The sequence below is a fragment of the Heteronotia binoei genome, chromosome 2 (assembly GCF_032191835.1).
Source record: "Heteronotia binoei isolate CCM8104 ecotype False Entrance Well chromosome 2, APGP_CSIRO_Hbin_v1, whole genome shotgun sequence".
NCBI classification, from domain to species: Eukaryota; Metazoa; Chordata; class Lepidosauria; order Squamata; family Gekkonidae; genus Heteronotia; species Heteronotia binoei.
Genome location: NC_083224.1, coordinates 168341165 through 168883673, shown reverse-complemented (window position 1 = coordinate 168883673; position 542509 = coordinate 168341165). Strand labels below are relative to the sequence as shown.

At 42.5% G+C, this 542509-nt stretch overlaps 2 protein-coding genes and 2 non-coding genes across 4 annotated transcripts; 3 read left to right on the top strand and 1 right to left on the bottom strand.

Moving 5' to 3' along the window:
- Positions 1 to 739: 739 nt before the first annotated feature.
- On the bottom strand, positions 740 to 27117 carry IVNS1ABP (influenza virus NS1A binding protein). Its single transcript, XM_060232394.1, has 15 exons — positions 26078 to 27117; positions 18149 to 18393; positions 16602 to 16728; positions 15237 to 15406; positions 15070 to 15145; positions 12591 to 12764; positions 11700 to 11825; positions 10208 to 10315; positions 7418 to 7544; positions 6917 to 7141; positions 6633 to 6754; positions 5564 to 5690; positions 5337 to 5468; positions 4572 to 4745; positions 740 to 2135 (listed from the first exon to the last, which is right to left on the bottom strand). The coding sequence occupies exons 3-15, from the start codon at positions 16710 to 16712 to the stop codon at positions 1882 to 1884; spliced, it is 1926 nt and encodes a 641-aa protein (XP_060088377.1). The 5' UTR covers positions 16713 to 16728; positions 18149 to 18393; positions 26078 to 27117; the 3' UTR covers positions 740 to 1881.
- A 162387-nt stretch (positions 27118 to 189504) lies between these two features.
- On the top strand, positions 189505 to 475531 carry HMCN1 (hemicentin 1). The gene is made up of 107 exons (XM_060233046.1): positions 189505 to 189802; positions 223994 to 224064; positions 229334 to 229492; positions 231442 to 231564; positions 247708 to 247879; positions 248917 to 249023; positions 260686 to 260806; positions 262483 to 262746; positions 262944 to 263088; positions 267453 to 267574; positions 272481 to 272756; positions 283191 to 283332; positions 284989 to 285120; positions 285739 to 285848; positions 286460 to 286618; positions 287859 to 288053; positions 289807 to 289905; positions 290677 to 290804; positions 294139 to 294283; positions 297175 to 297287; positions 297740 to 297899; positions 298857 to 299031; positions 303682 to 303809; positions 308048 to 308320; positions 309275 to 309370; positions 309745 to 309939; positions 310235 to 310365; positions 315271 to 315418; positions 318005 to 318131; positions 321116 to 321270; positions 336586 to 336864; positions 338410 to 338691; positions 340416 to 340524; positions 342083 to 342252; positions 343298 to 343452; positions 345064 to 345187; positions 346539 to 346640; positions 349346 to 349522; positions 357903 to 358054; positions 358614 to 358737; positions 364838 to 365013; positions 365416 to 365512; positions 367284 to 367406; positions 369062 to 369223; positions 370042 to 370323; positions 375030 to 375197; positions 378660 to 378773; positions 379649 to 379735; positions 380625 to 380816; positions 382117 to 382290; positions 383593 to 383706; positions 388182 to 388327; positions 389801 to 389951; positions 390652 to 390855; positions 392001 to 392114; positions 395053 to 395240; positions 396198 to 396294; positions 398576 to 398737; positions 399876 to 399989; positions 400121 to 400323; positions 401028 to 401109; positions 402295 to 402426; positions 403707 to 403856; positions 408295 to 408454; positions 411799 to 411923; positions 415317 to 415500; positions 417088 to 417185; positions 418058 to 418336; positions 418819 to 419015; positions 419140 to 419221; positions 420319 to 420455; positions 422194 to 422335; positions 425133 to 425280; positions 425758 to 425885; positions 426619 to 426775; positions 428320 to 428441; positions 429548 to 429712; positions 430187 to 430294; positions 432357 to 432494; positions 433560 to 433694; positions 436210 to 436479; positions 437539 to 437729; positions 438809 to 439022; positions 440133 to 440267; positions 441323 to 441513; positions 442110 to 442191; positions 442964 to 443233; positions 444360 to 444530; positions 445094 to 445264; positions 446504 to 446674; positions 448207 to 448377; positions 449413 to 449583; positions 451143 to 451313; positions 455458 to 455607; positions 456739 to 456876; positions 457608 to 457729; positions 459599 to 459836; positions 460969 to 461031; positions 461703 to 461822; positions 462035 to 462169; positions 463529 to 463642; positions 464978 to 465103; positions 466384 to 466512; positions 467155 to 467505; positions 472356 to 472475; positions 473840 to 473966; positions 474837 to 475531. Exons 1-107 carry the CDS (start codon positions 189505 to 189507, stop codon positions 475201 to 475203), a joined length of 16959 nt encoding a protein of 5652 aa, XP_060089029.1. The 3' UTR covers positions 475204 to 475531.
- TRNAP-AGG (transfer RNA proline (anticodon AGG)) lies at positions 242088 to 242154 on the top strand. Its single transcript has one exon. It is a non-coding gene; the product is annotated as a tRNA-Pro (tRNA).
- On the top strand, positions 407495 to 407571 carry TRNAN-GUU (transfer RNA asparagine (anticodon GUU)). The gene has a single exon. It is a non-coding gene; the product is annotated as a tRNA-Asn (tRNA).
- Positions 475532 to 542509: the final 66978 nt, after the last annotated feature.

The window sequence follows — 542509 nt, the reverse complement described above, 5'->3', positions numbered from 1 at the left end:
AGGTGCTGGAATCTCACTTGTACAACTTATTTGCATATCCCACACACCCCTGACATCACATCACCAGAAGGTATACTAAATTATATCAGCTCAGCACCTATCTTAAAATGTTTCATAAATTCAGAGGCCTGCTTATGGGAAGCCAGAAAAACATCCCACAAGAAGTTCATATTTATAGAACACATCATTTGTCAATACTTGTGGCCAGAGTCTAAGCACATACTTTAGCAAGGCAGAACACTACATCAATAACATTTACAATTGCAAATTTTATGCCCAGAGTATTTTTCTACCCCCAAGAACATCTCTGTAGTAAAGCATATATTCTCTAGAGCATCTTGAAACTCAAAAGTGGGTGGGAGGGAGAGAGGGCCTCCTCCAAATAGATTTAACAGTAGGGATGAAAGGGGAATCAAGTATCAAATTCAGTATCTCGGGGTGGTCATTTTGTGCACCATGTGCTTCTTTATATAGAAAGAAAACTAAGCTGCAAATTGAGACTAGGAACATGAATAATGTGCAAGTGACAATGTGTGTAGAGGAAAGTTTTACTTCCATTTCTCTCTGCATTCCACCGAAAACAAAATGTAACTGGGGTAAGGATTTACCCGGCCTCAGCTGTAACAGTATTGTTGTTAAGTGTAGTTGGAAAAGAAAACACAAATTCCTAGAGGAGCATGAGGAACTCCCCATGGGAGACAACAAGCTTATATAAAATGCAACAACACTTGTGACTATGTAGTATTCCAGAAAATTCTTTAATATAATGTATTACCTGATTCAGGAAAGAAATACAAATGGTGTAGCAAAGCCTGTGGTATAGTATTTCGTTACACCGTAGAGCGTGTCTAAGAAAATGCAAAACACAACTGCTAACTTGGCACCCATGAAGATGTGCAGGATTACCAAACAGTTATCCTAATCAATCCTTATAGGTCATTAGGATAAAAAAGAGAATACAAACAGCCATTTTTAAACAAGTGAAAGCATAATTGTATTAACACATTTTCAACTTGCAGTAGAAAGATACAAACTTATCCAACAATATTTCAGATAGGTACCCTTGCTAACACATCACACATTTTGTAGCTTTAAGTGTTATTTTTAGTAGTTGTAACAAAAACAACCATACAGAAAATCACTCTATAGTCACTGGATTTCAGAGTCAAATTTTTCTTCACTTGCATTACAGCTATGTTCAAGAATTCTACTCCAATCTATCCAAAATCAACACTGCATACTATTCATACAACATTACAGCAAAGAAAAAACTTAAAAGCTCTCACGCAGTGGGAAATTAAGTCTCACTCCTGTCTACAAACTTTGAGATTGTCTTTTTGCTTCAATCCATTTATCTCATTTCAATTCTGGATATCATAGTCTGAATATACACATATAAAAAGTTATAAAAGGCAGTCAAATTGGCAGGTGTGACAGCTTTTTTTAAATAAAGCCATTTATCTATTTAAATAAGGCTTGTTAGATTGTTCCAGTTACTGAAGATAAAAACCCAAACAAGGCCTAAAAAGCAGTATCTCACATTGAAGACTATTACCTTCCTGCACCAGTAATAAGGTCTAATGTAGAAGTATTTATGTGTGCAAATTGGCAAAACAAACATTGGGGGAAGCTCCTGCAACGATATGCCATCACTTTTAATTCTCGGGATTACCAACTTCAAGAGACTAACAAATTCTAATACACAAAACACTATGTATTCTAAACATAAGTATGTACAGCATGTTAATAGTATGCAATATGCAAAAAGCTTTGTGTTGCTGGCGGCAACCTTTTAAACCCTCCCCACCCCTATTCACATGTGTACCTCTACTAAAACAATTACATCACTAAGCCTGTTAGTTTTAAGGAGATTTATGTTAGTCAGAATTTGTAAATCTTTGTGTATGGGCTCCATTCGTTTGACTCTGGATTGTAGACTTCAACAGTGTTGAGAAATTCATTGCCATCAAATCCACCCACTGCGTAAATAGTGTTGGCCACAGTTGCAAAACCTGCATTGCTTCTTGGAATGGTCATACTGCCCATCATCTTCCACTCATTCTTAGCAGGGTCATACATCTCCACACAGCTGACTGCACGTGAACCATCAAAGCCACCACCAACGAAAAGTTTTCCTATTAAGTGAAAGGGAGTAAATGTTTAGCAAACCAGCATTCCACAGTCCCAGAAACATTTTGTCTCTGTGTGTGTGTTATTTTGAACTTCGATGTCTCCAACTCAGACACTTCATAAAGATGCATTTGCCTCTTCATACCTAGACTCACTCCTACATACCACCTTTCCCTGAAAACAACTTCAACTGCAGTCAGCAGAAACAGGCTGCAAATTTTCAGAAAACTCCCTACCATTTATCCCAGCGTGCTCTGACCTGACACTATGAAAAACTGAACCTCAACAGTGTGTAACTTTGTGTATCATCAGTAAAACAGCCAGAACTGCCTCCATTTGAAAAATGAATCAAAGGGAGCATGGCAATAGAAAATATGGTGATGGTGTAATCCAGAAGAGGGCCTCAAGCTTCCTTCCTGTGTCTCACTAAAGAAGTGAGTCACTGAAGATTCTTCAATCACTTATTTTCTACCCAGCTATAATCATCTGGGAATGGGGAGAAGATATAAAGAAAAAGCATCTACAATCTTATTCACACATGGCAGTAAGCTTTCAGTACTGAAATATTCTTTTGCATTAAAAATTCCATGCAAATAAAAAACTAACGGGGAGAAAAGTTTTACATCTTCATTTGTTGTGGGGACTTTCAACACAGGGAAGTATTCCAAAATGATCTTCTACCCGTAGTATGAAAGTCTAACACTTCTTCCTCATACATGTATGAGCCAGGCTAAACTGAAGTTAAAAGTCAATCCCATTTCTGTTAGCCTACAGATTTGTATTAGGTCTGAATTCCATAAATTTGGTTTTAGTGAATTTCTGTTTCAATGAACAGAGAATCTTAACAGCTGAACATCACATCACAAACCAATCAATTATCAGTGGTTGGCAGAAATTTAGCTTGTTGCTGTGTTCACACACTCCCTTCCTTCCTTCCCTTATATTCACTGCACAACTAAAGGCTTTCTGGATTCAGAAGCCATAAATCAAGCTCACATTCAGGGCTGGCCCTGCCACTAAGCAAACTAGGCAATTGCCTAGGGCACTGACCTTCTAGGGGTGCTGAATTGGGCACCTCCCATGTGACTCAGTGATGTTATCAGGGGGGCAGAAGTTATCCTTGCCTAGGATGCCAGACTGTCTAAGGCTGGCCTGGCTCACATTCACCATTACATCTGAATGCAAGTGTCTGGGCAAAGTGAAGCCTATTTCCATGCACAGGGAAGATTCTAACCAGGATTAAACTGTGGCCTTAGAATCCTAGTTGTTTGTTAGGGGTGGGGTGGTGGGGGAAACAGCCTCCAAATGTAGTCAACATTTGTAATGTAATTCAAAGTTTTCAAAAAACCTCACACTCCATGTGTGCGGAGAGGTGCAAAAACAACAGCATTTTGTCACAAAACAGAAGCTGGAATGCTGCCAGATATACAAGAATATTGCAATAGAGATTTGAAGATCTGAAGGCTCGGGGGGGGGGAGGGGAGTCTTTCCCCAGATGATTTTTCAATTGATGGAAAATTTGTGGAAGTACTGAGGAGAAAAAACTCTTATGAAAAATTTTCTCTTTTAAATGAAAAAAAAGATGAGTATTTTCACACTCAAAAGTATTTTCCAATGGAAACAACACGGGAGGGGGGGAATCTTACACTGCAGACATATACAACTTTTTTCATGAAACTTTTTGTTCAAACAATATTGACAACAATATGCTATATGCATTTACCGATAATACATTATTAGAATTCACTGTTTTCAATGATATAAATATATCTAACGCTGACAGTCCTATGAAGCTATGGGAGAGTTCAAGTTCAATTTTTGTTTATTACAGAAATGTGTTTTCTCCCTGCAACATTAATTTCCTTTCCAATGGCAAAAATTAAAGATAATTTGCTATGCTATCATAGGGTGCAACAGTTTGCAATTCCTAAAGTATGGGGTATATTTACAATTTTTGTTATAGCAAATCAAAAAGTATTTTGTACTTTTACATTTCCATAAATGTTAAATATAAAACTCTGCTTTGCTAAGTTATTAATGATGGTAGTTATGCTGTTAAATCTTTAAAAGTAGATTAAGTTTGATCAGAAAGCTTTCTGAGGCTACAAAAATTCCATCCCCATGCAATACTATTCTTGTATGTATAAACCACCGTTCAAATAGTCAATACGAATAATAAGTTGATGCATCTTACTAAAAAAAATAATTAAAAAATAATAATTAAAGGATCAGTAATAGAAGAGACACCTATGCTACCCCTTATAACATATGGTCAAACACAGCCATTTAGCACAATTTACCATCAAGAGACAACGGCAGGAATTCTCAAGTTATGGCCACTCTGAAAACAGTTACAGAGACACGATACAATAAAAACACCTTTTTCTTCATGTAGAGGGCAAAAACAAAGGCTCTTATTTTGTTCTTCACCCCAGGCTTACCATCAAGAACAGCAACTCCAGCTCCACGCCTAGCCACATTCATAGATGCTACTATAGTCCAGGTATTGTTTTCTGGATTGTAGCGCTCCACACTATTGAGGCAGTTCCAAGACTCAGCTCCACCAATGATGTACAAATATCCACCAAGTTCACATAGAGCAGACTGATGTCTACCTGTTAAATCAAAGCAACACAGGAGCTTAAAAATAACTGCTTAAACGTTAATGTTCCTTCCACAGCCTCTTAAAAGCAGTTATGTTAGAGCCAAACCTATTCCATGAAAAGCATGTTTTTTAAAAAATAACTAAGCATGCTGGGAGCAGCTTCCAATCAGGACCACAACATGTGCCAGGATGCATGCACATAAACCTCTCCTCATGCTATTTCCCTGACCAGGAACAACCCTAGGAAACCACTATTTGCCCTAATGTGGCAAATATATATTCACATTAACTCCCAAGAAATTGCCTGGTATGGCTTCTTGGCTTTCTGACAAGTTTAGAATGGTATAAGTCAGAACTGGCCAGTTAATGGCAATATATTTAAGGTAACTAGCATAATCAGGCTTAAAATGATTCTAACTTGATTCATTTTCCGTGCAACAAAAGAAGTTGAACCCACTTTCTGGAGGCTTTCTGGATTCAGAAGCTCACATTCAGGGCTGGCCCTGCCACTAGGCAAACACTGCCACTTACTACTATACAGACCTTAAGAGTTTCACATAGTTCTTAAACCATTCAAACCATCACCATATTATGTACTTACGAATGTTAACTGAAGCGACGCTTGTCCATGATTTTGTTACGGGATCAAAGACATCACAGTTTTTCAGTCCCTTCTGACCATAAGGATCTGAGCCACCAACAATATACAGCTTTCCATTCAGAGCACATACTCCTGTTTAGGCATAGGAAAAACAATCAACAATCCACATTTATTGTTTGAAGGCTTACAAAGAGAAAATAAGCTTCATGGGGATTTGTAGACTCTACCTGCATTGCAACGGTTGGTTCTCAGTTCAGGAATGGGAGTCCAGTCATCTATTTCTGGATCATACATTTCTCCACAGCTTAAGTCATCTGAATGGCCATTTGACCCACCAACAACATACAGCTGCCCCTAAGTTGGAAAAAACCCACCAATCCATTAAATTATGCAGATAAATATGCATGCTTGAAATCTGATCAACTCTATCAGTAAACAATCAAGACTATAGAAACTTCTAAATAAAAGTTATGTTGTTACAAGCATATTGTTGTGCTATGAACCTGTAAGTCTAATAAATTAGTCTCAGGGCAGAGGTACTTCATAAGTTACAGAGAGGTACATTCAGAGTTACCAACAACCAAAAGAGCCACACAACTAATGCATGCCCTGTGTGTATTCCCCAAAACTTTATTTTTTTAAACTACTAGAGTATCTCTGTGCACATAGGGTTGTTGAACCAACACTACTGACCCTTATTTAGCCCTTATATATCTGGAGTGAGAAGCACTTTTCATCTCTTGAGTTTCACTCTCTGGGAGTGAGACTGCCAGTGTGCCCAATAAGATCAGATGGCTTTGGAGAAAGCTCTCATCCCCACTATGGTCAGTTTCTTCTTTTTGGGGTGGCTGCTGTGATAATTTTATTCTTTCTTCCCTACAATCAGCTTGCTCTCTTCCTGGCAGCTGCCCCAGATGAGAGTACAGAAGCTGCAAAGAAGGACCTTTACTTTCATCTTTGCAGGAAGGCCTACAGCTCAGGGATGCTTACAAGCTTACTCATTCTCTTAGTTCCTTCTATGGCAGCTGTTCCAAGGTGGGAATCACTTGCCAACCACAAGCTCTACTGGCTAATGACCTTGCTCAATTTCCTGGAACATGGGAAGGATGCCACACAGGGGAAGAGCAACACATAGCATGTCAAAAAAACCACATGGGGCTCCCAAGCTACTAATACTTGCTTAAGGAGACATGCTTTTCAATAATGTCTCAAAAAAAAAATCTGAACATAATCTGGCACATAAACAGAAGCAGTATGTTTACTGGTCAAGAGAGTGGCTCTTCACTACACAAATACCATTAGAACAGCCATCTGGAACCGAGCTCTTGGTGTCCTCATTGGTGCAATGAAAGTCCAGCAATCCTTCTGGGGATCATAGCATTCCACAGTGCGCAGACATTCTTCTCTGTTGTAACCTCCTAATAGTAAATGAAGTGCGCAAGATGTAGTTCAATACTGAACATATCCTTTTATGCTAATTTCTCAGAGACTAAAAATAGTACTTACTCAGCAAAATTACTATACATGGACATAAAATATGCAAAATGTTTTATATCTAAGAATGTAAAGCCGGTGCTTACCTGCTGCTATGAGCTTTCTGTTCAGTTCTGCTGTCCCCAATCCAGATCGAGCATACTGCATAGGAGACATGGACTTTTCTACAAGGTCACTTGGCTGAATCTCAAAACTCAAGCTTTTTAGCAATCGTGGAGTGCTGGTTGGAGAACTCTGGGGACTGTTACGGCCATGAAGGAAAATCACACAGAACACACCATCCAGAACAGCAAGACACAGGTAGGTGTTATCTGAAGAACACAAATGAGCGCTTATTCAATACCAAACTTCAAACATGTTTCTTCTACTGAAGTTGTACTTCTCCCATTAGATAGTATGACTTGTGAAATTACACCCTTAATAGCCTAATTTTATCTTTCATCCAACAAGTGAGGGCAAAGATTTTACTAATGAATTACATCTAACAAACTAAAGACATGCTGTTCTCTTCCACTACCTGCATATTTAAAACACAGGTGTCAATTATGGGTCTAGGGAAAGCATAATTCAACCAAAATTCTGCTTACTTGAGGTCTTCTCTGAGGCAACAATTTTCCACTCGTGTTTAGGACTCTGACCAGCAGCATTTGGAGAAAGACTTCCAGAAGAACTGCTACTTATCTGCTTGAGATCATTTTCACGTGGTGGTTTTTTCTGCAAAATCAAAAGGCAGCTACAGAAACCTAGCCAGGGAGCACACCTTGTTCTGCCTTTACGTGTCAGGATTAATCCACAAAACTAAAAAAAAAAGATCTCCATCTTTGTACAGCCTCATTTATGACACATCTACACAACACTAGAGCTCTACTTATTCACAAAAACATTTCTACAGTGTTCCACTCAATTTCTCTTCCTGTCCCATTACTCCCCAACTTCTTAATCAAATGAGTGACTTTGAAGTCACATTATACTTTCTATTGGAGAAGGTTGAAAATCCTCACATTACTTTGAAGTATAGCTGTGAACAGTGGATCAGCCTCACTACAATAGTTTCAAGTGTGCACAACTGTGCCTGCACATATCTGAAGACCAGATTACATGAATTCAACACAATTGTGAAAAAAAGATGATGCACATCCTTAGTTTAATGCTTGTATAAAAAAATCCTGTACAGGCCCAAAGTTCTTGCTAAGCTCTTCCTAAAACTTCACAACAAACAGCACTTACCCCCCCAAAAGCAAATCTAAGTACTGTTCATATTTAAGAAACAAAGCTATGTAGCACAGCTTCTTTGCCAATATAGATTATGCACGACTTAGTCTGCATACTGCAAATCTTGTTTTTAAAACCACTTACACAAAGATTTCTTAGTCTATTTCAACCTAATTTATAGACAACTTGTTGCATACCTGGGGATGCAGCTTTTTAAAACAATGACACAATGCTTGCTTATCTTCAAAGGATCTACATCTTAGTTACTGATATGTATACAGAATATTCAATTGACTGACTTCCAAGCAATAGACCCCAGGAAACATTTTACCTTTTCAAGTGAAAACCTCCCACCACTAAATAACAGTTAAATTATACTTGCTACTAGGGATGCGCACTTGGATATATTCAATCCAAAAATATACCCAGAAAAAGTCTTATTGGTATTTTCTGGTTATATCTGGATCCAAACACACATCAGAGGGTGTCTCCCAAAGCCAATAAATCCAATCCTAAATATATCCAAATATATTTGGCATATCTGGAGCTGGCAGTTTAGACTTTAAAGATGTCTAAGGCAGTCTGTTCCCCCACTCCCCCACCACAGGTTTCCCAGGCAACTGGAGGGAATGGTAAAGGAGGCAGTTGTCACAGGCAGATGGGATTACACATTCAAGGATCCGATGTTAGTGTGTGTGCATGTGTTTTACAGGTCAAGTTCTGCTGGGATTCTTTGGTTTGACTTTGGTTCTGTTAGGCTTGTGTTGCCACACTCAGTTCTGCTGAGCTTCTATGGACTGACATTGGTTCTGTTGGGCTTGCCACACTGGTTTGCAGTTCTGCTGGGACTCCCTGGTTTTGCTGGACTGGTTCGTTCTCTTTTCACAGGAGACATTTTACCAGTTGCTGATGCATCATGCTCAAAATGTGTTTTGCTTTTGGCTTTTGCCTTGACATGCTTTTTTCCTCATAGGAAACATGCTTTTTTCCTCATAGGAAACAATGGAGGATGCTTTAGGCACCTTGTTCTGGGTCCACAGAACTGGACCCCTTGACTGAATGTAAGCAAAACCTAAGGGTACTTCAGAGGACAGGTACCACCAGCTCCTATGCAATCTGGAGCCCTGTTAAAAACAGCCCCTCCACCCCCCCCAAAAAAAAATTTCCCATAGGGAATAAATGGAGCCAAAAAACAAAAAACCCCCCCAACCCACACCATAATCCCAAAAAAGGAGGAGGGGGCTATACCCAATATTAAAGTATTACTTGAACCTGGATAACTAGGAATACTGGTATTTTCAAGCTTCCTGATATCCAGGTCAGAAAAATAGTAAAAATATTTTTTTGAGATGCACATCCCTACTTGCTACAATAACTATAAAACCATCTCTCTTCATTTCTTATACATTCCAGATTCAACACCAATTTACGTTGAAACTTGAGATGAACTACATTCAATTGGATTCTACTTTTAGTTCCCCACTTTCTCAATTCTTCTATACTTGTAAGTGAAAACAATGTTACTTTTGAAACCCAACACAACAGCCACAGTGGTAAGGACTAAATCCAGAAAATGAACATCTTTCATGACGTTATCAGTGCAAAGCATTACAGTAATCAATTCATTCCGCTGCTTCCTGACTCATCCAAGATGTGGAACTATTATCAAAATGACTAATTTGCTCTGCACACATTCAGCTTGTGCCTTATGCTAGATTTCCAAAAGAAGATCTCTAGAGTTATGTCAGGATGCCCTCCTAGTCACATACTGAGTAAACTATTTCCACAGACTGCATTATATACTGAAGGACTGAATACAAAACTTCTACGATCACTCCTTATTCCTCTCAGTTTTCTCAGTTATATCTGTAGCCTATTGTTTTGGTTTATTATTCACACTTTTTTGCAAAACATTCAGTGAACTTACTTGATCTCCAGACACTAGCCTTTTGCTTGCTTAAGCGACACATTTAACACAAATTAGTTTTGTTAAACTGCAGCTCAAACTAAGCAGAGACCACACAAGCCATCAATGTTAGCTATTTCCCCATGTGCTTAATGCTTTACTGTCTCTTCCTGTTCCTGTAGTACACAACATTTTAGTTGTGCCACACTACTCTTTCCAATTTTACCTGAGGTTACCTCAGACTGTGTGCAATTTGTACCTGCACAAACTGAATGTGGTCATCATCACTGCCATACACCTCAGCCTGTCCATCTAGTAGATTTCCATCAAGCAGCTTGTGATCAGCTGAGTAGTACAGCGTTTGAACCTGCAAAACAATAGAACACCCATGTGGCTACTGTCTCCATAGCTACTGAACTACTGGCACATAGTACACAGACTCCACAAGGTTTCCAATACAGTTCAGGTCATCTTCTCTCAATCTAGCAGAATGGCAAAATTAAAAAGGGAAGTTGCTTTCACGATGATAGATCTTCAAATATCAGATGATGGATCCTTGCTTTTTCAGCTCAAAAGAAATCTTCAGGTTCCTTGACTTCTGTTTTTCCAATACAGCAACATTAAGGAATGAGACAAATACAAAGTATATTATCTAGCAGAATAAGCTATACAGGGTAACAAACTCAAACAAGATTTTTTGCTATTGTCTAAACACAAGTTTCTTATTTGCACAATACAACATTTTTCTTTGCCCAATAATAATATGTAAATCAAGTAAAAGTGGATTTATGAAAGGGATCCTACTAGCCCTTTAGAAAAATAAGTTGTCCATTACTAGATACCATACGCAATGTATCAGAACTGCAACTGGAAGTCTGACCTTTCCCCTGAGATTTTAAAAACAGTATAAAAGAACAGGAGAATAGGTGAAGTGGCGAACAAAAGTGTTACTTCCACATTAGTGTAAGTACAGAAGTAGCTGCCTTGAGAACCTTGGCTATGAGTATGGAGTAAAAATGTTTAAGAAAATGTTAAATGAGTGTGAGATATATCTGGTTTATCATTGTGGGAAAGGAGTTTTTCAATTAAATTTCTCTTAATAGTTTGAAATGTAGACCACCACTGCAATTCTTTCAATGCTGGTATTTCAGATTTATACCAACAAGAGCAGAACTTGGCTTATTGTTACGGCCATTTTATACACAACACTTTTTCAAAAGTAAAGATATCCTGTAAAGAAGTAAACACCATTAAACATCATCATCGTTCTCTGCCCACAGCGGATTTTCTTAGGAGAACTGGGGCAGGACTGCTGCTTCTTTACGTGTCATTACACTTGAAGTTTCTTCTATGTTCTTCAGCCTTGGGTATCCTAGTTTTGTTAATAAACCTATGGGGAGATAAATCAATGGGGAGGAACAGCCATTAGAACCTTTTACCTACTTTGCACTTTAAGCAAAACCCTGTAAAGGAATGCATTAAGAACATATAGCCTTAGAACCACCGCCCCATTTTTAAGAAGTTACATGCTATATTTGAGTACAGTGAATAAAAGGGAGATTAGAAGACCAGAATTAACGGTTTAGGTAGTAGCTCACCTGGAACCCCCCTAGTTTCTCAGGTTAGGGATACCTATAGTAAAATTTAAATACTTAATTTTTTAAAAAAGAAAAAAGAAAAGGGATCAACCTTAATTTCAGAGAAAAAACCTTAGTGATGGACTACCAAAATCTCATTTTCTTTACACTGACCTCTTCCATAAGATCTTCTAGAGTGTCTCCATTCTCCCAAATGCTGCGCTGCACCCAGTTGATTACCTTTGTGTATAGTTTGCCATTGCTGGGCAAGCTAACATTGTCTTCAAGCATGACTTCCAACTGGATTTTAAAACAAAAACAAAAGGGTTAATGTTTCACATAAACCTCATTATACAATTACTAAGACAACATAAGGAAACATACAATTTCACAGTCAGGTGTGAATATACCATTCCACCAGTCAGGTGTGACTATTCTCAACAAATGTACAACCAAGAACACAAAAACATCTTATTATATATAAGAAAAATGATAGACACAAGCAACATTGACAGGAGGCTAGAACTTCCCCTATTACAGCAACTGGGGTCCCTCAAGAATGGGGAGGTAAATTAGTTCCTAGAAATGTTCCTAACTGCACCCTTTTACCTTCTCCGAGAGGCTTGGAGCCTTTTGAAGAATAATAAAATGCTGAACTCAGTAATAAAAAGTAATGCATGTGGGAACACTGTTGCAGCCAGGGCAAGATCTGCCCTTCACTGCTCACACTGTGTTGGCCTCTTAGGGCGATACAAGGCAGGTCTGGGCATATAGGTGCCCTCAACACCAAGGTCCTTACAATATCCACAGGAGATATTCTCTCCTTATTATGGTGTGCATTTTGCTAGTTCTAGATAAAGAACAAAGAATCAGTAACTGTGATAAACAGAACAAAGTTTGAGTCAAGTGGCACCTTTAAGACCAACAAAGTTTAATTCTGGGTATAACAGCTATTCAAAACATACAAAACTCTGTTATTTACTTAAAAACAACATTACTTAATGTCCCAACATTAATGTGTTAAACCTGCATTTATATCATAATGAAGGAGGAGACAGTGCTGACCTTTAAACGTGGCAGTTTCAGAAATTCTTCTTGTTCAGAGATAGGTAGCAAATGCTCCTGAATGTAACCATCAATTTTGTTCAGTAAACGTGAATCACCCATGTTGCTTGCAAAGTTTCGATACGAGATGCAGCTTTCAACGTTCATTTTTGAGAGCAAATAATCTCCACAAACCTTGAAAAAGGGTATAAAAATTATGTCCCAATTTTAATAGAGGCTCCATACATTAAAGGCACACTTTCTACTTGTATTAGTGAGCGACAGAATGTGCATCTGCCACTACATTCAAGACAATCTACATTTTGCACATCATCATATTTCCTACTAATTAAAAAAAACATTTGTATGTTATCCAAATTTTTATGATATGCTCTTCTACAATCATGAAGCTATATAATAATCAACAAGAAAACACCATTTGATTAAGGTTCTTAAATTGAAAGCAACACTATTGGTAGAATGCTAACAATCCTTGTCTTCAGTTGGGCAACGCCTCTCTCTTCCATGTCCTTTGGGTCCAATCTACTATTGTATTACTCGTGTTTACATACGGCACAATTAGCTGGGGAACCAATGTAGCTTTCATTCATATCAGAAAAATATTTTCAGAAATCTACAGAACTTCCACTCAAATATATTTAATATTCTACAGTATTAGCTGAAAGTATCCTTTAAAAAAAAGTTTTAAAAAACCCCAAACCAGCAGCGTTCAACAGTTATGATCTTTTCACTCATCACCTTGCCAAAGTTGGTTTGTGGGGTAGCCCTGCAATGGCTTACCTCATTTCTCCATGGTTGGGGACAAAGGGTGGCACTGAGCAAGGAAATGTCCCTGAGGCAACAACTAGTATGTGGGGTTCCTCAAAGGGCACTCCTTTCCCCAATGTTTGGGTTGGCAAATGCTCTAGGCTTCATGCTGTCTGAAACTAATCTCCAAATCTCCATAAAATCTACTATCATTAGATTTTATGGAGTAAAGGAGTTGGTCCCAATTATGTTGAAAATACTTTTTCTTCTTATTTGCAATTACCTCTAAGAAGGATTTTTTACATTCTAAATAGTCATATAGCTTTTCTGTGGATCTCTACCATATTGGGCTTCCTTAAATAAGGCTCTTAATTTCTTTTCCCAAGAATAGCAGTCCTGGTCAAACCATTTGGACATATTAGGACTACCTAATAGTATATAGGCAAGCAGGAAATTGAGCAATCCAAATGCTTTAAATATTTGGGTATAACCTTTAATTACAATCTCAAATGGGCAGTTCACCATAACAGAATAATAAATATAGCTAGTTGTTTTTCCTCTCAGATTAAACAGTTTTATTATAAAAAAGGTAACCAATGTTTGCCTGCTGCAATCAGAGCTTTTAATGCTAAAACACTATCACAAATTTTGTATGGCATCCCTCTGTGGATTAATGCTCTGAACCAAAAAAAAGAAAACATCCAGGCTGCATTTCTGCAACAACTTTTAGGAATCCTCAACTGTGTTCCTTATTTTGTAATCTGTTCAGGACCAAGCCAATCTCTGAAACAAAAGCTTGGACTCTTAACTTTTAAATATTGGTTACGGATATTTTATAGGACTGAACCAGCTAGCTTGCTCAACTACCTAAAAAGAGACCTTATAATGCTGCTTGGCAAGATGGAATCATGTCGAAGCTCAAACACATGGGAATTGCAATTGACGATCTATTTTTATCTGATGAATCTTATAATTTTAGATTTATCAAACAGAGAATCTTCGATCTAGAATCTCATAAACTGTGTCCTGTCCAATATTATACCTACTCTCCTGCCTCACTTGGATGATCAGACGGCCAGGAAAATGGCCAAATGTTTATCTGAACTAGATAATCTGCAACATCGGAGAGCTTTTATGCTGGCTAGGATGAATGCATTTCCCTCCAATGTTCTTTATGGGAGATTTCTTCAAGTCCCCTTTAGCGAGAGACATTGTCTATGCGGGTCCATCTAGCATATCTTATTGAATTGCCAACTGTATACTAATCTCAGGAAGGTTCTGTTAGACAGTCTTTCCTTACTGTCCTACATTCAATAAAATAGGATTGATTGCCGTTTCCTATTAAATGACAACATAATCGATATCACAAAAGCTGTTGCCAAATTCTTGGCTGAAATTGTTAAAAATTATTCTAAGCAGGTTTTATTGTGATCTTAATCTTAGTTTAGCCTTTTATGCTTTGAACAGACATATCTGTTTGTTGTTTGGTTGACAAGTCTTTATATATCTCTTTTCGTTATGCCAATAAAGGTGTGATTGGATTGGTATAATCAAGATTTTATAACCATTACTGATTATGTATAGAGAACATACACCAAGTCTGATATATTATTAACATGCCTATTCTCATCTTTCCCCAGCATATAATCACGCTTGGTGTTCATTTAAAGCCAGCTTTTTCTCAAGCCATACAAATACATCTACAGCCCTTTTTAGGGCCCTGACATTATACCTGCTTGACTCTTTCCATCTTCAGCTTCTTTGCTGCAGAGTATACATCCTTCACCAGTTCTTTGTCAGCTTTCAATCTGTTAAAATTATATAATTATTGTAAGATTTTTTTTTCTGAATGGAGATTTGAATATCAAATACATATTAAATACAAAAACTACCACTTACTGAGCAGTATAGGCATAATTTAACACGACTTCAACAGCTTCTGGATTAAGATCGTCAAACTTCACATGGGAAACTCCATGAGAATCACTGTCATTATTGAAGATTTCAAACAGATAAGGACTGCAGCAAGCTAGTACTGCTCTGTGTGCCAACATCTCATGTCCACAAACCTTTATAAAGGTAAAACATGTTTAAAATATAAGTCAATGAAATATTACTCAATGTATTACAAAGCTATACACTTATTTACCAACTGATAAAAGAAAATGGACTCCTTTCATTTATGCCTGTGAATAAGCACTTTTAAATTTCACTGATTTGAACAAGGCAGCTAAGATAAGGTTAAATCTCTACTAGTAAAATCAGTTACAATAAAAGAATTCACAACTTTGATTGGATCATGCCCATAATTAAGAAAATGAAAATGTTTGCAAAGGATTCAACCTAGTGAATGCTCAGAATGCATGTGGAACTGAGGTATCAGCCAGTACTGGATAGGGCTGTATTCCATATAAAACAGGTTTGAACTTGGAAAGTGTTATGAGATCAGTTGTGTGTAAGTGAATACTTGTATATATCTATAGCATACACACTTTTTAACCAGTTTTGATTGTTCATCAGCCACTCAATTGCCTGGAAAAGCATGTTTCGGACAGCTGTCCATTTTATGCTTATATACAGATTAGATTTGTGAGGATGTCCAGGAAAAGTTCAGAGACTAACTGTTGTAAGATGGTTTCATGCAACGGGTTACTGGGAACATATTAATAATGAACAAACTTACACTGGTTGCCAATTTGTTTCTGGGCACAACTCTTGCTTCTAAAGCCCCAGATAGTTGGGGATTAGAGAAGCTGAAGGACTGCTTGTTTACTTAAGTACCTATAAGATCACTAGCACAAGCTCTGTTTTGCATGTCCCCACCTTCTGCATTAAGGTTGGTGGCTTCCAGTGACAGAGCCCTCACAGCTGTGAAACTTGCTCCGTTATCTGGTAACTTGGTCCCAACTATTTGGCGCTTTAGGTACCAGGCAAAAATACTGTTTTCCCAGACCTTGGACATGAAAACTTTCTTCTTTGTTCCCACAATCTGCTACTTTTGGCTTTTTAATTGGGATTTGCATTTTTCATGCATCATCTCAAGAGCAATGTTATAAGGCAATATAGAAATATTTTTAAATAACTAATGCACAGAACTATTAGAACTTCATGCTGCATTCAGCTGAAGATTGTGCAGTTAATATAATCAATGTATGTACATTAAAGAATCTTTTCTGAAATAAGTGGATATTCTACAGTCCTACAATAGACTGTTCCAGGGTACTGAAAACCTCAAAACACAAACATCCACTCATTTTAACTTACCTGGAGTTTAACATCACAGAACTGGCCACTTTTGCGCAAAGCATTTAGCTTGGCAACAGATGACTCAATGAAGTTTTCATCTTCAAACATCAAATAGCCATTAGGAATCATCTTGCTGTTTCCGTAGCTGAAAAGGGAAATGTTTATATTATTTAGTGTAATCAAGTGCAACCCCATTTCCATAAAACAGCTTTATGCTTTTGTTGTTATATTTATCCAACAAGAAACTTAAAACTCCATAGTAATACAAGAAATAAAACACAGAGTTTTATATGTTTGTGTATGTTAGGACTGGAACCTGGTGATGATCCATTCAGGTTTGAGTGCCACGTCAATAGGGAAATTGTTATAGGACTCATACTGTCTTCTCTTCCTCCACCAGTGTATGCACACAAGTGGCCACACAATTTCAAGAACCACTTTGGTGCAAGCCTCCCATATCCCCCTCAAGTAGCTTGAATTCAAATAAAATATGTAATGCAGACAGACTTCCCACTTTTGCATGTGCATCAAACTATGACAAATCGTGCTTAATTTATATTTAGTTTATGATCAGCCACTTCTTGAGGAAAACAAATACTGCACCCATGCAAACAGCACATTCCTAGTGCTCCTCAATCAGAATCCTGCAAGTGGCTGTCCTAGTGCAGCCTATGACAACTGTATACATAGTACTTTATCTTTGAGCCTTCAGTAATTTTATGCATTAGCCTTAGTAGAAGAAGATGAAGCAGATGATATTGGATTCATATCCTGCCCTCCACTCTGAATCTCAGAGTGGCTCACAATTTCCTTTACCTTCATCCCACACAACAGACACCCTGTGAGGACTCTCACAGCAGCTGCCCTTTCAAGGACAGCCTCTGCCAAAGCTATGGCTGACCCAAGGCCATTCCAGCAGGTGCAAGCGGAGGGGTGGGGAATCAAACCCGGTTCTCCCAGATGAGAGTCCGCACACTTAACCACTACACTAAACTGGCTCTCTAGTAATGATAGGCTTAATTCCAATTGTGTGTTTAATACAGGGTTATGCTGTAGAACCTTCTTTTTCTTACTTCAAGCCTTACAGCTCATAGCGCTGTAGATGACAAATGGTCAGTCTTAGTGCTGTGTTCTTTCCACAGTGTAGCACTAGTGGCTTCCTCTTCAATTCCAGAAAGAGACAGTAACCCATTAAAACAAATGTCCTCAAAGGACAGAATGTGCTTGTATGTGGGGGGAAGGGGGAGGGGGGATACTACTCTTGAATTTATTTACATATTCCAGCTTCTTTATACAGTATTTTACAGATGAACTATAGTTCTATTTTCCAATTCAACAGCTTATGTAAAAAATGGACATACTTTTGCTATCCGTTGGCTATTATTAAAATCTGCTCAGTCCACTTATTTAATAATCAAACAAGGATTGAAAGATTATAATAAAGCAGAATACATGAAAACCTTAGTAAAATCTACCTTCTTAGCTACTATAGAGTTGACTAATATACATCCCATCAGGTCCCAAGAACTGATAAAACATATCCATATACTTAATTAAAAGCTTACCAACTAAATATATGCAGTAATTTTGTAAATAGAAGACGGTAAATATTCCAATAATGCTGCTGTGTGTTAACAGAATGCGTCAATTTACTTATGTTCCTTCTTCAATGAACAAGAACTTGGAAAAATTGCAGGGAGATTTGTCTTCTAAATGGATGGCTCCAAAACTATCAGGCTTCAAAACGATGTAATAAAATCCTTAAAAGCTATAGACATGAACTTCTTCTGTGATAGTCATGCATCATAATCTGTAACAGAACAGAAATTACATTGAGAAACTCAAAAAAAAGTTACGGTATTTCCATAAACTTTAAAACTTTCCACCATTCCAATAGTGTAGTACAGCAAAACAACCAGTGAGAGGAATTTAAAGCTAATTTCCCAACCTTAAGAGAGAGGGTGGTGATTTTCAATCATAACCCCCTCTTCATGGCAGACCACAGATGCTGCACCCAGCACTGCTCCTGATTCTCAAATGCAGCTTTAAGGTACACTGAACTGCAGTGTTTTCATTCTGAATGCAAGTTTTCATAGACATACAGGGGTAACTCTACATTTATTTGAAATGTCAAGAACAGTTAAAATTAAATGTACTTGTGCTATAGCAATAGCTCACAACAACTGGATTTTTATGACGTGCACAAGGCAATCTACTAATAAATTATATCTGTGTACAATCAGAGCACATCATCAACAAGGGATGGACGGAGCCTCAGTACTTAGTATTAAGCACAGTAATACGATCTGTGTTGAGAGTACTGACAATACATTCCTAGGCAGAGTTAAACAGTGCTTTTTTACTATGGTAATTCTTCACACAGCTGCATGGACAGTGGTAAATTCTACTATAGGTAACCGAGCAGACTTTGACAGCAGTAAATTTTAACATTTTAAATTTTAACAAGTTTGCATTGTAGTACTTCCTGGATTGAGTCTGATTTAAGAAAACAATTTTCTAAAGAAATATTTCAAAGCTCTTAAACCACTAACACTTGTCAACACAAACACTGGTATAACTTTTTTCAGTAACAGACTTGTATAAAATAGACTGCAAAACAAGGTAAACTAATTCCACTGACCAGTTAATTTGAGTTGAGTAGCACCTTAAAGACCAACAAGATTTTCAGAGTATACACTTTCAAGAGTCAAAGGTCGCTTTGTCACATCTGATTAAAGGAGCTTTGATTCTTGAAAGTTATACCCGCAAAATCTTGTTGGTCTATAAGGTGCTATTCAACACAAATCTAACTGTTCTACAGCAGCACGGCTACCCTCTGAAACCAATTCCAATTATATTTGAAAGCTTCTCTCTCTACAGAGCTAGACAGGCCAACTTTTCTATTGATGCTATTTATTTCCTACATTTTAAAAATCATTCCTCATGGGGCTGTGATAATTTCCAATATCTTGGACAAACTGTTTTTACTATAATATATAAATGTGTGAAGTTACAACCCTCGAAAGGAACTGTACTTTTGAAGTAATCCAGTACAGTCAAGGCTATATTCAAGCCATCCTCACATTCGCACATACCCTCTTCCTCCTCCCTCCCTTTGTGTACAGACCAGAGATTAAAGACTACCCAGTTATGGAAGTCTTCATCTAACCATAACTTATTGTGGTGTTTAGATTCAAATACTTTAACGAATTAGGGGTTCTCCATGTCCACAAATCAGAATTCTAAAGCTGAATTAAGCCAGTTTGTGAGGGGGGAGGGGGATCCCAGTTTGCTAAGGCACCCAAGTTCAGATATCACAATGAATTGTGATTAGACATAAAGACATGTCTAATATACATCTACTATTAATTATTTAAGTATCAGAAAAAATGATATGCAGTGGATGCTGTTGTCCACTCAAGAGAATTTAACACTTTTCAGTGGGGCACCTAAATTTTACCAAGATTCTCCACCACATTACTTTCCTGTTAGTTACATATCAGAGCGGTGATTATAATACCCCTCCCACCATGTAAGATGAGACATATGAATAAAATGTTTAGCTTGGTTGTGATCTAACTTACATAGACAATAATGTGGCTTTCAATAGCTGACCTTATTTGCAATGGCATCAATTAATTGTTAGTAATTTTATGAAACAATCAATCCTTAGAAACGGAGAATGCATTGCAAAAATTTAGCACTGGAAATTTCTGTGAAGTCCATTTCAGTAATTTTTCCATGTTTATCAAGGTGTAAGTTTTTATGTAAAATAATGAGAATAATGAAATGACGGAGGCAATGCAGTGGGGACTTTTAATTGGTAAGGGAGCTGAAAAGAAACAGTATTTCTGCAAGACCAAGGAGATAGTTCTCTTCCAAAGACCTTCTCTATCTATGCCATAAGCTCCAGGACCAATAAATAACAAATCCTTCTGTGTTCCTATACTGGCAGTTTATTAGTCGACAGTAATACAATAATTGGTGGCAAAGTGGTAAATAATTTGTATTCACAAAGCAATATATTATACACCACGGGGATTTATATGCTATCTTTCACCCTTTCACCCCAATGGGGTCCCAAAGCAGCTTACATCATTCTCCTCACCTCTGTTTTATCCTGACAATAACCTTCTGAAGTGGATTAGGCTGAGAGTGTCTGATTGTTTTTATATTTTTAATTGACGTATCTATTAGAGGGGCTTTTTTTGGGGGGGGGAGGATCTTGGAGGTGGTGTGTTTGGTTCAGAAGACAGATTAGCATTTGAAGTCAGCACTCCATAATATACTGTAACTAACTCAAATTGGCCTTTTCAAGACTACTTTAAGTATCAAGCAATTAACTAAAAAAAGTGACCAGCCTCTCTTGTTTCCACAGCCCACCAAGAAGCAATACTCAGATGCCTATCACTTTGAAATCTAAGAAAACCAATCTTGCTTATCAACTTTTATACTATGCCCTTATTTCTCTGCAATTTATTTCCCGAGGTTCCCTGCTATTTTCAAATTAAGTCACCCCCAGAAAATCCAAGAGACTATTAATAAATACTGATGAAGGAACTTCCACCAGGGTCCCTCTATTTCTCATTGGAACAGCTAGACAAGCTAGCTCAATTTCACCCTTTCAAGACTATCCATCTTCACCTTACTGTGTAACTTCTAAACTTTACACTGGAAAATAAAATGTCCAAGAAATAAAATCTTCTGAAGATTTATAAGCAAGTGAAATAAAATCTTCAGGAGATTTTATTTCACTTGCTTATAGACTACTTTTTGACCCCAAATGGTTCTTAGGGCCATTTACCAGTGAAACACCATAAAATCAAAATAAGTTCACATACTCATATACAGAGCAATTTACTCTTAATTTAATTTTTCTATTTATACCCACAAGTGGGCTCTGGGTGGCTTACAACATTAAAAACCTTACAGAAACATATATCCAACATAACTTAAGCACCTAGTATCCAGCCTACAAGAGTATCAACATTCAACTTCTCACCTCTTTCCAATCAAAATCCAAGCAAAATAACCACTCTCCCCCCCCACTTTAAAGTTATACCTAAATTTTTAACTGGCTCAAACAATAATTGGTTTTAAAAATTCTTTTAAAACTCCAAAGATGGAAGTGCACAAACTATGTAGAATTAATTTTTATCACATCATTTCAGAATATCTTAAATTTTCATAAACTCATATGTAAAAATAACTACTGTTGAAAATGTATTCTTTAAATACCTTCAAGCTTATGATCCATCTACTCAGAGAAAACAATGAAAAACTGTTGAATGCGCGACCCACAGCATGGTCTAAAGCAGGGGTGTCAAATTTATTTGTTACAAGGGCAAAATCTAACATAAATGGGACCTGTGGGACCAGGGTATACATATAAAATGTAATGCCAGGTAGTGGAGATATAAACTTTATAAAGGACACAGAAAAACACAATTACATATATTATTAAAATACAAACATGCTTAAAACTCTTGTGATGTTTTGTTTAAAATAGAACAGTGGGGGAATAGTGGGATTTGACAATGCAATTTTAAAAATAAAATATCAAGAAAAAACACAAGGATCACAGCAGAAACTAAAACCATAAACCAAAATATAAAATGCTCCAGGCTTAGGAAAACAGGAAATGGCTAGGCATTGCAAGCTTCTCCCCCTGTCTCCAGGTTAGAGCACTCGCTGGGCACCAGTTCAAAGGTCCATTCAGCAGAGACTTTCTGGCTCAAAGCACCAACTCTTTATTTGCAAGGTCACACAATCCCAGCAAGGAACAGCTTCTAACTCAGGGGTGTCAAACTCATTTGTTATAAGGGCCGGATCTGACATAAATGAGACCTGTGCGCCATAAAATGTAATGCCAGGTAGAAGTGATATACACTTTATAAAGGACACAACACAATTAAAGATTTGTTTAAAAACTTAAAATAAAACATACTTAAAACATTAGCACTTGTGGGTCTGCTGTGCGACTGAGAGAGCCTGGCAAAGCAAGCTATTCCTCCTCCCTTCCTCCCCAAGGGGGAAAACAGAGGCATTGCTCTGTATCTCCTGTGCAATTGAGCAAGCCTGGAAAAGCAAGCTGTGATGCAGAAGGAAGCAAGAGAGAGGAAGAAGGAAGCAGATGACAGCCAGTTGCTCAGGGGCCTGATTTGGCCCCCAGGTCACATGTTTGACACCCCTGTTCTAACTGGCCATATAAACACTGAAAAGTGAAACTGAGCTCCACTCCATTAAGATACATCGCAGTACAGAGAAAGCTGCAAGGAAAACACGGAATGGATTTTTCACTAAAGTCTCTGTGCCTGATAGTAGACTGTCTGGGCACAGAGACCTAATGGAAAGTCCATGCCACATTTTTTTTGCAGCTTTGCAAGCTCTGAATTGATTCTGCTTCAGCTGGCAAAGACAAGGCAGAAGAAGCTGGAACTTGGACAGCCTCAGAGCTTCAAAGAGTGAAGACAGGAGGGGGAGAAAAAGAATCCAAGGGGCCTGATTAAAGCCCTGGGTAGGCTGGTTCTGGCCTGTGGGCTGGACATTTGACACCCCTGGTCTAAAGAGCTTATTCCAAAACAGTCTGGCACTTTCCTGAAACTTGACTCATTTACATTTCTCAGCTTACAAAAAAAAGCAGTCTTTAAAAGATTACTATGCTTTAGAAAAAAGGTTCTCTTGATAACACTGGTACTGCAAGGGAATAGACCAGGGGTGGCCAGGGGTAGCTCTCCAGATTTTTTTTGCCTACAACTCCCATCAGCCCCAGCCAGCATGCAAATCAGTATAACAGCACCCAAACAATTCCTTTTGAAAAAGCAAACAAGAAAGTCTACCTTGACTACAATTTCAATATGGGAAGGGCAGAAGAGAGATTTCAGACACACGCTTACTCACCCCAGGATAAGACATTTGCACCACAGGATCCTGGCAGGAGTGAGGGAAACAACTTTGAAGGACAGTAATTTTAAGCTGAAAAACTGGCTGTTGTGAAAAGAGGACAACACCTCCTTCCACCCACTCTGCTGTTCTAAGAGAAAATCACCACCTCCAACAGTTTTCCAAAAAAGAAAAAATAGTGCTGCGAATGCTTCAGTGCAGTGTAAGCATGTAACATGTAAAGCTTAACCTGATTTTGTTTCAGAGTAAGTGCTACAGTTCCATTATGTGCCAGCTACTCTTTCCTTCCAGTGGTCAAAATATTTCTCAGAACAGGTGTAAAAAAATATGAAGGGTATCATGGACTATCAAAGAAAAGAACAGGGAAACAACTTATGCAGATACATTATAAACCACTGTATGCTTATAGTTATCCACGTAACTGAAATAAAAGGTTGGATAAATGAGTAGTTTCATCACTGTCCTTGATGTCTAACAGACCACATGGGTAGGAAATGACAGGAATGCAAAGCAGGGTGGCAGATATGTGTTTATTCAGTAATCCAAAATATATATGGATTTAAAGCAAAACAAAAAGCCAAATATGTAGAAGACAGCCCCTCTAAAGAGTACTGCGGCCTTGTCTCCTACCTACACATACATCCTTGCTTTATAATCACCTTTTGATTGGCTACTATAGCTTTTCTTCCACCCAATCCTGTCTCCAGCTACAGCAGACACATTGGAGCAGACGCTGTTCAATTCCATGTACTTGGCAACAGAATGTGGAAATGTGAAGATGGAACAAAGAAGCTCAGTGGCAAAGGGGATAGAAAAATCTACTTAAAACGCATGTAATGTTCACTGTCTGTAATTATTTGTCCTGCTTCCCAGCAACTCTGACATCACATGTGTATTTGCCAATTCTCTTCTCCCCATCAGAAAAGTCTGCTTTCTCACCCCAGACAAAGAGACACAGGAATGAACCCTGGCTTCCTCAAAGCTTTAGAAAGTCAATCTTTTCAGAACTGGCTATAATAAAGGCCATAGCAAGTATACTCATATCCTTTCAGCTACTGGGGCAGTGAGGATGACATCTTTCGGGCAATTCAGGCTAATTTAAAGGTGAAGAAAATTGACATTCCATGACAGCAGAGAAAAATTCACCTGCCTATAATTTTGTTGCCACAGTAGTCAATTACAAATGAAGCATAAACAGTAGTTTCCAAAAGGAATAGAGAAACAGAGTTCAAAATCCCGAAGGATTTATACGAAGAGTCCTGCACAACCTAACTCCACAGAGCCCGGCAAATCCCTTGTCGCTCAGCCAAATCAACAAAAAGAGCTACACCTAGCGTGAGAATCTGACACCCACTTTGTGTCTTTTTATGATAAAGCAGAAAAGTAACTACATGGAACAGGACAACACCCACCCATGCTAAGAACTAGGACGTACTGGACTAGCCAGGATTGCTGCCACATATACACATTTTTATTGCCAGGAAAGCACTGCACACCTGAACTCAGAAGAAAGAGCATGACTCTGACGCACTTGGCCAGTACAGCATGCCCATGTTGCACACCAAGGCTGTCAAAATCAGTTAAGAAATAAGGAAACAAATCTTCCTCATCCTACATGAGAGCTTCCTCACTGCATTTCAAGGTCAGCACCATCTGCCCTAACTGGCAGCAGCTCTCCAGGGTCTTTCATTTCGCATACCACCTGATCCCTTTAACTGGAACTGTCTGGGGCTGAACCTGGAACCTTCTTCAAGGAAAGCAAACGCATCATCACCAAACCACAGAACTCATAAGACACACATAACACACCTCTTGCCTCTAAAATGTTTCCGAGACACAGTTTCACACACACACCCTATAAGTATTTCTCCCTTACCTCCCTCAGGTAGCACGTTTTACGTTTTCAAAGAATTCTACCTTCACGACAGCTGTGAATTTCACAACCTGGCCAAGTGTGCCAGACTACCCCCACCCCTCAGCCCCTCCTAGGCATCCTTGCAGTTTTGTCCCATGAAACTGCTGAGCAGTCAGGTTGGAACTGATAAAGGGAAGTACTTCTTCACCAAAAGGGTGATTAACACATGGAGTCCACTGCCACAGGAGGTGGCGGCTACAAGCATAGACAGCTTCAAGAGGGGATTGGATAAGCATATGGAGCAGAGTTCCATCAGCAGCTTTTAGCCACAGCTTATCATTGGAACTCTCTGTCCAGGGCAGGGATGCTCTGTATTCTTGGTGCTTGGGGGGCACAGTGAGAGGGCTTCTAGTGTCCTGGCCTCACTGGTGCACCTCCTGATGGCACTTAGTTTTTTTGGCCACTGTGTACCACGGAGTGTTGGACTGGATGGGCCACTGGCCTGATCCAACATGGCTTCTCTCATGTCCCTTTTTCCTGACCCCGCACCTTCACACACAAGCACCTATACAGCCCAATTTCTCGTGTATATGTATGCTGTCGCAGGGAACAAATCCCGACGAGTTTACAGCTTTCCAACCCTGATCCCCACGGTGGCTGGGGCCAGACAACACCGCACAGCTTTCGGCTGCTCCGTGGGGTTCGCCCCAGCTTTTCCCGCCCTCCTCCTTCTTACCTGGTGTCTCTCAACGCAGACGATGCCGTTCATATTGGGAGCCTCCGGGCTGTTGAGGGGGGAGAGAGGCTGTCGCTTCAAGGGCGTGGGGAGCGCCGTGTTCCTTTATGTGAGGCTGATGAACAGGAGTAGGAAGAGAGGCCAAGGAGAAGGGGAGAGGGAGGAAAGAAAATAAATAAAAGAAAAGGTGGGCGGCGGCGACGGCTGCAAGAGGAGATGGCGGCTTCACCAGCACCCCTCGTTGCTCCGACGAGACGGACCTCCGGCGTGCGCGCGCACGCTGGAAGAAAGGCGGGAAGGGGCCACGACAGCGGACGTCAGACGAGACAGAGAGGAAGGGAGGAGAGCGCGCGCGAGAGAGAATAAAAAAAGGCGCACACGCAGCTGCAGACAACTCCACCTCAGGCTGCCCGCCTTCCGCAGAGTCTCTCACTGCGGCGGTTGGAGAGGCTAGTAAAAGTACGTTGGGGCCACGCCCCCTCCGAGCCTCGCGGAGACTTTTCACAAACGGTAATCCTCCGCGCCGCCTCAGGACGAGGTGGCTCAGAGAACATGCGGTGGCAGAGAACAGACTAGAACAGACCGGCGGTAGGAGAAGAAATCGCTCCGCGCGCCGGAGGAGGAAAATGAGTCCCCCTTCGCCACAACATAAAAACTCGGAGGCTGCTGCTTTCGCCCCTCTTTTCCGCCGCCCCGCCTTTCACTCACTGTAAAATGGGTCAGTGGAAGGCGGCACGGCTCTAATTCGTGCTGCTGAGAATTTCGGTCTATTCGCTCCCTGCCAAAGTGAAACCACCTTCCTCTCCTTTTTAAAGCCATGCGTTTTGTTGGGGGAAAAAAAAGAAAAGAAAAGGGTCTTGCTTATAATAGTTGCGGTGGTTTTTCCACAGCGGGTGGTGTGCTCAGTAGCGTTTTGTAGGCTTTGCAGTTGCACACCCCCCCAGAGGGGGGAGGGAGGAAACGAGACGACTACCGCTTCATCTGTCGTTTGTGCAACCGATGCAGCGTGTTTTTATTCAGCCGTCAAGTCATGCGCTGCGATTCCTTTCCAAGTTGGACTTACGAGCCTCAACGCATGTTATTTGAGAGCAAGCCCTGTTCCTGCTCAGCAAACACTGGAGTGTGTGGAGGGTTGCAGTTTGTGTGTGAGGAGGAAGAACGCAACATGCCACATGGCAACCTTCAAGCCAACCTTGCCAAGGCTCGAAGATCATCCTACCGAATTTAGCCACGGGTGAACCCGCATAGTCCATGTCCAAACTCAACACCTCAACAAGGCATATTCTTCATAAGGGCAGGCCCTGGTAATCCTATGTAGAACTACACTTTCCATTGGAATCAACTGCACTTATCAACAAGATTGGAAGCATGCTGCCAATGCCGCATTCTGTAGATGCTTGTCTTTCCATCCCTCCTCTAAACATTAAGCAGCAGACTGACAAATGGGAGTCACCAACTGTCCAGACCCAGTTCCCAGAACACTCTTGGGAAATGACTGTCTCTTCAGTTACTGGACAGTTGAATGTGGACCAGTCCAATTAACAATTTCCTGTGGACTGATTTTGTTTCCGACATGTGCCATGTGGCTTGAGATGGAAAGACGCTAGTAGCCATTTTGTGTGTATTTTCCCTGCAAATGTCTGTCCTCACTAGAAACCAAAGCCATACATAATTTCACTGGTTCTGCAAAAGCTGACCTATTCCAATGGTCCCTCCAAGCAACTATGTGATAGAGCTGTCTGCCAGACCTAGGTACATAACCAAATCATCCATATCCATCTGTTTTACTTGGAATAGTGAAATGTCGGACAGCTCCTCTACATCTTCAAATCTGTAGACATAATTTTGGTATTGCAACTATAATGTAACTGCATCGTCGTTAACAAGAGCCATTCATAACATTGCTTGTTGTTCTCTGCATATGAACCTGGTGTATTCTACCACCCAGTTCCCACATTTTTGGGTGAAAAGTGGTTTTCTAACTTGGCTACTAGTTACAAGTGCCACTGAAGAACCCACTCTGGGCTTTACTGCATGCTTCCTTTTTCACGTCTCCCAGTCATAATTAGTGATAAACAAGGACAAAGGGAGGGAGGGGGAAAGAAAGAAAGAAAGAAAGAAAGAAAGAAAGAAAGAAAGAAAGAAAGAAAGAAAGAAAGAAAGAAAGAAAGAAAGAAAGAAAGAAAGAAAATTCTTCTTCATAAGGGCAGAAACTGTTCAATAAAATCCTGGAACTTGCTTAAACAAATAATTACTTTGTGGTTATCTTCACAAGTGTGCTCTCTCCTGTAATATATCTCCCACGCCCTGTGTACTTCCCATTGTTTAGATTACTGTCCACATCTCTCCTGGTTCATTTGTCTCTCTTTCCACCACATCTCCTGCACTGTAGTCAAAAGTTCTGTTGCCCTTCTTGGGTCAGTCTCTTTTGCTACTCTGGGGTTTATGGCCTAGATATTTTTTGACTTCAGCATGGCCCGTTCTCTACTAGTTTACTGCTGTGTTAATTGTACAATATAAATTCTAAACTGGCAAAGTAATTTCTTTTATAATGGGTCACCAAAGACAGAACTGAGAAGGGCTTTCGAGGATGCGTTAAAGGGAAATGTTTCAATTGGTACAGTTTTTCTGGTTGTAATGCTGTTGTAACAGAAGAAACTCCCATTTGCCAAAATATATGTCTTCTGTACATCTAGGAGCTCTGTTAACATTTATTAGATGTAGGACAAATTATACCAACAATAGTTGTATCTGCCTCTGCTTTTAAAGTGAAACATATTAGCCTTTTGTAGAAAAATAGGTGGTGGAGCTCATCCAGGGATTGTTATGTAGCGACACCTACTATTCAATGGACAAGGTGGGGAGGAGGAGGGGGAACTGTCAGAAAGGTTCAGGAGCTCTGCTTTTGTGAGCTCCTGCTGAATTCGTGGCCTGAGCATGATCATTTATCTGCTTTTTATTGTGATAGGCTGCACAAAATACACACTTGCAACATTAAAAATGAGATGTGCAATCTGAAGAAAAGTATAAAAATTAAAGGTTAACCTATCCTTTTCACTTACTAAAACATTGCAATAACCTGAATCATGTGATTGTCTCGGCAACTACCCTTTTCCACCACTGACAAATTGGAATGCATATCTGCAGTTGTAACATGCCCTGGCCTGGATAGCTCAGTTTAGCCTGATCTTGTCAGATCTTGGAAGCAAAGCACTGTCAACCCTGGTTAGTATTTGGGTGGGAGACCACCAAGGAAGTCGAAGGCTGCTATGCAGAGACAGACAGTGGCAAACCACCTCTGAATGGCTCTTGCCTTGAAAACTCTATAGGGTCACTATAAATTGGCAGAGACTTCATGGTACTTTACACACACAGAGTTGTATCGTAAACATTTTAACATAATGTTTCAGAAAGGCATCACTCAGTTGTAATCTTAGCAGCTAACGCCTAAACACAGGTTCTCGGAAAAAAACCTACACTGAATTTAGTGGCACTTACTTCCAAGTAAATACATGATGAGTATGCTAAAAATATATTTCTTCTTTTTTTTAAGTCACATGAAGTAGTTTAACTGAGCCAGTTCCTAGAACTAACAGGCTACAGCCTTCAGATAACAGAGGTCTGTCATTGTTAGATTATGGAAAGTATTTTGATGGTAGCTGGTCAGTAAAAGAGTCCTAGTAATTAAAGGCCAAAAGCATGTCAAGGAAACTAGATAATTTACATTACTTACCTGAGAATATTCTCAAGCTCATCTGTGATTTAGGGGACTCTCCCTCTGTATAAGCATTCTCTTGGCTGTTCTGTGTATCTGAGAAACCATTCAGAGGGGGGGGGGGGTTAAGCAGTTAAAATAATGTGTGATCCAAAATATTTCATAGTACAGATATTATTTATTTAGAAAATTTCCATGCCATCTTTCCAGAGAACCTGCCCAAGGCAGCCTACAAAATAAACCAGAATAAAATGATTAAAATGTGATGTTTGGATGGCAGTTTTGGGGAAGAATTCTGGATGATTCAGTGGTTTTTTGCTTTACCGATGAAGTTGGACCAATGGAGTAAGTGTTGAGAGGCAGGCCTTTTTTTCCCCTGAGGAACATGGCGGAACAGAGTTCCAGAACCTCTTTGTGGAAACCAGGGCTTTTTTTTTTTAGAAAAAGCCCGGCAGAGACTTATTTGCATATTAGGCCACATCCCCTGACAGCAAACCAGCCAGAACTGCATTCCTGCTCAAAAAAACCCTGATGGAAACAAAATTCTCAAAAAAATGTTTAAGAAGTTCATGAGGGCACCTATGTGTTTCTCCTTAATTTCCCTCTTGATTCTGGCACCTCTTTTTCTAGAAAAAAAGCCCAGTTGAGAGGAAAAAAATAATTTTGTAGCAGTTTAAAAAGTAACTTATTTCCTTGCATTTTTGAGACATGTGTGTCTTTCAAAGAATTAATTTATATGGGTTAGATCAAAGTTTGAGTCCAGGGGGTACCTGGACTCCAGGGGCACCTGGACCAACAAAGTTTAATTCTGGGTATAAGCTTTTGTGTGCACACATACTTCTTCAGATACCCTGAAACTGAAGTCACCACCATTATGTATAGGTAGAGAGTAGGGAGGGATCTCCCGGAGGGAGTTGCTAGGAAGGGCTAAGTAGAGTCAAGATACATAAATAACTGAGCAGTATATATAGCTAAGATTGGATTAAGGCAGTTGTTAAAACTTGTGAATAGCAGCAAATTAACATAAGGCATAACAAAAGAGTTTACAAACAGATGTTATCTTATGCTGTATGATAATTTGCTGCTATTCACAGATTTTTTTTCCAGTTGCCTAATGCAACATTTCCTATATTGTGCATCTTGACTTTAATTTAGCCCTTCCTGGCAACACTGCCCCCACCCACGGTCCTCACCTCACCAACCATGTAATGGTCTCTGAAGTGTGTGTACACATGTAAGCTTATACCTAGAATAAAACTTTGTCAGGTCTTAAAGGTGCCCTGGACACAAACTTTGTTCTGCTGCTTGAGACCAACACAGCCACCCACCTGAATCTATTACTGTGGGTTAATTTTCATGCAATAAAAACAGCGGGGGGGGGGGGGGGCACATCCAATGGTGTGATTCCATGCCCACGCGTTAAGCATCAGTCAGTCATATGAGCCTTCTCAATTGTCTTCCTCCATCCATGTTTATCTCTCTGTCCATCTTGTTTCTAGTATTCCTAAATATAAGGCACCAGATTGAGACTGTACCATTGGGAAGTAGCTCTCACATCATTGCGGATACATTTGAATGTGGCGTGTACCAGCTTGGAGTGTTACTTGGCTGCCTGTAGCTTGATTTCTCCATTTAGATTCAAAGCTAGAAAAAGCCACTGAAATCATCCCTGGGTACCCATCATGTATAAATATATTTACCCTACAGTTTTCCTTGGGCAAAACAATCTTCAAAGGTATACTGTCGTGAATCCCCTGTTAATAGAAACTATACTTGAACTGCAGTCATTAATTGAGTAGGTATTATCATGTTTTAAATCTATGTAACATTGATCTTACACTTTTATGTTTGGGAAGATAAAATTAACTATCAAAATGGGTTAAACATAGCTGTCATCTTTCTTAGCCACTACAGGTATTAAATTACTTAATACAGCTAGGCAGATTGAGTTATCAACTACACCTGCTGAAAGTGATCATTCATGGTGCTTATTTTCTTTATTTACTTTTCAGTTTTGTGAGGAATAGGTACAAAACATATTTGTCGGTTGTCAGACCTCCCATCCCTGCACTTACCTCCAAGGAGACAGAAGTCTCCAGCTGATTATAACGTTATTGTGCAATAATGAACTAGAAATTTTTTATTTAAAAAACCCAGAAAAATTCTTGTTGTGGTGAGAGTGGGAATGGTGGCTGGCCGTTGGGGCCTGAGACAAGAAAGGTACACAGAAACTTTTTGTATGGTCACTCCATTACTGCCATGAATGCCTTTGCATTTTCAATGGCACAGATCCATACAGAAAATGATAATTGCATTGAAGAGTTGTAAAACACAACCCCACTGACGTTTGTCACTGGGCTAATGTAGAGTCAAAGTTTGTTATGAAACTTATCTTTTCCAAGCCTAACTTTTGCTTCAAAAATAAATGTAGTGTGCTTTAGTTTGCCATTTTTATATCAAAGTTTGTGACATCTGTCTATCAAAGTAACTAAATAGTCTCTGAGCACAAGATACTTATTGTATCTTGTATTGTATTGTATCTTATATTGTAAAGCCAGAAGATAGCCTAAACAAGATTTTTGGCAGCAATTCTGTTTTTCCTAATACTTTTTGTTATGTTTCTCCCATATCTTGAAAGCATAATAAAAACACCATCTTCTTTAGATATAAAGTTTATTTGGTTTATTGTATTTTTGAACTTACAAGTTCAAAACAGTATAACAAAACATAGGGTAAAATGTAAAACAATTATAAACAAATGAAGTTGACACCAGTGTAGTGGTTTCTCTTACCTTCTTAGTAATCCTTTGCAGACCTTTAAGACAGTGGTTCCCAAACTGGGGGCTGAGACTTAAAAGTGGGTCATGGTTGTCTTGCAGGAGGAAGGAGGGTAGAAACAGGTTGAGTCAGTAGAAAAGGCTTAATGGCAGATTTGGGGTTGCCATTACACAAATTGTGAAATGCCAATAAAAAAGAACTGTTACCCAGTAATAGAAATGTATTTGCTACTAAAGGTATGAGATTATTGCTTTTTAAATGGGGAAGAAGAAATAGAATGGAGTTATCAAAGATTTCAGGTTTTCATGGCTGGTAACATCATTAGGGTTTGTAGAATCTTTCGGGCTCAAGTGCCGTGTTCTACTGGAGAAAGTTTTTCTTCCAGACGTTTCGTTCTCAGCTGCGGAGAACTTCCTCAGTGGCGTTGCTGCCGGAGCAGGCGCTTTGACCTTCTTGGCTGCTGTGCATTGAGGGGGGCCAGGGCTGCTGGAGAGCTGCTATTTGTAGGCTGGAGGGGGTGTGGTGAAAGGGCAATTGGTTTGTGGATGTGTCCATTGTTTGGTGGGGCTTCCTGGAAGGGGAGTGATAAGGAAACTGGCTGTTGAATGTGACCATTGTTCTGTGTTAATTGCGGGGAGGGTTGGAAGGGGTGTGAAGATAAGGAAGATGGTTGTTGACTGTGCTGATTGTTCTGTGGAATATGCTGGTTGTTCTGTGACTTTCTGCAATTTATAGTCTGTGGGGTGTTTTGCAGATAGGGTGGCCATAATGTCTGAAGGCCAGCCCAGGACACCTTGGGGGGGGGAAGGTAGGGTTGCGCGCGCAAAGCGAGCTAGACTGCTGTTTCTTTTGAGGGATTATAGAGTGTTTCGAGCCCGTCCCTGTGGCATCGGTCGCATCGTTGTGGGACCCAGGGGGCCCGGCGCAGCGGCACGCCGAAGCAGCCTGTCACTAATAACACAGGTTGAGATGCAGGACAGGAACCCGGAAGTGACCGACAGGCTGCTTCAGCGTGCCGCTGCGCCGGCCCCCTGGGCCCCACAATGATGGGACTGATGCCACAGGGACGGGCTCGAAACACTCTATAACCCCTCAAAAGAACAGCAGTCTAGCTCGCTTCCCCCGAGCCCTGCCGCCATAAGCCTCAAGGGGGCTCATTTTGCGGCATCTCCCGGCGGGAGGGTGGCACCCACACGGGACACATATCAAATGAAAGAGGGGGCGCAGGGCTATCAGAAACAGCCGGCAGAGGAAGTCGGGAGGACCACCCCACTGGGGGATCCACACCCGAAAGTGATGAAGGTGGCGCAGATAGAGCCAACAGAGCAAACAGGACAAAATAAATAGGCTGCATTATGCAGCACAGTTGAGAAAGTGCCTTATCCCATATACTGATGAAGTAAATACAGGATCTGAGAACAAAATTGCACCAGAAGACACAAACACAAAGCTCCCTTACACTGAATCAGTGCTTGGGTCCACCAAGTCAGCATTGTCTAGTCCAGTCACAAACACAAAGCTCCCTTACACTGAATCAGTGCTTGGTTCCACCAAAGTCAGTATTGTCTACTCTAGTCACAAACACAAAGCTCCCTTACACTGAATCAGTGCTCGGGACCACCAAAGTCAGTATTGTCTACTCCAGTCATAAACACAAGCTCCTTACACTGAATCAGTGCTTGGGTCCACCAAAGTCAGCATTGTCTACTCCAGTCACAAACACAAAGCTCCCCTTACACTGAATCAGTGCTTGGGTTCCACCAAAGTCAGTATTGTCTACTCCAGGGGTGGCCAGAGGGAGGGAGGGAAGGAAGGAAGGAAGGAAGGAAGGAAGGAAGGAAGGAAGGAAGGAAGGAAGGGAGGAGGGAGGGAAGGAAGGAGGGGAGGAGGGAGGAGGGAGGGAGGAAGGAGGGAGGAGGAGGGAGGAGGAGGGAAGGAGGGAGGGAAGGAAGGAGGAGGGAGGGAGGGAAGGAGGGAAGGAAGGGAAAAAGGGAGGAGGGAAGGAAGGAAGGAGGGAGGGAAGGAAGGAGGGAAGGAAGGAAGGGAGGGAGGGAAGAAGGGAAGAAAGAAAGGAAGGAAGGGAGGAGGGAGGAAGGGAGGAGGGAGGGAGGGAGGGAGGGAGGGAAGGAAGGAAGGAAGGAAGGAAGGAAGGGAGGGAGGGAGGGAAGGAAGGGAGGAGGGAGGGAGGGAAGGAGGGAAGGAAGGAAGGGAGGGAGGGAGGGAAGGAAGGAGGGAAGGGAGGGAAGGAGGCAAGGAAGGAAGGAAGGGATGGAGGGAGGAGGGAGGGAGGGAAGGAAGGAAGGGAGGAGGGAGGGAAGGAAGGAAGGAAGGGAGGAGGGAGGAGGGAAGGAAGGGAGGAGGGAGGAAGGGAAGGAGAGAAGAAGAAAGGGAGGGAGGAGGGAGGGAGGGAAGGAAGGAAGGAAGGAAGAAAGGAAGGAAGGAGGGAGAAAGGAGGGAGGGAAGGGAGGGAGGAGGGAGGGAGGGAAGGAAGGAAGGAAGAAAGGAAGGAAGAAGGGAGGGAGGAAGGAGGGAGGGAAGGAAGGGAGGAGGGAAGGAGGAGGGAAGGAGGGCCTCTCTGCTGCCTCCGTGGGCCTTTGGAGGGCCTCCAGGGACCCGCGGCGGCCTCTCCGCTGCCTCCGTGGGCCTCTGAAGGGCCTCCAGGGACCCACGGCGGCCTCTCCGCTGCCTCCGCGGGCCTCTGGAGGCCCTCCAGGGACCCGCGGCGGCCTCTCCGCTGCCTCCGCGGGCCTCTGGAGGGCCTCCAGGGACCCGTGGCGGCCTCTCCGCGGCCTCCCCGGCCTCCGCCACCGCCGCCTTCCCCGCCCGCTGCGCGCGGCCCACCGGCTCCCCGCTGGCTATACCGGGACTTTCTAATGGTCCCGGTATAGCCAGCCCGGGAGCCGGGAATTGGGGGCCAGAACCGGGAAAGTCCCGGGAGACCGGGACGGTCTGGCCACCCTATTTGCAGAGCTGGGTACCAAGATTGGTGGATGAAAATGCCTTCTTCCTTTCTGTTAAAATTGTGCTGGTGTTTGTGGAAGAAGGCATTTTCATCCACCAATCTTGGTACCCAGCTCTGCAAAACACCCTACAGACTATAAATTGCAGAAAGTCACAGAACAACCAGCATATTCCACAGAACAATCAGCACAGTCAACAACCATCTTCCTTATCTTCACACCACTTCCAACCCTCCCAGCAATTAACACAGAACAATGGTCACATTCAACAGCCAGTTTCCTTATCACTACCCTTCCAGGAAGCCCCACCAAACAATGGACACATCCACAAACCAATTGCCCTTTCACCACATCCCCTCCAGCCTAGAAATAGCAGCTCTCCAGGAGCCCTGGCCCCACTCAATGCACAGCAGCCAAGAAGGTCAGAGCGCCTACTCCGGCTGCAACGCCACTGAGGATGTTCTCCGCAGCTGAGAACGAAACGTCTGGAAGAAAAACTTTCTCCAGTAGAACATGGCACTTGAGCCCGAAAGATTCTACAAACCCTAAAGAATGGAGTTACTTTACAAGTACATCCTGAAAAGTAGTTTAGAAGTGTGTTCCAAAAGTTTGGAATTCACTGCTATAAAGTAAGTTATTACCTGACCAGGATAAGACAGTGAGGCTGTAACCTCACTACAAGAAGATCTAATTAAGCCAAGAAGATCTAATTAAGCCAAGATCTGTGTGAAGATGGCTTGTTGCCATGTTTGCTCCCTCCTTCCCCCTTTGCCTGTAGTGTTATTACCCATTCCAGTTTGAAAAACTCTGGTTTCCTGTGCAACCACCCAGTTTGTTTACTTTCTACAAGCCAGGATTTTGAACCATGGTCGAAACTGGGTATAGAATCTAGTTTATGATAAGTAAACAACTCTTTCATCCAGGGATCTGGCATTTGTATATCATGTTGAAGCATAGTTTGCGTCAAACCAGAAATCTGTAATTCTTTGCAAAGAGGGAGGCAAGCATGCCAAGTTTGCAGACACCTCACTTTTTTAGGTCTTACTATGATGGCATTACTGATGTAACAAACACGAATTTGAGCAGACTTCGGAGGATGGTGGAAGACAGGAGGGCCTGGTGTGACTTTGTCCATGGGGTCACAAAGAGTCGGACTCAACTGTGCGACTGAACAACAAACAACTATGATGGCTAAATATAGTCTTAGTCTTAGAGAGCAGTTTGCCTAAAGCCACCTTGCTGACTTTGTGACAGGGTTTGAACCAGAAATTTCTTGGTTCAGAAGCCTAATCTCTCAGCCACAATGTTACTGTATTGAGATAATCATATATCTGCATTACATCTTACCTTTCATTCTGTTTCAGTTAATGTACAAACACATTTGTATTTGCTTTCAGCTGTTTCTTTATGCTAGAAGTGCAGTCTGTAGGTCTCAGACACCCATAGAAATTTTGCTTTGTGCCCAAGTTCTTTCCAACTATTTTTTTTACATTTTCCCATAGGTAGAATGCTCAGGTCGTTGTTTCAATCCACTGTGCGACCACAGACTTCAGAAAGCAGGGACTGAGCAAGATTTCTGTTTTAGGAGTGCCATTATCAGTCAGAGTAATCAGCATAGTATAAAAAAAAATCAAGTATTAATACTGCATATACTAATCCTTGTATCTAATAGCCAAGGGAAACCCAGACCTGGATAACCCAGACTGGACTGGTCTTGTTAGATCTCAGAACCTAAGTAGGTTCAGCTCTGGACTCTGGTTAGGGTTGCCAGACCCCCTGGTGGAGGCCGGGATCCCCCATCACCAGGCCGTGCCCCCCAACCACCAATCAGCCGGCCATTGTGAGGGGACTTACCTGGAGAAAGTCCTGGGCTTTGTTGCCAGCATCACAAAGGAAGTGACATTATCACACTAGTGATGTTCAGGCAACACTCTGGTACTTGGGCAAAAAAACCTCTATGGTAGAAGCTATTTTTTCTATAGAGTTTTTGCCCAAATACCAGAGCATCACCTGGATGTTGCTGGTGTGACAGTGATGATGAGGCCTCGGCCTTTCTCTTTCTCCAAGTATGTCCCCCTCCTTATCCTCTGCTGGTTGCCGCAAATTGCCGGAGGGACCTGGCAACCCTAACCTCAGTTAGTATTTGTATGGAAGATCACCAAGGAAAACCATGAGTTGGGTGTGACAGTGATTTGATGGCATTTTCCTCCATCAACGCCAAGGGATGGCTGTAATATGGATCAAAAATCCTCAAAACAGACCAGGATCTGCAAACCCAGAGGAATTCTAAGGTTTGTACAAAAAACAAAACAAAACATCACACCCCATTTTGGTTTTTAAAACTTGGGAAGTGTAGCCCCCTCTATAACTCTATGAAGACACTGCAACAAACCCAGCAATATGGAGTTTGCACATCATATTGATATGCTGTAGTATCTCAAAATGGCACCTAACTTGGTAGTAGTGGGGGCCATCAGGGCTTTTTTTGTAGCAAGAACTCCTTTGCATATTAGGCCACACACCCCTAATGTAGATAATCCTCCAAGAGTTTACAGGGCTCTTAGTACAGGACCTACTGTAAGCTCCAGGAGGACTAGCTACATCAGGGGTGTGTGGCCTAATATGCAAAGGAGTTCCTGCTACAAAAAAAGCCCTGGTGGCCATCATAACCATGAACAGGACAAGGTGAGGGGGAAGGAAAGTGAAGACAGAATTGGAGCCAGGAGTGGCATAACTGGAGGTGGATATAGGAAATGCAATTTCCTCTACCTGATAAATTGTTGCAAATCTCGTTTTTATTCTGTATTAGTTCCTAGTTTAAAGATTAATGTTTTTCACTTTTGATCTATTAGATGAAACCTAATAACTGACATATGCATTTGAAGCAGTAGAACAGACAAGAGTTTGTGAGTATAAAAAGTAAGAAGAAAGGGCATATGAGGCTCCAAGGAGCCAGACCAAGGTCAGACTTCAGGATTTCCTTGTTTTTATGGTACAAGATATTCCTGAGAAACATTATCTTTTCCAAATTTATATACCATTCAATATCATACTAGTGCAACTGTGCCCATTATTTATGTTATTTTATATTTAACTTATTGAGAAAATTATGTGCTGACTTTCTATTCAAGGAATACTGAAGGCAGGCTGGTTTGGAAATGGCAGAATACATAAATACAGTAACAGTTAATTTGCCTCAGACATTTTTGTTGCAAACATGAAAATTACTTTATGCTTGCATCTTTTTACAGAATTCCTTTTCTAGTGAGACTGTCAGTTTTTTCCCATGGCTTGTAAAACTTTTCTGTCAAGCCTTTGAAAGGCTGAGGCAGAGGTTTTATTTTGGATTCTACTTGGCCTGGCTGAGGGATTTGATGGTGATTTGTATGTATATCATTATTTTATGGTTAGATTTAATATTAACGTTGGTTTTATGGCTTTATGTGGTGAGCTGGCTTGAAGACTTTGGCACGTGGTTATGAGTTTAAAACAAATAGCAAGATCAGATGGACTTCAACATGTGGAAGTTTTGTTTACCTACAGTGAAATCATTGTCTTTGCCACTTCTACTGTACATTTTGCATTCCACAGAAGGTCTAAAGGCATGACTTTGTTTGGGTCTGAGTGCAGTCTAACAGATTAGGTTAGAGGCTTGATAGACAATGAACAAAAGATGCCATTCTCAGCCTCTGATGAGCAAGCAGAATAAACTGGCGGGCGAGTAGGTGGTAAGTCTGGGTGAGTGCGTGAGAGGACATATTTGTGATTTCCATTCCTGTTCCTGACCTTGATTCTAGGAGTTAGTTATGGTAATTATTTTTTCTGGAGTCATGCAGACCATCGCATATTGCATAGATACCTTGCTTCTTCTCCAGAAAGCTCGAAGTAGCTTAAGCATGGTCTTGCATGCAGACTACAGGCTAAAGATATTTAGTTTTAGCAATAAGTGTGTGTTTTCAGATCATTTGTGTTTTTAGTGGATAGTGTTATGATCTGTGCTCTTGCTCCCTTCTGCCAGTCAAAGTACATGCCAGGTCCTTTTAAGACCTCAGTCTTAGAAAGGAGAAGGGGGTTGGAGGTTCACCCCTGCCCTCATCAGTCTCTCTAGCTTTTAAAGGCCAGGCAAAAGAGGAAGCAGGTCATTTTGCAGCTTCATGGCTGTCACAGGAGGGCAGGCCATCTCCTACAGCTAGGCCTGGCCTCATACTTATCTATTTTAACTCCATTTCCAATTTCCAGTTTCCAATATTGCCTTCTTGATCCATGTCATTGAGTAAGGCAGTGTCTGGGCTGTCTGCCTTTAGCTGAGCAGTCAGCAAGGTTTTCACTGCGGGTCACCCAGGAGCACAGCCCCATCCCCCATCCCCTGGCAAATAGACATGAGCTGCTGAAACCTGGATTTGAATTCCTGATCTGGCATGAAGCTCACTGAGTGGATCTGAGAAAGGCACAACCTTTCACTCTAGTCTTCTTTACTAGGTTATTATAAGGTGAAATGGATGACCTCATATATGTGATAAAGAAAATATTGCAACACTGCATTATTGATAATGCACTTACAATATCTCTGTATTTGGCCTCTTTGCCTTTTCAGTGCCCCAGACAAATGTTATCAGTACTCCTCATGTCAACCTAAAAACTGTGAAACCAAAGTGCATTCCCCGCCCATGATACCAAGTCTGCTGGCTGTTGTGTCTTGATAAATCCTTGTCTGGTTCATACAGTTTAAACGGGACTCACAAAATATTGGTCGTACTCTTTACTGGAAGGAGACTTAGGAGGGCTCGCTCACCTTCCAGCCTGTGTCCCATCCCAAGGATAATAGGTATGGAGGCCAAGTGGAAATACTCACCTCCGTCCTTGGTCTTATGCAATGCCAGGTCCATAAACAATAAGACCCCAGTCCTGCAGAATTTTTTAATCAGGCAGGACATGGACCTGGCTTGTGTGATGGAGACCTGGGTGAGAGACGGGGAGACAGTAGCTCTCTCCCAGGTGGCTCCACCTGGGTTCTCCATCCTTCACCAGGCATGGACTAGTGGGCAGGGAGGAGGGGTGGCGTTTTTCATACGGGAGGCTTGCTCCTTTCAGGCGCTTCTGCCCCCAAAGATCAGGGGTATAGAGTGTGCTGGATTGATGTGGGATGCTGGGGAGAGTTTGGCAATCTGACTGGTGTACCGTCCACCTAATGCACCGGCCATTGCCTTATCGTCCCTGATGGAGGCTGTGGCAGGCTGGGCACTGGAGCACCCACTGCTTATTGTCCTGGGTGACTTAAATGTCCATGCTGTGGACGCAGCCTCCACTTGGGTGATGGACCTGGTGTCTTCCATGGCAGCACTAGGACTCTCCCAATATGTAACAACATTGACGCATCAAGCCGGACACACATTGACTCATCAAGCCGGTCTTTGCGGTGGGAGTTGTAGTGGACCAGATTTCTGCTGATGCAGTGCCATGGTCTGACCACTATGCCCTAAAGGCCCATGTGAATACTTCACCTCTACCTCATTTAGGCAGTGAGCAGGATAGAAGCCAGATGGACCCTATGCGCTTTCAAATGGCTTTGCGGGATCCTTGCCCCTTTGGTAGCTTGTTGAATGAGCTGGCAGAGACCTGGAATAACCAGCTCTCGGCAGCCATTGACAAGATCACTCCTCGATGTCCTCTTCATCCCCGGTCACGATTCGTGCCATGGTATACCCCGGAGCTGCGATCGATGAAATGGTGACTAAGACAACTAGAGATACAGTGGTGATGTACTCGTGATGAAGCTATGAGAACCTTATAGGTCATTTGTGCGGACCTATGAGATGGCAGTCCAAGCCACAAAGAAAACTTACTTCGCGACCGGCATTGCATCTGTAGCTTCGCGTCCAGAAGAATGATTTAGTATAATTCGGTCATTGACAACCTTACTGCAAGGTAAACCAAATGTTAGAGAATTGGAAATTGACTGTGAGGCTTTTGCAAGTTTTTTTGCAGATAAGGTCTCATTGCTCTGACACGACCTCCCTGCCACAATTGATACAGTGAAATAACTCGAGGCACCGAGCATGACTTCTGGTCCATTTCTGGATTCCTTCGCCCCACTCAGCCTGGAGGAGGTTGACAGGATCCTTTTGGCTGTATGCCTTACGACCTGTGGGTTAGATCCGTGCCCATCCTGGCTTATAAAAGCTAGCCAGGTGGTCTTACGAGAATGGGTCTGTCAACAGATCCTTCACAGAAGGGATCTTTCCCTTGCCCCTTAAAGAGGCTGTGGTCCGCCCCCTCTTGAGAAAACCATCTGCAGATCCGGCCATATTGGCAAATTATCGGCCGGTGTTGAACCTGCCCTTTTTGGGCAAGGACATAGAGCGGGCGGTGGCGACTCAGCTACAGGGATTTCTGAAAGACACTTCCGCACTGGATCCATTCCAGTCCGGTTTTCAGCCAGGTCACGGGATGGAGACGGTTCTGGTTGCCCTCATGGATGTCCTCATGCGACATCTTGATCGGGGCGGCTCAGCAGTAGTGCTATTAGATCTGTCAGCTGCATTTGATACAGTTGACCATCAACTACTGTCTAGCTGACTCGCCGACGTGGAGATCCAGGGGTCAGCCTTACAATGGATGGCCTCTTTTCTCCAAGGTCGAAGTGGTAATAGGGGAAGAATCATCCCGAAGGCACGCCCTTATATGTGGTGTGCCATAGGGTGCGGTTCTATCCTCGATGTTATTTAACATCTATATGCGCCCCCTTGCCCAGATTGTCAGGAGGTATGGGCTGGGATTTCACCAATATGCAGATGACACCCAGCTCTATCTAATGATGGGTGGCCAGTCCGACTGTACCCCGGACAATCTAGACCTGGCTCTTCAAGCCATAGCCTCTTGACTCAGGCAGAGTCAGTTGAAGCTGAATCCGATGAAGATGGAGGTTCTCTATCTAGGTTGGGGTGGCCCGGGAAGGAAGATCCCTTTACCAACTCTTGATGGGGTGCCGCTGATACCGGCCTCTAAGGTCAAGAGTTTGGGAGTGCTTCTTGAGTCCTCTTTGACAATGGAGGCCCAAGTTGCAGCCACTGCCAAATCCACCTTTTTCCATCTTTGGCGGGCTTGGCCGTTAGCCGCTTTCCTGGAACACAATGACCTGGCAATAGTAATCCATGCCACGGTCACCTTGAGAATAGATCACTGTAATGCTCTCTACATGGGGCTACCCTTGACCCTGACTTGGAAACTGCAGCTAGTGCAGAACGCAGCAGTGCGGCTGTTAATAAGGCTCCCTCAATGGGAGCACATTCAGCTAGTGCTGAAAGAACTGCACTGGCTGCCTATTGTGTTCCAAGTCCGTTTCAAAATGTTGGTATTGACCTTTAAAGCCCTAAATGATCAGGGGCCTATCTATCTTCGGGACCGCCTTTCTCCACATGTTCCTCAGAGAGCACTGCATTCAGGGACTCAACATCTATTGTCCATCTCCGGGACCAAGGGAGGCCAGGCTGTGTTCTTCACAGTCCAGGGCCTTCTCAGTGGCAGCAACTGAAATATGGAATGCACTCCCGCAGGCCATAAGGGCCCTGCGGGACCTCTCTCAGTTCTGCGGGACCTGTAAAACCAAGTTATTCCAACAGGCTTTTGGCACGTAAATCGGGAAGGACTGCCACCTACACTACTGAGATGTTGGAATTACTATGGGTATAACTATTAGTAAAGGACAATCCCGCCTAGGTAGTTATTTAACAGCACCGTAAAATGGTTTTAAAATGTTTTAAAAGTGTTTTAATAGTGTCTATTGTTTGAAGTTTGATTGTTCATTTTGTATTTATTGTCTGAAATTTGAAACTGATTGTTAGCCGCCCTGAGTCCGTTTGCAGAGAGGGTGGGGTATAAATTAAAGGTAAAAAATAAATAAAATAAATAATACTGTGTTTTTTTTCCTTCTGGGGTGTGTATGTGTGTGTGTGTGTGTATTGTTAATCAGGCTAAGCATTAGGGCAGAGAGGCTAATGTAAGCTGTAAAGTGGAAATTCTATGTTCAGTCAGCTACAAGTTCTGTAGGAGAGCCACTGTTTACACTTGCTGTAGAGGTACCGGTCTCAACTACACTTAAAAGATAAGTACCGTTTTTGCACACAGCTAACCTCGCAGTCACAATCCTGTTCCCTCCGCAGTGTCCGGTTGGATTTTGCACCATCTGCGCTGCAGTTACAGGAAGTGCCGCGGCTTTTGCGTAGCAAACGTAAACTGCTAAAACCCAGTTTACGTTTGCTACGCGGAAGCTGCGGCACTTCCTGTAACTCCGGCGCAGATAGTGGGAAATCCGACCAGACGCTGTGGAGGGAACAGGATTGTGACTGCGAGGTAAGCTGTGTGAAAAAACGGTAACTGTTTGTGATATGGAATTGCGTAGCAAACGTAAACCGCTAAAACCCAGTTTACGTTTGCTACGCGGAAGCTGTGGCACTTCCTGTAACTCCGGCGCAGATAGTGGGAAATCCGACCAGACGCTGTGGAGGGAACAGGATTGTGACTGCGAGGTAAGCTGTGTGAGAAAACGGTAACTGTTTTTGGTATGGAATTGTGCTGTCACTCCTTGCCTCAGCCTTTTTTTCTCTCGCATTTGAATTTCTCCTTGCTGTCCTTCCACAAACACAGTTAAACATTGTTAATGGTTACATTGTGTACATCTGTTGGATTTTGGTTTTTAAATTTTTCCATCTATTTTTATTCCACCCTTTGTTCAAGAATCTGAGGGTGGTTGTGATAGATGGGATGCTGTTCTGGCCCTGAAAGGTCAAACAGCCAACCAGCTGCTTTGAATCTGAGCCTATGGGAGTGCTGCTTTAGCATCCAGTCACCTGTAAGAGGGGGGAGGGCATGTTGGAGGGATCTCCGGCCACAGTCAGTTTGGGGCTGCCTCAGCAAGAGACCCCACAGGGGTAGTTGTACTGGTATATGCCTGAATGGTTTAACTGTACTTCTGGTAGAGATTGAGTTCTTCGCTGGAGGCCTGTCTCTGATCATGAACAGACCTGATACTGTCTAGTCTAACTGTTGGTGAAAGGGCACACTGGTGTGGGTGGAATCTATGTAAAGGATCTGACCTGGTGACTAGGCAGTAAAAGATTGTTTGTCACCACAAACGGAATTCAAATCACAGCTTGTAGCCACAAGCTGTTCAAATGCCTCAGCTAGGCTTCTCCAGTGACTGTCTCGAGATCTGTGCTGCTGAATAGGTCTTTAAAAACAACAACCTGTACATTAATAAATATTCTTTGGTACTTTTATACAACCCCTGCCTTGGTGACCTCTGTGTCCTTTTTGCTCACAAAAGAACTTACTTCATGGCTGCAAACCCAGAGCCTTTATATACTGTATCTCAACTATACCTTATAGCTGAGGGGAAAGTTTTGTTTTAATTTATTTTATTAAATGGGTAAGCACAGAGAACAAGGCATACCTATTTCTCTCTCTTTTTAGAGAAAATTTTAAAAATTATTTGCTTGTAATTTATAAACATAATTTCAAACAACATTACATACATAATTAACAAAATTGAACAGTTTACTCTAATCCAGTTTTTGAACTGAATGGAATTAATAATTCCTAACCACGCAGAGCTGATCAAATATATCTGATAGGTCATTTTATATAGGTTTTCTTCACAGTTTAGACAAACTGAGAATGTTGACCCTGAAGATAATGCAAATTCCCAAACTTCTCTGTTTTGAAAAGGGTGTGGTTCCTCAAAATCTGTTCAGATTCCCTCAGCCTGTCACAGTAATGTCCATGACTCACCACTCCTATTTTATCGCCAAAACAATTCAGTCAGGCAGGTGAGATTTTGACTGGCTCAAGGTCACCAGTGAGTTTGATGGCACAGTGGAGATTTAAATCTAGGTTCCTAGTTTGGCACTATAACCACTGTACAGCAGGGGATCCCCAGTTCTTTCTTTCTTTCTTTCTTTCTTTCTTTCTTTCTTTCTTTCTTTCTTTCTTTCTTTCTTTCTTTCTTTCTTTCTTTCTTTCTTTCTTTCTTTCTTTCTTTCTTTCTTTCTTTCTTTCTTTCTTTCTTTCTTTCTTCCTTCCTTCCTTCCTTCCTTTCTTTCTTTCTTTCTTTCTTTCTTTCTTTCTTTCTTCCTTTCTTTTCTCCCTCCCTCCCTCCTTTCCTTCAATTTATATCCCACCCTTCCCACAAAACAGGCTCAGAAGATTAAACAATTAAAACAAGATTAAAATCACAGTATAAAACAGCTAAAATACAGAGTTAAGAAAACTGCCTCAACAGTCATGACCAATTCATCCAGAGGTCCATCAGAACCCAAGATTGCCGGGGGTGGGGTGGGTGGGGAGGCCTAATAGAGGGCAACATCCACTGCTGTTTTACAAGCCTTGCGGAGCTGCAACAGGTTTGCAGGGCCCTGATTTCCAATGGAAGCTCATTCCACCAGGCAGGGGCCAAAGCCAAAAAAGTCCTAGCTCTAGTTGGGAGTCCTGGTTCTTGTTGGGAGTCTCTAGGGCCGGGAACCACCAGGAGAAGTTGAATTGCTGATCTTAAAGACCTGTGGGGCTCATATGGGGAGAGTCCCATGGTACTCACCACCATCTTTCCTGTCACCTGCCAAATGATTTTAGAAAGTATGAGGGGCCAGGTAGGGCTATTGACCAGCAAGATTTGTGATTGACCATTAGAGATTTGATTGAGTGCAGATTTTTAAAAAAATGCTTTGGAAGCAGCTGCCACTACAGCACAAGGCTCTTCACTGTGTGACTGAAGGTAAACTGTGGCAGTCATTTTTTAGCCAGTCCCACCTCCCGTGGCAGCCATTTTGAGGCTCTACCCACCCACACTGTGTTAAAATTACAAAGGCTCAGTTCTGTAGAACTTCACAGGCTCAAAAAGTTTAGCGATCACTGCTGTATGGCATACCACTGGCACAATAGTATAGCTGTGCCAGTGTAAATCCATTTGCTATGTCAGCGTGAGGTTCTAGTTGCAATCCTGTCTTTGTCCAGCTGGTGTAATTTACACTGTTAGGGGTATTTTTGTGGGTAGGGATAAACAAAATGTAAATCTGTGGAATTTAGCAAGGTGCTAACGTAATGTCATTGCGTTAATAACATTGTTATTAAATATTTAATAACAGGTCTTCCCCTTCATCCAGTCTTAGGTATATTTAATGCTCAGTTATTTATGCATCTTGACTCTAACTGGCCTTCTTGGCAACACCCTCCTCACACTCTACCTATACATAATGGCAGATGACTTCTGTTTCATTGTTTCTGAAGAATGTTATTGCTTTAATGCAGTGGTTCCCAACCCTTTTGTTATGATGACTCACAAATCCTGATTTACTTGGTATGGTGACCCATCAATTTATTGTCACATGAATTTTGAACCCCAGATCTTTGGCAGCCACTGGTTTTGTGCATTTTACCTGCACCTTTTCCTATTTTGTAATCATTACTTGAGGCATCTATGGAAAAATTTACTTAACAACCTTGTTATGTGAAATGTATTGAAATATTTATTGCCCTTTCTTTGTTGTTTACTGGAATGTAAGAACAAACCCATCAGATTGCAGGCTATAGGTTCATGAAGTCTAAAATTTGTAACTCCCCAGCTTTTCTGTTCTGTGTTTATAAGAGTGGAAGAGAAGATGTCACAGGACTTCTTTTTCCTTTTCCAATTACACACTGCCGAATCCTAATTTAATCCAACAATAAAGCACTCTGTCCTCCAGATCAACTAACTAGCAGGAATTTACAATTTCCAGCAATGAAAGAATGAATAAGTATTAGAAATGAAGTGTGGAAACAGCAGATCTAGGTAGCCACACTGATGAAAGAAAAATCTAAAAAACAAAATGCATTTACATGATCTGCCATAGCAAAGAATTCGATGGTGTCAGGGAATGCAGCCTAATATACAAATGAGTTCCTACTGGACTTTTTCTACAAAAAGCACTGTGTGGAACAATGGTGATGTTGGGGCTGTGGCCCAATATGCAAATGAGTTCCTACTGGACTTTTTCTACAAAAAAGCCCTGTGTGAAACAATGGTGATGTCAGGGGGTGTGGTCTAATATACAAATGAGTTCCTGCTGGGCTTTTTCTACCAAGAAAGCTCTGTGTATTAATGAGCTTACTAAATACAACAATTTTATGACAATTTTACATGTGATCACCCAAATCAAAGTTTAAAAGGTTTGAAATGATAAAGTTCAGTTTCTGAATTTTTGGTCAAGTTAGTATGCTGTTTCATTTCAGCTCTTGTTTCCATTGTCCTACAATCTCTTTATTGATGCCACCAATCGCGTTGGAAACTTGCCTTGTTTAAACCATGAGAGTTTGAAACATTTTTAAACAGATGAATCGCAGGATCCCGAGGATTCTAATGTATTTGTGGTAAATAACACAAACAAAGCCTTGAAAATTGAATGAAGTCTATGTGCTTGTCACTTCTATGCAATTACAGAGAGCTGTTGTCAATCTAGACTAAAACAAACAAACAAAATTTCAGGGAACAACAAAAGTACGGATATACCCCATAATAAATCCTATCACTTTTGTTGCCTGACATTCATTTATTTTATTTTATTTGAACAAATGTCCAGGTATCAAAAAGATGTTCTTGAAAGTTATCGTTTAATGTAAGGAGTTTTAAAGGCTGTAATTTTATTGGGGGGGGGGCTTACTTTGTGAGCCACCTTTGATTCAACTCCAAAGTTGTAATTGAAATTGCATCAGGAAAGTACTTGGCATATCCTCACCACAAGCCATACAGCTGTTTCCAGTCCACAAGTAATAAATATGGGTTCATCTGCTGGTTTCCTGGCTTTTTATAAATATAATTTTAAAGTAGATTTCCTGTTGAACATTTGTGCAGAAGGACAAAATTAGGTAGGAGTCTGTGAATAAGTGGTAGGATATAGGTGGAGTCCCAAGCAGGAGTTGGTGAGTGAGAACTGAGTGTTCACATATGGAATACGTGCGTATCTCCCTTTGAGCAAGGCAGATCGTAACACGTTGAGTCGGGCCATGGGGAGAGTGCTACGATGCTCTCTACCATATGATCTTACCTTTGTTAAAAATGCCTGGTTGTAATGTTAGCCAAGAATGCACAGTTGTACACATCTATTCCAAGAAGATATTTGACCACATAGCACAACAGTAAAATATTTATCTCAATAATTCTGCGTCATTAACACCAAAATCACAGTGGGGAACATATACCAAAACAAACATCAAGTCCTTGTCAGTCTGGATCAATAAAGACAATTGAACTTGTCCTTTTACACTGTCCGCTTTACCGAACATCCGGTCTTCTTATATAACTTCATTTACCTCCAGGATTATTAGGAAAGGAATTGAAAATAAAGCATCTAACATTATAATGTCCCTGTATAGATCTATGGTACAGCCTCATTTGGAATACATTGTGTAGTTCTGGTCACCATATCTCAAAAAAGATTCTGCAGAGCTGGAAAAGGGCAACCCTGATAATTAAGGGTTTGGAACACTTTTCCTATGGTTGAAAAGTCTGGAATTCTTCAGTATGGGAAAAGAGATGACTAAGCATCCAATGAAATTGTTGGGGACTAGATTCAGAACAGCAAAAGGAAATATTTCTTTCCATAAAGAATTAAAATATAGAACTCACTGCCGGAGAATGTAGTGATGGCCATAAGCATAGACAGCTGTAAAAGAGGATTAGACAGATTCATAGCGGACATGTCTATCAGTGGCTACTGCTATGGTGGCTAAAGGAAACCTCCAGAGGCAATAAACCTCTCAATACCAGTGCCAGGAGACAACATCAGGAGAAGATCTCAGCCTTTATACGATGTTGGTCACAGTGTGAGACATGATGCTGGACGAAATGGACTACTCGTCTGATCCTGCAGGGCTCTTATGTTCCTATGATAAAATATACTCTTTGTTCAGACTTCCCACCATGCAAAATAATAAGGATGTCAAGAAAATTGATGCACTGTGGTATCCAATTATATGTCAAATGGAGGCAGATGAAATATAAACTCATTTTGCCTTTCTTTGATTGACATCAAAAGAGAGAGCGAAAAATTGTGTCAGTGGTTGTTCTGATTATCTAATTGTATGCGAGTTTTCTTACTAGCATATTTTAAACTTTGTTTCAGTAAAAATTTTTTTTGCTAATTTACTAGCCAGGTCATCATCCTTTATGCAGACTTTTTGGTATCTAATATATGTCAGTTATGCTGCTATCAGTACATATAACATACCACTATAATACTTAGCTGGTGCTCCCAATATATTTAATAAAACTTTTTTTCCTGAATTGTGCCACTCTTTTCATTTTCGGTATTTCAGAGCTGTTGAAACTTGTTACAGATCTCTTTATTATTTCACATCTTTAGACAAATATCTGAAGGAGAATTTAGAGTAATTTGACTGTGAGCGTATCTGAAATGACAAGGCATATTGAATCTACTGAGCGGCTCTGCTTTCATTGGTTCCTCACTCAGGATTAGCTTCAAAGTGTTTTCTCCATGTTTGAAGTGTACTATAAAAAGCTGTGTTCCACTTTGGCTGCAACTTCATAAGAAAAATACCTGTGCACTCCTTTCTGGAGTGGGCACGATCCAGTCCAAAATAGGCACATATCTGTTCCACCGACATCTGTGAGCATGTGCTCAGTTCTCTTCCCACCGCAGAAGTGGCATGTTGTAGAAGCATTTAATCTTCTGTTCTCTCCTAACCATCCTGCTGGCCAGGCTGACTTTGCTAGGTCCAGAGGTCCTCCCCACACTGCACCCTGCATGGCAAGCAGAATTTCTGTAGAGTTTCTCTGAACTCTTGTCTTTTCATCTCTCTTTTCATTTACTTTTATTCTAGTTTTCTTTTCATTCCCCTTCCCCTAGCAATGGTTTGAACCAGGCATTCATAAAAAAGAGTGTTGGGGAAGACCTTTCAAAGATCTCCCATGACTTTTCCATGCATCAAGGTAACACCAGAGTCTAGCCCACTGTGAAAACCTGCTTCCCCTGCAAATGGAAAGGAAAGTATGTCAGAGGGAACTCGGATAAGTTAAATTAAAAAAGAATTGCCAGTGACACCAGAGTTGCACAGGAAAGGACAATGCACAATGGAACAAAATGAACAAAAGTTGGAGCACAGATAAACAGAACTCTCCTGCCCACTTCCTTTGCTGAAATCTGTTCAGTGGGGGGTGGATGAGACCCTTGGCATTCCATCATGGATTGGTCATGGAAATCCTTGTGACCAGTCTATTGGCCATGGAAACCTTATGGGTCATGGAAATCCTTGTGACATATATATTGAAGCAATACAGCCTGTTCCCTCTTCTCACCAGTTTTGGGGTGCAATTTATTTTTTTATAGTGCCAAAAATAATGGAGATGTAGGCTTAAGCAGTTTAACACATTTACTAAGAACCCACATGAAGCCATTTTGATCTATTATATCAGTAATCTGGCTGGGAGATTCTTTATGTCCTCATTCTGATCAGGGTGAACTACAGGAAGTCTATATGGTCGCCTTATAGGCAAAGGCATTTGCAGTATTGCCTTCTGCCTCTGGAGTATTTGTGTGAGTACTTGAGGTAGTAGTTTACCCTTACCAAGGTTGCAATCACACAAGAGTTTTGGCACAGCAGTATCCCGGCTCCGAAAAAAACAGTTCTCTTTTATCTGTGCCGCAGCATTCACATAGCCCCCACCGTTCTTCTGGGAGAGGCACAGGCCACAAATGCGCAAGAGGAGTGTTCAGAACGCTCATGCACTGGGGGGCAGATGTAGCACACATCCGGCCATTCAGTCAGCTGGGAGACGCACCTTACATACGTTTTAGAGAGCTTTCTGGTAGCTATTTAATCTGGTCCCAGCCCATCCTAAAACAAGGTAGGTATGACCAGGACTCGGGTGGCAGATCTGGGTGTGTGATTGTGCACATTAGATCTGGATGGGAGGTGTAGGTTGGGCCAAATCTCTTGTGTGATCATACCCCAAGACAATATCCTGATTTAATATTTCCATTGCAGGAAATAGTGAGGACATGAGGGTAACAACCCAATAACAGGGAATAGTTCTTCTTAGTCAACATGGATAAAACCCCTCTATAGCTGTCAGGGTTTTAAAATGTGGGTTGCTGAAAGGAAGCTGTATTCTTCAGCCAAGAAAAGCCCCTGCAGTAATTTTGAGGAGTAAGGAAGGGGGAAACAGCTGCTTACTCACAGGCTTCAGTCATAAAATCAAGCCACTTTTGGAGTAAGACTTGAAAGACCTTGAGGCTCACTTGCACCCTCCTTCCTCCTTTGGTGCACTGCAATCTAATTAGATTTATTAGATTTATTTTTATTTTATTCAATTTCTATCCTGCCCTCCCCGTGAAAGCAGGCTCAGGGCGGCTTACCTATTCATGTAAATTCATGGGATATAACATCACATTAAAATATAAAAACATAAAAAAATCAAACCATTTCAAGTGCTATAGTGATCTTGAATTTTTCTATTCTGTTCTTCCAGCTGGGTGTTCTATAGAAAGACCGATTTTACGTTCATGCTAGGGGTGGTCCAGTCATTTCGGCGTCTGTTGTAGCCTGTGATCTTAATTTACAAATGCCTGGTGGACGAGCACCGTCTTATAGGCCCTGCGGAACTGTGCAAGCTCTCGCAGGGCCCTAATCTAGATGTTTGTAATTACCTCTGAAGCTCTAAAAGATGGTCTGCATTTAAGTTTTGCTTTTCCAAGGTGCCCATTTTATTTTACTATTGCTGTCCGATATTAGCTTATATTATTGTAATTGTTATTAGTTGTGAACTGTCTTGAGCTCACCTGACAAATATACAGTTCAACACATAAATAAATGTAAATGCATAACAGAATCTAATCTCTATATGTGCCTTTTAAAGTTTGCAGTGTTGTTGCTAAACAAATAACCATTTTCTTCCAGGCTGGTCTATACCATTGACAGTCTTGCAAATACCGTATTTAAGATCCCTTGTTAACAGGGCTAGAAAAAAGTCAGAGGTCAGCTATTTCCCTTCCCTCATGATTCCCCGCACATATCCTCCCCTTCATAATACAAATAATGGTTAACTGCCCATAGAGAATGGAAGCAAAGTTCTCCCAATTCCACCCTAATGTGGGTGAGCACTCTGTTGGTAAAAATTTCCATGGGAGCAGGCTCCAGGAAATAAACATTGACTCACAGGAAAATTTAAACCACTCTGGAAAAAATAAAAGCAAGGCATCCGGAAGGTATGAAAATAAATTCATTCAAGCTTCAACCAGCATTTGGATATGAAAGCTTTTCCTTTTCTTTCTGAAACTGGTGTCGCATCCTGTCTTAATATTTAATTAAAGCATGCTTTCGTTGATCCCTACCAGGATCACAAAGTGTTTTCAAGTTTATTTTTAATTCCACTGATGCTGTGTCCTGAGATGAAGAAGAGATAATGAAGTCTTAAATCTGCTGAAGAGGAAACCGTATGATGCACAGCTGAAACTTATAAGCAGAAACCCCACGTGATATATTATTTTTTCCTGCAGCGAGTGTGTGGTGGGGTATTAGAAAGTATGAAAACTCCCTTCCATGAAATGCACTAGTTTTCCAGGCTAGCCTTTTTCCAACCAAAAACCACAGGGGCAGCATCATAAAACAGGGAAAAATGAGAATCCAACCAGTGCAGGAAGCAAGTTATTATCTAACGGTACCCACCTCCTCACTCTGCTGTGCCTTTTACCCGTCCAGCCAAATTTCTTCAGGTCCTTCTCCTCTCATTTGTTTCTTCCACTCTCATCCGTATACTTCAAGGAGGCTCGTGGCATCTTTGGACCATCAGGTAGCAATAACAGCAACACTTAACATGTCCTCCATATTTTAAAGATTCAAGTCCAGTAGCACCTTACACATCAACAGGATTTCCAGCGTACAGGCCTTTGAACGTCAACCCTCCCTCCTGATATCTGACAAAGGAAGATCTGACTCTCAAAAGCTTACGACCTGGAGACCTTGTTGGTCTGTAAGGTGCTACTGGACTTGAATCTTTAAAATATGGAGGACATGTTAAGTGTCACTGTTATTGTTACCTGATGGCTCTAAGATGTCTTGCTATTATACTGCAGACAAACATAGCTGCTTACCTGAAGCTATCCATTTTTTAAAGTGTTCAAAGTACTATCAGATATGCTCTTTCCGTCATTCTGACTGTACTATTGTATGACAGGCAAGTGTCCTCATCGAAGGCTGGAACTGACAGAACAGCAGCTTGCCTAAAATAAACAGGAGTCTTGTGGCACCTAAAAGGCTAGCAGGATTTTATTCCAGCATGAACCTTGATAGACTGGAGTGCATTTCATCAGATGTGTGTAGCGGCTCCACACAAAGCAGGCTCTAGTTGCCAGCTCTGGGTTGGGAAATTTCTGGAGATTTGGGGGCTGGAATTGGGGGAGGGGAGGGGTTTGCGAGGAGGGACCTCAACAGGGTACAATGCCATAGAGTCCACCCTCCAAAGAAACAATTTCCTCCAGAGGAACTGATCTCTGTAGACTCAGGGCTTTTTTGTAGCAGGAACTCATTTGCATATTAGGCCAAATCCCAATGTAGCCATCCTCCTGAAGCTTACAATAGGCCTTGTACTAAGAGTTCTGTAAGCTCTTGGAGGATTGGCTACATCAGGGGTATGTGGCCTAATATGCAAAGGAGTTCCTGCTACCAAAAAAAAAGGCCATTTCTGTATTCTGGGAGATCTCCAAGCCCCATCTAGATGTTTGGCAACTCTATATAGGAGATAGGCTTATAGGAGATAACAAAAAACAAAGTATGTCAGTCTACTATCTGGGAGACTCAGGTTTGAATCCCAGCTCATGCCTTGGAAACTCGCCTGGGTGACCTTGGGCTAGTCACATGTTTTCAGACTACTTCACAGGGTTTTTGTGAGGATAAATTGTAGGACAGGAGAAAGATGTCAGCTGCTTTGGGTCCCTATTGGGGAGAAAGGCAGCGTATAAATGAAATAAATAAATAAATGATGAGATATAATTATGTAAAATTTAATTTTAATTTAGTGACACTGCAGGACACACTGGGCGTTTTCGCACTGACCTTCAAGTGGCGCGACGACCCTCTTCACACCGGAGGATCTGCGCGGATTTCGCACAAGAAGCGCCGGCGCACCCAAAAGAGCCGGCGACTTCTGTCGCGAAACCAGTTCAAACGGAAACCGCCAAGAAGCAGGAAAACGTTTGAGCGGGTTTCGCGACGGAAGTCGCCGGCTCTTTTGGGTGCGCCGGCGCTTCTTGTGCGAAATCCGCGCAGATCCTCCGGTGTGAAGAGGGTCGTCGCGCCACTTGAAGGTCAGTGCGAAAACGCCCACTGTGAGCCATGAAACCATCCCATCTCTCCTTTGTTCCATTGATCCCCCAGTCTGTCATTATCGCTTGTGTCGTCACATTAAGTGTCCTGTTTCCTTTCCCTACTTTAGCAAGCCGATCTTTGGATATAACCTTCCTTACAAGACCCACAGACTCAAACATCTTCTTAATTTAAACTGACATCTGATTTTTGTTGCATTTATTTTTAGTATGGGATTGTTAAACCACACACAGGCTTAATGTTTTGGCATCAGCGGCTGTCTTTGTGTAAGCCGATGTTACCATGTTTGTTAAGCTCTGACCAGCTGTGGGGAAAGAGATCGCCCAATAGGAAACAAATAGCAACATTTGGTGCAGGAATGACATTTGGTTAGAAGTTCCTATCAGTTTTTAAAGGTAGGCAAAGATGAAAGCTTTGGGTTAAATCTGGTGAAACACATACGCTTCAAGCAAGCTGGTTTGCAGAGTCTGTGGAGAGCTTTGTTCTAAACGAGGCTGTAATTCTACTCAGGGCTTTTTTGATCAGGAACACACAGGAATGCAGTTCCAGTTGGCTTGGCGTCAGGGAGTGTGGCCTAATATGCAAATGAGTTCCTGCTGGGCTTTTCCTACAAAAGAAAAGTCCTGATTCTACTTTTTGGAAGTATTCAGCTTTCAGATCTAGGCTTTCTGCTTTTGCATTGTCATCTGTACTTGTCTTTCTCTTTTTTCATAGCACCATCAATGTACCTGGGCCTTTATGCAGTAACATATTTGCAAAACAAAATTCATCCAAAAAAAGGGCCTGCTGTCATAGCATACAGATTCAACTACATCTACACAGTAGCAAGACATGGAGAGGGGGGGGAGGAGGCAGGGTAAACAAGGATCAGGCCAGAGGTGAGGGTGGCCTGCACAGAAGTGGAGGTATGACTGATTGTGATGCCTGCCTCCAGGTGGGATCCGGGGAACCCCTAGATTTATACCTTATCTCCAAACTATAGATATCAGTTCCCCTGGAGAAAATGGAGGCTTTGGCGGGTGGACTCTATGGCGTTGTACCCCAAAGGGCCTTGTCCTCTGCCAGGTCCCTCCCCAAATCTCTAGGAGTTCCCCAGTCTGGAGCTAGCAACCCTCTTTCCCACCCCCAGGGACCTGGCAACTTAGCAACTGAATCTGAAAGCAGAGACGAGAGATGGTGTTTTTAAGAGGGAAGAACAGACAGAGTGGGCAGCACACAGCAGGAGACTTTTGGACAGCTGAGGACGGCGTTCATATTACAAATGCTCTGCATGAGATTACAATAGGTTGGACAATTTGTATACCTTGTTATGGCTACAACAGTCAGTTTCTGTTAATTCCTATGTGGTGATATGGGGCACACACACAGTGGGGAGTTCTCCCCCACTAAACAATCTGTCGGCTGGCCTATAGAGGAAAGAAATATCAAATTGTCAATCAAGCCTCAGTTCTTCCTCTTCCTTTTATAGGCACATAGCCCTTTGTGTGGTTGGTTCATGAAAAACTGTGCACCATCATTTACTGAGGGTACAAAGCAAACCCTGTCCTTCATTGTTAGTACAGATGGCAGTCAATACCACTAAGCAACTGAGGGTTTTTGTAAATAGGCAATGATGTCCAGAGCTATTTGGACTGAGCAATGTTACACTATTTGTGACTCACTTATGGGCACACAATGCTGCACTGATAAGCACAATAGCTACATACTGTACTTTAAGGCTGTTATTGATACCACGTTTTAATTACGACTTTTTGATTCCAACCATTTCTTTATTCAGCAGAAACAAATATTCAGCTGTTTCCGGTCTGTACCATTTCAGGGTATAGGAGAAAGTGAATACAAGTAATGGATATACATTCTAACAACAAATCATGATCCAACCCAAATTACTGTTATTATTTCATGAGTCTGGTGACAGTCATTTCCAACATTCAGGAACAATCTGAAATGTTCCAGCCTGATCGCTGTCCTCGCTATACGGGCTCAGTTTCCTCAATAGCAGCAACGGGACAGAAAAAGTCAACAGATACATGCCTAATAAGGATGTTATCAAATCAGATCAGTTTACCACATCTGTTTACCAAATAAGATTATCTCAGTAGGCATTTCTGTGCACAGCATCTCAACTCACAAGGATTGCACTGTCTTACTGGGTTCAGGGATCCTTCCTGATTCTGTATAATGACTAGATATGTTTGCATGTGCCCAGGGCTTTTTTTGTAGCAGGAACTCCTTTGCATATTAGGCCACACACCCCAGATGTAGCCAATCCTCCTGGAGCTTAGAGTAGGCCCTGTACTAACAGCCTTGTAAACTCTTGGAGGATTGGCTACATCAGGGATGTGTGGCCTAATATGCAAAGGAGTTCCTGCTACAAAAAAAAAGCCCTGCTGTGCTATTTTATTTTCTGCGGCTTGCTGCACTTGCTGGACAGGGGCAAAGTTTAGCTTGTACCTGTGTTGACAAACATGGTTGTGAAATGCAGGCAACCAGAAAGGTGTAGCTCAAACCACCCAAAAAGGAGTACTTCAAATCTAGCAGCTGAATTGATCCATCCTTCCCCACTTCCTCTGTGCTTCTTGTTATGTATCGTGTTAATAGTTCTGTTCTGTTGCCGTAGCTTGAGGCAGGCATTCATTGCAACTTGAAGCCTGCATCCCAATTGAACGTGCTATTGGAACCAGCAAATTGAGATGCTAGGCATCCTGGAGGATCCTGGAGAGCAGCACAGGATTGGAAAGTGCCTGCCTGTGGGGCGTGGTTTTCTCTGTTCCAAATGTGTATAGTTCGTTGTTGTTGCCTGTTTTGCTGGTGACTCTTCTTGCTAATAAATGAGTCGTGTTGAGATGAGAGCTGTCTGGACTCACTATTTAACACTTCTCATTTTCTTGCTGTTGTCACTGTGGCCTCAAGTCAGTCACCTCCCCATCCATGGGCAAAGGAGGTAGAGAGCTGCTGTTATTTCTACACCTCTCCCTACAGATTGTGAGCTCTTGCTCTCACCAGAGCTGCTTGCAGGGAGGAAGGGGGAGCCTGCCCCTCTTTGGAGAGCAACTCTGTCAGCTAAATTGGTCCAGTGGATCCATATTCCTGTGCAACTCCCTTTGGGTGGCAGCCGGGGCTTTTTTTGAGCAGGAACGCACAGGAACACAGTTCCAGCTTGCTTGGTGCCAGGGGTGTGTGGCCCAGGCGTCTTTTTCTAGCAGGAGCTCCTCTGCATATTAGACCACGCACCCTGATGTAGCCAATCCCCCTGGAGCTTACAGTAGGCCCTGTACTAAGAACCCTCTAAGCTCTTGGAGAAAAAGCCCTGGTGACAGCACTGCTAGAGGGCAGTTCTAGAGAGCTATGCCAGAGGATATAATCTCTCCATCTTGGTGCCCTGGCAGGCTGCTTCTTGGATTTCCTCTCTCTCCCACTGATTATAAAGGGGTGCCATAGGAAGGACAGCCAGGGTTGAAGGAGAGAAGGTGTTGGGTGAGACAATATGCTATGGGTTCTCTCAGTGTTGTTATTCTTTTCCTTGAGAGTTCTTGGATGCTGGCTTGTCACCTTTAGAAGGCCTGGTGCTGTTAGAGTGTTGCATTTGTTGCCAAGTAAAACCAGGATCTTCGGGCAGAGTCAGGCAATGGCAAACCACATCCAAATGTCTCTTGCCTTGAAAACCCTATGGGTTTGCCATAAATCAGCTGTGACTTGATGGCAACAACAACTACAAATATATCCAACTAGGTGTAACTAACTACTTTCCTAGCCACCGGGGAAAATATACCCCATGGGCAAAAAAGCAACCAGTGGGAATATTGAATTAATCAGCCTCTTCCCCACACCAGTCTTCTTCCAATTTAAGCTTACATAGCTGCTTATCATTTTTTAAAACTTGTGAGGAAGTATTACAGAATTGCCTATCAAGTGAAGTTTGGCTCTGTGGCAAATTTGGTCTTATTGCTGTGTTCCATTTGGAATGACCCTTGGAATATCTCACTTTCCTAATTAGTTGCAATACTCTAGTTATAAAGGTCCATGAAATTCACCTGTCTCCTGATCAGAAAAAAATGAAGACTTCCTTGTCCTATTAACACATAAGGATGTAACATGTTCATCATGGCATTCAGGTTTCTGAAAGGGTATAGTTGAACAACTCTGTTTATAGAATGCTGCTTAAATGAATGTTTTTGTGCACCTGAAAAGTAAAGATACTCCACCATTTAGAAAGCTGTTTACATTGTAACTGTTACAGGGTTAGATTTGTTAGGTATCATAGATAGGGTTGCCAAGTCCAATACAAGAAATATCTGGGGACTTTGGGGGTGGAGCCAGGAGACTTTGGGGGTGGAGCCAAGATCAAGGCTGTGACAAGCATCATTGAAATCCAAAGGGAGTTCTGGCCATCACATTTAAAGGGACGGCACACCTTTTCAATGCCTTCCTTCCATAGGAAATAGTGAAGGATAGGGGCACCTTCTTTTGGGGCTCATAGAATTGGATCCCCTGGTCCAATCCTTTTGAAACTTGGAGGGTATTTTGGGGAGAGGCACTAGATGCTCTACTGAAAATTTGGTGCCTCTACCCCAAAAAACAGCTCCCCCAGAGCCCCAGATATCTGCAGATCAATTGTCCATGATTTTCTATGGGAATAAATCTCCATAGGGAATAATAGAGTTCCCAGAAGACATTTCCCTCCCCTCCCCCCGCTTTCTGACGACCCTGAAGAGGGGGGAAGGGCCTCCAAACCGGGGGATCCCCTGCCCCCACCTGGGGATTGGCAACCCTAATCATAGATGAATATAGGACAGTTGTTGCTTTTGGAATATTTTATTTTTGTAAAAACAATTTTGTAAGAACACTGGGGAAACAACTAACAACCAGCATCGCTTTAGCTTTTAATAGCTAGAGAGCCAGTGAGGTATTGTAATGAAGACTACTGGACTATACCCAGGTTTGAATCCCCGCTCATGTCACAGAAGCAGTTAATGCAGTTCCGCAGGGCCTGTAAAATGGAGATGCTCCACCAGGCCTATGGATGAGGCGGTGGTGGTATTAGTAATGGCCTCCCTCTGCTCGGCTCTGTTTTGCTTTGCTCTGCCCTGCTCTGCTTGCACAGTTGTCCATCCACTTTCCCCCCAGTATTTAAACCAGCATCTACTGTGCACCTGTGTAGAGTTTTTCTATTAGGAGCAAAATTGTTAATGGTTAACTGATGCCATTGATTGCCATCTAACTGTTAGTACTGTTAATGTTGTTATAGGTTTTAGCAATTTCATAGTTATGCTTAATTGTTATTATTTGTTGTTTTATCTGTATTGTTGTAACTCGCTCTGAGCTTTGCTGTGCAGGGGAGGGGAGGGAGGACTAGAAATCAAATATAATTAATCAGTCAATCAATAGCTCACTGGGTGCCCTTGCGCCAGTCACATACTCTCAGCCTAACCTACCTCACAGGGTTGTTGTGAGGATAAAATGGAGGAGAGAATGGAATAAGCTGTTTTGGGTCTCCATTGGGCAGAAAGGTGGAGGAACAAATGGAGTAAATCAATAAATATAACAACCACTTAATACATTGCCCATACTCTAAGTAGGCAGTCAGCCGCAACAATGAAAGTTAATCGCTGTGGTCTTCTGAAAGTTTCATAAAGTGTGTGATGATTTTAAAGCCTGTCATGCTAGCAAGGCACATCCCATTTGACACACGCAAAACCCAAATTTGCCAACATCTTGCATTTATCCTGTCCGACAAGTATAAAGGAAAAGAGGTAATATAATATAATCCAATCCACTATTTCCATTTTGGAATGGAGTTTTTGGCGTTTCTCAGGAGGCCAAGAGCTCTGCCATTTCCCAAGAGTGCTTTGCTCTCTATGCTCATGTTTTCCAGAGATTTGCTGCATATCCATTTCGGTATTTGCCTAGACTTATCAGCTAAGAAGAGGGGATAAAATTGTAAATTCTTTCATGAAACTTATATTCCGGCACTAATTGAGTAGATAATAGGAACTGTCATTAAACTATGATTCAAGCATCAAAATCTGCATGATCTTAAAAACGGGGAGACATGGCTTTGCATCCTAATCCTGCGAAGTTCACTGGATGTTCTCTTTCAGCCTGAATTACCTTCGTCACAGGGTTTCTGTGAGGAAAAATGCAACCACCCCATCCATGTATGCCTCCTTATGTTCTCTGGAAGAAGTGTGGGGTGTACAATTGAGGAATGACTGAAGTAGACACAGATTAGTAGACATTAAAGAGTGTTTATGCATTTACAGCACACCTAGAATTTGAGGACAGCCTCAACAAAATACAGGATTGGTCTGACAATATTATTGTGTGGTGCCCCTCATTATTTTTTGTCTCCCATTCCAAGTCTATCTCTACCCCATTTTCCAGAGAGCTTCTTTCCTCTTAGGATCCTGTCTTTTTTCCTTGTTGTGCACCTATGCTAATTGGCCGCATGACTCATTGTAGTAATTTTGAAGGCTGTCACAAGAACAGTACTGTTCCACCGTCCATTGATATGCAACCCCTGCCCAAGCATCCCAGTGCATAAAACAAAATGTTCATGAATTGCAAAATTTCAGAGAGAGGCAGACAACTTATGTAAATCAAAGCCTTATGAAATGACTGGGAAATGGAACAAAGCTGTATACAGGGTGTCCACATGAAGCCTTTGAAACTTTGAATAGGTATGACTTCCAAATGGGGTCACAGAACATAATATGGTTTCTTGCATATGATAAAACGACTCGGGAAGTTTATTACAGCAATATTGTTTGTGTGTTTGGGGTTCTGAAAAGCCACATGTCGTGTGAGAAACTGAACATGACAGCCCCCCAAATACCCACAATTTGCAGACTCATGCATGACCTCGTGATGAAACTATTTTTTCTCAATGAACTGACCGACACAACTAATTATCTACAGATATTGCAAAATCATGTTGTTGCCCAGTTGCTTAACCTCAGACAAGTGACTTTTCCAGCAAGGTGGTGCTTAGGGAAGGAAAGTTAAGAGATTATATTAATGCAGCGTTGCAGGTTACCGGTTGGGTAGGGGAGGTCCAATCCCATTTCCCCCCTACTCTCCTGACATAGCCCCACTGGACTTTTTTTTGTGGGGATATGTCAAGGACATTGTGTACCAAAAGAAGGTCAACACAATAGAGGAGCTAGAACAGAAGATCACTGATACTTTTAGTAGGCGCAAGTATGCTTCAGCAAACCTGTAGGAAACTGGAGGATCAACTTGATATCCTTTGGGGCTGTTCAGACGCACAGTGTAATCAGTTGTTGCTGCTGTTTCATACCGGATTAAAAGTGGCTGATCAGACAGCAACATCTGCCTCCCGGTATTATCTCGTAGTAGCCTTCCCAAGCCTTCTTGGAACTGGAGTGTTTTGTTACCTGCTCCTTTGCGGTGTTTTTTGAGTTCTCTGGTTTCACCTCATAGTTTCCCCATCTGGATAGTTCTCAACCAACTTTCCAGATGTCTGAAGGCTGTCCTGGAGCAAAAGGAGCCTCAAACATCCAGTTTACGGTTGCCATTTTTTTTTTTTACTACTTAGCGATATGCGCATAACTGCATAACCACATAATGTTTTAACCTATGCGCATGCGCATAAAAGTGGAGAAAAAAAAGAACTGCATGGTGCCATCGTGTGGATGGTTTCACCGCAGAGTGATTCGAATTGCAATATGACAGTCTGATTGATAATATCCAGAACAAAGATATTCGGAACAGAACCGGGTCAGTTTAACACGGACTCAACACGCTGTGTGAACAGGACCCTAGAGTGGCAAAGAGGGCTCATTTGAATAACTGTATTTAAAATAATAGGAGACCCGTGGTGCAGAGTAGTAAGCTGCAGTACTGCAGTCCAAGCTCTGCTCATGACCTGAGTTCGATTCTGGTGGAAGATGGGTTCAGGTAGCTAGCTCAAGGTTTACTCAGCTGTCCATTTTCGAGGTCGGTAAAATGAGTACCCAGCTTGCTGGGGGTAAAATGTAGATGACTGAGGAAGGCAATGGCAAACCACCCCATCATGATGAAAACATCATGATGTGACATCACCCCATGTGTCAGCAACGACCTGGTACTTGCACAGGTACTTGCATATCTTTACCTTATTTAAAATAAACTTTAAAAATAAATGTTTAAATAAATATGTTCTATTCAATAAAGCAAGCTTCACTACTACACGTTACCATTCAATATTTAAGTTGAGAGTAAAGTTCCTTTTATATACTTTTAGGACATTTTCATCAAGGAACTGTTATAATCTCTGTGTGTTACATGTCATCCAATGCTTTTGAGTCAATTCCAGCCAATGGCAACCTCATGAATTAATGCCCTTGAAAACATCCTATTGTTAACAGCCTTGCTCAGCTCTTGCAAACCGAGGGCCATGGCTTCCTTGACAGAATCAATCCATCTCATGTTGTGTTTTTCTCTTTTCCCTGCCGTTGTAATTCAAAAGAGAAATTCAGTGAAAAGAGTATAATGCAGAATTGAAGTATGCCTATTGTTGAACTGCAGCAACAGTGCAGTGTGACTCCTCCAGTGATCGTGTTGCAACACCCAGACATCACTTCTGTGTTACTGCTAAAATAGGGCCTTTTTTTGTAGCAGGAATTCCTTGGCATATTAGTCCACACACCTCTGATGTAGCCAATCCTCCTGGAGCTTACAGTAGGTCCTGTACTAAGAGACCTGTAAGCTCTTGGAGAATTGGCTACATCAGGGGGGTGCAGCCTAATATGCAAAGGAGTTCCTTCTAGAAAAAAGCCCTGCTGATACATAATACATAGCAGTTTGCAAGAGTTGTGAGAATAGGAAAGACCTGGACTGATTTTGCACTAACTTGGCTTTGCGGCAGGCTTCCTTTTTTCTCTGGAGCAAGCTAGCAATTTCGCACAAGCTGCTCCATGCCGCCATTTTTTGTCATGGCAACCTCCCGATTTGACACACGGCAACGTAAACCTGAAAAAAAACAGGTTTACATTGCTGCACATCAAATTAGGGATTGTTGTGACAAAAAATGGTGACGCAGAACAGCTTGTGCGAAATCGCTAGCTTGCTCCGGAGAAAAAAGGAAGCCTGCCGCAAAGCCAAGTTAGTACAAAACCAGTCCTGCTTTTCCCTTGCCAGTGCTTTGTAGGGCTGCAATGTGAGAGAAAAGATCAGAGTTCAAATTCTGGGCTTGATAAATGGTACACTGACTCATTTTCTCCTCTTAGCTGATATAATTGGTCCACAGTATTTCAAATATAATTTAACATTTCAAGAATGGCACTAACTGCTTTAAAGAAATCTCCTTTTTGCTTTTTTTTACTAAACATAAAATACGGTACATTTTTAGGAATTTGGGGTGCAGTTGTTCAGAATTTCATGAGACTATATCCTGCAGAATCTTTTTGGTTTCTGGAAGCATGCCTATTCCTACACAGAGGTGCCATATTTCAATCTGGAGACGTATACCATTTTTGCACACAGCTTACCTCGCAGTCACAATCCTGTTCCCTCCGCAGCGTCCGGTCGGATTTCCCACCATCTGCGCCGGAGTTACAGGAAGTGCTGCAGCTTTTGCGTTGCAAACGTAAACTGGGCTTTAGCAGTTTACGTTTGCTATGCAAAAGCCGCGACACTTCCTGTAACTCTGGCGCAGATGGTGGGAAATCCGACCGGATGCTGCGGAGGGAACAGGATTGTGACTGCGAGGTAAGCTGTGTGCGAAAACGGTACTAGTTAACCTTTCAAAGCACAAATGAAATGCAAGACAAGGAAACCATGGCTGATTTCCTGGTCCTTTTCCTCATTCTTCTCCTCCACTTGCAGGCAGTGGCAATCTTAGGATTCTGGGGCCCTGGGCAAAAGTTCAGGATGGAGGCCCCAGAGCCACTGTCTCCCTACTCTGCCCCCACGTGCAAGGGTGGAGGTAGGACCCACTGTTGCTGCTAGAAGCCAGCTGCCTAAACCCAAGATGGGGCAGGTGTGAATAGTGGCAGCAGCATGCTCTTCTGCTTTCCTCCCTTTTTTTGAGAGGGCAGGGCTGTGGGCAGCCAGAGTCCCCCAAAGCATGGGACCCAAGGCAGCTTCATCGGTTGACCATTGGCTGAGACCACCCCTGCTTGCAGGTACTGCAGATGGAGGACAAAAGGAACAGAAGAGGAATGTCTAGGAATAGCCATGAGTTCCTTGTCTCGTACCCTGTGAATCATTTGAAGGTATATCCTCTGTTTTATATTCTGGCACTCAAATCCCTAGACAAATAGACTAACATAGCCAGGGCTTTTTTTGAGCAGGAACGCACAGGAATGCAGTTCTGGCTGGTTAGTGTCAGGAGTGTGGCCTAATATGAAAATAATTTCTTGTTACACTTTTTCTTTTAAAGAACCCTTTGCAAAGCAATGTTGACATCAGGGGTGTGGCCTAATATGCAAAAAAATTCCTGCTGGGCTTTTTCTACCAAAAAAGCCCTGAACATAGCAATCCCCTTTTACAACTTCTATGGCTTCCATGAGGGCTGTCCAGTTCTTGTATTTACAGAGGCCGCTCTTATCTGCATCCTAAGGTGCATTTTGCCATGCAACCCGGTATACTTGTGGGTTGAGCACAGGGTTCACAGTTATAAAGTATGTTGATCGGTCATGTGAGTTCATTGTCTGGGAGGAGCCCAAGAAACAGGAATCCCGGTGTGAAAATGAAATGTGTGTGAACTGACACATGACATCTCACAATTTTCTTGAGAAATTAGCTCAAGAAGTGTCATGAAAGCTCAAAGAAGAAATGTAATATATATTTTATTTATTTAATTCATTTGTACCCCACCTTACTCTCCAATGGGGACCCAAAGCGGCTTATATTCTTCTCCTCCATTTTCTCCTCACAACAATTCTATGAGGTAGGTTATAGGCTGAGAGAGAGTCACTGGCCCAATGTCGCTCAGTGAGCTTCCTTGGCATGAGTTGCTTTTTGAACCTGGGTCTCCTAGCTAGTCCAATACTTTAATCACTATATTACGCTGGTGCTTGTGTACCAACCTCTTGAAAATAATCCTCCCCCTCATTTGCAAGTGAAACTATGGATGAATTTTTCATCTCACCTTAATTAAAATGTGGCAGTTCCACAAGGATTGGGGGGTGGGGGCACACTAGCAGGCTCATTGGTGCCCTTGGCCAACCCAGACTTTTTGCCTGTGAAGCAAAATGATATTTTCCAAGAGATATGTGAAAGAACCAGGAAGCAAGATGGTGTTTCCTGTTGAGAAGAGGGGGATTTGACAAACCTCAAAGGGTGTATTTGTTACCGTCATCTGTACCCTACCACTTACTCACCCACACAGGAAGACAAACAAAATATTTATCCAGAAAGGCTACAAAGTGTATTAAGTAACATGCTGTTATAGCATTTGGCCTGATAAAGAGCAACAGGGATCAGGCAGAAACTGTTAATTTCTCACCCACTCGATAGTGCTAAAAACATCAAGCATCTTGTGCCCATAAACCATACAGGACAGCCCCCGAATAGAAAACAAAAACACATCATAATATCTTGCCTTTAAAAAAAAATTACAAACATGTCCTGGAAGAGGGGAACATCTTGTACTTCAGTAGCTGGCCACAGTTCAGTCTGTGCCAGGTTTTGAACCATCTTGAAACAGCCAGTTGTCTTGGGCAGTTTGAAAATTAACTTCCAACACAAATGTGTGGGATTTTGAATGAGGTGGACTAGTGGTGATAAATTCAAACCCAGCCTAATTTCATCGGTGCTGTCGTACATATTAAAGAATACAGAAGTTGGAGTGTCGCATTCAGATAGGGTTGCCACCTTTCAGGTGGGAGTGGAGATCTCCTGCTTTTACAACTGATCTCCAGCTGGCAGAGATCAGTTTCCCTGGAGAAAATGGCTGCTTTGAAGGGTGGACTCTATGGCATAGTACCATGCTGAGGCCCCTCCCCTCCTCAAACCCCGCCCTCTCCTGGCTCCACCCCCAAAGTCTCCATGTATTTTCCAACACAGACCTGGAAATCCTAGTTGTGGTTTCACCTCAACTCTTTTGCATGTGCTGCACCATTAAAAGGGTTGCCAACCTCCCGGTGATGGCTGGAGATCTGGGATTAGAACTGACCTCCAGAAGATAGAGATTAGTTCCCCTGGAGAAAATGGCTGCCTTGGATGGTGGACTCTATAACATTGTATCTCATTGAAGTCCTTCCCCTCCCCATGCCCCACCCTCCTCAAGCTCCATCCCCTAAATCTTCTGGTATTTCCCTACCCAGAGCTGTCAGCCCCGCCTATTCAGATTGTGACTGTGATGTGTGTGGAGAGTGGGTGTCAGTCTCCCCACCCCAGCTGGAGTTTCCTGACCTGCAGCATTCTGGGAGGGGGAATTTTGGCCTGTTGGAGAAACCACCTGGGTTTCCTCAATGGGTCAAATACTGCCCTCCGGGATACTATTTCTGCTTCTCCTGGTCTTGTTGAAATGAACTGATTCTGGTGTATTTCAGAAGGGCTTGGCTCTGAGGAGTAATGTATAACATATCAGCATATAAACGGACTTTACGTTCACAGCAGATTTTAATAAAAGGAAATTGTGCAACTGGAAAGAGTCAGATATTACCACTTCACTGCAAGCGGAATTACGCAGCATGCTTTACTTGTTTGAATATGTCACCGGCATAATTTCTGCGCTTTAAAACCAGTGAGGCGTCTCCTGCACGCTGCTCTGACTCAATGTCAGTCCCTGACTGATCCTGCTTGGCTGGGCCTCTCCCTTTGTTTGGCCAGCCCTGCCCTCCCCCCCCCCCCACACCCTCCCGGGCCTGTCTCTTGCTCCACCTGTTTTCTTGGAACTGACCTTTGGCTTGGCTTCCTTTGTGAGGATTTTTTTTTAAAAAAATGTAAATGACGTTACATAACCAGAGATGAAAATCAGAAAGAAGCCAGTCAGTACTGCCGAACCACTGCAAGTAGACAGCTGTTCTACCACGCCTAAGCAATTTTCCGGTGAAAGGTGTGGTGCATTATCACACAAGTGACATCAGGTCAGATGATGCCTTCAGTGGAGAGATGGCGAATGGGAAAAGATGTGATGAGTCAGCCTCAAGCAGTACTGTTCTCTTCAGTCTTATATGCTTATAGAAGTTGGGCAAGGTTTACTGTAGGCAGCTCAGTGACTAATGCAACTTTCTCTTCAGTTGATTGACAGGCAGGAACGTAACAGCTGAGACAAGGCCTGGGTCTCTTAAGTCCCCTGTCCCTAAACAAGGTCTCGGCCCACTCAGGAATTCCAGAGGCCAAGTCATTACGCCTCCACAAGTCCTTGATTGGCTTGGTGGTTTGGGAGGAGTTATTGTGGTCCTTAATAATGCTGCTACTTGGACAGTTTCCACATGGATATCCTTTGGTTCTTTTGTTGTGTTGCTCTTCTGCTGTAAGTGAAGCAGAATTATACAGTGAAGTCCTATGTTGCACTACTGTATTCACTTTTATAGTCCTGCAGTGCCTGACTCCACAAAAAAACCCAAAGGCAGGTGGCGTGTTACTGGACAATTTAACTGTCTGTTGGCTTTCCTTCCCAGTTTCAGTGAATATTCTCAGTAGTGGGTTACTATGAGAGAATCTCTCCCCCTGCCCTTCCTGCAGTTTGTGAATATGTAAAGCTGGGGAAAAGCTGCCCCAAATCCTTGGAGTGCTTTTGCCTTCTTGAAATGGGAAAAGGGCAACATTCTACGTAATTCATTTCCAGCTGCTTCATTCAGTGCTCCCTTTTCAGACTAAGCAAGCTCTGACTCTCAAAAGCCCCTGAAATCTTGTTGGTCTTTATGGTGTTACTGTTCTCAAATCTGACTGTTCTACTGCACACCAGCATCTTGGGGAACCCTTTTCTTTAGACATTCTGGTGCATTTCTATGTGCTTCAGGGAAACGCATCTTCTTGATCCATCACTTGCTGAAGTTTATTATTGCAGGTTGGCAGAACTGAAAATTCCAAGCAAGTATGTACAAGCCAAACCAAAAGGACTCTCTCCTTTACTAGTATAATCAGCTTGTTAATCAAACCCTGATCTCATTTCCTCTTTGCAACACTTATCATTTGGTCATTTCATAACTGATGTCAATTGCTCTATTTCACTGTTGCATCCCAATAGAACTGAAAACAGCTTTTGTTTAGTTTTGTTTTTAAACATTCTAAATGTACCATAACAATTACAGGCTCATGTCCCTATCCCTTTCATGTTCAGAGAGCCTGTGTGCTGTAGTGGTTAGGGTGTGTGACTAGGATCTGAAGGATTGAGGCTTTAATTGCCACTCTGCTATGGAAGTTCTCTGAATGACCTTGGACTAGTCACTCTCTCGCAGTCTGAGGAGAAAATGATAGAAGGGGAAATGACGCTGAGAGCCACTTAGTGGGATCTTAGTGGGGAAAAAAAGCGTGGTATATACAAATAAAGATAACTGGCCTTTTAAACATCTCTCTCCCTCCTCCCACCCCCTCCTTCCCTTCCTTCCTTCCTCCCTCCCTCCCTCCCTCCCTCCCTCCCTCCCTCCCTTCCTTCCTTCCTTCCTTCCTTCCTTCCTTCCTTCCTTCCTTCCTTCCTTCCTTCCTTCCTTCCTTCCTTCCTTCCTTCATTTTGAAAATAACCAGGGGAGAGATTGCATTGAAGGACATTTTAAAATTACACCTAGGAAATGGTGAGCATTACCAGCTTTATCTCCCACTTGGCCATTCCTTCTAGTAATGCTCTGTTGAGTCTATCAGACTAGTGCTGCAAATCTTTAAGGCCAAAAATATTGCCACAAATCAAGTCTGGAAAAAAAAAACCTGCATGTGAGATACTGGGCTGCAGTAGTTTGGCAGTGATATCATTTGGGTCCTCTGAGTAAATGATGACAATTCCAGGCACAACAGCATTCATGATTTGTAGGAAGAATGAGTGGACAGTAGCATTTGGTTTCCAAAAGTGAGTGATATACTTCTTTACAGCCTTTCTTGTGATGCTAGTGTTGTGTGGTTGTGTATCAGTTTAATAATCGCTGCATTATCTGTGAGTGACCCTATTTTGCTGTCCTTCTGGTAGGCTCTTGACCATCGAAGATTGAAGAAGATATTGGATTTATTTCCCGCCCTCCACTCCGAAGAGTCTCAGAGCGGCTCACAATCTCCTTTACCTTCCTCCCCCACAACAGACACCCTGTGAGGTGGGTGGGGCTGGAGAGGGCTCTCACAGCAGCTGCCCTTTCAAGGACAACTCTTGTGAGAGCTATGGCTGACCCAAGGCCATTCCAGCAGGTGCAAGTGGAGGAGTGGGGAATCCAACCCAGTTCTCCCAGATAAGAGTCCGCACACTTAACCACTACACCAAACTGGCTCTCCCTCCAAACTGGCTCTCCATCAACTTTATTAGAATGACTGGTGTGAGACACAAGAAAGAGGCCTGTTTGATCAGACTCAGGGTTGAAACAAGTGTAGTAAAGATCACATATCTCCATCTGTAAAATGTAAACTGTGCATCTACACAGCTGCAGTTTGGACTAATGCTGTTTAGATAGGTCAGAGGGAATTTAATCCCTCAATCTCTGTTCAATTCTCCCACAATTCTATTAGCATTTTAAATGTGTGGGTGGGGGGAGAGAATACATGTTTCTAAAGGCTGCTTTTACCTCTTGATTCCTCTTCTTGTGTGATACCCAGTGTACATTGTGTGGGCCTTTGGAATATTTGTGCCTTAACACACACTTCTAGTAGAACAAAATAGGAGCTGACTGCACCTTTAAGACCAACTTAGTTTTATTCAGAACGTAAGCTTTTGTGTGCTCTTTAAGCACACTTCATCAGATGAGGAATCTGCACAGTGAACAGAGCCATACATAGCTGGTAGGCAATGGCCCAGAATGCAAAATGGTACAGAATGCAAAATGTTACACACTTCTAGCGTTGAGTGTTATTTCTGGGTGCTTGATATGCACATGCCTGGTTTGAATGTGCTAATTATTCTCCTTGGTAAGCTATCTATGATATCATTCTATTCAGATTCTCCATATGTCCCTCAAAAGCTGTGGGAAAATCTTATCCATTTGCCAGCTGATTCCTAGTTACCATTTGCATCCTTATCCACAGTATATTTCACTAAAAGCTTAGCCAGTGGTTCCCCTATGCTAGTTGTAAGAGGCAGTGGAAAGATGGTCTTTTTAATGCTCAGGCCATTCTAGTGTACATTTTGGCTGAACTAGAAAGTGGTCTGCATTCACAGGATTCATTCATGTTTGCCACCCTGACTGCTCACAATTGACAGATTTATCACCCTTTCTAATCCTGTTTTTAAATTGATGGCAGTGAATTCCGCTGGTAATTCCAGGCTAACTGAAGAAGGGTCCACTGACTTTTGCATGTCCTAAACCTACAGCCAATCACAATGCCATCCTAAACAGGGTTATACCTGTTTAAGTCTGTTGAGGTCATGGGTTTAGAAGTGCATGATTCTGTTTAGGTTGTCATGGTCAGTTTGTTAGGTGACTCTGAGTTTTGGTCTTGGAAGGATCTCTTTCTGAACACTCATAATTATGTAAATCTGTCATGCTCCCCCTTTAGTCATCCCCCCCCCCCAAAAAATGCAACGTATAAAGCAGGGGTGGCCGATGGTAGCTCTCCAGATGTTTTTTGCCTACAACTCCCATCGGCCCCAGCCATTGGCCATGCTGGCTGGGGCTGATGGGAATTGTAGGCAAAAAACATCTGGAGAGCTACCGTCGGCCACCCCTGATATAAAGTATTGCTGAGTCCATGCAAACATGCAAAGCTATCAGATGCTCTGTGTATGGCAGAAAAGCAGTTCATGTTTCACCAGGGGTCGTTTTGTAGAAAAATAGATGGTGGAGCTCATTAGCATAACTCAGCATATGCCGCCCCCCACCAGCCAAAAGTAACCCAATGTAAGAAAGGAGAGCCTTGGGCGAGCGAGGCCTGCTTGGGCTGACTAGAGATCCAGCCAACCCAAGCAGGCCTTGCTCTCCTGGGGCTCTCCTGGGCCACCTCCCCCTCCCAGTCAAAAGGTCAGTAAGCCACCCATCACCCAAAATCACATAACAAATGGAGAAAGGGTGGTGTGGGCTTCTCCAGGAATTAATGAGGGCTGCGGGGGGCGTGGCAAAGCCCCTGGTGGCTGGCTGGTTACCCACTCTCCTAATCCAGGGACTGTTATGCAGGTGCACCTACTATTCCAGGGGTGGCCAACGGTAGCTCTCCAGATGTTTTTTGCCTACAACTCCCATCAGCCCCAGCCAGCATGACCAATGGCTGGGGCTGATAGGAGTTGTAGGCAAAAAACATCTGGAGAGCTACCGTTGGCCACCCCTGTACTATTCAATGGACAAGGTAGGTGGGGAGGGAGAACCCTCAGAAAGGTTCAGGAGCTATGCTCCTGTGAACTCCTGCTGAATCCAAGGCCTGTGTTTCACCCTTATGGGAGTCTGATATGCTATATGCTGCCTAAGGCACCTGAATGAGGCTGACTTATATGAGAAGTGACACTGCATTAAGTTATGTGCTGTATCCTGGAAAGCATTCTTTTTTCAGATTTTCCTGGATACAAGCAGTAGATGTACTTTGTGCAGTAGAGCCACAATAGAATTGTTTCCTTGTCAAGTAATTAAAGGATAGAGTTTCAAGCAAAGAACCTCACTCATTGAGTTAGCAACTGCCTGAGACTACAAAACATTTGAAATGGTTTAGGACTAGAGGTGCGTAAATGACTTTTAAAAAAATGGAAAGCACACAACAGGAAGCTGCCTGAGCAGGGAAACAGTGGAGGAGAATTACTTGATCCTCCCCTCTCTGGCGGTTTTCTATGTAGCCCCTTTCCAAGCTAATTTTTACTACGAATGTAGTCCTGATGATACACACAGTTGGAAGGAGCAGGCATTTTTATAATGAGTTTACCCAAAGCAATATATTTGTCATCGGGATTACCTCATTGCATTGATTTGGAAGAATTAGCCACAATGATGTAAATGTCTTCCGCTAAGTGACAACAATTAACAGGTCAGAGGCTCACAAACTGTTTGCCTGGACACTGTCAAGTACAGCAAATGGGAACCACAGCATTTAGGGGCCTGCAGTATTTTGAGGAAGTGTAATGGATGCCACTTCAAAATTTCTACCACAGAGGTAATTGTTTCCTTTGCACAATTAATCCATACAGCAGCAAACTACCTTGCTTCCCAATCCACCTTCTCTATCTATTTTTTTTTCATTCTCCCCCATTGGAAATAAACATGTCAGAGTATGAGTCCCATTACCAGGAAATAACAGCAGGCACCAAGGGGTCAATGGGCACCACACTGTTTAAAATTGGGCTAAAGTATGCCAAGAAAAATTAAGACAGCATTATTGAATGAATCCCCAGCTTTCTACATTGTTGCACTGGGGAGGTCCTGTGCTGCGTTTCCCTGGTCCATTGTATGTTCAGTGATGTCATCTTGGGAGGATGACAGCATTTGCTCTAGTGTAGTCTTTTACTACAGCTGAAAGAGTACGGGAAAACCCTAGAAGTTTCACTAGATTGCTTTTATCTTCATTATAAGGTAACCATTTATATCTGGCACTCTTGAAGGAGGACCCTTATATAGGGTTGCCAGACCTCCTCCATGGAGGCAGGGGTCCCCTGCCACCAGACCACACTGTGCTGCTGAGTAGCTGGCCACTGTGGAGGGATCTGCCCCAAAAGGGGCAAGGACCAGTCTATGTTCCAATGACTTGTCTACATCCTTTCTGGCATTTCCATGAAGTGACATCATCATGTTGGTGATGTCAAGGTGACACTCTGGTATTTGGGCAAATACTCTACGGTAGAAGGCAAATTTACCATAGAGTTTTTGCCCAGATATCTGAGCATCACCCTGAAGTTGTCATTTCTGCACCACATTGGAAGTGATGTAGAGTTATTATAGAGTTGGCAACCTCCTGGTGGTTGCTGAAGATCTCCTAGGATTACAGTTGATTTCCAGGCAACAGATCAGTTCACCAGGAAAAAAATGGCTGCTTTGGAAAGTAGGCAGCATGGCATTTTACCCCATTTAAGTCCCTCTCTTCCCCCAAACTCCACCCTCATCAGACTCCACACCAAAAATCTCCAGGTATTTCCCAACCTGGAGCTGGCAACCCTACCCTTAACTTACATAGGTCAATATGATTTAAGACAAATCAAGATGGGTAGCTGTGTTAGTCTGCCTGTAGCAGTAGAAAAGAAGAAATCATGACAGGATATGAGCTTTCTTGAGTCACTGCTCACTACTTCAGATATGAACGTTCATCCCTACCACAATTTAGTTTAGTCTTTAAGGTGCTACTGGAGTCTTACTCTTTTCTAATGGTCTAAGACAGTCTTTGAGGAACTCTTGACTCTCAGTGTTGACCTGGATACTATCCAGGACTTGGGCATTGAGGAAGAATTTGCTTTGGTGAGAAATAATGTAAAATTAATCAATCACCAAAGCTCTTCCTTTACAGTATGTTGCAGCTATTCATCCCAGTTTTTTTTTACTTTCTCCCTTTGAAATCTCTTCTTCTTATACCTATCTGTTGACGCCCCCCCCCCCCCCCCGAGCCTTTGAAGGGTGTTTATTCTGGCCAGATTAAACACCCACTCCTTGGCAATTATGAGGGTTTCATGGGTCAGCCTGATCAAATCAGTTCCAACAAGATAGAGGAGGTTGTCAGCAACCAAGAAACACCTGATGCAGGGCCCAGCCACAATCTGTCACCAATGGAGGAATGTCAGAAGCTGCTGCCACTCCACCAATGGAGGGTCTGCCAGCTGAAGACAGTGCCCCAATGATTCAGGCCCTAAGCTCAGAGGAGACCCACTGGGTTCTTCACCCCTTCTGTCTCTGGAGCCACAGAAACATCAATGGCAAAGGGCATGGCATGAGCTAAAGCAGTGGAGGCACAGCGTACATTTAGCAGCCCACCCGGGGCTAACAAGCCAAGGTGATTCTTCACTCACCAGCTCAACACGATCTAGCTGTGCGCCTGCTATAAATGAGGGAGCAGAAAAAGAGCTGGATGGGGAAGCAACAAGTCGCCATATCTTTGATTCAACCATTACAACTCCAGTCTCTGCTCTGCTCTTGAGATCCTTGGACCAGTTCTTGACCCTGACTTTGGCATTACCCTCTCTGCACTCATGGACAAATCTGGACTGCTCCACCCTGCTTTTTAGACAATACTTGTAACTGTGCCCTGCTTCTTTGGGAATCAGCCTTTGGACTGCATCTTGACTCTGATCTCAGAACTTGGGTTGGACAAAACCCAGACTCTGACAGAGGGGAAAATTCATACGGGTTTGCATTTGGCTATATCAGAGCTAACCCCTCCCCCCCCCCCAAAAAAAAATTTATATAGGTATTTTCCAACTATTCTTTCAGCTCAATACAGTATTTTTTCAGTTATCAGAAATAGATGCGTCCCAAATATTCTGAAAATATTTGGGATTTTTCAGGACTGTTGGATAGCTGAAGTTGAAGGGTGTTTAAAGGGATTGCAGTCCCTTTAAACACCTTCCAGGTGACCTTGTAGCTTGGAGAATATATTTAAAAGGATTGTAAGTCCTTTAAACACCTTTGGAGTTCATGCGTGGCTTGCAAAAGTCATATAAAGGGACTGTATTCCCTTTAAATGCCTCTCCCCTTCCACTGAAACCAATGGAGGATGGGAGCCCCTTCTTTGGGAGCCCATAGAATTGGGCCCCTTGGACCAATCTTTTTTGAAACGGGGAGTTTTTTGAGAAGAGGCACCAACAGCTATGGTTTAGATTTGGTGACTATATCTCAAAAAACAGATCCCCAGATATCTCCAGATTGATTCCTCATTATATCCTAGGGGGACCATTGACTATAATGGTCAACGCCTCAGGAGGCGTTATGTCTTGCTGCATTTGTTAGTTCATTCTGATATATATTCTTATGGCTGAATTACATATTAACTTTCTGACAGGGATCCAAAAAGAACTCTAGGACTGATAACAGACAGGCAGTTTGAGGTGTCTTGGAGACGCCTCAGAAACTAACTTGAAAAATCCATCCAAACGAGCACATCTGCTGCCTACCCCCATCCTGTACTCACCCCATCCTCCAGCATCATCAGAGCTGCTCAAAAAGCTACCACTGCTGAAGCAGTAGCAAAAATCACAGCGGCACGCCAGTTGCTTTTTGGTGTCTGGACATGGAAGTGCTCAAGCAAGGCACCTTGGCAGTGTGAACCCGCCAAGCTGCTCTAGGCGCCGACTGTTTTTTTTTAATTGCCCAGAGCACATGAACACACGAGCGCTTGATGCTGGAGTCAAAAAGAGCGGTTTGGCTTCTGAGGTGCCCCCCCTCTGATTGTGCGAAGTCACCTCACGGATGGGATGGAGATGGCTTGTGGTTGAGCGTGTGGCTGGTTTGGGATGGTTCTTTCTGGGCCAGCTTGATTTGGAATGCCTCCCATCCGCCCCAAAATGGCAGTCTGTTAGCAATTGCATTCTCACCCCCCACCTTTGTGTATTGGGTGATATGTGACCAACAACAACTATTCACTGTTCAAGGTCAATGTATCATAGAGCTAAAGGTAACTATTTATAAAGATAAAGGTAACTGGTTATCTCTATCCCCTTACCCCTTACTTCCAAGGTCAAATGACTAAGGAAACATGAGGCAGCTCATTAGAGCACTAAAAGTGGTTCTGTTCCTTCTTTTCTCAGACCTCTGGCCTAACAGAAACTGGACAAAATGTTTGCATGGTTTGTTTTACCCCTCCAGGTGCATCTTTAGTGGGTGATGCCCAGCATAGGGGGTGGGGAGGGGGAAGCTAGGTTAATTTTCATCTTAACACAAATCACATGGTGCCCTGGGTTTGTGTTAAGAGAGCAAGGCTACTCAGAAAATATTTAAAGAAAGACATATTTAATATATATAGGGAGCAAATACTATAAGGATGAGAAGAAACTGAACCAAAGGGAAAGCTACGCGAGATTCAAAATACTATGCCAGACGCAGAGCAGCACAATATTTATTCAAGGCAATTTCTTCTGTGTACACAGTCATCTGAATGTCTCTCTCATCCTTTGGCACAGAAAGCTTTTCCATCTATTTATTTTTATCCTCTGAAGGCTCATCTTCCACACCAGGCTAGCTCAGTGCATTTCAGAGATGACATAGCTACAATGGGCATTTATCTACTTATAGCTAGAGTTACCAACAGACCTGGTGAAGAATATCCTGCCCCTTTAATAGAGGCTTAATAGGTTTCCCCAGGTGATGTTATTTCTTTCAGCACTATGAAAAGCTTCAACAGCTCATTTCCACAAATTAAGCTTCTATTAAAAAGTCAGACATTTTTTTCTTCAGGCCAGTTGGCAACCCTTCTTGTAGCTTCCACATTGTGTTCGCTTCCATGTATTACCCATAGAAGCCATAATAACAGGAAGAAAGCTCTTGAAACTCAGCTCATAAATACACAGCACTTTTATACTGGTTATATATGAGTCAGTGTACTGTGGTGGTTTGAGTGGTAGACTAGAACCTGGGAGATCCAGTTTCAAATTTTACCATGCAGGATTTCTGGGTGACCTCAGGACAGTCACAACCTAACTCACCTGACAAGGTTGTTGTGAGCTTAAGAGGAGGAGTGGAGACCAATGTAATCCACTTTAGACTTCAGCTTTACCCTCCAAAGCATGCACAATTGTATTCTTCAGTTATTTATGTTCCAAAAGGAAAGACCAGTGCCTGAACCTCTTCCCCTGTCTCCCCCCTGTACAAGTAGACAGAGTACTCTCTACTACCACAATTCACTTAACCCTTCCCATTGTAGTTTTCCTCCCTACTTACCTTGTGAGAGGCTCTATCATACAATTGGGATCAGGGAATAGCAATTGTAAGGAAGAGTGATTACTTCTTCCTCCTCCTCCTCCTCTCTTTCTGCTCACCTCCTTCTGCTTTGCTTTGAAATGCACACAGTACAGAGGTTTGCACAAAGGAAGAGTAAGACTAGCTATAAAACTTTCTCCCCTACCCCTTCCTCTTGCCAATCTGAGCCCAGCCCCAATTGATCCAATGGTCGTCTTATGATTTCCCTACGGACAGACAGATCCTTTACATGGCAGAATCTGAGATGTGCTAACAGTGCGGAACAGAAGGAAATGCATCCATGTCCATTTAAGAGCAGAAAAAATGCTGGCAAGCGAATGTAAGCGCACCACGAGCAACGTCAGCCCAAACGGCACCAGAGTCATGTAAGGTAACCTACCAGGAAGAGCACCTGGAGTGTACTACTTGGCACCATGCTTCAGGTGCATGAGGCAAGTTCCTCATGATCAGATTACACTCACAAAAAGAAAGTGCCACCCAGGGCAGCAGCAATGTCCTTTCCCTCCCAAAGGACTTTACAGTCGCGGTTATGAATTCCAGGGGATTTCAGCAGCATCAGACTGTTAACGCTTAGCCAAAGACAACTATAGGGATTTGAGTCAATCTGCTTATCTCCTCCTTAGTTAGACTAAAGCCATCTGGTGGAAAGAGCAGTGGAATTTCACTAAGAGGAAATGCTGTCTGAGGTAGCAAAGTGGCAAACGTAAATCTCTTAACTCTCATTTGGATTGCTCTTTGGGAGGACTCCAAATTAAGTACAGTACGCTGCCATGAGAGTAAAATCTTTATAATTTCTGTGTGTTCCCATTTTGAAATAATCTCTGACAGGTTTTGGGCCATGTCACATACATAACCATCTCCTGACAATGGCGGTAGTCGCTCATATGTATGAATAAATCATCACAGATTGACCACCACAGAATTCCTGTTAGAACTTTACAACATCTCAAATACAATAGAGTCAGAGTAGACATTTGTCTGCAAATGATGAAAAGACATGATGAGCCTGTATGAATGAACAGCCTGTGGTGTTTTTTTAGTTCAGAATGTCTTTACCTGATGTTGTATTCCATAGCATGGTGATTGACATATGAGCCAACAGGTCTCCACAAAGCAGGCAGTTCTGTAATGAGGCATCCGAAACTAGGGTAGCAACAGGCAATACAATCATAAAAAGTGCTCCTAAAGGCCAAACTGGACACATTAATGCCATTTTAGAGCTGAACTTGGCCATTTAAAAATGTTGCAAAGGCCTGGTGTGTGAAAGGACCTGGGGAGCTTATCCCACCCTGCACTTTTTCAGCTGCCTTCTGTTTTGGTATTTGGAAAGGCACTGGGGAGGGAGTGAACAAGATCACCTGATTCCACTGTGTTCTGGACCTGATTGATGATGATAAAATTACTGTTCCATCAACCTATTGGTTCTGAACAACTGTACAATGAGCCACAACAACTGAGAGAAATTTGCCCTGACCTGGATAGATCAGGCAAGCCCAGTCTCATCAGACCTCAGAGCTAAGCAGGACTGACTCTGGTAAGTACTTGGAAGGAAGACCTCCTTGGAATACCAGGAGTGGGAGGCAGAGGCAGGCTGTATCAAACCACTTCTCTGAATGTCCCCCATGTCCCAGTAGGGGTCACCAGAAGTTGCCATGGCTTCATAGATACACACAAAAGTACAAACCAAACCTAACGCAATTGAGAGAAAATTGGCTATGGCCAGAAGGCCTTTTTTTTGTTTTTCAAAAGCAATTTCACCCTAGCAGGGGATGACACAGAGGACAAACCTTCAAGAAAGATGATCAGCTCATTTCTGTATTCTATTACCACTACACAGGCATAACCTTCCTGAATATGGTTGCTTTATGTGTTACCTATTGGTAACTGCTAAGGCTAGTTCATTTAGACATCCACAGGTAAAAGCTCTTCTATATTTTGGAACCATTAGATTTTTCACATAATCTGGCATCTTTTGGGGAAGTGTAATTCCACCTGCAGCTGAAAAGCAGGTATGTTGAATTTAGAGGGGTGCTTAAATAATCAAGCTTCTCAATGTGTTCTTTTACTGTATTGAAAAGTTCTTTGATGCCCCAGTAATAGATCATATCTGGAGAGATCCTGAGATAATGTAGTATGGAGTCCAGCAATTTGTCCCAGATGGTATAGGATTTATCCTGTCTTACCTGATGCAGGAGTCCCTCAGAGGAAATGGCTCTTACAGCTTTGAGCTTCCATTTCCAAGCTTGAGCTTCAAGGGATCAGGGTTGCATTTGTGTGGCATTTTTAAATGGCTGTGTTCAGCTCTACATTGGTGTAGGTACCTATGAGCTGGACCTGTGGATATGCTAATGTCTGGTTTGACCCTAACTTCATTGACATCAGTGGATGCAAAAGGGTGTAACTCTATTTAGGCTTGCATTTAGTTGATTAGGCAGATTAAGTGATTAAAAAACCCCCCATATACCTAAAATTACATCTTTATTGTCCATGTTTATCAATACAGGAGAACTGCGAATCCTTGGTTCCCCACTCAGGCACTAGCAGTGCTGTCTGAAACTGAATTACTCCAGTCCAAGCCTACTGATTTCAGTGGGCTGAGACCAGAGTAACTTTGCATGGAATTTTACTGGTAACATAATTTGCCTCTTTCCATTGAGGCCTTGAGGACAGCTAGCAGGAATGACTGTGGTTCAGTTTGTTAGGCAAAATATGTTCCAGAGAGAAGTTAGCCATCCCTAAGCTAGTGACAGGATGCCAGACAGTGCAAAACTCCACCCCATTAACAGTTTGCCCTTGGTAGTGCAGTTTCATACCAATTCCTCACTAGCAGTTGCTCTGCTCCTGGGTTTCTGCTTCCCCACCAGTTGCTGCATGGGCACATTTTGATCTGCGGCTCCCTCAAATTTCCCTCATGGCTTCCTGCCCTTGTTTTTTGGAGATCCGGAAGCTGCAAGGGAAATTGGAAGGAGCCTGGATCAAAATGTGCCTGCAGAGCAACTGGTAGGGAATTGATTGCTTGAGCTAGGGAAACCAGAAGCCCGGGGGCAAAGCAACTGGTAGTGAGGAACTGGGCTCAGTCTTGCCCAGAAACCAGTCAATATAGCTGAATATGGAGGAAGCTCTTCCTTATATTTGGCTAGTGAATTTTGTGGCGGGGGGGCTTCCTCTGCAGCATGTGGACGTGCTCATATGCAGAGTTCAGATGCAATATAGATGCAGTAACATTTCAGGGGTGAGCTCACTGGGAAAGCTTACTTTACTCATTTTTGTCTGATACATACTTTTATTACCCACATTTGACTCAGGATACAAAGCTGATTTATCAATTACAAAGGCACTTGTCTCTTTCTTAGGCCAGGTCCGTGCACACCACTGATTGACTGGACCTTATGTCAATAGCAAAAGTAGCTAGCTAGGCTCTCCCAGCAGTTATTAAAGGACTTTACAAAACTGGGAAGAAAAAAAGCACCAGGCAGTGGTTGTAGCAGACAATATTGCCAGTATTTGGGGTGAGGACAAGAATAAAGTCAAGAACCTACATGAAGCATGAGGCTTGGTCAGAGGCAGAGTAGGGTAGAGAGAAAAATAGAGCTCACCCTACCAAAGAAAACCCATACCTGCTTCAGGAATGTTGATCACAAAAGCAAATGCTAAATTAGCAAGTTGGTGTACATTCACAACTAACAGGACATCTTGATGAGTGGAAGCCCTGGTACAATTGCAAATTTTGTAACCATTTATGATTACAAAATCTGTAACCCTTTTCATTCTCCTGGAATTAGACAAGATCAGGAAGTTACAACTGGATCACAGAACATTTGGAAAAGGCTTTTTCCATACTAAATGTTTTGATAAAAGGCTTTATACCAGCCTTGTTGATTGCATTAGCAAAAGTCCGTACTAAGCCAAAAGCCAATGTTCCCAGTTTCTCTTGAACATGGGAGTGGATAATTTCCCTAGTCCAGATACTTTGTATTTGGGGCTTTGCATAAGTGCTTTCTTGTTCCCTGCTAGCTATTAATTCTAGCAGTTTCCTGCCTGGAACTGCCTCTTTTACCTCAAACCCATGTCTGAACTGGTTGGGTCAGAACAGGAGGAAATGAATGGCTTTGTTTCCATACCAAACACACACCTTTAACAACCTTCAATTATCTCACTCAAGGCCTGTTCACTTGACTGTTGTGGATTGCACTCTCTGGTTACCCAGCAACCAAAAGTACCTTCTAAACTGCTAGACCTTGTGTGGCAGAATACCATGGTGGGCAGCATAAACAGAGGTCAAAAGTCATTTGTCTTTTGTCTGCTCCTGATGTAAGATTATGGAGTCTGAGTTCATGAGTATAGACAGATTTATATTTTATGTGAAAACTTTCAATTTTATATAGGTTTAACATGTTAACAAAAAGGAAAGAGCTTATGGACCAGCTAAAAATACCAAGAGGGATTTTCAGGAGGTTCAAGCAGAATGGGCAGCTGTAAAAATTACAGCTGAAAGAGCTACATGCAATCATGACTGTGTTGTGCAATGGCAGTTATGTCAAGCTAGAAGTGTGTATGTGTGTGTGTAAAAGAGAGAGAGTTCCTGTAATTTTTTTTATAGAAGAGAAAATGTCAGTAGTTTGCATAGCTCCACATGACAACCTAATAAAATAAGTGTTTTAATTCTTTGTTCTACACAGCTGTTTAAGGCATACAGAAACCTCATTCTTCTTTTTCATCTGGCCATACTCAGAAATGGAATCAAGTTGCACTTTTAAGACCAACCAATTTTTATTTAGAACGTAAGCTTAAGAGCACACGAAAGCTTATGTTCTAAATAAAAATTGGTTGGTCTTAAAGGTGCAACTTGACTCCTGCTTTGTTCAACTGCTTCAGACCAACACGGCTGCCCACTTGGATCCATACTCAGAAATGTTTTTGTTCTGCAAAGGTGTGAGTAGAAAACAACACTTCTGCCAGAACAGTTGTTTTTGGTCTTATGGTCCCATTCTCTTCTACTTGAATCATATATTCCCATTGGCTATGCTTCTTTAGAAAAACAGGTTTAGAATAGCATTATTTAGAAACAAAAGTATCGATGAACCATGAATATATTGTTTTTCCTTTAACATTGAATAATTCAGAAAATCAAAGTTAAAATATCCTTCATAACTGTGTACTGAAAATCACAGTTTCAGAGTTTGACAAGTTACGTCTTCAAGATAATTGTTGAGTTTCAGATACCCTTCTCTTACTCTTTGACAATATGCTGACTTTCCTAAGGACTTCATCTTCTAGACTCTTAGGCCAGAATTTCATGTGATGGGTAATGAATGACTGCTTGCCCAAAACAACATTCTGTATTTCTGTCTCTTCTGATAAGAGTTTGTTTTACAAAACACATGCTGTGATGTTACTGTGTGGCAAATTTCCTGGAAGCCTGAAGCAGCATCAAGTGAAGTGACCAGGGGAAATTCATAGCGCAGTGATATTTTATTTATAGGCCACCACAAGGGGAGAGTATAGGAGACACAAGGCTGCTGTTTTCAGTGGTAGCCATGCATCTCTTGTCATATTTAATTTAAGCCCCATTTAATCAGTTGATCCACCTTGGTATTTTGAGGCTTCTTCATTTACAAGTAACTCCCTATTCTTATGACTTCATGTTCTACACCTTACCTCACACCATAAAATAATGGTTGGATTTTGCAAAGATGTCTGGAAGCTGTTATTTCCGTCTTTACACTCTCATTTTGAGCCTAAGAGGAAGGCTACAGATTGCCAGTCTGAGGACATGTCTTGTCTAGCAAATTATCCCTGAGAGAACAGCTGTTGTCTAGCTGACAGGAGCAGTAATACATATGAGTCATCAGGTTAAGTCCCACTGTGGAGCTAGACCAAAATAAAAAGCATTGGAAAAACAAAATAAAGTAATATTGAGGGGAAAAGCCACAAGTAGACCCATGGAATAATACTATGTTTTCATTGCTTAACACTGAAAAACAGTGGCTGCCTTTTCCCTCCAGTGCCTCCTCTGGCAGCTGCTGGGAAGTCCAACAAAATATCTCACAACTCATCCTTTTTCCATACAGGGAGCACCAAAACTAAAGAGGCTGTGTAATTTCCATTCTTCCAGGGGCCCAATGGAAAATAAGATGCCCCTCATCCACTGTGTTTTGTAGAGGGTGAACTCCTGACCCTTTGACAGGAATTTCCCCAGGAATGGAGGACACAGTGCTGCCTCCTTTCTTTTCAATGTTGTTTGTGTGGAAGGCTTTGTCAACCATTTTCCCTGATTGGGGAGCAAGGTAGGCAGGCATTCAAAACTGAGGGAAAATTCACCTGTCACCTTGGTGTTTCCCAGAGGAGGTCTTAGTGATTCTGGAACCTTCCAGGTCCCAGCAAGGGATAGCCTTCACTCTCTGCATGGTGGATAGGAGCCACTACCCTAACCCTAACCCCTAACCCTTAAGCCTAAGCCTAACCCCTAACCCTAACCCTAACCCTACCATTGCCATAACTCAGCTCCCCAAGTCACAATGTCCAGTGCAAGCTATGGTAGGAGCCTGATCTTCTTTCCCCCTGTCCCTTGAAGAAATGGGGCCATAAGTGGTTGAAACCCCCCAGGCAGCTGCCCTGTTGTTCATTGGTGAAGGCCGCTGTGATGATTTGAATTTATATATGTGTTCCTTCCATTGTTGGTAAATTGCAGTAGAGAAAAGGGGGTGAAAGAGGGGGAATGAATGAGTGAGGTGATTGCTTGGGTGGAGATAAGAAGTATGTGTGGCGAGAGAGAGGGAGGGAGGGAGAGAGAGAGAAGTCAGTCAGCAGTGAACTGTCTGCAGAGTGACAGTCAACTTTTGTCAGTCAGCAGTCTACAGAGTCTGAGAAGCAGTCTTCTGACTAGAATCCCATACTAGTGCTGTGAAAGGCATTAAAATTCTAGGAAAGAAAAATAGAATACTTTAGAGGACATATTAAGGGCTAGAGAGAAAGCCAAAACCTAATATTGTCAGAGTATTATAGGAGTGTGAGAGACAGAAGCTATCAGAAAGTTGAGTTAGGAAGAAAAAGGATTTGCGAGAGAAGTGTGAAGTGAAAGAGGGACACCACAGTCAGAAGTTATTATTATTCACTGAAGGATTAATAAACATCTTGAAACCAATACACTTATTATATAAATAAAGTCTTATTTTGTTTTATATTAACCTGAAGTCTTATGATTTTTAAATATAAGAGTTTCATCCTCAGTTTCACATAGCCCAGTGAAAAAGCAGAGCTTGGGCATAATTCAGTGGGGAACATTAAATAAAGTGTTTGGAATTTAAATTCCTGGTGGTGGCATTACATATATTAAGAGGGAAGTACTGACACCCACTTCTAACACTTCCAAGAAGGAACTCATTCAGCTTTTATTCCCTCAGTGAAAGGATGGGATTCTACACCTTCCACACCACCAAAAATTCTACTTGTAAGGGGATAGGTCTAGTCCTCTTACTAGGTGAACAGAACCTGTGCCACTTCTTTCCTTGAGAGTGTATATATCCTCTAAATTTGGCATTCCCTTCCCTGAACCTTGCGTTCAGCTAGGCTGGACACTCCTTTTTGGGTAGTGACTTCAAGTGCTACATGTGGAATGCAATTATGTGTGTGTGTGTGTGAGTAACATACCAATGCTGAAAAACACAGCTTCCCACTTACCACACTACCCTTATTGTTTTAGAAATTTAAAATGATTTCATTTATGAACCAGCTTCACTCAGCCCATGTCTGAAGCCTTCCTTCAGTGCACAGGAATGCTTCTTGGGCTTCAGACATGGTTGAGCCAAGTGGTTGCATACATGATACAAGACAAGATACATGATGCAAAATTGTTTTTTAGCAGTTTCTGTTTGCTGTGTGAAAACGCCGACGCTTGCTGCAGCCCTGGGGCAGATAGTGTGAAATCGGAAGGAAGCCCCACTGAGAAGATGAACGTGAGAGCGCCGTAAGGTAAGTGGGAAATAGATCACAATTTGTATGTTTACGTCTGGATTCGCTGAGCCAGTTTGGAAACTTCAGTTGGTGCTCTGTACTGTTCAGATTGCTTCACTGCTGGTTAGGTCAACTGTATTCATATGTAGAATATGTTATGACCTTGTTTGAGAGAAGAGGTCACAGCTCAGTGGGAGAGCATGGGGTTTTGCACGCAGAAGATCAAATATTCTGTTCCCAGCACCACCAGATAAAAATGTCCAAGATAGCCTGGCTAGAAATTGCTTCTGCCTGTAGTCATGAGAGATGATGCCAATCAGAGTTGATAGCAGTTCACTAAAGGTATAAAATATAACCTGCTTTTCAAAATGTACAGTATATCTAAGGAACAGGCTGTTAACTTTTGTTTTAATCCCCCTCCCTGAAATCTCTCTTCTCCTTCTGTTGGAACCTGTGACATCCAGGACTTTTTTTGAGCAGAAATGCAGTTCTGACTAGCTTGGCATCAGGGGGTGTGGCCTAATTTGCAAAAGAGTTCTTACTAGGCTTTTTCTAAAAAAAAAAAAAAAAGACCTGTGTGAAACAATGGTGACATCAGTGGATGTGGCCTAATAGGCAAATAAGTTCCTGCTGGACTTTTTCTTAAAAAAAAAAAGCCTTGGTGACATCACATACCTTGAAATTATTTTCCTTTTAAACATCTAGTTTGAAGTTGTGCACCTCCTTCCTGTCCCTTTACGGGCATCACTGCACATTAAATATCCTAAAAGTGGAAACCCTCAATTAGTGTTCAGAAGTGGTGAAGAGCTGGATGTGGTCAAACAATTGAAATTCAATCCAGACAAGACAGAAAAGCTTTGGTGAGAAGGAAGGCCAACTCAGCAGTTGATTTACTGCCTGTTAAGGATAGCGTTGCCCTGCTCTGCCTACCTTAAGAATGGGGCATGAGCTGGTTACTACAAAGACCAGGACATTTTCGGCAGTAGCCTTGGAGCTCATGCTCCAGAAAGTCTATCTGCCTTACCCCCCTCACTTCCTCCTGTTGGCCTTCCAGAAACTGGTAAAATTGTTGCTATTCTGGAAGGTTTTTGTTGGTTTTATTTTCTGTCCTTTGATTTTTAAACTGTATTGGTCTTATGGTCTGTTATATAGCACTGTTGTTTTATAAACTGGTTTTTAGCAATGTTGCTTTATAAATTGGTTTCTTGGTTTGTAACTTAGTTTATGAATCACAATTTGCTGTTCTTCCATACTTATTTCCTGCAGTTATGATTTTAGTTGCACTGCTTGTTTTCTGTATCTGATTTTTTCTTTTGCTGTTTCTATTTCTGGTAGCTATCTTGAATGCCACTTTGATTAGAAAGGCAGGATATAGATGTTCTAAATAAAAGTGGAACATATTGGTAAATGCTTTTACGCCATTTACCAAGCGTATTTTGAAGAATTATTTAGGTGTGGACTCTAGGCAGCTCATCTCTTCAAAATTAAAAGGCCTTCACTGGCTGCCTGTTTGCTTCCTTTCCCAATTAATTGGCTACTATGGGTTATACTAATTATTGCTGCCGGTTGTTTATTGTTGGTTTTGAATTGGGTGATTTAATTTTCAGTTGCTTGTGATAGCTTAAGGACTGAATGGGAGGATTTTTAACTTGTGAGCTTAAATTCTGTGAAAAGCCTCAAGCATTTTGGTAGAGAAACAGTACAGATATATCTTAAATAAACAAATACGTCTCTACCACTGCTATGCCCATGAACGTCAGGACCTATCTTGGGCCAGCTTTAGGATGGAGTGATACCTCACCAGAGAAGAAGGCTTCCCCCACAGTCCATATTGCTCTTGAGAATCCTGGCCAAGAAAAGCACCCAGCCTACCACTCATCAAGAAGCTCAGAGTGTTTTGAGGCAGAGAAACAGAAACCATTCCACTTGAAGCCATGATCCGTTGAAGAAGAAGAAGACTGCAGATTTATACCCCGCCCTTCTCTCTGAATCAGAGACTCAGAGCGGTTTACAATCTCCTATGTCTTCTCCCCTCACAACAGACACCCTGTGAGGTGGGTGGGGCTGAGAGGGCTCTCACAGCAGCTGCCCTTTCAAGGACAACTCCTGCGATAGCTATGGCTAACCCAAATCGATCAAACCTGGTTCTCCCAGATAAGAGTCTGCACACTTAACCACATTTAACCACTACACCAAACTGGATGCTAGAACCACAGTCTTCCTGGGACCCAAAGTAGAAACCTGGACTAGAAAGAAGAGTGGATCCCTAGTTGCCTGTGGTATCTAGTTACCCTAGTCTTTCTCCTCAGGAGACCAAATCAGGTTCCCATGCAACCAACAGGAAGTGCATTACTTTCAAGTCCTATAGTACTCTTCCTTTGGAGTCTAATCTCTGCCGGTTCAACATTATGTGAGACTAGCTTGTGTGTGCTTTCTGGATGGTGTAGTTACTGAGCGGGTTCAAGGTCTTTAGGACTTTTTTTTCTTTCCACTGGTCCTTATCCTTTGGACAGCTCCTGCACTGAACTATTTACTGAAATTTTAATCCTTGTTAGAATGACAGTTCTTGCCAGTTTGGAGATGAGCAGCAGAAAGCAGTATCTCATCTACCCATGGCCCTAGTGCTCAAGTATCCATATTTGTGAGGAGGGAAGAAGAAGCCTGGTTGGCAGCGACACTTGTTCTTTGTTAGCTTGCATGGTTCTCTGTTCTTATTCTTTGCTGCTGCTGCTTTGTAAGTGTACCAGGTAGGGGTGTGCATTCGGTTCGGCCGAACTGAATAGACCACCGAATACCCCCTGATTCGGAAGTATACGGCTCGTATACTTCTGAATCCAATTAGAAGGCATTATACGGAAGCCGAATATGGCTCCCCGTATACTTCCGAATCAATATTCAGCTCAATGTAAAAGGTGGGAAAGGAGCGTCTGCAGCCTCAGGGAAGCTGCTTGCTTCTTTTCCCACCATTGGAAGCCTTTTCCTGCCTCTCCCATAGCCTCCCTGGGATCAGGGAGGGAGGGAGAGGGGGAGAGGAGCCCCAGCAGCCAATCCAAAGCATGTATTTGCAAAATGCATTGCAAATGCATGCTTTGCAGGGCTGTTGTGTAGCTGATGACTGGGCTAATCCCCCAGCCATCAGCAACATTGTTGTTCTTTTGTTTACTTGGGTATCCAAGTAAACACTGTTCTCTGGCCAATCACAGAGCAGTGGTATTTTTTGAAACTGCTCTGTGTAGCGCCAGAGAACCTTTTCTCTTCTGGTTCTGGTTCTTGGGGAGAGGGCTGTTTGGCCTAATTTTTATTGTTAAAAAGTTCAGTTTTTAACAGTTGAGTTTGTTGGCCTTTTCTCAGTTGGATTTGTTTGTATATGTGTTGTTGTTGGTTTTGCATCCTGTCCTGTTGTCCCTTCTCCTGGTTCTGTTTTTGTTTTTTGGGGTCGCATGTTGACTGATTTGGCCTGAGGCTTTTTATTGTTAAAAAGTTCAGTTTTTTAACAGTTGAGTTTGTTGGCCTTTTCTCAGATTTGTTTGGATTTTTTGCTGTTGGTTTTGCATCCTATCCTGTTGTCCCTTTTTCTGATTCTGACTTGGGGTGGTGGTGGTGTTAAAAGTTAAGTTTCTTTCTGTCACATTTTGGTTTTTTTTAATTACCTCTGGTTGGTGTGTGGGCTGTGTGGGGTGGGTCACTTTCATGTTTTTATAGAGCTATTTTTGGAGTCTGAGGGTTCCATGCAGTTTTGGGGCTCTTCCTCAAACTCCCTGCCCCCAAGGAGCCTCTGATTATGCCCTATGTTGCCATTGATTTCAATGGCCCATAGGGTATAACGGTGGGATAGGGGCACCCTCTTTGGGCGCCCCTGAAATGAGAACCCCTGGCCCAACCTTTTTGGGATTTGGGGGGACATGTAGGGGAGATCCCCTGCAAATTTGGGGGCTCTCTCTCAAACCCCCTGCCCCCCAGTAGCCTCTGATTATGCCCTATTTTGCCATTGATTTCAATGGCCCATAGGGTATAATGATGTGATAGGGGCACTCTCTTTGGGTGCCCCTGGAATTGGGAACCCCTGGCCCAATCTTTTTGGGACTTGGGGGGTTCATAGGGGAGAGTCCCCTGCAAATTTGGGGGCTCTCCCTCAAATCCCCTCCCCTCCAGGCGGCTTCCAATATACCCTATTTTGCCATTGATTTCAATGGCCCATAAGGTATAATGGGGCCGTATATTCAGAAATAGCCATGTATCTCCTGTATATTCAGAATATTTTGACCCTGTATATTTCTGAATCTGATTAATTCCGATTTTTTTTTTTGCACACCCCTAGTACCAGACATGAGTTATAAGGGGAGGGTCTGATGAAACTGTGTGTAACGGGGAAGAGGAATGACCATTTAAGAAACCACTGACTGACATTAAACACTCTCCAATGTGGAAACTTCACTTGGTTCAGAACATAGTGTTTGTGTTATTAATTGAGAGTTATAATTTGAACATATTTTCCCAGTATTCAAGAAATTGTGCTGGTTTCCATTTTGTACCCAGACCCAGTCCACTTCAATGGTCCTTACTTTTAGATCCTGAAACAGGATTTATACAATGGAATCACCCCTGATCATATCTGAATCTATCATTCTGTCAAGGTCTCCTGTTGAGAGCCTGCTTTCAGCAATAAGGTGGCTGTCTCCTGGAGGCATGCGCTTTTCTATGGTTGTATCAGATCTTTGGAATATCCTTCCAAGACATTTCCATCAGACCCCTACATTTCTTTCCTTTAGATACCGAGTAAAAAAAAAAATCAAGTTTCCAAAACTTTTTGGCAGTGTTTGATTGCTTCTTTTCTTTTGTATGTCATGTGTTATTGTTTTTATAGTTTCTGAATTGTTCCCCCCCCCCATTTTTTTTTGCGTGTTCTTATAATGGATTGGTTTTTTTAAATGGAGGCGAGGAGAATGATGCAAGCTGCTTTGGGTCCCCATTGGGGAGAAAGACAAGGTAGAAATGAAGCTAAGTATTAACTGTGAGCTGTCTATGCAGAAAGGCAAGATGAGTTTTAAAATAATAAATATGAATATCCACAGCACTATTAAAATAGCACTTGTAAATAAAATAGGAACTGAACAGCTTTTATGATTCCATATATGCCGAATGATGTTATCATGGGAGTCTGAACCTGTAGAGGCAGTGAAATGAAAGCAAATGCTGCTACTGGCAGATTCAGAGAAAGAGCAAATACTCCAGGGCTAGAATCTTATACACACTTATAAATCTGATACTGGGGTATAATGTGAATGTCGTGTAAGATATCTTGAAATCAGCCCTATTTCTATGACAGACATAGTCCACCCAGCAGCCCTTTTTAACTTGGTTAAACTTAATTCCAAGGTAAGAGGAATAGAATTGGATTGCATGTGAATATTGTTTATGTAAGAGTTTTATTTTTTGCTTTGCAGATATGTACAACATGTCTTTTTAAACCTCATTATATGAAAGCTTAGGGCATCGTGTCCTGAGCATAATTACCACTTCTCTCTGCATATAACTGAACTATATAACATCCATAGATGATTGTGTCATCTTCATGCCTCCTGTTCTTTTCATTAGTATATAATAGCTTGATAACTTCTCTGTTAGATTTTCCTTTTAACTGAATTCCACCCCCCCACCACCACCTTTGATCTGCATTTCCTTCTGTGTGAGCAGTAAGGTCACTAAAGGTTTGCAAGCAAAAGAAATTGTTTTTTTTTTTAATAACAAAAAATCTGGGGTGGGCTAGGTATACTTCTTTTAATGATAACTTTCTAAATTATATGACAAGCTTGCCTTCTTGCTGTTTGAAAGAAGGTTTGTAACATTTTGTGGCCAGCAGTGGGGTCATTGTTATATGCTCCCCACTTTTCTGAATGCATTTATTTGTTATCTCATTTATTGTCCACCTTACTCAGTGAGACTCAAGGTGGATTACAACCAGGGCTTTTTTTGAGCAGGAATGCACAGGAACGCAGTTTCGGCTGGCATCAGGGTGTGTGACCTAATGTGCAAATGAATTCTTGCTGGGCTTTTTCTACAAAGAAGCCCTGTGTGAAACAATGGTGATGTCAGAGGGTGTGGCCTAATATGCAAATAAGTTCATGTTGAGCTTTTTCTACCAAAAAAGCCCTGATTACAACATATAGAAAACATCAGTCAGACAGTGGAAGCCATCCTGTAACAATGCAATGGGACTAGGATTGCAGAAATCAGAAAAGAATGTGAACAGAAAACTGTCTAACATGCCGTATGCAATGCAAAGAATGGTTTACAAAGGTATAAAACAGTGCAGTAAAAGCAAAGCAACACATACAGTAAACAGCACTATAGATTACAAACCTGTTCCTTTATAAAAGGATTATAAACTGTAGCAGTAGCAGCGGTTAGATTACTAATCTGTTCCTTTGTAAAAGTGCACTACAGCTGTATTAAATTGCAATTATTTCCCCTTTCTAAAAAATCCCTCCTGATAATTTCTGTTTTGTACATTCTGTGGAAGGATAGATTTGTGCAAGCCTTCCTGACCCGCTCAACCAGGCCATCCCTGAAAGTGGAAGCTGTCACTGAGAATGCACGCGTATGGGCAGTTACTGATCTTACCCATTCATACAGTGGCACTTGCAAAAAGCTCTGCTCGGATGGACATATGATGCTGTCACTACAGACCAGAGTGAAAGAGGCAAAATGTAGGAACTGTCAGGCTAGCTCCAATAATTTCCAAATGAATAAAAAGTACTGACAACTTCTAATCTGTTGTAATACAAATGCACCGAGATGAGATATTTTATTAAATTTTTTCAGTGGGTCAGAACAAAGTTTGAGTCCAGTGGCATCTTTAAGATCAATAAAGTTTTATTCAAGCTTTCATGTGCAAGGATGTCACTGTGTCTGAAGAAGTATGCTTACACATGGAGAGCTTATACTTTGAATAAAACTTTGTTGGGTTTAAAGGTGCCACCGGAATCATACTTTGTTCTGCTATTTGCCCCCCCAGTCGGAATGAAGAAGCAGACACAAGTGTTGGGTTTTAAACCGGGCCGCTTTATTAAACTTAATTACTGAGAACCGGCAGGGGTGAAAACCTAAACCAGACAAGCCCTGGGGTCAACCCCGGACCCCGCCTTGTCCAAAGGGCGAGCCACCCTGCCCCCAGCACAAGCCCGCCGTATTCGGGTTGTAGCTGAGCGGCCAGGCCTCCAGCCATACACCACCTGGGCAGCCTCGATCCCCATGGAAAGATCCACCCCAGGTGAGGCTCCCTGTGATCTGCATTCCCCGCACTGAGCCGTGTAGCCCATCTACGGTTCATACAGACCACCACACCAACGGTGCTAGGCCATAGGTGCTCCCCTGAAAACCTGTGGCCAAACCACCTCCAGCCTGCGACCATAACAAATACCAATAACAAACCTAGCACTACTAGGCAGTACAAGGTAGGCGAAAAAACACCCCCACATGGGCCAATTATGTGGAAGTGGAAAAATTCCTACCTGGCCCCTAATAAGGTGACCAGCAGATGCCTGTACTGCCAAAGGGAGGGTGGGCGGGCAGAGAGCCAAAGGAGACTGCGTGAGAAGGGGCGGGGAGCTGGGGCTTATATAGCCCCGACTCCCGCCCGAACTAAACACCCGTATATCGGGTGATGCAGCTCCTCCCTCCTTCCGGGGAGGCAAAAGCGGCCCCCAGCTCGAGCGCCGGCAAGCCGGCTTGGCTGGGAGGGGCCGAACCTTCATTGCGTCAAACCAAGTATGATGCAGAAAATCTGGGAGGGATTGTTGGTTTGGGAATGCAGCACTGGGGGTGGGGAGGAGGTATTGAAGCAAAACTAAGACTTTTGAAACAGAGAGCTGTTGCCTATTCCAATACAGCTAAATATCATGACTTAGTAGAGTCTGTCTAGCACTCCAAGATCCCCAAAAGCAGCTTCTCCCATCCAGAAATCTCATAGTGTTAATGCCCCATCAGAGATCTTCTTGAGTGCTACCATAAGAGCATGTGCTCATTAGCTGGTGGTTTCAGTTGTATGCTTACTGCAATTATCCTCCTTGAAGTTCCAGATAAGGAAATGACATTCGGTTATGCTTGCTCAGTTCTCCACCTCACATACAAATACTCCCAACTCACACTTGGATATAAACAAAATAATAAATAAGCAATTGTACACCAATCTTCAAAGCAGGAGAAATACAAACAATTGTCAAGAGCTATCTGCCTTAGCAAGTGAGATATCGTAAACAAAGATGTTCATGTTCAGAACTTTACTAGTCCTGCCAGTAATTACCGGCTATGGCACACTGTTCCTTGAATGTAGGCAAAGTTCTTGCTTGAGGGATAGATCTTAATGACCGTACTTTATATACACAGCTGGCTGATCAAATTAATTGCATGGAAATTACTGTATTCCTACCAGCGGGGGTACCATATGAAACTACACTGCTGGGTATCGCTGGGAATAAGTTGTTACATTTTGTCTCATTTTATATATTGGCTTGCATCTGCTGAGGTTTATTGCAGCTTTTGCTCCATGAACTGCAAAGGTGATTTAAAAGTTTCATATAGTACTACTTTGCCACTGGGTTTTATCATAGAAATGCAGGAATAGCTTAATGAGGGGAATCAGGTGGGCAGCTGTGATGGTCTAAATCAGCAGAACAAAGAGTCCAGTGGCATCTTTATGACCAATGGTTTTATTCAAGGTGTGAGCTTTTGTGTGCATGCATATTTCCTCTTGTCTGAGGAAGTGTGCATGCACAAAGGAAGATCACACCTTGAATAAAACTTTATTGGTCCACCCCTGGTCAAAGTGCCACTGGACTCAAAATTTGTTTTTGATGAGGGGAAGTTGGGCTTGGAATATGTATGTTAATTGTGGTGAAGTCCTATTGTAAATAATCTGAAATGACAGGCCTATATTTGCCCTCTGCAATATGTAACTTTCAGGGCTTTTTTCCTGTCAGAACCCACAGGAGTGGAGTTCCACCTGGGCTGGCCAGGACTCTGGCTGGCCCAACCCACTATGCAACAGCCACATGCTCCCAGACCAGGCAGTATGGCCTAATATGCAAATGAGTTCCTGCTGAGTTTTTTCTATTAAAAAAAGGACTAGTAACTTAAAAAACAAACAAACTCTGTCTACAGTTATCAATTAGTTAAGACAGAGCCAAGCTTTAAGCAAGGGGGGAAACTGGAGGAATACAAAGGACAGTCTAATCCAGGGGTGGCCAAACTTGCTTAACATAAGAGCCACATAGAATAAACGTCAGATGTTTGAGAGCCACAAGACATGAATGTTGGAGAAAAGAAGGGAGGGAAGGAAGGAAGGAAAATAGAGGGGGGTGGGGAGATGGAAAGAAAGCAACTTTAAATGCATTCTCCAAGCCACTAGCTGGCTGGGCTTAGACAAATGCCTTCCCCAAGCTGGCTGATGGAGTAGTGGGGGCTTTGAGAGCCACACGATATGTGTGAAAGAGCCACATGTGGCTCCTGAGCCGCAGTTTGGCCACCCCTGATCAAATCCTTTATATGATGAATTAGGAGCCTCTTTGGTTGTACTTTACATTTGCTATTTTGTAAATTCCACTGAATTCTGTGGGACTTGCTTCTGGACAGATTAGGGTATAAATAGCACAGGTTGTCAACTGTTAAACAAAAAAATAAAATAAAAACTTACCAGCCTCACTCCTCTGCCTTTATCAACAGTTTGAGGTGCAATAACCAGCAGGTAAAGCTTGTCACTGGATGGGGATAAATATTATGCTCTGCTAATGTTAGCGATCCCAACGGAAGCTGGGTTCAGGTAGCTGGCTCAAGGTTGACTCAGCCTTCTACCCTTCTGAGGTTGGTAAAATGAGGACCCATCTTGCTGGGGGAAAAGTGTAGAGACTGGGGAAGGCAATGGCAAACCACCCTGTAAAAAGTCTGCCGTGAAAATGTTGTGAAAGCAACATCACCCCAGAGTCGGTGCTTGCTGGTGATGTTTACCTTTTTAATGTTAGCACACAGCAAGCGATTTTAAAGCCACCAAAAACAAAAGAACTTTAACGTTCATCTTCTGTGTTCCTTGTTCACTGCTTCTAAGATGGTGCAGGTCACCAATTCAGCCAAGGCTACTGAGATCTCTTATGTCAGCACGGCTGCCCCCTCTTTGGTTTTTCAGCCTGCTTCAATGAAACCTAGACCGATTTCCCACTCACCTTACACTGCTCTCATGCTCCTCTTCTCAGCGGGGCTTCCGTAGGATTTCACACTATGTGCCCTGGGGCTGCAACTAGCGTTGCCTTTTTTGCGGGGCAAACAGAAACCTCTAAAAATCACAAAAAAGGCGATGCTAGTTGCAGCCCCAGGGCACATAGTGTGAAATCAGATTGCCAGTCCTGCCTTCAGCAATGAGAACTGTTCACAGTTGAACTGGCTTTGGTATGGCCGGTTCCTGTTCAGTACACAGTCTTACTCAAGTAGCCAGCATGCAAGGCCTGTGATGGGGAATCCACATCAAAAATATACACTCAGGATATCTCTTCTGGTGATAAAAACCACACTAATTAAATTGCAAAGGGGAGGAATAAAAGCAAAATGGTCAAAATTTAGTAATGGTGTTAAGATTCATTGTTAAGATTAGCGTCTGCTGATACATACATTTTATCAAATTATTTTTCAGATGATAGCGAAAAAGAACCATAGCACATTTTATTTATTTATTTACTTGCTTCTTGTGTACCTGATGCCTGCCCTATGGGGACCCAATGTGGCTTACGCTGTTCTCTTCTTTTCATCCTCACAACAACTCTGTGAGACAGGTTAGGCTAAGGCTGACTCGTGGTCACCTCATGAGATTTGGATTGGAACTTGGGTCTCCCCAATCCTAGTTGTACACTCTGATAACTACACCACACTGGCTCTGAGTCCTTCAGGTAACTTTTCATAAAGTAAGTGTTCAGCTGTGAGTGTGACTTAAAACTTCAGTTCTGAGTTAAGGATAACATTCCTTCTTGTAGCATGTTGGCTGCTATTATGTGGTATATGGTAGAGAAATAGGAGAAGTCCTTAATTGGCCTTAATTCCTATGGTTTTGTACTCTGTCGCCTGAATTCCTGTATTCTATTGCAGGTGCTGGCTATGTCCTTAGCGAATTTGGACAAGTAAGTGCTGAAGGGGATAGCTCACAATTAATTCACTTTGGCAAACCCCTGAAATGTCTGTTTTTCCTTAACGTTTTGCTTCCTGAAAGTGAAAGGTATATTACAGGAACTAATCAGCATGTCACTGAAGTGACATTTGAACCACAGGTATAGCCACTCATCCTGGTCACTACACTGTAGCAGGTTCTGAGGAAATCTCTATTGCTTGGTCTCTTGGTCATCTTGGTCCCCTGCTCTGGGCTGTGTATAGATTTGTCCAGGGCTTTTTTTGTAAAAAAATCCCAGCAGGAACTCATTTGCATATTAGGCCACATCTCCTGAACATCACCATTGTTTTGCACAGGGCTTTTTTGTAGAAAAAAGGAACTCATTTACATAGTAGGCCTCACCCCCTGACACCAAGAAGCCCTAAGAAAGATGTGTTCCTGTGTGTTCCTGCTAAAAAAAAAAAAGCCGTGGATTTGTCATTGTATACTGTCAAGAGTTTGGTCATCTGATTATAATCTTTATAATTCGGGAGATAATAAAAAAGTTCATGTATATAAGATGTATATGACTGGAGAAAGGTACACTAGATAAGAAGTTGGCAGGATGTATTGTAACAGTAGCAACCTGCAAGATGTAATTATAAGAAAGATGAAAATGTGAACTACAAAAGAGTATTAACAAAATGTTTGGATGATATAAGAGATGAAGAGAAAGAGCAAATATAAATGTTAATGTTATAAAGATTATGAAATAGTATATATTAAGTGGTAAAATGAAAGAAAAATGGAAAAGATATATGCTCTCCCCCCCTCAAACACCCAGCCCCCTCCCTCCTTTGTCCCCCATGTCCCTTCTTTCTTTCCTCGTAACTGAAAACTTAATAAAAACGTTAAAACCCCTGATTACTGGCATGGGTATATCACTAGCATTTAATGAGTGTCAGAGATGTGGCAAAGAACCTTTGTGTTTCATTAATGGATGCCCCCCATTGTCCAGGGATGTGAGTGTGAGTGACCAGTACTCTGTTGGGATACATGAATGCGACTGAATAAATGCAAAACAGTTTGCAGGGTTTCCCCCCTCAGTATAGGAGAGACAATGAGAGCTAGATAGATTGATAATAGAGAGTTTTTGGAGGAGTTAGCCTCAGATGGAAGTATAGCGGTGGGTGTGGGTGTGACTGTACAAATTGCTCTCCAGTGGTCATGCAGAGATCTGGTGATTTGCTGCTTACCATAAGATTGCCTGTTTGCTTCCATTGTACTCTTGCATCTCTCTAAATAAAGTAAATATCACAAAGACATCTTTAGTCTCTGGTTCTCTCTGTTACAAAGAAAATGAAGTTCAGTGGGTTCTTGCTATTTGAGGAAGTGGGGAGTATCGATATTGAGACACATTTATTGTGTAAAGATGGGGGTGTTTGCTCTTTGCTTGGAGGTGGGGTTGGACCAATGCAGTGAGACTTTCTGACCCTTGTATCACATAGGAAATAGATTACTCAATTCTTCTGTAGCTAGCTGGCCATCATGTGAGAAAATGTCAGTGTCTCTTTTGCACCTCTTATTCATGTATGCTGCAAATGAAGTGGTGTAAAACCAGCTATATAAGAAAGGGGATGGATTAATTTACTTTTCTTTGTGGGACTGTCCCAGTTGGCATGAGGTGATGGTCATCTCTGCCAACAGTTGAAGGGTGGAAAAGGAAATAGAAGCCAAGATCTCTGTTTGCCTGGAATTACTGGAGCACTTGTTTCCCTAAGAAAGATGGTTTATGCAGTTGGGTTGTTCAGTAGCTGGACTTGGTACAAAGAGATTTATCCTTTGTCTAAATTATGGCTAGTGTTGTGAGTACTTTTAAAAGGAGATAAAATCAAAATACTCTGCTAGTTCTCAAATCCCGGATTCTCTATAATTTATAATTTTCACATAATTCAGTCTGCTTCTGTTAGTCACTGGGATTGGAGGGGAGCTACGAAGGGCATCAGACCCCATACGATTGAAAGATTTATTCTAGTATTATTCTTAGCCAGTCTATTGAATTCTTTTTTTTTTTTGAAGTCTTGTTTCCCTTTTTGTGTCTTCGGTTTGTAGTACTTCGACTCCTTCTTGATCCTCTAAATCTAGCAACTGATATTCTTTTTGTGGATCAGTTAAAGTTAACTGACTCTCTCGTTCGAATGTTTTACCACCCTTATCATTGCCTTTGCTCCAATTACTACTGTAAATTCTGGTAAACTCCTCCAACTTCTCCGTAGAGTCTATTCTAAATCTGTTATTGGCATACATAAACGATAGACCCTCTGGAACTAACCACCTATAGGGAATTCCTTTTTTCTGGAGTGCCAAAGCCAACTGCATAAATTCTTTCCTTCTCATTCTAACCGTCCATGGCACGTCTTTCATCAACTTTATTTTAACCCCTTTTATAGTTAGCTGCTGATCTCTCGCTTCTTTCCATACTTTTTCTTTTACCAACTTGCGGACAAATCTTACTTGGACCTCCCTGCTAAGTCCATTTCTTCTAGCATAAGTGGTGTTTACTCTGTGGACCCAATCCAGTTCTTTTTCAGCCTCCGTCTGGTCCACTGCCAATAATTCCGCAATTGCCTCAGTCATAACATTAACTAAATTCTCGGTCTTTTCCTCAGGTATATTTAAAAACCTTAGAACATAGTCAGCTTGACTCATTTCCATTTGTATAGTTTTCGTCTCGAGTTTGTCCTGACTAGATCCTAATTCTTCCATTTTACCTTCCAGCACTCTAAATTTACCTTCTATTGATTTTGTCACTTTAACCACCTCATTTATATCCTTCTTTGTTTCACCAAATTTATTGTCAAGATCTCCCATTTTAGTTGCAAGCCCATCTATCTGTTTTGTTAGATCTTCCTTCATTTGGTTAAGAGCCTCTAAATAGTTTGCTTGCATATCTTTCAGTGTCTCTTGTGAAAATGCTGCCCCAACAGCCTTAGGCTGACCTGGTGAAAATTTTGTTTTCCCTATTTGAGACATTATCTTCACAGTTTTAACAGTTATAACAACTTAAAATTAGAAATTATTAATACTATTAATATTAATCTTAATTCTCTAATATTGTTCTTACTTTCTTAATTTCTTATTTCTATTTCTTATACTGCATAGACATATGTCTCTATCCTAAATTAAGCCAACCTTGAAAAATTATTATACCAGTACAGAAATCTTTTCTTTAACCAAAATAAATCACATCTAAACCATCTAAACCAACAGCACAGTACAAACAGCCCTTCTCTGTCTTCTTCCTCTCTTCTCCCCTTCCCAGAGTTCCTGGTAAAAGCCCCCCCAATCCCTCAAATGTCTACCATCTTCAGTTTTCAATCTTGATTTTCTCGTCCTTTCTAGTACTTTCTGGCCACTGTCTTTGTCTTATCTGTCTTATCTGTTTCAGCAGATTCCGTTCCGCGAGACACCGTTTAGCCGCTTAGCTTCTCCCCTCCTCTCGCCTCTGTGTACGTCAGCACGCAGCGCGTCGTTACGACCCGTTCGGAAGCGTCAGTTTTTTTTTTTTCCCTCTTTTCCTCTTTTCTTTTTAAGCCTTTGTGGACTTAACTTGCCAAACACTCCGAAGTTATACAAGTTGGACACAATCCGACGCGCCCCCGCCTCTTTCTGCCAGTGAGCAAGCCGAATAGACAAGCCAAGTTTCCCCGGCACCAAATAGCGATCCTCCTCGGGCGTCTGCTTCAGACGTCAAGACCGACCATCCTCTCACCGCGCCGCCGCTACGCCGCGTCTCTTCCTGGTCTCTTCCTGGTCTTTATCTGTGTCCGACAGTACCTCCAATAAAGCAGGTTCCACAAAAACTTTCCCCTTATATCGGGTAAGCCAGAATTTTTTAACAGCTCTGTCTCAGTCAGTTTCTCCTTCACCGCCCACCACAGTTCACCCCGTTCTCCGGTGGCTGGGGCTAGCTCGCCTCAGCGATTTCAGCCTCGGTGTGAAGGATTTTTAAAGTAGAACACTTGGAGGCAAGGTCTTCGAGCCCCCACTATTCTGCTTCGCTCCCTTTACACACTCCCTCCACCAACGGGAGGTTTGTGCGGACCCTAGGGTCCCCCTACAAGGCTGAAATTACGGTTTGTCTCGAGGAGCTCCCTCGAAACGCTGCCGCTCCGCTCCGCCGGAACCGGAAACCCCTCTGGCTTTTCAGATGTCATCAGGCATTATTCAAATACGTTTACATACATCTGCATGACAACGAGGGCTAGAAACATTTTTAAAGTAAGCTGAAATTCTCAGGATTTTGAAGTTTACAATTCTTACCGTCTTTGCTGCTATGTCTAATTATAGGGTTTTCCCCTTGTTGGCTTCATGTTTTTTGAACTCTCCATACATGTGTAACTATTTCTTCAGCTCCAGCAACAGACCATCTCGGTGTTTATGGTGTTTCTGCCTTAACCAAGAAAGATGTTGGTTTAAAGAAATGCCTATCTCTGGTTTTATAAAAGTCCTTTTTCACCAGTCTGATTTCCCTGGTACTCTGTTCTTACTATTTCCTTAAAAGTGTGCCTGTATTTAATATCTTCTCAGGGCTAGTTCAAGGTATTTTGTCACATCAAGCAAAGTACACCCTTCATCTTCTGGACCTAGCCGAGGGCAGCACTGGTCAAGGAGGTCACTTCTAATGCTGCTGATCCCTGGGAATGAGCTAAAGCCCTGTGGTGCATCATAACCCTCCTCATTGTACTATCCCAAGCCACTGCCTAGACGAGAAGTGTCAAGCTTATTTGTTACAAGGGCCGGATCTGACATAAATGTCACTTTGTTGGGCTGGGCCATGTCTGCCATAAAATGTAACATCAAGCATAGGAGATAGGCAAACCCAATTAATAATGTTATTTTTTTACTCAAAATACAAACAAAAGCAATTGATTCCTAGCAGCGAAAGCAACTGATTTGCTGAGGGACCCACAAAAGCCTCAATAAATGTATTTAATCATATGCTAGACTAGATTTTTCCCAAGGGATACCATAAAAGAGAGAATACCTTACCTTTTCAAGCATACTAGTTACTTGTGTGCCGGGTAAGAGCCCTGGGCAGGTTGGTTCCAGCCCCTGGGCCTTATGTTTGACACCCCTGGCCTAGACCACTTGGCATGAGCACCATCTCTTTCTGCTACTGATGACTAGTCTGAAGGAATTTACTTCCTTGTCTGCTGTCAGGTTTTACTAGAAGAAGAAGAAGAAGAAGAAGAGTTGGTTTTATACTCTGCCGTTCACTACCCAGAGGAGTCTTGGAGCTGTTTACAATTGCCTTTTCTTCCTCTCCACACAACAGACACCCTGAAAACTAACTGAATTAGTTAGCTGAGGGAGTTCTGAGAGAACTGTGACTGACCCAAGGTCACTCAGCTGTCTGTCTTTGTGAGGAATCAAACCAGGTTCTCTAGATTAGAGTCCACTGCTCTTAACCATTACACCAAACTGGCACCCCAGAAAAGCCAGGCTCTGTCTATTATCTGCCATGTTTTACCTAGCTGTGATTCAACAGGGCCAGTGCTGCCTCAGCCTATCATAACCACATCCACTGGGCTTGTCTGCAGAGCCATTAATTTGTGTTAAATCAAAAGTTTCTAACTCTGTGCCAAAGCACCAGTCTTCCTCTATACAAGTCTCCAAAAGTTCCAGATAATAATTACATTTCTCGGTCTATTACATGTCGAATCCAGATCCTAACCCCTTTGTAATCTGGTTTTATGGTGAACAACTTCATTCTCTTCACTCAACGGTATGTGAAGCCATTAGGATATTGTCTACAACTTCACATACAGTGGTAGACATTACAGCAAATTGCTGAGCTGTTTAGCAGTCCTGGGAATTGGCCTTGTCCCTGCATTAGATACCAAACAAACTGGAGGCAAGGTTATACTTCAACTTGGTTTGAACTAGAGTGCAACCCTCCCCCATCTTCAACAGAGCCAAGATTGCATCAGATGCTGGCAGTGTTTTCCTAGCAGGCAGAAGTGAGCATAAGAAGAATTGTTCCCACCTTATTTATGAGCTGCCTGGAACACTTTGCATGTGTGATATGTTGGGGTGGGGATGGGGGGGGGGGAAAGCTCTGCAGTTAAGCTGGATGGACACAGTTGGACCTTACAGCTAGCTGAACAAAAGCCTAATTACCACAAGCTTGTTTTTTTGCACCCAAGAGAGAAATACTGCAAGCTCCAAGAGTTGCTATGGGAGCAGAAGCAGTTAGATTTTAAGTACCAAAGTGAATCAAGGCTAACCCTGCCATTCTTCAACTCTTTGTAAATCGCTCTTTGTATTTTTCCATTAGCTGTGGGCATGGAAGATATTTAGATCGTCTTTAGCACGTCATGTTAACTGATGTTTGTAAACTGCCTCTTACTGTGGGAGTCCAGAGAGTTGCTCTGAGGTAATTTTAAACAGGCCATAAAATCTTTTTGCTCCCAACCTTGAAGTTTCAGAAACTCTCAGCTGAGCAAACAATTTCCATTCCCTGCCATTTAGTCTGTATGTCAATGGCTCAGTTCAGATACAATGCTAATCTATAGTTTAGTAAATTTGATTGTTTGAACACTCTGGCCAGTCTGCCAATTATGATTGATTAGGGTCTGTCAAATAGGGTTTGACACTCGTGGCCATCAGCTGGTGGATGAAGGACTTTTAGGGTTGCCAGCTCCAGGTTGGGAAACACCTGGAGATTTGGGGATTGAGGCTGGGGAAGACAGGGACTTCAGTGGGGTACAGTGCCATAGAGTCCACCCTCCAAAGCATCCGTTTTCTCCAGAGGAACTGATATCTGTAGCCTGAAGATGAGCTGTAATTCTGGGGGATCTCCAGGTCCCACCTGGAGGCTGGCATCCTTACAAACCAGGATCTGAAATCATGGTTTGAAGTTGTTTTCTTAATGTACAAATGCAGACATACTGGCTTAGCCCAAGGCTGTTCCCTAGAGGCAGCCTCAGGAGTTACAGAAAGCAGCGAAACCAGCATTTGTCAAAGCAAACCTTGATTTAAGTGATCATCTGCAAGATGAATCCTGGTATTTCAGTCTGTCCATGATTAAAAGGAGCTATGCCCACCAAGTATGCAACACTATCACTGAATGTCTCCAAGTGAAGCAAGAGGATTTAAGCCTAGCACTCCAGACAAGGTACCTTTATTTATATACATATGTTTATAATATATGTATATGGCGCACCAGTCTCAAGCATATCTTCAGTGAGACCGTGGTCCTGCTAGCCATCAGCTTGCTCCTCAATGTTAAGTGTAATTTCTGATGATGTATGCCACTTTTTAAGGGTGTAGGGGAAGAAAGCTAGGATGTGGGAATTTAACTTCAATCAGAAACCATTGTGAGTGGGAAGAAGGAGCTGCCTACAGTCTTTACCACCCCATTTATTCCCCAAAGTTGTGAATGTACGCAAAATTTATAGATGACCCCCCCCCCCAACAGATTGGGATTTTTGGTCCCAGTTTAAAATAATTTTTCTAGATCAGTGGTTCTGAACCTTTTTGAGACTACAGGCACCTTTGAAGTTCTGATACAGTGTGGTGGTCACAAAATGGCTGCCACAGGAAGTAGAGCCATCCGTAAAATGGCTACCACAGCTTAGTTTCAATTACACAGTGAAGATCCTTGTGTAGTGGTGGCAGCTGCTCTCAAAGCAACCTTTAAAAAACTTGCATCGCTAATCAAATCTCCAGTAGCCAACCAAAAGCTTTGCTGGGTGAAAGCCCCACATGGCCCCACCTACTAACTAAAAATGCTTGGTGGACATCAGGAAAGGGGACCATGTTGGGGGCCCCTGGTTTAGAGGTACCCAACAGCAAAGCACAGACTACGGTAGTCCCTATTTTTCAAAGGGGATTCATATTTTTTGGCATCTAATCCAGGTACACCTGGGGACATACACCTAGGTTTTGGAGAACTTTCCAAGTGAGGTGAACCCTTCTGTGCTTGAGGCAGTATAAGAACACTTGTCTGATGCAAAGCTCACTTGATCGGCATCATGTGAGATTTTTGGTTCTGTTTATTATTCGTTAAGAGTTTGCTTGAGATGATTTTTTTATTGTAAGCTGTCCTGGGTCCTGCTTGCAGGAGGAAAAAGGAAGATTTAAAAATTTAGTCTTAAAGGCAGCACAAGACTCTTGGTTGGAATGTGGATACTTAGTAGAATAGATGGCTGCCCTCTGTGCTGTAAACATTAAGGCAGGAAGGTGGAGAATTCACTCCAGGGATGCCATTTTCTACAACATCCTTGTGGCATGAATGATTTGTGGGTCATCCTGCCTGTTTTGCATATAGGATGGCATGGCAACCAATGTGAGTTGGGTAGGGTGGGGACATCAGCTACAAAATGACATAATTGCAGGAGAAGACCTGGAAGTGAAGTCACACCTCTCTGGTAATCACCAGGAACTCTATGATAAAATCAGCTGGAAGAGAGAGTTGCTGGCAGGAGGTCTCCTTCACAGCGAAAGACCTGGCAACCATAACATAGTAAGTACTTTTAGTAGACAAGTTGACTTGGCAGCAACATAGCATAATCAGGTGTCAGTCTTCTGAATTGTTCCCCATTTAAAGGGCTGTAGCAAACTTGCTTGATGTAACTTAACTTGGAATCAGTTGTTGGCAGCACTGTTGAAATTCACATTGACAAAGGTTAAACAGAGAATTTCTGTTCCTACGCTAAGGGAGGGGAGGAGGTCTATTAATAAATAAACTGAGTTGTGACTGGACTTTAAACATGCCAGAGGAGGTCAACAATAAAGCTCTTGATAATTTGATTTTGTCACGTTGGCCACTGTGTTATATATGTACATGTCTTGGGCCAGATAAGACACTGAAACTATTTGCGCAGAACAGACTTGGAAAGTTTATTGGAGCCTCCCTCTTAAGGAAGGCTGACTGGAACTGTACAGCAAGAAATCTAAAACAAATGAGGCAGAGATGGCATATCTTCAGGACTGCAACTACATTAGACTCCTACCCAACATGCCAATTCTCTTCACTAGAGTTTGATGAGGAATTCTAGCAGGAGCTCATTTGCATATTAGGTCACATACCCCTGATGTAGCCAATCCTCCAAGAGTTTACAAAAAAGAGCCTTGTAAGCTCTTGGAGGATTGACTACATCAGGGTGTGTGGCCTAATATGCAAAGGAGCTCCTGCTAGAATTCCACCCCTGATGAGGAATATGTTTCTGACTGTGTGAATCAGCAAAAACCACCTGATGATACCTGACCTTCAGCAGAATTTGCTTTCTATTCTTCTACTCCTTTAGCAATCAAAAAAGAGTAAGCTGGTTGGCAGATTTTGATTTTGAAGTTCAAATGTCATAGGATTGCCAACCTCTGGGGTGGGGAGGCGTGGCTGGGGATCTCCTGGGATTACAGCTGGTCTCCAGGCAACAGAGATCAATTCACTTGGAGAAAATGGCTGCTTTGGAAGGTGGACTCTATGACATTGAAGTCCCTCTCCAAACCCCACCCTCCTCAGGCTCCACCCCCAAATCTCCAGGTATTTCCCCACCTGCACTTGGCAACCCAGAATGGAACAGAGGTTGAAAGGAGAACTCTTCCTTCACATTCCTCCTGTCCCCCTGTTGCCTATGCCATCAAAGCAATCCCTAGAGAGCCAGCCAGGCAGCTGCAGCCTCAATAGTCCAAAATATCCTGGATGCAAGTTTTTTTGGGGAAGCACCAGTGCAGGGAAGAAGGAAGGGATCTGGAGCAAATGTAACTAAAATTAGATTGCAAAGACTGCAATCCTAAAACAACTTTTCTGTGTTTACTGCAAACCCCATTGAATACATGTGAATTTACTTCTGACTAGTTCTGCTTAGGCATGCTCTCTAAAATGTTTATTTGTGATACCTTAATTCATATTTTGCAGTGTTCCCGGTTATGAATGCTGTTCAGAATAGGATCTATTAAAAAACAAAACAAAACACATTTTTTTAGCTCATTTCCCCCCAATTGTCTTCTAAACTCGCTTGTTTTCTGAATTAAAACAGAGCGATAAGTCACTGTTGCAGCTGAGAAACTTTTCTCCTAATCCGTATCAGAGGTGTGAGATTTTGAGGCTGACTGAAAAGGAGACCAACTCAGAACAATGAATTATGAAGAGTTGCAGAAGGGAGCCTCCTCAGTGTTTTGGATTCACAGGAGGCTTTAATAAGCAATTGATTTAATTCTTGCGGCATCCAAGAAGTTCTTTGATGGCATGCTGATTTGCCTCAATATACAGGCTCAGAATGGCCAGTCTACAGTACACACATGTGATCAAATGCACATTTGACATGATTGCTTTAAAACTGATCAAAACTCATAATTTTGCTTTTAAAAATATCAAAATGAAATTGCAATAAACCATTTTTATAGTAACATTTGATCTGCCCATTTGGGAGACTGCAGTCCCAAATCTTGGCTGGCTTGTTTGCATTCCTGTACCTAAGGAAAGTACTACCAGTAATTGCATCTTTGTCGGAAGTCCTCATTTGTTAATGTTGCTTCTTGTGTTGTCCTTCTGGAAGGAACAAATAGTCCAAGTTCTCATGGGATTTAAATTGGTTCGATGTTTGTATCCATTTTTTTTTAAATAAAAACTGCGTCCAAACATCCAGCTCGAAAGTTATATTCATAACAGTGCAAGTTTTTCTCAAAGCAAATGTTTCCTTTGTTATGGTGACGCAGATGTGTTTCCCTGCCAGAAGCGAAAATGTTTTGCTTCGGTAATACTGCTTTTGTTCTAGAAGAAAGCAAGTCTTGTGGCACTTTCATTTACACCTGTCGTGCAGAGTCTAAGTGGGAACTTTGCATCCAGTACTTCAGCATGAAACAGAGTTAGAACTGGTGTTTGCAGAGGTAGCAGAACGGCAAGCCTTAATTCCCTACTCCATAAATACATTTTCCCCCTCACTCAATGTCCTTAGTCACTAAGGCTTAGTGGATCCATATGCAGGATTGTGAGAACAGAAGCACATGGCTGATTTATATGCACATGGCTTCATCGTTTAAGGACTATGGCATCAGCTGGTAACTTGTGTGCATGAATGAAAGTCAAGACAAATTACTCTTTTCTTTCAAAATCTCACACTGCTTGTGTTGCTGCTGTTCTTCATTCCGAGCTATATGGCAGTTCACTATTTCCCTTTTTATGTAGATGTAAGCCTTCATAGTACTATGGCCTAGGGTTGCCTGGCCACTGGTGGGTAAGGTTGCCAGATCCAGGTTGAGAAACTCCTGGAGATTTTGGGATGGAGCCTGGGGAAGAAAGGGACCTTGGTGGGGTACACTAACCAGAGCATCCATTTTCTTCAGGGGAACTTATTTTGGAAGTCTAGAGAAGAGCTGTAATTCTGGGGGATCTCTGACATCCCTACTATGGCCTAAAAGGTAAAGGTAGTCCCTTGTGCAAGTACCAGTCATTTCTGACTCTTCGGTGACATTACATCACAACGTTTTCACAGCAGACTTTTTACGGGGTGGTTTGCCATTCCCTTCCTCAGTCATCTACATTTTACCCCCAGCAAGCTGGGTACTGTCCTGGTGTAGATGTGTAGATGACTGGGGGAGGCAAGGATCTCTCCTAGGACCTGTTTTGTTCAATATCTTTATAAATGATTTGGATGAAGGAATAGAGGGAATGCTTATTAAGTCTGCCGATGATACTAAATTGGGAGGGGTTGCAAATACAGTAGAAGACAGAAACAGGATACAGGAAGACCTTGACAGGCTGGAAAACTGGGCTAAAACCAATAAAATGAATTTTAACAGGGATAAATCTAAGGTTCCCTATTTAGGTAGGAAACATCCAACACATGGTTATAGGATGGGGGAGATTTGTCTTAGCAGTAGTATGCGTGAAAAGGATCTAGGGGTCTTAGTGGATCATACGCTGAACATGAGTCAACAGTGTGATGTGGTGGCTAAAAAGGCAAATGCAATTTTGGGTTGTATCAACAGAAGTATAGTGTCCAGATCACGTGAAGTGATGGTATCGCTTTACTTTGCTCTGGTATGACCTCACCTGGAGTATTGTGTTCAGTTTTGGGCACCACATTTTAAGAAGGATATAGACAAGTTGGAATGGGTCCAGAGGAGGGCAATGAAGATGGTGAGGGGTCTGGAGACCAAGTCCTATGAGGAAAAGTTGAAGGAGCTGGGGATGTTTAACCTGGAGAGGAGGCGGCTGAGAGGTGATATGATCACCATCTTCAAATACTTGAAGGGCTGTCATATAAGAGGATGGTGTGGAATTATTTTCTGTGGCTCCAGAAGGTAGGACCAGAACCAGTGGGTTGAAATTAAATCAAAAGAGTTTCCGGCTCAACATTAGGAAGAACTTCCTGACAGAGCGATTCCTCAATGGAACAGGCTTCCTCAGGAGGTGGTGGCTCTCCTTCCTTGGAGGTTTTTAAATAGAGGCTAGATGGCCATCTGACAGCGATGAAGATCCTGTGAATTTAGGGGGAGGTATTTGTGTGTTTCCTGCATTGTGCAGGGCGTTGGACTAGATGACCCTGGAGGTCCCTTCCAAATCTATGATTCTACTCATTTTACGGACCTTGGAAGAATGGAAGGCTGAGTCAACCTCGAGCTGGCTACCTGAACCCAGCTTCTGCTGGGATTGAATTCAGGTCATGAGCAGAGCTTGGACTGCAGTACTGCGGCTCTCTTCTACTATGGCCTACTCCTGCCCAAACCTTTCTCTCCCTCTTCCTCTGAGGGTCGAAGTGCTATTGACTGTGATTCAGTGTTTGAGTTCTTGGCATCAATGAGTGCAAGTAGAATCAATTTCTTGAATTAATTCCTCCTCCCTCATGAAATCTTACCAGTAGACATGGGAGAATTGTCCTTCAGTCAAACATTTTACACAGATATCAGTGAAATGAGCTACATCCAAAGGGTTTACAGAGAGGTCAGGAAATCTTTCTCCTTCCTTTCCACAGAACATGAACCAGTATTTACTGTTGTTTTTTTGTTTATACAGCAAACATCCTAACCAGTCAGCACTGAAGATTGAAAAGCTACCCACAATCCACATGACTCAAAGATATGAAATGAGCCTGACATGCCACCACACAAATATTTTCATTGAGGGAGATGTCAATAAAATTCTGATTAATGTTTACCTCTGAGCATCACTGAAGATTGTGCCTCAGAACTATGCTAACAGAACATTTTATAAAGTTTGCCTGTTTAGCAGCATGAGATAGTGGTGAGCAGGGGTAGAATTCTAGCAGGAGCTCCTTTGCATATTAGGCCACACACTCCTGATGTAACCAATCCTCCAAGAGCTTACAAGGCTCTTTTTTGTAAACTCTTGGAGAATTGGCTACATCAGGGGTGTGTGACCTAATATGCAAAGGAGCTCCTGCTAGAATGCCACCCCTGGTGGTTAGACTCAGTTTCTTCAAAGCTAGCCTCTTTCAAATATATTCTGTGCTTTCCAGACTTGCTTGTTGACAACTTGTATGCTGTAATGTGTAGACTGTCCAGACTAGAATATTGTAGTGGAAATTAGATAAGTGGTGAGCCATACAGCCCTTCTCCTTGAGTCAGCAGAATCCTGGACAGCAGGGGGTTAAATCCTACACAGCAGTGTAAATGAAGAACACTTGGGAGAGCTGTGTAGATAAGAAGCAGGCAACTGTGGAGAGAGGGTGGTGATGGTTTCGGTGATGGATTCTGCGGCAGATTTGGAAGACGGTGGCTTTGAACGGCAGAGGGAGAACAGCTTCAAGCACAGAAGACAGCGGGGGAGTGAAAAGGCCTTGCAAAGGAGAGGACAAACTTCTAAGCTGTGTGCAAGCTGTAGAGAAACCCTGCACTCCAGCCTGGCTTTCTGGACAGACTGCTAGCCTCATGAAGTAGACTTTTCTTTCTCCTTATAAAACTCATTGGGTGGTGAGGGATATTTTCACTGTTACTCTTTGTTAAAGCTGAATAAAGCTGCATTTCTTTGGCCACAATTTATTGCTTGTAGGAATCTCTAGAACCACGGGTAATGCAAATATGAAAGACCCTAGTGTGTATGGTGTGTGTGTGTGTGTGTGTGTGTGTGTGAGAGAGAGAGAGAGAATGGCCAGTGTGTGGGAGTAGGCAAGATAGGCAGCTGCCTAGGGTGCCACCTCACATAGGGGGACACCATTGGACACCCCCTACTCCCACTTTGGCACTCTTGGCTTCTTGGGTTGCAGACCTGGGAAGCTGAGAGCACCAGGATGGCACATGGCCGTGTGCTCTCCAATGAGCCTGGCTTCCCTTGCGAGGGAAACTAAGCTTGGAGGAGAATGCCCCTCCCCTCAGCTGCTCTCTCCTTAAAGGCAAAAGCAGATGAGTGGGATGTCAGCACAGCTTCTCTGAGCACAGCTTCCTGTCCGAGAAGGCTGAATAGGGGCTGCATGTGAGGCGTACCAGTGCAGCACGGTCTTGGATGTGCTCCGAGACCACACTGTGCAGGTGCCAGGAGCCTGCCCAGACCTCCTCTGCTGCGCTGCTGTGCCTGCCCTCCCCGTGGGCAGGGTGTGGTGATGGGGCAGGAAGGGGGGCATGGGGCAGGTGCTAGCCTGGGGTTCCCAAGGCCCTAGCCCCAGGCCTGAGAGAAAGATCATGGATAGTTGAGTTGCAAATGTCCAGGTGGGGCCTGGTGATCTTCCATAATTACAACTTTTTGGTTTACCATCTGCCTAGCTTGCCATTGGATATTCTATTACTTTTTATATTGTTGTTACCTTCCTTGGATCCTGGGAGAAAGGTTGGTATATAAATCAAAATAAGTGAATAAATCAAGCATGTGCTTTCTCATTGAGTTATGATCCACAGACATTCACTGCTTTCCCTACTTAGACTGCATAATCTGCCCATTTCCTTAATGACTAACATTCATCTGCTGTGTGTGGTTTGAAAAAAAAAAATTAAGAAAGCTGTGAAGATAAGGGATGGCATGCCTTTAATTACATTTAATGCCCATTTTCATTATCAATCAGTTCTTAGTTTATTTCTTTTGACTTTTTAAATACACATGTCACATATGATTACATTTGATTGGAAAAGAGCTGGATGTTTCGTACCATTTTTTAACAAGTTTTGCAGTATATATAATTCTGGAATCTGTACAGTTTAACAGGTTGAAATATTGCTGGGGAAGAATTTCTTGCCCAGTTAATATCCCTTGTCTTAAAAGTCTTATACGTACATTCATTTAGCGGTCTTTTACAAGTTGGATTTCTGCACTAACAATGACAGTCATTGAGTTATTACATCAGATGATTTAAGAGCAAATGAGGATAGCATGGTTTGCTTCTAATCTGTCTGGAAGACCTCGTTATATGCCTATTCTGATTAAGCAGACCAAAATCCCATTTATGTTTGAGAAGACTGAATTCAGATCATCATCTCCTTGGCATGGTCAGTTTATCAATTATTTTTGTGTGATAACAATGATACGTAGATTAGAGTGTAATCAAACACCAGGGAGCCGAATTATGGCGTAAACCAATTTATTAAACCTCTTCTAAAGGAGAGAAATTGTAACCACTTACAAGAGGGATGAATCACTGGAAACAATCCTTAATGAATGGATAACATAAAAGCTACATAGTCTAATTAGAATAAACAGGGGTGCTTCTTGAAGACATCCTAAAATAGGTTAATGGAATCATGCAAAGGCTTTTGCTGCATGAGTAATCCTTACTCTCACCGTTCATGCCGTTGACGTCAATGGAACTGCTTGCAGAAGAAGGGATTAGTTGCACGAGGAGAGGTTGGTGACCTTTTTGGCCTTAATCTGTTACTTCTGTAACCTTCTGTATCCTCACTCTACCTTATCTATTCTTAAAGTAGGAGGTGGCATGTTAAGACGACAGGTGACTATTATCGATACTTACCTAGAGAGTATTTCCCATGTATAATTTCAGTTCTTACAAGTGTCCTGTGAAGTTTAGTATTATCGTTATAATACCCAGTATTATCATTATAATACCCATATTGCAGATTTGGGGAGAGAGGGTTAAAATGGAGAGATTAGGTACCACCCAAATGAATTCATGATTCACATGTGGTTTGAACAGAGATATTCCTGCCTCACACACTTAACCATTGTACCATCTTCAGCTTTTCCTGTAGGATATTGTGTACCTTGCAAAAGGGTATCCATGGGTTTGAAAAGCAATATGAGAAAAGGTTATGAATAGCCTGTTTCCAATAGCTGTATCTCCTGTCTAATGGCAAATTTATAACTCAGAACTGGGCTTTCCTAATATAAGGCAGACCAGGGTCAAAGTTTGTGTGTTTTGTTCAGAGAACAATACTGCAAAGACACAATCTGCTTCTTAAGAACAGTTTGTTCTTACTTCGATATAGTGTTTCCAAAACTTTTTGAATTTATGACTCTGTGTGAAGGGGTTGGAAAATTGGGCCGGGGGGCTGATAATTCGTGGCCTGTTGAGTATGTAAATAGGAAGCCTATGTTATAACTTTGTACAGCCCTCTCCAAATGATGCTTGCACCTTGAACACTGCACAAGTTTGTTTCATTCTTGCTGGTATCTCTCAGTTTTCCCATGATTTGTAAGTCAATTTTATTCTATACCAGAGGTGGTCACATGTGGCTCTTTCACATATATCGAGTGACTCCCAAAGCCCCCACTGCCCCATTAGCAAACTTGCAGAAGGCATTTCTCTCTTTAAATCATTTCTCCGAGTCAAGCCAGCTAGCAGCTTGGAGAATGCATTTAAAGTTGCTTTCTTTCTACCTCCTCCCTCCCACATCTCCTTCCTTCCTTCCTTCCTTCCTTCCTTCCTTCCTTCCTTCCTTCCTTCCTTCCTTCCTTCCTTCCTTCCTTCCTTCCTTCCTTCCTGTGGCTCTCAAACATCTGACGTTCATGTCTTGTGGCTCTCAATCATCTGGTGGTTATTCTATGTGGCTCTTATCTTAAGCAAGTTTGGCCACCCCCATAGAGAACCTGATAAAAATAATGTGTAATGAATTCAGAATCATGCTTATATCCCATTTTCAGTCATTTTTAGTCATTTTTAGTGCACTTTGCAAACACATTCTTGTTCCAATACTATTATTTTTAGTTCTGTATCAATTTGTGGTCTTTTTGTTTTGTCCTTGCTTTGCATTATGTCATTTGCCTACACTGCTGTTTAGGCTGATTGGAACCCATGTGATATTTTTTTAAATGTGCATCTCTGAAATCATCCCACCAAACGTCAGAGCATGACACCAACAAAATCACATGAATCACAACTATCATTAGAGTTTAATGGAAAATGAGTTCAAATTCATGGGGAAGACAACAAGGAAGAAAAGGATACCATGTGATCCAGTGGGGGGCCAATAGGAAGCTGAACATCCATATGTCTACCTACTTCAAATATTTATGAATAATATGGAATCTTAATGGATCTTGTATGTGATTCACACAGGAGTTTGTTAATAAAATTCTGTGTAGTGAGATGCCTCCGAGTGATTGTAGCAGCTAGAGATTCCAGAAGCATCTATGGATACAGGTAGAGAGCCCCCTTCCAATATTAGGTGCTGCAGCTTGCCCAATTTCTCACTTGCTGTTCCTGCAGTAGTTTGAGGCTTCCTCCTGTAGTTGTAGGCAGGGCTGGTGCCAGGCTTGTTGGCACCCTAGGCTGGGAGGGTGGGGCCACACCCTCCGTTCAGGTGATCCCACTTGAAATTGCATGTAGAAAGACTGAGTGACTTGGATGCACAATTCTATGGGGGTGAAATACATTCTTTAATCATGAGCCAACATTCCCAGCAATGTATGACTTTTACCATGAAATCATTTGCAAGTTGTTGCTGAATAGAGATTCCTCTGTGTATATGTCTGTTGGGTTTTTTTCTTCTCAAAGCTCCCGCTATACATGTTATTACCTGCAATGGATTTACAGGCAATGATGACAGCAGTTCCTAGGTTTACCTTTTACTTTTTTGATAATTTTATTGATTTTTTAAATTTGCTGTAGGCAAATAGTTTCATTCCATGTTTCTACTTGCATATCTTAAAATTCCACTTCACAGAGTCTCTAAGGACATGCCAATGGTACTTCTAGGAATGGGCATGAATCAGCTCATGAATGAAAGTTTGTGGTGAATTCTGGCCAGTTGTGAAGTCAAACACACACACTGTAGCTAATAGCCATTGATGGACCTCTGCTCCATATTTTTATCCAATTCCCTCTTGAAGCTGGCTATGCTTGTAGCCGCCACCACCTCCTTGGCAGTGAATTCCACATGTTAATCACCCTTTGGGTGAAGAAGTACTTCCTTCTATCCATTTTAACCTGACTGCTCAGCAATTTCAGTGAATGCCCATGAGTTCTTGTATTGTGAGAAAGGGAGAAAAGTACTTCTTTCTCTACTTTCTCCATCCCATGCATAATCTTGTAAACCTCTATCATGTCACCCCGCAGTTGATGTTTCTCCAAGCTAAAGAGCCCCAAGCGTTTTAACCTTTCTTCATAGGGAAAGTGTTCCAAACCTTTAATCATTCTAGTTGCCCTTATCTGCACTTTTTCCAATGCTATAATATCCTTTTTGAGGTGCGGTGACCAGAATTGCACACAGTATTCCAAATGAGACCGCACCATCGATTTATCCAGGGGCATTATGATACTGGCTGATTTGTTTTCAATTCCCTTCCTAATAATACCCAGCATGGTGTTGGCCTTTTTTATTGCAATCTTGACATTTTCAGTGAGTTATCTGCCATGACCCCAAGATCTCTCTCTTGGTCAGTCTCTGCCAGTTCACAACCCATCAACTTGTATTTGTAGCTGGGATTCTTGGCCACAATGTGCATTACTTTGCACTTGGCCACACTGAACCTCATCTGCCATGTTGATGCCCACTCACTCAGCCTCAACAGATCCTTTTGGAGTGCCTCACAATCCTCTCTGGTTCTCACCACCCTGAACAATTTAGTGTCATCTGTAAACTTGGCCACTTCACTGCTTACTCCCAACTCCAGATCATTAATGAACAAGACATTTCCAGACAGTCTCCACTCAATCAAAATGTTTACATAGCTTCAAAGCACCAACTTAGTAGACATGCAGAGGTGTGACTGGGGACGTCTGCTGTGGGTTTGGTGTCTCTAGTTTGCGAAGGATCCATTCTATACAGTCCTGAACCTGTGCTTGTCAAAATGACCACTGACAATCATTTTGACGGGTGCAGATTCAAGAGGTTCAGGAGTATGTAGAATGGATCCTGTGCAAGCTAGAGACATCAAACTCACCAGGTATCTTCAGCTGACTCTCCTCTGCTTGTGCTTCAAGTTCAGTGAGGATTGGATTTATAGGGTATGAGTTATGGCTCCTTGAAGAAAGTGCCCCTAGAAAGTACTTCCCTGGGGGCACTTCTTTGAAGGGCTGTAATTCAGCCCCTGTAAATCCAATCCTCACCAAACTTGGAAAGCAGGTAGAAGAGAACCAGCCAGAGATCCCTCTTGAGTTTGGTGTCTCTACTATGACAGAGGGCCATTCTACTTTCTCTAAAAGTTCATGGTTCATGAACAGGGCACACCTTGAATCGAACTGCATTCTTCTAGTTAGTGCCCAACCCTAGGTACAGGTGCTAAGAAAACTCAGTAAGCATTTACCTTGGTGTAGGAGGATTTTCCTTCTTCCTCTTGTGACCACCCCTGCTAGGGCCGCCAACCTCCAGGAGGCACCTGGAGATCTCCAGTTATTACAACTGATTTCCAGACAACTAAGTTCAGTTCCGATGGGGAAAATGGCTGTTTTGGAGGGTGGACTTTATGGCATTAGACTCTGCTGAGGTCCCTCCCCTTCCCAAATCCAGACTTCACCTCCAAAATCTTCAGATATTTCCCAACCAAGAGCTGGTAACTATATCCGCCACTGTGCCTTACAATGTCCTCTCTTTGGCACTGAGCACAATAGTCCAATCAATTCAAGCAGATCCCAGTAGGAGGGAACTGGGAACAGAGTTCTGTCTCCTCTATACCATCAAGTATGCTAGTTCCTAAATGAACTTTAATTAGGTTGTGCACCATTGCTGTGTTAATTACTCTGCCAACACTAGTTTTACACTCTGTTCACGATACTTGTCACTTCTTAAATCTGGAGACAGGGCCAGCTCAAGTATAACAGCACACTAGACAGCTACATAAAAATGGGTACCAGAATTCCAGAGATACCAATCTCTGCTCTGTAATTGCCTTAGAGAAAGCTGCTTCCTGTCCTTCTGGACTTTCCTGTTTATTTAGTGCATGTTTACATCAGTAGGCACCACCATTAATCTGTGTTGGTGACAGAGCCAAGGAATGGGGAGGGGGGCAGGGGAAGGAGGCAGTATTTTTGTCCAGATTACCTGATTTGGAGCACAATCATGCATAAAGGGAAATTATTGGATTTAAAAATGGAAATACATGGACTGTCCAATAATAGCCAGGACATTGTGACATGCAGCAAATTCTTGTTGGACACTAGAAACAGCTGATCACTGATAAAAAGGAGCACTGTAATTAGAAAATAGATGCAGTTATTTAGCCACGGCTGCTTTTTGGGGTGCTGACGTGGGAGTGCTTTCAGCCAAAGCTCACAAGATTTAGAGGAATCAAAGGCAGCTTTGCTGGAGGCCTTTTGAAAGCCAGAACTATGCCTGTGCATCTATTATATATGACAGAATAATTACACTGCCAACAAAATACACGAGCGCCTTTTATATTTTGGCTGCAGGGGCTCTGGCTGCATCTGGTCCAGTGCACATTTATGGGTTTCTTTGACATACAAGCAACTCTGCCTTCATGGCAATGGGAGGGGAGCATGGATTCTGAAATGACATTGACTTGTCTTCACTTTACATCTATTCAGGTTGTGAGTGCTGGAGGATTTGGTCCAGTTCCAGGCCTTCTAAGCCCTGAGGATAACGGGTATGCTCAGACTCTGAGGGTCTAATTTATGCTTTACATTTTAAACTTGGTTCCTGAAAGGCCAAGTTTCTCCACAGGTACTCATGTGATTCCTCCCACCCCGAGCTGATCCTTTCAGAATGAATTGAAGGAAACCCAAATGTGGGCACGTGCACATTCAGAGTTGATAATGTTGCACATTTATTTATGTTTCTTAGAAAATGTGTATTCTGGCTCTCCATACCCATTTGACATGTAAAGTATTGTTATGTACAGCCCACTTCCTCAAGAAGCTAGCATTGGAGGAGAAAGCACCAGAAGCCAAGAAGCTCACAGGTGGTGGCAAACAGACACTTGTGCAGGGTAGCATCTTGCATCATATCCCAGGGAGAAGGAGCCTGCACTCCCAAGGTGATTCAGCTAGCTTCAAGCACAGTCCATCTGCTTCTTCTCTGTCCATTTTCAGCATCTCCAATAGCACATCCTGTTTCATCCATATACACATCTGCCCATTCACTTCAGCTGGCCCTGGGGCAGGGTTTTTCCATCTCCTCCATTTCCTGATGGCTGCTTGAATATCGATGTCCATTGAGCGGGTAATCATAATTGTTTAGAAATGTCACATTACCTTTTGTTGTGTAAGGATAGAGTGGGCTGCAGTGATCAGGATCTAAACTCATAGTATGAATGGGGTCTAATGTCTGGTTCTTTGAAAGTTGCTACTGAAATCCCACATTTCCTTCTCATGGTCTGCCTGGTTCATTGCCTGCCAGCACTGTATGGGAAGACTATTGGGGCAGAATACGAATGAGAAGAGGCATTTGCATCCCCGTTGAGAGTAATGTGTTGCATATGGGTGATCTACCTTGAGATGTGCACCTGGTTGCAGTTGCACCTGGTTGCACCCTGCATAACTTGCAATGGGGTGTGCAGTTATATACCCTCATTCATATTCCTCTCCAACTAATTAGCTACACGGAACTGGGCCCAGTGGTGGTGACATGCAACTGGCCTGGTTCTCTTAGGTCCATGTACCTGTTTTCCCCCTCCCAGTCCTGTTTTAGGTCAGCACTAATCTGCATGGATCCCCTGTCTTCCATTTCAAGTACTTAAAAACTGCTGTCACATTGCAGTTCTGTGCTTTATGATGCAACCAACTATGTCTGGAATCATGTGACCATTCTTCAGAGAACTGAAAGCACTGCGATAGAGCCAGTATTGCCGAAAGTATGTACATTGGTTTGGCGCAGTGGTTAAGTGCACGGACTTTAATCTGGGATAGTCGGGTTGCAGGGCTTTTTTTGTAGCAGGAACTCCTTTGCATGTTAGGCTACACACCCGTGATATAGCCAATCCTCAAAGAGCTTACAGGGCTCTTCTTACAGGCTCTTCTTACAGGGCCTACTATAAACTCTTGGAGGATTGGCTACATCGGGGGGGGGGTGTTGCCTAATATACAAGAGTTCCTGCTACAATAAAAGTCCTACCAGGTTTGATTCCACACTCCTCCACATGCACCTGCTCAGTGACCCTGGGTCAATCACAGTTCTTGAAAGAGCTGCTCTCTCAGGTGCAGTTCTCAAAAGAGCTCTCTCAGTTCCACCTACCTCACAGGGTGTCCGTTGTGGAAGAGGAAGGGAAAGGAGATTGTAAGCCACTCTGAGACTCCAAGTGAAGGTTGGGTATAAATACAATCTCTTCTTCTCTCCTTTTATCACTCTAGAGCTTGGAGCACCTGGTGGTTGTTTCTTTAAATACCAGTCCAGAGAGTACTGTGGTGGTGGGGGTGGTGGTGGTACCTGTTAAGCTCCTTGTGTATCATTGTCCTGTCTTTAGATAGCTCTGTGAGACTGTCTCACACTGGGGAAATGCTTAATGCCTACCCTTCTTGTGCTGTGGATGTGGACTTTTTCTGAATTGGACCCAATATGCCAACTATTGAAAGAAAAGTAACTCCTGAGAGCTCCATTTATGGAACTTTTAGCCTTATTTTCCTAGTTTCCTGAGATGGTGTATGCTCAGGACCCAGAGCCCACTTCAGATGCAGAATGGAATAAGTATGGAATGCCAGATGCCCAACCAGGTTAAATCTGTGGGCATATTTGGAATTCTGGGAACAGGCAGTGGGTGCCACAACAAAATGTCTGTCATGGAAGCAGGGCTTTTTTGTTAGAAAAAGCCCAGCAGGAACTTATTTGCATATTAGGTCACACCTGATGTCACCATTGTTTCACACAGGGCTTTTTTTTTTAGAAAAGCCCAGCAGGAACTCACTTGCATATTAGGTCACACCCCATGATGCCAAGCCAGCCGGAACTGGGTTCCTGTGCATTCCTGCTCAAAAAAAGCCCTGCATGGAAGCCTAGTCCAATCAGAAAACATAGGGAAGTTCAATAAAATGTTGAGAGTATCCTCCTCTGATGCAGATAGCCATCTCCAAATGGTTGCTGCCTGAAGACACACAAGTGATTGTCTCCTGGGCTCTTCTGAAAAACCTCTTACTCTAAAGGAAAACCAGGACTGGCTCTTTGCTTTGGAGAAGAAAATGTGCACCAGGAATTGGGGATCACTGATATAATGTCAGCTCTCTGAAATGGACAGACTCTACAAAGAGTCTGGATTGGCTACACTTGGTATAAATACTAGACTTAACACAATACATTTATCACCACAGAATTATGAATTTGTTTCTAAGTAATCGACTTGGTGGTGAAATCTTCATCAATGATTTTCAGGCATTCTGGAGTATACTTAGATGACTCTTCCTATTGTACTATTTAAAAAATTCTTAGATTAAGGCTATACTTCTTTTGAAGCAGAATTGTTTTGTTGCTGTTTTTTGCAGAGAAGGTTGTTGAGGGATGGCTTGGCAATGTTATGTATCTTCCCCAACTATTATTCCACATTTTTTATCTGTGGAATAATAACACTGACTCACTCAAGGTCGTTCCATGAGTCTACAGATCAGCAAAGCACCGAAAGACATCCTATGCTTCCTTCACTCAAATCTGCTTAAGGAATAATTTAATAGAATCATTGAATAATAGAGTTGGAAGAGACCTCCAGGGTCATCTAGTCCAATCCCCTGCACAATGCAGGGAATTCACAAATACCTCTGCCCCCCCTAGTGACACCTGCTTTACGCCTAGAAGATGGCAAAAAAAGATAAAATAATAAGTTAAAAACCCTCCCAGATCCCTGGCAAAATTGGCCTGGAGAAAAATTGCTGCCTGACACAGTATTTACCTGGGCATATAAGATGGAGCTGTGAGAACTAAGCACTGATCCAGCCCTTCCTGCTCTCCTTCTCGTTATCTGCCTAAGTTCACAGAATCAGCATTGGTGTCAGATGGCCATCTAGTAGGGTTGCCAGGTTTGGGTTGGAAAATACCTGGAGACTTTGGGGTGGAGGATTGTGAGGCGCTCCAAAGGGATCTGTCGAAGATGGGTGAGTGGGCATCAACATAGCAAATGAGGTTCAGCATGACCAAGTGCAAAGTAATGTACATTGGGGCCAAAAATCCTAACTTATAAATACACATTAATGGGGTCCAAACTGGTGGAGATTGACCAAGACAGAGATCTTGGACTCATGTTCAAGGTATGGTCCACTAAGACCCCTAGATCCTTTTCTCACATAATACCGTTAAGACAAGTCTCCCCCATCCTATAATTATGCATTGGATTTTTCCTACCTAAATGCAGAACTTTACATTTACCCCTATTAAAATTCATTTTATTGATTTTAGCCCAGTTTTCCAGCCTGTCAAGATTATCCTGTATCCTGGCTCTGGCTTCTACTGAATTTGCTACCCCTCTCAATCAGTGTTCCCTCTAAGCTGCAGAGTCTTGTGAGCAAAAATTCTACTTTGTGAGCTACTGGCATTAAAGTTGTGAGCTACTGCATAAATTACCTTGCTCTGGGGCCATTTCCCCTGAGCTAAGACAAAAATGTGTGAGCTGGAGACTAAAAATCTGTGAGCTAGCTCACACTAGCTCAGCTTAGAGGGAACACTACTCCCAATTTAGTATCATTTGCAAATTTAATAAGCATTCTCTCTATTCCTCCATCCAAATAATTTATAAAGACATTAAACAAAACAGGTCACAAGACAAGACAGATTTTGACGCTCCCCCACTTTGTATAATGGATTGCTCCTATGAATGAGACCTGTGGCTTTTGAAAAAATTAGCTTAACCTTCCCCCCTTCCCCCAAGGCTGCACTGAAAAGTTTTGGATGTGCATATCCCTCTTTTAGTAAAATTTTGAAGACTGAGAGCTGTACTCTGCTATGCCAATAGTGGTGCCTTCCTCTGGTCTAAGGATTCTTCCTTTGATGCAAGCAGGGTGCCTTTGGGCTTGAGGAAAGTGCTGCTGTTAGCACAGCAGAGCAGCAAGATACCACCCTGAAGTCCTATTTAGAGACGTTTCATATGCCACAGCTGGTGATGTTCATTGTGATATGTTAATTTTTTTTTTTTGCAAAAGAATTAATCCTAAAAAAAAGGCAAAACAGGCTATTTCCAGAGATTATGGCATACAACAAGCAAAGTCAGCATTGTATAATTTTGTGGGGGGTGGGAGAATGGAGTGAAACTTGGGTAGTAATCTCTGTGAGAATAGGAGAGTGACATGAATAAAATCCTGTTCCTTTTAAAAAGAGGATTGATTGTTCTCTCTTTCCACAAACCCCAGTTGGCTTCTGGCCCAGTCCTTTGGTTTTCAATAATCCAACATTAACTTTAATAATTCTGAGGCACAACCACAACTGAGATCAGGGAGAAATAGTTTCTAAAGTAAGGCATAACTTCAAGCAGCGATGATCTCCCACAGATAATGTTGCCACCTCCAGGTCAGACCTGGAGATCTCACAGACAGAGATCAGTTCCCTTGGAGAAAATGGGCACTTTGGAGGTTGACCCTATGACATTATTCTCCACTAAGGCCCCTTCCCTCCCAAAACATGGCCTCCCCAGGCTTCCTCTCTCCCCCAAATCTTAAGGAGTCCCCCAACCAGCACTCCCACTAAGCTGTGGAATCGTGTCAGCAAAAATTCTACTTCATGAGCGACTAGCATGAAAGCTGTGAGCTACTGCATAAATTAGTTTACTGTGGGGTCATTTTTCCTGAGCAAAGAAGAAGAAGAAAAAGATGACTGCAGATTTATACCCCACCCTTCTCTTTGAATCAGAGATTCAGAGAGGCTTACAATCTCCTATATCTTCTCCCCCCACAACAGACACCCTGAAAGGTGAGTGGGGCTGAGAGGGCTCTTACAGCAGCTGCCCTGTCAAGGATGACAACTCCTGCAAGAGCTATGGCTAACCCAAGGTCATTCTAGCAGGTGCAAATGGAGAACTGGGGAATCAAACCTGATTCTCCCAGATATGAGTTCGTATACTTAACCACAATACCAAACTGACAAAAATGTGTGATCTGGAGGCAAAAAAACTGTGAGCTAGCTCACACTAACTCAGCTGAGAGGGAACACTGCCCCCAACCCAGATCTGGTAACCCCAGAACCATTATTTTAGGAACAGTACTTTACCCTCCAATCCTTGGATGTGGATGTGACTTCAGACTAAAAAGCAAGTGGCAGGTGCCTCAGGGCTCACATGAATGGTTTCTGCATCACGTGGCTGATGGAATGGCATGATGTGGGAAGAAAGGATGTCCCTCCCCTGAGGAATTCATGAACTGGATTCCACCAGAGTTCAGAGACCAGCCCATACAATCCGGTATGTGCTGGTCTAAGCAACTGTACTTTCCTCTGTTATTTTCATCAATCAGCAAAAGCAGGCGGGGGAAGAGAGAAAGAATTTGAATGGGGGAAAAAAAGAAGTCTGTGGCCATGCCATGTTGTAATCCTATAAACCCAAAACCTGGCATTGGTTCTGTTACTGCATAGCACTTCAATTGTCTTCCTTCTGCTGGTGGAATTCGGCAATTGCCAGTTCTTTAAAACAAATCTTCCTTTCAGATGCCATTGAGAGCTCGACTTTATCAGTTGTGTTTCTCTCATTGCTGTCCTTTTACCTCTGTGAGCTCAAGCAGATTTTCTTTAGTGATCATTATTTGTTCTTTAAACCTTCAGGTATCAGCCATCTATTGACCTGGGGCAGTTTCTATGAGGCATCATACTAATAACCTGATGGCCCATTCATGAGGTTTGGGGGGAGGGGGAGGATGGAAACTAAAACAGATAACATGGCCATAAAGGTTGGACTTATCACAGGTATTAAGTTCCACACCCTACCATAACCCCGTATGCAAGCCCACCTGGTTGCTTGCCTTCTCTTCTGCTGGCAGAATGGAAGCATCTTCATGATGCTTCTAAGCATATGTGTTCTACAAGAGCCATTGAAATTAGTGTCCAGGAGACAAAGTTGCTACCCCTATGCTGTGTCAGCCCTGACCGAGATAGCCCACCCTAGTCCAGTCTCCACAGAACTTGAAAGCTAAGCAGGGTTGACCCTTGACAGCATTTGGAAGTGGGACCTCCAGAGAATACCAGAATTGTGAGGCAGAACCAAGCAATGGTAAACCACCTCTGAATGTCTCTTATCTTGAAAATCCCACAGGGTTGTCATAAGTCCGCTGTAACTTGATAGTGAGTGAGCGAGTGAGCAAGAGAGAGAGAGAGAGAGAGTGTCTTCGGCTGGCTTTACTCTTGATGGTTCTTGGTACTGGCATCTGCTATAGATGACTGAGTGCATGAAAGATGGGGTCTGAGCTTGATCCAATGATTGTTCTTTAACCAAAATTAACTGGTATTCCTCTAGGGTCTACCAGTTTTTACCTACTGCTATATTGTTTTAGCAGTCTCAACCTCATTCTCTCCCCCTCAATAAATCTTGAAATTTTGTAGGTTTATAGCAAAAATTTCAAACTGTCTTGGAAATTTGGAATAGAATAACTATTGGTGTTGAGCCAGCAGCCTGAAACAGATCTTTTAAAATAGACACCATCATTTACCAACTGTTTCTGTAAAACATCTTTATTATTTTCCCTCAGCGTCCTGGTAAATTAATTCACCCATTTTTTGTCTTCATAGACACTCAACAGAGTATTGCAGGTTACAACCTGCTGTATACATTTGTCACGCAGCCTCGTAGCTCAGCATAGTAAAAAGCCAACAACACCAAGTTGGTAATCCTGTCCACACTTATTTAAGTGTAAACCCCATAGAAATCAGTTGTGTTTAACTTCAGACAAATGCATGGGATGTTATGGATGAAATAAGCTTGAAGAGGCAGATCTTCCCAGTGTAGGGTAGTGGTTAAGAGTGGTGGACTAATCTGGAGAACCGGGTTTGATTCCCCACTCTTTCACATGAAGCCTGCTGGGCAATCATGGGACAACCACAGCTCTCTCAGAACTCTCTCAGCCCCACCTACCTCATAAGGTGCCTTTTGTGGGGAAGGGATGAGAATGTGATTGTAAGCTGCTTTGAGACTCCCTAAGGCAGATAAGAAAGCGAGGTATAAAAACCTATTCTTCTTCCCCCAACAGTCTCCTGTGATCCCTGAAATGGTGATACTGAGGTTTGGGGAACCCTTGTGGACAACTGTTGTGCAGTGTGGGGTGTACAATGAGGAAGGGAAACCACACAAAACCACCCTTCCACAGCTCTTTCCTCTTGCTATTTGTGAATCTCAACCCACTGTCTTTAAGATCAAGCAACATGTTTAAGACACCTGATGTGAGAGACTTCACAAATGATGGAAAGAGTATCTCTTAGTTTATTCTTGTTACTAGAGGCTAGGACAGGGTGGCCAAACTTGCTTAATGTAAGAGCCACATAGAATAAATGTCAGATGTCTGAGAGCTGCAAGACACAAACATCAGATGTTTAAGAGCTGCAAGACACAAACATCAGATGTTTGAGAGCCAGAAGGAAGGAAGGCAAATAGATGGGGGAGGGAGAGGTGGAAAGAAAGCAACTTTAAATGCATTATCCAAGCTGCTGGCTGGCTTGGCTTGACAAAGTGATTTAAAGAGACAAATGCCTTCTTCAAGCCAGCCAATGGGATGGTAGGGGCTTCGAGAGCTGCCCAATATGTGTGAAAGTGCCACATGTGGCTCCCAAGCCACAGTTTGGCTACTCCTGGGCTAGGAGGTGGAAGGGACCATGGAGAAATCAGATACATATCTTGTCCATGTTTATTTGTATTTGAATTAATTGCAGGTGCAAGAACTAGTGTTGCCTTTCTCCAGGTGGTGTCCATGCAAAAACAACCTCAATTATAGAAAACTTTATATAAATAACTTACTGCATGACCTACAATCTAATAAATACAGTAACAAAGTACCCCGAAAACACAGTCCTCTCATTCAATACAGAGTATATATCTTGATAATAGAAGTCCGGGGAAAACCTTGCAAAGCCGTGCAGTGGAAGTCCAAGGTTACAGCGATTCTTTCAGCCAGGAAAGTATTGACGACAAGCGACACGCCGTTATTTCGCATTAGCGGCACAGCACAATTCCGTAATCCTTTCAGCCAGGAAGGTGTATACACAAAAAGCGGTACACCACTATTTCGTATGAGCAGCACAGCGCAATAAAGCAACAGGGAAGCGCATATAGCCCTGTTTCACTTGGGGCTTTAACAAGCTTCACAGTTCCTGAATATTTCATACAGGCTGTTTTCGCACTGACCTTAATCAGCAGCGAGGCCCCTCTTCACCGTGCAGGATTGGCGCGGATTTCGCACTAATTGCCGTGGAGCACCCGGAAGAGCCAGAAAGTCCCGCGGCTTTTGCGGCGCAAACGGAAACCGCCAAAAACCAGTTTTCATTTGCGCCGCAAAAGACGCAGGACTTTCCGGCTCTTCCGGGTGCTCCGCGGCAATTAGTGCGAAATCCGCACCGATCCTGCGCAGTGAAGAGGGGCGTCACTGCTGATTAAGGTCAGTGCGAAAACGCCCACACAGTCATAGCTGAACGTTTTTTGGCAGATTAAATAGGAAGGAGATTGTAAACTGCTCTGAGACTCTGAGTGAAGGGCCAGGTATAAATCCAGTCTCTTCTCCTCTTTCCCAAACCTCACCCTCCTGAGACTCCACCCCAACATCTCCAGGTATTTCCCACCCCAGACCTGACAGTCCTAGCAAGAATGGTAACTTTTTGGGGTGTGTGCATGCCTTTGCAGATATTGAAGACTGAGAAGACCTCTGATAGTATGGGAAATTATAAGCTTGTAGTGCTGATTCTTTCTTTTTGCACTGCAGCTATAAAAATGCTTGTAGTATTTGATCTTGTTTGTCATGAATCACGCTACACTTCCTATAACTTCCATTACTTATCACTTCCTTAAAGTGATGCAATTGATTGAGTTCCTCTCTGGCCAACAGCTATAACAACATTGCCAAATTCTGAAAAGAAGGCACAGTCATAGTTCAGGCCTTGGGCCAAGCTAGTTGAGGCATCTGGAAACTGATGAATGGAGTATTGTCATTGGGAAAATAGCAGTGATGGGGAAAGGGAGGTTCGAATCAGGGCCACAGCTTGGGAGCAAGGGGTTGTTTTCTCGACCTTAGTTATCCCTCTTTGCCTCTGAAGCTGCTGTTTGTCCCATTGGGAAACTCAATTATATGTTTTCTCCAAATACCAGCACTAGGTGTTAGCCTTCAGGTGGAACCTGTGGATCCCTTAGAATTACAACTCATCTCCAAACTACAGAGATCAGTTTCCCTGGAGAAAATGGATGCATTGGAGGGTGGACTCTATGGCACTACTCCACTGAGCTTCCTGTCTTCCCCGAGCTCCATTCCCATAACTCCGGGGGTTTCCAGACAGCCAATTTGGTGTAGTGGTTAAGGGTGCGGGCTCTTATCTGAGAGAACCGGGTTTGATTCCCCACTCCTCCACCTGCACCTGCTGGAATGGCCTTGGGTCATGATTCATAGCTCTGGCAGGGATTGTCCTTGAAAGGGCAGCTGCTGTGAGAGCCCTCTCAGCCCCATCCACCTCACAGGGTGTCTGTTGTGGGGGAGGAAGATAAAAGAGATTGTGAGCCACTCTGAGACTCAAAAATTTGGAGTGAAGGGTGGGATATAAATCCAATATCATCATCATCTTCTTCTTCTTCTTCCTCCTCCTCCTCCCAACCTGGATCTGGCAACTCTATGGCTTCTCTCCAATCCCCCAGTGGTTTCCAGGCAGGATCTGGCAACCCTAACCAGCACTGGAGAGTGAGGGCTGAGACTGCAAAAATGTCACAGGGAAGGGGTTCAACCATATACTTCTGCATTGCAGGCCTGATCCAAAGGATACTCTCTCCCACAACTTAAGAACATCAGAAGAGCCCTGCTAGCTCTGACCACTGGTCCATCTAGTCCCAGCATCCTGCTTCAAACAGTGGCCAATCAGTTGCCTTGGAGGGCCAAACAGGGCATAGAGGCCAAGGACTTCCTGTGAAGCTGCCTCCAAACACTGGGTTTCAGAGGTTTATGGCTTCTGAATAAGGAGGCTCCCTATACTCACCATGGCTAGTAGCCATTGATGGATTCATCCTCCATGAATCTGTCCAACCCACTTGTCCAACCATCATGGCTATCACTACTCCACTGGCAGTATGTTTCTCAGTTCAACTGAGTGAACGGATGAGTGTCTGTGTGAAAAGGAAGAGCCACTGAGATTCTGGAAGAGGCAGAAAGAGAGAAGCAAATAGACAAACTGTGCTAGAGTTGTGTGAAACACCATGGATTCCTCTCTCTTTGGTGCCCTGCAGGAATGTGTTCTATCTGTATATGTATGAATTATACATGGACTACAAAAACACTGTAAGTCTCTGATGTTCTCTCCTCCAAAGGGAACCAGCCCAGGTAAGTGCTGTCCCTGGAATTGCTCACCATTTGGAAAACTGAGGCACATGTAATCATATTCACTTGTGAGTTAGTAACACAACTGATCCCCAGTTCCCCTGCAGCTCCTTTCCATAAATCCCAAGGTTCCTTCCAAAAATAGTCACTAGTATGGAGCTGTATGCTTTAACCCCCCCTTTTCTTTCCTTCCCTTGATCCTAAAATTTTACCAGCCTCTTTGCTCCTCACCCACCCCCAATATTTTGCCATTTTTTGTTCTTCTTTGGGCTTTTGATTTCCTCTTTCTGATTCCCTTTACAGGTTCAAAGGACATGCCAAATTTCTTATTGTGGAAACACAGTAAAACAGCTTTTTAATGCAAGCTCAGTCTCTCAAGAACTGGCTAGTTAAATATACTGAGCAATGAGATACACCCCCCCCCCCACACACCCAGAAAAAGAGGACGAAATTAGCAGCTATTCATGTGAAGTAGGGAGAGCGTCACAATGTGGAGACTAAACAAAAAGATCAATAGAATATGAAAGAAACAGCAGTGTATTTCATGCTTGCTGAAAATTTCCTAACAAATATGTGTACATTTTTAAATCTTTGCCCTTGGAGCTAGCAAATTAACTTTCTTCTGGATTTTTCCTACTTGTGACAGGCCCTGGCGGTGTTTTTATTGCTGTAACAGCTTCTGACAGAATCTGTTTCTTTAGTTTCTTCTATAAAGTAAACATCACAGCAGGCCAAGGAGAGCTGGCCATTGTCCAGTGGAAGAATACCAGTTTCTCATGAGGGCCGGTAGCCTGGTTTTATTTTTAATGTTGTTTGCTTTTGTTGGCGACTAAGTGAACACCTGAAGTCTTTTGATTTGGTTATATATCAGTGCACAAAGTGTTTTTGTAGAGTAAAGTCATAAGCAGATAAGACAGACCACAGCCCTGAGGAGCCCACAAACTGCATTTCAATGAGGGTTGCTGGCTTCCAGGTAGTATATAACTTTGAACGCTCCATGAGGGTTTTAACTAATACATATATTGAAAACAAAATATTACCACAGTATTTTTCACATATCAATTTAGAAATATTTTACAGTCCATTTTACAAAGTGCAATGTTCTTTGTTTGTAGGACTTCCTGAAGTCCAGTCATTCCCAACCAGGTGTGACTGCAATTCTCAAACTGATGTGGCTGCAACCGGACCGCTGCTTCCGTCCACTTTCAGAGTTAATCCTCCCTCAGGCAGCTCACCAAGGGACTGGCATGTCATAAAATAAAATGTAATTTAACAGTATATTAAATTGCATTTTATCTAGAGTCTTATTCAAGGTACTTCCATATGTACTCTCATATATACTCACTACAGGATTTCAATTGGCATTGCTCTGTATCTCCAATGGATCTAGAATGGCTCCAAATTTCTATTTGTCCTAGGCTTCTCTTGAAAAGGCTGGACAAAAAATCCACAGTAGCCAAGTATAAGAAGCTTACCAGGTGTTTCCAATTCCATTGGGAGTATACTAGAATAAGACTTCTATTTTACAAAAATCCTGAGTCAACTTAGAACTTTCAGCAACAACAGCCATTTTTGCAGGATGTTCCAGAACAAACTTAACACTTCTAAAGACATCAGCATGACAGACCAGGTTGTAGCTGAAAATTTCCTGGAATTACAACTGATCTCCAGGTGATATAGACCAATTCACCTGGAGAAAATAGCTGCTTTGGAGAAGGTAAACTCTATGGTAATATCCCATTGAAGTCCCTCCCTTTCTCAAACTCTGCCCTCCTGAGGCTCTGTCACCCAAATTTCCAGGTATTTTCCAACCTGGAACTGGCAACCCTGATTTCAAGAGTGAGTAAGAGAATAGGGGGAAAGCCTGGGCTAAGAATGAACAATACCCTTTCAATTACTTAGGAATTGATACAGTTGGAGATAAGGACAAAGGGATGAATCCAGGCATGGGAAAAATGAAATGAGAAGGCTTTGCTAGTTGATTGTTTAGGACAGCGGTCCCAACCCCTGGGCCGTGGACCAGTACCGGGCTGTGGCCTGTTAGCAACCAGGCTGTGGAGTGAGGCAGAGACCTTCACCTAATCCTCATTTAAAGCCCCCCATGGGGGAGCAAGGACGGAGTGTGGGCATGGGGGCAGCAGAACCCCCAGCACCAGCACCCCCACCGGTCCGTGGAAAAAATGTTTTCCATAAGACTGGTTCCTGTTGCCAAAAAGGTTGGGGGCCACTGATTTAGGGTGTTTTAGTTTCAGTATCTAGGTAGAGATTTCATCTACCACTGAATGCTTTTCCTGTCTCCCTTCCTTCACCTTTCTTTGGTAGCTTCCTTAATTTCCCTTTCTTTCTTATGCCTGCCTAGCCATTACTTTACTGCTTCAGTCTTATGCATAATTGTCTCTGTTTTTCCTCTTTACCCCAGAGTTCTAGGGGAATCTTCTTTTGAAAGGGATTTTGAAATAGTGAGGTATTGTTGCAAGGGAGCTTTTGTATTTAATTATTTATTTGAAACATGTATTAGCTAACTTTTCTCTTCTGGAACTCAAGACGGCTTACTGCATAAATAAAACAATTATTTAAAAAACACAATAAAAAAAGAAATAAAACAGTTATAAAAGCACATAAAAGGTCACAATTTAAAAACTCCAGAGGGCTGCCAATAAACAAAAACTCAAACTGTCAAATGCAGTCCTAGATGAAACTGTCTTCAGCTGCCTTCTGAAGATCACACACATCTGAATCTGCTTTACATTGAATCAGACCATTGGCCCATCAAGGTGAGTATTGTCTACTCAGACAGCAGCTTTCCAAGGTCTCAGGTAGAGGTCTTTCACGTCAGCTACTTGGGATTGAACCTGAGACCTGCGTGACAAGCAGAGGCTCTACTACTGAGTCATAGCCCCTCCCCAACACTGAGGGGGCCAGGTGTGCATCCCTGGAGAGATGTTCCATAATTGTGAGGCTGTCAGTGTGCCCACAAGATGAGCTTCTTTGATTGGTGGGACAGTCAGAAGGGTCTCTCTCTCTGTGATCTTAATTCCCAGGCAGGAACATAAGGGAGAAGACGGTTCTTCAGATACTGTTGTGTCTCCCTCCCCTGAGCACCATATGCAGATAATCTTTTTATAATTTTGTTAAAGTTTAAAACAGTTTCAAAATGATTGCAGGAATGTAGTGAGAGACTGTTACTTATCATGCTGCTATCCAAAACTTGCTGGAGTTAGTCACATCACGGTGTACTTGTGTCTATTGCAGCGGCACCGCTGTTTCTGAGGTTTAGCCCTAGATTTTCCCAGGAAGAGCTACTGAAACTGGTAGCATCAGCTTATCTAGAAACAATGGACCTGATCTGGATGGCCCAGGCTAGGCTCATCTTGTCAGATCTCAGAAGCTAAGCAGAGTTGGCCCTGGCTAATATCTGGATGGGAGACCACCAAGGAATACCAGGGTCACAACTCAGAGGCAGGCAATAGCAAACCACCTCTGGATGAGTCTTGCCTTGAAAACCCCATGGAGTCACCATATGTCAGTTGTGACTTAGCAGCAGCAGCAGCAGTAGCGGAAAAAGAAGAAGAAGAATTAGCAGAAGCAGAAGAGAATTGTGCATGGGAGGGGGGGGGAGATTCTGGTCCTTACAATACTGTTTCCAGCTCCTTAAAAAGCAAGTGGCTGCAATTGTGATTTCCTAGATATGTGAGACCTGACCTGGATAGCTCAGACTAGCCCAATCTCATCAAATCTTGGAAGCTAATCAAGGTCAGCCCTGGTCAGTATTGGTATAGGAGACCACCAAGGAAATCCAGGGTTACTACACAGAGGCAGGCAATGGCAAACCACCTTTGAACATCTCTTGCCTTGGAAATCCTATGGGGTTGCCATAAGCATCTTTGACTAGATGGACAAAAAAAGAATGTGCAGGGAGCAGGTTGCAGTCTGGTTTCCCATAGAAGCCAATCAGAACTGTCCTCCTTTTACACTCAGTTGCTGCTGTGCTAAGGAACTGCAGTCTTGCTGTTAAGGTCTCTTTGACTGAGATGCCTGCTAGAGCTATTTTCTTCAGAAAAAAGTTTTCTTAGGAGGAGGGGAGCATTTGGAGCAGTGGAGACCAGGGATGGTAGTTGGAATGGGGTGCTTACACATTGCCTGTCTGCTGCTTTTCTTCTCCAACTTGCCCCTCCTGACTACTTTTCAAACCTGCCTTTGAAACTTCACAAGAGGGGGAGGAGTGGTTGGACCTATGTAGAGCAGAGAGGTGGCTGGTAAGGTAAGCTGGGCTTTTTCCCCCAGAAAAAGCCCAGCAGGAACTAATTTACATACTAGGCCACACCCCTGGCATCACCATTGTCTCACATAGGGTTCCCCCAAGAAAAAGTCCACCGGGAACTCATTTGCATATTAGGCCACACCCCTGACATCAAGCCAGCCGGAGCTGCGTTCTTGCTAAAAAAACCCCTGAAGGCAAGTATTAAGCACCTTCCACACTTGCTTATAGTAATAATAATAATAATAATAATAATAATAATAATAATAATAATAATAATAATAATAAATTTTTATTTATATCCCGCCCTCCCCGCCTAGGCAGGCTCAGGGCGGCTTACAAGGCATGGTACATATACCATGATATAACAATAAAATACAGCTAATACAATAAAATACAGTTAAAATACAAATTCGGGACTTTAAGTTAAATAAATAATTTAAAACCAATATAAATTAATGGTGCTACAGTAAATTGCCTTTCTGCATAGGAGTATATCTTTATCATACCTTTCCTCCGAAACTCAGGGCATTATTCGTCCCTCCTCCCTTTTATCCTTAGAACAAACCTGAGAGGCAGGCTAAGCTGAGAGAGAGTGGTCCACCCTAAGGTCACCCGACAAACTCCAAAGAAGAGCATGGATTTGAAACTGGGGGTGGTTTTACACAGGAGTTTTGCCCCGACCTAGGCCCACTCCGCATTCGGATGAAAAGTGCGCAATCACACAAGCACATCTGCCCTTCGAGCTGCTCCTGTTCTCACCCCGTCTCCAGATGCTTCCCAACCACATTAAAAAGCTACCTGGATTTTCCCGGTTTCATCTGCCTGAACTGGATGTAGGTCACATATCGGCTGCTGTCTGAATGCCCTGGGGCAACTCATAAGCAGAAGAGCTGTGTGATTGCTCCAAGCCATTTCCAGCAAAGTCGGTCCAACCCCTCTCTGATTGAGCGCCCACATGGGGACCTTTTTTAAAAAGACAACCCTTTTCACAGTGGGTCCATGGTTGTGCCGGGCTAGCAGTGTGAATGGGCAACCACTGACCGCTGCTGGGATCCTGCCGCTTCAGCAGCAGCAGCTGTCTGATTGCCCAGAAACGGTTCAAACTTTAGTGGATTTTTTTCCGAACATGATGAAATCATGTCGATTTCACAGTGTGAAACCAGCCTGGGTCTCCCTGAGACATGGTGTCCTGTATTTATCAGTTTTGTCACTTTATTAATTAAAGTTGTCTCCCCCACCACCCCTCCACATCTGAAGTACCAAATTACTCTGGGTGTGGGAGTTTCTTGGTGACATAACTGGGGCTTGGATGATCAGCAACATGCACTGACAGCTTTTACTGCAGACTTGCAGAATCATTTTTTTAAAAAAAACTTTACTGATGGACCCCTGACAAAGACACAGGTAAATTTGAATCAAATGCAATGAGGACACTGTCTGTCTGTCTAACCTTTTGAGTTTACAGCTCTGAATACTGGATCATAGCCAACTTCAGCAAAACAAAAGATCACCCTGTGCCCTTTTTACACATACGAGGAAAAAAATTCTCCTTCTGCTGGAGCCTTGCTTTCCTCAAAGCAGGAAATAATTTACCAGAAGATATTTACTCACTGTTCTTTGCAGTTATCCAGGAAGTGACTGTTTGACTTCCTTTTTTTGTTGAATGGTGGGAATGATTGGGAAGCCACTATCAGCCAGCCAGCCAGTCATGTCCCAAGAGAAAATTACAGAGGACTGTGCATCCAACACAGTCCACCAGGTTCTGTTCTCCAGCCTTTTGCTTCAGACAGTCATGTAGCCCCTCTCGACTTTTAGCTATAGCCCTTGTATTTCATTTATAGAAATCTCTGTGGTAGGGTTACCAGGTCCCATCCCCCCCCCCCGGCCACTGGTGGGGGATGGGGGAGAGTAGGGTTGCCATGTTGGGAAACTCCTGGAGTTTTGGGGGTGGGCCAGGAGAAAGGTGGAAGTCCCTTCCAGGGTGGTTCCAGTTCAGTTTTGGTGAGGGCCTTTTGGCTGGGTTCGGGGTTCAGTTTATGGGCTGCTCTGAACCTTGAATTATGCCCATTCCTACCCATGAACCATGCCCATCCCTACCCATGAGTTCCCTTGAATTTGCCCTCTTTCATTCTATCCCAGGCTTTCTTCCTGCACTGCCAATTTCCCACCCTATTTGTGCATAGTCAGAGATAATGCTGAAGGCAGTAAACAGCCTACCTGTGGGAAAGCAGCCTACAAACAGGTGCTGGCACTTGCATGCAATTAGACCGCAGGATCTTTTAAAAAGCCAGGCAAGCCACGAAGTTGTTGGATCTTGCTGATGGACCAGGATCTGCATAGACCATCTCAAAAGGACTGTCAGAAATCCTTAGTCTTCAGAGAGGGCTGTGAAGTGTATCTTTGCTTGATCTTGCATTGCTGTGGAACCAGTCCAGGATTGCCAGCCTCCAGGTGGGGGCCTGAAGATCTGGAATTACAACTTATCTACAGTGATCAATTCCTAAGGTTTCCAACTCTGGGCTAGAAAATTCTTGGAGATTTGTGGGGTGTGGAATCTGGGCGAGCAGAGTTTGGGGAGGGAAGTATGAAGTGTTGCCACCACCTAGATGTAGGGTTGCCAGATCCAATTCTGGGGACTTTGGGGGAGGAGCCAGGAGACATTGGAGTGGAGCCTAAAAAAAGCCCCCTTCCCAGAGACCCATGGATCAGTTCTCCTGCATACCTTATGGGAAGTGGTCTCCATAGGGAATAACGGCATGCCCAGCAGACATCCCCCCTGCTTTATGATGACCCTGAAGCAGGGGGAGGGCCTCCAAACCGGGGGATCCCCTGCCCCCAACTGGGGATTGTACACACACACAGGAAACCACCGCAGATGGAGTGAACAACACAGATTGCTGGTGAAAGAACTAAAGTGCTATGATGGGTGACTAAGAGCTGTGAAGTCGGAGTAAGGACTTTAAGAAGCACTGGTTCTGATCTTATTTGCAGCCGAGAAGAAGGATTACAGAAACATGAAGTTAATTTAGGATTCATGTTGCCACCTATTTTTTGAAAGAAATACAGCTAATTTACAGTCTACAAGTGCTACCTGACAACATCACCCATCAGGGAAGAAAAGTTGGCAACTGGATTTTGTGCTGGTTATTTAAATTGTGGAGTGATGACTGCAGGACACACTAATTGCAAGTGCACGGGACTGTAACTTTAAGAACTTTGATAAGGGTTTATGTTCTAAATGCAATGATATGAATAATGTATGTGCTATATGAGAAGCATGTAATATATGAGAAATTTATAATATATGAGAAGCATGAATAATGTATGTAATATATAAGAAGCATAATATACTCTTTTGATGTGTTCTATGAATATAATAGAATTTGGTTTGTAAAGGATTTAAGTGGTCTTTAAGACTTTTTCACCAGCAATCTGTGTTCAAAACAACTGAGGATCGGCAATCCTATCTTGACGACGTCTGATGGGGTCTGGAGAATTACAACTGATTTCTAGGCTACAAAGTTCAGTCCACTAGAGAAAAGGGCTGATTTTAAGGCTAGACTGCTGAAACTGAATCCATCGAAGATGGAGGTGCTGTGTCTAGGTTATAGCAAGCTGGGATCAGAGATCAGGCTCCCATCCTTTGATGGGGCTCTATTGATGCCCACATCAAGGATGAAGAGCTTGGGGGTATTTCTGGATGCCTCTCTAACTATGGAGGCCCAGGTTACCACCACTTTTTCCATCTGAGGCGGGTCAGACCCCCACAACCTGGCCACAGTAATCCATGCAATGGCCACTTCCAGGCTAGATTATTGTAACTCTCTCCACGTGGGGCTGCCCTTGACCCTCCTCTGGAAACTCCAGCTGGTGCAGAAAGCTGCTGCATGGATATTGACTTAGTCGCCTGTATGGGCACAGATCCATCCTGTGCTGCGTGAACTGCACTGGCTACCCATTGAGTACCGGATCCGGTTCAAGGTGTTGGTACTTATCTTTAAAGCCCTATACGATCAGGGGCCAGCATACCTCTGTATGAGCCCCGTAGGTCCTTATGATCAGCAAACCAACGACTTTTGGTAATACCCAGCCCCAGAGATGTCCATCTGGCCTCGACGAGGGCCAGGGCCTTTTCAGCCCTGGCCCCTGCCTGCTGGAATGAGCTCCCCCTGTAAAACAGAGCTCTTTTGCCAGGCTTTCAGCTGAGGCAGTGGGTGTCACTTGTTACCGGACTCCCCCCCACATTCCATCCCTCATTCCATCCCAGCAGTACAAGATCTGCTGGACCTGGACAATAGGTCACATCTGTGAGGCAGAATTCTGCCCTCTTAGTCTTTGTAATCTTAGATTTTATATTTTTTAAATTGGTCTTTTACTGTTTTTACTGTTGACTGTTTTATGATGTAACCTGCCCTGAGCCTGTTCTACAGGAAGGAAGGGCTAAAGTGCTTTAGGCTGCACTCCAAATCTCCAATGATTTCCCAAGTTAGAGTTGGCCACCCTACTTAGCGGGGAATAATGCCATAAAGTTGACCCTTTAATGAAAACATTTTCTGTAGTTTTGAGATTAGTTGTAATTATGGGAGATCTCCAGGCTCCACCTAGATATTGGCAGCCTTAGGCCAGCTATCAATTCCTTTGGGACACTGGCTGCTTTGAATGGTGTACTCTATGGCATTATCCTCTGCAGAGGTCACTCCTCTCCTCAAGCCCCACCCTTCCTTTTGGGATGTTAAGCCCATGATTGGGTCAGGAAATCCCCTGCCCCACCTCCTTTTACTTACAACTGTACACAGTGAGAGAACATTTTTTTTTAAATGACTGTTAGCCTGACAGTGTGACATCACTTTCAGAGGAAACCTGGAAGTTATGCCAGTCCTTTCTAGGAATTGTTGGATATTCTATGGTTTCCATAGAGTTTTCAGCAATTCCTAGACAGGTATGATGCCACTTCTGCATTTTTCCTGAAAGTTACTTCACTCATAGTGGCACCTCCATGTCCCTACTATCTCTTAGCATCTACTGCCATGCCTGGCAATCCTACATCCCAGATTTCCAGATATTTCCCAAGATAGAGTTGGCAAATCTAATCTGGTTTATAACACTTTACTAAACCTTAATAAACACTACTGTAATGCTCCAGGTTGACTCAGCCTTCCATTCTTCCAAGGTTGGTAAAATGAGTACCCAGCTTGCTGGGGGGAAAGTGTAGATGACTGGGGAAGGCAATGGTAAACCACCACGCAAAATGTCTGCCGTGAAAATGTTGTGAAAGCAACGTCACCCCAGAGTCGGAAATGACTGGTGCTTGCACAGGGGATTACCCTTACCTTTAATCACAAGTGATCTGTCTTCTTCTGGGATATTCTCCAAATCTATAAGCAGAGTCTGGCAGGCCCTGACTCTAAAGTAAGACAATCCAGTTAGAAAGTACATTGAAAGTGGAATGAAAGTGTATTATTTAGTGTGTGTGATTGCAGTCACTGCGTTAACAATACTAGAGGGTTAATTTTAGAAGATTCACTAGCTAAAGAGTCAAAAGGAACTCAAACGGTGGGTGTAATAAATCCCATATAGGTACAGTATTGTCCCAGGTAATTTTGTCTGCAGCTGAGGGCTCTTTTGGGGAAAATTTGCAATACATGTATGGAGCTGTGGGACTGGAATGAACAGTTTTCAGCAATTCCTAGATAGGTATGATGAGAAAAATCACCAGAATTTGTTGGCAAAGCTTGTTGAGAGGTTTGGGGCTCTTCAAATGCTGTAGAAATAGAAATAGTGCTTCCTCTGTGAGTCTGCTTGATCCCCCATCTGGTCATCCTGAACATTTGTAAACGAACTTTCTCAGGAAAAAAACACAACAACTTCACTACCACTTCCTCATAAGGAAGCTGACCCTGTGAGAGACTTGCCTGTGGTATTTCCAGCTGTTTGGAGAAGTGGGCCATGCAAGATAAATCTTATCTTCATGACTTCCTTCCTAAGAGCAGGTCAAAGTTGTTTTCGTGCACAAGGAAAGCATTAGCAAACCCAGACTTCATCAGTGCACATGATTGTGTGTATGCTCACGCATGCATTTTTTCCCTAAATCCAGGCAAAGTCTTTGTAAATGTAGCAGATTCAACCGTTGCAGAAAGCACTGGAAGGCAAATTCCCTCTCAGGCCTGCTTGTGTTTGTCCTTGGCTCATGTTAAAGACACCTGATGCCTACAGGAAGAAATAAATACGTCAATTGGTGTACAGTTTATGCAAGCTAGAATTGTAACCTTCCTTTCCCCTGCAGCTCATGAGAAAAGTCTCTCTAAGCTTGCAAACAAAAGGATCTCATAGTACTTTCATTACAAGTACCAACACTATAGTCCTATTTTTAAACAAATACATTCTATTTAAAGCATTTTACAGTAATAACCTATATGCTCACATCCCATGATTCCTCCCCTTCATCTCATCAGTTAGAAATGGAACATAGTATTTTGTTCTTTCATTCATGAATTGGTGCCTTTTAGCCGTTGATTTAGGTCTGGACAGGTTTTCTAGAACTTCAGAATGATCCTGGGAGGAATCTGATCACACTGCTTTCATTGGCTTCTGTCTTAAGCAACATGAATAGATCTGCTCTGCATAAACAACATGAGCAACAACTTTCTGACCTCCTCTGCATGTTAATTTGACCCTCAAAATGTGAAATATGGGGTTCTCAGAAAGACCATGGGACTGAAGCATGTGTGTGTGGAGAGCTGCAATGAGAAGAGAAATTGACAAAGTGGACACCGCTAGTACAAATGGAACGTAAATACCACAGGGAGCTTAGGATTCAAGCTGTTATTTTTAATTATTAAACGTGGACTGGGAAAATGAGTTACTGAACCCTAATGATCATTATGAGTTGGTGGAAAGTGCCATCAGGTTGCAGCTGACTTGATGACACTTTCAAAGCAAAAGATGTTCAGAGATATTTTGCCATTGCCTGCCTGTGTGTAGCAACCCTAGATTTCTTTAGTGGTCTCCCATCCAAATATTAACAAGAGCTGACATTGCTTAACTTCCGAGATCTGACAAGATCAGACGAGCCTAGGCTATCCAGGTCAGGTCAGGGCCTTTTTTTTTTTTTTGCTGGTTTAGTGTTAAGGGGTGTGGCCTAAATGCACATAAGTTTCTGCTGGGCTTTCTCCACAAAAAGCCCTCTGTGAAACAATGGTGACACCAGGGTGTGTGGCCTAATATGCAAATAAGTTCCTGCTGGGTAATGATCATTATAGCCCCCTCCATCAGATGTAGCAGTTGCTTTTCAGAATGGGTATGGTACAGCATGCAAAATGTTATGTTTCTACAAAACCATTTGCCCTTCTTCTCTGCTTGTTGAACTTGCTTTCCACTTCCAAAAGTCTCCCTCATATTTTGAAACTGAAGACAAGTCAGTCCCACCATCATCAACATCTGGTCAAAAACAAATAGTCTTCTGGTTATGAATAGGGCCCCAAAATTATGAGCAATCTATAAAAGTCATAGAGTGGGCAGGTGACCATTCAATTCATCCAAGAGGATGATTCAAAATAAACATTTGTGGGGGTATTTGGAGGAACAGCAACCAGTGTTTACAAATGGATTGTTGCCTGGGGAATATGAAGGTGGTGCACCATTGTTTTCATTATCATAAATCTGTATGTAATCTCCACAGGTGCAGTTGTTCTCACCTCCTCCATGAAAGATTTTCAGTGTGTGCCTTTGTACTTTTCAGTGCGTGCCTTTGTACTTAGGGTCTCTCTCATTAATTCATAAGCATATCTTATTTCCTTGTCATCTAACCTTGTCAAAGAATATAATACCCATTGTCATCTAAGGATGTATACTGATTATCTCAGTAGTTCCCAATTGTGTGATGGCTAGTATGCTATGAGTGAGGTAAATAAAGTAGTTAAATAGTTATAAGGTTTCTGTGAACTCAGAGAACTATCCAAAGGTGAGGTTTCTGCCTGCATCTCTACATGAGTTACTATTATGGCCTTGCCTCTCAATCAGCCTCTTCTTGGAGTGGATAATTCAGGATCATCACTATCTCAGGTGTAATTGGATCAGTCAATAGAGTTACTTGCTCTGATAGGAGACTGGGTCTTTTATCTCATATGTCACTGCTCTGGGATTGCCACCTTCCAAACAGCAAGCAATCCCAGAAGCGCTGGTTCTCCAGCTAAGCTATTGCAAAAGGCTGCTAGAGGCAATACACTGCAGCTTCCCAGCCATCAGCAGCGTTAGTGACTGGTATTGCCTCCTGGACCTGTGTGGTCACTAAAAGTAAAGGTAGTTCCCTGTGCAAGCACCAGTCATTTCTGACTCTGGGGTGATTTCGCATCATAATGTTTTAACGGCAGACTTTTTACAGGGTGGTTTGCCATTGCCTTCCCCAGTCATCTACACTTTCCCCCCAGCAAGCTGGGTACTCATTTTACTGACCTCAGAAGGATGGAAGGCCAGTAGCTTGGTCCAAATGGTGGCTAATCTTGGACCCAAGCAACAGCAACATGTTGGTAATAGGTCTACATTGCTTGTGGTGTCAAAATACCTTGACCATTTTTGCACTAGGCTTGTTCCGGGGTGGAGAGTACTTTTGCTCCTGGCGCTTCTCTCAGTTTTCGCACAAGCTGCCCCAGAGCTATGAGTTGGCACACCACTTTTCTGCAGCAAGCAGAAACCACTTGTAAGAGGATCTCGCTTGCTGTGGAAAAGCGGTGCGCCAACTCATAGCTCCAGGGCAGCTTGTGCGAAAATAGAGAGAGGCACCGGGAGCAAAAGGGCTCTCCACCTGGAGCAAGTCTAGTGTGAAATCGGCCCTGAAACCTCTGTTGGTGACATACAGCAGTACAGGCTGTTCTGGGGGTTGTTGGTACTCACTGTAAAAGTAGCCCATTTGGGAGAGAAGGAGAAAGAGCTTCCTGTTTTGTTTTGCTTTTAAATTTTGGGGGAGTGTGTGCGTCAGCAATCAGAAATTAGGAAAACAGTGAGCCAGCTGAACTGACAAGTAGCACTATTTAGCGTATGCTGTTTTAACAGGCATTTAGGATTTATCAGCTTGTTTGCAAGGGCAGCAATAACCACTTCTAATCAATGAGTGGCATGAAAAGCATGGTAATGTGCAATAAGCTTTTTTGCAGTAAGAAGGGCTTTGTGTGGAATGCAGGAGCTTTGTGGATTTAGTAGCCTTTATGAGCAGCAATGTAGGTCAAATGACAAAGCAGAGGAAACAAAAGGAAGCTCGGGAGGGAATTATTAAAATTTGAACAATGGAGTTGCATATGTCATAGATTCTGCTGCACAGTAGGTTTCACAGTCTCAGGTGTTAGCAGACTGTGTTGCATAAGGAATCTTTCTGTTAATGTGCACTGCAAAGAAATACATATATGTGGTCCTAGGGATGTGTAAAGCAAAATTCAAAGTTGATTTGCTGTGCTGTTTTAACTCCTTAATGCTCGCAGAGAAAAATGTGGGATAGAAACATTTCTTTAATGAAATTCGAACAATTTAATGTCTTTATGGAGGATGTTGATGAATGGAGAATGTGAGTGGAAATTAGCCATGGCACACATTCTTCAGACATCATTGAGAAGGTGTACTAATGACCAGCAGATTTTGCACATCACCTCGCCATCTTTGCATAATGTTTGGAATGGAAATTTCAGGCTCATGCAGCCTCAATTTGTCTCAGGGCTGTGCAGGGAAGGGCCTTAATTGTTCAAACTCCACTCTGTTTTGCTGTTTGAAATTGGGTTCTTCTGTGCTTTGTTGTTCACATTTTACAGGAGAAGATGTGCTTAGGGGAGGGACGGTGCCTCTGTGGTAGAGCATCTGCTTGGTAAGCAGAAGGTCCCAGGTTCGATCCCTGGCATCTCCAACTAAAAAGGGTGCAGGCAAATAGGCATGAAATACCTCAGCTTGAGACCCTGGAGAGCCGCTGCCAGTCTGAGTAGACAATACTGACTTTGATGGACCGAGGGTCTGATTCAGTATAAGGCAGTTTCATATGTTCATATGTTCATGCTTTAAAAGGTCATATCTACTCTCCTTTTAAAATACTAATAAAGCAGAGAGCTTGGTTTCAAATAATGAAGCTGAGTGGTTGAACAGTGTTGAATAATGTTGAAGCTAGGAGGAGTGTCATGTCTCTTGCTTCAGTGGGATACCTCCTACTGGCAGCCCTGAACCCCCACTCATGCTTGATAGGGCAATGGGGGAAATATACATCAGTTTAACACTCAATGTCACTTCCATTGTGAAACCAGAAGTGGCATCATTGAATCGGACCACACTGTAACATCCCTCCCCCAAACTGTGACCATAAAGTCTTGCCCTGACATGATGACATCATTTACAGTGTCACACTGGAAAGGATGTCACATGTGGAACTGATACAAATTTGAAAGTATTCTCCCCAAAAAACCTCCTCTGGGTTGCCAGTGCTGGGCAGGCAGCTCTAGTTGAAACATGAAAACTCTTCTTTCTTAAGTCTGCGATTTAGATTTTATCAGGGTTTTTTTTGGTAGAAAAAGCCCAGCAGGAACTCATTTGCATATTGGGTCATGCCCCTGACCCCAAGCCAGCTGCAGCTACCTTCCTGCTCAAAACCCTGGATTTTATGAATAAATCAAGACAAAATGATCTTGAGCTAATCTGCTTGCGTCTGAAACAGCATCTTGCAGTTTGAATGATCAGAGGGTGAGTGAAAAAGAGTTTGGTAAGTGTGTCTGCCTGGAGCTAACTGAAACTTGAGGTGCAATCTGTGTGCGTGTGTGTATGCTACCAAAATTATTGTCTTTGGAACGTTAGGCAACCAAGCACTGAGCGATCAAATGCCAAACGTGCATGTGAGAACTGGCCTTTGGAGAACTTAATTGTGTATTTGTAAAATGAAGAAACTCTGCACACTGAACAAACTAGAAAGCCATATCTTCTTTTTCTAATGCTATAGCTTCTGTGGCTTTTGTGGCATAAGTTCTGGCCATTCCACAGGGCACATTTTCAGGACACACCCAACTTCTCAAGTTTGTAGTGAAGCAGAGAGTACATGATATGAATCAGGAAACTGCCAGGCCAGACAGATTTTTTTTTCCTGTGCCACAAACTACATCCTGTTCATTTCTCTTCTGTGATGATCCCAGTGCAGATAATCAGAGTACAGGAGGAAGACTTACCCTGCACAAAATTGGCATGAAAGGACTGTAAACAAATAATATAGAATTCTTCAGAATCGATCTCTGTATTCTAAATTGGTTACTTCTGTCCTTAGGAGAGCTACTACATGATGTGGTGTCAGTAACCGATGTGGTCCTATTGTGATTCCAGTCAGCACCTGCAAACAGTAGTGGAAACCAGCAGTCCAGTATTCTGAATGCTCTTGAAATACATTTTCAGCTAGCATTACAGGCAGTACTTCTTGTGGAAGAACCTGTTCAAACTGCTTTATTATTCAGAAGATAGCATGTAGAGTGAGCAAATGTGCACTGTGGTTTCAAAAGGGCATGCCTCTCATGGGATCCTTTAAATCTGTCTACATTTTGATGTTTGTTCAAATCTGCTGAACTGGTTGGTGGCTGGTTGGAGCAAATGAAGGCCTCATTCAAGACACCAGTTGGGACATGTGGCTATTTATGCACAACTACAGATAGACCAAGGCCCAGGATTTTTTCAGGTATAAGGACAAAGGTAACTACATTGTAAAGGTCATTTGATGGATGCTGTTTGAGAGCAATTCCTCTTAGGGATTTAGATAGTGTATTCAGTGGAGTAAGCAGATGAAGCTTGAGCTAGGATTGCCAGGACTCTTAGAGATCAACACAAGATTTTTTGGGGGAGCATAAGCTTTCTAGATTCAAAGTTCCCTTTGTCAGATCTGACAAAAGAAACTTTGACTCTCAATAGGGTTGCTAGGTCTGGATTGGAAGATACCTGGAGATTTTGGGAGTGGATCCAAAAGAGGGAGGGGTTTGGGGAGGGGCCTCAGCAGGGTACAATGCCATAGAGTCCACCCTTCAAAGTAGCCATTTTCTCCACGGGAACTGATGTCTGCCAGCGGGAGATCAATTGTAAAAGCGGGAGATCTCCAGGCCCTACCTGAAGGCTGGCAACCCTAACTCTCAAAAGCATATACCTCCGAAATCTTGTTGGTCTGTAAGGTGCTACTAGATTCAAACTGAGCCATTTTAAATAAGTATTTTCCTTTCCACAATATATGACAGTGGTGCTTGCTTATTCGACAGTCTTTCAAACTGGAACATGTGAATTTAACCAAAAGTTAATGGGTTAAAAGGCAGATAATTAATCAAGTGAAAGTTCCTGAGTCAGTTGTCAGCCCTATTGCTATTATGCAGAGCAAAACATGGGAAATGGCAAATCCAGCTCCTGCTTTCTTTGCCAAGATCTACCTCTGATTCATGTTCTTTAACTCACCTTCATTTGAAAACAAGAAAAGCAGGCACATCAAAGGCTAATCAGGGGTGTATTTATTTTCCTACAGGACTGAAAGCTACAAGTCAGCAAAGAATGATTGGAGACTGATTTTCAGCTCAGGAAGATCTGAGCAAGCAAATCATGGGGGGGAAATCCAAATGATGGCCAATTACTATGCAAACTTCCTAAGATTTTTTTTAAAAATCATTGAGAAAATTTATCTAGGCTTGTAGATTCAGTATATATCTTACATGCAGCCCAGAAGGCTAATGAACTGGAAATGCTCATACATTACAGTGTCAGGATAATGCATGGACACAGAACTTCCAGGAGCTTGGCTGGAGCTTTGTTCCCTGAGCTGCTGTATCTCATTGGAGTAGCAGTGGCTGAACAAGCTCTGTGCTTTGCTCTGCTCCTTCCGGTTGTGGCTGGTCTATGCTGTTGCCCTTCCCAGTCCTGTTGCCGGATAGACAAGAATTCTGATATGTGTACACGAATCATGGGTCCTCTTACAAGCAACAAGACCTTGGGTACTCTTGTAAAAATGTGCATGAAAGTTCAAGGCTGCCTGGTGGAGCACCAGCTTGGGTAACCTGGGAGTGACTGGCAAGCATTGGGCAAGAATGAGAAGAGTTTCCATTACTGTTGTCACCTGACAGAAAGGCTGAGGTTATTCTGCAGCAGCAGGAAAAGGAGAAGACTTGACACTGCTTCAGTCCTAGTTAAGTGATGAGAAATAGAGCATACCATAGGGAACCCTCACTTGTTCTTGAACTGAGAAAGGAAGATTGCTGGGGAAGATGGCAGGCATGCTCCTCCAAAATCACTTCCTTGAAATGAAAGCCAGTGGGAGGTAGATCATGGTGTTCCAGAGGAGGCAAAGAGTGGAGTTTCTTTCCATGTAGAAGAATTCTAAGGAATTTGGCAATGCTGTGTTCCTGTATAATGGGGCTCACCAAGCTTGGCTGCTTCCATGTGGGATTTTTCCCTGTGCGGAACACAGCATGCCCTTCATTATTGGGGAGCTTCCATATGACACCATGCTCTTTATAGGCATGACTTTTGGGGTTCCCACGTGTAATGTACTGAGTGACGAGACGTGTTGAAGGCAACATGCTTTATTAGCGGGTACATCACAAGAGGGGGAAACGCGGGCCGGGTCCCGCTTTATATACAAAAACCCGGAACAACCTTCTGTCTGGCCAGGTCCAATCCTGGCCAGTTAAACTTCCCGCCACAGATCTTAATTGGCGGAGTAGTTTCGCGCGCTACATCCAGTGACCAGTGAACTTCCTCTGGTCACCTCTGTAGCGTTCGCTGTGCAGTAACTTCCGGACTGAATTGCAAGACACAACACCACGGCTCTCTGGTTTAAGCCAAAGCAAAGGAGAGCCTGTATGACAGGTTTACCTGCAGCCAGTTCATGGAGGAGGGTGGAGCTTTGTGCCACTTTTAAAATGGTGGTGCTGAGCTCTTGTATTTCCACTCCCCTTCTAGCTTTTTAACAGGGCTATTAAAAAAAATAAAAACCTCAGCTGCAACTTAGCAAGATTCCCGTTGGGTTGGCATTTTTATACCAACACAAGGAGAAAGGGGGTAAGGAGCTCAGGGGCAGCAGCTGTATTATGGGATGAGTCATGAGTATGCTATCCCCACACACCTCTGTCCTGCTCACTGCTGCTTCCGCAAGCTAGTCCAAGTGAGATTAATAAAAGGGAACACAAGCAATGGCAAATCAAGTGTAAGACTGTGATCAGGCAGGCAAAAAGGGACTATGAGGAGCATATTGCAAAAAACATAAAGACCAACAATAAAAATTTCTTCAAATATATTAGAAGCAGGAAACCAGCCAGGGAGGCAGTGGGGCCCTTGGATGACCAAGGGGTAACAGAATTACTGAAGGAGGATAGGGAAATGGCTGAGAAGCTGAATGCATTTTTTGCCTCCGTCTTCACTGTGGAAGATGAGAAGTGTTTGTCCGCTCCAGAACCACTAATTTTGAAAGGGGTGTTGAAAGACCTCAGTCAGATTGAGGTGACAAGAGAGGAGGTCCTACAACTGATAAATTAAAAACCAATAAGTCACCAGGTCCGGATTGCATACATCCAAGAGTTCTGAAAGAACTCAAAGTTGAATTTGTGGATCTTCTGACAAAAATATGTAATCTTTCCTTGATATCTGCCTCCGTTCCTGAGGACTGGAAGGTAGCAAATGTCACCCCCATCATTAAAAAGGGTTCCAGAGGAGATCCGGGTAACTACAGGCCAGTCAGTCTGACTTCAATACCGGGAAAGTTGGTAGAAACTATTATCAAGGACAGAATGAGTATGCACATTGATGAACACGAGTTATTGAGGAAGACTCAGCATGGGTTCTGTAAGGAAAGATCTTGCCTCACTAAACTGTTACATGTTTTTGTTGGGGTGAACAAACATGTGGACAAAGGAGACCTGATAGATATTGTTTACCTTGACTTCCAGAAAGCTTTTGATAAAGTTCCTCATCAAAGGCTCCTTAGTAAGCTCGAGAGTCATGGAGTAAAAGGACAGGTCCTCTTGTGGATCAAAAACTGGCTAATTAATAGGAAGCAGAGAGTGAGTATAAATGGGCAGTGTTCACAGTGGCAGACGGTAAGCAGTGGAGTGCCGCAGGGCTTGGTACTGGGTCCTATGCTCTTTAACTTGTTCATATATGATTTGGAGTTGAGAGTAAGCAGTGAAGTGGCCAAGTTTGCAGATGACACTAAATTGTTCAGGGTGGTAAGAACCAGAGAAGATTGTGAGGAACTCCAAAGGGATCTGTTGAGGCTGGCTGAGTGGGTGTCAACGTGGCAGATGAGGTTCAATGTGGCCAAGTGCAAAGTAATGCACATTGGGGCCAAGAATCCCAGCTGCAAATACAAGTTGATGGGGTGTGAACGGGCAGAGACTGACCAAGAGAGAGATCTTGGGGTCGTGGTAGATAACTCACTGTAAATGTCAAGACAGTGTGTGATTGCAATAAAAAAGGCCAACGCCATGCTGGGTATTATTAGGAAGGGAATTGAAAACAAATCAGCCAGTATCATAATGCCCCTGTATAAATCGATGGTGTGGTCTCATTTGGAATACTGTGTGCAATTCTGGTCACCGCACCTCAAAAAGGATATTATAGCATTGGAAAAAGTGCAGAAAAGGGCAACTAGAATGATTACAGGTTTGGAACACTTTCCCTGTGAAGAAAGGTTAAAACGCTTGGGGCTCTTTAGCTTGGAGAAACGTGGACTGCGGGGTGACATGATAGAGGTTGACAAGATTATGCATGGGATGGAGAAGGTAGAGAAAGAAGTACTTTTCTCCCTTTCTCACAATACAAGAACTCGTGGGCATTCAATGAAATTGCTGAGCAGTCGGGTTAGAACGGATAAAAGGAGGTACTTCTTCACCCAAAGGGTGATTAACGTGTGGAATTCACTGCCACAGGAGGTGGTGGCGGCTACAGGCATAGCCAGCTTCAAGAGGGGGTTAGATAAAAATATAGAGCAGAGGTCCATCAGTGGCTATTAGCCACAGTGTATATATATATATATATATAGGCCACTGTGTGATACAGAGTGTTGGACTGGATGGGCCGTTGGCCTGATCCAACATGGCTTCTCTTATGTTCTTAATACACACTGCAGCTGGCACGACTTCCTTCTCCCCAGTCTGGGCCAAACACATCACAGTCCAGAGACTGAATAGTTATAATAATCTGTGTGGGAGCCTGGGAACACAGCAATAGGGGCCATGGGGAATCACTGCTATATAACTTTCCTATTCTATTAGCAGACTGTCTGTGCAACAAAGCACCTCAGTGACATATTCCCTATCCTGCCCCTTCACTTTCCTGCTATATTAGCAGGTCTTTCCTTGGTTCTGTGAACCCTGGGAGCAAGGGTCCCTCTAAGTTGTGGAGTCTCATGAGCAAAAATTGTATTTTGTGAGCTACTGCCGTTACAATTGTGAGTGAGCAATTTAGTTACTGCATAAATTAGTTTGCTCTGGGGCCATCCTTCCTGAGCTGAGACAAAAATGTGTGAGCCGGAGGCGAAAAAAACCTGTGAGCTAGCTCACATTAACTCATCTGAGAGGGGACATTGCTTGGGAGTCTCATTTCCTGCTTTACTCCTACATCTGAGTCCAGACTGCCTGCAGGAAAGTGCCCTTCAGTTTGATTCCTCAACCTAAGCCCTCCCATGTGTGGCAACAGTGTAGATAGATATATTCTCACCTCTTTGCTCATGTAGGTTAAATGCTAGTGAATGAACTGATCCTTCTAGGCAGGGCTTTTTCCTGGGGAACTGGGACAAAATGAAGTTCTGGAACCTCTTTGTGGAAACAAAATTCTCAAAAAATGTTTAAAAGTTTGTGAGGGGCACAGAGGAACCATGTGAGTGTGAAAGAGGATTTTCCCATATACCTGATTGTCACTCCAGAAAGGTCCTCCTTGTCAGGCAAAACCATAACTTCATTATTGTTTATTAAAAAAAAAAAATTGGCCCTCCCTTAACAGTCTTGGATCCAACAAAATATGTTAAAACTTGGTTGCTTCAAGATTATCATTCAACGTTAGGCACCAAAATCAAGACCAAAAACAAAACAAACAAACAAACAAAAAACCACTGAGGAAGTTGGTGGCATGTTTAAAGTTTGGAAACTAAAGCAGAGATAAGTCTGTAGTGCATGAAAAAAATATTGTTTCAAAGATAGATCCAAGTAGGCAGTCGTGTTGGTCTGAAGTAGTAGAACAAAATAGGAGTTGATTGCACCTTTAAGAACGTAAGCTTTCATGTGCTCTCTAAACACGCTTCATCAGACGAGGAATCTGGCACAGTGAGCAGAGCCATACATAGCTGGTAGGCAGTGGCCCAGAATGCAAAATGGTACAGATTTAAGAACCAATGACAGTGAAGTAAAATTATCTGCCTACCAAATAATTTTACTTCACTGTCATTGGTTCTTAAATGTTCTGAATAAAACTAAGTTGGTCTTAAAGGTGCAATCAACTCCTATTGTTTCAAAGAATTCCATGTATTTCTCATTCCTTTCCCTCTTGAGAGTTCCAGCACCTCTTTTTCCAGGGAAATAAACCCTGCTTCTAGGAATGCCAGGGAATAAAAACAGTGCAGGTGGAAGGCGAGGGTTGCCATATGCCCCTGGAGACATGAGATATCTTGCCTCCAGTGATCAATGGGGAAAAAAATTGTTAAAAATGCTTTTGGCAATGGTTTGATGTCATATCCATGAAAACCCTGAAAGTGATGTCACATGATTCTAAGGATCATCAGAAACTTTATGATAAAACCATAGAGTTTTTGGCAATTCCTAGAGAAGACTGATGTCACTTCCAGGAAAAACCTGGAAATGCCCTCCCAGCTGGCACTGGTTGCTAGGCCATGCATGGCAACCTTGGCCTACAACCCACCAGGAAATTTTCCAGTGGCTATAACGGCCAGTCTGTTCCTGTCTATGGGCTACCTTTTTATATGAGTTTTCTAAAAGAAAGAAACTGAATACCATCCTGTACATTCTCTCTCACTAAGCTGAGAGAGCACGATGATGAGATTGCTTGTAGGCTGTGCATTCAAGTAAATAAATCTAAATAACAAGCCAAAAAAAATTCTGTGCTCAGAAGAAGGAGCAATAAACCTAACTATAACTTGCCTTCTTCTGAGGCAAAAAAACCACCCCAAGCAACTCCCTGTTTCACACATACACAGCTTGCATGGTGGGCAAATTGTGGAAGGGGGGGAATGGATTCCCCCAAAAGCCTTTGCACTTCAGCATGCTTAGCATTCCCCTGTCATGCAAGAGAAGTAAAAATAATCCACCATGCTTGACGCAAGTGATAAGGACATGCCAGAGGGCAGGAAATAAACAAAATGGATGTCTGTAGCATGTCAATACAATAACCAGTCATCCTGGTACAGCAATGACCTTTTAAATTTAAACCTGACATTAGGGACGAGAGGGGTTTTAAGTACCTTTTGAACATGCTAAAAACAAGAATCAGATGTGCAGTACGGAAAAAGTAGTGCTAGATATAGCCACTCTTTCTCCTCAGAAGCCAAAGGGGCATATTGAAAGGGTTATCCCATTTTATCCTCAGCACAGCCTTGTGAGGTAAGTCAGTGGTTTGACAGCCATTGGGCACCTCCTTAATGTTGGGGTTGAATCCTATTTGTTGGAACCACTTTAAGGGTCTGTCAGAGAAACTGACGATCTAGGACTAGAGTTTTATAATATAAAACAGCAATATACAAGCAATATAAAACAACAATCCCTTGATTGCTGTCAGAAGACTCTGTAAATTGGAAAGAAAGTGCTGTCCAAAATCCTGAAGACCCCCGTTCCCTTCTCCACTCCAAATTATAAATGCCTGCCAATATTTTTAAATTGCTCCCTGCCGAGTATTATAGCCCCAGTTAAAAATCACTGGTTTATAGTGTATACAGATGTGCATAAATCAGACAGCAGATCTCTGAGGAAATATGCTTACCACATTGTTGCCGGATGAACAGTTCATTCCAGGGCTACACGTTGAGGGAAAACTGGTTTTGCCCCTTTGCTGCAGAAGCTATATGAAGAGCTGGCCCACCTCCCCTTTTTCTGGAGTGGTTTTGAAACCCTTTTAAAATGGGTCCCCTCCCCCACCTTTTCAAATAAAGCAATGACTCAAACATTTCAATGAAGAAAATGCTTTAAAATTTAAAATGGGAAATGAATGGAGCAGCAGAGTTGTTGATGAAAATCAGTGTTCAGAGATCACTGAGAAAGGATGTCTGTGGAATGTGTTGTGGAAATGGGCGGGGAGGCAGTTAGCATTCTGGGTGGAAAAAAGCCGGCGGCATGTGCCGTTTTAACAGTACATCTTGCCTTCACTCAATAACTGATCTGAGATAATGTATACTCATATAGTCTACTAATGGTTATGTGAATAAGAATATCAGACAGATCTTGTACCATACCATGTAATTAGATAAGAATGAATAAAGCAAAATACCTGGCTTCGTTGTGATTTATGCAGAGTAGGGCTGCAATCCTATGCACACTCATGATAGGACAAATCCCACAGATCTCAGTCAGACTTACTTCTAAGTAAACATATACAGCATTGGACTGCACCTGTGGGCAGGAGTACCCTGGTTTTCCATGAACAATAAAGAATGTTTGCTAGTCTAGCTACGCACATAGAATTTTCTGCTATTCCAAAGCACTTCTGAGTTCATTCTTTTTCTAGTAATATACTTTCTTGAATAGCTAGAGAGCCAGTTTGGTGTAGTGGCTAATTGCACAGACTTTAATCTGGGAGAACTGGGTTTGATCCCCCACTCCTCCACATTAGTGACCTTGGGTCAGTCACAGGTCTTGAAAGAGCTGCTCTCTCAAGTTCTGGAAAGAGCTCTTTCAGTCCTACCTGTCTCACAGGGTGTCTCTGGTGGGGAGAGGAAGGGAACAGAGAGTGTAAATTGCTCTGAGTGAAGGACAGGGAATAAATCCAATCTCTTCTCTTCTTCTTATATTTTGCATGTGCATAAGCAAAGCTTTTGACTGTGTGGCTCATGAAAAGTTATGGTTGTTTTTAAAATAAATAGCTATGCCACAACATCTGATTGTTGTGATATGCATCCTGTACTCTGGATAAGAAGCTACTGTTAGGACAGAATATGGAGAAGCAGAATGATTTCAATCTATGAAGCAGAACGTACAATATGGAAAGATGGATTCGATTTGGAGAAAGGTGGAATGAAATCGGTGGAATTACTAATACTCCTTCATTAACATTAACAGAAAAGAGTAAAGATTCGAAACAACTACAGTTGAAGGTTAAAGTAGAAAGTCCCAAAGCAGGATTACAGGTGAAGGTCAGGAAGACAAAAGACAACTGGGGAATCACAGAACTTTAAGGCTGACAGTGAAGAAACTGAAATTGTTCAAGATTTTCTATTCCTTTCTATTCCTACATCATCAACCGAAAGGAGACTGCAACCAAGAACTCAGAAGGAGATTGAGACTGGGAAGGACAGCCATGAAGGAGCTAGAAAAGATTCTTAAGTGTAATGATGTGTAGCTGGCAACCAAGATCAAAATAATTCATACTGTAGTATTCCCCATTACTATGTATGGTATGGGTGTGAAAGTTGGACAATGTAGACAGCTGACAGAAAGAGTGTTGATTCCTTTAAAATATGGTGTTGGAGGTGAGTTTTATGGATACCATGGACTGCCAAAAAGACAAATAAGTGAGCTCTAGATCAAAACCAAGCCCAAAATCTCTAGAAGAGCTAAAATGACCAAACTGAGGTTATTGTATTTGGGCTGCATTATGAGAAGACAACTCATGGGAAAAGAAGATGACCCATGAGATAGATTGACTATTAAGAATTACTGCTTGCCATTCCCATTTTGTCTGATGAAGTCTGCTTAAGAGCATTCAAAAGTTTACATTCTGAATAAAACTTAGTTGGTCTTAAAGGTGCACTTGTCTACTGCTTTGTACCAATGCACTCAGTTCGCAAGACCCGAGCAAGGCTGTTTCCTTAGGAAGTTTTGGAGATCATTAGTTCATAGGGTCACCATAAGGCAGAAGTGACTTGGCAGCCCTTAACACACCCAATTTGCATATGTCACAGGCAGTGATTACACTGGAAAGTCAGTGGTGGTGTAGTGATTCAAGTGCCACATGGCTGAGAGACGTTAAGGCTTCACTTATTTTATGTATTTTATTTTACAAGCCATCATTCTGTGAGTCCTTTCTGATTTACGTAGCTATGCTTTTGATAATCAACACAATTCCTCCATTTGGAAACCATTTAGAAGGTTATGAGGAAGTGTCCTTAGAACCTCGCTCTGTGCTTGTAGCACCATCTTGTGGCTACTGAGTGCTGATTTATATATGTCAAGAGACCCTAATGGCAAACAGACTGAATTGATTGAGATTATAGTTTTCGTATATTGCAGGTTTTCTTTAAAAAGCCAGATATCTATAATCTGCTTGTATTGCCCTGCAGTTTATAAATTTGCAATGAAACACCCTGAAGTCGCATTTCAGAACCAGAATGTGTGCTGCCGTAACCAAATTCTGACCTGAGATGAGGTGGGTGGGTAAGAGATGCCAGCCTCCAGGTGGGACCTGGAATCCAGGTGGGATCTCCTGGAATTACAGCTCATCTACAGATTGCATAAAGTCTGGAGAAAATGGATGCTTTGGAGGGTGGGCTGTGTGGCTTTGTACTCCGCTGAGGTCCCTGTGCTCCCCAGGCTCCATCCCCAAATCTCCAGGAGTTTCCCAACCTGGATCTGGCAGCCCTACTCTCCATGCTCTGCTGGTGGCAACCCTGAGAGAGAGAGGAGGCATTGGACCCTGGGTTCCTGCTGTCCTTCACTGGAACATGGGGCTTAAGCTAATGTCTGGAACTTAAAGCGCAAGTGGTGAAAGGTAATGCTCAGTTGCTTTGGAAGAAGCAAAACAAAACAAAAACCAGGCTCCTAGTATATTTATCATGCCTGAACAGCCCACAAGAGTTATACTGACTGACAATAGCAGGGAACAACACTGCACACCCCCGTTGCCTTCTGTGTTTGAGTGTTCTGAGGCTTCAGCACCCAGAATCCTAGCAAGCCCATTAGGCTAAACGCTTGTCCCCTACCACAAATTTCCTAATTCAAGTCCCTGGGAAAGAGCTAGATCCCCATTTGATAATGGATGTGGGTCTGCATAGATGTTTGATTCCTCTGCTGAAACAACTGCATTGGCTGCTGTTGGGTCTATCAACATTGTCTGCTGAGATTAGCGGCAGCTCTCTATTGTTTCTGGAGCAGAATAAGTCTTTTCCATCAGCTGCTGTCTAATCCTGAGAGCCAGTGTGGTGGAGCGGTGGGCTGTTATCCGGAGAACGGTTTGATCCCCCACTCCTCCACATGAAGCCAGCTGCAACTTGTTGGTTTATTAGCTGCTTTGAGCCTAAGGAGATAAGGTGGGCTATAAGTATTTTAAATAAATAATATGAGGAACTAATTCAACAGCATAGTTGAGAATGTTGTCTTAAATGGTCTGTGCATCTGAAACAAAGTCTTGACTGAAAATAGAGTTGCCAACATCCAGCTGGTGGCTGGAGATCTCCTGAGATTACAACTGATCATCAGGCAACAGAGATCAGCTCACGTGGAGAAAATGGCTGCTTTTGAAGGTGAGTTCTATGGCATTATATCACACTGTAGTCCTTTCCCTCTAAACCCTGTCCTCCTCAGGCTCCTGCCCTCCTCTTTTCCTGCTGCCTTCATCTTTTCCTAGCATTATCATCTTGTTCAGGGAGTCTTGTCTTTGTATGATGTGACCAAAGTGTGATAGTCTCAGTTTAGTCACTTTAGCTTCTAGGGAGAATTCAGGCTTGATTTGATCTAGAACCCACTTACTGGCCGACATAAAATGTGGCAGCTATACCTTCCATATGAAGAAAGGTTACCTTTCATATGGTTAAAGCACTTGGGGTTCTTTAGCTTGGAGAAAGGATGACCGAGGGGTGACATGATAGAAGTTTACAAGATTACACATGGGATAGAGAAGGTCGAGAAAGAAGTTCTTTTCTCCCTTTCTCACAATACAAGAACTCGTGGACACTCAATGAAATTGCTGAGCAGTCATGTTAGAATGGATAAAAGGAAGTCCTTCATGCAAAGATATTAACACAGAGAATTCACTATCACAGGAGGTGGCAACAGCTACAAGCATGGATGGCTTCAAGATGGGATTGAATAAACATATGGAGCAGAGGTCATCAGTGGCTGTTAGCCACAAGGTATAGATGGAGCTCTCTGTCTGGGGCAAGTGATGCTCTGTATTCTTAGTGCTTGAGAGGGAGGCAACAGTGGGAGGGCTTCTGGTGTCCAGGCCCCATTGGCAGACCTCCTGATGGTACCTGTTTTTTTGGCCACTGTGTGACAGTGTTGGACTGGATGGGCCATAGGCCTAATCCAACATGGCTTCTCTTATGTCCTTATGTGAACTTGCGTTACATGGAATTGGACCACTGGTATGTCAAAGAGAGTATTGCCCACTCTTACTGGCAGCAGCTTTCTAGGATCTCAAGTACAAGTCCTCCACAGCTTCCTTACCATGACCTCGTCACACTGAATTAAGCTACTGCAAAACCCCCAACTCACTGTGGTCAAGCATCACCTGCTGATGGCATCACCACAGCTTGTGATGGGATGATGAGTGCTATACATACACAGCTCCTTGTTGGGGCAAATATGAGCATACATGAAGCTGCCTTATACTAAATCAGCCCATCAAGGTCAGTACATCAGGGCTTTTTATGAGCAGGAACACACAGGAACGCAGTTCTGCCTGGCTTGCTGTAGGGGGTGTGGCCTAATATTCAAATGATTTTCTGCTAAGCCTTTTCTTTTTTTTTAAAAAAAAACCCTGTGTGAAACAATGGTGATGTCAGGGGTGTGGCCTAATGTGCAAATGAGTTCCTGCTCGGCTTTTTCTACCAAAAAAGACCTGTCAGTACTGTCTACTTAGGCTGGTAGCAGCTCTCCAGGGTCTCAGGCAGAGGCCTTTCATGTTGCCAACTGCCTGGTCCTTTTAACTGGGGATGCCGGGGATCTTCTGCATGCCAACAGGTGTTCTGCCACTGAGCCATGGCATCCCCCCAGTTCTTTCACAGGTTGGAAAGACTGTTTGGAGGGAAGGCTGAAGCTTCTTCTCTTTGCATGCGCTGGGGTCTCTATCCAAACTGTGGACCTGTGCACTTAGGAAAGTAGTTCTCATTAGGAAATACATAACTGGCTGTATGATAGCTAGGCCAAAGAAATGGAGGCATGGAACATGTCAAAAACTGTAAAATGAACTTTGGCCTTCAGAAGATATCAGGTGACTAGATGCAGGGAGAGAGTTCCACAAGGAAATATATAACAAAGATGTCCAATGGCCCTTATCAGCTCCACTTCAAAAGATTAGACAGAACAGGAACTCTGCTATCATCTTAATAGCTGAACAAGTTTGTATGGGAACAGGCGCTTTGAATTGTGCCCAGAATACATTGGAAACCAATTAAGTTCTTTCACTGGTCATGCAACAAGCAATGCTGCAAGTATTTAGTGTAAATACTTCTGGCACTTGGATTGCATGGGCTTAACTTGCAAAAACTTAATGAGGTGCCTAATTCTAACCAGATGGTGCCAAGAAGCAGATAGCAGTGATGAAATCTGAGTTGAAACAGAGCCACCCCTCCCCCACAGGCATGCACCATGGAGACAAAAAGAGGCTTGGGAAATTCAGGGAGAAAACAAAGCAAGCATATGTGAATATCCTGGGTTCAAATTTTAGGTTTGCGACCAAAAATTACATTGCTGTTCAGTGTCCAGTTGTGGTTGTCTCTTGGGAGGGTTGAGCCTTCAGATAGCCCTCCAAGAGGCTGATGTGTGACTGACTGATTTGAAGCTGGGTGGAGGAAACCGGACACAAGATTTCGAATGTGTAGTTTGGTCCTCTCCTTGCGTACCATGATCCAGATTTGAATTGGGCCCCCCATGTGCCTGAAAACTTATTCCAGGTGCAAAACCTGCAAGGCATGTTTGATTGAAAATTCTTGGGGATAACCCAAATATAATGTAATGTATAGTGAAGCCCTCAGATACCAGATAAAATTGTTTGTACTGTCCCCAGCATTTTGGTAAGCAGTACACTCCCTCATGTCACCATTTCGCCTGTTTAGTGGATGTTTTTATTGTGTGATTAATGTTTTAATTACTGCTGATCTTTTTTGTTGGTTATGTAGGTTGCTTCTACTGTATCTCTTGCTTTTACTGACCTCTGCTTTGCAAGTATTTTGGTAGCAGGTGGCACAGAAATGCTCCTGATAAAATAAAGCATTCTGTGAAAGGAAATTGGAAGGTGAGGAAAGGGTGAAGTGAACCCCCTTCTGCCTGCCAGTTCTCCCTCTTTTGCACATTAGCAATACAAGAAGGACACAGAACCATGGCATAGATTCAAGCATGCGGTTCCTCTGTCAAAACAGCAGTACCAGGGCTTTTTTTGTAGCAGGAACTCCTTTACATATTAGGCCACACCCCCTGATGTAGCCAATCCTCCAAGAGTTTACAGTAGGCCCTGTATGAAGAGACCATTTGTGGAAGTGAGAGTTTCCGCTGATTCACCCCTCCCATTGGAGACCTGTGCCCACACTTTACCATTTGTGCTCTGTGGGTCCTCCAACCCACAGGAACAAAATGTATGGAGTCTCAGTGGGCTTTCACAGGAGGAAGAATGGGAAAGACTGCGGGTGGTCCCATTTGTTCTTCTCATAAGGTGTTGTCCTGCCCTAAAGCACCTGGGTTTTTTTTGTCAAACTCTCTGCTTTGAACCTCCTCACAGTGGGGCTGGGTTTGGTACAATGGGTCACACAGGTTGAGCTGTTCTGGTTTATCTTCTCCCAGGGTGAAGCTACAGTAGGCTTGCTCAATAGAAGGGACATAATTGATTTTTATGAAGCATCAGTATAATTAGATAAGTCCAGCTGCAGGGATTAATGTAATCACCTGTCACATCCTTGTATGAATATGGCTTGTATGGGCTTGATCTTCTTGATCTTTGTAGCAGGAACTCCTTTACATATTAGGCCACACCCCCTGATGTAGCCAATCCTCCAAGAGTTTACAGTAGGCCCTGTATGAAGAGACCATTTGTGGAAGTGAGAGTTTCCGCTGATTCACCCCTCCCATTGGAGACCTGTGCCCACACTTTACCATTTGTGCTCTGTGGGTCCTCCAACCCACAGGAACAAAATGTATGGAGTCTCAGTGGGCTTTCACAGGAGGAAGAATGGGAAAGACTGCGGGTGGTCCCATTTGTTCTTCTCATAAGGTGTTGTCCTGCCCTAAAGCACCTGGGTTTTTTTTGTCAAACTCTCTGCTTTGAACCTCCTCACAGTGGGGCTGGGTTTGGTACAATGGGTCACACAGGTTGAGCTGTTCTGGTTTATCTTCTCCCAGGGTGAAGCTACAGTAGGCTTGCTCAATAGAAGGGACATAATTGATTTTTATGAAGCATCAGTATAATTAGATAAGTCCAGCTGCAGGGATTAATGTAATCACCTGTCACATCCTTGTATGAATATGGCTTGTATGGGCTTGATCTTCTCTAGGCACAAAAAGAAGAGTAATTTGCAGCAACATTTCCCAGCCCCTTGCTGTGCTTATATCAGGTACCGTCGGTATTCTGGTTTGTCAGATTGTTTAAAGGTTTTGGGGATTGGCCTGAATGACTGTGAATGGAAGCTGATGGGGGGGAAGCAAAACCTAAATATATCTTTACAAAGCACCATTTCATATAATGATGTGGTCCAGGTGGAAGACTGTTCTTTTGTGATTATGAAATGGAGAGGATAGGACACTGCTGTTCAATAGCTGTCACCAGGGAGGGGAATTCTAGCAGGAACTCCTTTGCATATTAGGCCACACCTCCCTGATGTAGCCAATCCTCCAAGAGTTTACAAAAAAGAGCCTTGTAAGCTCTTGGAGGATTGGCTACATCAGGGGGTGTGGCCTAATATGCAAAGACGCTCCTGCTAGAATTCCACCCCTGACTGTCATCAAGCACAGTTCTTCTAGTTGTTCAAACAAGCAAGGTAGAAGAAGAAGAAGAGGAAGAAGAGGAGGAGGAGAAGGAGAACTTGGATTTATACTGCACCCTTTACTACCAGAAGGAGTCTCAGAGCAGCTTACAATCTCCTTTCTAGTGTTCCCTCTAAATTGAGTTAGTGTGAATTAGCTCACAAGTTTTTAGTCTCCAGCTAACACATTTTTGTCTTAGCTCAGGAAAAGTGGCCCCAGAGCAAACTAATTTAGGTAGTAGCTCACAACTTTAATGCTAGTAGCTCAAAAAGCAGAATTTTTACTCAGAAGACTCCACTGCTTAGAGGGAACACCTCCCCACAACAGACAAGCTGTAAGGCAGGTGGGGCTGAGAGAGCTCTAACAGAGATTGCTTTTGAGAGGAACAGCTCTGTGAAAACTGATTCACAAGCGTTTATAGGGGAGTATCACCTCACCTGCTCTGGTCTACTGATGTGTTGGTCTTCCCATCTTTGATCAGGGCAGACGTGTGGGGCATCGCTTATGTCCAACTATGACATGCTGAATACAAGATACACTGTGATTCTGCAGGATACTGAATGAAATGCAGAAAACAATATTGGATACAGAATTCAGATTCCTGAGATATTCTGCTTAAACTATGTGTTTTTGTAACAAAAGGAAAAAAAACTGTATAAAAGTAACAACTGTTGATACAAGTCTTGGCTTGCTACTCTATATTTTGAAACAAACAATTTATTATCAATATTATTGACAAAAAGCACTACACATTAGATGCCAGATTTTAACAACATTGGCAAAATTACAATAGAGGGTTGATGTTACAGCAGCAGCAACAGCAATGGATTGCCTAGGTAACTATCCATTTCATTTGCCTTCTTCAGGCTAGGTAAAGCCTTGAATTCAGTAATGGAATACCCAGTATTTCCTTCAAATTTATATTTAGACACTCTCCAGTTTTTACAATTGTTGTATAGAGAGTTGCAGTTGGAATCTCAGAGCTCAACAGTCTTCCATTGAATCTTTGTCAGATTCAAAATGTAGATACTAGGCTTTACCTAATGTATTGCAGCCTGAAGAAGGCAAATGAAATGGATAGTTACCTTCGGCTCACCTGGCTGAACTTCCCCTGTTCCCCAGTCTACCTTGGCCCTGCCCCTTGAAGGGGTATGTGGCTCAGAGGTAGAGCATCTGCTTGGCATGCAGAAGGTTCCAGGTTCAATCCTCAGCATCTCCATTTGAAAAGATCAGGTAACAGGTGATATGTAAAACCTCTTCCTGAGATCCTGGAAAGCCATTGCCAGTCTGAGTAGACAGTACTGACCTTGATGAACTGATGGTCTGATTCATTATAAAACCGCTTCATAACCTAGATGGATGTAGGGAGGGTGGAAGAGAATGCCCCTACTGGCTCCAGACATGCCCACCTACAATCACAGCAACTCTGTGTGAGGCCAGTTTACAGTACAGAGGATGTCCACCTCACTGCTCATTCAGGACAGTTCTTAATGCCTTCTTGGCTCAGTGTTTACATTGTAAGTGATTCAGCTATGAGGTGGTAGGAAGAGTGTGCTGAATTATTGTATACCATCACAACCTCAAATAGGGACATGCTTGTAACAACATGACAGTGCAATCTGATGCAGTCACTCCAGTCTAAACCTACTGAAACTAATGACCTTAATCTGGAGTAACTCTGTATAGGATCATGAGTTGCACTCCAGCCTAAGTTTACTGAAACTGACTACCTTAATCTGGAGTAACTCTGTATAGGATCATGAGTTGCAAACCACCTATCAGTGTCAGTGGCTCTTCCTCTGTTACTTGCATTTCATCACCTGCTGTCATCAGACATGTCACCAGGGCTTTTCTTTTTCTTTTTTGAGCAGGAACGCACAGGAACACAGTTCTGGCTGGCTTGGCATCAGGGGCGTGGCCTAATATGCAAATGAGTTCTTGCTGGTTTTTTTCCTACAAAAAAAGCCCTGCATGTCACGCTCTTTTAAAAGTCAAGATGGTGATCAGCCTTGTTAAAAATATAATAGAAAAACATGATTCTCTCTCTCCCCCCCCCCCTCGGTATATTATCCACAGTTCAAAACAGGTAACAGCAGCTGCTTTGTGTGAAATGGCAGGTTGTTCATGGTGCTTTGGTGGTTAAGCATATGGCATTTACATGAATGTGTGCTAGAGACAAGATGGTTCCCACCATACCACTCAGACTCAATTGCTATGTCACTCTGAAGAATGACATCACTAGTAAATCACACTCCTAAAGTGTTAACCAGGTGTTCCCCCAAAAGGCAAAGACTGAGGCAGTGATTTATTAGCAATTGTTACAGGATAATAGGTAGTGTCCCTGGTGAACAGGGACAGTTAGAATGGATAGATTCAAGCCCTGTTGGTCTGAAGCAGCAGAAAAGAGTTTGAGTGTAGTGGCACCTTTAAGCAGCAGAAAAGAGTTTGAGTGTAGTGGCACCTTTAAGACCAACCTTTAAGACCAAGTTTTAATCAAGGTATAAACTTTCATGTACATGCACTCTTCTTCAGTGCTTCTTAAGATCCAATGAGATTGGGCTAGCCTAGGCTATCCAGGTTAGGGAAATGGTTATTTATAACAATGTTTTCAATTTTAATGCAAGAAGAAAGTTCATATGCATTGAACCGCCATTCAGATTAAAACCAGGAATTTTTCTGAATAAAACTTTGTTGATCTGAAACATGCCACTGGACTCAAACTGTGTTCAATTAAAATGGATATCACTGGGTGAATGGGAATGCAGAAACAGTAGATTAAAATGAAAGTGGCTGGCATGTAGAGGCATCTGCCTATATATTATATTCACTGCCACAGGAGGTGGTGGCGGCTACAAGCATAGACAGCTTCAAGAGGGGTTTATATATATATATATATATATATATATATATATATATATATATATATATATATATATATATATATATATATATATAAATTTTTTTGCCACTGTGTGACACAGAGTGTTGGACTGGATGGGCCATTGGCCTGATCCAACATGGTTTCTCTTATGTTTATATATATATGAATTATTAATTTCCATTTCTATGTATCTGAGGAAGTGTGCCTGCACACAAAAGCTCATACCTTGAATAAACTTTTGTTGGTCTTAAAGCTGCCACTGAACTCAGAAATTGTTCTACAAGAAGAAAGTTCAAACATATTGAATTTTCATTCTAATTAATATCTGGATCTTTTTCTTTATCTCCATTGCTCTTAATGATCCTAATTAATCAAAAGTATCTTAATCCAAAAATTGAATAAAGATCAGCATCAGCACTTAAAATGTTCTATTTTTAGCTTATCTTCACTAGGTTCAGAATTGATTTTACACTAGTAATGAAATAGTAGTTCTCATTCTGTTTCTTTTTTGGGGGGAGGGGAGGTGAGTTTTACAAAGTGCTAATTTACAGCCCTGCTGAACTTCAAAGCTGCCTCTGAAGCATGATGGAAAATGTGTGTGTGTGTATATATATTAAAGTTCCCTCTTTAAAAAGTCAGTAAGCTCTAAACGTGGTTCCTTTTCAAAAAACCCAAGGAAATACATTTGAATGTTGGTTATTTAGCACTGCACCGGTGAACAGGCTTAAATCATTTTTAAGAGTGCAAAAAGAAAAAAACCAAAAAGGTAAAGGCAGCCATATCCATAGAGACTTTGTAGAACTTGAAGGCAGGCAGGCTGCTGTGTTCTATTTAAGATGAGGGCTATAGGCCAAATATTTCAGAAAGACGTTCCCGATTTCAGCAGAGGCTGCAGGAAATGGCTCCATATGACTAGGATTTGGGGAGTGCTGTGTTTTTGTATGCTTTGGTATGGATCGCTTTACAAGAGAGAAGTATTTGGCTTCTGATCCTTTCCAAAATTAAAGCTAGAATATTTTCAGTGTATGAGGTGGGGGAAGCAGAGAGGAAGGCGACAGGTATTTGTTTTCCTGGAGTGTCTGGTATAAATCTGCATAAAATATGAAAGAGTTTTTTGTCTGATCATGATGCTTTCATTTAAACCATAACTGAAAGAAAGTGATCTTCTTTTATGCTGTCATTCACCATTTAAAAAAATATATATATAAACAGGGCTTTATTTAAGCAGGAATGGACAGGAATGTAGTTCCGGCTGGCTTGGCGTCAGGGGGTGTAGCCTAATATGCAAATGAATTCCTGCTGGACTTTTGCTACAAAAAAAGCTCTGTGAGAAACAATGGTGCTATCGGGGGTGTGGCCTAATATGTGTGTTTCCCCCCTATTGGTGGTGGAATGTGCTGTCAAGTTGCAGCTAACTTAGGGCAACCTACAGGGTCTTCAAGAGATATTCAGAGGTGGTTTGCCATTGCCTTCTTCTGCATAGTCACGCTAGAATTCCTTGGTGATGTCCCATCCAAATACTAACTGAGATCAGCCTGGGCCATCCAGGTGAGGACTTTTCCACATTGCACAACATCAATGCTATCTCCTCCAATTGGGCCTCCTTTCTTTGTAGATCCTAGGCCAGGTGTACCACCATGTACATGTTAAACAGTGGTATGTGTCCCCATGCCCAGATTGCTTGAGGTTATGGGCTGGGTTGCCACTGGTATGCGGATGACACCTAGCTCTATCTGTTGATGGAGGTCCTGAACTTGAGTCATGGGGGGTTAGAGTTGGGCATCCAGCTTGTAACCCTGGATGGTACATCCCTTGTGCCAGCTCAGAAGATGAAAAGGTCCAGGTCACAGCAATTGCTTGATTTACTTTTTATCTTTGGCAGATTAGACAACTAGAGCCCTACCTGTCCTCCCAGAACTTAGCTACAGCAATCCATGCAACGGTCACTTCCAGGTTGGACTACTGTAACTCACTCTACACAGGCTTGGGGTTGATCTGTAAACTCTAGCTGGTGCAAAATGTGGCAGCATGGCTGGTAACCGCATTGCCTTTACAGGCAAGCATCCGGCCAGTGCTGTACCAATTGCACTGACTACCAGTTGAGTACCGGATCCGCTTCAAGGTTCTGTTTTTGTCATTTAAAGCCTTATGTGGCCCGGGACTGACATACCTGCGAGACCGCCTCTCCCCATATGTGCCCCCATATGTGCGATCTGCTTCGCAGCATCTTCTGACCATCCCTGACCTGAAGGACATTTGACTTGCCTTGACCAGGGCCAGGGCCTTTTTGGCCTTTGCCCTGGCTTGGTGGAATCAGCTCCTTGTGGAGATCTGGGCCCTACCTGACATTGCCATTCCATAGGGCCTGCACGATGGAGCTATTCTGCCGGGCCTTTGGTTGAGGCAGCGGACATCCTTATTCCACCTTCTTGGCCTCCCTTGCTTGCCATGATGCTATCTCATTTTATTTTATTATTACATCCTTGGGCCTACAGCTGAATGGATTTATAAAATGTGCCCAATGGAAATTGCCAACTATGATATACAGTATATGCTGCTTTATTGTATTGTATTATGTTTTTAGTTTGTAAGTTTCAACTGTTTTAACTTCTGTTGTTATCTGCCCTGAGCCTGTTTGAGAGAAAGGGTGGAATATAAGTTAACAAAAATTAAAATGAATGAATGAATGTCAGCCCATTTTGTTAGACACTCAGGGCTGGCTCTCCTCCCAGGTAACAAAGGTGACTCCCTGAAATGCTGGCAATGCTACCAGGGTCAGTGGTATGGCAGAAAGCAATGGATATGGCTTATGTCCATCATTGCCTCTTGGACATCTGTAGTCACTAGCTAGTCAGAGGCAAACCCAGTGTGTCTGTCCAAGAACACTCCTCATCTCTCCCCATCCCTTTAGGTTTGCCAGCTCAAAAAACATCTTCACAGGTACATGTTGATGTTGTTTTGGCAGTTGGTCCAGAAACAATCCTACCCCAGGTCCTTGCTTGACTGACTGACACCGTTTCTAGGATTGCTCATGCTGATAATAATGATGTTGACCTTATCTTGGAACAGAGATATGGAAAGTTCTTGGCCATCAGGTGGAGCAGAAACTGGGCTAATTGATATAGGGGGAAGTTCACATACTGACCTGTGGCATCGGTACACAATTTCCTCATCCTGGTTCCCTTATGAAGAAGATCCTGAATTACAGTCACTAGATTAAAGCCAGTCACTGAGTAGGGATACAACTCCTGAATGAATTGATACTCTTGTCTGGTTTCTGATACACTTTTAGTATAAGTGACAATGTCAATAATAGCCATGGCTGTTGTTTCGTGGATGCAAAGATTAATGCAATTTGGAATTCATAGCAAGCATAAACATCAGTGATTCCATTTTGGAGAGTCTGCCAAAGGTCTGAAGGATTTCTGAAGGCTATTTCCAAAATTTTCTTAAAACTAGCAACAAGAGAATTTGTATTTTGCATGTCTTCAAATCTGAACATATGTTTCATGATGGAATCCTTTTGTCACAGATGTTTCTTTTATTGTTCTCTTAAAACATTATATTTCCTTTTGTTGTCTTAATATGTTAATAGTGATGTCAGTGATGACACACACTCTCTATGATTTGCATAAGTGGTCAGTTACATTTGCACGTGCAACGAGGTGTGTGATGATCTCAAATCAGTCTAGCTCAACTCTAATTCAGAAGTTCCTTCATCTGGTTCAGTTTTTATGTGATAAAGAGTGAATAGCTGTTTGTTTTCTCCCCCTCATAAAAAAAAGGTAAAGGTAATCCTCTGTGCAAGTACCGGGTTGTTACTGATCCATGGGGGGACCACATCAGGATATTTTCTTGGAGACTTTTTACGGGGTGGTTTGCCATTAACTTCCTCAGTCATCTAAACATTACCCCCAGCAAGCTGGGTACTTGTTTTACCAACCTTGGAAGGCTGGAAGGCTGAGTAACCTGGAGCCAGCTACTTGAACCCAGCTTCCACCAGGATTGAATTCAGGTTGTGAGCAGAGCTTGGAGTGCAGTACTGCAGCTTACCACTCTGTGCCATGGGGCTCCTTCTCCTCCTCATGCCTACAATTATTTATTATGCAAAACATTTACACCCTCCATTATCTCTGCAAATCTGAAGTTTCTAACACAGCAGCAGATGGAAGAACACAGATTTTGTAAATGCCCAGCAAGATAAAACCAATGCAGAATTAGGACACAGTCAAAAACCAGTGCACAGAGTTCATACACAGGGCCGGCTTGCCCACTAGGCAAATTAGGCATTTGCCTAGGGCGCCAGGAGGGGGGGCGCTGAATTGGGCTCTCCCCCACTCCTAACTGAATTGGGCTCTCCCCCCCCCTCCTAGTACCCAAGACAAATGCCTAATTACCCTTCCCCTGCTGCCACAGTCACTGTTTGTCTGCCGGCTGGTAGCGGGCCACCCTCCATGCCCTATGCCCAAGTGCGTGCTCAGAGGAGCACCACTATCCTTGACCCTACCTGTTTCAACATGGGCATCTCAGCATTCTCTCTTAAGAGAGACCGATGAGGCTTTGCTCCCCTCCTTTCCAGAACTGGAAGTGAGGGGGAGCGAAGCCTTGTCAGGCACTCTCTTAAGAGAGAATGCTGAGATGCTCGCATTGAAGTGGGTAGAGCTGAGGATAGCAGTGCTCCTCTGAGCATGCTGGCGAGGGGCTGTGGAGCACGGCGCCATGTTGTGGCATTGCAAAAGGGAACAGAAGGGAGGGAAGGGGGGAGGGGGCAGTGACCCGGTCTGGGGTATGTGTACGTGTGTGCATACCTAGGGCCTCCAGGGACTTGGGGCGGTTGGCAATGAGTCTGCCTGGGGCACCACACACCCTAGGCCCAGCCCTGTTTATACAGCTAAAGCAAAATGCTTTCTGGAATAGAACAACAGTCTTGTTGTACTGATAATAGGATGGGCACTCCATTCCCGAGTCCCTAAGCAGCATGCCTGAATTTCATCTTTCTGCCCTCCCATGAATATATGTCAGGAATCACACAACTCTATGTGGGATTTCTTCCTCCAGACTGACACCTGTGTTTAACAGTAATAAAAAAGGGAAATATTGACAACAAAATTTTAGTGTTAATTACCAACGATTTCAAAACTTGAAAATGACCCACACCTTGCTTGCTTGGTTAGATTTGAATGGAGTAGCACCTTAGAGACCAGCAAGGGTTTTAGAGTGTTTTGAGAGTCGACGTTACCTTCATGAGGCATGATAGAAGTGGAGATCTGAGTCCTTTTATCCTAGTCAGAAGGTGGGAGTGGTGTTGAACAGAACCCTTGTAAATGATAGAATCCCAGAGCTGAAAGGGACCATACAGGCCATCTAATTCAACCCCCTGCTCAATGCAGGATCACTCTAGAGCAGGAGTATTGAACTCATTTGTTATGAGGGCCAGATCTGACATAAATGAGACCTTGTTGGCTGGGCCATGTGTGTCATAAAATGTAATGCCAGGTAGCAGAGATATAAACTTTATAAAGGACATGGACAAAAACAATTTTTTTTTAATTAGAACATGCTTAAAAGATTAGCACTCTTGCAATATTTTGTTTATTTAACAGTCTCAGATAAATGACATCTCTTGCTCTGAATTATTGCATCAAAATCTGGATACAATGTCTGTGCTGTAGCAATCTTGAGTATGCTTTTCAGGTTTTGGTCAGGTGTGTATCTGTAAGGTGCAAGTCTACTTTTGATTTACAGACATTCATTACAGAAATCTCATGGTCAATGCTTTGAGACTAAAACCAACAGGAAAATATGAAATGGCTGAGCATTGCGAGCTTTTGTACATAAGTTGCTTCATGTGCTGGTTAGCCAATGGAGAAAATAAGAGGCTTTGCTCTGTAGCCTGATTGAGCAAGCCTAGCAAAGCAAACTGTGATGCAGAAGGAAGCAGAGGAACCATCCGGGGGCCTGATCCAGCCCACAGGCCACTTGTTTGACACCCCTGGTCTAGAGCATCCCTGACAAATGTTTGTCCAGCTGTTGTTTAAAGACTGCAAACGAGGGAGAACTCACCACCTCCCTAGGTAGCTAAGGCACAATAAATGTTGTAATCGGATTGATTAGAGCAAAGAGGAAATGCTTGAGAAAAGTATCATCTGTAGTGAGATAAAAATCCTATGTCCCTATTCAGGCCGGGGGTGGGTGGGTGGGTGGGTTCCACTGTTCTGAACTTGTGAATTAACTTGAGTTCAGCAATCTCATATTGTAATTTCCCCTTGAAATGTTTTAGTTTGAGGACTGTTACTCTTAGGTCAGCAATGGAATGACCTGGAAGATTAAAATGTCCCCCCACTGGTCTTTGAGAGTTGTGGTTTTTAATGTTGGATTTATGTCTATTTATTCTTTTGCATAGGGACTGTCCTGTTTGGCCAGCACAGAGAGCAGAAGGGCATTGTTGACATCTGGAGGGGAGACTGCCAGAGGTTTTTCACCCTGTTCTATCTCCTGCTGTATAATGTATTAATTGGATTTCAAAGGCATGTTTGTAAAACCTCACACATACTTCCCCCCTTCACTTGCTGTCCCCTGCACTAAAACTAGCTCTTATGTTCAGCCTTTGGGCCAAACTAGACAGGATGGCTGTCCCACGGATCCAATCCAACCTGTGGCCATCAACACCATTTTAGAGGGACCTGTAATCATTGATGGGGGCTGTGGCACAGCAGTCACAGGAAATTGTGTTTACCTTGTGCCTTTTCCAGTGTGGAAACATCCCACCCCATGGTGGTTCCAGCGCTTAAACAGGTGTGAAGGGAGAAAACGAGATCTCCTGTGGGCACCATGTTTTATGGAAATTTTTACTAGATCTTGTTCTAAAATGGCATTTGTGGCCACAGATTGGATCCGTGAAAGACCTGAGCGCCTCCTTAAGGAAAAAGAACAGTTTAGGAGAGCTACAGGAGGAGAAATGGAGGACAGGAGAACCATTTTGAACACTCCTTTCTGTCCACCAGTTCTCTGTGCTAATCTCCCCAGCTTCAGGAGTTATTGGGAACCTATGTTTGCCTTGTAAAGCTTAGTTCTACCGACTCGCACTGAAATGAGGGGAATGTAAAAGTGTCCTTTTGGATCATGCCCTTTGTGTAAAAATATTCTATTCTAAACAACCAGTAGAGGGTGATAGCAGCTCTTCTATCTGTTGTTAAACTTAATGGAACTTTTGAAAAAAAATGTAGCCAAAGATTTAGAATAGCATTAACGGGTCCAAGTTGTTAACGACTATAGCTTACATTGATAAATAATTCTATAGCAATGAGGAATTAGATAACAATTGAGCTTTGAAGTCCAATTTTAAATGTTATGCTGTAGTATTATTGTGCTGTAATTTTTTTAAAAAAAACACAACTAGAGATGGCTTGCATGAATCGAGTTGAAAGCTACCCCTCACCCATGCTAAGACTGTGTTTATGGAAACCAGGACAATAGTTCTAACATACTTCAGCTCTTGAAACAGTTCAGTGCCATACGTCGCACAGATGTACATTCTTCAGTAGCACAAATAATAATTTGCGCATTTGCAGCAGAATGCTTGGGTTTTTTTCTCAAAGAAGGTGTTTGGACTGCATGCTTTCCTGAAAATGAGGGGGCTGCATGGATTCTATACAGTAAAGGCTTTGCTGCAGACAGTACCTGCCATTCCCATCCTGCAAGTCTGGGAGTCTCTAGTTCAAATGTTATGTCTCCCAAGAACTCAATGAATGCAGGCTCATGAGGACATAAGCCATCAGACTTCCTTTCCTCAAATTTCAGATTGAGTCTGGGTCCATGTCTTGTGACACACGTGATTTTCAGGTTTTCCTCACTTCCCATTCTTGCAGTACCTGATTAGGATCAGGACCATGGTACATGTGGAGAAGAGGTTTTAGCCTTCTACCTGTATCTTTTCCCCAACTGGGTGGGTGGGCACTATTTGAGAAAATCCATGAGGGTTTCCAAAACAGGCCAAACTGTGGCCCCCGGGAGTGTTAGTCTGGGAAAATGGCATAGTCTTGGGGCCTTCTCTTGTCCCCCCTCGTGCTGGCAATAGATGCTACTGTATGGAAAACTTAAGAAATACTGAAGCCATTGGAACTATCTTGAAGGATAATAGCACCAGACTGTTTTTTGATTGTTTTAATTATGGAATTTTAAATTTTGTAATTGTTGTGGAATTTTAATTGTTTGTTGTGATTTTATGTTGTGAGCCGCTCTGAGCCTGCTTCGGCAGGGAGCGCAGGATATAAATCAAAATAAAGTAAAGTAAAGTATATTTGAGTAGATGAAATATCAATAAATTAAATGAATGATTATGAATTTAATGATGACAACAAATCAACCAGTAAACAGGAATGCCAGTTCTTTTGACAGGCAAACAGGCGTCCTAGGTAACTCTGTTAACTGCTGTCTGAAAGTAAAAGATTGGATAGGTTCATTTCTGTGTGTACATTAATCTACACAATAAAAAAACAATATGCTGGAGGCCCTCAGCCTTGGGCCTGGGCAAATCCCAGCAGGAACTTATTTGCATATTAGGCCACAACCCCTGACAAGCCAGCCAGAACTATGGTCCTGTGCATTCCTGCTAAAAAAAAAAAAGCCCTGGGCCTGAGGCAGTTTGCCTCCTTTCCCCACCATCTCTGCTCCCATGATAGCATAGCTTTAGGAACTCACTAGAAGAGAGGGAATTGGTCAGTATTATTCACATTTTGGCATGGTGCATACCTAAGGGAGGACTAGAGGGGTCTATTTTTCAAACCAGAGTGCCATGCAGCAGAAAGGAATAGAACCCTCCCTGGCCTTACAGCCTCACATCCAGTTGCAGGAGGTACATTTCTCCCAATCCACCTTAGATGGCAAAAATGAGACTGACTGCGTGAAAACTGCTTAAAGCAAGAGAACATGGGATGATCAGGCATAGGAGTATTAGAGCTCTTGCCTGAATATATATCTTGTTGTCCCATTTCTAGATGTGAATGGGGCAGCACTCAACCACCAAATACTCCTGCCACATTTTTTTTTTTGTTTCCATTTAACCATATATTCTGTGATTTTCACAATCTGTTCAATCTTTGGTCTTCCACAGGGAAGACATTTCTAGCTATGGCATCCTGAGGCAGCCAACAGCCCCTCCCCTTAAAGCATGTGAGATGCTGTTTTCCTGCCTAAACAGTCAAGGACTCTGATATTGCTATCAACCTATTGCATTCCTGTTTATTTATGAGATATTTTTGATAATTTGTCAGGTCACATTTGTGGCATTTCTTTGTCTCCCCCCCCCCCCCAATTGATAAGGCAGTTAAAGCTAGTAGCAGGCATCCATGGATGACTGTTGAAGGGATGTCCCTTGAAAACTTGTTATTGCCTTTCTGTTTTCAAAGTTAAAATTATGAGAAGTAAAAACCTAACAGTGTTGCAGCCTAGGGAAATGCTGCAAAGTCTCCCCGAAAAGGGAATGTTTTAAGTACATGTAAGTTTCCCTAATGGGGCAAATTGGTTGGGAAAACAGTGGTGGGAAGGCTTAAGCCCCCTCTCCTGTCTGCCACACTTCCAGTCTGAATCATGCATGCCTATACCTGGGAATTAAGTTCCAAGCGTGGAACTCTAGGAGCACATCTAGTTGAGAGGACCCAGGCAGACTTTTGGAGGATGCAAGAACTTTGTCAAGCGTGAACAGGACAATTCAGGTATGCTTGGGCTCCATGCATTAACAGGAAGTAATTAATTAAGCACCACAGGAGAATCTATAGCTGCTTTAAAAACATTTTGCATTCTGAGCCACTGACTACCTGCTATGTGTGGCTTTGCTCACTGTACCGGATTCCTTGTCTGATGAAGTGTGCTTAGAGAGCACACGAAAGCTTGCGTTCTAAATAAAATTAAGTTGGTCTTAAAGGTGCAACTTGACTCCTATTTTGCTTTAAAAACAGGCAACGAAGTTTTTAAATGGGGGCTCTGTTGCCAACGTTGTTTTAAAGCAGCCACCAATTCTCTGGAAAAATTGCAAAAATTTGTTGCAAAAAAAGAGAGAGGATACTTAAAGAGCACCCTCCCTCCACCATCCTAGTAAGGATGCATTGCCGGGGCACCACAAATGAGCAGGAACTAATTAACTGTGTGCAGCAGCAGTGTCGGGAAAGTTAGTATAAAGGGAGAATTGTGGAAAGAAACAGGAATTTGCAGAACCTAGACTTACTTTCAAATGAAAACAGTAGAATCTTGCTCTTGGGGATGGTCACTGCCAGATTTTGAAGGAGAAAGACAGCGCTGTTTTAAATGCTGTGTGGACTCCACCCCCTCAGTTCTGCTTGCAGAGGCATGCAGAAAATAACTCCGTCAGGGACACAAAATGTCACTGTGCAATGCTACCCTTAGTTTGTTCCTAAGTTTAATGCCCCATTGTGGCACCAGCAGCCTGATCTTCTATGTCTTCCAGGCCCTTCATGGAGCCCTTTGCATGCTACTATCCCTCTGAAGGCAGGTAAAGCCATTTTAAGTCATTGCACTTTTGACACTCCTACCTCATGTACTGGGAGAGTGTACTAGATGTGTTCTTCTGGATGCTGCAGTCACCATTTTGTGTGAAAAGGGCAACACGAGCCCCCCCCCCCCAACTTTGGTACGTACAACTGGAATCACAGATTCTGAAGGAGCTACATATTTGCACATGTACAAACTTAAAAATCAACATGTTCCCTATTTGCACATGATGGTGATGGAGAGTATTGAGAGGATCATAGGTAGCACTCTACCATCATACAAGGTGGGAGCAACAAAATCAGAGATTAACAGGACTTCTCTTTCTCTCTCATTGTTATTTTCAGGGTGTTTTTTTTGTTTGCTAACAAATTTCATTTGTTTCTCTCTCTGGGTGTTGTGACCTGTGCAGGATGCTGATACAAACCAAAAATCCCTCCCCTCCCAAGTCTTCTATTCTCACCAAGGCTCTTCTCAGAGTGAGATATTTATGCACTTCCAAGTAAGAACAGTGTGACTTGGCTCTTCTGCGATGCTTTGACCTTGCTATAAGCCCAAAGCAAAGCAAGATATTTTGCTTTCACCACCATCCTGTTTATATCACAGAGGAATGGAAGATCTCTCATTTTGTCCTGGACCACAGAACAACCACACTAACTTTGGCTTGACCAACAAAAAATGAGAACGTCTTTCCCCCCATCTTTATACTTTACAATTTAAGCATTAATGTTGTCAGTATAAAACAACTCTGATTTTTTTAAAATGTGTTAGTGATCACTAGGGTTGCCAGCTCCAGGTTGGGAAACACCTGGAGATTTTGGGTGTGGAGTCTGAGACGGGTGCGGGTGGGGATGGGAGGGACTTCAATGCCATAGAATCCACCTTCCAAAGCAGCCATTTTCTCCAGGTGAAGTGATCTCTGTTACTTGGAGATCAATTGTAACAGTGAGAGATCTCCAGCCACTACCTGGAGATAGGCAGTACTAGTGATCACATTCCAGAGAGGTCAGGGTTACATCTGAAAGACCCTTTGATATACAAATAATTGAGTTCATATTGGAAACCATAACATGCACCATTTGTCAAAAATCCCTCATGTAGGAAACTTCTGTATTTATAAAATGCAGATTGACATTTCAGATAATGTATTTTGAACTATTTGCTACTTTTTCTTTTACACCCTGGGCAATCATATTTTCCCCAGCTTTCCAGCTGTGAATCACAATGACACTTATATGAAACTTCTGTGGGTCATAGAAGAGAGGAAGTGGAAAACAGTAAAGAATAAATCCATGTAATTTTTGGGCTACTGCAGCATGGAATATTTGTCACCAGATACGTCTTAATTTTTTTTTTTACACTGGGGATATATTAATGGCTTTTCAAGATGGGTTTTTAGTAAATTATTCAGATTGATCTTCAAACAATTGCAACGTTATGTAGTCTTCCTACTATGCTAAGTTTGTGATCTTCTTTTTGAGTGCCAACTTGATGAAAGCTTCTGATTTTCTTAGGCTCACAGTTTTAAGAGCAAACCCAAAGAGGGGAATCACTGTTCTTTCAAACTGCAGGAAGGAGTGATTCAAAGCCCAGACTCACAGAACTGAAAGGCACCCTCAAGAGTCTAATAGTTCAACTTCCTTGTATTGAGCCAGAATGTATTATATATACACCTAAACCACCCCCACAGATGTTTATCAAGGCTTTGAAAAATGGTAGGAATTTCCTCAATTTTCCTGTTTATCTCCGTTGCCCACCCCAGTTGCTCCTCTGTTTTTAATGCCAAGTGTGTCCACATTTTGCCTAAATGTATATACATCATACAGTTTCAGAAGCTAGGGTTAGATGCATACATACTTATGGATACATACTTTTGGGAAAGTATCCTGATTGTTGCAAACATCGCAGCTTTGCAGAACTCTTTCACAGAAGAGCATCAGAGTTGGAAGGATGATACATATTGATTGTCTTGGGTCCTTTTAAAATGTTTTGGGTCCTTTTTAAAATTACTTTCTGATTTTGATTTTACTTCATGTACTGCATGAACAAAGGGATGGTTTTAATGAGTTGTTATAATTCTGGTATGCGTGTTGTATGTCTCTTTATATTTGCAGCTGCCCTTGAAGATGATGATGTCAAAAGATGTTTGGTATTTTCCCATTGACATTTTCCACTTGACTCCAGTTTGAAGTTCAGCTTCCCTTCTGTCCTGCGGTTTTCAGCGCTGCCTTCTTTTCCTTTCTGTGGTCTGAGGCAGGCTTTCTATAGATAAATTGGTAGTCTCTAGGTACCAAGATTTTCCTTTCACATATTACAATTCTACCAATTCATTCAATATATTTTTATTTGCAACATTTGTCACCAACAAAACAAACTTATTTCCAGGACTTTTGAATGAGCTGGGACTGTTAAAAAGTCCCCTTTGCAAAAGAACAAGAAAAACAAAGCATGTTGAATCTCGAGTCTCGATGGGGTGGTGCCCTTGGGCACCATGAAACCTGCTGATACCTTTCCTGGTGCCCATCAAGTTTTTTTTAGAAAATTGGCAGGGCCAGGTGCCTGTCCAGCCAGGCTCCTGATTGGCCTTTGTAAATTTGGTTGTCTATGCAGATTTTTTTTTCAAATGTTGCTTTGACAGCAGCTGGCACCACAACACAAGGCTCTTCACTGTGGGCCTGAAGGTAAGCTGTGGTTGCCATTTTCTAGCTGGCTGTATCTCCTGTGGCAACCATTTTGTGGCTGTGCCCACCATGCTGAGTCAGAATTCCAAAGGTACCCACAGGTTCAAAAAAGCTGGGGACCCATGCTGAACCTATTCTGATGTTTCAAAATCATTGTATCAACAGCACATTACTGATGGCACAGGGTCCTCAGCCTTGTTGAGGGTGACGGCTACTTTGGAATTTTGAGAAAGGGTAGTGGGCACCATTAAGAGCCCCGTGGCACAGAGTGGTAAACTGCAGTACTGCAGTCCAAGCTCTGCTCACAACCTGAGTTTGATCCCGGCAGAAGCTGGGTTCAAGGTTGACTCAGCCTTCCACCCTTCCGAGGTCAGAAAAATGAGTATCCAGCTTGCTGGGGGGAAAGTGTAGATGACTGGGGAAGGCAATGGCAAAGCTCCCCATAAAAAGTCTGCCATGAAAACATCATGATGTGATGTCACCCCAGAGTCAGAAATGACTGGTGCTTGCACAGGGGACTACCTTTACCTTTTAGTGGGCCCCACCATAATAAGTCTTCTGTAGTGGACTGTGAGCACAGACAGGTGAAGCAAACTGCGGGGAGCATTTGTTTATGGTTCATGAGATAGATCTTCCCACCCTCATCAAGGATGGCATAGGAGACAGGCTGTTGTGACCTATCCAGGAGCCAGCTACTTATGCTGCTCCCAGCTCCTCTCTGACCACCATCTTCACCTTAGTTCAGTCCCAAGCTTCTTTGGGCCTACTCTTTTAAAAACCCACTCAAAGAGCTGGATCTGCCTTTGAAAAATAGGCCATTCCCCACACTACCTGCATAAACTCTGCCATAGGATAAGCAGGGCCAAGCAGAGTACTTTCTCCTCCGAACCAGCCCTGCCCCAGCCAACCCCTGTCTGGCCAAACTCTCTCCTCTGGCATTTGAACCAGGAAAGGTGGTGCTTGATTTTCCTGAGGAGGTAGCAATTCACTAAGGGCTGACAGCTCCTCTGCCAAGAGCATTGCCCCTTACCTAGCCAATGGGGGTCCTCCTTTCCACAGTGGCAATCCAGTTCCAGTAACCTTTAATGGCATAACACAATGACAATCACAAAATGTTTGGGGGTTCTAAGTCATGCATCTTCCAGTGATGGAGCACCTCTTGCTCCAATGAGGTGGAGGAAGTCCTGGACTGGATTTTTGTTTGAGAGAAGAGATACTTTGAGAAGAAGTCAGTGGGTGCCAGGAAACACATGAATGACACCATGGTATTCATAGGGACCATGTTGGGGGTGATTGCACTTGCATAACCTTTAGATGGTTGGAACACTTGTTGACTTTGGGTCAGTAACTGTCTTTCAGTTTACTGTGCCTCACAATGTAGTTGTGAAGATAAAATAGTAGAGTGGAAAACCATGTATATCACACTGAGCACAAGGGGAGAATTGGGGTAGAGTTGAAGAGAATGACAGGTGAGGAGGGCAACAATAGAAAGCCTGCACTTATTGTGATTTTGCCCCCATTTGATCAACAACTTTGTTAGGGTAAGTAACCCTAGGAGTCAATGGAGATTTCCATGTAACTGCTGGCAAACTTTTCCCACCTCTCCAGCCACAACAAAGAATCAGACTCTAGGCATACAAGTGGAGGTCTGGGACTGCAAATACAAGGCATTTCACATGAATAAACTTGCTGTTGGGAATCTCCATGGAAGACTTTGGGGCATCTTCTGTTCCTTGGACTTTAAAGTACTCCAATATGCTGAACATTCAGACACAGTATTTCCTCTCCCTGTGTAACATGGCAAATTTCATACTTGCCAAACAAATGCCAAACATTTATTACTCAACAAGTTATAGATGTTTCTTCTACAAACAAGACAGAGGGCAAGTATATAATTTTATTGAAGGTGGATTTTATTGACTGGTGGATGCTGGGGGCACCACCAATGAGACTGGTTACAGATGGGCAGCTTCAGGTACATTGGAGGCATCCCAAACTGTGCTGTCCCAAACTTGAGTGGCCAAATCCTGATCAGATGCTCCCACGTGACGTGCACATATATCATTCAGGGGACACTTTGGTATGTTCACACAGTTGTTGCATGCCACCCCCTCAACACAGTTTGGGTTTCTTTCCCCCCCTTACATTTTTAGTGACCGGTGAGCGTCTAGAGTGGATTGGCGGGCTCATACTACCAATCTGCCTCACTTAGGTGCTCCCACAGTCAGACACCCGAAAAGATGCATGGAGTGCAGCAAAATAATTTGCTACCACTTTCCAAGAGGTAGCTATTTGATCCATCCACAGAGATGTTGGAGGACAGGGTGAGGGCGGGAGCAGGATGGCCGGCAGCTGTTCCAGTCTGAACTTGTTTTTTTACTCCACCTGGGGGCCATCCCTCTGTCAGCTCAAGTTGTCTATCTGAATTCAGCCTGAGAGTGCCCTGTCTCTGATTGCCTCTCAAATAGCTTCTGTAGATGGGGTACAGAGAGGTTAAGATCAGGGGTGGAATTCTAGCAGGAACTCCTTTGCATATTAGGCCACACACCCCTGATGTAGCCAATCTTCCAAGAGTTTACAAGACTCTTTTTTGTAAGCTCTTGGAGAATTGGCTAATCAAGGGATGTGGTGTAATATGCAAAGGAGCTCCTGCTAGAATTCCACCCTGGTTAAGCTTTGGTGTAGTCAAAGAGCCAGTTTGGTGTAGTGGATAAGTGTGCGGACTCTTATCTGGGAGAACCGGGTTTGATTCCCCACTCCTCCACTTGCACCTGCTGGAATGGCCTTGGGTCAGCCATAGCCCTGGCAAAGGTTGTCCTTGAAAGGGCAGCTGCTGTGAGAGCCCTCTCAGCCCCACCCACCTCACAGGGTGTCTGTTGTGGGGGAGGAAGGTAAAGGAGATTGTGAGCCGCTCTGAGACTCTTTGGAGTGGAGGGCGGGATAGAAATCCAATATAAACTTCTTCTTCTTCTTAAGGCAGGGGCACTGTTGCAGGACATGCTGTTATTACATCAGCTTTAGCTTCTAATTAATTTGTTGCACTGGGAGAGCATCATACTGGTGTGCATGCTGGATTAGCAAGCACTGGCATCATGGGACCATAGCATGAGTACGCCCACTTTATTTACTCCACTTATCTAAGCCTTTAGAAATATCACCATGGAATCAATAGCATTAAGCAAAAAGCTACATTTTTTTTTGAAAAAACTAAGACAATGATCACTATCAATGAAAAGAGAGGAGTCATTGAGAAAGTGTGAGGGGATGCACAGTATTCATGAGAAGGGAAATTGTTTAAATATCTGTGGTTACAAGTATGTCAGTTACGTGCTGAGATTGCATTACCACAACAGAGGCCTTGTGAGAAAGGAGTGTTTGTGGATGCATCCTGCTGTGAAGTTTATGCAATCCAAGGGAAAGTTAGCATCATTATACTGCACCTGCAGGACTAGGCAAAATGCTGTTTCCTTTTGTATACTTTCGTGCATTTTATTTCTTGAAATGATATCTGACTTCTGCCTGATTTAGGTTCAGGATTTGTGTTTGATGCTTTGGTTGGGCATTTACAGAACAATTCTTAACAGAGTTATACCCTCCTAAGCCCCATGGCATGTTCCAGTGCAAACCTAATAGCACTTTCCTAGGAGTAAGCCCTATGGAACAAATGGAATTTACTTCTGAGTAGATCTATGTAGGATTGCTTTCTAAGGTTTAATCAGAATTCTACTCAAGCATATTCAGTGGGGTTTACTCCCATGAAAGTGCTCTTAAAACGTTTTTATTTATGGGAGTCCAGTGGCACCTTAAAGACTAACAAAATTTATTCCAGCATGAACTTTCATGTTACTTCATCAGTGCATGAGATTTATTAATGAAGCCATTGATGCACTGCCTGTCTAGATATCTTATTTGAGAAGGCTAACAGAGAACAAAACAAAGATATTCGTTTAAAAGATACATCTGATACAAACAACCCCCCCCCAATTCAATAAAATTAATCAGTAGTAAAACCATTCTCATTTATGCATTAAAGCGAACAGTCCATAAAATTAGCATCCTAAAACAATTAGAAACACAAGAGTTATAAAAAGCAAGCAGGGAATGTAGATGGGGTAAAATTCTAGTCTTGGTGAACAAAAATGTTTTAGCCTGATGCTTAAATGCGAATATAAACTTCTTCAAGCAACCTTTAGAGAGCATTCCCTATTCCCGGCATTGCCACCAAGGAAGCACTGTCTCTGGTCACCACCCACCTTCTGGAGTAGGGGCCCAAAAAGAGGGCTTAAGACTGGCTAGCTAGGTATGTTTTGGACCACACTGATCTCTGGCATATTAGACCATTGTAGACCAGGTTCCAGGTTGCCTACTTTGGCTACTTTGTCCCTCACCATTGCTCCATAGGATGACAGGAGAAAAATGGATGTAGTGAAATGGCATCTGTTGATGCCACAACATCACATCCAGCTGCATAACTAGAACTGATGTCACCACATTGTGGGGTACTCTCCCCTAGAGTGAATCCTAGAGATGTAGTGATATCACTTCCAGTTAAAAGGAGCACAAGATTGGTGCCATGGTCTAACATGCTTTTTTCCAAGTGCAGACCTATGGCATGATCCTGCCCTGGGCTCCTGCAGATCAATGAATTTCTGCAGATGGTGTCAAGGAGCAAACCATCACGAATGGCTGTTTTTCATTCTTGGTCTTCACCCTCCCCGCCACCCCTCAGCATTAAAAATAGGTGGTTGCTATTTGTGCAAGCTGTGGAACATAAGATTCTTACAAAGGGTTGGACCAAAATCCAGAGTCCCAAGTTTCAGATTCCTTTGCAGATTTGGAATGCAGCTTTGGTGCTTTCATTTCTAAAAGTTCATGCATATTTCGACGAATCTGAGCTGAATTTTCTCTCTGTGAAGTTTTACAGATGAAGTCAGTTTTCTATGGTTTGGGGTTTTGCTGCATACATTTTTCACAGCTCTGCTTAAATACTTGCTTCTCATGATGTCATTGGTGAAAGGGGAAAAAAAACAGAATGTAAACATCTGTTTTTTATAAACCAACCCCAGACTTTAGAACTTGATCAGAATAAAAGAAGGTTCCTACATGATTAATTTTCCAGTGTCAATGTGATGAGGTTTGGAGTACTGGAGCTAATTACTAGTTTGAAGGTGGTGGATTGAAAATCAATATTAGGACATCAATTTGTTGATTTCTCGTAAATTATCAGATGGAAGTGATGCTGTAGCTTCCTTGCTATTTTTTTAATTGGATTGGTAAACAACAGGGCTTAGTTTGACTTCTGAAATTAGGCTTGGATCCTGATCTCCCTTTTTTGCCCATGGGAGAGGGGTGGTTTTCACAGATTCTTCCTGTCAGTATATCCCCCCACTTTGACCCTCATGATGCTCCTGGAGGTCTACCGAGCCATGGTGGTACAATTTTGGTGGGTTTAGAAGACTGCAGTTGGAAGAAGGTGGTGAGAAACTTGCCATTTGTGCTGCATAGGATCCAAGCCTCAGCCTTGAAATAAGAGAGAATACTGCTTTAAACCATAGCCCACGGGCTTTATAATCATAAGGAAGACACTGTAAGGAAGGAAATGGAAGTCAACCTTGTGAATTGCTTGTAGGGCTTTGTGGAGGGGTGGGGGGGGGGGAAGGTGGTCTGATTCACTTTTGTTTATAGCCTGTTAGTGCATAATGATTCAAGAGAGAGTGTTATATTTGTAGTGTCAGTAAGTGTTTGGACTGAGATTATCATAATCTTTTTTGTTTTTATGCTGTTGCTTTTTATGATGATGTTTTTTGTTGTGTTTCATGTTGGGCTGTTACGGAAAGGGAGATGTAAGCATTTAAAAATAAAAGCCAGATTGCAACAGTTATAAAGTCCAAAGTAGGAGACAGTGCCACTCAGCTATTCACTACAGTACACAGGCATCCTGGTCCCCTTTCCTAAGAAAACTTTGGTGTGGCTGTGTCTCTGGTCTTCTGGGCTGGACATAGCATTAAAGAGGGATCCTGAAAAGAGAGAGCCTCTTATCCCTGTCTGCTATATTTCTCACTGCTACTTGTTCACAACTCATGGTTCAGAGCACCAGGTTTGTCATTTGCCTGTCCATGGTGAGTAAACTCCTTCCCTTGGCCCCAATCATCCTCCCTTGAGAAACTGAAGAGAGAATGACTGGAAAGAGGCCTACACAGTGAAGCTCAAAGAATTTCCCCAAATATTTATGGTCTTTACCATAAACATTAGGGAAAATTCCTAGAATATTACTCAGAATGGACATCACATCCTCCCCCAAAATCCACCCTATCCAGGGCACTGCCTTCAAAATCTGCTGGTGTTTGCCAAGGCAGTGTTGACAACCCTAAATGAAACTACATGGACACAATAATGGATGGTTATATCTAGCAATAACAACAAAGAAAGGTAAGGTATGATGGAGAAGTAGCATGGCAAGGGGTGGGGGAAGGGACCCCTCTAAATGTATGCTTCAAGGCTAGTTTATTATGGCTCAATGCCTCTCAGTCTCAAAAGTGCATCATCTTTGGGGCAAACCCAAAGAAGATCAATTTCCTGTTTGAATCCTAATAACGTTTTTTAGAGCACCACTTGGAGGTCTCCTGTTTCTTTTCCAGTTATTTTCTATATCTAGAAACGGCAGCTGATAAAGGGGTTCACAGCTCACATGATTGCCTGTGCTGCTTTGAGGGGAAAGGGCTTGGAAGGGAAGTTTTCTCCCTGGAATACATGCAAAATACAAGCCCAAATTATTATGGGAGAAATAGTAGAGCCTCTGGTGCTTCCTTGCTTGCTGGTTACATCTCCTTAGGTTGTCTCAGAGACAGACAGCCACATAGAATGATACCGCAAAAGCTAAGCGGCTTTCGTGTTCCATTGATTTTAATGGAATTTAGAGTTGACGCAATTCTCTCCTTTTGCAAACAGTAGGACTTAAAAGTGCTATGGGTGGTAGTGTTGCTGGATCATGCTCCACGGCTCCATCTGGAGTCCATAAAAGTGATCATTTTAACATATGTTGTACTGCACATGTGCAACTGATAAGTGGTAAAATCCTGCTTATAGCATGATATGATGACAGAGGCAACTGAAGCTGGCATTATGTATATTTCTCATTGGGACTCAAGGTGGATTACACAGATCAATTCAAAACAGTCAACAGGATGGGACATTCAATAAACAATGCAATGGGATTTGAGTTGTAGAACCAACCAGAAATTGAAAAAAACAGAACTGAAGCAAAGAGTGAATACAACACATTCAATGATGTAAAATTACATAGCTGGATCCAATTTGCAGCAAATGATACACCCTAGTATACATCACAGCCCCTAAGTTTGTCTAAGTATCTTTGTGTAGTGGTTACAGTGTTGAACTTGGACCAGAGACAACTGAGTTCAAATCCTGCTCTGCTGTGGAAGCTCACTTTGTGCTGTCATACTCTCTTGCCTTAATCCTACCCCATTCAAGACAAAAACAGGATATGAATTAAAAACCAAGGGGGAAAAAAAATAAGAATCACTCTATTCCAGAATGTGAGCTCACCCCAAAGTAGTTTGATTATCTGTATAGAATCAGTGTTGCTCTGGTGAATATATATACCTCCTGCCCATACAACTGACTAGTCTTCCTCTGTACTTTGAGCAGGGCTTTTTTTGTAGCAGGAACTTTTCATATTAGGCCACACACCCCTGATGTAGCCAATCCTCCAAGAACTTATAGGGCTCTTAGTACAGGGCTTAGTACAGGGCCTACTGTAAGCTCTTGGAGGATTGGCTACATCAGGGGTGTGTGGCCTAATATGAAAAGGAGTTTCTGCTACAAAAAAGTTCCTGCTTTTTTCCTGCTACATCAGGGGTGTGCTACATCAGGGGTGTTCCTGCTACATCAGGGGTGTGTGGCCTAATATGAAAAGGAGTTCCTGCTACAAAAAAGCCCTGACTGTGAGACTATGGTTGCAATCTTTTCATGGAGTAGACCCCCTTTAAATAACATGGGACAGAACCAATGTCAGGATGCTCTGTGGTGGGGTAGCTCCAAGGTCCAGGCATTCTGGCAGCCTTCGCTCTTGTTGATCCCCCACACGCATGCACCTCCCTTCCCACAAGCCCATGTACCCTTCCCTACCCATTTACTTATAAGCACTCCACCACCCATGCTTCCAGGTTAGCTACCTCACTTTGAGGACTTGGGGTAGACATAAATATCCAAACTGGAAAAATCCCCAAATAAAAAACACCATCAAAACCAAGTTCAACTAAAGATTTCTTTTCTGGAACAATCTTCATAATTGGACTCTTTTGGGGGATTTCCAGGCACATTCTTTATCAGTCAAGTCTAGCACGAGATACGTTCTATAAACTGAAGGCTGTTTTTATCTTTTCAGAGGACACAGCCTCTCTGTCACTTCACTCAGTCCTTGTTTGCTGCGGTACCAAATTCATAGCTAGAATCAATTGAGCTCACAGTGGATGTCTCACTCAGTGAGGTTCTGGCGACGCTTGCAAATTGGAACTTCTGTCATTAATAAAAATCACGAATATGTGATGTTTCATGTACCATACTTGAAACATTGATGCATGGAAAAATTCTCTTCACTACTTGGCAGAATTATACAGATGAAAGGCAAACCAAGTGGTTACAGGCACTGGTTACCATTTTGTAAATCCTCCATGAAACCCCAAAGACGGAGAAAATGAGACAGGCATTATTTGACTGCCAGTACAGTTCTGAACTACTTGGGAGAGGGCTAGTCTAAAATCCAATATGTGCAACTGTCAACCTTTAAAAGGGATGAAGGATAGTGGTAAAGCAAGCTGCCATATTGGTGTCCATCTCCTCTGTTCTGTTCTGTGTGTGATGATGTAGAGGAATACTTGTCTGCCACACAAAAGGATTGTTGGCTCAGAAAGTTTACAAAAGTTGTGAAGAAGAGGTATTCTTTACATGTTTGGGGGTAACTTCATTATTCTCTTTTCCCATACATTAAAACAAATTCTGAGACTAAGCTTTGGTGAACCTTGGCACAATCTGAGCCCTGAAATGTCCATAGTACAGGTTCTTTTTATGATGCTATTTGAACCCATGTGCAGCAAATTTGGGTCCATTTCAGCCAGATTTCAATCCACATTTTGACTAAGACAGTCCTGGACATTCTGGTGGATGATCTTGGCTGGGAGAATGACAATAATTGTTTCAGTAATACAAAGGAGAGTTCTATTCAGAGTTTCACCTTTCTAAATCTATTGGTATCAATGGACTTTAAAAGGATGTAACTCTGCTTAGGGACTGTTAGTTTACTAATAATACTGGATCTTTCAGCAGCATTTGGAACTATCAACCATGGCATTTTTCTGGGCATCTTTCAGAATCAGGCAGTGGAAGTACAATGTTATGATTGTTGGGGAGAGGGTGTAGCTCAGTGGTAGAGTGTATGCTTGGCATGCAGAAAGTCCCACGTTCAATCCTTACCGTATCCAGTTTAAAGTGTCTGGTAGTAGGTGATGTGAAAGACCCCTGCCTGAGACCCTGGAAAGCTGATGCCAATATGAGACAATACTGACCTTGCTGAATCAGTGGTCTGATTGATTATAAGGCAGTTCTATATGTCCATGTACTGAGATGATCCTTCCTAAAGGGCAAGTCCCAGAAAGTGCTGCTGGGAGAATGATTCCTTTCTATGGCTTTTATTCTGGGAGTTCTCATAGCTATAGAGACCACAGGGAACTGGAGGTTCTTGGAGTATCATCCCTCACCTCCAGGTTCTGAAGCAATATCCCTCCACTTTCTCTCATGACACAAGTGGGCAAGTGAGCCCAAACTGCTGGCTGACAATGGTTCTGGGGCCAGTTGCTTCCCTGACAATTCTCACCCTCTGGCACCCTAGACAATAGCTTAAGGCTACCTAGTACCCTGTGGAATTGACTGTTCTTCTGGAACTTGAAGGTCAAACTACACATAATGGTTTGCAATGTATACACTACACATAATGGTTTGCAATCTTGGTACAACAACATGACTTTGGCTGAAGTGGTCAGATATAATCTGAAGAGGAACTAATTTCTCAACTATAGGGAGACCCAATTTGAATTGGGATCATGGTGCGGGGGAAAGAAGTGGCTGCACATGCAGCCCATCAGCACATGTGCAGCACCCTAAGAGGCAAATAATGCCACCCCGGGGGCCATTTCAGGTTGGAAAAATTTCACAGCGAGGAGGCTGAATCTCCTTTTGCCCTCATGATGTGATCCTAATAGCAATTGGCAGTTCACGCAGTTGGAAAAGGTGTTCCTTTGCACCTGATGTCGTCTCAGTCAAAGTCATGCTGGGGGAATCCAGAAACTTCATGTTACAAATCCTAACATGTAATTTAGCCCTTTGGTAATACTCATGGCCAGGGCTGATTTACCAGCTTCATCCAGTTACTGAATGAAGATCACTTTTCTCTTTGCCTTGATAACTTCAAGATTACTGTACTGTACTCTCCATAGAACTGACTGTGAAGAATGTCTGAAGACTCCAACTAGTCAAAAATGCTCCAACTTTTCTTTTAATAAATGTGGATAAGTGTGAGCATGAGACATCTATGCTTCTACTGGCGCCTATACTGGTTTTGAGTTTGAAAGCTCTGGAGTATCCCAGCACCTGATGTAAACTTTCCCTCTTTTGGATCTGCCAGTGACCCTCGCTTTGTTTTTGAATCGCAAGTCAACACCAGCTTTATGGGATCTTTAGCAGTTGCCCCCAACAATGTTGAGTTCCTTCTTGGCAGAGCTTCATTTTGCCATTTTGCTAATTTCCTCATCTTTTGGTGACTTTTGGTGATACAATTTGAATTGTCTAATTTGCTGTCTACTGGAACAGAGACTTGTTTGAAATGGGTTATCCTTCTCATTTCAAATATGATAGTTTTCACTGTTTTGAATGGTTATGTAAAGGGCTTTAAATAGCTGGATATTAAAAGCAAAGAAATTCAGCAAATAACTAATTGAAAGGTTGTTTAATGTTGCTTGTGTGTGTGTTTACCCTCTGGTCCAGAAACGGAGGAATGTTCAAGATTTAGGATTGAGTGCATGATAGTATTGTTGTTCAGTCACACAGTCAAGTGTGACTCTTTGTGACCCCATGGACCAAGTCATGCCAGGCCCTCCTGTCTTCCACCATCCTCCGAAGTCCAGTCAAATTCATGTTAGTTACATCAATAACGCTGTCCAGTCATCTCATCTTTTGCCGTCCCCATCTTCTTTTGCCTTCTGTCTTTCCCAGCATCAGGGTCTTCTTATTTGAGCATGTTAGTGTGGATACTATTCAAATTCTTTGAGGTCATCGAGGTGAAGGCATTTGCAAAAAAGCAGGATTTCACATCCCAAACTGACCCTTTGCCTGTCCATGCCAACATGTATTCAGTAGCTTCCACAGTTCCGCAGGGCCTGTAAAATGGCACTCTTCCGCCATGCATTTTCATGATGGCAACACCTGCAGCAACGGGATTGACCCATGGTTCTACCTCACCACGCTATGGTGATCCTGGGACCTCTTAGAACAGCTAACTTAGCTACTTACTGCCATTAGAATTTAGTCACTGACCGTTTTCGCACACAGCTTACCACCCGGTCACATTCCTGTTCTCTCAGCAGCATCCGTCAGATTTCTAACGATCTGTGCCGGAGTAACAGGAAGTGCTGTGGCTTTTGCGTAGCAAATGTAAACTGCTAAACCCCAGTTTACGTTTGCTACGCAAAAGCTGCGGCACTTCCTGTAACTCCGGCGCAGATAGTGGGAAACCTGACGAACGCTGCGGAGAGAACAGGAATGTGACCGTGTGGTAAGCTGTTGTGCGAAAATGGTACATGTCTGAAACTATGATAGTAGCAGATGTAGATGTTTTAGTAATTGGTTTTATGTTTTATGTTTCTAGTTGTTGTTTTACCCTGTTGGTCACGCTAATCTGATTGTGTGACCCTAACCTGTGAGCTGCCCTGAGCCTTCCTTTGGTGGGAAGGGCAGGATATAAATTAAATAAATAAATAAATAAATAAATAAATAGCTGCAAAATGCAGTACATGTGTTGACTGGGTGGCCAACCTCCAGGTGGGATCTGGAGATCTGCTGCTAATACAACTGATCTCCTGGATGACCAAGATCGGTTCCCCTGGAGAAAACGACTGCTTTGGAGGTTGGCTTCTATGGCATGATTCCCTGCTGAGGCCCTTCCCCTCCCCTCCCCAAACCCTGCCCTCCCCAGGCTCCATCTCTGAAAATCTCCAGGTATTTCCCAACCCAGAGCTGGCAACTTTATGTGTTGAGAATCTATTGCCCACCAGTTCTGCCCCAACACTGATTGACGAGTTGTGATCAAGGGCAATCCATACCCCTCTAATCGCATCTGCAATGATTTCTGCCCTGGAATATTGGCGGTCCTCACTGGAGGCAGATGGGGCCGGACCCCCTCTCTCGCAAAAGGAAGATCCACCAGACAAATTCCGCACTAGACAATGAATCTTGGGTTTGCCCTGTCCCCAAACTGATATTCTACACTAGAATTATAGAATCAGAGAAACCAACTCAATGACTCCATGATTTTAGTGTAGAATGTCAAGTTTGGGGACAAGGTAAACCAGGATTAAAGTTCTAGCGCGAAACTGGTCCCACTGTTTCAAGTCTAGTTAGATAGTCTCAAGAAAAGGAGCCAGGGAACAAAACAATCCTTCTAGCCCCTCCGATTTCCCTGCGCAACAAAATCACCCCCGTGCCTGTTCCCCTTTAGTGCATCTGAAAGCGTTTTGCCTTGAGTGATTGTGTGTGTGTGTGTGGCACTCAAGTGACCTCAAATACCTTTTTTAGCAAGTCATCCTCAAAAAGGGGCCTCGGAGGCAAAGGTGGGGAAGGCCGGGGCCGGCCAATGAGCGAGCGCCCCGCTCTCCGAGCATCCACTCCGGACGCGCTCGGCAGCGGCGAGAAGCGCCAGTCTCTAGCCAAAGACTCCCAACAACAGCAGCCGAACTTTTGAGAGCCTCCCGGGCCGTCTCTTGCCAAAGAATCCAGAGGCGGCGGCGGCGGCAACAGCAGCTGCCTGCGCAAGGGACATGAATGGGACTCTCTCTCCTCCCCTGCCCCGGGTGAAAGGCTGCCAAGCTCTCTCCGACGAGTAGACGGGGGAAGGGAGGAAGGACCAGGCAAGCAGCTTGAGGCTTGGAGGCAGGCGAAACGCTGCCCCGTTGCCTCCCTTGAGAGAGCCAGGGGGGGGGAAGAAAGAGATTTGGAGAGGCGAGCGGGGAAGGAGGCTCATTCTTCTTGTTGCTTTGGAAAAGCGCAGATGCGATTGGGGGGTCTTTCTTTCGGTCGCCAGGCTGGACCCTTTGGGGATGCTTAGTTGAGGGCCCTGAGCGCAGTCCCTTAGGTACCAAGAGGGGGGTGGGGAAGAGAGCAAGGGAGGGAGGGAGGGAGGGGATGAAGCCCTCCGGCCAGGTCCCCCTGTGGGCCGCGGGATTGTGCGCCTCGCTCTTTTGCGCTCTCCTTTGCGCGCCGTGCCGAGCGCAAGACGGGGCTCTGGAGCCCGAGCCCCGGCCGGCTGCCGACGAGATCCCCGAAGGAGCCTCCACCTTGGCCTTTGTGTTTGACGTGACCGGCTCGATGTATGACGACCTGGTGCAGGTCATCGAGGGGGCATCGAAGATCCTGGAGACCTCGCTGAAGAGACCCAAGAGGCCGCTGTTCAACTTCGCCTTGGTTCCCTTCCACGATCCAGGTAATCGAAGGGGTTCAAAAAAAAAAAAAAATTAAAATAAAAATCCTCTTTCGCGGACTGTGCCGCTGTGTGTTCCGCGCACCGGTGAATATGCAGAGGGGTGTGTGCAGATGCAGGACTGTTGGATAGGGTGAGGGTCCTCTGATGCTAAATCCAAAGGGAAAGAGTAATATTGGGAATTTCTTTTCTGAATTGAAATGGAAGCTATGTAGGTCTTGCAGCCCCAAAGTGAAAAATAAAGGCATGCCCAGAACAGTGACTCACACAGAGACACAGCAGTCAACTCCGGGGAGTCCATCTCTGTACCCAATGGAATTATCTGCTCTCCTAAGAGGCTGAGCGGAAGAGGGCATGCAAGAGGGCAGGAATTTGCAGGAGGCTTTATTTCATTAATCAGCGTATTGTTCGCAGTGCATTAGCGTGTCTCAGCACAGAGTTAGTGGAGCAATTGTTCTAAAAGTCTGGAATCCAAAATCTTCTGTGAAGTATCTGCAACTTCATTTTCATACAGTTTCCTTCTGGAATAAACTGTGAATCGCAAGCTGTGTCTTCTTTAACCCATCCTTCGCACTCGCTGCAAGCTCAGCTTGCCTATGATGCTCATGCCCATGAATGGCAGAGCACCATTTCGACAAATATGGCTGATGCTTTACTCTAAACCCAGTGCTTTTCTCCTCCTCGTTGAAAGCTGCTTGCATTCCTTTTCCAGCAGAGGTAATAACACTGGACCCTGCAGAGTCATTATGCACACATCCTCCCAAAATTGTGACCTCTGACCTTCTCCGGTACAGGCTTGCTGTTTTGTTGCACTGCCCATCTTGGGATACAATGCAGATTTTATTGCTGTGGGCTTCAGTTTTGTTTCTTCTCCTCATTCTCCTTCCTGCATTCCTCTTTCCCTCTGCTGTTTATATACATATTCTTCCTGTTTCCTCTCCCACCCCCCAGCATCTGTTTTCTATCCCCTTTCTTAGGACTTTCTCCTCTTCCATTGTCAAGAATCCTCTAAGTGACCTCCCCCCCCCCCACCCCAAGGATATAGAAAGCTTGATGCCCTAAGCTGGGGCATGTGGCAGTCTAAGTACAGAGATTTGTACACATTAAACACTTTAAAAGCCTGTTTAAAAATTGGACATTCCTGCAACTTGTGTCACCTGAGACAGTACAATGCAAACATCTGGAATTCACTTGTGTCGGGGGACTGAGGAATCCAGTTGTTTCCAGCTGTGGCTGTATGGTAAGCATTGTGTCACAAAAAAAGAGTCCTGGTAAATTGTATGGCTGAGAACTGGCTACTTAAATGAAAAGTATTTCCCTCCCTATATTTATTCAGGTAATGAACTGGAGGCGTTGCAACCAGAACCTCAATATAATGCCTCTTTAAGGGCCTGATGTGAAGTAACTCACGCTTTGAGAAAGAAAAGTTATCACTCGTTGTTAGAAAGAAAAATTAAAATCAATGTTTTTCTTTTAGGGGGTAACATGCCAGAACCCAAAGAGCTTCCAGAAACGAATGAAAGTGTGACCTACCCTAACTCTGCCAATTAGTCAGACTCAGAACACGTTTTAGGTGCAGAGAATTGTTAATTGCAGGGCTCTTTTTTTGTAGCAGGAACTCCTTTGCATATTAAGCCACACATCCCTGATGTAGCCGATCCTTCAAGAGCTTACAGGACTCTTAGTAAAGGGCCTACTATAAGCTCCAGGAGGATTGGCTACATCAAGGGGTGTGACCTAATGCAAAGGAGATCCTGCTACAAAAAAGAGTCTTGGTTAATTGTATGACTGAGAATGACCCTGGCCCTACAACATGACTAACAGCAGTGTCCAAAGCAGAGCGGCACTCTTCTAAGCTCATTGGGCTTAAAAGGATGTAACTTCTGTTTAGGCTTGTACTGTAATGGACTATCTGTTCTGTGTCAATGGCTTTCCCAGTGTTTGGATTTTATTATGAACCATTCTTCAAACTTATGTTTGCGTGTCAGAAACTTCAATGCTTGACCATGAATCTCATGGTCTCCTAGTGAGCAGCCTGGGACTGGGACTGTACCTGTTTGCAGACACTCTGCCATGAAGCTCAGTGGGTGAGCCGGGACTAGTTGCTCTCTCTTTGTCTAAGGATAACACGGAGAACGGGAGATCTGTGCTACCCTTTGAAGGAAGAACAGCATGAAAAATTAGGGGTGTGGAATTGGCTTGATTAGGACATTGCTTTTGAATCAGTGCCATTTTGTCCTCTCCTCCCCCCTTTTGATGTTTTTTTATTTTATGTGTGTGTGTACATGTGCATGCCTGGAAGTCATGATGATTTCTGGTGACCCCACCTGGGGCATGGAGGACATTCAAGAGAAGTAGCTCAATACAGCCTGCCTCTGCCTCCCAACTGCTGGTATTCCATGGAGGTCTCCCATCCAAGTACTTGCCAGGGTTGGCACTGCTTCGCTTCTGAGATCTGATGACAATCGGGCATGTCTGGGTTATCCAAGTCAGTGCTCTCCTCTCCCTTGATAGTTTTTCTTTACCTATGCACATTAGCTAACAGACAGTTTCAGTACCAAGCTCTACCCTTGACTTGTTAACATTGCATACCTCTGACCATAAGTCCTTCTTCTTGACCCAGAGGACTCATGACCCACCCAGATCTCATTAAAAAACCAACAAAAACTTTAGCAACCCTAATGTGCAAATGTCGTCTCCTATGGGTGGCCAAAATCATGGTGGCTTTAGTCTTAGCTCTCTTACCTGGTCAATACAGAGCGGCATCTTTTGCTTTCTTCACTTCAGCATCTGCCCTCAACTCCAGAAGCTGACATCAGCACAACCACTTGGGCTTGGCTACATCCACACAGGCCCCGACCTTGACCGAACAGGCTACCTCTTCTTTCACTGTGAAAGTCAGCACAATACCCTGAATAGTGTAGGATTTAGGCCAGGGAGACCTGAATTAAGATTCTTGCTCAGCCATGAATTATTATTTTATTAATGAGACATTGATGCCCCTCTTTTCTCCCTCATGAGAACCCCAAGCAGCTTATAACATTACTCTCCCCTCATTTATGTTACCCTCACAGCTTCAACTTTGTGAGTTAGGGTCAGGGCTTTTTTTTTTAACAGGAACGTGCAGGAATGCAGTTCTGGCTGGCTTGGCATTAGGGGGTGTGGCTTAATGCAAATGAGTTCCCACTGAGCCTTTTCCACAAAAGCCTTGTGCGGAACAATGGTGACATCAGGGGGTGTGGCCTAATATGCAAATGAGTTCCTGCTGGGCTTTTTATAAACAAAAAAAGGCCCTTGTTAGGGTAGCCTGAAGAATGACTGGCTCATGGTCAGCCAAGTTTCCATAGTAGAGCTTGGATTAGAACCTGGATGTCCCGGATCCTAGTCCAATAATTTGATGCTGGTTCTCAAGTTGGTCACCATCTTCATTCGCCTGCCTCTTCTTTTCCCTTGCACCCCTCCCTTGTCACCCCTGATATCGACAGTTTGTTAAGTACCTCAGATCAAGAACTTGTTTTGTTTGTTGCTCTATAAAAGGCTGATGGGCCTTTGTATATCCAGATGGGCAGTTGTGTTGGTCTAAAGCAGGCCACCTGGCTCAAACTTTGCTCTATGGGCCTTTATATAGAAAATCATCACAGTGGAAGAATGGCTTTTGGACTACTCATTGATTTACCCCCTTGTAAATCCATTTAAGTCAAGGGATTTACAAGCCTACTCTGTGTAGAACTGCACTGTTAGATGTAGGAGGGGCAGGTGAAATGTGGGTGGTTTTTTTAATTGACAAATTCCTTGCAAGATGGATCACATCCCCCCACAAATCAAAGAGTGCTGGCACAGGGAGACTTTGCATTGCGACAAAAGATTAGAGATCAAAGGCTGCTGTTGCTGTTTCCCCCCCTCTATTTTGGTTTTTGACCTCCCACTAATTAGTTCGCATTTATTTCAGTGGGAGGAAGAATAAATACAGAGCTTATTGAAGTGGAGGAGCTCAGTCGGTAAGGTAATGTAAGATACTATTATGAGCCAGTCACAGAAGACGACAGACAGTTTGCTGCTTCACCCACTTAGAGTGAAATTCCCCCAAACAATGGACACTTTACTGCCCATCTCCGGACTTAAAATGCCTGTCTTCCGGGATCAGATACTTGGATGGAAAATGACTTTGATGAGTCTTACATTTGATGAGAGAGGACACTGATCCTTCTCCGTGAATGGAGCAAAAGTGCACCAGGCAATTCTGAAAGCATTATCACTTACAAGGGGAAAAGCGTATCAGGGAGATGTGTATTGGATGCTACTATTGCGGTTCCAGCATCCTAACTGCAAATGCTGAGTGTACCAGAAATTATGGAATTGTGATGGGGAATATCCCAGAATTTCTTTATTCTCTTAACCAAAAATAAAACTGAACCTCACCTAGCAGCTTATGTGCACGTCTTTGTGGGTGGCAGACTGTGCAGGCTCAGTGCCTGCAAAGAGGTGGCAAGGAGTGATGTGAATAGGGAGCAGGGGTTGTGTTGGACCAGCTGTTTCTTCCAGCCTCCCTTTAATGGATGATCAGCACTGACGGCAAGAGTCAACCCTCCCCCTTCCCATTATATGGTTGTCATTCTTTGAGTGGCAAGTGATGGAAGGAAGCTGGCCCATCCCATCTGTTTCTTTTGACTCTGGCCCTCCTTTGCGCACAAATTCCCTTTAATCATGGCAGTTGTAATGTGTAGGGACTAACTTGATGGTGGTCCCAATGGGCCAAGAAGAGGACCTTAGGTTGCCATGTTGTGCTGTGAAATGCTGCACTAGTGTAGTTTTGCCTGACAAGGGCCTTTGTTGACTGCCCAGGGACACATAGAGGTAACCTGGAGTCCAGGAGGAGTCCTATTCCTCCCCTCCCAATTATCACTAAGTAACACAGGATATTTAAGTGCATGGAATACTGGCATGACATAGGCATGACATACTTTAGTCTGTAGCATTTAATGATAGTCCAATTTATTAATACCCCAGGATACTAATTCTCTAGATAGGCTTCCTGTTTGACTCTGCATGCCACCACCCTGACAGTCAAAGCTGAAAGGGCATAACATTCATCCATTAATTACTCTTAGGCAGGGTTTTTTTTTTGTAGCAGGAACTCCTTTGCATATTAGGCCACACACCCCTGATGTAGCCAGTCCTCCATGAGCTCACAGTAGGCCCTGTAATAAGAGCCCCTGTAAGCACTTGAAGGATTGGCTACGACATCGGGGTGTGGCCTAATAGGCAAAGGAGTTCCTGCTACAAAAAAAGCACTGCCCTCAGGTAGTATGAACTAATATGATGGGTTTAAAAAAAAAACAAAAAACCTTACTGGGTCACCAGGGCAGTTTGCCCTCTGTCTTTGGATCACTCTGAGCATGTCTTCATTTAGGAGAAAGCAGGATTGCATCGTAAGAAGGTATGAGAAATACTTCATGAATGGTGGATTGGAGAAAGGTGGTGCAACATTTCTGACATGTTTCTCCAAATGCTGACTCTGCCCTCCCTCTCTTTCTGGGATTGGGGACAGACAGTAGTTCTGAAGACAGCTGAAAGTGGCATGGCAGCAACACAATTTTCTATGGTGTACATACAAAGTGTATTCATCCAGTTGTCATTTCTACTGAAGCTGGTTCACTGGGTTTTTTGAAGCAGTGTATCATCTCAAAAAACAAATGCGAACAAAGAAGATAATGGAGTGAACATGGCAATGAAGCTGCCAGCATCTCCTTTTAAGAGGCTCAGATGATGTGAAAGACCTCTGTCCCAAGCCTGGAGAGCTGCTGCCAGCCAGAGGAGGTAACAATGGCCTTGATAGATCAAGCTGATTCAATATGAGGCAGCTTCATGCGGTCACAACATCAGAATTAGCTGCTCAGAGATATGGTCTTAGTAGGCAAAACATATTGTCAGGGCTGGCTGTAGACTATCTGGCATCCTTGGCAAGACTAACTTCTGGTGCCCTCCTCCGCACTGATAACTAGTTTTTAAAAATAGATGAATTGTGGAAAAAAAGAGAAAAGCACAAACTTGAAATTGCTCCCTGACCTGGATAGCCCAGGTCACTGAGTCATGTGGGGGGCACCCAGCTCAGCAACTCTAGAAGGCCGACACCCTAGGCAATCACCTAGTTTGCTTAGTGGCAGGACTGCATATTGTCCAGGAGACGTTGGAAGAAGCTGCTGTCTTCTAAAATGTTCTGCTGGTTTGCTGTGTAAGCGTAATGTTCTAAGCACTCTGATGTCTTCCACCTTCTTATTCACATGTTGTGGTGAGATGAAGGGTTGTTATCTGAGGATTTTATAAAATTCCAGAGAGCTTGATCATAGCTGCATCTACAGATCGTTGGGCCATATGCTATTATTGTGCTATTGTCTTGCTTATCCAGCAAGGTGTGGATGCAGCCCATGTTAGCTTTAGTCTGATTTCCAAGGGCACCTGAAAGACAAACACATTTGTTGCACTTTCAAGCTGAATGCTCAAGCCTGTGTATTTCTAGAAGTGGCCTCTAGCCCACAAAACATTATGCCATGATACATTATGTGCTAGTCTTTTAAGGTATCATAGGACTCCTTTTTGGCTGTAGAAGTCTAATGTATCATGGCATAATCCTCCTTGTTGAAGAGGTGCCCCTCTGTGCTCTGTGGCTTCCTCCCCTACTGGACCAGCTATGACAACAGGAGAAAATGGTTTTGGTATGAGAGAGTTAAGGTTCACAGCCTGGGGGCAAAGCAAGCAGTTGGTATAGGGTTGCCATGTTCACCCTGACCATTGGCAGGGGGAGTCCAGTCTCCAAAAATTCCATTTACTCCAAGGAAACTGATCTTTGTAGACTGGAAATGAGCTGTAATTCTGGGGTATCCCCAGGTCCCATCTGGAGGCTGACATCTCTAGTAGACATAGCCAAACCAAGCTCAGCCTGGTCTGGATAGAAGAAATATGTTGCAACTCTGAGAAGGCAGCCTGAAGTCTGAGGCTTTGCATGGTCATGAAGCTTACTGGGCTCTTTTTTTTCCTCCCATGAACTATCAGCTTAGATACTGCAATTCTACCCTTTGTCCAGATGCCCAGGGATGCCTACTTGCAACAGTGAACGGGCTAGCAAGTCCTTCTTCTTGAACGCTATCTGGGTCTATTACCAAAGTCCTTGGTTTGGGGACCTCCTCCCATGCCTTGCAGGGACTATGAAAGATGGGAAGAAATTTGTGTTGCTTAGAAAAGTGACTTCAAGAATGTGTGTGTGTGGGGGGGCTTGTAGCTAGTGGGGGAGGCTGGGAGAGCTGGAAGGTCAACTGGTATGCACTTACGCGTTAAGGGTTTGGGATTGGCAAGTATGCAGTGTTTTGGTTTTGAATAAGACGTATTCATGAGTGAAGATATTGGGAACACATGTTTATTAAAGCCCAAATGGTAGAAGGCTGTAGCAGCTGAAAGGGGGCCTTTGGTGTTACTTGAGCCTTCTCAGCATGTTCCGATCGCCGGTAATATTTGTTACAAGTCTCTCTGTAGACTCGAGGCTCTGGGCTTTCTTCTTTTAATTTGGTTTGACTCCTTTGCAGACTTGCCTCACCGAAGAGGATGTGTTTTATCCGGGAGTTTACAATCCGGGGGGAAGGTTAATTGACAGCTGGTGGCAGGGGCTGGAATTTCCTGTTTAGCTTGATTGTTGTTTAATCCAGTTGATTACGGAGTCTCTTGTTTTACCAGATTAGACATATGTGCTCTGCTGGTTTAGTTATTTGATAAACTCACAGTTTCAGTTGCTTGTCCAAGATCTGGATTTTGTCACTGGAGGGGAGGAGAGAACCCCCCAAACAAAACACCTCTATTGCTGCATCTCCTCTTTAGCAGGGGAATAATATTGTCAGGGTTGTTTTAATTAAATGATGCTGGACCTTTTACACAGTTTGGAATGGCAAACCTGGGTTGGAAATATAGTTGGCAAGGATCCACTGTTGGCTTCCAAATGCACGCAAAGCAGTCCTAACTTTTTTTTTTAAAAAAATGAAAAGTAGCCTTGGGGGGCTAAGATTTTAAGTTGTGATGGAGAAGAGCAGAAGGGGGGGAGTTTAAGCCCCCCCTTTACTTATTCACTACAGGATTCCAGATGCCGGCTTCCATGAACTTGTTGGTCATGCTTTACATTTTTGTACATTTGAGGGTACATCTGAAAACAGTAAAATGTGAATCAGCCCTTCAACATCACTTAATAACGTCAACTTGTTCTTTTTGGGGGAGATGTTTGAAAAAGACAGTTAAATCTTCATTTGAAATGTCAGTGCTCATTCTAGGGTTTGAGGGCCCTCTGATAACGTGCCTCTTAAATAGTTGGGGTTGTGGTCTGGGGGTTTAGCTCGTCTAACCTTGCCCTCTCCTGTGGACATGGAGTTCAGTTTTAATTCCAGCAGAACTGCAGGCCCCACTTTAAGGTTGATAAATCCAAACAGGCAGTGCTGACTCCCCACTCCTAATAGGCTCCTAATTCTCTGCTTCTAATAGGCTCCCCCCCGCCCCCGCCTAGCCCTCTGTGGAACTGAGTTTCAGGAGATCTGGCTACCAGACCTGGCTTTACTCTGACCCAGGATTGCCAGCTTCCAGGTACTGGTTGGAGATTTCCTGGGATTACAACTAATCTCCAGATTACAAGTGATCACCTGGAGAGAATGGCTGCTATGGAAGGTGGACTCTGTGGCATTATATACCATTGAAGTTAGGGTCACCGGGTCTTTCCTGGCCACTGTCTGGGAATGGGGAGGTAGGGTTGCCAAATCCAGGTTGGGAAACTCCTGGATATTAGGGGATAGAACCTGGAAAGGACAGATACATCAATGGGGTACAATGCCATAGAATCCACCCTCCAAAGCATCCATTTTCTCTAGGGGAACTGATCTCTGTAGTCTGGAGATGAGCTGTAATTCCAGGGGATCCCCAAGTCCCACCTGGAGGCTGGCATCCCTAGAAATCCCCCCTCCCCAAACCCATCTTCCTCGGGCTCCAACCTCCCAAATTCCAGGTGTTGGAATTCCAGGGCTGGCAATCCTACTCTGACCTTGGGTTGCCAATGTCCAGGTTTTACCTGGATTCTCTTGAAATTACATAAAATTTCCAGATGAGTAAAATCAGGTGTTTTTTTTTTTGGGGGGGGGGGTGGATTCTAGGACTTCACATCTCAACTGAGCTCCCTCCCCTCCACAAACTTTGTGTTCCACAGGCTCCACCCCCAAATCTTCAGGAATTTCCCAGTCTGCCGTCGGCCGCCCTACTCTGACCCTGCTGACAGGCCCACATTTTTTAATTGCAAAAATTGAATTCTTCATGTAATAACGCAACAATGATATTAATCACTCAATTCTCCCATTAACAGCTTAAGTGTTGACATTGTACTACTGGATGTGGCTTTACGCTCTCTGCCTCTTTATGAGTTGGTGTGTCTCTTTAAAAATGGGATTGACTGCATTCCAGGAAGTAGCTCGGAAACCAGAACTGAAGTGAAGGAATATGGTATTTGCGCCTGAAGCCAATGGCAACTTCAGTCTTGTTGAGTGGAAATATTAGAGAAAGATTTTGAGGACTTTCTCAGGCATGCCTCCTTTAGCCAAGCAGAACTTACTTTGAGGAAATGGTGCTCTACTTCCAATGTGTTAGAACTCTTTATGTTCTCCTTCTCAGAGATTGGAAGCTAAGCAGGTTAATATTATTTATTTATTTATTTATTACTTTACATTTATATCCTGCCCTCTCCGCAAGCAGACTCAGGGCGGCTAACAATCAATTATACAAAACAATTTAAAACCAATAAAATACATTTCAAACATTTTGTGTGCTGTACACTTAATATGGCGGGATCTTTCTTTTTTCTGTTAATGATCCCATGATATTCGTAGCTCCTTAGTGGTGAGAGGTGGTGGTTCTCTCCCGGATTCAGATGTTGAAGGCCTGTCGAATATTTGGATGGGAGACCATCAAGGAATTCCAGGATAATGACACAGAGGCAGGCTATAGCAAACCACCTCTGAAAATCTCTTGCCTTGAAAACCCTTGATGCTTGGGGGGGACAAAAGTCGGAGGGCTTCTACAGTCCTGGCCCCACTGGTGAACCTCCTGATGGCACCTGTTTGTGGGTTTTTTTGCCACTGTGTGACAGAGTATTGGACTGGATGGACCACTGGCCTGACCCAACATGGCCTCTCTTGAGTTCTTATGTAAACCCTATAGGGTTGCCATACATTGATTACAACTTGATAGCACTCTCTACCGCCAGAGGGACAGGACATCTTTCTTCAGGCTTGTTGGCAATCCTAGTAGCAGCAAAAAAATAAAAAAGGAATCTTGTGACACTTTGAAGACTAACGGATTTTTATTCCAGCATAAGTGTCTGTAAACCAGATCCTCTGGATGCAATGAACGGATACTTCCAATGCAGTCATTTTATGTATTTGAATTTAACATAATTCCATTTCACCCAGTAACTCCTGCATTTGGAAAGCCTTGACCCTGCTGTTCATTTTTTGGTTTCAGACCCCTACATAAATGGCGGCATCTGCTGATCACATCTGAAAAAGTGGGCTTTAGTCCACAAACTGCTGCTTCTGTTAGACTTTGAGATGTCACAGGACTCAGAATTTATCACTGTATAACTTAGACTCCCCAAAAAGATGCTTTAAAAATGTGTCTGTTTTTGTTTGTGCTCTGGCAACTTTGCTTTTTTTTTACAAATAGCAAGTTTGGGTGTGCAGGCAACATTTACAAATGGCACCTGGGTCCAGGATGTTCCTTGAACTGCTCTTCCTTCAGGGTATACATTCTAGTTCTGTTATTTTTTAACCTATTTTTTCCTTAAAGCAATCCCACCAGTTAGCCAGCAAAGGTTCATGTGGCAGCCTAGCAACAGCACAATCCTAAAACGAATCATGACCTTTTCCAGTCTCATGGATTTAAAAGGGTGTGACTCTGTTTAGGATTGCACTGTTCTGCATGGCCCTTTTCTTGAGGCGTATCTCACCATCTGTTTTGATTCAACCCTATTTCTCCAAATTCCTGATGTGTAAAGAAGCAAATGTCTGATTCAGGGATAGGCACATGGAGTAAATTTATGCAGAATAAACACCGTCATGTTCATAACTCCTTGTATGTACAGGACTGAAGTTTTCTAAATGGAAACAATCTAGAGATATTTCCCCCAAGGTGAAATACAGATGAGCCTAACTATAACTCTCTTTATAGATTAGCTACCGTGAAAGAGTTTTAAAATCTTTGTTTTAAAATCTAGAAAACCTCTAGTTCTTAAAACACTTGGAAACTCTGAAAAAAATGAAAAATCAAACTTAAGTAAATAACTTGGGAAAGCAATCAATATTATGTATGTATTAAAAGTAGTTCTATCCTGCCTTTCACAAAAAAAAAACTAAGAATAAGAACAATCCAAGAATAAATATAGAGACAATGAACTCAAATTCATCCACTGGTCAGGAGTAGCAACACAATTACACATCAACTTAATTTTTTGATCTGAAGAGACAATAAGGATGGTATCCAATGCCTTTTTTTTTGAGCAGGAACGCAGTTCTGGCTGGCTTGGTGTTAGGGGGTGTGGCCTAATGTGCAAATGAGTTCCTTCTGGGCTTTTTCTACAAAAAAGCCCTGTGTGAAACAATGGTGATGTCAGGGGTGTGGCTGAATATGCAAATGAGTTCCTGCTGGGCTTTTTCTACAAAAAAGCCCTGATGGTACCAGCTGAATGTGTTTGGGGAGGCTGTTCCTAGGGTTGCCAATTCAAGGTCAGGATGTTTTGGAAATTTGGTGGTGGGGCCCAGGGATGGCAGGGTTTTAGGGCTGCCAACCTCCAGGTGACATCAGGAGATCTGCTATTACAGTTGATGTCCACATCACTAAGACCAGTTCCCCTGGAAAAAATGGCTGCTTTGGAGGGTGGACTCAATGGTATTATACCCCACTGAGATCCCCCCCTCTCCAAACTCCACCCTCCCAAGGGTCTACCCGCCCAAATTTCCAGGTATTTCCCAATCAGGAGCTTGCAACAACCCCACAGTATTTGAGGAGGGGAGGAATATCAGCAGGGTATAATGTCGTAGAGACTACTCTCCAAAGCAGCCATTTTCTTTAGGGAAACTGATCTCTGTTGTCTGGAGATCAATTATAATTTAGGAAGATCTCTAGGCCACACTTGGAGTCTGGCAACCCTAGCTGTTCTGCAAATGAGGGTATCACCAAAGAAAAATCTGTACCACTGCTCAACATCTCTGTATAACCATCAGCATGCTTTGTCTGCTGTTCTTACAGTATGCAACCCATCAACTGAGAGATTGTCCACTCTTTTAACAGCTGTTCCTATAAAGCTGTCAGTCCTATCCACACTGCCTTGGAGCAGGAAGACTCCTTGAAATGTGGGGTTTATTTTGAAGTAAAATGGACAAAATAGTGTTGCACAAGGCATTGTTTGGCCTTCTGTGTCCTGGAAAGGAGAAATAACAGAGTATGTGAATGTGGATACTACCTGAATTAGTTAAGTTTATTAAAGTGCTGGATTAGTGTCAATTTGTGAGAAAATTTTAGGACACTGTGCAGTGATTTCTGGAGGCTGGATTGGCTAAAGGCATCTCCCATAGTCCTTTGTATGTGGTTGCATATACATGTAGGCAGTTGCAATCATGTGTACTTTTGATAGGGTTGCCAGCCTCCAGGTGGGGCCTGGAGATCTTCCCCTTTTACAACTGATCTCCACCTGGCAGATAGAGAAAATGAGTGCTTTGGAGGGTGGGGTCTATGGCATTGGACCATGCTGAGGCCCCGCCCTGCCCCTCCCCAAACCCCACCCTCTCCCAGCTCCACCCCCAAAGTCTCCAGGTGTTTTCCAATACAGACCTGGTAATTCTAACCTTTGAATATATATGCACAAGCACATTGTTGAAAACAAAGCACAGGAGTAGGTAAATTTTTTAATCTAAGCCAGCAGGGTATTGTTTTACATAATCAAATGTAATGTGTCAAGAAGCCCTAAAACTGGCAGGGGTGAGAGAGGATCTGAGTAGACTGTTCACTAGGTTGCTAGTTTCCAGGGGGTAGCTTGAGAGTTTCCAGTATTAAAAGTGGTCTCCATGCTACAGTGATAATTTCTCCAGAAGAAAATGGCTACTTAGGAAGGTGGACTTTATGACATTATACCTCACTGAAGTTCCTGCCTTTCTCAGGTTCCAGTCCCAAATCTCCAGGAATTTCCCAACCCAGAGCTGGCAATTCTAGACTGTTGGTATATTTGAGTGGCTTTGCTTTGCTGTCTGAAAGCTGTCTGAGAAGAAACCGTAATTTATGGGTGAAAGAAATGTGGAGCCCCTAGAAAGTGGTGGAACTCACCCCCTCCTTTTAATCTGGCCTTGCCTGGGGGGAGAGGTTTAAGACTGGAACACTGCCATCCTGTTTAAATTAGAATTGGGGCAGGGGGAGAGTTGAATGTAAGCAGGAAGCCCATTGTAATTTTCATGCTTCGGACACTAGTCCGTTTTCATGAGCTGTAGTTTTAAAGTGTCTCTAGGGAAGCTGAATATCACTGAAACATTTCCTGAGTTCTCTTAAGCGGTACAATGGTATGTCGAAAATTGTTTTTTGCTAAAGGACTCTGCTCTTTTTTATTAGAGGGGAGGTTAGCAAAGTCATAATGTAACTTGTTGGATGGGCTCAATTTTTGCACTGTTAATTGTTTTTTGGAGAAGAATGAAAAAAAAAAGTCTTTTAGGGAGAATAAAACGTTCTCTCGTTTGACAAGATCAAGACCAAATACAGTTTAGAGGGTGTTTTCTTCACAGCATTAACATGAACATCTGTAAAAAAGAAACAGATTATGCCTTTCTTTAGTTGGTTCACACATTACATTCAGGGACCTTAACTGGGGATGCCAGCATCCAGGTGGTACCTTGGGATCAATACTCCCTCTAAGTTGTGGAGTATTGTGAGTAAAAACTCTACTTTGTGAGCTACTGGCATTAAAGTTGTGAGCAACTGCATAAATTAGTTTGCTCTGGGGCCATTTTTCCTGAGCTAAGAAAAAATGTGTGAGCCAGAGACTAAAAAACTGTGAGCTAGCTCACACTAACTCAGTTTAGAGGGAACACTGCTTGGGATCCCCTGGAATTTCAGCTCATCTACAGGTTACAGAGATCAGTTCCCCTGGGGAAAATGGATGCCTTGGGGGATAGACTCTATGGTCTTGCACTCCATTGAGATCTCTGTCCTCCCCAGGCTCCACCCTCAAATCTTCAGGAGTTTCCCAACCTGGAGCTGGCAACCTTATACCCTAGGCATGCCAGTCTCCAGGTGGGCACAAAAATATATATCACAGTTATGTATGGGCTTTATTTATAAAGCTACTTATGAATTTCACAAATATCATTTACATAGAGAATTAACAAGAACAACCATAAAATTAATGTTATAGAACCATTTTCAACATAGTTCATTCTTGTGTTGTGATACTGGATGACTAACTAGTTGTAAACTCACTTTGTGTTACGACTTCATCAGAAGTCTTAATACCTTTCTCTTGTTGGGCTGTGATAAGGAGCAAGCCAGTAACTTTTAATAAGCAAGAATAAAACCTTCTGTTTTATTGCTGGCTAAACACTCTCCATAAGTACAAGTACTGAGACTTCATGAAGGAGCCACCCATTGTTGCAATTCACTTTTAAATAAGTAGCAAGTCAATCATTTTTCTTTAACAGATGCCCAGTTCAATAGCTGGCATAATGCTCTCCAAAGCTACAAGCACTGAGTCTTCATGAAGGAAAATACATGTATAATTTTTATATAAAGAGCACACCATTGTTCATTTTAAAGCAGGAACAAAACTTTTTCTTCTATTGCTGGCAAAAAAAGCTTAGTCTTCAGGTGGGGGCAGGGGATCCCCTAATTTCATGGGCTCCAGGCTCTGCCACCAAGCCCACCTCCAAGAGGGATTCCAAGGGTAGGCATGTGTCCTGTGGATCAGCTGGGGCCCGGGGGGCCCTTTTAATCTTGCAGGAGAGGGAGAGAGGTGGTTACCAGCTGCATGCCTGAACTCCAAGTGGCAGATTTGCCGCTGGAGGTCAGACATGTGTGGCCCCTGCTTTTTGCAAGCAGCATTTAAAGCGTCCCTTTAAATGTTGTTTGCAATAAGGGAGGGTGGGGGCTGAATTCCAAGTGGCAAGTTTGCCACTGGAGTACAGGCATGGGCAGCCGCTGTTTCTTGCAAGCAACATTAAAAGGGTCCTTTTAAATGTTGTTTGCAATAAGCAGAGCGGGGTGTGTGTGTGTGCTCTCCACTGGCAAATTCATCACTGGAGTTCAGGCATGTGGGGCCCCCACTTCTTGTAAGTAGCATTTAAAGAGTAAATGGTCTTTTCAATAAGCAGTGTGTGTGCATGCGCCTGAACTTCAAGCAGCAATTTCGCTACCAGAGTTCAGGTGTGTGTGGCCCACAGTTCTTACAAACAGCATTTAAAGAGGCTCTTTAAATGCTGTTTGCAAGAAGAGGGGCGCACATGCCTGAACTCCAGCAGTGAATTTGCCTCTTGGAGTTCAGGCACACTCTCCCTTCTTGAAAACAATATTTAAAGGGACACTTTAAATGCTGTTTGCAAGAAGCGAGGTGCGGCGTTCCTGAACTCCGGCGGCAAGTTCAGGCATTTGGGGTGCCAGTCTCTAACATGATGACATCACATCTGTGTGATGTCATCATGTTAGGATGACCCATCCCTAGGGCTGCCAAGCTCCTGGGTAGGGCGGGGCTTCTGCTTTGGGGGTCACCAACCCGCCTGCCTGCAGTGGGCCGGTGGGGGGATCCCCAAGTGACATTGCCTGCATGATGACGTCACCTGGAAGTGATGTCATTGTGCAGGCAACGTTGCGTGCTAGCAGCTCTGGGTGTTTCTAGGAAAGCTCTATGGTTCACAAATTGCTAGCATGTCTGGGAAAACCACAGAGTTTCCCCAGAAATGCCCAGAACAGCTGGTACAATGATGTCACTTCTGGGTGACATCATTGCGCCATGCTGCTGTGAATGTGTGAAAAAACTCCCCTGCTGGAGGCCCCATGGGACTTGGCAACCCTACCCCTTCTCTTCCACAAACACCTCCCAAAGTCCCCATTGGGGGAGGAAACAGGATCTGGCAACCCCAAACCTCTACTCAGTTCCTCATTCATTATGCAGCACTTGGTGGCTTGCCACTTTATGTATTAACTAAGAATAAGGCCCATTGTGAAGAAAAATACAAAGGGCTCTAGAAAGAGGCTCTGGGTGAGTACCCCTCCCCCCACCTTGCTGTCTTCCTACTCACCTAAGCAAAGGCATTCACTCTCCCCCCCCCCCCGCCTTCAGTGGAGTTGATCTCTGCCATCTGGAGAGCAGTTGTAATTCTGAGTGATCTTCAGCCCTCACCTGGAGATTGGCAACAGTGGCTCCCCAGGAGGAAATGGCTAATTTTGAGGGTGGAGTCTATGGCACTGTACCTGTCTGAGGTCCCGGCCCTCCTCAAACCCACTGTCTCCAGGCTCCATGCCTCAAATCCTCAGGAATTTGCCAACGTGGAGTTGGCAACTGCTGATTCACATTGGCTGTCCTAGGGGTACTTTTGCTGAACAGGAGCAAGCAGCCAGGCCTAGTTAAGTAATGCCAGGCCTAGGGTGCTGCCAGGTCTAGGGTAGCCAACCTCCAGGTGGAGCCTGAAGTCACAACTGAACTCCAGACAACGGATCTCTGTTCCTCTGGGGAAAATAACTGATTTGGAGAGCAGACTCTATGGCATTACATTCGTCTGAGGGCAACCTTAGTTGTAGGGCTGCCAAGCCTCCAGTCCGGGCAGGGAATCCCCCATCCAGGAGGTTCCCAACCTACCGGCCTACATTGGAAACCTCCCCCTACATCACTGGCGTGATGACATCAGCCGGAAGTGACATCATCAAAATGACAGCGCCCCATGCGGGGAAATCATTATCTATTATGGACTTTTTGTATATTTTCTGTAATGGCTCACACATTTGCTGAGCCTGTGGATGATACTGGGAATCTTTATTCTAAGGAGAAGGAAACTGATTAGTTGCCCTATTATAACATCACTCTTGCATGTGGAAAACAAAGGGTTAGATTCTACCTCTTCTTCTGCTTTGTGCAGGTCATATTTCTGCTTTTGCTAGGGCATTTCCGCTGAACCATGTTGCATCTCATGCATACTCTGACCCCCCCACCCCTGCCTTTAGGGAGCTGAACAGGTTTCTGGGAGAGGGGAAAGTTCCACTCCACAAATACAGCTACACTTGCAGTGCTTGAGATCCAACCTAAACACCTCAGGACATGTCAAATCTTTCTATCTGAAGTTCTAGTTTTCTACATCTTGAGATAAAAATATGACCTAGATATATCAAAAAGTCAACCCCTTCCTATGTGTGGAGTCTGAAGTCCAGAATCCTCATACCACGCTCTGTCATCTAATTCTGTGAAAGTATTGCTTGGCTGTGAGCATCACAGTGGAAATCCTATATTCCACTGGGTCATTATTCCTAGTCTGAATGGCAGGTGGGAACAGTCTTGTAATTTTTTTAAACCCCCTACCCCTACAGTCCAAACAAAGATCAGGGTGGCAAATGGGCTGATCATGCTCTTTCCCTTTTCACTTGGGAGAGCTATACAAAATGCCCAGAAAGGGGGCACCATAGAATATAGCAGGGGTGGCCAACGGTAGGTCTCCAGATGTTTTTTGCCTACAACTCTCATCAGCCCCAGCCAGCATGGCCAATGGCTGGGGCTGATGGGAGTTGTAGGCAAAAAACATCTGGAGACCTACCGTTGGCCACCCCTGGAATATAGCACATAATGTAATGATGTTACAACCTGTGTAAGAATGCCTAAATGTTCCTGGATGAACGTGACACAGGACTGCCATGTTCCTAGATGAACGCAGGACTGTACAGTGCAACTCTTGACTCTCGTAGGTGGTTCTGTTCAGGGAGATTTTACCCACTCTGAACTGCAGCAAACAGGGTACAATTTTACTGTTGTAAAACTGAATGCATATCTATCAGCAGACATTTCAGATTTACTGCATACGTGTTTCATTACAGTGACTGCAGTTACAAATATGTAAATTTAATATGGAAAGAAAGGGGAACCCCCCCCCTTCTTTGGCCAGTAAAAATGCAGTCCCTTAAACCCTAATTAAATTTATTAATGTGCTTTTCTATAGCAAAAAAAGGCAAATGTTTAATTGTTACCGTATGTTCCATAAAACTGTACTCTTCACTATGGAGTATTTAATAATTGCATCACAGAATGAGGTAATCCACATTGGGTCCTAACATCACATTAAAAAAATAATGAATTGGAGCAAATCCCAGCTAAACCTTGGGAAAAGCCATTTGGATTCAGAGTGGATGTACTGGCCTTATGTATACTTTCTCATCCTTATTTTAGTATAAGATGGGGGTCAGCAACTACAAACCCTTGGGCTAAATACGGCCTTCTGAGGAGTCCTCCCTAGAACTTCCAGTTGTTAATCCACAAGGCACAACAAGCATGCTGCCCAGAAGCTGTGAGTACTAGAATTTATCAGAAGGCCTTTTTGAAGAAAGTGATAAGGCAGGGGTGTCAAACTCTTTTGTTATGAGGGATGAAGCTGACATAAATGAGACCTTGTTGGACCGGGTCAGGTGTGTCATAAAATGTAGTGCCAGGTAGCAGAGATATTAACTTTATAAAGAACACAAGCACAATTAAAGATTTTTTTTAAACCCCCCCCCCTAAAATAAAACATAAAACATTAGCACTTGGTGCCTTTTTTGTATCTTTCCCATGTGATCCAGGGAACTGGGCAAAGGAAGCTTCCTTCCCCAGGGGACCAGGAGGGAGAGGAGCCTCAGCCAACAGAAGGAAGAGGGGTTTGGCTCAGTAGCTCTGCTGTGGAAACTGAGCAAGCCTGGCAAAGCAAGCTGTGATGCAGAAGGAAGCAGAGAGGGAGAAGGAAGCAGACAACAGCCAGTTGCTTGGGGGCCTGATAGGAGCCCTCGGGGGCCTGATTCGGCCCCCGGGCTGCATGTTTGACACCCTTGTAATAAGGGAAAACATGCCACTCTACCCCACCTGTTGCTGTTAGGGCTATAGGTTTGTTTTGTCATGAAAACAATTACAGAATTAATTAACAAGGAATAATTATTTCTCTTGGTAAATGGTTGGTAGGCATTAGGGGTAGGGTTACCAGCTTTGGGTTGAGGAATACCTGGAGATTCTTGGGGTGGAGCTGGAAGAGGGCAAGGTTTAGGGAGGGTGGGGTATAATACCATAGAGTGCACCTTTCAAAGCAGCCATTTCCTCCAGAGGAACTGATCTCTGTCCGGAGATTGATTGTAATAGCAGGAGATCTCTAGAGGCCACCTGGAGGTTGGAAACCCTAATTTAGGGGGCAAGCGGATGTCAGAAAATGTGAGGGCCTCACAGAACAGTTTCTTCTGCTTTTATAGCACCTGACTCTAGAAATGTCTGACTTCTGCAGTGGGAATCCTGTAGCACCTCAAGACTAAAGTTGCACCCTGGCCCAGCAGCTTGACTTTCAGTCCTCTTCGAAGGTCTAGCTGGAGTTATGAGGTCAGGTTGGATTACATTTCACTATCCTTATGCATCTCACTTTTTGTCTGTAAAAAATGTGTGCGTTTAAAATATGGAGTGTTTATGGCCGGTGTTATTGGCCAAATATAGTTTACATGAGTCATATTTCAAAGAAACTTCCTTACTATAGTTGGGAACAGAAATAGCAAAGGGAATCGCACCAATGGAGCATCAAAGTAAAGCATAGCCTTGGGGAGATTGCTTTAAGTAAAGGCTGTATGACTGCCTCTCCCCCATAGCTGCGGGGACCCAAGAGGTTAATGCATTTTTTTTCATATATTATCTTACTTTTGCAGAACTAGCCTGTGTAGCAGGATGTGTTCACTTAACATGTGTGGGGAACATCTGGAGTCTCACCCATACGTGTTTTCTTAGCCATAGTGGGTTTATTAGTAATATTAGTATTGGCATTAATCTTGTGCCTGGAGGCTCCATCCACAATTAAGCTCTCCCCCCCTCCCTTCTTTTTAGTACTGTACATACACAATGATGAGGCAATTGCTTTTCCTCTGAGAGAGTTATGTGGTTGATGCATTTCAAGTATGGAAATTCTGTTTAAAAGGTCAGACTCTGTTGCCATATTAAAAGAGATGAGAGAGACAAAATATGCTAAAAATATAAGTATAGGGTTGGATTCTGTGACTTCTTTACCAGGTCTTCCTCCAACAGAGACGGTGGGGGGGAGTGAGTTCATCAAAGAAGGTTTTTGTTAACCAAAGGCAATTTTTCTCCATCCAAAAAACATCATTCTCCATTGAAGAGGAGTCTTTCCACCATGGCTTAACAGAAGGTGTCACAGGATCCATCCAACTCATAGTGTTTAAATCTTGTTTTAAAAATGAATTTATTTAATCTGGTACAAAATGCCTCAAAATATTTTAAATTAAACTCTGAAAAGATATTTGTGTTAATCAAGATAGCGGTGCTGGGTGAAGAGTCCCCCCCCCCCCTCGGTAATAACAAAATTTTATTATAAACTCAAACAGCTTACAGAGAATAATAAAACTTTGAAAATGATGCATCATAAACTCAACACATGCAATAGTACACAAATTAAGTCAGAGAATAGTATCCAGCAAAACTGACTCTTAAAAAAGGTGACCAATTTTCCATTACAGACTGATGCTGAGTTCAATTTCAGCGGACGATGGGTTCAGGTTAGGGTTGCCAAGTCCCCCACGGCTTCCGGCAGGGGACTGTTTTGTGCGTGCAGTGTGATGACATCAGTCGGAAGCTCTAGGAGCATCTGGGAAAACTCTATGGTTTTCCCGGACTCTCAAGCAATTTCGAAGGGCCCAAATTGCTAGAGCGTCCAGGTCGCAATGTCGCTGCTGCGATGACATCACTTCCGAGTGGGCCGGCGGGTTGGGAACCTCCAGGGTGGAAGAACCCCCAACCGGCCCGGGAACTTGGCCCCATGGGAACCCCTGCCCGGCCCAGGACCAATGTCATGGTGCTGTGATTAAGTGAGTAGAGCTTGATAAGGAAAATGCATGGATTATGCTAGTGGTTTATTGCTTGTTTAGTTCAATATATGTGGCAACGTAACTTTTCTCTCAAGGTATATATAGATTTATTTAGGCATAATGGAGGAGTGTGTGAGACTGGCATCCAAAAAATCCTGTTGGTACTGACCATGTTTTGTGTCCAACTACACACAAAATACACAATTCCAGGGGGGACATGTGCAGCTCCAGGGCTTTTTTTCGGAGCAGGAACGCACAGGAATGCAGTTATGACTGGTTTGGTGTCAGGGTGTGTGGCCTAATATGCAAATGAGTTTCAGCTGGGCTTTTTCTACCAAAAGAGCCCTGTGCGGCTCTAAATGAACCTTTGTGTAGCTCAAAAATTCAAGGCATGCAAAAGTTCTATTACGTCAGCTGGCACAAAAATTGACTGGTAACAATGTGAAAAGTAAAGTGAGTAGACCTTGGTGGAGTATACCCATTAGGCAGCTGCCTGGAGCATGGCCTGGGGAGGGTGCCAGTTTTGGCGAGGAAAATTTACAAGCTTGGCAGTGGTCGTGCAGTACACACAATGTGCCCCACCACCAACTGCCATAGCTCCACCTCCCGCGCCATGTCTGTGCTTGAAACTTGAAGCACAGATGCAGTGCGGGTGGCGGAACTATAGCAGTCAGTGGGGGGCGCACTGTGTGAACAGTGCCACCACCAGACCAGCTCACCCTCACTGGGGGCGAGGGTGGGGGGAAGAGGAGTGCACTGGGCAGGGGCGGGGCGGGGTGCCATGCCTGGGGCACCGGCGCTCTAACTCCAGCGCTGATTCTGACACAAAGTTTGTGTGTGTGTGTGTGGGGGGGGAACCACAAAAAGCTGCAGATAGTACAGCTATGCATAAACTCAGAGAAAACTCAGTGTAGAGGAGAAGAGGGGTAATTTTAAAATACACTAGGAGTGTAGTGAGAATACAACCAACAATAGTGGTTGTCACTGTCAAAGCAGCGTTATTTTAATCCACACAGCCCATTAGATCTGCAGTGGACTATTATAAACTGTGCTGGGCAAAAGTTCCAACTGGCTTCACACTCTTTCTGGAAATATGATTCCAGGTTAGGTGATGGAACACACCACGGCACCTATGGGTACCATGTTGAGGATCACTGTTTCCGACTGAAACATGGAGATCCCTTTCCTAACAAGTCATGTCAACATTTTAAAAAGTCAGTGATGCACATTCAAGGAATATGCACAGGTGTGTTGATGCGGTGTGCGCCATGCACACACATTACAATCCAATGCCACAACACAGATTTCAAGTGTTCCTTGGGGAAAGCCCTGGTGTTGGATAGAACCATTCCCTACCTCTCAGCTACTCGTTCACAAAGTGAAAGGAGATGGGAGGACATTGGACAGCTCAGAACATTTCCTTGTTTCCCACACCTCTCCCTTCCTGTGAGGGGAGAAGTGAAGTCTGTAGCAGCTGCACCTTTTTGGATGTGGGAAGGGGAAGCATGATGTCATGCAGCCTCAAATGCACACCACTCCCTTTGCTACTTTAACATGAGGTTCCCCACCCAGCACCTAATGCTTTATACAATGTCATGGCAGCCCCAGCAGAGATGTGGACGTTAATTATTCAAGGTGGGGGAAAAATAGAAGACATCTTCCCACATGGCATACATTGTGTTCTTATGGAGCACAAGGATCCTCAAGTTGATAGAGTAATATTAAAATGGTGCATTCCAGTGTGTCCCCCCCACTTCTCTTAGGTTTTTCATTTGTTGATATCCCAGATCACTTACAGGAAAACATTCCATTTACAATGTTTTAGCAGTTAGAACATTGTAAATGGAATGTTTTAGTGTAACTGATCTGGACTTGTCGCTAAACGAAATCTGTTCCAGGGACAGGAAGAAAATTGGAAAGCGCTGCTTGTTGTGGGGAGTAAAGAATTTGGTTACTGAAATATAACATTCAGTTACAGAAATGAATAATTCTCTGGACATCTGTATTTGGGCTAGCTTGCCTCTGTATCTAAGAGGCAAGTTTGTAGCTATCATTTGGTTAACCTTCGTTTCACCCCAGATGCTGACTATGTAGCATCTAGGTCAGTCTCAGATTTTCCTTGCTGTATGTCCAGGCCAGGAACTATTTCTGAGTCAGGTTATTCATCCCATCAGTTTCACTATTGAGTTTTCTATAAAACTTAGAGCCAAGGTGGGATGGTGGTTAGAATGTCAGAATAGGATTCAGGATGCCCAGGATACTCTGCCGTGGATGCTTGCTGGGTGCCCCGGGCCAGTCACACACTCACAGCCTTGAGTTGGCCTAGGGCAGGACTTTTTTTTTGCAGTGGGAACTCCTTTGCATATTAGCCTTATGTAGCCAGTCCTCCAAGAGTTTATAGGGCTCTTAGTACAAGGTTTACTGTAAGCTCCAGGAGGATTGGCTACATCAGGGGTGTGTGGCCTAATATGCCAAGGAGTTCCTGCTACAAAAAAAGCCTTGGCCTTGAGTAAGAGCCTCTGTACTTTTCCTAACATATTTGTTGGAAAGCAATTTTTGATGATTTCATAAGACTGTAAATTCATGGACCTGATCTGTGGCCATGGATCCAAACAACGGGGACATGCACAAACATATTTTCAGACTAATCAAATTCATTTCCAATTATCATCTGGCAAATCTCAGAATTCACTGCAAAGGTATACACATATATTTTCAGTTTAGACCAGAGGTGGCCAAACTGTGGCTCGGGAGCCACATGTGGCTCTTTCACACATATTGTATGGCTTTTGAAGCCCTCACCACCCTGTTGGCCAGCTTGGAGAAGGCATTTGTCTCTTTAAATAACTTCTCCAAGCCAACCCAGCTGTTGGCTTGGAGAATGCATTTAAAGTTCAAATTGCTTTCTTTCCACCTCTCCCTCCAACTCCCATTTATTTCCCTCCCTCCCTTCCTGCCTTGTCTTGCAGCTCTCAAACGTCTGACGTTCACATTTTGCGGGTCTTGAGCATCTGACATTTATTCTGTGTGGCTCTTACATTAAGCAAGCTTGGCCAACCCTGATTTATACCTTCTAGTTGCGGAACCCCATTTATACAAAATATCCATTGATTAGCAGAATCTCTTTAAATCCATTTTCTCTGCTGGCTCACTTTGTTCAGGGAAGATTTTTCTTTTCACAAAACTCCCCATCAGCTTTTTAACATTCCCTTCAATTTTTACCCAGGGCAAATGTATCCCAGCATGCACTGAGCCAGGGATGTCACTGTCACCTATGGGGACTGCAGCGGCGGATTGCGAGGTGATGATGATGTAATCCTGCGTTTAAATAGTTCTGTTTAATTTTCCTGTCTGCTGGCGAGCAGGAGCAATTAAGTATAGTTTCTAGACAGATCCTGTTCAGATTAGATGGCACTTACATTTTGATTTAAAGGTCTTATTTCAGTGTGGCAGACATCCATGCATCCGCTATAGCATTAATTCATCTAGTCACTCTGTTAGATACACTGCTGTAGCATAACCAAGTTTTGAATTACATTTTCTTCTGGGATTATTTTAAAACACCCCCTCCCCCTTTGCAGTCATTGGGGCTGTTTTTTTGAGAAACAATGTGTGGAATGGAAGGGAGTCTCTAACCCTTTCCTTCTTTGCTGTTTTCCTGATGAAAAGGTGCCCCAAGCTGCTTATTCCTGCTGTAATAAAAAAATACAGATGCCTAGAGATTTTCCCCAAAGAGCCCCGGGGTTGCTTTTTTAAACATTTCACTTGGTTTCATAATATATGCAGATTATCCATCTATCTATCTATCTATCTATCTATCTATCTATCTATCTATCTATCTATCTATCTATCTATCTATCTATCTATCTATCTATCTATCTATCACCTGTCTGTCTGTCATATGTACACACATGCACAAACACACACCAGCTCTGCAGAGACCTGCTAGAGACAATTTACCCAAAAAATTAAAATTGAACCAGAAAAAAAAATTAAAAACTTTAACTTTAAAAAGTTTGGACTGTGCTGTTTGAGAGCTGGGCTCAGTAGGTCTATTCAGAAGTGGGACCCATTTTATTTAATGGGGCTCAATCCCAGGAAAATGTTCTTAGGACAGCAGACTGGATCAGACTTTGGTTCCATCTGTCCCAAGCTGCGGCTCTTCGTGCTGTTTGTGCTAGCCCCTAAAAAGATGAAATGCTAGCAAGACTGAGTCTAGAGTTGGATGAAGTGCTGGATAGATTGGATGATCAACCTCAAAGGCCGCATCATTGCTGGGACTAAGGCATCTAGAGTTGCCTGGTCCCCCTGACCACTGGTGAGGAATGGAAGGGGTAGGGTTGCCAAATCCAGGTTGGAAAACTCCTGGATATGTGGGGGTGGAGCCTGGGGAAAGAAGGACCATCCAGAGAGTCTGCCCTCCAAAGAACATAAGAATATAAGAGAAACCATGTTGGATCAGGCCAGTGGCCCATCCAGTACAACACTCTGTGTCACATAGTGGCCAAAAAACTCCAGGTGCCATCAGGAGGTCCATCAGTGGGGCCAGGACACTAGAAGCCCTCCCACTGTGGCTCCCCAAGCACCAAGAATACAGAGCATCACTGCTCCAGACAGAAAGCATCCACTTTCTCTTGATATGTGCCAAGAAAGCCATAAAATGCCTGCTGTGACGCCCCTCCATCCTTGGGAGTGGCCAGGTCAACCAGATGAACCTACCTCATATTGGTAGAGGTTCATTCAGCATGGGTGGAGATTTATCCTATGTCTAGATCAGTTATTGAAACTACTATTTAAAAGTGAAGAATGTGTTTCACTACGCATGGGCTGTCTGAAATGCTCATGATGGATAATGCAAGTTCCTTCATTCATCAACAATTCAGTTTATGGAACAAAATGGCATTCAACATGTTACCTCTGCACCACATCACCTAGCAGAACACACAGTGCAGTCTTTTAAAGAAGGCATCTCCTGGATACCAGGTGTTGGGTGAAAGTCTCAGTATAAGGCTTGCTCATTATTTGCTCAATTATAGATTTTTTCCCGAATTCTACTGTAGGTTTATCTCCAGCTGAAATGTTAATGGGCAGGAAACTGAGGTCCAGATTCAGTTTGATACATTCATACCTGACAGGACGTATGCTTTATAAACAACAGAAATGGCAACATGACAGACAAGCAAAACAACTTCTTTTATGATTGGGGATGCACTCTATGTTAAAAGCCAGTTTGGTGTAGTGGTTAAGTGTGTGGACTCTTATCTGGGAGAACCAGGTTTGATTCCCCACTCCTCCACTTGCATCTGCTGGAATGGCCTTGGGTTAGCCATAGCTCTAGCAGAGGTTGTCCTTGAAAGGGCAGCTGCTGTGAGAGCTCTCTCAGCCCCATCCATCTCACAGGGTGTCTGTTGTGGGGGGAGAAGATATGGGAGATTGTAAGCCGCTCTGAGTCTCTGATTCAGGGAGAAGGGCAGGGTATAAATCTGCAATTCTTCTTATTCTTCTTCTAAAAACTTTGGCTTGGGTCCTTTGTGGATACCTGCTACTATGAGAATAGTTACAGAATAGTGTCTTATTCTGTCCCTTTACATGATGGAAGGATTGTGCAGATCGATTGGGAAGGTGTACTGTCTGGTCTCCAGCTGCACCTAGTATTACATCCGAGAAGCTAGCCATCAGCTCATATTGTCTGGGGTCTCTTTTAGATTAAGGAAGTCCAGCTATACATCTGTCTGGGAGCGCAGTCACTAACAATGAGAAGCTGGAAGAAACGGCAAATCCTGTTGTTCTAAATTAGGGTTGCCAAGTCCAAATCAAGAAATAGCTGGGGACTTTGGGGGTGGAGCCAGGAGACTTTGGGGGGTGGAGTCAGGAGCAAGAGTGTGACATGCATGATTGAACTCCAAAGGGAGTCCTGGCCATCACATTTAAAGGGACTGCACACCTTTTTAAATGCCTTCCTTCCATAGGAAATAACGAAGGATAGGGGCACCTTCTTTTGGGACTCATAGAATTGGACCCCCTGGTCCAATACTTTTGAAATTTGGAGGGTATTTTGGGGAGAGGCACTGGATGCTATACTGAAAATCTGGTGCATTTACCTCAAAATGCTGCCCCCCCAGAGCCCCAGATACCCGCAGATCAATTCTCCATTATTTCCTATGGGAATAAGTCTCCAAAGAGAATAATAGAGTGCCCAGCAGACATTTCCCTCCCCTCCCCCCGCTTTCTGATGACCCTGAAGCGGGGGGAGGGCCTCCAAACCTGAGATCCCCTGCCCGCACCTGGGGATTGGCAACCGTATTTGAAATGAAGGGGACTCCAGATCATCCTGTGTCTCCCATTATTACAGATGCATTGAAAACACCACCACCTGTGGAGCTGCCAATACATTGTTCTACACATCAGAGATTTACTCCTGCTTGTTTGAAAGATTATGTAGCGTAAAGTTTTCCATGTTCTTTGTATTAATATTATTGTATTAATATATGTATTCTAGTTTGGGAGTGTAGTTAAAACTTAATGGAGGGAGTTTCTGCTTTGCATGTCCTTTAGTTTTGGACCTGCAGGGCTCCTGTGTGGAAGTCAGTTATTGAGCAAGCCTGCTGAGAGGCTGACTGAAAGTAGGCCCAGCCTGAGAGAGGATGGGTCAAAGAGCTAAACAAAAACCCCTTCTTAAGTTTAAGCAAAGCTGACATGTCCTGTTGTTCATGACACTACAGAATTGATCTCTGTTGTCTGGAGATGAGCTGTAATTCCATGAGGTTCCCCAGGTCCAATGTGGAGGCTGGCATCCCTGCTAGAGATACCAAGTCCAAGTCCAATTCAGGAAATATCTGGGGACTTTGGGGGTGGAGCCAGGAGACTTTGAGGGTGGATCCAGGAGCAAGGTTATGACAACCATAATTGAACTCTGAAGGGAGTTCTGGCCATCACATTTAAAGGGACCATACATCTTTTAAATGCCTTCCCTCCTTTTGGAAATAATGAAGGATGGGGCACCTTCTTCTGGGGCTCATAGAATTGGACCCTCTGGTCCAATCTGTTTGAAACTTGGAGGTTGTTTTGAGGAGAGGCACTGAATGCTATGGTGAAATTTTGGTGCCTCTACCTCAACAAACAGCCCCTCTAGAGCCCCAGGTTCCCACAGATCAATTCACCATTATACCTTATGGGAATTGGTCTCCATAGGGTATAATGGAGTGCCTAGCAGACATTTCTCTCCCCACCCCACTTTCTGATAACACTGAAGCAGGGGGAGGGACTCCAAGCTGGGGGATCCCCTGCCCCTACCTGGGGATTGGCAACCCTACTTCTTGCGATGGTTGGTGGGCATGATGGCACCCTACACACCATGATGGAGATAATTGCTTTGGGGAATGTGGATGAAGTGGCAGAATGAATTATGGCCTTGGAGAGATGGGAATCGTAGGTGTAGTGAAGGAAAGTCCTTGATAGCGAAGAGGAATGTGGGCGTCCTTTGGGAAGGGTACTTCATAAACTGAGAGGGTCACAGGAGTTCATGTAAGGATTGGGCTATGAGTTTTTTCCCACTAAAGCAGAGAAGTTGCTGTGCCTTGGCACAGTCTCTTGTGATGGTGCTGGTGGGGGTTTGTGGCATTTGCTGCAGTTATGATCAGGCCTCGGATTCAGCGGGAGCTCACAGGAGCGCAGCTCCTGAGCCTTTCTGAGAGTTCCACCTCCTCCTTCCCACCTTGTCCATTGAATAGTAGGTGCAGCTGCATGACAATCCCTGGATGTGCTCCACCACCTATTTTTCTACAAAATGACCCCTGGTTATGATGATGATGTAACTGGATACAAATGTGAAGCAAAGCTTTTTTTTTTTTTTTTTTTAAAAATGGTCGTTTAAGAAATGCTAAAGTTTTTGATTTAAAACATTAAATCAAGTCTACATTTCTAATCAAAAGTGTGGACTGGTTTATGTTTAGTTCCGCTTACTTACTAAGGATAAGTGATGTTTGTGTATGAGTACCAAATGCATAACCATATTTTGAAATAAGCTAGTGAAGTCCTGTGTTTGGGAAGTGAAACACAGATATTCACATGTAAATGCTGACAATCCCATATGAATTTTGTGGAGTTCAAAAATAAGAACCTGTGTTCCCTCTTTTCAGACTTATGCTAGTGCTTTGGACTGGGGTTCTAAAGTGCTATATGGCCATCCACTTTGATATTTTTTTCTGTGTACAGACATCTACTTCTCTCTTTCTCTTTATTTTTTCTTTATCTCTTTTCATTCTCCCTCATCTTTCTGTTTAACCCCTTTTCTGCTTCTCTTTAACAAAAGAAAAGTAAATAGTGGCATACGCTTAGTGAAGCCCATTAGTTGGGGATTAGGGATGAGCATGAACCTTGTCATGAATCTAATTTCATGATGAACATTACCCAGTTCATGCTTCATGAGCTGAGGGTTGTGTGATCATGCCTGTAATGAACTGCCAATAAACATCTGTGTTTTTCATGAAGGTTTGTGTTGGTAGTTTGTGCATGAGTGAAGTCCAAGCGGTGAGTTCACCTACTTCTGGGTTCACCCACTTCACACCCTCACTGCATAGCTTGCAAAAGCCATTTAAATGTTCTCTTCAAATGACTTTTGCAAATGTTCTCTTCAAATGACTTCCCCGCTTCCATTCTACTTGCCTTGGGGAGTTGCCCCCAGCAGAAAAGAGGGAGGGAAGATCTCAGATTTTCTCCCTTGCTGCATCACAAACCTCACCCAATGAACTGAACAGGGAGGCTCGTGAAGGTTTGTGGTTTGTGTGATCCCACAAGCTACAAACTGAGATGAACTTCTCCTTTCTTGGTTTGTGTCCATCTCTATTGGGAACTTCTGCTCTTGTGAATTTTCCAGTCACAATAAGTGACTGTCCTACTACTTTGCGAATTTTCACAAAATGTTATTCATCACTTTGATATATATGTATATTGGAAGTCTGAGACCTGATGGGTTAGTTTCCCAGGTAATGGATATGATGGCAATATTTTATTTGCTCACAAAGCAATGGATCTGCTCAGATATAATGGAAGAGTGGACAATAACTACTGTTTTCCTTTCTGTTTTCTTCCACATAGCCATTACCTTTAGTTGTAGTTGTCTGGGCATGTTAGATAGTTACCTGATAGAGATGAGCAGATTTTTCCTATTCCATTTATGGATCTGTGTGTTCATCAGCCTAACATTCCATGCTACATTCTTTGCAGCTTCACTTGGGGAATGTGTAAGATTAATTCTTGAATTGCAGCACGCACAGTTTTGCCATTGTGAAAAGTTCCATCTGCGCATCAGCAGCCTCCTTGAGGTGGCTCACAAAGTGAACACAATGCAGCACAGCCATAACTATAACAGAAGAATGATCAATGGTTAAGTGCGCAGACTCTTATCTGGGAGAACTGGGTTTGATTCCCCCGTCCTCCACATGCACCTACTGATATGACTTTGGGTTAGCCACAAAGCTGTTCTGCTCAAGGGCAGTTCTGGGAGATCTCTCTCAGCCCCACCTGTCTCACAGGGCAGCAGCAGCACTAGGACAGCAGCCTGAGGTTGGTGTCCCAGGCAAGGTGCCACTGGCGCCCCAATGCTAGCACTGGGAAGGGTGAGCGCAGCTGCAGTGAGGCTCCCGGTATCAGTGTGCATGCCACTTCTGCCCACTGTTGCTCTGCTTCTTGCATCTGTGACATGAGAGGCAGAATGATGGAGGGTAGTGGCAGTGTGCATGCTGACACTGGGAGCCTCGCTGTTGCTTCTAAGTGGACTATTTCACCAAGCAGACTATTTCAGGGCAGGCGGGAGGGCCCCAACCAGTGCCCTCTCCCCAGCTTGGCACTCCCGGCAGCTCAATGGACGCACTAGCCTTGTCACAAGGTGTCTGTTGTGAAGAAGGGAAGGGAAAGGAGATTGTAAACCACTCTGAGACTCCTTTGGGTAGTGAAGGGTGAGGTATAAATCCAATCTCTTCTTCTTCTCTTCTCACCTTGGCATTAATTGTTACTGTTATTATCAAGGGGACATTTACCAACATTATTATCATTAGAATAGTACTTGCACTAAAGTTGTACTATGTATTTAAGTAGGCTTGCAGTCTGATCCTTATCTCAAAGAAGTGTCCTTATTTAGTATTAATGTTCTGCAAAATCCAACTTAAATTGAATATATTGCAATATATTCTAGTAAAACACAGAATTTTAGGGAGCTAGTGTGGCAGGTGAAAGACTAGGGTTCACATTGCCACTCATTCATGAAACTTACTGGGTGACCATTGGCTAGCCACAGTTTCTCAGCCTAACTTGCCTCACAGAGGTGTTGAGAGGATAAAATGGAGGGGAAATCATGCAAGTCACTTTGATAGGGTTGCCATGCTGAACCTGGTAACTGGCGGGAGGGGAAAAGGACATAGTGGTGGGGAACTCAGAAATGATGGTGGCAGCTCTAGGAATCACCACAAACTTTATGGTTTTGCAATAGAGTTTCTGATTATTCCTAGATCTACTGCTGTTGCTTCTAAGTTTTGTCATCACTTCTAGGACGTGATGTCATCATGCTCTAGGCACCAGTCATGGGCATGGCAGCCCTACTGAACTGTTTGGAGCAAGGACGGGATAAAAATATGTGTATAAATAGAAAGTACAGTTAATGTTCTGTCTGATATAATATGTCATTTCGGGGGGCAGTTTTCCAATGTGTTGGTTATTTTGGAGCTCTTCAGGTGGCAATCACAACATCTAAACGAGACATAACATTTTTGGACTGTACTGAGATGCTTTAAAGTGGGTGCGTTGTCAATTTATTGAGATGGATTTATTAAGTTTTTTTTTTCTATTTGTTTATTACCAAGGGGTGTTGGTTTCAAATTTATATTTGGGTGGGAGGTAACAACATTCTTATTGCCTGTCAAATCTGTTGGCAGATCGTTTTATGTAGTAGTGTTTGGTCAGTTGCTAAGGGACCAGCCTAAACACCATCTTGGTTGTATTAACTTCACGTTTGTGGTTTTACAGTTTAGAAAGACAAGGCCTTGTTCAGTAACATACAAGTTTAACCTAAGCAAAAAAAATAAAACATCCTTGCATATGTGATCAATTCTGTGTGCTTTAAAAAAAGTTTTTTAAAAAACATTCCCAAGGCCAGTTCTGAAGTCTGATATTTATTCTTCAGTTTACAAAACAAAATGACAGGGTTAATGGATGTGAATTTTTTTGACTTATGATGGCATCATGTTCAGGGCTGCCAAGAGTCAGCGCAGGCCAATGGACAAAGATTCCACCTGCCCCCTCCTCATGACCCTGATCCAAACCAATATCATAATAAAACAAATCACTTGGTTTGCTGGTACCGTGAATCTATAGTAATAAAAGAATGAGCCTGTCTGTCTAAAAAAATTATTTACATTATATCTGGCCTTTCTCGCACTGCTACAGGACCAACCCTAAATCAGACTTTTCCCTGCAGCCGCTGTGGCCGGACCTGCCTGTCCCACATTGGTCTTGTCAGCCACCAGCGAGCCTGCAGCAAACGTGGACTATTGCACCCTTCTTAAATCTTCGTTCGCGAAGCCAAGCCGAGAGAGAGAGAGGCCTTTCTTCCCAATTAGGATAGGGTTGCCAGCTCTCGGCTTGGAAACACCTGGAAATCTTGGTGGCGGAGCCTGAGGAGGGCAGGGGTTGGGGAGCTGGTGCAAGGAAAGGAAGAGAGAAAGGCCAGACTATTGGAGAAAATGACATACAGGCTGGGCAATTACTGTTATCAGGCATCAGGGTATTGTCTTGCCTTGCTTCCGTTCTGGCTTGATTGATGGGCTTAGCATGACCCGTGAAGCACATTTGCTTCAGTATTGAAAAAAAGGCAAGTCTAGCTGATCCTCAACTGCTTTTTGCTATGCTCTTCTAAATTAATCCCTGCACTCCTGGTGGCAACGGCCACACCTCCATTAAAAATAATGCAAAAGCATTTGGCTGGAAATGTCATGGCACTAGCTTCAAGCACCCTCTGGTTGACTTGGTCCCCCCTGGAATTTTGTCCCCCTGGTCCCGCTCTGTTGGCAGACCTGAACATGAGTTGTGGGATATTCAAAGGAAGGGAGCTTTGGGCCTAAAGGAATTACAATGCAATCTAATGCAGAGTTACTCCAAGTCAATTGAAGCCAGTGGGTTTAGACTGTTGTAACTCTGCCTAGGATTACACTGTTAGTCTTCGGTAAATGCATTTACCTGATTTTTCAGTTTCTGTATTTATCTGTAATACAGTTTTCTCTTTAGGTCTTCTCCTTCCTCTTTGTAAGATCTTCCCACCAACCTGCTGATTGGTAGCTGGGGGTAGAACCTGGCAGCGGGACCTCTGCCTCCACCAGGTGGTCTGGCAACCCTACTTTCCCCCCTTTACTCTAGTAAATACTAGGAAAATCTGCTGAACAATAGCAATTAGTGGTACCCCAAAGAAGTTTTCCCTGGGAATTTCCCAGCTCCGCTGAAGACAGAAAAAGTTAACTGTGTTAAGCAATATATTAATCAATCTTTGTATAATCCATTTTAGAAGAAGAAATCAGGATACTCTTTGTCCCAGATCCAACAACACAATATTTGTTTGTCTGAATTAGCAAATTAGCATTGCACTTAATGTAACACTTTTAAAAGACTGCTTCTCACAAACTTCTTTCCCAGGGAAGATGTCTAGAATTTATAAGATCTCTGCCAGTTATTACTGGGTAAGGTTATTGCAGATTGAGGTATCTGATTTGTGAATAAAGTAAGTGATTGCAGAGAACAGTATTTTGCTTTTCAGGGATTTGGCTGGGTAAAAGGAAGGAATGTGAGAAAAAATGAAGTATAGTACTTGTTCATACACATTTTCTCACAGTTGGGGAATTTCTGCAATAGAGCTGCTGAAACAGGTCAGCATTCCACAAAGAGGCAGTCTGACATTTGATAATCTTTTTTCTTAAACCCCCCCTATAAATCTAAGGATTCCCACGATTCCAATGCGATTAGCTCTTGGTGGATTTTCCTCTCAGTGACTTGATGATTTAATGATTTTGTGTTTCCCCCTTGCAGAAATTGGGCCTGTAACCATTACTACAGATCCCAAGAAATTTCAGTATGAACTCAGGGAGCTCTATGTGCAGGTAAGTAGGCCGCTTGTTCCATTGTCCATTTTCGGTGCCATCTTGGGGCCTCATTTAAACACAATGTTGAGGAAACAGGAGAGCTCAGGTATAAGACTTTGCACATGCCCAGTTGGGCTAGTATGCATGCAAGGTGGCTATGTGTGCAAGCACATCTGCTCAATAATCAAGGGTACAAGCATGCCCTTGCAATAACCACCTACACTATGGCTCTTAGACATGGCAGCGTTGCATATGTAGTGGCTGAGAGCACAGTTTTAAGCAAGATGTTGAGCTCATGCAAGGTCACCTTGAATAAGTTCTTTCTCCCGCTACCATCATGTTTACACCAGGCCTTACATGTGCAACCGAACAAGGTGGTAGAGCTCTGCAGTGACAGAGTGGACTGTACGGCTTTAGATAATAGAGGGTCACCCTTACACTGACAGTGTGCCAGAAAGCACCGCCAGCAAAAGGAATGTGTGCTTCCTTAACAGGTGGTGTCAATGACCACCAATTCAGCAGCCTTCAGCGAGTGACCTGAAACTGGGTTTTGATGCAGAGCAGTGGGAATGAGCATAGAGAATGAAATACTGGAAACATACCTGCCCCTTGGTTTCCATGTTTATTTGGCTAATCCATTGATCACTCCTCGGATCTTCCTGCTGGGGAGGGGGCAGCCCCACTCCTGTGTGTTATGTGCCTTCAAGCCACTTCCGACTTCTGACTCTATGAATTAATGACCTCCAAAATGTCTTCTCATTGACAGTCTTGCGCAGGTCTTGCCATGATTCCACACAATAACAAAAACACCACAACAAACAAAGCGGTACAATACGTTTGACTGGGCTTAGCCCCGATTGGTAGTACGTGCTGTCAACTTGGATTCTGCCCTTCTTTATAGCAAGGACGCTGCCCGATTTTATTGATGACTTGGGCTACAGGCAGGCATACATTTTTATCCGACACTGCAGTGAATGCTCTTCGAATTTAAAGTGCATGTCCATACGACAACATCTGGGAGTAGTCAGTGAGTTGTGGGTATCCTGTCATGCTGTGACTTACTGTCAGATTTTTTTGATAGTGGATAAAACCCGATCCTAAATGCTTGATGTCGGGCCAAAAATGGATTTTCCCTGTCTGATCGCACCAGTGTTAGCGAGTCGTCACAACTTGCATCCCAGATCGGCACCATTTTTGAAAAACCTTAGCGATACACATATAACCACAGAATCAGCGAAAGGTGGCAGGGGCTCCTGGGTGCCTTAATCACCACAACAGATGCATTCCAAGCAACGGCAAATGTTTCTTTTTAATTTTTTGGGGTTGACTTTTGTGACACAATCCTTATTTAGTCCATGCTTCTAGAAAATAGTCCCCATGAGGTTGAGCCAATCAGCGGCATTGTTTATGCGCATGCGCAAAGGCCAGGCCGTCTGATCAGGATAGGCACTCTGCAAGGCAGATTATGTTTGGGATGTCTGATCGGGCAACAACGTTTCAAATAAGGACGGACAAAACAGGAGCACCTTGCTGATGGATTAAATGGTGCGTCTGACCGCGGCCTTGCTTATGTTTCAGTGTGCTGATGTGGATTCACACCTATGTTTATGTTACTAGGCTTATTTAATCAACTTGTTTTCTTGACTTCTTCTTTTACTTCTTGATATTTTATTACTTTAATGGTAAATTGCCTCAAGAGGGATTTGGAAGCAGCAGCAGCACAGAAATCTCATAAATAAATTCTGAATGATTGGCTTTTTAAAAGGCATCCTGCAGTTTCAAAAGGGAGTAGGCTGAGCTAGGGCCTTCCTTCTCTGATGTGCTGTTTTTGCAAGAAGTTTAATATGGAAAGAGATTTTTTTTTTTTAAAGGTATAACCTATGTGCAGCCTGAAGAAGCTCTACCACTCCGAGATCCTAACCCTTTGCTATGCTGTGTATGTAGACTGGGACTTAAAATGCTGAATTATTTATTAGTCACAATGCAATGGTATGATGTGGTGGTAATTTAATTGATGATTAAGCATATAGGCATAGACAGCTTCAAGAGGAGATTGGACAAACATATGGAGCAGAGGTCCATCAGTGGCTATTAGTCACAGTTTATCGTTGGAACTCTCTGTCTGGGGCAGTGATACTCTGTATTCTTGGTGCTTGGGGGGCACAATGGGAGGGCTTCTAGTGTCCTGGGTTTTTTTGGCCACTGTGTGACACAGAGTGTTGGGCTGGATGGGCCATAGGCCTGATCCAACATGGCTTCTCTTACGTTCCTATGTTCTTAAAATTGTGTATGTGTGTCTGGGTGCTATATTTTGAAAGCTTCTGCAAATGCAATGCTCCCTGCATGTAGTAATCTAGTTTATCAGGGAAAAGCCATTCCTGAATGTACTATATAGCAATATTCAGGGAGCAATTTGAATGGGGGAGCATTGAAAATATTACCTCCTTTTCACCCCACCCTCTTCTGGTAGGGTTGCCAAGTCTAGTGGGGAAATTCCTGGTGATATGAGGGTGGAGCCTGGGAAGAATTTGGAGGGTGAGCTCAGCAGAGGTGTGATACCACCCTCTGAAGCTGCCATTATCTCCAGGGAAACTTATCCATGTAGTCTCAAGATAAGTTGTAGCTGATGGAGATTTCCAGGACCTCACCTGGAGGTTGACAGTCCTACTTTCTGGAACTTGGGAAATGATGACTGGATCCAGACAGGTGGTTTAAGCCACCTGGGGGACAGCAGGCAAGTGGATCTAAGAAGTATGTCCAAATGTTCACACCCCATCGTGGCCTGAAGGACAGCTGCCTCAGATAGGTACCACTTACAAAGTGGTACTTAATTTCTGAGGCAGCTCCAAGGTGCCTCCCCAGCCTCCTGGATGGCTGGGAAGCACCCTGGGTGCGCCTGGGGAGTGGCAGATGGGTGCATGAGCATTCTGGATACTCCTCCAGAGCACACACAGTCCATCCCTGTTCCAGAGGCAGGCTGTGTGCCATCTGAATGCTCCCGGGGTCTCCTATTTCCACTGGCTCACTTCCAGGTCGGCTTGCTGCCACCCTGAGTTGGCGATGTGGACCCAGCCAATGGGACTCTTTTACTGGAAGAGTAATTTGTATGGCTCTGGAATGAAAATACCACCATCCCTACCCGGAAAGATGGGAAATTGAGATGGCAGAAGGAACCAAAGATAAACACAGAATAGTAGAAAATGCATAGCAGTGTAACTTTCATGGCAACAAGACAGGTTTCTGCTGCAGGGAAGGAGGGGAAATCATGGTTTTCATTAGTTTTAAAAGAAGAAAAATTAATGCTTTAATTTAATACCATAAGAATATTGAGGCGGTAGAAGAACCTTCCAAAGGAGGTTTTAAAACAGTCATGATGATTAAGTTTGACAAGCCTGTTGAACAGGGTCGTTTAGGGATAATGCATAACAGGAAAGCATGTTCTATGCATGTCTGCAAAAAAAGTATATCATGACAGAAATCTAGTGCTTTAAGAAAAAATGTGCAGGCCAGTTAACAAACAATAATGAGTGTTGACTTCCCAACAGGCAGACCTGTACCGCACATGTAAGTCAGTTCTGAGCCTGTTTTATATTATCGTGGTACTCCAACTAGGAGCCTTAGAAGTTGTAGTTATGGGAACAATGATGAGGGAAAATTCTGTCACAAATAAATAACTGCCATGTATACAACTGCAGCTAGGGGTGACAGCCTCCAGGTGGGGCCTGGAGATCTCTCGCTTTTACAACTGATCTCAAGTTGGCAGAGATCAGATCCCCTAGAGAAAATGGCTGCTTTAAAGGATGGATTTTATGGCATTGTTCCATGCTGAGGCCCTTCCCCTCCTAGCGTTGCCAGCCTCCAGGCGGGGCCTGGAGATCTCCTGCTTTTAAAACTGATCTCTAGCTGGCAGAGATCAGCTCCTCTGAACAAAATGGCTGCTTTGAAGGGTGGGCTCTACAGCATTGTACCATGCTGAGGCCTCTCCAGCCAACTTGGAGAAGGCATTTGTCTCTTTAAATCACTTCTCCAAGCCAACCAGTGACTTGGAAAATGCATTTAAGGTTTCTTTCTCTCCCTCCCCTCTATCTATTTGCCTTCCTGTCTTGCAGCTCTCAAACATCTGACATTCATGTCTTGTGGCTCTCAAATATCTGACATTTATTTTATGCAGCTCTTACATTTAGCAAGTTTGGCCACCCCTGCTCTAGATTGTGTGATTATAAGGTGGGAAAGTTGCTTAGAAATCTAAAACAGTTATAAAAAGATAAACCTTTAACATCGAGGACACCTTTAGTGAAAATTAAAACAACTGAAGGGTAACACTGTATCTTGTGAAGTCAGTAACCTCAGACATAGTTCTGTGTTCAGTTTTAATTGCCTGCCTAAATCTTCTAAATTCCCCAAACCTTTGTAAATATCCCATCCCTTTCCTGCCAGTCTGTTTAAATAAACCAAACATTTTTAAATCACTATCTGTGCCTACTGTGCCATTTTCTGAAAGGTAAATTTTGACAACTGAAGCAATGACAGGGTGAACATTTTAGTGGAGTGCTTAGTAGGATGGTCTCCCCTGCCTCATCTGATTTGACCAGGCTTGATAAAGAGGTAAAAGACACCTGCTATTCTATCCTTGCCAGATCTACAGGTCAAGATCAAGGGCATTTTCCCACAGAGCTTACCTCGGAGCAACGTCCCTCTTCACCGCGCAGCGTCTACGTGGATTTCCCACCAACTGCTCCGCATAACCAGGAAGAGCCGCGGCTTTTGCATCGCTAACGTAAACTGCTTTTTAGCGGTTTTCATCTGCGACGCAAAAGGTCCGGCACTTCCTGGTTACGCGGAGCAGTTGGTGGGAAATCCACGCAGACGCTGCGCGGTGAAGAGGGACGTCGCTCCGAGGTAAGCTCTGTGGGAAAATGCCCCAAGTCTTTTCTCAGCCTCTTCCTTCTTCTCAAGCTTCCAATAGCAGTTGACCTCAAAAGGCCTCTGCACTGTAGAATATGAAATCCACAGCTGGATTTGCATATTACTCTGGCAAGGCCATAAGGCTATAAAACTCAAATTTTGCAATGAAATGCACATTCCTCCAATAGTTGGCTTCTCATGGAGGAACTCCATCTCAACCCGATCAAAACTATTTTCTGTGCTTGAGTTTTGTGATTTGCACCAATGCATCTGAAACCAAATGTTATAATTGCAAATGCAAAACATTATATTAATTCAGAATTAATGGGGGCTTTAAAATTTCAGTGCTGATTTTGACAAATGTTTATTTATTTATAAATAGGGAGGTGGTGACTGTCCAGAGATGAGCATTGGAGCCATTAAAATTGCTCTAGAGATTTCTCTACCAGGTTCATTCATTTATGTGTTTACTGATGCTCGGTCCAAAGACTACAGACTAACCCATGAAGTATTGCAACTGATCCAGCAGAAGCAGTCGCAGGTATGAAGTGTTTTCCAATTTAGTCTACTTGACATGTCTCAATTTCTTTCTCTTTGCAGAGAAGTATATTTCTGTTTTTTCTATCTGTATAGTTTTATTCTACCTTCAAGGAGTTGAGGGTAGTGAACATAGTTCTCCCATCATAACTTCCCAACAACCCTTAGAGGTTGTTTAGACTGAAGGGAGGGGAGGTTGACTGGCCTGATATCCAGTGAGCAGAGCTTTTTTGGTAGAAAAAGCCCAGCAGGAACTCATTTGCATATTAGGCCACACCCCCTGATGCCAAGCCAGCCGGAACTGCAGCCTCATTAGTTTCTGCTAAAAAAAAAGCCCCGGGCTGGGAGTGGGGAGGAGGTTGACTGGCCTGATATCCTGTGAGCTTTATGCCTGAGAGGGCATATGAATCCAGAATCCCAGTCTAACACTGTAACCACTATACCACACTAGCTGTCTAGAGAATTGCAGCATGGATATGATACATAAATTGATCATGGAATCTGGATATAATCCTCCAATGAACAGTTCCCAGCTCCTATAGAATCTTAAAATAGTAAAATTGATTATATGTTTGGTCAAATGACTGTAATAACAAAGAAATGAACTGAGCTTCTGGGAGAGCTCTCTCAGCCCCATCTACCTCACAAGGTGTGTGTGTGTGTGTGGAGAAAGGTAGAGGAGATTGTAAGCCGCTCTGAGACTCTGAGATTCAGAGTGTAGGGTGGGGCATAAATCTAATATCTTCTTCTTCTTCTTCAATTTCTTCTTCCTCCTGATTCTTCTTGCCGCTCTTTGTGTAAGTAGTGTTATATATTTCCATGAAAAATCAGAGATAATTAAACCAAGTAGTAGTCTTTACCTTAGCTCATTAAAAATCAGGTTTTCCAGGCAGTGTCTGGCAACTGGTGGGGAGGGGGATGTGAGTGTGGGATATGGAGGAAGGATGTGACATTGACTGTGGTGTCACATCATTTCTGGTTAAAAAAAAATAGAAGTGACATAGGTAGTTTTAGGAATTGCCAGAAGAAGTTGCCAGGTCCAATTAATCTGTTGGCGGAGGGGGGAGCTGTCTGGGAGTGGGGGTAACCATAGAGTTTTGCCCCAAATACCAGGGTGTCACTGCTTGCTGTCCCCAGTGTGATGATATCACTTCTGTGTGACATCATCATGAGATCACACATGGCGATGTCAACTCATCACCCACTCCCGAACAGCTCCCTCCCACCTCCTACCAGCATATTAATTGGACCCGGCACCCCTACATTGAAGTGACAAAGAGTAGCTTGAGGAGTGGCTGGAATGGAAGCTCTATGGTAGTCATGCAAGCATATGGATCTTTTGTTGCTGCCCCCTAAAAAAAGTAATAAGATTTGTACAAGCTGATGTCCCCCCCCTCCACCACTTTGACCAGCCGTGGCAATGGGAGCAGGGGGTGGATGATTCGTTGTCCTGACCAGGAGCCTGGAAGCCCTTTTACAGATCTTATGACCTTTCTAGAGGCAGCAAGAAGGGACCAAGACTTTTGCACAGTCCCAGTAGCTGGCTTGGCTGGACAACATGGCTCAGTCTGCTGAGGGACAGAGGAAAGCTCTTGAAGGATACATTTTCCAACTCTTCACCTCTTCTTTTAATTGGGATGGCAATTCCAGCAGCCAATAATTATTTTATGTTTACTGCGAAAATGTCATGACTAATGAAAACTGGGAAACACAAGGCACTAATGAGGGCTATTAAGTAATGGGGGCCTATCATGTTAATGTGGTGTTCTGAAAGTTATTAGCTAATTACTGAGGAATGAAAATATAAAGTAAAACTTATTCTCCTAATGGCATCATGGGTATTTTCTTCCAGCTAATTGGTTTCTGATGCATTGCATTTTTCATCCCTGTGCATATGAGAGATGTTTAAGTATCCTTGTTTTTCAATTTTTCTTTCTTCTGTCTTTTTATTAGGTTGTCTTTGTGCTAACAGGGGACTGTGACGACAGAGCACACATCGGCTATAAAGTCTATGAAGAAATTGCCTCCACAAGTTCTGGTCAAGTTTTTCACTTGGACAAGAAGCAGGTTAATGAGGTATGATGGATGGAGCTTAATTTTGAGTATGGTGTGGTGTGGTGTGGTGTGGACAAGGTCATGAGGTATATGAACATCTGTCTAATGACCTCAGTGCTGGGCTGTATATTTCCTGCTAATAATGTAACCATTGAAACTCTCCTTAGAGTCCAAGAGGTACAAATAGGAAAACTTTACTATTCTATTGACTTTACCTTGGTCTTCCTGCTCCAAGTCTCTAACACACGCCCAGTCAAAATAATATAGGTATAGCTATAAAGAAGAGGGTCTTGGCTCAGTGGTAGAGCATCCGACTGGAACACAGAAAGTCTTGGGTCCAATCCCTGGCATCTCCAGTTAAAAGGACCAGGCAGTAGGTGATTTGACAGCCAGCTTCATGTATTCATGGCTTGTGCTGTTTTGGAGGGGCCATGGCTCAGTGGTACATCATCTGTTTGGAACTCAGAAAGCCCCAGGTTCAATCTCCAGCATCTACTGTTAAAAGGACCAGCTAGCGAGTTAAGTGAAAGACCTCTCCCTAAGACCTTGGAGAGTTTCTGCTAGTCTGAGTAGACTTTGCTGGACCAGAGTTCTGATTTAGTATAATGCTGCTTCATACATTCATATGTCCTCGCAGGCAATGGGAGAATGCAGACTTTGAACTCATGATCCATCCACAGAATAACCAACCAGCCATTACTTTTCCTAGTACTTCAGCGTTTGTCCTTTGCAAACTCCCCTAACAAAGCCAGCTTCAGTCATCAAAAAAGAGGCATCCCTAGCTCTGCAAAGCCCCAAAAGAATCATACTCTTGGTTCTTCAAAAACATCTGCCTTGTACCAGAGTCTCACTGTTCTACTATATGGTGTTTCTTAGTGCCAAACTAGATGTTACATATAACATGGATTTGCCACAGGGACTTGCAGTAGGATGGCAGTTGTTAATTCCCTGTGGGAATTCGATGCTGAAATGTTTCAGGGGCCCAGTTTGGATTGGGACTGTAGTGTATGTGGGAGGGGGGAGGATGGGTTTTTGCCTTCAAGCCTGTGCCATTTTCCCAAGCCAAAAAAGGCTCTGGGTAGTGGTTTGTCCTATAGAACAGGGTTGCATGTGCAAGTATTCAGGGCATGTGCGGCTCCCTGAAGCCACTCCCCTTGAATGGCAGTCCCGCTGTGAATTGGTCTCCTGGGTGCTTCCAAATTGAGTTCCCATGGACCATTTGCAGCTGCTGTCCAGCTGTTAAGTCCTCATGGTAAGCACATGTTCCATCCAGTTTGGGGTGTTGTTTCAACGTTAAATAAAAATGTCATGCATCAGATTTTTCCTCAGCTTTCCTTTATTGTTAATGCTATTGTTATGCAGTACTGCAGAGTTTACCATCGTTGTAGCTGTCCAGAGGGCCAAAGCTGAACTGGCTCAGTGCTTCCCATGCCCCTTATACTGTATCCCTTGTGTTTCTGTATGAGTCTCTGACATGGCTGTACCTCATTAGTGCAAGATCCTCCATGAGTCTCATTGAGAAAATTGGATAATAAATAAAACAAATCCATCAATAAAGGCTGCGCCCAAAGTTGTGACATATACAGAGGTGCTAGAGGGTGAGTAATTCTGCTGTACTTCTTCCCAGAAGTGACTGAATGATACAATTGCAGAATTTATTGTAACTAGCAGAGGCTATTGGGAAAGAGGCGAGGGCAGAACAGTAAATCATTCAGAGACTCAGCAAGCAACTTCATTCGTAGGTGGATACTTCATTGCTGTCTATCCGTCTAGCACATTTTTATTCCCCCTTTCCTTCAAGGAACTCAGGGCAGGGTATGTGGCTCTCTCCTTCCATTCACCCTTCCCCCAAAAGCCCTATGAAGGAGGTCATGCTGAGAGAGAGTTATGTGAGTTTCATGTCAGGCTGGGATTTGAACCTGAGTTTCAAAGTAGAAGACCACAGAATTATACCCCGCCCTTCTGTCTGAATCAGAGTCTCAGAGCAGCTTACAATCTCCTTTATCTTCTTCCCCCACAACAGACACCCTGTGAGGTAGGTGGGTCTGGAGAGCTCTCACAGAAGCTGCCCTTTCAAGGACAGCTCTGCAAGAGCTAAGGCTGACCCAAGGCCATTCCAGCAGCTGCAAGTGGAGGAGTGGTGAATCAAACCCAGTTCTCCCAGATAAGAGCCCGCACACTTAACCACTATACCAAACTGGCTCCCTAGCAAGCCAAATGCTATCAGCACTGCCAGCATCCCAGGGATTCTGTTTGGATTCAGCTGGTGGCTGTTAAGGTCTGTACCTCCGGCCACAGCTGTGGTGCCAGTGCCTGGGTTGCTTGGCAGGAGATCTGGCCCTGGGCGCCAGCAAAATGGTCTGGTGTGTCAGCATTGGCATGCATGCTGGGGGGTTCTCTACCCTTGTCCTAGTTTAGCATGCTAACCGCTACATTACATTGACTAATTATTACTCATGGCATACTAATTTGCCCTGGAAAACAAGGGAATTATCGGAATTTGGAATTATTGAGTTAGCTATGATGATTTGTTTGTTCTCTGAATAAGTGCATTCACTATTAGGCAACACCTCACCATTTAAATAAAAGGACACAACTAATTTTTTTTGTGCTGGGGGATCTTTATTACAGCTGTTCTCAAGAAATTGATGCTATAAAGAGAATATAATCTTGCAACTCTTCCAGGGACGTTTTGGGACTTTCAGGTTCCACGTTGTTGTTATAGACAATAGCCATTTCACATGCCTTGATGATTGAATTTGCTAAATAAAAACATATCTTTTTTTTTTTAAATCACATGTTGTTAATTTGGGTAATCCGAATCATCTGTTGCTGTTGTAAACATTTCCTCGGACTTCTTGATATACACAGCATTCCATCAACTGTCTTGTGGTATTCTTAGGTGGGGGGGGGATCCTTTTTTAAAAAGTTGGAGTTTTGTTTTATATAGTTAGTGTTTTGACTGTTGGACTCTGCTTTTGCATATAAGTTTTAGGACCTTTTCAGATCTTGAAATTTTGGAATTCTGTCTTTTTTTTTCCCTGGTTGCAGCTTTGTATATATGTTGCATTTGGAAGTGTTGTGCTTGTTAAAGCAAGCTGTTGTTGCAAAGGCAAATAAATCAAAAATGGCTATTTACATTGCTTGCCCTTCAACTGGAAGAGCACTTGTATAGAGTAGGTGGGGACTGACAGGGTTTAGTAATATTATAGAATTGGAATAGACACTCTTTTGGGCTCATGTTCTGGAGTCTGTCTACCCCTGCTACAGAATGTGGAATTTAAAGTACTGTTCAGCAAAGATTCAAACAACTTGGTGGCAAGATTTCTCCCATTCACTTTGCATTCAAACATACTAGAAGAGCAATCCTCAGCAGGTAGATATACTCAGAATCCTACTTAGGTCTGTTCAGTGGAGTTTACTCCCAGGAAATGTTTTTAGGACTATACTGTAGATGTGTGAGGGGTTTGATACATGATGGATTAGGGATGCAAGTAGTTGGCTTCTCTACTCAACAATATGACTTTGATAAGACAATTTTAGGATCTCAAGAGAAACTGATTGCAAAGTTATATTTATACCTTTTGCAAATGAAAATGCAAGACGAAACTATAGAGCAGGGGTGGCCAACGGTAGCTCTCCAGATGTTTTTTTGCCTACAACTCCCATCAGCCCCAGCCATTGGCCATGCTGGCTGGGGCTGATGGGAGTTGTATGCAAAAAAAAAATCTGGAGAGCTACCGTTGGCCACCCCTAGTATAGAAGATTGTATGATTAAATGGGCAAGGAATATAGGCCGCAGTATTGGGAGGCTTTATGGAATGGGAGGCTTTATAGAAATTCAACATGGAAATTAACTAAAGTGGTTACTTTAAAAGAGAATGTTTACACCATGTTATATAGATGGTATGTAACTCCTAAAATGTATGTTAATGTATCTAACAAATGTTGGAAATGTACTTCACATACTGGAACCTTTTATCATGTGTGATGGTCTTGTAATGTTATCCAAAGCTATTGGGAGATGGTACATGAACTACTGCAGAAAATTTTGAAAACACAAATTCAGTTTAACCCTGAGTTATTCTTAACATTTATCCTAATAATTACTCAAAAGAGACAAAACATTTAATGGCACATATAATGGCAGCAAAAATTTTGATAGTGCAAAAACGGAAACACCAGGATCTACCTACTAAACATGAACTGGAAAAGTATTAGAGACAACTGAACTGGACTATTTATCTTCTTTATTGAGAGGCAAGACTGTAGAAGATGCTAAAAAATATTGGGAACCACTATATGCTTGGCTTGACTCTTCTGCTTGAATCCCTCATTATTGCTACCCGATGAAAATTCCTATTTTCACTTCTTGTATCTGTGTCATGACTGACTCGGATGTATACAAACTAAGACTTACAGTATCTACCCTTTATCTCAATGTATCTTGAATCCTTTTGAATTATCTGCTTTTTTGGTATTATGTATTCAGAATGTAACATTTCCATATCCATTTTTATTTTCCCATTCCCTTCCTACCCTCCCTACTGCCTTCCCCTTTATTGTAAATCTAATAAAACTCTTTAAACAGGGGTGCAAATTCCAGGTTGGGAATATCCTGGGGAGAGCAGGGTTTGGAAACAGGAAGGACCTCAGCAGGGTATAATGCCATACAGTTCAGATGAAGAAGAAGATGAAGAAGAAGGGGAGGAGGAGGAGATTGGATTTATACTCTGCCCTTCACTACGCGGAGTCTCAGAGCGGCTTACAATCTCTTTTCCCTTCCCCTCCCTCCCCACAACAGACACCCTATGAGGTAGGTGGGGCTGAGAGCTCTGATAGAAACTGCTCTTTCCAAAAGAGCTCTGACAGACCTATGACTGACCCAAGGTCACTTCAGCAGCAGTTGCATGTGAAGGAGTGGGGAATCAAACCTGGTTCTCCCAGATAAGAATCTGTGCACTTAACCAGTACACCAAACTGGCACCAAAAGCAGCTGTTTTCTCCAGGGGAACCTGATCTCTGTAGTCTGGAGATCCGTTGTAATTCTGGGCAATTTATCAGTCTTTCTCTCTTTGTAGTGTAGACTGGGAGCTGTAGTCTTTTTTGGGGGGCAGTGTGGGGGGTTAACAGCTATGTTTATTTTAAATCCCACATGTCAGCCGATGGCTTTTGAGGCAATCCAGCGTCAACTGCTTAGGACTTCTAATAACCCATTCAGAATTTTACAACAGCCTTCAACACAGCATTTGGAAATCCAGTGTAATTGTGGGTGGGGGACAACCCATGTGGAACAATTAGGGATCTGTGTAGACCACATTTTACTACTCTTTGTGAAATACAGAGGCAACCAACATGGTGGTTTATTACTAGAGCCAGTTTGGTGTAGTGGTTAGGAGCGTGGACTCTAATCTGGGAGAACTGGGTTTGATTGTCCGTTCCTTCACATACACCTGGTGATGTGACCTTGAATCAGTCACAAGTTCTCACAGAGCTGTTCCTCTTAAGAGGAGTTTCTGTCAGAGCTCTCTCAGCTCCATCTAACTCACAGAGTGTCTGATGTGGGAAGCGAAGGGGAAAGGAGATTGTAAGCTGCTCTGAGACTCTGAGCAAAGGCCAGGGTATAAATCCAACTCCTCTTCATTTTTAATATTGCATTTTCCACTTGCAGGTACCAGCAAAATGAATAGAATGTAAAGAACAATTATGATAGAAAGGGAGTGTGGTATAGTTAGAAGATAGAGTGTTGACTAACGTCTGGGTAGGGAGGCCAGGTCTTCCAGACTCCACCTGTTCTGTCTACCACTGCTTGGCGGGGTGGGTTGGGGAAAACAGTGGACAATTGTTTTTATCATAGATTTTTGGGCAAATTCTAGAGTGGGCGTTTGTTCAAATCGGTATTATGCCATAGGCGCAATGTCAACCCCCCCCATTGCTGCTCCCTGCCCCCCCTCCACTGATTGCAAACGGCTAGCAGCCCTGAATCTGGTAGACCCAGGTTCAAGTCTCCCATTCTGTGTCATACTAGTCAGTGTTTCCCACTGGGCAGACTGCTTAAAGTTTAAGTCTCACAAAGATGGTGTGGGCATTGAAATGAACATAGGTGCAAGCTGCTGAAACCCCAGCTGAAAGGATTCAATCCAAATTCTCTTTTAAACCCAATTTAAACATTTTAACCATCATTTTGATCATTAGTACTATTGATCTAAGAAGAAGAAGAAGAAGAATTGCAGATTTATACCCCGCCCTTCTCTTTGAATCAGAGTCTCAGAGCGGCTTACAATCTCCTATATCTTCCTCCCCCACATCAGACACCCTGTGAGGTGGGTGGGGCTAAGAGGGCTCTCACAGCAGCTGCCCTTTCAAGGACAACCTCTGCCAGAGCTATGGCTAACCCAAGGCCATTCCAGCAAGTGCAAGTTAAGGTGTGGGGAATCAAACTCGGTTCTCCCAGATAAGAGTCCACATACTTAACCACTACACCAAACTGGCTCTCAGTGTTGATCTATGTGGTCTTTGAAACTGTAATGTAACCTGGGCTGTCAAAACCAGTATTCTCACTTGAAATACGATTTTTCTGTAGCCCCGGTTGCTATTTTTAGAATATTTATCACCTTTTGCCTCTCATTAAGTTATCTTGCCCATAGTGCAGTGGTTAGACTGTTGGACTAGAATCTTGGAGACGTACATTTGAATCTCCACTCTGCCATGGAAGTTTGTGGGGTGACCTTGGGCCAGTCACTCTCTCAGGTCTACCAAACTCACAGGTTGGTTGCTGTGAAAATAAAATGGAGGTGAGAGGAACAATGTAAGTTGGTTTGGATCCCCCTTGGGGAGAAAGGTGGGATATAAATAAAGGTTAGGCTGAGAAAGAGACACCCAGTGTACTTCCATGACAGTGGGGAATTTGAACCTGGACCTCGCTGATACTCTGACACACCAAAATGATAAAGAAATGACACCTTATCTAGAACTCACCTGGGTAACTGAAAGCACAGTCCTAAAGCCAGGACTACAGGTATAAGGCAAGATCAGTCAGAAATGGAAAAAGTGCTATTAGGGGAAGATGAAAAGTTGACTTGGCACCTTTATTTTCTCAGGTGGTGGAATTTCTTTTTAAATAATATATTTATATGATTTTAAATACCATTGTTTAAATTGATATTAATTGATGTTAATTTTAATTATTGAATATTAATTAATTATTGAATCATCATCATCACAGGTCAGTGCCTGCTCAAACTGACTATAAAAAATCACAATAGAGTTGCAGTTATATTGCACTGGAATCTTTTCAAGACATATGGCTTACCGTCAGCCAGAAATTCATGGGAGTGCACACTAGAAAAGTTCATGGAGAACGATGAAACAAAGATTCTTTGAGACTTCTGATTGCAAACAGATAAATACCTGGAGCATAACACCCCTGATATCACAATTGTAGAGGGGGGGAGGAAATGAGAAACAGGGTTTGAATCATTGACATTTCAATCCCAGAAGACAGCAGAATAGAAAAGAAAGAACAGGAGAAGACCACAGGATACCAAGACCTAGGAATAGAGTTGGAGCACCTCTGGGAGAAGGTGACTATCATGCCAGTTGTCAATGGAGCCCTTGAATCAGTACCTAGAAGTCTCAAGAAACACCTGGACATTCTGGGCATTGAGCAAATAGCGCCAGCTTTTCAGAAGACGGTGTTGCTTGGAACAGCAAGAATCCTGTGAAGATACATCTGCAATTCCCAAGAACTTGGCTAGATCTCAAATTGCAGAACATCGTCTACCAGTCAAATACCTGACCGTGACAATTCATAAATGATGATGATGATGGTGGTACTATTATTACTACCACTACAAATAATAATCTGATTTGAGAGCCATTCTGGTTGTTCCTCTGACTCTCCCATGGCCACAAGATGGAGTGAAATGGCAAGATCCAACCACTGTAAACACATTCTTTAAAATCCCACTAATAATTTATTCCGCACCTGGAATTCGGGAAATCTTTGGACAACCATCATGATTTTTAAAGAAACCTCATACTTTCAGGGCACAAAGTACTCTTTGCTTCTGGGGGGGGGGGGGGGCTGAAGATATTTAGCTTAAAAACCCCTCCTGCTCAGTCTTTTGCAGGTTCAGCCCCAGTGGTCCTACAGATTGTCAAAGCCAGGGCTTTTTTTTGTAGCAGCAGGAACTCCTTTGCATATTAGGCCACACACTCCTGATGTAACCAATCCTCCAAGAGCTTACAGTAGGCCCTGTAAGAAGAGCCCTATAAGCTCTCGGAGAATTGGCTACATCTGGGGTGTGTGCCCTAATATGCAAAGGAGTTCCTGCTACAAAAAAGCCCTGGTTAAAGCTATTCACAGACGTGAAAAGATGGCAGAAAACAGTGCTTGTTCCTGTAGAACTGATGACATTTCACACCATAGTTCAAGACTGCATAAATATTTTGTCCATGAACATAAGAATGTAAGAATGTTTGTTAAAACAGAATGGTTTCAAACCTCCCCCCCCCCCCATTCCAGTCATGTTCTGATATATTTTTATTACTTTCACTTCAGTTATTTCCTTTTGGCCAGCACAACTGAGTATATAAGACACTGAAATTAGAATGTATTTCATATCTCAGCTCAACTGAGCAATGACTAGTGAGGGGCACTGGTCGTTGGCTGAATAAATAAATTGATTGATACCACTGAGTGGTGTTAAAATATTGCTGTCTCCTTATGGACCGTATATCATATATATTATTAGTTATCTATCTGTTTGCTTGCATGTTCTCTACTGGTCTCAGCCTCTGATGTCCCTTTGAGGAAACATGAGGAAATTAAATTCTAACAGGTCAGAGCCTTGTTTGAATTTCCATGATGGGATCAATTGGGGGCTTAAATCTGGGCAAAAGCATCAGCCAATTAACTCTTTGCACCACACATGCTCTCCTATTACTCTTTCTCACTTAGTAAAAAAATGTTTTAGGCTGGTAAACTAGCTAATTCTTCTTCTCTCTGAATTGGACCTTTGGTCCTGGGAGCAGTAATGACCAGTGTTGGAAAAAAGGTGGAAAAAATTCTCAAGGAAGGTATCCTAATTTCCAAAAGACTAATTGGCTTTATCATGCCAGTCTTGGTAGCTCTGGGGTGATTTGGGTTTGTGGGTTTACCAAGGTGTGCCTAATTGGATGTAGCTCCAGGGTAAAGAACAATTTTTAATATGTAGTCTGGATCAGTATAATATAAAACCTGATATGTGCATTGATTTCTTTCCGTCACATGTGCTGTTTCATGATATGTGAAAGTAAATCTTTCTCTCCTGCTCAGTAGAAAATGGCCCCAGAGAATAAAATGGTTCTCGCATAAGAGAGTCGTGCATAAACAGCGTCTGAAATTCCTTCCAAAGCTGGTGAAACAGTGACATGATTGGCAAAAAGTCAAAATGCTGGGCAAAAAAAAAGGAAAAAAAAAAGGAGGGGGCAATTGACATAACGTTATCTGGTAAGATTGGATAACTGTTCTGGCTGGATGATATCCTTGTCTGGTACTTATCTATAGTCATTCTCCCTGCAGTCCCTCCCACCTCATGTTGTCTGGGATGCTGAAACCAGACTGGGGGGTGCTGGAATAAATATGAGACTGATTTTTTTTTTACCACTCCTGCATATTAGAAATAATTCTGGATAGCCCAGGCAAGCCCAGTCTCATCAGATCTCAGAAGCTAAGCAGGGCCAACCCTGGCAAGTACTTGAATGGAAGACATCCAAGGAATACCAGGGCCAGAATGTAAAGGCAGGCAAGCAAGCCACTTCTCTGAAGCATCCATAGCCCCACTAGTGGTTGCCGGAAGTCAACTACAACTTCCAAACACATATATATATACCCACACACAAATGCAAAACAACGACAACAAAAATCGCTTTTCTTAAATTTGGAGCATTTATTAGATTTATGAATGAGTGTTCAGGTCCAGTGTTGGTTAATGTTTTTCTCATTACACATCCCTCCACTGAAATAGCTATTTTAATAGTGATTTTGGGATTTCCTACTAACGTGGTACAGTGTTTCATAAGAAAATTCCAGTTGGACAATTGGGGAACCCTGACAAAAATTGCAGATTGTTTTTACCTTGCTCAAGGATGGCTACAAAGGTGAGACTCTTCCCACCTTTGCAATCAACCTTGGTGTTCAGAGTGTGGATAGCTTCTCCCCACCCCCATCCCCTGTAGCCTTTCTATCCTCCACCTTCCATCCTCCATATCCTGTTTCCCAATCTTTTCCTATCCCCCTTACTCAGACATTCAGAGGCTGATAAGTAGATATGAAACAACCAGGGCCTTTTTTGTAGAAAAAGTCCAGCAGGAACTCATTTGTATATTAGGCCACACCCCATGATGTCACCATTGTTTCACACAGGGCTTTTTGTAGGAAAAGCCTGGCAATAGCTCATTTGCATATTAGGCCACAACCCCTGGTGCCAAGCCAGCCGGAACAGCATTCCTGCGTGTTCCTGCTAAAAAAAAAGCTCTGGAAACAACAAAAAGGGAGGGACGGTGGCTCAGTGGTAGAGCATCTGCTTAGGAAGCAGAAGGTCCCAGGTTCAATCCCTGGCATCTCCAAAAAAGGGTCCAGGCAAATAGGTGTGAAAAAGCCTCAGCTTGAGACCCTGGAGAGCCGCTGCCAGTCTGAGAAGACAATACTGACTTTGATGGACCAAAGGTCTGATTCAGTATAAGGCAGCTTCATATGTTCAAAAATGGAAATCACTAGATTTGATTCCTGTAGCATGTAGTAGAAATATTATATTTAAGGTGGAAACCTCTGTGTGTGTGAGTGAGCGCATGCACATGAGCAGTAGAAATGTTATATTTTTCTAAGATTTCATCATGGAGCCCAAGTTCGAGGTGGGCTGTGTGACAAGGCGACCACTTTATTTATCACCTCACTAAAATGATTAACCTGTCCAGGGCTTGTTTTGTAGCAGGAACTCCTTTACATATTAGGCCACACATCCCTGATGTAGCCAATCCTCCAAGAGCTTACAGGGATCTTCTTACAGGGCCTACTGTAAACTCCAGGAGGATTGGCTACATCAGGGGTGTGTGGCCTAATATGCAAATGAGTTCCTGCTACAAAAAAGCCCTGATCATTCCTTCATCTGTCAAATATTTCCCTTCAGAAATTGACATGAAAGGCACAGTTTTTAAAACAGTTTTTTGGCTTATTTGACCACACTGGGAGGGAAGGGAATTGATATTTACATAGTGTGTGGGATTAGCAATATGTAGGCAGGAATATGTAGTTAAAAACTAAACATAGAACTGCCTCTGAGACTGCTGATTTAACAAGAGACAGTTTTACACTTAAAACTGTTTGACTTATTCTGAAGCTATAGTCAATGTTATCAGGGCTTTTTTTTCAGCAGGAATGCAGTTCTGGCTGGCTTGGTGTCAGGGTGTATGGCCTAACATGCAAATGAGTTCCTGCTGGGCTTTTTTGTGTGAAACAATGGTGATGTCAGGGGGTGTGGCCTAACATGCAAAGGGGTTCCTGCTGGGCTTTTCTATTTAGAAAAAGCCCTGGATGTGTTATAATGCTTAGTTTTAAAAGTTGCATGGCACAAATTTCCAATTTAAACTTTACACTTTATAATCATACAGTCTTGAGATTGTTCTCAGCATTGTCCCTTTTGTTAAGACTAAGGTCTTCCCTCTAAACCCCTTTTCTTTGGCAAGACTGTTATTATCTCCTCTTTAAGATAAATAACCTGGGACTTTGGCATTTGAGGGCCTTTCAATGCCACTGCACGCCTTTACCAAATCCTGATCTTCCAGACTGGCAGTCTTCTCCCGCTGGACAGTGAGCTTAATACTGGAGAACTAAAATTCCCTTGCAGTATGTGATTCTTTGTTTTATACACATAGAGAGTGTATTTTTGGGAACAGTCTCCCACCAGAGTCTCTCATATATTCCAAGCCACTCCACACTGGCTCTGACACAGACCCTGCTTTAGTAGGCTTTTCTCACATGAGAAAATGTCTCAAGCAACCACTCCCTTCTCCAACCACTTTCCAATTCCCCCACTCTCCAGATGCTTTCTCCCACTGCCTAACTGACCCCCTTTCTCAACAGTTAGCTGCAGTTCCCCAATCAGAATGAGTTCCATTAGCTGTCACTCATTTGCAGTTCCATTATCTGTCACTCATATTCACTGCCTTTAAGCATGCATATGACTGTGGTCTGTCACAGACTGTAAACTCAAATAAACCAGCTGTATTAAATTTTCAAACTTTTGGTGAGTAAATTGATACTCTCTACTAAATATGTGAAGATGATGGGCAGCCATGATAAGTACACACACACACAAACTTAAAACACACCTCTTGGAAATGTTCAAATGACCCATTCATGCTAGGTCTCCTCTTGTTGACTCTGCATTGTTTGTTTCCAGGCAGGGCTGCAAACTTGCTAATTTGCACTTTGCCTTTATAAACTTCGGTTCTAAGGAGACCACATGCTAACACAGTTGGCTGTTGCTTGAGGATAAGATGTGTCAGGAAAAACTGTTTGTTTTAAAATCAGCTTTTTAAAGATTTGTGTTTTTATATTTTAAAAAACCCTTTCAGCTGGCAGTATTGGAGACTTTGTAGTTGCTTCAGATGCAGCATTATCACATTTAAAGCTGGCTAGCACCTCTCAGCTTTTGCTGTTTGCAACATGGACTTTGAGAAGAGGTAGCTGGGTAGATGTCTTTGAGGAGAAATGGATCAAAATTTACCTAGCGCCCCTTGAAGTTAATGGCTTTGTAAAAAGGAGGGCTTGATTGAGTTCCTCCTCTATGCATCAACCTAGACCTCCTAATCATGTAGCGCTGGGAGCTCCAAGTTGGACATTCCTGGGAAAATGTTTTGGGGAGAGGTTAAACCTGAGGAGGATGGGGTTTGGGAAGGGAAACCTCAGCAGGGAATAATGCCTCAGAGTCCACCCTCCAAAGCAGCCATTTTCTCCAGGAGAACTGATCTCTATAGTCCGGAGATCAGCTGTAATTTGGGAGATTGACAGGCCCCACCTGGAGGTTGGCAACCCAAGCGCTGTGATAGCCGACAATATTTCCAGTTAGTAAGTGGGGGCTGAAGATATCCTGGGATTACAGCTGATCTCCAGCTGACAGAGATCAGTTCACTTGGAGAAAAAGGCAGCTTTGGATGGTTCTTATGTTCTTTTATAGACTGTATGGCATTATATCCTACTGAAGTCCCTTTCTTTCCCAAACCCTGCTCTCCTCAGGCACCACCCACCCAATCTCCAAGTATTTCCCAAGATAGAGTTGGCAGCCCTATTGGTTAGTGTGATAGCTCTGCAGAGGATAATTGTTCCTGGTTTGCTCTCCTTCTTCTGCTATCTTTTGGAGCATCAGCATTACGCAGCTGAGTTGCTTGCCACCTGGCCTACCTCAGTGACACTGACATTCAGTTGCTGAACCTGGCTGCTTCTCAGCACTAGAAGCTTGTTCCACATGGCAGACCTATATTGCTGTTCCTCATCAGAGAGGAGGCATATGGCTCTTCCTTATCAGAGAGGAGGCATATGGTATGGCCATCCACAAAAGGACTCTGTTGCATTTAGAATTTACAAGTCTGACTCCTTCCTAAAATGGGATGGGTAATATTATTTTGAGAATTAATGTAGCGGAGGAAAACTCTGGATACATTTTGGCCAAAATATACTACCACTGGATTTGGAGAGACTACAGCCCTAGAGAGAGCTCTAGTGTGCCTGAGAGCATGCTCATAGCTGGGACCATACTGAAGGTGCAGCCCTGTTGCTGTGGACAGAACGGGCAGGACAGGGGTGTTTGTGTAGAGTCTGGATTGGTTTAGCCTTATTATTTGGGTGGAAAAAGGAACAGGGATGTCCTTGAGAAAGCAGGCAAGGAGTCATTTGTTCAGAAGTACCTCTGCACTACAGTCTCCCTCTAGTTTCCAGCTTCTGTGCAACTACTCTGGCCTGCTATGAACTTGGATAGCCCTAGATGATCTTCACCTCAGCCAGGTTCTCAGCTGCCAGGTGGGGACAGGAGATCTCCTGCTATTACAACTGACCTCCAGGCACAGAGATCAGTTTCCCTGGAGAAATTGGTTGCTATGGAGGATGGAGTCTATGGAATTGTATCTATGCAAGACACTCCCCTCCCCAAATAGGGTTGCCAGAAACCTTGGTGAAGGTGAGAATATTCCACAACCAGTTCCCACCTCCCACTGCCGATCAGCTCACCAGTGTGTGTGGGGGGGAACTCACCAAAATCACCATAGAGTTTTTGCCTAAATACCAGAGTGTCACCCTGACATCACGGAACTGATGATGTCACTTCCAGGTCACGTGGGTAGTGCTTGTAGACATGTAACTGTACAAAGACTGGTTCTCTTTGTTTCTCCTGATAAGTTGCCCCACCCCCTGCCATTTGCCAGGAGGGACCTGGCAATCCTATCTCAAAACCCCACTCTCTCTTGGCTCCACCCCCAAAATCTCCACTATTTTCCAACGAACTGGCAACCCTACATCTCAGTGATAAATTCACTGCAGCCTTAGGCAAAGGAGTCTTTCTGCTCCCTGTGCTTTCCCTCCTGTGCAGAATGGGAATAGTGACAGCAGGCTACCTTATGGGGTTATTGTAAGAATTTCTTATGGGAAATATTTTTGACATTAAAAAACCCCCAAACCAATATATAAATGTCATAAAATGTTTTTATCACAAAGGCCATCTCTTTGGCTGTCTGCAGCCAGTTTAGACTGTTTGTTCCAGAGAAGCTGTTCCAGAGAACTGCTTCTATTGTGTTGTTTACAGGCTTTTTCTGCATTATTTAATTATTTGCTTCACCTGTACGACTTTGATTAACTTCAATTTCCTTTTTTGCACAAAATGGATTTTATTCAGCTGAAAGAATTTCACAGAGGATGTTATTTGATTTCTTCTAGGAGTGTTAAAGACCTGTCTACAAACAAAGAAACCCAAAGAGGCATAAAACATGCTAACGTTTATGAACTTTAATTCCAGTCCTCTTCTAAAGGGTTTGAGGCTAGTGTGGTTTTTAAATTTTGCTTATCTAGTGTTGTTTGACAGAGTTTTTAGTCTCGCAGTCTTGGCCTCACTTGAATTGCAAACCCAAGGGATGTGAACCAAAACCAAAGAAACAACTTGTACAAACCTCTGTGTACTGGTGCCTGCCAACTTTTGCACAGATTTTTTTAAAAGCTAGAGCATTGGCAGAGTAAACAGGGAACCATGAGCTCGAAGTGTTAGAACACTGACCTCCTGGGCAGGCCAAGAGATGAAGCTGGGACAGGCAAGACTGGGGCAGAAACTTGCAGACTGGAGGCAGAGCCCAGAAGAATCTGGATGAGTCTGGCAAGTCAGAGTGCAAAGTGGTGTGTCCAGTGAATCAGGGAACAACCTGATTGTTCAGGGACTCCCTAACCAAACATGATTTGACTGATTAGGGAGGTGCTGTGGCTCAGAGCATCTGCTTTGCATGCAGGAAGGTCCCAGGTTCAATCCCTGGCATCTCCACTTAAAAGGATCAGGCTACTTGAGAGTGGCCTGCCTCATATGAGTAGAACTATGAGTTTAAAAAAAATTGTTTTCATTCTAGTTTCCAAATGTCTTAAGCATGTAGGAAACAGAGCTAGTGTTTCTCTTATCAAAATCCCAGTGATTTCAGACACGGCAGCTCTTAACCTTAGGCTCATTGAAGTGGCTTGGTGAATGGATTTCAAGTGCTAGCAAGAGAAGAAACAAATTGGATAAGTGCAACCTGCAATCAATCATGTGGACTGAGGTGAGAGAGAAAACAGACAGAAGAGATCCCAGTTCTTTCCATTGGCTCTTTTCCTGTGTCTTTGCCAGGTTCTTTTGCAAACTGCTCAACCTGGGCGGATGTGGAACCAATTCACAAGATCAAATAATCCTGGATTGGGCCAAGAGAGTATTAAACATTTATGGACAGGGAAGTGGTTTCATTTTGGGGTGACAAGCTGTAGGACAAGTGGGTTGAGAACTACTCTGATGACTGCTGAATACCAAAATTGTCCTGCAAAGCTAGATGTATAATCCCGTGTAATATACTACAGAAGCTATCCTTAACTTCTGTCATCAGTCTTCTCTTCTCTTGTAGGTACTCAAATGGGTTGAAGAAGCAGTGCAAGCTTCCAAAGTTCATCTCTTGTCAACAGACCACCTGACTTCTGCTGTAAATGCTTGGCAAATCCCTTTTGATCCTAGCCTGAAAGAGGTCACAGTGTCACTGAGTGGTCCTTCTCCAGGAATTGAAGTCCGTGATCCTCTAGGTGAGATGTTAACAAACTGCTTTATGTAAGAAAGGACAATGGGTGGTTTGGGTATCCTTCTCACCTCACTGAGTCACAATTTTTAGTATTCTTTTGGTAAAGTATGATATTCTAAGTGGTATAAAAATCATTGTAGGTTTGTATGGTATATATACCCTTAAAATGCTCTTGATTTTTACAAAGATTGAGTAGTCCTCTATAAAACCAGCCTTACCATTAGATAGCTTGGCATAGCCCTGTGGACCTTCATTTCACAAGGTATGGAAGAACAAATGATAAACAAGTTTCTACCATTCATAAATAGCATGGAGTAAAAGAAGGTTGGACATTGATATAAAGAGACCAGCTGTGGCTGAGCAAATGTTAAAGGATTCTACAGCCAAATAGTGCATTGGATCCGCGAGTAAAGATGAGGATGAGTAAATCTATACTAGTGACTCTTCAAATGCAACAGTGCATGATCTACTGGGGCTCCGGGCAGAGGAGCTGTTTGATTTGATGTCATTGTTGTGACCCTGTGGATTTAAAAATCACATTCAAAGAACATCATCAGTATCCCGCTCCCCTGTCATCACCCCTCTGGCCTCACCCCTTCTCGATTGTGAGTTTTCTGACGCTAGAGAAAGTCCAGGGTTTACAGATACAAGTGGTTTCACCTCACATTTCCAGATGTCTGAACTCCCTTGTTCAGACATGTGGAAATGGTGAAGTCAAGCCATTTGGGAAGTCTGAACCTTCCCTTCCATTTTTATCCTTTTTTGGAAAGTAGTTAGTAATGTGCGCATCATTCGATATTTGTGCAAGGATTTTGAATAACCAATTGTGTGTTTCATTGCCACAATACAAAAGAGATTGACTGAGTTGTTTAGCATCTCCAGTGTTGTCACTGTCAGAAGCCCCACTTTGTTGAGCCCTATACTAATGGATCGTGTCCTAGATTTTCAAAGATATGGAGGGCAAAGCAGTTCAAGCATAAAGTTTTCTGTAAAACAAACAAACAAACAAACACTTTTATTCCTTCTTTGTCTGTATTATAGGTAAGCTCATCAAGAAAGGGTCTGGCTTGAATGAATTACTGAATATTGAAAACTCTGCAAAGGTAGTAAATATAAAAGATCCAGCTCCAGGAACATGGACAATTAAGGTAATATTGCTGTAGCAACAATGCAGTACCTTTCATCTAGCTGTGATACATGTAAAATGTTGTTAATGGCTTAGTATGGTGAGATACAATACAATATATATGGAGTGATGGTATATACAAGGCCAAAAAAATTCTCCCAATACTAGGTAAATTGATGTAATGAAATAATGAAATAATTAATTAACATTAAATATCAAATTATGAGTCCAACGCAGCAATGGTCTAGAGGGGAATTCAAAATCATATACAGAAATAAAGTATAACTCCTTGGCATCTACACAATAATTGATTGAAGCCCATACCACTGAAGAAAATTGTTAAAATTGAAATGGAGTAATAAAAACCTGGGGCCTTCGTATGGACCATTGCTGCTGGGACTCATAATTTGATATTTAATATTAATTAATTATTTCATCATTGCATTAATTTGCTTAGTGTGAGGAGACTTGCTATGGCTTACTGATATGGTGAGGCACGCAATCCTTGTTATCATTTAGACGGAAGACTTTTTTTTACCATCTTACAGTGGACTGTGGCCTTTGGCCAATTCATGAATTTGGAGAAGGACAGCAGGGGGATTATGCCTTAATAGCAGCCATGGAGATGTGCTGCTTGTAGAAGGCAGCAAGGAGGGAATAGGAAGAAGTGGAGACTGGTAAGGTGAGGAGGCAAGGGAGTGTATCAGTCATGGATCACTTTCAATCCCTTAACCATGGTTAGAAGTATCCCAGTGTTGTGCCAGCTCTGAAAGAGGAGGATGTGATCAAATAGGTTGGCAATGGGCATTAAACATTTTCAGAATTTCATGAAAGCTTTAGCTGATTAATTGGTGGGAGTTGGTGTTAATTGCCCAAATATTAATCCATGGGACTGTGAATATAGTGATTTGTTTTATTTAGCTGTTCATCCTTCATTTCCATTGGACTGTTCCCATAAATAACTCAAATGCAAAGTGAAATGCAGAGTTGTTTGTTCTGGTGTTCTATTGATGAAAAGTGAATATTTTAAAGGTATCTTTACTGAGGTTTTAGTATGTGATTGAAACCTTAAGGAATTTAATGAAAAAGGGTGATTAATTAGCTAAGCAAATTATAATTGGCTGACTAGCTGAAATATTTTTAATTGGCTAATTCTATTCTGTTCTGTTCTACTTTCTCCTCTTTTCCTTCTGCCATTTTTTCACATATTTTTATGTATTTTTAATGTTGATTAAGAATTAATTAGAATTTGCTTAGCTAATTAATCACCTTTGTTTCATTAAGTCAATTAATTTTTCAATCACATACTAAAACCTCAGTAAAGATACCTTTGAAAGATACCAATAGAGTGCCAGAACAAACAATTTTGCATTTCGCTTTGCATTTGAGTAATTTGATCAGGATTTTTTTAGTTCCGGAGTGCTTGGATCAGACACCCTTACCAAGCTGCACCACACTCTCACCCCATGGTTGACTGATCAGACTCTTGTTGCATGGTAACCCCAGAGCAAGTGGTGGGGCAGCACTTTTTCTGGGTTTTTTTTCTGAGCCCTTACACAATCCCCAACGCATCCGAAGCCTTGCTGCCATGGAGGTTGGGGGGTTAGTTCTTTCTCCAGATGTACCCAGGGGCCCCACCACACCTGTGGTCATTAAGCCCATTCTCTGACCAGGCTTTGGAGCCCTGCCAGCCGAGTCCTCAATAACAGAAGAAAAGGGGGTGGTCTGGCTGAGCTGAAGAGGCTGACACAGAGACCTGTGTGTAAATCTATCCAAAGTACAGCTCCCTAAAAACAGTAGAAAAGCTCACAATCCCCTCAAAATATTGTGGTTGGGGAAATGGAGTAGGCAGATATCCACCTATGCACCAATGCACACATCTCTAACTGAAAAAAAAAATGGCAGTGAAGATGGAAGTGAGTGATCTGACTTCCCCAATGGCTTGACTTCACAGGAGAGTGATCAGACATCCAGAGATGTGCTGTGAAACTGGCATGATCAGTAAATTCCAAACTTTCACTGGTGTCAGGAAAGAAGAAGAAGATATTGGATTTATATCCCGCCCTCCACTCCGAAGAGTCTCAGAGAGGCTCACAATCTCCTTTACCTTCCTCCCCCACAACAGACACCGTGTGAGGTGGGTGGGGCTGGAGAGGGCTCTCACAGCAGCTGCCCTTTCAAGGACAACCTCTGCCAGAGCTATGGCTGACCCAAGGCCATGCTAGCAGGTGCAAGTGGAGGAATGGGGAATCAAACCTGGTTCTCCCAAATAAGAGTCCGCACACTTAACCACTACACCAAACTGGATGGTAATGACTGTGGAATGGAATAGATGTTGCCATCTGATCATGCAATTCAGATCGGTTCTGGAGGAGCATTGATAATGGATGAAACAACCCATAGGTGGCTGTCAAGAGTCACTGTGGTGTAGTTGTCAGATTTGGGAGTTCAGAGAGGCCTTATCCATTGAGATTGCTGGGTGACCTAGCTCTCAGAGTTGTTGTGTCAATAAAATGAGGGTTGTATGTTGGTTGCCCTAAGCTTCTTAAACAAAAGGAAGGATAAAACAAATGTAGTAGACAGAATCATAGAGTTCATTTCACGCCTCGGTTTACAGAGCACCTTGAGACAATCAAAACTAGCTGGTAGGTTAACCGAATGCAAGTGGAGGGAAATTTGTTCTGAATTTGACTCTAAATATGTTAAAGCACATTTTGAAGCATTGAAATAGAGTGTCCTAATAATCACTTTTGATAGCTGAAGAATTACCGTATATCAAAGCAAGAGCCCTCATCAATCCATGCCAGATGCTGTCTGTAAACCTAGTCTGCTCAGCCTGGTCAGGATCCAAGTTATGAGCTGTCTTCTAAAAACTGAGGGATCCGCAGGAATAGGACTGGAAAAGGCTGGTGCTATGCTTTGCTGGTCTCTAGAACTCAGCATTTTAAAGTCTGTAGGTTGGAACAGATACATTCTGCAATGAGAATAAATTACATAAAATCTGTTTTGCAGCGCGGTCATGCCACCATAGCATCTTAACTGCAACAGTGGCGTGTAATGACTTGCTCTCCTTATAAAATTCTAAAGTGGATTGGAGAGAGAAAATAAGTCTGTCACCAAATGGGGGGAAATGCCATTACATACAGTCTGAAAAGCGCAAATATATTACATCAAAAATATTTTGGTTTTATGTTTGAAGATGGTGCAGAACCCTCTTAGCTAGTTAAATTAAAATGGAGCCTCTGTTTCAGGGCAGGAAGAAAATGAAGAAAAGCCAGTGGGAACTATTTGCAGTCGTTGCTGCAAATAGTTCCCACAGCATAGCAACATAGCAATGTACTTTTGACCCATTGGTTTAGTGTGAGTTACACAGCTGTAACTGAGTGCAAGACTGCAACTACTTTGAAGCAGAGAGTCATCCACTGGATGTCGTGTTTGTTCAGAAAGGATTGTAACAGTTATTATTATTATTATTCACACTTGACCTCCCGATCAGTGCCAGCTAGTTAGCTGAAAAGCAATAGTGTGCAAGATGAAATCAACCTAGTTTAATGAGCGGCACCCCTTTGAAGCCTCCTTGTAATGTAAAGCTACCTGTAGCTATAGCAACACCAAAACAAAAATATACGTTTTCTGACAACTAAACCCCACTCTCAGTCTGGGCTGTGGTTTCTCATGTAACAAAACTGCATGAAGTCTGTGGTATCTAACAGAGCTCTTAATTTAAAAACAACCACCACCTATAATTGCTTATTTCCATTAGTTCAAATGCTTTCATTTTCTTTAGGAGCGAGATGAAGCTGCTTGTTAGTAAGAATGGTTCCAAGCGCGTTTCGGCATTATTCATGCTTAGTTTGGATAGAAATCGGAACAGATTTAGTCCACAGCCAAGCATATTTCTCTCCGTCTGTTGCAATCAATCTCAAGACAGACCAAATTAGCCAGACTTAAGCTAAAATAACATTGTTTGCAAGAGGTCTAAAAAGCTGAAATCTCTATCCAAAGTTCAGCATTGGCTTAGTTCAGACATCATGCCAAACTGTGGTTCAGGAAACTCAACTTTGGTTTTATAAGATATCTCAAATGGCCAATTGACCAACTGTAGCAATGTCCCTTGCTCTGATTTTCAGAGGCTTCTCCATCATGGAGACAAGAGTGGAAAGGAAATAAACAGCAACAGAAATCAGCTCTGAATGCATGTTTATATGACTGGAATGTCAAAACCTGCTTTGGCTTCCAAACAATGAGTTGATTTGATGTCTAAATGGAGCCTTGTCAGAAAGAACATGGACACAGATGCAGATGCAGTGAATAGTACAGGGTTTTGGAAGATGTGGGATGTCTCAGCAGCAAAAGAATGGCCCACAGTCTTGGCTGTGGCAGAGCCAAGATTATCTTTGTGGTATATTTATTGTATGCATTGCAATGGGACAGTCTACTTCCCCCCTAATATTTACATAAATTGGTTTAGTCTCATGGGATGGAGTCTCTGCTTAGTTCTGTTTGTTATATGAGCTTCCTTGTTCAGAAACCAGTTACTTCTATTCCCGTATCTCCTCATTAATAAATAGGCACACTTGTGTCTATTGGATTGGAAAAGATCTTCAATCCTGAAAGCGCTTTTGATTGTTTGAGAGCCATATACACTTCGGTGAGAATCTGCCATTTGATGTGATTCATTAAATAAACTTGAGGTCTGGTGACTCTGGTCTATACACAGTAGCTGGTAGCATTCAAGAGCACTTGCCTACATCTGGATTCTGTTCAGTAGACTGTAGCTCTTTAAACGATGGGCCTCTGACCCATAGTCTAAAAGGCTACAATCCTCTCAATAGAATTCTGATTTAGGGGAGTGCTGTAGAATGCTACCACCTCATCAATGCTGACCCAAGGAGGCGAATCACTTATATAACAACAAAAATTAGCTCTAGTGCATCAAGGTGATTTTATTCCAGTCCTTCTTCTATTTTAGTTAGCTGTATTAGTTGGTTGTTTTCTGCATTAGTTATTCAGTCAGAAGGAGGGTATTTTTAACAAAGGGAAGATTGGAAACAATGTGATTTCTGAAGTGATACAGTCTTATGTTTGCAGCAGAGAAATATTCCTGAAAATTGAAAGAGCTACTTACTGTCGACTTGCCCAAGACTTTGGACTGAGTGACCTCCCACATCCTCAACCACATTACAGGTCCACTAAAGTCCCCCTAAGTTTGAAAAGTGGTTTGCTATGGGTCTAGGGTACATTGAGTATGTTGATCAAGAAACACAAGTCAAATGTCCCAGTGATCACATAGAAATAATGGTTTGCTTCTTTGGGTTTTGACCATCATATATACCCTTATTTCTCTTACTTGAAGAGGGGCTGTGTCTTAGTGGGGAGAACATTTGGTTTGCCTACAGCAAGTCCCAGGTATCCAGATCCACCTCTCTTTGCCTTGCTTTCCTAGGCAACAAGCCTTCAAGAAGGTAGGGAATGAGTGTGTGTGTGAGAGAGCTCCAACTCATCTTTAGAGAACCCCAACTAATTTGCTGCCACCATCCTGACTGCCCCACTCCCAAGCACCCAGTGTTTGTGCATGTCCATCCATGCATATGGAGTAATTTCCCCTCCCTCCCTGTTAACCTTAAGCTCAGCTAGGTGGTTGATCACTGTGTGGATGAATGGCTAGATCTATGGATGAGCACTGCAGTTAGGCACACTCTATGATCTTTAAAAGGAAAACAACAACAACTAGAAAACACCCCTGTCTCTAGGACCACAGAAGCAACGAGAATACATACCATCTTGCTTTTTCTTAGCTGTATGGCAAATTATCCCTCCATCTATTACCATAAATGGGAGTGCTTTTCTTCTTGCAGGTAACAAGAAGCTTTTAGTGCCCAGTCCCCATACAGTGTGAGGCCACTAGTTATGGGGTGCGGTCAGACGTCCAAAAAACCCCGCTACAGGCATGAGTTGAGCCCGCATGCATGTCGGATTTTACCGGGACGTTCACACATGCACATCTGTGAAGCGTGCTTAGCCCGTGCCCGTCCCACGCTGATGCGCCTTGCTCGCGGATTAATTTGCCACTGCTTTTAATCCGGAACAAGACGTTTCCTGAGCGCTTCCTGGGCGCTCTGGAGCGTCTGGACGGGCAATCGTTGCCGAGTTGCAACAGCGCTTCCCGCTTCCAGCTTCCCGCCACAAGCAAATGCATATCACTGCGCCATCGAAGGAAGGGGGGGGGCCTTCTGAAACGTGCAAGCCCGGCCTTTTTAAAAAAAAATATTTTAGTTTATTGCGTACTAGCGATATATCGATATATCGAAATATGGAAGGGAGGAAGACGATTCTCTCGGAGCCCAAGGAAAGCGGGCAGCTTTGGCCGCTCCGAGGAGGAGATGGTTCCACTTTAAAAGCCGCCCTCGGGGAGGGCCGGGACTTCCCTGGGCTGGCGGCGACCACCCCGCGCTCCTGCCTCCGGCTGCAGAGTCTTCTCCAAAGGGGGACCGAGAGGCGCGGCGACCTTCCTTCACTTCTCCTCCTCTCTGTCATCGATGTTATGTTTCATGTGCGCTTTTCTAAACAGCAGTTTGCAACATCACGTCCCCCTCCTCCCTTCTAGCCGGGTGTGCGTGCGAGTCGCGTGTCCGGCCCGGGGGACGTGAGAACCTTTGGCCGCCACCATGGGGATGTGTTCCAGCCTCCGGCCCAGGCTGCTGGGGGGCGCCCACCCGCCGATCCCTCCCTACGTGCCGAGAGACGCGGAGGTCTCGGAGCGCAGCGGCGACCGGACGGCCACCAAGCAAGAGCTCAAAAATTGCATTTCGACATGACGATATATCGATATATCGATATATCGATAGAGCAGCGGGGAAACAAAAAAAAAGAGGTTTAATAGCCGGAAACCCCGCAAACCCTCCTGTTAGCGCCCAGCACTGCACCTGCGCTAATGCGGATTGCCGCCATCTGAAAGAAGTTCCGGGAGGGCGCTGTGTGATCGAGCAGGGGACGGGATCAACACGGCACGCCATCGGAACTCCATGCTGTCTGATCGGGAAACAGGATGCGGCGGATTATCTGACATACGAAATAACGGCGCTTTAAAGATGGGTTGCTGATGGATTTAATGTAAGTGTGACCGCACCCATGTAAAGCTAGCTTGTTTGTGTTATTTCAGGGCATCCTGCATTCTCTTGTCACGACACCAGGTTCAGTCCTTGATATCTCCTGATGAAAGGTTTAGGTTCTAAGTAATGTGAAAGAGTCTTCCTGAGCCCTTGGAGTGGGGTTGCCAGGTTTTACCTGGCTGCTAGCAGGGGACCCCAGTCCTCTTCCCAGAAGTCTTTGGCACATGTGTAAAGTATGCACGCTGTGATGCCATCGCCTGGAAATGACATCACTGCACTGGGCATGTCATGCAGGGGATGCTCTTTCATTCGGGGAAAAACTCTATGGTCATCAGGTAAAGTAATCATGCTGAGCACATTGGGTGTACCGGAATTCTTTGGGGGCAAGGCTCCACCTGCTGGCCAGCTCCATGGCAGTGGATTGCAGGCCCCAAAAGTGGAGAACCCCCCACCCACATTAGGGGGATGAGAACCCTACCTTGGAGAGTTGCTTTCAGTCACAGTATACAATATTAACTTTGGTAAACCGATGGTCCAACTCAGTATAAAACAGTTGTGACTTGGTGGAAGATCATCTACTTTTCATACAAGAAGTCCCAAGTTCAGTCCTTGGCATTTTCAGTTAAAAAGATCAACTAGCAGGAGCTTTGAAAGACCTTTCTGTACCCAAGACCCTGGAGAGCGACTGCCAGTCTGAGTAGATAATACTCAGGCCAATGGTCTTCTTCAGTGTAAGGCAACTTCATGTGTTCCTTGACTGATCTGATGAAGAAAAATGAAAGTTGCTCAAAACCTTTAATCATATTATAGATGTCCTATACAGAGGTAGCATAAAACCATAAAAGAGATCCATAGTCAATGCATTTGCCCATGCAACATTTAACAGTCAATTATCACTTGATAACAGAAGTCTTTTGGGCTTTCTGCTAAAAAGAAAAGAAATACATATCTGTAATCCACTGATCTTGACAGCTGCTGGTTTATGTCAGAAAAGTCCTCTGCTGGTGATTTTTACTGAGGTGAAAGGCTAAGCAATAGAAATAAATAGTGGCCTTTCTAATAAAGGCAGACGGATTTGTCACGGTGCCTACTGGGAGTGGATTGTCTAAGCAGTAATTTTATGAAAAACAACTGTTTCATTGAATATATTTGCTTAGTACAATTTGACTAGACAAAACAAATGACGTACTTAAGGATCCACATGTTCTTCCTAACTTGATGTGATTGAATAAAATCAATGACTCCTCCATACATGGGGACAAAGAGGATTTATGGATCAACATTTCTTGTTCTTTTGCTGCTATCACTGTTTTCGTATTCCTTTGCTCACAGTTAGTGCTCAGGGGTATGTGCTGACCTTATTGCTAATTCCTACTTTGTTTTCATCTTTTTAAAAAACCCCTCAACAGTGGTTGATGGAATAGGGGCTAACTAGATTAATGTTGTCTTACCTTATCACTTGTGATACAGAAGGCCGACATGATTAAGATGGGCTGTGACTCAGTAGCTGAATACCTGCTTTGTATGCAGAAGGTCCCAGTTTTAGCCTCTGGGAGCTCAGGTAGCTGTTTTTCAGCAATACAAAGGAGACCTGGGGTAGAAATATAGCTCAACAAGTAAAGAAATACTCCAGGGTAATAAAACTCTTAAGTTTTTAGCACCTGTGATTTAGCAAAGACATATGATGTTTGAAAGCACATTATAACAATAAAATTCACAAGCAGCAAAGTGGTACTATTAGTAATATAACAAAGTGTAGTAATATGATAATATTGCAGGTTGCTCTTAAAAAATAGAATTCCAAACAGTCCAAAAATGTCGCTTGACAAAAAAATATTCTTCTCCTGCCACTCTGGACTTAAGCACTGAGAAAGCTGAGCTGAACCAATAATCGATAATTTCTGGTTTCGTGTAGCCTTAGTCTTCAGCTCGCATAAATTTCAGAGCATATCTGAAATAAATTCCGAAAGGGGAAAGAATATATTCCAGTGGTTGGAACACCTACCACCTTCCTTTGGACTAATCTTTGTGCCATCTTGTTCTAGGCTCAGCGCCCTTTTGTTGTCGTTGTTCGAACATTTATATTCTACCTTTTCTCATGGCTGAGGGTGGCTTACAATAATAGTTTAAAACCTCAACTGAAACAAAAAATAAAATAGCAAACCCTACATCTCTCCCCCCTCCCAGAAGCTGCGTGCCATTCAGCCCACCTCAAATTCCTTGGTGAACAGGCAGGCCTTGTAGCACCTCCTGAAGATCTTCAAGGAGCCACCATGAAAAAGATCTGGGCTCTGGTCAATACCACTTAGGCTACCTGATGGGATAGCCAACAGATGCCTGCCTGATTATCAAAGTTAGTGCACAGGGACATATGGAAGCAAACAGTCCTTTAAAGTATGACTGGAACTATATTGGTGGGGAGATCTTTTAACTAATCATGGCAGCTACATGTGACTCCAGGAAACAGAGGCAGGATATTTTAGAACAGAGGATATCAATGTCTCTTGCTAATAGGATTGCCAGGTCTCCCCTGGCCACCATCAGGGGATGGGGGTAGAGTTGCCAGATCCAGGTTAGGAAACTCCTGGAGATTTGGGGATTCGGCTTGGGGAAAACAGGGAGCTCAGTGGGTACAATGCCATTAAGTCCATCCTCCAAAGTAGCCATTTTCCCCAGGAGAACTGATTTTTTGGAGACAAGCTGTAATTCCAGGAGATCCCCATGTTCCACCTGGAGTCTGGCATCCCTACTTTCTAAGCAGGAAGACAATGTTATAAGTAGGGACGCTGAAAAATGTGTGGCTGGCAGGTGAGCAGGCTGTGCTTCTGCCACCTCTGCCTGGGCTGAGCCTTGGACCTGCCTGATTTGCGCTTGCCTGCTTTGCTCTGCAGAAATGGTAAGCAGAAATTGTGCTGTGGGCCATAGATTTGCCAGTGTCCAAGTGGGTTCTGGAGATCTCCTGGGATTACAGCAGATCTCTAGATGATAGAGATCTGTTCCTTTGGTGTAAATGACTTCTTTAGAAAGTGGACTGTATGGAATTACATTTCCATAGAGCTCCCTTCCCTCCTGCTGTACAAGGAGTGCTTTTAGGGGGCTCCAAATCTTTATGAAAAAGCTCCTACTTCTGGAAATATTTCTCACTTTGCAGCTGTTCTTGGATCCAACCAATCAACAGTGGGTGTTGCTGTCTTATACTGATTCCTCCCATGTTATGTCTCCTCAGCAGTCCCTTGTGATCCCTGGGAAGTTGATTTTAGGGGCTGCAGACTCACATGGGCAAAAACCAAGCAACTGGAGGAGAGAGGCTGCAGTGGGGAGGAAGAACAGGGCAAAACTGCACCTCCTCCCTCTTTCATCAGGGAAACTATACTTACTGCAGTCCCCTTCACCCAAATGACTTTTTGTCCACCTGGATCCTGCAGGAATCATCGGCGCTTTTGCACGTTAAATAATGCAGTTTCAATCTATGTCAGTGACTGTTTACAACTGGATTTCACCATTTCGCGCAGTAAAATCCAGTTGCAAAGTGCACTGGAAGTGGATTGAAAATGCGATGTGTGAAAGCACCCCATTTTTCTAGTGGCAATCACAGTGGGGAGTGCACTGAAAGTGGATTGAAACTGAATTATTTAGCATGTGTGATCAACAACCTCTGTGTGCTTTCTACGAATGGCTGGTTGGTTCCAAGCCAATATCTTCAGTTTGGAACTTTCATACATCTTAATTCCTATACATTATGGATAGACATCCCTGTCAACGGGTCATTGAATCATGCCCAGTAACTCCTGGCGTAGATATATGATAATTCCTGATTTCTCAACCGTTGTTCAGGGAATGTTACATTCAAAGTCGCCTCTTCTCCTAGAAAATGCTACAATTAATTTAAAAATAAAGGGTTAAAAATGTAGAAACAGTAAGGAAAGATTATGGGTTTGTTAGTAACTGTGCCAGGAAAAGCTATAAAGCAGAGAATTTCAGCCATGGGCATAGTGAGCCTCACCCAAATAAAGAAATGGCTTGGTGCCTGTCTGAAGGTAAGCAAACTGCTTTTTCAATGGTAAGAAAGAGAAGTTTCAGAGACCAGTGACGCCAGTTGTACATTCTTGTGTCCTGCTAATTTATGCTGCATTTAATTTGTTTTATTTTATATTGACTACTGATATGTTTTTATTTCTGTCTTGTGATCTGCCCTGAGCCCACTTGCGGGAAGGGCGGAATATAAATTTAAATGATAAATAAATAAATACATTGATACAAGGCCTAAGTCTCTTTTATGCATTGACTACGGTCTGAATAATTAAATGAAGTAAGTCTATTCATTGACATAATAATTCTTTTATAAAATGTCTGTCATATTATATGCTTTGGAATTCCTGGTTATATATCTATTTTAAAACATGTTGGTTTACCCTAACTTTGTTTATACAGTAGTAAGTTTCAGTATTTCTTGTATGATCTGGTTTTCTTGTATGTTCAGGATTGCAAGTTTGAAGTCTAGTGGGTTCAGTTAATGCTCAAAAAGACTAAGAGTTGACCACTGAAACATATTTCTTCTAAACTGTTTTTCAGACATCCAGTAGTGGACGACATTCCGTTCGTATCACGGGGCTCAGCACTGTTGACTTCCGAGCTGGTTTTTCCAGAAAGCCGACTTTAGACTTCAAAATGACTTCCAGCAGACCAGTGCAAGGTTGATTTCTACTCCAGTTGTCATTGAAATAACTCTTGTCTTAATACAGATTTATGCAGTGATGATGGAGATAATAAAGTAATCTTTTACGTAATCTAAATCCTGCCTTTTGAGTAATCTAAATCCACAAAACTAAACCTGTGGTGCATTCCTAAGCAGAGTTACACCTTTCTGAGTCCCCCTGAATCATAGAAGTAAGGCCTTGGGGTGGGGGCGCTCAGGGGACAAAATTCAGGGAAGCATTTGCAAAATTCATTAATTTTTTTTCTAATGCAGTCCTGACTACAGCCTCTAGGGGTGCAAGGAAGACAGAGTACAGTAAAAAGCATCCAGTTTCCGCTAGTTGGACCTTTTAGCAAAGTTTAATAAGAGGCTGAGGGAAACCGTTTGCTGATCAGATCATATTAAACCCATCAGCCAAGCCAGCACTGAAACAAAGCAAGACCTGCTAGGACAAGCTACAGTCCTTGCCAGGATTTAGCCTCCTAGCAAGATCATTATCTTCACCAGTATATGGTTTGTTTTTTCCTTTAGTCTCCTCCCAGCTCCTGCTCAGCTAGATCTTGCAAAGGGGAAGCCCTGACATTGTGTAGCATTTTTTTTAAAAAAACTTATCTTTTCCTACATTTCTCTAAATCTTTCCCACACTTTTCTCCATTTCCTTCTATGATCTGCCATTTGTCTCTCCCTACTTCTAATCCCCCCCAAGCAGCTTACATTGTTTTCTTTTCCTCCATTTTATCCTCACAAGAACCTTATGAGGTATGTTAGCTTCCATGGCAGAGTAGGGATTTGAACATGGATTTTCCAGATTCTAATGCAGCACTTTAAGCACTACATAAGAGTAGCTTCCATTGCAAATAGCATTTTTTTTGGGGGGGGGGGTGTCTGTAGATAACCTGGGCCAAGATATTCCAATCCCTTGCATTATGAGCTATGGAACTCCCACAATCATCCTCAAGCCAGTGGCCAATTTTGAGATTCCTAGTTTTATTTTCTAATGAGCTAAGCATGCCACAAATGAACAGACAGATGGACATGTGGATCCTTTTAGTATTATAGATGCATGGTAACAGCCAGCCAGGTGATCTGGTTTGTTATGATGGTTTGAATCAGGGTCATATGGAGAGGAGTTAGGCAGATGGAATCTTTGTCTGGGGGCCCATGGTGGCTTGCAGCATGTCTGCTTAGAAGGATGTTACTCAGTTTAGGGTTGCACTGTAAAACAATGAAAACTAGCAAAAACAAATCACAGCGGAACAAATGAACAAAAATAATCAGTGGTGGTTTTTCCCATTGTTACCCAGCTATGGCAAAATGCATATGGCAAGTGAGAAGCGATGTCCAGACAATTTGCTGATACCTTTTGCTCTTCATGTTGGTGTGTTCCCCAGTGTGCAGGTCAAAGTTTCCTGTTTCATAACATTGGAAGCCTTCTTATGCTGAGGCCTCTGGGTTATGGTCAAAATCTTTTGCATGGTTTTGACTGAAAAGGGCTGTGCTGAAAAGCTGTGTAGACAATTATCTTCCTAGAGCAATCAAGACATGCTGTAGTCTAGGACATCAGTTTTCAGCCCATGAGTCAGGAGGACTTCACATGGGTTGCAGAGCTGCCTACATCTTAGGAAGCTTCAGCATTACAGCTTTGTAATTCTTGATTTCTGTTTCCTTAATAGGGATACCTACCTTCATTCTGCTAAATACCACAGGAATTCATCTTCCTGCTAGAGTGGACCGTCTAGAATTGCTAAGCATATCAGGAGATCTGCTGAAGACCATTCCTGTGAAGTATTATCCTGACAGAAGACCTTATGGAATCTGGAATATTACTGAGTTTGTTCCACCAAATGAAGCCTTCTTTATTAAAATAACTGGTTATGACAAAGATGATTACCTCTTCCAGAGAGTATCAAGTGTTTCATTTTCCAATATTATTCCTGGTAATTTTAATTTTTTTTTAAAAAAAAATCAAACTGTTATTTAATATTTATAGTGATGGGGCCCCATCATACATTCCCCTTTCCCCCCCAAAACTGTGTCTGATAGAACACAGATTTCACCTCTTAGAATCATGGAGGTGAAATTACTATACTACCATATGAAGTATATAAGGAGAATAAACCTAATTTTATTCTAGATGTTCCAAAAGTAACCATGCCTGAAAAAACTCCAGGATATTATCTGCAGCCAGGTCACATTTCTTGCCATGTGGAAAGCCTCATACCTTTCACAGTCCGTTTTAGCAGAAATGGAATAAAACTGGGAATGGATCAGTTCTTCAAGTAAGTAACCATCTCTCAATATCACTGGAAAGATTTCTTTTCACTGGATGAATGTGCGTATAGCATCTCTATTATGCAGTGGTGAAATCAGGATGAGTATTGTTGGCTTTTGTAGCCATAGAGACAAGCTTTGTTTGTTAGTGTTTTGTACACCAGGATCTATTACTTTGGTTCTTCCAATTCATTTACCAGGAAAATATAGAAGATTAACTCAATACTTGCATAATCCATTTCTGCATGTGTTGTCCATGTTTGGGTCACGCAATCAGAAACACAGGTATTTTGAGTAGTAGAAAAAGAAAATGAGTCCAGCAGCACCTTAAGGAGAAGCAATAGTTATCGGTATATGAAATTATGTATTTGTAGTGCATGTGGCAGAAAAACATACTGCATTGTTTGTCTTGGAGCAATTAGATTAATAAATTGAAAATTATGCTGTTTTTAACAAGTGATTACATATGGCTATAATTGAGAAAAAGTTTTTTTCCCCCCAGTGTCTTTGAGTCCAGTCTGTTCCAATGTAATTCATCTTTTAAGTTTAAAGGCGCTGATAGCAATGGTCTTATTAAGTATTCAAAATATGTTCTGTAAAACTCTAGAGTTTCAGGGGAGTCTGGAGCCTTTCTCTAACTCGTTAGGTTCTTAGCAAGAGGCTGAGCCAGTTTGGTGTAGTGGTTAAGTGTGCAGACTCTTATCTGGGAGAACTGGGTTTGATCCCCCACTCCTCCACTTACAGCTGCTGGAATGGCCTTGAGTCAGCCATAGCTATCACAGAGCTTGTTCTCGAAAGGGCTGCTTCTGGGGAAGCTCTCTCAGCCCCACCCACCTCACAAGGTATCTGTTGTGGGGGAAGAAGATATAGGAGATTGTAAGCCGCTCTGAGTCTCAGATTCAGTGAGAAGGGCGGGGTATAAATCTGCAGTCTTCTTCTTCTTTCTCCTCCTCTTCTTCTTCAGAAGACCTGCTTAAGTTGGAGGAAGGCTCTTTAGACTGGAAGCAGGTTGGACCCATCCCACGGTTGGCTCACAACTACTGATCTTCCCTTACAATATACAGCTGCAGTCTGGCTGAAGACATTTCCCCTTTCCAAGCACCCTCCTCCAGCACTGTGCTGGTTGTGTCTAGGTGGTTTGTAGAAGAAGCATCTCTCAGCCTGTCTTGGACCTGGTTGGCAATGGCACAGGTCCAAGGGAGTGTTTACCTCCTCCCATGTTGCCTGGCTTGGTCCAAGGAAGGCTATGGTGGTAGCTCTTATGCAGCCTGCCTTAGCCATAAGTGCAGTACTAAGAATGTAGAAGCACTGGCAAATATAGAGTATGCTCACTCTATATTTAAGCATCACCGTCCACTGATTTAATACCCAAAATGACTACTTAGATGGTTAACTGGGATTCTACTGGGCACACTCCATGGTGTTTGCCAATTCATATAGAGGAAGGATGAACTATCCAGCACCTGCTTGACATGTAGGTCACACATTCAACCTTACACCTATCCACCTATCCAAAAGAATCAGGTAGTAGGTGGCAAGAAAGACCTCTTCCTGAGATCTTGTAGAACCATTGCTGATTAGAGTAGATTAGTTAGAGCCCTTGATAGACCAAAGGGTCTGACTGAGTATCAAGGAAGCTTCATGTATTCTCCCTACAAAAGTTGGATACGTGGTCTATGGAATCTCCCTATGCAATGTGCATGGCCTTCTTGGCAGATAAATCAATATGGAAAGGGTTCCCTGGCTGAATTCAGACAGGCAATTTGAGGTGACATAGCCACCCTCCACCCCCAGATTAAAATGGCACATTTACAATCACACATCTGGGCCTCAGATTGCAAGTGCACACACCTCACCTGCAGCCGCCTCACTGCCACTTCAGAGAGCCAGCAGGTACTACCTGGTGGCAAATCATTGAAGTGCTTCCTTGTTGCCTTTCCTGGCTGTCTGAATGGCTGGGGCACACCAGGGAAGTGCCTTCCAAGTGCACGAGTGGTGTGACTGCTCCTCCAGTTGCACGCAGCCTGTCCCTCTTCCAGTAGCCAGGCATGCACTGTCTGAGCATTCCTGGGCACCTACAACTGTGTTGGCTTTTCCCTAAGCCGCTGCAAGTTGCTAGTCTGCACGCAGCACCTGAGTCTATGGATGTTTCCTACTGATAAAGTCAAGCCATTCATCAAGCAAGCAGCAGGGATTACTGTTGTTAAGGGCCATATTAGCTATTAAGAACCCGATTGATTCTTTAGCTATATTTTACAAGAAAATATAAATGCTTGTTCGGTCCCCTTTAATCTTTTAAAATGCAGAAAGTATGTGGCTTATGTTTTGTAATATGTTAGCAATTAATTAATTAACAAACTGAATCCTATAATCTTTCCCTGGGCAGTTTGTCTTTTTTATGAGGTTCCATTAAGTCATCTTAGGCACATACTTCCCCAGTTCTGTAATTCCTCCCAAGCTGCAAGGATCAAATGGCTTGTGTTTTTTGGTCTTAATTTTCCTCCTATCTTGTTACATGGCTGTTGAATATAGCAGAATACGCTGGTGATTTCACAAAGTAATCTTTGAGCCAAGGTTTATTGACGGAGAGCACCATCTTTAAGTAATGAGATTTATCTTGGCTTCTCTCCTGTTGAGTAAAGAGTCTGGAGTTGTGTGTGTGCGTGTGTTAAAAAGGATTGATCAAGTTTCGTATGGATTCGTCTACCTTGATTTTAGGAGGAAGACAGGCATAACATATTAATAGTGATAGTCTCAATAATACACGCACACATGTATGAATGAACACTGTGATGTATGATTAGATGGGCCAAGTGGTATTTCATCATGAGAAATTGTGGACTCAGCTGCTTGATGGTTGAATTCTTGTGGTTGTTTTGTATTTCTGTTTGTTGATGAGGGGCTGTCAGTACATTTTGGAGGCAGTTGTCAGAAGTATGACTATGAAAGCCTTCCTAAACTGAGTTAACATCCTTCTAAGTCCATTGAAGTCAGTGGGCTTAGAAGGGCGAATGCTGCCTAGGATGGCACTCCAAAAAGGCCTTACAAACATGAACATTAAACAGGAAATCATTAAAAAAGCCTTGAGTTTTCAGACGCAGCAAACTGTATAGATGAGTGAAAAATAGCAAAACAATGCTTTTATTTTTTTTAAAAAATGTAGACATTTTGCATGGACATATTAAGATCTTTCCAGTGCTGTGCACCGTATACAATGGGATTAGGGTTGTCAAATCCTGTGCATTCTGGAGCGGGGGAATTTCACGTGTGCACAAAGCGTGCGCCCAAAGCATGTGCTGGCAATGCAATGATGTCACCCGGAAGTGAAATAATTGCGCCAGTGACATTGCACACAGCTGCTCTAGGCATTTCTGGGGAAACTTTATGGTTTTCCTGGACACTCTAGCCATTTGAGAGGGAAAACTCTATGGTACAATAGGTACCATAGAGTTTCCCCAGAAACACCTAGAGTGGCCACTGCACACCATTGCCGGTGCAATGACGTCACTTTTGGGTGATGTCATCACACTGGCGACCTCCACTGGCCCAGTGGAGCCCGGACTGGGGACTTGGCAGCCCTAAATGGGATGTATATTTATTTAATATTATCAAAACAATTCTACTATACTGTTCTCCCTCCCAAGGGGCCCAAAGCAGCTTAAATACAACATGTGATGCTCTTGGGCATCTAATCCATGTTTTCTCTGCTTCTTTCTTTTATACTCCAAATATTTCATTTTAGAAAGGAATATTAATATAGATACAATTTATCTGGACTAAATTGGCCATTTCTAGTGATTCCCTCTTCCTGCTTCAGACACCCTCTCATGCCATTCCTCAGATTGCCCCCAAGAGCAGCATTTTGTGGAGATCAGTGGGCTGCCATGGGAGGGGAAGAGGAAGGAAAATTCCATTCTGCTGTTGGAAAATAAAGTCTGGATCCAACACACTGTGTGTCAAGGTCTCATTGTCTTAACTATGAACCTCACTGACTGTGGATATGGCCTACTCTATTCAGCTACCTAGAACTATGGGTGCTTGAGCCTCCTTCAAGCACAGAAGGGAGTACGGCCATACAGTGTAAGTGCTTTGATTAGTGGTTGTAGTGGTGGTATGAAGCTGCTGAGATGGCCAGGCCTGGAGGGCTTTCTGGCCTTGCCTGGTAAAGAGAGGATGACCTTCTCTTTGCTGAATGTTAGGGTCTAGCAATTGGCCTGGGCTGTGGGCAACACTTCCCTTCTCTAAAAATGAGCACAGATGCCATGTCCTGAGCCTGCCCGGCAGAGTGAAGATGGTAGGGAAAGACTGGTCACCAAGAAGAGACTAAGCCCTAGGTTTTCCACTGTCATTCCTTTTACAATTTGTTTTACAGAGAATCAGTGAGTGTGAACTGGGAGATTGCCAAAGTCTCACTGTTGGATGAAGATTTTTATGAATGTATTGCTGTCAGTAGTGCTGGAACCGGGCGCGCACAGACATTTCTGGATGTGTCAGGTCAGTGCTGATTATTTTCTCTTCTCCCAAAAGGTTTGTTTTACTGAGAAAAGAAAACAACTTTAAGCTGCTCTGATGATGAAGTAAATCTACCATATATGGTTTGATGAAGTAAATCTACCAAGAATATATTTCACACACTAAAATGTTGGCATAGCGATGAAGTACCGTATTAAAAGATGGCAGAACATCCTTTGCTCTTTCAATAATTGACTTTATGAAATTCACTCTCACAAGTTATGGTGGCAACAGACTATGGCTTGGAGGGGAGGCTCAGCGCATCCTTCCCCCTGCACCATTATTCCAGTCAAATTAGCAGCCCTGAATGATAGCTTTAAAGTAAAAAAAAAAATAATAAAGTTATGGTATCTTGCATCATATCTATTTTGTGACATTTTGTCTAGAGTACTTATCATTCTGTCCGCCTGACTTGAGATCCCTTATTCTCCATTGTCAACATTGAGTGTGAGGAAGTGACCTCATCTTCCAACAATCAGCATTGTATTTGCTGGGAGGTGATAGGCTGAGAAACTGCCTTTTGTCCCAATCCATTCAAGACATACAAAATCTGATCTTGAGTGAACAATGAGTGTGGACAATGAGTAAGGGTAGAAAGGATGACATTTCCACAGTTTCCCCTGGACCTCTTTGGTGTGAAAACCTCTAGGCTTGAAAATCAGTGATTCGGTGTGTTTGCTAGGAGCTACAGTGAATGTTTGTTGGGAAATTGCTTCAGAAGCATCATCAGAACAGCTTAAAGTTGCTTCTTTTCTCAGATGAATGAATTCTATAAAAGATACCATAAATAACATATAATGTTTCTGTGCTGGAAACAGATGGAAAGTCTCTGAAAACATCTAACGTATTGAAGGGTTCAATGTATGATGACTCAACAGAAAATAGATTTAACAACATAGGGTTTTTTTCCCTTCAGAAGGCAATACATTTGCTCCAAATTTCCAAGCAATGAGACAATGAGCAAATACAGCCAGCTGAGCTGTATTCAGCTGGAGTTTAAAATATGACTGTAAATGTCTTGAAAGAATTTCACAGTAAAAAATTTGCCTCTGTGATGATACATGCAGGCTTATAAATCATCCTAGACATGAAAATTTAGTGCTGTCATGGAGGGTTGTTTAGTTAAGTATTATAAATCTTTCAAAAAATCTTATAAGGATTAATGAGTGTGAAGTGATAAATTTTTATTTTAAAAAATGGTTTGTTCTCATACCTGTCATTTAGAAATGAAAAACTTAGCGGTGTTGTTGGATAAATGTTTGAGATTGCAGAAGAAATAAACCTGTACAGACAGAAGCTATTCTTGTTGCTACTTATGTGGAGCACAGAATTTTAGTAGGTTGGTGAGAACAGGGTACATTTATTCCAGTGAATGGTAGTAGGACAGGCTAATAAATGGGCATCTATTCCCCACCCAGTCAGAATAAAGAGGCTGACACAGTAATTTGGGTAAACGGAGTCGCTTTATTAAACATTAGCACAATAACTGGGGTGGCAAGGGCTGTAAGACTAACAGGACAAACCCTGGGGTCATACCGTGACCCCACCTTGCCCTGTGATGGGCGAGCCACCTAGTCCCCAGAACGAGCCCTGGATTATGGCTGGTGCTGGGCCGGCCATGCTCTAAACTCCACCTTCACCAGGGCTGGCATCAATCTGACAAGAAAGATCCGCCCCCCCAGTAAGGCTTTGTTGTGATCTGCATTCGTGGCATTGAGCCGTGAAGCCCATCTGCTGTTTTTACAGACCACATGCACTCAAGCTGGTGCAGAGCCGTAGGTGCTCACCTGTTAATTTCTGTAGCCTGTTACTCCTGCCAAGCGACCGATTAACACAACAATCTCTAACCTGAAAGTACAACCTTCACTATCAAGCAGTACAAGGTAGGCGAAAAACACTTCCCCTCAGGCCAATCGTGTGAGAGTGAAAAAATTCCTACCTGGCCCCTAATAAGGCGATCGGTCAGAGCCTGTACTGCTGCAGGGTGGGTGGGTGGGCTGAGAGTTGGGAAAAAACTGCGTGTGTTTGGGCGGGGTCAGGGCTAATATAGCCCCTGCCGCCCCACCCAATGCAGTTCCCCATATGCCGGGAAGGATTGTCAGCCTCCCGATCCTTCCCTGGGTGGGGAAAAAATGGCCCCGACCTAATTGCCGACATTGTTGGCTTGGCCAGGAGGGGGCCAAAATATCCTAGAAATGAAAGCTCAGATTCCCAGAGAACCAATTTGGTGTATTGGTTAAAAAGATATTGGATTTAGAAGACAATGAATTTATATTCCGCCCTCCACTCAAGAGTCTCAGGGCGGCTCACAATCTCCTTTATCTCCCTTCCCTACAACAGACATCCTGTGAGGTGGGTGGGGCTGAGAGGACTCTCACAGCAGCTGCCCTTTCAAGGACAACCTCTGCCAGAGCTATGGCTGATCCAAGGCCATGCCAGCAGGTGCAAGTGGAGGAGTGTGGAATCAAACCTGGTTCTCCCAGATAAGAGTCCGCACACTTAACCACTACACCAAACTGGCTCTCTAATCTAATCTAAGAGAAGTGGTCTCTAATCTGGAGAACTGGGTTTGATTCCCCACTCCTACACATGCAACTAGCTGGGTGACCTTGGGTCAAATCACAATTCACTCAGAGCTGTTCTCTCAAGAGCAGTTGTCTCAGAGCTCTCTCAGCCACAGGGTGTCTGTGGGGAGAAGAAGGGAAGGAGATTGTAAACTGCTCTGAGATTCCAAATGAAGGCCGGGATATAAATCCTCCTCCTCCTCCAAAATGTGAATGATTGCATTCAGATAGATGTAAATAATTATGTATAATTTAAAACAGAAAACCAAACACAGAAACTATGGCGATTTCAATCATACTCATACAAATGTTTTTGTCTGCAGCTAGGTTAAAATTAGCCACCAAATGATGATTTGTATCTGACTGTGTAATTAAAGAAGCTAACATCAGAGTCCTTGCAGAAAGGGGAATATTTGGCTAAAGAAAAAAGAGGCGAGGAGGACTGTGGTCCTTTTCAATTGAGTTTGTGGGCCCACGAGCCACAAAGTGATTCAGTTCATGGACGAACCTCCTGGTTCAGTTTGTGGTTCAGCCATAAACTGACATGAACCACATTTCAATCCAGCATTGCAGTCACTAGAATCTGATACCACCATAGCTGGAGGAAGTTTCCTCTTTCTGGGGGAGAAAGTAAGTCAGTACAGGCCAGTATAGAGTATCAGTAAGAAAGTGGCTGCAGTGGTACCTCACATCTTCTGCTTCGATTAATCCTCCTCCCTGAGATAGGGTGGTGAGTTTGGGGGTGGGGGGTTGGCCATTAGATGACTTTTAGCAATTCCATAGGGTTTTCATGGCAAAAGATGAACAGAGGTGGTTTTTCATTACCTCCTTCTGTGCTGCATTCCTGGACTTCCTTGGTGGTCCTCCATCCAGGCACTAACCAAGGCCAACACTGCTTAACATCTGAGATTTGTCAAGATCCAGCTAGCCTGAGCTATCCAGGTCAGGAGACATTACTGGTGAATTATTTAAGCTACTTTCTGCACTTCTGATTATCATGTTCTGCTGCCATGCTTTATTCCCTGACCATGAAAGGTGAACAAAGGTATAATTAGTTTGCTGCTGCTTCTGATATAGGGTGAAACTGAAAGCCTATCTCCTCTGATCTGGACTGCAGATTCTCTAAGGATATTTTTAAAAGAATTTGAAATGTGACTTCTTAAGCATTTTCACTGTGTTGGACTGAAACAGTGGATCAGAGATTATTCCTTCCATCAACTGCGTGAAATTGTTGGAATCGGGTCGACATTCCTCCACTGCTGAATCAACAAACACTTGAACATTCCCCTCTTGCTATATTAAATCTGAAAATGGCACCTGGCTTGTTCACTTGTATACCCCATGCCTTGAATATGAGAAAGTTTTGCCTGGGAGAGATCCAGCAGTTGGTCAGCGCTATTCATAAAAAAAAACAAAAACGAGAAGGCTCTTGAAAACAGATTCTGAATTTTGCTCTAAGAAAACCTAAACTGTGTCAAGAAAATTTTCACACTGGTCTCAAATAATAAAGTGAATATTTGGCAGGGGGGGAAATCCTGTTTTGTTTGCCCGATTTATTCTGAGCTTGGTATTAGAATTTTTTGTAAAAATTTGAATTTAATGGCTAAAACATGCAAAAGAGAAGACATGATCTATGTGTGTTATATTGACTAATGGTGGGTATTGATAGCAAAATATAACTGGGAAACAGGAACACCCAAACATTATCTATGAACCCAGGATGTGAAGACTTTTATTATAACTCAAGTTGCACATTTTCCAGCCTATTTCTGTAATGAAATTTGAGAATGTATTCCTTTTTAAAATAGGAAAAAACAATTATGGTAGGTGGTCATTCATACAAGCCCATCCATTAGGTGCTCAGTGTTAGTTTACATTGAACTGTGTGTGCATTTCTTTGTAAAGTGCCATCAAGTCGCAGACGACCCTGTATGTTTTTCAAGGCAAGAGACTAACAGAGGTGGTTTGTTGTTGCCTTCCTCTGCACAGTCACCCTGGCTGTATTCCTTCGTGGTCTCCCATCCAGTTACTAACCAGGGCCAACCCTGCTTAGTTTCTGAGATCTGACGAGATCAGGGAAGCCATCCAGATCGGATGACCCCCATTTATCTGGAACCTTGCTCTGTGGTAGTCTTAGTCTACCGTTGAAGTTGGACCTTAAAATTATTTTTCTTTATTCAATTTCTATCCTGCCTTTCCCACAAGGGGGCTCAGGGCTGGATACAGAGTCATTGTATTGCGTTTTAACAGCCTGTTCTTTGTGAACAAGTAGTTAATTAAGGCCTCTCCTGCTCTTACCTGTTCCCTTTTTTTTATTTCCACAGAACCTCCACCTATCATACGAGTTCCTAATAATGTTACTGTCACTCCTGGTGATCGAGCCATCCTGACATGCTTAACTGTAAGCACAGTACGGTACAATCTTACCTGGCATAGAAACAACCGGGATGTGAAACTTGTGGAGCCCTCCCGAATACGGATGATGAGCAATCTGTCCCTGGAGGTGAAAATGGTGAAGCTCTCAGATGCTGGCGAATACAGCTGCGTGGCTTCTAATGAGGGCGGCTCCTCTATGGCATCTGTATTCCTTACAGTTCAAGGTAACACGGAGAGAGAAAAAAAATCATATTTCAAAGTGGGATCAGCAGCTTCTTTTTTCCTTTTCCAGTTCACAACTTGGCCTTTTATGTATTTCTCTGTTCTCTCTAATGGGGGACATAGAGTGGTTTACAACACCATTATCAGCACCTCCATTTTATCATCACCACAACAACTCTGTGAAGGAAATTAGACTGAGAGAGAGTGCCTTGCCAAGATCAGGCCGTGAGATTCCATGGCAGAGCAGAGATTGAAATCCATGTCCCCGAGATTCTAGTCAGACAGTCTAACCACAACACCACACTGGTTCTATTTGCACTGCTCCCATTTATTTGTGTGTGTGTGTTGTTTGTATAAATTGCTGTTAAGATTTTACCAAACACTTAAAAAGTTATATACAAAGCACAAGTGCTTGTAATAAGGAGCATGAAATCCAGAGTAATTGTGATATGAAGAAGTTTGGCAAGGAAGAGGTGTTGAATACCAAAGGACAGTCTAATGATTACAGTCCTTGACTAGGACCTGAGAGAATTGGTACAAAGCTACATTCTGCCACAAACCTTGCTGGGTGATATGGTTGCCTGGTCTGACTCTGGAAATATCTGAAGACTTTGCAATGAAGCGAGGAGCAAGGGTGTGACAAGCATGACTGAACGCCAAAGGGAGTTCTGGTCATCACATTTAAAGGGACTGTGCTCCTTTTAAATGCCTTCCTTTCATTGGAAATAATGGAGAGTGGAAGCACGTCCTTGTGGGGCTTATAGAATTGGACACCCTTGGTCCAATTTTTATGAAACTTGGGGGAGGGGGTGGTTGCAGAGAGGCATCAGATGTTATGCTGAAAATTTGGTGCCTCTACCTCAAAAAACAGCCCTCCAGAGCCCCAGATAGCCATACATTTATTCTCCATTATACCCTATGGGAACCAGTCTCCATAGGGTATAATGGACTACCCAGTAGACATTCAACCCCCCTCCCTTTCTGATAACCATGAAGCAGGGGGAGGACCTCCAAACCAGGAGATCCCCTGCCCCCAACTGGGGATTGGCAACCCTACTGGGTGACCTTGGCCCCATCACACTCTCTCAGCCTAACCTACCACACAGAGTTATAGGAATAACATGGGAAGGGAGAATGATGTGAGGTGCTTCAGAGGAAGGGTAGGACAAAAACATATTAGACAGATATTCCTATTCTCTTTTTGTTCCCTTTGTGCAAGTATCCCGAATTGCTGGTAGGTTTCTTTGACTTCACGAGGTAAGACAAACTTTGAGAGCAATTTATTCATCACAGATGTATGTGATGAATTCCCTTCCTCTGTGGAACTCAAGAATGGCATCCATGGAGTTATCTCATTTTATCAATTTTACCTTAACTAAATAAAAGACAACAGCATTCAAAATACAGCACAGCTGCCTTTTTCTGCTGGAAGCGTGGAAGGAATTTAAAACCAAGGAGATTTGGCTGTTAAAAAAAAAGAAAATCCTGACAGAAGGCTTATGCTTTCTTAACTGGAAGCAATAAGAGAAGATGGGATGAATCTTTGGCTTAACTGCATATTTTTGTTCAAAATTTCTCTCTCTCTCTCTCTCTCTCTGCTGTAGTGCTGATATCCTATTTAGAACATAAAAGAGTCTCAAAGCTTTTTTCCCATCTCAAAGCCTACGGGAGGAAAAAGCTTCCAAAAGTCACTTAATCACTGACAAGGAAACCTGCTGTGAGTAATAATTAGCTATCACAGGGGCTGCCGTAACATACGGTACACAAAGGTACACAAAGTGTACACGTAGGTACACAAAGTGTACACGTAGGTACACAAAGATGTGGAAGGAAGGCGGTAGGGTATAGTCTGATCTTGTCAGTTCTCAGAAGCTAAGCAGGAAGGGAGACCTCCAAGGAAGACTCTGCAATGGCAATGGCAAACCAGCTCTGCTTCTCATTTGCCTTGGAAGTCCATCATAAATTGGCTGAGACTTGACAGCAGTTTATTCTCTTACACAAAGATGCAAGGGTGCCCCCTGGTTGCTAATTACCATTCTCAGCAGGTTTTAATAGGTGGCAATTATATGTCCTTTTGAAGTTTTCCATTTATACTGAAAATACAGATGTGTGGAGGGAAGGATTGGAGATAGCACTGTGTATCCCATGAAACTATGAGAATTTATAACTTATCCCTCTTTTCTCAGGTAGGTTTGATTAGCCAGTCATCTGTATGACAAGATCAGGCACAAAGAAGTCACTCTATTTGGAGAAAGAAGAATTTGTCAGGGATGCAATTTAGAGAGTAAGTTAGAGGAAGTGCAGGTAGAATTTCCATGTTCCATGTAAGGTTGGGATGTTTTATATGGCCTAAACCAGAAGAGATGCTGTTTCACACACATGGCTCTCCATACATATCACACTTACTTCTTGGTTTATATATGGAAAATATTTTTTTCCAGGCTTGGCTTGTTTCAAAGGGAAGAGAGCAGGGAAGGTGCAGTATTTTTCATTCTGGTATCTCTGCTTCCATTCTGAAATATTGGACCTAGGCAGGAAATCATTCATAGGATTTTGAAGAAAAGAAATCCCAAAGCTGTGTTAAAAACCTGGGGAGGGTATTAATGGAATCTGTCCTTTTTTTCTCTTTTTTAAAAAGCAAACAACATGGGAAAAAAACACCCCTATTAGTTCTCTTGCCCTTATTGTGTCACTGCTACTACTGGGACAAAAAATAATGTCCATAACTTTTGCCAGATGTTGCTGCTCTGGAACATGTAGTTTGTTGACTTCCACAGGGCCAAGTGCTATAATGTACAAAATATGTGTCTTAATCAAAGACCATGATTTCTGAGAGTCTCTTCTGCTGTGTATAAAATAACACCGCATTGTCGGAAGAAGTGCTATTTGGGCACAGTGTGTACTCCCACTTGAGCCAGTCTCAGTTTCCTAATGTCAACAGAAGAGTAGATCTTCCTCAGACCCATGAAACATTTCAAACATCTCCCTTCCCCAAGTCTCTTTTGGCAAGGTTTAAAACAGAATCAAAATAGCCCTGGCAGCTGTGCACATGGCAAATCTTTTCTGAACAATTCTGTCATATACACTGATTTTTTTTAAAAAAAATAATCTGGATTTGATTCTAACCCTTTTACCAGAACCATTTAGCCTGTCAGCTATGTTTTCCCTCTCATGATCGCAGAGCATCGTTTGCTCAGCAATCATGTTTGACACAGCTGTACTAGTATTCCATTAGTGTTCCGTCAGTGTTCCTTGTAGCAAAAACTTCAAGTGTGAAGAGCAAGTTTACTCACCTAAGCACTTGGAGATGTGGATGGGTTAGGCAGGGATCGCTAAAACTCTGATTTAAGGAACTACATTTCTCTTCACAAATCTGCTATAAGAAACACCAGAGCCTTTATGCTAGCCCGTTTTAATGTGCTATCTTCAGCTGTATTGTTTGGAAGGTTTTGTAAAATCCCATACACTGATAGTCTATGCTCTTGTGATGCTAACGGAATAGAAAGCCTGGATCATATTCTTTTGCATTGCACCTATTATTGTGATCTCTGAGCCTTGTTTTTGGAGCTGTTACTGAGAGATAAAAAAAAAATCAACCTGATGAGAGTAAGACACTTTTTCTACTCTCTAACTGTTGTGTAGTGACTATGGAAATGGTAGCCAAATTTTTGTATCTGGCCGCCAAGAGAAGAGACAGTATTAATAAGTGTCAATAACTGATTACTGCTATTTCCTTGCCTGTCTGTGATGCTGTCATATGCCATTAAAGATTATTGTTGTTGTTGAAACACCAGTGTAGCTGCAGCCAGTGCAGTGGGTGAAGAGCCTCACCTAACACTGTTGTGGCTTTTATTTTTGAAGCGAGCAAGACATCTGCCATGTAGGAATGGAGACTGAAAGAAAGTTATTGAGGAATAGAAATTTAGGGCATGTTCTTGTATCATCCTTAATTTTTTTATTTGCACCATTACTATAGCACAGGAAAATGCTTCTGTCAGGTGCACATATATCAATCTGTGAGTGATCAAAACTACAAGAAAAGTGCACCAGATGATGTAAGGTTCAGTAAGATGCCATCCTGCACCATGCTCTTTTGCTCCACCAAAGCACAGTCATGGGGTAGGTGGTGTTCCAGTGGGTGGGTAAGTCCAGGATGAGCTGGTGTTTGGGTTCACCCCTCCCCCTGCCTGTCATGCAGCAGGCAGGCAGACTTGATGCTGTGAGAGAAGTGAGCAACTAGGTGCCAGCAGGTCTTAAGCAAGGATCACGTTTCAAGGGTGGCAGTTACCCAGCTGGCATTGACAGTGCTCCCCAGTCTCAGAGCATGCTTCATCACCAGGTGAAGTGTGTGCTCCAGGCAGATGATTCCCTAGAGGCCCACAGACTTCACCACTGCCAGCATGTTGGCTCCATCATCTGTGACCATGTGTGAGAGAGTTGGCCTCTTCTTCTTCCCTTTGGCTTGCAACTCTTTCCTCCAGTGGCAACATCTTGGGGTGCACCTTTTGCAGGTGCCTTTGGAGGAGAACAAATGTTTGAGGTTTCCACCTGTTCAGAAATGGACATGGCACACCTGGCACTCTTCCACACAGGGGTCACTGGGGGTCTACATAAATGTTTATAAAGTGTGGGCTGGAAATGGGGGCCCAAGATTGAAGAAGGTAGGAGGGACAGCTGTTTTCTGGTACTGAGTTTAAGGGGCCACTGAGGGGTATACTTGAGGTGGGAGCAGCAACAGGGAGTTGTGTAAGGGAAGGTGCTTCCCCCCCTCGAATCATTGCTGTCAGAGTCCTCCTCTCCAGCTGCTCGTGTCTGGACAGGGCTAACAACTCTGTTGCCTCTGTGGAGAGCCCCAGAAACAGATTAGGGAAAGGAGGCTCCAAGATTCCTGGTGATTCCCCACTTGGGCTGGACTCCAGTGGGCTGACAAGATGGTTTGGGGCCTGTGATACAGGGAGATGAAGGACTTCTTCCCTCCATGTTGAGCACCCTTTGCACCCACTTTAACCCTCATGGCACAGAAGTGTTCACAATCAAAGGGTATAACTGCGGGCCCTCAGCCAAGGCACCTAATAGCTAAGCCCCTCTGCTCAGTGGGAGCCGAAAGATAGGTTGGCTCAAAGTCCTGAGTCCACCTAACACCCAAACCCCAGCAGGGGAGAGGTGTTCACAATTAGAAGGGTATAAATGTAGGTTCTCAGTTGAGGCATCCAGTAGCTAAGGCCCTCTCCTCAGCGTGAACAGAGAACGGGAGTGGCTCAAAACCCTGAGTCTACCTAACACCCAAACTCCAGAAGGGGAGAAGTATTTACAATGAGGAGGATATAAATGTGGCCCTCTGCTAAGGCACCCAGTAGCTAAGCCTCTCTGCTCACATCCCAGAAGAGGAGAGGAGCTCACAGTCAGGAGTGAATGTGTCCTGCTTTCAACAAGTTCCCTGACTCTCTGTTTGCCAACAGACAAGAGGGTGTCAGCTAATTTGAGGGTATATTTAGCATTCTGATCCCCATAGAGTAGAATGAGAACTCTATTGGCAATCAGCAGTGTCTATTAAGCTTTGGAGGACCCCTGTTGGTGTCTCCAAGGCTTGAGAAGGCCATTGTAAACAGTTTAATTCAGTGGGGACAGTCTGTCTGGAAAGGTATCAATTCAGGAATTACCACAAACAGCATGAAAGTTAATGGAATTTTTGTGTAGCTTGGCCTTCCACGAACATTGCTTCACAAAACACAAACCAACCAAAATTCACAAACTTTCATTCCTGAGCCAGTTTGTTCCCATCCCTACAGAGGAATCATAGGACAAGATATACTTTTTCAGGGAATAAGCTGTGTGTATCTGACAAAGTGAACTTGAATTCTTAAAGTTTCATACCTTGGGAAAGTTTTTTGTTCTTTAAAGTTCTATGAGACTTAACATTTGTTCCAGGACCACAGTTTAACATGGCTACCCACCTGAAACTATCTTCATGAATGATTGTTGCTCTATTTAATGAAAGTGCAGCTGTTACAGTTAAGATCCTGCACTATCTTCTGAAATTCCCTGATGACACAATGGATATAAAGGAAAAACAGATCACTTGGATAGAGGTGTAACTGACACCAATTTTTGTTAGTCCAGTTTCATACTCTTCCCATATGCAGATGAGATCTGCATATAAATGAGCATCTTTTTGAAAAAGCTATAGAAGGAGTAGAAATATTTAGCACCAGGGAGATGCATTCATTGTGACTTCCATATCTGCAAATTCCTTAAAAGCCCAAAGGCACATGCGAGACAAAACACTGGGTGAAGCACAGACAACATTTCCAGATGCCTTTTTGTTTGTTTCAATAAAAGAACAATCTCATGAACATTCCTTTTACTTGCAATATTTGATGAAATAGATTGAGGCTCTGTTCCATGAAAATTAAAAGGCAATAATTATTTGATGCTCCAACAAACTTTAGTTAAATGGTGTCCCTAACTGATACATGATTCTGTTAAAACATGATATCTTTGAAATCTATTACTTTCCATCTTGATCCCATGACATGGGACAAGCTGTAAATCAATATACTTTTTATGAGACTGAGTCCATAAAGCACTGGATGAAAACTTTTGAATTTACACTTCAGGGGTTTTTAGTTGTTGTTTTCAACCTCTTTGTAGCAAAGTTCTTATTTTGGGTGAAAAAACCCCAGTGTATTCTCCTGAAATGCAAGAATGAATGATGGGAAGTTGATCCTCCAGTGTCCTTAGTATAAACTCCCCAAACAGAAACCATTTAAAGTTTGCAGGAAGATCATTTTTCCTATGAATTGTTTCTTTTGGCATTGGCAACAGCTAATTGGAGAGGGAACTCTCAAGTGAATCTCAAGATGGAAAGAGTAATTCGAGTTACAAATTACAATGTACCGATTGGTATTTTCAAAATGTTAGTGTCTTACATGCAGTAGCCTTGCTGAGAAGGACCAGGGCTTAGTGCCAGAGAGCAAATGTGTGAGATCCTTGGTACAAGACCTGATGTCTTCTGCTGAAAGTCTCAGCAAGTCATGATGGCATTTTCCAGGTAAGGAAAGACAGTACTTAGTTGGCTGGATTGCTGGTCTTGACTCAATGCTATTAAACATAATAAATCATATTATAAAATGTTCCATTTTATCTGGTTTTATATGGGCAGGGGGGATGGTTTTTTATGGTGGTGCCCAGAAACATGGGGATGCAAATTCTCCCATTTACAGTTGGCAGTGGTACAATATAGGAGCAGTTTAGCAATGTGATCTGCTGTTTGCATAAACTAAGGTTGGTTTCACAGTGCCCTCTCTCCAACCCTTAGACAGAATAGACAGTGACTCCCGTTGGCTGTGTCTTTTGTGAATCTGGAAGGTACAGGCTGGATGTTTCTTGGATTAAACATGTTCTGTTGAAGACATAAATTGTGTTTGTGTGGGCCCCTTAACTGTGGCTGATCTTACTCTTCTGTTGGCTTATGTTAGGCTCCGATAATGTTCTGATCACTCAATGAAGCCTAATGTAGGTAGCTCCACATGTCTGTCTGCAGCTGACTGCCCTGCTTCAAAGAGACCCATTTGTTGTCTGCATCATGTCAAATAATAAGCATTTCTTTAGATGTATCCAAAGTAGGAAACTAGCCAGAGAGGCAGTTGAGACTGCGGATGACAAAATAATTAAAGGATTGCTAAAGAAAGATGGGGAGATGGCAGAGAAGCAAAATGAATTATTTGCATCTGTGTCCCCTGTGGGGACTGTGCACCATGTACCAAGGCCAGAGAAACTATTTTCAGGAAGGGAGTCTGAAGAACTGAGTCAAATTTAGTTGATGACAGGTCAACTAAATTTCCAAACCTATTAGGGAAATTAAAAACCAGTCAATCTCCTTCAGGTCCTGATAGTATACATAGGAGAGTTTTTAGTGAAGTCAAATATGAAATTGTTGATCTACTAACCAGTATGTGTAACTTGTCACTAAATTTAGCTGCTATACCAGAAGACTGGAGAGCAGCAAACATTACACCAATTTTTCAAAAGTGGTCCATGGAGGAATCAGGAGATTACAGGGCAGTTAGCCTAATGTCTGTCCCATCATATCACTACAAACACATTAGTACAAACTGATATGAATGACAGAATTGCTAGGCACATAGAAGAACAAAGCCTGTGGAGGGAAAACCAGCATGGCTTTCTGCAAAAGGAAGTCCTATCTCCCCAACCTTTTGGAGGCTTTTGAAAAGGTACCTCACTTTTCAACTCTTGAGTAAGCTTAGTAGTCATGGGATAAGAGGGTGGGTCCTGTTATGGATTTAAACATTGGTTAAATGAAAAAAAGCAGAGAGTAGGAATAAATGGGCAGTTCTGTCAATGGAGGGAAGTATGCAGTGAGATCCCACAAGGATTGATATTAGGACTAGTGGTATTTAATTTGTTCGTACATGATCCAGAACTGAGTGTGAGCTGTGTAGTGGCCAGATTTGCAAATTACACATGGGATGGTGAAAACCAAGGCTGACTGTGAAGGGCTCCAAGAGGATCTCAGCAGATTAGAGGAGTGGGCAACAATGTCTTAGATAAAGTTCATTTTAGTGAAGTGTAAGGTGATGCACACTGGAGCAAAAAAAAAAAATATCCCAACTTTTGAATATACACTAATGGGGTCTGAACTTTCTGAGATTGAGAGGGAAAGAGACTTTGGGGTCATTGCCCCCCCAGTCGGAATGAAGAAGCAGACACAAGTGTTGGGTTTAAAACCGGGCCGCTTTATTAAAACACTAAATAACTGTAACTGGCAGGGGGGGTGAAAACCTGACCAGACAAGCCCTGGGGTCAACCCCGGACCCTGCCTTGTCCAAAGGGCGAGCCACCCTGCCCCCAGCACAAGCCCGCCAAATTCGGGTTGTAGCTGAGCGGCCAGGCCTCGAGCCACCACCATCCGGGCCGGCATCAATCCCCGTGGAAAGATCCGCCCAGGTGAGGCTCCCTGTGATCTGCAATCCCCACACTGAGCCGTGTAGCCCATCTACGGTTCATACAGACCACCGCACCAACGGTGCTAGGCCATAGGTGCTCCCCTGGAAAACCCTGTGGCCAACCTCCTCTAGCCTGCGACCAAGACAACTACCGCTAACAATTCCTAACCTACAAGGCAGTACAAGGTAGGCGAAAAACACCCCCACATAAGCCAATTGTGTGGAAGCGAAAAAATTCCTACCTGGCCCCTAAAAAGGCAACTGGCAAACGCCTGTACTGCCAGAGGGAGGGTGGGTGGGCAGAGAGCCAAAACAAACTGCGTGGCAGGAGGGCGGGAGCCGGGGCTTCCCCGCCCCAGCAAACACCCCTATGTCGGGTGATGCTGCTCCTCCCTCCTTCTGGGAGGGGCAAAGACGGCCCCCAGCCTCAATTCCTGCAAGCAGGCTCGGCTGGGTAAGGGCCGGACCTAGTGCATAGTACTGGTGTACCGGTGAAAAAGGCAAACTCTGTGCTGGGGATTATCTGGAAAAGGGATCAGACTAGGGGAACTAAGTAGCTTAAGGGGTTGGAGCACCTTTCCTAGGAATAAAGACTGAAAACAGATGACTAATGAGACACATGGTAGAGGTTTATAAAATTATGGATAGGGTATAGGCAATGGGCATAGAGAACATTTTCTCTCCTGAAATGTTAGAATTTGAGATTATCCAGTAAAGCTGATGACTGTGAGGAGATGGCAAGGGAGGTGCAGCCCCTTGAAGGTGAGGAGGCTCCAGGTGCAGGGGAGGGTGATTTAAATGCACAGGTTCAGGAGGTTGGGGGGCAGATAGCAGAGGAGCTGCAGAAGCGCAGACAGAGAAAGGGAGCGAGAACTGCGACTGTCTCAGGAAAATGAAGGAATAAGCACTGCAGCAGAAAGACTGTGAGTCCGGGTTGTCTGTTCCTTCACAGTGGCCAGTAGATTCAGAATATATCAAAGGAAATACTCCTTTACTCAATGAGTGATTAAAATGTGGAATTCGCTGCCAAAGGAGATTAGATTGATGAAAGATAGGTCTATTAGTGGCTACTAACCATGGTGACTAAAGGGAACCTCCACATAAAGGGACATTAAACCTTTGAATACTAGTGCCGGGAGGCAACATAAGGCTAAGGCCTTAGCCTCTATGCACTGCTGTTGGATCTTGAGAGAAACTGGTTGGCTACTCTGTGAGACAGGATGATGAACTAGGAGGATAGCTCCAGAGGCTCTTCTTATGTTCTTATGTGTGCTACTACTTCCTTAGCTGGTTAGTATGGAATTTCCTTCCTCTGTCTCCTCTCTTTTTCTGCCTTGGCTGGGTTACTTGGATATACTTACTCTTAGTTCTGCAAATTTTAGTCTGGATTCCACTGAACAATCCCTTTTCATGTGGAACTCTGGTAAGGCAATGCACTGAAAAGTCTAAACTTTTTTTTTAATTTTATAGATCCACCCAAAGCTGTCGTCTCCCCTAAAAACCAGTCATTTACCAAAGGATCTGAGGTATCCATCAGCTGCTCTGCAACAGGTTACCCAAAGCCAATGATCGTTTGGACTCACAATGATATGTTTATCATGGGCTCTCACAGGTACACAGACTGTACCTCTCCATATCTTTTTTTTTGGAAGAAAAGTTCATGATTTTTAGTGAAAAAAATGTAATTGAAAATGTTGACTACAGATGATTTTTTTATTCTTTATGGTTTTAATGTTTACTGTTTTATGGATCTGTTTTGCTGCCCTTTTGTGAGCATTTCAGTTTTAGCTGCTAGTGTTTGCTGTTGCCATTGTTTTTATTAATTTAATTTAATTTTTTAATTGATTTTATCTTACTGTTAATTGCCTGGTGAGTTATTTTAACAACAGACAGGTGCCATGGAAATGGCCTAATGTAAATAAATAAATATGTGCAATGAGATAGCATGAACAAAGAGTCCCATTTCAAGTTTCTAAATAAGGCTGGCCTAACAAACATCAATAGAAATATGCCATTCCTAATCAGCACTGAATTATATTCTTTTGGATTATCGACGATGCACCCTAGTTGTTTGGTGGGAGACAGACACTAATGGTGTTTTCCACCTGACGTGCTGGTGGTCCAATAAGAAATGCTTTGAGGAAGGGCAGAGGAGAGCCAAGGATATTTGCCAGAAGCAGGAAAGGAACAGGATAATAAACTTGCTTTTACCAGTAAAATGTGCTACAGAGCAGTAGTGCTTTCTGAGGACTGGACTGAAGGCTTATAGAAACAATGGACTTTAGAAATGCTTTTTAGAAAATGTTCTTTTGTTGGGCACGAAATGAAGCTATATTGTCTAGCTAGACAGAAAATCAACCAACTCCTTATGAAGTTCATTGATACTGAGTGAAAGGTGGGATGTGTGCAGTTATGCAAAAATATGATTTATTTATTTGTATATAATAATTATTATGATCATATTAAAATATCTGGACCCTGCCTTTTTTACTTGGTTTAAGGCAGCTTTTTAAAAATTACAAATCAAAAGCAAATAAACTAATAACCCAAAATGCATCCCACCTTAAAGATGCCTTCTGTTCATCAAAGAAGATTGCAGATTTATACCCCGCTCTTCTCTTTGAATCAGAGTCTCATAGCCCATCAAATCCTTGGCGAACAAAACAAGGTTTAGATCCTGAAGATCTAAAGAAATAAGGGCTTATGTATTTTTCATCTTTGAAATATGTGATAGGCATACATGAAAATTGATTCTTGAATGCTGCAGAGTTGCAAGACTTTTCAATAATGACATAAAGGTTGCTTCTGTATGGGGAGGAGGGCAATTTCCCATTGTGGCTTCTGCACGGGGTGAGTCCCCATTCTTTCCCCCCTTGCCTGCCATTTTTTCTCCCCTTCAAAGGTTTTTTGGATCAGTAGTACATATATTACTACAGTGTCAAACCTAATTTTAGAAACCTTGCAAAAAGCCTGTTGGCAATGGGCTGGGTGTGGAAATGGTGCAAGGTGTGGGTGGGGAAGGTGAGGAAATTCATGCCTTCCTCTCCATGGTTTCCCCAAAGCCTTTATGAATGTAATCATTCATGAAAGTAGCAGGTGTGGGAAAGATTGTAATTGAGGCAGGAAAAGCCTGGAAGGGGGATGACCAGACAGTGATGTTGTGCTGAAACTCTAAAAGGAATTGCTGCTGTTTGGGGTGGCGTGTGGTGCAAAACCCAAGTTTGTCATTGTAACAGCCAGTTTTTGAAGATGCTTTGTTGACACACAGGTATAGGCTCACTCCTGAAGGCACCCTGATTATCAGGAATGCAGTCCCCAAAGATGCAGGACTGTATGGCTGTTTGGCTAGTAATACTGCTGGAACTGTCCAGGAGACATCGGTCCTCATGTATATTGGCAAGTATAAGAAGGAACAGTGTTATGTCAATTGCTTTCTTTGATATGTGCTATGCATAATTACTCAGAAAGCTGAATAATCAGATAATTGGTCTATCTAGGCCTTTGTTGTTTTTATGGCAGTGGTTCTCAGCCTCGCTACTTAAGATCCCTTTTTACGTGACAGTCCTATAACTCAGACCTGTACCTTCTACAGATTACTCAGCAATGGCCCTCCCCGTTTATTCTTTATAAACACATGGATATACATATGAGTACTACAGGCTGAGTCCAGTGTTCTGTCAGTAGAAGGAACTCAAATGTTCTCTCCATTCCCCTTCCCCAGCAGTTCATTTTGACCCGAGAAAGGGGGTTCCTTAGGTCATGGGACCCATGTAGATAAACAGGTATGTGGGTTGGGGGGAAGGAGAAAGGAGAAGGCAAAATTGCTTTTCCTTCTCTCTTTTGCAAGCTTAGACCCACCAATACAAGAAGGGAGGCAATTTCATCCCTTCCACCTTTCTCGTACCATGGCAATGAATTTGTGGGATCTAAGCCTGTATTGCTAAAACTAACCCTTAATTTTAAACTATGTTTTAAAGTTTGCACAGAACCTCAGTTTCTCATGTTTCTTTTCAGAAAGTCCAAAGCTGACTGTTGTCAAAAAAGAACTTCTGATTGCTCTTGGAGACACAACTGTAATGGAATGCAAAACCACTGGAGTTCCACCTCCTCAGGTTAAATGGTTTAAAGGTACCTATCAGCTCTACTATGCTGGGTCTAAGTGATTCACTTGACAGTTTCCCCCAGGAGATAAAATTGCAGCACTCATGGATACTTGAGGACAGGTATCATAGACCTTCTAACTTGGAAAAACCATCGCTCTATGAATGGACTACTTCATGAATATGAAATATTCCCTCCTATTCATGCAGTAATCTACTAATATTAATGAAAAATAATTCCCACTATTACTGCATCAAAATTTGTGGAAGTTCATGGTGGCTCTTCAGTTCATGAAGATTGCTTTGCGAACCACAGACTGGCCAAAATTTATGACAAACTTTAGTTCGTGAGCTGGTTCATGCCTATCCCTAGACGTGAATGCTGAAGTAAATCCTCTTGCAAACACTACAGCAAGTGTTACAGCACATACCAGTTGAGTTTCTGACTAGTACACTATAATGCTTACATCCTGCTACCAACCATCACATTCATCTGTAAATCTATAGTGAAGCAGTATTACTGTCTCAAACAGTTATACTGTATCAAATAGCAATGACTTTGTTATTCAATGTGTGGGAAAGTGAGTGAAAAAAGTATTTTATTAACTCTTTGCTGTTATTACCCTTACCTGCGTCTAGGAGATTTAGAGTTAAGGGCATCGGAATTTCTTATTATTGACGTCCTTCGGGGACAATTGAAAATCCAGGAAACACAGGATCTGGATGCTGGTGACTATATGTGTGTTGCAACCAATGCTGCAGGGAGCGCATCTGGCAAAATCACTCTCGACGTTGGCTGTAAGCATCATGGCTTCAGAATTAAGACTTGCAAATTTTGTGAGCTTGTATAAAAATAAACACATCTGCATGCATTTTATTGATTAGCATGTTCTGTTGGCTGGGGCTGGAAGAGGCTGGCGTGCAAGAGGGAAGCACTCAAGTTCCTTATTTTCCTCTTGGGCTTGTAGCCTCTCATGCTGTTTTCAAAGCTGCTCCTGAGGATCCGTGATCTTTTGTAGCATCTTTTTAGATAGCATGAGATGCAGCCATGAAAAGAAGGGCCAGAACACCCTGTGCCCAATGTGTTTGTGGAGCACCGTGTGTGACTTTTTGGATCTCAGCCAATTTTAACACAGTGTTCATATATTCTGGGCATAGACTATGGGGTAGAAGGGGACTGATATGCACAGCTGCAGTGCCAAACAAAATACAATTTCCTAACGCTGCTGGAAATCAAATGAACCTGTGTCTATTACAAGCAAAACACAATCCGTGCTAGGACATATTGGAGCAACTGGGCTAAATTTATCTTTTATAGTCCCTTATATCTAAGGTTGCCAGGCAGCCAGCAGGAGGATTGGGGGCAGGGACATGTTTGTGTAATGTTGTTGACATCATCAACATTACTATGTCTCTTCTGGGTACATCCCAGCAATGACATACCAGTACAGTGGCTGGTAGCATTTAATCTTGGACATAGCCCCCTATTAGATGGTAGCTGGACCATTTGGCAGAGGAGATGATTCCTTTTTAGGACAGGAGAGTTCTGGCTCCTTCTTTCCCCATGGCATGCCTGTGATGTCATTTGACTTCCGGACATTTACTTGCAGCTTATTGGGTCTCAAATTGTCACCTGGGATAAAAGGTGAGACCTGGACCTGGAAAGCTTGAAGGCCATTGCTTTATATGGTACTTTGAAATGTGAAAAATACTTTAAATCAAAAGTTTCTCTTTTCAACTGCCCTCTGAGAGATTTTGTTATTGATTTCATTCTACAAATAGAGGTGTGAGGCTGAGATCTAATGATATGCTTGTCTAAGAACATTTAATACTTACATGACTGAGCAATGATTTGAATTAAAATCTTTGTGTCCAAACACAACATTTCATTCACAGGGTCATGCTGAATCATGAGCCAACTATTTGAATACTGTAAGAGATAAAACTTGGAGATCTTGATTCAGCCAATTTATGTTGCTTATGAAGTTCTAAAATAATATTACCGCTTTTGGATTTCTCCTCCCCCCCTCTCTGACAGCACCTCCCGTTTTCACACAAGAGCCCAGTGATGAATCGATGGACCTTGGCTCAAATGTGACACTGGCTTGCTATGTTCATGGTTACCCAGAACCAAAGGTGAAGTGGCAACGCATGGACGGTGCCCCACTTTTCTCAAGACCCTTTGCTGTTAGTTCTATCAGCCAACTCCGAACAGGCGCCCTTTCTATTAACAGTAGGTAGAACAAATAAAGTAAATAAGATACACTGTAATACTGAATTGATTGTCACTTTGCATGCTATGATTTTTAGACAAAGAAGTACCTCTTAATCACACTTGCTGCTCTATCCAGGACTGTATACTCATCTTCTTGCTGTACCCATACTTTTTCTGTTGTTGCATCCCCTTTTGGAATGGGCTACTGAAGGAGAGCAGCAGCGCTATCTCACTGGAATTGTTTAGAAAGACCATTAACCTTGTTCTGTTTTCAAGGGCTTTTAATAGGGGTTGCCAGATCTGGATTTGTAAATCCTGATGTTTTGGAGGTGGAGCCTGGAAAGGGCAGTGGTTGGGGACAGGAGGGACCTCAGAGGAATATAATGCCACATAATCTACCTTTCAAGCAGCTGTTTTCTCCAGGGGAACTGATATCCATAGTCTTGAGATCAGTTGTAATTCTGGGAGATCTCCTCGTGCTGGTTAATCTTTATACACTGGTCAGTTCATAAGAAAGCTAAAAAGACATACAATTTTCCGGAAACAGCATGACACAGATCTGCAAGGCTTACAAGAATATAAATATACACAGGATTTTTTTTGTAGCAGGAACTCCTTTGCATATTAGACCACACCCCCTGGAGCTAATCCTCCTGGAGCTTAGGTTCTATACTAGAGGCCCTGTAAACTCTTGGTGGATTGGCTACATCAGGGGTGTGTGGCCTAATATGCAAAAGAGTTCCTGCTACAAAAAAAGTCCTGAATATATAAGAACTTCCCACATTACAATTTTAGCCTCAGGAAGAAGCAATGTATGAAAGCATGCTTGTGGAAGGACTTAAAGTCATAAATCTGGGTAGAGCCCTGTCTAAAGAGGTGTAGATTTTGCACTCTTCAGCAGCCTTTCAAATTGTATCATGCTTGCTTTTCATAATTGATTATCTTGTTTTGGAGAAGTAAATGATATTACATCTATTTCTTACTGTTGCTCTGCTCACAGTGTGTATACTGGAGGGCATACTGTGACAGTGTGGTGAATGGATAATTATATTAATATTTGGGTAAATTTTGGGAAGGTATAGATCCATTAAGTTAAGAATTCAAATAGTTTATTCCATTAAGTATATATCTAAATGCTTTTGTTTGGCCTCATCTTGTGAAGAAGAAAAGTATATGACAATTTTTCATAAACTGAAACAAACCACCAAGTATTGTTACTGTACGTAGCCTCTTGTAATTTTTGTCACATACATCAAATAAAAACGAATGGAAGTTGTTCAGCTGCAGTCCTCTGGATTCCTTGAGGTTTTTTTGCGATAAAATAATATTTGTCAGTCTGTCTGTCTGTCTCTCGGACTATCTATCTATCATCTATCTTTATGCTGTTGAATATTTGCACAAAAATTCTCAAGCAACCCAGAGAACTTCAGCTAAGCAACTTCCATTCATTTCTTTTTGATGCACAGTATATATATACAGAATTTACCAGGTATACAAATACACACATATATCGGCACTGATCATTTTACTAGTGCAAAGCTAATGTTCTTATTCTATCTTGTTTTTATTCTATCTTGTTTTTACTAAATTATGGTTTAATGGTATTTTAATTGTTTAAACTGAAATTGTTTTAATTATTGTGTTGTAAGCCGCCCTGAGACACCTAGGTGAGAAGGGCGGGGTATAAATCTTAATATAAATAAATAAATAAATAAATAAATAAAAATGTGCTAATCCTTTTGTTTTGTTTACTTTTACTATCTAATTTTAGATTTGTGGGTTAACGATGAAGCAACCTATATCTGTGAAGCTGAAAACCAGTTTGGGAAGATCATCTCACGGCCAGCTACCCTTACAGTGACAGGGCTTGGTAACTGTCTGATGGTTTGGGTTTCATGCTGGTTGGCTTACCTGACTTCTAGCCAACTCCAATATTGGATCTAGAACAGAAGTAAAAATTTCCCAGTGTCTTTCTGTGCAGAGGCTGTTGCGCAACAAGTATAATAGTACTATATGAAATTTACATTTGAGATAAACCCACCTTGGTTATTACTGCTCAGTTGGAACACATATGAACACATGCAGCTGCCTTCTACTTGAATCAGATCATTGGCCTCCCAAGGCCAATATTGTCTACTGGCAGCTGCTCTCCTAGTTCTCAAGCTGAGGTCTTTCCCTCTTCCAACATCTGATTTTGTACAGTGATGTGGACGGAACCTGGGATTGCATACAAAGCCGATTCTCTGCCACTGAGCTTTGGCCCAGCCCCCTAAGTTACTGGGAAGTTGAAAGACATTTGGAAAGCAGAGCAAAAACATTGTCCCATTTTGTTATGTAACTAGATTTCTTTCAACATGCCATTCCAATTTTTTTTTAAAAAAATAAATAAATAAAACATCCTAAAATTCACAGAGAGCATATATAAATGATTTAGACGATGAAAAGAACAAATATAAGATCAGCCCAAGTAGCTTGTTGTTTTTGAAGTTGATAATCTGATTCATCAAATGTATTAATTAAATCTCAAATATATCTTTGGTTTTGATGTAGGACAGACCTGGTTGCAATATGCTTTTTGCATTTTTATCCGAATATGCAATTTTTATAGTGTGTACTCTCACTACCTCTGTCTCTTTAATAGTCACCCCTCTTATTGGAATGAGTCCAGCAGCAGCTAATGTAATAGAAGGTCACCAGCTCACTTTGCCATGTGTGCTGTTGGCAGGAAACCCCATCCCAGAGCGAAAATGGATTAAAAATGGGGTGACGGTAAGAGAGTTTTATTTATCTTGCACCATTTTCTACTTGCTACTTGCAATGTAGAAAGGTATAAGCTTGAATTCTGCAGTAAATCTCCATTAATGGAAGGCACATGCCCATCAGTGGAATGGAACTTCCTTCATCTCCCCCTCCTGCTGGAGCCTGAAATTCCCCCTGAACTGCTGTTTTTGGAGGACAGGCGACCCCCCAGGAACAACATGATGGATGAATTAAAGATCTGAAGCAGGAGCAGAGAAGTGGTGAAAATCACCCTCTCTTTTCCATAAGTGGAATTTTACTGTGGGATTTAATTAGAGAGTTTCAAGAGAGCCAGTGTGATGCAGTGGTGTTGACTGGTGACCTGGGTTCAGAACTATAGCTAAAAAATCTGTGAAGTGATATTGGAGAAGTCTTTATTTCTCAGTGTAGGAACCTCACAAGGCTGTTATATGGATAAGATCAAATAGCTGCCCTCAGCTCTTTGTGGAGAAAGGCAGAATTCAATCAATTTTAAGTAATGACCTGAGTTTTATTAAAGCGTTTGAAGGTTTGCACTGACCTTCCTTCCCTCCTGAAATAATGACATCTGCTCAGCTTCTAGTTGTGATTACTGGGGCCATTTCACATGTACAAGTGAATCATTAATTGACTTGCAACTGAATGTGTAAAATCATTCCATTTAGGTATCCTTTGTCCCATGAAAATTATTTATCTGTTAGAATTTTCAAATGATGCAGCCACAGGGAATGGCACAAGTCATGTGGATCTTTCCAATGGAATCAACATTGTGGAACAATATAGATTCCTTGGCTTATCTATATTTTAAATATTTTCCCAGCTGTTTAAGATCAGCTCAGAGATTGGAGACAGGGTGGGGAGAACATCTAAAGAACACTTGAAAAGTGTGGCATTTTGGGGTGTTGTCCAATGATATAAAAGTTCTATCTCCTTTGCTATTCCTCATTCACACAAGCAAGTCACTGTTAGATTCCACAATAACCAAGCTCTCTCTCTCTCTTTCATCTGATCTAATCTATCATCAAAAAGGCTTATTATTCTATTTTCTGAAGATAGCCCGTTGTTCTGACTTCTGTTTTGATGATAGATCCAGGTAGGCAGCCATGTTGATCTGAAGCCACTGGATTCTAACTTTATTCTGTGATTTCTGTTTTGTATCAGATTGAGCCGATCTCCACTTTAGCCCTGTCAACAATGTCTTTACTATGGAGATCAAGTAGATGCTGTTTTATCACACAGGAAGAATAGGGAAGGCACAAGAGTTTTCCTTTCCATCCAAAGAGCAAGATGGATAACCCCTGTTAATATTTAGCCATATGGATTAATGGAACATTCTTTGTGGTAAAGCCAGTAACCTGGCAGCAGGGTGTTTTAGGCAGCCGACACAGATTTCCAGTTGCACAAGCCTGTCACGGGGAGAGTACATGTGTATGTACACCCTGGCCATCATAAACTGCATTCACATTGGATCATCTTTTGGCATTTGATAGAGCTTTCTGAGGTAATTTCTGGCTAAACTTCAACTGTCATGTACAGGGTGTTGTGAGAAGCTCTTGAGAGGGTAGAAGGAAGGCTCTCTGTGTCCCATGAGTAAGAAAAATGCTACCTATTTATTTCTCCTCAGTGGCTTCGAAGAATATTGGCTCAGCATCCACACAATTACAGGATTTGGGAGCTTTAGATTTCTTTTTGGCTGCTGCAGCTGCTTGCTTCTTGTGCTTGTGTATAACCTAAATAGCATAATTTCTTCCACTTCCCCTCCCTTTTGCTGAGAGAAAGAGGTGTTAATTCCTCTGGAAAGCAATACTTACCTCCTGTAGTTACTAAGTAGGTGTCAAATTCTTCACTCCAAGGGAAAACTCACAGTGGATTCTATTCACCCAGAATGCTCTGTGTAGTGAGTCAACCTGCTGAGGACAGCTTGGTTTTGCCTTTTTCTTCCAGTTCTGAGGTCTTCATGGTGTGCCTTCACTTTTTAAAATGTTGTGTCGATGCACACAAACTCATTATAAATTCTGTTAAACTTTACAGCTTTGTTCAGTCTAACCATGGGCATGTACAAATGATCCTTTGATCTTTCTGGAAATCTCCTCCCCCCTCTCTGCTCCCCCCTGCCCTTACTGAAGTTGTACTCATGGACCTATCTTGTTGGGGCAGAAGTCTGTAACCTTCAAGTTTAGTTTACATTTGCCAGAATTTAACTTGGAGAGCTAACAACAGGGCATAGTGACCAAGCTTTTCCCTTGATGTTGACTCCTGGCACTGATATGCAGAGGTTTACAGCTCATGAATGTGAAAGTTCCCTATGGCTAGTAGCTGCTGATGGATCTATCCTTCATGAATCTGTATAATCCCCTTTTAAAAGCTATCTGTACCTGTGGCCATCACTACATTCTTTGGTAGTGAATTTTGTATTCTAAATCACTCCATGAGTAAAGAAGTATTTCCTGTCACCTGCCTGGAGTCTATTAGTCAGGCCTCAGATTCAGTGGGAGCTCACAGGAGCGCAGTTCCTGAACTTTTCTGAGAGTTCCACCTCCTCCTTCTGAAAGTTCCACCTCCTTGTCCATTGAATAGTATGTATAGCTGCAGAACAATCCCTGAATGAGCTCCACTATCTATTTTTCTACAAAATGACGCCTGCTATTAGTCATCAGTTTAGATCAGTTCAGCTGGTTGGTACTGTTACTGACTTTTTCTGATGAGTCTCAAGAATAAATTCCATTGATTTAGCAAATTGATTTAGATTATGATGATAAATTCTTAAGCATTGTGATTTGTCAGGGCCGGATCTAGGGGAGGGCAGAGGGGGGTGCTTGCCCTGTGCGCCAATGGAGGGGAGGGCGCCAAATTGAGTATGGGACCATAAGATAGAATGGCCCATAAGGGGGCATCATTTTTTAAATTTTGCCCCCCCCCTCAAAAAACATGTAGATCCGGTCCTGTGATTTGTAAGGTAACTTACATGGAAAATAAGCACTTAGTCTATATGTTGTGCTATTCTGTGTTGATATACCATCTTTACATTGCTAACAAGTTGTAGCATTGGCTGCACAATTTAGCTTCTTAAGAATTCTAGTATACAGTTGCAAAGATATTCTTGAAAGCCTGAGAGCAGTGTCTGGTGGAAACAGAGAAGTCAGATGGCACTCAACAGGTGGGACTACACAAGCAATGAAAGAAACAAAATTATGAAAAATAGCTTGTCACAAAATCTTATTTACTTTGGTGTAGAAATTTGACCTTTTTTTGAAGTGCAAAAGCCCAAACCATTGATATCCAGCCTAGACCTAGCAGAGAAATAATCGGCTTCCTCCTCTCCCAGTTGGTCCAGAATCCATATATTAGCGTACGCAGTGATGGAAGCCTATACCTTGAAAGGGTTCGACTGCAGGATGCTGGTGATTACACATGCATGGCAAGCAATGTTGCCGGGACAAACAACAAAACAACTACCGTCAGTGTCTTTGGTGAGAGAACCACTCAGTGTTTCTATAAATTTGTAAGATACGAATATTTTTGGAATTCGAGGAGACAATATTGAATAGAAAATAGTGTGTACCGTCAGATGTATGAAAGAGCCTTTTGTATACAGAATAAATTATCTGAGTGTAATTTAGATTTTTTTTAAAATAAACAAAACTCTGGAGGTTTTTAAATCTTGTATTTGAACTGTTTTTACAAGCAAAATGGCTGCTCTGCATGCAGAAGCAATTGTTTGGATCTCACCAACATCCAATGAGAGTTGTAAGCCATTTTAGTTACAGGGTGGAATTGACAGAGGAACATGTGGACAAAACCAACATGCCTTTTTAAAAAATGAGCAAAAAAAAAAAGTTACACAGCTTGCAAAAAAGATTTTCCTCTACCCGAAATGTCTTCAAGCACTGATAGCTTCTGCAGACTCAATTTCTTTATTCATAAAACAGAGATATAAGTGCTGCCTAAGAAGGTTTGGTAGTGGATAAAAGGAAGCATCAACAGAAGGGAGTGCAGGACTTAAAAGAAATGAGATGTTTGGAAGGTTTGGGTATTTTTAAAAATACCTTTGAGAGTGGCATGTCTGCTCACAGAGTGTGAAGAGACGATTTACTTGGTAGTGATCCATCTGCGTTTCAGCAGCCTCAGCTTTGTGTGAGGTTACAGCTGTTGTATTCCTCATGAGCTGAAAATCTCCTTTCATGCAAAATTCATCAAGGGATGTATGTTTGGAGCTTACCTACAAAAATTGCTGAAGCATCCTTTTTCACTTTACAAAAGGGACCTTGTCCAGGTCGACGTTTGTCAGTGGGGGTTTTTTTTGTAACTGAAGGTCCTTTCTTGATCAGCACTTTGGAGCTATATCGCATCATGAGGGACTGCAGAGACAAGATTGCAGGAGCTTATGATGGCAAGATGTGTTGGATTTATTATCATAGTAAATACATAACAACAAGCAGTTCTGCTTCTAAACCCCTCAAAGTGGTTTTGCTTCTGCATAATCAAAGATGGGGCATGTCCTGTAGAAGAGAATAGGTCCAAGGGCTCGCCTACAAGTGCTTTTGACAACTGGTGCAGAATGATAAAAGGGAGTTGCAGATTCAAAGCTAATCACAGTTATAATCTCATTGGATGGCCTTGGAAAGCCGCTATTGTTCAGCTCTCCCATCTGTACTGTGGGAATGATTATGATTGCCTTCTTTGCAGGATTAATTAGCATTAATTCAAGAACTGTTGCAAAAATGTTTGTGCAATGTTTTGATTCCTTTGTATTTATACAGCAGCACTATTCCTAAGTAGTAGCATTCTTTTTCAAACATCATCATATTTTTGAAGGCTTCTACATTATGTTTGTGAGATATCAGGCGGTCAACCAAGTGTTACAAATTATGTTTGTTACATGTACCTAAACTTTTCATCATCAACAATGCCAGACATATGTGCTATTAGGAAAGGTCCATGTTAGAAAAGTACTCTACAGATATTAGAAAAATGTTTAGGAATAAATCAGCTTTTCATCTCTGTGTTTTAACAGATCACAGAGCATCTTAGAGAACCTAATTTAAATCCTTTTATTTTTGGAGAACATTTTTTTTTGGGGGGGGGGGGGTGTTGTTACTGGAAACTTTCCATGGTTTTCTCAAGGGACCATAGATTGGATTCTACAGATCCATCCCATTGCTAGCAGTGCCTTCCTCCAGCACGATGGTCCGGCCCCTACCCAGCCGAGCCTGCTCGCAGGAATATAGGCTGGGGGGCCGTCTTTGCCCCTCCCGGAAGGAGGGAGGAGCAGCATCACCCGACATACGGGTGTTTGCTGGGGCGGGGAGTTGGGGCTTTATAAGCCCCGGCTCCCGCCCTCCTGCCACGCAGTTTGTTTTGGCTCTCTGCCCACCCACCCTCCCTTTGGCAGTACAGGCGTTTGCCGGTCGCCTTATTAGGGGCCAGGTAGGAATTTTTTCGCTTCCACACAATTGGCTTATGTGGGGGTGTTTTTCGCCTACCTTGTACTGCCTTGTAGGTTAGGAATTGTTAGCGGTATTTGTCTTGGTCGCAGGCTAGAGGAGGTTGGCCACAGGGTTTTCCAGGGGAGCACCTATGGCCTAGCACCGTTGGTGCGGTGGTCTGTATGAACCGTAGATGGGCTACACGGCTCAGTGCAGGGATTGCAGATCACAGGGAGCCTCACCTGGGCGGATCTTTCCATGGGGATTGATGCCGGCCCGGATGGTGGTGGCTCGAGGCCTGGCCGCTCAGCTACAACCCGAATATGGCGGGCTTGTGCTGGGGGCAGGGTGGCTCGCCCTTTGGACAAGGCGGGGTCCGGGGTTGACCCCAGGGCTTGTCTGGTTAGGTTTTCACCCCCCCTGCCAGTTACAGTTATTAATGTTTTAATAAAGCGGCCCGGTTTTAAACCCAACACTTGTGTCTGCTTCTTCATTCCGACTGGGGGGGCAATGCCTTCTAGTAAAGGGTCCCCCTCAGGAAGGCCCCTTACACTGGGAAGAGGAGACTACTACTGTTCGTGAAAGGATTGGCAGGATCCAACCCTATCACATGTTTTGTGTCTCCTCATCTCTTCCTCTCCCCACCCCTTAATGTGAAGGAATTCAAAATATGTAACTTGATGTCATTGTGTTAAGAGTTTCTTCTATCCGTCTCCATTGGCTTCTGCTTAATGTGATGACATCAGATGATATGTTTTGCATCACTGAACATTACTGAGAGAGGAAAAAAGATGAGGGTCCCATTGTGCTCTTGTTCTTGTCTAAAAGTAATTCAGGACACTTACTTGCATGATCACTGTTAACAGAAATAGCAGTGCATTATATAATCTGCCATATAATCTTTACGAAACACCCTTTTATGTATGTGTTCTCAGTTTTACCCATCATTCAACATGGACAGCAGATATTCAGTACAATAGAAGATATACCTGTGACTCTGCCGTGCAAAGCTAGTGGAGTTCCAAAGCCAACTATAGTTTGGTCAAAGGTAACTATGACATTTTGAGCTATTTATATTGAAAAACCAGCAAGAACTAACAATCAAACAATCAATTACAATAAAAGGGTTTATTACAAAAACCTCATAGTGGCCGCTCACTATCGAAGAGAAGAGCTTTAATATTTTAATTCTATAGTGCAGTAACATGAAAGAACGTAAATGAACATTACAAAATGAACTTTCAGCCTCTCTGGTAGAAATTTGTCCCCCAACAATTAATGTACCAGCAAGTATTGTTGATCATGCCCTCTTCTGGGTACTCCATGAAGCACTTGAGTCAGTTATTTGTTTAAAGAATTTGTACACTGCTTCTCTAGAGACTTGTTTATTAACTGTGGGAAGACCAAATGCTGGGGTGCATGGACTGTAGTCTGGCAATTCTTAAACTGTCATTTCATCTGAGCAGGTTCATCACGTTAGTATTTTTATGTTCTTCACAGAGAGGAGAGCTGATTCCTCCCAGCAATCCTAAATTTTCTGCAGGTTCTGATGGGAGTCTGTATGTAGTTTCTCCTGGAGGAGAAGAGTCTGGTGAATATATCTGTACTGCAACTAATGCAGCTGGTTATGCGACACGGAAAGTCCAGTTGACTGTTTATGGTAAGGAGAAACTAGAACCCAATGTATACAAATCTCTAGGGCAAATCTCTGAGCTTGCCTTTGGCGGGGAGGGTGGGATATAAATTAAATAAATAAATAAATTTCCATTCAAGGCTGCCAGCAAAAATCATAGTGTGGAAACATAACATAATACAGAAGTACCTCATTATAGAGATACTTCTTATGTTGGTTTGAGATACCGTTGTTTTGAAATGACAGTAATTCTGCAGTTTCCCATGGACTTTGTCTTTCTTTTAGCTACATCTACTAGGATGACTCTCTTTGAGACCTGAATGGTGGGTGACCAATCCATGGCTTAATTCAGGGAGTCAATTACTCACATAGGGTGGAGGTGCCATTTTATACCTTTAAATGCAAAATAGGATCCGGTAGAACATGGGTGGCCAACGGGAGCTCTCCAGATGTTTTTTGCCTACAACTCCCATCAGCCCCAGCCATGCTGGCTGGGGCTGATGGGAGTTGTAGGCAAAAAAAATCTGCAGAGCTCCCGTTGGCCACCCCTGCAGTAGAAGACCTGAATGTGGGGCAAATTCATGCCTCAATTTAAATGTACTGCACTATTGGTTAACTGACAACTAAATATTCTCTCCTGATATACTACTCCACAATGAAAGTCAGAGCGATCCAGTGGATAATAGATGGATGAGCTTGGACCTCGGATGTCAGAGTTCAAATCCATCCTTAGGAACTGGACCGACTGGGGTGGACTTGAGAAAAAGTTAACTGTTGGCCCCTGTTTCAGTGTCTGGTTTTACAAGTATTTCTGGCAAAGTCTTATGAATATCAAATTAAGCAGACTCTGAATATGCTCTGAGATAAAGCATTGTTGTACATACTATTACATTTCGATGTGCTGATTGTACATATATATAGCATCACACCCATACATGCACACACACACACACACACATTCTGATAACCTACGTTTTATCCTAGTGAAACCCAGAGTATCTAGGCCTGGAGATCAGCAAGGAGGTTCACTGAACAACCCACTTGAGCTTTCAGTGATAGCAGGAGAAGATGTCACACTTCCGTGTGAAGTGAAAAGTCTGCCACCCCCTATAATAACCTGGGCTAAGGAAACACAGCTTATCTCTCCTTTTTCTCCAAGGTAACAGCCATTCTATTTTTATTATTATTATTGTCTTGTTTATGTGAATTGAGGCTGCAAGCCACTTTTCTCTGTATAAGATACCAATTCCTTGTCCAAGGGTTCTTTTCCGTGAGACAGATACCTCTTTATCTTCAAGGCTATTTGTGACAGAAATGCGTTTTAAACTAACACAACCCAGACCGATTTTGCAGTGACCCTACGCTGCTTTGACATTCCTCTTTTCAGCGCAGCATCCTTCCAATTTCCCACTATCTGCCCTGGGGCTTCAGCTTGCATTGCCATTTTTGCGAGGCAAAGAGAAATCGCTAAAAACCAGTTTCTCTTTGCCACGCAAAAACAGCGACACAAGCTGAAGCCCCGGGGCAGATAGTAAGAAATCGGAAGGACGCCGTGCTGGAAAGAGGAACATCAGAGCGGTGTAGGGTGAGTGTGAAATCAGTCCCAGTCTTTATTTTGATGGCTATATTAATGTGAGTTTGTTATTGTGAGGAAGAATTAATTATTTGTAAATGTGACTGAGGTGAAAAGGGCAGGATACCAAATGAACAAAATGAGTTACTTACTTCATTAATATGGTTTAATACGTTTAACAGAATCTGCTGTTTGGATGTTATAGCAATTAAGAAGCCTCACAATTTGCTGCTGAGGCAAACTTGTTTTTTTTCAGAGAATTACTGTTCAGAGGAAGCCATCTCGTTTCAGAACTTAAATGAACTGCTTCCTTTAGTGCTTCTTCATTGCCAGGGAACCCTGAGAAATGGGAGAAACAGTCCTGTGAACCTTAAAATGGCAGTATCCTGGAATGCCAGATACCATTAAAACTGACCAGATTAAATATGAAAAATGCCAAAAAAGCAAGGTTGCCATGTCTTCCCTGGTATCAGCAGTGGGGGGAAGTAGCATTGCCAGATCAAGGTTGAGATTTGGGAGTAGAGCCCGGGGAAGCCTCAGGGGGGTACAATTCTATAAAGTCTACCCTCCAAAGCATCCATTTTCTCCAGTGGAACTGAAGCCTGTAATTCTAGGGGATGTATATTTTTGGATTGGAAATATCTCAGTGCACATCTCTAATGTGGTTTTTTTGTTTTTGATGATGAAATGACAAATTGTATTTAATGACAAACTGCTGTTAATTTTCAAACCTTACACAAAGGGAAAATAGGAAAGTGAGCAAAACCATAACTCTCCCAGGCTCATTCATATAACCCAGGTTTCTTGCTGTTTGAACCATGTCAGTGACTTTAGATTTACCCCAGTTCCTTGATCCAGTTCAGTTTCTTGAGTCAGTTTCCTGAGATTCTTGAATTGAAGCAAATAATCTTGATAGATTAAGATCTCCCAGATCCTGCTGTTTTTTTAAGCATTGGTGAACAATGAAGTACAGTGAAGCAGTGTGTGTTGTTCTGCACGATCCACTCTGTACAAACTAGAACATTTAATAGAATGCCATTTTTCCTTTTTTTAAAATGTGTAATGTTGATGTATTAGTAATGCTATGTCTGCTAGTCTAGTGTATGGTTACAAGGGGAAAAATATTTCAAGTCATTTTGGGTTTCAGTGTTTCAGAATTAAAGTTTTGTTGGCGGTTGATTATTTCCCCATAACTAAGCACTGGAAGGTGCATTATAAGAACTCAACTGAGATGCAGCTTCTCTTACACATGTACACAGTTACCAGAACTATTTTCTCTTCCCCATGTTGCTGCATTTTGTATTGGACTGGATTATGTAAAATAGGGGTGTACCCTTGGAATTCCCTGTAACTGAACAATGAGTTGCAAATTAATCTGCATCACCTGTTCCGGCCCATTTTAACAGATCCTCTTTTGGCCTTGTTTACTCCTAACATAGATGCAGATCACAGAATTGTCATTTTGTCTAACTGTACCACTGAAGGGTTGGATCCAGACTAAACTGGCAGTTTCTACCAGTTCCCCCTTCCTGCTGCAGATGTCCTCCTTACATTGTTCTTCAGGGTCCCCTAGGCCCCAGGAGCAGTATATCATGGAGACAATTGGGCTTCTCTGGCTGGGGGAAGGGAAGGGAGAAAAGTTCAGTTCTGCTATTGGAAGACCAAATCCGGATCTGAGCCCAAGCTGGCAGGTCGGAGGTGTCATCTTTGAATGCTCCTTATCCCAAACAATGCAAATTGGATGCGAAGACAAGGAAGCCTTTCCTAGAGGCAACCTGCAAAAAGGCTCCACTTGCACAATAAAGCCAGTATAGTCTACAAGCAGGGATCTACAAAGAACTTGCAAGGAGGGGCATCCCATTACCACCTAATTTGCTTTCTCCCCTCTCTTCCACCTGTTCTTTCACTTTCTTTCTCTATCTCACTCCCTAAGTGCCCTCTCTCTCTCTCTCTTGTTTTCTATCTGGAGAGGAAGCAACAGGCAATGGTAGTGATAGTGCTTGCTCCCCCTCCCCCCCCCCCCGCAGTGCTACTGCTGGAGATGATGCAACAGTGAGTCTAAACACATTCCTCTTCCTCCCACAATACCACCACAGAAGTGGCAGCAATGGTGGGCCTGGCTGTGGTGGCCGTGACACCAACAATGTTCATTCTTCTTCCTCCCCCTCCAGCATTGCCGCCTCTGGAGTGCAAGCAACAGTGGGAGTTCAGCACAGGCACAGACAAATGTTGTCTGTTTGGATTTCTTTTGTATCCTCCCCCACCCCTTTTAAAGGTTCCCCCAGGTTTGGATAGAAATCTTGTATCTTTCTGTATGACATAGAATCATAGAGTTGTAAGGAGCCATACAGACCATCTAGTCCAACCCCCTGCTCCATGCAGGATCAGCCTAAAGCATCCCCGACAAATAATCATCCAGCCGCATTTTGAAGACTGCCAATGAAGGGGATATCACTACCTTCCTAGGCAGCTGGTTTCACCTCTGAACTACACAATCCATCAATCCATGTATTTAAGTATCTGCAGATGGGGCCACAATACACTATTGGAATACATGATTAAAGTTATTAAAGCAATTCTCTTTGAATAGAAATATTGATTGTTTGGCTTATTATTACTTATTTTGTTTTATTATTACTTATTTTCCACCCTGAGCCCCCATGGGGGAATGGGCAGAATTCAGATTTTTAATCCCAGCCTGCAGCCTGAAGTGGTACAGACCAGCAACAGATGCGCTGTGTGCAGCTGCTTGTTGTATCAGTTGGCTCTTAATCGACTTCCATGACTCGCTTTAGTTTCTCCACCCTTCCCAGCTCTCATTCCTGTCTTGGCTTTGTCTATCTGCTGTTTGTCTTGGCTTCGCTCTCTTGCCCCTTTGTCTGACCGTGATGTTCCTCACCTGACTCAGATTATAGGTCTCAGACATGGTGTCAAAATATGGTGTGCACAGGAAGAGATGTAATCCTGTTTAGCCGGTCTTCCTAATCCTGTCTTTTCATGACAATAGCTAGCGGTGCTGTTGACCAAACTCTCCTTTGTTTAAACGGCTTGCTTACAATGGTTCTGATACTGAGAAGCCTTTTCTTAAAGCATTGTATTGAATAGATGCCAACCATGAAATGATTGTGTCAAGATGCAATGTTTGTTTGTTTATTTATTTCTCAGATTTATATCTCGCCCTCCGTGCTGAAGCAGACTCAGGGCAGCTCATAACAGTCAGTTTAGATCTTTCAAAATGTTGTATATTCTGGGTTTCGGACAGCTTGTCTTGATTTTTAGCCATGTAGAGCAGTGAGAATATCAGTGCCACCCAGAGAAATCATGCATACATTGGGTTTGGGATTTTTTTTGCATGCTATTTAAACTGCTCAAAAAGCAGCACTTTCATTGTTGCATATAATGGCAATCCACACAAGTCCTGTCTGGACATAATGGGGTGGTTTGCAAACTATGATTTGAAGTACCCTGGGATCAGATGCTTCCACCCCATATTTTATTTTGGCTTTGTGCTGGTTTAATGTCGTAGGGGTGTCTGGCAAAAACAGTGGCCTACAGACCTAAAAGCTTGACAAAAATATTTTTGCTACCTTCCATGAATGGCTAATATAATAGAGTTGGTGGTTTTCCTTCAGCAGGGAGTTCCACAGACACGGCACTACAATCAAAAATGTTTGAATTTAAATGTTTTATACTTAATTCCTATTTACGTTAGATTCCTATGTTGTAACCCACCCTGAGCCACTTGTTGGGAAGGGCGGGATAGAAGTCACAAAATAAATAAAAATAAATAAATAAAAATCAAAAAGGTTATTTTGAGTAAAATTCAGGTTTGCCTCTGATGGTGCTGGCACTCAACAAATTCCACAGTCCTTGATCTCCGCACCACATCCTTCACATGGGAACATATCAGGGGTGTGGGCAGGCACTCCCTCAGAAAGACAGACATGGGAAGATCCAACATTTTTAGTAATTAGTTCTGTTGGATGACATATTTCAAGAAACTCTTTGGTCATTCCAAATCTTTCACTGTATTAGTGAGCTGTAGAAAAGCAAAGATTTGGACATATTGCCGGCAACATTAAATTAAAAAAAAACAACAACAGCCCAATCTGAATAAAAATAATCCTGAACAGATGCTGTTTAGCATGTGGTATTCATTACTAATGTCTGTGTAATGCTCATTCTCATGGTAAATGTTTATATAGCTATATCTGTTTCCTATTTTTTTTTTTTCAGACACACCTTCCTCCCCTCAGGGTCCATGAAGATCATCAAGGCTCGGGTTACAGACAGAGGCATGTATACTTGTGTAGCCACAAACATTGCTGGGAATGCGACTCAGTCAGTGAAACTAAATGTACATGGTAGGTAAACTGTTTTAAGCTGCCATAATAGTCATTTCTGAATTGTCAGGGAATAATCTACCAACAGAGTGGTATGTTTCAGGTTGGGAATATCACTCTTTCTATTCAGCAGATATCCAGATGCCACACCAGTATTTTGTGGTTGGGGAAACCAGTTTTGAGATGGAAGTGAGACTGGCAGTAGGGCTGATCCATAACCTGTTAAAAATATCCATTGCTATCCAACCCTGAGCCTGCCTCGGTAGGGAGGGCGGGATATAAATCTAAAAAATCTAATCTAATTTAACCCCAAAGAGGCTTTCTTTCTGTTCCTATCCTCTTTGGTGATCCTTGAACTTGACACAATTTACTGCTGTTTCTAAAGCAGGTTGGCACAGTAGCTAACAGCTACTTTTATCAGCTGCATCTAGTTTGACAACTCTCCTTTCTTAGACTCAGCCAATCTGGATGTGCTGATCAATGCTTCTGTAACGTCACATTTGGATTACTGTAATGCACTCTGTGTTGGGTTGTCATTGAAGATAACCCAGAATCTGCATCTGGTCAGGAATGTGGCAGCCTAATTATTGTCATGGCTTAACATATGTTGCCCATTTTGAAACAGTAATGTTGTTTGAAACAGTCTCTGACTTTAATTCAAGGTATTTTTTTGTTTTGTTTAAAGTATTTCTTCTTTATCATCAGTGGGGACCCAAAGCAGCTTACATCATTCTCCTCTTCTTAGGGCTGCTAAACCCCTGGGCCAGGTGGGGATTTCCCCACCCTGGAGGTTCCCAACCCACCAGCCTATATTGGGCTGGTGGAGGAAACCTCCCCTGATGTCGTTGGCACGATGATGTCACCCGGAAGTGATGTCATTGCACTGGCACCAAGTGCTGGCTGCTCTAAGCGTTTCCGGGAAAACTATGGTTTTCCTGGATGCTCTAGAAATTTGGGAGAAGAAATTCTATGGTACCATGGGGGACTTGGCAACCCTACCTCTTCTCCATTTTATTCTCACAACAACCCTGTGAGGTAGGTTAGGCTGAGAATGTGTGGCTGGCCCAAGATCACCTAGTGAGCTTCCATGACAGTGTGGGAATCTGAACCTGGGTTTCTCAGATCCAAGTCCAACATTTTAACTACTATACCACACTGATCTTTAAAGCCCTTGCCCCTGACTGACTGGGGTCATATAAAGGACTGTTTCCTCTCATGTTTTATTTATTTAATACAATATTTATATTTAGGTGGCTTACAATATTAGTCTCTGTGGACCAACTATTGTCTTCAGGCTGACATCTACTGGCTGTTATCTCACTTAGGATGGCAAATTCTGGCTCCCACCAGAGTGTGACTTTTCCATCTCAGGCCCTGCTCTAAGAAATGGGCTCCCTGAAGGGGTGAAGGGAGTCTCTTCATTGATGATCTTCTTATGGCACCCTCACTTGTTAGCTTGTCAGAACTTTTGATGGGATATGTACAAATGTTTAGATGGGGGGGAGGAGTATTTGGTCTTTTTATTTTGTCTTAATTTGTAATGTTTTAGTTATTATTTATAAGCCTTCTTGAACTAAAGAAGAAAGGTGAGGTAAAAGTATTTAAATAAATTATCTAGCATCACCACTACTTTCCATTATACCAGCTCCCTTCTCATGCTTGAGCATCTTACTCAAAGTTTCAAATTCCAGTCACCTCTTCCTCCTCCATTCTAATGTGACACTGGGCGTTTTCGCACAGGGCTTACCCCGGAGCGACGCCCCTCTTCACCACGCAGTGTCTGTACGGATTTTGCACCAACTGCTCCGCAGAGCCGTGAAGAGCCGTGGCTTTTGCGTCACAAATGTAAACTGGTTTTTGGCGGTTTACATTTGCGACGCAAAAGCCACGGCACTTCGCGGCTCTTCCTGGTTCTGCGGAGCAGTTGGTGCGAAATCCGCGCAGATGCTGCGCGGTGAAGAGGCAAGCCCTGTGCGAAAACGCCCACTGTTTCCCTCCAAAATGCTACAAGTGGTCCCTTCAGAACTTGACAACTTGTTCACCATTATGGATCGTTTAACTGAGAAATCCACTGGGGAACCCTGGATAAGCCTTCGAGGCTCAATAATGTTGCCTGAAATGTGGTTTGAAATCCTCTGATTCAGACAATTCCTGTAGCAATTACAGTGCTGCTTATCTATGCAGGCTTTTTCTCTCTGGGACCAGCAATATCTGTTCCAGCCCTGTATTATCTTCCTGGCAGAACGTATGTTGGCAGCAGGAGACTTCAGAGGTGGGAGGTTAAGGCTGTCAAAGGATATGTATTGAACTTCCATCACAAAAGATTCAGATTGCTTCTTCCTGCAGATAGAAAATAGCCAGAGTATGCTTGAGAGAATGAGAATGGAAAATAAAACACAAGGATTTCCAGTCTAGACTTGCAGTAATCAGTGGAGGCATCCTGAAAGTCTTCACAGGCATTTGATTCCACCGTATTTGTGTGTCTCGGAGAAATTAAATTGCGCTGTGCTGCGAAAGGATAGTTATTTTTTTACATTGATAGCCCAGCCTGTCCGAGCAGCTCAGCCTGGAAACTTTTTAAAATGGTCGGCTTCCTTTCAAATTTCAGTTATTTTAATATGGAGGATTTCAGAAAGGTCCAAGCTCTGGCCCTGGTGTATTCTCAAGGATAAACTGATAAGCAGTACAGTATTATAAGAGCATTTCTGTGATTCTTTTCTACAGCTCAGAATAATTAAAATTACATCTACACAGAAACATTCTCTTTTTAAAAAGCAAAATATTTTGTTCATTTGCTTACATATATCGTGCATGCACCATTTCATTGTTAATAACAATGGGTTGGATTCTGTGGAGGATTTTGGCTGAAGTGGGGGTAATTTTCATCAGACCTCCACCCCCCCACAAGCCAATAGATTCCCCCTCATGCTGTTCTTGGGATTCCCCTACCCCCAAGGAACAGCATTTCAAGGGGCATTTTGCCCTGCAACAGAAGTGGGAGGTGGAGGTAGTCACATGGACATTTTTGGCAGGTTCCAATCTAGGAGGTACTTGCTATGAATAACCAGTGATTTTCTGAGAGGTGCTCCTGAGGAATAATCACATGTGGTCAGAAAAGGGTGGATGGGTCATGCTCCAAATGACACCCCATAATCAAAATATTAAACTAAAAGGTAGTTTGACTTTTATTGATATATTTTCACCAAATGGCAACATGAGGAAGAGGGTTTCTTATTAACTTAACAGTGCTCAGACCAAGAATGGGTTGGTTCCTCAGCAAAAAACAAAACAAAACAAAATTCTGTGGATTCACAGTTTATGGTATGTCTTAGCCCTTAACTTGGTCTACATATGGTATTACTCAGAGGGTAGTCTAAACTGAGAGTGTGGTGCAGGAGCTGAAGTGTTGAACTGGGATCTGGGAGGCCTGAGATCAATTCCTCCCTTTGTCACAAAGCTGATCGGGTGACCTTGAGCCAGGGATGATCTCTCAGCCTAATGTACTTAACATGACTTTTGTGAGGATAAAATGAGGAATTGCACACCGCTTCATAAGCTTCTCGGAGGAAGGGTGGGATGAAAATGTACCAGAGAGATTTTAGAGATCACATTAGGAACCTGGCAGTCATACTGGGGGGCAGTTTGGTGTAGTGGTTAAGAGCAGCAGACTCTAATGTGGAGAACTGGGTTTGAATCCCTACTCCTCCACATGCAACTGCTGGGTGACCTGGGGTCAGTCACAGTTCTTTGAGAGCTGTTCTTTCAAAAGCAGTTCTCTCAGAGCTCTCTCAGCCCCACAAGATGTCTGTAGTGGAAAGAAGAAGGGAAGGAGCTTGTAAGCCGCTCTAAGGCCGTTTTCCCACTCACGTTTTACTGGCGCCACGACCATCCTGACGCCGGCGAATCTGCCTGGATTTCGCAACAGAAGCGCCGGCGCTCCCAGAAGCGCCGGCGCTTTCCGTCGCTAAGCCAGCGCAAACGTTTTCCTGCATCTTTGCGATTTCCGTTTGCGCTGGCTTAGCGACGGAAGTAGCCGGCGCTTCTGGGAGCGCCGGAGCTTCTGATGCGAAATCCAGGCAGATTCGCCGGCGTCAGGATGGTCGTGGCGCCAGTAAAACGTGAGTGGGAAAACGGCCTAAGACTTCTTTGGTAATAAAGAGCAGAGTATAAAACAACTTCGTCTTCCTCTGAGATCAAACACATTGATTACATCTGCTGAAAGCATCATAGATTAAAACTAATTAATCTGCTTTGCTTAGTTCCTCCGAAGATACAACGTGGACCACAAGTGATGAAAGCAAAAGTGGGTCACAGAATTGACATACCATGCAGCGCCGAAGGGATCCCACCTCCAGCTATCACTTGGTTTAAAGATCATAATCCCCTTTTAACAAACAGTGGGCGGTACATTGTGTCTCCAGATGGCATGCTGAGCATCAGCAATGTCCTGCTTTCAGACTCTGGAACCTACAAATGCATGGCGAATAACATTGCTGGTCAGGATGAAGTTGAGATAATTGTCCATGTTCAAGGTAACTATAAGATTGCAAGTAGAAGTGCTAGCAACATGCATGGTATCCCTTATGTAGTATTAGTGGGGTGAAGTTTTCACTTGCCATGGAGAGCTGTTAAGTCATTACATTTTAACAAAAAGATACTGCAAAATCTGTTTGCTTGCAATCCAGAAAACACACACACTTGAATCCATTTAATTGTTACTGAGCAATCATCACTGATATGAATAACTAGGTAACATAGCAGAGCAATCAAGAATCTGATGGGACAACTGAGTATTAGACAGCAAGCAAGTTTTTGTTGCCAGAATGGAGAAATCCCAGAATGGAGAAATGCCTGGAGAGAAGCCTAGTAAGGAAAATGTCTACCCTTCAAAAAATAAAGTGGGGAAGTAAAGAGTTAAAAGAATGTGTCTGGCTAGTCTACTGTTGTTATCAAGAAGATAACATGGCCCAGTACATAGCAGTGTTGTTTCTTCGTTACATGCTATTCCTGGAAAGGTGTGTTTCAGATTTCAGGTAAAAATCCAGGTTTGTGAGGCCATTAATGTTACATGCAAGGAGCGTGTTTGCCACATGCACAGTGGTGTTTTTGGTTCTGAGCACTGTAAAGTACAAAGGAGAGGCAAATGGCTCCAAATGCATATGTCAGAGAGCTATGATTGACCTAGATGGATGTGAAACATGCTGCTGCTTGGGGGTTATATTCAGAGAATGCAAGGTTTCCTCAGAGTCCCTTTACCAAGGAATTCTGGCACGCTTCAGCCGCCCTGCAAAGCATTTAGGCAGCAGAAACAACAAGCTAGTCCAGAGCATGCAAACTCGCTCTCACATTTCAAAACTTTTATTAAAAATTAATTGCAGACTGTTGCTTCATACTCAATTAAACACTTCTGAATTTTGAACACAATGCTGGGAAATGTGCCAGAGTATGCAAAATTCTGTTTCTGTTCTTCATCATTTTTGTTTTAGAACCTCCAACAGTCAGTGACCTTGATCCACCATACAACACTCCATTTCAAGAACGAGTAGCAAATCAACGTATTGCTTTTCCATGTCCAGCCAAAGGTGAGGAATGGCATATTATTTGGTGTTGTTCATTTTGCCCTTTTTGACAGCATCACGTTGATGCCATTTTCTTCATGATTGGAAGCATACTTGGATGGGAACAAATTGAGAAAAAAATTAAAATGTAGGAAACAGAGTGTGATACTATGTAGAGATAGGATGGGACAAACCCATAATGATTGCATTGATAGGTTTGGATCTTGTAAAATTTACCGCTGGTGGTAGGATTTCCACTCTTGGAGCCCAGTTCTCTCACACATCTCTCTCCCACTACAGCACAAAACTGAAGGCTTCTGATGAACTTCTTCATCAACGTTACCTTTCTTTCTTGATGCTGCAATTCAGAAGTCATGTGTGTTTGTCCTTCTCTATAGGTACCCCCAAACCTGTTATAAAATGGCTTCACAACAACAGGGAGTTGACAGGCAATGAACCTGGCATTTCAATCCTGGAAGATGGAAGGCTACTAGTCATTGCTTCGGTCACACCATATGACAATGGAGAATATGTCTGCATTGCAGTCAATGAAGCTGGAAGCACAGAAAGGAATTATAATTTGAAAGTTCATGGTAAATAACCATCTGACATTCATTAATGCTTTCAAAAAGGCACCATTAATGTTATGAATACCTTTAGAAGATGTTCTGCAACTTTTTATTGTTTCAAACCAAGTCTTTATTAATTAATTAATGCTTGCCTGGAGTTTGGGTGTTGGCAGAATATATATATTAAAAACTGAAAAGGTACTTCATGGAGTGGAGGGGAGTGAAGTCTTGAAGGACTGAGAATGTCTTTAAAAACCAAAACTGGCGATTGCATTGAAGTGTGTGTTTGCATAAATTTTTGGTGTATTTTTCCTTGCAGTGCCCCCTGAAATTAGGGATCAGGACCAAGTTACAAACGCATCTGTGACAATTAGCCAGCCACTAAGTCTGTTCTGTGAGGTGTCTGGCACACCTTTCCCCATCATCACATGGTACAAAGATGATGTCCAGGTATGTATACAAGTAGCCACATTCAGAAAGTTTCGTATGAGGAATTCTGATTCCCCCCCCCCACCCCGCTAGCTTCTCTTCTTTGAGTGCCTGATGATAGTGTCTCGTTCAGATATGATGGTGTTGGGAAGTGCCATCCCATTTCAGCCAATTTTTGGCAATCCCATAGAGTTTTCAAGGTAAAATATCCAGAGGTGTTTTGCAATTGCCTGCTTCTGCACCAAAGCGAGTCCCTTTAGCCGACAGACTTTGCTCCTGTGGAGCAAATACCCCTGACTCAATCCAGCATATATTGCTTGATTGTTCTTTATACCATAACCTCCGTAAAGATTTATTTGGCAAGCTTTCTTTTTCTCCAGATTTGTCTATTCTGGCACCCTGTTATTATTTATTGAGTGATACTGAGGGGGTGGTTAGTGAGGCTGTAGCAAAATTTCTGGTTGACATCCTTAAATTTAATCCTGACCATGTTTGAATGCATCTGTAAGCTCGGTTTTATTTTGATTTTATCTCCAATGTTTACATTTTTATATTCTGTGTATTTTTATCTGAATCTATTATGCCATTAAAGGTTTGGTATGGTATGGCCTGCTTCTGCATAGCAACTCAGGATGTCCTTAGTGGTTTTCCATCCAAATACGAACCAGGGCCAACCCTGCTTAGCTTCTAAGATCTGACACAAATGGCCAAGCCTGGGACATCCAGGCTGGGACTACATTCTGGTATAGGTACTACTACAAAAGTCCCTGTGTTTTATTCATTACAGTTGTGTGCATCTGGTGCCTCTCCTCAAAACACCCCCAAGTTTAAAAAAGATTGGATCAGGAGCCCCCCCCAAAAGGTGCCCTTTCCTTCATTATTCCAAATGGAGGGAAGGCATTTAAAAGCTGTGTGGTCCCTTTAAATGTGATGGCCAGAACTCCCTCTAGAGTTCAGTCAGTTTGTCACACCTTGCTCCCAGCTCCACCTCCAAATTTCCCAGATATTTCTTGAGTTGGGCCTTTCATTCCTACTACCCTTGTAAGGAATTTGACCTGCAAATTGTAAACATTTTGGCAAAATGTGCTTTTCTTTTCTTTTTTTTTTGCCCTATTTAGCAATCATCAGCACTTTATCAATAACAAAGCATTTGGTGATTCACATAACTGGAGCAGTTATGGGGGAGTAAAATTTTTGTTGATTTTAATAATAGGATTCTGTTGTGCTTTCGATGCATTGATGTAAGCTGCACAGAGCCCATATGGGAACGATGAGGTATAAATATTTTAAGAAATGATGATGGCAGCTGTAATCCTGCTTCCCTGCCTGGTGAAAATGAACTGTGGTCAAAACAGGAGTGTTGCAGTTTGGTTTCCCAAAAAACTTTGACAATAATATTCTTAATAATCCTGCGGCATTCCTAATTTAGAAACAGTCACAAAAGTGTTCTGTAATTTGTTATATGCTATAAACAGCTTTTCTTTTCATTTTTTTTACATTTATGGCTGGTTAGGGCAATTTGTATTTTTATAAGAGATAGTGTTTGCTTGCATCTTGGTCATAGCTTTTTTTTTTTAAAAAAATGTTTGGTGTTTATGTTTTCACACTGGATGTATTTCTGTAACATGCTGTCTGCCAGCTCTTGCTGAGTATCTTTTAGTCCAAACACGTTTGATTTTAGCGAGTGTTTTGTTACAACTTTTATGTTGAGTAAATGTTTAGTTTGGAAAGGCTGATTTTGATTATGGTGAGATTGTGATCTGTACATTATACTTCTGTTTTGAGATGACTTAACAGTTGGCAATCTGTTGGTTATTTTCTCATATTCAGTTGAATGTAAGAATATATTCATTTTTCTTATATGCCTGTTTACTGTTCCTCAGATTCTGTTTCTTTTTCTATTTTGTGTTGTCTGTGATCTCCTCTCCTCACCTTTTTTTTGTTTGCAATTGTCTATTGCCTATTCAACTAACTTAGATGATCCAGGATATTCTGATCTCATTAGGCTGTGGCTGGGTGGCTCAAACAGAGCGGGCTGAGGCTAAACCCAGCGAAGACAGAGGTCCTTTGCTTGGGCCGTCGTGGCCCGGGGGGGGGGGAAATACCCCTTCCGGTTTTTGACGGTGCGCCGCTGATGGTGGCGCACAGGGTCAAGAGCCTGGGGGTACTTCTGGAGCCTTCCTTAACTATGGAGGCCCAGATAGCAGCCACTGCCAAGTCCGCATTCTTCCATCTTAGGCGGGCTAGACAGCTGGCTCCCTTCCTGGAACGCGACGATCTAGCAACGGTGATCCATGCTACGGTCACCTCGAGGCTGGACTACTGCAATGCCCTCTACATGGGGCTGCCCCTGTGTCGAACCCGGAAATTGCAGCTGGTGCAGAACGCCGCCGCCCGGTTGTTATTGGGGCTCCCAAGGTGGGAGCACATTCAGCCGGGACTTCGGGCGCTGCACTGGCTGCCAATATCCTACCGAGTTCGGTACAAGGTGCCGGTTATTACCTTTAAAGCCCTATATGGTCTAGGACCTGCCTACCTGAGGGACCGTCTCTCCCCGCATGTTCCCCAGAGAGCACTGAGATCGGGATCTCAAAATCTTTTGGTTGTCCCCGGGCCAAAGGAGGCCCGCTTGAAGATCACAAGAGACCGGGCCTTCTCTGTAATGGCTCCATTTTGGTGGAACCAGCTGCCGGAGGAGGTAAGGGCCCTGTGGGATCTCACCCAATTCCGCAGGGCCTGTAAGACAGTCCTCTTCCGGCTGGCCCACAACTAACGGCCCTGTATACCGACTACTGAATGCTGTATATTGTATACTGAATTTTTATCTGAAGCTGAATAGAGTGTAGCTCCACGACTGCTGTCTGTTTTAATGATGTATAGTTATAACAAATGTTTGATTTTAATTATATATTGTGAAATGTTAATTTAAAGTGTAATTTTATACTTTTATGTTAGTTTTATATATGTTGTAAGCCTCCCTGAGCCACTCGGTGGGAAGGGCGGGATATAAATCCCAGATAAATAAATAAATAAATTAGATCTCGGATGCTAAGAAGGTGTTTAGTACTTGGATGGAAGGTTACCAAGAGGAAGAAGACTGTAGATTTATACCCTGCCCTTCTCTCTGAAACAGAGACTCAGAGTGGCTTACAATCTCCTATATCTTCTCCCCCCACAACAGACACCCTGTGAGGTGGGTGGGGCTGAGAGAGCTTTTACAGCAGCTTTCAAGGACAGCTCCTGCAATAGCTGTGGCTTACTCAAGGCCATTCCGGCAGTTCTACAATTCTACAATTGCAGCAGCAATTAATAGATGGTGTATAAAGGGCATAACCTGGTGCTTCTTACTCCAGGAGGAGCAGTAAATATTCTAAGATCTATCTGATAGGAAGGAGTGGGGGAAGGAAAAGGGAAGGAAACAGAAGGGGAAGGAAGAAGAAAGGAGGAAGTAGAGGCCAGTTCAGAGTAGACGTTGTTGCTCTCCTCAACCATAGGTCTGGCAGAACAGCTCCACAGGGTCCAGATCTCAAATGGCAGAACATTCTATCAGTTTGGAGCCAGGGCTGAAAAAGTCTTGGTTCTGGTTGAGAACAGCCGGAGTTTTCAGACCAGGGTTTACCAGTAAATTATTGTCACTAGAGTGTAATGCTTTTTGGGGGGTGTACCAGGGGAGACGGTCCCAAAGATATGCTGGTCCCAGACCAATGTTAATACCTTTAAAGGTTATATTTTCTTTTTTTAACTGTTTTAATCATTGAAGATCTGTTTTATTACTGAATGTGTAATTTTAATACTTATTAATTTAATTGTTTGTGGGATTTTATGTTGTAAACCACCCTGAGCCTGCTTCAGCGCGGATGGCAGAATATAAATCAAATCAAATCAAATAAATAAAATAAAGAGGGTTTTTTTTAGTTTCTGGATTTTAAGTTTCCCCACTTGTTCTCCCTTCCCGTTTTTTTTTAAAAGAAAAAAGGGCAATGGAAAACCACCTCTAAATGTCTCTTGCGAGGACTTTTTTTTTTAAGCAGGAACTCCTTTGCATATTAGGCCACACACTCCTGGTGTAGCCAATCCTCCAAGAGCTTACAGGGCTGTTAGTACAGGGCCTACTGTAAGCTCCTGTCTCTTGCAGGGTCACCATAAACTGAATGTGACTTGGCAGCACCTTTTACCAGCACCATTCAACTATTGAGTTGGCTGGCAGACTACTTTCAGGCATATCCTGAATTTCCAGCTACAGTGGCAAGTTGAGGAACTGCTTGTGTTGCATGAGGAAGGCCCAGGTTGAGGTTTCACAAGCAAGTGCAGAGATTGCTCTGACACTGAGATATAATATGCCTGTTGCCAGTGATGCCAGGGATTATTGGGATTACAGGGGCTGCTACAGAAGCTGCAGAACTCTAATAACTTCTCACATCCTATAACATGCATTGTTGCCCTTGACGAAAACCAACCCAGAAAACAACACATTAGGACTCACTCTTTCTCTATTGGATCTTAAGTTTGTACCAGTTTGCATTCTGAGCCTCTGACTACCAGCTGTGTGTGGCTTTGCTCACTGTACCAGATTCCTTGTCTGATGAAGTGTGCTTAGAGAGCACACCAAAGCGTACATTCTAAATAAAATTAAGTTGGTCTTAAAGGTGCAACTTGACTCCTATTTTGTTCTTTCTCTATTGGTGTTTCAAGGGAAATCCACCCCATTGGCTCTGGAGGATCTTGATGCAAATTTCACAGATGGTAATAAAGTTATTTAGCCCTTGCTGGTGCTCCTAATTGCAGGCTATGCTTTATAACTTGCAGGAATCTATTGAAAGGATGACTAGCCTAATTAGGCAGAGGAAATGGAATGGGTTGAGTGAGTTATACAGTTCAGATGCCGCGTTTGGCGGATGTTGACAGTTATTTTTGGATCTGCTTCAGGTTGTGGAGAGCAGCACTCTGCAGATTTTGAACAATGGGAAGCTGCTGAAACTTCTCAAAGCTGCTAGTGATGATGCTGGCCAGTATTCGTGCAAAGCCACTAATGTAGCTGGGAGCACAGAAAAATTCTTCTCGGTTGATGTGCGAGGTTGGTACTTCAGTGTTTAAAAGAAATACTCTGAATCAGGGCTTTTTTTTTTGTAGCAGGAACTCCTTTGCACATCAGACCACAAACCCATGATGTAATCAATCCTCCTGAAGCTTACAGAGCTCTTTTTACAGGGCCTACTGTAAGCTCTTGGAGGATTAGTTACATTAGGGGTGTGTGGCCTAATATGCAAAGGAGTTCCTGCTACAAAAAAAGCCGTGTTCCAAATACATGAACACTCATGAAACTGCCTTATACTGAGTCAGACCATGTTGCCTTAGATGATGTCACCACCACTGACCCTCTCCCTCAGGCTACGTTGTATCATGGCGATGATGTTTTGCACCTTTGGTCTGCATGGAGCCAAACCACTTTGTAGCCTGGGGGTAGGACTATCCTCTTTTGGGCCTGTCTTCTGGTTGTCACCAGTGGTTAGTGTGAGAGAGGTAGCTATGCTGCTGTCTGCTCCAGAGATCTGCTGTGAAGTGCACGGTTTTTGCCTTGAGCTCTGGAGGGCTCACCCTTGACCATCACCACTGTGGAATAGTGCATAGTGAGCAACACTTATCAGCTCATAGACCTCTGTGAAGGGATGGAGTACCAGGTGTTGCAGCAACTAGCAAAAGTCTGTGTCCTCCATGAGGGAGAAGGGTTGGCCATCCACAGCAATCATCCTCACTGATAAGATGAGTGGCAGCTTCCTGGATAGGGTTGCTAGGTCCTACCTGACTCCTGGCAGGAAATGATCCTCACGCACGCGAAGCACACATGGGATGATGATGTCACCTGGATGTGATGTCAATGTGCTGGGCATTTTGTGCAAGGGATGCTCTAGCAATTTGGATAAATTGCTAGAGCATCCCTGTGCGACAAGCATGGCACAATGATGTTACTTCCGGGTGATATCCTCATGCTAGGCATGTCCTGTGTGGCTGAGCTCTTTGGGGGCCGGGATCCTCCTGGGGGCAAGCTCTGTGCTGGTAGGCTGAAGGCTCTCAAACTGGGGAAACCCCTGCCCCAATCGGGAGGCTGGAAACCCTATTTCTGGACATTCCATGCAGCCCTTCTGGATGGCAATGTCAGCATCCCCATGGAGGATGGCCTGAAGTGACATCCCTCCACCCTTGGTACACTGAGTGTGGGGAACCTTTCTTGGAGGGCCTTCCTACTCCACCTTTGCTTTTCCCTGCTGAAAGGGAGTGGAACTCTTCTGGGTCCTCCTAAGACTCTCAAACCTCAGCAATGGAGAGGAGTTCTTAACCAAAATCTGGATCCTCAGCTGAGAAATCCACTAGCTAAGCTCCTTGCTTGGCATGAGCAGAGAGAGAGGTGGCTCAGAGCCCTGGGTCCACCTAACACCAAAACCCCAGCAGGGGAGAGGAGTTCCCAGTCATGAGGGAATGTGCTCTGCTAGTCCACTTTTTAAGAAGTTTCCTGACTGTCTCTGTAACTGAACAGCCGAGATAAAAGAGGATGCTGAGCTGAGCTTATATATAGCATTCTGATCCCATAGAGTAGAATGGGAACTCTGTTATTGGCAGCCAGCAGTGTCTGTTAAGTTTTAGAGGGCTTTTATTGGTGTTTCCAAGGTTGGAGAATTCCTCCACTCTGTTATCTTGGAATTCTGTAAACAATTTGATTTAGTGGAGACAATCCGTCTGGAAAATATCCATTCATGAACTGCCACAAACAACACCAAAATTCACAAAATGTTTGTGCCAGGTGCTCTTCCTCAAATATCATTTTGTGAATCACAAACTGGCCAAAATTTGTGATGAACTTCAGTTCATGAGTCCGTTCGTGCTCATGTCTTGGTGTACATGCATCTAACTAGGCAAAGAAACACGAGTGTAAATTGTAGAACATTGGGAGGGAACCTGATGCCACATCAGGTAATCTTACATTTTTTTACAATCCTAAATTCCCTTTGACCCTAATTAATTTGGGTGGGAGAATCATAGCCCATTTCCATCTACAGAGGCAAGGTAATGTTGGAGGTTTGAAAAGATAATCAGTCCAACAGTTTCAATTTAGGAGGAAAGAAGAAATCACTTTGAACTCTAGACCACCTATTCTTTCCCTCTAACTGTTTATCTGGAGATGTTTGAAACTATTTACAATAATGTCTAGCATTTATAGCGTGCCTTAGAATACTGAAAGTACTTCACAGGCAATATAATCCATAATCCTCATCACAACCCTGTATAAGAGATTGGAGATATTTTCCCTAATACTGCACTTGAAGAATTAAGATTAAGACTGCCTACTGAATTCTCTGCAGAGGTTAGATTTAACTGGGGATATGCTGATGTAGAACTCAATCCCTTTAGCCATGTACTAGTTCTCACTGTAGAAACTAGTTAGATTCCGCCTCCACCTCCTGTATAATGAAAACGATATATCCAGCAGTGAATTTGGTAATAAACAAATGGGATGAATACCTGTTTACATACATAAATTTCAAAGACTCTACCATCCCTCCTTAACCTTTCTATTGAAACGGTTTATTTCCACTCCACAGGGTACGTTAATTTTAAGTATGGTCATTGTATTTAATTGTTGATTCTCATGTTGTTTTTCATCTAGTCCCACCTTCTATATGGGATGCTGATACACCCATTGAAGTTTCAGTCATCCTGAACCAAGATGCCACTCTAGAATGTAAAGTTAGTGGCTCTCCCTTTCCCATGATCCAGTGGTTCAAAGACAGCAAGTAAGTACCATTGCTTAGTCTTTTGCAAGAATACTGTACTGAAATGGAGGTAGAAGAAAATGTTGTATTCCTGTCTGCTTTGCCAATGAGAGTACAGCTGTAGTTTGGTTGTGCAAGATGCACCAAGAATTGATTGTGCCTCTTGCTCAGGCAAGCTCTTACGTTTTCTGTTAAAGATCAAAAGACCCTCATCCATTTTGCAGTTGCCATGTTTGTATTATCTTTTGCATTAGTGTGTCATATCATTTCCTAAAGCCAAAGATACTTATCTTCATCTTTTTTTCTGAAACCCTAGAAAAACATATGTAGTGCAATGCCTACCTGTTAGTGCCAAATGCAGCGTAGGGCAAAACAAGGCCTTGTGTCAACCAAGGTGACATATTATTCCTATGTGCCTGAAGCCAGCTGTGGATTGCATTTCCATTGTTTTTAGGCATACAATACAATCAACTTGAAAAACAGTAGACAGAAGTCTTCTACAAAAGTTCGAATGAAATTAATAAAAGTTGCACAAGAGCACTGGAACTTGAACAAAAGAAATTCTTGGGGAATTAACCTACTGTTCCATTTGTTAGACAGAATGCCTAAGTATGTTGAATGGTTTCTCCAGATGCACAGAGCTACGGTCCAGCACAGCATTCTGCAGGACTGATATTTTGTGCCTCTGAATTGCTCATCTTCCAGGAAGGCCCATTAAGAGGATGAAATTTGGCAGTACAAATGTTAGTTGGACAACAACAAATGAGTATATAAATAGTCTTGGACAAATAGCGTTAGTGTTTAGTAACACAAACTGGTCGCCAGTCAAAGAGGATACTTCCAGTGCGGTAACTGTAACTTGGAACTATGTGCAGTATGAAGTCTGTTGGTAGCTAGTTTGTGATGTTTATCAAATATCTGGGCACCACTTAAGGCCAGGTTGTGTACAGGCTTGCATTATGGAGCCTCTTTGTAATTGAATATATGCTATAAAAATCTGTTTCTTCTAATTTTATGCATATGTTTACAGAAGAAAATTGAAACCCATTTGGAACTGGTTTTACTGGCATGTTTTTACTCCAAGGACTCTAGTTCTGTAAAGTGCAACTAATAAAAGCTGAGTTTTCAGGAAACTGCATAACTCTTTTAAAGAATGATTTTAAACAACAACGTCTTAACAAATCAAATAAAACACAACAAATAATAACATGACTAAAACTATACACTTGATGTTAAGTCCTATGCTCATTAAAACAAACAACTAGGGCTTTTTTTGAGCCGGAGCACACATGGACGGAGTTCTGGTTGGCTTGGTGCCAAGGGTTGTGGCCTAATATGCAAATGAGCCCATGTGCAAAACAATGCTGACATCAGGAGGTGACCTAATATGCAAATGAGTTCCTGCTGGGCTTTTTCTACACCCCACCCCTGCAAACAATTCAAATACAGTGCACTATTACAGGAGGTATAGGCTGTGATCAGATGAGCTATTTGACCCAATTTTGTTGCTTCTCCTGTATGGATTAAAAATGATCATACAGACAGTGACATCTGTCTCCTGTTCTGCAGTCATTGGCAGCCAATACTCACAGCTGATTTTCCTGACAACAGAAGAAAGCAGGTCTTTACAGATTGAACTGGATACACCATGCAGTTTCTGATTTCTAAACATTCTCTTGTGAAATAAAGCCATTTGGGAACCTAGAGAGCACGCTTGCATTGGTGCCATTTTAAACATTCATTTAGCAGTGTGCACTTAAGCTGATCTTCATCCCTTGGGTTTCTCTTTTTAAAAAAACTTTTAAAACCTTCCAAATAAAGACACCTATGTGTTTCAGCTGTTTTCTGTTTTTTTTGCAGCACACATGTTGGGAAAGGGATTAATTGAAAAGATGATTTTTTTTCCAGAGAGGGATGGGGAGGGAGGCAGCCTGAGAATGATGCCATGACTCCAACTTTGCTTCAGGTAGGGCTGATGCATGGGAGTCAGTGAAGTAGGCGGACGCCTGGGGTGCCACTTCATCACCGACCCAAACATCCCTTGCCTCTCCCACTTCAGAGGGAGCCGGGAAGAGGCAAGAAAGAAGGACGCGGCCTCTTGCTGGCTCCCTTTGAAGCGGGAGAGGGATGGGCCAGGCTGCACATTCTTTGTTCTCCCGCTTCAAAGGGAGCCGGCAAGAGACCACGTCCTTCTTTCTTGTGAAGAAAGAAGGAGGCTGCCTCTTTCCGGGTTTCTCTGAAGCCGGAGAGGACCAGGCAAGGCGTGGGCCAAGCCATGTGTTCTTGAAGAAAGACTGTGCGGCCTGCCCCGCCCCTTGCCCGGCCGTCTCCTGCTTCAGAGGGACCTGGAAAGAGGCTGCCTCCACAAGAAAGAAGGAAGCAGCCTCTTGCCGGCTTCCTTTGAAGTGGGAGAGCACTTGCGTGAAGTGCATGCAGCCCGATGATGTCACTTCCGGTGATGTCATCAGGCTGTGCGTGCTTTGTGCACATGAGAAGAGCCCAGGAGGGGGCAGGGCAGACCTCATGCTGGTCATTATCAGTTAAGGAAACCCCAAGGCCTCTTTCACATATAGCATATATTCATAACTGTTATCCTATTCTTATTAATGGTTTTGGTTAGCATATAGTTCAATTTTGAGATAGTGCTGCTATCTGCCAGATCAGGGGAAAGTATCAGTTTTTCAAATGCAGTATCTGCCCTTCTATTGATTTTACTAAAACCTGCAGTACAATAAATATTTCTGAGATGAAAATAAAAGAACTAAGGAATTTTCAAAGCATTTTAAAAGAAATTGCATAACTCTTTGGTAGATTTAGGTTTGGTTTCTTCAGTGTGAGAAGAAACTTAGAATGAAATAACTCAACAAAGAGTTTATTATCAAGGGGAAAATAATGTGCACATTTTTGTACCATATTTGTTAAAAAGCACACATCAATTAAATGGAAAAGTGATGGCATAGGGAAAAGATACAGAAGCGACATCATAGTGATTTCCCCCCCTGCAGGCCCCTCTTCTTAGGTGATCCTAATATTGAGATTATTGAGAAAGGCCAGATCCTGCGTATCAAGAGTGCTCGGAGGATTGACAAAGGACGTTATCAATGCAGCGCAGCCAATTCTGCTGGCAAGCAGATGAAAGAATTCAAACTCATTATCCAAGGTAAGTGTCAACCTCACACTCCCACTTGTATGTGCTTTTCACTCCATGAAACTCTCCTTCCATGGTAAATATTACCTTCCCTAGATTGGTAAATATTACCTTCCCTGAAAATCACTATTTCCCCCTCCTGCTTGATTTCCTCTTAGCTAGTTTGTGTGGTTGCATGTTCTGTCTGTGTGTCTTCCAGTTGAGCACCTGACTGGTTTATTTTAAGTGTTCTCCTGGTATACATTGGTGGAAATCACGGTTTTCCTCTCTTGCTTGTCTCCAATTAAGCTAAATTCCCCCAATTAAATAGAAGACTACCTATTTGGATAACACAGTGGTACAGGGGCAGGCAGGGGAGTTAGCAAGGGACAAGGGAGTTAGGACAAGGGAGTTAGCAACCCTGTGGGAGAGCAGTTAGATGTACATGGACCGCTGCAACTGTTGGTTATGTTGCAGATTCAGCAGGTGGTTGGCATTTCCCTGTGAATGGCCTCCACCCCTGTAGCATGGCTGCTTGCAAAGAGTCAAGAGAGACACAAGGACAGTAATGATTAATGTTCTGCTATACAAGCAAAGAGATAGTGGGTTCCCAAACCCTGCATGCGATTCTTTCATTTCCATCCTTTGGGGTTCCCAGATGTTGGAATGCATCTCCTGAGGAAAAGGATATCATAGCGAAGCCATAGAATCAATACTAACATCTCCCCTTTTAGGGAACTGAACTGCAACTATGCTTGCTCTGTCTGCTGGGGCTGCTTCAAGGGGCACTGTTCCTGAAATGCAAGAGGTGTTTGACTGATAGTAGCAATCTCTGATAGTTCCCCAGGACTATGGTTGTGTTTCATGTGCCTCCCCCACACTTGCAAGGGATGGGATTATACCATTGTTACATTGCCCTAACAGTGCTGTGATAAGCTGCCACCTTATCTGCAATGAGATCCCTAATTTCTGCACTGTGCATACTTAATGCTAGCAACTGCTGAAGGAGAGTGGATTGTTAAGGCAATACTTCAGGGTAGGTATGGTGAAGGGGCATGAAGAACCATTTGCAGCAGTCGCTCCACAAGGCAGGGAATTTTCTTCTTTACCGTATGTGGGTGACTTGTCCATGCATTGGAATTGGAATGGAGTCATCTGTTTGGTGTTTGTGCTGGGAGGTGAAGTACCTCTATGGCTTTTGAGCAGAGCAGAGTAAGAAATATACCACACCAGTGTTTTTTCTCTTCCTCTTTGTACAAAGTGCTCTTATTATAGATTTCTCATCAACAGAATCTCCCTATGTGTGCCAACATGACGAAAGAGAGAGATGTAGTCTCATGGCACATGTGTGTGTGGACTCTTATCTGGGAGAACCGGGTTTGATTCCCCACTCCTCCACTTGCACCTGCTAGCATGGCCTTGGGTCAGCCATAGCTCTGGCAGAGGTTGTCCTTGAAAGGGCAGCTGCTGTGAGAGTCCTCTCAGCCCCACCCACCTCACAGGGTGTCTGTTGTGGGGGAGGAAGGTAAAGGAGATTGTGAGCCACTCTGAGACTCTTCGAAGTGGAGGGTGGGATATAAATCCAATATCATCATCATCTTCTTCTTCTTCTTCTTCTTCTTCTTCTTCTTCTTCTTCTTCTTCTTCTTCTTCTTCTTCTTCTTCTTCTTCTTCTTCTTCTTCTTCTTCTTCTTCTTCTTCTTCTTCTTCTTCTTCTTCTTCTTCTTCTTCTTCCTATAATCTGTGTACTGGCTGAGGTTTACACAGAGTTTGGAAGAGCTGTGATTGGCTGCAGGCTTAGTCAGTATCCTAAACTGCTTTGTAGCTTGGGGCTATGGTGGGAGACTGGAGGGAGAAGGTCTACTAAAGTTCTCCGTGACTTCTTTTGGAACTTTTCCAGATGCATTGGGATTGTTGCTGGCATAATGTTTCACCTGAACCGGGGGTTGGACTTGGGTTAGAGATACTTAGGGATAGAGAGAGTCTTGCTTCAGTTAGAGAGGGTTAGAGAGACTCCTCTTCTGGCAGACCCTTAACTAGGGATGAACCTAAAAACCCCCATCTGTTGGGTTCATGGTGGCTCCTGAACTGAATCCCCAACTGAGCCAAAAGTCCTCTACCCAAATCGAGCCAGCCTGGCAAATTTGGTTCCCTCTTTCTCCTGGGAAGTCATCTGTTTCTCTCTTCCTGCTTTGGAACAGAGGGGAGTGAAAATGATGGGTTTAATGGCTCATGGCCATTTAAACCTAACAATGGGGCAGGTACACTTGTCAGCTGTTAGGTTCAAATGGCTCGCACCATTTCAATTATCTGTTTTGCTTCCCTTCACTTCAAATTAGGGGGAAATGAAACCGACCAGTTAAATAGCTGTCAGCCATTTAAACTGTGGACCCTGCACTGCTCAGATTTAAATGGCACTGAACAGCTGAACCACTACAAGTCCAGTAAATGTTCAGAAAAGCACCTTTCCTGAATATCAGTTTGGGGGCACCAAACCAGCCCAAGTTTGTGTCAAATTTTGGCTCATGAGCCAGTTCGTGCTCATCCGTACCCCTTCCACCATTCCATTACACATTGGGGCTGTGATTAGGGCTTTTTCGGAGCAGGAACACACAGGAACGGAGTTTCAGCTGACTTGGCATCGGGGTGTGTGGCCTAATATGCAAATAAGTTCCTGCTGGGCTTTGTCTACAAAAAGCCCTGTGTGAAACAATGGTGATGGCAGGGGGTGTGGACTAATATGCAAGTGAGTTCCTGCTGGGCTTTTTCTACAAAAAAAAAATCCCTGGCTGTGATTATGCTTGTGTGGCATCAACCCATCTCACCACTGGTGTATTTTTGAGTTACTCTGGCATGTCTTGGCATTGTGCAAGCATAGAGCTTATTCAGTATCCAAAGCCATTCAGAGCCAGTGTTTAGGATTGCATTATAAAGTTACTGAATTCTGGCTAATTTTTCTTTTAGTCTTTGTAATAAAAACAAAAGAAAGCCTGAATCATGTTTTGTAGTGCTTCCAGTCAACAATGCTTTTGTCATAATATTGACTCTGTAGAAAGTCTGGATAAGACAGATAAGATCTTGGCAATGGCCAGTGGGAACAACAGTAATGACTTCCTATCCTTAAACCTTTTTCCTTTGCTATATGAAACCTTCTTTGCTGCTTAGTAAATATTTCTCCTTCTTTACTGACTCTGGTACTGTAGCTAGAATTACATTCAAATTTAATTATTTTTAATCCATTTGCATTAGCTAGGCCGAGGTCAGACGCACATAAACTGACGAGATGGGCATGGATGAAAGCCGGATGCATGTCGGATTTTATGCGGTTGTCCAAACATCAGCATCTGGCAATGGTCATTGGCTCGTTTGTGTCCCACACTGCCATTATTGGGACGCAGACTTTTTTGATAGTGCATTAAATCTGGACCAAGAATGCTTCTGACGACTCCTGCGTGTACTTTCTATGTTTGAAAGCTCCATCGTAGCCGACTCGTCACAAGTGCACATCCACTTCCCTGTGAGAGCCCACTCCAAATGATATCATTGTGCCAGCAATTGTTGACTCAGCATTCCAACTTTCCGAGGTTGGTAAAATTAGTGCCCAGATTGCTGGGGGGAAACTGTAATGACTAGGGAAGGCAATGGCAAACCACCCTGTAAAAAGTCTGCTGTGAATACATTGTGAAAGCAGTTACCCCAGAGTCAAAAACGACTAGTGCTTGCACAAGGGACCTTTCCTTTCCTAAATGGGGGGGGGGGGGGGAGGCAGATCGCCTGCCTTTGCTGTCTCCTTGCCAGGTGGGGAGATGGCAAAGGCTGTTCCCAGGCTTCCCACTCCCCCTTTAAACACCCAGGTGGGGTGTTTAAATGTGGGGGAAAGGCAGATTGCCCACCTTTGCCTTCTCTCCGCCAGTCAGAGAGACAGCAAAGACAGCTCCCATGCTCCCCCCCCATTTAAACACCCCAGCAAGGGGGGGGGGAAGATGACCTGCCTTTGTGGTCTCCCTGCCAGGCGGAGAGATGGCAAAGAGAGTTCCTGTGCTCCCCCTCATTTAAACACCCTGGCGGGGTGTTTAAATGGGGACAGGGTAAAAGCTGGACTGGACCGGAACAGGTATCAAACAATGTAGACTGTCACAAAAAACGTAGACTCTCACTGCCAGGCAAAGAGACAGCAAAGAGAGCTCCCGGGCTTCCCCTTCCTGGCTGGGTGTTTAAATGGGGTGGGGAGGGGCAGATTGCCCACTTTTGCTGGCACTTTTTTTTTTAAGCCAAGTACGATATCCCAAGGTACTGCAATTGCATGAGTGAGTGCGGAATGCCATCTCAAAAAACGAGGTCCGGTTGAGACCTCTGATCAACCAACGACAGGACCGAAGCGGCTTAGAACTGAGAATGGAGGGATGTCTGATCAGGAATTTTGTTATAAAAAAGCTGCGGAGTATAATAGCGATGCATTAGAGATGGATTTAATGGTGAGTGTGACCGCGGCCCTAGAAATTTTGAAGCCATGGGGGGGGGGGGGAGAATCCTTTTTTTTTTGAGAGAGAGAGAGAAATTGGAGAGATTGAAATTGGGGGGATTGAAATATATCCTTACTTTCCCATAAAATCTAACATTTTATTGATTGAACACCATAAAATGCAACATTTCTAATGTAATGTGCATATAAAAGTATATTATTTGGCATATTCATAGAATTTACAACTCTGTAGGTTTTTAATAAAAATTGGAAATATACCCCATGCTTGAAAGAATTGCAAATTGCTGCTTTCTATGCTCACTTAGTAAAAAAGGTAAAGGTAGTCCCCTGTGCAAGCACTGAGTCGTTACTGACCCATGGGGTGACGTCACATCAGGACATTTTCTTGGCAGACTTTTTACGGGGTGGTTTGCCATTGCCTTCCCCAGTTATCTACACTTTACCCCCAGCAAGCTGGGTACTCATTTTACTGACCTTGGAAGGATGGAAGGCTGAGTCAATCTTACACATACCTTATTGTTTCCCATCTGAGAGGTAGTGCATAAAAGAATAGAAATACTTTGATACAACCACAATAGGTATGGCTACCAGCATATTTGGATACCAAGTTAAACTTTATAACATTTAAAACACTTAACTGTTTAATAAGGTATTGTCATTAAACACATTATCACATAATTGTTGCCAATATCATTCACATTTTTTAAAAAAGTATTCTTGAAAATGTGTTGTGTTTAACTACAGTATACATTGGTATTTTATTACCTAGACTGTCTTACATAAAATTTTTCATGCTATACATTTTAAGTAAACCTTTGTCTTAAAAAGCACTTAATCTCGAAAAGAAAACAACTATTTTGAAGGGTTTTTTTAGTGCTCCCCCAAATCTCCCAGTTTTTCCATTGGAAAAGTTTTTTTAAAAATCAGGGGAAAAAACACATTTTTAATTTTTTTTCTTTTCTTTTTTGCAGGGTAGGGGGAGAACTTCACTTTTCTAGCATTACCATAATGTAATGAGAAGAGCCAGATGTAAAAGTGTGTGGGAGGGAACGAACTTTTCCACAAGAGGTGTAGAAACTCAGTCATGCCTCTGGGACAAGATAGACATGTATGGAAATAGTGCTTCCATAAAGTCTGTGCATTCAAGGTTTTTTCCTGAATCACATGTGAGCAACTGATCACATGGTTCAGGCCTGCAAATTTTGGACTTGACATGCATAAGTCTTATAGAAACATTATGCCCACACATGAACAACTAGTAGGTAGCGTAGGAATGCTGGACTTTAAACTCACTTCCCCTTCATGCATAGTTTTTACTTACAAAAAAAACTTTGTCAGTCTTAAATAAAAGGGCTTAAGCTAATGTGCAGAGAATCTTTAGTGGAAGTATTCTCTGAAAGTTGTTGTTAAAAGATGTCCAGAGAAAGAACATTACGTAAGAACATAAGAGAGGCCAGGTTGGATCAGGCCAATGGCTCATCCAGTCCAACACTCTGTGTCACACAGTGGCCAAAAAACTCAGGTGCCATCAGGAGGTCTATCAGTGGGGCCAGGACACTAGAATATAGGGTTGCCAAGTCCCCACCTTCCTGTAGCAGCAGAAGAAGAAAAAGAAGACATTGGATTTATATTCCGCCCTCCACTCAAGAGTCTCAGAGTGGCTCACAATCTCCTTTATCTCCCTCCCCCACAACAAACACCCTGTGAGGTGGGTGGGGCTGAGAGGACTCTCACAGCAGCTGCCCTTTTAAGGACAACCTCTGCCAGAGCTATGGCTGACCCAAGGCCATGCTAGCAGGTGCAAGTGGAGGAGTGGGGAATCAAACCTGGTTCTCCTAGATAAGAGTCCGCACACTTCACCACTACACCAAACTGGCTCATGGCAGGGGACTTTCACACACATGTGATGCACGCGTGCAACACAATGACGTCACTCGGAAGTGACATCATCAAAATGATGGTGCACATGCGGGCCGCTCTAGGTGTTTCCGGGAAAACTCTATGGTTTTCCCAGATGCTCTAGCCATTTGGGAGGTAATGGCCAGTGGTAGCTCTCCAGACGTTTTTTGCCAACAGCTCCCATCAGCCCCAGCCAGCATGGCCAATGGCTGGGGCTGATGGGAGTTGTAGGCAAAAAACATCTGGAGAGCTACCGTTAGCCACCCCGCCATAGAGTTTTACCTCCCAAATGGCTAGAGCATCTGGGAAAACCATAGAGTTTTCCTGGAAATGCCTAGAGCGGTTCTGTGTGCACGCCACCATTTTGATGACATCATTTCATGGTAATGTCATCATGCCAGCAATGTAGGGGGAGGTTCCCTCCACTGGCCCAATGTGGGCCGGCGAGTTGGGAACCTCCTGAGTGGGGGAACCCCCACCTGGATCAAGGGCTTGGCAGCCCTACTAGAATCCTTCCCACTGTGCCCCCCAAGCACCAAGAATACAGAGCATCACTGCCCTAGACAGTAAGTAAGTAAAGTAAATTTATTTTTGTATCCCGCCCTCCCCCGCCAAAGGCAGGCTCATAGCCGCTGTGGCTGTGGCTAATAGCCGCTGATGGACCTCTGCTGCATTTGTTTATCCAATCCCCTCTTGAAGCTGTCTATGCTAAGCCATACTAGCAAGATCATTCTTTTAATTAAACTAATTGTTTCAAGCTTTATCCTTGGACTGAATTTTGCCTGAAAACTAAACTTCTTACTTCTGTCATTAATGACAACATAAAGTAGGGAAGGTTGTAGATCTTCACACACAAACTAGGATAAACTCCAGGATGTGCACTGTAAAATGACCAGAGGAAGGAAGGTTGGCAGGAAAGCATAGCCAAGATTTATATAGGAGTTGTGATTTTTGTCTAGCCTTGATAGAAGCCAGAGAGAAGAGCCTGAATCTCATAAAAGTAATTGAAACAGGAGACCTGTGATGGGCTGCCAGAATACTTAAGAAGAGGTCATTAATGATCTTGGACATCAAGGCTTCATTGTGGTGGGGGGAGAGGAGTACAGATGGGAAGCAAAAAAAAGAAAGAAAAGAAAGGATAATCTGTAGGGGAAAGAAGTCTCTGCAATGCAGGCTGACCACACGTTCTAGGGCTTCAAAACAAAACAGACAAGAGGATGTAAGCTTGGATGGGGTGGAATATTTAATTAGTTTTTCAGGCCTCCTTGACCCTGAATATAGACAGTTGTTCAGACAGTGGGTGTGAGACACAGACAAAAAAGGATCTTAATTTAATCTATTGTCTACCCTCTAAAAAGGAAAACAAAGAACTTCCTTTGGTGGTGTGCTTGAGCTTACATCTTGCTATAGACCTTGCTGTTACTATTGTAATTGAAGGCATGCGTTTGTACATATTTGGGCGAAGCGGTTGCTACTGCTACCCCTTGGTGGCTCCCACGCCAGTCTGGGCATGTGTAAAATTTTCTGCCTATATAATATGCAAGTAACAGCTTCCATAGGACTAAACATTATTTGCACGTAATGTATATATGCTTCCAGGGTGTTCCCTCTGGGTAGGATACATGTTTCTGGACCAGAAACATGAATTACTGAAACAGGCTTTCTTATAAATGAATAGATACTTGAATGGGATTGGGATTAGTGTTCAGGGCTGGTCTTTTCTTACTGCTACAGGGCATGGTATATTATTTTTAATTATAACCCACATTGAGTTCCTTATTCAGAGAAAGATGGGTTAAAAATGCCATAAATACACCAGTATTCAAACGTTACCTTCTGACCAAGATAAAACTATTTACTTTTACTTCGTGTGGTTATTTAACCATAAACTTTCAAACAGCCATTAAATTGGTTTTTAGCAAGGTCTGATAACTTTCTTTTATATAAAATTTATTTAGATCTTATTGAAGTCAGCAGGTTTTCTAACTGGTATGTAGTGGGAGTAATCTTTTGCTCAGTATGTGCCCTCTCTCCAGGTAGAAAATGATGTATTATTAGGCACAATATTAGGTTCATCTGTTCGTGGGTACCCCTTGGTCCTCTGTCTAGTACATTTTTTTCCTGGTCTTCCTCCAAGGAGCTCAGGGTGGCTCTCCTTTCTTTATTTTATCCTCATAGAAACCACTGTGTGACTGGCCTAATATTATCCAGCAAACTTCATGGTAGGGTGGGGGTTCCCAGATCATAGTCTAGCACTCTAAGAACTATACCACAGTGGTCGTTTTCGCACTCACCTTCCGCCGGCGCGACCCCCCTCTTCACCGCGCAGGATCTGCGCGGATTTCGCACTAAACGCTGCGGAGCAGCCAGAAAAGCCGGAAGCTCCCGTCGCAAAAGCCGCGCAAACGCCAAACTGCTTTTTGGCGGTTTCAGTTTGAGCGGCTTTTGCACCGGGAGCTTCCGGCTTTTCTGGCTGCTCCGCAGCGTTTAGTGCGAAATCCGCGCAGATCCTGCGCGGTGAAGAGGGGGGTCGCGCTGGCGGAAGGTGAGTGCGAAAACGACCAGTGTCTTTCGGTCCTGGCACAGGGGCTGAAAGCACAGGGATGAAAGCAATCATAAATACAGATGAACCCATTATTTGTCCATTTCATTTGTTCCTGTTGTCTGAAGAGACCCTGGATAAGATTATATAGACTAAAGCCATTTATGGTGCTATCCTAAACAGAGTTGTGGCCTTCTAAGCCCATTGATTTCAGAAAACTTAAAAGAGTGTACCACAGCTAAGAAGAGTTTCTGAAAGGTAGTCTTGGTGGTCTGCAGTAGAAGAACTAGATTTGATTTCAGCGGCATCTTTGAGACCAACAAATATTTCGAAGTTTAAGCTTTTGATAGTCAAAACTCCATTCTTCAGATCCAAAGGTTATCTGATGAAGGGAACTTTCACTCTCAAAAGCTTATATTCCCCCAAACTGTTGATCTCTAAGGTGCTACTGGACTTGAGTCTAGCTCTTTTACAATTTAGGGTGGCATCATTAGTATTTAGAAGGTCATCTATCGCTAAGGTTGCCACATTGTGTGGCTTTTACTCAGAATCTGTGCATGGCACCTGATACCATTAGTTGCAGCAGATCCCGTTTTCATTTGGAGGGGAAAAAAGAACTTAGATCCAGAGATAAAATAAAAACATATTCATATTAGCCTTTTTGTCAAAAGGAGTTCATGACAGTTCTTTGGGTTCAGTTAAGTGGCTCATGTTGTGGATTGCTACATTAACCTGGGGTTTTATAGCCAGTTTCTTTAATAGTTTATGCAGAGAAGCTCTTAAATATTGTATGTCAGGAAATACTCAAGGGGTTTAAGTCTGCAATAATATGAGGGCGTGTTTGGAAGCCTGTCCTAAAATGGATAGAATTTACTTTTGAATAAGTTTTTATTGGACTTTAAGAAACCTAAAACTTACTTTAGCAGGCTATGAGAGCCAGTTTGGTATAGTGGTTAGGAGTGCAGACTCTAATCTGGAAGAACCAGGTTTGATGCCATACTCCACATGCAGTTTCTGGGTGACCTTGTGCCAGTCACAGTTCTTGCGGAGCTGTTCTGTTGTGGAGAGAGGAAGGGAAGGAGATTGTAAGCCGCTCTGAGACTCTGAGTGAAGGGTGGGGTATAAATCCAATCTCCTCCTCCTGCATTAGTGAAGGTTTAGCAGTGCAAGCTAAGGGGGATGTGTGTGTATTTTAGGATTACATTTTCCCAGACTTGAGACTTGGGTGAAAAAACAAAACAAACAGGAGCTCAGGAACTTCTCTGTGGACAGATACAAATCCTAGTATGTGCAGAGGGTCAAGTAAACAGCCCCTCGCCCAAGAGATGCCCGTCTTGCCTCTACCTTTTTGGTCCTGGCCCTGACCTGGTGGAATCAGCTCCCTATGGACATCCAGGCCCTACCTGGCTTGTTAGCCTTTCGTAGGGACTGTAAAACGGAGCTGTTCCGCCAGGTTTTTGAATGAGGTGATGAGCATCTATCTATTAGATCGGTTGGCCTCCCCCCTACTGTACTACTGTACTGTGGTACTATTCTTCTGCACTATTCTGTAGTACCATTCTGCCATGTCATCTTGCTCGACCGTCCTGTTGTACTTTACTAAATGTTGTAATTGGTTTTTATTGTGATGTTATTGTAATTTTACTGTGATTTTATTACTATTTAAGATGTACTCCACTCTGAGCCTCCAAATGGGGAAATGGGTGGAATATAAATAAACTAATAATAATAATAAAGATAAGATACCTGTGATCTTCCCCAACTTTTTGTGGTAGCCAACAAGTACAAAGCTATGATGATACGAAGCAACCACTAGATAATACAATAAATGAGCTTGATTTGTGTAATCAAATAATATACATAATATGCAGATTAGGTTACTAGAATTGGGGAGATTTGACTGCAGCAACTTTGTCACTCATTTGAGCATTCTAAACAGTGGTTTCCTCTCTACCCCTTTAATATTTTTGATATACCAGTTTAAATGGTGCTGTCTTGGAAACTGTTGAAATGTTGATACACCCTGGCTACATTTAGCAGCATAGCACATATACCAGTATGTGCCATTTCTTTCAACAGCAGTCAAACTAGTCACTGAGTGTTGTAGTGCATGTATATGTGTGTGTGTTGGGGGGAGCATGGTGTTGTTTGCAATGTCTTTTATAAGCATCTGCAAGTGATTACTTTGCATACGTTGTTGTTGGCTAGAAAAGGATATAAACTTCTGCCTCCAGAGGGAAGGGAATTATTTTAGGTTTCAAGGCATGTTGAAATCAACAGGGTGTTGAAGTGCTGTTTGTAATTCTCAGAGTATAAAATGGATCTGAAGAAGTCATAGGGAGTTTATAGACGGGTTTAAGGTCTTCCCTAGCCAATCTGAGCACAGATTTGTTGTTTTTTAAAATGTATTGACCTGGCTAATGGAACCAAAGGCATCCTTTAGATTTTAAGGGATTTCTTCTTCTTTCTTCTCTTCTTCTTGATGGCTCCCAAATTGCATTGCATGGCTCAGCTGTCTCCCTTTCTTTTGCCCAACATGAAATGCACAGATCTTTGTTTCTGTTTGATCCATGTTATGCTTGGCAACTTCGTCAAGTGTGTTTGGACAGCTGAGCCCATTGCAGTGACATGTGAGAAACTGTCCTAAGGACACATGAATGGTTGGATCCAAACAGCTTTTATGGCGGTGGAAAAGAAAAGAGATCACACACAAAAAACCTGTCAAGCACCAGAAAAGTTGGTGATCATCAAAGAAGTTATAGTGGAGAACATGCCACCTGCATAGACAAAAGTTTTGTGGGACAGAGGCTGAAATGAGGGAAGAACACTTTAAAAAAAATCAAGGGGGAACCTTTAGAATATATGAATTGTACTGAATTTGCGCACATACTCACAACTTTAATTGTGTATGAAGGACAGTAGGTCTTCTAAGCTATGGTGGTTTATGCAGTTCAGTCAAGCATTCAGTAGGAGCTGAAACTAAATTCAAATCCCTTTTCTACCTGTGTACTTGGGCAAAACATTATCTGTTGTATAAATACTCTGTGAGTGTTTTCGCACTCACGTTTTACTGGCGCCACGACCCTCCTGACGCCGGCGAATCTGCATGGATTTCGCAACAGAAGCGCCGGCGCTCCCAGAAGCGCCGGCGCTTTCCGTCGCTAAGCCAGCGCAAACGTTTTCCTGCATCTTTGCGATTTCCGTTTGCGCTGGCTTAGCGACGGAAGTAGCCGGCGCTTCTGGGAGCGCCGGAGCTTCTGGTGCGAAATCCATGCAGATTCGCCGGCGTCAGGATGGTCGTGGCGCCAGTAAAACGTGAGTGCGAAAACGGCCTGTGTCTAAATTGTGTGACAATAATACTGTAAAAACACACCAGTGATAGTGAAGTAACACTAAAAATGTGTAATAGGTCAACACTAAAATGTGTAATAGGTCAACACTAAAATGTGTAATACATCAATAGTAATATCCTGAATCAATAGTAATATCCTGAATTACACTAAAATGTTTAATATCCTGAATCCTGTGTGCCCAAACAATGCTTCAGTTGAAGCTCTGCTTCAGTTCCTGAAGGGTCAATACAGTAAGGACTTTTAAAAATCTTTTGAAATACACTCTGTTTAGATTTTCCTGCCTACAGGCAGCTTCCTAGGCAGCAGCTTCAGCTAGACTGGAAGAGAGGTTGCCTGGGTGTGACCTTGAGTTAATGTTTCCCTGTAGAAGCTAGACTACAGAAACAAAAGTCACTGTACAGTAAACCTATTCCTGGATGGCATCAGGTAGTGTGTGGAAAACTACACCACTGAATATTTCTCATGTGCACACATGCGCTCACACTCATGCAAAGACACACACAGAGACACATTCAAACATTCACACACACACAAAGGTCTCTGACTGGCTTTCTATGGGCAGGGAGTTTTCACCCGATGGAAAAACATTCAAACATGAAGCATGGCCCAGCATTCTTGAAATCCTGTGACCAGGAACAATTTAAGTATATGGTCTGGAATTTGTTTCAACAGTCCTTGACTGTTGGTGTATATTTTTACACCTGCTGCCTGAAGGCTATTGTATCTGTTTCATGAATAATTTTACTCCATAGTTTTGCCTGTTAGTGCTGTTTGGGGTTTTTTTTTTGGTGTATTGGGCAATGTGGAGCAAATTATTTCTTCATAATAGAGGGCATCGTACAATATAGATAAAATCAGAAAAGAGCAAGAGTCCAGCAGCACTTTAAAGACTAACAAAATTTGTGGCAGAGTTAGGCTTCCCAAACCTCCCGCTCTGGCGGGAGACTTCTGGGTTCGCAGCCTCATCTCCCGCTCTTCAAAACTCTGGAAGCGGGGGTGGGGGGTGGAGGGGGGGGAGAACATACCTTTAGGCTTCATGTTGTAGAGCTCCTGAGCCGTTTGCAAAATGTCTGCCCCTTTAAGGCTGGGCAGGAAGCAGGAAGCAGGAAGGGCTTCTGAGAACGGCCCCTCCCTTTCTTTTGCTTTTGTTTTCACAGGAAGTAGAGTTGTAAGTGTGTGTGTGTGTGTGTGTGTGAGAGGGAGGGGGCAGGGGATTCCCTAGTTTGGAGGCCCTCCCCCCCCTTTAGAAAGCGGGGGGGGAGGGAAATGTCTACTGGGCACTCTATTATTCCCTATGGAGAACGATTCCCATAGGGAATAATAGGAAATTGATCCGTGGGTATTGGGGGCTCTGGGGGGGCTATTTTTTGAGGTAGAGGCACCACATTTTTAGTATAGCATCTAGTGCCTCTCCCCAAAATACCCCCCAAGTTTCAAAACGATTGGACCAGAGGGTCCAATTCTATGAGCCCCAAAATATGGTGCCCCTATCCTTAATTATTTCCTCTGGAAGAAAGGCATTTTAAAAGGTGTGCTGTCTCTTTAAATGTGATGGCCAGAACTCCCTTGGAGTTCAATTATGCTTGTAACATCCTTGTTCTTGGCTCCACCCCCAATGTCTCCTGGCTCCACCCCCAAAGTCCCCAGATTTTTCTTTAATTGGACTTGGCAACCCTAGGCAGAGTTTGAGCTTTCATGAGTCACTACTCACTTCTTCAGATATCTGAAGAAAAAGCTCATGCCCTGGCACAAATTTCATCAGTCTTTAAGGTGCACTGGACTCTTGCTCTTTTCTACTCTACAGAAAGACTAACATGGTTACCCATTAGGGTGTCCAGTCCCCAGATGAGAGCGGGGGATCCCTTGATTTCATGGACTCTTGCCCTCCTCCAGCCAACTGGCCAGCAGAGGAAAGCCCTGCTCCTAACAGCCGTAGCCCTGCATGATGTCCCCAATGTGTTAATGTCACGTAGAAGTGATGTCATCATGCCAGGGACACTGGTTTTGGGGCACTGCTCTAGTTTGGAGGCAAAACTCTATGGTTTGAGCCCAATTTTGCCATAGAGCTTGCCCAAAAACCAGAGTGTCACTGCATGGTGTCCCTGATGTGAGGACATCACTTCTGTGTGATGTCATCACATCAGGGACATTGTGCAGGGTGACTATGCCTCACCGCCCTCTCCTTGAAAGCTTCCCCCCGCTCCTCACCAGAGATGAGGTAAGACCTGGAAACCCTGCCCATCTTTTTCTAAGATACAATTAAGCATTTATTTACTTTGGAAGCATGGATTTTGCTTTTAAAGGCTTAACAAGTTTGGGACTTTTGAAGAATTGCATGGGGAGGGAGCAAGAGAACAGTTAGGAAATTCCCCTCTAATCCAAATCTCCTGTGCCAGAATACTATAAACTTTTAGGGTTTTGATAGTAGTATTTCTTCATATCTTTCTCCGCTTTCTTCCTACCTACACGAACTGATATTTAATGTTCTTGTTGCATTAAGGATGCTCAGTGCACGCCAGACTTTTTAAAAATTTACAAATGATTGTTTTTCTGCATGCCTTGGCGTTCCTTTCCCCCTGGTCCCCAGGTATGCATAGATCTGGGCAGCATGGGAGCCCCTTTTGCTGCCTTCATGATAAGTACTCTTAAAGCTAGCCATTAGAAAGAACAAGATGCGGACCATGGAGAATTGCAGGCTGCAATTTGTAAATCCCAGTTACAGGATTCTGTATATCCTCAGCAGCTTGAACAGACCGTTTTCCTCCCCCACCTCACCTTTTCCCTTTAACTGACATTCAGCCACTGTCAACATTCCTGCCCTCTGGAGCATATTCAGTTTTTATCAGGCTGCTTATAGGACTTAGAAAACCTTATTTTTCTGCATATTGGGGGAAAACCCAAAATATGTATTTTCTATGGATGGCCCAGTTTTGTTGCTTTCATGATTGTACTGGGATGATGGGCAGGGGTGGGAGACTTTAGTAACTGAAGCAATGATGATGTTTATGCTGGTTTGCAACTTGATTTTTGTTTCTTTTGTTTCTTTTGTTTGTTTTGCTTTCTTGCAATAGTCCCACCTGCTATTAAAGGAGGAAATATTACCACTGAGGTCTCGACATTGCTAAACAGTGCTATAAAGCTGGAGTGTGAGACAAGGGGAATCCCAGGCCCTACAATAACATGGTATAAAGATGGACATCTAATTATTTCTAGCCCAGAAGCCCTTTACATGGAAAGGGGGCAATTCCTTCAGATCCCTCGTGCTCAAATCTCCGATTCTGCTAAATACACATGCCAAGCAACAAACATAGCTGGGACTGCTGAAAAGACATTTCAAGTGGATGTCTATGGTATAAAGATATTAGATATAATTCACTTTGAAGGGGATTGGTCTTGTCATTTTTCTTAATCTGTTTCTTTTGCTGTTTGTGGTGCTGGAAACTGGAATGTGCAACCTGACCGCTACAGGGCTTGCCCAAGTGACTCTTTATCTTCTCAGTTTGTCCACTTTTTGACCTGTTACTTCCTGCTTTAGGCTCTGAGGCAGTTCATACATAATCTGACATGGCTAATATGGAGAAATCATTCCTCATGCAAGCAATGAGTTTGTCTGAGTAGTGTAGCTTCTGAGATGATACACTCATGGAGGATCATGATGGCTCCATTCAGAAGTGATTTTCAAGTGTCTGGCACACCAAGCTCACAAAAATAGATGCTGCAATCTTTTAAGTGACTAGCATGGTTTGTATTCTCCTTCCCCCCACAGAACTATAACTGAGTTCTTTGTATATGGAAACCATGTTAGCTGGAAACTTAAATGTGCAGAAAGGACCACTGTTCACTCTAAGCTGAGTTAGCATGAGCTAGCTCACAGTTTTTTAGCCTCCAGCTCACACATTTTTGCCTTAGCTCAGAAAGGATGGCCCCAGAGCAAACTAATTCATGAAGTAGCCAAATTGCTCACTCACAACTTTAATGCCAGTAGCTCATGAAATAGAATTTTTGCTTACAAGACTCCACAGCTTAGAAGGAGCACTGTAAAGGACATGCCCATTCTCATGTACAATATCTTTCTGTGTTGCGTTATAAGGGCCATGGGAGAAGGGGGAACAGAGTACACAGAATTCCTGCATCCCAGATGGCTTTGAGGACCCAAGAAATAAGTCAGTACAACTTCCTTATTTTGTTCTCATGCCGTGAGAGCAAGGAAACAACAGAGTCTTGGGTTGCCAGTACTAGGTTGGGAAATTCCAGGAGATTTGGAGACAGTGCTAGGGGAGGGTGGAGTTTGAGGAATGGTGGCGGGGGGGGGGGAGTTTAGCTTTTGCCACAGAGTTCACTCACTGAAGCTGCCATTTTCTCCAGGGGAACTGATATCTGTAGTTTGGAGATCAGCTGTAATTTCAGGAGAACTCCCTTCCCCATGTAATGGAGCCTGTATGGTCTGGGCAGACAGCTTAAATCTCCAGGCTTCAGTGAGAGCTAGAATCCTCTCAAGGAATCCAAAGTTGATCACTTTATCCCTTTGCATGACTTGAAATCATAGGAAGTGCTTTCCTGAAAGCAAGAAAGAACTTTGATTCCTAGAAAGGATATTTCTTTTAAGGACTGAGTTACTTCCCTCCCTTCCTCAGCACGGACATGTGGGTATGTATCCCACACATGTCTAGATCACATTTTTTCATCTTCCTCTTCCCCCAGAGAGCTCAGGGATATCATGTATATGGTTACCCTCCATTTTATCTGCACTATAATCCTGTGAAGAAGGTTAAGCTGTGAAAGTGGCTGCCCCAAGATCACTCAGTAAGCTCCATGACTGAGTGGGGATTTGAATATATTTCCTGGCTTAGGTTAAATTGCTCACAGAACACTTCTTTTCTTTTCTCTTCCTCAAGTTCCTCCAGTCATTGAAGGTGACTCTGAAACAGCCCACAGCAAACAAGTTGTTGCTGGCAGTTCACTGGTTTTGGAGTGTAATGCTGCTGGCAACCCTCCTCCCCTGCTTACCTGGTTAAAGGATGGTGTTCCTGTGAAAATAAGTGACAATCTCCACATTGTGGCTGGAGGAAGGAAACTGGAGATCTTGAATGCTGGAAAGGATGACCATGGGCAATATGTATGTGTGGCTACTAGCATAGCAGGAGAAAAGGAGATCAAATATGATGTGGAAATCCTTGGTATGTAATCATTGTTGCATTAGCATTGTGTTTTCTGTTTAGCTTGTTCCCAAATTTCCATAAGTATAAGCAAGACTTGATTAAGTCTGTTCAGAATTTCTCTTGTCCCAATTTGTATTAATACTGCAATGGATAGGGCAGCAACCAGTGGGAGGGTTGGGGGAGCAGGGATATGGATGTGTGTGATGTCACCATCACTATGTGACTTCTGGGTACAACCCGGAAATGACAATGGATTACTCTAGGAATCATGATGGGTTACTCTAGGAATCACGATGGGTTATTCTAGGAATCATGATGGGCTACACATTGTCATTTCCAGGTTGCAACTGGAAGTGGTATGCCAGAGCGGAGGATGCCAGTGGGTTTTAAAAATTCTTTTCTCCAACCACCACAGGTGATCAGTGGGAGGCCTCCCACAATTTTAATAATAGACTGTTCCTCACATTTTGTACACATATGTTTGTTGATATCTCTGGGTAACAATGGACTCTCCTAGCCATTTGGGGCTACTCTTTCTCTAAAGTTCCCTTGGCTTGCATCGTCATGAGTCAGATTCAACTGTAGGATTGCAGGAATGCTGAAACTGATTGGCTCAACCTGAGAGTAGACAGAGGCAGAAGAGCTGGTGCTGCTTTGAAACCAATGTTCCTGTTTATGCTTTTGTAGTGCCTCCTCAGCTTGAACACAAATAGGTCATTACAGGTACCATGTAGGGATTTTGATTTCATGTAATAAAGTAACCATATCACCTATTAATTTTTTATTATTTAAACATTAACAGGCTCATGCTGTACCTGGCCCATATAATCTGCTCTACTGCTGATATTTCTTATTTAAAAATAACATGCTGTTACACTGCAGTGTTAGTCTTGTGCACTGACTATTAACATAGATCCAGGCAGGGGTGAAATTCTAACAGGAGCTCCTTTGCATTTTAGGCCACACCCCCTGATGTAGACAATCCTCCAAAAGCTTACAAAAAAGGGCCTTGTAAGCTCTTGGAGGATTGACTACATTGGGGAATGTGGCCTAATATGCAAAGGAGCTCCTGCTAGAAATCCACCCCTGGATCCAGGTGGGTAGCCATGTTGGGGTCAGAAGTAATAGAATAAAGTTAGAGTCCAGCGACACCTTTAAGACCAGTAAAGTTTTATTCATGGTATGAGCTTTTGTGCGCAAGGATGCTCCTTTTATCTGACAATTAAGAGTAAGACTAATAAGAAGATTATACATTCATCAGGCACAAATGATTCTGGAACACACTGGAAACTCATTGCCAATTTTCCAAGCCTTGGAAATTGTTTGAAGGTTTACAGCAATATATATCATTAAATAAATCCTTGTTATTTGATCCTTTAAACTTTTCGTGTTTTAAATCCCTAGTAGCAGAAGTCTTCAGTGATCTAATCTCCTATCCAAAGAAACTTTATAAAGGAAACTCAGTAAAGTTTTCCTTGAATTTTCCATCACTCAAGAAAGGGAGAAGCGGGAAACACTTTAAATATTGGTTTTTATTCTGGCACTATTTCTCACACATAAAACTGCCTTAAGCTGTATCAGGCCAAGGATCTGTCAACATCAGTATGTTCTATTCTGATTGGTAGCAGCCCTCCAGAGTTTCAGGCATAATCTCCTACCAGATCCTTATACCTGTAGATGTTGGGTATTGTACCTGGGGCCTTCTGCATGCAAAACACTGATTGTCTTGGCTTTCTGATTAGTGCCACCAAGTGTGGAAGGAGGAAATGAATCTTCAGACCATATTGTGATTCTTCACAGCCCTTTGGAGTTGGACTGTCCAGCCACAGGAACACCTTTGCCAGCAATCACGTAAGGAGCAGAAGGTTTAAATATAGCTTGACCATGGGCTAAAAAGAAAGGGACATGAAGATCCTGTATATGCCCCCTTTTCTCAGGGTGATATTGTCCTTTTCCTTTAATGGGAATGAAATACTCTTAACATAGTATAATCCAATTAGATTTTTTTGCATGTGCTAGATAGAAAAGAATTGCCTTCAGGAGGCAAAGCACAGATTCACCTAGACTCTCAGGCTCCAAAATGATCCAGAATTTCCTGAATATATATTCTCCCCCCTCCCAAAAAAGAGATTTCTTCTTGCTCTGTCCTTTGCACTCAAAATTTTCTGCAGAGGTTGTGAAATTGTGCACTGGGTTTTATGCCTTTTCTTCAAGAGTTTATTTTTTCCTCCCCAGTAGGGCTTGGAAAGCCAGCAGAGGAAAATGGAAATTTGAGTGTATGTAAAAAGCCTAAGGGTATATATAGGGTTGACAGCTCTGCGTTAGAAGGTAACTGGAGAGCTGGGGTTGAAGCCTGGGGAGGACAGGGTTTGAGAAGGCGAGGGACCTCAGTGTGCTGTAATGCCATAGAGTTCACCCTCCGAAGCAGCCTGGGGAACTGATCTCTGTCGTCTGGAGACCATTTGTAATTCAGGCAGATTTCTAGACTCCAGCTGGATGCTGGCAACCCTAGGAGCATATGTTGAACAAAAGGTTGTTACCCCTTATTGTGAGGCAGGAGTTTGCAGGGCCCTCTGTCCAGAACCAGTCACAGGCTAAGTACCAAGGACTAAGTCTTTCTTCTGACTTAGTCCACCAACAATTTTTCTCCCATCCATTTTAATTTTTGATCTCCCTTCTTTTTCTCTTTCAGAACACTCTTCCCATCTTTCCCTGCTTGTCATTTTTTTAATTAATTTTTATTGAACACAGATATAATCCATTTGAAGAAGTGCAACTTGATAAAGGAAGAAGAGTTAATATATGCACATATCTGGGTCAGCCTAGAGTGATGCATTCAGACCTAGAATGTGCATTCTCTAGCTCAGCATCCGTTAGTAGTTTGGCCTGAAAGAACTGGAAGCTGAAGCCTAACATGCAAAACGCACCAGTTTGTGCCAGTGCTTCTGTGGTGTACTGGTTAGGGTGTTGAACTCGGATGATGGAGGTTTAGACTTCCAGTCTCCACTTGCTGTAGAACATACAGGACCAGTCTCTTTGTATATAACTTATCTCACAGTGTTTACCACTCTAAGCTCTTTGGAGTAAAGGCTGAAATAAAACATGGTGGACTGGTTGTCAAGGCAAAGGAAAGAAAGAAAAAAAAGAGAGAGAGGTTCCTGGTATTTATAACAGTTTTGGCCAATCCAAGGCTTCATGGTGTGCTGGTCACAGAGGCTGATGTCATGCACTCCTCAGGAGAGCTCATGAAGCCATAATTACTCATTAGACTTGGTCTCAGCTCTTATCTCTGAGTCTCCTAGTTTATATTTTGTAAACAGGTGTTCTGTATGTCCTAAGGCATACAACCTTTTATGTGTTCTAAGGCATGTAGCTCATAAATTTTAGAGATCTGATTTCCGTTCTCTAGATGGTTGAAAAATGGCCAGCCCATTGAAGGTGGAGCTGGATATAAGATCTTACTCAATGGACGCAAGCTTCTCATCTCGCGAGCAGAAGTGTCAGACACTGGCCATTATCAATGCATAGCAACAAATAAGGCAGGGGATCACAAGAAAGAATTTGGTGTGACTGTGCATGGTACGTACTGTATAAAATGGTTTTTAAGAATCTTTTTGATGTTACCATTGCAGTTTGGGAGAGAAAATAGTGCAACTCCTGCTTCAAAAACCTCAGTCCACATGGGAGAAGTCCACACTGTGACTCCATCCCATGCTAGTGTTGCTCCAGTCAATTGTGCATTTGTGTGTGTGTGTATGCACACATGTCACGAACAGAAGCTACTGTGTTCTGAAAGTGATGTCAGAAGAAACTCTAATGTTAAGATATACATTAAATTTGTAACTGCCATCAAAGAGGAGGATAAGTCTATCATTGGGTACTAGCCATGGTGACTGAGGGAAACCTTCACTTTCAGAGGCACTAAACCTCTGAATCCCAGAGCCAGTAGGCGACATCAGAGAAAGGCCTCAGCCTCCATACCATGTTTTTGGCCATCCAGAAGAACTGGTTGGCCATAGGGTGAGACAAGATGCTGGACTAGATGGACCATTGGTCTGATCCATAAGGGCTCTTATGTTCTTATACAGGTGGAATTTCCTTTCCTATTTTTTATTTTATTTAGGGAACGTATGTGCTGTTTCTTGAGGCTGCTTCCAAGTGAAAGCAATACCATAAAATCATAACAATAATACATGTTCAATATAAAAACAAAACAAGTCATTAAAACACAATATTCTGGAGTACCTAGAGCAATTTACCCCTGCTACAATATTTTGTATTTCTCTACCCTTGCTCCATAATGTTGGCTGCTGATGTAAGGAAACTCAGACCTCCATGATGTCAAGACTCAAGACAGGGGCAAATTACCCTAATCATTAAAAGAGAAGGAATTAAACATGTGGTTGTAATTTTCAGTGGTAGTCATACATTCAATGTATCATTTAGCTTGGTCCTTAAGTGTAATCATTGCAAGGTGTTTGCTTGACTTTTTCTGACTATATGCAGGTCTATAGTAGCAGGATGACTCACAAGAACTAATCTGATGCAGTTCACTGAAATAATTAATCTAGTACAATATTATAATTTGAAGCTACTGCATAAAGTTCTTTATTGGTTTCTGCAGTTCCTCCAGCAATCAAATCCACTGGGCCTTCTGAGAGATCTGTAGTCATACACAAACCAGTAAAACTGCAGTGCATCGCCAATGGCATTCCTACCCCTTCTATTACCTGGTTAAAAGACGGTAGACCTGTGAACACAGCTCGAGAAAATATAAGAGTGAGTACCAAGCTTTAACTCATTAACAGTTCTGACAATGAATGGCTGTTGCCCTATTGGTTTAGAGGAATCAGAGGCCAGAATTCTATTGGTGCAGAAACATACAACTTTTGAATGGCATAAAAATGGAATATGGTTTTATACAGAGAGCCAAGCTCGTCACTGCATTTTTAGCAACTTCAATACATAGTCTCCCATTTTTTTCTTTTCAAACATTTATGACATATTTTGAATATATTTTGTTTTATAGCTGTGTCCCAAAAGCCAATATCCTAATCTTTTTTGTAGGAAAACTGGGGTCAAAGGAGGAAAAGATCTATAGTGAGGAGTGCACTGATCAAGCAGGCCCAGGATCTAGAGATGCAGCATCTTGTAACCAAGCAGGGCTGCAAATTCTGCTTTGGGAAATTCTTGAAGATTTTGGGGATGGAGCCTGGGATGGGTGGAGTTTGGAAGGGGTGTGGGACCTCAGTAAGGTATTATGCCACAGATTCTACCCTCCAAAGAGCCATTTTCCCCTGGGGAACTGATCTCTGTTATCTGGAGATCAGTGGTAATTCTAGGAGATCTTCAAGTCCCACCTTCAAGTCCCACTTGCAGGCTGGTAGCCTTATAATCAAGTGTATGTATCTCCCCTATAAGAATGGGGCATAGGCCAGGGTATATGAGATAATACTTCCACCGTTGTGAAATACGCTTATCTAAGATCTTCTGATGGAGCCTTGCCTACAGTCTCAGGCTGACTAAAGGAGGGGTGGAGTTCTCCTGGTATTACAACTGATCTCCACATTACAGAGATCAGTATCCCTCGAGTAGAATTAGGGTTGCCAGCACCCAAGCGGGAGAAGGTGATCCCCTGATTTCACGGGGTCCTGCTTGCATTCAGCCAGCTGGCCAGTGGGGGGAAGCCCCGCCCCAACAGTCACCATCCAGGTGATTTCCCCAGCATGATGGTGACACTCTGGTATTTTGGACAAAACTTTTTGGAATTTACTGCTCCTGAAGGCCTGCCTGCACCCCTTCATTCTGGCAGCTAGAAGGAATCAAGCTTTTCAATGTTTGATTAAATTCCTGAAAAGACAATTGGAGTCTAATAAGCCTTTATATGTTGCTGCTTTTCCTTTTTCTCTTGATCTGCCTGTCAGTGTTTGCTCTCACTATATTTCTCGTGTGCAGCAATCTGATCTTTTAATATACATTTTTATCTATTTTAATTATGATATTTTTAAAAAAGAAATCTTGTTAGCTGCCTTGGTTCCCACACATACAGTGGAAAGATTGAGTATAAAAAGCTTTAAATTCATAAATAAACTCTCAATATAGAAAAAGGCCAAGTTCAAAAATAATAACCTGAATTTTAGTCTATCTAGATTCAAGCAAGCAAACATAATATAATGTTTATCCATTCTGCAAAATGTATCCTAAACTGCAATGTTAACTGTGAATTTCTGCATTTTTGAGTATCAGACCATCAGCTCCTCCTCCCAATACTATTATATCATGAAAGAAGAATAGGGGTTTATGGAAACTGTGCTAGTGTGTGTACATTTGGTTGTGGTGGAATTTATCATTTCATTGGTTCCTTGTTTTGCCATTGTTGTTCTGGAGCAGCTGGAATCTTCAGGCCGCATTCTGCAGATTGCCAAAGCCCTGGTGGAAGATGCTGGCAGATACACCTGTGTAGCAACAAACGCAGCGGGGGAAGCTCAGCAGCACATTCGGCTGCATATATATGGTAATGGTTTTCCCAACTAGTGGTTTAATATGTCCTACTGGTCATACCGTTCCCCTCTCACACAGTCAGTTTTTGTGTCCAGTTCCCCCTGTTTTGCAAGCATCTGAAAAGCTTTCAGCACCTCCAGTCACTTGGTTTAGCCTTTCACCACCATCTCAATAATCGCCTGTCTGTACTTATGGCCCAGTTCTCACTAAGATGGTAAACCTATATCTGGGCCATAAATTACTTCAGAATGGAAGTAATGGCTCCCATGATTCATTTCTCCACTACAAAGGAGGCCCGTCTAAAATCCACCAGGGATCGGGCCTTCTCAGTATCGGCACCTTATTGGTGGAACCAGCTGCCGGAGGAGGTGCGGGCCCTGCGGGACCTAGGGCAGTTCCGCAGGGCCTGTAAGACAGCCCTCTTCCGGCAGGCCTATAATACTGACTGACAAGGAAATCTTTTGGATGGAACAAAATGCATCTGTAGACCGCCGGTTTTTATCTATCTTGCTTTTATTAATTTATGGTTTTAATTTTACTTGTAAGTGTTTTAAATTGTAGTATTTGAATTATCATGTTGTAAGCCGCCCTGAGACACTTTGGTGCGAAGGGCGGGGTATAAATCCCAATATAAATAAATAAATAAATAAATACAAGAAAAGAGCTGTTCCATATACAACAGTAGTAAGTCAAAAAGAAGGCAAAACTGGACACTTTCCCCTTGACATATCCCCTCAGTGGGAACTAGGCCGGGGAATCTGCTGCTAGGCCAAACACATGCCTCCTGGATCTGTGTCCCCTCATGGCTGGTGAAATCTGGTGATGGAGCTCTCTGATAGGCATTGTCAATCTGTCCCTGGAGACAGGGGTCTATCCAAAGGGATACTGCTCTCAAAAAAGCCATTACTGGATTTTATTTTGGTAAAAAGGTAAATGCATAAATAACAAGAGTAATAATAACACATTTATTTTAGTAATGTACTTTTTCTGTGCCCCTCAGCATTGTGCATCCAAGGCAAAAAAAGCCATGCAAAATGGTCTGGTTTTGCACATGGGTCAGGGGATGCCTACCCCTAGACTGTAATATCTACTTCCCTGTCCAATAGAGACTCCATGTGTGTGATGTGAGGCATCCAAACTGCCCAAACATCCTACAAAAGAAGGTAGAAATCCAGTAAATGCTGGGTGCTCTGCATTTGGCAGCATATTCTTGTAGCCCTTTCTTTGAGTCATATCAACCTTTCCTTGCCCAGAAAAAGCTAGTATTTCTGTGACAAGATCATGGAAACGGCAGTGCACAGACCAAGCATGGAAAAGAGACTGTACTCAACACGACTGAACAATCTTTTTCTGCTTCTTTTTAGAGCCACCCAGTCTGAAGGATGCAGGGAAAATGATAAATGAGACTGTGGTGATGAACAATCCAATACAGCTGGAGTGCAAAGCATCTGGAAATCCTCTGCCAGGTATGTCTGTTGTAAAGTGCCATCAAGTCACAGTCAACTTATGGTGACCCCAGCAAGGGGCGGTCAAGGCAAATGAGAGGCAGAGGTAGTTTCCCGTTGCTTTTGCAGAGCCTTCCTTGGTGGTTTCTCTTTCATGTGCCGACTCTGTTTAGCTTTCGAGAGCTAATGAGATCAGGCTATACCATGCCTTCCCTCCCTTGCCAGGTATGGTTGTGTTGTGGAAAGTACTGTTAAGTCACAACTGACTTTTGGAGATCTCAAAGGGTTTTTAAGGCAAGAGACATTCAGAGGTGGTTTACCAATGCCTGTCTCCACATCATGACCATGGTAATAGTGGCCAGGGCTGACCTCCTTAGCTTCTGACAGGCTAGCTTTGGCTATCCAAGTCAGGGCCCATCAGTTATTCTCATCCACAAAAATGATTTTTTCATAATTAAACCATAATTAATCAAACTAGAATACATATTTAATTAAATTAGAATCCAGAATTAATTACTTAGAAATAATTTGGGGTATTGGGAAGAGGGAAACTGCACTTTACCAGCTAACCTTAGCATAGTTCTTTTGTACTCTGTAGGACAGCTGCTACAATAGAAGTTTGGGTCACAACTGTTGTGATCCAGCTATATTCTATTGCGGTCATTGCAGGGTCCATGAACATTCCATTTGCTCAGGATGCAATACTGTTAAAATATTTGCAGTTCAGCTTCTGTGAGAGAAGGGAAATTTGTGAGTTCGGCTAGGATTAAAGCCTCACACTGGACTGAAGTTGTTTTTAAATATGCATTAGAGATTGAGAAATAGCCTTCAGGTAACTGAGATGGCTGAAACAAGGTTGCAATGTATGAAATGCATCTTGCATCAAAAATATATCACATGAAGTGTGGATCTGCTATACACGGGGTGCCAGAACTGCTTTCTCCTTGGGGTTCTTTTTATTGAGTAAGGATGGATCCCACTGATTTACAAATTGGGCTTGTGGATTATGTGCTATGTGCTGAACTTCTTACACCTGGAAATCAAATTTAGAGACTGCAGGAGTGAGCCTGAAGGAAAGAATTCGGAAGTTGCTTTCTTGATTTCCTTGGCAGAAACAACATGCCATAAATGTGGACTAAATGGAATCTGCCTTGGGGGCCTGTTCTGTCTTTGCTGGCTCCTGCTTCCTCACCATTTCTTCTCACCCTGTAAATGTAGAAACAGATTTCAATGGAACTGGTTTACATATATATGTGCATAACTCCATTACTCAGCACTTGATGACTTGCAGCTGAGTTTGTGAACTGACTCCACTGACATAAGAAAAAAGCTTTTGTCTGTGGTGTTTTCTCTGTGATGTGTTTCCACACATGCAAGTCATCACTTCCTACAGTGAGTGATGAACATGTACTTCTTCTTTGAAAGCTGCCCTGAACTTTTCAAAGTATTTATTGTCATATGGTATGGCAAGAATCCTGAAACTGCTTCAAGAATTGTAATGACAAGTAATACTGGGCTGGCCTATGAATGAAATTCTGTCATAGTGTGTGGGGTCATGAACCAAATGACCTAGTGAGTAGACCAAGGGTTGGGTGGGTCACAAAAATAATGGTGAGCAATTTTTTTGACTCCTCTTGGTAATCTTCTTCGGGATCTCAAAAATAAGATGCTTCAGGCCAAAACAATACATAACATTTGGAAATGGATGACTGGTTCTCATTTGTGTACCAGTTTAGTAACAGCCTGAGGAGATTGGGGAAGACAATCTGGATTGGGCTGTGGCACTTGAGGCGGATGGTTTTCTAAAAATCCTTTTATCTCTGCTCTACTTTCTTGCTCTCATTTACCCTCCTGATGCTATTTGCCTAGCGAGACAAACACAACATGTCATATTTTTGAGGCAAATAGCCCTAAATTGGAAGAGAATTCAAACTAAAGCGTGTGAGGATGACAGATTCACTTCAATAAATTCATAACATTTGCCCATGCAACGATCCTGTGAGATAAATTAGTATTATTTCCAGTTATCCAGATGGGAAAATGAGGCCAAAAGACAAGAATTTACCAAGTCTATGCCCCAAAGACTTCATCGACCACTGTGGATTTGAGCAGGAATTGAATGTATCTTTGTATTGTGAATGATAGGAAGACTCAGTAAGAGAGTATCCCAAATTATTTTCCCTAGCTGCCCTCAGCAACCTTGATTCTGCAAGATTTATATCCAGTTTGGTCTTGGCAGTAAATAGAATTCTTTCATGCCTTCATCCTCTTTCTTAAGAGCTAAAAATAATGTGATAATAAGAGTTTAATGAATATTTCTTCCTATCTAAATATCAGGTTGTGATATCTTTGTGAAGATGGGGGCTGCAGTGCCATCTTCCCAACAGGCAACAGCTCAGGGAACTGGTGTTTGCTCCGCTGGGATGTTCATATCTTTACTGGTATAATTCTACAGCAGGGCAAATAATTCACTAGAGTAGTTACAGGTTGGGAAAAAATTTTTGAGCCCTTGCAGCAGAAGTGTGTATGCCTGGGGAGGGAGAGACTTTTGAATTCTCTCTGTGCCATGTAGTGGTATAATATAGAAACCCACAGAATATTTATTTCAATCTGGACAGCCTTGGATGCCATTTAAATATTATTTTCATTCCAGTATCATGTACATTTATATAGAATAACTACATTTCGTCCCTACTTCAGTCCCATTTGCTTGTTTTTCTCTGCAGTTATCACATGGTACAAGGATAACCGACCTCTTACCAGCACTGCCAGCATCAGTTTCTTGAACAGAGGTCAAATTGTAGAGATTGAGGGAGCCCAGATTTCTGACACTGGCATTTATAAATGCACTGTGGTGAATGCAGCAGGAATAGCTGAGCTGTTCTACAGTCTTCAGGTTCATGGTAAATATTACTTCATAAAAAGACAGGCTGGGGGTGGGGGTGGTGGAATACCTTTCTTAATTTCATCTGGTCTTTTGAAGTTTTATTGCATAAACTTAACATCTTCCAGGTACTTGTTAAAATAGTTTTCCATGAAGGCTTGGAGAAAAACAGAAAGCTCATTTTCTAGTTCTGCCATAATTCAAAATAGGAAACCATTCCATTTGGTACTTGACAGAAATATGCATTGGAGTCATGGATTTCGGAAGTTGCTGTTTCAGCAAGCTGCAAGATCAAATGAGATATCACCTCAGAAGATCCATAAACAGACCTGTAATTCTTAAAAAACCTGAATAACTGCTGTGGAGGCCCTTGATTCAGACTGCTACCATGGTGCAGGAAAGGGAATCTTCTTTCCCTTCCCATTCCATTTTCCAGCCTTAACCAGCCTCTATAGCTGGTATGCATTCTGTGGAGGATGGAGCAGACTGAGAAGCAAAAAGGGCCCTTCAATGGAGGGCAAGGAGCAAAACTAGGTCTCACTGTGGTGACTGCTCGTCTAGCCCACACAATGCCTGGACAGCCATCTTGCTCAAAGCAGCAGATGTTTGTCCACCCAATGTGGGATCAGGGTAGCTGGTTCACTCTCTGCTGCAGCCACTCACCTGCTCTGCATGGGGAGAAGGCTTTTGGCTCTCCACAGCTGCAGCTGGAAGGGTGACTGGCTTGCTACAGTGAGGATTGCAAAGGATGCTGGATCAATGCAACAGTACCAACGAGAACCAGACCAAAAAGGCCTTAATGGCTAATCTGCCCCATTCGGAAGAAATATACAGGCACTATTGCTATTTAGTTTTTTAAAAAAAAGATTGTAGGAAATTTGTTCACATGTAACATCCAGTCTGACCCTGAGGGTGTAGTGGTGTAGTGGTCAAGAGCAGTGGACTCTAATTGGGAAAACTGGGGGTTGATTCTCTGCTCCTCTACTTGAAGCCAGCTGGGTGACCTTGGGTCAGTTGGTTTTCTCTAGACTCTCAGCCCCACCTACCTCACAAGGTGACTGATGTGGGGAGAGGAAGGGAAGGTGATGGTAAGCTGCTTTGAGACTCCTTCAGATACAGAAAAGTGTGGCATAAAAACCAACTTATTTTTATTGCTTTTATTCTTTTCAACCCTTTCAAATTCAGAACTCGCCTTTAACCTTAACTGGCCTGGAAATGTGGAGTTTATTTAATAATTTCTACTACTTCTTTCTCTCTACTTGTCTCTCTCCTTCTCTCTTCTTTTTCTTAGGAAACACATTCACCCTCAGCTTTCATGCTATCTGCAACTGATTAGGTGAAGAATGCACATTTAAGAGGAACAGATGTTTTTCTCAGATGTTTTGCACAATTGGTCCAGATATTAATCATCTACCCACTACCCAGATATTAATCTTGATGTTCTTCTGACCCACCCTGTTCATTTCCCTTTACATCAAGTCTGCGTCTTTCTCTCTAGCTGTCTTTCTCCTTCTCTCTTCTTTTTCTTAGGGGACTTATTCACTGCAAGCTTTTCATGCTATCTGCTGGTGGTTAATCAGAAGGAAAGAGAGGATGGCAGGGTCTGAGAGGGATGTAGTACCAGAGCGTATTATCTGATTTCTGTCAGTCTCTTTAGCTGACCTTTTGCTGGTGGATTCTTAATGTTTAAATTGTTAAAACGATTAGCACTTACTTAGAGGTGTTGTGCTATGGGAACCACTAAGAGGACAAAGTGAATACAACATATTCTTCCTTTGTGAGATGTTGATACACAAGTCCTAAGCAGTATGGCATCATATACAAATGCCTTTCTTCACATCTTCTCATCGTCTGTGGAACTGAATTCTAATGCAGCTAGCCACTGGCCAGCTAGCTGGTGGGAGAGAATTCCCCCCATTCTCACAAACACCAATGTTGTACATGAAGTGCCTACCACCCAGAAATGATGTCAACATGCTGGTGATGTAAGGGGTGGTGATGCTCTGGTTTTTGGGCAAAACTCTATGGTTTGAAGGTGATTTTACCATAGAGTTCTGTCCAAAAACCAGAGCATCGTGTCCAATGTCACCAACGTGCCCACATCACTTTTGGGTGACTCAGGCATGTCATGTGAGATGCTGCTGTGGGAGTGGAGGGGGGGCATGATATCACTAGCTGCTCTTGGAATGTCCCCCCCATCCCCCCCACCCATGGCCGATCCAGACCTGGCAACCTTATAAGAACCTATTAATGAAAATAATGCACAAATCAGAAATGCATGTCTCTCCCTCTCCCTGACCTGCCCAAATATATTGAGAGATCCTAGGTTTGAAGCCAACCCAAGATTTATGCCATCTTCAGACATTAAGCCTTAATCCCAGCTGTTGATGAAAGTGAAGATATAATAATAATAATAATAAATTTTTATTTATATCCCGCCCTCCCCACCGAGGCAGGCTCAGGGCAGCTAACAACATGTCCATACAGTAATTTATACAAAACTGTAAAATCAACAATGGTCTTAAAACCATTCTAATTTACAGTTAACATAAATTGGCAATAACAATAGGCATTTCTGGTGCTATTCTGTTGGTTAGCATGATGGCAAGAGTCACTTAGACGAATCCATCAATCCTTCAATCAGCAGTCCGCAAAGGCCATCCTGAAAAGGGTGGTCTTGCAGGCCCTGCGGAATTGGTCGAGGCTCCGCAGGGCCCGCACCTCTTCCGGGAGCTGGTTCCATAGGTGTGGAGCTACAATAGAGAAGGCCCATGTGCGGGTGTTCTGCAGTTTCGCATCCTTTGGCCCAGGGATAGCCAGCTTGTTCTTCCCCGCTGACCTCAGTGCTCTCTGGGGCTCTTATGGGGAAAGACGGTCCCTCAGGTAGGTAGGTCCTCGACCATATTGGGCTTTAAAGGTAATAACCAGCACTTTGTAGCGAACCCGGTATGTAACTGGCAGCCAGTGCAGTTCGCGCAGCCCTGGCTGTATGTGCTCCCACTTCGGGAGCCCTAATAATAGCCTAGCCGCCGCGTTCTGTATTAGCTGCAGCTTCCGGGTTCGGCACAGAGAGCCCCATGTAGAGGGCATTACAGTAGTCCAATCTTGAGGTGACCATCGCATGGATCACTGTTGCTAGGTCCCGATGCTCTAGGAAAGGGGCCAACTGCCTTGCCTGCTTCAGATGAAAAAACGTCAACTTGGCAGTGGCTGCTATCTGGGCCTCCATTGATAATGAAGGCTCCAGTAGAACTCCCAGGCTCCTGACTTGGTGCACCGCTTTCAGTGGCACACCGTCAAAAACCGGGAGAGGTATTTCCCTCCCCAGAGCACCACGGCCCACGCAAAGGACCTCTGTCTTCGTCGGGTTCAGCTTCAACCCACTCAGCCTAAGCCAAGTTGCCACAGCTTGCAATGCCTGGTCCAGATTCCCTGGGACGCAATCAGGCCGGCCATCCATTAGCAGATAGAGCTGGGTGTCATCTGCATATTGATGACACCCGAGCTCATACCTCCGGGCAATCTGGGCAAGGGGGCGCATGTAGATACTGAATAACATCGGGGAGAGAACTGCTCCCTGAGGCACCCCACAGTCTAGTGTGCGCTTCAGGAACAGCTCACCCCCGATTGCCACCCTTTGTCCCCGTCCCTTGAGGAAGGAGGAAAGCCATTGTAAGGCCAACCCCCTAACCCCTATGTCGGCGACGCAGCGGGTCAGTAGCTGATGGTCGACCGTATTGAATGCCGCCGACAGATCTAACAACATCAGTACCGCCACTGCACCTCGATCCAGACGCCACTGGAGGTCATCTACCAAGGCGACCAGCACTGTCTCCATCAAGATATGGACTTGATAGAGGTGCTTCATTGGTGTGTAAAAGGAATCTGTCATTTGCTCTGAGGTACATTGAAGTACAATAATTTTATTTTAAAAAGATGCCAAAACTGAATGCAACTGGGCATTTGGTTTTCTCCTCTTCAGTCCCTGGCTCCATGGCCCAGCTGCTGTTTGGAGACAGTCTTCCTACCACAGAAAAACAAAGAAGCAAAGGGCGAGAAAGTTGCTGGAATCCAGAGAGGGGGCTTCATATATCTCTCAATGCACCAGCCCCTCTACCACTATAACTATGAGCCTGATATCAAAGTTTCTTTTTTAAAAAATTCCCAGGGAATTTCAACAAAAAAGCATGTATTATTATATAATACAAAAGAAATATATTTTAAAAACAGGTTCTGTAAACTATAAAAAGGATGGATGGGTTATAAATCATGTAAATGCTTTTTTATACAGTTACAAAGTACTTCTGTGGGATTGGTAACTCAAGAATAGCCCTAATGGAATGCCACTCCCACTGCACCCCTCTTCCACCAATTATGTGCACAGATATGTGGCCCCGATTGGCCTCTTTGAGAAATAGGTCTATAAACCCATTACTAGAATTTGGCAAGTCTGCTTGCTACATTCTCCCATTGAGCAAAACAGAAACTATATTCAGTTGCTTTTTTAAAAAATTACTTGACCAATAATGACCTTAAACAGTACATTTTGGGGGAGAAGTTGACAGCCCAAGACACAGCCAACTGCAATTAACTCCACCCAGTCATTAATTGCTAGGAAATGTTCGGCGCCAACGATATTATCTGTAGTTCTGAGCTGGGAAAGGGTGGGGAGAGGAGGAAGAGAAAAAAACAAAGCAAATCCCCAAACACTTGGATGATGTTTTAGTAACTAAGTATACAGAACTAGCAAACACCTCTCATTATATGGGATGGTATTTGTATGAAGGTAGAGCACAAGGACCCTTGAATGGTGCAAAGTCTCTCTCCAGTGGCCATAGTATCTCCAGGGCAATAGTGTCTCCAAATGCAAATTTTATTTTTTCCTACAAGAGTCAATGGAAAGCACTCATCAACAGGGAGACATCTTGGGATAAGCTCTAAATCTACTCCCTGTCCTTGGTAACTGCAGTCATCCTGGATTTTGTTTTTGTTGTAAACACAGTCGAATATGCTGGAATGTTGAGGATATCCTGGCAGACTTATCAAAACCTGAACTAAATAACCTGTTCTTTAATATGATTATTATAACCAATATGAATTGGAAAATTAACTGTAATTGGTGATATTATTCTGTGAACTGTGAAATATATATTATTCTCTGAACTGAAATGTTTGGCTTAGAGTTCAAAGTGGACAAAGGGAAAGGGTAGAATGAGGAATGATTCTGTAGGTCTGTAACTGATAGGTACATGTACCCATCAGCAGAATTGCACATATATCTTGCCACCAATTAGTGTCCATTCACTGTATTATTGAATTGATAAATATGTCTGCCTGCCTAGTGCACAAGTGAGAACAGGACTTTTTTTTGAGCAGGAATTCACAGGAATGCCATTCTGGCTGGCTTGGTGTCAGGGGTGTTTCCTAATATGCAAATGAGTTCAAGCTGGGCGTTTCCTACCAAAAAAAGGCATGAGTGAGAATATGAATGGAAAGGGTTTCTCCTGTCTGAAATTTGGCAGACAGGATCCCTTGAGTGAGGGACACAATCCCTGAAAATTTCATTTTAACAGGCAAAGCAAAACCAAAAATGGAGATTTCATTGCTTCCAATTGCAATTAAAACCAAACGAAACAGGTGTAATTATAATAAAGAAAAGAATAGATGTATTTAATTGACATCTGTACTTTGGGAGGGATAAGGGTAGAAGAAGATTTGAGTATTTTTTCTTGTAATGTTTTTACCTGTATACTGTTCTCTGGTCCCTGAACTAACGAATTTGCCCCCCCCCCCATTCGGAAAGAAGAGGCTGACACAATGTTGGATGAAAACCGGGCCGCTTTATTAAACACAACTTGAACGAGCAGGAATGTCAAGAGGTCTAGGCCTAACAGGACAAGCCCTGGGGTCAAACCCCGGACCCCGCCTTGTCCTGGGAGGACGAGCCACCCTGCCCCCAGCACAAGCCGAATATCATCTGGCTGGTGCTGAGCAGCCAGGCCCAAACACCACCTCCACCTAGGCCAGCATCCAACCCACTGGAAGGATCTGCCACTGTGAGGTTTTGTCGTGATCTGCACTCCCCGCACTGAGCCGTAAAGCCCATCTGCAGTTTGTACAGACCACCAGCACCAACTGGTGCCGAGCCATAGGTGCTCCCCAAAAATGCTGTAGCCAATACCTCATCCTGCCACCGCCAATGCCAAGCCTCTGCTTAGGCATTCGCGCCCACCGGACGGCCCAGAGCTGACCGCAACCCCCTCTTAAGCTCGTCCAGAAAGGCCGGTTTCCAAGTTCAGATAAATGAACCCCATCCAGCCTATACAGGTCAGCATTCTCGACCCGTATTGTCGGATGGGGGAGGAATATGCCCAAGCCCCCTTCCATGCCCTTTTGTAAGGCCCAGTTGGCCTTGCGTCTGGCACGCCCAATTTCCCCAGGATGCAGGGCAGACCGCCAAACCCTATGCGGCAAAATTGCCGACCAAATCAAAAGGACCCCCGGCCACCTCTGCTTGATGGCTTCCATGTCCTCTTGCGCTTGTAAGGAAAGGGCCTTGCCCTTCATAAAGCCCAAGTCATTACCGCCCAGGTGAATGACCAAGATATCTGGGGGGGCGCCCTCCTTTCCCCAAAAAAGAAGTGGCATAATGCCTGGCCAACGCAGGCCACAGCGACCAAGCCACTCCACTGTCGCCCACTCGCTGAGACCCAGCTGAGTACCAATCGGGGATCTCTTAGCCTGGTGGGCTGCCCAAAACACCATACTGTGCCCGCAGATGAGGATGCGATGCCTCTCACTATGAGCCACAGCACCTGAAAAACAGAAAAGGGGTCACACACCGAAAATAACATGCCAACAAGCAACAGTTGCTAATACCTTGCTAAAACTTAACCGACCAATGGGCGCACATAGGACCTATAAGCTGCCGACCGCCACCGGCCCATCCGCTGAATAGCAGGGGGGGGGGTATATCCCATTGCTGCTGCTGTAGATGCAGCCCTGATTTGGAATGAATGGGTCCCAAACTTGACACCCCCCAAACCCAGCTGAGCAGGGGCTCTCCCGGTTACTGCCCAAAATTGGTACTTCGTGAGGGGAGGGCCATCCAAATGCTGAAACAAAGGTCCCTCGCCTTCTCCCCTAAGTGCAATGTTTCGCTCTAAAGCTCTGACCGGGCACAGCTCAGCTGTAGCACATTGGCCGATCATGATTACCGTCCCCCTCTGATGTTGGTCGGTTTTCGACTGTTGCACTGTCAGCTTGACCTGCGCTCCTACAAACTTCACATCACCAAACCCAAGGGCCTGCGTTGCTCGGGGCGGGGGCTTTATAGCCCCAACGCCACGCCCCCTCTATGCTCCCGTATGCTAGGGAGCGGCATCATCCTCCCTCCTTCTGGGAGGGCAAAAACTGGCCCCCAGCCTAAAGCAGCGATGCCGCTCGGCTGGGAGGAGGCCGACTTGTTTCAATTAAAATGTAATTGATCAGGGTCTGTAGCCTTTTTGAGGGGGAGGGGGATCTGTTTTTAAAATTTGAATGTTTGTAAGCAGTCTGCTTTCCTTAATAGAGATATGTGCTTCAGATGAAAGAAAGGTTACTAGCATGAGGCTGGAAACTTGTGGGAGACTAACTTGTGGGGAGTCTTCTTCTTCTGTTGCTGCTGCTGTATAATCCTTTAAAAAGTAACTAATGTTAAAATGAATATAACCATTGTCCTCTGGGAGTAGGCTAGCATATTGACTACCTCTACCTGCCATTATTTTTTTGTTAGAAACCATAGGCATGTTTCTTAGAAATGCAATGTTGGTAGGTATAAATATTGCGCTCCATGAGGTCTGGATCTGATGTCCTACATGAGTTTTTAGCAACTTGGTAGAGTTCTTCTACTTTTACAAAACATTTCCAAGGATGATGTACATTAATCTCTGAACAATATTATATAATTATAATAAGACAATGTGATCAGAGAGAATACACCTTTTGACATCTGCGAATATTACTTATCGCATTTATTACCCCCAAAAGTGGCTGAGCGACATATTTCCTTCTTTGCTTCTTTAAACATAATGCATTTTAAGAAATGATCCAGATCTCTGGTTACACAGAAACAAGTATGAAGAAGCAACAGTTGTTTAATGATTAAAAGTGTGACTAGATTTTGACACATATTATAGTTTTATATAGCATTGGTGTTTATTTTTATTTAATGCATCCCAAATTTCTTTCGCACTTTTTACCTAGCCCTGTCATAATGTCCTCAACAAGCATGCCGAAATCTTGCTGTTCAAGGATAGTAACTCTGATTTATATATGTGTGTTTTCAACTTTTCAGCTCTGATTTATATATATGTATTTTTCCAGTGTTGAATTTTTCTCTCCCTTTCTCAACATTTCAGTTCCACCCACTATTTCTGGTGACAATGAAATGGTGACTGTTGTGGTTAACAACCCAGTGAGATTAGAATGTGAAGCTCGTGGAATCCCTGTTCCCATTCTGACATGGCTGAAAGATGGTAGCCCTGTTTCTAGTGTTTCAGATGGACTCCAGGTACTTTGATGCAAAGGTTAATTATTGCATTGCACTGAACTGTTTAAAGCAGTTTATCAAATAGAACCAATCGTAGGTTCTGTGGCAGGTAAGATCTTGAAACTGGTTCCCACAACAAAAGTGCCACGATATCTTTTCTGTGAAAGCTGTTATGGCTTGTTTTTGATAGGGCAGAATTCTTTGTCTGCCCTAAGCCGTTTCTTGTATGTATCTCTAACGTTATTGTTCCTCAGGAATCCACATTAAAGGTGTGATCCTGTGGATCAAATGGGAATCTGATTCATGCTGCTGTGTTAGGATTAAGTGAAGATAGGGCAGAGTTAACCAACTAGCCATTCGTGGATATAAGTTGTTTTGGGGAAATTGTCACATTTCAGATGAGTAGATGCACAATTTTACAACAGTAAAAAATCATTTAGAAGTGCATTGAAAAATTATTGTGTAAATAAAAGCATTAAGTATGAGAAATGGAGCATTATGTTTTCTTAGTATGCAATTATGCTTGTCAATTGTTTCATCCAGGTCATGCCACTTGTTAACAACTCTATTCCCTTTTTAGATTCTTTCTGGTGGCCGCATTCTGGCACTGACAAGTGCTCAGATCAGCGATACAGGAAGGTACACATGTGTTGCTGTAAATGCTGCAGGGGAGAAACAAAGGGATATTGATCTCAGAGTTCATGGTGAGGGTCCATTACAGCTTCCTAAATGTGAACAAGGAAAACAGTATCAAAGAGTAATGTCTGAATGAGTCAAGATAAGCCATGTATCTACACATGTATCTTAGTTTAATAATCATTTCCCTCCCACGGGAAATCTTGGTATTTTCTAAGATATTTCCTAACTACAGTCCCCAGGACTCTTTGGATGTGTGTCATGACAGTGCTCATTAAGGATATACTCTTAGCGTCAATTCTGTGTGGGTCATATAAAGTGAAAGATAGAAGATGAAAACAATATGGTTATTTCCTGGTTGTGTGCACAATTCCAGCTGCATTCCAAAGCAGAACAAAGTGGTAAAGACACTAGTCCTCTTAAAATCAACTTTACTTGCAGAGCTGTTTCCCTCAAACCTCTGTCAGTATGGGAAAATCATGTACTAAGGGCAGGCTTCTCAAACATAAGGTCCTGGGAATTTATCAGGCCTTACAGTTTCCCATTATGGATTATAGCACTCTCACCATACTCTACACATTACTGAATCATCTTCAGGCTACTGTGCATCTGGGTTAGATAATATATTCATATGCATGTGTTGACAGTTGGCTTTTCGAAGCACAAGAATATTTTTCCTCTGGGATCACGACACTGAAAATCAAATATGTATATATGCATAACTTTTTTACAGTCGTGTTCAAGCTATATGCTTTTGGTGTAGGTGGCTTGTCAAATCTGCAGGATTTCCTCCCCCCGTGTTTTTTTTTTTTAGTTTATTCTGTCTAATTGAGCTGGTTTCATATTGCAGTGATCTACAGTCTACATTGTTAGCAGAAAAAATATGGTTGTGGCACTTGGGAATTTGCTGGGTGTGGGATTTGGCTGGCCAACCCACTTGAGTTTGATAGGCTTGTGGACGGTGTGAAGTAATATTGTGTCCTGTCTGTTTCCTCTTGCCCGTACAACACACCAACATAAGCTGTCCCTAAATTATGTTATACAGGTGTGAAGACATTTCATTCATTTTAACTGGTGAACCTAGAAGAGACATTTAAAGATTACATCCATATGCACTTGCCTCTTGGCAATAACCTCAGATGACGAGTAACATCTAAATGGCCCTTTAGTTATAATAAACTGCAGCACTTAGAACTAAGCAAATATTTGTATGCTTAGGGAGACAGAAAGGTTGAAAACAGATGGCCGGCTCAAGGCGGCATCAAGCCGTCCCGGAAGAGAGCCGGCCAAAAAAAGGAGCAGCCAGGAGCCTCCAGAACAGGGAGGAGCTTCCAGAGTGCTCATGCACCTGTTGGCTGCTCCCCGGTGTCAAGCATGCGGGTTCAATGATGAGTCGAAGTTTATACAAAGACTACGTTTATTGATAGACTGATACTTTGGTAACAGGTTCGTGAGAGTAATGCTGACAATACATCGATACAATACTTTTAAGGCATACTTCAAAGGGATTCCAAAGGAGGGGGTTGCGGGGTAGCATTCACACATAAACTATCATAAATGTCTACATTCCCATAGTGTTATCAGGACCGCGTCCTTGCTTTCCCCAGATGGCTCTCACTCCCTTACAGGAATGTATGGGAAGGTGCTGATTACTTGATTTCAATTCTCACTACTTCTAATTATAAGCCATAAAGCAAGACGGGGGGCGAGGGGGGGAGGGAAAGAATAACAGGCTAGCAAAGTGGGATCCTCCATGATACTTCACAGACAAGATTAGGCAGGACCCTAAAACAATCAATTGGCAATGGAATTTTACCGTGCTTGACACCTGGGTGCTTCCTGGCCATCTAGACGGCCAGGGAAATGCCTCAAAGCCGCCTCAGAATTTAGGTACCACTTTGACAGTGGTGACTTTCTGAGGCAGCTTCAATCTGGCCCCGGAAGGGCTGCTTGCGGGACGGGAATATCAGGCACATGTGCATGTGTGTACATGCTTTAATGATTTGTCTGCCTCCCATCCCTGGGGTGGCTTAAACCGTCCATCTGTTATCAGTGAAAGTCAGTAAAAGGTATTAATTAATAAGATATTATTATTACCCCCCATAAAATACACTTTAAGTGAGGTCATCCCTGACCTGGGTATCCCAGGCTAGATCTCGGAAGCTAAGCAGCATTAGCCCAGCCTTTTATTTAACTGAGAGACCTCCAAGAGTCCCGACATTGGAGGCAGGCAGTGGCAAACCACATCTGATGTCTCTTGCCTTGAAAACTTTATGGGGCCACCATAAGTCAGTTATGACTTGATGGCAAAAAAATAATGTATGAGTGTGACAAGCACATCTTTGCAACCACATCTTTTAAAATAATTCCTTATTTTACAATTACAAAACTTTACAACATATACAAAAACGATACAACAGAAACCCAAAAGAACCATCTAATGTCATTAAGAGAAGAATAAAGTGCTACCACATCTTTTATTGGAGAGAGACAGGACTGACTGCAGCTTCCTGACAAATGTCTTCTAGGTTGCAAATCTGGATTTGTCCTCCCCCCAAATTTCTTTTTGTTCAAATAGACACAAGTGTTGCTTCCGATTTTGAAACTTTGGTTTTCTTTGAATGCTGCCCAACTCATTTGACAGAGAGGAAAAGCTATTTGAGGTAAACTATTTGCAAATTAATCATCTTTAAGCAGTGCTGGGCCCAAATGTTCTGTTCCTCAGCAGTCATAACGAATCCTGGCCTTTGCAAATTCACAAAGGGAGTAAAATAAACACGGACATTTCTAACAGTTAATGTTTCTTATCCACAGAGACCAGACTTTCCCGTAAATTATTTCCAAGCCGTGCAATCAGCTGCCCTGCTTAATGCTTCCTGTGCTAAGAAAAGCAAGGCGATTTTAATGACTTTTTGAAGAACAGCACTGTTGATACAAACCATGCCACTGTTTTATTCATCTGTTTCCCAGTCAGTTTATTCCCAGTTAGTTTATCCCTTAGATATGCTATGTCTAGTGGATAGTGATTAGCCTTATGATGTCATTCATATATTTTCTGTTTTGTTTAAATTTGATGCATTGTTCAGTTAAAGGTGTGCAGAGATGAAAAAAAAAATGTTGAAATCTGGCATTCCAGAACAGTGGTATTTGTGCTGAGAAATTACTGGGTGCTCCAACAAGGAAAACGTTAACATATTTGTAGGCACTTTTTTTGGATTCGTTGCTGACATTTTGCTGTAGATACCAAAGAAGATCTGTAAGCCTGTACTGAGGTCTTCTTAATGGCTAACTTGGGTGGTGTGAGAGTGTCTCCTGTGTGTCTGTGTTTCATATTGGTCTGGTGGCCTGTGTAAAAAAAAAAAATCATATGGGTCTGCTAGATGACCTGCCAGCCTCCAGGTGGAAACTGGGGATATCCCAAAGGTACAGCTCATCTTCAGGCTACAGAGATCAGTTCCTCTGGAGAAAATAGATGCTTTGGAAGGTGGAATCTGTGGCATTGTGCCCCACTGAAGTCACTGTCCTCCCCAGGCTCCATCCTCAACTCTCCTCTCACACTGGCCAGGGGGGACCTGGCAACCCTACTGTCTCTTACCCCCTGTGATACCCCTCTGTGTGGCTTGTGCAGTCCTGGAGAAGACAGGGAAAATATCATTCAGGCTGGAATGGATCTTTTTCTATAAATGTTACCAAAGGAGCATGGGATCTGGCCAAATGGAAAAGTTCACTGCATTGATAAGACGAGAATGTTGCTTGGGTTCTTAGGAAAGAACAGCTATAGGAAGGTAAATATATAAAGGCTGTTATAATGCAGTGCCTTAAAAAAGTTAAAAAGCTGAAATATGGTGTTTCAGAGGTCTACAGAACTGTACCTGTCATGGAGAAAGTGGTTAAGAGAAATATTCCCATCTCTCCCCATAGTAGTAGAATTCAGAGAGACATTATGAAGCTGATTGGCAGTAGATGCAAGACAGACAGCACAAATTGCTTATATATATACAGTAGCTGAATTATGGAAATCATACCATGAGAGGTTGTGGCCACTGGTTTAGATGGGTTCAAAAGTGGGGATCATATTTATGGAGGACAGGTCTGTTGTTGGCTATTAGCCATGACAGCTGAAGGAGACTGCTGGGTTCAGAGGCAGAAAGCTTCTGATTGACAAATGCTGGGGAGCAATCAGCAGCTGAGGACTGTTGCCAGTAGGCCCTGCTTGGGGGCTTTCCAGAGGCATCTGGCTGGCCATGGTTGGAAATGGGATGCTGGACTTAGGGTTGCCAAGTCCAATTCAAGAAATATCTGGGGACTTTGGGGGTGGAGCCAAAAGACACTGGGGGTAGAGCCAGGAGCAAGGGTATGACAAGCATTATTGAACTTCAAGGGAGTTCTGGCCATCACATTTAAAGGGACCACACATCTTTTAAATCCCTTCTCTCCATAGGAAATAATGAAGGACAGGGGCACCTTCTTTTGGGGCTCATAGAATTGGACCCCCTGGTCCAATCTTTTTGAAACTTGGGGGGTATTTTGGGGAGAGGTATTGGATCCTATGCTGCAAATCTGGTGCCTCAACCTCAAAAACAGCCCCCCCCAGAGCCCCAGATACCTGCTGATCAATTCTCCATGATTTCCTATGAGAATAAGTCTCCACAGGGAATAATAGAGTTCCCTCCCCTTCCCCCGTTTTCTCTCTCTCACTCACACACACGCTTAATTGTCTCTGGTGCAAGTGGCCAGCCTTGCTGGTCTGAAGCAGTAGAACAAAGCAGGAGTCTCTGGTGCCTCCACAACGAGGTCTGGAAAGTACAGGGGCTACGCTGCTCTTTTACACACACACTCACTTGTCCAAAAGGAAAGCAAAACAAACAGTGGGGCTGCACTCAGGAGGTCTGCTGTTGCTAACCCTTCCCCATGAAGTACTTCCTGCTCCAATTTAAAGGCACACACACATTTTAAAACTGGACCTGTTTGCAGGTCCTGCCCAAGATCTAGAAGTACAGAGTGGCTGTGGGAGAGGGACTTCCCCCGCTGGCCAGCTGGATGGGGACGGGGGGATGCCTATAAAACTGGGGAATCCTCCGCTGGGACCTGGGGATTGGGAAGCCTAGCTGGACTAGCTGGACCTTTGGTCTAATACAGCATGGTTACTCTTATGTTCTTAAAGACAAAGAACAGTTACACTGGAAGACTAGTGAGTTCAAGTTTAAAAACAATATGGCCCAGGGTTTAAATCTCAATTCATCCATGGCTATCCATGTTAAATACTGCATTCAACACATAGGAGTTCGACCCAGAATATGCTTTATTAGTAGCAACACACTAAGACAACATGGTGGGGCTGTGACCCCACTTATATACATGCATGCAAAAACACCCCCTCTCTCTGATTCCCATACAAAAACATGGTGGTCAAGTTTCACGCCAAGACCGCTCATTGGTTGCTGTTCCGGGTTCAAATCTATCAGAGTCTATAGCATTTCCCATGGTTGCCTGGATGCCTGTGAAAGCTACTGCGAAGCAGTAAATTCAGTACATAACACATGTCCTTAAACAGGTTGTTATATATCAGCTCCTGTTCCCCATCCGTGCAGTGAAACCCACCTCACTGGGCTAAGTTTGGGAGTGAGGTACCAGCATCAAAATGATGCTTCCTGTTCTTTGACACAGTGGTGTGTGTCTGTTGTGCTGACTTGCTAACATGAGTCATATCTGGCATGAGATGATGTTTACCTGTAACCAGGGGTCATTTTGTAGAAAAATAAGTGGTGGAGCTCATCCAGGGATTGTTATGCAGCTGCACCTACTATTCAATGGACAAGGAGGTGGAACTCTCAGAAAGGTTCAGGAACTATGCTCCTGTGAGCTCCCACTGAATCCGAGGCCTGCCCCTAATTAAACAAATGCTTCGCTAGCAAAGCTAATGCATACTCAGAATGTTCTGATAATCTAACTTTTAGACAAAGAGGTGACAGCAGATTGGACTAACACCTGCTGGTGCAGGGGAGGTGAATGAAATGAGCTTGCATGGCTCTTTCCTAGACTTGGATTCTATAATCACACTGTGCTCTATTCCCAGCATCAAATGGTGGCTCATTTATAGGAGGTACTGACTTCACTGGCTTCAGCTAAGCAAGGTGGAATTAAATTTGATAACATTTGTTCCTATAGTTCCCCCAAACATTATGGGAGATGAACAGAATGTCTCTGTACTTGTGGGAGAAGTTATAAAACTCCATTGTCAAAGCAGCTCCATTCCTCCACCTACACTGGACTGGCTGAAGGATGGTCGGCCCTTGCTGAAGAAGCCAGGTCTCAGCATTACTGCAGGCGGAAGTGTGTTAAAGGTAAATTAAAATATCTGTATTTCCTCATGATTAACTTTGCTATGGTCAGCAGTTCAGTATTGTTCACCACCAAGATCTCTTAGTTTAAGCTCTACCCTGTATCTCTGGAACACCTTATTTGAATCTTCCAATGCATGTTCTGTTAGCTCAAGTTTTCTACAGTGCAATCACTAGACTAGACTACAGACCTGCTGTCTAGGGAAGACACCTTGTAGTGGAGGAAAGTATCATCATGGGGGAAATGGATCCATGAGATCCACCAGTGTTCAGTGTTTAAGGTTATACTTTAAGTAACATTGGGAAACACCTGTTGAAAGAATTTCTGTTTAGCTGCTGAGCCATGTACAGCCTTTGACGAAGTATTAGGGGATTGGTGAAAATTCTTTGTTTTTTAATTTCTAGATTGAAGGAGCACAAGTCCAAGACACTGGACGCTACACTTGTGAAGCTACAAATGTGGCTGGGAAAACTGAAAAGAACTACAATGTCAATGTATGGGGTAAGGTTTGTAGCCTTTGTTATTGTTCCCATAAAGCAGTGAACTTCAGCCTAGATATTATGACTTTCAGGTGTCTCACAGAGCCCCAACTGCTGGTTTACAAGCTTCCATAGAACCACCACTTAAGTAATGCTGGAATTTAGCAGTTAGAACATTATTTTCAGAGTGGGATAATTCATTTGGTGGGGTTTGGGGGAAATTATGGGTAGAATATGCCAGATAAATAGTTGAGTAAAACTACAAATTTTCCTCTGCCACCCTTTATAGAGCCTGAATTCATAAATGAGTAGCTGAATAGACATGGCTTATGCAATCTTTTTATCTTTTCATTTTCTCATTTAAGCAAAAGGAGAAGGATCTTCTTGTGTTGTATGTATGTGTATTAAGTTTTGTCAAGTTGCTTCCAATTTATGGCAGTCCTATGAATTAATGACTTCCAAAATAGCCTATCAAACAGCCTTGTTCTAGTCTTGCAAACTGAGGGCCATGGCTTCTTCTATTGAGTCAGTCCATCTCATGTTGAGTCTTCTTCTTTTCCTACCACTTTATTTATTTATATCCCACCCTCCCCTACCAGGCTCAGGGTGGCTAACAACCTTCAATTTTTCCTAGCATTATTGTCTTTTCCAATGACACTTATCTTCTCATAATATGATATAGCCACAGTTAAATCATTTTAGCTTCTAGGAAGAATTCAGGCTTGATCTAACCCCCCCCCCCCATTTGTCTTTTTTGGCAGTCCAAAGAATCCATAAATCTCTCCTTCAACTCCGCATTTCAAATGAATCAACTTTCTTTCTGTCAACTTCCTTCATTGTTCAGCTTTCACACCCACACGTAGAAATGGTGAATACTATAGCATGAATTGTTTTGATCTTGGTTGCCAACAACACATCCTTAAGGATCGTTTCTAGCTCTTCATGGCTGCCGTTCATAGTCTCAGTCACCTTCTGATCTCTTGGTTGCAGTCTCCCTTTTGGTTGATGACTGACCTCTTTCATTACTCCACAGAGAGTAAATTCATAGAGAGTATATTCATAGTGGCAAATTTAATAGTGAGTGTTTGCTTCTTTCCACTGTATATTGCTTTGTTAAGTCCCATGGGCACCTATAGATGGGCAGTGTTTGCAAAGAATTATGTGACCTTTAAAGACAAGATTCAGCTCCACTTTTTGAGCATGTAGATTTTCTTTAAAGTATTTTTGAATAAGAAGATTATTCTTGGGATTATTCTTCCCAACTGTGGATTTGCTTGTGAAAACCATCTATGAGAGCAGTGCTGGACAGCCTTTTGTGTTGTGGATCTAGGCTGTTTTCTGGCTTCCAGGTATCAGCCTGTTCCCCAGAGCTATCTTCAGTTCCAGAAGCTGGTAACATTCACTGGTCGGGTGTTAAAGGCTCTGCTTCTTGGAGACTGCACTGGTTTGAAGCAGAACCTCTCCCTTCAGGTTAAAGTTGGTGTAACACAGTATAAAGTCTTACTCCTGCCAGCATTGAATTTCATGTGTCTGTTTTATGTTTAAAACACCAAGAAAGTCAAAGAGGGTCAGAAGAAAATGTGTTTTTCTCACTGATGTTACAGTTAAAATATTTTGAGTAAACCGGAACACTTATTTTATGTTTATTACTCACTACATTTAACTTGTGGAAATGTTACTTGAAATGAAACTCATTCTGAGAATTTGGTTATATTTTATTCTTTGTGGCCCAGTGATAATCTATTTTATTTTGTTATTTTTATTCCATTCCTCCCCACATGTTCCTTCTGTAGTGCCACCAAGTATTTACAGTTCAGATATACTCACTCAGCTAACTGTAATTGAAGGAAACCTCATCAGTATGATCTGTGAGTCTAGTGGAATTCCGCCACCAGCACTCAGCTGGAGAAAGAATGGTAAGCAAAAGTCTTTTGTGAAGACTTCCATAGGAACTCACTACTGCTTTCATATTGGTTTCAACACTTTTGGGTTGAGGAGCTGATTTCTCTCACTGTTTGTCAACTTCTCCCCCCCAATTCCTATATGAGTCTCTTGAATAACTATATGGACTCTTCTGTTTTTGTTTTCTGTTTTGGTTCTGGCCCTATGTTGCTTTTATTCCCTGATTTGTTCCATGATTTCCTCACACATTTTGTGCCTTTAGTTTTCACAGTTTCCTGCTAGGGTTGCTGGGGCCTATCTTCACACTGGCAGGGGAATTTGCAGAGGGGGGAACATTCCTGGAGGGGGAGGACACATCATATAAGCAGAGCATCCATGTGAGATCATTACCTTGTAATGTTGCTATTTGGGGGTGGGGGTTCTGACAGGTGGTGGGCAGAAGCCCTGAAAAGTAGAGGATCCCCGGCTCTGGCCTATTTCCCTCCCCCCCCCACCGTTTCCCCCCAGCTCCTTTGAGACCACTTTTACCCCAATATTTTTCCAGAAGCTGATTTTGAGTCAATTTTAACTAAGGTGTAATGTTTCTATTGGTTTTCTTTGTCCCTCTCATTCCTACCCATCTCCAACCCACTTTTCAATTATTGAACTGTCATTATCATTTTCCATTTTTCTGTTTTTCAAATAGCAGCTGCACAGTGTCCCAGTTTGGATCTGAACCATAGTTCAGGGGGGATGGGTTTAGTCCATCTGTTCTGTGCAGTCACCTATGCAATATATTGAATATGCTTTAGTTGAAGACAATAAAGCTCTATGTATGTTGTGTGTGTGTACATGTGCTGTCAAGCAGGGCTTTTTTTTGTAGCAGAACTCCTTTGCATATTAGGCCATACACCCCTGATGTAGCCAATCCTCTTGGAGCTTACAGAAGACCCTGTACTAAGAGCCCTGTAAGCTCTTGGAGGATCGGCTACATCAGGGGTGTGTGGCTTAATATGCAAAGGAGTTCCTGCTACAAAAAAAGCCCTGCTGTCAAGTCACTTCCGACTTATGACAACCCTGTCAATTAATGACCTCCCAAATGTCCTAAGGTTAACAGTGTTGCTCAGATCTTGCAAAATGAAGGTCGTAGCTTCCTTTATTGAGTCAGTCTCTCATAATGACATGCAATCTTCAAAGAGTCCTCATTCTGTGTTCATATGGTTGCCAATCTCCAGGTAGTAGCTGGATATCTCCTGAGATTACAACTGATCTCCAAGTGGCAGGGATCACTACACCTGGAGAAAATAGTCACTTTGGAAAGTGGACTCTATGGCATTATATCCCATTGAAGTCCTTCACCTCCCCAAAGCCCACCCTCCTCAAGCTCCACCCCTAAAATCTCCAGGTATTTCCCAACTTGAAGCTGGCAACTATATGTGTGCATGATTCCTGACCACAAGGAAGCTAAAGTTCAAGCATGTAGATCTCCTAAACCCACTATGAAATGAACAAAAGTATCATGATTTAGACTTAGCTTCTGGAGTGTACATTGGAGCCAGTTTCCATTTGTGGACCATTTTTTAAGAACACTGAAGGACTTGTAAGCTCTTATCCCTATGTTATTTATCTTGTTCATCTCTAAGGTGCTACTGAACTCAAATTTGTTGATAGAAAAATGTATCTCTTGTAGGTTCTCCACTGTCGCTTGACCCTACAGGAAGAATCAGGGTGTTATCTGGAGGCAGGCAGCTGCAAATTTCAATTGCCGAAAAGTCAGACGCAGCTTCTTATGTCTGTATGGCTTCGAATGTAGCTGGAGTAACAAAGAAGGAATATAGTTTGCAAGTATATGGTAGGTAACTGCGTGTGCAAGTTATTGTTGTGGAATCACATTATAACCCCTAAAGAGCAAAACAGTGACTGCCTTCCACATGGGGAGGTGGAAACATGCTTCTCCACAGAGCAGCCACCATTGTGAGAGCAGGAGGGAACATCATCCACACACCCATCCCTGAATTGCTCACTGCTTTTCTTTCTACCCCTTTTCTTTCTCTTGAGTGTATACAAGAGTACAGACACAATGAAGATCACACTGGGCCCACCTACATTCCAGCAACACCCTCCCTCTCCCCTTCCCGTTAAGCTACAGCTGTTAAGCTATAGCATGTTTCATCTGGGAAAAGGGGGAAAAAACTGTAAAAGGACAAAAAAGGGATATGCAGAGCCTAGATCCACCACTTTGAAGGCACCTTGCATAGCTCTGACCACTTTCCTGTATTGCTACAGGTACAGCATTCACATGGATGCTCCATCCACAACCACCCCATGGCTCCTAATTTTACCAGATCAAAGCCTTTTTACCAGATCAAGACTTTCCCTTGACCCAATTTAAAAGGAGGGAGGCCCACAGGTTGTTCTCAAAGTGAGCATGGATTGAAATCTAGGATTTCCACATCTCCATGCTGAGAACTCCTCCATGGGGAGCAGCCAGTGTTCAGAATCAGGGAACTGGAACAGACCAAAAAATGATCAGGTTCAATCTGCTATCTTGAAATAAGACCAACAAATGATCTCTTGTAATTTTTGCCAATTTAGTCTATCCATAGGTATAAGACAAGTGTGTATGTGTGTGCATAAAAACTTGGAAACTTGTCTTGTTTTTCTTAATAGTTCGTCCAACTATACTGGACAGCGACAGCCAACAATCAGATGTAACTGTGACCCGTGGGAACGATATTTCATTAGAATGCAAGACAGATGGTACACCACGGCCAGCTGTCACTTGGATGAAGGATGGACGTCCATTAGTCAATGGGAGGGAAATTGAGATACTGGACGAAGGACGACTTCTTCGAATTAAAAATGCTCAGGTGTCAGACACTGGCCGCTATGTGTGCATTGCCGTGAATGTGGCAGGACTAACCGACAGGAAATATGACTTGAGTGTTCATGGTGAGCAAGGGAATTAGGCACAACAGAAGAGATGTATAGAGTTGCTGTTGGGGTGGGCAACATGAACCATTCTGTTAACTGTGCTAGACTGTTGGATCCACACTCTGCTCTGATTATCTAGGAGTTTTCCAGTCTGAAAAATTTTCTAAACTACTCTTCATGCTGACCTCCTTTAAAACTACCAACAGGACTGAATATGTATCTTCCTTAGCCAAAAGAGGGGAGGTGTGTGGTGTTGTCCTTTCTGCTGCTTCAAATTAATCAGGAAAATAGGGCAAGAGACAGAAAGTAAACTAGTACTTCCATTCTGTATGCTTCTTGGTCTCATCCAAAGAGAAATATGTACATTTTAACATAGGGAGATGCACACTCAGTTTCTACATGAGATAAACACATATCTGTCTCCATTTGGGCAAATACTGGTAGTGTGGGAAAAGAAATGCACACCACTTATGGTTCCTTTCTTGCCACTTCTTTGGAGCATTTAGAATGAATCTGAGCAGTAGAATATGAACACATGAAACTACACTTGCCCTTGGTCTTTCAGGGTCAGTATCTATGATTGGTAGCAGGTCTCTGGGGTCTCAGGCAGAGGTCTTTCACATCACCTAATGTCTGATTCTTTTAACTGTAGATGCCAAAAATTGAACCTGGGACATTTTGCATATCAAGGAGATACTCTACCACCACTGCCTTTCCAGTATGGCACCTGCCTAGCCGGAACGGCAAATTTAGGAATAGTTGTGCTGATAATTTCGGAACCTACATTTGTGTTTCATTAATGTTTATTGCAGTTAACATGTAAAAAGTGAAAGACAGGTATATATTCCTGAATATTCAGTGAGTACTAACAGAGGGGGTGGAGCTGTAGCCATTTAAGGTTTATACTCCATAGAATGTGAATTAGTACTAAATGCAAACCAAGCAATCTGCTTTAATGTGTGTTAGGTGTGTGCCAGGAATGGTGACAGGGTTGCCAGTTATGATTGTTTTGGCAGCGGGGGGTGGGAGGGAGTCATCCAGGAGTGTGGGGGTGGAGTGACATCACTGTGCACAGCATTGTCAGTGCAATGACATCACACAGAAGTGACATCATCATGCCAGGGATGTCGTGTGTCAACACTCTAGCATTTTGGTCAAAACTGTATGGTTACCATAAAGTTTTTGGCCAAAATGCTAGGGAGTTGTTGCGCAGCATCCCCAGCATGATGGCATCACTTCCATATGATGTCATTGCACTGATAATATTGATACACAATGGTAGTCTTTGGGGGTGGGGCTTCCCCTACCAGCCAGCTGGCCAGCAGCCAACTGGAGCCCCAGAGATTGGGGGATCCCCTGGCTGGACTGGGGGTCTGGCGACTCTAAGTGGTGAAGCCTTGGTTATTATAAAAAGGTAAGCACCGGGTCACTACCGACCCATGGGGTGACGTCACATCAGGATGTTTTCTTGGCAGACTTTTACGGGGTGGCTTGCCATTGCCCTCCCCTGTCATCTACACTTTATTCCCAGCAAGCTCATTTTACTAACCTCGGAAGAATAGAAGGCTGAGTCAACCTTGAGCCAGCTATCTGAACCCAGCTTCCGCCAGGATTGAACTCAGGCTGTGACCAGAGTTTAGACAGTAGTATGCAGCTTACTGCTCTGTGCCACAAAGCTCCTCTTGGTTATTATAGGAAAGGAATATACACATGATTGGTTTTGTATTGTTTAATTGTTGTATATTCCTTGGTTAGTATAGGAAAGGAATATACAACAGTTAAACAATACAAAACCAATCTTGAAATTCTTACTCATGGTTTCCATAAGAAGAGCTTACTGTTTCACATAGCTATGTGCCTCCTTCCATCCTGCTATTAAACAGATATATGTCAAAGTGAAAAAGAAAATAGCTTTTATCTGTTCATCAACTCCATGGCTCGGACCTAGTCCCAAACTCTCCTTGGAAGAAGTGTGAAGTTGTAAATTCATTCCTAAAATGGAATTGTTACTATTCTTAGTGAAGAGGAAGGTATCTCGTAATCTCTTATAGCTTTATGGTATCTGTTTCAGTTCCTAGGAAGGAAATTGGATCATTATTACCTTTAAAAAAACAGCAGCAAACCAGAAGGTAATTCAGCAACATTTTGAAGAGTTTTTGGTAACTTTTTACTCCCTGCGGCAGCGATTTGGAATTATTACACAGCAAATGAAACAAGCAAATGCCGGGTTTACATTCCATCCATATGCCAAGCTCCTGCAAGTGAGTTAGCCAAAGCAAATAGCGTAGGGGTTGGGGAGGAGAGAGGGAACAATTTGCTCTGGAAAACAGCAAGAGGGAAGGGTTAACCCTCCTTCTCTGCCTGCACTGGGTTCCTGGAAGTGTTGGGAAGATCCAATGAATGCGATCTTAGAGAAAATTGCTGTGATCTTGCACACAGGTTATTTAAATACCTTTTGAACCAATTGAATTTAAGTAACAGGGCTGGATGTGACCAGTTTCTCCACTCAGTATCTCCCAAATTGCCACCTAACTTCAATTCCTATTATACATGTCCTTTATCCCTACAGATGCTAAAGTCCCCAACATAACATTTTTGGGTGATCAGAGGGTACTTGTCTTCCTTTTCTCAAAAAAAGCTGGTTAGATCTATTCCAAAGTATGCCTATTAAGTACTGCCTATCACAATAGCATCCTGACCTGGATAGCCCAGGTTAGCCTGATCTCATCAGGTCTCAGAAGCTAAGCAGAGTCAGACCTTGTCAGTATTTGGATGAGAGACCATCAAAGAAGTCCATGATCATGACACAGAGGCAGGCAATGGCAAACTACCTCTGAATGTTTCTTGCCTTGAAAATCCCATGAGGTTGCCCTAGGTCAGCTATGACTTGCTGACAAAAAAAAAAGTGTGTTTGTGTGTGTAGATAAATGATAGATGATACATAGACAGATGATAGGTAGACAGACAGACAGATAGATAGTAGAAGGGAGGGGCTAGCCTTAAGACAAACTGACAGCTTATACACCAAAGAGTCATCAGGTGATTGCTGAAGTTGGTGGTGTGTGGATAGCCTTTTGCAGTATTGTGGTTTAAAAACAGCAAAATGGGATATGTAATTCCTTAAGAGGAGGTGCCAGCGTCAATAGTTATACCTTGGTTACTGCCAATCACAGACGGCTTTGAGGTTCACAGCAGGGTTTGGGATGCAGAGTCAATTTCTAAAGTAATGCTTGTTTCCTGGTTTCCTGTTTGACTTGGGTAAACCATCCATTTCTGCCTGGTTATGCTTCCTAGGCGGGGCCAGCTCAGCATTTTGCATTTGCATTTATTTAGTTATATCCCACTTTTCTCCTCATTCAGGACTCAAAGCCACTTAGAACATTGTTCTTCCTCCAACCCTGTGAAGTTGGCCAGGCTGAGAGTTTGTGCTAGGCCCAAGGTCACCAACAAGCTTTTGTGTTAGAAGTGGGAATTCAAACCTGTTCCACCTAGCATCCTACTCTGACACTCTGTACTGGCTCTTGAGATTCCACACTGGCTCACAGACACACACAAAGAGGATTGGGGGTGTATACTGTAAAGCTGTTAGTACAAAGCATGTATACTATATTTGTAATAATAGATGCTTTAAAGTCTGAAGGAGAGCTGCTGTTAAGGATGTTTGGCAAGTGTGAATCTCTCTGTATTGTTTAGAGACAAATGCAAGGGACCACCTATTTTCCAATTGTGATTTTGTTCTTAATCAGCTGCTGATAATGTAACTGCCATCAAATAACAACATGAGTGAAGTAGAAAGAAGAGGAAGAGAGTTCGTGCGCGCACGCGCACGCGTGTGTGTACAAGCTCAAATGCTCACCCAACCTCTTTTAGCAACCAATTTGTTGTTGTATGCTTGTGCAGATTAGCTCCTAAAATGATCATCTATGGAGTTTTAAATTTTTTTAAAGGTCATCAAACTGAAGAAGTAAGCCTGTTCATCTGGTGGAGTGACACACAGGGTCATGCAGGAAGATCCCACAACACTTATGTGACATACAAACTCATAGCTCTTGCTTTTGTATTTCAATATGCTGGCTGGAAGGGATCAATGTTGTGTTTTCCTAGCGGCTGAAACTGACTTCTAAAAAAAGTTTGGGGGGAATGTTGTTTTCTATATGTAGTGCTACCAACAGGCTCATATCGGCTGGATTACACCTATATGACTTACAAATTGGTTATTTGCCTCTGTAATAGCGACTGGTGCAAACCGTGGAAGTTCACTTTGCATTGTTGCCTCTCCTGTAATCACTTTTTTCCCATGATGCTCCTGTATAGATGGATAATTCTGTCCTAGCTATCCCTTTTTCATGTGGTAATGGATGGTTTCACAGATTCCTGTTTCTGATTGTGAAGGCAGGGATTGTGAGCTTGTTCAGTTTTGGAGGTGGAGATTTATTGTCCTGCCTGTAAATTTTCTAAGAATGAGTAACTAAATCTGGCCTGCAGCATTTTATCTGAAGCTAAGAATAATCCCATTTGTTCTCTACTGCTCTGTGAATTCCTTCATTCAACAGAGGGTTTCAGTTCATAATCTAATAATATTCAGTTCAGTCTTTATTACGGCCCATGGGATATTCAGAAGCAGAGTAAAACAGATTAAAAACACTAATATAATATATATAAAACAGAATCTAATAATCTTTCTTTTTGTGTGGCTTGCTTTTATTTGTTTGGATTTTCTATAGTCCCTCCAAATATTGTGGGTGACCTGACTGTGCCTGAAAATGTCAGCGTAGTAGAGAAAAATCCCATCACCTTGGTTTGTGAAACTTCAGGAATCCCCCATCCATCAGTAACCTGGCTTAAGTACGGGCAGCCTGTCTCTTTGAGTCATTCTGTGAGAATCCTGTCAGGTAAGGGGGAACAAGACAATTACATGACAAACCTAAGTCGCAGTAAACTTCAAATAAAATCGAGTACAAGAATGTGAAAAGGCTCTAGTGAAACCTGTCAGATGATCAGAAAATGATGTGCAGCGTCCAGAGGGAAATATCCGGGAAGAGGAAGTCCTGACAATACATGGGAATTTGCCAAGCGGTCATAATATGATTAGGCCAGACTAAATGCAGGCCTGTCAGCAGAATAATACTTGGGATAATTACAAAAATTGAGGATAAAGTGCTGGTTCTTAACTTTAAAGCTCTTCATGATTTAGGATCATGCTACTTAGGGCCACCCTGTCTGTCCGTAGCAGAGGGAATCCTGTTTATGTCATTCCTCCTATGTGTTCTGCAGACAGGCTTATGCATATTACCCAAATCAAGATTGGGAGAGATGTGCCAGTTCCCATCCTGTTTGCCCTGCACCTGGATTCCTTTCCCTTCTTTCCAGATGCTCTAGAACCTTTTGCTTACCCTAATCCTTGTTTCCTTTTTTCTTGAAGTTTGCTTTAATTTATTTTTAATTTTTTTTAAAATTAGATACTTGTTTTCTCTCCCTGTGATGGCCCAAAGTGTGTTTTCATATCACTCTCCTCTCTTCCACTTTACTTTCATAACAACAGCCTTGTGAAGCAGATTAGGTTGAGAAATTGGGATGAGCCCAAGTTTTCTGGCAAGCTTCCATTGGAAAGTAGGGATTCAAACTCAGTTGCCCCAGGTTATGGTACAGCATTCGGATCACTACACCAAGTTAGCTCCATTTTGTTTCTCTTCAGCACTTGTCCCCCCACAAAGGAAAAAAAGAAAAGAAAAGGGAGACATGAAAATAAGAGGGTCAGGAAGAGTGAGTAGCTTAGCCAGGTCCTCTAAATCCTCCCTTTTGATATAACTTCCTGGCACTTTGGTGGCATCCTCAGAACAAGCCATCCACCTCATCAGCAGTGGTTCACCAAAGACAAAACTGCTATCAGACTCTGAGTGAACATAGCAAACATACTCTGAGTTGCGACATGATTCACACAGACATGAGGCTTCTGAACAGGAGCCTCTTGACTTTACTAGATCTGACAAGGGCTGGTTGGTTACAGACAGTCCCAGCATGGGGGCACTGTCTGTGGACCACTCCCAATACCACCACAATGCTGCTTTCGCCACACAAGAGAGACCTGTTGCTGTGCTGCTGGGAAGGTCTTGGGCCTTTTGCCTTGTGTCAAAACTTGTGTTTTTAGAACTTCATCCTGACAGAGACCTTTCCCACATGTTCTGGTTACTCTTGATTTTCTTGGGAGTTGATCCACAAACTAGGGTTGCCAGGTCCCCTTGTCAGTCTGGTGGGAGGGATTGGAGGGCGTGTTCCAGGAATGGGTGAGAACATTGCATGGAGGACATTCTGGTTTTGGGACAAACTTTATGGTTAAATTGGGTTTAAACCATAAAGCTTACCCCAAAATCAGAGCATCCCAATGTAATGCCCCCAACATGATGACTTCACTTCCAGGTGATATCATTGCATCAAGGATGTCATGCAGCAATGTCTCTATTTAGGCAAGGGGTTTCCCCCAAAAGCCAGTTGGTTCAGCCCCTTCTCTTGCAGAAATAGGCTTTTCCCCCTATATCTCAATGAGGGAAGAGGCTAGAGACTTAGTTTTTTAAAATAAAACCCCTCTGAAAGCTGGGAATTCAGAGAACTTTCTCCAACTATCATTACAACACTACTGTATTGTATTGATATTTTACAGCCTTAAGAAAAACAGCCTCTGAAATGACTCATCTTGGGTGGAGGAGAGGGAGTGGTTTAACAACGATGACAATCCAGTAATTGAAAAATGGGTGGGACAAAGAAAACCAATAGAAAAATTATACAACAGGAAAAAGCTGACTCAAAATTGGCTTCCAGAAAAACATCAGGATAAAATTAGAAAGAGAAAGAAAAAAAGATGTGGCAAAAACTAAAGGCACACAAATGCAGGCAGAAGTCAGGGGATAAGCCAAAGTTTGGAGCCAGAACTAATGAAAAAAAATGCATTGTGAAAAAGCCCAAAGTGAGAGACTGCATTTATGCCAGTCCTATTACAACAACCTTCAGCTATGGAATCCACATCTTCTCTATCCCTAAACACTGATGTTTTCTCCATCCTGAGTTTGGAGAGTGCCCTCTTTTAGTCAGGGGATTTCAGGGTCTTTACTGTTCTTGTCTCCCCAGTATGCAAGTGAAAATCTATGCCTGTTAACTTTGTTCTTCTTTGGTGGTAATGTGATACACCACCTGGAAAACTGTGTCCCAAAACTGGGATGTTATTCCCCATATGGGTTACCAGCTTCAAGGTGGAATGCCAAACTACCCAGATCAGTTCCCATGGAGGAAATGGCAGCTTTAGAGGGCAGACTTTTCTCCCCCCTCCAACTTTACTGTCTCCAGGTAATGCCCCAAGTTTCCAGGAATTTCCCAGGCCAGAGTTGAGCAAGTTGAGCAAGACAATTTTTGTTGTCACTGACAGTCCTTTGAGTGATTCAGTTGTGACCAACTTTTAAAAGTTGTTTGGCTTTATCAGGATTTTGTTATTTATATTTTTCAGGAGCTATTTATTAATGCTTGTCCCTTTTTGGGGTGTTTGTTACTTTTAACATGTCTGATATGGCTGTATATATTTTTAGCATTTTATGCTGGTTTTATTGGTTGACAGCTATTTCTACTTTTATCATGTTATCCTTTATTGTTCCACTGACATAACGTTTTACACTTTCATAATTGTTTTTACTTTGGTAATGGATTAATTTTTGAGAGAAGTGGTTAAGAAATAATCTAAACAAGTAAAGTATGTTCATATATTCTTACGGTAGACAATAGCATAATATTGACTGCTATAGTTTTAAATCCTCAGTTTTTCAAGATAGATACAGGATTTAGTACTGGACTTGGCTACTAGGAAAATTCTCTTATTTTGCTTCTGGGGCTAATTGCAGCCAGGAAGAACCATTTAATTGAGAATGGGGGAAATGTTAACCACAATCTAAGCAGTCGTTCAAGGCACAATCCAGAAGACTTTAGAAGTACATCCTCCCTGAACTAGATGAGAGGAGCTGCCATCTGACAAGATGTTGATCTCCCATGATTAAAAATTTATTGAAATTAGATGGGATTTCTTAGGGATGTATATAGAGGAAAGACATAATCCTGTTGTCTTTCAAACCCTTCCTCATTGGGGAGAAAATTGGCATATAAATGAAGTACATTTTTAAAAGAAGAATAAACATGCCATTAAGACACTTTCTTAAAGTTTAGTTTTCAATCATTGAGGACTAGACATTCGTTTTATTTTAAAATCAATTTTAAGATTTCAATTTCAGCTTTAGACGCTTGCTGCAACGGGTTATAATGCGTTGGCAACATGCAGAAAAGCTATTTGTAATATGCACATTTGTGTTTTTCTCCAGGAGGCAGAATGCTACGACTGATGCAGGTGAATGTAGAAGATGCAGGACGGTACACCTGTGTGGTAACTAATGTTGCAGGAGAAGAGAGGAAAAACTTTGACCTTTCAGTTTTAGGTGATTATGTAAGAATTTTTGAAAATACCAGATTTTCCCTCTTAAAATTTTCCCTGTGTTGAAAATTCAAACCCACTTCAAAACTGGTGAACCTAAGGAGAACCTCTGCATTGGGGGAAGGCGGACAAGTCACCAATATATGAATCAACAATGAATAAACTTCAGTTTTATGGTTACATGCCATGTAACCATAATGATGACCAGCTTGGGTGAATTTAGCTGGCAGCAGAGACCATCTTTAGGTATGCATGGATGTCTCCCTTAGCAGTGCCTTAGAACAGCAACTGTATTTTAATGAGGAAAATTGTAGTTTCATGTCCCTTCCTTCCATCCAATTTCTGAAGTTTTTAAAACTTTTAGTGCACAAGGTAGTTTGATGAAATCATCTAGTTGACATAAATATCAACATTCCATTGACAAAAGCATAATCCAGACTCCTGAGCAGACTGTAATGTTTAGTTATATTTTCATGCCTTTTAAAAAAACCAAGTGTGATTTCATTATGCCATGGGAATTGTATGGCAACAAACTGTGACTTTATTCCATCTCAGGAGTCAATACAATAGTGGGGATGAATGTACACACTTTGATCAACAACTCCTCTGCCATTCACTTTCAGTTTTCTGAAAAAGCTATTGTTTTCCCCAGTCTATAGAGCATGCACATAGTTTCAACATACATAGGTGACATTTCTCACCTGCATCCTCACAGATCAACCTTGTTGTAACCATCATGTTCTGATAATATGGCTTTCACTGATAGACTGGCATCTCGTTTCTAACGATGAGCCATTATAAAGAAAATGATGCAGCTATCTTAATGCTTCGGGTTTTTTTATGCTTATGTGTTTGCTTTGTTTGCTTTCACTATAAAAGTCCCCCCAGGAATTGTGGGAGAGAATAAACTGGAAGACATAAAAGTGAAGGAGAAGCAGAGCGTTATGCTAACATGTGAAGTGACAGGTAATATCCTTGGGTTAATTACTCAAGTTAATAATAAACTAATGTTTATCTTGTGTGGTCCTTAATTATGTTGTCCGGGGGTGAGGAATGTGGATTGACTTTGAATGTCTTGAGCCGTATTGCCATCCTTGCAGATGAGTTTTTCATATGTGAAAACACTGATTTGGTGGACACACAAGTGCTAGCTTGACTGATCTGAGCTTCCAAGACAAAGCAGCCACTGGGGGAAAATGATGTAGAGACATTGTTATTTTCCATGTTCCTTTCATGCCTGCTAGGAAACCTCTTTGCTTTGGATCTTGCACCTGGATGGCATAGCCCACTGAGATGCAGATCTGAGTTTTTCTAAGAGGACAGAGTAATAGGTCCACATTGTAAGTGCACTTTAATAAAGGTACAATGGGCACGTTATGACCTGTAGACCAGTGTTCCCCCAATTATGAGCCTAAGGGTATATAAATATTACTACTCTGCTGCCTAACATTCCAGCACTGGATCCAAAGTGTGAATAAAACAAAGATGATAGGATGATATATTTCCTTTACATCAGTCACATTGGTCCACTACACATTCATTTTTTAAACATTTTTATATTCTACTTTCCCCCCTCCCTTTTGTGTCCCACCATATCATTTACTGAACATCAATCAAACAGAAAACATGATTCTATTTCCCTTTATTCCTTTTATTCCAGTCTGATGTTGACTCTTTATTTTGGACTGTTTATATAATATATGAGATTTTTTGTGTACTGAAAATTATTATAATAAATTTTAAAAAGTTATATTTCTTATTGCAATTTTAAAAACTTCTATGAATAAATGTTAAAAGAAATCATCATACATTAAAGATGACAATGTTCACAAATAATATATTTTACCGAAAAAAGGGAGTCCTGTTCCAGAGATTACATGGTTAAAAGACGGGCAGCCTTTCTTAGAGGATGATGGCCATCACTTAATGTCCAATGGGCGTTTTCTTCAAATTAAAAGTGCACAAGTAGTTGACACAGGCAGATATACTTGTGTGGCATCCAATACAGCTGGAGACAAGAGCAAGACCTTCAGTCTTAATGTACTTGGTAAGATTTCTGAGCTAATACAGAATAATGCATATTCTTTCCTCCATTATTTTATTATAATATATCTATTGCACATTTCAGTAAAGAAAATATCTATCAAAGAAGTTCATAGGAATGAAAGTCTAATGACATAGTTTAGTACAAAATGTTCCTCTGTGATGGAATTCTCAGCTTTGCTAGATTCAGGCACGGTGAAGGCCTGTATGAAAGTTTCCTGTCTTCCCTCTGATGGCTACATCAATGACTTATGGACGCTGGATGGAGCTGCTATTTTGCCCAAAGGAGTGCTCAGCTGTTTTCTGCCATCTCTCTGGTGTTCCCATCACTGGCAGTTGGAAACTGGAGGAAGGGGGCTTTTAGCTGATCTGGATTTAGGCCCAGTCATGGAGTACCTGTCTGTAAACAAATGTGTCACTAATTGTTGTAGATTTTCCGGGCTGTGTCACTGTTTGCCAGGATTTTAAGAAGAATGTTGGGATTTTACTGAATGCAAGGAGGAGTCAAAGGGTGATTACTGCATGTATAGTTGAGCAAGGAACACTAGACAAGTTAGAAGCAGTTTATAGGTTTCTTCACAGTGGTTTCATCCTAATTAATAGCTGCACACAAATTGCAGCATACTCTGTAGGCTTCTGCAACTGTAGACTGGTTAAATAGGATCCCCAGTTTCATTAAGCACTGAGAGGATATGGGTTATGTTGAGCTAAAGGTGGCACAGTAACACTGTGATAGTTACCTTTCAGTTTAGCAGGGGCTAGGTGAAATTCAGGGTGAGAAGTGTGCTCCACATTTTGAATCTTGGGAGTGCTGCACTTGTCATTTATGTGCTTCAGAATGAGAGAGAGGAAGGTGCACAAATATACCCAATAAGAACTGCAGTATTTTCTATTAATAAAAAAAAGGCTTTTGATGTGCTTGAATGGCAGTATTTCTTCTCTCCCATATAAATGTATTTAATCTAGGACTTTAAAAATGGTTTAAGTTAATTAATCAATAAAAATGCAAGTGCCACGTATGTACTACTGTGTATGAACCATTTCCATGTTAACTGTTTTCACGACATAAACATATAGCATGAAAAGGTCCTAACGGAAATCAGAGCCAATACTCTCTTCTGTTCAGTACTACATGATCACAGAAGACCATAGAGGATAACTGATATGCTTGCTAAGAGCTGTACAGTTGCCATAAGTAATCTCTGTTAGCATATCAAACTGAGTTACCATGTCTTTTGCTATGCACATTGGGGAAAATCTAAATTGCTTTTTCTTTGTGATTGCTCCTTTTTTATCTTTCTCAGTATCCCCTACCATCATGGGTACAGACAATAATGGAGGCACAGAAGAGATCACAGTTATCTTGAATAACCCCACATCCCTAGTTTGTGAGGCTTATTCATATCCCCCAGCTACAATCACTTGGTTGAAAGATGGAATTCCCATAGAATCTAATAGAAATATCAGAATTTTGCCAGGTAATTATCTATATTCTTATATTAACTAATTGCATTATAATTCTATCACCTGACATTCATGAAAACTTGTTTTATCATATCCCTTGGGTAAGTCTGACTGAAGTGTTATGAAAAAAATAATAGAATATGTTGCCACCTTCATACATATGAATCTTTATACAGCTATATGTATGCAAGGCTAAAGCTTTGGGCACATGAAGTATAATGTCACTCATCCAAATAAATTTAGGGACTCTCAAGATGGCTGTTTTGTTTGAAATTTGGTCCAACTTTTCACTGAATTGGTAAGTCAGTGTTTGGCTTGTGCAAGTGGTGGCTTAGATGACTACATGCTCTAAAACTCTTCTCCCTGATTTTATATATATATAGTGGACGGACTTTACTGTGTGAAGAAGCATCCAGTTCTTTAAGGCCAACCTGTATTCTGAAATGGAATAACTGAGGCAAAATTTGAATACATACCAGTTCTGTGCCTATATTGTTCTTTAGGCATGGGTGATGTCCCGTAAAATTAGAGTTTTGGACAGTAGTAGTGTTCACCTTGTAGGTTATTATCTTGATATTGATGATGGTGCAATCTAAAATTAGATACGGTTAAGTAGTCTTATGAAAGCAAGATTTAAAAACACAGGAAATTTCTGCAAACTGTATTCTAGAGCCTCACAGCCAGAAACATAGCTTCTAAATTTAGTTTGTGACAGGGAAGTTGGACATTTTTGCCTTAGTCTGTGATGTGAGAATAGTTCAGGGATGCAGAGAGGTACCTTTTCCAAAATATCAGATAATTCTACTTTCAGGTATACCCTTATTTAGTTTTGAATTAAATTTGTGTGATCTGTGGGGCTATGTGAATTGTGTATTTTTGACTCCCTGATTGTGGTGAGGGTGATGATCTGTAACTGTCAACACATAAAAGGTATTGCTGAACCATGTGGTTTCAGGGGATGTGCAAAAGTTTTGTTGCATGCGATAATGGCTCTTTGTTGCTACAGGAAGGGAACCCAGAAGCAAAGATTTTCTTTGACTGCCATCTCACCAGTTGTCTTTGGTGCTGTAGTATATTTAACAAGAGAGTTAATCCAGCCCTGAAGCTTAATGAAAGTAAGGGGGGGGGGGGTCATGACTTCTTTTTCTAGCTGACCTGAGCAGATCCACCAAAAACTTTATCCACCCTCCAAATACAATGTGTGTTGAAATAGTTATGATTTGCTTCTTTCAGTGAGGTTCGTAGATACACTACATATGTCATTCCCTACTTCAGAGGAAACTGTACAAATGTTACCTTGAAAAAATATTTTGCAGGTGGTCGAACTCTACAGATTTTGAATGCACAAGAGGATAATACTGGTAGATATACATGCATAGCTACAAATGAAGCAGGGGAAACTTTAAAACACTATGAAGTGAAAGTGTATAGTAAGTACGCTATTGCTAATTTTTATTATAATCCTGTAAAAGATTGATCTGTCCTTTTTCTTCATAATATTATCTCACATGCTCTTGCAATCTCTTTTTATTGTATCAATTCACTAGCGCAGGGGTGGCCAAACTGTGGCTCAGGAGCCACATGTGGCTCTTTCATACATATTGTGTGGCTCTCGAAGCCCCCACCACCCCATCAGCTGTCCTAGAGAAGGCATTTGTCTCTTTGCCAAGCCAGCTGTCACCTTGGAGAATGTATGTCAAGTTAAAGTTACTTTCTTTCCACCTCCCTCCCCCATCTCTTTGACTGCTTGCCTGCCTTCCTGTCTTGAGGCTTTCAAAACATCTGGTGGTCATGGTCTTGCAGCTCTCAAACATCTGATGTTCATTCTGTGTGGCTCTTACATTAAGCAAGTTTGGCCACCCCTGCACTAGCGTATTCATCTCTTAACTAAAGCGGTATGTGCCGTTTGGCATTAGTAGGCACACATACCCACATGCCAGTTTGGGCAGCATTTATATTTAGGTCAGATTAGACACAGCTGGGGGGTGGGATACATGGAATGACTTCCTGACCAATGTTCCCTCTAAGCTGCAGAGGTTTGTGAGCAAAAAATCTGCTTTGTGAGCTACTGGCGTTAAAGTTGTGAGCTACTGACATTAAAGTTGTAAGCTGCTGCATAAATTTTTGACCTCTGGGGTCATCCTTCCTGAGCTAAGAGAAAAATGTGTGAGCTGGAGGCTAAAAAATATGTGAGCCTGCTCACACTAATTTAGCTTAGAGGAAACACTGCTTCTGACCTCTGTTATGATGTTCTTCTTTTAAAAAGCATCACTGTGGAAGTGATGTATTTGGTGGGAGAAACTGTGAAGGGTCAGCCTAGTTCCTTCTTTTCCATCTGTGTACCCACGCAAAATCCTTCTTCATCAGCATTTGGATTTACAGTGCAAATGATCTTTGTCCCAGTGGGTAGAAAAGCAGCTTTTAGCAGAACATGTTTTCAAGTGGAAAAAACCCAGCCCAAGAAAAAGGTTATACTATTTCCTGCACTGTTTGTTGGCTCTGCCCGTCAACCTATGAGGTCTGTCATTAAAAAAAAGTTAGGAACATGCTACGTGTGTGGTGTAACATCAAACTTGGCCTTTAGTTTACTCAGAGGTAGATTCCGTGTATTCCCTAGTCGGCACTCACATTGTGACACTCTTGGTCTGCTGAATTATGTCACTGTTTCTAGGTAAGCCTTGAAACATGATGGGCATATTGGCAGCTTCTGAATTCATGGGGTCACTTTATCCTCCCAATATTAGTCTGGGACCAAAACAATCTGGTCTTTTCACAGATAGTCAAGCAGTGTTATGCAATCAGATATCATCCATCAGTCAGGGGTTCACAGGTATAGAAGCATGGATTGTACTGGGTAATCAGCTGTGGAAGATGACAAAATGAAAATGCTTTACTGAAAAGCCAAGCAGGAACTCATTTGCATCTTAGGCCACACCCCGTGATGCCACCACTGTTTCTACAAAAAAGCCCACCAGGAATTCATTTGCATATTAGGCCACACCTCCTGATGCCAAGCCAATTGGAACTGCATTCCTGTGCGTTCCTGCTCAGAAAAAGCCCTGGCTTTCCCTCAGAATTCTTTCAAGGAGGTATATAATAGGGCCTTTTGCTTTTCAAGAACCCATGTTGGATAGGAAAGCATTTAAAATGAAAGACTGGCATTTTGCAGACTGTAGCCGCATTTGAGGTTTTCATGGGTGTTGTGGCACTTCCAAAGATCACACTATTTGTGTGATCCATTCACCTTACTTTTTTTTTTTCATTTTCTCTATCATGGTTCCATTTGTTCACAGTAACATCGTGGATTGATTTTCTGCTTTTTGGGGGGGTGGGGAGGGGTTATGCCTGTGCTGAAGCATTGCAGGGCTTCAGCAGCCTGAAGGGGGTTGTGCATTCCCCATTAAAGTACATTCCCTGCCCTTCACACTACAACTGAGGCCAGCCCTATGGCCAGGATTTAAAGAATTGGGGAGGGGTGTCTTTCATTTTTTCAGGGGGCATTTAGTGGCCCCAACCCCATGTCCTTCCCTCCCACTGCCACTGCTTGAGGAGGAAGGCTACTGGCTTGCTGCCCCACAACCTTCCCCCCAAGCTCCCCCACAGCCTTCCCTTCCCATTCCCACTCCTCTCCCAGCTGCTTTCCTGGCCCCTGCCCTGCCTCCACAAATTGCTGGCTGCTGCCAGCTGCCCCACAGCCTCCCCGCCACCTTCCCTTCCCTGCTCGCTGCTCTCGCTGCTGCTGCCACCTTTATAGAAGGCCCCCAGATGATGAGTTAGGAAAAAGGACCTTCAATCTTATTTTAAAAGTGGCCAATCAAGCTCTGAATTCACAAAGCGTTGTGCAAACTCCAACCGAAGTGCAGTTCCTTCAACACATTTTGGGACTCCCAGGATCCAATGTTAAAATTGAATCAATATGTTGTCTAAGGATTCAGAAGCTTTGCTTACCCAGATGGGTGTTCAATATAAAAAATGGGGGATTACTTTTGCATTAAAAGCTCTAATAGCCATCAATATATATTGACCTTCTGTAGAGTAAAAGAACCTGATACTGCATTGAAGTTCGGTCTGGCTGTTTCTCTGGTCAATTTAAGGTGTGATTTCCAGGATAAATTTTGACTAAAGGTCACTTCTAAGTGTTTAAATTGGACTGTTTGTTCAATTTTACCACCCTTAATGTTCTATGTTTTCTAGGTATAGCCTAGCTCTTTGGAGAAAACCATAATTTTCAATTTGTTATAATTTACTGAGAGCCCCTCTTGTTCATAGTACATTGAAACATTGGCCGTTTTCCCACTTACCTTACCCTGGAGCGACGTCCCTCTTCACCGCGCTGCGTCTGCGCGGATTTCGCGCAAACTGCTGCGCAGCACCAGGAAGAGCCGCGTAGTCCCGGGGCTTTTGGGTCGCAAATGTAAACTGCTTTTTGGCGGTTTACATTTGCAACGCAAAAGCCCCGGGACTACGCGGCTCTTCCTGGTGCTGCGCAGCAGTTTGCGCGAAATCCGTGCAGACGCAGCGCGGTGAAGAGGGACGTTGCTCCGGGGTAAGGTAAGTGGGAAAACGGCCATTGCTTTCTGGAGGCCAATTTCAAATCTTAATAATAAGACTGTATCACCTGCATATTGTTGCACAGGTAGTTCTCAACCAGCTAACATAGATGCATGATGGGCATATTTTTAAAAAATATATATAAGGCCCCATATCATTTGCATAGAGATTAAACAATGTGGGGGCTAATAAACAACCTTGTTTTATTCCTTTCACAAGTTGCATATAGTTGGTAAGCTGACCTTCTGGGCCATAGAATATTCATGTAGAGGGCTCAATATGATTTAAAAATAAACCATAAAAGCCTTTTGTCTATTGTAGAATTATTTAATTTGGTCTACAGATGAGTTCTAGGAATAGAACTGAAGGCAGCTCTGAGATCCATGAACTCAGCATAAAGATTACCCACCTGTCTTGGATGAATATCTCTCAGCTAAATGATAGAAAATCTAGTTACTTTGACTACCCTATGATCCTGATTTATTAAGGTGTTTGTGTATCCAAGTGGTACATTTAAAGATAAAATTACTTTACACTGAAATAGAAATGTACCCTACCATGTAGTTCCTCCAAGAGAACAAGATTGCCTATTTGTGGAAGAGGAGGCAGTGATATTTGCCAGTTCACCCTACTGCTGCAGACTTCAGTATTGCCCCCTGTACTGTTCCTGAGGGTCTGATGAGTCCCAAGAACAAAACAGGGACAGAGGGAGGACTCAGTGGCATATAATGTTAGGAAATTAGTGAGATCTGCTTCACAGAGTAAGTGGATGGCTGGGTATGTCATGAATTCTGCCAGTTAATTTTCTCCTCTTGTTTAGACTGTGAATCACCTGTTGATTCCAACTAGAATCTGGACTCTAACTTTAATGCATACCTAAGAAATCACACATTGGCTGTGTTCACACACACTAAATAATGCACTTTCAATCCACTTTTAAACTGGATTTTATTGTGTGAACTAGCAAAATACAGTTTGTGCACTGAAAATGGGTTGAAAGTGCATTATTTAGTGTGTGTGATCACAGTCATAAAGTTCTTCACATTAAGTAACTTCACCGGGTGCAGTGTCCTCTGTCCGGACCCACACAATCCACATTACTCAATGCCTGTTTGTACTAGCCACACCGATTTCTCTGTTAGGTCTGTGGAATGTCCATACACAAAGCATGTTATGAAGTCAAGTATGTTCCTGACCCTGTTTCTAATTACCAGTTGCTGAGATGGGCTTTTGTGCAGAGCAGTAACCTGGCTCTGGTTTGTTTTCCCATGTATGTATTCTCTTGGCTAATGCAGTGGATGTTGACTAAGTGAGAAAGAGATGTTTCAGTTCTTGGGCCCTTTTTTCTGTGCAGTCCCACCAATCATCAATAGAGGAGACTTATCAGGACTGGGCCCATCTCCTAAAGAAGTGAAGATCAGAGTGAACAACAGTTTTACACTGGAGTGTGAAGCTCATGCAATTCCTGCAGCTGGCATCAGATGGTACAAGGATGGACAGGCCAGTCACATATTTCATTCATTTCAATAAGCAGTTTTAAAGAAACCAGTTTGTCCACTATATATAAGCACATGCTTTCACTCCCTTCTGTCTTACAAACACAGACTTAGATCATGTGCAGTGCAAGTCAAGCTGAGTTGCATAAACAGTGATTTCCCCCTTCCTTTCCAGCTGTGATCCTTTGTATCCTCCCCCCGCAAACTGTACCCCTGTAGGCCCCCAAGAATGAGTATTGCCGGGGAGGGGGGGGGCTGCAGTGTGTGGGAGAGGAAGGAGGGATAACTGAAAATCACCTTCCCACTCTTCCCCAGGCAGAAGTGCTTGCTGTCAGTGGAAAGGTCATGTCGGATCTTAGCCACAGAAAGTTCAGTCTCCTTCCTGTGAAACTGGGATAATATCACCAGAACTATTCAGTAGTAAAGGAGGGTACCCATTACAGTTTGTTTATTTGATTTACTTCATTTATACCTCACTTTTCTCCCTGATGGGAACCCAAAGTGACTTCTATATTCTTTCCTTCATCCTCATAACAACCCTGTGGTCTGTGTTTCCATGGCAGAGAGGGGATTCAAACCTGGGTCTCCCAGATCCTGTTGTTCTTTTTGCCATCAAGTCACAAGTGACTTATGACAACCCTGTAGGTTTTACAAGGCAAGAGACGTTCAGAAGTGGTTTGCCGTTGCCTGCCTCTGCTTCACAACCCCAATATTGCTTGGTGGTCTCCCATCAAAATACTAGCCAGAGCCAACCCTGCTTAGCTTCCGAGATATAGCAAGATCAGGCTAGATTGGGTCTTCCAGATCCCAGCCCAGCCCTAATCACTGCACCATGCTGGCTACCAATGTTTTGTAATTGTGTAATGTTCCCCCTTGCTCTTCCTTGTCAGCGCTCTGGCTTAATGCGTTCTGCGGCTGTTGTTGCGCTGGTTTACATTGGCATGTGGACTATTACTCTTGGCTGATAGAGTTATGTAGGTTCTGACATAAGTGCAAATCCCATCAACAGAGAACTGGATGCTCTAAGTTTTTTTCTTCTTCCAGAATTTGGCAAGAGTTAAGATTCCTAGTATTAAGAAGCACATTAATGGAAATTTCTTGTTTCTTTTGGCAAAGGAGAGGAGAGCATTAATATAGCTGTATTGCTTTCTTATGTTCTCTTTTTTTAATGATTTGCAAGCAAACTACCATGAAGAATACCCTCAATGTTTGGAGAGAAATGGAGAGAAAATGGACTGTAAAATTCTTGGCTTATTCCATGCTCCTAGAAGATAAATGTAGCCACTGGTCATGGATGCTGCTTGCTTTTTCTTTTGCACCCTGACAAAAATGGTGAATAAAGGAAGGTGTTTCATGCATCTGCATGGCTGTATTTTAACAAATGGATCACCAGTTATGTAGGCTTGTTGCATGTGATACTTTTTTTTGAATATTTTATGCAATGCTTATGTATTGTTTTTATTTCATTACATTACAGCCTATTACATCAAATGATCATATAATGATCCAAGCCAGTGGGCGCATCTTGCAAATAAAGGCAGCACAGATATCAGACACTGGCCGTTACAGTTGTGTGGCTTCAAATATCGCTGGAGAAGATGAGCTGGAATTTGATGTCAACATCCAAGGTACAGTTGCATGTGTGCCTCTGTGCATATCTTTTGGGCCTGATTGATAAGGGAAACCAAAAGACAGGATCTTTTGTGCTCCCAACATAAGTTAAGTGGTAATCTCTTGTCTTTTAGGAAAAGATGATGTATGTACTGGGAAGAATGGGAGGAATTAGAAAGGAAGGGCTGCCCGTAAAAAGAAAAGTGGACCAATCACGTTATGCGAACAAATCTTAGCTTTTTCATATGGATCTCTTGCCTCTCCTCAGACCTCCAAATTGCTGGGGGCTGAGGGCTGTGTATGCTCATGTTGTCTTGGAACATTGGCAGTAGAAAGCCACTTGAGCATATCTGTGTGGTTCAATGCAATCTAAGAAGAATTCAGTTGTGTGAGCCAATTGGTTGGGAAAATAACATTTAAAATGAGCGTGGTACTGATTATTAGCCTATGATAATGCTCATAATCATTGGCTTGCTGGCTTCAAAGATTCAATCCAGTGTTCCGCATATACCACAGAAGCATTTGCATTAGACTGTAGATGAACCAGAACCTATGTTAACACAATTATTCATGTCAAAGTTTTGATGGTTCATGTACATGTCCAAATTTTGATGGTTCCCTGAACTGTTTGAAAGGAAAGCATTGCCTGTGGCACTTTCTACACATGCAGTATTTAGGTATTAAGCATCTTGCCCGTCTTTCTGTTATCTCTCACAGTTCCACCTAGTTTCCAAAGACTGTCCAGTGGCTGGGAAGACGGCAATGCTCTGGGTATAGGACAAGGAGGAGAACCAAAAGATGTGATCCTGAACAATCCTTTTTCTCTATACTGTGAGACCAATGCTGTCCCCCCTCCAGCACTCACATGGTATAAGGATGGCTCTCCTCTGAGTTCCAGTGATAAAGTATTGATTTTGCCAGGTTTGTACTAAACAGAGGAATGGACCTTAATAACTAAAGGTCACATTTGATTAACCAGCAACCCTCATTCCTCATGAATGCAGGATGTTATTGTATGAAGTATTTACATTTTAATGTGTAGTGTATTATAATGCCATTTTCCCAGATTTTCCTTAAACATTAAACATTGTTATTTATCTTTTAAAAATGGGATGAGGTGAAAATATAACATCTAAATGAAACCAACCATGTGTCATAGCACTTATTGTTAGCTTTATGGGGTTTGTTTTGTTTTAGCTTACCATTGTAATCTTCCTCAAACATCTTTTCATGGAATGAGTGAGATACAAACAGGGGTGGAATTCTAGCAGGAGCTCCTTTGCATATTAGGCCACACACCCCAATGTAGTCCTCCAAGAGCTTACAAAAAAGAGCCTTGTAAGCTCTTGGAGGATTGCCTACATCAGGGGTATGTGATCTAATATGCAAAGGAGCTCCTGCTAGAATTCCACCCCTGTACAAATGTTTCGAATTTTAAAAGTATGTGTGTGCAGAGGGCTTCTTCTGAATACAGATCTCCTTATCTAAATTGGGGAGAGGAAATGTGTATATGTGGGCATTAAGTCAGATGAGGGAGCTGTGCAGAACCCGCTCCCGATTTTCCCCTACTCCAGGAAAGTTGCCCTCTGGTGGCCAGCCATCAGTAAGTGCACTACCATAATCTCCTCACCTAACCTATTTGCTCCATTCTTCATTCAGATGGTGGCAGAAAGCAGGCAGTGGGAGCTGTTGTGCATCATACTGACATAGCATTCCTTCACCCAGCAAATGGCGAATGTTGAGATGAGCAGCTGCCACCACTGCCATGCAGAGAGAGGGAGCAAGTTAGTGGGTGGCAATGACTGAAGTTCCTCCTCCTGGTTTGGACTACTATTTGCTTGTACAAACAATGGCTCACGAGAGTGGGATTCTGCCACTGTGATATGGTACAATAGGATGATAGCGTCTGATTCTGTGCTATGGTGGGTCAGGTTTGGTGGCAAGCCCTCCTTAAGCTCTTGGGCAAGAGCCGGTGCCCAGAGGTGCTAACTCCTGATGCTGACCTTGGAAGTATGTTTAATGGTTCAGTGAAAAAACTTCCTGATTCCTCTTTGCTGTCCTTCCAGGAGGCCGTGTTTTGCAGATTCCACGGGCTCAGAGTGAAGATGCTGGACGCTATACATGTGTGGCTGTAAATGAAGCTGGAGAAGATTCCATGCAGTATGATGTCCGTGTACTTTGTAAGCCTACCTTAGTTTGCTTGATATTAGAAACCCCATATTACTATTTGCATAATAAGGGGAAAAGGGCAAAAATGAACAAAGTGAGATATTTTTTCAGAATTTCTGCTGAATTTCTGTTGAATTTTAATCCTGCTACTATTATGAGTCATAAACAACCCTCAAAAGGATTTTTTTTTAAATTTCCCCTTCAACCTGTTAGGCTTCTTTGTCCATATATTCTCTGAAAATAAAGGATATAGTTTAGTGGTTTCACTCCATTATGTGTTTTTTAAAAGTGGTACTCTGCAAAAAGTGCTGTAGCATCAGTTAGATTTGGTTTAGCATTGTTTAATTTTACTAATCAGTAACTTTTAATTGACCAAAAAGTTTCCCCTGGTTGACTGGACAACAAATTTTGAAAAAAGTTAAAGTACTCCTGTGGAAACAGCACATGGCAGATAGTAGAAACATAATCTATACACAGTTTTTTTGGAAACATTTTATTCTTAAGGAAATGTATTTCTTTCCACTCACCCAAGGCAGCCATTTTCTGTAGGGGAATCGATCTGACTTCAGCTTTCCATCTCCACCCCCCCCGCAGCCTCTACTTAGGAAAAGCCACCCTCTCCATGCTCCACCCCTCAAATATCCAGGAATTTCCCAACCTGGAGTTGGCAGCCCTATTCCTTCCCAGCCAACCATGGAAGGAATGCACTTCCCAAATTTTAGGTTTCTAGATCAAGGGGGTTGGGCTGGACATTGAAGAGTTAATCAGGACACCTGTTCAAATGTCTGCAGTCTCTGTTAACTGATTTTCACCTCAGAACACAGAGCTCTACAGCTAACCAATCAGAGAAGTCTGTGCAAGCAGTCAGTCAGCTGGCAGGCACACAACAAAGCTTTACCCCTTTGCAAAAACACATTTTACCTCTTTCATCCCCTTAAGGGTGGAATTTCTAAAAATCTCTTCAGAACGGGCCCTGACATGGAGGGAATGCTCTCTCTGAATTTTGGGTTTCCAAGTCCAGGGGTTTGGGCTGGGCATTGATGATTCACTCAGGACACTTGTTTTATATATAGATGGGTAGTATCCCTAGCTTCTGAGACCATGTCTACCTTTCCAGATTTTAAGATATGTATCAGCCTTTTCAAATTTAAATTAATATTATTTTAAATGGAAAGCCCAGTCTTCCCATAGAAAATAATGCCCCTTTAAAGTTTAAAGGAACTGCACTGAAGAATATTTGAGCGGGGTGTGTTTTTTCTCTCTCCTCCTCTTTCCACTCCTATGCCTCTGGTGAGGAGAAATGCACCAAAAAACCAAAGCCCCAAAATTGATTGGACAACAAATTTTGAAAAAAGTTAAAGTACTCCTGTGGAAACAGCACATGAACTTTCAGCATATCGAAAATCCTGTTCTAAATTAAAATGAATTTTTGAAGTGCACACCACTAACTGAAAGTCATCAGTATTTGAAATTATAAATTAATATTAATCACTGCAGGCTTCAGATTACATCCTATTAAATTGTATTTCTGTATTATAAACTGTAATCCTTAATACATTCATGTGAAAGAGTCATTGTCAAATACATCTTTTTTTAAAAAATCTGTGGCTTAATTGGATTCATACAATTGCATTATGTAAGGTGGTTTTTAGAAGCAGAGTGTTAAAAGATATATATATATATATATATATATATAATTGTATGTAATTGTTCCTACTTTCTGTACATATTGCTCAGCGATAGCATTCATTCAACAATTCAAAGTTTATTATTTACTCCTATTATTTAAAGATCTGTAGCTTTTATCAGTACTTGTGGTTTCAGTGAGAAAATTCAACACTTCAGAGCTGAGTAAGTGAGGGCAGGGCAGTGATGGCTCACACTTGAGCAGCAAGGATCCAGCCCTTTATTCCACTCCTGTTATTTATTTCTCTAAGTATACACAAGGTTAAGTGTTAACACCAGTGTTTCCTCCAAGCTGAGTTAGTGTGAGCTAGCTCATGGTTTTTTAGCCTATGGCTTGTACATTTTCATCTTAGTGCAGGAAAAATGCCCCCAGAGCAAACTGATTTATGCAGTAGCTCACAACTTTAATGCCAGTAGTTCACCAAGTAGCATTTTTGCTCACAAGACTTCACAGTTTAGAGGGAGTATTGGTTAGCACTAGTTTCATGCTTATAAACCATTAAGCCAATATGGCAACGGGCCTGTCTATTTAAAATATTGGGCAGCATCCAGCATACCCTTATTTAAGTTAATAGTGTTACTGGTAACAACAAACTATGATATTTTAGGCCACCTGGAAGGGCCCTGAAGAATTCTGTATTTATAGTGGTAATAAAAATAATTTGAACAGTATGGCAAGCTCCTTAGAGGAGCTATATAATATCCTTTCTTGAAAGTTTTAAAAATAGCATACAGGCGGTATCAAGATATATTTAGGTGTAGCAGGTCTTGTACTACTAGACCAAATTGCCCCATATTTGAGGCCCATCTAATTCTAGAATTCTGCCATACATTAATTCATACAGTACTGCTAGGAATGCAGTGATTTATTTGTGTGGAACATCATGAGAAGCTTCCCCAATGATGTTCCTTCTAAGAAATAACAGATTTCTATATTTGATGGTTCTATTATGGATTGTATTCTGGACTAGGGTCTGAATATATTTTCTTCAGACTTCTCACTTGCAGAATCCAGAGAGATTCCCTGAGATTTTTCCTTTTCTCCAAATCCTCCTGCACTATCTAATAGCTCTCTCTTTCCATGGAAGAAACTGTGTATTCCATTTAGGTAAATGCTTTTTGTACAGGAGAGTGATATTTTAGCTTGAACATTTGCAAGGAGCTTCCATGTCTGAAAATATTTGCCTTAGATTTTGCTCATTCAGAAACTTTGTAGAGTAGAAAACACTGAAGAGATTTTCCCTGTAATTTTGCATTCTCCAGTGCCACCATCCATTAATGGAGCCAGTGGTGATATGCCTGAAGAGGTGACTGTCCTTGTAAGCAAGATGGCAGTTCTGGAATGTATAGCAAATGGCAGCCCTACTCCAAGCATAACCTGGCAGAAAGATGGAGAGCTCTTAGTAGAAGATTCCCAACACAAGTTCTTAGCTGGTGGAAGAACACTTCAGGTAATGTGTGAATTGCTGAGGAGGAGACAGTTCATGAGTCCAAATAAGACAAATTGCAAATGGTTGAGAAGGGAATACACAGAGTCAAAATCCAATCATAGAAACAATATGGCAAACAGAAATAAGATAATAAATAACAATTAAGTACCATCAAGTTGCAACTAACTCAAGTTAATGTTTGTGGAGTTTTAAAACAAGAGATGAACAGAGGTGATTAGTGGTTTCCCATACACATACTGATCATGGCCAACCCTGCTTAGCTTCTGCAAATTAATAAGTTTAGGCTAGTCTGGGCTACTCAGGCCAGTGGCAGAAGGAAGATAGCAGGCCCAGATATAGGCATTAGACCCTGTTTAAAATAACTGAACATAGTCATAATAAGAGTCAGTTTTGGCAACAGGACCACTGATTTAATTATTGGGATCCTTGATGAGTGATCTGAATGACTTTCTTGCATAAGGCCCTTCCCTCTCATAATTTTTCAGAAGACCATGCAACTGAGTCATGATGTGGTTCTTCAATCTCTTGTCTTTTGTTCTGTGTTGGATAGAGATTTGTTAACATAGTTGAACTGCAAAGCATGGAGCAATGCAGGTCGGTGCCAAGATGAAGGGGGCAGGGACTCAGTGGAGGCACTGCTGTAATAATTACCAAGTACAGTTATATTCTGTTAGAGATGGAGTGACCTTGTGAATGCATAGTCTGTGTTCATCCCTATTAGATCACTCCTGCTACCATAGACATAACAGCTAACACAGAATATGGGATCTACATCCCTAAAAATAATGGCAAATGCAGATAACCACTTAACAGGTATTTGCTGTCACAAGGAGAATAATAGCCATGTGGTTGTTTTGAATATTTAACAGGTGTGCACACATGCATATTTGCTTAATATCCCATTATTTATTTAATACAGATATGTCACTTTAATAACTTTTATCTTCTTCTTTCTAGATCCTCAGTTCCCAAATAACAGATACAGGCAGGTATGTCTGTGTTGTGGAGAACACAGCAGGAAGTGCCAAAAAATATTTTAACCTTAATGTTCATGGTAAGATTGCTGTTTTCTAAGATGTACATTGGTTATGTTCAAATAAGGAACTGTTTAATACAAAGATTCCTGTTTACAAAAAAGAAAATATATACTTTAACAAGAGAGAACCCACAACAAAATGTTCTGTAATGTGCTGTATTTGTGTTTACAAGCATACAAAACACCTACTGCCACAATCCAAGGCTAGATCCCGCAATAAGAGACAGCTCCCAGTTTCAACAGATAGTTCTGGAACGTCCCTCCACAGTTGCCTATTCAGCTTCTAAAACACTATGACACATGCCAAGCCTCTGCAGAGGAAGGAAGGAAGGAAGGAAGGAAGGAAGGAAGGAAGGAAGGAAGGAAGGAAGGAAGGAAGGAAGGAAGGAAGGAAGGAAGGAAGAGAGGGAGGGAGGGAGGAAGGAAGGAAGGAAGGAAGGAAGGAAGGAAGGAAGGAAGGAAGGAAGGAAGGAAGGAAGGAAGGAAGGAAGGAAGGAAGGAAGGAAGGAAGGAAGGAAGGAAGGAAGGAAGGAAGGATATGGGGGGGGGGGAAGCTTAGAAACCCACCTGCTCAGTTACTGTAACTGTTACTTTGTCCTGTAGTATTTAATAACTGTGAACCATGTTTTTTAAAGGCTTGTGTATAATTTCAAATTAAACAGTGCTTTTAAGTCAGCTCCATCTCTCCCTTAAATAATTATTTATGTAGGAAATTAATCCTTGGCTGGGACTTCCCTTGGAATCGTAGTGCAGGAGATCTTCACAAGACAGGCCACCCAGCTTGTGGTCCTGATGTGAATAACACTGTCATTCACCATCATGAATTATTTTCCTTCACTGCCAAAAAATGAAATATTTCTTGCTGTTTTATACTATTATTTTTTTTAAAAAAAACCAGCAGCTGCTTTCCTGGAATTAAATAATTAGTGGATGAATGAAGGCAAAGTCCCTTGGGAAAGAAAGAGGAGTGAACTTTTGTCTGATAAATTGCAAAGCATTTCTAATGTTTTTAAGAAGACCCTTCCAGTTTTGTTTCCACTGTTCTCTATCTATACTGTCTCTTTGGGTGACTTCATCAAATTTCATGGCTCTTGACACCACATATTTACTGATGACTCCTAAATGAACCTCTGTTCCTCTGTCCACTCCTACAATTATGCCTACCATCATATATCAGTCTCTCTTCACAATCCAGAATGGTATAGTGGTTTGATTGTAAACATATGATCTGGAATACCAGGTTTGAATCCCCACTCTGTCATGAAAACTTGCTGGGTGAGCATAGGCCACTCTCTCAACTAACTTACTTTGCAAAGTTATAGTAGGATAAAATGGAAGGGGGAACAATGTTGTGAGATGTTTGGGGTCTCCATTGAGGAGAAAAGTAGGGTACAAATATCTCAATAAACAAAAAAAATCTCAAACTGAACATGTCTAAAACTTGAAGCACATACCTCTCTTCCTTTCTTCAGTGACTCTCTAAATGAGTCAATTTCATTACCAATTGATGGTTGGCTTGATTTTTAATTATCTTCCTGTATTGTTCCCAATGTTTAGTCAGTTACCAAGTTATGTCACTTTTCCCTGTACAATATTGCAAAACATTTTTTTACCATTGACTACCCCTGAATATAATTTTCAACATGGCTCCATCTGTGGAGACTTAAATCCACAGACTAGGTCCTTGTAGGAAGATGCTGTGGTCATCTCCTGTCATGAGTGTTATAGCCTTCTTCCTTATGGCTTTCCCCATTCACTCATACATTCTCTCACCCATATGAAATCATTTATCTCTCCCATTTCTCATACGCCTGTTATCTCCTGCTTTTACAACTGATCCCCAGCTGTCAGAGATCAGCTCCCCTGCAGGAAATGACTGCTTTGAAGGGTGGACTCTATGGCATTGTACCATGCTGAGGCCCCTCCCCTCCCCAAACCCCGCCCTCTCCTGGATTTTACTCAGTCGCTTCTGGCAATTTTGTTGCTGTTAATGGCTGCGGATTACTAATTACTGCTCTTTGTACTGTACTACTGATGTGTATTATTTTATTTTTATTTAGATTGTAATATGACATTGTGTACTTTCTTGTGCTTTTAATGTTGTTCTGGACTGGCCTGTGTACTGTCTTATCAGTAAAAGGGTGTCATGGAGATTTTAAAACTAAACAAAAGGCCATACAAATGCACTTGTTTTTTTTCTCCTGTTTGATCTGACAGATTATTTTGTTTTTCTGATGCTTGATGAGACAGAATGTAGTTCAAGTAGCAAGAATGTTTGGACTTGTATATCTTTCCACAGTCCCTCCAAGTATTGTTGGCAGTAATTCTGAGAATTTGACTGTGGTTGTGAATAACTTCATCTCATTGACCTGCGAGGTTACTGGCTTTCCTCCTCCTGATCTCAGTTGGCTCAAGAATGGAAAACCTATCAGCTTGAATACAAATGCTCTTATTGCACCTGGTAAGGAGACTCTACTGTTATGTATTTTCCTCCTCTTTTTCCTTTGCATGTCAGCTTTTGTCAAGATAAAGTGGCTGAGGATAAATGTATGCTTGAGACATTGTGCTAACGTTAAAGTTTTGCATATTGTGTTCTTAAAATGATACAATTGAGAGAAAAACAAAAATTCTTGAACATTTTCGAATCAAAAATATAATTATTTGGAGTAGCCACTTGAGCTGCAAATGCTGCCTTCTTTTTTCTGTTTAAAAGTGCTGCTGTCCAAAGAAGGACAGAAAGAACAAATGGTCAGTTCTGTAGCCTAATAACATGGCATCAGTAAGCTGGCGAGGGCCATTAGTGTGTGTTCAGTATGGCCATTGCTTATGAGGCCATATGTTGCTTTTAAGCTAATGAGGGATGTAAGAAAAGGAAAAAGTTCAAGAAAAAAGAGGTTGCTTTTTTTGCTTCCCTTCAAAGCTAGTAAGGCCAAAATGTACAAACACACTTGACAGCTGGTATATTTACCTCAAATAGAAAGGGACAGAATGGCCCAAGGAAGAGCATAATGCAAACTGAACTCAGAAGTGTCAGGGAAACCTAATTTCCCCTTAGATATTCGTGCCACCATTTCACAATTAGATTTTTAAACAGTGGGCGTTTTCGCACTGACCTTAATCGGCAGCGACGTCCCTCTTCACCGCGCAGGATCTGCGTGGATTTCGCACCAATTGCTGCGGAGCACCCGGAAGAGCCGCAAAGTCCCGCGGCTTTTGCGGCGCAAATGGAAACCACCAAAAACCAGTTTCCATTTGCGCCACAAAAGCCGCGGGACTTTGCGGCTCTTCCGGGTGCTCCGCAGCAATTGGTGCGAAATCCGCGCAGATCCTGCGCGGTGAAGAGGGACGTCGCTGCCAATTAAGGTCAGTGCGAAAACGCCCAGTATTATCGTTTGCTACTATATCATCCAGGACTAGAGACACGAAATCATTTTTTAAAAAGAAAATAGGTAATAAGACACTGTTTTCTTCCTAGTACCTCTCTCTCTCTTTTCAGTTCTTGTTATAGTTTCATATGACATGTGTTTTTAAAATTCTGTTCTAATGTTGTAAGCTAAAAGCCCATGTTAAAGAGTTTTGCTGTCTCGGAATCATTTCAGGTGGTCGAACACTGCAGATTCCTAGGGCCCGGTTGTCTGATGGTGGAGAATATGTGTGTGTAGCCAGAAACAGTGCTGGGGAAAGCATGAGAAGGAACTTCCTTACAGTTTATGGTGTGTTTTACTGTGTCTTTTCGACTGAGAAAAAATTGCAAAAAAAATATTAAAATCTGGTAATTTCTCTAAGGTTGCAGTTCTTTCATCCAAGGAAAGTAAATATATATACATGTGTTTTTCCTTCAAAGTTCCTCCAAGCATTAAAGACCACAGCGGCTCAGCTCTTTCTGTGGTAAATGTGAGGGTGGGGATGCCAGTAACACTAGAATGCGAATCCAATGCTGTTCCACCTCCTGTCATTACCTGGTACAAGAACGGACGCATGATCACAGCATCGTCCAATGTGGGAATCAATGCTGATGGACAAATGCTTCACATCAGGAGTGCGGAGGTATATAAATTTGCTCTGTCAGACTCTCAAGGTAGCTTATGCCAAATACAAAAATGCACATTTTAAGCCCAAACAGATTGATCCTTATAGTGTAGCGGAGAGGTAAAAAGACAAGGGAGTCAGAATATGTTTAGCCATTCCCCCTCATAGCCCTTTCAGAAAAGTGGTAGCAATCAGCTTGTTTAAACTAATGCATCTCTCATTGGTGGATAGTAGACCACTAAAGATAAGGTTGATTCATGTAATCGCCTTTTCAGTACAAACAGGGACTGTTTTCCCCCACCAGCCTTGTACTGAATGTTGTCCAGCAGACTAGATATTTGAATCAGCTGTCACAATCCCTATTCATCAACATGTTTGGGTATAACTCCTTTTAAGCATGCCAGTGATTTAATTAGCGGGACTAAAATTGGAGATGGGGTAGGGGAAATAATTATGTTCATAATTATCTTGTTTGATTGAAAACCACATTGAGTGCCAAGGAAAAGCAATGCAGAAATATAATAAATAGTTGATTTTTTAATCTGGTTTGCTTATGCATTCAGCCTATGCAGCAAGCTCCCAAATGCTCTTGAGTGACTGTTCAAGTCAATTTGCTATTCTTATTTATTGTGTGTTGCTGTTAAGCTATTTGTTTTGCAGCTGAAAGATGTTATTTTCAACAAAGTGGCACTCAGATATAATTTCCCTTCTTACATTCTCAGGTGTCTGATACAGGCCAGTATGTTTGTAAAGCTACAAATATCGCAGGGCGTGATGACAAAAATTTCCACCTTAATGTTCATGGTAAGCTTATAGAAACAACAGAGAGCCTATGGTTGATTCCATGTGGGATGGGGTGGAATAAAGTGGGGATGGCAACTTCAAGCCCTGTCTCACTTCCAATTGTCACAAAGTGCCAAAGTAACAAAATTGTGCTGGGCAACTGAGGCCCAAAAATCCTCTCCTCCTTTCTGCCAGAGCTGCAGTGTCCATTCCATTGTGAAGGAGGAGCTTAACTGTGCCCTTTCCCCATATAGGCTGGAAGCTCCATCTACATTTCCTTGTTTCAATCAGATTAAAGCAGGTTTACATTTGATCCAGTGTAAATGGGGAGCTCTTGGAGCCTCATAAGTCATATTCAGAATAGAAACCCCCAAAAACTGTGGGGGTGAGCTGCCCTTCTTTGAGGAGAGAAACCCTATATAGAATCATCCATTGTGAAGTAGCGTGTAGCATGTCAGACAAGGACCAAAGACCTAGGGCGTTTTCCCACAGAGCTTACCTCGGAGGGACGTCCCTCTTCACCACGCAGCATCTGCGCGGATTTCCCATCAACTGCTCCGAATAACCAGGAAGAGCCACGGCTTTTGCGTCGCTAACATAAACTGGTTTTTAGTGGTTTACATCTGCGACGCAAAAGGTCCGGCACTTCTTGGTTATGCGGAGCAGTTGGTGAGAAATCCGCGCAGACGCTGCACAGTGAAGAGGGACGTCGCTCCGAGGTAAGCTCTGTGGGAAAATGCCCCTAGTTTCAAATCACCATTTGTCAATGAAGCTGACTGGGTGACCTTGAGCTGGTTAGTTGCTTCTGCTTTTATCCTCACTGATCTTACAGGATTGTTCTGAGGATCATAACCTTGGTCTTGAGATGCTCAGGAGCAGGGCTGCTATAGAAAGGTTCAATCAGTCAATTAAAATATCAAATGGAACAAAGGAAAATTCTCTGTGGTGTCCTGAGCTCCTTAGAGAAAGGAAAGGAAATGGATGGATGGGTTTACAGATAGATTAGCTAACAGTTAGTTAATCAAACAGCTCATTGGACAAAAGCCCATTTGTCTTGGGCTCTTTTCTTCCAGGAAATATTTCTTAATTAATTATGCCTGTCACTTTTAGGTGACTGCACAACTGGAAGTTGTATTGGGGTGGGAAAGGGAAGGAGCATAGTGTTGAGATGGGGATCTTTTGGCAATTATTTGTTCTTGTTCACAGTTCCACCCAACATTGAAGGCCCTCATCAAGAGTGGATCAATGAAACTATCAGTAACCCTGTAACCTTTACATGTGATGCCACTGGAATTCCTCCACCAGTGATAACATGGCTGAAGAATGGAAAGCCAATTGGTAATCTGCTCTGTAATTCATGTAGTAATGCATGTTTGTCTAGTATACTAAGATATGAAGAGTTCAGCCAAATTTAATAGGACAAGGTAATGATAAGACCAAAAAATGAGCACAATTTTTTAATTTCCTTGCTCTTTCCCTGGAGTTTTTTTAAGGAGGTTTAATCAGGATAAGAAATGTTTTTAATTTATTTCCTCGCTTTTAACCTGCCTTCATTCAACAAAGGTTTCAAGGCAGGTTACAATGATACGTGTAAAACATTTTTCTATAAACATTATCTAGAATCATTACCAGCCTCCAGAAAGAAAGGAGGAAAAAAAGAATTTTTAAATTTAATTTGTGATTTATACCCCGCCCTATCTCGTAAGGGAATTTGAAAAGTCCTGCAGAATAGGAAACTCAGCAAAGTTGATTCAAGATTCTAAGCAAATCGATGAATTATGAGTGCAACTATGTGAAATGATGGGAAGGGATTATTTTATTTATATACAGAAATCATACCCTGCTTTATTTAAGGTTGCCAACCTCCTGGAATTACTACTGATTTCTAGACTACAGAGATCAATTCCATTGCAAAAAATAGCAGCGGGTAGGGGGGGGAAGGGGGCAAATTTCATAGTATTGTATCCCTGCTGTGCTTTCTTCCCAAACTCAACCCTCCCCAGGCATTGCCTGGTGATCTACAGGAATTTCCCAAGTTGGAGTGTGCAACCCTATTATCAACCTTGTTATCACAGCCAAAGCCCTTCTCAAAACTGCTAACAAAAGTCATTTAAACATTACAGTCAAATACTAAGTGACACATTAAAGAGCTTGATATGTCACAGAGAAGAGGCTGGTTGGCACTGGATCTCTTTTAGCCCTTGATGATAGCTGACTTTCTAATGGTAGGCAGATTACCTCATAGTTAGGAAGTCTTAAACACCCATATTCTATAAATGCAAAAGGGTTCAAGGAATGTGGCCTGAAACTCAGTTAACTTGCCTGTATCAACCAAGGGATATAATCTAAGGACAGACTGTGAATCTTACCAAGATTCTACTCAGCCTGGATAGCTACTGAAGTGTTGTGGCTTAATACAGGTATATTATTCAAAGGATAAAGAGTGTTGAAGAAGAAAGTACAGTGAGCCAGCTGGGACACACAGACAGCATGTCATCTCTCCCTAATACTCTACAAGCTCACTGCACAGTTGAGTTCAGCAGTCATCTAGGAAAAAACTTGCAATTTCTGTAATATATCAAACAGTTACTGATTCCTTTTCATTTGTTTACATTTAGAAAACTCTGACTCTCTTGAGATGCATATTTTGTCGGGAGGCAGCAAGCTGCAAATTGCTAGGTCACAACATTCAGATAGTGGGAACTACTCCTGCATTGCTTCAAATGTAGAAGGCAAAGCTCGGAAATTTTACAGTCTTTCTGTTCAAGGTACAATATTTGGTGTATTTGTCTGCATGTGTTCCACTCTGCTAAAAATAATAGTCTTCGGATAGACTTGGGATAGTACCTTGCATACATTTATTAAGCTACATAGTGCTTTGATTTGGAGACTTGTATTTTAATACAAGTCTCCAAATAAAAGCACTACGTAGCTTAATAGCACTACATAGCTATGCAATTCTTTATATCTGGTGAATCTGAGCCTAAAAACAATAGGCAACCATCTTGGTGCTGGTGTGGCCTCCCTTTGTGGAGAAATCACCATAGGACACAGTAGATCTCTAGTGCTTTACTACATCAGCTTGGGGCTAAGAACATACATGAACCATAATCATGACTCATTATTGTGAACACAAGGCCTTGCCTATTCCTAAATGAAAGCACCGAGCTCTCCCAGCCAATCACCTTTATTGTTATTGTTGATGTCATTTATTAATGGGATTTCTATTCCACCCTTCCTGCCAAAGTGGGCTCAGGGAGGCTTATACCATAAAAGGAGTCAAGTCATAGAGAACTGCAGTTCTCTTTCCCCTCCTTCTTGGGTGGGACCCTATTGTTCTTCTTTGGCTGAATAACTAGAGCTGAGGCAGGATGTACTAAATGAATGACAAAAATGCCCACTAGGAACAACGGGAGATGTCTGAAGGACCATTGGATATAATGGGAACAGGGAATGCTAACTGATTTGCATGGGCTCCAGTGAACTACATTAGTGTAAACAAAAGTTGCATTGAAAATGCTGAATGGATTTAGAGAGACCTGCCCTGGGCCTGGAATGATAGTCCCATGAGAGGAATGATGGTCTTTGTGCCCACCAGGCCATAATCTACTTGTTCTACATTAGTGATACTCAACCAGCGGCTTGGGAGCCACATGTGAGTCTTTGATATGCTATCTGTGGATCTTCTGAGCACCATTCCCCAGTGTGGCACCCATCACAGGAATGTAGACAAGGCCATTCAATGCCCAGTAAGCTTGTGGTGGCCACCTTGAAACAGAGGAACTGGAGGACAAGTAAGCTGTGAGTGTCCCTGAGCTGTGGGTAAGGGATGGATATCGCCATCCCCATCTTCACAGCCTCCATGCTCTCAACCCAGGCCAGCACCCAGGTAGTTGTGTGCAGTAGAAAAAATAACTGTAGATAAGAAAAAGTAAAACTGCCACCGCAATACCTGGCTTATTAGCCTTCTGTAGGGCCTGTAAAATGGAGCTGTTCCACCAGGCTTTTAGCTGAGGCTGCGGGCGTCTATTCTTGATCTAGTTGGCCTCCCCTGTTGGCACTGTCACCTGTGCTATAAAATGGATCATCTGCCATCTCTATGAGATATCATGATGTGAGACGGCCAGGCTGGGCAATACGTGATGATATAGTAAACTTCTCTGAGTGCTGTTGAGTTGTCTGTTTTTAAAATGTTTTTATTGAATTTTATTGTTTTATCATATGTTGTACTCCACCCTGAGCCTATGGAGAATGGGCAGAATAGAAATATACTAACATAAAAATAAAAACAGCAGCCCCCAGGAACAGAGCAAGCTAGCCACAGATGGTGGACTCCTCTTTCTCCATAACCAGCTTGCTCTCCTCCAGGCACCTTGGCAATCTCACTTTCTCACTTAATGAAGAGACACTGAAAAGGTTCTAGATCAGGGGTGGGGAACCTCTGTCCCGAGGGCCATATACGACCCTTGAGGTCACTTGGTGTGGCCCTCGGGGATTGCTGGACTAAACCGAGCCGTGTGGCAGCCTCCGTGGGGCCTGGCTTTGTTTGTTCACGAAGGCGCCTCCAGCAGCCCGCCGCATCACGGCGTGGCTGCTGGGGAGATTTTCCCCCCTCCAGAGGAGAGAGCGGCCAATCTAGCGCGCTTTTGGCGCGTTTGCAGGGGGCGGGGCTTCTGTGTTCCTTCAGAAGCCTCCGCTCTGTGTTAAAAGCGGCGTGCAGATGAAAGCAGATGAAGCTTCGCTCCTCTTTTGGCTGAAAACGACATTGAAGTGAGGGACTCCCTGAGACGCACCTGGGGGACCTCCTTTGCATGGGCCCCAAAGCAGAGCCCACTGGGCTCTGGTGGTTCCTCCCGCGCCGGAGCGAGAGCGGCCCCGGAGCACTTGGCTTCTCCGCCGACGGACCCAGGCCTCAGGTGGGCGGAGGAAGCCGCACTCCCGCTGGGCGCCCCCTGCCGCGATCCAGGTGTGGCTGCGTGGCCTTGAAAGCCCCTTCCCTGCCCCCCCTCCCCGGCCCCTCACCATTCCCAGTTCTCCTTCCCTATCCACGCGGGACCGAAGCGCCCGGGATCAGAAAAGCCCATGCTTTTGAAAACCACCTCTCCGCCTTGACTTGACAGCTCAGAGTCTATGGAGAGGGATCAGCGATGCATAAACCAGAGCGGGATGGGGGTGCGAAGCTTTTCTGCCGCGATCGACCGAGTCCTCGGCCTCCCCCTGCCTTTCGGCCGTCGGGCTTCTCCTGGAACTTGTTTCTCCCTTAAAGAGGAGCTGCCTTTTCACAGTCTAACTGAAGAACAAAGCGGGAGTCAAGTGGCACATTTAAGACCAATGAGTTTTTATTCAGAATGTAAGCTTCCGTGTGCTCCAAGCGCACTTCATAGGATGCAATGACCAGCAGTCCTAAATATAGAGAGAGTGATCTTCAAGGTGCAACTTGACTCCTGGTTTGTTCTGCTGCTTCAGATCAACGCGGCTGCCCACCTGGAAGGGTCCAACTGAGGCTGCGGTCACACACACGCTAAACAATGCACTTTCGATCCTCTTTCAATGCACTTTCCATCTGAATTTCGCCTGTTCACACCGTAAAATCCAGTTGGGAAATGCATTGAAAGTGCATTATTTTGTGTGTGTGTGTGTGGTAGATAACTCATTGAAAAATGTTGAGACTGTGTGCGACTGCAATAGAAAAGGCCAATGCTATGCTGGGAATTATTAGGAAGGGACTTGAAAACAAATCAGTCAGTATCATCATGCCCCTGTATAAATCGACGGTGCGGTCTCATTTGGAATACTGTGTGCAATTCTGGTCGCCGCACCTCAAAAAGGATATTATAGCATTGGGAAAAGTCCAGAGAAGGGCAACTAGAATGATTAAAGGGTTGGAACACTTTCTCTACGAAGAAAGGTTAAAACACTTGGGGCTCTTTAGCTTGGAGAAGCTCTTTAGCTTCGACTGCGGGGTGACATGATAGAGGTTTACAAGATTATGCATGGGGTGGAGAAAGTAGAGAAAGAAGTACTTTTCTCCCTTTCTCACAATACAAGAACTCGTGGGCATTTAGTAAAATTGCTGAGCAGTCAGGTTAAAATGGATAAAAAGAAGTCCTTCTTCACCCATAGGGTGATTAACATGTGGAATTCACTGTCACAGGAGGTGGTGGCGGCTACAAGCATAGCCAGCTTTAAGAGGGGATTGCAGCCCTCGTTTTGTTGCCCTGAGTAGCGTGGGCTGCATTTGTAGTTTCAATTTTGGGAGAGGGATGGTGGCTCAGTAGCAGAGCATCTGCTTGTTAAGCAGAAAGTCCCGCTGCCAGTCTGAGTAGACAAGACTGACTTTGAGGGACCAAAGGGGGTCTGGTTCAGTAGAAGGCAGCTTCAGATGTTCATATATATGATATTTTAGGGGAGGGCTGGTGGCTCAGCGGTAGAACATCTGCTTGTTAAGCAGAAGGTCCCAGGTTCAAACCCTGGCATCTCCCACTAAAAAGGTTCCAGGCACGTAGGACATAGAACCTGTTGTTAATTTATTTCAATCCCACCACTGGCCTAGATGTACTGTGCAGCAGCCTCCCTGGGGCCTGGCTGGCTAGAATTGCTGCAGGGCCTGGAAAAGTTACTGTCACAGTTCAGTTTGCACTTGATTATCCCAGATGGTGTGGCCTAATATGCTAATGAGTGTGTGACCTAATATGCTACTGAGTTCCTGCTAGGCATTTGCCTAGAGCAGCAGGCTGGGTTTGTGTGTGTGTGCCAGATTAAGCTCTCCCCACATGACTTCAAATAGAAAAACAATTATTTGCCTTAATTTTGCTGACCTGAATCATTCTTCCTCAGTGGAGCACTGTTTTTTATAGTGATAATTTTTATGGCCTGTGAATGATGTTATAAATATCCATATGGCCCTTGGCAGGAAAAAGGTTCCCCATCCCTGTTCTAGATGCTTACTGTAGATGGTCAAGGCCTGGCTAAGTTTTAACAGTTGTGGTGAGAAACATCCATGGGGTGGGGGTTTTCAGCCCTTGGAAAGGGATGGGGAAGGGGCACAAGATCCCTTGTTCTCACTGCATTGTATGGTTGAATTAATCTCAATCAACATTTCTAGTTTGACTTTAAGGCATGCTTTTTGTTTGGTGGCTGAACTGAGCTGAGCCATTATCTTGCTTATGTGGAGATGTTGCTAATGTACATTTTTCCTTCACAAAGTTCCTCCAGACATTGCTGGTTCTGAGATGCCAAGTGAAGTGAGTGTCGTCATTGGGGAAAACATCCAGCTTTCCTGTAAGGCCAATGGAATCCCCTCACCTGTAATTCAGTGGCTGAAAGATGGAAAACCAATCAGCAGTGATGAATCTCAGCGGATAAGGTGAAGTGTTGAGATCTCTTGTTCTGAAGCAAACCAGAGTCCTCACAAAGAAGTAAAGTAAGGAGAGAGGAGAAAGGTGACACAAAGGAGAACTGAAATACGAGGGGGAAAGAAAAGTGGGAGAAAGCCAAGCCAGAGAGCAGAACTGGTGAGGAAGCCAAACAAAATTCTGAACAAGGCTTTAAGAACGCTAGGTCCATGCTGGCTTTAGACATTGTGCATCTGATGAAAAACACAAATGCAGTTCAGTCATTACCATTTTGGTAACCCAACTGTATATAAGGGGCAATCATGCTACTCCCAATCATGATGCTATATACTGTTGCCATTCTGGGAGAATCGAGCATTGTGTATTTTCTAGCTATAATATGTGCAGCCAGATTTTTGAAGACACACATTTATGCAGGCACTATTCACAAAAAATGGCAAGTAACTGCCTGCATCAGAACTATTATGAGTAGCATGTTCTCCTATTATGTGACGTTGGTACACTGAAAACTGTAATCACTGCACAGAGCCTTTGAGATTTCTCATGTACTATATATATGTTAAGAGCATTTTGATAAGAACAGGCCAGAGAATATATTTAAACTATTGATGATGCATGTGGAAGGCTGCTCCTCCAAACAAAGGCTTTGAACCCTAATGCATTCTCAGTATTGCCCCCCAAGGTTGGAATAAAGAGTCGGACACAATACATTGAAATAAAATTGGGCCACTTTATTAACTATAACAGAATAAACAGCAAGGGCACCCCTCCAGCGGCCTGGCCAGGGCTAGGGGTCACCGCGACCGCTCCCCTGCCATTAACGGGCGAGAGACCCAGCCCCCAGTCGGAGCTGAGCAACTCAGCTCCCTCAAGGCAGGCCCAGCAGGGAGACCCGCACCAGAGGGCCCAAACCCAGATGCACATCTCGCTGGAAAGGCACCCTCCTGGACAGTCTGCATTCTCCAAACCCGGGTCTCCAAACCCAAGGTTGATCATGCCAGACTCCAAATTCCCCAAAAGGGGGATGCTTCGCAGTCCTCCCCTAGCCGCATAGTGTCCTAAACCCCAAAAACCTGCAAACTAAAGTGACCACCTATTTAAAGGCACCATCCCTAAGCTAATTCCACAATCCACTGTAATGCTATGCAGGGTAGGCAAAAAACACACCCCAGCAGCAGCCAAACAGCCAGAGTGTAAAAAATTCCTACCCGGCTCCTCAAATGAGGCAACCAGCAAAGCCTACATATCATACAGGGTGGGCAGGAGGGCCGATCACCAACAAAGTGTCAAAAGGGGAGCATAGAGCTAGCCGTTAACACGGCTATGCTCTGCCTCTCAATTGCGCGCCCAAACGGGCGAACTCCTCCTTCTCCTCCCAGGGAGGCAAACGGAGTGAAAGCAGCCTAGCAGCTTCTAGATTATCATGGTATCTTACCTCAGACACTCTTTTTAGTAGAGAACAATTAGATAGATAGATAGATAGATAGATAGATGATAGATAGATAGATAGATAGATAGATAGATAGATAGATAGATAGATAGATAGATAGATAGATAGATAGATAGATAGATAGATAATTTTTATTTGTATCCCGCCCTCCCCGCCGGAGCAGGCTCAGGGCGGCTAACAGCATTATATAAAAACAAAGTTAATCCAGCATTCAAAATTCTGACAAGTTTAAAATCAATCAATCAATTAAATTAAATTAATAAAAGTGCTATTGCGTTAGTGAATTAGTGAATTAGTGAAATACAATGGTTAGGATTCAAACCACTAACTGCAGAGTGAAGATGGAAGACTTTCCTGCCTCTCTACTCTTACCATAGTGTACTGGGCCCCCAGAAATTCTGTTGAGTGTGGGAAATAAGCAGAAATAGTTTTGCTTTCTCTGATAATAAAAGAGCTGTTCCACCAGCGTTACTGTCACTCTGCTGGTGGAATGTCATACTTGGATCCAACTCAATAAATGAATAAATCTGGGGCAGTGATGCTCTGTATTCTTGGTGCTTGGGGGAGGGGCAACAGTGGGAGGGCTTCTAGTGTCCTGGCCCCACTGATGGACCTCCTGATGGCACCTGGGTTTTTTTGGCCACTGTGTGACACAGAGTGTTGGACTGGATGGGCCATTGGCCTGATCCAACATGGCTTCTATTATGTTCTTATGTATAGTGGTATGAATATTTTATATGATTCTTCAAGAGTGAAAATGGCAGCGGGAAAATTTGTGAATGACTGCTCAATGTCACTTCATGATAAAGTCAGCCCAAACTGGCACGTCCAATCTCAGCTTATGTGAACCAGTTCCCGGGACCGATTTTGTCATTTTTGCATGTTGGTTGAGCAACACCTTAGAATGTTCATTGTGCACTGAAATACATATGTAATTTCCTCCAGCATGTTTCCAAACCACAATTCAAGCTGTATTTATAGCACCACTTTGCAGATAAACACGCATTGAATTATGGCTTGCTGAGCTCTACAGAGATCCTTTCAACTGGAATTCACAAGCTGGTTATGTGAAATGATTGTAACAACCCAATTAATTGCTAACCACGTTTCTTGGAAATAAGCCCTGTCAGTTTTAACGGAATTCACTTTATTTTTCTGCTATGGGTTGCAGCACTAAACTTTCAAATGTCAATGCAATATTTTCTGAGGATTTAGGTAGGAAAGCAGTTGTTCTCTAGCAGAATGCATCCACAGGACCTAGATCCCATCATTATACCATAATGATTCCAAAGCTAGAGACCTGTGTTCAGTCACATACCTTTTGTATCAAGGTTACCTCCTAAGAACTGGGCTTTTTTTGAGAGGGAATGCACAGGAATGCAGTTCCAGCTGGCTTGGCATCAGGGGGTGTGGCCTAATATGCAAATGAGTCCCTGCTGGGCTTTTTCTACAAAAAAAAGCCCTGCCTAAGAATATACATTTGTTGTACAGTCCTAAACAGAGTTATACCTGTATAAGTCTGTTAAAGTCAGTGGGCTTCGAAGTGTGTATCTCTGCTAAGGATGGCATTGTTATGGCCAAACTAGATGATACATCTAACTTATGGCCACCACAGGGACTTGCAACTGCAAATTGCTTGTAGGAACTCAACGTGCTGTGGGGGTCTGATTAATAATGCCTCCTTTGCTGTTTCAGTTAGGGAAAATGAGGTGGGAGGAGCCGAAGGCCTTCCTTTCTCTGTGCCACAGTCCTAATCTAAACCAGGCCTCTGTAGTGCATTGAGATTAAGTTCCCTTTTGGAATTTACAGCTACTGTGTGCCTGCAAGTCCCAGTCCTTGCCACAAGTTAGATGAAACATCTAGTTTGGCTCTTAAAAATTTAGTTTTCTGAAATGTCTTTTCTAGTGTGGCTCCAGATGGCAGCTCATTGAACATTTTCAGAGCACTAACCAGTGACGTGGGGAAATATAGCTGCATAGCTATCAATCCTGCAGGGGAAGAAGACCGAATTTTCAATGTGAACATATATGGTGAGTTGTTGAGGGGGCAGTAACAGGGCAAACTCTCTGTATCAGAATTTGTCTTATAGGATTGTCTTAAAAGATTGTCATTGCTTTAAATGGAAAACAATTAAAATTTATCTTCAAATAATACATAACTGTTACTTAAAGTAAGAGCAGGAGTAGGTAACACTTGAGCCCTTAAGCAATATCTGTGTGTGTGTGTGTGTGTAGAAGAAGAAAGGGGAGATTTATATCCCGCCCTTCACTCAAAGTCTCAGAGCAGCTTACAGCCTCCTTTCCCTTCCCAAACTGTGAGGTAGGTGGGGCCAGGAGAGTTCTTTCAGGAACTTCTCTTTCAAGAGAGCAGCTCTTTCAAGAACTGTGACTGACCCAAGGTCATTCAGCAGGTGCATGTGGAGTGGGGACTCAAACCCGGTTTCCCCAGATTAGAATCCATGCATTTAACCTCTATACCAAAAGTGCTGTCAAGATGCAGCCAACTAATGGAGACCGCAGCCAAGGGGTTTCAAGGCAAGTGCAAAACAGGTGGTTTGCCATTGCCTTCTTCTGCAGTCTTTCTCTGTGGTTTCCCTTCAATGTAATGATTTGAGATCTGACGAGATCAGGGTATACCATGCTGCCTTTCCTTCCAGGCAACATATAGGGTACACAAAAAACTTAGTGAGATATATGTCTGGTCCTTATGGTTGCAAAGATACATTAGAAGTGTGATGGCAATACTATGATAAGGATCCAAAGGTCCCATTCTGCTGGTACAATGACAGTTCTGCAAGCATAGTAGCACCAGTTTTTGCTGATTCTTCCTTTCCACTGCAGACTCTCACTTTGTGCCCAACATTATTCCCATGCAACTGTTGACTCTCCCCATCCTGAGCAGAATTTCAGGTGGTTCAGTGGGCTTCATTTGGAGAGGGGAAGGTAGAACAGTTCTTTACCATCTCCACTTTGGATCCAACCCATTAGAAAAAGAAGTCAAATGAAGCTTGAAAAAAAATTGTTTTTAAAATCCTATAGCTTCTAAGAAGACTGGAAGTTCAATCAAATTTTTTGCATTCAGAATATATTATTTTAGAATACGAATATCCCTAAAATGAATGAACAAACACACACACACAAGCACAAACCAACATGAAACAAGTGTACCTTGTCCAAAAACTATAGTTTGGTTTTTAGGTAATAAATTAAAGCATCCATTCTGTGCAGCTCAAAACAACAAATTGTTGAATTAAGTCATTCATTCATTCATTCATTCATTCATTTCTTAAGACCAGCATACAGTTTAATCACACATATAATGCAGTAATTGAAATTCAAATTTAAGAACTTTTAAAATGTGATTCACATAATTTAGAAATCAATGCACAGAATTTAGCAACTTGATATGTGACCTTAGAATTTGTATCAGATAAGAACCAGTGAAGGCTTGCTATGTTTGTGCTTATGTGATCAGGGATCATCTCAAGTAATGGGGTAATAATTCTAAGATGAACCTCCCTATAAAAAGGAAAGCTAAAGAACATATGCTCTACAGACTCAGTCTCTCCTAAGGGGCATGAGCATAACCTTTCTTAGTAGGGGATTTTATTATACCTGCCTTCAATAACCACAGATGTCAAATTAAGTCAAACTGGGGTTCATCTGAAGATTTATTACCCTTTTGGAATGTAACTTCTATCTTCATTAAGAATCCTGGATATACTGTATGATTGGGGTCCTTAGGCCTGTAAAACATATGCTTTGCTACATCACACTGGATTTTCCCCCCTATAGCCTTGAATAGCCCAAGCCCTCCATGATCACTTTGCAGCATCCTCCCATAACTTTCCATGTCAAGTGAACCTGACCATTGGGAAAGGTTGAGCTTCAGGGTTTTGTGGGTTCTCAGGGAAGGGGATCCATGTCTTAGGGGTTGGGGAGGGCAGGATATTTAGTCTGAGAAAACATTCCAGAATCTTAAAGAGCATGTTCTCTCTTTCTACATGTAGCTCCAGCACTGCCACCAATTTTGCCCCCTTTGTTAAGGAGTTCATAGAGGGTAAAATCCTCTTACTCTGATTTCCACCATGCACTAGTTCTTCTGCCTAAACTAACATAGCACTGGCAGGTTGTTGCAATGAAGGCCTTGTTAAGACTCAACTAATGGCCCTTTCTGTGCCAAAAAGTTAAGACTTTTTCATAGGCCTATGAAGAAGCAAACTCTGGTGCCAGTTCCCCCCAAATGTTGAACTGGAAACCAAGTTACAGCATTGAGGGGTAGGGGGTGGAAGTATTTAAAACAAGAGAAGGTAAAAGGAATAGACATAGGCTAACATTCAACAAAGCCAATATTGAAGAAGAATGAAAAATATAAACATGGTTACAATGAGAAACACAGTATTTTTTTTAGAAATATCTGTTTCTAAAATATCCATCCATCCAGGTATTTTCTCATAGACTTTAGAAACCATCCAATATATCTTTCAGCTCAAAGTCCTTCCAGCATTTTATTTGATGGCCAGGCCTAATTATATCTTCAGTACAGTTGCTACCATTGAGCTTTCCTCAGGACTTCTTCCCATTCAGAACCCCATAGGCTTCTCTGTCATGCCTTTTTAGCTAGGGGACGTCTAAATGGCAGCCAACAGTCAAGTACAGCCTGTGAAGCAATTTTATCTGCCCCCCCCCCTCCATGACACTGCCAAAATGCTGTCAGATTATGAGAAGCAAAGTTTCCACATTTGAATGGTTACATTTCTTTGGTTTTGTATGTAAATATGTGCTTTGTAACTATGAAGCATTTTCTGCTTAATGATGCCAACTTTATTATGAAACCTGACTGCTCCAGAGCCCCAGACCAGGTCTGGATATTAGATTAACTCCCAAAATGGTAAAAATTGGTGATGTTTTCCTAGCCTCCTAGCCTGGTTTTTGTCTCCCCTGGTATCCTGAGAATGTGGCAAGAAGGGACTTTGCTATAGCCCTTTTTGTGCTGAAAAGTTGAGAAGCACGTGAATGGTGGCTTCCAAACAAGCAGAACTCCGTGGGATATTATGGCACTACATAACTGAAGGATACAATTGCTTAAATGTTAAGACACAATAGTTATTGCTTGATAGATTAAACAGGAACTGCTTGCTGGCTACAAACACAATTTTTAGATAGATTTATAAAGAAATTCAGCATGACTTGCAATTGTCTGGCAAGAGAATTGTGCGGGGGGGTGGGGTTGCTGAGTGCAATGTTTGGATATTATTTAGCTTGGAACACTGTGGGGAATGGTTTTCTTGGACTGAAAAAGTTATATTTCTGCCATCTTGGGGTTCAGGACAAGGTGAGCTGCTTCTTCAGGAATAATTTCATATATTGACTGTTTAACCTTTTTCTCCATTTATTTTCTCCTCATTTGTTTGCCAAATGTAGTTCCACCAATTATCACTAACAATAAGGATGAGCCAGAGTCTATAATGGCCATACTGGACACTTCAGTAAGCATTCAGTGTCAAGCTGTGGGCACTCCTCCTCCACAGATAAACTGGCTAAAGAATGGTCTCCCTCTCTCTATCTCCTCTCACATCCGACTTCTCTCAGGCGGACAGATTCTCAGGTAAGATTTCAATTATTTAAACTTTATTCAGTCTCTTGCCCATTTTGGTTGACAAATGAGACTAATTCCATGTATCAAGATATCAAGGGATAGAACAAGGGCCTGTTCCAAGTTTTGAGAAGCCCAAGCCAAAGAATGCCAAGCCTCCCCCTTCATCCTTCAGCACTCCACCAGTCTCCTGCTTCCTTCCCCCCACCAATCTGTGCACTTGCCCACCATCAGCACTCACAGCTTACCCTCACTGCCTGCAGCTGGGAGCACTGGTAGCAGACTGCTTGCAAGTCAACAGGAATGGGAAGGGTGCAGAGGAGGTGCATGGACATGGTAGCCGGTGACAGTGGGTTGCATCCAAAGGCCTGGGCCCCTGACAACTGCCCCACCCCAGAGTATGTGAATTCCAGCCTTGTGAAGGACTATTTGCATGAAGTGATTGAGACAATTATCTCTGTTTGGCTCTGATATTAATTCTTCACAACTTTTATCACACATGGTATATATTTTTCAGGCTTTTTAGAACTTCTCATGCCCTATGTTCCTGTCATGAGGGCCCACAGTTCTTAAATAGCTTATGAAGGAAACAAAAGGCATACTTTGATAACTATAGAAGAGATTGGGAGGCAGGGGGAAGTGATCAATAAAGTTCATATGAGTATGTTATACTGGTGTCCTGCCCTTCTGTGAAGAATCCTGGACAATCTCCTTCCAGGCTTGTTAATCAGGTGTCTTCAGATGTACCTCTTTGGTAGCCCATTGCTTTGATCTGCAAAATTCCAAGGGAAGGTAGAAGGATTGAGGGGTGTTTGTTCATCTGGCAATCTAGTGAGTAGGGAGTTTTGTCCAAATGTTTCTCATTCCAACCTTCATTATAAAAGGTTTCTGGAAGCAAACTGTATGCTGCTTCATCTTATGTTATGAAAATGCAGGGACTTTGATAAACCTCTAGTAGAAATTTGTCTCTAAAGAGTAAGGGCTGAGGAGCGACCACTGAGAATAGTGATTTACGTACCCTTATAATTCAATGTAGTACATGAACATTACTATCCAAAAGGCACATTCAGACAGTTTCAGAAATTGCAACAGGTCACAGAGAGAGGTTGTTTCACCCCTGTGCAAATCAGAGCTTATACTGCATACTGAGACTTTCTCTTTGACTAACTGACTATCTTCTAGTTTTTTTACATTAAATCACAGCTGACTTATGGTGGTCCCATAGGGTTTTTAATGCAAGAGACATTCAAAGGTGGTTTGCCATTGCCTGCCTTCACATGGTGTCCCTGGTATTCCTTGGAGGTCTCCCCTCCAAAAACTAGCCAGGGCCGCCCCTACTTAGCTTTCAAGATCTAATGGGATCAGGCTTGCCTGGGCTATCCAGGTCAGAGTCAGTTGACTATCAAAAGGTATCAAAGGCTACAAACAGACCTGATGAGATGTTGTCATACAGCTGATGAATAATGTCCTTGCAGTTTCATTGGTACTGATCTTGGGAAGGTCACTAATTAGTTTTCTGTAATGTGCTACACACCAGGCAGAACAATGTATTGTGTGCTATAATCTTTTGAACAATTATTATGGTTGTGTCCTTTACAGAATTCTAAGAGCACAAATAGCTGATGTTGGGATGTATACCTGTGTAGCATCCAACAGAGCTGGTGTGGACAATAAGCATCATAGCCTTCAGGTGTTTGGTAAGTCTCTTGGAGTGTGTGTATGTGTAAAAATAAAGCGAAATTGTAATGTTCCCTTCCTGAGTAAATTTCTTAAAGTGGCGTCTATCTCGCATTTCTGTCCCACTTCTGATCCCCATACAAATCCCTAACTGCCATCTATTGAAATGTTTCATCAAATATTTCAAACCCTTAAAAGAAATGAAGTTTCAGCCTTTAGAACAGGTTATTCCTTACCTTCTGGTTTTCAATAGGGCTGCAGCAAGACCACTTAATATTCATAGTCATGTGTGTCAGGAAGCATTCTCCATTTTTAAAGCTTTTGGAAATTTTCATGTTCACATTGTTGTTTCTATACTTCCTTTCAGTGGTCATTTGCTCAGTTGCTCATACCACTGTCCTAGTGATCAAAGGGATGTTATCTTCATCATGTCTGATAACCTTATGGGTGTTTATAAACTAAAGTGCACCAGTTGCCAAAGCCAGTAGGATCATATGAAGTGTGAACCAAATGGGTTCAAGAACTGCAATGGGGGGTGGTGGGGGTGGAGAGAACTGTGACGGAAATTAGGGGAAATTGTACTAAGCAGCAATTGGGGAAGCAAAAGGGCATTGGTCAGTCATGGAATTACACGGATGTTTAGTGAGGCATTCTATTCTGGTTGATCTGTTTGTCTGTGTGCAACCTTAATTGAGACTAAATGGCATGACAACCAGTTCTGCAAAGCAATTTGCAAATTATTGATGTGGAAAATTTTGATTTGCATAGATCCTTTAAAGAAAAGTGTTCATCTCAGCCTCTGTCAGCCTAGAAAAGATGTTGCAGACTTCCTTGATGGGGAGATGTGCTTTTCCATGAATGCTATAATTTCTTCTTCATTGTTTCTCTGCAGTACCGCCAAGTATAGACAATAGTGGAGGACTAGAAGAAGTTACTATTGTAAAAGGAAACCCAGTCTCCTTGATGTGTTTGGCCAATGGAACACCAGCTCCCAAAATACTGTGGCGTAAAGATGACCAGCCCTTAAACCTTGGCTTCCATGTGATTTTAGAAAACCAAGGAATGTCTCTTCATATTGCAAAGACAGAGGCTGATGACACAGGCAGATATACCTGCCTAGCATCCAATGAAGCTGGGGAAGTTAGCAAGCATTTTACTCTCAAAGTGTTGGGTAAGGAATTTAAATTTTGCAATGCTATAATGTCAAAACTCTGGACCACAAGCCAGTCTCAGGCTATCAAAAGGAGGCAACTTAGATCAGGGACCTCAGTCATTGTCTGTATAATTTCTGCCATAAACATTCAGTGTTTAAAAGCACTAACTGCATTGACTCTAATCTTAGAAAGCATGCAGGGAATCAGGAAATATAACACTTGGTCTCCAACGTGGGTGGTACCGGGACATGGCTAGCTTCCCGTGTGGCTTGAGTGTCCATGTGAATCATTTTCAAATGGTAGTCATGCAATAAGTAGCCATCTTTTTCAGAGTTTTCCTAAAATGCCTACAGCAGGTCGAAGTAAATCAGCGCTAAGTCCCAGTCTTAGGGCTGATTCAGACAGCAGTAATGAGGAAGATGCTTCTCCACGGTGTCTTTCCAGGCCACCTGGATGTGTAGCTTTGTTCTTCTTTATGGTTGGCCTTCTCCTTCTGCAGAGCCTCCTCATATTAATGGATCAGAAAAATCAGAAGAAATTTCTATAGTGGTCAACAATCCACTGGAGCTCCTCTGTATGGCAGCTGGCATCCCAGTTCCTAAAATCACATGGATGAAGGATGGGCGTCCACTGCCCCAAACAGATGAGATTCATGTCCTGAGAGGAGGAGAGGTACTTCGGATATCTAATGCCCAGGTAACTGAAACGGAATAATTAAATTAAGGGCCACCTAGTCAAATGTTTCTACAACCATTACCAGCTTTTTCTTTAATGTAATGTAGGCGAGTTTTGTTCCTGACTGGGTTTGTTTATTTGGTAGGTGGAAGATACTGGCAGATACACCTGTTTGGCTTCTAGCCCTGCTGGAGATGATGACAAGGAATATTTGCTGAGAGTTCATGGTAAGGTCCATTTACGATTTATTCTACTGCATAATGCTGTTGTACAATTCTCTCTGCTTTTTCCTGAAGCTATATATAGTGCTTCCCTACAAGTCCAGGAAAAGGTAGAAGAACTGGGGTTTTCTTTCTCTTTATAAGTGAGTTTAATGAAATAGCAGAATTTTTGGTATTTAAGTAATTGATTTTTAAAAAAAGGATTCAGCTCTTTTCCTGGTTCATCTATTGGTCACAAACAAGAATGAGAAGAAAACATTCAATTATTGTGACAGCACAGTTCATAAGCATTGCAGATGTTTCATAACATCCTGATTCCAAGTGCACATATCAGTTTCACGATAGGGTACACTGTAAAGGACCCGTCTCTGAGAAATTCATACAGACATCCAAGCTTTTTGTAATTCTCATAAGAATCCTCTTTCCTAGTGGAGCTTCCAAAGCTAATTAGAATTATACCCATCTAAGTTCAATGAAGTCAGTGAGTTCAAAAGGATGTAACTTTGCTTAGGATCGCACTGTCAAACACTGTTAAAATAAAAAGGTAATAGTTCAGATGAGCTATGCTATACATATGCAGATTAGGAACTTGAATACATATCTGTGACAAATTTTGCTGGTGTTGAGGCACAGTTTCTTTTAACAAACAAATGCCATCAGTCATACATCTTGACCTGCAAAAGAAGCAGGAAAATGCTGGAATAAGATTCAGCATTTGGCAGTGAGGAGAGTCAGTTAAGGCTGCTCCACATAACTGTTTTGGCATGTGCTAGTGATAGGAAAACCGTAACTTTAAACATGAGGTAGCAGTGGTGTGCCAGAAACCAGAGCCAGGCAGAATTCAACCTATGTCAGTGCATACAGGCAAATACTAAGCAAAGATTGAAGAGGGTAGAAGATGTCCTGAAACAATGGTGTGCCCTGGATCTCAGGTAGATGATGTCACAAACATAAAGTGTGACCTTAAATTTGGAGGAACAGCCACAACTAATTTACTTTGATCTTTGCAAACTTTCTTAGTTAGGTCTCACTTATCAGCTTCTCCATACCTAGCTCAAATTAAATCTTTAGTTACCATATGCACTTGCCCCCCTTTACAACAGTTCCCCCTAACATTGCCGGCACAAGTGGCCCCCAACATCTCAGTGTGCTGCGGAACAGGCAGATTATACTGGAATGCAAGTCGGATGCGGTGCCACCTCCTACAATCGTGTGGCTCAAAGATGAGGAGCTTTTGCAGGTGCGTTGTCTGGCCTTTCCACCAACAATTTTATTGTGGTTTTGTATCCCTTGGTCTAAATTAGCCATGGCCTTATAAAGATGTTCAGATTGTCTATACACTGGCAGCCTGCCCTAATATGACCTGCTCTTTGATATTTCCAAAATATTTGCCAGAGTAGAGCCCTATGCATGTGGACCTGAGCCTCAAAATGTGAGCTCTTCAGTTTTGTGACTGAGCTTTATACAGTAGGCCTCTATGCAAACATTATTTATTTCATTTATACACTGCCTTTCTTCCCAGTAGGGTCCCATATTGACTTGCATAATTCTCCTCTCCTCCATTTTATCCTCACAACACTCCTATGAAGTAGGTTAGGTGGAGAGTGAATAGAACAGTAGGTTTTTATACCCCATTTTCCTCCACTTTTAGGAGTCTCAAAGTGGCTTGCAATCTCTTTTCCTTCCTTTTCCCCCAACAGACACCTTGTGAGGTAAGTGGGACTAAAAGAGTTCTGAGATAACTGTGATGGGCCCAAGGTCACCCAGCAGGCTTCATGTGGAGGAGGAGTGGGGAATCAAACCCAGTTCTCCAGATTAGAGTTCTTCACAGAAAGAGTTATTAACACATGGAATTCACTGCCACAGGAGGTGGTGGCAGATACAAGCATAGATGACTTCAAAAGGGGATTGGAGCCGAGGTACATTGGTGGCTTTTAGCTACAAGGTATAGGTGGAACTCTCTGTCTGAGACAAGTGATGCTCTTGGTGCTTGGGGCAAGTGATGATTCTTGGTGTTGGGGGGGCAACAGTGGGAGGTCTTCTAGTGTCCTGGCCCCACTGGTGGACCTCCTGATGGCACCTGGTTTTTTGGCCACTGTGTGACAGAGTGTTGGACTGGATGGGCCATTGGCCTGATCCAATATAGCTCCTCTTATGTTCTCTGCTCTTAACCTCTATACCATGCTGGCTCTCATAAGTGATTGGCTCCAGGTCACCCAGCAAGGTACCACAGCAGAGCGGGGATTTGAACTTGTGTCTCCCAGATCCAGGCCCGGCGCGTGGGAGTCGGCCAAGTAGGCAGCCGCCACTCGGCCTAGGGGTGCCATGAGGTGTCCCCTCTCCCTGCACCTGCTGCCTTCTTGTGCACACCTCTGCCTCCCCACACCTGCCTCCCCTCCTTGCACTCTCCTCCTCATGCCCGCCATTGCCTCCCTGCACTTGCCCGCCACCTCCCCGCACTCCCCCATCGCCTCCCCGCACTTGCCTACTGCAATGTTTTAAAGGCTTCCTTGGAAGCCTCCAAATAGTGTAGTGCAGAGGGAAAGCAGTGGGGTGGCAGTACTCTCATGCACCGCCCGCCGTTCCCAAGTTCCCCTCATTATGACCTCACTCATTATGGCACGCGCGCTAGGCACATGCAAAAACCCCCCACAAAGGGAGCTGGAGGGGGGGCGCGGCACGGGGGGTCTGCCTGTAGCTCCAGAAGTCTTAGCGCCGGCCCTGCCCAGATCCTAGCCTGACACTGTAAACTACACTACACCACATTTGGTGAATGGGGCCCTGCAATGCTGCACATACAGGCTGAATGTCTGCCAGTACTCTATTCAGATATTTAACATCTATTAACCTCACTTAAAAGCTTATTTATGTATTCTTCCTTATCACTGCCTTTACAGTATTTTTCCATATCCCATGAACAAGAACACTGTTGATTTTGTACATCATTAAAAAGAATTGTTTGTGAAAACTTTTCTTAGGCAACTCCTCGAGTTCGCATCCTCTCCAGTGGGAGATACCTGCAGATCAATAATGCTGACCTAAGTGATGCGGCAAACTACACCTGCGTTGCCAGTAATGTTGCAGGACAAACTGCAAGAGAGTTTGTATTGGCTGTGAATGGTAAGAAAGAGGGAAGAAACCGTATGCAAGCTTTGTACATAGAATCTGTACAGGACACTGCAATTTGGAAACATATAAATTTATTAGATAGGCAGATTCCAAATTTTAGCTAAGTATTTACTGAGACCCCTCTTTTCTGTTTTCTGCTAAGATTTGTATGCAGTGGATGGAGTTGGGCTCTACTTTATGTGAAGAGAAGTGTTCCTTGGAGTAGGAAGAGGTGCCAGCCAGGGTAGAGAGACAGTCCTCTGACCCCATTGTGTTTCTTAAGGAACCCAGCTGGGGGTTGGGGATAATTTAATCTTGAATATATGAAAGAGTAAGTCTTTGTACCTTGCTATGGGATGTGCTGTTTTCCCCCACTAAAATCTGTTCATCCTTAAAATCTTGAAATGGCATTCCTTTGCAACCAATTCAGAGCAACTTTATGAAACAATTTAAATCATATTGGAATGCATTACCAAAATTTCTATGGAAGTTTATTCTTATCTTTAGATGTGGTTTTAATTGTAAGCTACCTGGAGCAAGACTCTGAAGAGGCAGCATAGAAATATTCTAAATAAATAAACTCAGAGAACCTAAGAAGAGACCTGCTGGATCAGACCAGTGGTCCATTTAAGTTCAGCATCCTGTTTTGCACAGCAGCCAACTGTTTGCCCTGGAGGGTCAAGAGACAGGCACAAAGGCCACGGCCTTCCCTGATGTTGCCTCTTATCACTGGTGTTCAGAGATCTGCTGCCTCTGCATCCGACTCCCTTTACTTACCATGGCTAGTAGCCATTGCTGGAACTTTCCTTCACAAATCTGTCTAATCTTTTAAGGCCATCTATGATATCCTTTGGCAGCAAATTTCACATTTCAATCACTTGTTGAATAAGTGTTTCCTTTTGTCCATCCTGAATCTGCTGTGCCTCAGTTTCATTGGATATCCTTATATTCTAGTATTTGGGGAGAAGGAGAAAAATTTCTCTCTGTCCATTTTCTCAACCTCATGCATACTTTTATAAACCTCTACCATGTCTGTAAGCCCGCAGGGCCTGTAAGACAACCCTCTTCCGGCTGGCCTATGACTAGCTGGTACAAGAAACTGAGTGTAGCTATACTGGATGTCCGCTGCCCCGATGTTTCAAATGTTTTAAATGCCAAATGTTTAAAATGTTTTAATGTTTTTAATGGTTTAATACTTAAATCTAAATGTTTTATCTTTAACTTCTATTTATGTTATATTCTTGTGTTGTAAGCCGCCCTGAGCCACTTGTTGGGAAGGGCGGGATAGAAGTCATAAAATAAATAAATAAATAAATAAAATGTCATTCATTAGCTATCTCTTTTCTAAATTGGCCCTTCAACTTTACCTCAAAGGAAAGGTATTCCAACCCTTCAATTGTCTTGATTGCTGCTTTCTGTACTTTTTTCCACCTCTGCAAAATCCTTTTTGAGATACAGTGACCAGAACTATACATAGTATTCCAAATAAGGCTGCACCTTAGATCTATGCAGGGGCATTACAATATTAGCTGTTCTATTTTCAGTTCCTTTCCCAATAAGCTCCAGAGTGGAATTTGCCTTTTTCTCTGCCACAATAAATCAACACATTCATCAAGCTATCTACTACAGCACCAAGACTTTCCCTCTCAGTTTCAGCCAGTTAAATCCTCATCAGCTTATGTTTAACATGTTTTTGTTCCAGTGGACATTACCCTGATTTGCCATGATGTTACCCACTCACCCGGTTTAGAAAGACCCTACTGGAGCGCCTTACAATGGTTAGAATGAACAAATACCTCAAAGCCTTCAGCATACTTCCATTAGGGATAATTAATTAGCTGTTTTTAGCATTATATTTACACAATGCTATTAATGAAAGCTTTTCTACCAATTTCAAGATGCTGTTCAATTTTACATATCACAACAATCTTGTGAGTCATTGTGTTTCCCATTGTTTAGAGGAACTGGGGCTAATAGACAGTGGCTCCCTTCTTCCCCACTCCTCCACATACACCTGCTGATGTGACCTTGAGTTAGTCACAAGTTCCCAAAAAGCTGTTCCTCTCAAGAGCAGTTTCTGCCAGAGTTCTTGTGGGAAGGGAAGGGAAAGGAGATTGTAAGCTGCTCTGAGACTTCTTTGGGTTGTGAAGGTCAAGCTATAAATCCAATCTCTTATTTTTCTTCCTCCAAGTCTCTCCCCAACAGAAAAAGACTTTCTTCAACAAGGGAAGACTTTTCTTCATCAGAGGCAGCCTTTGTCCACCACAAAAAATCATTTTTCCATTGGAGGAAGTCTTTATTGCTATAAGGAAGGCTTAGCAAAAGAGAGTCATAGACTCCAGCTCAACAGAAGGGAATAATAAGATCCAACTCAGGGACTGTACAATATATTAGATAACCTAATATTTTGGACCAAGGTTGGCAATGTAGCTATGTATCCAAAGTAAGCATCATATGAAACTTGTTACAAATTTATAATGCAGGGCTACATATCAGAAAATGAAGTGGGATAAAAATTTAAATATTTTTTTTTGTACAAGCAATATGCCAGTGTTTTCAATCTGGAGCATATTAGGTATTTGTATAAAATTGTAATGTGCTTTTATGCAGTGCGTTAAAAGAGTTGTATAGTCCCACTGCCAACTTCTATGGACTGAAGCAAATTTTTGGAAGTTGTTTTCACATATAAACCCAGCCTCTGTGGAATGGCAGAAAACCCTGTGTCTAATGAGAGGCAGTGGTGCCGATTTCAACAAGTCTCAAAGGAAACTGTGTTTCTGATGCTATCTGGAATTTTTCCTTTCCATAGTTGCTCCTACGATCCAAGGTGGTCCTCAGTCTTCTGTGACTGTGAATATTAATACATCCACTGTCTTGGAGTGTGTTGCAGAAGGCATTCCAGTGCCAAGAGTCACATGGAGAAAAGATGGAACCCTTTTTGCAGGGAATAGTGCCAGGTAACTACTGATAGTTCAAGTGAACAAATTGCAATACCCTCTATAGTTGTTCACTAATAATAGGAAGAAAGATTATTCATTTGAATGTAGTATTGGAGGAGAGTTTTACAGATACAATGGACTGTTAAGTACTCAGGTACCTAGTACAAAATGCATGTCCACCATCCTTGTTGTGAAGAGCATATCCTGGTATTATTTACCACATGTTCCTTTTTAAAAACATACACAGCAATCAGGAAAGGATTAGCATCTTCCCCAAGTCCATTTTTAAAAATTGGCTTTCTGAGTCTTTGTGGTGGCAAAGCCCCAATTCTCCACACAATTCCTTTTTTAAAAAAAAGTTTGTTATGGGGGTTTCTGCTACAATGTGTTAAATATATTTCCCTTTTGAAATGTGGGTTAGAGAGAAGCAAAGACTGTGAACAGAGAAATAATTCTGTATGTGTCTTTTATTAAATAGTCTATGGTTTGTTTTAGATATTCGATATCAGATGAAGGATCTCTTCACATACATTCAGCACATGTTATGGACATGGGACGCTACCTTTGTATGGCAACCAATGTTGCTGGTATGGAGCGCAAGCGGATTGATCTACAGGTTCATGGTAAATTCAAATAAGCATGTTAGGAAATTGTAATGGACCCCTAGATTTGCAATCTCAAAGCTATCTCAGATGGAAGGATCATTGTAGGACTCAATAACCCTGGTTTTCTCTCTTCCCTTCCTCAAGAGCACATGGTTTTGTGCTGTTATGAGGATGAGGAGGGTATGTGCATGTCTCTCATATCTGCTTTCTGGCTCAGTGCAGACTATTCAAGCTTAGAGCTTGAAGAACCAAGGAGAGAGGAAGGGCAAGATCATGGTTATGTGAGGTGTTCTTAGACATCCCAGTCCCCACAATGCTTTATTGTTTTGTGTGTACCATGCACTCTGTTTCCCCTAACTTCAAACCTTTGTATTTTTGATCCCTATGATAAATATTTGGGTTCACAGTTAGCCGTACCAAAATTGTTCACTGATTTGGCCTCTTGTATTGATCTGTTGAACTGGACAGATACAAACATCTTTGACTTGTAATGGCTAGTCATGGTAATAACTGGAAACTACATGATGGCTCTGTAAACACAAACAATCAAGTACAACAACTGCGTTCTGGCATGAGCAATCTGGTTTCCTTCGTAATCCAATGCTCTAATGTGATTCTCATAAATATCTGAATCAAGTGGACTGAGGGTTTTCATTATTAAATGCTAATTTTTACATTCACAGGATCACAGATAGGTCCTTGTCAGTTTGTCGGTGAAAACTGATTCATTATCTTTTGTGCCTTTTGTTAGTTCCTCCGTCTATTGCTCTTGGGCCTGGCAACATCACAGTAACTGTGAATGTCCAAACCACTCTTCCATGTGAGACCACAGGAATCCCTAAGCCAGCAATCACTTGGAAGAAGAATGGGCGTTTCCTTAATGTGGATCAGAATCAGAATACATTTAGGTGAAAGAAATTGTTTTTCTCTTTTGTATTGTTCTTTGTATAGAGTCATTGGCGCGTGTGGCCCTTTGCAGAGAACCATAAACAAAAATGCCCTGCTCTGAAAAGCTTACAAACCTGAAATTCTAGAGAGGGGAATTTATTTTTCTTAAATTTTTCATGGAATTGGATTTTTGGTGACTTAAGCAACTGTAGTGAATGCTTCATGATGTTTTTTGGAAGTAATGTATTCCGTGAACATTCTGGGCAGTGTTTTCTATCTCATCTCATAAATTAATATAGTGATGACTGTCTAGTCTAATTGCTTAAAGTTCTTTAGTAACCATCATTAAAAATTTCCATTCTGAAAGTGTGCGTTAAAACTAAGGTATCAGCTGCAAATACTACAACTATATAACTACCCTTACAGTACAAAAGATTCTGATTCCAGATCTCAGACAAGCTGTTGTGGCCTGGGTAGATGAAGAGAAACCAGAACTATTCCATATAGATTTTATAAAGAAGATTAAGGAGACAGTTCCTGGAGATACTGCAGGAGACGTAGGAGGTCTCCCTTAAATAATTTTTTTTATTTAAAAGATTTTATGCTGCCTTTTCACCCAGAGTCTACAAGTTGGTGAATATAAAAACATTTAAGCAATTTAAAATACAGTTAAAATTATAACAATTCAATTAAAAACACAGACAGCACTAGAAGGAGGGTCAAAAATGTTCTTGGGGGTATGGCAGACAAAACAAAAAGGTCTTCATCTGTGGGTGAAAGACACCAATAGAGGGAGACTGACAAATGTCCCTGGGGAGGGAGTTTTGAAGTTCTAGTGCCATGTTGGAGAGGGCTCTTTCTTAGGTCACCACCAGTCTAGCTGTGGATGGCAGGGGCAACCAAAACCAGACCTCTGAGGATAACCAGAGCGAGCGAGTAGGTTCGTATGGGAGAAGGAGGTCCTTAAGGTGTACTGAATGGGATGGATGGGCCTTCCTGTAATCCTATCTTGAAATAATTTAGGATAGTATTTAATTCTCCCTCCCCCCCCAAAAAAAATAATTTAAAGTCTAATTTACATCACAATCACAATCCAGGACCTTGGACAGTGCAATTTCCAGACTGTGGATGTTGGCAAGGTCATCACTGCTGGGCCTTGAGTTATGGACCCATTACCATATAGCAAGGGTCACATCACAAATTGGGTTCCCTTCCTACTGCCCTCCTCCCTTTTCTTGTGACTTTCTGGAGGCAAGGTATATATCTGGAAGGAAGCAGTTAATGATAGGTGCTGGATGAATTAATTTCAATTTCGACACAACTGCTTTGAAGATTGGTTCATAATCAGCCCATGGATACCAAGTCTTTAAATTTACCAGGTTAATCCAGGTCTATTTTGTGGAAATTCTTGCCTTGGGGATATGGGACTGGTTTAGATGTTCTCTTGCAACTGTGATTTTATACTCCCCCCAAGTTGAGTGTCATTATTTGAACTGAACTCCCCCCACAAAAGCAAGTTTTGTTCCTGCTAAGAAGTATAACCAGCCCTTCTTTCTCATTGCAGGCTTTTGTCTTCAGGGTCACTAGTAATAATTTCTCCCACTGTTGATGATACAGCACTCTATGAATGCATAGTATCAAATGATGCTGGAGAGGATCAAAGACTGATTGCTCTCAATGTACAAGGTACAGTATACATACTGTTCAGCTTCATACCTTTTTTAAAAAGCCTTTTGCTCTCTTTTGCCTGAACTAATGGAACAGTAACACGTCTAAGCTGTATTATATAGAAAATAGAGGGTCCATCTTGCATTCAAGACAGGGGCTGGGATCAAGAGAAGTCTGTGCATGCATTGGGAGAATTTCATGTGCCTTGGGGCAGGGGGCAAACATTTTCTCATATCACTCCTTAATTTTTTAAAAAATCTTCTTTCAATTGTTTGTGTTGTTATTGTTTGTTTTATGTGCTGCTGCTTCAATGCCAGTTTTTCATTGAATTACTGCATCTCCTTCCACATGGGCAGTCCTACATACAGAACTGATGATCTCACAGCACTTATGTAGCCAGTCAGATCTGCATACATGATGCCTCTGAGGATAAACAGTGCCCATGGAGGCTGAGGGCAGTACTTTCTGGATAATGCATGCAGATGATCCCATCCAGATAAGAGTTCATATATCTTATGGCAGCAGAGTATGTCAAGGCTCATAAAGTTAAGAAAGGGTCCAGAAGAAGGGACAGGCATCAATTGTCCAATTCTGTTTCCCTTAATTAGACTTCCTCCTCCCTTCATCTTTCTCAATCCAGAACAAATAAAGTAGTGGCTTCTCCCATTCCTCTTCCCTATACCCCAAACACATTCATCCTGTCTCAAAACTCCCTGAATCTTTGCCTACGTTGCTGCCTAAACTGGCAACCTATCTCTGCTCTGACTCACTTCTAAGTAGATCTTGTAGACAATGTTCCCTCTAAGCTGAGTTAGTGTGAGCTAGCTCACAAGTTTTTAGCCTCCAGCTCACACGTTTTTGTCATAGCTCAGGAAAATTGGTCCCAAAACAAACTGATTTATGCAGTAGCTCACAACTTGAATGCCAGTAGCTCACTAAGTAGAATTTTTGCTCACAAGCCTCCACAGCTTAGAGGGAGTATTGCTTGTAGAGTGCTCATATTGTATTTCCATCAAGTTGTGCTTCTTTTGTTGATCCAGTGAAATCCATTAAAGGTGACATAGCAATATGCAATAAACACAAAGGGTCAATAGTTTTGTTTTTCCCTATTTTTCTCCCTTTAGTTCCACCCTCCTTGGCAGATGAAGTTACAGAGCTGCTGGTAACAAAACTGTCTCCGGTAGTAATTCCCTGCACCGCAGCAGGTGTTCCTTTGCCCACAATCCACTGGACCAAAAACGGGATACGACTTCCTCCTCGAGGAAATGGCTACAGAATCCTCTCTTCAGGTTATACATTTACAATGATTTTGAATGCCTTTCTGAATTTTAACATTCCCCCAAATTTGGAATATAATGTCAGTTTTATTCTTAAAGGCATAATCTTTTTGGTCATGGCTGGAGCTTTTGACCAGATGCACATTTCCAGCCAACTCACATTTCTGAACTTCTGTCTGCTATTTTTCTACCATGAGTGACATGTGAAGAGACCAATTTTCAGGGGAGATGTGGTGGGAGGAATAATGACAGGGGCCTTTCTCTGGATCACCTTTTTTCTCATGAAGCTCCTCCTCACTTACCCCCTACCCCAATCTAGGCATGATAGAAGCATGTATCTAACCATGCAACTGTATCTAGTCATATATGCACAGAACGTGCTTTCTGAAGTGCCTGGAAACTGGTCTTGAATTGTCTGGTAGTTGTAAAAAGTCCCTAATTATGTTTTGACCATGCCTTCTTAAAGTTTTTGTTCCTTTTCTGTAGGTGCCATTGAAATAGCTGCTGCTCAACTGGTCCATGCGGGAAAGTACACCTGCACAGCACGGAACGCTGCAGGCTCTGCACATAGACATGTTACTCTTCATGTTCAGGGTGAGGTGGGAACGTATATTTCTTGTCTGTTTCAAAAAGAATTTTCATCACAACCCTGATATCTAAGAGCATTTAGAATAGTTATATGGCACTGCCCAGCTGGAACTGTGCCACACTATGAAGACAGGGTTTGGATGAATGAAACTCACATCTTCCATGTGAAAAGCTCTCAGTGCTTAGAAAACTCACATGTCAGAGAAAGGAGGAACCCTAGTGAAGTCTGAGAAATGCTAGGTTTCTATATGCATGGAATGTCCACACATTAAATCATGTGTTTCCCCCCCATCTGAAGCCATACAGTGCTACATAATTACTTTAAATGTGTAGATCAGTTTTAATTTAGGAATCTGTTTTTATTTAAATTACATATGCATGCCTTTTAAAATGTAAACTCTTGCTGCTTAAAGCAACAAAGGGTTACTTACCGTAATTGAGAAACAATCTCCCTCCCACTCCAGTTATCATTAATGGATTTCTGATTTGTGAATAGGCATGGGAACAAACCAGCTGACGAACTAAACCTTGTCATGACTTTTGGCCAGTTCATGGTTTGCAAAGCAATGTTCATGAACTGCAGAACTTCCACAAACTTTCTCAAATTTCAATGCAGTTCGTGGCAGTTCATGAAGAACAGAAGATGTTTTCTGTTCTTTGTGGAAAACAGTGGGGAGCACCCTGCTGCTCAGCTGTTTGGTTTAAATGGCTCCCAGCCATTTAAACCACTGCTTTCTGCTCCCTGTGAAAAGCTCCCAAACATTTAAACCAAACAACTAAATGTCTGGGAGCTCCCTGCCACTCAGCTGTTTGGTTTAAATGGCCCCCTGCAAAAAGCCACAGGGAGCAGAAAGCAGGAGTTTAAACTTAAAATGGCTCATGAACCAATACAAACTGTTTTGGTTTGTGAACCAGCATTTTGGTTGTTGGTTCAATTCATGGTTCAGCCATGAACCCCGAACCAAACTACAAAAGTGCGGTTTGTGTTCGTCCCTATTTGTGAAGGCTGAACTTTGGATCCTATTGACCTATCTGGATATTCTAAATCCAGCTAATTTCCATAATGCCTAGGGTAATTTGGTGACTGGGTTGGCTTTCCTTCTGAAATCCTAGCCCTTTCTTGCCATACTAATTTGGCTTGGATGGTGAACATGATAACTCCTGGATGCCCATGCCTTACCATTAAAGCTGTGTTTTAATTTGGACCTAAGAGAGCTAAGAAGGTAAATGTCATGGCTTGAACATAGGTATGAGGGAACTTGTAGCAAATATGATCAAACATGTCTTAGAGACCATTTGAAGGCCTAGCCTCTGAAGGTGATAGCAGCAAGGAAGGTTTATTCTGACATTCTTAACTTGAAAAACAGAAGTATTTTACTAATGAAACAAAAAAGCACATCAAAATTTTGGTCTGGATTCTGTTGACTTTTGCACTGATAAAGAAGTCTCTGAAAAGTTAGCCCTCAAGAAGCAATATCAGGGATCATGATACTCTCATGGCAAAATAGTCATGCAGACTGAGGGCTGCAGAGAGGAGGCAAATCAGGGAAGACTGTTCCATCTCTCTCTTATGCAAATGGAAAAACAAATGGGATTCCATCATCTCTTACTACTCCTCATGAGGAAGAATGAACTGACAAACTAGTTTTGTAAGCAGATAACTGAGTCTTAAGTGGTTAGCTTACAGACATTTTATTATCCAATAGTTGTTCTTGGTAGATGTTTTAAGGCTCATCTGGCCTGTACTATCTCTACTGAACCCTCTGGGGCACCCTCAAAGTATACCACATTATAACATTTCAGACAATAGGACTGGACCAAACATTGCAAAAAAAAAATCAAAATCAAACATTTGTTGTGTTTATAATGACTGATCCAATATGAATTTGTGAATTTACTACCAATCTATCTTCCAGTATCTGCAAATGTATGTATTTCACCACTTGTGAAATGGAATTACATCTCTTTTGCAAGACTGCATTGTGAAGAGGTGAGATCATTATTAGAATGCAAAAGAGCTATGGAGATCAGTAATCAGGTCTTTTTTATGTGAACCTCTTTGTTTCAGAACCACCAGCTATCCAAGTACCATCTGGAACACTTGAAGTTATTCTAAATAATCCAATTCTTTTACCATGTGAAGCAGTAGGCATACCTCGTCCTGTCATAACATGGCAGAAAGAAGGCATCAGTGTTATCACAACAGGTACCATGGTTTGCTTTACAATTTTTCAGGGTTTTTTTTTTACAAATCGTTTAGTAACATGCAGTTGGAAAGGAACCAGCATCACATTTTGGTACCCTCGGAAAGTATTACCTAGGCTGCACCCACACATTGGTAAATGTTGCACTATTGGCATATTATAGGAACCATCTACAACTGGATTTTGCTATGTGGACAAGAGAATCTAGCTGCAAATGATTGCCATAGTACACCAATAGCATAATAGCCAATGATGTGCAGATGTAACACATAAAACATCTTCTAAGGTTGGTTCACACTGACTGCAACATTAAATGATAACTTGCATATGAAAACAGCCCATATGAAAACATGTCTTTCATTTCACCTCAAAGGACATGATGCTTTTCAGGGGAGTTATTCTCCCTATTCCATTGCCCATCGTTGAATGTACAGTGATCAACAGAAGTGAAATGATGGACATGTGTGAGAACCAGATCTGAGAAATGCCTATCCAACCTTTTCTTGAAAACTTCAAGAGAAAAGAATTTACAACTGCACTCGGAAATTTATTCCACTGCTTTATTCTCACAGTTGTGATGACTTATTCTTTACTGCTTCATTGTCTTGACTTGTATTTATTTACATCTTGGTATTGTTGGTTATTGTTTAAACTTTATGCCAGCCCAAGCACATTCTGGAGAGGCAGCATACAATTTTTCAGATGAAGGAATGTTACCTTTTATATTTAACCTAACTCTTGTTGCCAGAGCTTAAATCTATTGTTATTTTCATGTTCCCTCTGGATACATCATTCAGCTGTTCCTTCTTTCTAACATCAGTGTAAACATCAGAATCAGCACAAGTCTTTTCCCCCCCTTTTAGATTAGACATATGCAGCTCCTTCAGTCTTTTTCCAAATTACGGCTCCCACTTGACAGCAAGCCAACTGGCCATGTTGTTGAGGGGGGGGCCACCCTTGCCCCCTCATAAGGACGAAGAATGGCATGGAACAGGGCACCCTGGTCATGCGCTTGCTCTCCCCCACAATGGCTGTACTATTTAGCACATTTCTTACATGCATTTTAGGTAACAGGTATACCATTCTGCCCAGTGGAAGTCTGCAGATCACAAGAGCTACAGTTGAAGATGCTGGGACATATATGTGTGTTGCTCAGAATCCAGCAGGCACAGCCCTTGGAAAGATCAAACTGAAAATTCAAGGTAAGTTTTGCCTGCCTATGACACATTTCTTGATTTGAGTCCAGCAGCACCTCAGAGACCATCAGGGTTTTCCGGGTTATGGTAGAAAGCTTTGCCTCTCAAAAGGTTATATCATGAAAACCTTGTTGGTCTCTCTCTTAGGTGCTACTCGACTCAAATCTAGCTGTTCCATTGCAAATCAACATGGTAACCCTCTGAAACGATACAAATATCCTGTTACCTGAAATTATGCCATAAAGCATTATGGGTATTATTCTTCTCAAGGAGATGCTATTAACTGAGCTTTGTCCTGGTAGTCATCACCAAGTAGGGGAAGCAGGATAACTTGCTTGCTTGCTTTTGTCTGCTCAAGAAAAAAAGAGATCAAATTAAACTGGGAGAGATGCAATCCACAAAATGAGCTGGGCCATCAGGTCTTGAGGTGGAGGAGCTCATGGGAAACAAACACCCATGAGAAGCAGACATAATATCATTGAGAGTCATGGAGTAAAAGGACAGGTCCTCTTGTGGATCAAAAACTGGCTGAGTAATAGGAAGCAGAGAGTGAGTATAAATGGGCAGTCTTCGCAGTGGAGGACGGTAAGCAGTGGGGTGCCGCAGGGCTCGGTACTGGGTCCCATGCTCTTTAACTTGTTCATAAATGATTTAGAGTTGGGAGTGAGCAGTGAAGTGGCCAAATTTGCGGATGACACTAAATTGTTCAGGGTGGTGAGAACCAGAGAGGATTGTGAGGAACTCCAAAGGGATCTGTTGAGGCTGGGTGAGTGGGCGTCAACGTGGCAGATGCGGTTCAATGTGGCCAAGTGCAAAGTAATGCACATTGGGGCCAAGAATCCCAGCTACAAATACAAGTTGATGGGGTGTGAACTGGCAGAGACTGACCAAGAGAGAGATCTTGGGGTCGTGGTAGATAACTCACTGAAAATGTCAAGGCAGTGTGCGTTTGCAATAAAAAAGGCCAACGCCATGCTGGGAATTATTAGGAAGGGAATTGAAAACAAATCAGCCAGTATCATAATGCCCCTGTATAAATCGATGGTGCGGTCTCATTTGGAGTACTGTGTGCAGTTCTGGTCGCCGCACCTCAAAAAGGATATTATAGCATTGGAGAAAGTTCAGAAAAGGGCAACTAGAATGATTAAAGGGCTGGAACACCTTCCCTATGAAGAAAGGTTGAAACGCTTAGGGCTCTTTAGCTTGGAGAAACGTCGACTGAGGGGTGACATGATAGAGGTTTACAAGATAATGCATGGGATGGAGAAAGTAGAGAAAGAAGTACTTTTCTCCCTTTCTCACAATACGAGAACTTGTGGGCATTCGATGGAATTGCTGAGCAGACAGGTTAAAACGGATAAAAGGAAGTACTTCTTCACCCAAAGGGTGATTAACATGTGGAATTCACTGCCACAGGAGGTGGTGGCGGCCACAAGCATGGCCACCTTCAAGAGGGGGTTAGATAAAAATATGGAGCAGAGGTCCATCAGTGGCTATTAGCCACAGTGTGTATGTGTGTGTGTGTGTGTGTGTGTGTATATATATATATATATATATATATATATATATATATATATATATATATATATATATATATATTTGGCCGCTGTGTGACACAGAATGTTGGACTGGATGGGCCATTGGCCTGATCTAACATGGCTTCTCTTATGCTCTTATGTTATTTTCATGCTCTAGTCCCATATACACTACACATGTGCAGGCACAAGTCAACATGGATAGAACAGGAATAAGTGTGAGGGCTTTGATCACCACCTATGCATGCTTGCCCAAATGTACACATAGTGCCTACTGTATATTTGTCAGCTCTGCCCCCATAAATGGGAATGGTGGGTCAGGAATTTTCCCTTTTTTAGTTACAGCCTAAAAATGCATAGTCTGTACATGCATAGGCACTACGCACACATTTAAACAAACCACATAGATGGGGTTGGGTGGCACACTCAGACACAAGCAGGGCCAGCCTGTTTACTCCAGCTCTTCTTCCTCCTCTTTGCATATTGGCATTCCTCCCATCTATATCCTGTGTATACAGGGCTAAATTAAGTGAACAGAATTCATGAGAAAGTGGCCGCTCACCTGAAATGATGACCATATTTTCCTAGTAGATCAGGGAGGCATCCTGTTTATTTTCATAAAGAAGTTCCAAAAATCTCAGTATAAGATAAATCCCAGCAGTTTCAAACACAAAGAATTTTTGCTTATATGAACTCGCTACCAAAGACAATAGTCATATACCCTCTATTCCACCCATGAACATGGCACAGTCATAATGTTTGTTGTTTCCCTGAATTTACACTAACCAAATAACGAAAGAAGGTGTTCTGTGCAGAAGACCAGTTTCCAGATCTAATGCTGAGAGAAGAGAAAAGAAGCCAGAAGGTTTTTTTTTAAAAAAAGAAAATAAATTATGTTCTTCATTATTTAATCAGCAAGAATGCTTAATAGGAGATGGTGCTCCTATTATGTGCATTTGATGCCTTTGTTTTGATTCTCTCCCCAGTTCCTCCAGCCATCAAAACTCACCCAGAGGAATATGTAGCTGTTGTGGATAAGCCTGCCACTCTATTGTGTGAAGTGGAGGGCTATCCAGCTCCTGAGATTGCATGGCACAAGGATGGGCAGCAGGTCGTAGAGTCCCTGCGACAGCGAATTCTCAGCACAGGAGCCTTGCAGATTGCATTTGCTCAGACTATGGATGCTGGACGTTACACGTGCACTGCTACAAATGTGGCTGGATCTGACAGCTCTAACATGGAACTGACTGTACATGGTAAGTAAGTTTAGGTCTGGACAACCCAGGGACACGGGATTGCCTGGGAACACCTGATACTGCAGCCTTATTAAATCCATAGAGTTTCTAAACAATTGTTTAAACATTTTATATAATCCATATTTTCCTTTTTATATATATAGTTCCTGCCTTGCTACTTAATCTTGGTTGTAGAATCTAAGAAAAATACAGAGTCAGGAGGAGAAGATTTTGCACCAGGGTCTAATCCTGAAACATTAATTAACAGAATGCCCTTGCATATACCGCCACCACTCTGTTGGTTCAGGTTGATTCTGAAGCAATTGTGAAAAAGAGTCTTCTTGATCTAATGTTCAAAGTGCGCACATGCTCTGATCAATCCATATTTTCCTTTTTATACTTTTATTGTCAGTGCATAATGAAGAATTGCCACCAAAATAAAAGCAGACACACAAGCAAATGGATCAAATTCTAACCACAGGGCATTCATTCCCTGGTCATGTGTATCAGCACTTATAATAGCTGGAGTATATTGCATCCTTATCCTGATTATCTACCAAAAAAAGGGCAGACTATAAATGAAATAAATAAATGTTCCAGACTCTTTCTGATAATTAGTTGAACCGTTACCATTGTTAAATAGCCAATAATTGGTTTTATGTTTCCAGTCCTAAGTTTGACCTGTAAGACAATGATTTTTTTAAAGTTAGAAACATAATTTTAAATATAAATTTGGAACATAAAAGCCCTTATTTGTATCAAAATGCATTATCTAGCTTAAATTACTTTCTTCACAGAGTTAATATGTCTCCTCTGTTAGAGTGCTACCATCCTCTTGCAAACTATGTGTCCTTTCCCTATTATAATATGTTCAATGATGTCTACATAGATGTAGGCTTTTAGACAAAACAGTACAACAATCATTGAAATGCCTTTGCCCATTAAATTAAATTGGTCAGGCTAAATGGTGTTTAACACTGGGATGTGAATGTGATGCATATTGCTCAATACTGTAACTTAGTAAAAGCTTGATAGGTTATGGAATGCATCTAGTCTTTTTTAATATATATGTTCTTGCAGTCCCACCAAAGATACACAATACAGAGGACCAATACTCGGTGGCTGAAAATTCACAAGTTGTTTTACCATGCCCTGCTGATGGAATCCCAACACCATCCATAAACTGGAAGAAAGATGGATTTCTTTTAAAAAGCACAGTGGGAAAACACACAGCTGTACAATATGGAAATCTCATTCTGGACAATGCTGTGGTAAGCATCCATTCAATAAATGATACCCAGGAGGGAGGGGGGAAGCAATTGACCTATTTTTCTCCTGGAGGGGGGAAGTGTGTTTCAAAAAATGGTTTTAAAATAATTTTGGAAAATGTGGATTGCATTGCCTAGTGGAGAGGAACATACTACATGTCAACCTACACAATTGAGTAGATTGTTTGGTGGTCACCTGGAATGTTTGTTTGCTTGCCCAGAGATCATAAGAAACCTGGAGCTCAGTAGTGCTGGAACTCCATCTGCTTGGGGTGGAAATCAAAGTGCTGCTATAGGTTTCCGACAGGTCATTCAGTTAATCAATAATCTTACTGGGGAGGGGTCTACTGTGTGCAGATCCTATGGAGATAGAATCTCACATAGCACAGATTCTTCATGCTTAATCTCTCCAATCAGCTGCTTTTCCAAACTGAGAAACAGACTGTCAACTTCAGTGCATGAGAATTGGGTTCATAGAATCAACATCTCCATGGCATGTTCATCTTTAGTTCTGATCCTGCCACCATGTTGGTTTTTTAAGCCACCATGTTGGTTTTTTAAGCCACCATGTTGGTTTTTTAAGTCAGGGACTCGTTTACAGCAATATCTTCACATCCATTGGCATGTTAACACTGGTGAATGTATAGCATGAGGTTAATATGATATAAGTTAAGAACTCCTTTTCAGCAGTATCTTCATGCAAGTCCATGGGCATGTTGACATTGGTGACCACGTAGCATGAAGTTAATATGAAACAACATGCAAGTCCTAAAAATGTGTTCAGAACAAAGACTTTAATCTAAGCCATTTACTATCTAGTCTATTTGTTTTAGAAGAACCAGCTAATTAACTCCTAAAGCTTTGTTATGCTAGAAGATGTTTCTCTAGCATTTCTAGGTTTTTTATTTGCCAAAAATCATGTTTACCCTGCTTACTTGCAGAAGTAAAACCATGGCTATTCCTATCTCATAATTTGACCAATTCAGATCTAAGTATGAATTTGTCACATGTCTTTGAAAGCCCCTTGAATACAAAACACTATGTTGCATGATGGTTATAAAAGCCTTTTTTCCTGCCTCCAGCCTGAAGATTCTGGTAATTACACCTGTGTTGCTAGCAACGTTGCTGGTGAAGACAGCTACACTGTCCGTTTGACAGTCCATGTGCTCCCAACCTTTATTGAACTACCTGGAGACATAGCTTTAAATACAGGGGAACGTCTTCATTTAACTTGTAAAGCAACTGGAATTCCTCTACCTAAAATAACATGGACATTTAACAACAATATTATCCCAGGTAAGCAAATCCCTGGAAACTAGTTATGCTTATGATGTGACTTTAACATTTCTGACAGTATATTATATTATATTAGCGGTAATTCTAGACTGACTGCATTTTTGCTGCAGAATTGTTATGTGCCTTTTGGGAGCTACTTGTCTTGTGTGTATGACTTGATAGAGGGTATTACATTCCTGACCTAAATTGGGTAAGGTTATTGCCTGTCATTGGATCAGCTTCTGCTTGGCAAAGGAAGCTGCAAGCTTTTGATTTACATAGCATAGTTCTTTAGTAGGCAGAATGGAAAAGTGACATTGGTAGTTTCCTTAAGCCATTGTTTTACATGACCTAGTGTGTATATAGTGAAGCATATACGTGATCAAAGAAACTCAAAATGCGTAGGGCAGTTAACATTTAAGTTGCAGCTTTTTAGTATGCAAACAGTGGACCAGTTTCTTTGTACATCCTTGATTCTGCAGTCCCAGCACAGCCCCTGCCAAATCTCTGATGCCGATGTGCAGAGTGAGTCGATTCTGTAGGGACAGACTTGTTGATGAAGGCAGGGGGTGGGGGTGGGAAGCAGCTAACACCTAGATATCTAGTTTCCTAGTGTCCATTATAAAACCTTCCTTTGACTAGCATGGCAAAGAAGCAACAGCAAATTCTCAAAGGACAGTGAGTGGTGACACAAAATTGAGGTTGGGGTGGGAGGAGACTCTATGATTTTTTTTAGCTCAGGATCACCTGAAAATCAACCTAAGTAACAAAACCTTTTAAAACAGCTTGGAATAACCACTAAAAAGTTAATATATCTAAACTTTTAAACCACTGAATATCTTGTTAACTCTTGTAGCCACAATACGGTCAGGTGTAGGTCCACCCCTCCCCCTCAGAAAAGAGTTCAGCAATTGAAGGACAACTAGTAAAACTACTCCCAAACAGAAAATACAGTATGAAGAACAGGAAACACAGTATGGCAGAGAGAAGGTGTGTTCGACAGTGACCTGACCTCCACTGAAGACCTTTAGCACAAAGTAGCATAGGAGGAACTGTACATCCAAACCTGGATATTTATGATTGAAGTTGGCTTATAATTTTGTTTTTCTTTTTCTTTTCATGTCCTGCCAGCACAATATGATGATGTGAATGGACTCAGTGAACTTGTTATCAAAAGAGTGTCTAAAGAAGACTCTGGTACCTATGTGTGTACAGCAGAAAACACTGTTGGTTCAGTCAAGGCTCTAGGATTTGTGTATGTTAAAGGTATGTATTACTGGTAAGTTTGGGAATCATTTAATTGACTTTCAGTTTGGCATTGTATCGGACAATAATAAAGGGAAATACTGGCAACAAATTTTCATCTGCAAAAACAAAGTGTATAGTTGGTCCTATCAGCAGTAGGATTTGAAACTTCTTGGACAAATCAGTACTAAATTCATATAAATTTTAAATTGTGTGACTCTCCTACATTCAAAATAGTTGAAAGGCTCAGAAATGCACAAAACCTGGAAGTGCATCTTGTCAATGGAAGGAGTAAGAATTTGTACCACATCCCCTTTCTTTCAGTGGCTTTTTTCACTGTGATCCTCAAGCAATGATCCCTGAGTTTCTCAGACAGCCTTGTGGGTTGGGGGCTGCCATGAACTTGCTATCTTCTCCTCTGTCTGCAAATGGTTGCACTGATCGATGAGAGGAGATAGCAGTTCCACCCTGTTCTCCTCAGTGCACCCCTAAACCTGTATGATAGGTTTCCCAAGCTCTAAAAAGACTTCTAGGGGCAAGGAACATAATGGAATCTGCATGTAAAGCACCTTCCACCAGTAGATAGCTGGATCCTAGAACAGGAATTTAGTTTTAAGGTTCAGTGTTAACACTGAAGTTGAAAATTCATGCCTGTGAGTTTTAAATTAACTTTCAAACATCTAGATTTGTCATTACCTTTTACTCTTTTCAATTCAAGTTCAAAGCCAGTTTGGTGTAGTGGACTCTTATCTGGGAGAACTGGGTTTGATTCCCCACTCCTCCACTTGCAGCTGCTGGAATGGCCTTGGGTCAGTCATAGCTCTCATAGGAGTTGTCCTTGAAAGGGCAGCTGCTATAAGAGCTCTCTCAGCCCCACCTACCTCACAGGGTGTCTGTTGTGGGGGGGGGGGAGGTAAAGGAGATTGTGACCACTCTGAGATTCAGAGTATAGGGCAGGATATAAATCCAATATCATCATCATCTTCTACCACTACTGCTGCTGCTGCTACTACTAGTAGTACTAAATAGCTTCATTTTTTGATTGATCTCCATTTCTGTTCATTTTTCCCCTCCAGAACCTCCTGTCTTCATGGGAGATTATCATTCCAGTCGGATTGAGCCTCTGGGAGGCAATGCTGTTCTCAATTGTGAAGTTAGAGGAGACCCACTTCCAACAATACAGTGGAGCAAAAAAGGAGTTGCTATTCAAATCAATAATCGAATCAGACAACTTGCTAATGGATCCCTTGCCATCTATGGCACAGTAGTAAGTCATTATTCATATCTGCAGTGATGTGACATGTGTGTGGTAATTGAATTAGTTAATCCTACTTGATTTATCAATCACATTAGCATCCCACCTTCCATCCAGGTTGCTCAGGAGAGCTGCATAAATGGAATAGCCCTGTATTCATAACAAAAGAGACTATGGATTAAAAATAAAATACAGTTTTATTCTTTGTAATTGGCATAACATCTCCTTTATTAATCTCTCACTCCTCCTAAGAGCAAACTTGATGGTTCCATTCCTATCAGCAGAGCAGTTATATGGTGCCACAAATAGACAACAGAGGGGATTGAGTACACCTTAGCAACTTCCAAGATATGCATTAAAATGTTAGTTTGTAAAAATATTAGTATATGGGATCACCATAAATTGACTGCAACTTGATAGTTCTTTCCACCACTTCTGTGGCACCATACAAACAGTGGACATTTCTGCTGTTAATATTATGCAAACTCATTCTTCTTACCTGATGCATAGTACTTATTTCTGAGCCACAGGTGGGTGTGTCACAGTGTACACTGGGAGTTCAGCCTAGACTGATTACTTATCTTGTAATATGCTTGTTTTTACTTCAGAATGAAGATGCTGGAGAATATACATGTATAGCTTCAAATGATGTTGGTGTGGTGGAACACAGTGTGACCCTAACACTGCAGAGTGAGCCATAAAATTATGTTCTTAATATTGGGCACTGTGATTTTTACAGTTGGACATACTTACTGCATGCCAAATTCAGAAGAAATGACTTGCCAATGGCCACTTAGTGGACTTCATAACCCAGGCTGGAAGTACATGTTATGTTAGCAAACATGGGTTGTCATAGCATCATAGAATCACAGAGTTGGCAGGGGCCATACAGGCCATCTAGTCCAACCCCCTGCTCAATGCAGGATCAACCTCCTAGAGCATCCCTGACAAGGGTTTCTGCAACTGCTGCTTAAAAACCGAGGGGGACCTCACCACTTCCCTAGGTAGCTGATTCTACTATTGAAAAACTCTTATGGTAAAAAAGTTTTTCCTAATATCCAGCCAGTCCCTTCCCACCCTTAATGTAAACCCATTATTGTGAGTCCTATCCTCTGCTGCCAATGGGAACAGCTCCATGTCTCCCAAATACTGGAAATGTGGATGTAACTGCTTAATACTTTCTTTTCCTGTCACTCTCCCCTTACTTCTTGACACACACCCCTCACTCCTTATGGCTATCTTTTGAAATCTGCAAATGGGCCTTTTTGTCCAACTGGGAATATAAAGTCATAGATGCTTGTCAAAATTCAGAAAGATTTCAGTTATATTTTTAGTTATTGCTTAGAGTTTATGTATTACTGAGCACACCACGGAAGGAGTACATTAAAAAAAAGGAAGAGGTCCTTTACATTTAGTGATTTATTGCCATATTCAGCAAGTGGGAACATTCTGTTTTTCTTAGGTGCGCCTGTTATTACAATTGAACCAGTAGAGACCACTGTTGATGCTGGAACCACAGTAGTGCTGAACTGCCAAGCGGCAGGAGAACCTTCTCCAACCATTGAATGGTCTCGCCAAGGCTGGCCTCTCCTCAGTCAGGACCGAATGATCATTTTGACTAATGGCTCCTTGCGTATTGCGGTTGCGCAGAAAGAGGATACTTCTGAATATGAATGCGTGGCTAGGAACCTCATGGGTTCTGTCCTTGTCAAAGTGCCTGTCATTGTTCAAGGTTGGTGCTGGGAGTTAATGCTGCCTTTTCTTTCTGTCCAATGAGGAGTTTTTTGGTAACTCAAAATCTTGCATGCTATCAAGCAAAGCAAGGCCAATAAAGAGAGGCCATGTTTCCTATTTACTAGTCGTGCTCTAGAACAGTAATTTACAAACTGGGTTCCACAAGATGGTCAGTACTGTGCTGCAAGAAATAAATCCATTAAACCATTCTCTGCATGATTCACAGATCTGCATCCAGTCAACGTCCTCCAGATGCAGATGATAGTATCACATATCTTCATTAGGTAGTGTTGGGTCATTCATTGTCTCCCAGCACAGAGAATCAGCTACAGACAAGGAAGAACAGTGTATTGTTCTTCCTTGTCTGTACTCTAAAAGAAAACGTTCTCAAGGGTAAGAATGAAGTGTGCATCCAATTTTAATTCAAGAAAATATGTACTTCAGCTATCAGAATTATCCTGGAAACCTGACTAGGTTTTAGGTTTACTGCTTTTTCAGTTACAGCAGTCACATTTCTCCATCAATCATTTGTATTCCAGTGTTCTCCTAAGAAGCACTGAACATTGTACATGTTATTGCAGTCCAGGAGGTAGCCCAGGTCAAGCCTTCTTGAGTTCAAAGATGACATCAAACAACTTCAAACCATTAAACCAACTTTTCAATATGGGATTTTCCAGTTTTTTTAAAATAGTGTACATCTGTCTTTTTCTTTCTCCTTCTCTAAAAATGAACAAAAAAAAAATCCAGCATTGTTCTGACTATTTTCCATTAGATGTTGTGTTGTGCTGAAATATACCAGACAAGACAGGCTCCCATCCGTGACCTAGGGAGCCATTTGTGCCTGTGTGATAAGCAGGGAGGGGAAAACAAGGATGATATTGGAGAATTGAGCCCAGCATTGGCTGTCAGCCAGTCAGCTCTCAATGAGCGGGCTTGTCTCCAGCATGCAGCTTGTTTGATCACAATGCAGTGGTGGATTGTGCTGAAATAAACAATGGCTGAGACATCCAGCACTTTTTCCAATTAATTAATTTGGTTTTTAAAGAGGGAAGAAGAAATAAAATGCACATGCCTGACTATGGAATAAATTATTAACTAAAATAATTGCAATTATTCTACTGCAGTGCATGGCGGATATTCTGAATGGCTGGAATGGCAGCCCTGTAGTGTAACATGCGGTCAAGGTGTGCAGAAGAGGATCCGTCTGTGTAACAATCCTTTCCCTGCAAATGGTGGACGACACTGTATGGAGACTGATTCTGAGATACGTAATTGTCAGAATAAACCCTGTCCAGGTAAATTGTATTAAGTACCTTTCAGTGCAATCCTAAGAACACTTTCCTGGGCATATATCCCAGTGAATAGTGCTGAGTGAGACTGATTCCCCACTATCCTTGTCCCGGTCTCATGCTCCTCTTCTCCGTGGGGCTTCCATCTGATTTTGCAGAACCTGCCCTAGGGCTGCAACTCACTCCACCTCTTTTGCACAGCAAGCAAGATCTTCTAAAAAACGGTTTCTGCTTGCTACGCGAAAGAGGCAGAGTGAGTTGCAGCCCCCGGGGCAGCTTGTGCAAAATTGGACGGAAGCCCCACAGAGAAGAGGAGCATGAGACTGGGACGAGGCTAGTGGGGAATCGGTCAGAGATTTTGAATAGACATATTTAGGACTGCAGTCTCAATGTAGTAGTATATAGCTATGTTCTGTATCAGAAACCCAGAATCCAGTTTTGTTCATATGGGCAACAATTAATGGGAATAATTTGTTACAGTAATGTCAGTCCAGAGGGAGGTATCTATACTATTGGGATATGTGTTGTAGTCTTTGTTAATGTTATATTTCTTTTTCTGTTTTGTTTAGTGGATGGAAACTGGTCAGGGTGGGGTTCCTGGGAAGAGTGTTCTAAAACCTGTGGACAAGGTAACAAGACAAGGACCAGAACTTGTAGCAGCCCTCCAGCCCAACATGGTGGAAAGTCATGTGATGGAAATGCTGTAGAGTCAATCATGTGCAACATTAGGCCTTGTCCAGGTGAGGCTATAGAAATATCTTAGTGATGGGCTTGAAGCAGCCGTCATGTAGATTCTCTTCTCTGCTTTAGGTTGTTGATTCTCTATTTCTTTGTTCTGTCAACCTCGATTATGTGCTACATTCCAAGCCAAACACAAGACTAAACATTTACATTTCTTTTTCTCTTAAAAAGAAATCAACTCGTATAGATTACAAATTAGTGAATTACCCAACATGACAGAGAAATTGTAGCAGGAATCACAAGAATAATTTGCACAGAAAGCCAACTTCACTGTTGTTAAATACTTTAATCACAATGTCTTTTGTGTTTTCTACTTATTATTAAAAAACAATAAATATAAAGGGTTGGCTCCAGGTTCACAAAACAGGACTTTCCCACCTCTCCATCCTTTTACAGTTCACGAAACACCCTAAAACTCTGTTTCCAGGGGTTAGGAGACCCCAGGGCTGTCCCTTCTACTAGGCAAATTAGACATTTGCCTAGGGTACCTCTCTGCCATACAGCTGTATTGGGCGCCCTTCCACGTGACTGGAAGAGGCCTTCCCAACTCTTGCATTGACTTTCTCGCGCTGCCTTTCTTGCTGTTGCACTGGTTTCCCCTCTCTCATGCCAGCTTTCTCACTCTTGTGCTGTCTTCCCTGCTTTTGCACTGGCTTTCTTGCTCTTGTGTCTCCTTCCCCACTCTCATGCCAGCTTCCCCATTTTCATGGCAGCTATCTTGCTCTCCTGCCACCTTTCTCACTCTCATGCTGGCTTTCTTGCTCTCATGCCAGCTTCTCCACTCTTACACCAGCTTCCCCACTCTCCTGTCACCTTCCCCACTTCCATCTCTCCTCCCTTGCTGTGCAAGTGATGGGGTGTGGTGCTGCAGAGCAGCACTGCAGAGGATGGCAGTGAAGGAGGGTAGGAGGCAGCAGACCTGCCTAGGGCACTGCCCTAGGGCCAGCTCTGGAAGACCCCACCCCGAAGAAGCACAGGGGTGTGGTTTTAATTATGTTTTGTGATTTTATCTTGCACATTGTGAGTCACCTAGAGCAGATCTCTGAAGAAGTGGCATATAAATATTTTAAATAAATAACCATGGATCCACAACAGGAAGCATGGCAAAAATCATACATACATCCTCCACTAAAGGAAGTGCAATTATTTCAGCAGTGCAACTCCTTGGGATCCAACCTGTTGTTCCTAAGAAAGAATACAGTGTTCTATTTAGACTTGAAAATCTGTCTATTTTCTAGTTAATGGTGCTTGGGGTTCCTGGCTTCCTTGGGGATCTTGCAGTGAAACATGTGGCAAAGGAACTCATACCAGACTAAGATTATGCAATAACCCGCCACCATCTTTTGATGGCTCTTCCTGTGATGGACCTGATGCACAGATGCAGGTTTGCAGTAAGCAAGACTGTCCCGGTAAGTTGCAGGTTTCATGCATTATGTATTTCTAGTACTCTGGCATTTCAAGAAAGAGTCTTCAGTTCATTTTAAAAGACTGACCAATATAAGCCACACACACACCCCTTAAAGCAGAGAAGGTTATAAAGGAAACATCCTCTTCTCACCTTCTCTGTGTGTGTTTAAACCCCTACTTTCTGTTCCCTACAAAAGCTGCAAAAACACCTGAGTGGCAGGGAAGTACTCAGGTATTTCAGGCTGTCTTGTGCAGTTCCTTAAACTTTAAAGGGACTGCTGAAGACAGCCCAAAAAACAGTTGTGTGGTAGGGAGGCACTCCCTGTAACTCAGCTGTTTTGGACTGTTTTGTGCAGTACAGCCCAAAACAACTGAGTGGCATGGGGCTGACATCTGCAGTCCCTTTAAACCTTAGACTGCACTTAACAGCCTGAAACAGCTGAGTGGTGGGGAACAAGCTGTCCCATTACTCAGGGGGTTTTTTGGGTTTTATGTAAACTTTCTGGGCTTTCTGCCCTGAAACCAAATGTTTGGTTCATGAACAAACCTCCTGGTTTGGTTCATGGTTTGGCCACCAACCATAAACTTTCCCATTTCATACCTATCCCTATTTGTATTTTCCATAGAGCAGTATTCAAAAATGGTGTAGTTCAGAAAAGCTTTAACTTGTGATTCTACTGAATGTATAAATGGATCCTAAAGACTTTAACCTGGGAGGTCTTCAGCTTGAGGGGATTCCTTTACCACCTTTGTGAACTCTTCCTGAGAGTGTTATATAATGTCTATACCTTACTGTAGAATTGCCTGAGACATGTTCAGCTGGTTCACCCATGCTTTTAAGCGACTGACAACTTGTTTGTGTGAATGACCCGTTACCGGCCAAACACACAAATAGAGCTTTCACATCATCCAATGAAACTTCAAATGTACTAAGATTCAGTAGATTGACTTTATGCATTAGCTGACAGCAGCACGTCCTCAATAACTTCACTGAGAGCACCAACTTTTTTGTTGCTATTTTTTGTATTTTAGCAGATTGTTTTATGAGTAGAATAAAATTAATAGAATCATTTTTATATTAAATTGTGTTGGGGCAGTTGTGCAGAAAAGTGACTAATGTATATAAATAAATATTAAACCGATAATGAAACCAATAGAGAAATTAAATGACATAATACACTCGTGGAGAAATCACCCTTTAGATTCTGACTTTGCATATGTAGCTATCAGGGCAGCACGTGTGATTCTCTCCTCCTCCATATTTATCCTCATACTTGGATCTCTGTAGGTTAGTCTGAGAGTATATGGCTGCTCCAAGGTCACCCAGCAAGCTTCTATGTCAGAGTGGGGATCCAGATCTCCCTAGGCTGATTCTAACATTTTAATCACTATACCCGCATTGGCTCTCATTATTCTTGCAGTACAGTGTGATTATCTAGAGTACAGACAGAACTAATGTTTTAGTGATGGGAAAGGATGTGGATTTTGTGGGCACTAACCATAAAAGTTTGTAAATTATATACTCTGTATCCAGTGAATGGAAAATGGGCTCCATGGTCCAGTTGGACTGCCTGTACAGTATCCTGTGGAGGTGGCACTCGACAGAGAACAAGAGACTGCTCAGATCCACTTCCACAGTATGGGGGACACAAATGTGAAGGAAACGACATACAGATAGACTTTTGTAACAGTGACTTGTGCCCTGGTAAGTACCTTTAGGTTTGGAGCTATGGGGTACTGAGGAGGACTGCGGAACAGAGACACCTTTTAGTCTTTACCTGGTGCCCGATAGAAGCCAAATCAAATGATAGCTCCCATGCTGTATTTTGGGAAGTTAAAACACTAATTTCCAGAAAGTTCTCTACTACCTATTTCCAGCTGTAAGATTAGTTACAGAAATGTGATTCAAATATGTTTCGTTAATATACACACCTGAGAGTTGCTTTATATTGCTATATTTTATGACATGGCTGAACTGAAAGAGGGAAGAGTGGGACTGTGTCCCGTTCTCAGAGGAGAGATGCTGATTGGTCAGAGCATTCCTTTTCTATAGCAGTGGCTGTCATAAGCTGCCATAACTCCTATTTTCACCAGCAAAATCATTCCATAGTGCATTGCAATAATATTATTCAATTTGACCCCAGAAATATTTACCATCAGTATTGCAGTGTGGGCAAATGAGTCTACCCACTTGATCCTTCAACAAAATGGGTTTACTTACAAAAGCCACATTGGTCGTTTTCGCACTCACCTTAATCAGCAGCGACGACCCTCTTCACCGCGCAGGATCTGCGCAGATTTCGCACTAATTGCCGCGGAGCACCCAGAAGAGCCGGAAAGTCCCGGCGCTTTTGCGGTGCAAACGGAAACCGCCAAAACCCAGTTTCTGTTTGCGCTGCAAAAGCGCCGGGACTTTCCGGCTCTTCTGGGTGCTCCGCGGCAATTAGTGCGAAATCCGCGCAGATCCTGCGCGGTGAAGAGGGTCATCGCTGCTGATTAAGGTGAGTGTGAAAACGACCATTGTTTACATACAAAAGGGGTAAAGCTACATGCAGTATGAAAAACATCTTAAATTTCCCACCCTGAAGTAAAGCACATATTAGCAGGAGTACAAAGCAGTATGTCTTCCATAATACACATATTTTCTTTTGCAAGGGGCAAAATTATTCTTCTGGACTTTCCAGTGTCTCTTGTGTCTTCAGACTGTAAATATTACTGCTTTAAAATGTTCTGTTTCAAGTTCATGGTAACTGGGGCCCATGGAGCAATTGGGGAACTTGCAGCCGAACTTGTAATGGTGGTCAGATGAGGAGATACCGGACTTGTGACAATCCTCGTCCATTCAATGGAGGAAGAGCCTGCACAGGTGCTGATACACAGATACAGAGATGTAATACAGAGCTCTGTCCTGGTAAGTTACCTTAATTGCATACATGTCAAGCAATAAATCTGTTGTTACTTTTAACTATTTATAATGATAAGCAAAAGTACACACCCTTCAGAGAAAGTCCTCTTTAACTCTTTGTAGGCACCATCAGGCCTGATAGATCTGAAATGTTAAGGTCTCTACGGGCGTTTTCGCACTCACCTTAATCAGCAGCAATGCCCCTCTTCACCGTGCAGGATCTGCGCGGATTTCGCACTAATTGCCGCGGAGCACCCGGAAGAGCCGGAAAGTCCCGGCGCTTTTGCGGCGCAAACGGAAACTGGTTTTTGGCGGTTTCCATTTGCGCCGCAAAAGTGTCGGGACTTTCCGGCTATTCCGGGTGCTCCGCGGCAATTAGTGCGAAATCCGCGCAGATCCTGCACGGTGAAGAGGGGGTCGCTGCTGATTAAGGTGAGTGCGAAAATGCCCTACCAGTGGGTTATCAAACCTCTGGGGACTAAACTGCATGATCACATACCCACAAATATGGGACTGTCCCAGTTGTATCTAAATAGGTTGTAACAAAGGGGTGATGGCCGTTGTGCTGATCTCTCCTTCTGCTTTTAATCTGCCTTCTGTAGCTCCTCCTCTCAAGTTCCTTTCTTCCAATTGGGCTTACATTGGCTGTTGGAACTTAAGTAGGAAAAACATCCCTACACCTGGTCTTTAGGCACTTGGACTCACACCCTCATTTTCCAGTGGTGGTGGTGGGGGGCAAATCCATATCTGAAGACCCATGTATGCAGGGCTTTTTTGGTAGAAAAAGCCCAGCAGGAACTCATTTGCACATTAGGCCACACCCCCTGACACCACCACTGTTACACACAGGGCTTTTTGCAGAAAAAGTCCAGCAGGAACTCATTTGCATATTAGGTCACACACCCCTGATGCCAAACCAGCCAGAACTGTGTTCCTGTGCATTCCTGCTCAAAAAAAGCCCTGCATGTATGCAATTGTCACATGTTTTTTGAGCTTTACAAATTCATGTTGCTTGTTATTTTGATAACAGATTTTTAAAAGGTACTGCAAGTACATTTGCCCTCACTTGAAGTTGTTCTCACTTAAAGCTGTTTGCAAGGCATCAGTGCAATTGGCCCCTCCACCTGTCTCAGTAGCTTTGGGGTCTTCAAACTGTCACATGACTGGAAAAGGAAGAGGCAGAGTTTCTGATTCTCCCAATATTTTGTCTTTTCTAATGCTGAGTTACATTGTTTTGCCATTCTGCTGGTCTTTTCAATGAGCATGCAAAGAGAGGTGGTGTGTATAGCACCCACGCAACATGTGTCTTGGAAGTAGGTACTAAACAGCAACTCTATGGAGGCTTTTCATCCAGTAGATGGGACTCTGTGACTAACCTGAGGGTCTAGACCCATTTCTGCAGCCCGTGTTTCTCTAATACTTGTTAGCAAGAGGGATTCCAGTTTTAGGCCAAACTTACCTATACCTTTTGGATTATACATATACATCTATTGTTCATTCATGTTATTAAGTAGTGGTGACATGGTCAATTCTTGTCTCAACCAACTCTGTGTACTGATTTACAGTGGATGGTAACTGGGGTCCATGGCAACCTTGGAGCACATGTTCTGCATCTTGTGGAAGGGGGGAGCAGACCCGTTCACGTCTGTGCAATAATCCATCCCCATCCGACAGTGGACGTCCTTGCCCTGGAGACAGCTCACAGATATCCAGGTGTAATGTCCTAACTTGTCCAGGTAGGCAGACCCAAGAGTCACAGTTACGAAGAAACAAATCAAAAGAGAAAAATACTGTTCATTCAACAATGGATAGATCTGGCTTAGGATATTTTATAATTGGTTTGCTCCATTTGCTGATTTTCTCTTCTAATATCATGTCACATAGGATTGATGGAAATTGTAGGATTCTAACTTCTTGCCCAGGGTCCAAGGGACATCTCTTATGTCCCTTAATAGAGTTTTGACATTCTACTGTGCAAAGATGTCTTATATCAAAGGTATTATTGCACAAGAATCTGATTTTTTTTCAAGATAGTTCTCTTACTCTTTCCTCATTATTTATTCAATTTATTAGTTATTCCTCATTTTTTCCCTTGTGACTCAAGGCAGCTAACAATTTCAAAGCTAACCATACAAATGTACAGTAAACACCCTATTATTTGTTCATTACTCATTTACTTCATTTATACTCCACTAATGGATACCCAGAGTGGCTTACAACATTCTCCCCTTCTTTATTACCTAATAAGAATATGCCTGTAGCTTAAACCTCATTAAAACCTTTACAAATAAAACAGCCTTACAATGTCTCCTAAAAACTTTTAAAGATGGTGTCCCCTTCACCTCCTTGGGAAGCCCTTTCTACAAAATGGTAGGACTGTAGTGGATGCCAGGCAGACCACCTTAATTGTGAGGACAACTGGAAGCTAGCAACCAGAAGACATCAGTTAGCATACAAGAGCATATGGGGAGTGATGGTCATTCAGTTATGTGGGTCCTAGGCCATGACAGGCTTTAAATATTAACGCCGCCATTATAACACCTAATACAAACAATGTGTGCCATGCTAGCATTACATTGTCTCTCCCCTTGACCACCACATATAATTGGTTGGCAAAGTAAGGTCATGCTACTCGTTTCCCCTAGAAATTACCAGGAAATGATAGTAAAGAGAAATGGAACAGTGTCAGTTCCATTTCTCTTACAATGTCAGGTTTGGCCCTAAGCTAGAACACTAGGGGAGATATTGTAGTTCAGTAGCAGAGCAATGCCTGTTGTGTCCTTAATAAAGGGGCAACATTGGTTTAAACAGAAATACGGTTTCATGGCTCAGGTTATTTCTCTGTGTGGAGCTGTTATGACAATTTCCTTTCTCCCTGTTCGTGAAGTCCTGGAGTAGACTAGGACAGTCTAAAACACTGGCCTGGATTAAAGGAATGGAGTTGTCACACCATAATGCCTTGCATTCACAAGTTCATCAAGTCCCACCCTGGCTAACTTTGGTTAAGTGAATGCTGGAGAAATCGGAAAAGCCTTTGCCTATGACTGGGCCCAGCTTCAGCACCTTCATTCATTCAGTTGCCAAGGGTTGACCACCACTGACCACTTAGCAGTAACAAGAATTTGGTTAGTTTCAATGAGTTACCATGTTGGTCTGCAGCAGAACAGCTAGATTCAAATCCAGTAGCACTATAGAGACCAACAAGACTCTCAGGTATGAGCTTTTGAGAGCCAATGTTCCCTTCATCAGATGTGAGTCAGAATGGAGATCTCTGAGTCCTTGTATCCCAGTCAGAAGGTGGGAGGAGTCTTGTAAAGAAGGAACTCCAGATACAGAGGTACAAGGCACATAGCAATCAGCAGGGTGTTTTTGTAGAAAAAGCCCAGCAGCAACTCATTTGCACCAAGCCAGCAGGGATTGCATTCCTGCTAAAAAAGGAAAAGAAAAGAAAAAGCCCGGTAATCAGTTTGATTAGAGCAGGGAGGAGAAATGTTCAGGAATTTAGTTGTTAATATCCCAAGCCAAGTTCATCTCCTCCTCTCTGCCTGCCTGTCAAGAGTCACCCCATCTTTGTTCCCCTTGCCATATGTATCCAAGTTATACAATGCTAACGCTTGTGCTTTGCTATGCTGGCTAGAAGCGTTCTCGCTGCTTATCTGAAGGGAGGCTGGCATGTCTGGGAACTGGCTAGTTACTATGCAACCAAGGTCAAGGGAGCTGGAGGAGATACCACCAAAGAGGTGATAACAAGCACCAGGGGTGATGAGAGAGTAATAGGGAACCCGCGGAAAATCCTCACTTTAGCTTGGCGCACTTGGCTTGAATTATAACGGTCAGAGCAAGGGTTTATAAGAGCAAGAAACTGGCGAGATAGCCAGTTCCGACAATGCCTGTATCTGCCTATGATGCTGGAATAAAGATCTTGAACTATACTTGTCTTTTCCTTGCCTCTGGGTCTGACACCTGCCATACAGGGCAGCTTGCTGTGTTGAGAGGAAGAGGAACTCTTTCTGCCTGTGAGGAGGAGCACTGCTGATTGGGAAAGGGTAGATATGTACATACATTGCCGCAACCACCATAGATTGGTGCATGTGCTACTGCCTCTACTGCAGAAGTGGCAGATGGGAAAATGTGCTGCTGCCATTGAGGAGGATGAGAGTGCTACCACGGCTGCTGGGGATATGTGAGGTGCAGGACCAGATCTACACTTTTTTTAGGGGAGACAAAATTAAAAAATGACACCCTCTTATGGACCCATTCTATCTTATGAGCCCATAGAATAGAATGGACTCCATACCCAATTTGGTGCTCCTCCCCCCAGTGGCACCTGGGGCAAGCACCCCCTCTTCTCACCCCTCAATCCAGCCCTAGTGGGGTGCCAAGAGCCCCTCAGCAAGTAGTGGGCCCTGCATATTCCCCAGTAGCTAGGACTGGCTTGGTTCTTTGAGACCTTGGAATGCCACTATCAATAAATAGATGGTACTTTGCAGGATAGATCATTCCAAATAGCCTTGTATCTTTAAAGCAGGGAAGCTCAGCAATGCAGCAGTGAACTTTCAGTGCTGGTGTCATTTGTGTGATTATTCTTTTTATTAAAACCCCCAATATTTATTGGTTTTGGTCAAGCAAGAAGAAGAAAGGGAAGGCAGAGGAAATAACATATATTCCAAATTTTACATAGTTCCACTATAACATATTTCTCTTAGACTCTATTATTTCCATTTTATTATAACATTTCTGTAAGCTATTATCGATCATCTTAACCTTGTATTACCTTGTAATTAAGTACCTTTACAGCTTAAAACCAATTTGCTCTAAGGGTGAAACATATAAAATTATAAAAACTGTTCTGGGTTCAGTCACTTATATTTATCGATTCATATAGTGGTAGCCAAAGTTCTTTTATGTCCTGCATGCTGTTTTCTCTCAATAGTTCCGTTAGTATGTCCATTTCCACTATTTCCAGAATTTTTGTCAAAAGTTCCTCTTTTGTAGGGATGTCTGTTTTCTTCCAATATTATTTGGGTCGTTATTCTTGATATTGGCCTTTCTACAAGTAAACAAATAAATCCCAGGAAAAGTCTGTTTGCTGATTTTTACCAGTTTGTCCTCATAGAGAGCCTCTGCCTGTCAGTGTAGATAGTACAGGGCTGGAGGACCAATGGACTGATTTTGTATAAGACAACTTCACAGATTATTCCATGATGAATTTGGAAATGGCAAATTCCTGCCAATGAATACAACCATTTATCATTTGGAAAGGCTGGAAGTTGTTTAAAATGTAGTGTGATGCAAGGGAAGTTACTTGTAGATCTCAGTACCTGAAAGCACACAAATATGTAGCAATCTGGTTAAAAGTTATGGAAACTTTTTTTTAAAGCACACACACAGATGTCTTCTGTTGGCATCATTTGCTATATTTTAAGTTGTTATTTCCTTAAATGTGGCACCGGAACACAGAAGTCTGATGTGTCAGTATGATTAATGTCCTCTGGTGTTCTGGCCAGGATCCTAACCAAATAACTGCATAGTGCCTGACTGAATTCCCCAAGAAGTATGTTCTGTTTCTTTTTTCTGCAATCATTTTGTTGTGTTAACAGTGGTTTATGGAGTTAAACAATATTTGTTTTTTTCACTCAGAGGACTTGTCATGTCATAAAACAGCTATGGGTATGTCTCTGGGGAATCTGTGTCCCAGGATAAGCCTGGTAATGTCATCATTTAGGTGCGCTGTTTTGTGTTATGTTTTATTAATCAGAGAAGGCTCTGTGATCGCATTACAGCTCTGAGCATATGCAATCACACCTTCTCTCCTGCAAAATATTGCAAACTAAGAGTTTTCACAGATTTCCTCCCCCCACCCTTCTCCCCTGGCAATAGGTGGACCTCCACGTGCTAGAGGAAGTGTCATTGGCAATATTAACGATGTTGAGTTTGGAATAGCTTTCCTGAATGCCACCATAATAGATAATCCAGATCTGGACACAAGAAGAATACAAGCCAAGATTACAAATATTCCTCGAAGCCTTGGTAAATCTGCTTCTCTGTTACTTAGAGGTTTTCTTTAGGTTTGTCAAACTTCCACACATTTATCCCACACATTGAAATGGTAATTTAGTGTTGTTAAGAATGACCTATATTAACTCAATGAGTGCCACCTCTTGTGTTTATTTTGTGGGCACGCCCTTACAAGCTCCTCTGTTGTCTGAAGATGACATGCAAAATTAGTTGTCTGAATTGGCAAAGCATATACTTGTCCAGAAATAAGGCCAATGAAATATGAGATTCTGAATTTGTATGATATGATAGTCATGGTGCACATCATTTTTCAACGACGGTATGACGAACATGGATGCTGTCATATTCTTGAATGGCAATAAGGAAACCTAGAGAGTTGACAACCTTCTCTTCAGAAAACTGATTCATTATTTGCACTGCAGACGTCATAAAAATATTTGATTGGTTGCTGTCGGTAACTGTCACAATTCTCACTCATCAAAGACTCATAGAGCACAGTCCTGGCCTTTATGTGAGAAGTGTGTCCATAGTAGCAGGAGAGGATGTTGCCTCACACCTCTGCCTTCTCCCTCTCTCAATGTTTCTTCCCCCATTGTGCCAGTTGAGGGCATTTGAGGAGACTCCCTTCTTCCTGGAGAGAAGTAGAAGAAGAAGACTGCAGATTTATATCCCGCCCTTCTCTCTTAATCAGAGATTCAGATCAGCTCACAATCTCCTTTATCTTCCTCCCCCACAACAGACACCCTTGTGAGGTGGGTGGGGCTGAGAGGGCTCTCACAGCAGCTGCCCTTTCAAGGACAACTCCTGCAATAGCTACGGCTAACCCAAGGCCATTCCAGCAGCTGTAAGTGGAGTGGAGAACCAGACCCGGTTCTCCCAGATAAGAGTCGGCACACTTAACCACTACACCAAACTGGCTCTCTCTCTCCTGTTTTCACCCAGTCTACTCCTGGTTGCTTCGGGAGTAACTGGGATGGTTTCTCTGAGGTTCTTGGGGACTGCATGCCATAGCAACAAGAGAGGAAGTTTATAAACATGTCATGTGATGCTGTAAACCACCTTGGAGACCTTCTGGAAGCTAAAATGGAAAGATATCACAAAAATAGTTATTTTGTTTATGCTTTCCCCCCCCCCCCCCTTCAGGTCCAGTGATGAAAACACTAGTCTCTATTATAAGTCCTATTTATTGGACCACTGCCAAGGAAATTGGAGAAGCTTTGAATGGGTTTTCACTTACTAATGCTATTTTCAAGAGAGAGACGCAAGTGGAGTTTGCAACAGGTTAGTCAAGAATGAGATACAGGTTTCTACTTTGCATGGCTAAGGAACAAGGTTTGTTCAAAACCATTTACTATTTTTTTTTAGTTTGGGGCACTCTTCCTTCTGGTGCAGATCAGAAGAGGCAGGGGTAGTGGTGTAAAGAAGAAGAAGATATTGGATTTATATCCTGCCCTCCACTCCAAATCTCAGAGTCTCAGAGCGGCTCACAATCTCCTTTACCTTCCTCCCCCACAACAGACACCCTGTGAGGTGGGTGGGGCTGGAGAGGGCTCTCACAGCAGCTGCCCTTTCAAGGACAATCTCTGCCAGAGCTATGGCTGACCCAAGGCCATTCCAGCAGGTGCAAGTGGAGGAGTGGGGAATCAAACCCGGTTCTCCCAGATTAGAGTTCGCACACTTAACCACTACACCAAACTGGATCATGTCTGCCTATTACTTCTGAGCACCACTGAACTGCAAGAGTTTGAGTGCATTATTCTGGTCTTTGACCATATAATTAATTTGAAATTTGAGTTTGAGTACACACCAAGAAATAGTTTTTTAAAACATAACTTCAGCATTTTTTTTTGTTAAAGTCTTCTTCTAACCACAATCACCTGTCCACTCCAAGAGAGTAGCTATAAAGAAGTTTAAATGAAAATTTAAATGGTTCACTGCTTAATTAACTTCAAAACTAGGGTCGCTGATGGAAAAATCTGCTGACCCATTCAAACTATTCTTATGATTCGCAGGGGAAATCTTACGAATGACTCACATTGCTCGCGGCTTGGACCCGGATGGTTCTTTGCTCTTAGATGTTGTTGTTAGCGGCTATGTACTACAGCTGCAGTCATCAGCTGAAGTTAATGTAAAGGTAAACGGTTGCTGAAATCCTAAACCTTTCATATAGTCTGATCCTGAGTTACTTGCATTGTAAGAGAAGTCATATAAGGGGCAAACGTACTGGAGGCATGAATTTGATAAATTTAAAAGGCAATCCCATGCACGGTTACTGTAGTCTAATTAGATTATTTAATAGGGCATGACTGGAGTAACTCTGCATGGGACAGTACTGTACAGTATAATCCTAAACAGAGTTATGTTCTTCTTAGCCCATTAACTTCAATAGCTATAGGAGAGTGCGACTACACTTAGAATTACATTGTTAGTGTATTATGACACAAATGGTACATGATACCACTTTTGTAGGCATTGAAGAGCTTCTGTAGGTAAGGTCCTTTTTGATGATCTGCTGACTCAGTTGGTCATAATTCAGGTCTAGCCTTTAAAATTTGCTCCCTTTTTTTGCACTGCACTGGTATCTTTGTTCCTTTCTCTTACTCTTAGCACTTTTGTTTTCTTCTGCTCTGCCACTGCAGAAAGCTATTGGTTGCCTCCATTTTGAGCACAGTGCCCTGCTTCCCAAAGGAAGTGCTGCCAGCTGCCAGCCAAACAGATTAGTGTCCCAACTTTGCTTGCAGTTTAAGAAGTAGTTTAGGGGTCATATAGCACAGGCAGTGAGTTAATCTTAAACTTCCTGCCATTCCATTCTGCGAGTCCACATTGCGTTTGCTGAGGTGGTGGCAATCTGGGACACAGTAATCTCCAAAATGAGAAGGTAAAAAAATATTGAGATAAGAGGCAGTGCAACAAAGTGATACACTGGTGTTGTACAGGTGTGTTTCCTCCTACATTGTCTGTGAGTAGTGGTCACTGCTGGCAGTAACTTTTCCTGTCCACAGGGCTGGCCCTCCCACTAGGCAAACTAAGTGATTGCCTAGGGCACCAGCCTTCTGCAAGTGCTGAATTGGGTGCCCCCCTCGTGACTCAGTGATGTTATCAGTGCAGGGGGGAGGCACCAGAAGTTAGCCTTGCCTAGGGTACCAGACAGTCTGGGGCCGGCCCTGTCTGTCCATTATTTCACTTTTTGACTGTTCACCTGTTTTATGCTGTACTTCACTGCTGAAGAACTGCTGAAGAATAAACACAGAGTATAGGGATATAAGGAAATAAAGGTAGGTAGGAACTATTGCCAAAGCAAAAAGAGTATTTGTTGGACACAATGTGAATTTTGTGCATCCACTACAGATTTGATAAATACAATCAAAAGGTTTATGTGTTTTTAATTCTAAAAAAATTTATATGGGGAAAGTGGCATTTTTGTTTCTCATTGAAGCCCAGATTTCAAAATCTTTTGTTCCATTATGATGCTGACTGATTCTCTTTTTGAAGTGGAATGACTGAAAGAAATAAACTCTGTTCTCCTACGGTAATTGCACGCAGGGCCATCTTAACAGCATTATGGGCCCTGGGCAAAGCAGTGTACTGGGCCCCTATGACAACTACTCACAGAAATAAAAATGTAAATGGTTATTAGTACTGCATCATACATGATTAGTATGGGACCCCTATGCTCGTGGGGCCCACGGGCAAGTGCCCATCAGGCCCATGCGTTAAGACAGCCCTGATTGCAAGCGTGGGGGGGGGGTTGTAGAAAAAGCCCAGAAGGAACTCATTTGCAAATTAGGCCACATCCCCTGATGCCAAGCAAGCCGGAACTGCATTCCTGTGCATTCCTGCTCAAAAAAAGCCCTGATTACAAGCATTTGTAAAGAATTGTACACTGATGACTCTGTATTCCTGTATATTAGATATGGCATTAGTGGAAGCCTAGGGAGTGGCCCATTGTCCCATTCATGACCCCTGGATCTGAAGTTCATTTATGCTATGATATTCATTTCAGGATTTTACAGAAGATTACATTCAGATAGGCCCAGGTCAGCTCTATGCTTACTCCACACGGCTGTTCACCATAGACGGAGTTAGTGTCCCTTATACATGGAACCATACCATTACATATGATCAAGATCGTGGAAGAATGCCCTTCTTGGTGGAAACACTCCAGGTGTCCTTCATTGAAACAGAATACAATCCACTTGAAGAAACTCTGACTTTTAAAATCCGAGCTTCAATTGCAAAAGGTATTCGGGGCAAATTATATATTTAAGATTTGTACAAAGATATATACCTTTGTTGTCACAACCTCTAAAACGGGTTGCATCTTAAAAATGAGGCTATTGACTTAGATTTCAGTTTAGCCCCCTGCCTTGGGATGAGGTGAGTATTTTAAAATCCACTTAATCCATTAAAAAGATTAGTTTGTCAAAGCTCAATCAAAGAAAAGATTTTACTCAACTTCTAAAAGATGCTTAAGGTTAGACTTTAGCATGTTTCCAGGGAAAGGAATTTCCATAGTTGTGAAACAGATGTTGAAATTTTTTAGATAATTATGATATAAAAGGATTGATGAGAAAACCCCTACAGCATTGAAATACAGTAATTTTTTTTAAAAAAAACCTGAAACATATTAGATATGCATTTGCCCTTTTCCTCAGAGCTTTAGCAGATGCAATAACTCTTTTACTATACTGCTCCTCAATTGGTGGAGGAGATTACTCCACCCACTTGCATCACAGTCAGGGGCATGTAAGTGATTGCTTCCAGTGGGAGGAGGATCTCTCAGTTCAGTTCTGATCTTGTCCTGCCCCATACCACTGATGGGGTGTTTTTAAGTTTCTGCTCCACCACTGTAATTGCTATCAGAAAGACAATTCCATCCTTCTCCTTTCCTTTAACTAGCATTAATAGGGTGGGAAGAGAGCCATGTTATTAACATTGTTGGTTTCTCCTGGCTCTAGTGCCAGGGGTGCAATTTTCTCTGCAGCTACAGAGAGAGGAGGCTTTGAGAGGTGTGGACTGAACATCCGTAGTGGCAAAGCAAGTGCTGCAAGAGGCACAAAAGGAAGCGCTCATTCAGAGGCATGCCAAAATGGAACCCATTTTACCCTGAAATAAGGGGAGAGTCTGACCAGATCAGATCAGTTGTAAAATAACAAACTTATTTTTCATTTTGGACTCACTGGTCTCCATTACCAATGCACCTTGTACTCGTTGAAGGCAGTACATTTTTGCATAAATATTTGTTTAGTTTTGGATAGAAAATTTTTTAACCAAGATGCACAGTAGTCCAATGAAGAGTTTCTGAAAAGTCATGTGATGATCACATTCCATGAATTTGAATAACCTTTGACTTTGAATAACCTTTATCCCCAGGAGACCATAGTAACCAATGTCCTAGTGGGTTTGGTTTGGACTCTACCGGACCCTATTGTTCAGGTAAGAAAATGGCCAGTAGTTTTGACTAAATACTCAGAATGCTGTATTGCCCCTCTACAGATCTGAAATTTCCTGCCCGATAAGGCCCTGTGCAATGCAGATTCCCCTTCCTACTTCCTCATCTGCTCTGTTTGGCTTTACTTGAGTGAGAGAATTCTCTGCTACAGTTGGTGGATATATTGACTATAAACCATTGTCTTGTTCATAAACTACTGCAGCTGACATTAGACAACTGTGGAAGAACTGGGGAGGGGGGACACTGGAGTTTGAACTTAGAAATTTTGGAAATTAGAAGCATGATTGAATTCTGTTCTGATATTTTAGGGTCAGTGCATGTTAGAATTTTTCTAGAACTATAAGAACATTTTTTTTTAAATTGACAAGTTAGGATTATAAAGATTCCTACATATATGAGGTAGGTGAATCTTGAATGGATTCAATCTGATTTTTTCCTTGCCTCTGATCCAGATTTTGTTAAGATATTTATGAACTGAACTTTGTAGCCCTTGGGACTGTGACAGAGTTTTTGTGCTGGTGTTTGTTTTAAAGAAGAAAGTTGTGACTCCTACACATTTTATTATATCCTTAATGTTGCATATGGCACTCTTATATATTACACTATATTGTGAGACTGATAAACTGACTTTATTTTGGATTGTGTCTATTGTTAGATGAAGATGAATGCACATCCCAAAATCCATGTTCCCACACATGCCATAATGCAATAGGAACCTATTATTGCTCATGTCCGAAAGGCCTTACCATATCTGCAGATGGAAGAGCATGTCAAGGTAAGCATTATTTTAGACTTAGTGCAATAGCTGGATTAGAGGTTAATTAGAATCCACAAAATACTATGATCATAACCTAGCCTTGATTTAAGATAACCGGAATCAGCCACTGGATCGGAGTTTCTGGCTATATTTGTGGATTGTACTGTGTATTTCTGTAATTTATGTTCTATTGTTGTAGGACCGCACTTATGGCATCTACTTTATTGCAGACATTGATGAATGTGCCTTAGGGAGGCATTCCTGCCAGGCTGGCCAAGACTGTGAGAATGTCATTGCCTCCTATCGCTGTGTGGTTAGATGTGGAATTGGTTTCAGAAGAACATCGGATGGTCTGAGTTGCCAAGGTGCGGAGATAACTTTCACATCAAAGCCTGCAGCCAGTATGCTGCTTCCCCTTTGAGCTGGAGGGTTTTCTTTGCTCATGCTCAAAAGGGAAAGCTCCAAGAACCCCGTAAGCTGTGCCTGGATTTTAGTTTTTAACATTACTTCTCACTTTGCATTTTCTGTGCAATGCCTTGGCTGTGCCTGAAAAACAGTGGCACCAATTTTATCACATAGGCCAATCACTCATGATGGGGTCTTTTGTGTCAAAATTCTCTTCTGTCCTAAGAGAATAAAGTTTATTCTGAAAATACAGAAATTGGCAATCTCTGGTTTGGGATGATGCTTGCTATTAAGGTGCCCCCCCCTCCATTTTTCTTACTGAAACTGGAAACGATGCCTTTGTGTGAAGAGAATAGAGGCTGACTGTATTTCAAAACACAGTAGGTATGCCTGCATGTTGAGCAGAGGCAAAACAATGGCATATGAGTAATGATCTGAAGGGAGAAGGTGTGTTCATGGTGTATGCCCTTAACTCTTTTCCCATGTTGTAGCATTCTTGTTAGCACAGGATGGAAGGATATGCTGAGTAGCCAGACATTTTTTTAAAAAAAGACTAGCAAATTGTGGGGTTCAAACAAAACAAAAAACAAAACAAAAAATAAATCCAAAGCTTAGCAGGGGAAACCCTTAGATGAATAGTCCCTGGTCTATATGGAATGCTGCAAGTGTGCTTTGATTTAAAAAAAAGCACACATCAATTCCTGTGAAAAGGAAGTGCTGATTTGTGTCTATTTTGGCCCAAGCAGTGTCCTGCACTTAAGGTATTGGAGTGATATTACAAAGGGTGTTTCTGCCTCTTTTAAACTATGAAACTCAGCAAGAGGAAGGGTCTGACTGCTAACAGTATTACTGGGTTGTAGTGTTAAAAAAATATTAAACTGTGTCTCCCTTTCTCACAATACGAGAACTCGTGGACATTCAATGAAATTGCTGAGCAGTCGGGTTAGAACTGATAAAAGGAAGTACTTCTTCATCCAAAGGGTGATTAACATGTGGAATTCACTGCCACAGGAGGTGGTGGTGGCTACAAGCATAGCCAGCTTCAAGAGGGGATTGGATAAACATATGGAGCAGAGGTCCATCAGTGGCTACTAGCCACAGTGTATTGTTGGAACTCTCTGTCCAGAACAGTGATGCTCTGTATTCTTGGTGCTTGGGAGGGGGGGGCACAGTGGGAGGGCTTCTAGCCCCACTGGTGGACCTCCTGATGGCACTTGGTTTTTTTGGTCACTGTGTGACACAGAGTGTTGGACTGGATAAGCCATTGCCCTGATCCAACAAGGCTTCTCTTATGTTCTTATGTCTGTGTTACTCAACAGATGTTAATGAATGCCAAGACTCCAGCCCCTGTCATCAGCGTTGCTTCAACACCATTGGAAGTTTCCACTGTGGATGTGATCCAGGATATCAGTTAAAAGGCAGAAAATGCATGGGTATGATACAGATTTCAGGGCAACCAGATACTTGCAAGTTATTTAATTATATTGTGAGAGACTTATATAATTGCTCTACAAATGAACATATGAAACATGCATAGGCTACTATGCAGTCAGAATTTTAAATGTCAGTCCCAAATTCCCACAGATCATTGGTATATGTATATATCTATTTATATATTGGATTTATAACCCACCCTCCCCTGTACAACAGGGCTCAAGGGTGGATAACAACAATGATAACATAATAACAAGCAATTAGCCCAATTTAATTTTATTAAATTTTAAGAGCTTTGACAAACATAATGAATTTCAATTCAAACATACAAACAGAGTGAGAGATAAACTTGAGTGTCAATAAGCCAACATTCAAACTGGATTTACAAAGGAAGTTGCACAACAGTATATTGGTAACGTCACTGTTTTACAATTTAAAGATTTAGATTGGAGAGCCAGTTTGGTGTAGTGGTTAAGTGTGTGGACTCTTATCTGGGAGAACTGGGTTTGATTCCCCACTCCTCCACTTGCAGCTGCTGGAATGGCCATGGGTTAACCATAGCTCTCGTAGGAGTTGTCCTTGAAAGGGCAGCTTCTGGGAGAGTTCTCTCAGCCCCACCCACCTCACAGGGTGTCTGTTGTGGGGGAAGGAGACAAAGGAGATTGTAAGCCGCTTTGAGACTCTGATTCAGAGAAAAGGACAGGGTATTAATCTGCGGCCTTCTTCTTCTAGATTTTCTAAAAAACACTAAAGGCTTAATCTTGTACCAGCATTTAAAATGCTGAGTCAATACTGATAAAAAAACAGAGTAGACACATTTATGTAAACATCTATATCTTGTGAAAGCAACATCACCCCAGAGTCGGAAGAGGGACTGGTGCTTGCACAGGGGACCTTTCCTTCCTTTTCCTATATCTTATAGTCAGATCAATTCGGTATAACATTGTTTTATGTGTCTGTCATGAACTAACAGATTTGCCATGGCATGGAATACATCTAACAACAAAACATGGTTTGTTATTATGGGTATGAGCTTTGGAAATCCTTGGGCTTAGGCACCCCTTTCCCTCACACACCTCTCAAAAATAACATCTCTTCTCCTGTGCTTACAGCAAGGTCTAGTTTGTTGTTTCATCTGAATTACAAACTATGGTTTTACTTCCAGAACAGGATTCTTTTGCCTTGTCACAAATGGGTAAGTGAGTAACTTCTGAACCATGCATGAGGATTTCTGAGATATATTCCTGTAACAACAAACCAGGTTTGTTGCATATGAATGCAGCTGTTATTGATGAAATTGGTTAAAAATGTGACTATCGTCTTTGTCGTTAAAGACGTTAATGAATGCAGGCAAAATGTATGCAGACCTGACCAGCTATGCAAGAATACCAGAGGTGGCTATAAATGCATTGATCTGTGCCCAAATGGAATGACCAAGTCAGAAAATGGAACATGTATAGGTAGGTGTATCTATTACCACATTCTTTTCAGAGTCAGTAACAGCAAAGCTGATCTCTAGTTGTTTCAATAGCATCTCTTTCCTTCCTATCATGTTTATGAGTAGTTATGGGTATCACAGTTCTTGCCTCATAGATGTGGAGACTACTAACGAACATCCACATGAATCAATAATTGGTTCATCAAAAAGAAAAAACACTTTGGTTAGCCCTCCTATTTTCCCAATGATGAATGCTATGTGTGTATTTTTGAAGGATAAGACAAGGAGGTGGGAATAAGCAAAGATGGAACATGTTAATCCTCAGATTCTGAAATCTGGTGGAAGGAGCTATTGGGATATTTGGTTAACATAGCAGAGTTTTGACCAGTCAAAGAATCTTGATATGAGTACCTTAAATAAATCTCCCAAGAAGTATATATGCAAATATATATATATAAACTTCCATTTCTTCAAGTAGACCCAGTTCATATTCAAGTTGCAGTTGAAACGACAGAATGAAGCCTAATCTAAAGAGTACTTTAAAATACTGTTTAAAGTACAACTAATCTAAAGAGTTTCCGGCTCAACATTAGGAAGAACTTCCTGACAGTTAGAGCGGTTCCTCAGTGGACAGGTTTCCTCTGGAGGTGGTGGGCTCTCCTTTGGAAGTTTTTAAAGAGGCTGGATGGCCATCTGACAGCAATGCAGATCCTGTGAATTTTTTTTTGGGGGGGGGGCGGTATTGGTGAATTCCCTGCATTGTGCAGGGGCTTGGACTAGATGACCCTGGAGGTCCCTTCCAACTCTATGATTCTCTATCACAAATGGCCACCTTGTCCAGCACTGTGTGTGGGGGAGAATGAGGGCATTGTATATACAGGAAACACCTGCAGAGACATGTGTATCCATTCAAGGGCACATGAAGAAGTGAGAGGACAAAGTGAGAGAGGGAAGCTCCCAGGTTAAGACAAAGAGAGACATCCTATTCAAGGACATAACACCTATACACCCTTAGAATGATGTAGCACCACCCAATGGCCAGGCATTCTGAGTTGCTCTCTCCAACAGAAGCCTTCCCCCAAGAGGCTGTTCCTCCAGCAAAAGAGGCTTTTCCTGTGGGGGAAGATTCCATCCAGAGGAAGGCTGCAGCTGAGTGGAGCTGCAGGGTATGAGATGCAGCTGGGGAAAGCTTTGGGCAGCAATATAAATAAGCTCTGTATGTTAACAAAGTCAACAAAGAGAAATAACTACTATCTCACATAAAAAATCTGGCTCCCTTTAAGACTTCATGTTCCTTGTTAGATATTGATGAATGCAGAGATGGTACTCATCAATGCCGATACAACCAGATATGTGAAAACTCACGAGGAAGCTACCAGTGTGTGTGCCCAAGAGGGTACCGATCCCAGGGCGTTGGAAGACCTTGTATGGGTAAGTTTGAAGAAAGACTCAAATATATATTAATGCATGTTCTTGTGTCCAGCATCTATTTTTAGCTACTGCTTAAACTACAAACAATTAAGATATTCTTCTTGAAGTCAGCAGATTGTTCAGATGGCTAATTCAGCCCTTGAAGACTCCTAGTGCAGTGGCAGAGGCCAAGGAGGGGATTCCAGGCACCTCCTGTACCCTAATGGATGGAGCAGCTGAGATTGAGGTGTACCTCATTTTGCCTCTCCATGCATTCTCTTGGGTGGTTGGCCATGCAACTGGACCTGGAAACATAGTGCTAGAAGACTACCTCAGTCTATATCTTACTGAATATTTATTGTACTTACTGAGCACTTAACATAATAATTCCATGGCAAATTAAGATGATCTTCAGCTGATTTCTCTGTGTATCTGACAGTGATCTTTAGCCAAAGATAATGATGTAGTTTTCATGACCTGTTTGATACAAAGACTAATGCATGCACTGTGTCTAGCTCAAAAAAGCTGGACTTTGTGGTTTCAGAATCACATTTGTGATGTCAGTTGGTCCACTGAGTGATATGCTTTTTATGTTTTGTGTTTTTTCCCCCCTTTCCCTTTGTGGCATGGTTCATTGCTTTGGATTTGATGCCACATGAGCAGACATTAATGAATGCGAACAAGTGCCTAAACCTTGTGCGTATCAATGTGCCAACAGCCCTGGCAGCTTCAAGTGTCTCTGTCCCCCTGGACAACATTTATTAGGCGATGGCAAATCTTGCGCCGGACTGGAGAGGTTGCCAAATTATGGCACCTATTATAATAGTTATAACTATGCACAGTTCTCCCCTGTGAGAGACAACTATCGACCTCAGCAGTATTTCAGACAATCCTCCAATATCTACAGCTCCTACTCAGAGTATAGGAACAGCAGAATACCCATCCCGAGGACTAAAAGGAATGTTAGAAAGCCTTGCCCTGAAGGCTTTGAGGCAAGAAATAACACATGTGTAGGTAAATGTCACATTTGTGTATATGTCTCTATCTATAGCATATTCAAATATATATATATATATTGCTGTTGATTCGCTTTACTGCTAGGATATTTTACACAGAGATGCTATGCATTATTTTGTGAGATGCTCTATAGTAGGATTCTACTGCAATTTGTAACCTTGACATTCTCCCCAAACAGCTGATAAATATTTTGTAGAATCACCATTCTATTCTTTGCATCATATTCACCCTGTGGGTTTTTCTACATTCCCATTTCCCTTAAGTTTCTGTTTCTTCGGGGATATCTGTTCCACATGTGTTTGTTTGCCCTCTAGTGGTCAGCTCAATTTTATACTGGTTTATGTCCAGCATTTCTCCCCAAAGAAACAGAAACTTACAAGTGTGAAAAATGAGAATGAGGGAAAGCCCCATGTTTTCAGGGTATTGCAATATTCCTTTGATGGAAAATTTTGGCTTGAATGCAACAAACTGTTTCTGTGGGCAGAACAATTTCTGCCTGCAAAACATGGCTTTCTTGCCTCTTTCTGCAGCTCAAAATTCCTTCCCTTTTCTATTTTTATGGAACACCATTTTGGGGGAGCATGTTGAGTTGTGCAGGGAAGGGGAAGTAAGAAAGTCTCAGTTTGTGGGCTAAAATCCTTTCTGTCTGTGGAAACACTTCATAAGATCCCAGATGCTAATTCTTATATAGACAGCAGGTCTCGAAATATTGTTGTGTCAAGTCACTGCTGACAATGGAAACAGAGCATTCTGCACCCTGGAGGCGTTATGACTGGCATAACAGAAAATGAGGCCTATCTTGTCTCCAAGTACAAAATAGAAAGGTGTAGGTTGAAATTGGCAGCCCAATTTATTACATGCCATCAAGGGCGATGTCATTTTGTTAGGCAGAAAGCAAACTGACCCCTTTACAAGTCAGTAAGGTCACGGAACTTGGTTGAACAGCAATCCCTCCCTCCCTCCTTCCTTCCTTCCTTCCTTCCTTCCTTCCTTCCTTCCTTCCTTCCTTCCTTCCTTCCTTCCTTCCTTCCTTCCTTCCTTCCTTCCTTCCTTCCTTCCTTCCTTCCTTTCTTTCTTTCTTTCTTTCTTTCTTTCTTTCTTTCTTTCTTTCTTTCTTTCTTTCTTTCTTTCTTTCTTTCTTTCTTTCTTTCTTTCTTTCTTTCTTTCTTTCTTTCTTTCTTTCTTTCTTTCTGTTATTGCACAGGGATACCCAAAGGCATGCTCACCATAATCATGTCTTCTGAGGCCCAGGAGACAGGGAACAAGAGATAAAATGGAGCCATTTCTCAAGGCCTCTCTCCCAACATCTCTTGGGGAGTGTCACTGCTTAGATAAAAACAATATGAAAAGTGACTCTGGAGCAGGGCTGCTGATGCATTTCCCATGGGAAAGGACTCATGCCAGAATGGACATGTTGTATAATTGGGTATCCTGATGCTTTCCATTTGGATGTGGCCCCTTACCCACATAAATTTGTACAAAAAGCTGTTCTGGCTAGACCAAAAGTAGCATGCAAGGTGCAGCTCCACAGCTGGCAAGGACTTGGCACAAAGTGATAGCATGCCACAAGAGGCATCTGTAACTACATGGAAATCTCTAGGGTGCATTCACTTCATTTGGAGAAGGGTGGAGGCCACACAAAGTCATCTGCCAAGCTGCCTTCGGCTTGTCTAATTATTTTAGAGCACTTGTTGCCTGCCTTCTACCAATATTTTCATCCCAGGGAGCTAAGAAAATTTTAGAAGTCACTTAAAGCAAATAATTTGTAATACATTAATAATAAAGACAACAAAGTGGGGCAGTGAGTAAGCCCCAAATGCTCTTATTTCTCTTTGTGGAACTTGTGAATGGCTGAGAGGGAGGGAGGGAGGGAGGGAGGGGTCAATGTGTTGCGCTCTGCTTTCCACTGGAATTAACAGGAACAGCGAATGGTTGGGCAATACAGATAAATCACATGCTTTAGGCCAGTTCTCATTCACACACAAACTAACACTACTTTGATGACTGCAGCCTCAGACAGTGAGATGCATATTGGAATGAGCTGTTGCAGATTACCTCAAACAGTACTTTCCAAGGCAGAAGGTTCACCCATTCTGCTAAGCGACATCAAGTTATGTACATTGATGTGTGAACCAGCCTTATTTACTCAAAGGATCAGTTTCCATGCCTGCTCTCCAGGGTGTCCATTAATCATGGAACACTTGATGCGACTGGAGTTTGCATAAACACACTAACAGGGTCCTGTTCCTTTTATATTAAAATCTATTACACATGTCCCACTCACATGTATAATGGAGAACTGCATACTATATTGGAACCTCTCCTTTCAACAAGGAAGGGATAAAACAAAATGAAGTACTCTTAACATTGAAAAATACTGATTGTAGGCCTCGAGCTGGGGAAGGGGGCCCTAAAACAGTGGTGTAAGTCCCAAAAGCTGGTAGGGCTGCTAGGTCCAGGGCTATTTTTGTAGGAAAAGCCCAGCAGGAACTCATTTGCATATTAGGCCACATCCCCTGTCTTGTTTCACACAGGGCTTTTTTGTAGGAAAAGTTTGGTAGGGACTTATTTGCATATTAGGCCATACCCCCTGATGCCAAGCCAGTTGGAACTGTGTTCCTGTGGCTAGGTCCATCTCAAGAAATATCTGGGGACTTTGTGGGTGGAGCCAGGAGACTTTGAGGTGGAGTCAGGAACAAAGGTGTGACAAGCACAATTGAACTCCAAAGGGAGTTCTGGCAATCACATTTAAAGGGACCACACATCTTTTAAATGCCTTTCCTTCATTTGGAAGCACCTTATTTATGAGCACCTTCTTTTGGGGCTCATAAACTTGGATCCCCGGTTCAATCTTTTTGAAAATTGGGGAGTGTTTTGAGGATAGGCACTGGATGCTATGCTGAAAACTTGTGCCCCACTTCAAAAAGCAGCCCCACCTGAGCCCCAGATACCCATGGATCAATTCTCCATTATACCCTATGGGAATTGGTCTCTATAGGGTATAATGGGTGCTCAGCAGACATCCCCTGCCCCGCTGTCTGATAACCCTGAAATGAAAAAAAGGCCTCCAAACTGGGGGATCCCCTGCCTCCAACTGGGGATTGAGCAACAGAAAAAAAGTCACATGGATAGGAGACAAGAAATAAGCAACAGCTCCATGTAGAATACACCTCTTGTCAATCTCTTATCTTTTAAAAAAAATGTGGTTTGGATAAAGCAGTTGCAAAACAGGAGAATTTAGACCGGTTATGCCTGAAAGCTGATACTAGAAGTGTGCTGAAGTATCATTTCCCTACATTGTGCAAATCCGGACCTATTTGTAAAGTCAAAATTTGGAATAATCAAACCAATATTTTGAGTGGAAATTTTTTTTTGAAGATAAGAGATTGACAAGAGGTGTATTCTACATGGAGCTGTTGCTTATTTCTTGTCCAACTGGGGATTGGCAACCCTAGACGCTGGCTACAATCAGTCTGGGAACCCACCAAGAATACTGGGCTCTTGCGCTATTTTTCTCCTACTAGACACACCAGCTACCTTGCTTTCCTGCCTGGAGGCCTGGGATGCTGCCATATTAGCATACCTACCACAGGCATGCAATAGAGATCCATTAAGAACTCCTGGAACCTCAGTTGAGCAAATAAAATAATTAGCGTGCTCTCTGAACCCAATGCATGCTTTGCATTGTAGTCACATTTACATTTGCACCTAGCCAGACACATGTCTAGAAGCACACCACGTAATCCATTTTTAAAAAGTGGACTTTTATTAGGTTAACACAGAGCACTCATTTCTACCTCTACTTCATTTAAGAAAACACAAGCGGTTTGCGAATGCAAAGGAAACATGATTACGCAGATCAATTGTGTTAATATTATCACTATGCACAGCACCAACAGCAAGAGCAGTAGCAGTCTAAATCAATAAAATATCAAAAATGTCATAAGAGTCATTCAGGTTTCAAAGCAAATAATTTGTAATACATTAATAATGAAGACAGCAAAGTGGGGCAGTCAGTAAGCCCCAAATGCTCCTATTTTTCTTTGTAGAACGGCTGAGAGGGATATGTGTATTTTTGGTAGGTATTGCTACTCTAGTATATACATGCTGTTAAATACAACTGTTTTTTGAAATGTGATTTCACTGTCCCTTAGACCAATGCCTTGACTATGTTGATGGTCTTAATCTGTCACTAGTTTCTAAATTCCAGGATGTCAATCTTCCAGATTTTATTTGGCTGCTTTTACTTCACCATCCCCCGCCCCCAACTTAGAAAAATCCAGTCATAAATAGTGTTGCCTAATTTTGAGCTCACTGAGGGTGTGAGGAAGGCATTTGTGGCAAGGACAGATTTGCCCCCGGGGAACCATCCATCCATCATATGAGTGACTCCAGAAGACACGCGTGACTTTGAGCTTGGTCATTCAGTCCCTTGCTTGCAACTTTCTGAGTTATATTGACTGGTTCTTAGCCACTATGAGCCGCTGGCCCCATCCACTTCCCAGCTTCTACAGTGACTTCTATAACCGGAATAGATCAACTCTGCATCTTGTTAGGAAGGGTTGATAAAATATGGCTCTTATCATAGTGTGCAGGCAACATGTTTATCAATGCAGTGTTTTTCAAATGCATTTGTAAGTTAAGCACAGAATTGTTGCATGCAGGAGGATTCCTCTTGTTGCACGGCATCACTCCAAGCAGACCTAGTAATATATGTGCATAAAACGTAGATTTTTTTAAAAATTTCACAAGAATTAATTTCTAAAGTTTTACATCAAAGAGGTTTTTTGGTCTTGGATTGTCTCTTTGCCTTACAATTTCAATGCTTATTTTCATGCTTTTTGCAGATATTGATGAATGTGAGAACAGAGATGTGTGTCAGCATGAGTGCAGGAATACTCTAGGGAGTTACCAGTGTTTTTGCCCAGTTGGTTACCGGGTAATGGCCAATGGCAAAACGTGCCAAGGTAAGAAAATATTTTGGCAAAAGGAACAGTTATATAAATGTGATGCTTTGAGTATAGAATAAATGGCAGGCCGCCATATAGGAGAGATCTGATGTAGATAAAATTGGATAAGGTTTCAAGTTTTTAATTAAACTATGGGTCCACGCAGCACTGGCAATCCCTGGAGAAGCAAGGGTAGTGGTGGTTGTATTGAATGGTAAAACATAGAGTTTGGATGAATCCTAGAGCATCATGCCTGTGCAGTGACATCACTTCTAGGTTTGGTGCAACAATGGTCTCCTACTCCTGCTGCTCCACTGACCAGCAGTGGGAGTGGTGGGGCCCCAGTTGGGAGGTCTCTTGCCAAAGTGGAAGACCCAGTTAGCAAGTCTTACTCATACAAATGTAGCCTATCCTGTGTTAGGGACACCTTTTCAGGATGGTACAGTTGTCCTCCTCTGCGTTTGTCTGTTTTCCTCAGTGCCCAACTACATGTTATAAATCTGTCCCTGGTTCCAGTTGATAGATGTGGTCTGGGAGTTCTGAGTATGATTAGGACCATAGTCCTCCACATAACTTAAGGTTGCCAGGTCCCATCTTCTCCTGGTGGGGGATTTGGGGGTGTTCCAGGAGGGGGTGTGGCTGTCCAGATGCAATGGCATAATGCAGAATGACATCATCACATCAGGGATGCAGCAGCACATGCACACACCCCCTTCTTTCCCCCACCATGTAAAGCAGGGGTGGCCAACAGTAGCTCTCCAGATGTTTTTTTGCCTACAACTCCCATCCCAGCCAGCATGGCCAATGGCTGGGGCTTATGGGAGTTGTAGGCAAAAAACATCTGGAGAGCTACCATTGGCCACTCCTGAATTGTAAAGGGAACTTTCCACTCTCTTCAAGCGGGGACTGCACATGACTATTGGGGTAGGGTTTCACCTGCCAGCCAGCTGGCCAGCATTGGGGGGGGGAGCCCAAAACTTGGGAGATTCCCCGCCCTTTCCTGGGGACTGGCATCCCTAGCTGTACTATTTTCTTGACACTGGTATTTTCCAGCTTCCTCATATGCTTTTAGATAAGTATACTTGTGCTGATTTCCACTTTCAAAGTGCAATTTCCTTGCCTCCTCCTTCTGCAGCAGCCTGAAATACCACCCCAACCTGTTCCTGGGATCTCCTGTCCCCAAGAAACAAGATTTTCTGGGGATTTCCAGCTTCTGCAAGTAGAAATCCTTCAACCCACAGAAGAACTCCAAGGAAACTAAGCCATACTGCCTTCATAAACTCTAAAGCCTTTCTTAGGTTCAGGGTAAAGGTATATCTGCAATTATAATTTGAAAGAACTGTTCACCTGACATTCTCTGTTCTCTTTTTAAATTCAATTAGATATAGATGAGTGCCTTGAACAGAACATCCGCTGTGGACCAAATGGAATGTGCTTCAACATGAGAGGAAGTTATCAGTGTATAGATACTCCTTGCCCTCCAAATTATCAGCGAGATCCTCTTTCTGGGTATGATGCAACTTTCTTGTTTTTTTCCCACAATTTATTTTTTTCTGGAATGGAATTATACACATGGACAGTGCATAAGGAGCTGGTCCAAGTGAATACTCTAAGGGGCAATGGCCAAATCAACACCTACTAGTCAGTTCTCTCCACTGCTAACGGCCAGGAACGGAAGGGGGAAGTGCAGATTTGGGATGACCCAAATCCATGCTGCTGCTTAGGATCTCATGGTTATGATGGGCCTTCTCAGAATGTTGTGACTGTGAGGCCTTTTCAACTGTTTCATTGGATCAACCCTGACATTTAAAAAGGCACCCCCAGAAGTTTTGCATCACTGTGCATACATTTAACTTGTACACAAATGAAAGATGATTCCATCTTTTTCTTAGGGTTGCCAGGCCTTACTTGGCTGCTGGTGGGGGTCCCCAGTCCTCCTCCTGGGAGTTTTGCTGTGCATGCAAAGTGTGCACATGGCAATGATGTCACCCAGAAGTGATGTCATTGCATCAGACATGTCATGGGGGGGACACTCTTTCACTTGGGGAAAAACTATATGGTCACCATAGAGTGTTTACGCAAATGCTAGAGCAGCCCCTGTGTGATGTGCCCAGTACAATGACATAATTCTGGGTGACATCATAGGACCAGGCATGTTGGGTGTGCTGGAGCTCTTCGAGGGCAGGGCTTCCCCCAACTGGGCAGCTGTGCGGCAACAAATTGGAGCCCTGAAAACAGGGGAACCCTCATCCCCATTAGGGGAGATGGCAACCCTACTTTTTCTTGATGGTATGTATGGAAAACAAAACAAACGCTAGTCTTTCAGGTAAATTAAGTAAATGAAAAGACTGGCCATTTCATAGTAGTCTTTACTTTTAGGTTCTGCCTCAAGAACTGTCCACTTAACGATCTGGAGTGTGCCTTGAGCCCGTATGCCTTGGAATACAAACTTGTTTCGCTCCCGTTTGGGATTGCTGCCAATCAGGATTTAATCCGACTAGTTGCCTACACTGAAGATGGAGTAATGCATCCAAGGACAACTTTCCTCATGGTAAATGAGGATCTGACAATCCCTTTTGCACTCAGAGATGAGAACTTGAAAGGTGTGGTCTATACAACCAGGCCTCTACGAGAGCCAGAGACATACCGAATGAGAGTCAGGGCTCTCTCTTACAGTGCTGATGGAGCCATAGAATATCAGACAACCTTCATAGTCTATATCGCCGTGTCTGCCTATCCATACTAGGAAAGCATTGCCGACAGTAATCAAAGTATGATAACCACATGCATAGACGCCACTGGGTGTCACCACTTCCAGAATGACTCTCCTGCCTCATCTTCAGAGGGTCGCAACTTGAAAACAATTGGTGCTACTTCCTGTTTCTTCCCTGTAGCTGCCGGTGTGTTTCCCCCATCATTCCATCTTGACAAGAATGACTATAACCCACAGAACCTGAACAACTTGCTTTATTTATTACCCTGGAGCAGTCACTTTCCAAAGATCATTCTGCTGACTCTTCATTACTCGTTTAGAAGTACTAATTAGGTGGTATTTTAGTGGTCAAATGTGGTAGGCTAAAATTATTTTTTTTTCTGACATGAAGACAAAACAAGGGTTATTTCTCACAAAACTGCAACATTTATTTCTTAATTATTTTGGAAGGCTTGGTGGAGATAGTTTTTGTTTCCTAGACACAACAAAAAGCATCAGAATGCTAAGTGTCTTTACACTTTTGTCAATAAAAAAACCAGGGATCTTTAAAAGGAGCATGTGAATTCCATTAGAGAGCCAGTTTGGTGTAGTGGTTAAGTGTGCGGACTCTTATCTGGGAGAACCGGGTTTGATTCCCCACTCCTCCGCTTGCACCTGCTAGCATGGCCTTGGGTCAGCCATAGCTCTGGCAGAGGTTGTCCTTGAAAGGGCAGCTGCTGTGAGAGCCCTCTCCAGCCCCACCCACCTCACAGGGTGTCTGTTTTGGGGGAAGAAGGTAAAAGAGATTGTGAGCTGCTCTGAGACTCTTCGGAGTGGAGGGCGGGATATAAATCCAATATCATCTTCTTCTTCTTCATTAGGGCCAATTCACACATTACATAGCAAAAACAAACAAACAAACCCAGTTTTTCAGGCAACTGGTAAATGTCTGATTTTAAAAAAAACCCAGTGATGATGCATGTATTTGCAAATAAATGCTTGTCACATTCATGCTTTACCTTTTTAGTTAGAAACCCTGGCTTGCATTCATGGAAGATTTCTGTATGTGCAATAGTCTTTGCAGAGACACTACAATTACTCTTTCTGCACTGTCGTCTCCACTAACTGAAAGCAATTGCGTCCCTTTTCTCTTTTCTGTGTGCATGAGACATAGCATTAAGTATTTCTTCTGATACAATTTTTTTAAAATTGAACAAAGTGTTGTGTGTTGCTGCAGCCCCTGCACAAGCACAACTGCACTAAGTACATTTTCCTTTCTGTCCATACATTGCTGGATCCAAGCCTTAACATCTGAAACCCTTAATATCCTGGAAAGGTCCTACATGGTCACCTCCAGTTTGCACAGTTCTTAAGGTATTTTTACTCTGATGATTTTAGCACATCTACATTTTCTGTTTCCCATGTTCTTTATATAACTCTACCAACTTGGTATGGCCCATAGACTGGGAAAGCCTGCAAAGTATTTGGTGTTTACAACTAAGAATCTGTGGTACAGCAAGCAAGGAAACCCAACTATCTCCTTCAAGGAATGACAAAAGAACTTAACAGTAGATAGTAATTTGCCTACCCCAAATGGAATAGGTTTCTAAAAAGGAAACAAAGTCCACCAAGCTTTGTTGAGCAATGTTAGGTGTCAATACACTGTATAAGGTGGTAACAAACTCTGGAAGTAATTTTTGCCAAGATGTATTCTATTTTTAAGAATATATGTGTGTCTCTGTGTGTTGTACATATATATATATAAAGAGTTGTTTGCTTGTGTCTATTTTCTATGCAATATCAGGAGGTCTCCCCCCCCCCCTCAAAAGAAGTATTTTTACCAAAGAGTGTTGTTTACACAGTGGAAAATAGCCAAAATAAAGGTTCACATTCTTTTAAAAAAATGAAATATGGCAAGAGTGCTCTGAGGTTCTGATTATTTGAAGAGTTACCGTACACTGATGGAATAGTGTGGGGAGCATGAAATAATGAGAGTTGTCTTCCTCATGTTTGCCTGTCTAGATTAATTCACAGTATCACAAGGGCTGTCTTAGGCTCTCTCTGGAGAGAGTGAAGGATATTTTGGAGAGTGCCCAAGGCTACTGATATTGTGTCATTTTTTGAGAACTCTTAATATTGGTTTATACTTTCTGCATTTCCCCTCACTATCTCCTCAAGCCATGCCTTCTGTGAGATGCAGTGAATGGTATTAGATGAGAGCCAGCAGACTGGTGCAGTGGTTAAAAGTGTCAGACTCTAATAGGGAGAACCGGTTTGATTCCCCACTCTTCCACATGAAGCCTGCTGGGTGACCTTTGGCCCACCACAGTTCTCTCAGAATTCTCTCAGCTCCACCTCACAGGGTGTCTATTTGTTGGGAGAGGAAGGGAAGGTGAGCCACTTTGAGACTCCATCGGGTAGAAAAAAGTGGGGTAAAAAAATCCAGCTCCAATTCTTCATAAGCAAGATCTCTGCATACTCCCAGCCTCATGACTTCTGGATCCTATGAATGGTAGTACAAACATCGGTGTAGTAGAAGAGATGCAAAAAACAGCCTCATAGACACAGTGTCACAGTTTGCAATGCAAAAAATAAAAATTAACAGTGTCCCTAGGTTGTTCCCAATAACAGAAGTGTTGACTATTTAAACAGTGCCGACACCAGGTTCCCTCACCAGATGCTAATGTTTTCAGCCTGTCAGGGGAGGGCGGGATATAAATCTGATAAATAAATAAATAAAACAATAATGGGGAAAGGGAAGCAGAATGGAATGCGGAAAGTGAAAGGATTCCAAAAATCTCGCTTACGATATTAAATAAAGTCATTGTGACTGTTGCAGAGTCTGTCAGATCAGTTTAGCCCAGCTACTTGATTAGTTATGTCAAAAGTTACAACACTGCTCACCAACAGCAGTCCACACTGGCCATTGAGTAGGGAATACAACAGTTTCACTGTAGACATGAGTGGAACTACAGATGTGGCAACAAGCTTATCTGAGCTTCACATATCTATTCTTCATTTTTATTTCTCAATGCCTGCTTTGCGCCTGTTCATCACTGTAGGGATATGTTTTTCATACCCCTAGTTACCACTGAAGTAGCAAGTTTTGTGGCCTATTTGCACATAGAGAGGGAAAATAGAGAGGGAAAAAAATCCAACTTTTGCAGTCAAAGGTCATTGGCCAAGCCCTGTAAGATGCTGGGAATGATGCATCTTTTTTCCAGTGAAGTTCCCAGTCCCAAGTATGCCTTGCTGACTCATTACCTCATGTGACACAGACAAGGCCAGGACAAATATACCTCATTCAGATATATCTTTCAACATCAAGCCTCTATCAATGGAGTGTAATGATGCTGAAACAGCCATGGAAAAGGCAGGACTGGCCCTAGCATGATAGAATGACAAGCTACAGGGTGCACCTGGGCAACACAGCTATGGACATTATGGAAATTACCTCTCCTTACTGTCTCCTCCAGCCATGCCTGTTGTGAAACAAACATGACCTACATGCAGAGAACATCTGCACCCCACAGTAGGGTGGAGGAAATATAGGAGTGCTACTTGAGAAATTTAGCATGCAGACATGTACTTCCTGTTTCCATTACTTCTCTGTATAACGTCTGGCAGTGCCCAGAGAGACAGCGAGCCCAGGTAAATTTGCACATATCAGTCATGAAGACTCAAGGACAGAAACTGAGGTGGAGTTTATCTACTCTGCAAAATTCAAATGACATAATTGCATACAAAGGTTGCTTTTCCCCTCTGAAATGCCCAGAAGCATCAGCTGTGTGCATCTTTCACATAATGCGTATGTAGTTAGTTATCAGAAATCTGTAATCAAGTACAAAACATAACTTGATAAGCCATTGTGTCATTTGGCCTATTATAAAATAAGGGTTTTTTCATAAGATTTTGTTCCAGTTCAGTGTCTTAACAACAGGAAAAATGACCTTGGCAACAGTCTACATTTAGGTACCACTCTGCTTTCGCTGTAACTGTCAGCAACCAATCCAGTAGCAAACTTGGAGAGCCAGTTTGGTGTAGTGGTTAAGTGTGCGGACTCTTATCTGGGAGAACTGGGTTCGATTCCCACTCCTCCACTTGCACCTGCTGGAATGGCCTTAGGTCAGCCATAGCTGTGGCAGAGGTTGTCCTTGAAAGGGCAGCTGCTGTGAGAGCCCTCTCCAGCCCCACCCACCTCACAGGGTGTCTGTTGTGGGGGAGGAAGGTAAAGGAGATTTTGAGCCCCTCTGAGACTCTTCAAAGTGGAGAGCGGGATATAAATCTGATATCATCATCATCTTCTAATTCTGTTGGTGACATACAGGGCTTTTTCTGTAGAAAACAGTCCAGCAGGAACTCATTTGCATATTAGGCCACACCCCCTGACATCACTATTGTTTCACACGGGGCTTTTTTGTATAAAAAGCCCAGCAGGAACTTATTTGCCTGTTAGGCCACACCCCCTGAAACCAAGCTAGCTGGAATTGTGTTCCTGCCTGCCCCCCAAAAGCCCCGGTGATATATGATGACCTTGACTACCACAGTGACTTCAAAGAATGTAAGAGAAATAGTTGCTCATTTGTCATTAAATAGCAAATTAAAGTTTGTGCACATTCATGCTGTCCACTGGATAGCAGGGGAGCTAAAATGAACTTAGCAAAAGATACTCGCTTTTAAAAATTCTTTTGCATCAGTTTGTGACTATTGAACATGTAAGCTGCACTGCAATGACTTTAACTTTTGGTATTGTTACAAGTTGATCACTGTAACTTGTTACAAGTTGATCACTGTAACTCAACAATCAGGAACCTAACAAAAGAACATCCATATTTCATAGACTATAAATTACTTTACAATTATATGTGCAAGGGCAGAATCTAAGGGATTGTGATTTTTGCGTGCACATTGAGGTGGGAGAGTTCTCTCTAAGAATCTCCTCCCTGCTGTTAGAATGATTGTTAGCTTCCACTATGCTCTGCTTGTATACTTGTAAATAAAGAAAATACTACAAAGGTGCCACAAGTTCTCAATCCTCTCCTATCCCCCCCCCCCCAAAAAAAATCCTCCAGTGCTACTCCACATTATTTCTTAGCGATCTTGCACCAATTTGTTTCTTGTACACAAGAAAATATCTTACTGAATGGAAGCAGGGATCATCATGTAATGAAATATATGAAGATTTTCTGTTCCAGTTGTTCCCAACATGTGTGCTGTCTGAGAATTATGAATATGATGCAAAATATAAATTCTTTATATGAGGCTATTCTCCTTTGGGCTGCAACAAGAGTGTGAATCTACCTTACACATTGTTGGAATGTATTTACTCTGCAGAATACCACACTTCTACGATTGTGCAACTTTGCTATATTAACTAAAGCCTATTTCTATATGCCAGCTATGGCCATTCCTTGACAAGTGTTATCTGACCACAGTGATCTATGCTCTGATTATGCTCGGGTTAGATTACTGTAATGAGCTTTTCATAGGAATGCCTTTGAAAATAGTCCAGAAACTTCAGATTGTCCAAAATGCAGTAGCCAGGGCAGGATTAAGGTTGCCAAATCTCCAGTTGGAGTAGGGGATCACATATCTCTTGCCCACTAACACTCCGAACAGCAGCAGCAGGGGGGGAAAATACCTGTGACTCCAGCTGCGAAGTCACACCATTTCTGGTAAAAAATGTAAGTGACATTGGATACCCCTAGAAATTGCAGCAAACCATGGCTACCATAGAGCTTGTGGCAATTCCTAGAGCTACCCTATGTCACTTGTTTTTTTTAACTGGAGGTGATGTGATGCTGCAGCTGGGGTTGCACCCTCCCCCATATCCCTGTCCACAATAATCCTAGGCACAGGGTTACCAGCCCCCAAGTCCCAGTGGGGTATCCCCAAGTTTCAGGGGCTTCTCCCCATCACAGACCAGCTGGTTGGTGGGAGAAACCCTGCCTTAAACAGGAACATTGTTGTGCAACATCCTCAATGTGATGTCATCACTTGGAAGTGACATTAAAAAAAAAAAAAAAACCCTGCATGTGAAGCTTCTTTCCTAAACAAAGGAAATAGATCTGGTATGTGCATCTGAGTTCGATCCCAGTGGAAGTTGGGTTCAGGCAGCCAGCTCAAGGTTGACTCAGCCTCCCATCCTCCCGAGGTCGGTAAAATTAGTACCCAGCTTGCTGGGGGGAAAGTGTAGATGACTTGGGAAGGCAATGGCAAACCACCCCATAAAAAGTCTGCCGTGAAAACGTTGTGATGCGACCTCACCCCAGAGTTGGAAATGACTGGTGCTTGCACAGGGGACTACCTTTACCTTTTTATGTGCAACTACAAACAACATACAGAAATTGTCTTGGGTGCAAGTCCCACTGACCTCAGTGAGTCTTGTTCTGAATAACTATGAATAGGAACAGTTTGGAAAGAAGATGAATAATTATTAATGTTTTCCATGTTCAGATTTTAAAATGTGTGGAGCCAGTGTTTCCCTGAATGACCTGATGAAGAGGTTTGTAGCACAAGGGTGACATCCAGTGGTGTGTTACGCTCTCTGCAAGAAAATCTATTCCCCACCACCACCTCATGGATCATCTGGTTATGCCATACAAAATTATGTATAATAATCAGGAACAAAATTCATGTAATACTTCTTATTAAAGCCAATCAAGGTGACTCAAAACAATGCACAAGGTTTTGTGTTCACCAGAACTCTACAACATTTTTAAAAGAGAGAGGGTCAGGGACAAAGCAGGCACCCAGATCATGATCTAAACTAGTTCTGGTCTTGCCAGCACGCTGTACAAAATGTTGTGCAGGTAGGTGGACTTAAAATGGTGCTGATGCTTGGTTGGACCTTTGACTTTCTGAAACCGAGATCTGCTACATCTCTCTAACATCAGGTGAGATAAACATATCACTTTTAGGGTGAGGAGGAGATGGAAGACTGCTGTGGGGAACTACATTTGGAAAAAATGCTAGGAGCACACAAAATCAGTCTTGTGTTTCCATTCTAATGCCTCACAGCAAAAGCTACTGCTCCTCACTGTTGGCAGAGTTCAGGAAATAATCCAATCCATGCTTTGGCTTTTGCTTTCAATTAATTTGCTGCAACACAATTTGCAAAAAGACAACTGACTGCAGGCCATTAGTGTAACAGAGGCCTTCAGAGCACAAGCACCAGGGCTTTTTTTGTAGAAAAAGCCCAGCAGTAACTTATTTGCATATTAGGCCACTCCCCCAGATGTCACCATTGTTTTGTACAGGGCTTTTTTGTAGGAAAAGCCCAGCAACAACTTATTTGCATATTAGGCCACACCCCCTGACACCAAGCCAGCTGGAGCTGGGTTTCTGTGCGTTCCTGCTCAAAAAAAACCTTGACAAGCACTAACGTGCAGCAGAAAGTGAGGGGGAGGGGGGACAAGAGGTAGGCTGAACTTTAAGAGAAAGAATTCAATAAACCTGAAACCAGAGATGTCAAACGTGGGGCCCATGGGCCTGATCCATCCCTCATAGAGCTTCTATCAGGCCTCAGAGCAAATGGTTGCCATCTGCTTCCTTCTCACTCTACTGCTTCTTTCACTTTCCATTTTTGTATTTCTCCCATACAATGCAGCCACCAAAGCAGCTTCTTTCTCTTTCCCTCTTCCTCTTCCCCAAGGGAGGGGGGAGGAAGAGCCTCAGCCATGGAGGAACTTGGCTCTGTAGCTCTGCTGTGCAATGGAAAGAGCCTGGCACAGCTAGAACTCCTTCAGTCAAAGCTCTCGCTGTGACAGGCTCTCTCAGTCACACAGTAGAGCTACAGAGCCAAGCTCTCCATTCACTGAGGCTCCTCCTCTCTTGGGTAAGAGGGAATGTATGAGAGGCTACTTTGCTCAGCTGCTTCAATCTCAGGGGAGAAATACAAAAAGCGCTTAAAGACCAACTCATGCTAAGAGCTTTTAGCCTTGCTACAAAGTGAGTGTGTGCGTATGTGTGTGTGTTGTTAAGCTCATTTTGCCAGGGCTCTCCTGGGTGCAACTGGGTTACCTCTCCCTTTTCACAGTATTCATGCCTCATGATCCAGACTGTCTCAGTAGGAAAGGAATGTGAATTATTTAGATAAATAATAACAACAAGCTACTAGTGAGGTGGATTAGGCTGAGTTTATGTAGTCCAGCACATTTCCTTTGTAGATTGGGAATTCTGGACCTAGGCTTCCCAGATAGTAGGCTGATGCTGACCACTACACATTGTTGTCTCTCTATTCTTGCACTACCTCATAAGAGTTACAGTTGTTTTTTTGGGAAGACTATAGTTTTGCAGATAAACACATAGCCCTCAGTCTGTGTCATGGTGCCTTCACATATACTTGACCAGCACACAAAGCAACTTATGTAGAAAAGCTCACAATGCTCAGCCATTTCATGTTTTCCCCTGAGTTTAGGGCGCAAAGCATTGACCATGAGATTTCTGTAATGACTGTCAATAAATCAAAAGTGGGTTTACAACTTACAGATACACACACCTGAACAGCATACTCATGATTGTTACAGCACAGACATTGTTTCCAGATTTTGATGCAATAATTCAGAGTAAGAGGTGTCAGTTATCAGAGACTGTTAAACAAAATATTGTAAGCCTGCTAATGTTTTAAGCACGTTTTATTTTAAGTTTAAAAAATCTTTTGCTGTTTGCTTTTATCACATTTTATGACACAAATGGCCAGCCCCGACAAGGTCTCATTTATGTCAGATCCATCCCTCATAACAAATGAGTTTGACACCCTGCCCTAAACACTAGAGAATGTACTCCTGCTCCATATACGGTACAATTAGACTAAACCACTCTTTCAGCAGTAGTTACATTAATTACCAGATTCTTAGCAGGCTGTCACTTCTCCAACACTCACAAGCTTTCCCAACCTAGCCTGTATTATGGTACTCTGAGCACTCCTGTTCTGTTGTTTCCGTGATATGCAGCTATTTTCTCTCTGGTTTCAAGAAAGCAAATCACATTGGAGTTAAATTGTCTGTTTCTCTGAAAAAGGTGGATATGACCACAGGAGAGAGACAGGGTTTGAGTGGGGGAGCTGAATTTACTTCTATATCCACCACAGGGAACTGCGTTACCAGCATGGCCGTAGCCAGTGACACGTGTGTGTGTGTGTGTGTGTGTGTGTGTGTGCGTGTGCACGGGGCTCCACCCCCTTTTGATTTTGCATTGCCTCCTCCTGTCAGGCACCACCACTCCTTCTGAAAAAAAAATCCTGGCTATGGAGCTGCTTACCAGAAAGCTGTCTGAAGTTCAAAATGTGCTGCTTTCTAAAATTATTCAAAATCTTCCCCACCTGTTTTAGCCATGCAGATATCCAAAACCTTGCAGATGGCTTTCTTTGACATGGCTTACTCCTATCCTGATGCAACACTGGGTTTTTTAGAATTAATATCAGAGCTCTGGAATGGCTATAAAAATAAAGAAATAAAACAAAATAAGATTATCTAGCAACCCAGGATCCTTTTGGATCTAGATTCCTTCCTGCTTTTCACTGTTATATTCTGAGACATTTTCTAGTGAAAATAATTACAGCTGTAAGGCTCTGAATCTAACATCAAATTATCTTATGATGCTGGAATCTAAGTGTCCACCCACTAATTAAAGGAGTGTGCAACTTTTGCAAAGAGAACAGCACAGGACAAGCAGCACTTATGCGGCAACACTATAAAACACTGTGCTGTGCTATTCATAGGGGGTTAGATCACTCACTTCAACAGGGAAGACCCCCTACCAAGTGATGTTTTAAGTCTCTGCAGCTGGGGGAATGTGTTCTCCTTTTTTTCTGAAAAATGCTTGCAGCCAGAGTTTGTGCTACAGAACGAGAACTTGGCTGGAGGGGACACTTATTCTAAGCTTCAGTGACTTTGTAGAGAAATAGATGTGTTATGTCTGTTGTAGCAAAAATAAACAGGAGTCTTGTGGCACCTTGAGGACTAAGAAGTTTGCTGGGCAAGAGCCGATGTTTTCTCAGACTATGAGTGGATCCTCACAATGTCGCCATTTTATGTAGGAGATGTGGAAACAAACAAACACACATCAGGGTCAAGGGGTTATGAAGCAGGGATGAAATGTAATTAAGTAAAATTAAAATCTAATTGAGAAAAATACATAAACGGTTCACTATGGGTGTAGTTGAACTACACCCTAGCATCAAAATGCAAAGCATCTTTTCCAAGGTCTTAAGGCAGCTATGGAGCTATTCCCCCGCATAGATGCAGATCTTAATTTTCTGTCCCACTGTATTGTGGTCTCTGGACAAACAGTTTTTAAATTTGCCCACAAAACCATTTTGACCAGAAACCATAATGGGGAGGAAATAGGGTTGCCAGCCTCCAGGCAGAGCCTAGAAATCTCCCACTTTTACAACTAATCTCCAGCTGGGAGAGAAATGGCTGCTTTGAAAATTGGACTCTACTGCATTGTAGCATGCTGAGGCCCTCCCCTTCCCTCCCCAAACCCCACACTCTCACAGATCCTTCCCCAAAGTCTCCAGGGGTGCGGTCACACTCACCATTAAATCCATCTGCAATGCGCCTCTATTATAATCCGCACAACCAATTTTCCGATCAGACAACAGTCAGGCTCCCGTTCTATCCCATGTGGGTCCCGTCGCTGGTCGATCAGAGTGCTCTACCGGACCTAGTTTCATGAGATGTCAATCTGCATTAGCGCAGGCGCAGTGATGCCCGCTATCTGCAGCACGTCGCTTTTAAATGGGTCGGATCACTAACAGTTTTGCTAGTCGGTTGGCACTACTTTTCCAGCACGAGCACTACGTGTGCAGAAAAAACCCCAGGAATTCAAATCAGTTCACATCTACTTTCAAAAGTGAATTTTGTTTCCAGACATGGGGCGGGTAAATGATTTATCGAGTCAACATTCGCTCGTTCATTCACTGGCGCAGTGATATCACTTGCAGGGGGCTTTGGGAGGGAAGCGGTGGTGCGCTTCCGACGAGTTGACAACGATGGAGCGTTCAAAGAGAGAAATTCCACTCAGGAACCGTCAGAAGAATTCTGTTCCTGATTTAAAGCAGTATCAAATTAGTCCGCGCCCCAGTCGTCTCAACACGGGACTCGAACGAGCTAACCACCATTCGCAGATGCTGACATTTGGACAACCGCTTAAAATCCGACATGCTTCCAGACTCCATTCATGCCCATAGTAGGATTTTATGAATGTCTGACCTCGCCCCAGGTATTTTCCAACACAGACCTTAGACATCTTAACCTTGAATAGCTTGCTGGCGCACTTTGATGAGCAGCTGCCCATCGTGTTGGTCTGTGACGCCTCTCTTTATGACGTGGGTGCAGTCAGGCCCAGTGCTAGACTTTCCTGCGCCCAAGGCCAAACATCACTCTGCCGCCCTTCTTCCACCCCTGGTATCCTTTTTGTGTGCGCACAGCATGTTCCCCAATGACATCATTGATGACGTCACTGACACGCCCCCCACTTCACCCAGGCTTCCAGAGTTCTAAGAACTTAGAATCTGGAAGGCTGCCAGGCCCCCTCACCAACTTCGCCCAGGCTTCCCAACCTTTGGGGAGTTTTGGTAAGTCAGGACCTGAGTGCTGCTGGCGCTCATAGTCTTGCCCCCCCCCACTTCGTCCAGGCTTTGTGACCTTTGGGGAGCCTGGGCGAAGTCAGGACCCGAGCACTGCCGGCACTTGCAGCCTCGCCCCACCACTTCACCCAGGCTTCCTGACCTTCGGGGAGCCTGAGAAAAGTCAGGACCTGAGCACTGCCAGTGCTCACAGCCTCACCCGACCTTCGGGGAACCTGGGCGAAGTCAGGACTGCAGCGCTGCTGGTGCTCACAGCCTCTCCACACACCCCACTTTGCCTAGGCTTCCTGACCTTCGGGGAGCCTGGGTGAAGTCAGAACCTGAGCGGGTGTGCAGAGAGGGGGCACCTCATGGCGCCCCTAGGCCAAGTGGTGCCCTAAGCTGCCATCTATTTGGCTGACTCCCACACGCTGGCCCTGAGTGCGGTTCTTGCTCATGTGCTGAACGGCCGTGAGGTCCCGGTGGCTTACTATTAAATGACCTTGCAGAAACCTGAGCACAATTATGCACAAATAGACAAGGAGAGTCTGGCTATAGTGGCAGGGGTAAGGAAGTTCCATGATTGCCTCTATGACCGGCCCTTCATCATCCTAACAGACCACAAGCCCTTGTTGGGCCTATTTGCCCCCGATCACCAAGCACCCCGAATGCTATCTCCACGGGTCTTGCAGTGGTCCATCTTCCTTGCGGGGTACCAATACACCCTTCTAAAAGCGATGCCCTGAGCCACCTACCGCTGCCCTTGGGGGACCCGCTGCCCTATCCCCCCAACCTCTGCTGGGGGCTGGAGGGGATATGGCTACCCTTCCTACCATCTAGAGTTTTGCAAGGAAGGTATCTTAGAATACTATATTCTGATAGAGTATGCAGCTGTGGTGCAAGTAGTTTAGACCCCCTGTATCAAGTGACCTTTGGATGTAATTACTTTTCTGAGCCTAAAAATCTTTTAATTCATCCTTTGTGCCAAAATATAGATCATATGGAGATATCACCTCTTTAATTAGAAGATAATAGCAGACCTATCACTCTTTTAGCTGTGAAATTATCTGCATCTGTGATAGATTTTCACAGCCATTCTAATGGGTTCTAGCTTTCCCTATATTTCGGTAATCTGCTTTAAACTAATAAGTTAAGAAGCAGTATGAGGTAGATAGGGCAAAAAAGATATGGTAGAGTAGTGGGAGCACAATGGGTGTGTGTGGAAACACTGTTGATCTAACACTGCAACTTCACATTGTATCTGAACTCAGGAATGATGTTACCACGGTGGGGCGATGCGCTCAGATTTACCCTGAACTCTATGGTAGAACCACTGAGTTTATCCTAGAGCATAGATCCAAAACAGTTCATGCTGGAAGTGACATCATGGTATTTCTTCAACACTGTTTATGGCTCCCAGGGGTTGTCAACACTGGACTGGCAACCTTAGCATGGGAACCACTGTATGTTATGTTTTTTAAAAAGACAAAATTCTCCATCTCCTTGCTCCAGATCCTGAATTCTAGACATGTATATACAGGAATACTAGGTGATGAATCCATGTCCCCACTCTAGAAAGGGAAGTTTGGAATAGTTTGAAATAATTATACTGGCTTAGAATTTTTAAAAAAGCAAATCAATGAAAGAACTTAGCTCAGCTTGAACTCCATTATCTTCAGTGACAACTATTTGCTTCAGTGAACTGCCCCAAATTAATTATAACATATCACAGTATATCTATAGTGGACAAAAAGGTGCTTCATTTCTTGACTTATATTACAATATCTCAGTGTTCCTCATTGCTTAAAATCATTGTTAGCTTATAAGGCTAAAAGTGCAATAGATTAAAATAATAATTATCATCTAAATTTATGAAGTGCTAGGGCAAAAATAATAATTTTTACTATTACTCAGAATTGCCCTGGCAAATAACCATATGCTGACACTGTGCTTAGATGCAAATGTGGAGAGCTTCTAACCTATTGAGGCAGACTGAGCTGTGAATTTATTCAAGGCAGCCATAAAACTGACAGTACTGAGAGGACAGGGAAGGAGATTTCCAGTATCATAACAAGGACCTCTTGAGCTCTGCTACTGACTCACATTTTAACATTTTAAACGATCAACTGACTAACAATTTACTGCATTAGTTAGGGAAAAGAAGTAGATTATCAAGGGGAAGGAAGAAAAATAAAAAATTATAAATGGCCATCATATGATGATGTGACATTGCTTCCAGGAAAATCACCAATTCTAGAGGGGCATGATGGCACTTCCAGGTTTTTCTAAAAGTGAAGTCACAACCACTGGCCTCTTCCGGCTGGCCCACAACTAACGGCCCTGTATACCGACTACTGAATGCTGTATATTGTATACTGAATTTTTATCTGAAGCTGAATAGAGTGTAGCTCCACGACTGCTGGCTGTTTTAATGATGTATAGTTATAACAAATGTCTGATTTTAATTATATATTGTGAAATGCTAATTTAAAGTGTAATTTTATATTTTTATGTTAGTTTTATATATGTTGTAAGCCGCCCTGAGCCACTCGGTGGGAAGGGCGGGATATAAATCCCAGATAAATAAATAAAATAAATAAATAAAACTACCACCCAGGCTTCCTGCTTCTCGTTGGTTGCAAGGCTGGGCCTAGCAAGCTTAATCTTCCTTCCAGTCACAATACAATTTCCTGCCTACCCCACACACTGGAGTTCTCAGCAAGAAATAACTAAGAGGTTCAAGGAAATAGAAGCTGGGCCTGAGAATAAGCACATTCAAGCCTGGATTTATATCTGAGGAAAAAATGACAGGCATGAGATAGCTCAGCTTTAAAAAATAAACAAGAATGAAGTTTATTCAGGGAAAAAAACCCACAAAAACATACAACTGAAGTAAATTTTAACCAGACTTTGTTGGATGTTAGGTTTCAGCCAGTGCATGCCCAAGGAAAAACACTCTTTGAGGCAGATTTATAAACATAAATTAGGGCTACCAAGCTCCCAGGCCGGGTGGAGGTTCTCCCATTTGGGAGGTCCCCAACCTGCCGGCCCACATTGGGCCAGCAAGGGAATCCCCTCCCAACTTTGCGATGACATCACTTGCAAGTGGGAATCATGCTGGTGACGTCGCATGCCGGCCACTTTAGGAGCTTCTGGGAAAATTCTATGTTCATAGAATCATAGAGTTGGAAGGGACCTCCAGGATCATCTAGTCCAACCCCCTGCACAATGCAGGAAACCCACAAATACCTACCCCAAATTCACAGGATCTTCATCGCTGTCAGATGGCCATCTAGCCTCTGTTTAGAAACCTCCAAGGAAGGAGAGCCCACCACCTCCCAAGGAAGCCTGTTCCACTGAGGAATCGCTCTAATGGTCTGGAAGTGCTTCCTAATGTTGAGCCGGAAACTCTTTTGATTTAATTTCAACCCATTGGTTCTGGTCCTACCTTCTGGGACCACAGAGGTTTTTCCAGACACTCTAGCAATTTGGGAGGGAAACTCTGGTACCACAAGCAGGACCCATAGAACAGCCCTAACCTTTTAACTATTTCCCAGGATCTGACCATCAGTATTCCACCTCTCAGTCTGGAGGCTCCCAGGCTCCATTCAGCTATCCTAGATCTGTAGGTACACAGATTGGTCCAACCTCCATTCAAATTCATTTAAGACAGTGAGTTCTACCACCCACCTAGCCGCTGTGCTTAGTATTTCTTCTTTTTGTCTAATTGAACCTGTTGCCAATCAGTTTTCTAGGTGACTATCTGGTTTCAAGGTAGAAAATTGCAGGTTACAGACAGGGCTTTTTTCATAGAAAAAAGGTACTCATTTGCATATTAGGCCACACCCCGATGTCACCATTGTTTCACACAGCAGGAACTCATTTGCATATTAGGCCACACTCCCTACGGCCAAGCCAGCCAGAACTGTGTTCCTGTGCATTCCTGCTCAAAAAAAGTCCTGGTTACAGATATAAACGCAGATGCTTACATTACATATTCAGACATCAGTACAGGATCAGTGGGGAGGAAATGTGCGCAGGCTTGTTTGGTACGAGCTGGTACAAAATGGACCTTGAGTTGCAAAAATAAATAAACTCCATCTGCTCTTTTTAGAGAATGAAAAGGAAATGATCTCTTCTACCATCAGATGTACTCAGAGGAGGTAATCCACAGTTTCTTTCCCCTCCCCCCAAAAAACTTGTTTGTACAGCTTCACTTTGAACAATTACACATTATTAGTTAGGTTGGTCAAAAAAGTGTCTGTTACAAATTCCCCATAGAGACATTTTGGGACTAAGTGAAGTTAAGCCACTTCACTCACTCATTGGGGTTGGGTAGCTTTTCCCTTGTTTAATGCATGAAACTTAATCTTCCATGAAAAAGGCATAAAGGCATTTGTCATGCAAACATCTGGAGAAACCTACAAATACATTCATATTTATGTTTCTTCTCATTCCACAAAGCATTTCTGAATGTTTTATGGAAAATGAATGATTTTCAACATTGACTCATATGTGAGACCACAAAAGTGTAAAAGGATGGACAAGAGGGAAGCAATTTTGATTACCCAAATGTATTCCTGGGGAAAAAAGCACTTTAATATAAAGTTGCAGGAAATGTGTGCATCAGCCATACGTTAAGTACCATTTTGGCAAAAGATGTAAAAACTGACAGAACTCAAATACAAGCTGAACCATGAAAAGAGAATGCATGTACTTATACTGTGTAGGGAAAATATGTTGTATTTCAAAAACAAAGTGAGGAATTACATATTTATTAAAGGATACATTTTTCAATAAATGTTTTAAACTGTCACATCCCACATCAAAAGTTACTAGGAGCCAAAAATGAAGACAATTTGAGTTATTCCAAAAAATTTATTGTGTATTACATAGCTAAAGGACAAAAAGTTGCCACTTACCAAAATAACCACCTCCCTTCATTAGGCTGTGAATAGAATCTCATGTGGGAAATATTTTTTTAACATCATTACCATTGAACAAAAACAACTGTTTGGATTATTTCTACAGGATTTAGAATAGTGATTGCCCACCAAGTCTCATTTTATTTATATTCATAATTGTTACAGGAGTTAAGAGCAGCAGACTCTAATCTGGAGAACCAGGTTTGATTCTCACTCCTCCACATGAAGCCAGCTGGGTGACATTGGGCCAGTCACTGTTCTCTCAGAGCTCAGCCTCACCTACCTCACAAGGGGCCTGTTGTACAAAGAGGAAGGGAAAGGTGATTATAAGCCACTTTGAGACTTCTAAGGGTAGAGAAAAGTGGGATATAAAAACCACCTTTTCTTCTGCTGCTGCAAGGAAGGCCATTATTTAGCAGGGCAGAGGCACAAGAGGGACGAGCCCAGTGCCAGATCAGGCACAGTCTTAAACACAGAAGGTAACATTAGATATCTGTCTCGGGTGTCATTAAAATGTGCAAAACTAGTCTTTAAAATGCTGAATCAACACAAGACAGTTTAATAAAGAACAATTTAAATAGTGTAGCTGGGAATTCACCGCAGTTGGTGATTTTGTTTTTTGGATCAAACATGTTTCTGACTGAAAAGGAACATTTTTAGAGATGACTTGGCCTTGGAAGAATTAGGAACTGCTTTTGTATATCAAATGATAAATTCTTCCATATCTATTTTTATTTATTTTATTATATTTGTATCCTGCCCTCCCCTGACAGGTATTAAAGGGTATTAAACTCAACACTTTTGAGGGATTATGCACATTTATTTAAATATAAACAATTACTTGGTTAAAGGTTAATATGTAATTGATCAACAGCCCTAATTATATTACTGCAGGAAGTACAGTTTGGGATTTTCTACTTCAGGCACCCTGCATTTTCCACAGTGAGACCCAAGCACTCACAACATTCTCCAATTTTATCCTTGCAACAGCATTGTGAGGTAGAGCTTAGGCTATGAGCAACTGACTGTCCCAGGACACTAAGGAAGTTTTTCTCACACAGTGGGGAACCAAACCTAGGTCTCCAATATCTGAGTCCTATACTCTGGTCACTATGCTCTAACCACCATAGTGTTGAATAAAGATTTGAACTGAAGTCAGTCTTCAGGGCAAAGCCTGATACCCTTGCCCTCCACAGTTTACTTTCTATTTGAACTGCAAGGATGGTAAACTGAGAAATGACTGTGTTGTTGTCTCCCCTTTCCAATTATGTCATGGCAAAATTGTATTGACTGCCCATAAACAAGACTCTTCACCAGATGTGCATGATCCTCATGATTTAGCCAGCGGAAATAAATTACGGCCTGATCCATTTCTAATGAGGTAATGTCTCCCAGGCCAACTGTCAGCATTCTACCTTCTTACATTAAAGAACTTGAACAGCTATGAAAAATCATACGACCAAGTTTTTGTTATCTTTCAAAAGCATCCAGAAAAACTGAAATTACCAGTCCCCCCTCATTTCTTTGATACGGGGTGATTCAGCTAGTATAAAGGTGCTTTCATACATTACTGCTTCTGCAAGACAGTATGGCAGCATGCACTTGATCAAACTGGGCTACACTAATCAAGTGTAGTTAAGGAATTTTAGACTCTGGACTTAACCGTCTTAGAGGACCTCACTATTCCTCATTAATATCAGGAGTTCTGGGAACTACAGTTCCCAGAACTCCAGTGGAAGAAAAAAGGGAAAAAATAAGGATGGAGGTCAACTGAGTATGGCTTTTCTAGCTCTAATTGTAGTCTGCATTTGCCTTCTTCCCCACCCCCAACCAGGGTGAGTGTGGCTCTGGATTTTAAAAAAAGGTAAAGATAGTCCCCTGTACAAGCACCAATCATTTCCAACTCAGGGATCACTGCTGATGAATCAGGATTTGGAACAACACACACAGCTCTCGTTTGTGTACGCATTTCCTGTTCAATATGCATGCAATGTACCCATGAGGGTCTCTTGCCAGTAGCCCCTGACCCTGCTACAATTTCATAGGGCAGCAGGTGGGAAACGGTGTGGAAAATCAATGTCCAGCAATGCTGTGATGTTACTTCCAGAGCAAACCTGAAAGTAGGGTTGCCAGCCAGGCAGGAGTCAGGGGGAACATGAGGGAGCACTGTGGGAGTTCTTGAGAAATCTCTGAAACTCTATCATAAAGGAATTCCTAGAACAGCTTGATGTTGCCTCCCTGGACTCCTGCAAGTGGGGGTAACCTGGATCCTTCCCACGTTATGAGGAAATCTACAAGTCATGATGGTGGCAGCAAGTACCCTGTCTGGTCTGAGGTAAAAAACTTACCACTAAATGACACTATGCATTCAGGAGAGGCATAGGACTGGCCTGCTTAAAATCAACACTTAAGTGGCTTTGAGCTAATTGCTGTCAAAAGAATGGTTTGCTTGAACATATGAACATATGAAGCTGCCTTATACTGAATCAGACCTTTGGTCCATCAAAGTCAGTATTGTCTTCTCAGACTAGCAGCGGCTCTCCAGGGTCTCCAGGCTTGAAATTAAAATTAAAAATAAATATATAATTATAAAGAGTAATTGTCCATCTAAAGAACAGCTTGCTTTTAGTAAAATATTGTAGGCCAGCAAACTCCAGAAAGCTTGAGCATCTGGTTAAAAGAATAAGTTTGGACTGGCTCAAGCTCCTAATACAAATATATGCACTTAAGTGTCTTTTAGTGGTAAGTTTTTTACAACAACATAAAAACTTAAGAAATTCCTATTTCCATTCAGCTTTGTGGTATGTCTTGTTGTTATTATCTTGGTTTATTCTAGAATGAGAACACTTGAGGTAGAAGATGTAGCAGAAGAACACATGGGGTTGGTACTAGAAGCTGGTAACCCTGGAAGAAACGTAAGAAGGATTACTCCTGAGGAAGTCCATTGACGAAATGGCCCTACATTCGGGTGCTCATAGGACTTTTTTTTGTAGTATGGGAATGTGAGAATTGGACCTCTATTACAATATGATGTATAAAAAGATAATATGAAGGTTTTAAAATGGTTTTATTAAACATTGTTAGCCAGCATATCACAGTAGTATCTGTCCTCTTCTATATTCTCCATTTCATTCTTATTAAGGGTCATTTAGGTTGTTACTAATTTTATTTCTTTTCTGTCTTCCTAAAGCACAGCTGTTTAGTCAGGTGGAAAAAAAATGTAGTTAGTGTTTTCTAAAGACAATAGAGTTATACTAAATAGGAAGCATAGCTGGTGGGAACCATGCAGTAATTCCAGGCATGTACAAATACTTCATAGTTCATTTGTAGTCATGACTATTGCTTCCAAGCAAATCATGAATGAACTCCTCCCTTTATCAGACAAGATGTATTCAGAATTTGGGGGGCACTTTTCCCGTAAACTGGAATAAATACAAGTTTCAAAAAGGGTGGGGCAGGTTTTTATTTTGGCATTTACTTTACTCACTGTCTACAATTTGTGACTAATTCTAAAAATCTAATAACGGTTTTAAAAAAGTGAAAATAAATCCTTAAATAATCTTTCCGGTAGACATGTCAACAAGGTGGAGACCTTGCAAACATTATGAGCATTCTTATACATGCTATCATCCGCTGGTCAAAAAAAAAATCTTTTTTTTTCCAGGATAAAAGTTTGAGGGGTATATCTACACAAGACCCAAACTGGTTTAACGGGTATTCTCCCTTGGCAAGGAATTATTGGGAACTATAATTCTGTAAAAGAGGGCTGCAAATCCCTAATAGAAGTCTCAGCCTTGCACTAAACTACACTTCCCAGGATTCATTTAGGACGTTATGACCCTTAAAGCGGTATAAAAGCATAAAATTTTGTAGTGTGTACATGCCCTTTGAGTCATATGTGTTGATTGCCTACTTCATGGCTAGACTCTTCTGACGTGTTTTTTGGCAGAAATCAGAACATCATCATGATGAACAAAATTATTTTATTCCAGGACAATACTACATTCATAGAACTGTGGCAGCCAGTAACCCCATTTAACTTTATGTGACATTTTTACCATGTAAGAGAAAAGCATGGAGATTTTTTTTTTCCAGACTGGAAGCAAAATGACAGACCATATACACTCTCCTTCCTGCTGCTGGGGCAAAAGGATTCATAACACGCAAGGAGGGACGGTGGTTCACAGAGAGATGGGAAGCCAGAGTTGCACCTTTCTTCTTGATTGTAGGCCCCCAAAAGACAAGAATCTTGGTTGTAATCTGAAAGCCCTACTGCTAGATACATGAGAGGAGGTTACCATTATTGAAATGTAGTTATTCTGAACATGTTCTGGAACTATGCTTTGTGATTCACATTTGAACCCCATAGAACTCGATAATAATTAATTTTTGATTGGAGTATTAATTCTATTAATAATTAATGATTGATTGGACTGGATTGGAAAATAAATGGGCAATGAGCTCCATTCCCTGACAAAACAATTGATCTTCTGCAGAAAATCCTCAGCTGATTTCCCAACTAGGATAATTTGTTCCCAATGCAGTTAGGCTACTTTTAAATATGAAATTCTAGAAATTGGCATCTATACAGTTATTGACTTTTGGAGTGCCATATAAAGTTGCCAGGCTCCGTCACAACTCCCAACACACTGACGTCATTCTCCATGCATCTAGAAGTGATGTCAGTTTGCCTGTAGGGGGGTGCCAGGAAGTGGTCTATGGTTAAACCATAGAGTTTTGTCCAAATGCCAGAGCCTCACCAGCTTTGGGAACTGCACACTGATGTATCTTCTGATGTGCACAGAACCCAAGTCATATAGGTCTTTATCCATCTAAGTTAGTGTGGAGAGAAGAGGGGTTTTTTTCTGCTGCCTGTATAGCTGAAAACATTCTGTCTCGCCTTGTAGCAGTTTAATTGCAAAACTGTTTGAAGATAGGAAGTGTCACTGATATGCATCTAAATGTAGATGTTACCTGTACCCATACTACATTACTTTCTGTAGGCATCTATTCCAATAGACTTTTTCATCCAAATCTCGGTAAAGATTGGTCTTAACTTCATGATACATTGTTCCTTGTGTCTGCTATGGGTCCTGTACACCTGACAGGTGCTTGGAATTCCATGCTCCGGACAGAATTCCTAAGCATGTAGGGGCCCAATTTGGATGGGACTGAGACATATCAGACTTAAGTGCCTTCCCTAACTGCACTGTTTTCTCAACCTGAAACAGCACTTGGGAAACACTATTTGCTCTGTTGGAAAAGCCTATATGTACTGACGAGTCATGCATGTTTCATTATAATACTCCCTGTTGTATGTTTCATTATAATACTACTTGGTCAGAAGAATAGTGCAAGTAGAGATGCCTTAGCCCCCTTTCGCTGTGCACTAAGGTCCCAGTCTGAATCAGGTTCCTTCATGCCTGGGAATTGGATTCCATGCACAGAACTCCTACCACGTGTCTGTTGGACAGGACTCATGTGGGGAACATACAGGAAAAGAATGTATTGTGTAATTAGGCCCTCCATCACATGCAACAAGAGCTGAATCAGGGCTAGGTAGGATTAGCTAGATTGACTTGGCAACAAGAACATACTCCTTTCCCCTTACAAAAAACCATCATTGTGCTTTTTCTAGCTCTTGCAAGCACATACATACACAAGGTTGTGTTGGGTGGTTTGTGAAATTGTGCACTTAGGGAAAGAAGAGAGCTGAGGTTGGGGGCAGGGTGATGGATGTGTTAAGAAGGAACTATATGATCGCATGAAGAAAGGAAACAGGATGGCAAACAAAGAGAGCCAGCATGCTATAGTGGCTAAAGTGTCAGACTAGAATCTGGGAAACCCAGGTATGAACAGTCACTCTGCCATGGAAGCTTACTGGGTGACCTTGGGCCAGCTGCATACTCTCAGCCATACTTACTTCATAGGCTTGTGAGGATAAAACAGAGGAGAGGAGAATGATGTAAGCTGCTTTGGGTCCTCACTGGGGGGAAAGCACAATATAAAGCAATGTTTTGTTGTTTTTTAAAGAAGAAATTATATAATCTAGGGTTGCTAGGTCCCCTTGCCATTGAGGCTGGGGGATTTGGGGGGTTTCTGGGGGTGGGCAGGATATTGCACATGATGTCCCCAATTTGATGACACCACCTGAAAGTGATGACATTGCATTGGCAATGTCACATGCGATGCTCTGCTTTTCAGGCAAAACTTGTATTTTTGCCTTCAAAACCATAGTTTGCCCAAAAATCAGAGCATCACTGTGTGAGGGTTCAGATGGGTGAAGATCAGAAGCAAAAGGGAAACAAAGAATGAAATATATGCAGATACTAGGTTGGATTAAGCCATGTTTTCCACTCAATCTCAGTCAATTCCCCCTTCCCCTCATAGAGCCCCGATCCTATATGGTTTTCATCCATGGAGGTCCAATGATACCCAGCATACCGGGTCTAGTGGTCAAAGAGAACACCCTCCTTGGATCCAACCTGGTGATCTCTGAAAGGGAAGAATGACATTGCAAACTCTGTAACAGGACAAAATATCGTTAGTGGGGCTACCCTTATCCTATCACTCCACCGAGTAAAATCTGAAGCATTTCTCCAGCCTAAAGCGTTTATGTCCACTCCCTGGAGGATGGTTGGATCCATCCCAGTAAATTAAGAAATGACCAATGAATAACCCAAAAGAAGCAGGAAGCAAAAGAAGGAAATGAAATATGCTGAATGTGCATCTTTGCCCAGATGCTAGTGTGAAGACATTAGTTCGGTACTACATAATTTCAGATTGAACGTATTGCTTGCAAAATGTTTGATCAAAGCAGGAAATGTGAGAATTGCATGTTAGCATGAAGGCTCATATGTTTATTTGCTTTCCTTGATAATCTGGGAGTGATGGACTCAGTAGATTGGGTTAAAACATCCTGTTTGACCATACCCTTGTAAATGTCTAATACGTGATATCCAGTCATTGACCACATTTAGCTGGAAAATTACGTGCAGCCATATTTTAAGTTTCACAAGCTGGACAAATCGCCTCCAGTTGCAAAATACATGCCTAGGGCAATAGATATGAACAGCTGCTAATTTCTTTCCAAAATGTTGCTTTGTAAATTTGGAAGAGACCTATGGTTTGGGAAGGGTTTTTCCCCCTCCCATTACTTATACAAAACAAATAGTATGAGCACTAGATCTAAGAAAAAAGGGTATGGAGGAACATTTCTTTTGAATAATTGTAGACAGGGATTTTTTTGTAGAAAAAGTCCAGTAGGAACTCATTTGCATGCATACCCCCTGACATCACCATTGTTTCATACATGGCTTTTTTGTAGGAAAAGCCCAGCCGGAATTCATTTGCATATTAGGCCATACCTCCTGACACCAACCCATCTGGAATTGCATTCCTGCTCAACAAAAAAGCCCTGATTGTAGATAACTACAGATCAAGGTGGGCAGCCATGTTGATCTCAACAGAACAAAGTTAAAATCCAGTGGCGTCTTTAAAACCAATAAAGTTTGAGGTGTGAGCTTTCATGTGCAAGCACACTTCATCAAACTAACAATGAAATGGAATTAGGAAAATCAGTCGTGCATAGAGAGGGTGTGTAGTAGATTAGCATGTAAAATGGTGAAGTTTTTTTTAACAGATAAGAAGAATAACAAGCTTGGTTTATGGCTATAATTTGTTTGGGTTCAATTGATGGGGGGAATAACATAAGCAATAAATATATCAGAACTGGAGACTGATGTACCCTTAATGATGAGACTCTGTCATCAGATATCATTCACCTCTCTAGCAGGAAGGTAAGCTTTACAGTATCTTTTTCTTTGAAGCGGGACACTGGCTGTGTAGTGTATTTCTCTTGTCCCCAGAACAGATAACTGCATTTAAATTTACCATTCCAAATTGCATTACATATAGGGCTGCCAACCCCCTGATCCGGGCAGGGAATCTCCCACCTGGGAGGTTCTCAACCCGCCCGCCCACTGGCACGATGATGTCACCCGGAAGTGACATCAGCAAAATGGTGCCACCCATGTGGGGCCGCGCTAGGCGTTTCCAGGAAAACTCTATGGTTTCCTGGACACTCTAGCCATTTGGGAGATAAAACTCTATGATACAATAGGTGCCATAGAGTTTTAACCTCCCAAATGGCTAGAGCATCCAGGGAAACCATAGAGTTTTTCCAGAAATGCCTAGAACAGCCCCGCATGGGGCACCACCATTTTGATGATGTCACTGCTGGGTGACGTCATTTTGTTACGCAGCACGCACACAACTGTCCCTCACAGGGGGATGAAGAGGACTTGTCAACCCTAATTACATACTTAATTATAGTCTTCATTGTTAAAAGTAGTAAACTGAGATTCTGTTGTTATGAAACATTTTGCTAGTCTTAAGCATGGTGTCAACTGAAAGAATCCTTTTTATGTCACAACACAGCAATATATTACACTGTATTACAATCACTATTGTAATATACTGTTTCAAAATGGGATCTTGGGGCCCATGTGAACAAAACGCCATGATGACATGGCTGCTCTGAGAAGGGGAAATAGGCAAGATGAACAGAAGAACTGGTAGGGACTAACCCTGTATCTCTCACACTTTTGGCCCTATTGACATGTTTTTTCTGTAGCTAGTATATGGGAATATGTATCTCTCAACCAAATGCATAATTCATCTGATGGACTCTAGTCTGTGAAGTCTATGAAGACTTATGTCACAGAAAACTGGTTAGACTTTAAGAATCTGTGAAGTTCCTTTTTGGTTGTGCTGTCACGATTTCTCTCCTTCAGGTTTCCCAGAACTGTAACATACATTCACCACATGGAACTTACCCCACACCCAATATTAGAAGGAAATGCATTACATCCATTATATATGTTTTTGGTTATTTCCCCACCCCACTCCCTTAGAGTTCTGCCAAAGGAAGGGTGTTTTTTTTTCACAACCATTTCCTTGAATGTTTATTCATCAAAGTCCGAGAAGTGGAACAGCACATTCGAATGGACTGGAAGCAAACAGCCAGCACATACTAAGGTTTTTCTGAACAGAGTTCGCCCTTCTGAGTTGAAATGCTACAAATGCTTCTTTTCTACATTCATGTCACTATATTTTTGAGCAGATAAATCACTGCTTGAATAACTGTTGTGTCCCTTTTTAAAAAACAACAAGAAGCATAAGAAGCAGCTCTTGACCTTTCCTCTGCCAGTTCCTTCTTTGATAGGGATGGGTATTATCTGGATCAGGAACTAAATTTCATGATGAATTTTGGCCAATTCATGGTTTGCAAATTAAAGTTCATGGCAGGTCAACCAGCACAAACTTCCCACAAACTTTCAAGCAGTTTGTGAATTGATACATTTCCAGAAAGACTGTCTTCACTCAATCAAAATGTTTACCAAACTTCAAAGCAACAAGGGATAGTAGAAGAGTGGATGACAGGAGTCCATTTATACAGTTTTGAATCTGAACTTGCACAATCTTCTTTGGTAGGCCATAATTCAGATACCCCCCCCCCAATGCAATCTGCACATAGCTTGGAGGGCATGTAGAGGAGAATCCAGGAGAGGTCCCCTGTGAGTTCAATGGCTCTAGCTTGCACAGGGTCTGTTCTATACTCCTGAACCCATGCCTGTCATTTCCCCAGAAAGCACTTGCCTGGGGGCACTCAGACCCCGTAAATTGAAGCCACACCAAACTTGGAAGGCAGGTAGAGGAGAGTCATCTGGAGATCCCCTGCAAGATTGGTGTCTCTTGCATGCCAGGGTGCTGTTGTACCACACCATGAACCTCATTAACTGAGCCAGTTCATGATGGTTCATGGCTCACCAAGCGGATGTGACACGAACCACAAACCAAGACAAAGCACATTTTCCCTGGTTTGTACCCATTCCTATTCCTTGATCCTTTGCTGCTGTTGCTAGACACAGATGTCATTTCATGTTTCAGTATGGAGGAGCAAAAAAATAACTTCAAGTAGTGTGAACAGTTTGTTGAGACAGTATGGAGAAACGGAAAAATGAATGCTCAGTAATAAACGCAGTGATAAACACCTTCAGTTCTCTGAAAAATTACATTTATCTAAGCCTTCGTGTTGCACAAACCCTCACCTACTGAACCAATCTCCTCACTAAAATTTCAATATTCCACAGAAGCAGCAAATTTGCAAATTCAGTATGTTGATTTATGTAATATTCCTTAGCAATTCCAAAGAACAAAATTTATAGTTTTAGAGGGTGGCCATATTGATCTGCAGTAAAAAAGCTAGGCTGGAGTCCAGTAGCAACTTAGAGGCCAAGAAGATTTTTTGGGTAGGCACTTTCCAGAGTCAAAACTCCCTGCATCAGATCTGACTCTCAAAATTTCACATCCTAAAAATCTTGTTGGTTAGTAAGGTGCTACTGGAATCAAATCTAGCTCAAAGAACATGTGTTTTTCTTTCATGCCCTAAATCTTTTCACCCTTCCTTCTTTCTTACCATGTGATTTTTCTCTTCTTTCTCCCTTTCACATTATACTGTGGAGGGTTAATCCATTATCCAGTGATCCACACATCATATAGTAGTGAGTCAGAAGCAGAGCTGGGGGAAGGAGGGCAGACTCTTAAATTCCCAGCCTAATCCAAATTAATGACTAGCCAGTGCTTCCTCCCATGTCTTTTGCAAGGATGCCTTTAATTTAATATAAATAAGGGAAAGGTATGCAAAAATTTGTTCTAATTTGCATGTTAACAGTGGACAGTACAAAACTGCTCATTTGCAAAAAGCACAAGTGTTCATGTTATTTAATGGCCATATAGTTGAGGCATGTTGGTTTTTCAACGTTCTGTCATTCTAATACCTGAAACCGATCTTCATCATAAAATCAGTATGATTCCACCTATCAGACTGTAATTTGGCACAGGGAATCTACCTGGAGAGGGTTGTGATCTGGCCGAATATCAAGGGGAAAGCAACATTAAAAAAAACATTACAGCAATTTGGCCTGGAGTTGAAAGTATTGAAATTGTTTAAGTGATTTTGTGCTCAGATAATTCACCCAGTCTTTTCATTTATTTCTGAGAAGGACAAATCACAGAAAAATTTGCACATAAAATCACATCACACATTATATTGTAATCATGGTAAGGCACATGTGAACATTTACATTTCCCATCACGTCTCTAATGGGCTGGTTAGGTAAGTGTAAGATCCCAGCCTCAGTCTCTTCAGTTGTTTTCTTACACTTCAGAGTTTGTTTTTTAATCTTGCGAGAGTACTACCGGCTATATAACCACATTAAATGAATAGGCCATCATCGAAATTTAAGACAGAATGATTTAACAATGTACCAGTTTGAAACTGTTGCCTTAAATAGATCGAGTGACTTATCCATTCCAGCACTAAATGACCTCTGTTTTCCCCCCTTGGGAGGATGTTTCATCTCATTCGCTGTAGTTACCAATCGTTGGGAACAACTTAGCCAAATTCTAACATTTCGGGTGAATCCAAGCATGAGTTTTAAAATGAAGGCTGGATATGTATCTAATGCATGACTTCCCACAACAATCCACCTAATCAGGTTTGGAGATCGTTCTGGTCTCTCTGCCCAGTTATGCTGTAGATAGAAGCAATGAGAGGCATGAAATCAGGACAGGATGCCATGTTGTACATTCTTTTGAAGAGACAGTTTGTTTTAGTATACTTGCAGGAGAATGCGAAGCTCATATATAAACATGCCCTTATACAGGTTAAATATTTAGAGCTGGAGCCAATTCTATTATACTGGTAGATAGTTGTAAAGTAAGATTAGAAGAAGAAAAATATGAAGATATTGGATTTATATCCCACCCTCCACTCCAAAGAGTCTCAGAGCAGCTCCCAATCTCCTTTACCTTCCTCCCCCACAACAGACACCTTGTGAGGTGGGTGGGGCTGGAGAGGGCTCTCACAGCAGCTGCCCTTTCAAGGACAACCTCTGCCAGAGCTATGACTGACACAAGGCCATGCTAGCAGGTGCAAGTGGAGGAGTGGGGAATCAAATCCAGTTCTCCCAGTCTGCACACTTAACCACTACACCAAACTGGCTCTCCAGAATGTGCTATGGCTGTATGCCATTTTTCTCAGTGTCTAACCTTATATGGTACATGTTTTCTCAGAAGCAAGTTCTGTTGAGTTCAATAAGGTATGTTCCCAAGTAATATTGCAGACCTACAGGATCATCCCAAGAAGAGTTACACCCTTCCCTTGCGTTCAATGGATTTAAAGGGTATAACTCTACTTCGGATTGCACTGCCAGCCTCATATTAAGGCATTAGGTGAACAATTGGAAGCTTCATTAAAATTTGGAAATTTGGCAACCATACTGGAACTTTACTCCATCCTGTTAAACCCTCTGATGTCAGATTTGCACAGATGTTTTGTCTGTAGCTGAGGGTTTATTTGTCAGTTCAGATTACATTTTATTTCAAATAGTGGAAGAGCCTCACCATAAGCTCAAATAACAAGAGGGTATAGGGGAATAGCCTATCGGTGTGGAAAAGTAGCAGATTTGTGAACTGCCTGTGTTTGCCCTTGCCAATTCACTCGATGAAGCAAAGTTGTAACAAGCACAACTGAACTCCAAAGGGAGTTCTGGCCATCACATTTAAAGGAACCTCACACCTTTTTAATGCCTTCCCTACATTAGAAATAATGGATAGGGGCACCTTCTTTGGGGGCTCATAGAATTGTACCCCCCTGTCCAATCTTTTTGAAACATAGAGCACATTTTGAGAAGTGTCATTAGATGCTATACTGAAAATTTGGTGCCTCTACCTCAAAAAACAGCCCCTCCAGAGCCCCAGATCAATTCTCCATTATTCCCTACAGGAATCAATCTCCATAGGGAATAATGAAGTGCCCAGCAGACATTCCCCCCCCCCCTGGTTTCTGATTACTTTGAAGCGGGGGAGGGCCTGCTCCCACCTGGAGATTGGCATCTCTACTCTTGTTGAACTTCCAACTTCTTCAAAGTAACACAGAGCAACCGCCCTCTGCAAAGATTGTGCAGCCAATGGAGGGTCTGGGCTGCTTTCACAGCCATGTTGTTCTGCCTGCTCCCCGCCCCCCTTCAGCCTTAAAGACACAGACGCACCATCCCAAGAGGAAGCCTTTGGAGTAGAATCTGAAGCCTCCGGAGGTGTAAAGGCACATGGTGGCTGTGAGGGCGGGGCTTCCCCCCAATAGCCAGCTGACTGGGAGTGGGAAGGAGCCTGGGAAAGCAGGAGAACCTCCGCTGGGACCTGAGGATTGGCAAGCCTACAACCAACCTACTTTTTACCTGCCTCCCATCTTCAGCTATATTTATTATTTATTTACTTCATTTATGCCCTACCTTTCTCCACAGGAAACTGCCTTATACTGAATCAGAACCTTGGTCCATCAAGGTCTGTATTGTTTATTCAGACTAGCAGAGTCTCAGGTAGAGATCATCTTTCACATCACCTACTACCCAATTGTTTTCTATGCTGGTGATGGCAGGGTTTAAATGTGGAACCTTCTGCACACCAATCAGATGCTCTACCACTAAGCCGCAGCCCCTCCAAAATACGGACTGGCTAATTTTGCTTGATCACCTACTGGTTCAATTTACATCCGTCTCACTTATTGTAGTCAGGAAGCTGATCATTCATTAAATTAATTTGGATGTATCTGTTTGAATCACTAGATCACCTCATCATGTGATTATACTTTCTTGCAGCTGCTCCCCCACCTGCCCGGCTGCTTCCTGCAATGTTTAAAAGGCACAAAGTTAGAAGAAAAAAAATTAGTTTGAGATTGGGGGAGGGGGGGTTGAGATTTCTGTTCAGATGTTTTTTGTGGCCTACGAACTTAGCTAACCTTGTAATCACATCACAAAACAGAAGCTGCTAGCCCTGACCTGGATAGCCCAGGCAAGCTCAATCTTGTCAAATCTTGGAAGCTAAGCAGGGCTGACCCTGGCAAGTACTTGGATGGGTGACCTCCTTGGAATACTAGGACCGGGAGGCAGGGGCAGGCTATATCAAGCCACTTCTCTGAATGTCATCCATGCCCCAGTAAGGATTACCAGAAGTTGCCGTGACTTTCAGGCATGCACACACATACACAAAAATACCGCCCAAATAGATGCTGCTCACTGTGGAGGCACAAAAAATTATCCACTGTCAGCCATTTAAAAGATTCATCCAATAAAATGGGGGAACAAAATGAGTAATTACTGTTTTTCAAGTGGATTACTTTTAGTATCTGACCATGATGAAAGAGGATACATGTCCCTTCCAGTGTTCCCTCTAAGTTGAGTTGATGTGAGATAGCTCACAGCTTTTTTAGCCTCTGGCTCACACATTTTTGTCTTAGCTCAAGAAAAATGCCTCCAGAGCAAGCTAATTTATTCAGTTGCTCATAACTTTAATGCCAGTAGCCCACAAAGCAGAATTTTTGCTCTTAAGCACAGCTTAGAGGGAGCATTGGTCCCTTTTCTGTTAAATGTGATGATTCAGTTTGCGGAGTGGGCAAAAACAACCATGAGCTGCAGCTTCTTTGGTACTTATTTATCAAAGCATGACCTTGTTCTATAGCCCAAGCAGCTACTGCACAAGTGTAAAGGTGAACATCAGGATACATTAAGATAGGGTTACTACTACCAGATGCCCTCTCTTTAGAAGACATGTTCTCTTTGTGTGTGTGTCCATCCTCTTTTGGGATCTTTTTTTTTTTAAGTAATGAAAATGTCCTCTTTTGGGGGTTGGAAGGTTAGAAATATTCCTTAGTAGCAATTATCACAACTTATAGTACAGCTATTTAAAATGAGATTTTTCATAGTGATTACTTGTTTGAAGAAGTCAGTTGGGAAATATGTCCTCTCTTTTGCTTTTCAAAATATGATAACGCTAATTAAGATTATCTTGGCTTTTTTTTGTACCAGGAACTCCTTTGCATATTATGCCACACACCCCTGATGTAGCCAATCCTCCAGGAGCTTACAGGGCTCTTAGTACAGGGCCTACTGTAAATTCCAGGAGGATTGGCTACTTCAGGGGTGTGTGGTCTAATATGCAAAGGAGTTTCTGCTACAAAAAAAGCCCTGGATGATTTGATTAAGAGCTCATGTCAAGGGTAAGCAAAGGAGTTTGAAGCGGGTATGTGCTCATGATCATCATGTTTGTGTCAGGGTTCTCAGCATGCTTATTTCTAATCCAGAACTGGATCTGGCCAGTTTGGTGTAGTGGTTAAGTGTGTGGATCCTTATCTGGGAGAACCAGGTTTGATTCCCTGCTCCTCTACATGCACCTGCTGATGTGACCTGGAGTCAGCCACAAGTTCTCACAGAACTGTTCTGCTTAAGAGCAGTTTTGGGAGAGCTCTCTCAGTTCCACCTACCTCACACCATGTCTGTTGTGGGGAGAGGAAGGGAAAGGAGATTGTAAGCAACTCTGAGACTCCTTTGGGTAGTGAAGGGTGGGGTATAAATCCAATCTCTTCTTCTTATGTGTGCCTTAGTAACATCCAGTTTAAACTGCTTCATTCTAAGTAAAACTGTCTTTGTAAAGTGTTGAGTAGGAACATGTTGTACAGAACATATAACTCCAGGGCTGTTCTATCTTCATTGGCTGCAATCTGTTTCAAGGTCCAATTTTTGATCTTTGAATAGCTGTTTTTGATCTTTGAATAGTATTGCTAGTTAAGTGTTTGCAACCAGAGAGAGGTTTGGAGGGGGAAGGATGCAAATCACCATTGAGCCATAGAGTTTCTGTGGAATCCTAGAGCATCATGCCAACACAGTAATATCACTTTCAGGATCACGTTCAGGATCAATGATGTCATACCATTGGAGCTATTGTCATTTCCACATGTTTTAGTTGCCACCTTACTGAGCAACATGCAAAGAAATACCAAATGGTATTGTAACCCAAAATTACTATAAACACTCAAAAATGTATCACAATACCAAAACAATACTAAATGTATACTCATACTTTTACAGTGGTTTACTTATATTTTGCAAAAAAAATGATATCAAATGGGATAAACTTTGCAGATCTGTCCAATTTGTGTCATTTATGCATGCTGCAGAAGTTCTCTGTCCTTGGCACAGAGGTTGAAAAGCTTGGATAAGATCCGAGTATGTATACCTGGTTCTTAGCATAACTCCTAAACTGAATGGATGCTAGAAACAAATATTCAGAGGCTCTAGCACACTCCACACACAGGGCTAGGCAGCCTCCAAAGACTTTAACAGGGACTGTGGGGGAGGTGGACTTGAGTCTGACCAATAGTGACTTTCTTCCAAACCTTTATTTTATTTATTTAGTTATTTTCACGCCCTGCTTTTCTCCCCCATCATGGGGACCCAGAATGGCTTACAATACTATTTATCCTCACAACAACCCTGTGGAGAAGGTTAGACTGAAAGAGCAGACCAAGGTCACCCAACAATCTTCCATGGCAGAATGGAAATTCAAACCTGGTTCTCCCGGACCCCAGTCTGACACTCTCTCAAAATAAGCCATAGCATTGGGTTTTTGTTTGTTGGGGGATGAGTTTGAACTCATAGTTCTTATTCTTAAACTTCTTTTTCTGGGCTTCATTACACATGAAACACATGTACTCAAAGTCATCAACGATAGCAACCAGCAAGTAATACCTACCCTACACTTGATCTCTCAGTACAGTCTGTTCACTTCACCATTAGAAATGTGTTTTGACCAATAAGTCTAAATTTTTTTTCATAGTCATTTTTCTTAATGGGAGTGTTTTCCAGATGTTGCTGTCTAGTCTTCTGGGATGTTTTCCAACAGATGTGGAAAATTTGCTGTCATGGGTCGTCACAGTTGGTTTTGTCTAACAAGTTGCCTAATTAGTTCATCCCAAGATATTCACACCGATATATATAAGCATCTGAAGAATCACAGCTAGCAGACATAGCCATTGGAAGGTAAGTGCAACACCTCTCTCTACTCATAGTATGTTGTTCAAAAGGTTGATTCCCTTTAATGGTGTCTGGGAAAATCCATTCAATTATAATAAATATAAACATGATGCAAGGCTTAGAATTAAGATGGGTATTATGGGAAATCTATCTATCTATTCATCTATCTATCTATCTATCTATCTATCTATCTATCTATCTATCTATCTATCTATCTATCTATCTATCTATCTATCTATCATCATCTATCTATCATCTATCTATCATCTGTCTGTCTGTCTGTCTGTCTGTCTGTCTGTCTGTCTGTCTATCTATCTATCTATCTATCTATCTATCTATCTATCTATCTATCTATCTATCTATCTTCATCATCATCATCATCTTTAAGGAAGGTTTGTAAGCTGCTCTGGTATTTTTTGAGAAATGAGGTATTGTTGAACATTATAAATACTGTATTTTATACTATGTTATATACTTAAATAATGTGGCAGCATGCTATCCTATGGTATGTTAGAGGTATGTTAGAGGAACTGTGAAGGTTGAGAGATTTTATTAGATTAATGAAGGCAATCAGATGTTAAAATATATTTAAGGGATTCCTTTCCCTGTAACTTAACAGCCCACAAGCTATACATCAAAGTATTTTATACATATTTTTAGAGATTTGGAATCATTAATCAATATGTTTACTTTTGTTTTTATCTTTGCTATATTATATTAAAAACTATTGAAAAGGAAAAATCTATATGTTTGTATCTTATCTGGTTTATAGGTCTGTACAGTTAATTATATGCACATGATTACCACATCTAGAACACTTTTTACTGGGCAAAGCATTTGACAGTGTCAGTTTTGGTTGTTCACCTTGCCCTACATACTCTCTTCTTGGCTGATATGAAAAAATATATAATTTAGAAAAGGGGCAGGATATTAATATTATAAATAAATATAAATGCTAAGTACACTGATAAAACATTTTTATGTTAGAATAATCATGGTGTTATTATTACACAAATAATTACAATTAAAAATGTCTATTTTAAGGAAGAACACAGTCCTTGAAAAATCACTATGGCTTGGAATATATATTGGATCTCCCTGGTGTCGCTTTCAGTGTTCTTGGCAGAGCAAGTTTCTTCACAAGGTATTGTAAAATGTAAAGAACAACAATTTGTTTGCTATGCTTATGAGTGGCACCTTAGTTCCAGTTAAATTAAGATTTTAGCTGAATCTAGGCAATCCAAAAGACTGGAGCTCGTGGGAATGGTACCCACAGAGATTCAACCAAAAATGTCTCCTCATAGCGACTGATACCCTTTTACGCTGCAGTGTTGGAAGTACTATTCCCCACATGGACAGGGTCCATCATGCAGTGACCCAGCCATGGGGGAGAGCCTGGAGATGGACAGAGCCACATGGGGAGTGTTTCCAAATCTTATCCAGAGAGCTACTGAGAGATCATTCTGGTGGCATTACACCTGTAGCAATTGTTACATGTCCAATGGTATTATTGTATGTCCAGTGGTATAATTGAAAGGAATCTGGTTTGCTATTTGGTACAGCAGATACCTGCAGGGGAAACAAAGGTTGGAAGTGTGCTTCACCCTGTGGGAAGAGTGCTTCCATAGGATGGGAGTGGGAAAATGTCCTGGAAGGAAGAGTACTCTCTTTTCCTAGGACATTACCTGTTTGTGTGCTCCATTCCCTTATATCTGCCTGAATTTACCATAAAGGAATATGCGCTGTGCTGAACTAACAGAAGCCAGGCTTCTTTTAAATGAGAATAGCATTGTTTCCTAAATACATCACACAGAAGTAAAGATCACTGATATAGCAGAACTTAGTTCCAGTGTGCTCTGCTCATGAGATGTGTGCTCCAGCTCTTGTTTGCATTTAATAATCATGATATTCAGGTTCATGAAGACTGTTACTTTCTATAAGGAGACGACTACATTTCACGAGCATTTCCCAGCATGCTCCAGCATATACGCTTTTCCTGCATATACAAAACCATGGACCCTAGATAGTGGTTTTGATACAGAATTCTGTGTGTGCACTGGCTTCTTCAACAGCATGCTTCCTTATTTATTTTGATACATGCACATCTCTTTGCATGTACAAAATGGACCACCTGTTGAAGTTCTTTTGGAATTCGGAAGTTCTGCATGTGCTCCTGTTCTCAAAAAGGAATTATCGGATGGGGGTGATAAAATGGTTGAACAGGATGGTCTTTGTTATTGGACAAGGTTCAAAGAGCTTTTCTTCTGGTGTAGATGTTTGAAATGAAAAGCAGAATGAATGTGTGGTCACTGTTTAAAAATATGGTTTTAAAGTTTTACTTGAATGGTTTTCTTGGCAGTGATTCAAGTCGACTGGGTATAAATGGCTTTTCCCCCAGTTTTTTTTTTTCTCTTTTCTTATCATGCTTGATCTGCCTAAGACCAGGCATTTCAATTAAGAGTGAGAGTTCAGCCATGCAGAATGCCTTTTTTCCTTGAAATGAATGTGGGCTCTCTCACATCTGTCAGATCTGTGTGCATTCATTGGAGTGCACAAAGATCCATCTGATCACAGCAAGTTTATGCATTTTAATTGCATAAAGAAACTTTTTACAATGATGGATTTTTTTTAAAAAAAAAGCCTTTTTAAAAACAGATCCACATTGATTTGTTTACTGACAAGCTGACTTATTATATTTAACTTTCTTCTTTCAGAAAGTCTGTTGATCTGACAATTATCAGTTAAAAGAGATCTCTCACAACAGATATGCCTCTGGGAAGCCCCCATGACATTCCCCATTTCAGTGGGCTAAACTCACAAATGAAAGCTAGCATATATAGCTCTGATTAATTTTACAAGGAATCTTTGGTCACTGAATTATCCCTAGGTGGTAACCTGAATTGCTAACCTGAACCATTTCATAGTTTTATGGCCAAACTCAATGTGACAAAGGGATCTGTCTGTATGTGTTCACATGTCCTCAAGGACATTTGTAAAGCAGGTGATTAAGGAATCTGTGCATTTTAGTGGAGTTAAACCTTGTTCGCCCCTTACTTTGTTGCACTTTGTGGGCTGAGGCAATTTTCTTCTATCCTGACACATGTATTAGATGTTATTAAGGACAAAATAACATGGATTGCAGTAAGGTATGGAAAGGAAAGGAGTTTAGTTCGCCTCACACATGAACTTCATTTTCAGGGAAAAGATACCAACTTACTTGCTTTACATGTCATCTGGTTGCCAACCTCCAGGCAGGGTTTAGAAATCTCCTGGGATTACAGCTGTGTTCCACACTGCAGAAATCAGTTCCTTTTCCCCAGGAGGAAAAAAAAATAGTGGCTCTGGAGGGTGGACAATATTGCATTATATGATAAGATAAGATATTGGATTTATATCCCGCCCTCCACTTCGAAGAGTCTCAGAGCGGCTCACAATCTCCTTTACCTTCCTCCCCCACAAAAGACACCCTGTGAGGTGGGTGGGGCTGGAGAGGGCTCTCACAGCAGCTGCCCTTTCAAGGACAACCTCTGCCAGAGCTATGGCTGAGCTATATCCCCCCAGGATTCCATCCTTCTTCCAAACCCTGCCCTCCCCACTAATACACTAATTTATTTAACATTCTCCCCCCCCCCCACATACACACACTTCTTCTCAAAATTCTGCCTCTTATCACTGACTTTTATAACTTTCATATGTCATGAAGCTTAATTTGAAAGGTTCAAAATGTGGCTTGTGGGGGCATATTTTGTTATTGCATAAAAAGAAGGCTAGGCAAGTTTTCACAGGAAAAATCATGGTTGAAAAACCCATACCATTAGTCACATTCCTGCTTAGTATATATATAGGTTTCAGTGAATGCTGAAAGACTGGTGAGTGTTGTTAACATTGGTGAACATGGACAATCCTGGATTTAATTTTGTGAATACTGGGGAAAAAATGTATCTGCTCACTTTTTAACTAAGACAAGTGAACAGTACATTTAGGTGACTGACAACATTCATCCTACACACACACAAAGAGAGAGAGAGAGAGAGAGAGCTTTGGAAACATGTGCCAACACTTAAAATACTATAAAAATAAGCAGGACATTAGCTGATTTGTTCTTCATGGATTGTGAAAATTATCCCCAAACTATTAATTCCACAGAAAAAGACAGCAGCAAAGAGTAACATTCCTGCTGTAATTTTGGAATTATACATCCAATGGTCCATAATGAAAGACACTGCTGTTTATAGTTTTTTCCTTAAAATATAATTATGTCTGCCTCAGTAAAGACTCACTGCATGCATGTGATGAAGTGGATTCTAAGCCACAAGAGTATATGCTAGAATAAAAACACGTTTAAGAATGCCACAGAACTCAGGTGAAACTAAGATCTCATTCCATCCATCGTGTAAACTACAGGCTCATACAATCCCAATATATATCAGGGCTCTGCAGAAGCAGGTGGAGTGATATCACTCCTTAATTTCCACTTGGGTTCACTGTTCAAAAACAGCTTCTTAATTCTGCTGTAGCATTTCAAGGGGGAGGATTGTACTCTAGAGCACACATCTTCTCTGCTTTTAAAGTCTAACAACAAATCAGGGAGTCCAGTTTTGTACAACAAAAATTGAGCAGATTTTGAAGGACTAAAGCCCCTCTCTCTTCTCTACATGGCTACAAGTCAAAATGAGGCTACTCAAGCTTGTAGTTTGTCTTTTTTTGGAATGAGACATGATCTCTGACTGACCTGTTTGAGCCTCAATATGGCCAAAGTGTGTATCTTGTGAATTTTGGGTGGCTACTACATCACTTTACAATCACTTCATTGCAAGACTTCAAATGCTTTTTCTTTCATTGCTTCTTTTTTCTAGCTTTCATGTGGCCAGAAGTTAAAGACTGTATAACACAGTCTTTATGCTTTAAGCGACCTGCAAGAAACCACTGACCATTTCCTCCAAAAAACTTTAGCTTCCCTTTTGCAGAAACTAGATAATGTATACTCATGCTTTTACAATGGTTTGCTGAAATTTTGCAAGATATGCGTTCCCTTGTTCTGAACTGTTATGGTTCTTTCTATGTCTAGTATGTTGTTTGAAAAATTATTATTGTCTTCCATACTGTATATGTGTTGTTTCTTTGTTCTGTCTAAAAATTGTACCTCCTTGTCTTGAATGGTTTTGTTGGCTTGTTAGTATGTTTGTTTTTTGTTGTTCAGAGGGAAGGATGCCTTGGTTGTAGAACTGCACTAAAGTCAATAGAAATTTTTTTGGCCAAACTTGCTTTAGTTAGCTAGGAACAAGGGCGTAGGTCCATACTAGTGTTTCCTCAAATGCAAGAAACGTTCATTTTTCCACCTTCATCTGCCCAAATTGTTCCTCCCAATCCTGTTCTTAAGGGTTCTCCATCCCTTAGGAACAGAAGTTGGACTATCCTTCAGGAAGAAAGAGATGAAAAAGTCATAGTGCATGGGCAGAATCCTTACTCCTGCAGAAGTGCTCAACTCTAGATCCAAGCCACAACCTCCATCTCTATTAGTCCTTAAAGTTTAATTCCACAAAATGTATTTATTTAATTTATATGGTACTTTTCTGCTGAACAGCACAGAAGGCAGTATACAATGAACAAAACTCCAGTAAACAGCTTTTGGGGGGAAAATGGCAGCATTTGAGAACATTTGTGTTGCAGACAGCAAATATAAGTGTCTTCCTTGAATGGCTGCTTAGAGAGGTTATGGTAAATAAAAGCTGTGGGTTTGAGCTGTGGGATCTAGGATCAGCTCCCAGCAAACTGCATGATGCAGTTTTACAGGTTTAATTTGTAAGAACTGTGCTGAGGATACTAAACATGGTATATTTAGCCATAAATTACCCTTGGATGAGATTAGTGCACTTTCTCTTCATTTCCCAAAGGATGTGAAATCCTACCATGCAATTTAGTTTTTTTTTAAAAATCAGCTGTGGAGAGCCTGATGTGGATCAGGGCTGGGACAGGGGAGGCTTAGCTCTCCCCGCACCCTCTACTGCATTTGCCCCCTGACTGGAAGAGCCCTCATGACTGCTTTTAGTCTCAGGAAGGAAAAGACAGGTACAAAACAGATACCTGCTTTTTTCCCCACTAGAATTTAAAGGCAGCTTGGAGGGGAGAGGTGTAAGGAGTTCTGAGTGGAGAAACACTACAGTGGGAAAAGTTTAAGCTCTTCCCTTTCCTAGCGCCATGGCCTCAATCTTTATTGAGATCCTGAAGATTACATGGAGTTTGACCCTCAATGTTTGCTTTTAAGTAGGTCATTAAGGGGCAATTTCACAACATTCGTTAAAATCAATCCAGGTTAACTACTCCAGAGAAGATGCATATCACAACATCTCCAAACTCATTCCTGTGATGGTTCTGAATGTAAATAGTGCTGGTGCCAGATTTTCACATATAGCTGGGTTTTGAAATCTGATTTAGCAAAGCAACCCATTGCTGTCTTGATGGCTGCTTTTGAAATTAGTGTATCTGTTAGAAAGTGCTTCTCATACATCTGTTTCATACAACTGATAAAGCTGGGACTGCTTTACTGAAACCGATACCAAGAGATATAATTCTTGCCCCTTCCTGTGTTTGACCCTTTAGTGCCAAGATATAACTGCTGCCCTAGGCAATTTCAAGTAGAGATTACACGTAGATTTGTCTGGATCCACAAGATCCAACTAATAGTATAAGCATGAATCTATGAGTAGATAGCTGCAGGATACTTCTGTCATAACATAAGCACAGAGGGCATATGAAACAAAACAAGAATGCGCACAACGTCTATATATACCTTTCCTTCTGAGAGCAGGGGTAGTATTGTGGTGACAGTGAAGAACCTGGATTCCAGAGACTCATTCAGATTAGCCATGAAGTCTTTTGGATGGTTTAGGCATACAGTTATCTCTCACCTTAAAGTGTGTGCACATGTGTGTGTGTGTTATGTGCCATCAAGTCACTTCCATTTTAAGGGTGATTCTATAAATTAATGACCTCTAAAATGTCCAATCATTAACAGCCTTCCTCAGATCTTACAAACGGAAGGCTGCAACCCTACAAAGCAATTTTTTTAAAAAAATTATTTTAAAAATGGATCTATTGGATGGAGACAGTGGTTTTCAGCCTGTGCTTCAGGGACGTCATATGAGATTATCAAAAGATTATCATATGAGGTTATCTTTATTGCTTCCTTTATTGCTTCCTTTATTGAGTGGCCTAACTCTTTTCCCACTCCCTTCAGCTTTTCCCTATCATTAACATATTTTCCAGTGAGTCTTGCTGACGTTAGTTTATTGTTAGGATAGGAGCCCACGTAAGGGTAGAATTCAGGGCAGACTCATGTGAGCCCATCCAACCTAGCTATTATTGTCTTGAGGGCTCATCTAATCTTTTACTTGTCTTAATTTCTCAGAATTCAACCTTTTACTTGTGTTAGGCTAACAGAACATGAAAGGAATACTTAAAAATTAAACGTTGGTTCTTTTTAATTTTTTTATCAAAAGATTCTTGTTTTGTCTTTTGGCTCATTGTACTGGTTTTGGTGATGAGGAATTGATAGCAGCAAGCAGTATCCTATGACCTGTGTGCAGAGAGACCACAGAGTTTCCCCATGTTTCCCTCCATTGCTGCACCTGAGTGCTAGAAAGGTCATTTATGGGGTCACAGGATGTGCACAGAAGAACAGCTGTGAGGATTAGAGACCTGGAACAAAGAGAAAAGGAATGAGGAATGTTTTCAACTCCTTGTCCCTCCTCACACTTTCCCCAACCTGTGAGGCTGCTTCTCTGGGCTAATTCCTCAAGGAGTCAGAAAGAGCTAAAGCAATGGAGAGGGATGCAGGATACGGAGTAGTAGAACACTGCCCAGCGGCTTCAGATAATCTGCTGGCTCCTACCTCCCCTTTTTAGTTATAATTCCTCCCCAATACTATGAACAGAATGTCTCATTAACGTCTTCAAGTTGTTCAAGTAAAAAATGAAATAATGGAATGAATATTAGATCCAGTCAGATAGCAAGCCTATGCTAATCAATGAAATGAACATATGTATTCAAGGCATCACATAACCAGTACAAAATAGAACAAAGTTGGATTCCAGTAGAATTCTACAAAGAAGACCAACAAAGTTTTATTCAGAATGTAAGCTTTTGTTCTATTGCTTCAAACGAACATGGCTGCCCACCTGGCTCTACAGTCCACAATAGTGTAGAGAAGAATAATAACAGTACCTTAGGGACCAACCCATCCCACTTTTCTAACACCCATCCTTGCTAGATTCCATTTCTACCCACTTTCTCTGCCTTTGGCTGTTTCCCCTCCCACTCTCCAATCTGGGTCTGACTGCCCCCTTCCTTCTTGCCAGCTTTCCCCCCTCCCCACAGCCACTACAGTCTCTCCTTCCCCCTTCTTTCCCCAACTTCTGTTCTTCCCCAGATCACTTCCTTCTGCAAAATGGCACCGAGTGCCATTATCCTCATGATAATCCTGAGAGGTGAGCGTGTTTGACTGGTCCATTGCCATCTGGCAAGCTTCCACGGCAGAGTGTAGATCTGAACTTGGATTTCCCAGATCCTGCTCTGACACTCAAGCCACAACACCATTCATATCTTGCAGTATCTCTAACAGTTTGACTTGTAGATCAAAGGTGGGGTGGGGTGCTTATTTTGTGCTTGTTACAATGAACATACCAAACATGTGAAAGGGAGGAGGGTTGTGATCCTGCCTCCCAATGCCATGTCATACATTGAATTTCCTGACATATCATTCTCTGTTTGGCAATATTTACAATCGTATTGTATGATTTTAGATATGTCAAGCTGTGCAGGGAGATGTGGGGCAGGGTATTCTAGGAAGTATAACTGCCAATGTGATAATAGCTGCTACCTCTACATGGAGTGCTGCCCAGATTACAAGAGACTCTGCATTGCAGGTAAGTCCTCAACCCTACAAAGCAATTTTTTTTAAAAAAAATAATAATAATGGATCTATTGCATGGAGACAGTGGTTTTCAGTCTGTGCTTCAGCGACGTCATATGAGATTATCAGAAGATTCTTCAGTGACCAGATCACTAATGGGAAATATGTTTCCGCCCCCCCCCCTCCTCCCTCTTTGTCAAAAGAAAAAAAAAAGACAAATTTTCTGGCATTATGGAGTTTATCTGAAATTGTGGAACTTCTCCTGCCAGACATAGCTGTGAGGAGTGATGGATATGTCCTAAGGGTTGGTATCAGTATGTGCATGGGCAACACCTAGGCCCAGCAGGAGGCCACCACCCCATGGGAACTGATAGTGTTGTGAGAGTCCTGAATTCCACAGCAAATTTGTTGTGGAAATGAATCTGGTGTTAGTAAAAAGTTTGAAAACCACTGCCTTAAGATCCTTCCCTTTGGTACTTGTTACTTCTTGTCTCAGAGTCTTCCATGTTCTTTTTTGTGTCTCTCATCCTGGCTTTGTTGTTGCTGTTGTTTCATAAATGTCGGCAAATGTTGTGCTATGATCTGCAGAGCCAGGTCTCTCAGCACAATTTTTTCAAAATGTCTACAAATAATTCCTGTGGGTAGTGGAAACATGTCTTGTAACACAAATGACTTCTATATGCAATTTGTTCCAAGACTGTGTACATTTCACAAGGTAACTGGGTAACAAATATTGTGCATGAGTCATTGACAAAACATGTTTCATGTATGTCCCAGTCATGGGCACCACCAAATGGGAATTATTCAGTGTCTTAAAGTTCTGTGAGAATTAGGCTTCAATCATTCAATAGGTTTAAGCATGAGTTTTCAAACGTCCTTTACTTTTCCACTGCATTATCTAGATTGCAAAGCAAACATTCATATTTGGCTGATTCTTCTCAATGCTACAGCAATACAAGCAAGCTCTACACTTCCTTAACTACTTTTCTAGCCACATCACTAGCAACCCCAATAAGTAAGTCTCCCACTCTATGTCATATACTTCATGAAAGTGGGATTTGCAGAAGTCCTAACTGGAGACCAGTAACCACACTCCAATGTATGTTCTACAATTATCTTACTTTGAAAAAGCACAGGTAAACAAAATGTGTCGTGTTTTGCTTGCTGATTATCTACAACCTTCCAGAAAAAAAAACCCTGAAGGACATAAAGGAGGTATAGCAAAGAAGATAGGTAAGTTTTTGTAATTATATTTGCTAGAAATGAGAATGAAAGCCAACTATCCTTTGTAAGTAGCCTTCCTCTGGTCACAGAACCTTCTCACAACTTAAGCGGCTCTTCTTCCCACGGAAGAGCCACCAAGTTGGAGGAAGTCTCCCTAGACTGAAGGAAGGCATCTAACATTGCTTAGAAGACTGGTATAATATATGCCACCCTACATAATTTACTATAGCATCAACTTTAAAAATCAAATTAGAAACAATTCAATTCAGATGTTCTGGGTCAGGGGTGATTGAACAGGTATGCAGCAAAAGGCTGAATCCTATGATTCTCTTCTGCTAAGTTTTCCTTCAAGGGAGAAGGAAGATCATTCCAAGAGAGAATGATTTTGTTCTGATAGAGAAAGCCTTCTTCTGATCACTTACGAATCGAACTCTGCAAAGATTAGGAGTATATTGTGAGTGCAGAAAGGGCCCTAGTTAAAGCAAGCCATTCTTGATTGGAAGAAGACCTGGTGGCAGAGAGTCATAGAATCCAACTCATAAATTCTAATTTATATCCAATATGTTGTAATAAGTTATGACCACTGTACCAAGGTCATAAATTAATTCAGAGGTTTTTGAATGAAACTTATGACGACTCCTTAGTTTACACAAAATGTTTCCATCTTTGAGCCCAATAGTGGCTTAAATAAAATAGATCCCATCGGTGAATGCAAAAAAAAGAAAGCTAACTGACTTATGATCTCCTGTGCAGAACTCACCTGTAAAGGTCGTTGCTCTGAGGGCTTTGTAAGAGGAAGACCATGCGACTGTGATCCAGATTGTCCATTATATGGCAAGTGCTGCCCAGACTTTCAACAGTCTTGTGTAGAAGGTGAGTACCAGGATTCAGGCCAAGTTCTTGCTGAGGTGGCAAACCTGGGCTTCGATGGAGCCACTGAGGATTGCACATGGCAGCTCGAATGACTGGATGTTCCTTTATTTTATTTTTTTAAAAAAATCTTTTCTGTACAACATGTCAGGGAGGAAGACAGACTGGATGCCTTTGCAGATTTTTGTTTGGAGAACACTTCTGTACGAAGAAGCAGACATGAGGCAGCTAAGCCCAGATTTATCACTTTAGTAACAGGAGTAGATCTCTGTGTCTTAATCAAATAGCGAATTCCCAATATTCTCTCTCTTTACAATATTTCTTTATTTGGAAGGGTGGGGTTGACTAATGAGTTGTGGGGGCACCTGGGTGGAGAATGTGGTCACTTAGACTTTGGACTGGGAAAAAATATTCCCCCAACATCTTGCTCAGCAGACACAACAAAACTCAAACCAACAGCAAACCAATGTGGAGATACGAAGGCAGGAATTCTCATTAGCTCTGGTTAAGTTCTTTGAAACAGTTAATTGACTTTCTCTGAGAGCAAGACTGGCCCTGCCACTAGGCAAACGAGGTGATTGCCTAGGGCACTGACCTCCTTGGTGCGCCAAACTTGTTCCCCCATGTGACTTGGTGACATTATCGGGGGGGGGGGGGGTCCAGAAGTTAACCTTGCCAAGGGTGCCAGACAGTCTAGGACTAGCCTTGTCTGAGAGACCTGCTCCTCACCCCAGATTCTGATATCATCTGCAGCAGGGAGTACATATAACACAGTGGCATCCACAAGTGCACCCTTTCACCCACAAGCGCACCCAATGGCATCCACAACTATACACTTTCGAGGGCACAATGGCATCCACAAGTGCACATTTTCATGGTTGTTGTTTGCTCTTATGGGAAAAATTAAATTGCTGCTATTAGTATGACATTTCCCTGTAAATGTATACCTCCTCCAGTAAATAGTCCATCTTTCAGTGACATAGATCATGCTAAAGAATGTGTCTTTGTAAAAGAACTTACAGAGATACATTGCCCTTCTCTGAGGGTCCCTGCAAGATACAAGCTCTTGGTCCACACATGGATCACTCATCATAATGGGTGTGTGCCTAATTTATTATAAAAGACATGCAGGAATTGCTCAAAGCCAGCAGAGAATCAAAAATTTGTAGGGAACCATTTATTTATTTCTCCATTATTTTTAGTCTTTTATATATGTCCACCACACCCACATTTATGGTCTCTTATTTTGGATGCAGTCAGGTCTGGATTTTCAGCAGACATAACTTCATTGGACTTCATTGGAGTTGTGCCAGGTTAAAAGCTGGTCCTGTAGAAGGTTAGTCATAAAAGGACAATAAAAGGGCAAGGGGACCATCCTGTAGAAAACCCTGCCCTGTTAGCCCCCAGAGGAGCAGAAGTGGAACCAATGCTCCGCTCCGTCCTGCAAAACTCTTCAAGAAGCAGTTATTTTTCAAGAAGAATAAAGGTCAGCCCAAAGTGTTTGTTTTGCAGCAACCTAGGCAGTGTAGTCCAAAGTAGAGTTATACCTTTCTAAATGTTACGATGGGCTTATAAGGACATGACACTTCAGGAGCCTGCTGCTAGTTTGGGAATCCCTGTCTTTGACCAAAATGAGAGAGAGACAGAGAGAGAGAGAGATGGGAAGAAGGCAAACCTTTAGTGGAGAAGTAGCAGCCTTTGAATTTTTCTGTTTTCTTCTGTTTTAACTTTGCATTCCATCTGCTTCCCCCCACATGTCCAGTGGTAAGGAGATTACAGAGGAGAAACAACAGGAGAGGGAAATGCATCACTACCCCTCCACTGCCTTGTCAATACAAATTGCACCTTTCCTTCACAGCTTTGCAGATATTTCGTGGAGAATCAGTTTCCCAGATTTGGATCTCCCATCAAACATGCACTTTGGCCCTAACACAACAAAACCAGAGTCCTGGCAGCTGTGCAAGGAAAGCTGCTGTTTGGTGCTGACTCATATGTGGTTTTATGATGACCAGATTCAAATCCGGACAGGGGATTTGGGGAGGTGAAAATAGCCTCCAAGTGATAAGGAATGCTGCATATGCTGACATTCCCTGCTCTACAGACCCACCAACATTACAGGACACAGGGGTGGAATTCTAGCAGGAGCTCCTTTTGCGTATTAGGCCACAACCCCTGATGTAGCCAATCCTCCAAGAGCTTACAAGGCTCTTTTTTGTAAACTCTTGGAGAATTGGCTCCATCAGGGGTGTATGGTCTAATATGCAAAGGAGCTCCTGCTAGAATTCCACCCCTGACATCTTCCTCTTTTAAATTAGATTACTCTAACACTAAACAAGATGAATCTGGTTGTCTGGCGTTATTGGTTTGTGTGCAGAATGGCTGCCTTTTCTCCACCTCCCACTTTGTGTCTTGAAAACTGCACAATAGGCAGAAATTCTTCAAGCATGGGTTTTTAAAGAAATAAAGTTTTTGGCAGGAAAATTGCAGCAGCCCTATACAAGATCCATTTCTAGACCACTAGGTTTGCTTTATGTGAAGCAGGCACTGTGCACTGAGTACAATCAGCAAGCATAGCACAACACACTTGCATATCAATGTGTCTAAGCTGGCATGCCATTTGTTCATTTCAGTACATCATGGCTACTTCATATGCAAGAGATCTGTGAATTGTCTATTACCCTCATATGTCATTTCTGTCATCCTGCTTGTTAAGAACATCAGAACATTAGAAGAGCCCTGCTGGACTGGACCAGTCATCCATACAGTCCAGCATACTGTTTCACACAACAGTGGCTCATCAATTGCCTTGGAGGGCCAACAAACAGTACATAGAATCCAAGGCTGATATTGCATCCTAGCAAAGGTGTTCTTAGGCTTACTTCTTCTGAATGTGGAGGTTTCCTTAGCCCCATGGCTAGTAGCCATGGATGGACCTATTTTCCCTTAATTGATCAGACTTCTTCTAAAGCAATTTATGCTCATGGTCTACAAAATCATGCTCTGGTCTTGGCAAACCTCTTACAGAAGTTGAGCCTGGAGGTAGGGTTGCCAACTTTTGGATTAAAAATATCAGCTTCCTGGCTGTCAGGCATAGAGTTGCCAACTCCAGGTTGGGATATTTCTGGAGATTTTGGGATGGAGCCTGGGGAGGGCAGGGACCTTAGCAGGGTATAATGACTTGGAGTCCACCCTCCAAAGCTATCAATTTTCCCAGAAAACTAATCTCTGTAGTCTGGAAGTTGATTGCAATTCCAGGAAGGCTGAGACCATGCCTAAAGAAATCTTGCTAGGTTTATGTAACTTATCCCCAGCGGAAATAAAACAATTAAAAACCCATTTAGGAAGTATTGCTAATGATTATTAATCAGCTGTGTTTGCATATTGCATATTGCATATTGATTGTGCCACAGGAGAGAACTCTCAAATAAGATATGTGCTTTATGTCTAATTGCAGGCCAAACTGCCATGTACCAAACTAAGGCAACTACTACCACAACCGCACCAACAACGCCACCTTCCACAACCACCACCACTATGACGAAACCATCTACTGCCATGAAACCAAAGGCAGCTCCTCCAGCTACTAAGTCAACAACCAAACGTTCACCAAAACCACTCAAACCCAAAGCCAAACCAAAGCCAAAACCTAAACCCAAACCAAAGCCATTAAAGAAGCAAAAGAAGCAAAAGAAAGTATCTCATGAAATTATGGAAGGTAAGAAAGAAAACATTTTGTGATGTGCTGCCTAAATTTTTATTTAGCTATGATTTGGTTTCTTCTGTGGTTGTGTAAGCCTTGGGAATGTTAGCAGGACTGTTGAAGAAAGAGTCAAAGTATCGGACTGATGAATCTACTTTCAAAGGAAGCTGCAGTCCTTTACAGACTTCCAAAGACCCTCATTTGCCAGTTTACATAAGAAAAATAGGTAGGTAGGTAGATGATACATAGATAGACAGACAGATGCAATTAAATTGTGATTGATTATTCTTATATTCTTGATTAGATGAAAATTTCCAGTATGGTAAGGAAGAGGAACCAAATATTCTCCATATTGCAGATTATTTGTGCTTTGCAGTAGGATTGGTCGGACAGGGATGAGGACAGGCTTGTACTCATGGGATATTCTATGGTTCATTGTGCCCAGTGGGATTTTTGCCTTTATTGTTTGAACAGCAGACAGCCTTATCTACTCCCCACACTGTTTTTGAAAATTCTTTAAAACATGAATGGCCGTATACTGTGGGAGATTATTTGACAAACCCAAGCCCAAAGGGCAGCCCGACTCAGGCCCATAGCTATGAGGGGGCCTGTGGAGGCACAGCCCCCTGAGTGCTAGACAGGGCCCCCTGACTTGGGGCCCCTAACCAGCCTCCAGTGCCTCGGCTGCATCCTACTCCATTCTGCCGTCATCATACATAGTTGCTTCTGCTTGCTTAGGGACCGGAAGAATTCCCTGACCCCTCAGCAAGCAGAAACAATGGGGCACTTTCAGCGCCCAGGACTGAAACTTAAGCTCCCTGTTGCTTCTGCTTGCTTAGGGGCTGGAAGAAATCTCTGAACCCTCAGCAAGCAGAAACAACGGGGCACTTTCAGCGCCCAGGACTGAAAGTTAAGCTCCACCTTGCTTCTGCTTGCTTAGGGGCTGAAAGAAATCTCTGACCCCTCAGCAAGCAGAAACAATGGGACACTTTCGGAGCCCAGGACTGAAAGTTAAGCTCTCCCTTGCTTCTGGTTGCTTAGGGGCTGGAAGAAATCTCTGACCTCTCAGCAAGCAGAAACAACAGGGCACTTTCAGAGCCCAGGACTGAAAGTTAAGCTCCTTGTTGCTTCTGATTGCTTAGGGGCTGGAAAAAAATCTCTGACCCCCCCAGCAAGCAGAAACAACAGGGCACTTTCAGCGCCCAGAGCTGAAAGTTAAGCTCCACAATGGGCTGACGTTGGGCTAGAGGGTGCCTGCAAGAAGAGGCTGTTCTGGCTCTCAAGTGGGGCAGCGGATGGCTCCATTGCAGACAGGGCAGGGTAGGGTAGGCTGACGTACACAAGTGGAGGTCCTGGCTGCAGTCCAGGGCTGGGGATCAGTGGAGAGGTGATGTTCGCCTGCAGGGGTTTTCTGGCCTGGTCTCGCTGGCCACCCGAGCGAGGGTGGGAGCTGCGCTTGGGCAGCCTTGGCTCGCCCTCCGGCAGGAAGAAATCCAAATTGGAGGTCTTGTAGCCCCAGAAGTCAGTTGCAACTTGGTGATGCCTTCCACTGCCCCCCTTGTCCTGCCGGGCTTGCCTAGGTGGATCATGCTACAGGTAAGGGCAGGAGACCGTGCGGCACATATCTAAACGTCTGAGTGGCTCCCCACCAGAGCTGCTGGAAGAGGGGTGGAATGGGATCACCTTGTGGCGGGAGGCTGTATGGCAGTGAGCTGGCAGCTTTCCTCCTCAGCGGTGGTAGGAGAGAAGGCCATGGAGGTTGGGGCCACTATGTGCCCCCTGAAAAAAATCAGGGGCCCCAATTGTTCAAATCCTGGCTACGGGGCTGGCCCAACTAGCTGTTCAGTGGATTACATTCTGATCTTTGGGGTTGTTTACAGGGGAAAAATATACTTCTGGCAGTAAATTTAACAGTGCAATAAATATCAGAACTTGTGGGGTTACATATCAACCATTTCCAGGATGAGTGGGATTTTTTTTTCCAAGGCCAAGGCCCACCCTGAAAATATATCAAGAGCTGGAAGGCTTGTTCAGATTTTTGTGCAGTTTAGTTGACAAAATGACCAACGTTATACTTCAGATTATAAAACGAACTTGAAATAATTAGCTCTGAAAAAGATTACCTCCTGTTTTAGGGTTGCCGAGTCCAATTCAAGAAATATCTGGGGACTTTGGGGGTGGAGCCAAGAGACATTGGGGCGGAGCCAGGAACAAGGGTGTGACAAGCATAATTGAACTCCAAGAGAGTTCTGGCCATCACATTTAAAGGGATAGCACACCTTTTAAAATGTCTTCCTTCTATAGGAAATAATGAAGGATAGGGGCACCTTCTTTTGGGGCTCATAGAATTGGACCCCCTGGTCCAATCATTTTGAAACTTGGGGGGTACTTTGGGGAGAGGCACTAAATGCTATACTGAAAAATTGGTGCCTCTATCTCAAAAAACAGCTCCCCCAGAGCCCCCAAAACCTCCAGATCAATTCCCCATTATACCCTATGAGAATCGATCTCCACATAGGGAATAATGAAGTGCCCAGCAGACATCCGTCCCCCCCCCCCCCCCGTTTCTGGCGAGTCTGAAGCAGGGGATTGGCCTCTCTACTCACGAGTTGCTGCCAACTTCTTCACAGCAACACAGACACCCCATCCCAAGAGGAAGCCTTTCAATTGGAGACTGAAGCCTCTGGAGGTGCAAAGGCACATGGTCCTCTGGGGGTGGGGCTTTCCCCCGCTGGCCTGCTGACTGGGGGCAGGAAGGAGCCTGGGAAAGTGGGAGAACTCCCGCTGGGACCTGGGGATTGGCAAGCCTATCCTGTTTTCATGAGGGACAAATTTGGACCGAGGTAGGGTTGCCAGCCTCCAGGCGGGGCCTGAAGACTTCCTGCTTTTATAACTGATCTCCAGCTGCCTGAGATCGGCTCACCTGGATAAAATGGCTGCTTAGAAGGGTGGACTCCATGGCATTGTACCATGTTGAGGCCCCTCCCCTCCCTAAACCCCACCCTCTCCCAGCTCCACCCCCAAAGTCTCCAGGTATTTTCTAACACAGACCCGGCAACCCTAGACTGAGGGTATCACTTAAATAAAAACTCAGGGGGAAAACCTTCTCTTTTTGCTGACTGTTTTTGCTTGATTATAGAACGTTCTAAGCAATCTTCTTCCTCTTCCTCAACTTCCTCGAAAATACGGAGAACTATGGCTTCAACAAGCAATACCAGTGATAAGAGCAAGAAGAAGAAGAACAAGAATGATAAAAACAACGAGGAAGTAAAAGAACAATTGAAAGGTATGTTTATGATCATTTTTAAACATGCAGAAATAAAGATGTAAAAGAAAAAAACACGGTACAGTGCAGTGCAGTTAAAGAAACGACCAACATGTACCTTATATCTAAATTACCTTCTTGGACCTGTTTGTCACTTTTGATATCATCGGCTAAGAAATGCTTAGGATGGATATTGAAGAAATTGTGGTTCTTTTATTTGGTTCTTTTCTTATCTGTCTGGTGGTTCCAGAATGTGGTGCTTAGGGACAACTAGTCAACTCTGTGACATCTTAGATAATAGCCCATAGGCTATCTGTTTCCTATGCTTTTTAAAACATTTATATGAAACCATTGGCAAAGGTCATCTGAGGATTTGGACACCAAACTCACTGGAAACTTCCAGCTGATTCTCCTCTATCTCTCCTCCAGGTTTGGTTGGGATTGAATTTATGGGGTCCAAGTTACAGCCCCCGCAAATAAGGAGTCCCCAGGAAAGTGCTTTCTGGGGAAATGGCATGTGCTGGTTTAGGAGATTCAGGAATGTATAGAACTGACACTGTGCCAGTTGGAGGCATCAAACTTACAGGGGGCTTCTCCCTAAAGCTCCTCTACATGCCCTCCAAGTTATATGCAGATTGGATTTTGGGGTCTGTGTTATGCCCCCCCCCAAAAAGAAAGAAAGAAAGAAAGAAAGAAAGAAAGAAAGAAAGAAAGAAAGAAAGAAAGAAAGAAAGAAAGAAAGAAAGAAAGAAAGAAAGAAAGAAAGAAAGAAAGAAAGAAAGAAAGTGCTTTTGGGGGAAATGTCAGGCACAGGTTCAAAAATGTTTAGAATGGATTCCTGGCAAGCTACATACACCAAACACACAGGGAACCTGCCATCCACCCCTCTACAATCTCTCAAAGTTGGGGACAGATTACATTTCTGGGCAGGCCTCAGTTGGGGGCAGAGCTCCCCAGAACACAGCTCCAGAAGCTCTAATCAGGCCTCCAAGCAAATGGCTGTTATCTGCTTCCTTTTCCTTTGCCTGCTTCGGTTGTCATTTTTTGTTCTTTCCTGTGATGAGGCAGCCAAGCAAAGCAGCCTCTTGCTCTTTCACTCTTCCCTTCCCTCTTCCCAAAGGGAAGAGGAGGGAGAAGGCGCCTCAGCCATTGGAGGAACTTGGTTCTGTAGCTCTGCTGAGTGACTGAATTTGCCAGCCTTGCCAGGCATTTTCGATCACATTGCAGAGCTACTGAGCCAAGCCTTTCTTTCTTCTGTTCACTGAGGTCTTCCCCCCTCCTCGTCCCCTGGGATGGGAGGGAAAGAGGGAGAATTTCCTTTGCCCTTTACCCTGGATTGCTGGATTGCATGGGAGAGATACAAAGAAGGCACTTTTAAGACGAGCAATGTTTTATTCAAGGTATGAGCTTTTTACTAAGTTGCTAAGCCCTTCTGCTTGGCAAGAGCAGAGAGACAGAGTAGCTCAGAGCCCTGTGTCCACCTAATACCCAAACCCCAATGGGGGGTAGGTGTTCACAAACAGGAGGGGTGGGAGGGTCCTCAGCAAAGGTATCCAGTAGCTAAGCTCCTCTGCTCACAGTGAACATAGAGATGGGGTGGCTCAAGTTCCTGCCTCTTTGTTTAACTGCCAACATTCAACAGAGGAGAGGGTGTGGAGCTGAGCTGAGGTATACAACACAATGATCCCATTGAGCAGAATGGGAACTATGTTATTGTCAGCCAGCAGTGCCTGTTAAGCTTTGGGTGGGGGGCAATTGGTGTTTTCAAGGCTAGAGAATTCCATCCCACCACCATTGTTTTGAAATGTAGTAAACATTTTGATTGAGTGGAAACAGTCTGTCTGGAAATGTATCTATTTGTGAACCTCCATGAACTGCTTGAAAGTTCATGGAAAATTTATGCTTGTTGACCTGCAATGGATTTCAGTTCATGAATCATTAACAGGCCAAAATTCCTCATGAATGTTAGTTTGTGAGCCAGTTTGTTCCCATCCCTAATGGTGGCCAGACAGGGTCTTCTGTGTGTGGCATCTTAGTTGTATATTGCCTTTCAGGCAGTAGTTTTCCTGATTTCTATCTTTTATAGTTTAGGCACAAAGTAACAACCTTTGTTTTTGTTTTAAACCCAGTTTCTTCTATTGGCATTTGTGCCTATTAATTTCTTCTGTTAAAATTTTTTACTGTGCCTGTCATGGTCCATGGGTTGGGGAGCTGCTGTGAGGAAAGACAAGAGGGTATAATTATTCATCCTTCTTTGAGTGTGGCTCCATTGAGTAAATGGGAGAATTTTAACTCCCTCCTCACTCTAGCTCTCAATCTGTATGATTATTCCTCTTCCTCCCTGAAAATGTAATGCTAGGAATGATCTTTTCCAAGTATCAGAAAGGGCTGCAGGAACAGAGAGGAACATGGGAAAATTCCATGCACATGTAGTTGGATATAGGTCCATTTTTTTTTTACTTGATTTTATTATAAGCTGCTTCGGGTTTGTTCTGTAGAATGTAGCCAATAAATAACCTTAATTATTATCATAATCAAAATAGTCTTCTTGTTAACCTGGTCCTCTGTCCAATTCCAACATACTGGTTCCTGACCTGTAGTGGCCATATACATGTTTTAAATCTTTTGTCCCCAGTCACAAATAGTGACCTGCAACTAATTATGGCCTTGAAGGGGAATGTCTTCTTGCACCCTTACTGAAAGAGCCAATTCAAGGGCATCTAGGTGTACACTGCAATGCAGAGGAGAATGTACATCCAGATGAACATTTGCATCTGAATTGGCAGATCTCCTGTGCTGGATGAGGACACATCATGAAGATTCATCTGGACATTAACATGTGTATGTTACATTGTGTGTCCACTGAACAGACTAGCCTGATCTTTTCAGGTTTTGAAAGCTAAGCAAGGTCAGTCCTGGTTAGTGTTTGGATGAGAGATCACCCAGGAAGTCCAGGTTGCTACACAGAGCCAGGCCATGGCAAACTATCTCTGCTCATCTCTTGCCTTGAAAACCCTATGTGGTTTTTATAAGTTAGCTGTGATTTATGGCAGTTTCCACTACCATATTAGATTGTATAACTGTGGGATTAGCTGGTCACTTGGAGTATGAGAAAGAATCTCTCTGGACTGGCTCTAATTGGCCATTAGTCTTCTTCTTCTTCTGCCTGCTTCATACAATATCAGGGAGCTTAAGCTTATTTCAATAGACCTGGTTAGCATAGACTGGTAAGGTCTTAATTGAGGGGCTGGTAAGTAGGCAACAACAGCACTGGACAAATTTGGAACTGTGAAGGACTCACCCCAGATTTTGATAGGCCATTTACAGATGGCAAAACTCACACCAGAGTTAGAGTTGTTTATTTTAAAATAAATAAATACATAACTTATGTCTGTGTCTGATTACTTTTGTTTAAAAAAAGTTTTAAAATCAATGAATAAATATAAAGAAGGGCGTACTGGGAAGAGGGAGGTAGAGAAGGTGCTTTCCTCAAGGGTGAGTCTGCTTGTGCTGCCTAGAATTCAATCCAGTATTTTTAAATCCATTTGAATTTTGCCTGACTATAAAAATTCTAGCACCAGATCAGTTCTCAGTAATGTTTGTGGTGGCCGTACAAATCCATTTCAGATATTTGAAGACAGATTTTTCTGGTGTTGTGTAGACAGTCAGAAATATGGCACATAGAGAAGAATTATACTTTTAGCTTTCTTATTCATTCCCTTGCCAAACTACAGCATAAAATGAGACAGCTTTGTAGACCATTGCAGTAGGCAATCTGGTAATATATCAATCCACATGACTTTGTAAAATTTCTACATAAATATATGTGTGTTTGCATATTTAATTTAGATAAAGGTTTTTACTCTGTCCTTTCCCTAGTAAAATAGCCTACAATTGATATGCCATTAAGTTTCTTGTCCTGGTAGCTTCTGTCATACAAATTTGGTGCCAGTTTGGTGTAGTGGTTAAGTGTGCGGACTCTTCCGGGAGAACCGGGTTTGATTCCCCACTCCTCCACTTGCAGCTGCTGGAATGGCCTTGGGTTAGCCATAGCTATTGCAGGAGTTGTCCTTGAAAGGGCAGCTGCTGAGAGAGCCCTCTCAGCCCCGTCCACCTCACAGGGTGTCTGTTGCGAGGTGGGGGGAGATTGTAAGCCGCTCTGAGTCTGATTCAGAGAGAAGGGCGGGGTATAAATCTGCAGTCTTCTTCATGTCACAGTATTAAGGTTCACAGGGTCTGAGGCAATCACGCTAAAAAATTTCAGAAGAGTAATTTTTTTACAACAGTAATGCATATTCAATAACTGGATGTATTTCCAACCTATTTCTTTTAGCTAAAAAATCAACAAAGTCATCATCAAAGATGTCAAAAACCAAAGCGATAAAAATTATTTCTGAAGAGGATGGCAGTGGGATAGACAATACTGTGACAACAGCAGTGACCACAACTACATCCAGTCAGCCTTCTACCATATCTACAGTGAATCAGCCTTCCACCACAAGCACAACACGGCTTCCATCTACTACCATCACAACAAAGCCACCTTCTACTACAGCCACAACTAAACTGCCTTCTACTACGACAACGGCAAGACCATCTACTACTGCAACCACCATGAGGCCGCCTACTACAACATCCTCAACTGCAGCACCTACTACTATGACTACAAAGGCTCCTACTACTATAACCACAACAATGACACCTACTACTATGACCACAACAACGATGCCTACAACAATGACTACTCGGCCTTCTACAAGTACAAAGCAACCTAAAGGTACTGCAACAACTCCTTTATCTGAAGATCGTGTTAGTCAGATCCCTCCTTCCCAATCTGAAAAAGTGACCACATCCTTTACAATCATTACTACAAAACCATTAAGGCCAAACAGTAATTCATCACCTAGCACTATTTCAAGCATCAATGAGGTTTTGACATTGTCTACTATAGCTAGTGTCACTGTGGGCCAAGACACAAGCACTGCTGATATGAATGTCATAACTTCTGCAGCTAAAGGCACAACAGCAATGGCCAAAAGAGACACCACTACAGTAGCTATGGAAACAATATCAACAATTGCAAAGGATACAACCAATGCAGACAGCCAGATTTCAACAACAGACAAGAACGATGCAACATCTGAAAGCGATAAAACAACTACTGCAAATGAAGAGAGTGCTGTAACAAATATTAAAAATACAATTAGCAATACAGAGACTACAATAGCAACAGCAGACATTACATCAACAGAGATGCTAATAACCCATAAATCAGATGTAACTAATCCAAGTACTGTCTCCTCATTGACTGAAACAACTTCAGATTATAAAGACACAAGGACAACGGGCAATGCAGACACTACTGCTGGAGACAGCATAACCACAGATAAAACAAGTGGAAGTGAAACAGCAGCAGGAACCACAGATAAAACAAGTGGAAGTGAAACAGCAGCAGGAACCACAGATAAAACAAGTGGAAGTGAAACAGCAGCAGGAACTCAAACAGCAGCAACTTCAAGTAGAAATACCCTCACAGTAGCCAGTGAAGAGACTGCTGTTACAGATGTAAAAGTGACAACTGCTGCTGATCAAGAAACAGCCACAGTACGAACAGAACCTATGACTATTAGTAAGGAGATGACAACAGGCAGTAGTACCATTGAAGCCAAAGACACAACCACTGCTGACAAAGAAACAGCTCCTACACCATTCATAGACACAAGTATGGCTGCAGAAAAAGAAACTACTGTTGGTGATCAAGGGACAACCACAGCTGGTGAAAATGGGACATCTATTCCTGTAAAAAAGATAACTACTGCCACTCCTTTCACAAGTTCATCTCAGCCTGTTAGTGATTATGGAAGTGTCAGGACAGAAAGGAGTACAACAGTCACAGAGACAGCAACAACACAGACTGATCCAGCAACTGACACAGCTAAACCAGATATTGACAATATAAATGGTACACCAGAAAGTAGTACTCCGGTCACAGAGACAGCAACCGCACAGACTGATCCAGCAAGTGAAACAGCTAATCCAGGTACTGACAATATAAATGGCACACCAGAAAGTAGTACTACAGCAACAGAGGGAACAATAACAGAAACAAATGCAGCAAGTTCACTTCAGCCTGTAAGTGATTATGGGAGTGTCAGGACAGAAAGGAGCACAACACTTCTGGAGACAGCAACAACACAGACTGATCCATCAAGTGACACAGCTACAACTACCAATGATTTAAATAACACACCAGAAAGTGATACTAGGGTTACAGAGACAACAGTAGCACAAGCAGATGCCACAAGTGCTGACAATGATAAAAATGACATGACAGGAAGCAGTACAACAGTCTCAGAGACAGCTGTAACACAGGGTGATACCGCAAACCTCACACCTGTTCTTGGTGGTGATAATATAAATGGCAGACCAGATGGGACAACTACAGTTATGCAGACAGTAACGCAGACAGATCAAACAAGTGGCACAGTAAATCCTGGTGGTAACAGTGACAAACCAGGCAGTGGCACTACAGTCACTGAGATAACAAAAACACAGACTGATCCAGGAGATATAACCAGTCCTGATGGTAATGATAAAAGCAACAAGCCAGAGACTACTACTCTCATAGATACAACAACAACACGAACAGATTCAGCAAGTGGCACACCCAGTCCTACGGTGGATGACAAAAATGTCAGACCAGAAGGAACTACTACAGATAGAGAGACAATAATCATCACTGATGCCCCAAATAATTCACCTATTCCTGATGATAATGGTAAAAATGATAAACCAGAAATTAGCACTACCATGCCTGAGACAATAACAAAGACACAGACTGACTCCAGAAATGGCACACCCAACCCTGATGATAAACTAGAAGGAACCACTCCAGTCAGAGAATCAGTAACAACACAGAGTGATCCCTCAAGTAGCCAACCAAGCCCTAATGGTGATGATAAAAGTGACCAATCAGAAGGGACTTCTACAATCACAGAGACATTAACACCAAACTCAGAAGGGGCAACTACAATCAGAGAGACCACAGCTAAACAGACTGGTCCAGTAAATGCTACACCCAGCCCTACTGGTGATGATCAAAATGACCAACCAGAAGGTACTACTACGGTCAGAGAGACAATAACACTAGAACCAAAAGAGACTACTACCGTCAGAGAGTCCACAATATCACAGACTGAGACAGTAAATGGCACTCCCACCCCTGCTGGTGATGATAAAAATGATAAACCAGAAGGAACCAGACCAGTGAGAGAGACAGTAGTAACACAGACAGATCCCTTAAGTGACCAATCTAGTCCTACTGGTAATGATAAAAATGACCAACCAGAATGGACTACTACAGTCAGCGAGACAATAACACTAGAACCAGAAGGGACTACTACAGTCAGAGAGTCCACAATACCACAGACAGAGACCGTAAATGACACACCCATCCCTGCTGGTGATGATAAAAATGATAAACCAGAAGGAACCACTCCTGTCAGAGAGACAACACAGACGGATCCTTCAAGTGGCCAATCCAGTCCTACTGGTAATGATAAAAATGACCAACCAGAAGGGACTACTACAGTCAGAGAGACAATAACACCAGAACCAGAAGGGACTGCTACAGTCAGAGAGACCACAATAACACAAACTGAGCCATTAAATGGCACACCTATCCCTGCTGTTGATGATAAAAATGATAAACCAGAAGGAACCACTCCTGTCAGAGACGCAATAACAACTCCGACGGATCCTTCAAGTGGTCAACCCAGCCCTACTAGTGGTGATAAAAATGACAAACCAGAAGGGACTACTACTGTGACAGAGACCATAATAACACAGTCTGATCCAGTAAATGACATACCCACTCCTGCTAACAAACCAGAAGGAACCACTCCAGTCAGAGACACAATAATAACACAGACTGATCCTTCAACTGACCAACCCAACCCTACTGGTGATGATAAAAATGACAAACCAGAAGGGACTACTACTGTGACAGAGATCATAACAACACAATCTGATCCAGTAAATGACATACCCACTCCTGCTAATAAACCAGAAGGAACCACTCCAGTCAGAGAGACAATAATAACACAGACTGATCCCTCAACTGACCAACCCAACCCTACTGGTGATGATAAAAATGACAAACCAGAAGGGACTACTACTGTGACAGAGACCATAATAACACAGTCTGATCCAGTAAATGACATACCCACTCCTGCTAACAAACCAGAAGGAACCACTCCAGTCAGAGACACAATAATAACACAGACTGATCCTTCAACTGACCAACCCAACCCTACTGGTGATGATAAAAATGACAAACCAGAAGGGACTACTACTGTGACAGAGATCATAACAACACAATCTGATCCAGTAAATGACATACCCACTCCTGCTAATAAACCAGAAGGAACCACTCCAGTCAGAGAGACAATAATAACACAGACTGATCCCTCAACTGACCAACCCAACCCTACTGGTGATGATAAAAATGACAAACCAGAAGGGACTACTACTGTGACAGAGACCATAACAACACAATCTGATCCAGTAAATGACATACCCACTCCTGCTAATAAACCAGAAGGAACCACTCCAGTCAGAGAGACAATAATAACACAGACCGATCCCTCAAGTGACCAACCTAACCCTACTGGTGATGACAAAAATGACAAACCAGCAGAGACTACTACAGTCAGAGAAGCAATAACACCAGAACCAGAAGGGACTACTACAATCAGAGAAACAATAATAATACAGACTGATCCCTCAAGTGGCCAACCCAGCCCTACTGGTGATAATAAAAATGATAGACCAGAAGGAACCACTCCAATCAGAGAAACAACAATAACACAGACCAGCCCCTCAAGTGGTCAACCAAGGCCTACTGGTGATGATAAAAATAATAGACCTGAAGGAATTACTCCATTCAGAGAGACAGTAACAACACAGACTAATCCCTCAAGTGGCCAACCCAGCCCTACTAGTGATGATAAAAATGACAAACCAGAAAGGACTACTACAGTCAGAGAGACAATAACAACACAGAGCGATCCAGTAAATAGCACTCCCATCCCTGATAAAAATGATAAAAATGGTAGATCAGAAGGAATTACTCCATTTAGAGAGACAGTAACAACACAGACTGATCCCTCAAGTGGCCAACCCAGCCCTACTGATAATGATAAAAATGACAAACCAGAAAGGACTACTACAGTCAGAGAGACAATAACACAGACTGATCCAAACAGTCCTAGTGGTGGAGATGAAGGGAGACCTTTATCAAAGAATCCTGAGATCTCAGAAAGACCAACACAATCTAAACCACCAAATGATGAACCTAGTTCCAATGGTGATAGTACAGTTGACACACCAGGTGTTACTTCCAAAGTAACAGAGACAACAACACTAATTACACAGCCCAACTCACCAAATGATACACCAAAACCTGATAAGCCAGACAGCACAACTGAAGTCACAAAAACTACTACCACCATCAAAACCGAACCTGATCCACTAAGCAATTTCCCTAATCCTGATGAAAGTGGCAGGCCAGGCAGCATCACTAAGGTCACAAAAACCACTACAACTGTCACAACAGAATCAGATCCTAGCTCAAGTAATCCAAATGACAATGATAAAAAGGTCAAGCCAGAAGTCACCACTAAAATTACACGAATAACAACAACAACAACTACTACTACTACTACATCTACAAGCACCAACCCATCGAATAGACCTGAATATCCAGTTACAACCACACGTAATGTTACAACTAATACAAAAATTGATCTTGTTTCAGATACAGAACCCACCAAGCAAACTCCTGCTAACAAGAATACAAATACTACAGTAACACAAGTGACTACGACATCTTTGATTACACCAAAATCCCCCAACACCCCAACTTCTACTGTTGACAGGACCACACAGTATACTTCATCTTTCCCCACCGCTCTTGTAACTACAAAAAGACGACGCGTGACTTATTACCCTACTACAACATACACTTCGACTTACACAGCTAGACTTCCTGAAAGGATTACCAACATAACCAGAGAATACATTCGGCCAGAGAAAATAGTCACGCCCTTATTATATAAAGGTATATTTATTTATTTAAACTTGTACCAAGATGAATACCAATGTCTTAAAATTCCTGGAAGGAATGGGGTGGTGGTGGTAGTGTATGTATGTTTGGATAAACATTTTTTTGTAGGAGGTGGAAAATTATTTATGGAAGAAGGAATGGTTCCTTGAGCAAATTCCTCAGGATTACCTATATCTCTGGTAATTATATATGCATTTTGGGAGTATAATAAAGTACCACAGCTATTTATCTTAATATTTTAAAATGCAGTTTAATCTTGAATATACTCAAGAATACAACTTTGCAAGTTTTACCTTTGCTCATTACTAAAAACTTTAAAAGGTGCCTCTGCTGTGGAGGACTGAGCATTCTTCATTTATGTTGATCTGGAGCATCATGGGTAGTGCACAGTCCTTGATTTCTGAATGCCAGACTCCAGTGCATATGAATGTAATATATGAAAATGGCTAGACTGGGAAAGATGCTAGCCCTAGAGTGTGACCCTGGGGAAAAGTCCAGCATTGAATTGTTGGACTTGCAAAGACCTGCGAATAAAGAAGTGACCCCAAACTACACTGTTCTTCTTTTGATAATCCAGTGTGGTCATATGATGGCACTATTTTTCATAATTCATATGTCTCTCTCTCCAGTCTTCCCTCTGTTGACCCAATCCTATCTGAATGAATATATTCTAGCAACCCATGATTTAAGATGATTTGACGCTTAACTCAGTATTCTGTTGTGCATTCAATGTCATCAGCTCTTGTAAATACTTTGCAGGAGTGCCATTTTCCCATAGTATCCTTTCTTTTTTCTAATTCATGCACAAAATAGAAACAGCAAGGAAAATGTGCAACATGGTAAAAACTAAAGCAGAGATGGTGGCATGCATGTAGTTACCACTATGCTCAGCAAAGTTTGAAACCTTCTTTCAATTTAAGCAGCTTTTCCACCAGGAGAACAACTGGAGGAATTGTCCTCAAATTGAAGGAAGGCTTCAAATTTTGCTGAGCAGAATGACATGATGCATGCCATTAGTGATTATTTCCCACAAATAAATATAACATTACAAATATGCAACTTTTAAAGGCCAAGTTTGGTCTCAAATTTTAAAACCTTATGTAAAACTCAGATCAGCTGATGCACAGTGGAACTAAATCCCATAGGAATCTGCAGGAATATACCTTCCACAGATTATTGTTTTGGGGGAAGGTTTGTCTTTATTAAAAATTCAGTGGGTAGAGAGAAAAACCAAAGTAGTCTGGTGTTTAGATCTGAATAGATATAGCATCAAACTTTAGCTTGTATATTTACCTGCTTGATGACCTTAGGAAATTAAGCTATGAGTAAAACTTTAGTTTTTACCTTACCCTTCCTCTAAGGAGTTCATGGGAGTCTTCCCCATCACCATCTTTTCTTCACAAGGTAAGTTTGGCTGCAAAAGAGTGACTGGTCCAAGGGTACTCAGTGAGCTTCATGGATGAGTAAGGACCTGTTTGTGTAGTCCAAGTGCAAGACACTATCTATATGCCACAAAGGCTCCCATCCACCACAGTGCATGCTAACATTGTGTTCATAGATGTTCTTAGCAGTAACACCTAATCTAAAAAGATCCCCGTAACTGCTTTTAGGTGTCATGGTAGCATGTGCACCCCAAATGATGTTTTCAGAAACTGTTATTTTTACATGAGAGGCTCCACTCTCTCTTCCCTATTTGTAATATAATGCTAATAGGGACCAGTCACATACAAGGGGGTAACAAAAGAAAATAGTAATGCCTATCAGTAGAACTAGTGGTAGACCGGGTTCTGTTGTTTTCCAACAAAAAGCAAGCAGTATTCATTTTCTGGAAGGCATTAAATTTATGCCTTGGTGCAAGATTCCCTCTAATTCCTCCCCCCCACTTACTGAGTGGAACAACTCACATCCTGAGCAGAATATAACTGCTGTAATCTGGAAATGGACAATGGGCAGTGCAAGACCCTGCGCAACTCCAGACTGCTGCTGAGTGGGGCTTCCTGTGTTAATGAGTGGCCCCTCACACAAACAGTTTAGAGGGAACACTGGTTTGGTCCAGTGATGCATGAGAGAAAGGTGGCTGTATAAATACTCTAAATAAATAAAATGAAGCACAGGCTGAATCCAGCAATTAATGAACGGAAAATTCGCTTAGCAGGGCTCTGCTTGCCCAAGCAATGTTGCAGTGGATGTGACATATAGCACTGCAATAAATTTTTAATCAATTAACACTGTTCCTATGGAGCAATGGAATGTGGAACAGCGGGTTCTGCTTTAATTTGATCTTGATAAATCCATAGATTTATTTTATTTATTTAGAGCATGTATATAGCTACCTTTTTCTCATAGCTTGTGATATTTGGCACACAAGCAAAATAAGACAGCAGAGGGATACAATTGCTTTCTCATCGCAAGCAGATGGCAAGGAGTAATTTTAGTGCTACCTAGCTGTATGTTTGGAAAAATATGGTACACACAATTACAAAAATATAGGTACCAATGGTACACTTGAGGGTGAAAAAGATGTCAGAACTAAAACTCTAGAGGTCATCCCTAAGAAACTACTCCAGATTGCAATTCAGATTTGGTCTGAAAGGAAGGCAAGAAAGTTTTCATGAATCCTGACATTTCACCAATCCAACCATCCAAAAACTACCAGTGCAAATTTTTAGGGTAAGAATGACAGTGCTATTATGAATAATAACTTGGTTCCTAGTTTTGCATGTCTTTGTTAGAATTATATCTGAAAACAAATGAAGTGTCATGCGTGAGCAACTTGGGGGGCCTGCAAGGAATCATGGGGGTGGGGAACAATTTGGAATTCCCACCCCACCCTTCAAAGTATTTTTCTCTCAGATATTTGAACAGGCCTTTTTGTGCTACTCCCCCCAACTGACATTCAGTTGTTTTCAACATTAAGTTCCTCTTAATGCATTTTTGATCCTTATCAGACTCTTATTTTGTTTTCTATTAATTTACAACATCATATTTTTCTGCATACCTATGGAATTTGCTGAACGGATAGATATTCGGTCTTGTGGGTGGCCTCTACATATTGTTTTTATTGTTACGTGAGTCAACCAGTTTACTATTACATTTGGTGCTGGATCTTATGACTCCTTTCCACCATATCTTCCTTCAGCAGACTTTTCTCCATCTGGGGAAGGCTTTCTGTATCAGAATAAGTCATTTTCCATTGGAGGAAGACTTAACAGAAGACTGCCATGGGATCCAGCTTAGCAGAATGAAGTCATAGGATCCATAGTGACACTGTAGCCTATTTCCATTATATTTTCCCACTTTGTTAGAGAACACTAATGGACAATTTGGTATTTTAATTAAAAAAAAATTAAATAAGAACAATTACTACTTATTTTGCACCAGATATGCCTCAAGAGATGAACTTGTGTAATGGGAAGCCTGCAGATGGGATTGTCCCTTTACAAAATGGATCGTTAGCTGTATTCAGAGGTGAGTTACCAAACTATTTTTGTCAAAATGTCAAATAGCAGCATGCACAGTTCTCCCCAGTAATTTTTTATCCTCAAAACAATCCAGGGAGGGAGGTTAGGAAAGAGAGAGTGACTGTCCCAAGGGTACCCAGTCAACAGCATGCTTGGCTGGGGGAGCTGAGCTGCAGCTCCCTGGGGCCTAGCCCCTGCTGATTCCATTAGACAGCTCCAGTTACCCAGCTTTGTGTTTGAATACTGTTTATGTACATAACAATATGTGTATTTTATGTAAATACTAGAAATAAGGCCCATTGTGGGAAAAAGATACAATGGGCTCTAGAAAGAGGCACTGGGTGAGAGTCACCTCTTGCTTTCTTCCCACCCACCTAAGGCAGCCACTTTCTGTAGGGAACCGATCTGACTTCAGCTTTCCATCTCCTCCCCCCTCCCTGCAGCCTCTACCTAGGAAAAGGACAATCTTTCTCCACAATGGGGAGGGAGACCAAAGCAGGAGGGAAGCAACCTCAGCAGTGTATAATGACACCAAGTCCACCCTGCAAAGCAGCTATTTTTTCCAGGGGAGCTGATCTCAGCAATTTGGATTAATTCTGAGTGATCTCCAGCCTCACCTGGAGATTGGCAACAATGGTTCCCCAGGAGGAATTGGCTTGTTGGCTGATGCTGAACAATAGCAAGCAGCCAGGCCTAGGGTAGCCAATTTCCAGGTGGAGCTTGAAGATCTCCTGGTATCACAACTGAACTCAGACAACAGATCTCTTTTCCCCTGGAGAAGATAACTGCTTTGGAAGGTGGACTGTATGGCATTATATTCAGCTGAGGCCTCTCCCCACCCCAAACCCTGCCCCCCTCAAACTCCACCACAAAATATCCAGGAATTTCCCACCAAACTGGAACTGGCTGCTTTAGTCAGGACTGAGCCCAATGAGTTCTCCCTCAAAGGCCAAAAGAGGCCTGGAAAGGGCTTCTTCCCCCTGCCTTTTACTGACAGAATCAAGTTTGGTTGCTTTTTACTTAGAGAACCAAGGTTGGTTGCCTAGCAACAGCCACTGCCTAGCAGTTTCCCAATGGCCCATTCCTCATTTGTCCTGGGACTGGCAATGGGCAGGGGAGAGGAGCAGAGTCAGCAAATGCCACGCAAGTGCACTTGAATGATGTTTGATGGGCCAATGGTTGATTCAGTGTGTGGTGGAACCATCCCGATTCTGCCTTCAGACCCGGTCCTGTCAACTGCCTTTTGAGTTGCCAACTCCTGAAGGGAGCTTATCTTCTTCCCACCACTAGGGCACGCTGCCACCACCTGCTCAATTTAGGGATTCCTGACTGAGAAGAACAGGACTCCCAGTCCCCCTTGCCTCAAGGTCCTCTGCCAACCCAACACCTGGTTATGACAGAGACCAAAGTCCTTCTTTGGGAAACCCCTGGAGGATTGGCACCCTTGCCAACTGTATGCCTTCCCCCTTCCCGAGACTGTCTTGCAGTAGCGTGGTCTAAGGTGGTTGGGGAAACTATGTGGTACAGAAGGACTACCTTTTAAAAAGACAAAACATTTATTTAAAATTTACAACTATATACAGGCATTTTAAAATAGTGAACAGAAGAAATAAATCAAACCAGGGAAAAAGGCTCCTTCTTTCCCTATTATACAATACTTGCTTTGACCATACTATCCAGCAGACAGACAGACTCACCAACCCAACTGACTGAACTCAAACCCCAACTCAAATGGAAGGCTTCCCACCAAAAATCACTAATATAAAACCCAGTTCCCGCCCAGGAACTGGTTTTCCCTCCTGCAGCCTTCTGGGAGACCAGCCTGAAAGACTTCCTATCTTTCTAGGAGGTCTCCTCAAAATTGCTGCTTCCAGACTGGAGGGGAGAGGGGAGGAGGAAGAGACAAAAAAGCCTGACTCCAGTTTGATGGCCTCTTTCTGCCAGCTCCCAGATAACCATAGACTAAAATGGCATTTCTTCACACAGTGCACACTTCAGCCAATGAGAGAGCCGAATTGGGCAATTCCATAGGGCTCATATATATGTAAGATTAACTCCAGTTGGGTTGCATCTGTATATAGTTGTTCAGTGAAAAAAAAAGTGACCCCGGATCATTAACAAAAACCTGACATTCAACCAGTATGATGGTACTTGAACAAGCTGGTTCAAGCCATTTGGCTTCCCCAAGCACTTTTCTCCCACACCCAGTAAGATCCAGGGCACTGGCAATAGTGGCAGCACAGCTGTGTGTGGGGACTGAATCTCCTTGTCCAGGCTCCTCCTGCAAAGTTCAAGGCAGGCTTCAGAGACAGCACCTCTACATCCTGTCATAGACACAAGCAGAGATATTGCAGAGAAATTCTCCATCTATCCCC

Bases quoted from the DNA above. Each gene is read 5' to 3' on its own strand.
- IVNS1ABP (XM_060232394.1), bottom strand. From the start codon at position 16,712: ATGATTCCTAATGGCTATTTGATGTTTGAAGATGAAAACTTCATTGAG. The intron at 4,746-5,336 runs GTAAGTACATAA...TTGATTTAACAG, and splicing joins CGTCGCTTCAGTTAACATTC to GTAGACATCAGTCTGCTCTA. The intron at 2,136-4,571 runs GTAAGCCTGGGG...TTCACTTAATAG, and splicing joins TGGAGTTGCTGTTCTTGATG to GAAAACTTTTCGTTGGTGGT.
- HMCN1 (XM_060233046.1), top strand. From the start codon at position 189,505: ATGAAGCCCTCCGGCCAGGTCCCCCTGTGGGCCGCGGGATTGTGCGCC. The intron at 309,940-310,234 runs GTAAATAACCAT...TTTTCCTTGCAG, and splicing joins TTATAATTTGAAAGTTCATG to TGCCCCCTGAAATTAGGGAT. The intron at 403,857-408,294 runs GTACAATATTTG...TCCTTCACAAAG, and splicing joins TTACAGTCTTTCTGTTCAAG to TTCCTCCAGACATTGCTGGT.